Source organism: Cynocephalus volans, chromosome X, assembly GCF_027409185.1.
Source record: "Cynocephalus volans isolate mCynVol1 chromosome X, mCynVol1.pri, whole genome shotgun sequence".
Classification (NCBI taxonomy): Eukaryota; Metazoa; Chordata; class Mammalia; order Dermoptera; family Cynocephalidae; genus Cynocephalus; species Cynocephalus volans.
This window is the reverse complement of record NC_084478.1, coordinates 64434792-65001151: the sequence shown is the minus strand read 5'-3', so window position 1 is coordinate 65001151 and position 566360 is coordinate 64434792. Positions and strand designations below refer to the sequence as shown.

At 41.8% G+C, this 566360-nt stretch overlaps 13 protein-coding genes across 14 annotated transcripts; 8 read left to right on the top strand and 5 right to left on the bottom strand.

Moving 5' to 3' along the window:
• Positions 1–25544: 25544 nt before the first annotated feature.
• Positions 25545–27889, bottom strand: LOC134368022 (protein SSXA1-like). Its single transcript, XM_063084646.1, has 4 exons — positions 27824–27889; positions 27245–27359; positions 26805–26903; positions 25545–25672 (listed from the first exon to the last, which is right to left on the bottom strand). Exons 1-4 carry the CDS (start codon positions 27887–27889, stop codon positions 25545–25547), a joined length of 408 nt encoding a protein of 135 aa, XP_062940716.1.
• Positions 27890–41237: 13348 nt separating this feature from the next.
• LOC134367261 (zinc finger protein 182) lies at positions 41238–92125 on the bottom strand. Of its 2 annotated transcripts, none has more exons than XM_063083961.1 (6): positions 92069–92125; positions 91661–91845; positions 90730–90797; positions 48157–48283; positions 47811–47903; positions 41238–43896 (listed from the first exon to the last, which is right to left on the bottom strand). In XM_063083961.1, the coding sequence occupies exons 2-6, from the start codon at positions 91728–91730 to the stop codon at positions 42266–42268; spliced, it is 1989 nt and encodes a 662-aa protein (XP_062940031.1). In that variant the 5' UTR covers positions 91731–91845; positions 92069–92125; the 3' UTR covers positions 41238–42265. The 2 variants fall into 2 exon arrangements, with proteins under 2 accessions (XP_062940031.1, XP_062940032.1); XM_063083962.1 differs by having other exon boundaries at positions 92074–92125.
• Positions 92126–98612: 6487 nt separating this feature from the next.
• Positions 98613–108501, top strand: LOC134368021 (sperm acrosome-associated protein 5-like). Its single transcript, XM_063084645.1, has 5 exons — positions 98613–98757; positions 99150–99308; positions 100810–100888; positions 100991–101067; positions 108455–108501. The coding sequence occupies exons 1-5, from the start codon at positions 98613–98615 to the stop codon at positions 108499–108501; spliced, it is 507 nt and encodes a 168-aa protein (XP_062940715.1).
• A 623-nt stretch (positions 108502–109124) lies between these two features.
• Positions 109125–272779, bottom strand: LOC134368020 (uncharacterized). Its single transcript, XM_063084644.1, is given in 36 exon segments — positions 109125–109918; positions 109988–110572; positions 113404–113496; positions 113755–113881; positions 119407–119618; positions 119708–119851; positions 139422–140102; positions 140172–140756; positions 143588–143680; positions 143939–144065; positions 149591–149802; positions 149892–150159; positions 169690–170341; positions 170423–170897; positions 173729–173821; positions 174080–174206; positions 179733–179944; positions 180034–180301; positions 199878–200529; positions 200611–201085; positions 203917–204009; positions 204268–204394; positions 209921–210132; positions 210222–210489; positions 230031–230682; positions 230764–231238; positions 234070–234162; positions 234421–234547; positions 240078–240289; positions 240379–240646; positions 260183–260834; positions 260916–261390; positions 264219–264311; positions 264570–264696; positions 271668–271735; positions 272758–272779. Coding segments are annotated over 35 exon segments (10764 nt in total). The 5' UTR covers positions 271683–271735; positions 272758–272779.
• LOC134367058 (sperm acrosome-associated protein 5-like) lies at positions 128850–138685 on the top strand. The gene is made up of 5 exons (XM_063083690.1): positions 128850–128994; positions 129387–129545; positions 131047–131125; positions 131228–131304; positions 138639–138685. Exons 1-5 carry the CDS (start codon positions 128850–128852, stop codon positions 138683–138685), a joined length of 507 nt encoding a protein of 168 aa, XP_062939760.1.
• On the top strand, positions 159068–168910 carry LOC134367057 (sperm acrosome-associated protein 5-like). Its single transcript, XM_063083689.1, has 5 exons — positions 159068–159212; positions 159605–159763; positions 161265–161343; positions 161446–161522; positions 168864–168910. Exons 1-5 carry the CDS (start codon positions 159068–159070, stop codon positions 168908–168910), a joined length of 507 nt encoding a protein of 168 aa, XP_062939759.1.
• LOC134367054 (sperm acrosome-associated protein 5-like) lies at positions 189261–199098 on the top strand. The gene is made up of 5 exons (XM_063083687.1): positions 189261–189405; positions 189798–189956; positions 191458–191536; positions 191639–191715; positions 199052–199098. Exons 1-5 carry the CDS (start codon positions 189261–189263, stop codon positions 199096–199098), a joined length of 507 nt encoding a protein of 168 aa, XP_062939757.1.
• On the top strand, positions 219415–229251 carry LOC134367053 (sperm acrosome-associated protein 5-like). The gene is made up of 5 exons (XM_063083686.1): positions 219415–219559; positions 219952–220110; positions 221612–221690; positions 221793–221869; positions 229205–229251. Exons 1-5 carry the CDS (start codon positions 219415–219417, stop codon positions 229249–229251), a joined length of 507 nt encoding a protein of 168 aa, XP_062939756.1.
• LOC134367052 (sperm acrosome-associated protein 5-like) lies at positions 249564–259403 on the top strand. The gene is made up of 5 exons (XM_063083685.1): positions 249564–249708; positions 250101–250259; positions 251761–251839; positions 251942–252018; positions 259357–259403. The coding sequence occupies exons 1-5, from the start codon at positions 249564–249566 to the stop codon at positions 259401–259403; spliced, it is 507 nt and encodes a 168-aa protein (XP_062939755.1).
• Positions 272780–273329: 550 nt separating the features above from the next.
• LOC134368019 (zinc finger protein 182-like) lies at positions 273330–327229 on the bottom strand. The gene is given in 11 exon segments (XM_063084643.1): positions 273330–273481; positions 289738–289830; positions 290074–290200; positions 295115–295278; positions 295368–295676; positions 315273–315869; positions 315939–316523; positions 319355–319447; positions 319691–319817; positions 326116–326183; positions 327208–327229. Coding segments are annotated over 10 exon segments (2262 nt in total). The 5' UTR covers positions 326131–326183; positions 327208–327229.
• LOC134367050 (sperm acrosome-associated protein 5-like) lies at positions 304692–314536 on the top strand. Its single transcript, XM_063083683.1, has 5 exons — positions 304692–304836; positions 305229–305387; positions 306889–306967; positions 307070–307146; positions 314490–314536. Exons 1-5 carry the CDS (start codon positions 304692–304694, stop codon positions 314534–314536), a joined length of 507 nt encoding a protein of 168 aa, XP_062939753.1.
• A 7079-nt stretch (positions 327230–334308) lies between the features above and the next one.
• On the top strand, positions 334309–344142 carry LOC134368018 (sperm acrosome-associated protein 5-like). Its single transcript, XM_063084642.1, has 5 exons — positions 334309–334453; positions 334846–335004; positions 336506–336584; positions 336687–336763; positions 344096–344142. The coding sequence occupies exons 1-5, from the start codon at positions 334309–334311 to the stop codon at positions 344140–344142; spliced, it is 507 nt and encodes a 168-aa protein (XP_062940712.1).
• A 111619-nt stretch (positions 344143–455761) lies between these two features.
• ZNF81 (zinc finger protein 81) lies at positions 455762–550544 on the bottom strand. The gene is made up of 5 exons (XM_063083710.1): positions 550469–550544; positions 541102–541297; positions 490829–490955; positions 478213–478308; positions 455762–459720 (listed from the first exon to the last, which is right to left on the bottom strand). Exons 2-5 carry the CDS (start codon positions 541153–541155, stop codon positions 458018–458020), a joined length of 1980 nt encoding a protein of 659 aa, XP_062939780.1. The 5' UTR covers positions 541156–541297; positions 550469–550544; the 3' UTR covers positions 455762–458017.
• Positions 550545–566360: the final 15816 nt, after the last annotated feature.

Below are 566360 nucleotides of genomic sequence, written 5' to 3'. Positions count from 1 at the left end.
TTGAAACAGAGGCCACTCTCCCAAACTCATCCTATGAGGCCAGCATCACCTTGTTACCAAAGTGAGACGAAGATACAACAGAGAAAGAAAAACTACACAACACTATGTCCGATAAACACAGATTCAAAAATCCTCAACAAAATATTAGCAATCAGAATACAGCAAGACATCAAAAAATTAAACACTGTGATCATATGGGATTCATCCCAGGGATGCAAGGTTGGTTCAACATATGCAAGTCAATAATTGTGATACACCACATCAACAAGATCAAGGACAAAAACTGTATGATTATCTCAATAGACATAGAGAAAGCATTCAACAGAATTCAACATTGCTTCACGATAAAGGGTCTTAGCAAATTAGGTATAGAAAGAAAGTATCTCAACCCAATAAAAGCCATCTATGACAAACCAATTGCCAGTATCATCCTGAATGGGGAAGCTGAAAGCTTTCCCCTTAAGAACAAGAACAAGACAAGGATGCCCACTCTCACCACTCCTATTTAACATAGTATTGGAAGTACTTGCCAGAGCAGTCAGGCAAGAGAAAGAAATAAAGGGCATCCAGATTGGAAAAGATGAAGTTGAACTGTCCCTGTTTGCAGATGACATGATCCTATATATAGAAAAACCCATAACCTCTACCAAAAAACTCTTAGAGCTGATAAAAAATTTCAGTAATGTTGCAGGATACAAAATCAACATGCAAAAATCAGTAGCATTTTTATACTCCAGTAACGAACTAGCAGAAAAGGAAATCAAGAAAGCAAGCCCATTTACCAGAGTCACTAAAAACAAAACAAAACAAAACAAAAACCTAGGAATCAATTTAAACAAGAAGGTGAAAGATCCCTACAATGAGAACTACAAAACACTACTGAAAGAAATTAAGGAGGAAAGAGATACCATGCTCTTGGAAGAATTAACATTGTGAAATGTCCATGCTAGCCAAAGCTATCTATAGATTCAATGCAATCCCCATCAAAATACCAATGACATTCTTCACGAAATAGAATAAACAATCCTTAGATTCATATGGAACAAGAAAAGGCCCTGAATAGCCAAAGCAATCCTGAGCAAAGAAAAAATAAAGCCAGAGGCATAACAATACCTGACTTCACAATATACTACAAAGCTACAACAACCAAAACAGCATGGTACAGAATAGAGAACCAAGAAATAAACTCACATACTTACAGCCAGCTGATCTTTGACAAAGGCAACAAGAACATTCATTGGGGAAAAGACTGCCTCTTCAATAAATGGTGCTGGGTAAATTGGACATCCATATGCAGAAGAATGAAATTAGACCTGTACCTCTCACCATATACCAAAAACAACTCAAAATGGATTAAAGACTTAGGTATAAGACCTGAAAGTATAAAACTACTGAAACAGAACATAGGGGAAACACTCCAGGAAGTAGGACTGGGCAAAGACTTTGCAAATAAGACCCCAAAAGCAAAGGCAACAAAAGAAAAAATTTAACAATGAGGTTATATCAGATTAAAAAGTTTCTGCTCAGCAAAGGAAACAGTCAACAGAGTGGAAAGACAACCTATAGAATGGGAGAAAATATTTGCAAACTACACATCTGACAAGGGATTAATATACAGAATATACATGGAACTCAAACAACTTCACAGTAAAAGAAACCAAATACTCCAACTAAAAACTGGTTAAAGGAGCTGAATAGACATTTCTGATAGGACGACATACCAGTAGGCAATGGGTACATGAAAAAATGCTCAACATCACTAATCATCAGGGAAATGAAAATCAAAGCCACATTGAGATATCATCTCACCCTAGTTAGACTGGCCATTAGTAAAAAGATTGAGAATAACAAATGCTGGCAAGGATGTAGACAGAGGGGAACACTTCTGCACTGATGGTGGGACTGTAAATTAGCACAGCCATTATGGAAAACAGTACGGAGTTTCGTCAAACAAGTACAGATAGAACTGCCAGATTATCTAGCAATCCCACTGTTGGGTGTATACCCAAAGGAATGGAAATCATGTCAAAGGTATACCTGCACTTCCATGTTCATCACATGCGAGTGATGAACATTTACAATATTCAAGATATGGAACGAACTTAATGTCCGTAGATGGATGAGTGGATAAAGAAAATGTGGTATATATACACAATGGAATACTGCTCAGCCATAAAAAAATGAAATTCTGCCATTTTCCATAACATGGATGAGCTTGGAGAAAATTATGTTAAGTGAAATAAGCCAGGCACAGAAAGAGAAATACTGCATGTCCTCATTCATAAGTGGGTGCTAAGAAATAAGGAAGGAAAGAAAGAAATACCACATTAATATGTTGAACTTTCAGAAGGAGAGAACAAATCTATGGTTAGATTTGTGGAAAGGTGGGAGGGAGAGGGGGGTTAGGGAGAAACTGGGTAAGGAGCACAAAGAATAATTACAATTTTTAATAGTGAGTATGCTAATAATAATGACCCAATCATCACATATTGTTCACAAATAATGATAACAATGCTGCACCCTAAAAATGTGTATAATCAATGTTGCTCCAATTTTTAAAAAATGAAAAAAAATCCTCAATTAACAATAAGAAAGCAAGCCCATTTACAATAGTCACCAAACAACAACAACAAGAACAGCAACAACAAAAACCTAGGAATAAATGTAAGCAAGTAGGTGAAAGATCTATACAATGAGAACTACCATTCCCTGATGAAAGAAATTAGAGAGGAGAAGGGAGTTGAGGCCACCAAAGGTGGGAAAGGGGGAAGGAAGTGATAACAAGAAATTGATAAAGGGCCACAAGAAATGATTATATTGTGTAAGTATACTTATTATCCTGATTTGAGCATCATATATTGCAGAAAGGTATTGATATTCAACACAGTATCCCACAGATATGTACAATCAATTATATTTTAATTAAAAAAAAATAAAAAATAAAGTTAAATATTAAAGAGGGCACAAAAAGAGGGAAAGACATTCCATGCTCTTGGAATGGAAGAAATAACGTTGCAAAAATGTCTGTATTACCCAAAGGAATCTACAGTTTTAATATACTCTCCATCAAAATACCAATGACGTTCTTCACAGAAATAGAAAAAACAATCCTATGATTTATATGGAATGACAAAAGACCCTGAATAGCCGACGCAATCCTGTGCAAAAAAAGTAAAGCCAGAGACATTACACTGCCTGACTTCAGTTACACTACAAAGCTATAGTGACCCAAACAACATGGTGCTGGCATAAAAACAGACACTTGTACAGTGAAACAGAACAGAGAACCCAGAAATTAACCCACATACTTATAGCCAACTGTTCTTTAACCACGGAACCATGAACATACACTGGGAAAATACTGCCTCTTCAATAAATTGTGCTGGGAAAACTGGATATCTACTAGACCTGTGCTACTCACAATATATCAAAATGAAATCAAAATGGATTAAAGACCTGAAACCATAAAATTCTAAAATAAAATGTAGGGCAAACAGTTCAGGGAGTAGGACTGGGCAAAGAGTTTATGAATAAGGCCCCAAAAGCATAGGCAACAAAGATAAAATAAATGGGATTATATCAAACTAAAAAGCTTCTGCACAGCAAAAGAAACAATTAACAGAGCCCAAAGACAACCTACAGAATGAGAGAAAATATTTGCAAACTATGTATCCAACAAGGGGTTTCTATCCAGAGTATACAAGGAACTCAAACAACTTAACAGTAAAAAACGAGTAACCTGATTAAAAAATGGGCAAAGGAGCTGAATAGGCATTTCTGAAAGGAAGATATACAAATGGCCAACAGACAGATGAAAAAAATATTCAACATCACGCAGCATCAGGGAAATGCAAATGAAAACCACATTGAGATGTCATCTCATCTAGGTTAGACTGGCTATTATCAAAAAGACGGAGAATAACAAATGCTGGTGAGGATGTGGAGAAAGGGGAACTCTCCTACACTGTTGGTGGGACTGTAAATTAGGGCAGCCCCTGTGGAAAACAGCATGGAGGTTCCTCAAACAACTACAGATAGAACTGCCGTGTGATCCAGCAATCTTACTGCTGGGTATATACCCAAAGGAGTGGAGAGCATCATGTCAAAGGGATACCTGTACTCCCATGTTTATTGCAACTCTATTTACAATAGCCAAGAGTTAGAACCAATCTAAGTGTCTATCGAGAGACAACTGCATAAGGAAAATATGGCATATATATATATATACAATGGAATACTACTCTGCCATAAAAAGAATGAAGTACTGCTGTTTACAGCAACATGGATGAACTTAGAGAACATTATGTTAAGTGAAATAAGCCAGGCACAGAAAAAGAAATACCTGATATCCTCACTCATACGTGGCAGCTAAAAACAACAACAACAACAAAAACAACAAATAAATGAATAAGAAAAAAAGAAATATACAACAATCATAATAATTCATTGAACTTTCGAAAGGAGACGACAGAACCGAGGGCACCAGAGGTGGGAAAGGGGGAGAGGGATTAGTGAGAAATTGGTAAAGGACCACCAAAAAAATGATTACATTGTGTAATGTTGAATATACTAATTATCCTTAGTCCAGCATCACATGTATTATATTGCACACAGGTATTGATATTCAACGCCATACCGCACAGATATGTACATTCAATTATGTTTGAATAATAAAAAAAGGAAAGGAAATTGTTTCTCTAGAACCTCTAGAACAGAACATAGCTCTGTGAACACCTTGCTTTTAGCCCTGTGAGACTCCAGTTGGATTTCTGACCTACGGACCTGTAAGATAGTAAGTTTGTTTTGTTTTAAGTCACTAAATATGTGGCAATTTGTTACAGTAGCAATCAAAAACTAATACACACAGAAACAGATCAATTTGTGGAACAAAATATGAAGTCAAGAAACTGACCAACTTAGATACAAAACTTCAGTATGTATTTTGAAACACTGGCCAAAAGATAGATTGTATAATTAATGATTGTTTGACAAGTGCCTATCCATTTGAAAAAAATAAATGTTAAGTCTTCATCTTACACCACATAAAAAAATAAATTCAAGGAAAATTGGAGGTTTAAATGTGAAAATGTAAAGTCATAAAGAACTAGATAAAAATTTGGGAAAATATTATAATATATCTTGAGTTGGTATAGGCATTTCTTGGCATTACACTAAGGCTATGAGCAATAACTCTGGCATATTTAAAGATGTAAAAATTAAAGTATCATATAGGTCAAAAGACATTATATGACCATTTAAAGAGGCTACTTTGGGGGGAAATGGTGAACCATGCAACAAATTGAAACTATCCTTAGTATATAAAGAAGTTTTTGTGTATCAATTAGAGAGACTGTAGCAACCTAATGAAAAATGAAGTTCAGTGCTCGCTTCGGCAGCACATATACTAAAATTGGAAAAATGAAGTTCAGGCAATGGCACTTCACAGTACAGCATAAAGGGATTAAGAAATAGAAAGTATGAAAGGAAAGAAATAAAGAAAATGGAGGATAGATCCCAGAAGTTTCCATATTGATCTAATAGGCATTCCAGACATAGAGAATAGAAAGACTGAAGAGAAGACAGTACTTGAAGAAATAATATTCTAGAATTTTCTAAACTGAAGAAAGACATGAATCTTTAAAAACTGAAAAGTGCCACCAAGTTCTGAGCATGATCACACACACACACACACACACACACACACACACCCCTAGAATTAAAATTTCTAGGATAAAAATAAAATCCTAAAGGATAAAGATAAAATCCTGAAAGGCCTGATAGAGAAAAGAGAGAAGAGAGAATGCAATGGAGAAGTTCTTCAAAGAGCCAATGAGAAATAACTTTGAACCTAGATTTCTATATCCAGCCAGCATAATCCAGAATGAGAACAAAAATATTTCAGAAAATTTATGACACACATACCCTTCCTGAAATAATTATTAGGGTATGCAGTCCAGCAAGAAGAAAAAAGTGGATTTAAGAGGAAGAAGGGGATTCCAATAAGCAATGGTAAGGGAGAAAATAGTAAAACTTATTGAAAAGTCTATGTAGTGGATTGAATTATGTTCCCCCCAAACTCCCTGAAGTTTGAATTGTGTCCCCCAAGCTTTATGTATTAGAAACTTGGCTCCCACTGTGACCATTAGGAGGGTGGGAAATCTTATTATGGTAATTGAAAGGTGGAGCCTTGAAGAGGTGATTGGATTATAGGACAGTGCAGTAGTGAATGGATTAAAAATGGTGGTCAGGGGTGTGGTTCTGAGGGCTTTAAAAGGAGAGGAGATTCTGTCTTTCTCTCCCTCTGCTCTCTCTGCTTCCACCATTTTGCAATGTGAGACCCATGGGTCACTGTCGCCACCACCAGATGGACTTTGGACTTCCTAACCTCAGAAACTAAGCAATAAATTTCATTTTCTTTATAAATCACCCAGTTCCAGGGGTTTTGTTATAAGCAACCAAAATGGGCTAATACAGTCTAAATAAATTTTGATTGCAAAATTAAAAATTATACTCTTGAACTAAAATTCCAGATAATACAGACATGGGAGATGAAGGGCAGGATTGGAAGGAAAAGAAAAGTTCTTTTTTTGTTCAAGGAGTGGGTATAGATGCTAACTAATGGTAGAATGGTTGAATGGTGAAAAGCACTAGCATTTTAGAATGCAGACTCCGGAGGCAGACTGCATGGGTTCAAATTCCAACTTCTCAACTTACTAGCTGTGTGACCTTGTATAAGTTATAACCTTTCTGCATCTGGGATGACTACAGTATCTTACTCATTGATTGCTATGATTAACTAGGTTAATACATGTAAAACATTCAGAATAGCACCTGTCATGTGCTAAATGCTATACATATTTTAGTTATGACTGTTGCTGCTGTTGTTAGTAATGACTTAAAATGTCTATTAAAATGTAAAGGTGTATCTGGTTCTAAATGAAGATGATGAACTAACAAAATTGGCTACCTTCTCAAACCCAACCCTGCTGATGCCACGGAAGAGATGAGGAGGTGGTTGGATTTCAGAACAGTTTCCAGCAACAAAACCCTTGATGGTTTGGTCCACATTGGGGGATAAGATGGTCTAGAGTGGGTAAAGGTCAGAGGTCACAGATGGAGGATCAGCTGAGGTGGAGCTTTCTAAATTGCCTCCTCTTCTGTCCTCATGTTTTCTGGAAGGCTTATCACCTGTCCTGTAAACACCATAGGGCAGATACTTGGCAAGGCTCATCCAGTGCCAGACCAAGGTGGCATGGTAACTGTCTTAGCCTGTTTTCTGTTGCATATAACAGAATACCTGAAACTGGGTATTAGTAAAGAAACAAAACTTATTTTGTACAGTTCTGGAGGCTGGGAAGTCCAAGGTTGAAGGGTCAGATTCTGGTGAAGGCCTTCTTGCTGGTGGGGACCCTCTGCAGAGTCCCGAGGCAGCACAGGGCACCATATGGCAAGAGGGCTAGAGCATGCTAATATGCTAGTTCAGGTCTTTCTTCCTCTTCTTATAAAGCAAGCAGTTCCACTCCCATGATAACCCATTAATCCATGGATGGATTAATCCATTCACAAGGGCAGAGCCCTCACAATCTAATCACCTCCTAAAGGCTCCACCTCTCAACACTGCCACATTGGGATTAGGCTTCAACATAAGTTTTGGAAGGGACATTCAAACCATAGTAGTAACATTACGGCAGAGTGGGGTTGGAAAGCCCGTAGAAAAGTGCAGAACCATGAAGGTTGGCCAGTAACTGAGTGTTCCTTTCCTCTACCTCCTCCTCCCTCTGCCTTCTGTGCTTGACAACTACAACAAACATCATTCACCCCTAGAACCCGTGTACACTCTTGCTTGGTGGCTAAGGCAGAAGTCCTAGAAGCTTCCTTGGGGAGTCATAGGCTAGGGAGGTGAAAGAAGGAGTGGCTAAGCTCAGTTCTAGAGGCTCTCTACCCTAAAACATACCAACCCCCAAACTCTGAAACCTGCATCATTCCAGGGATAGTTATATAGAAGAACTATTGGAAATATTGAATATGAAAAAATTAATTGCTCAAATAAAGAATTCAGTGGAATAGGTTGGATATTAAAATGGATGCAGTTGAAAAGTAATTATGGAGCTGAAGAAAAGAATCTAAAGTAAAAGTAATCAGAAATGGATAGAGACAGAGTAAATGAAAGAAAAGTTAATTAACATGGAGGATAGAAATATAAATATCAATATCCATCTATTAGCCTCACGAGAAGAGAATACAGTAATTAGAAAGGAGGGAATACTTAAATGAATAATGACTGACAATTTCTCAGATTTAGTAAAAGGCGAAAGATTTATACGTTTTGAAGAGAAACAGAGTACAATTTCTCAGATTTAGACAAATGACCAGATTTACAGGGATCATAGTATGCTGGACAGAATAAGAGAAACACACATACACATATACACACCCCTAGAAACAGTGAAATTAAGGATTATAAAAGATGAAGAAAAATTATTTTTAAAACTTCCAGAGAGAAATAGGTTACTTACAAAGGAAGAATAATTATACTGACATGAGATCTCTCAAACACTACATTGGAGGCAGGAGATAATGGTGTAATAACTCCAAAGTGTTGAAAGAGAAGAACTTTAAATAGGGCAGAATAAACACAGTCTCAGACATAGGTTTAAGACATAGGTTTAAAGCCTCAGAAGGTTTAAGGCATGGAGAAATGTTAAGGAAAACCATTATTCATGACATGATAAACATGGTGAGGGAGGGTTTACTCAAGGGCAGGGGGTGGGATATTGTGATAGCATAGGGACCACTGCAATGGGATCTTGCAGTGGGGAAAGATATTAGGCTCAACTCCAACAAGGACAAGTGGGGATTTATAGCCAAGGAGCAGGGGGAGAGTCAGTGGATGGAAAATTACTATGAGAAAACATCAGGGGTAGATGGATTCTAGCTAAACCAACTCGGCAGGGTTTTTGCAAAAACTGACTAAATGGGATACTGGATGGCAGTTTTTAGGTTCTTGGTCAGACTGCATAGAAGAGTCTTTCAGAGGACTGAGAAGAGTCTGCACCACAGTAAGCAACAGTTCAGCAAAATAAAAGGAAGAGGGATGGACAGATGGAACACTGAACAGGACTTTATTGCAAAGCAACAGTACACACAGAAGGGTGTGTGGGTGTCCTTGTGAGTGAGGAATGCACAATGGATTCTTAGGGGGGGGGTTTATATGTTGTTCTGGGATGGGGTGTTTCTCTATCCTAACTAAGGGGAGGAATATTTGGCTGTGGGGGAGGATCTAGGGTGATTAAGGCCTAAAAAGCTGACAAGGTTGCATCAGCTTCCTGTCATGCATCCCTGAGTTTCTGAAATTTTTGGTCATGTGGAGTGGGGTCACTTTGCCCTTCTTGGTCTAGTCTGTACTTTTGTTCCTCCTAGTGCTCAGGTGCTGCAGTTTTTGTGGTTTCTGTTCAAAAACCACACAGTTCCAGGAGTAGCATGCTGACTGATGGGCAGGGTGGTTAAGCTGTCATCAGCTCATTATGGGTTCATCAACTGCACAACAAGGAGGTTGCTAGTGCTGATCCAGTTTCAATATTCATGAGCAGCCTTCCTGGGGCGTGTCCCTATTCTGTCCTGCCTCAAATGGGCAGAGCTATTGGACTAAAGACAGAGACTAGGTTAGAGCCTATTCAGAAAGAGGATTCGAAGAAGACTGACTCAAATTTAGTAAAAGGAGAGACTCTGTCAGAAAGTACAAGCAGTAAAGGCAACACAACAGTAAAATTGATGTATGACGAAGGAGAACTTTTTCGTATTGCTAAGCAGGAATCTACTTTAGTCATTTACCATTGGTATAACTTGTTTAAAGGTTATTCCCCCAAGGTATTATATGGAGTTTTAAAAATCATTCTATTGTAATTCTGACAATTGCTTTGCTTTGCATCTTACCATGGACTTGTTGGATATTTAGGCAGCTACAAACTACCCAGAGAAAGATAGGAACAGCAATGGTGATAACTAGAAAATTGTAGTGTTACTAAAAAAGAGTTAACAAAAGGGGGAAGTTGTAAGGGTAAATAAACAAAAAATTTAATTTGCTCTGTTTCCAAAAAGGAAAGAGATCTTTTCCTCCTTCACTTTTCTTAGAGCATTTCCTTGAGAAATTTGTATTTGTAAATCCTTTCTGTGATATGTAAGCCTCTTGCCAGCGTGTAACTCAGGAATATCTTTCTTAGGGGCCTTGGAGCCATCTCTTTGAAATGGCTCATTGAACATTAAGGAAGATAGGATCTCTGTCTCCCTGTGACCCAGGGGAGTTTAGCCTAGGTGTCTTGCTCCAAACTGTAAGCACCTGCTTGTTATAGAGATATGAGAAGTTTGATTTTTCCTTCAGATAAAGGCAATTAAGTAGCACAGATCGCTACTCAAATTACCAGATGACCTTAGGACTTGCTTGGGAGTATTTAGTTTTCACCCTTGGCTGCTGTTGTACAGCCAGGCCAATGAGTTGTGTACCTGGACTTTCTGCTTCCTCCCACTGCTTTAGGATGGTATGAAATAGTACACCTCAAAGTGTGGGATCTGGTTTCCCAGACGGCTGACAAAGGGGCAGATGATGCGCTCTAGAGGTGTGGGGGAGTTAATGGCTGTGGGGTAAACTTCAACCATTAAGAAGAAGAAACAGAAGTGAGAGCCAGACACATAAATTCCTTCTCCTTCTTCCCTTCCATACACCGCTCCAAGCACAGTTTCTCTATCTAGTCTGTCTGGAGACTTCCTGTAAGGCCCAAAGCCTGTTTCCCTGGGGACCTGGGCTAAAACAATGGGCATTCAAACACTTGAAGACACTGTTAAGTGTTGTGGAGGACCCAGGTCTGGGCAGAGTAAAATTGTACCAATAAGGACATAGAAAATTTGAGGATTGGGGATAGAGAGAAGGAATAGAAGAGCCAGTAGTAGAATAGCTTAAGGGTGATATTTTTGGAGAAAAAGGCAGTTCTGGTGATTTTTGTAGTAAATTGCTCAGCTCTGTAAAATATCTACCTCCTTCCCCTCCATCGGTCTCCCCTATGAATTCTTCCATAAATTATCCTTTTGTAACTATTGCTTTGTGAAGTGAATTTTCTTTTGGAGAATAAAGAAGATTTTGTCCTATGCCAAAATGCAGAGGAAGCTGCATACAGCCAGTTTACAAAATATTATGTACAATCAATGATAGGTTTTCTACATACCAATAACAATTGGTTAGAAAACAAAATGGAGAAAAATTACATTTATATAGTGAGCAAAAATACATAAAATATCTAAAAGCAAACAATTGGAGCAAGATGGAAGATATAGTCCATGGCCCACCCAACATTCCATTGAACTGGGAAGAAAAATGTTTTTAAGGATAAATTTTTAACAGTACAGGAAAAGAAGAAAAGGTGCCAGTGGACCACCAAAAACACAGAGGCACTCCTGAGAGATAGGAAGTAGGAGGAATCAGACTAATAGAGAAATCCAAGGAAACACGATCACAGCTCAAATCACCATAGGCAAGAGCTGCTCCTTGTAACAACGCATCTGAAAAACTCCAAACCCAGAATCAAAAAATTTAAAGAGCAGGAGTGGACCTTAGGACAATCATCATGTAAGTCAATCGATCATTTAATTAGTTAATTATTTTGGCAGTTAGTGGGCAAGGGGAACTGACCCCTTGACCTTGGTGTTACAAGATGGTGCTCTCACTGACTGAGCTAACCAGCCAGCCCCAGGTAAGATAATTTAAAAGTTCATTTTTAACCCCTGAATCAGCCAGATTCCTCTCTTTCCCCAACACCACATACAGATTGGCTGGTGGCAGCCACTTTTGCCTCTGAGATGAAACTCCAAGAATTGTTCATTAAAGAAAGTAAACAATCTGCCCATATCTTCCATATAATACACATGAACATTAAAAAAAATTGACCATGTATTAGTCTACAAATACAATCTTGATGAACTCTCTCCTAAAATGTACAAAAATGATAAGTGGCATTTTCTGAACATAATACAATAAAACTAAAACAACTTTATCTACCAGGAACTTTTAAAACACCCTTAAAGACTACCTGAAGATGGTTGTTTGGGCAAACTTGTCTACCTTCCCAGCAATCCACTGAAATGACAGAAAAAATTTCAGAAAATAATCAATCAAGAAAGGGTGCCATCTGGAGGCCAGAAATTGTAAAGAATTCCTAAAAAATAGAAAGCAGCTTAGGTGAGATTACAAAGGTGAAAGCAACCACAAGCCAAAGCAAGTAAGAGAAAACAACTAAGCAGGTAAGAGTATATCCAGCAAAACTCCAAGCATGGGGCAAATGGATAGGAAGAACAAGAACTACACTCAGATCTAAAGGGCTAGTTGGGTCCTCAACACCCTCGCCTTTACATCCTTGCCTTACACTGGGTGGGTGACACTCTAATAACAGTGAACTCCCTACCTCCTACCTGGGAAGGGCCCCTAGCATAGTGATAATGAAAGAGAGAAACATGGTTGTGGAGGGGGGACCACATCCAGCCAGTCTACTCCATGACCATTCACTGAAAAGTGATGAAGGTACTCACCATGCTGTACCCACTTACGAGGAGTCTGAACTAGGTGCTCTACAGAGATACCTTATTTAGTGTATTTTATGATTATAATGCTCAGGAAAAACTGTAAGACGTATAAAATGTTGTCCAAAGCATCTCTGGCCTATCTCACTGGCTCAAAAACTGTGTTCCCGTAACCACATATATCTCCCTAAGGGAGACTAAATCTTTTTCTTTGTTTGAGGTTTGGAATTTATTTATTTATTTATTTATCTTTTTTTAAAGTTTTTTTTCGTGACCGGCACTCAGCCAGTGAGTGCAGCAGCCATTTCTATATAGGATCCGAACCCGCGGCGGGAATGTCGCTGCGCTCCCAGCGCTGCACTCTCCCGAGTGCACCATGGGCTCGGCCCTATTTATTTATTTTTATCTATTTGTTTGTTTGTTTGTTTTATTTTTGGCCACAAACAAGTCTTTATACAATTAAAAAGACTAAATCATAGAAAATATGTTTTCTGAACAAAATAACACAAGGAAATTTTGAAAACTCACAAATCTGTGGATTTAAATAACACTCTCCTAAGTAAACAAAGGGTAAAAAGAAAAATCACAAGGAAATTAGAGAGTACTTTGAGATAAATTCAAAGCACAACATGTCAAAATTTATAGGATGTAGGGCTCATGCAGGGCTTAGAGGAAAATTTACACTTTTAAACACTCATTTTAAAAATAAGAAAAATCTCAAATCAGTAATGTAAACTTCTACTCTAAGAAAATAGAAGAGCAAACTAATCCAAAAGCAAATATAAGTAGGAAACAACAAAGATTGCAACAGAAATACATGAAATAGGGAATTAAAAAACAATAGAAAAAATCAACAAAACCAAAAGTTGATTCTTTAAAAAGATCAACAAAATATGCAAACCTTTATCTAGACTGACCAAGAAAAAAAGAGAGAAGACCTAAATCACTAAAATCAGAAATAAAGCAGGGGCATTATTATGTTGTCATTATGGTTTTTCGTGGCAGTAAGATTTAGTTTCTTTCTCTTGCTCATTTGCATTTTCTTCTACCAGTGGGTTTTGTTCTTTGTTGTGTATTCATGGTAGTGATTATCATTTTCCAGATTCCAGATACAGGACTTTCTTGAGGAGTTCTTGTAAGGCTGGTCGTGTGGTGATGAACTACCACAGTTTTTGTTTGTCTGGAAAACACACTATTTTCCCCTCATTTCTGAAGGACAGATCTGCTGGGTATAGTATCCTTGGCTGGCAGTTTTTTCCTTTTACTATGGTGAATGTATAATCCCATTTTCTTCTGGCCTATAGAGTTTCTGTTGAAAAGTCTGCCATTAGTCTGATAGGGGCTCCCGTATAGGTGACTTGACGCTTTTCTCTTGCTCCTAAGATTCTGTCTTTGAGCTTTGCCAGTTTGATTATAATGTGTCTTGGAGAGGATCTTTTTGGGTTGAGTCTGTTCAGGGATCTTTGAGCTTCCTGGATCTGAAGGTCTGTGTCTCTCCCTATTCCTGGGAAGTTTTCCATTATTGCTTAGTTGAATAGGTTTTCCATGCCTTTTCCTTTCTCCTCCCCTTCTGGAACATCTAAGATTTGAATGTTTCTGCACTTAAGGTTGACTCTTAGATTTTCTTCATTTTTAAAAAATTCTTTCCTGTTTTCTTTCTTTTTTTTTTTTGTCTGCCTGGGTTATTTTGAAAAGACTATCTTTAAGACAAGAAATTCCTTCTTCTGTTTGTTCTAGCCTGCTGCTTAAGCTATCAGTTGCATTTGTTATGTCATTAAGTGAATCTTTCAATTTTGTAAGTTCTGCAACATTCCTTTTTAAAAAAATTTTTATTTTATTTTATCGATATACAATGTGGTTGCTTATTGTGGCCCATTACCAAAACCTCCCTCCCTCCTCCCTCACCCTCCTCCCTCCCAACAACCTCATATCTGTTCGCTTGCTGTAAAAACTTAAAGGAATTGTGATTGTTGTGTCTTCTTCCCTTCCCCCCAGTTTATTTGTGTATTTATTTATTTATTTTTAGCTCCCACGAATAAGTGAGAACAAGTGGTATTTCTCTTTCTGTGCCTCACTCGTTTCACTTAATATAATTCTCTCTAGGTCCATCCATGTTGTTGCAAATGGCAGTATTTCATTCTTTTTTATAGCAGATTAGTATTCCATTGTGTAGATATACCACATTTTCCGTATCCACTCATCTGATGATGGACATTTGGGCTGGTTCCAACTCTTAGCTATTGTAAATAGTGCTGCGATGAACATTGGAGAACAGGTGATTTCCATTCCTCTGGGTATATTCCCAGCAGTGGGATAGCTGGGGTCATATGGTAGATCTATCTGCAATTGTTTGAGGAACCTCCATACCATTTTCCATAGAGGATGGACCATTTTGCAGTCCCACCAACAGTGTATGAGAGTTCCTTTTTCTCCACAACCTCGCCAGCATTTATCATTTACAGTCTTTTGGAAATTAGCCATCCTAACTGGGGTGAGATGGTATCTCAGTGTGGTTTTGATTTGCATTTCCCGAATGCTGAGTGATGTTGAGCATTTTTTCTTGTGTCGGCCATTCATATATCTTCCTTTGAGAAATGCCTATTTAACTCCTTTGCCCATTTTTTAATTGGGTTACTTGTTTTTTTGTTCTAAAGTTGTTTCAGTTCCTTGTATATTCTGGATATTAATCCTTTGTCAGATGTATATTTTGCAAATATTTTCTCCCATTCTGTTGGCTATCTTTTAACTCTGTTAATTATTTTTTTTTGCTGTGCAGAAGCTTTTTAGTTTGATATAATCCCATTTGTTTATTTTTCTTTTGGTTGCCTGTGCTTTGGGGGTCGCATTCATGAAGCCTGTGTCCAGTCCCACTTCCTGGAGTGTTTCTCCTATGTTTTCTTTAAGAAATTTAATTGTTTCAGGGTGTATATTTAATTCGTTAATCCATTTTGAGTTGATTTTGGTGTATTGTGTGAGGTATGGGTCTAGTTTCATTCTCCTGCATATGGATATCCAGTTATCCCAGCACCATTTGCTGAAGAGGCTGTCTCTTCCCCAGTGTATAGGCTTGGTGCCTTTGTCAAAGATCTGATGGCTGTAGGTGTGTGGGTTGATTTCTGGATTCTCTGTTCTATTCCATTGATCAGTGTGTCTGTTTTTATGCCAGTACCATGCTGTTTTGGTTATTATAGCTTTGTAGTATAGTTTAAAGTCAGGTAGTGTTATGCCTCCAGCTTTATTATTTTTGCTCAGAATTGCTTTGGCTATGCCTCATCTTTTGTTATTCCATATAAATGTCTGGATAGTTTTTTCCATTTCTGAGAAAAATGTCATTGGAATTTTGATGGTGATTACATTGAATCTGTAGATCACTTTGGGTAGTATGGACATTTTCACAATGTTGATTCTTCCAATCCAAGAGCATGGGATATCTTTCCATTTTCTTGTGTCCTCTTTAATTTCTCTCAGCAGTGGTTTGTAGTTCTCATTATAGAGATTTTTCACATCCTTGGTTAACTCTATTCGTAAGTATTTTATTTTTTTGGTGGCTATTGTAAATGGGCAAGCTTTCTTGATTTCTCTTTCTGCACGTTCACTATTGGAGAATAGAAATGCTACTGATTTTTGTGTGTTGATTTTGTATCCTGCAACTTTCTGAAATCATTCATCACCTCCAAGAGTTTTTTTGTAGAGGCTTTAGGCTGTTCGATATATAGGATCATGTCATCTGCAAAGAGGGACAGTTTGGCTTCATCTTTTCCAATCTGGATGCCCTTTATTTCCTTCTCTTCTCTGATTGCTCTGGCTAGTACTTCCAGCACTATGTTGAATAGGAGTGGTGAGAGTGGGCATCCTTGTCTAGTTCCTGTTCTTAAAGGAAAAGCTTTCAGCTTTTTCCCATTCAGGATGATACTGGTAGTGGATTTATCATATATGTCTTTGATTATGTTGAGATACTTTCCATCTATACCTAACTCGTAGAGAGTCTTTATCTTGAATGAGTGTTGAATTTTATCAAATGCTTTTTCAGCATCTATAGAGATGATCACATGGTCCTTCTGTTTGATTTTGTTGATATGTTGTATCACATTTATTGATTTGCATATGTTAAACCAACCTTGCATCACTGGGACGAATCCCATTTGATCGTGGTGTATAATTTTGCATATGTGTTGCTGTATTCTGTTAGCTAGTATTTTATTGAGGATTTTTACATCTATATTCATCAAGGATATTGGCCTGTAGTTTTCTTTTTTTGTTGTATGTTTATCTGGTTTTGGTATAAGGGTGATGTTTGCTTCATAGAATGAGTTTGGAAGAGTTGCTTCTGTTTCAGTCTTTTGGAATAGTTTGTAGAGAATTGGAGTCAATTTCTCTTTGAATGTTTGGTAGAATTCTGCTGTGAACCCATCTGGTCCTGGGCTTTTTTTTTTTTGTGAGCTTTCTTATAATAGCTTCAATCTCTTTTATTGTTATCGGTCTTTTCAGATTTTCTACATCATCTTGGCTCAGTTTTGGTAGTTTGTGTGTGTCTAGAAATTTTTCCATTTCCTCCAGATTTTCAAATTTGTTGGCATATAGTTGTTTATAGTAGTTACTAATGATTTCTTGTATTTCTGAGGTATCAGTTGCAATATCACCTTTTTTATTTCTAATTTTTATTATCCGGGTCTTCTCTCTTCTTTTTTTAGTTAGCCATGCTAATGGTTTGTTAATTTTATTTGTCTTTTCAAAAAACCAACTTTTTGATTCATTGATCTTTTGTATCATTTTTTGGGTTTCAATTTCAGTAAGTTATGCTCTGATCTTAATGATTTCTTTCTGTCTACTAACTTTGTGTTTGGATTGTTCTTGTTTTTCTAGTTCTTTAAGGTGAAGTATTAGGTTGTTCACTTGCCATCTTTCCATTCTCCTGAAGTAAGCATTTAATGCAATAAACCTCCCCCTAGTACTAGTACTGCTTTTGCAGTATCCCACAGGTTTTGGTATGATGTATCATTGTTTTCTTTAGTTTCAATACATTTTTTGATTTCCTGTTTGATTTCTTCTTGGACCCATATGTCATTAAGTAGAATGCTGTTTAATTTCCATGTGTTTGTATAGTTTCCAGAATTTCGTTTGTTATTGATTTCTCATTTTAATCCATTGTGATCTGAAAAAATACATGGGATAATTCCAATTTTTTTGAATTTGTTGAGACTTCATTTGTGACCTAACATGTGATCTATCCTGGAGAATGATCCATGTGCTGATGAGAAGAATGAATATTCTGAGGTTGTTGGATGGAATATTCTGTAGGTACTTGCCAAGTCCAATTGGTCTAGAGTGTTGTTTAGATCTCGTGTTTCTCTGCTGATTTTTTGCCTGGATGATATGTCCAATGTTGACAGTGGGGTGTTCAGGTCCCCTGCTATGATGGTATTAGTGTCTATTTCCTTCTTTAGATCTAATAGAGTTTGCTTTATAAATCTGGCTGCTCTGACCTTGGGTGCATATATATATTTATGATTGTTATGTCTTCTTGGTGGATGAATCCTTTTATCATTATGTAGTGGCCCTCATTATCTCTTTGTATGGTTTTTAGTTTAAAGTCTATTTTATCAGATATAACAATAGCTACTCCAGCTCGTTTTTCATTTCTATTTGCATGGTAAATCTTTTTCCATCCTTTCACTCTTAGTCTATGTGAGTCTTTATAGGTGAGGTGAGTCTCTTGAAGGCAGCATACAGTTGGGTCCACCTTTTTAATCCAGTCAGTCTGTGTCTTTTGAGTGGGGAATTTATTCCTTTTATATTAAAAGTTGTTATTGAAAAGTGTTGATTTAATCCTAGCATTTTATTGATTTTTGTTTGGATGTCTTAAGTGTCTGTTGTAATTTTCTTCCTAATTTCCTGTTTGTCTTCTGTATTTGTTGGTTTCTTGGGTTGTAGATAAACTTTTTTTCCTCTTCACTGTTAGCATTTTTATTTTACTAGTGGTTTTTGATTTTTCTTGAGTTTTTATGGCAGTGGTAGTTGTTTTTCAGGTACCAAACCCAGTACTCCCTTGAGAATTTCTTGTAAGGGTGGTCATGTGGTAGTGAACTCCTGCAGTTTTTGTTTGTCTGAGAAATATACTATTTGACCTTCATTTCAGAAGGATAGCTTTGTGGGGTAGAGTATTCTTGGCTGGCAATCTCTGTCTTTTAGTATTTTGAATATATCATCCCATTCCTTTCTGGCTTTTAGGATTTGTGATGAAAAGTCTGTTGTTAGTCTGATCAGGGATCCCATATAGGTGATTTGATGCTTCTCTCTTGCAGCTGTTAAGATTCTCTCTTTGTCTTTGAGTTTTGCCAATTTGACTATAATATGTCTTGGAGAAGAACTTTTTGGGTTGAATATGTCTGGGGATCTTTGAACTTCCTGAATCTGAAGATCTGTGTCTTTTTCTATACCCGGGAAATTTTTGCCACTATTTTGTCGAATATGTTTTCAATGCAATCTCCTTTTTCCTCCCCTTCTGGAATACCCATGGCTTGGATATTTGAGTGCTTAAGGTTGTCTGATAACTCTCTTAGATTTTCTTCAGTGTTTTTAATTTTTTTTTCTTTTTTTTTGTCTGCCTGTATTATTTCAAACAGCCCATCTTCAAGGTCAGAAGTTCTCTCTTCTGCTTCTGCAATCCTGCTGGTTAAACTCTCTGTTGTGTTTTTTATTCTGTTGAATGAATTCTTCAGCTTGGCAAGCTCTGCTACATTCTTTTTCAGGGCATTGATTCCCTTGTACATTTCTTATTTCAGGTCCTGTATACTTTTCCTCATTTCATCATGGTGTCTAGCTGAATTTTCTTGTATCTCATTTACTTTCCTTAGAATTATCACTCAAAATTCCTTGTCAGATATTTCAAGGGCTTCTTGTTCTATAGGATCTAGATCTTGAGAGTTATTACCATATGGTGGTGTACTTTCTTGATTTTTCATATTTCTGGTATCTTTCCTTTGGTGTTTAGTCACTGTGGCAAGGGATTTCATGGTCCACTGGTTCGACACTATTGTCTGGCGAGGATCCTACTGGGACTGCCAGTTTGGCACGGCTGCCTCAGTGAGTGTTGGTGGAAGGTTCAGGCCTCTCTGGTTGGGGGGAGTCCGGCAGCAGTGATGCCTGCCTGCTTGGTCACGCTGGCACCTCGGGGTGCATGGTCACCGTCGGTCTTGGGCCTCTCCAGGGGGCACCTCTCTGGTTGGCATGCACTTGCCCAGGCTCTGCTACATTCTCTTTAAGGTATTAATCTCTTTGTAAATTTCCTCCTTCATATCCTGGATTTTTTTTCTCATTTCATTATGTTGTCTAACTGAGTCTTCTCATATCTCAGTGAGTTTCCTTAAGATTGTTGCTCAGAATTTCTTTTCAGTCATTTCAAGGGTTTCCTGTTCTATAGGGTCTGGTATTTGAGAATTATTGTATTCTTTTGGTGGTGTCATATTTTCTTGGGTTTTTGTATTTCTAGTATCTCTACATTGATATCTGGTCATCTGATAGAATTGTTGCTCCTTCTATTACTCTGGAGTGGCCTTTGAGGAGAGAGACATCCTTTTCTTTTTCTGGTCTCTGCTGGTGACTCTCTTTGTGTCATTGCAGGAGGATGTCTGGCAGGCTGCCTGCTCAGTGGCTGTGGCTGCTGCTGTGGCACTGAGCCACTTTTATGGCAGCTATGGCTGTGGCAGAGGCTGTGATGGACCACCCATGTGGAAGTGGTGTTTTTGGCATGCTCTCTTGCCTGCTTCTGGGATGAAGGGGCTGCCCTGGGCTCCTGCCTAGGACCCCAGGTGTTGGTCCAGGAGAATAAATCTTAACAAAGCCAATAAAGTGAACTGAGCTAAATCCTGGCAGTATTATGGAGCCACTGTTTTGTCAATCTCTTAGTCCCTGCTTCTGCCTCTGTCCCCCACCCAGTACCTTCCTGATCTCTAAAGTCTAATGTTCCATCAAAAGTAAAAATGTTATGAGGACCATGGTTCCCATATAATAATTTCTTCTACATGTGGTTGGTTGGCTGACTTTCAGTGGGAATGGTGTCTTCTCCTGGCAGTACCTCAAGCCTTCTGTCTGTAGTGGTGGAGTGTACGGTCTGCTCTTCCTATTGTTACTTCAAGTGTGAACAGGAGCACAGGGGTTGGGCATGTCTCTGAGCCTCAGTCCCCCACCAGCTTCATAAATTCTTGTAAGAAACAGAGATAATAACAACAGATACTGAAATTAAATCGAATAAATCTAACAATAAATGTGCAAACTGTGGATGCAATAAATTCTAAAACTTTATAGACGACATAAATAGACTTTAAAAATGGAGACGTAGCCCAGGTTCTTGGATAGGAAGACTCAACAATGTAAAGATGTCCTTACCTGCCCCCCCCCTCACCAATTGATCTATATATTTAATGGAATTTTAGTCAGAATCCCAACAGCGATTTATTTTTCTTAAATCATGGAACTTGACCAGCAGATTCTAAAATGTACCTGGATGTGCAAAGGGCCTAACAAAGGACAAAGTGAGAGGACTTGCCTTCTGGACAGAAGTCCCATTATAGAGCTACACTCACTGAAATAGGGTGGTGCTGGCACAGGGATGGGCAGTTGACCACAAGACAGAAGAGAAAGCCAAGAACTAGACCCACACACACATACCTTTGACATAGAGCTGAGGTGGCCCTCAGGGCACCATCAACTTTCTCCCTTGAGATGCCTGTAAGAAACCAGTCTCTCACCTTGTGAGCCTTTCCCACAGAGCTCTACTCACAGTTAAAGCTTAATACATGTACTATGATAAGTTGGCTGACTTAGAAACTGTACCATCCTTCTACTTGCCTACCCACATCGAGATATCTCCTCTGTCTGATGCCTACGGTCTTTTCATTTAACTACAATTCCTTTAATCATGGGTTTTCAGCCTTGGCATTATTGATATTTGGGGTCGGATAATTCTTTGTGTGTGTGCATGCTATCCTGTGCATTATAAGATGTTTAGCAGAATCCCGGGATTCTACCTGGCTTCTACCCACTAGATGCTGGTAACTCCCGCCCCCAGTCAGGACAACCAAAAATGTCTCCAGACATTACTGAATGTCTCCTGGGGGGCAAAATGCATGCCCCCTGCTCTGTTGAGAACCACTGGGTTAGGCAGTTCCCCCACATCACATTCTCTTTTATGATGCTACACCCTCCTTGTGGCTGACTTTAGAATGTTCACATATATCTTAGCTCTCTCTTCTCTCAGAGGACAGCACTCTCCTGTCCTTGCAAAGGTCGGACTTGGCCATTTGATGAGTCACTTCATGCTTAGCCACTCTTTTCTCTCTGCCAGGACACGAGTGTGGCTGCTTTGTGTCCATGGGTCCTGGATAATATGGAGAAGATCCCTGGTCCACCCAGGATGAACACATAGCCTTAGTGAGAAACAAACTGTGGGTGCCTGTCACCTCAGCATAACCGAGCCTGCTCTGACCACATATCCTTCCCTGCCAGGAGAGTGAAAGTTGGGATGACTGAACCCTCCCCTTCTCCACATGTCCACCCCTCCTGTGGTCAGGCCTGGGTTAAGGGAGCAGGAAGCCTCCAGGTCACCATCTCCCAGGGGCCCGGGTTCAGAGTGGGCATCATGAGGCTTCCTTGAACCTTTCCAGCAGGATTCGGAGCAGCGATTTGCTTGTTAGACACACACTGGGACCCTGGAGAAGGGCTTTCCAAACTGCAGGTTGCAACCCATGAGCAGGTCAATAGAACTGTGGGTCCTGAACACGATTCCTGTTTTGTTGTTTTTTCACGGCTGGCTGGTATGGGGATCTGAACCCCTGATCTTGGTGTTACAAAACCATGCTCTAACCAACCGAGTAACTAGCCAGCCCAAGAATTCCTGTTTTTACTGAATTAGAATGAAATAACATAGCACATCACAGAACAGAATAGAAAATATCTGAGCGCATCATATGTATAAAGGGTCAGCAATTTTTTGTGAAGCGTTTGTTTTAGGGTCACTTGCAAAATGTATTCTTTACTGTGGGTCTTGGTGAACAGTGCTCAAAATTCTTTTCTTGTGATAGATCTGCTGTTCTCTTTCACAGGTCCCTGCATTTTCTCAAGTCTCTACTAGGAACAAGAATTAGTTTTAGAACCGTTAAGAAATTATTGAAAAAGAAACAAAACTAAGACTGGAAGTTAAAAAAAAAAAAAAAGTCACTTTGGACCCTCATCAGAAGAGCACATCTATCCACACTGGGTCCCAGGCTTGGTGAGAGGAGGGGGCTGGTTCTGGGGTCAGGCAAAACCAGAGTCTCCCTGCATCTCAGAATTTGGATCTGTCACATGAGAGGAGAAGTGAGGGGAGAGGTAGGGGGCGGGGAGTGCTATCTACCCAAGGAATCTAAGGGAAAACATTCCCTGTCATGACTCAGAATATTCGAGTTACCCTTCCCTGTGCCTGTTTTGTGTGCTGGGGGATCCAACCCATGGATCCCATCTTCCCAGGGAGAAAGAAAATCCAAATCCTTCAGTATCTCCTTTGGGGTATTTCCTTCTCTATTTGCATGGAGAATAAAGTACTCAATATCTAAGGGCAGAATATTACGTTTTCATAATACAGAACTACGTTGGGGTAAATTAAAAATTGTTTTGTCTGAGCCACAGGTAGAGCCATGTCCACGCTGACCCGGGCTGCATCCATCTCCCGGCAGTACCAAGCAGGGCGTGCTCACAGTTCTGGGGAACCTCTGTCCCCAGACCCAACTGACACCTCCAACCTCCCTCCTCGCTCTTTCCCTGTCCCTCCAGTGGCCGTGACAGCCCCCGCTTGGCCCTGGGTCTCCCTTGCTTCTTTGTCCACCCTGCATATCTGTGTCCTCCCTTGCTCTCACCACTGCCAGGACTCTTGCGTCTTTCTCTCTGTACTCCCCTTCTCTGGGGGATCCCTGACTTGGGACAATGGCCGCACGTCCTCTACCCTGAGATTTGGGACAGAACCCAGGACTCATTCAATTTTCCCTCCCCCCGCCATACACACCTGTTCTCCTTAATGTCTCTAAAGTCACAGTAAGTTCCAAACCCAGCCTCTCCTGCACATGCCAGCGGCAGGAGCTCTGGCAAGATGCCTGGCACCTGTCTGAGTCTCCATCTCTCACTATAATGTGGGCATAATGATGATAGTGTCTGCCTTCCAAGGCTGGGTGGGAGCCAGGACGCTGAGGTAATAGGCCATGGACTGTCGAAAAAGCTCCAATCCTGCCTTCTTCTGAGGTTGATGTTTCATGCCCGTTGGTGGCCTTAATATCCCCCAACACACACAATGATTTTTTCCAAAATATACTTTCCTTTACCTTTCCCCAGAGCTGACTGTCCTATCTCTGCACCCTGCAATGTTCCATTCCCAAGTCTTCATCCCCTCTGCAAGCCCCCAAGCCCTTGGTTGTAAAACTCTTGATGGGCAGTCCCATGCCCTTGTCCAGTGGACTTTTTTTTTAATGTTTCTCCCCTGCATCAAAACTAAGTGGACTGTTTCATTCCTGTCCACCACATGGCCCCACAGTGGACACTCCTTCCCGATTCCTCCACGTTCTCCGGTTGATGGTGTTATCTCTGTGTCCTCCCACACACTCCCAAATGGAACGTCCCAGCCCCTGGACCTGAAGGTCATTCAGAGAGCAAAGGCCAAGGTGTCCAACCACCTGCTGCAGAATCCTGCCCCAGGACTGGGATGTACAGTGTCTATCAAGATAAAAACTGGAAACATCCCCCGCTAGAATACCAACTCCACGTGGTCAGGGATATCTATCTGCCTCATTCCCTGATGTCGCTCCAGCACCCAGAACAGTGCTTGGCACACAGTATGCACTCACTAGGTGTTCGTTGAATAAATGACTCCTTTGATGCAGCAATTCCACTTCTAATAATCTGTCCTAATGAAACACTCACACATGTGCTCAGAGCTGTGTGCACAAGAACAAGAGGAGCAAACAACTAGGAAAAGTTTTTAAATGTTTATTAATTGTCAGTGACTGACACATGGTAAAAGAATAATGGGGTTCTGCAGCATGGAGCTCCCACTGAATATGAAACAGAGTGAGAGGGACTTGTCCAGAACACATTAGGAGTGAGGAAAAGCAGGCGGGAGATGCCTATAGTGGTATCCTGTGTGTCTGTGTAAATGCAGAGGAAAAAGTCTAGAATTAAACACTCAGAACTGCCCTCAGTAGTCACCTCGGGGGAGAGAGAGGGGTAATGATGTTTTGTGCAGAGAATACCTGACAGTACTTGTTTTGTGAGATAGGTGCATGGATACACAAACAGAAATAGGAATTAAGTATAGGTCTTGCTCAACAATGAAATGCTAATATCTAACAGAGTGCTTGGCATATAGTAAGAAAAATGATGCTTAACTGCGTGCTGTTGGGAACTCTTCCTTTCACTTGCTGTACACCTGATGGCCAGGAGTTCACAGCCAGGCCCATGTTCGTGAAAAGCCACCAGGTTCTGCTTCTCATCACAGGCACATGTCATATCTTTGAGGCTGAGGCAAGGAGAGAGAAGGAAAATAAGTGGCAGTGAGTTCCCACTGCCTGGTAACTCAACAGTCAACTCCTCTTCCTGACTTGTAGGTCCCACATGCTCCGACTGTGCCTGACCTCAGGACCTGTGCGCACCTCCCACTGCTTCTGCAAGCGAACCTTCTGCTTGAGCCTCAGTGACTCCCTCACCTACCTTATGAATTCCTAGGCTAGAGGAAGGTGTGGCCTGCACACCAGGGAGCCCATAGCATCCTGGGTAGGGAAGATCCCTGGATATACAGGGCAGGGAGTAGAAAGTGCATGGGAAATCTGATCATGTAGCCTTAATGCTGCACCCCAAGGGATTAGGAGAAGGGAATGATTTGGGGAACAAGTGACAGGATGGGCTATCAGTAGCATAACAGAACAGCACATTTGCAGGGATGTGGAGGATGGGCTGAAGGGTCACTTACAGAGTGAGTCATGTTCCTCAGGTTCGCTGATCTCTTCATATGCTGCTAGATTCTTTCTTTTCCTCAGTCTATTGGTCCAGACATTCCTCCCCCGTTTCTTGCATCCTGTGATGGAGAAGAGTTGGTATATGAGGGTTGGGTAGGTCAGGGAATGTTAGGCTCTGTTTTGTCAAAAGGGAGATGCCTCCTTCCCAAGTGCCCATGGACCTTCTACATCCTCTGTTTTTTACATCTTCTGGCTTGGAGAGGCTGAGACGTTAGACCAGCACCAACACGGACCAACTGCCAGTTAAAGTTTTAGCTTCTGGCTCCTTCCATTGTCAGCGTTAGATCCTCAACCTCTTCACTAGCCAGAACACTCACTCCTACCTCCTTTCATTTAGCATATATTTGTTAAGGGCACATACTTTAGAATCTGTCCCTTGTTTTCACACTATGTTGTTTCTGCTCACTGACAAATGGGAAAGTTCAGTGTGTGTGTGTGTGTGCAAGGGAGGGATTGCTCTCTCAAGCTCTTTTCCAAGTTCAAAACATAGATTCAGGTTTGATTGGGAGTGAGAAGACTGTGGTTGTGTTAAAATACAGGGAAATAGCTATCTTCAATTACATAATGCATTAAATCACTTTCTTAAGATATTTATCCAATACCTATGTGATGTTATGAAATTGACTCTGGAAGTTTTTGGTGGATTTATACTTCAATTAAATTTTTCTTAATTGTCCTTTGATTCATTAACAGTGTTTATAAAGAACAACATATCCTCTAAAAAACGAAATATTTCAAACATACAGAAAATTATGGGGAGTAATATTGAGTCCAGTCGGATTGCAACGTTATCCCACAACTACTTCAGATGTCTCTGATTTCTTTATTCAAAATATAAAAAACACTATAACCAAGTCGTAGCTGAAGCTGTCTGTGCAGCCCTTACCAGTCTGTGCCCTCCTGCCTTCTTCACTTATAACCACTCTCCTGAATTTGAAGGGTTTTATTCCCATTCATATTTTTATACATTTACCATTTCCTTGTTATCCATAAAATATACATTCTTATTTTGTATGTTTTAAGAATTTTATATGAGTGGCCTCTGTACTTAACCTTCTGCATCCAACATCTTTTTTTTTTTTTTTTTTTTTAACTCTGCCCTGATGTGTGTGAGGAAGCAAGCATCTGAGAATCTTTCTCAGGCAGCTGGACTGAAAAACAGGTGGGATTGAGCAGACCCTTTCCAGCCCCTTCTTGTCCACTCACCCTGATTCTCGTGGTTCAGATCTTCATCAGAATTATTCCCCTGGGATTCAGTGGCCTGTTTATCAGAACACACAAAAACTGGAAGGGTAGGTCTGAGACCTAGAAAGAAGCAAAATGTTTGTTCCTTAAGAGACAATCTGAGAGGAGGAAGAAAGGGTGGGGTGCTGGGATGCCACACAGACAGTAAGGCTCATCAGAACGAAGGGTAATGGGAGAGAAACACGCAGGAGCCAGATCTGAGCTCCACTGTGGCCAGTCACTGCCTTCAGCTCCATACAGGATATAAAAGCAGAATGCCCAGAAGCTGTTTGGGATTTCCCCCTGCACAAAAGGAAAGCGTGGGGCACTTGCTGCAGCCTAAGAAGAAGCCATAGCACGTAAAGGGCCTGAGGGATGCTCATGTGTACCCAGGCTTGTCTGTACCCAGAACTTCCCGTGACCTAGATTAGTCATGGTGTCATAGTTTCTCTTCATATACACATAAGTGATTTTCTCTGTGTATCCAAGCTTTGTCCACTCTTTCTTAGAGAAGTATTTGGAAATATCCTTGAAGGCCTAGGAAAGAAAGAAAAATAAATTCCAGCAGCGACTCAGCTAGACGTGTCTGCCATTCAGCTGGGGTTGCTTCCTCTGCCGCAGGACCTTTCTGACGGATCTGAGAACTGGGGATAATCATCCTTCCTGGTTAATGTCATGGCTAACTGACAGAACATGGGTGACATTCCCTAGCCTCTCCCCTGGCACACAGCAGGTGCTTAATGCTGCTGGCTTTCTCTCTTCCCACCTTCCAGAATGGACCGACAGTCACCAAATATAGTGCAAGGTCACAGACCTGTTGTCTCTGGGGATGCTAGGCAGAAACACAGTGACGGAGGGAAGCTCCTTCCTTCCCACCCTCTGGATCTCCCTCCTGAGACCCTGCTCCTTGTCGCCAGTTCCTCTGTCCTCACCTCCTCAGAAATTTAGTCATCCTACACTGTCCGCTGGGCCACTCCTCTGCCTCCCCCATATCACCTCACCTTACACTTCTTTGATTTCTTGGTATCCCTTCTGGGGCTCTTTGCAAAGGAGCTGCCTGTGTTCATGGCACCGGGAACAGTCTGATCTGCAAGGAACACAGCCTGAGTCTCTCCAGCCACAAGACCGAAGGTCCTGCAGAGAGTGAAGGCACTGAGGGATGGCCACACACAGTCATCTGGAATTAAGGTCTACTTTTCTCCAACCTAGGCTTATCCGTTTCTGAGAAAGCACATGGGGAGAAGTCAGATGAAACCAGGGGGCCGGGAGTCTCTGGCAGAAGTATTGATTAGGGATGACAGGTTTTCTCTGGGCATGAGCAAAACAGCCTTGAGTCTTCAAGAGGGGGTTAGCTATTGCTGTTAGTAGTTCCCATGGAGCTTAGCTTATCCTTAAGTAAAGACAAGGACCTTTGTTGGGGAAGCAGTGAAGTGAGTGTGTAGTTTTACTGAGTGGGGATGTTCTAAGATTGGGGGAGGGAGGAGGTGAATCTCACATATCATGGTCTCTCTGATCGATGAGTTTGGGTTGTCAGGCAGAGAAATGTGGGTTCTGTTGGAGAGAAAAAGAGATCGTTAGCGGATCAGTGGATTTAGAGGCTATTACTGTGTTAATTGGAAATTATTAGAGTGAGGAGAATGTGGGGCATTTGAAGATCTGGTGCTCCCCAAACTGAAGGAATTGGGGGGATATCTTCGGGAGAGGACATTCAGGGGTCTCTGGGGCCAAGAATATGGCTGTTTCATCCAAGAGGAAGCAATAAAGTAGTTCCTTAGGCAGAGGCTATTTGTCATTATCACTGGTTGAGAAAATCTAAGGGCGTCTAGCTGATTAGGGGGTTTCTCAGGCTGAGGGGAGTTTTGCCTCCCTCAGGAATAGCAATTAGGAAGTCTCACAGACTGCAGATAGTTTTAATTTTATCTCTGCTTGATGGGGATTGCCCCGAAAGGTTTTAGTCGTCTCTCAGTCCTAAGATCTTTATGATCTTGGGGATCTCAGGAGACACGGCAAAGGCCCAAGCACTTGAGTGTTCTAAAGAGGCTCCTAGCTTTTCTACCTGCCCCTCTTAACCCGTGTGTCCCTTAGAGAGAACCTACCTCAGAGGCGAAGCAGTAGCGAAGTGGCACTCGAGGAGATTAGATTCTGCCATTAGACGTCCAAAGGACGATGGACCAATCAGGGCAGTTAGTGAACTTGATCTGGCTAATCAGAAGTCAGGAAAGTGGGCGAGACAAGCGAAGCAGGAGTGGGGTCTCTCAGTCCAGGCTCCAGGGGGCAGAAACTTCTTTCCGAAGGGGGCGGATACTCTGATTTTCTGGCTTGAATCAAGTTGCCCTCTGCTGGGATTGGCTACTTCAGGTTCCCGTAGGCCTGTTTAAGTGCTCGTCAGTACATATGCTCAGATTTTCCCTTTCCATTCAACCCACATATTCCTAACCTCTGCTGTGCATTTCTTGTTTAGTTTTAATAAATGATAGATATGTGGCAGGTTGCCATCTCAAATCCTTCCCATAATTCTCTAACCTCTTCGAGTATGGGGTCCTCCTGAGGACCTACATAGTAACTTAAGAAATTTAAACTTAAAAAAAAAAAACACACAAAAAAACCCTTCTATCTGTGCTTTTTCTATATGACTCAACAGCCAGAAACTTGAGAGTAATAGTATTTATAACAATAATATTAAAATGAGTATCCATGTAATTAGGGCTGTCTGTCTCCCTCAGAAGGCTCATACGTCAGCTCCTCTAGGAAGTCTCCCCTATGCCCATCCTCAGTGCCTCCAGTAAGTCGGCGATGCCTCCTGGGCTTTCCATTCACAGGCCTGATCTCTCTAAGTTGCCCCTTCTAGAATGACAGAGAGCTCTCTTAGGGCACAGACAGGATAATGACCCTTGTGCCCAGCACAAAGCCCTCTATGTGCATCTTCCCATTTAATTTTCACAACCTTCCCTCGAGTTCAGTCTATTATTATCCCCATTGTGCAGATGTTGAGACCGAGGCTCAGAGAATTAAGCACCCTGCTCAAGGTCATATAGTCAGTGGGTGACAGAGGTGGGACTCACCACCATGGTGAATTGAGTTCATAGTCTGTGCTTTTAATTATTCTTCTACATTGCTTCAACTATTTCTTGGTTGGTGGAATGAATACATGCATCTTAAAATCACAAACGACCTTTAACATAATTAGCATGGCAGGCCCATGGCTCACTCGGGAGAGTGCGGTGCTGATAACACCAAGGCCATGGGTTCGGATCCCTATATAGGGATGGCTGGTTAGCTCACTGGCTGAGCGTGGTGCTGACAACACCAAGTCAAGGGTTACGATCCCCTTACCGGTCATCTCTAAAAAAAAAAAGAAGAAGAATAGTGGTGGCAGGCCTGTGGCTATAAATGTTCAGAGGACTTTTTACGTTTCCATTCAATGTCACTTCTGCTGCTACAACAGAATACCTGTGACTGGGCAATTTATCAGGAATAGAAATTTATTTCTCACAGTTCTGTAAGTTGGGAAGTCCAAGATCAAGGTGCCAGCATTTGGTCTGGTGAGGACCTTCTTGCTGGGTCCTCACATGGCAGAAGGGCAAGCTAACAAGCTAGCAAGCTAACCAAACAGCTGTGTGAACCCTCTTTTTAAAAGGCCTTAACCCCATTAATGAGGGAGTAGCCCTCAGTCTAATAACCCCTTAAAGGCCCCACCACTTAATGCTATCACACTGGCAATGCTTGAAGTTTGGAGGGGCCACATTCAAACCATAGCACAGTCCCTTGGACAGAGGTGGTTTTATTTCTAGCTCATTCTTTCACTGAAAGTGAAGTTTTTTTTTTTTTTTTTTTTCCATTCCCAGGTTTATGTCAGCAGTCTGCCTACTTTGAGCAAGCCATGTTCTTGAAAATTGCAGATTAAGTAACCTTGGTTTGGCAGATGCTCTCAAAGTGAAGGGGAGGCAATAGTGGATGTTATGGTCTGTGTCTTAGTCTATTTTGTGTTGTTATAACAGAATACCACAGACTGGGTAATTTATAAAGAAAATAAATTTATTTCTTACAGTTCTGAAGGCTGGGAAGTCCAAGGTTGAGGGGCTCACATCTGACAAGGGACTTCATACTGTGTTATCCCATGGCAGAAGATGGAAGGGCAAGAAATCTCAAGAGTGAGAGAGGGCCAAACTCACTTTTTTTTAAACAACGCACTCTTGAGATAATGAACCTACTCCCATGATAACAACATAAATCCATTCATGATGGCTGAGCCTTCATGACCTAATCACCTCTTTCTTAAAAAAAATTGATTATGCATATTCATGGAGTATAAAGCTGACCGTCACCACTTGTGTCCAAGATGTGATGGCCAGATCAATACTATCAGCATGCCCATTACCACAAATTGTGATTATTCCCTGTGTCCCCCACCCAATTAATCCCCAACCTCCCTCCCGCACCACTCTGCAACCTTAGGTATGCTCTGTCAATCTGCAAGTCCAACACACCATTGTGGTCTTTCTTTCCTTCCTTCCTTTCTCTCTTAGCTCCCACTTATGAGTGAGTACATGTGCTATTTTTCCTTTTTGCCTGGCTTCTTTTATTCTTTCTCTTTTTTGTGTGTGAGATTAACTTTTTATTTTAGTACTTTTTTCTTTTTTTACTCAATTTTTTTTATTGCAACATAGTTGAATGTATGTATCTGTGGGTTACAGAGTTGAATATCAATATTCATGAGTAATATGTGATGCTCAAGTCAGAATAATTATTATATTCAATAATATACACTTTCATTGCTATTCGTGGACCTTTACCAATTCCTCCCTCCTCCCTCCCTTCCTGCTTCTAGTAACTTCAGTTCTCCTTTTGAAAGTTCAATGTATTATTGTGAATGTTGTATCTTTCTTTCATTCTTTTATTTATATATTTATTATTTTAGTTCTCACTTATGGGTGAAAACATATGGTATTTCTCTTTCTGTGCCTGGCTTATTTCATTTAATATGATTTTCTTTAAGTTTATCCACTTTGCTGTGAATGGCAATATTTCATTCTTTTTTATGGCACAGTAATACTCCATTGTGTGTATAGACCACATTTTCCTTATCCAGTTGTCTCATGATGGACATTTAGGTTGCTTTCTTGGCTATTGTAAATAGAGCTGCAATAAACATGGGGGTGCTATTATATCTTTGACATGATGCTTTCCATTCCTTTGGGTATATACCCAGCAGTGGAATTGCTGGATTGTATGGCAGTTCTATCTGAAGTTGTTTAAGGAACCTCAATACCATTTTACATAATGGCTGCACCACTTTACAGTCCCACCAACAGTGTAGGAGGGTTCCCTTTTCTCCACATCCTCGCCAGCATTTGTTATTCTCTGTCTTTTTAATAATAGCCAGTCTATTTTTGGGGGGTGAGATGATGTCTTAATGTGGTTTTGATTTGCATTTCCCTGATGCTGAGTGATGTTGAGCCTTTTTTCATGTGTCTGTTGGCCATTTGTGCATCCTCCTTTGAGAAATGCCTATTCAGTTCCTCTGCAGAAAAGCCATTTTCTGTCTGTTTTTGAGACCCTTGCAGACCTTATGCTCACAGCATTCTTCTTATTACAATTGTTCCCCCTTTCCTATTTTAATAGTCACTTTCCCTGCCTTGCAGTAATCCTTTTAAGTAAGTCTTTTCTTATTAAATCCTGATTTGTTTTTCTTTGAATGTTAATGGTGCCATGATTCCAATGGAGTGCTGATTGCCCCTTGGACCCCTCTGTCATCACCCAGGTATTCATGCTGGCTTCCTGGACCCTTTGTGTCTTTTTCTACCTGGAAAAATTGGGATCTACAGTGGTGAGTCACACCTCCTAATCTAATACAGTGCTTTGGACATTTGTCTGTTGTAATGTGGTAGTAGTAGTAAGGAATTACTTTTATTTTTTCTGGAAGAGACTTTTCTTTACCTGTTCTGTAAGTCTTCTTCTGTTTTTTTTCTGGGCTCCCCTAAAGTGGAGATTCTGTGTGGAAATTTCCTTAGCTCCCCAATCCCTGGAGATTGCATGAGGGGGTTCACTTGGCTCTCAACCCAGCAGTTGTGTGTGGGAGTGCCCTGGGCTCTCTGCCCTGGAGATTGCATGAAGTGTTTCCTTGGCTCTCCAATCTTGGTTTAACTATCTGTTAATCTCGTGGGGAACTTTTTCTGTTAGGCGCCCTCCTTTCTGATCTTCCCTGTTAACTACATGCTTCATTATGGCACTGACTCAGTTTAATATATTCATAAATAGCAAAAATTATCAAAGGCAATTTGGTATCCCAGTGGCTTCTTTGGGAAACTTGAGATCTCCCCAAAATAGCTCACCTAAGACCTTTCCCTTCCCATCACCTCAGGTTCTCCTTCCTTCTCTTACCACCTTTGATCTTCTCTTTAGCTCCCTTGCATCCTTTGATATGTCCCCCTTCAAGCCCCTACCTCCCCCTTCTGTCCACCCCTGCCAGACTAACTCCAACTTCTCAACTCCCTACAGTTAGTAGAGCTTTAGTTCCCCTGCTACCATTGGGGGACTTTTGAGGGGCTCAGAGACCCCAAAAGCTACCATTTGAGGCTTGAATACCTAACTGGAAACAGACTGGAAATTTTATCCACTCAGATGGTCTTTGGAGATACCTAGATGGCTTCTTGGTGTCTTTCGATCCCTCACCCAAAATTTAGTCCACAGCCTCCATAAGATTACACATTAAGCAAAGAAAATCTTAAAAGTCTCCTCAACAAATGTTGGGGAGAAGCTTTAGCTCTCATATTGAACAAGTAATCTCAATTTGTCCCATCTGCCAGAAATACAATCCTGAAAAAATACAAAGTAAGGCAAAGACAAGAGCCACCTCTGTTATAAAAACCAGTGAGTTTTGTATATCTGTATTTATGTTTAACTAGTGGCTAAAATTTTTCAAACGAAAGCTATAAGATCTTTATCTGCCTGTATGTTTATGTATGTACATTATGGATATGTGGTATTTTTCCACCTCTGGATTGTATTACCAAATTAATTTACAAAATCTGTGAAAGCCACTGGAGCAGCAGTGACCTGGCAGCCCTGCAGGACCCCAGACAGGGGAGGCCTGCCTCTGAGAGGCCCACCCAGCCATTGCAGAGGCCCCATTGGAGCAACAGGCAGCCACGCATCAACAACACTCCCTGCCACTGCTGCAGACACCAGTGCAGAACGAGTGGGCTGTGACAGCCTCCGCCACAGCAACTGCTGCCACAAGGATGGCTTGCTGCCAAAACAGCAGCCAACCGCTACTTCATAGGTAACTTGGTGATCACTCATTGGCATAGACAGAGGAGGGTCACCAGCAGAGCCCAGGGAAAGAGGAAATAAAAAAGAGAAAACCCATCCAGAGTCACCCATTCAAATCGAGGAGCACTAGTATACACCAGTGCATCCATTCAGGGTCAGGGTGAGCTAGCCAGAGTGCCAACAGTCCCACCCAAGAACACCCACTATAACCTGAGAGTGACAAGACTCCAAGATGCTATCCCCCAAAATTTGAGAGCTCGCCCATATCCTAATGAACCAATATAGTGTCACTAACCTCAGCAAAGAAATAATGTGTCCCAGGGACTAGGTCACAGAGGCACTCTCATGTAACTCCAACACTGAATCCGGCCAAAATACTTTCACAGAGACTACACTATGGCATCTACCTGGATCCAATACTAAACACCCCATTCAACCATCATTATAAAACACACCTGCGAGAGGAACTCCCTCTCTGCTAACCCCACTCCAGAGTGCTAGAAAAAGTAAGTTCTCTACTGGATGAATGTATTAGTCTGTTTTGTGTTGCTATAACAGAAATACCTGAGTCTGGGTAACTTATAAAGTAGAGAGGATTATTTGGCTTACTATTCTGGGACAGGTGCATCTGGCACAGGCCTCAGGCTGGTTCTACACATGGCGGAAAAGTGGCAGGCAGCTGGCAGGTACAAACAGATCACATCGCAAGCAGAAGAAAGAGAGAGGAAGCAAGAGAGAGAAGGTGCCAGGCTCTTTTTAAGCAACGAGCTCTCGTGGGAAGTAATGGAGCGAGAGCTCACCCATTAAACCCCTCCCCCAGGGAGAGCATTAATCCATTCAAGAGGGATCCACCCCCATGACTCAATCAGTTTCCAACACTGCCACTTTGGGGATCCAATTTCCACATGAGGTTTGGAGGGGACAGCACATCCAAACTCCATCAGTTGTCCTGGGTTCAAGCACCGTCTCTAGCACTTACTACATGTGTTGCCTTGAAAGAGGCACTTGATTTCTCTGAGCCTCTATTTCCTCATCTGGAAAATAAGGATAAGGATACTAAGTATAGTACTTCAAGGGGTTATTGGCAGGGTTAAATTAATTAATGCTTGCAAAACACACAAAGTGCTTGGTACCCAAGACAGGTGTAGGTTTGGAGAGAGAGGGGTGGGGGAGTATGAGAATTGGCTTCCCTTAAAAAAGTAACAGTCTCAGTGGAGGTCACTACAGGGACTTATTTAAGGCAGACAGAGTCTCTTCAGGGGGGAAAGGAATTGGATTCAGCGGACACAGGAAACTCAGTGGGAATTAGAAGTTTCAAGTATTCACGTTCTCCCACATCCTCCCACATATCACCGTTCGAGCACTCAGCACCCACCCCTTTCTATACAGAGTCCTAAGGTTCAAATGACCGACTGGCAATATAGACAGGGAATTCAGCGGGTGCACAAGGTACGAATTTTTTACAGAATGTCTGGGTTTCCGTCTGTGTCGTGAGTAGATAATTTAAGAGTTTAAACTTGCCATTCTTTCTCTTTGCACCGGCCAGCCCCATTGGAAGCAGCCACTCCAGTGAGGAAACAGTCCCTCATGTCCTTTGTATTCTTTGGTCGGGGCTGGATACTCAACTACCCAAAGCCTGGCTTTCAGTGTTCACTTCACTGAGGATAAGCACAGATGAGCATGAGAACAGCCAGCTGCCACTTCCCGCCAAGGAAATCTCGAGCCCCCTTCCTTAATGTCAGTTGGGTTCATCCTGCCTTCAGCCCCAACCAGCCTACATAACCAAATCGCACACCTCCCTGAGGGCCCGTAAAGAGTGCCGTCACTCTGGGCACTGAACTCTGAATGTGACAGCTATTCATCAAAAGGGTAGCAAGCAATTCTGGAGAATTTAAGTAAACAATGTGTATTGGTCCGTTTCCATTGCTTCTAACAAAATCCGTGCAACTGGGTTATTTATAAAGAAAATGAAATTTATTGCCATAGTATCTGAGGCTGGGAATTCCAAAGTCCATCTGATGGTGGCGACAGTGACTTGGGTCAGCTAAAAGGTTCTGTGTCATCACCGAAAACAGAAGTTGCTCTAAGATGTTTGTTTCTCCTCCAACGTGAAAGAAAACCCGGGTTGAGTGCAGGCATCCTTTTTGTGGACAGGGAAGAAAGCAGTTCCCATGTGTCTTTTCCTCATCAGCCAGGGATGACTACTTCAGCTGGAGCCCTCGTGTGCTGTTGCAGGATCAGTGGCATTGGAGCCTGAGGACGGAAGGTCGCTTTCACAACCTACACGTGATAAGCATGAGTAATAAATTACCGGGGCAAGCTCTCCTTCCCCGGAGACCAGGTGGCTGTAATACTCCAGTCCCACAACTCCAGACACACGACTCTGAGCAGGGTCCAGGCACTGCCACTCCTGCAGGCGAAGGCTTCAGTCTCATCCTCCAATGCCACCGGTCCCTGGAATAACACACGATGGCCCCATCTGCAGTGGTCCTACCTGCGCGTTGAGGAAAAGGTATATGGGAACTTCTCAGCTCTGAAGTCCTGAAATGTTCAGAGGTGAAGGATTCCTCATCTCTTCTGGACCCTAGAAGACGAACTTGTTCTCTCACCTCCCAAGTGAAATGGCCAGACTTTGCCAAGGTGTAAATGGCAGTCTCTGAAGCGGAAACTGCGCCTTTCTTGGACTTCAGAGGCCCTCATGGCCAAGCAGCGGCCTTAAATCCTGCATCATGTCCTGTAACAGAGAATCAAGTTACCAAACCAGACCTGATTTTCACATTTGAGAAAGAAGAGCCTTGGGTGGCAGAGAGAAAAGCTGAAGTTGCATAGGTGAGTGAGCACTAGAAAGCCTGGGGAAGGTGGTTAGAAGGACGATTCTGGCTAGCGAGTGGGAGGCTGACTCCTTTGCCGTTGACGTACCATGTCTTCCCTAAAGGAGGTGGGCCTCTCCTGGTTACAGGACGTGGGGGTGAGCCCCCCAGATAAAAGGATATCTCAGCCTCCCTCTGTTCCTTGCTTAGCTTTGACAGACAACCCTGCCTCCCTTCCTTGTCCTCAGGACCTGTTTCCTGCCGCCTCTAACTGGAACGAGACTTTCTTGGTCTTTCTCCCCTTCCCTGGCCTTTTCACTTTCCTTCCTTCCAATTGTCTTCAACTCCTTTCCTTATGTATTCAAACACTACAGATCTGTTCTTTTTCAGCTTTGTGACGTCTGTTTCATCTACTTCTCTCATTCTTGTGAAAAGCCTCATGGTGTTTTCTCCTTGTGTTTCACAATCAGATCCCACCCCACCCAAACTCAAACTCCTCCTTTCAAGGATCTCCATTTCTGGGTCAGTTGTTTCTCTTCCCCCAAGTTGAAGTTATAGTGTCCTTATTTGTTCTAGTTGCTTGTTGCTGGTACAAAGACAAACGATTTCTGTAGGTTGAGCTTATATGTAGCAACCTTGCTAAATTCACTGACTAATTTTTAGTTTATCTATAGATCCTTTGGATTTTCTATGGACATGAGAGCTGCAGAGGGTGAAATTGTATTTAATCACTTCCAGTCATTACTCCTTTTCTTTTTCTTTATTGCATTGCCTCAGCCCTCCGGTGTGATGTTGAATACAAGTGGGCACAGCAGGACTATTTGTCTCCTTCCCAACCTTAGGAAAGTTTCTCCAGCATCACCATTGTTTTTTTTAACACACCCTTTATCATACTAAAGAAGTTCTCTTCTATTCCTAGTTTGCTAAAAACTTATATTGTGATTGGATATTGAATTTTATCAACTCCCTTTCTTCTGTATCTATAGAAATTATATGGTTTTTCTCCTTTATTAATTACATTAACAAAATTGTCAAATTTATTGGCATAAATCTTTTTCATAATTCCTTTATTACCCTTTTAATGTTTATAGTCTATAGCGATGTCCATTATATTGTGGATATTTGAAAATGTGTTATTTTCTTGATCATTCTAGAGTTTGTTTTTATTAATCTTTCCAAAAACTAGCTTTGATTTTCTCTATTGTTTGTCCTCTGGGGGACACAAAACAAATGTGATGGAGGACATCCCTAAGAAGTGCTTAGTACGGATGGTTAGTAAGCAAGGCGCTTAGGAGATATGAACAAAACCCATCCAATGTGTGAAGTATAGATAAGGAATAATCAAGTATCTTTTGAGACACAGGCAGAATGCACACGATGTGTTAAATACAGTAAGCAAGTGAGTTAGTAACTTGCAAGAGATGCTAAAGATAAATAGAATAAATGGAATATATGCTAGGACAAACAGGATTATTACTTATAGACATGTCGTGAGGTATCCCACCACCTGAACTACATTATACTTCAATTGGCCATCAATTGGTGACACTCAGTATTGTCCCGCTGAAAACAGATAAAACATCAGCGTTCAGGAAGCTAACTGGTGAGCTACATACAGCTCAGGTAACTGAGGTGTCATTGGCGCTGAGCACCTTCGGTGTGCCTGGGCCTCCTGTTCAAACCTCAACTCCTGTGCTCGTTTGAGAGAATGAACACGGAATATCGCCAGATTCAAGAAATGTGCTGCTTCACCCTGTTTGTTTCCCATCCTAAGGGTGTTAACTTACCCCACCTCTTTCCTTTGCTTCTTTTTCAAAATGTATTTTGTATTCTTTTTAATTCGGTGGCTGGCTGATATAGTGATCTTAACCCTTGACCCTGTTGTTGCAACACCACACTCTACTTTGTCTTAAAATTTCCATAAGCCATGTGACTCAAGTATTTTAATTTGGTCTATGAGCCTTTCTATTCCAAGGCTTCTGAGGTATCTTGCCTGGTAGCATATTGGAGACTATCATTCTATCAAGGGAATTTCTCATGTTAAGAGGCCCCAAAAGATGAGGAGAGAAGAGGTCATAATTGATAGTTTGGAGAATATCCCTAAGGAAATAAGACAATAATATGAGATAATGGGTTAAAGTATCAGGGGCCCAGCACTGATCTGGGTGGATATAGGGTCAATCATGGATCACTGGGTTATCTTGGGGATCCCAAATGGATAAGAATTAATTTTACATTCCAAGTTTTAGCTAAAGCAGTGAGAACACAAATCGGCATAATTAACTGGGGGGTTGCAGTGATTAGGGCTAGCCTAAGGCACAGCAGATCTGATTTGGGAGAGGTGTTCAGGATAACTCCTGTGGTGGGGCCTCTCCCTGAGTGTATACAAATAACAGTACGAGAAAAATATGCAACACGGAGGTTACGTTCATGGAGCACTGTCTCCAGCGCACAGGCTCTTCCCATCCCATACACCTGTGGCAAACACGGAGCCCTCGGGGCAGATTCTCCTTGTGCAGAAACCCCAGTGACCACCTGTAGCTTCCTCCACTCAGGCCCTACCCACTCCACATTGCTACCATAAGGTCTGGCATGGCTGAGGCCCCGAGATCCTATAACCCCTGATAGCACAGATCCCCGTTACTCACCTGACAGAGCACCCACCATCACCCCATTCCAGCACTCTGCCCACCCCGACTGCCCGTCACTCCTCTTCACTCACTCACACTGTGCCACATCTTGCCACTCACCTGCGCTGCTCTTCACTCAGCCCCATTCACCACCACACTTCACAGCATGCCGCATGTCACTCATTTACTCCACTGTGCATGCTGACAAAACTCACACTGCCCTCTCACATCCTGCTCACTCCCACTCTCCCTGACCATACTCATGCTACTTACACTTGACTGTTTCTTCTCCAGCAGTTCACTCCACTGGATGTCTCCCCCATTTCCCCCTACTCTTCCCTATTCACCCAATCTGCCCCTATTTACCTCATTCACCTCTGGTGGCCCCTTTATTAACCCCCATTCCCCTAATTCCAGGCCATTTACTCACATCCTGCGGTTCGTCCCCACCAATTTGCCTCTAGGTCTATGCCTCACCCGCATGTGGCCCAGCAGGTTGCCATTTGTGTCCCAGAAAGCAGGACTCCCAAGATCCACCAGAAATGGGGAGATCCAACCTCCTCCCCTCTGCAGGATTACCTTTAATGGACCTGAGACTCAGAGAAGATTCTCTGTCAGTATGAAGATGAACAGTTTTGTTTCCAGTGCCCTGGGGCATTCTTGCAGCAGACAGCAGCAGCAACAAGCTGCTCATCCCGCATTTCCTCTCATTGGAAAAGCACCGAATGTAATATGTTCGACTCACGTGGTTCATAAAAAAAGTGAGCCCACGGCTCATTTTCTTGCAGCATAATTCATGGAAAGCCAGATTGCCTGGAGGGCACAGACAGGGTCTCAGTTCTAAGTCATGCACCTGTTTTGAAAACTTCAAACACTGCCCACACCCGGGTTTTGCATAGCTTGGGTTGCCAAGTTCTAACACAAAGATGTTCCTGGTGAAAAAGCACAGAAGCATGAGGGCCGTAAATACAGTAATTCACAAGGAAGACATCATGTTCTGGAACAAATGTCCTACTGCGTGGTCTTTGCCTTTGTCAGACTATCGCTTTCAATCTGGCTTTCACCTTAGAAAACAGGTGTTACCATCAGGACTGTGACCTTGGGACCAAGTTACTCAACCTCTACATAGATTCATTTTTTTTAGATTCATGTTTTAGACTTCTTGTAAAAAGTCTCCATGTGGTACGCATGTGTGCCAGTGGGTGTGGATGTAGGAAGTAATTTAAATCATTTTGTTAAGGTGTGGAAAGACAGTGACGAGCTTTAGCACAATCTTTTCACAGATGTCACTGTGCATACTAAAAATATAAAATTTCTTCCATCTCAATTATTTTAGGTTTACATAATGTGGTCTTAGCTGACCTGCGAATCGCTGTATTTGGCATCCTCGGGAAGATAATACCTATATGCCTTTGGAATTGATTGAATATCTGTTGTACTCCCTGCCTGGTTATTCAGTTTATTCACTTGAAAAAAATAAAACACATTGACCATATCTAAATTAAATGTTATGAAATCCTGTATCTAAATTCTGATTTCATTTTAATAGTAATAGAATAATATATGCTTGTTAAACATTTTGTTTTTTGAAAAGATGGGACATCCACATACTACAATTTTCAAAAGCTATGAAAGGATACACAGTTGTCTACTTCACAATTCCTTCCCCCACCCACCACAGCCCCTTCCTCTTCTCCAGGGTAATCAGGAATACCATCTTGTGTCTTCACAGGGATAGTTTATACATACACAATACCACTTTTCTCCTTTTTTATACACAACTGATATATACTTAGTATTCCACATCATTATGTAAGTGTTATCCAAGTTCTCTTTTATTCATTTTTGTCTACCAAGGAAATTTCTGTATGAATATATCACAATTGTGGCAATCAAAATGCTGGTGGTGTCATTTGGACAGCTTCTAGTTTTGTTTTTGGAGACCATCAGTGAATGCCTCTGTGTGTTCATCATTTTGTAAATACATGAGTATATACATTACTAGAAGTTAAACTGCTGGCTCAAAACTACGTGCATTTGTGGTTTTGATTCCTTTCAAGTCATTCCTCTCTGAATGAGAACAGCTTGTCCCGGACTTGCTATTTGCTGGAGGCTCATGTGGGATAAGAAACTGGGGCCACATTCTAGGCAGATAACAGTTTTTCTAACAACTGGGATTATTTTTTCCACATTTGTTATTTCTTCAGATTTTCCTTCTCCATGTCAGTAAACAGGGGCAGCTGTAGGGCTCTTCACAAGGAAAAGTCCCCTGTCTTTCCCCAGCATCACAACTGTTCCTTCCATCAGTACAGACCACTTTCTGCAAATATGCTGTCTGGGTGATTCTTTGTCAAGGCCCCTGCCTGTTTGTCCTCAGACCCCAAATGGTCTAGGAAACATGCTACTTCTTACCTGTCCATGTACTGTTTCCATTGTTATATCTGTTTATGGTTCTACACCTTGGAGTGGAACCTGAACCGCCGCTCAGTATCCTTACCAGTGCTGTCTCACATTGCAGCCTTGAGTACTCTCTCTGAAATGTTCTGCACTGGTGCTTGATTTCCTCTGCTTTGGGCAGTCCTCTCCTGAGGGTTTCAGCTTTCTCCTAATTTTGTCAGACACAGAGATTATACTCCCCATATTTAAACCAGAAGTCTGAGCATACTTTTAAAACATTAATTAAATCAACACAAGTTTCTGTCAGTGTACATAACAGATCCTGATTTACTCTCTAACGTGCCATGAGCTTTGACTTCCGGCTGTGGCCTCTCCCATGAGTTTTCTTTCCTGTATGGGTTCTCTGATGTACAATAAGGTTTGATTTTTGGGTAAAGGCTTTCCCACATTCTGTACACTTATAAGGTTTCTCTCCAGTATGAGTTCTCTGATGTACAGTGAATGTTGATTTTTCTCTGAAAGCCTTGCCACACTGAGTGCATGCATAGGGTTTTTCTCCTGTGTGTGTTCTCTGATGTATTATGAGCTGTGACTTCTGGTTAAAAGCTTTCCAACATACAGAACATTGATAGGGTTTCTCTCCTGTATGAATTCTCTGATGTATGATGAGCTTTGACTTTTCTCTGAAGGCCTTGCCACATTCATTACATTTATAGGGTTTTTCTTCTGTATGAGTTCTTTGATGTATAATGAGATATGACTTCTGGGAAAATGCTTTTTCACATTCATTGCACTCGTAGGGTTTCTCTCCTGTGTGACCTCTCTGATGTAGCATGAGATAGGATTTCTGAGAAAAGGCTTTCTCACATTCATTACATTCGAAGGGTTTCTCTCCTGAATGAGTTCTCTGATGTACACCAAGGTTTGACTTCTGGGTGAAGGTTTTTCCACACACATCACATTCATAGGGTTTCTCTCCTGTATGAGTTCTCTGATGCACAATAAGGGTTGACTTCTCATTGAAAGACTTTCCACATTCAGTACATTTATGAGGTTTCTCTCCTGTGTGAGTTCTCTGATGTATAATGAGAGTTGACTTATCACTGAAAGTTTTCCTACACTCACTACATTCATGGGGTTTCTTTCCTGTATGAGTACTATGATGTATAATTAGATCAAGCTTTTGTAGAAAAGACTCGCCACATTTAGTGCATTCATAGGTTTTCTCTCCTGTGTGGGTTTTCTGATGGACAATGAGATTTGATTTCTGAGTGAAGGCTTTTCCACATTCGTTACATTCATAAGGTTTCTCTCCTGTATGAGTCCTGTAATGTATGATGACAGTTGACTTTTCTCTGAAGGCTTTCCCACATTCAGGACACTTAAAGGGTCTCTCTCCTGTATGAGTTCTCAGGTGTATAATGAGCTGAGATTTTTGGCTAAAGGCTTTTCCACATTCAGTACAACCAAAGGGTTTCTCTCCGGTATGAGTTCTCCAATGAACAATGAGGTGTGATTTCTTGCTGAATGTTTTCCTACACGCAGTGCATTCAAAGGGTTTCTCTCCATTTTTAATTCTCTGATGTAGACTAAGACCTTTCTTTTGCCTGAGGGCTTTCCCACACTCTTTATATCCACAGGGTTTCACTCCAGGATTTGTTTTCTCATACTCCGCATGGAAGAATAAATTTGGTCTTCCATTATTATGCTTCTTTTCTGCAGAGATTCTACTAAATAAGTTTAAATTATCTACAATATTATTTCCAAATGATTCATGTTTATGGGGTCTTGGTATTGAAGCAGCAATCTTTGTACTCAGATACAGTGTGTTCCCAAATTCATTACAGTCACAGCCACTCCTGGTGTTAATTGTTTTCTTGTCAGAGAATCCAACTTGCATCAACAGACATTTATGTTGGTCATCCTGATGCTGTCTCTCAATCTGTTTTTCAACTTTGCAGACTTCTAGAAAGAAGTATAATAAACCATCTTAATACTTGTATATTACGGAACAGCCCTTCTTTAGAAATGCCCTGCCATATGAAAGCTGATAATATCTCATTTTATCAGAGTTCTTGGAGAGAGTCTTTTACTAACCTCCTACCTGCTGGTGTTTTTGCTACCAAGAACAATCTTACCCTGGCATTTCAGTCCTTCTTACCTCTGCTTATATATCATCTCTGACTTCCATCACCTCTAGGAACCTTATCACCCTTAAACCTTCGGTTATCACATGAACTCTTAACTGACCCAACGTATACTATTTCCACTTAGGTAAAAACACAACAGTGTGATTCCTGGACTCAAGTCTTCCAACCCTCGATCCACATTCTCAGTGAATGAGAGAAAAAAATCTAGAATAATTAACCTGTCGAAAACAAAGAAAATCCTACAAATCTTTGCCTAATCTGGGTTCACCTGTGTATGCTTCTGAGCTTGCATTCACAGTTCTTCAACACCAGCACCACCTTCTCTGCTCCCATACACACTATTTCTGGTAAATACTCTACCTATTACAAACTCTGAACCCTTCCTCATGTTCCCTCACTCACATAACCCTGTCCTCCACATTTTGCTGTATTCAGAATCTAGATAGCTTTCAAGATGCAGATCAGTCTTTCCAAAAAAGCTGACCCTGATCTTCCGATATGAATTTTTATTAATATTTAAAGTAGATTATCTGTACCTCTCATTTAGACAATTAAAAGTGCAAACACTTGATTTTAATTACATATTTTACCTATTACAAATTACACATCATTTTACATTTTAACATTTCTGAATCCAGATGTTTCTTACAAGTATTGATATGCCATAGAATAACTGGTGGCAATTTTCCTTTCTTAGTGGCAAGTCTTTAAATCAATGGTGTCTTGAAATCAATAAAATATGGTAAATATTTTTTGCACATGTACTTAATTTTTAATCAACTTTTATAGTTTAGTTTTCTTCTCACTTTTCCCCCAAATTTTTATGAACGTTTTCAAGCATAGAGAAAAGTTGAAAGAAGAGTATAATAACTACTCATATTACCACTTATATTCAACAATATTAACATTTTCTCATAGTAATACTGAATTTAAAAATGGATTGTGCTGAATCTGAACCTCCATCAGTGGTAAGCAGCAGTACAGCCCATGTTGTTAGTTAGGGTTGTGGCTCTCTATTCCAGGAGGAAATCCTGGCTCAGCTTTTCACCTGATGTGTGACATTAGGTAAGTCATCTAATCTATTTGTATTTTACTTTCCCACCTGTAAAACAGGAATTATGACAGTGCCCACTGAAATGGATGTTGAGAGAATTAAATTACTTATAACAAGGTGTGCATGGCATACAGGAAATGCTTTCAAATGTTTACTACTATAACTACTACTACTATTATGATTAAGAGCCACTACATTATTGCAAAATGAAGTAATGAGTGCCTCTACATACTTAACATGTTCCTGAATATAAAGTGAAAAAAGTAGGTGAATAAACTGTGCATAGTAGGCTAACACTTTACTTAGGAAGGAAATGAATATATAAATATATATTCATATAGGCTCATGTAAAAAACGATAGAAAGATAAACTTAAATTTTAATGAAGTTTACTTATGTAGAAAGAAAGGAAAAGAGTGGAATGGAAAGAGAAAGAACCTGGATTCCTCTGAATATACCTTGTTTTCTAGATTTGACTTTGGAACCAAGTAACTCTTTTGTCAATACCTTATATAATCATAAAGCGAAGTTGAATATAAAAGGATTCATTAATAGTAGTAAACATCCCTTCATTTGTATTTCCTAACCATGCTGAAAAGTCTTGATTCCCAATGGCACCACCAAAATTACCTGAACTGATTCAACTCACTATACACATACAATAGTCTCAGAATAATACTACCACAACCACTACCAGATGTAAGAATAATAAATTAAAACATTTAAGTCTAGAATTTCATTTAGGAATATTAATTTGAATACAAGAGATATTCTTTCTTTAAAAAAGTTCATACATAGTTCCTAGCTCTGTCAAAGAAAAGGCCTAGAAATGATTCCCTCACATCCAAATTGTAGTCTTAAAACATTTTCCAGTAAAAAGAACTGGAGCTCCTTGGAGAAATGGCCAATTCCAGGTCCGAGATAGGAAATATACAAAATGAGCCTGGAGCATCTTAAAAAACTAGAAAGCAAGAAAGTTAACAAAGAATCAGGCGCCAACTTGAAGGCATTTCCACTAGTCAAAGATGGGACAGTTTAATTTGTAAGAAGGATAATAAGTCCTTGGATTAAACATAAAAATGTTTAAATCCATAAGTCCATAACTGACACACACAAAAAGACATAATTTATTGGTTACCTTTAGATGATGTTATAAAACCAACTTATTATTTTGAAAACTGGTAAATAAACAGAAAAATTCAATCACATAACCTGTCTTTTCTGTATGTGTAACTCACAGCAACCAAAACTGTGAGGGGCAATTTCTCTTTCTAGAAGTATTCCAGCTAACCAAAAAGAAGGAATGATAGAATTAGAATATCCCCATTCTATAACCATTAATGAATTCATGGATCTAAGATAGGACAAGAAGAAACAACCACACATTACATGCCTCCTGGTGGAAGTAGATGGAAAGTAAACTTGCTAAAAGCAAAAACCAAAATCTGATCCATCTTCTACATCTAACTACCAACTTACATGAAAAACGGGGGACAGAGAACTGTGTTAAATACCACCACAGGGTATTTAATACCCAAATCCAAAATGTGGAAAACTAAAGGACAAATGATCCAGTTACTTAAACAAGAAATACCAGGCGGGAAAAGGACATGGAGGGGAATCATCTATAGATTATGAGACAAGAATTTGAGTAGCTATAGGTACACGCAGCATCAAGAAACTGATTTCTAAATACCATTCCCACTAAGTGAAATCAGAAGTCGTTGGAGAAGTTCCTAATTCCAGGTCTAAAAAAAGGAAAATACAAGATGAACCTGGAACATATGCTTGTGCAGGAAAGTGAGGAAGTGCTCAAAGAATGACAGGGAGGTGTCAAAAGGACAGAGACTTCAGTCTGAAGGGACTCTTATTAGTCAAACTGAGGACAATTTGAGCATGAAAATGAACAGTGACAGCAATGGATGATAACCCACTGAATAAATAAGAATCAACCAGCTTAGTAATAACTGATTCAGGCAGGAATCACCAGTGAATATTAAAACTACTGGTTAAGAGTGTTTAAGGAACAGGAAATGCATACAGCCTGGCAGTTCCCACAGATGTTAAACATACAATTACCACATGGGACAATTCTAATCCTATTTTTCTACATAAAGGAGATTAAAACATACATCACCACAAAAGTTTGTATATCAATGTTCACAGCAGCATTATTCATAATAGTCAAAAAATGAAAACAACCAGAATGTCCATCAACAGAAGAATGGGTAAACAAAATATGGTCTACCCATACAATGGAATATTATTCCTCCATAAAAAGGAACGAAGTACTGATACATGCTACAACGTGGATAAACCTTGAAAACTTGCCAAGTGAAAGAAACCACACGAGAAAGGCCACATATTTCATAATTCCATTTATATGAAATGTTCAGAATAGAAAACAACCAGGAGATAGAAAGTATATGGGACAAAAGGTACTGTGCAGAAACTTGCAGGTGAACACCAACTTAAGGAAAGTGTTCTGGTGGGAATGGGAGAGGGGAGGGGGTGTCAGTCTTATATCTAAGGTGCTCATGTTCCTGTCCTCCAATACCACCAAGGGCCACGGCCTTTTCCCAAGATATTCTTGAAAGCCCTTTTAGAGGGCCCAAGCCCTGACTAATCCGCTGGGAGGGACCTCATGTCCCCAGAGCCTGGGATAATGCTACTTACCTGAAAACCTCCAAATTGGGATTTTTCCTTCTGCCTGGCAAGGCTCTTCCACCTCCAACTTGAGGATGAGGTCTGGTTTAGTAACCTGCTGCCCTGTTAATGAGAAATGACAGAAATATCTCCTTAGTCCTCAGAGCCTCTGAGACAGAGGAAGCTGCAGTGTGGGGCAGCACCAGGGACCTACTGCTTGACACAGTGGTAAAGTCAAACCATTTGACCTCGGTTTTTAGCTCACAAACACCTTGTCAGGAGAGAAAAGGGAGGGCGGGGGGAATAAGAAAGAAAAGGCCCTCTACTGGATACAATAATCTGAAACAGCCAATTGACCCAAGAAAGCCATTCTTACCTACAAAGACCAGGTTGCTGAAAGTCTCCAGCATCACATCTCTGTACAGGGTCCTCTGTGGAGGGTTCAGGTACTGCCACTCCTCTTGGGTGAAATCCACAGCCACGTCCTCAAATGTCACTAGTCCCTATAATGGTACATTACTTTTAGTCTAAAATGCTGACCACTGGGTGATGAGGATAGAATGTAGGGGTATTTCTCACTGGGATCCCAGTTCATCATCATGACTTAATATAGGATGTCTAATTCCTATCACTTTGAAATGACCTACTTTGTGGGAGAATCAAAAATCATAGTAGAAAAATGATTCCATTAAGTAATAGAATATTTAAGACAATGTGACATTAACACAAGAATAGGAAAATAGTCCAGTGGAAGTCAAAAGAGATTCCAAACGTGTATAGACACCTGGTTTATAAAAAAGTTGGCACAGTAAAGCAGGGGGGAGAAGATGATCTTTCCAATAAATGTGGATGGGTTATTGAATATCCATATGGTAAAAAATGAAATCTCTTTGTCCCACTCACCATACACAAAAAACAGCTACGAGTAAACTATAAATCTAATGTGAGAGGTAACACAATAAAGCATCTGTAATATAGGAAAATGTTTTCATAAGCTTGGGATAGGGAAAGAATTCTAAAACAAAACATGAAAAGTACTACTCACCAAGGAAAAGTCTTGTAAGTGTTCAAACATTAAGAGAAGTACAGTGAGAAAGGCAAGCCACAGATGGGAAGATTATCTGCAATATTCATGACTGAGAAAGGGTTCTTATCTAAAATACATAAAGTAACCTCTACGAATCAATAAGAAACATGCAAACACCACAGAAGAATGACCAAGAGAAGTGAATAGGTAGTTCACTAAATGGGAGAACAAATGACCTACGAACATGAGAAAATGTACTCTACCTCATTACCACTCAGGTAAACAGAAAAGTACTCAACCCCATTGGCAGTCGGGTAAATGAAAATGTAAGCCACTTTGAGACACCACTATGCGCCCACCAGAAAAGTCATAATTGGGCAGACTAAAATACCACAGCATGTTGAAATGGGAATTCTCACACACTGTTAGTGGGAACGTAAACTGCTATAATCACTTTGGGAAACAGTGGCATTATTTCCTAAAGTTAATGATTTGCATACACCACGATCCAGCAATTCTACTCCTAGGTACACACCTTAGAGAAATTCAAGCACATGTGCTCTAGAAAGCAAGTACAGAGATGTTCATGACAGCGCTATTTCTAACACTAAATCATGAGAAAAAATCCAAATGTGTGTCAGCAGTAGAAGGGGCCAACTGTGACACATCCATTCAATGGAATGCTGTGTGTTAATGAAAATGAATAAACTACAACCAGATGTTGTGAAGCAGGTTAATGGGCACTGGCTACCAGTTTGTCTGCGTCTGGTGAGACGGAACCCCCATGCACAAGTTACAGGGACAAGTTACATAGAACAGTTTTATTACTTACAGATAGGCAGCAAGTGACTACAGAAGCCTAAGATTCATTGTGAGCTGGTCCCCCATGGCTCAGGAAAGCTGCGTGGGGCAAATGTAGTCTTATCTAAGCATGCCCCACTTGCGCCGCAGCTGAGGGACCCCAGAAAGCTGCCTGCTTGTGTTTTATGCCTCCAGGGCCACAGGACCCACTGAGCTAAAGCACTGAAGGACAGCTGGTTATAGGGGGGCTGGGCCCAGAACAGAGTCTGGGCTGTTCAAGCCAGCCCCCTTCTTATTGCAGGATATTACATTCCTAGCACATTCTACAATTATTCCTGGGAAGTAGAAGTGAGAAAAAGGGGACAACTGTGTCAGTGCAAGGCCACCCAGAGAACTGTTCTGCACATGTTCAACACAGATGACTGTCACAGATGTACTGATGAGCAAAAGAAACCAGAAACAAATGAATACATACTGCATGATTTTATTTATATATAGTAAGAGAACAGGCAAGGTTAATTCAGGTCAGGATTGTCATTACTTTTGTGGGTGGCAGTGATTTAGGGAGAGGGCATGAAGGAGGATTCTGAGGTCCCAATTATGTTCTACACCTTGGCCTAGGTGGTGGCTACACAGTGTGTTGACTTTGTAATAATTCATCAAGCTGTACACGTATAAACTGTGGTCTTCATGTATGTTATATTTAAATGTACTTTATATCTGTATACATAAAAATTGTTTTCAACAAAAACACAGAGGCAATTCAGTGGAAAATGGGAGTTCGTATTTGAAGAAACGGTTCTGGAACTATTTGATATTGAAATGCCCCAAAAAGGACCTCAATGTATATCTCCAACATATATAAAAATTAACTCAAAATGGATCATAGACCTAAGTGTAAAATTTAAACCTATGCAAAGAACTTGTATTGAGAATATATAAAGAACTCTCAAAACTGAAAAAAAATAAGTAAATGAAGAAAGGCAGAAGATAGATACATCACCGAAGGAAACATAGAGATGGCAAATAAGCACATAAAACGATGCTCAACATCATTAGTGGTAAGGAAACTGCAAATTAAAACCGTAATGAGATACCAGTACACACCTATTAGAATGGGGAAAGAAACCTGACAATACTACGTGCTGATGAGGACCTGGACATCTCCTATCATAGGCAGGAATGTGAAATGGCACAGTCACTTTCGAAAGTGGTTTTCTAGTTGTCTAAGAAATTAAGCACATACTACCATACAATCCTGCAATTCCATTCCCAGGTATATTTACATCAGTGAAATGAAAATTACGTAAACCCAAAAGCCTGCACACGAACATTTATACAGCAGCTATGTTTTTAATCACCGAATCCAGGAAACAACCCAAAAATGAAACAACCCATTAAAATGAAAATACTACTTACCAAAACTTATGGGATGAAGCAAAATCAGTGCTAAGAGGGAAATTTACAGCTGTAAATACATTAGAAAAGAAGAAAGATCTCACATTAACAACCTAACTTCACAACTCCCAACTGATAGGAGTGTCTTGCTATTCATGGTGACCCTGACGGGTTTACTCTAATGAAGTGACACATGGTAGGACCCTAGATAGTTTAAGCTAACAAAATCACCCAGAACAGGGTTGGCCAGGACACAAAAATCTACCCTGTGAATAGAGGGTGTCATAGTCTGTTTTTGCTGCTATAACAGAATTACTGAGACTGGGTAACTTAGAGTGAACAGAAATTCATTAGTTCACTGTTCTGGGGGCTGGCAAGTCCAAGACTGAGGGGCTAACATCTGGTGAGGGCCTACTTACCAGATCACCACATGGTGGAAGAGTAAGAGGGCCCTTTTATAATGGCACCACTCCCACCCATGAGAGTGGAGTCCTCATGGCCTAATCACCTCTCAAAAGCCCCGCTTCTTAATACTGTTACAATGGCAAATATATTCCAAAATGAGTTTTGGAGGGCACAAACATTCAAACCATAGCAGAGGGTTCAGGCTTTGAGCCACATAACAGCCTGACCTCCAGGGAAGGTAGAGGGGCTGGAGACTGGTCAACCTTGTGGCCAATGATTCGATCACACCTATATAATACAATTCCAAAAAAAACCTCTGGAAACCAAAGCTCAAGCGAGTGTCCCTGGTCAGCAAAACTTTGTATATGTCACATCTCAATGTGCTGGGAGGGTGACATGGAAGTGAACAACAGGAGCTTCACAGTTGGGACCCTCCCGATTTCACCCTATGCATCTCTTTGGCTGGTTCTATTTGTATCCCTTGGTATAATAAAACTGTAACAATAAGTATAGAAATTTCATGAGTTCTGAGTCATTCTACCAGATTATCAATCCTAGGTGGAAAGTGAGGACCCTCAAATTTGTAAGCAGTGGTCAGAAGTGAGGGTGGCCTTGGGAACCTCCAAGTTTATAGCTGGTGCCTGAAATTACGGAAGTCTTGTGGAGGACCATGCCCTCATGGGGTCAGAAGTCACTCCAACATAATATACATAATAATTATAAAATAATACATGTCAGAGTTCATACCAAACATATTAGCCAAATCAATAAATGTGATTAGGCTTTAAAAAGGCTTATTAAAAGAAAAAGGTTTTCAGATTGGCTCACAAAGCAAGTCCAACTCTATATCATAAACAAGAGATATATCTAAGACAAAGTGATTCAGAAAAGCTAAATAAAGGAATAGGCAATGGTACAACAGACAAATGTAAACAGTAAGAAAGCAGAGGTTGAGATCCTGATATCGGAATTCAAGACAAAGAGCAAAAACTTATTAAATGTAATGAAGGACATTTTTAATGCTAAAATCCACAATCCACAAGAAATACATAACAGTTAATAAATATAAACATCTATGTAACAAATTATAAGCAAACATCTACATGAAGCACAAAGTGCAGGAAATGCAAAGAGAAACAGAAATGTACTAAGAATTAGAGTTACTACTTTCAGTACAAGACAGATCAAGTAGACAAAAATTAAGAATATAGAAGACCTAGAAAACATATTCAATAAGGCAGATTTTACAGATATAAATATGACATTACACCTTAATCATAGACAATATATCTTTTTCTTTAGCTGATAAGGAATATTCATAAAAACTGATCATATTGTCACAAATCAGTTCCACGAACTAGAAATATCAAAAACAACACTCTGATGAAAATGCAATAAAATTAAAAATTAATAGTAACAAAGGATCTTCCACCTTGAAATTAAAAAAAAAACAAAAACCTTCTATTAAACAACTCTTGGGGGAAGGGAGAACACAAACCAAAATTATAAAATTTCTTAAAATAGAGAAGTGACAGAGTGGTAATAAGCAATCAAGATGGCAGAATAGAAGGTCTGCAGCATCACTCTCTCCCACAAATCAATCAAATTTACAACTATAAAAATGTAACATCAGCCAAGCCGGGGCCGCTGGAGCTCAGGGGAAGAGGAGGAGAGACCTACGAAGTTCATGAAGGCGGGAGAAACTACGATGAGAGAAAGAAAAAGCTGTTTCTGAGCATTTCAGGCCATGGCTGCTTTAAGGCTCGAGCTGATAAGCGCATGGAGCAGGAGCTGGCAGAAGTTGCAGCTGTGCCCTTCAGGTAGTTACTTGGAGGCAGCAGGAGAGAAGAGGGCCTTGGTGGCCCCCAGGACAGCAAGACCGCTAATAGGGTTCACGTGGACCTACGCAGGAGCGAGGGGCCAGAACAACTGAAAAAAGGGAGACATTCAGAGGCTGGTGGGTCATCGCAAGGGACCAGCGCAGGGCCCATCCCATGGGAAGTGTTTGCAGCATGGGTGGTGGGGGAGACGTGCCCACCAGGGGAACACTGGAACACAGCAAGGACAGCTGATCTGCCCCCCAATCAGCACAGGACCACTCAGAGGAGACTGGTCAGGAATGCAGAATTGCATGGGTGCAGTTTGATGAAAAAACTCAGGCCCAGATCAGAGATTCTACAGAACACAGATCCACCGGGTCTCTGGAGAGCCGGAAGTACCTATAAGGTTAACCATTAAATCCTGTGCTGCACAAAAAGCCTCCCCTAGGGAAACAGCAGCAAAGAAGCAATTTAAACAACCACACAGCTCAAGTACTGGTTCCCACAGGAAGTTCCCCTGTGTTAGAAGCAAAGGGCAAAAAATTAGTTCTGGCCCAGGCGCACCACCAGCACCTTGGGGCCTGCCTGGGAACTGGAGCTTTGGATCTGGGGACTGGACCCCACTCCCACTTCCAGGCAAACTGCGCCAGAACTGCAGGGCCTGCCTGGGGAACCAAGGTGTGGAGAAGGGGACTGGATCTCTCTCCCACAAAAAGGCACACCATGCCAGCACCTTGGGGCCTGCCCAGGGACCTAGGGCATGCAGAAGGGGACCAGACCTCTCTCCCACAACCAGGCACACTGAGTCAGAGCCCTGGGGCCCACCCAGGGACCCAGGGTATGGTGACAGGGACTGGACATCTCTCCCACAACCAGGCACAACATGCCAGCAACTCAGAGCCCACCCAGGGACCTGGGGCAAGGAAAAGGGGAATGGTCCTCTCCCCCACAACCAGGCACACTGCGCCAGTGCTTCAGGGCCTGCCCGGGGACCTGAGGCATGGAGAAGGGGACTGGATCTCTCTTCCACAACCAGGCACACCAAGCCAGTACCTCAGGGCCTGCCCACGGTCCCAGGGCATGGAGAAGGCGACTGGACCACCCTCCCACAACCAGGCACACTGTGCCAGTACCTCGGGGCCTGCCCAGGGACCCAGGACATGGAGAAGGGGACTGGACCCCTCTCCCACAACCAGGCACATGGTGCCAGCGCCTTGGGGCCTGCCCAGGGACCAGAGGCATGGAGAAGGGGACCAAATACACCCCACAACCAGGCATACCGCCAGTGCCAAGGAGCATGCCAAAAACAGCACCTCCACGTGGGTGGCCCACCACAGCCACCACAATTACCAGGGCTGCTGCAAAAGCGGCTAGACACCACAGCCACCATGTAGATGGTCCACCAACCACGGGAGTGCATTCACACAAGAAGAGTCACCAGCAGAGACAAAGAAAAGAAGAGGATGTCTCTTTACACAAAACCCATTTCAGAGTGACAGAAGAAGCATCTGCTCTATGATAATATTGGGGGACCTGATCACATCTCTCAGCATTGGACAGATCATCTAGGCAACAAGTTAACAGAGTAACCATTATTCTTTCAGAAGGAGAGAAGAAATCTAGGGCAATTAGAGGGGGGAGGGGGAGGGAATGGGGGAAGGAGAGAGGTTGGACAAGGGGCATAAAGAATAATTACGATTTGTAACAATATATATGCTAGTAATATTGATTTAATCAACATATCTCAATGTTCAACCCCAAAAATATGTATAATTGATTTTGATTCAATAAATTAAAAAAAAACAATAAAAAAATAAAATTTCTTAAAATAATAACACAAAAAACTACATATCAAAATCTATGGGATACATTATGCAATGAAGAGAGAAACTTGAAAGTGTTAAACACTAATAATAAAAATGAAAAAAATAAAAATCAATTACCAACTCAAATATCTAGAAAAATATCACAAAAATAAAACAAAATTAAGGTTAATAAAAGAAATAATAGAGATAAAAGAGAAATAGAGATAATAATAGAGAAGTTAGGAGGTTGAAAATAGTAAAACAGTACACCTAATAAAATAAAAATCTTGGATCTTTAAACATACCAAAATATAGGGCTGGCCCCGTGGCTCACTTGGGAGAGTACGGCGCTGGTAGCGCCGAGGCCGCAGGTTCGGATCCTATATAGGGATGGCCAGTGCGCTCACTGGCTGAGTGTGGTGCTGACCATACCGTGCCGAGGGTTGCGATCCCCTTACCAGTCAAAAAAAAAAAAAAAAAAAAAATATATATATATATATATAGAGAGAGAGAGAGAGAGAGAGAGAGACACAAACTACTGATTGACTTAATCAAGAAGAAAAAGAATAAAGACTAGAGCACAAATACATACCATAAATGTGACAAGGAACAATGAGCACCAAAATAGTAAAAAATATTTTTTTAATCCTAAAAGACCTATGTACTTCTGTGCAAACGAATCTGAAAACCTAGATGAAATGGTTAATTTCTTAATTTGTCAAAATTAACCCCAGCAAAGATAGGAAGCTTGAGCGGATCAGATTATGGAGATGAAATGGAGAAAAGAACCAACTCATGGAAGTTTCACAGAGGAATTTTACCAAGCCTTCAAAGACCAGGCAATGCCAGACCTATGATAATTCTTCCCAAGCGTAGAAAATGCAAAGCTTCCAAATTCTTTACATGAACAGAGTATAAACTTGATATATAAGCATATTTAAGATTATACAAAATAGGAAAACTGCAGATCAGTTTCACTTATGAATATCAGTGCAAAAATCCTAAATAAAATAGACACAAACAGAATAGAACCACATTAAGACAATTATACAACATGACGAAGTAAGATTTATTCCAGGAATATGATGATTCAATATTAGAAAATTCATTACTAGAATTCACCATTTAAACAGACATATGGAGAAAATTTATACAATTAATCTAATTAATATAAGAAATACTGATACCAAAATGCTGAAACATAATTTAACACCCAATCCTGATTTTAAAAACACTAAAGAAGATTAGAATTAATGGCAATTTCCTTAAAATAACCAAAGGTAGGCAGGTAGGTATATAGATACATTGATTTCTTTTTTTTGGCAGCTGGCTGGTACAGGGATCCAAACCCATGACACTGCCATTATAAGGCTGCATTCTAACCAGCTGAGCTAACCAGTCTGCCCCCAACAGATATAGATATACAGATACAGATCAATCATAAAGTCAGCATCTTACTTAATGGGAAAATTCTAGAGGAATTTCAACTAAGATCAGGAACAAAGCAAGGATACCCACTGTCACTGCTACTACATAACACTGTACTGCAGGAATTAGCTGATGCAATTAGACATGAAAAAACAAAGGTATAAGAACTGAAAAGTAAAATTCTACTTGCATATAGTATGAGAATATATCTGAAAAACAGAGAATTAACAATTAGGAGTACCAATCATTTGAAGAATTCAGAAAGTGGCACTGTATGAAATAAACAAATTAACCAGTAACGTTCACATATGCAAAAATGCCAGTTAGAAGATATAAACAGCAGAAAAAATTAATAATAGCAACAAAGAAAATATATTTAGAAGTAATCTTCAAAAGAAATGTGAAAAACCTACAGGACGAAAACTTTAAAACACTGCTGAAAGACACAAAACTAAACAACGAATGAAAAGATATCCCTTGCTCTTGATAAGGTGTAGTAAATAGTTTAATCTTGCTCAAAAAGCTGTCTGGCCACTGTCCTCGGCTTCTAGGAGGTAATCTTTAAGATGTCATGCTTTATAGGGGTGTCTTTGTTTGCATGGGGGCCTTGGGTCACCACAGAGAGTTTAATAACATGATTTAGGGTAGTGGCTGGCCACACCAGAAAGACTAACAATGTGATTTATGGTGGGGGCTTCAGATCACTCTCAGAGGTACTGGAGACTGAGACCAGCTCCGTGGACAATCAATCATGACCACATGATGAAGCCCCAACAAAATCCTTGAACACTGAGCCTCAGGAGCCTTTCCCTGGTTGGCAATACTCTGTGAGTGCTATCACACATTGATTGCAAAAAATAATAACATGTCTTGACTCCGAAGGGAGAGGAAAATGGAAGCTCTGCATTTGGTACTTTCTTGAACCCTGCCTTACGTAATTCTTCCCATAACTGATTCCAAGTTGTATCCTTTCATTGTAAAAGACATAACTGAGTACAACAGCTTTCAGTGAGTTCTGGGAGTCCTTCCAGTGAATTATCAAACCTAATGGTGGTCTTGAAAAACAGCTAAACTTGCAGTTGGTGTTAGAAGTGAGGGTGGTCTCTCATGGGGACTATTCCCTCTAACTTCAGAGCTGTCAAACTCTTCACAGAATGACACAAAGTCACAAAGATGTAACTTATCCCTAAGTTAATTTATAAATTTATTGTCATCCCAATAAAGAAACGGTCTTTTAAGTGATGCTAAAGAAGGTAATGCTAAAGATTATATAGAAATGTGTAAGAACAGCTAGAAAAATACTGGAAAAGAAAAACTGAGGGAGAGAATAGCCCTACCAGATACCAAAACATACTTTGATTAGGGTATTTTCTCAAACCACAGGGTGAAAGACCCACATTTTAATAAATGGTGCTGGGACAACTGGAGAGCCATTTGGAAAAGGTTAAATTAGATCCATACCTCATAGCAGGCACACAGACTAAACACCAAGTGAATCAGGGAGCTAAATGTACAAAAATGAAACAATACAAAGTACTTCAAGCACGAGTGAATGCCATTATGACCTGAGTATAGGGAAAGATTTTCTAACTATGAATAAAAATCCTTATTTAATGAAAGACTGATAAATTTAACCACAAAAATATAAAAACACTTTTGCAAGTCCAAAGACTTAAGTCCAAAAACAAATGAGGAACGAGATGAAAAAATTGTTGCAACATACATCACAGATAAAAGGTTAATATCCTTGAGAAGCTCCTGCCCTCAGGACCCTTCTGTTTTTTTTTTTTTTTTTTAAAGATGACCGGTAAGGGGATCTTAACCCTTGATTTGGTGTTGTCAGCACCATGCTCAGCCAGTGAGTGAACCGGCCATCCGTATATGGGATCCGAACCCGGGGCCTTGGTGTTATCAGCACCGCACTCTCCCGAGTGAGCCACGGGCCGGCCCACTCAGGACCCTTCTGGACCTCACTTTATGCACCTCTCTTCATTTGGCTGTTCATCTGTATCTTTTATCATATCCTTTATAATAAGCCTCTCCCAAGCTATTCCAGAGTGCAGCTGAGACTGAGAATCATGCTCTCTGAGGATCTGAAATCACTACTTTTCAAGTCTTCATTGTTCTGTTGTGTGACAGTATGAGCTCTAGAGCTATGGCAGTCATCTTGTGATCATGACACAAACCAAGGAGGAAAGGCAAGAAAAGGAACAGAACTAACAGAAGGATAAATATTGACAGGAGCATCTGTGGGAGAGCATAGGAACACAGGAGGAGATTGGCGAGAGCACTGTGGCACACGAAAGTCCAGGATGGCAGCACAGAGAGGAGTGAGAGGCACACGGCCTCGGCCACCATGTCTCTGGGCACAGGATGAATTTTCCCTTGTGGCAGAGGGCCCCACCAACCACCATCCTCACCACAGAGGCCTGCAGATCCTTTTGTAGGAGGATTCCACAGCCCTTGCAAGCCCAGAGCTGAGTGGGGGGAGCGCCCTAGAATACAAGCACTGCATTGCTCCCGAACAGGAGCACCTTCTGTGCACTCCCCACCCTTGCCACCCAAGCTCATGCAGCATGGTGCCACCTTGAAATGAGCCACTGTGGGAGCATGCCCTGCCCCGGTGACAGTAGCCATTGAGCCTTCCCCAGACTTAAGGATCTGCCATCACCTCAATACACTCACACAAGAGGCTACAATGCCCTGATCCTAGCAGCTTGAAGCCTAGGCCCATAGCAGCTATGATTCTAGTCCTGCATGTCTGGAGAGCCAACCCTAGGCCAGCTGAACTGACACACCCCCACACCCCAGCCAGACATAACACAGGCAGACCCAACCCTGGCAGAACACCCAACTTCCTTCCCCTCGCACCCCACCCAAGCCAATCAGCTGAGTTCTGTGCCAGAAGAAATAAAGCCTATCTGCATCCTCCCAGAGAATCAGCCATGCAGTTTCACTCTCAACAGTCCCTCCTAGCAGCCTTGCTCACCACCTGAGAAGCTGCTGGCAAGTCCCCCCTCTTGAAAGGCCAGTTTCTCAATCTCACCCACCACCCCAGCAGTGGTTTTTGCACAGTCCCCTTTCTGCAGCTCCGCCTCAAGGCTTCACTCACCATCTGAGAGGAGGCTGGTCAGGCCCCTTCTCTGCAAGCCTTCCTAGCGGCCTTGACTACCACCTGCGAAACATCTGGCAGGACCTTCTGTCATTAGGCCTGCTTCCCAACCTCCCCCACTACTCGAGAGGCTCTTGGCAGGACCCACTCTGCAACTCAACCTTGAGGCTTCACACAGTGGCCGACAAGCAGCTGGCCAGGTCCCCTCTTTGCAGCCCCACCTAGAGGCCTCACCCACCAACTGAGAGGTGGCTGACCAGGCCCCCTCTTGTCAGGCCTGCTTCCTGACCTTGCCTACCACCCAAGAAGTGGCTGCTCAGGCTCCCTCTCTGCAGCCCCACCTAGCAGCCTTGACCACGGCCCAAGGAGTGGTTCAGCAGCTCTGCCCTTGGCAAACTTGTTCCTGAAAAGCCAAGGGAAGCACGACCTCACACCTGACCCTAAGAAATGGTGCAGCAGACGGGCCACTCGCAGAACCGTATCCAGCTTGCCAAGCCAAAGCACAGCCGTGCCCACAGCTCAAACAGCCCAGCTGTCACACCCTGGGAAGACCCGCCTCTGAGCCTTTGAGCCATCACACGTACATGGATCCGAGTGAGAAACAGCCTGGCCGACATGTCCCTGCCGGGCACATCCCTGGTTAGAGAATACAGTGATCCTGCCACTGGCAAACCAATCCCAGAGACCCTGACATGTCACACACCCACACCCCCAGCCTGAGAATCAATACAGAAAACCCATCTCCAGTGAGTCAGCTCCTAAAACAACTGACCACATTGTGCTTGTGCATACCCCCGGCCTGTGAAACCCTTCCTGTGCATAACCCCCCAGCAAACCCTTCCCTGGCAAAGCTGTGCCACTTCCACCACAAACTTCCCAAGCACAGTCTGCTGAGCCACTTGCAGATAGAGCCAAAGCAGATTACAGCTGAAGAAAGTATACAGACTCTACACTACTGCACCCATCAGAAACCTAAAGACTACCAAAAATTCCTAGACCTAATAAACAAATTCAGTAAAGTGGCAAGATACAAAATCAACATACAAAAATCTGTAGCATTTATTTTTTATTTTTTTTACTATTTATTTATTTATTTATTTTTTAAAATTTTCTTTTGTCGATATACATTGTGGCTGATTATTGCTCCCCATCACCAAAACCTCCCTCCCTCCTCCCTCCCCCCTCCCCCCCAACAATGTCCTTTCTGTTTGCTTGTATCAACTTCAAGTAATTGTGGTTGTTATATCTTCTCCCCCCCCCTCGGTTTTGTGTGTGTGTGTGTGTGTGTGTGTGTGTGTGTGAATTTATATATTAATTTTTAGCTCCCACCAATAAGTGAGAACACGTGGTATTTCTCTTTCTGTGCCTGACTTGTTTCACTTAATATAATTCTCTCAAGGTCCATCCATGTTGTTGCAAATGGCAGTATTTCATTCTTTTTTATAGCTAAGTAGTATTCCATTGTGTAGATGTACCACATTTTCCGTATCCACTCATCTGATGATGGACATTTGGGCTGGTTCCAACTCTTGGCTATTGTAAAGAGTGCTGTGATGAACATTGGGGAACAGGTATACCTTCGACTTGATGATTTCCATTCCTCTGGGTATATTCCCAACAGTGGGATAGCTGGGTCGTATGGTAGATCTATCTGCAATTGTTTGAGGAACCTCCATACCATTTTCCATAGAGGCTGCACCATTTTGCAGTCCCACCAACAATGTATGAGAGTTCGTTTTTCTCCGCAACCTCGCCAGCATTTATCGTTCAGGGTCTTTTGGATTTTAGCCAGACTAACTAGGGTTAGATGGTATCTCAGTGTGGTTTTGATTTGCATTTCCCGGATGCTGAGTGATGTTGAGCATTTTTTCATATGTCTGTTGGCCATTTGTATATCTTCCTTAGAGAAATGCCTAGCTCTTTTGCCCATTTTTTAATTGGGTTGCTTGTTTTCTTCTTGTAAAGTTGTTTGAGTTCCTTATATATTCTGGATATTAATCCTTTGTCAGATGTATATTTTGCAAATGTTTTCTCCCACTCTGTTGGTTGTCTTTTAACTCTGTTAATTGTTTCTTTTGCTGTGCAGAAGCTTTTTAGTTTGATATAATCCCATTTGTTTATTTTTCCTTTGGTTGCCCGTGCTTTTGGGGTCGTATTCATGAAGTCTGTGTCCAGTCCTATTTCCTGAAGTGTTTCTCCTATGTTTTCTTTAAGAAGTTTTATTGTTTCAGGGTGTATATTTAAATCCTTAATCCATTTTGAGTTGATTTTAGTATATGGTGAGAGGTATGGATCTAGTTTCATTCTCCTGCATATGGATATCCAGTTATCCCAGCACCATTTGCTGAAGAGGCAGTCCCTTCCCCAGTGAATAGGCTTGGTGCCTTTGTCAAAGATCAGATGGAAGTAAGTGTGTGGGTTGATTTCTGGATTCTCTATTCTATTCCACTGGTCAGTGTGTCTGTTTTTATGCCAGTACCATACTGTTTTGGTTATTATAGCTTTGTAGTATAGTTTAAAGTCAGGTAGTGTTATGCCTCCAGCTTTATTTTTTTTGCTCAGCATTGCTTTGGCTATGCGTGGTCTTTTATTGTTCCATATAAATGTCTGGATAGTTTTTTCCATTTCTGAGAAAAATGTCTTTGGAATTTTGATGGGGATTGCATTGAATTTGTATATCACTTTGGGTAGTATGGACATTTTCACTATGTTGATTCTTCCAATCCAAGAGCATGGGATATCTTTCCATCTTCTTGTATCCTCTCTAATTTCTCTCAGCAGTGGGTTGTAGTTCTCATTATAGAGATTTTTCACCTCCTTGGTTAACTCAATTCCTTAGTATTTTATTTTTTTGGTGGCTATTTTAAATGGGCAGGCTTTCTTGATTTCTCATTCTGCATGCTCACTATTGGAGAAAAGAAATGCTACTGATTTTTGGGTGTTGATTTTGTATCCTGCTACTGTGCTGAAATCATTTATCAATTCCAGCAGTTTTTTTGGAGAGGTTTTTTTTTTTTTTTTTTTTTTTTTTTTTTTTTTTGTCATTTTTTCGTGACCGGCACTCAGCCAGTGAGTGCACTGGTCATTCTTATATAGGATCCGAACCCGCGGCGGGAGCGTTGCCGCGCTCCCAGCGCAGCACTCTACCAAGTGCGCCACGGGCTCGGCCCTTTGGAGAGGTTTAAGGCTGTTCGATATATAGGATCATGTCATCTGCAAACAGGGACAGTGTGACTTCATCTTTTCCAATCTGGATGCCCTTTATTTCCTTCTCTTCTCTGATTGCTCTGGCTAGTACTTCCAATACTATGTTGAATAGGAGTGGTGAGAGTGGGCATCCTTGTCTAGTTCCTGTTCTTAAAGGAAAAGATTTCAGCTTTTCCCCATTCAGGATGATATTGGCAGTGGGTTTGTCATATATGGCTTTAATTATGTTGAGATACCTTCCCTCTATACCTAACTTATAGAGGGTCTTTGTCATGAATGAGTGCTGAACTTTATCAAATGCTTTTTCAGCATCTATAGAGATGATCATATGGTCCTTGTGTTTTAGTTTATTAATATGGTGTATCACATTTATTGATTTGCGTATGTTGAACCAACCTTGCATCCCTGGGATGAATCCCACTTGATCGTGGTGAATAATTTTACGTATGTGTTGCTGTATTCTCTTTGCTAGTATTTTAGTGAGGATTTTTGTATCTATATTCATCAAGGATATCGGCCTGTAGTTTTCTTTTTTGGTTATATCTTGACCTGGTTTTGGTATCAGGATGATGTTTGCTTCATAGAATGAGCTTGGGAGATTTGCGTCTGTTTCAATCTTTTGGAATAGTTTGTAAAGAATCGGTGTCAATTCCTCTTTGAATGTTTGGTAAAATTCTGCTGTGAATCCATCTGGTCCTGGGCTTTCCTTTGTTGGGAGCCTTCTGATAACAGCTTCAATCTCCTTTATTGTTATTAGTCTGTTCAAATTTTCTGCGTCTTCATGGGTCAGTTTTGGGAGCTTGTGTGTGTCCAGACATTTATCCATTTCCTCCAGATTTTCAAATTTATTGGCGTATAGTTGTTTATAGTAGTCTCGAATGATTCCTTGTATTTCAGATGAATCAGTTGTAATATCGCCCTTTTCATTTCTAATTTTTGTTATTTGAGTCTTCTCTCTTCTTTTTTTTGTTAGCCATGCTAATGGTTTGTCAATTTTATTTATCTTTTCAAAAAACCAACTTTTTGATTCATTGATCTTTGAATTGTTTCTTGGTTTTCAATTTCATTCAGTTCTGCTCTGATCTTAATGATTTCTTTCCGTCTGCTAACTTTAGGTTTGGATTGTTCTTGTTTTTCTAGTTCTTTAAGGTGAAGTGTTAGGTTGTTCACTTGCCATCTTTCCATTCTTCTGAAGTGAGCATTTAATGCAATAAATTTCCCCCTTAATACTGCTTTTGCAGTATCCCACAGGTTTTGGTATGATGTATCATTGTTTTCATTAGTTTCAAGAAATTTTTTGATTTCCTGCTTGATTTCTTCTTGGACCCATATGTCATTAAGTAGAATGCTGTTTAATTTCCATGTGTTTGTATAGATTCCAGAGTTTCGTTTGTTATTAATTTCTAGTTTTAGTCCATTGTGGTCTGAGAAAATACATCGGATAATTCCAATTTTTTTGAATTTATTGAGACTTGATTTGTGACCTAATATGTGATCTATCCTGGAGAATGATCCATGTGCTGATGAGAAGAATGAATATTCTGAGGTTGTTGGATGGAATGTTCTGTAGATATCTGCCAATTCCAATTTGTCTAGAGTCTTGTTTAGATCTTGTGTTTCTCTACTGATTCTTTGCCTAGATGATCTGTCTAATATTGACAGTGGGGTGTTCAGGTCCCCTGCTATTATGGTATTAGTGTCTATTTCCTTCTTTAGACCTAATAGAGTTTGTTTTATAAATCTGGCTGCTCCAACATTGGATGCGTACATATTTATGATTGTTATGTCTTCTTGATGGATCAGTCCTTTTATCATTAAGTAGTGTCCCTCATTGTCTCTTTTTATGGTTTTTAGTTTAAAGTCTATTTTGTCAGATATAAGAATAGCTACTCCAGCTCGTTTTTCTTTTCTGTTTGCATGGTAAATCTTTTTCCATCCTTTCACTCTTAGTCTAGTGAATCTTTATGGGTGAGGTGGGTCTCTTGTAGGCAGCATATAGTTGGGTCCTCCTTTTTGATCCAGTCAGCCAGTCTGTGTCTTTTGATTGGGGAATTTAAGCCTTTTACATTAAGAGTTGTTACTGAAAGGTGTTGATTTATTCCTAGCATTTTATTGGTTGTTTGGTTGTCTTAGGTGTCTTCTGTTCCTTGCTTTCTGATTTACTGTTTGGTTTCTGTGTTTGTTGGTTCCTTAGGTTGTAGATAGCGTTTTTGTTTGCATGTTTTCTCTTCATGAATGCCATTTTTATTATACTAGTGGGTTTTGATTTTTCTTGGGTTTTTATGGCAGTGGTAGTTATTTTTCAGGAACCAAACCCAGTACTCCCTTGAGGATTTCTTGTAAGGGTGGTCGTGTGGTAGTGAACTCCCGCAGTTTTTGTTTGTCTGAGAAATATACTATTTGCTCTTCACTTCGGAAGGATAGCCTTGCAGGGTAGAGTATTCTTGGCTGGCAATCTTTGTCTTTTAGTATTTTGAAAATATCATCCCATTCCTTTCTAGCTTTTAGGATTTGTGATGAAAAGTCTGATGTTAGCCTGATTGGGGCTCCCTAATAGGTGATTTGACGCTTCTCTCTTGCAGCTTTTAAGATTCTCTCTTTGTCTCTGAGTTTTGCCAATTTGACTATAACATGTCTTGGAGAAGGCCTTTTTGGGTTGAATACGTTTGGAGATCGTTGGGCTTCCTGGATCTGAAGATCTGTGATTTTTCCTATACCTGGGAAGTTTTCTGCCACTATTTTGTTGAATATGTTTTCAATGGAATCTCCTTTTTCCTCCCCTTCTGGAATACCCATGACTCCGATATTTGAGCACTTAAGGTTGTCTGATATCTCTCTCAGATTTTCTTCAATGTCTTTGATTCTTTTTTCTTTCTTTTTGTCTGCTTGTGTTATTTCAAACAGCCAATCTTCAAGTTCAGAGGTTCTCTCTTTAACTTCGAGAAGCCTGCTGGTTAAACTCTCCGTTGTGTTTTTAATTTCGCTGAATAACTTCTTCAGTTCAGCAAGTTCTGCTACATTTTTTTTCAGGACATTGATTTCCTTGTACATTTCCTCTTTCAGATCCTGTATACTTTTCCTCATTTCATCATGATGTATAGCTGAGTTTTCTTGTATCTCATTCAGTTTCCTTAGAATTATCACTCGAAATTCCTTGTCTGTCATTTCAAGGGCTTCTTGTTCTATAGGATCTAGAGTTTGAGATTTATTAACTTTTGGTGGTGTACTTTCTTGATTTTTTGTATTTCTGGTATCTTTTTTTTGATGTTTATTCATTGTGGCAGGGGGTTTCACAGTCCACTGGTTTGAGACTAATGACTAACTAAGATGTTGCTGTGGTTGCCAATTTCGTACGGCTACCTCCGTGACTGCTCAGTTGGCCTCTAGTGCCTTGTGTGTGTGGTTGCCTCGGGTCTTGGGCCTCTCCGGGGAGCCACCTTTCTGGTCAGCTTGGACTCTGCTGGGCTGGTGGATCACGTACCACAGGGTGTGTGATCTCTGTTGAGCTTTCACTTCCTGTGCAGGACTTCTCCCTGTTCCGTGTGCTCTGGCCCAGGCTGTTGGATCGTGCAGTGGCGACCCCACAGGGTGTGTGGTTTCTGTCGAGTCTCCACCTTCCTGGCCGCACGTCTCCCCACTCTGTGCGCACTGTGCTGGGCTGGGACGTGTCTTCTGCAACCCTCGTCTATCAGCTGGGCCTTCAAGACCCTGCTCGGCACTGCCTCGCCCAGGAAGTCTACTAGGTTTCTGGTAGGCACAGACGACCGGTCGCTCTGGGTGCCTTTGTAGCACTGTGCAGATCTTTCTCGGGACTTGTTCACCTTTGTATCCCCCCGGCATGGATTGAGTCTAGCGCCCGCCTGCAGCCAGTTCTCCAGCAGGTTCAAGCGGACTTGGGAACTCTCCTACCACACTATTCCCAATCAGAAATTTGTTAGGCGTTTTTCCGAACTGGTGGCCGCAGAGATGGTATCTGCCTCCCAGTAGCAGGAAGTTTACCGGGGGCCGGAATCCAGGGTGTGTTGGAGTGACAGTCGGCCCTGCCCATACTTCCTTGCCCTCCCGACACTGGCCGGGGACGCCCCACGCCACCAGCCCCGCCAGAGAACCGCGGAGGGAGTGTTAGGGGAGGCCGGCCCGCAGGCCCCGGGAAGCCCCGTGCCGGGCCAAGCAAGTGGGAAGGCTCAGTGAGGGGCCGAGCCGAGCCTGAGCTGCCAGCACCTGGGAAAATGGAGGCAGCCCCGGGGCGGTGAGTGAACCGGTGATGCAGGCAGAAGCCGGGTGGGCGTCAGCCCCCCCGAGCAGGGCTGGGCCAGGGGTCACTCACAGGGCTGTGCCAGGTCGGGCGCTCACTCTCTGCCTCTGGTTTGTCACCGTCCCCGATCTTGGCCGCTGCCGCCTCGGGCTATTCAGTTGGTCCCGCGGCGCGGCTCCGGCGCTCCCAGGAATCTTCTTTAATGCTGGCCTGAAACCTCGAATCCTGAATAGGGCAGCTGGCCGCCTTCAGCACGGCCCCGGCCTCCGGGATCTTGTCTGCATCCACAGCAGCCCTGGCGCCGTGTTCCCTGTTTAGAGACTCGCTTTTGCAGCTAAGAAACAGTTCTTTTCCTGCTCTACACTTCAAAGCTGTTGCCTGTAAATGAGGCAGCCTCTCCTGCAGGGGGCAAAGTGGCGGTCAGCCCCCATGACTGGTCAGCTGCAGTGGTCCTCCCTTAAGAGATGGCGAGAGGAAGGTCCACCTGTAGCATTTCTATATGCCAACAACAAACTAGCAGAAAATGAAATGAAGAAAGCAAGTTCATTTATAACAACAACCCCCCTAAATTAAAATACCTAGAAATATATTTAAGCAAGGAAGTAAAACATCTCTACAAGGAAAACTACGAAATACTGATTAAAGTAATTACAGAAGACACACCAAAAAATGAAAAGACATTCCATGTTGATGAACAGGAAGAATCAATACTGTCAAAATGACCATACTACCCAAAGTGATCTACAGATTCAACACTGTCCCCATCAAACTAGCAATGACATACCTCACATAAATAGAAAAAAAAAAAAATCCAAAAATTTATATAGATCAACAAAAGATCCCAAATAGCCAAAGCAATCCTGAGCAAAAAGAACGAAGCAAAAGGCATCACACTTCCTGCCTTCAAAATATACTAGGAAAATGTGGTATATTTACACAATGGAATACTACTCTGCCATAAGAAAGAATGAAATACTAGGGCTGGCCCGTGGCTCACTTGGGAGAGTGTGGTGCAGATAACACCAAGGCCATGGGTTCAGAGCCCTATATAGGGATGGCCGGTTGGCTCATTTGGGAGAGCCTGGTGCTGAGAACACCAAGTCAAGGGTTAAGATCCCCTTACCGGTCATCTTTTTATTCAAAAAAAATAAATAAAAAAGAAGGAATGAAATATTGCCATTCATTGCAACATGGTTGACCTTAGAGAAAATTATATTAAGTGAAATAAGCCAGGCACAGAAAGAGAAATACCACATGTCCTGACTCGTAAGTGGGAACTACAAAAAAAAAGAAAAATACAACAGTCACGAAGAAGATAAAGAAGATAACAGAAGTGAAGTTACCAGAGGTGGGAAAGGGGGAGGGGGTAAGAGGAATTGGTAAAGGGCCGTGAAAATTGATTACATTGTATAATTTTGGATGTACTAATTATCCTGATTTGAACATCATAAATTGCACACAGGTACTGATATTCAATGATGTACCCCACACATACACACAATCAGCTATGTTCTAATAAAAAATGTAAAAAATATATATGCCAAAATATTATAGTAATCAAAAACAGTATGGTACTGGCACAAAGCAGACACATAAGCCAATGGAACAGAATAGAGAATCCAGAAATAAATCCACATACCTACAGCCAACTGATTTTCAACAAAGAAGCCAAGAACATACATGCGGGAAAGGACAGTCTCTTCAATAAATGGTGTTGGGAAAACTGGAGATTCACACACAGGAGAGAGAGAAATACCACATATTCTCACTCATGTGGAAGCTAAAAAAGTTGATCTCATAGAAGTAGAGAGTAGAAAAAGGCTTACTGGAGACTGGTAAGGGGACGGAGGAGGGAGGATGGGGAGAGGGTGGGGAATGGATCTCAAACTACAGAAAGATAGGAAGAATAAGATCTAGGGTTCTATAGCAATTCAGGGAGACTACACTCAACAACAAATTACTGTATAATTTCAAGTAGCTAATTGAGAGGATTTTGAATGTTTCCAACACAAAGAGGTAATACATGTTTGAGATGATAGATATTCTAAATAAATACCCAGATATGATCAATGCACACTGTATAAATGTACCCAAATATCACATTGTACTCCATAAACATATTCAGTTGGTTAGAGTGCAGCCTTATAATGCCAAGGTCACCATACCAGCCAGCTTGAGAAAAATAACAATATATATAAAACAAAAAGAAATAGAGAGTAGAATAGTGGTTACCAGAGGAAGAGAAGGGGAGTGGGGAGATGGGGAGAGGTTGGTAAATAGGCACAAAAGTTATAATTAGATGGGAAGAATAATTTCTGGTGCTCTAGGGTGACTGACTACAGCCAATAATATTGTATTGTATATTGCAAGATAGCCAGAAAAGAGGATCTTGAATGTTATTACCACAAAGAAATGACAAACATTTAGGTGCTAGATATGCTAACTATTCTGACTGGATCATTATACAATATATGCATGTATTGAAATAACAAACTGTACGCCATAAAAATGTATGATTAAAAAATGAAAATTTTTAAGGTTAATATCATTAATAGTAATTAAGAAAATCTTAAAAATCAAGGTGAAAAAGACCAAATACCTAATAAAAAACACGCAAAAAAAAAAAAAAAGGAAAGACAATTCAAAATAAAGACATAAAAATGGCTCTTAAAAACATGAAAAGATATTTAACTTCACTCACAGAAAAAAGCTAATAAAAATTACATAGAGATGCCATTTCTTACTTATCGGATCAGAAAAAATTAAAAAGCCCAACAACATACTCTGTTGGTACATTATCATACACTGTGAAAAGTGTTTACAACCTCTATAGAAAGAAATTTGGCAATATCTAACAGGACAAAGAAATCCTGAGGAACTCTTCCTGATTAAAATATAAATACTATATACTGTACAATACTATTATATTAATACTTTCTCAGTGTGTTAACTGTAATTTAATGATATAGAAGAACATCTCTTGCTCTTAGGAGATTGAGGAGACCAGCTCCTGGCTAAAAACCTATGTGTGATTTTTCAGGCCTGACCAATGACATTTGCAAAGACTTTAGCTGGCAGGCCTTGGGGAGAAAGCTGCCCCCTCCCCAACCAGACTTGGTTACATATTGACCCAGCAAGACTACTTGTAGGAATGTATATAGAAGACACACCTGCCCCAAAAGGAAACAACATATGTACAAATTATTTCATTGCAGCATTATTCTTAATTGCAAAATACCAGAAACCAAAATTCTCACACATGTAGGAAAGTGGTTGAACAAACTGGCACATTCACCAATGGAATACTCTGCAGCTATAAAAATGACTCAGGGGCTGGATGGTTAGCTCAGTTGGGTAGAGCACAGTGCTGGTAACACCAAGGTCAGGGGTTCAGATTCCCTTACCGGCCAGCCACCAAAAAAAAAAAAAAAAAAAAAGATTGAGGAAGATATTTGTAAATATATGGAGCTATTTCTAGGATATAGTGTTAAGGGGATAATGCAAAGTGCAAAAGAATAAATAAGTAAAGTATACTACATTTTGTGTAAGAAAAAAGGGGAAATAAAAATACATACCTATCTGCTTATTTTTTAAAAAGAAAGATAAGCATCAATTAGAAACTAAGAAGATTGGTTATCTCTAAGGCAGAAAGAGAATGAGGTAAAAGGTAAGGGGACAGGTGACAATTCTGCACTTTTCTGTTTAATTTTGCCTCTTCAAATCATATTAACATTTTACATATAAAATTAAAAAAACAAGGATGGGAAAAAATAAAACCTAAAATGGAATACAAACCAGAAAAATAAACCTAACTGTATACCAAATAAATAACATAAGCACACTGGATAGGAAAAAAAGAAAAGAAAAATGAAAAAGAAAAACTAGTCCAGTTAAATTTTGGATGGAATACTTTGACTACATATCCTTAGTCTAAAGATAAAAGGCATGCAAACAAATTATCTCAGTAGGTTGGTTTTTCACCATTATATGGAGCAGGAATTCTGACTTTACTTTCTGTATATTGTAGACTAAGCAAATGAGTCAAAATATTGATGCTAGGCTAGGAGTCAGTGCTCTCACTGCTGGAGAGGGGGGATACAAATATGGAATGAGGGATGGGTAGGAAGATTCCTAGGATACTGTATCAACTCAAGGTGTGTGTGTATGTGTGTGTGTGTGCGTGTGTGTACACATACACAGACATATAATGTAGATATATGTGTGCACACACGCACACATACAAACAGCTCTGTTCACAGAAAACACCTAGAAATAATGATGCCCCAGCAGCAATGAGCACACCCAGCACCCTGATTTTGCTTTCTAAATATAATTATCCACTAACAGGAACCAGGACTCCTTGGACAAATGGCTGATTCCAAGGCTAGGTCAAGTACAGTGAAAGATGAAGGCTGGAACATCTTGAGGCAGAAAGTAAGAAAGTGCTCAGAAAATTATAGGGATGTGTCAAAAGGACACAAAAGCCAGCTTTAAGGGGCTCCCACTGGCCAAGTCAGGGACAACTGAGCATCAGAATAAATAATCACAGTAATATCCATTAAATAAAATAAAAACCCATAAAAATAAAATAAAAAATTTTACTACTGATATGAATAAATAAAAGAGAAGAGGAAGCCCTTTCTTATAGTAAGATGACAATAAATGCAGAAGAAATGATAAGAGTTAGAAAATTGTCATTTGGCAACTGTCACAATAACTGATTCAGGCAAGATTTATCAATGGATACTAATACTAATAGGTGAAAGTTTGATGAGGAACAGGACATTTATAGAGCCTCAATGTACTACCCCACAAATTACTTATTAATTACAAAGGAAAAACATAGTAACTTTATAGTGAGAAACCTAGCAAGTGAGAGAAACTTAAACAATGGATCAAAATTAATATTAACGGTGGGACAAATTGACATCATATGCCCCCTGATGTGATGCAACAAGGACATGACATCTCTTATATAGTTTTCCTGCCAAAAATGCATAACTTCAATGTAACCATGAGAAAACATTAGACAAACCCAAAGTGAGGGACATTCTACAATATACGTGGCCTGTATGCTTTAAAAATGTCACAGACATGAGAGACAAAGAAATGCTGAGGAACTCTTCTCGATTAAATTATAAACACTATATACTGCATAATACTATTGTATCAATGTTAACTTTCTCAGTGAGTTAGCTGTAATTTAATGATATAGGGAAATGTTCTCGTTCTTAGGAGATCATGGAGACTAGGTCCTGGATAAAAACCTATCAGTGATTTTCCAGGCCCAGCAAATGACATTTACAAAGACTTTAGCTGTCAGGCCTTGGGGAAGAAAGCTGCCCCCACACCAGACTTGGTACATAGCCAAGATATTACAGTCTCTAATGAAACTTAGAGTCCAAGACTCAGGACCTTCTGGCCAGCTATGCTCTTACACATATTTTCATTCCTAGGCCAGGTGTCTTCACTGGAAAATGATCAATGGTAACTCAACTCAAATTTCTAGGTTTGTTCATGCCACTCCTGCTGGTTAATAAGCTGGGGTAACCTTCTACATGAGGTCAGATCACTTAGCCCGCGACACAATCCAAATCATAACTGACAAGTTCTCAGGCATGAAAAAAACAGCTACTGCCAAAATAACAAAAATTAACCACCACCACCACCACCAAAAATATATAAAGATACTAATCAGGCACCCTCCCCTAAATAATCTGGGCAAGAGCATTCCTGAAAAAAAAAATCTCTGGGTCTGGTTACTCAGTAACAAGGCCTCAAGAGAAGAGACTGATGGGCTGCTCACTAGAGAAGAAAATTAACCTGTTCGATATACAGGATCATGTCATCTGCAAACAGGGACAGTTTGACTTCATCTTTTCCAATCTGGATGTCCTTTATTTCCTTCTCTTCTCTGATTGCTCTGGCTAGTACTTCCAATACTATGTTGAATAGGAGTGGTGAGAATGGGCATCCTTGTCTAGTTCCTGCTCTTAAAGGAAAAGCTTTCAGCTTATCCCCATTCAGGATGATATTGGCAGTGAGTTTATCATATATGGCTTTAATTATGTTGAGATACTTTCCATCTATACTAACTCGTAGAGAGTTTTTATCATGAACAAGTGTTGAACTTTATCAAATGCTTTTTCAGCATCTATAGAGATGATCATATGATCCTTGTGTTTGATTTTACTGATATGGTGTATCACATTTGTTGATTTGCATATGTTGAGCCAACCTTGCATCCCTGGGACGAATCCCACTAGATGATGGTGTATAATTCTGTGTATATGTTGCTGTATTCTGTTAGCTAGTATTTTATTGAGGATTTTTGCATCTATATTCAAAAAGGATATTGGCCTGTAGTTTTCTTTTTTTGTTCTATCTTTACCCAGTTTTGGTATCAGGGTGATGTTTGCTTCATAGGATGAGTTTGGGAGAATGATTTCAGCAAAGTTACAGGACACAAAATCAACACACAAAAATCAGTAGCATTTCTATTTTCCAATAGTGAACATGCAGAAAGAGAAATCAAGAAAGCTTGCCCATTTACAATAGCCACCAAAAAAATAAAATACTTAGGAATAGAGTTAATTAAGAATGTGACAAATCTCTATAATGAGAACTACAAACCACTGCTGAGAGAAATTAAAGAGGACACAAGAAGATGGAAAGATATCCCATGCTCCTGGATTGGAAAATCAACATTGTGAAAATATCCATACTACCCAAAGTGGTCTACAAATTCAATGAAATCCCCATCAAAATTCCAATGACATTTTTCTCAGAAATGGAAAAAACTATCCAGACATTTATATGGAATAACAAAAGACCACGCATACCCAAGGCAATTCTGAGCAAAAAAATAAAGCTGGAGGCATAACACTACCTGACTTTAAACTATACTACAAAGCTATAATAACCAAAACAGCATGGTACTGGCATAAAAACAGAAACACTGATCAATGGAATAGAACAGAGAATCCAGAAATCAACCCACATACCTACAGCCATCTGATCTTTGACAAAGGCACCAAGCCTATACACTGGGGAAGAGACAGCCTCTTCAGCAAATGGTGCTGGGATAACTGGACATCCATATGAACGGATGGAGTATGAAACTAGACCCATACCTCTCACCATATACTAAAATAAACTCAAAACGGATTAAAGAATTAAATATACACACTGAAACAATAAAATTTCTTAAAGATAACACAGGAGAAACACTTCAGGGAGTGGGACTGGGCACAGACTTCATAAATATGACCCCAAAAGCACGGGCAACCAAAAGAAAAATAAAAAAATGGGATTATATCAAACTAAAAAGCTTCTGCAGAGCAAAAGAAATAATTAACAGAGTTAAAAGACAACCAACAAAATGGGAGAACATATTTGCAAAATATACATCTGACAAAGGATTAATATCCAGAATATACAAGGAATTGAAACAATTTTAGAACAAAAACACAAGTAACCCAATTAAAAAATGGGCAAAGGAGCTAAATAGGCATTTCTCAAAGGAAGATATACGAATGGCTGATGCATGAAAAAATGCTCAACATCACTCAGCATTCCAGAAATGCAAATCAAAACCACACTGAGATAACATCTCACCCCAGTTAGGATGGCTAATATCCAAAAGACTGTGAATGATAAATGCTGGTGAGGTTGTGGAGAAAAAGGAACTCTCATACACTGTTGGTGGGACTGCAAAATGGTGCAGCCTCTATGAAAAATGGTATGGAGGTTCCCCAAACAATTGCAGATAGATCTACCATATGACCCAGCTATCCCACTGCTGGGAATATACCCAGAGGAATGGAAATCATCAAGTCGAAGGTATACCTGTTCTCCAATGTTCATCGCAGCACTATTTACAATAGCTAAGAGTTGGAACCAGCCCAAATGTCCATCATCATATGAGTGGATATGGAAAATGTGGTATATCTGCACAATGGAATACTACGCTGCTATAAAAAAGAATGAAATACTGCCATTTGCAACAACATGGATGGAACTAGAGAGAATTATATTAAGTAAAACGAGTCAGGCACAGAAAGAGAAATATCACATGTTCTCACTTATATGTGGGAGCTAAAAATAAATACACAAATAAACTGGGGGGGGAGGGAAAAAGACACAACAATTACAATTCCTTGAAGTTGATATGACAAGCGAACAGATATGAAGTTGTTGGGATGGAGGGGGAGAGGGGAGGGGGAGGGAGGTTTTGGTAATGGGCCGCAACAGTCAACCACTATGTATATTGACAAAATAAAATAAAATAAAATAAATAAAAAAATAAAAAAGGAAAAAAAGAAAAGAAAATTAACGACCAGGTCTGGGCCACACCGGGATCAACAGAAAGCTCTGCTGAGTTCCCCATGGTGATGGCTCTATGACTAACACAAGGGCTATGCTGAAGTATTTAGGAATAAAATATCATTGTCATGTCTGCCATTAAGTCTCAAACTGTCACTCCCAAAATAAATGTGTATGTATGTTTACAGAAAGACAGATAAAGTAAAAATGAATGTCGTAAAAAGTCAACAATTGGTGAATCTGGGTGAAAGGTATGATTATTCATTGCACTATTCTTGCAACTTCTCCATAGGAAATGGCTAACACATGGAAATTTGGTCAACCTCACTAGTTAAATAAATACATGAAAATGAGAAATCATCTATCAATTATCTGATTAGCAAGGTCTAAAATCACTGATAATACATACTTTTGGGGACAATATTCAGAAACAGGCATTCTGTTGCACTACTAGTGAGAGTGTGACCTTGTTAAGCCTGTTTAGAAAGGAATTTAGCAATTCATCTTAAAAACTAAAACAATTTATTTATTTCAGAAATTTTATAAATTTCAGTTATAGTAATCTGTCCTATAGAAATGTCCCCACAAGAATGCAGACATGCACAGACATTCATTTGCATCCTAATTTTCTGTGATAGTATAAAATTGGAAGCAACCCAAAATTCTATCAATAAGGGACCAAATAAAAGAAAAATTAAGGTACAAATTTGCATTATAATTGTTATGGACTGAATTGTCCCCCCCCCCCCCAATTCATATGTTGAAGCCCTAACCCCCAGTGTGACTGTATTTGAGGACTGGGCCTTTAAGGAGGTATTCAAGATTAAATGAGGGCATAAGGGTGGGGCCCTAATCTGATAGGACTGGTGTTCTTAGAAGAGACACCAGCGCTCCCTCTCTCTCTGTGCACCCACAGCGGAAAGGCCACATGAGGACAAAGTAAGAAGGCAGCTATCAGAAAGCCAGGAAGAGAGCCCTCACCAAAACCTAACCTTGATCTTGGACTTCCAGTATGGAGAACTGTGAGAAATAAATTTCTGTTAAGTACCCAGTCTATAATATTCTAGTATGGCATCCTGAACTGACTAATACAATAATCACATGTAGTTCTTAAGAAGGAAAAGATAGTTCTCTGCTCTGATGTGGAAAATGACCATAATTTAGTTACTCAGTAAGTATGTGTTAAGTTACCATGTAGGGTGAAAACCACAAGCTTGCAAACTATATATACATACCTTCCTTGTTTCAAAAAAAAGAAACAGATATCAGTCTGATAGAAATGGTAGACTTCTACTTTGGATGTGATGGCATATGCTCCTCTTTCCCTGCTCTTCCCCAATAAATACAACTATAAACCCTGAGAGTAATGTAAGAGGCAACCAAAGAGGACTCCGAAAGAAGGAAAGTAGAAAGCAGGCTGGTTAGGAACCCAAAATCCGAAACATCAGTAACAGTGCATCTTATAACCCCCACCCCCCTAACTGAACAATAGAAGGCAACCCAGACCCCAACCATATAGCAATCTGGGTAGTCTCAGTCTTCCCTCAAATCAACAGGAGTCCCTCCAACTCCACCAGACAAGCCTGTGACATCAGCAAAGGAGATTAAACATGAGCCTTGCAGATGATAAGCAGCCAAGGAAAGCACTCTTCTTCCCCCCTCCCACTGAGACTTTCTTCCCCCATCTGGACACCTCCCCCACTTGGAGAAACCTGGCAGTCAGGTAGCACTGGCAGGCGATCCCCACGCAGCCAGGAAATGTTCTTCATCCTTGCAGGTGAAAGAGCCCCTTCTTCCACTGAGAGACGAGGCACCAGGCAGATACAACGGGGAAACCTAGATGTAACACGTATCCAGCCTAGGAAGCACCATTTGTCCCCTGTGCACTGAATTCCTATAATTACTTGTTGCCTGGGCACCCATTTTGAATACAAGCTGGACTTTCCCATACAAGAAGCAGGGCTTAGTCACCCTTGACACAGTTTCCAGTTCTCTGCCTCTGCCTCCTCCCAGTTCCTCAATGTGGTCAATCCAGATACCTGTCTTAAACAACCACCTCCTGGTGACCACGGCCCAATGGGACAGCTACATACAGCCTACCCAACTCACCCCGCTGCACCTAGCTGTATCACACCTAATATAGACTGTGCAGATATGCTGCAGTGACCACAGCGTGACCTCCTGGAACTTGTACCTGCTTGATCTAAATCCACCAATCAGAACTCTCCAAGGGAAAACTACCTAGATAATACCCTCAACCGCAATAAAGACTTTGGCCCACAGGTCTCCCCCATGCCTCACTCTATATATCTCTTGCATTTGATTGCTTCTGAGTTGTATCCTTTGTAATAAGCCAGTAATCATAAGTAAAGTGCTTTCTTGAGTTCTGTGAGTTATTCTAGCAAATCACTGAACCTGAAGACAGGTTCACGGGAACCCCCAAATTTGTAGTAGGCTGGAGAGAAATGCAGGTAGCCTGAGCACCCCACTTGCAGCGAGCATCTGAAGTCAGGCAGTCTTGTGGAACTAAGCCCTTAACTTGTGAGGCTGCACTAATTCTGGTGCACACACATGATTTTGGGGAATTTACTATAGTGAGACCCATTTTTTAAAAAAGTAAAAAAAAAAAAAATGAATTTGGGAGGATGCAATTCAGCCCACAGCACCTTACAAAGATTTAAAGCAGCCAACATAAAAATGCTTCAATGATTTAAAATTCTCCTGAGACAAATAAAAACAGAAAATCCCAGCAAAGAACTAGAAGTGATAAAAAAGAAAACCAAACGAATACTGTAGAACTGAAAAATGCAATAAGCAAATTAAATGCTCATTGAATGGGTTCAATTGTTTTGTGGAGATGACAAAGGAACCTGAGAATATATCAAAAGATTTTCCTCAATCTGAAAAACAAGAAAAAAAAGAGACTGAAAAGTACGAACAGAATCTTAGGGACCCGTGGCAGTATAACAAAAAATCCAATATTTGTATCAGGGACACTACAGCAGGAAGGAGAAAGAGAATATGGCTAAAAGAGTATTCAAAGAAACAATGGTTGAAAACTTCCCAAATTTGGTAAAAGGCACAAATGTACAGATTCAAGAAATTGAGCAATCCGGTAATAGGATAATCCATGCCAAGACATGTCAAAATTAAATGTTTGAAAACTAAACACAAAGAAAGAAATCTTGAAAGCAGCCAGAGAGAAACAATGTATTACCTATAGGGATAGAACCGATTTGAATGACAGCAGATTTCTCACCAGAAACCATGGAGGTGAGAAAGAAGTAGCATAATGTTTTTCAAGTGCTGAAAAAACACAACTGTCAACCACAAATTCTATATCTGGCAAAGTTATCCTTTAGGAAGAAAGGAAAAATCAAGACATTCTCAGGTGGAGAAAAACTAAAAGAATTTGTCATTGGAAGACCTGCCCTTAAAGAAATGGAATTTCTCCAGTAAGTTCTTCAAACACAAAGGAAGCAATAAAAGAACAAATCTTGCAACATCAGGAAGGAAGCAAGAACAATGGAAAGAGAAGAAAAATGACTAATTAGATGTAAACACATAAAGAGGAGAAAAAGGAATCAGTGGTATGGGTGGAGAGAGAGAGAATGAAAAAGGGCTATATATATATAAAATACAAACTTCTCGAGAGACATTTACCAAACTGAAGATGAGTACTCTCCTGAGGCTGATTTAATCAATCATGCCTTTTTCTATTCACATCCTTTTTATATTCCTGACTAGTTTGGATTTTTATAGGGTGCAACTGTTCCATTTGCAATGAGAAAGATATCTACTTCTTTTGTAAGACAGAGACACCCTACAATGAAACTAGAATAAAAAAAGACATGTGTGCACATAGCCAACCCTCCTACTGCTCAACAAATCTGCCTGGTGGCTCAGTGATATGGTAACTACAGTTTGTCAAAGGCCCATGGTATTGGTGGTAAGCAGAAGCTGAGGTGGCAGACAGATTTGGTGCAGTCCATCTGGCTGGTGCTAGGCAGCTGGAGCACAGGGGTACATACCCAGGGATCTTGGTTCTTATGGGCAGTACAGTGCAATGCTGGGTATCTGGTTCTAAGTAAGATGAAGTAAGCACATTCCACCCTGTCTCTCCCACTGAATACAGTTATAAACCCCGGACAGCACGCATGAAGCGGCAGTTTGATGATTCTGAAAAGTAGAAAAAAGGAGCAGGCAGATTAGGGAAAACGGCTAGATTTTGAAGTACCACCAAAGACTCTGAGTTTGCCGCTTGCTCTCTGGTATCCCTTGGCCCAGGATCAAAGCAACATCAAACCAAGAAGACAGTACTGCAACACAGATAAAGAAAGCACAAGAGCAAGCCCTCTACATCTGGCTTGAGGAGTGGTAAAGGGAATTCCTAATGCTCTGAGGCAGTGAGGGAAATCCATTTTGCGTATTCCCCCTTTCTTTCACACCCTAGACAGCAGAAAATCCATCATCAGCAGTGGAGCCTGGTAGTGACCTAAAACCCAGAGGGAAGAGAAGCTGCCTTTCTGATTGGAGGCACTATGGTGCCAAGAGGGTGGAGAGAGACTTCACTGGATTTTTTTCCTCTCTCCCTGTTAGTCCACGACTTGTCTCCACCATGGGCACAGTTGGGGAAAGTATGCAGCACAGTGGGGTGAGTGAATTCCCAGTTTTTTGTCAAGAGGATGGAAATGGGGGACCACAGGGAATCAGAAATTACATGGAAAAGAATGGAGAGCAGTAGTTCAGGAAAGCAAGCCCATAAAATCATATATCCATTCCTGTGCTCACCCTCAAACTGTGCATATGTTCATCTAATCCTAAACAGAAAAGCAAATACTTTGAGAACTGAACTAAGGGACAGACCACTGCCTACATCCCACAACAGTCATAGGGTAGCACACAGACAGGATAGGTCCTAATGGCACTGCAAAGGTTTAAAACCTGAACTGATATCAAAATCACAAATCACAGAGGCTAATTAGAACTTGCAGCCTGAACTCAAGTGGGTTGATCGCCTATCACAAACAAAAACATCAACATTCTCCACAGGATTTAAACAAAACCCAAAGTCTCATAACATCATATTCAAAATGCCCAAGACAGGATTGAAAATTACATGGTACACAAAGAACCAGGAAAATGTTGACTCGGAGGAAAAAAGACAATCAACAGCCACCAACACCAAAATGACACAGATGTTGGAATGATTTGAGAAAGTTTTTAAAGCAGTATTACAAAAATACACAAGGAAAAAGGGAGAACATTCTGGGAACCAAGAGTAAAATAGAAAGTCTCACTTTCTATTTCTATTCACAGATGATAGAAGGAAGAACCAAGTGGAAACTTTTAAAAGGTAATAACTGAAATAAAACTCCACTGCATAAATTCAATAGCACAATGGAGATAGAGAAAAGAGTAAACTTCAAGGTAAATCAATAGAAATTATCCAATCTGAGAAACAGAAAGAAAAAACACTGACAAAATAATCAGCAGAGCTCCTGGAACCTGTGGGATAATACCAAAAGGTCCAAAATTCATGTATCAGAGATCCAGGGGAGATGAGAAAGACAAAAAAAGAGGCAGAAAAATATTTGAAGAAATAATTTGTGAACAATTTACAAATCTGGCAAAAGATGTGAATCTACAGGTTGAAGAGGCTGAACAAGCTCCAAACAGGATAAACTCAAAGAAATCCACACCCAGACATATCATCATCAAACAGCTGAAAACCAAAAACAAAGGAAAAACAACACATTACTTATAGGGGAACAACTATTCAAATGACTGTGGATTTCTCATCAGAAATTGCGGAGTTCAGAGGAAGCAGACTAACACCATTAAAGTGCCAAAAGAGAACAACAGTCCACCAAGAAATCTAAATGCAGTGAAAATTTTCTTCAGGAATAAAGGTGAAACAAAGTCATTCTTTAACGAAGGAAAACGAAGAATGTGTTGCCAGCAGACTTACTCTGAAACAACTGCTGAAGGCAGGTCTTCACAGACAGGCAATTGACATCAGAAGGAAACTTGGACCATCAACAGTGAAGGAAGAACATCAGAAGTGGTAAAAATCTTAGTAAATATAATAAATTATCCTTCTTCTCATGAGTTCTTTAAAATGTTTGACAGTTAGAAGCAAAAATTATAACAGTAGTGGTGTTTCCAATGTATGTAGATGTAACACATAAGACAACTAAAACATAAAAAGGTGAGGGTAAAGGAACTTATAAGATGGTATCGTTCATACACTCCACTTGAAGAGGTAAATTATTTATTCTAAGCATACTGTGCAAAATTAAATATATATGGCAATCTGTAGGGCAACCACCAAAAACTATATAAAGGTACTCATAATAGTCAAAAACACAACAGATAAATGAAAATGTAATACAAAAAATGTTCAAATAACCCACAAGAATGCAGAAAAAGAGAAACAGGGGGAAAAAAAGGGAGAAAAAAACCCCACAAAATAAATTAAATAGTAGACCCGAACGCAAGAGTATCAATAATTACATTATATGTAAATGGACTGAATATATAAAAGACAGGAATTATCAAAATGAATTTTAAAAATATTATCCAACTCTTATGGACTGAATTGTCTCTCTCCCAAATTCACCTGTTGAAACTCCAACCTTAAGGTGACTATATTTGGAGAGAGGGCCTTTATGGAGGTAATTAAGGCTAAATGACATCAGAAGGGCAGGGCCCTAAACCAGTAGAACTGGTGTCCATATAAGAAGAGGAATGGACACCAGAGCTCTCTCTTTCCATGCGTGCACAGATAAAAGGCCATGTGAGGACACAGCAAGAAGGTGGCTGTCTGCAAGCCAGAAAGAGTGTCCTCACCAAAAACCAAATCAGCCAGTACCTTGATCTGGGACTTCCCAGCTTTCTGAACTGTGAGGAAATAAATTTCTGTTGTTTAATCCACCCAGTCTGTAGTACTTTGTTATAGCAGCCCGAGTGGACTAATAGACCCCACTATATGCTATCTAAAAGAACATACCTCAAATATAATAACATAGATAGGATAAAAGTAAGGCTAAAAAAAGGCATACTGTTGAAATACTATTCAAAGGAAAACCAGAGTGGCCATATTAATAACAGAAGCTTTTTTACTGGAAAGAAAAAATAAAAATCACCCATGAGTGACATTATATAAGGGTAAAAGGGTCAATTCACCAAAAGGACTACTAAAACTGTATGCACCTAACAACAGAGCTTCAAAAGATATGAAGCCAAAACTGATACAACTCACATGAGAAAAAGGCAAATCTGCAACCATAATTGGACACTTCACTACTCCTTTCTCAGTAACTGATAGAACCAGTAGACAGAACATCAGCAAGAACATACAACTAAACACCATCAACCACTGTATGCAACTGACATACACAGAATACTCCACTAAAAAACAGAATATACATTCTTTTAAGTATACATGGAACATTCACCTAGACCACATTTTGAGTCAGAAAACAAACTTTAACAGATTTAAAAGAAGTGAAATCATGCAAAGTATGTTCTCAAACCATAATGGAAGTTTATAAAAAACATAACAGAACGATAACAGGAAAATGTCTAGACACTTGGAAATCAAACATCATTTTTCTAAATAGTATACTGTTCAAAAAGGAAATCTGAAAGAAAATTAGAAAATACTTTGAACTGAACAAAAATTAAAATGCAATATACAAAAAATTGTAGGATGCAACTAAAGCAGTGCTTAGAGGAAATCTTACATCATTAAATGCATACACTGAAAAGTTTTAGGTCAATAATCTAAGATTTCTTCTTAAGAAACTAGAAAAAAAGAGCAAAATAAGCCTAAAACACACTAAAAAAAGTAATAAGGAGCAGAAATCAATGGACTTTAAAGAAGAAAAACAATAGAGAAAAATCAATGAAACCAAAAGTTATTTGAAAAGGACAGGAAAATTGATAAATCCCTAGCAAGATTGACAAAGGGAAAAAAAGAGAAGACACAAATTACCCATATCAGAAATGAAACTATAGACATTAAAAGAATAAGGGAATGCTACAAACAACTCCAAACACATAAATTCAACAACTTAGATGAAATGAACCAATTCTCAAAACCCATAAATTTCCAAAATTCACCAAAGGTGAAAGAGATAACATGAATAGTCCTAGAACTAATAAAGAAATTGTTTTTAGATAGCAGCCTCCCCGCAAAAGAAAACTGTAGGCACAGATGGTTTCATCAGCATAGTCAACCAAATATTTAAAGAAATGACACCAATTCTACACAATATCTCCCAAAAAAACAGAAGAGAAAGAAATACTTTCCAACTCATTTTAAAAGGCATTACCTTGATACTAAAACCAAACAACAGAAAAAGATAGTACAGGAAAAAAAAAAACTAGAGACACATTCCTCATGAACAGAGGAGTAAATGTCCTCAACAAAATATTAATAAATCAAAGCTATAAATATATCAAAAGAAAACACAGCACTACCAGTAGGGCTAATTCAGGAAGGCAAGGCTGGTTTTGTATTGGAAATTCAATCAATGTAATCTACCAAGTCTAGGGAAAAATAACCATATGATCATATCAGCTGATACAGAAAAGGCATTCAAAAAATTCAACAGCCATTCATAGTAAAAATCATCCAGAAAAAGGAAAAATAAATGAACTTTCTGAATCTAACAAAAGGCATCTACAAATATCGAGAGAGAACGTCAAACTGAGTGATGAAAGTATGGATGTCTTCCCCCTGAGATAAAAAATAAGGCCAGGATGTATACTCTCACCACTTCTTTCCCCATTAAACTGGAAATGTTAGCCAGTGTAATAATGAAGGAAACAGAAATAAAAGGCATACTGATTGGAAAGGAAAAATAAATCAGTCCCTATTCATGGAAGACATTTACTGATCTATGTAGGAAATTCCAAGGAATCTGCAAAAAAACTCTTATAATAAGGGGGTTTAGCAAGATCACGGGATACCAGGTCAACAAACTAAAATCAATCATATTTCTATATACTAGCAATGAATACTGGAAAATGAAATTTTAAAAACAAATTCACTTACAATAGCTTTAAAAATGAAACACATATACGTCTAACAAAACATGTCATTATGGACTGAATTTGTACACCCAGTATTCATATGTTAAGACCCTAATCCACAATGTAACTGTATTTGGAGAGAGGGCCTTTCAGGAGGTAATTATGGTTAAATGAGGTCAGAAGGGTGGGGCCCTAACCCAGTAAAACTGCTGTCCTCATAAGACAAAGAGACGCCTGAGTTCCCTCTCTCTCTCCCCATGCTCACACAGAGGAAAGGCCACGTGAGGACACAACAAGAGGGCAGTCATCAGCAAGCCAGAAAGAGAGCCATCACCAGAAACCAACCCTGCTGGCACCCTGATCTTGGACTTCTAGACTCCAGAATTGTGTGAAATAAATTTCTGTTATTTAAGCCACCCAGTCTATGGCATTTTGTTATGACAGCCCAAGTAGATCAATACACATGTATAGAATCTGTATGCTAAAAATTATAAAATGTTGATGAAATGAATCAAAGAAGATCTAAATAAAAGGAGAGATATTCTGTGTTCATGAATTGGAAGACTCAACATAGTAAAGATGTCAATTGTCACAAATTGATGTATAGGTTTAACTCAATTCCTATCAAAATCATAGCAAGATAATGTTTAGATATATAGACAAGATTATTCTAAAATTTATACAGAAAGTTAAAGGAACAAGAACAGCCAAACAATTTTGAAAAAGAATAAAGTTGGAGAAATCATACCACCTGATTTTAATACTTACTATAAATCTGCAGTAATGAAGACACAGTGGTATTGGTGAAGGGATAGATACATAGATCAACAGAACAGAATAGAGAAACTATAAAACTATGAGAAGAAAATATTGGGGAAAATCTATAAGACACTGGTCTGGGCAATGATTTCTTGAATTTGATCCCAAGAGTTCAGGCAAAAAAAAAAAAAAAAAAAAAAAAGGCAAATGGGATTACATCAAACTAAAAAGCCTCTGCATAGCAAAGGAAATAACTGAGTGAAGAGGCAACCTACAAACTGGGAGAAAATATTTGCAAGCCATACATCTGATACGGGGTTAATATCCAAAATAGATAAGAAACTCAAAAAACTCAATACCAAATAACCTGATTAAAAAATTGGCAAAGGAAGTGCACAGACATTTCTCAAAAGAAGACATATAAATGGCCAACAGATATATGAAAAAATGCTCAACATCACTAATCATTAGGGAAATACAAATTAAAACCACAATGAGATAGCACCTCTGTATTAGTCCGTTTTGGGTTGCTATAACAGAATACCTGAAACTGGGTAATTTATAAAGAAAAGAAGTTTATTTGGCTTACGATTCTGGGACGATTCTGGGACGGTTTCATCTGGCAGGGGCCTCAGGCTGCTTCTACTCATGGCAGAAAGTGGCTAGCTGCCGGCGGGTACAAGCTGATCACATGGCGAGAGGAAGCGAGAGAGAGAGCGAGAGAGAGAGAGAGAGAGAGAGAGGAAGCGAGAGAGAGAGAGGAAGCGAGAGAGCGAGGGGAAGTGAGAAAGAGAGAGAGGAAGCAATAGAGAGAGAGAGGAAGCGAGAGAGGAAGCGCGCGCGAGAGAGAGGAAGCGAGAGAGAGAGAGGAAGTGAGAGAGAGGAAGTGAGAGAGAGGAAGCGAGAGAGAGGAAGCGAGAGAGAGGAAGCGAGAGAGAGAGGAAGTGAGAGAGAGAGGAAGTGAGAGAGAGAGAGAAGCGAGAGAGGAAGTGAGAGAGCGAGGGGAAACGAGAAAGAGAGAGAGAGAGGAAGCGATAGAGAGAGAGAGGAAGCGAGAGAGAGAGGAAGTGCGCACGCGAGAGAGAGGAAGCGAGAGAGAGAGAGGAAGTGAGAGAGAGGAAGCGAGAGAGAGAGGAAGCGAGAGAGAGAGGAAGTGAGAGAGAGAGGAAGTGAGAGAGAGAGGAAGCGAGAGAGAGAGGAAGCGAGAGAGAGAGAGGAAGCGCGCATGAGAGAGGAAGCGCGCACGAGAGAGGAAGTGAGAGAGAGAGAGGAAGCGAGAGAGAGAGGAAGCGAGAGAGAGAGGGGGAAGTGAGAGAGAGAGAGGAAGCGAGAGAGAGAGGGGAAGTGAGAGAGAGAGAGAGGAAGCGAGAGAGGAAGCGAGAGAGAGGAAGCGAGAGAGGAAGCGAGAGAGAGAGGAAGCGAGAGAGAGGAAGCGAGAGAGAGAGGAAGCGAGAGAGAGAGAGAGGAAGCGAGAGAGGAAGCGCGCGCGAGAGAGAGAGGAAGCGAGAGAGAGAGAGGAAGTGAGAGAGAGGAAGCGAGAGAGAGAGGAAGCGAGAGAGAGAGGAAGTGAGAGAGAGAGAGAGGAAGCGAGAGAGAGAGAGGAAGTGAGAGAGAGAGAGGAAGCGAGAGAGAGAGGAAGCGAGAGAGAGGAAGCGAGAGAGAGAGGAAGCGAGAGAGAGGAAGCGAGAGAGAGGAAGCGAGAGAGAGAGAGAGAGAGACAGAGAGAGAGAGAGAGAGGAGGTGCCAGGGTCCTATAAACAACAAACTCTCGTGGGACCTAATAGAGTGAGAACTCACTCACTACCCCTCCTCCCCCAGGGAGAGCATTAATCCATTCACGAGGGATCCGCCCCCATGACTCAATCAGTTTCTAACACTGCCACATTGGAGATCAAATTTCCACATGAGTATTGGAGGAGACAGCACATCCAAACTCCATCAACCTCACCCCTGTCAGAATGGCTATTATTAAAATGTTGAAAGCTAAGTGCTGGTGAGGATGTGGAGAAAGGGGAATCTGTATACACTGTTGGTAGGAATGTAAATTAGTACAGCCTTATGGAAAACAGTATGGAGGTTCCTCAAAAAATTAAAAATAGAAATACCATATGATTCAGCAATCCCACATGTGGATATATATCCAAAGTATGTGAAATCAGTATGTCAAAGAGATATCTATACTCCCATGTTTACTGCAGCATTATTCACAATTGCCACGTTATGGAATCAATCTAGGTATCTATCAGTGGATGAATGAATAAGGAAAATGTGGTATATATACACAATGAAATACTATTCAGCCTTTAAAAAGAGGGAAATTCTGTCATTTGCAACAACATGTATGAACCTGGAGGACATTATGCTAGTTGAAATAAACCAAGCACAGAAAGACAAATACTGCATGTTCTCACTGACATGTAGAGTCTAAAACAATTGAACTCATAGAAGCAGAGAGCAGAACTGTGGTTATCAGAGGCTGAGGGCTGGGGGGAATGGGTAGATGTTGGTCAAAGGGTATGTTTCAGTTAGACAAGAGGAATAAAGGATAAGTATTTGAGGTGATGGAATGTTAATTAGCTTGATTTAATCAATCCACGTTGCATACATATATGACAGAATCACTTTGCACTCCATAAATAAATACAATAATAATTTGTCAACATTCAATTTAAAAAAACAGAACAGAGTCCAGAAATAGATCCCACAAATATGGCCAACTGATTTTTTACAAAACTGTGAAAACAATTCAATGGAGGAAAGCTAGTCCTTTCAACAAATGGGGTTAGAACAATTGGAAATCCAAATGTAAAATAATGAACCTCGACCTAATCCTCATATCTTATACAAAAATCAATGCAAAATGGATCATAGGTCTAAATGTAAAACCTAAAACTATAAAGCTTAAAGAAATAGGAGAAAATCTTCATGGCCTAGGGTTACGCAAAGAGTTCTCAGACATGACATCAAAAACACAATTCATAAAATAAATGATCTGTAAATTAGACATTGTCAAAATTAAAAACTCTTGCTCTGCTAAAAAAGTTGATCTCATAGAAGTAAAGAGTAGAACAGTGGTTACTAGAGACTGGTGGGGGAAAGGGGAGATGATAAAAAATATTAGAGAGATAGAATGGGATCTAGGGTTCTATAGGAATATAGGGAGACTACAGTTAACAACAAAGTACTGCATATCTTTGAATAGCTAGTCAAGATGATGTTGAATGTTCCTAACACAAAGAAGTGACAAATGTTTGAGGTGATGGATATACTAAGCACCCTGAGATGATCACTGCATACAGTATGAATGTCCCAAATATCATACTGTACTCCATAAATATATACAATTATCACGGGTCAATTAAGAAAAATAAATTAAAAACAGAGAAACAGAGAGTAGAATAGTGGTTACCAGAGGCGGGGAAAGGGAGTGGGGAGGAGACTGGGCCAAGGTTGGCAGACTGGTACAAAGTTACATAGGAAGAATAAATTCTAGGTCCCCAGGGTAACAATACCTAATAATATTGTATTGTATATTTCAAGATAGCCAGAAAAAGAGGATATTGAGTGTTATAACCACAAAGAAATGATAAATGTTTAGGTGACAGATATGCTAACTATCCTGATTAGATCACTAAACAATATATGCATGTATTGAAACAGTAAACTGTACCCCATAAACACGTACAATGAAAAAAATAATAAATTAAAACTAAAAATTGTTGCTCTGCAAACAACACTGTTAAGATAATGAAAGGACAAGGCACACACTTGGAGAAAATATTTTATAAATTTATAAAGAACTCTCAAAACGCAACAGTAAGAAAACAATCCAATTTAAAAATGTGCAGAAACTTCTGACCAGACACTTCATCAAAGAAGATATACGAAAAGTAAATAAGCATATGTAAAGATGCTCAACATCTTTAGTCATTAGGGAAATGCAAATTATAACAGATATTAAATGAGGTATCACTATATACCTGCTATAATGACAAAAATTGATAATACCAAGTGCTGACAAAAATGTGAAGCAACTGCAACTCTAATACATTTTGCTGGTGGAAATGAAAAATGGTTCAACCTCTCTGGGAAACAATTTGGCAGATTATTAAAAAGTTAAACATACCCTTACCATGTGACCCAGCAATCCAATATTTACTCTAGAGAAATGAAAATATATGTTCACACAAAAACCTGTGTATGGATGTTTAAAGTAGCTCTACTTATAACTGTCAAAAACTGGAAAAAACCCAAATGTCGTTCAACAGGTGAATGGATAAATGAGCCATGGTACATCTATTTTATGGACTACCACTAAGCAATAAAAAAGAAAGAGCTATCAATGCACAGAACAACTTAGATTAATCTTCAGGGAACTGTGCTGAAGTGAAAAAAAAAAATCCAATCCCAAAAGGTAACCTACTGTATGATTCCATTTATACCACATTCTTGAAATGACAAAATTCCAAACATGGAGAACAGAGTAGTAGTTGCCAGGAGTCTAAGGACGGATATGAAGGGGGAAGGGTGGTGGATGTGGCTATAAAAGGGCAACTTGAGGGATCTTTGTAGTCATGGAATTATTCTGTGCTTGACCATATGAATATCAATATCCTGATTTCCATATTATACTAGAGTGTTGCAAGATGTTATCATTGGGGGAAACTAGGTAAAGGGCACACAGGATTTATCTGTATTATTCTTACACTCACATATAAATAAATCATCTCAAAAAGAAAGGTTTAACTTTTAAAAACGGTTACATAATATATACAACCCCACTTATAAGACATTTTTTTCTTGGAAAAAAAAATTATAGTGACACAGAACAGATCTGTGGTTGCCTGAAGTTACAGGTAAGAGGAAAATCACTTGAAATACAGGTATGTTCCATAGGAGATTTTATTTCCAAATTACATTTTGACATGATGTCTCCAGCTCACTGAAGAATGCTGCAGGAAATACAGCCACATGTCACTTAACAACAGGGATATGTTCCGAGAAGTACATCGTTGGGCAGTACCATCTCTGTGCAAACATCACAGAATATACTTACACAAACTTACAAACGTAGGCTATATGGTATAGCCATTACAATTTTATGGGACCACCATTGTATATGCGGTCCATCATTAACCGAAATATCTTTATGCAGTGCATGACTATCTGCAGGAAACCAGGAACTGCATTTATCATCAGGCTGTGGTTGAAGACAATTCCATTATCCACATGAAGACCTGGCAAAGAAGTGCTTTGAAACACAATTCCAGGCAACTCTGACTTCCCCTGAGGACTCTGTGCTCTCTGCTGATGACTAAGGTGAGCCAAGATACTGGTTACATTTCCCTTTGGCTGCCAGGAACCTCAAAGAGAAACCGGCAGCTCAACTTTAATATCTCTTCCACCCGAAGTCCTCCAATGCATCTGCATTCTAATTTGGCCTCTCATTTTCCCTGATCCTCATCCTTATTAACAAATAATTTCCTATTTTATGGCAGAGATTTCTACATATCTCATTACATCCACAGTGAAAAAGAGATAGGAAGAGACAGACAACATACTTACCTGGAGTTTGGCCATTTCCTGCTCTTCCTGGGAAAAAGCAGAGATGTGTGAAGGCTGAGCTGGAACGTCTGGAAAAGAGAAGAGCATACGAAAGATCCCATCAGGCATTCAGTTCCTAGAATTATCTGCCTAGAAATCCCCTCACACACCAGCCGGTCATGAGGCCACTCTATGCAAGAGTTTGTGCAAACATGAGGTTTTAACACCGACCTGTGTATTCTTGACTCTTTCCCTCATGTGAACCTTGTACGCAAAATGCTTCATGTAAATAAAGCCGCATACTGACCCATTAAATGTATTTCTAGGTATTTTCCTTAATGAAATAATTTATCATCATGTATAGTAATTTCTCTGTAGGTACCTTCATATCAGGATTAACTTTAATAATGTCCAATTTAAATGATCCAAGTGTACCTGTGATAAAGGATACAGAAATATAAGGGATGAAGTGCTACACAGCTGTTAAAAATGTTACATGGAACTGTGCACATTATCTTTGTACACTCTGGTACACATATCTCAAAAGTATTTAAGATGGTATAGAAAAAAATTTACGCTGGATTACACTAAACTTCTAAATGAGAAAAAGTACATTATAAAACTGCAGGAACCCATTCTAAAATTGTATGTTAAATGTTTAAAGGGCATACACTTATAAACACTAAAAAATGTCTAAGAACGGACTTTCAAATGTTTCCGGGTGGGAAAATTAGTTCCTTTTGAGTTTCTTTCCCTCTATTTCCTAATTAATCTATAACTCAAATACGTTACTTCTTAAACTCCAATCAACGGGACTGTAAAAGTCTCTATTATCGCTCCCATCCCCCTCAGACCTTGCAGCACCATGCCCCGCTCCTCCCAGGTCCCAAACTCTGGGCGAGGCCCAGGGTCAGGTGGGTCCTCTCACGTGCCTCTTCTTCCTTCTCCTCACCTCGCTGGGGACGTTGGGCCCTGGAGCCGGAAAGGGGCCTTCGGGTGCAGATTCTCTTCGGCTGGAGCATTCACACCAGGCCCCTACCTTGGGCCTTGGGCAAGGGGAGTGGGCAGCGGGAAGGCAGGGCGCGTCCAAAGAGGGGCCTGAGGGATGTGCAGGAACCTTTGGCGCAGCTCACTGTGCTGGAAAATGTGTAAAAGTCAAACTTTAATAGGCCCTCCGCAATCCCGACTAGCCCCGTAACTCTGTCCACCATTGAGCTCCCAGACCCTCACTCCCGGACTCTTGGGTTCCCCATCACTCGGCCACCAAACGCACACATCAATGACCCTCACCAACCGCCTTTCACTCAACCTTTGAGCGCCCCAGCACTCAGCCCACGGCCCCTGGCGCTCGCCCCACAACCTCACTCTCTCGATAACAGAATATCTGTCCGCCATCCAGGAGGCCGTTACAAGAACACCGGACCCGGGAGGCACTTCCGCTTAAGGACCTCTAGCACTGCAGCCTAAAGGGCTGCAGCGGCCGGTTCGGCGCGCGCTCAGTGCTGTATTTGAGACCGCGTCCGCCAGTAGTCAACATGGGGCCGAGAAGGCAACGAGGCCGCGGCGCAGGCGCAGACGGACGGCGGCCGCGCAGGTGACGTCAGCGCTCCTAGGCGAGATGGCCGCGCCTTCCCCGTCTCCTCCCTCCAGGACGGCCGCACAGAGCAGGTGTTTAGTTTGTTCTGCGGAGGCCGGCAACCCTAAGACGTCAGACAGCAGTTTTCTCACGGCGCGCAGGGGACTATCCAATTAAGGAAGAGTTTCTAGCCGGCAAGGATTTCGTGTCTTGAACTTGGAGAGCGTCGACGGGGTGGCACATGTAATTGAATGGGTAGACAGGATGCGTAGCGGAATTGCTCTGCGCGCACAAAGACTGGGAGGTAGGGAAAACCGGTGGCTCCATCCGGCGGCCAGGCTGACAGTATATTCTAGCGCTTGAAGAACAGTAGGTCGGTATACAGACAAACAGGAAGCTGAAAAATAAATAAACGGCGATATGGGACACACACAGATACCCTGGGAGTGAAGACGATGTACTAAGTAGGGGCTGACAGGTTGCTTTCCCTGGGTGGGCAGAGATAGCGTCACTGTGCTGGGAGTGTAGGAGGTGTGGGCGGGGCCAGGTGATGGAGGGCCTCTGGCCAGGGACAGAGTTCATATTTCATTCTGGACATGACGGGAAGCCATCGGAGGGATCATATTTTTTGAAGACCAGTCTGAAGCAATCTGGCATTACATATTAATGTTAAAAATGCACGTATATTTGACTCATTTGTTTACGGCCTGTCTTGCCCTACTAGAATATGACCTCCACAGGAATTTGTTAAGCACCTCCTCTATGCCAGGTAGTGTTCTAGACATTGGCGATATATCAGGGAAGAAAACAGAGCCCCCCCAAATAAGCAAACGTGATGGAGACAGCCTGGGTTCAAACCCCCGTTACCATCTGTGTGACCTAGGGCAGGACTCCTACCGTCTCTCTGTTAAGTTTCCTTATCGATAAAATGGGGATAATGATAGTGCCTACCTCGTTAAGGTTCTGGTGACACATGAGTTGGTAATTGTATAGGATTGAGAACAATGCCTAGAGTGTAGGAAGGTCTATGTAAGATTTTTTTCGTATTATTATTTACACAAAATTAGATTGTGTGTGTGTGTGAAAAAATGTATATGTATATATGTAAATATAAAGATTTTAGTAAGAAGAAAAAATTTTAAAATGACCTGCAGGCTGCATTGTGGAGAAAAGATTGGAGAGGGCAAGGGCAGGAACAGAGAGACCATTCAGAGAGACAAAGGCTTCTGCTAACAGACACAGCAAGTGACATAACTCAGTATTTCCTCTGTGTCAGGCACCGTGTGAAGCACATGACATTGCCTGCCTCAGATAGTCTCCACAACAGTCCTATGTCCTCCACTTGTCAGATGAGGAAACTGAGTCCCAGAGAGATTAACTAACTTGCTCAAGGTCACACAGGTTCCCAAAGTCAGATCCATAGCTTCCATCCAATAATACTCTTCTTTTTTTAAATTCGGTATCCCATAGAACTTCCAAAAGGTATCTCAGAGCCTCATTCCAGAACCATTCAAACTAGCCAAGGACATAAAAACAGACACATGGACCAAGGGAACAGAGTAGAGAACCCAGAAATCAGCCCGCATGCTTAGAGCCAACTGATCTTTGACAAAGGTTCCAAGAACATACGTTGGGTGAAGGACAGCCTCTTCAGTAAATGGTGCTGGTAAAACTGGATATCCAATTGTAGGGGAATGAAACTCTACCCATACACCTTGCTGTATACCAAAGTCAACTCAAAATGGATTAAAGACTGAAATATAAAACATGAAGCTATAAAACCTCTAGAAGAAAACATATGGGAAACACTTCAGGGTGTAGGAATGGGGAAAGACTTTATGAATAAGACCTCAAAACGACAGGCAAGAAAAGGAAAAATAAACAAATGGGATTATATCAAACTAAAGTGCTTTTGGACAGCAATGAAAACAATCAACAGAGCAAGAAGACAACCTACAAACTGGGAGAAAATATTTGCAAACTATACATCCAACAAAGGATTAGTATCCAGAATATTCAAGGAACTCAAACAAGTTAACAGTAAAAAAAATCAATTAATCCAATTAAAAAATGGGCAAAGGAGTTGAACCAACATTTCTCAAAAGAAGACATACAAACGGCCAACAAATATATGAAAATATGCTCAGCATTACTAATCATCAGGGAAATGCAAATCAAAACCACACTGAGATGTCATTTCACCCCAATTCCACTGGCTATTATCAAAAAGACAGAGAATACCAAATGCTGGCAAGGAAGCAGAGGAAGTTGAACCTTTTTACACTGTTGGTGGGACCGTCAATTAGTACAGCCATTATGGAAAACAGTATGGAGGTTCCTCAAACAGGTACAGATAGAAGTGACATATGATCCAGCCAGCCCAGTACTAGGTATATACACAAAGAAATGAAATCATCATGTCGAAGGCATGCCTGCACTCCCATGTTCATCGCAGCTCAATTTACAATAAACAAGATATGGAATCAATCTAAATGTCCATCGATGGATGACTGGATAAGGAAAATGTAGTACATACACACGATAAAATACTACTCAGCCATAACAAAGAATGAATTTCTGCCATTCACAGATGCATGGATGAGCCTGGTGTAAATTATGTTAAGGGAAACAAACCAGGCACAGAAAGAGGAATACTGCATGTCCTCACTCATAAGTGGGAGAAGAAAAGAGGAAGGAAGGAGGGAAGGAAGGAAGGAAAGAATGACAATAATGTGTGGAACTTTGAGATGGATAGAACACAACCGTTGTCACTAGAGGTGGGAAAGAGGCAGGAGGATTGGGGTTATCGAGAAATTGGTTAATGGACACAAGGAATGTTTACGTTTTGTAATGATAAACATGATAATTATCCTCATTTGATCATCACACATTGTACACCGGTATTGATATTCAACTGTGACCCCCAGAAATATGTTTAATCAATTATTTTTCAATGTAATAATAAACAAATAAATATGAGTGGCTATGCAAAAAGTAATAAAAGTAAAATAAAAACCAAGCCAAGAAATGTAGCTTCCTAGCAGACAAGGAAAGGAGAGAAAGTAGGGGAGTAATTCAGATCACTTGCTCTCTGAAGGATCAGAACCATCTGGGTACAAAAGTTTTCTACTCTCTCAAGGCATCAGGGGGTGGAAAAGAGGAATTGTGGGTCTTCTATGCCCCATCGCCGTCTTGGCCCTTCCTACCCCCAGACAGATAGGTACAGGTATCATCCTGTACCACCTCGTGTATACATACACACACTCCGGTGAGGAAGGTGAAGTCCTTTAGGATTGGTGGGGTCAGGGTGTAGTGATTGACAGATCCAGAAATGATTCTGAGCCATTGAAACAGCCCTTCAGAAACTATCCCAGGGCCCACAGTGCACATCCACAAGCTGAGTGAGACCAGCTCCTCTGCTGTGGAATCAGGATGCCCACACTCTGCCCTGGGCATCCCCTACCATCAGCCCATCCAAGGGTGACTTCCTCATACAGTACCCTAAGCAGCAGGTGGCTAGGTGAAGAGGTATGGAAAGGTGACAGGTAGCTGGTCCCAGCACAGAGTCGGCATGATGTGACACTCTCATCCAAAGACAATGAGAAAGGCCCCCGCCTTGTCGGAGAGTTATCATTACAATCGCTGATAATACACATTTTACCAAAACTATGAAAGCACTGCCAATTGTGAGCAGTCGTTTTGGACCGAGGCAACAGGTAAGGTTGGCAGAGCGACAGCACAGAAGGAGCCACGTCTCTGGTGACCTTGGAGCCTCGAAATACCTCCCTCCAGGAGACAAATCCCCTTCCGTCCTCTCGAAGCCACTGGCATTTGTGGTGGTGATGCTATGTGCAGCCAAACCGAATCCTCAACAATACATCAGACTTTTCTGTCCTGGCCAACGTGAGTGTCAGTAAACAGGAGACACATAGGACTAGTGTGAGGCAGTGGACAATCGTGAATGAATGACAAGGTGGGAGTGAGTGGGGGCAAGGAGAGACAAAGGCAATGGACTGGAGGTGAATGAACAGCAGCGTGGAGTGAATGTGGGGGGATGGGAAGCACAGAGAAGGAGAGACTACATGTTCAATTTTGAATTAATTTGAGGTTACAGATGATCTGCAGTAAACGGTGGGAAAATGAGGTACAATATAAGTGAAAAAAAGGTGAAAGTGGGAGCAGACTGAGTGAACGGGACGATGAAAGGTGGTGAATGGGAACAGAGCTGATGTAAGTACTAAGGATAAGTGCATGAATGAATGGTGTTTAGGAGGCATAATATGAGTGAAAATAGGTGAACGTGTGGGGAAAGCAGGAGTGGATGGGGTAATGTGGGGCATAGAGGGAAGAATGGGGTGCACAAGGGGCAGAGTAAGAGGGAATGAACATGAGTGCATGGTAGGGTGTGAGTCTGTGTGCGGTTTTTTGCGTGGGGGCATAAGGAGGGAGAAGGTGAGTGACTAGAGGGGTCTAGGAGCAGATGGATGACACGGGGGAACTGTGGGGTGGTGATCCTGGAATGTGGGGGTACATGGATCCCAGTGTCAATCAGCAGACGTGAATGAGCCGAAGAGTGTGCGCGAACAGAGGTGATGCTGGGCAGAGTGAGAGGGAATGGAAGTAAAGAGAGAAGATGAGGAAATGTGGGTATTGTGAGGCAAACAGAGAGGGGATGAAGGTCACGTGGTCCAGGGTGAAAACAGGGGGGAAACACGGGGCCCAATGTGAGCAAAAAGCAGCGAACTTAAGCCAAAGTGTGACTGAATGGGGGACCTGTGGGGCCGAGTGGGAGCAAATAGACATGAATCGGGAGCAGGACATGAGTGAGGAGAGGGTAAGAGGAGGTACAGTGGGGGTGAAATAAAACGAATGGGGTAATGAGAGGCAGAGTGAGATAATGAAGAAAAATTGAGAAAGAATGGAGGTGACCAAACGTAAGAGCGAGCGTATGTGGGTACCTCGAGGTGGTGTTTGGGGTAATGTGAGGCAGAGGCCCAGGGAAAGGGGACGGCAGCATTTGGGAGGATAAAGTTGAAGAAGAGGTAGAAGGGGAGCGAATGGGGGGGATGATAAGGCCCGGAGTCAATGAACAGAGGTGAAGGACGGGCCACATGAGAGTGAGCGGGAGTCATCTGATGCAGCAGCAGGAAGCAGAAGCGCAAGAAGGAAATGAGTCTAAGTGGGAGTGAATGGAGGGGAAGTAGCAATACGATGTGAGAGAATTTGGGTAAGGACAAGTAGAGAGTTAGGGGTCTGTGGTAAGCCGAGGTCTGGTTGGGTGAGTATGAGTGGACGAGAGGCAGTGTAAGTGAATGGGGGAATAAAGGGTAGAACGAGAATGAAGGAGAAGAAGCAGTCGAGCGTGAGGACGTATGTGTAATATGTCCTTTATCATACGTGATGTGGGACCCAGTGTGATTGTAGCATGGGCGGATTCCAGTAAACTAGGGTGGAGCAGCGCAGTAAGTGCAGAGAGGTGAAGGAGGTACCAAGGATGAATGCTATGGTGGGAATGTGTCCTCCAAAATTCAGGTGTTGGCGTTGGGAGGTGGGGCCTCTGAGGAGGTGTTTAGGTCATGAGGGATCCACCTTCTTGAAGGGATTAATGTCACCGTAAAGGGGGCTTGCAAGAGTGGGCTCACTCTTCCTTGCCCTTCTGCCTTCCGTCACGTAAGGGCACAGCAAGAAAGCCTTCAACAGATGCCAGCGCCGTGATCTTGGACTTGCCAGTGTGAAATACTATGAGGAAATAAATTTCTGTGTTTTATAAATTACCCAGTCTCAGGGATTGTCATAGCAACACAATCGGACTAGGACCGTGAGTAAATGGAAGGAGGCGGTAGTAGCTACAGTGTGGTGAACAGCCCTGACTACCTAGCAGAGGAGGGAATGGTGGCGATGAGGGGCAGAGTAAGTGGAAATGGCGGTAATCACATGGTAGAGCACGATTAAGGAGAGTAGAGTGCGACAGTGTTATGATTGTAGGGTAACATGGCCTCACCGTGAGGCCTATTACCCAAGACCCGTCTGCCTTTTGGTTGGCCCCAACCCCTCTCTCCCTGCACCTGTTTGTACTATGTCTGGGTTTCTCCCTGTCTTTGTCTCCTTCCACCTTTGTGTATGTGTCAGTATATTTTGTCTCTTGGTTTTGAATGGAACTGGGACTGGAAAAAGTGGTGAGGCGTCCAGACGCCTGGCTTCTGTGTTCCAGAATCTATCACTTAGAGCTTTGTTCATAGAGCCCAGAGGTCCGGAATGCACCCAATACTGAACAGCACAGGGTGAGTCTGGAGCAAAGAATCAGATAGGAGGGCTTTTGGGTGTCGTAATGCCGGCCTGGGGCTGTGCTGTAGTGACCTTGGCCATGCTGATGACGGCTGCTGTGGATGCCAAGATCTATGAACGCTGCGAGCTGGCACTGAAGCTGGAGAAGGCCGGCCTCAATGGCTACCAGGGCTACAGCATTGGAGACTGTGAGATGCCAGTTGCCCCAAGTCCCGTTCATGCCCTGTGCAACCCATGACACTCACAACCAGGTCCCTCTTGTCATTTATCTTGTCTCTGACCAGGGCATGGTTCTCCCTGACTGACTGCGAAGAGTGGTTTATCTAACTCTAATGTCATCACCATTATTGCCTTTATCACCATCAACTCTACCATCAGTAACATCAATATTATCACCAAGAATACCATAATCTCCACCATCACTGATATGTCACCAGAGTCAGCAACATCACCACCAGCAAACATAGATCATCACCCTCACAGCTGAGATGACAACCATCCCCGTACTCACCTTCCTCATCCTAGACTTACCAATTCCCAGGCCCTACGCCCACCTCCTTCCGCCCTCTCTCTGGTCCAGGGTTGTGCATGGCACACTATGAAAGTGGCTTTGACACGTCCTTCGTTGGCCACAATCCCGATGGCAGCAGTCAATATGGCATTTTCCAGCTGAGCTCCGCTTGGTGGTGTAACAATGGCATCACACCCACCCAGAACCTCTGCCACATAGATTGTCAGAGTAAGGCAGCACTGGGGATACCCTGAAGTCCTGCCTGGCCCCACTCCCCACACAAGGAGGGAAAGGTGGTTTAAGCCATAATCTCCTGAAACAAGTAGAAAAATGATGGGGAAATGAGAAAAGATGTTTGGGCTGTTCGAGACATCATCAGGTATCCTTACCCAGACTACAATGAGAGGTCGTCTAGGTTAGGAGAAGTCAGAGCTCCCAAACCTTACCCAGAAGGGAAGCTACAGTTTTGTGAGACTCAGGAAACTAGGAACTTGGCTGCATGTGGAATATAGGGAAAGATTGTCCTGATTTGGGGTTGAGATTGCCCACACACTGAGGGAAGAAGCAGACGTCTGTGTGTAGGAACAGAAAGAAACTACATCCATGCAGAAATGGGAGAACTTTCCAGGAAAGAGTGTGGTGTGGTTGAAGAGAAAATATAATAGCAGTGGAAGTTGTTCAGGGTTAGCCAAAATGGTGGTTGAAGTTGTCCAAGACAGTCCAAAATGGAGACTGAAGGTATTTGGGACCAGCCCGAATGGGGTTTGACTTTGTCTGAGTCCTGTCAACATGAAAGAAGAGATTGCCCAGAAGCGGCTGGCTTGAAGTTTGAAGTTGTGCAGGACTGTGATCCATAGTTATTGAGGTTGTCTAAGACAGGGTAACGTGAACAATGACTTTATTAAAGACTAGCTAAAATGCAAGTCAAGATTGGTCAGTTTAAGCCGACATGGAAGTTGAGGTAGTCGACTAGATACACTAAAATGGAGGTTGAGGTCCTGGGCCAATCCACAGGGAGGTTGAGGTTACTTATAACTAGTCAAAATGGCAGTTGAGGATGTCTGTGGCTCGTCGACATGGCGGTTGAGATCATTCATAACTGACCACCGGGCAGTTAAGGTCATCCTAGTCCAGCCTAGATGGCAGTTGAGATCATCTAGGACCAGGTACCATAGTGGCTGAGGCTGAACAGGACTCGACAGCAAGAGATTGAGGTAATTCGTAATCAGTCAAAATGGGGGTTGAGTTTATCTAGGGCCTGACAACACAGTGTTTGAAGTCACTAGGATTGAGCAACATGGCAGTTGAATAGGTTCCCAGGCAGCCAACATAGCAGATGAAGTGATGTCAGACCAGTCAGTATTGCAGTTGAGATCATTCATGACCAGGCACAGTGACAGCTGAAGCCATCCTGAGCTGGCTGACTTGGAGTATGAAGTTGTCTAGGACCAGCCAGTATGGTGCTTGGGGTTATTCATAACCACGCATTAGGATAGTTAAGGTCACCCTAAATCAGTCAACAGGAGTTAAGGTTGTACAGAACCAGCCAACATCGCAATTCAGGTAATTCATTACCAGCTGACAAGGGAGTCAAGGTCATCCAAAATCAGGCAATGAAGTGGTTAAAGTTATTCAGGCGCCAAGGAACCTAGATCCCCTGGGCCCTTCATCATACACTGTCACCCTATCCCCAATGCACCAGATCACCATGTCCCTCTCTTCCCCTAAGACCTGCTCAACCACCATATTCTGGATGACATCTTCTGTGCCAAGCGGGTCGTGTCCTCACAGGATAGTATGGCTGCCTGGTAAGTTCATGGGGATGGCCCGGACAGTGGGCAGCTGGGGATAGTGGCACTGCCACCCCGTCAACCTGTCCACTCCATACTCTCCCTCTTTTCCTTTCCCAGGGCTTCTTGGACCCAGCACTGCACTGGTCATGATTTATCTAAATGGCTCAAAGGGTGTGACATGCATGTGAAAACTGGCTCAGGATAAATCCATATATGACTTGTGTTCCCAGAGATAGAGTTTTTCTTTTCCTTTCTTTTCTTTCTCTCCAGAATTTAACAAAGGATGGTGTCTATGAACAATTCGAGAGATGCTTTGAAGCCTGACTCTCTTCATGTTTCCAGTGCCTGCAAGTACCCCCATTCAGTCACTTCTTCCATATATTCAAAGCTCTAATTAAGAGAGACCATATCACTTGTGCTGAGGTGGGGAGAAATCTGCAGTAATTAAGAGCACATGTTGTTATTTTAGTCCGTTTTGTGTTGCTATAACAGAAATACCTGAGTCTGGGTAACTTATAAAGTAGAGAAGATTATTTGGCTTACCAGCACCGCACTCACCCGAGTGAGCCATGGCCCGGCCCCTTATTTGGCTTACTACTCTGGGACAGGTGCATCTGGCACAGGCCTCAGGCTGGTTCTACACATGGCGGAAAAGTGGCAGGCAGCTGGCAGGTACAAACAGATCACATCGCAAGCGGAAGAAAGAGAGAGGAAGCAAGAGAGAGAAGGTGCCAGGCTCTTTTTAAGCAACGAGCTCTCGTGGGAAGTAATGGAGTGAGAGCTCACCCATTAAACCCCTCCCCCAGGGAGAGCATTAATCCATTCAAGAGGGATCCACCCCCATGACTCAATCAGTTTCCAACACTGCCACTTTGGGGATCCAATTTCCACATGAGGTTTGGAGGGGACAGCACATCCAAACTCCATCAGTTGTCCTGGGTTCAAGCACCGTCTCTAGCACTTACTACATGTGTTGCCTTGAAAGAGGCACTTGATTTCTCTGAGCCTCTATTTCCTCGTCTGGAAAATAAGGATAAGGATACTAAGTATAGTACTTCAAGGGGTTATTGGCAGGGTTAAATTAATTAATGCTTGCAAAACACACAAAGTGCTTGGTACCCAAGACAGGTGTAGGTTTGGAGAGAGAGGGGTGGGGGAGTATGAGAATTGGCTTCCCTTAAAAAAGTAACAGTCTCAGTGGAGGTCACTACAGGGACTTATTTAAGGCAGACAGAGTCTCTTCAGGGGGGAATGGAATTGGATTCAGCGGACACAGGAAACTCAGTGGGAATTAGAAGTTTCAAGTATTCACGTTCTCCCACATCCTCCCACATATCACCGTTCGAGCACTCAGCACCCACCCCTTTCTATACAGAGTCCTAAGGTTCAAATGACCGACTGGCAATATAGACAGGGAATTCAGCGGGTGCACAAGGTACGAATTTTTTACAGAATGTCTGGGTTTCCGTCTGTGTCGTGAGTAGATAATTTAAGAGTTTAAACTTGCCATTCTTTCTCTTTGCACCGGCCAGCCCCATTGGAAGCAGCCACTCCAGTGAGGAAACAGTCCCTCATGTCCTTTGTATTCTTTGGTCGGGGCTGGATACTCAACTACCCAAAGCCTGGCTTTCAGTGTTCACTTCACTGAGGATAAGCACAGATGAGCATGAGAACAGCCAGCTGCCACTTCCCGCCAAGGAAATCTCGAGCCCCCTTCCTTCATGTCAGTTGGGTTCATCCTGCCTTCAGCCCCAACCAGCCTACATAACCAAATCGCACACCTCCCTGAGGGCCCGTAAAGAGTGCCGTCACTCTGGGCACTGAACTCTGAATGTGACAGCTATTCATCAAAAGGGTAGCAAGCAATTCTGGACAATTTAAGTAAACAATGTGTATTGGTCCGTTTCCATTGCTTCTAACAAAATCCTTGCAACTGGGTTATTTATAAAGAAAATGAAATTTATTGCCATAGTATCTGAGGCTGGGAATTCCAAAGTCCATCTGATGGTGGCGACAGTGACGTGGGTCAGCTAAAAGGTTCTGTGTCATCACCGAAAACAGAAGTTGCTCTAAGATGTTTGTTTCTCCTCCAACGTGAAAGAAAACCCGGGTTGAGTGCAGGCATCCTTTTTGTGGACAGGGAAGAAAGCAGTTCCCATGTGTCTTTTCCTCATCGGCCAGGGATGACTACTTCAGCTGGAGCCCTCGTGTGCTGTGGCAGGATCAGTGGCATTGGAGCCTGAGGACGGAAGGTCGCTATCACAACCTACACGTGATAAGCATGAGTAATAAATTACCGGGGCAAGCTCTCCTTCCCCGGAGACCAGGTGGCTGTAATACTCCAGTCCCACAACTCCAGACACACGACTCTGAGCAGGGTCCAGGCACTGCCACTCCTGCAGGCGAAGGCTTCAGTCTCATCCTCCAATGCCACCGGTCCCTGGAATAACACACGATGGCCCCATCTGCAGTGGTCCTACCTGCGCGTTGAGGAAAAGGTATATGGGAACTTCTCAGCTCTGAAGTCCTGAAATGTTCAGAGGTGAAGGATTCCTCATCTCTTCTGGACCCTAGAAGACGAACTTGTTCTCTCACCTCCCAGGTGAAATGGCCAGATTTTGCCAAGGTGTAAATGGCAGTCTCTGAAGCGGAAACTGCCCCTTTCTTGGACTTCAGAGGCCCTCATGGCCAAGCAGCGGCCTTAAATCCTGCATCATGTCCTGTAACAGAGAATCAAGTTACCAAACCAGACCTGATTTTCACATTTGAGAAAGAAGAGCCTTGGGTGGCAGAGAGAAAAGCTGAAGTTGCATAGGTGAGTGAGCACTAGAAAGCCTGGGGATGGTGGTTAGAAGGACGATTCCGGCTAGCGAGTGGGAGGCTGACTCCTTTGCCGTTGACGTACCATGTCTTCCCTAAAGGAGGTGGGCCTCTCCTGGTTATAGGACGTGGGGGTGAGCCCCCCAGATAAAAGGATATCTCAGCCTCCCTCTGTTCCTTGCTTAGCTTTGACAGACAACCCTGCCTCCCTTCCTTGTCCTCAGGACCTGTTCCCTGCCGCCTCCAACTGGAACGAGACTTTCTAGGTCTTTCTCCCCTTCCCTGGCCTTTTCACTTTCCTTCCTTCCAATTGTCTTCAACTCCTTTCCTTATGTATTCAAACACTACAGATCTGTTCTTTTTCAGCTTTGTGACGTCTGTTTCATCTACTTCTCTCATTCTTGTGAAAAGCCTCATGGTGTTTTCTCCTTGTGTTTCACAATCAGATCCCACCCCACCCAAACTCAAACTCCTCCTTTCAAGGATCTCCATTTCTGGGTCAGTTGTTTCTCTTCCCCCAAATTGAAGTTATAGTGTCCTTATTTGTTCTAGTTGCTTGTTGCTGGTACAAAGACAAACGATTTCTGTAGGTTGAGCTTATATGTAGCAACCTTGCTAAATTCACTGACTAATTTTTACAGTTTATCTATAGATCCTTTGGATTTTCTACGGACATGATAGCTGCAGAGGGTGAAATTGTATTTAATCACTTCCAGTCATTACTCCTTTTCTTTTTCTTTATTGCATTGCCTCAGCCCTCCGGTGTGATGTTGAATACAAGTGGGCACAGCAGGACTATTTGTCTCCTTCCCAACCTTAGGAAAGTTTCTCCAGCATCACCATTGTTTTTTTTAACACACCCTTTATCATACTAAAGAAGTTCTCTTCTATTCCTAGTTTGCTAAAAACTTATATTGTGATTGGATATTGAATTTTATCAACTCCCTTTCTTCTGTATCTATAGAAATTATATGGTTTTTCTCCTTTATTAATTACATTAACAAAATTGTCAAATTTATTGGCATAAATCTTTTTCATAATTCCTTTATTACCCTTTTAATGTTTATAGTCTATAGTGATGTCCATTATATCGTGGATATTTGAAAATGTGTTATTTTCTTGATCATTCTAGAGTTTGTTTTTATTAATCTTTCCAAAAACTAGCTTTGATTTTCTCTATTGTTTGTCCTCTGGGGGACACAAAACAAATGTGATGGAGGACATCCCTAAGAAGTGCTTAGTACGGATGGTTAGTAAGCAAGGCGCTTAGGAGATATGAACAAAACCCATCCAATGTGTGAAGTATAGATAAGGAATAATCAAGTATCTTTTGAGACACAGGCAGAATGCACACGATGTGTTAAATACAGTAAGCAAGTGAGTTAGTAACTTGCAAGAGATGCTAAAGATAAATAGAATAAATGGAATATATGCTAGGACAAACAGGATTATTACTTATAGACATGTCGTGAGGTATCCCACCACCTGAACTACATTATACTTCAATTGGGCATCAATTGGTGACACTCAGTATTGTCTCACTGAAAAGAGATAAAACATCAGTGTTCAAGAATCTAACTGGTGAGCTACAGCTCAGGTAACTGAGGTGTCATTGGCGCTGAGCACCTTCAGTGTGACTGGGCCTCCTGTTCAAACCTCAACTCCTGTGCTCGTTTGAGAGAATGAACACGGAATATCGCCGGATTCAAGAAATGTGCTGCTTCACCCTGTTTGTTCCCCATCCTAAGGGTGTTAACTTACCCCACCTCTTTCCTTTGCTTCTTTTTCAAAATGTATTTTGTATTCTTATTTAATTCGGTGGCTGGCTGATATAGTGATCTTAACCCTTGACCCTGTTGTTGCAACACCACACTCTATTTTGTTTTAAAATTTCTATAAGCCATGTGACTCAAGCATTTTAATTTGGTCTATGAGCCTTTCTATTCCAAGACCTCTGAGGTATCTTGCCTGGTAGCATATTGGAGACTGTCATTCTATCAAGGGAATTTCTCATGTTAAGAGGCCCCAAAAGATGGGGAGAGAAGACATCACAATTGAGAGTTTGGAGAATTTCCCTAAAGAAATAAGACAATAATATGAGATAATTGGTTAAAGTATCAGGGGCCCAGCACTGATCTGGGTGGATATAGGGTCAATCATGGATCACTGGGTTATCTAGGGGATCCCAAATGGATAAGAATTAATTTTACATTCCAAGTTTTAGCTAAAGCAGTGAGAACACAAATCGGCATAATTAACTGGGGGTTGCAGTGATTAGGGCTAGCCTAAGGCACAGCAGAGCTGATTTGGGAGAGGTGTTCAGGATAACTCCTGTGGTGGGGCCTCTCCCTGAGTGTATACAAATAACAGTACGAGAAAAACATGCAACACGGAGGTTACATTCATCGAGCACTGTCTCCAGCGCACAGGCTCTTCCCATCCCATACACCTGTGGTAAACACGGAGCCCTCGGGGCAGATTCTCCTTGTGCAGAAACCCCAGTGACCACCTGTAGCTTCCTCCACTCAGGCCCTACCCACTCCCCATTGCCACCACAAGGTCTGGCATGGCTGAAGCCCCGAGATCCTATAACCCCTGATAGCACAGATCCCCGTTACTCACCTGACAGAGCACCCACCATCACCCCATTCCAGCACTCTGCCCACCCCGACGGCCCATCACTCCTCTTCACTCACTCACACTGTGCCACATCTTGCCACTCACCTGCGCTGCTCTTCACTCAGCCCCATTCACCACCACACTTCACAGCATGCCGCACGTCACTCATTTACTCCACTGTGCATGTTGACAAAACTCACACTGCCCTCTCACATCCTGCTCACTCCCACTCTCCCTGACCGTACTCATGCTACTTACACTTGACTGTTTCTTCTCCAGCAGCTCACTCCACTGGATGTCTCCCCCATTTCCCCCTACTCTCCCCTATTCACCCAATCTGCCCCTCTTTACCCCATTCACCTCCGGTGGGCCCTTCATTAACCCCCATTCCCCTAATTCCAGACCATTTACTCACGTCCTGCGGTTCGTCCCCACCGATTCCCCTCTGGGTCTATGCCTCAACCACATGTGGCCCAGCAGGATGCCATTTGTGTCCCAGAAAGCAGGACCCCCAAGATCCAGCAGAAATGGGGAGATCCAACCTCCTCCCCTCTGTGGGATTACCTTTAATGGACCTGAGACCCAGAGAAGATTCTCTGTCAGTAGGAAGCTGCTCATTCCACATTTCCTCTCATTGGAAAGGCACCGAATGTAGTATGTTTGACTCGCGTGGTTCATAAAAAAAGTGAGCCCATGGCTCAATTTCCTGCAGCATAATTCAGGGAAAGACAGAATGCCTGGAGGGCGCAGACAGGGTCTCAGTTCTAAGTCATCCACCTGTTTTGAAAACTTTGAACACTGCCCAGCCCCGGGTTTTACATCGCTTGGGTTGCCTAGTTCCACCACAAAGATGGCCCTGGTGAAAAACCACAGAAGCATGAGGGCTGTAAATACAGTAATTCACAAGGAAGACATCATGTTCTGGAGCAAATGTCCTACTGCGTGGTCTCTGGCTGTGTCAGACCGTCGCTCTCAATCTGGCTCTCACCTTAGAAAACAGGTGTTACCACCAGGACTGTGACCTTGCGACCATGTTACTCAACCTCTGAGTAGATTCATGTTTTTTTTTTATATATACAGACAGAGATTCATGTTTTATACATCTTGTAAAAAGTCTCCGTGTTTGCGCGTGTGCGCGAGTGGGTGTGTGTATGAAGGAAGTAAATTTAATCATTTTGTTAAGGTGTGGAAAGACAGTGGTGAGCTTTAGCACAATCTTTTCACAGATGGCACTGTGCATACTAAAAACATAAAACCTCTCCCAGTCTCAATTATTTTAGGTTTACTTAATGTGGTCCCTGCTCACCTGAGCATTGCTGTATTTGGCACCCCCAGGAAGATAATACCTCTATGCCTCTGGAATTGATTGAATGTCTGTTTTTCTGTCTGCCTTGCTTTTCAATTTATTCACTTGAACAAAACAAACACATTGAGCATATCTATCTTAAGTGTTACGGTATCCGACGTCTAGATTCTGAACTCATCATGACAGTAATAGAATAAAATATGCTTGTTCAACATTTTATTTATTTTTTGAAAGGATGGGACATCCACATACTACAATCTTCAAAAGCTATGAAAGGACACACAGTTGTCTCCTTCCCAGTTCTTTTCCCCCACCCACCACCGCCCTTTCCCCCTCTCCAGCATAATCAGGGTTACCAGCTTGTGTTTTCCCAGGGATAGTTTCTACATACACAATACCACTCTTCTCCTTTTTATACACAAACGGTTGCCCGTTATACTTAGCATCCCACACCTTGCTTTTCTTACCTAATAACGTAACTTGGAGAGTATCCCACATCACTATGCAAAGTTCTCTTTTATTCATTTTTGTCTACCAAGGAGTTTTCTGTATGAATATAGCACAATTGTGGCAATCAAAACGCTGGTGGTGTCATTTGGACAGCTTCCAATGTTTTGTTTTCACAGAGCATCAGCGAATGCCTGTGCGTGTTCATCATTTTGTAAACGCACGAGTATATACATTACTAGAAGTTAAACTGCTGGCTCAAACCCACGTGCATTTGTGGTTTTGATTCCTTTCGAGTCATTCCTCTCTGAATGAGAACAGCTTGTCCCGGACTTGCTATTTGCTGGAGGTTCATGTGGGGTAAGAAACTGGGGCCACATTCTAGGCAGATAACAGTTTTTCTAACAACTGGGATTATTTTTCCCACATCTGTTAGTTCTTCAGATTTTCCTTCTCCAAGTCAGTAAATAGGGGCAGCTGTAGGGCTCTTCACAAGGAAAAGTCCCCTGTCTTTCCCCAGCATCACAACTGTTCCTTCCATCAGTACAGACCACTTTCTGCAAATATGGCCTTTCTGAGTGATTCCTTGTCAAGGCCCCTGCCTTTTTCTCCTCAGACCCCAAATGGTCTAGGAAACATGCTACTTCTTACCTGTCCATGTACTCTGTTACCATTGATATATCTGTTTACGGTTCTACACCTTGGAGTGGAACCTGAACCTCAGCTCAGTATCCTTACCAGTGCTGTCTCGCATCCACAGCCTTGAGCACTCTCTCTGAAATCTTCTGCACTGGTGCTTGATTTCCTCTGCTTTGGGCAGTCCTCTCCTCAGGGTTTCAGCTATCTCCTAAGTTTGTCAGATACAGAGATTATACTTCTGCTGCCTTTTCTCTTATAGCTTTTGAGTGAAGACTGAGACAAATATAAGAAAGGGTGACTTTACTCCCCATCTTTAAACCAAAAATCAGAACATACTTGTAAAACATTAATTAAATCAACACAACTTTCTTTCAGTGTACATAACAGACGTGGATTTTGTATCTAACGTGCAAAGAGCTTTTACTTCTGGCTTTGGCCTCTCCTGTGAGCTTTCTTTCCTGTACGGGTTCTCTGACGTTCAGTGAGGTTTGATTTTTTGATAAAGTTTTTCCCACATTCTACTGTACACTTACAAGGTTTCTCTCAAGTATGAGTTCTCTGATGTACAGTGAATGCTGAGTTTCCTCTGAAGGCCTTGCCACAAACAGAACATTCGTAGGGTTTCTCTCCGGTATGAATTCTCTGATGTGAGACGAGTGTTGACTTGTGTCTGAAGGCTTTGCCACACTCATTACATTCATAGGGTTTTTCTTCTGTATGAATTCTTTGATGCACAATGACATATGGTTTGTAGGAAAATGCTTTTCCACATTCATTGCACTTGTAGGGTTTCTCTCCTGTATGAATTCTCTGATGCACAATAAGGTTTGACTTCTTATTGAACGACTTCCCACATTCAGTACATTTATGACGTTTCTCTCCTGTATGAGTTCCCTGATGTATAATGAGAGTTGACTTATCCTTGAAAGTTTTCTTAGACTCACTACCTTCATGGGGATTCCTTCCTGTATGAGTACTAAGATGTATAATTAGATCAAGCTTTTGTAGGAAAGACTCCCCACATTTAGAGCACTTGTAGGTTTTCTCTCCTGGGTGGGTTTTCTGATGGACAATGAGGGTTGACTTCCGAGTGAAGGCTTTCCCACATTCATTACATTCATAAGGTTTCTCTCCTGTATGAGTCCTGTAATGTGCAATGAGAGCTGCCTTTCTTCTGAAGGCTTTCCCACATTCGGAACACTTAAAGGGTCTCTCTTCTATATGAGTTCTCAGGTGTCTAAGGAGCGGAGATTTTTGGCTAAAGGCTTTTCCACATTCAGTACACCCAAAGGGTTTCTCTCCCGTATGAACTCTCAGGTGTCTAATAAGCCAAGATTTTTGGCTAAAGGCTTTTCCACATTCAGTACATCCAAAGGGTTTCTCTCCCGTATGCGTTTTGCAATGTACAACGAAGTGTGATTCCGTGCTGAATGTTTTCCTACACACAGTACATTCAAAGTGCTTCTCTCCATTTTTAATTCCCTGATGTACACTAAGACCTTTCTTTTGCCTGAGGGCTTTCCCACACTCTTTATATCCACAGGGTTTCACTCCAGGGTTTGTTTTCTCATACTCGGGGTGGAAGAATAATCTTGCATGTCCATTATCATGCTTCTTTTCTGCAAAGCTTCCACTAAATACGTTTAAATCATCTACAATATTATTTCCAAATGATTCATGTGTATGGGGTCTTGGCATTGAAGCAGCAATCTTTGTACTCAGATATAGTGTGTTCCCAAATTCATTAGAGACACAGCCACTCCTGGTGGTAATTGTTTGCTTGTCAGAGAATCCAACTTGCGTCAATGGACATTTATGTTGGTCATCCTGATGCTGTCTCTCAATCTGTTTTTCAACTTTGCAGACTTCTAGAAAGAAGTATAATAAACCATCTTAATACTTGGACATTACGGAACAGCCCTTCTTTAGAAATGCCCTGCCATATGAAAGCTGATAATATCTCATTTTATCAGAGTTCCTGGAGGGAGAGTCTTTTGCTAACCTCCTACCTGTTGGAGTTTTTGCTACCAAGAACAATCTTACCCTGGCATTTCAGTCCTTCTTACCTCTACTTATATATCATCTCTGACTTCCATCACCTCTACGAACCTTATCACCCTTAAATCTTCGGTTATCACATGAACTCTTAACTGACCCAACGTATACCATTTCCACCTAGGTAAAAACACAACAGTGGGATTCCTGGATTCAAGTCTTCCAACCCTCAATCCACATTCTCAGTGAATGAGAGACAAAAATCTAGAATAAGTAACCTGTCAAAAAGAAAGAAAATCCTGTAAATCTTTGCTTAATCTGGATTCACCTGTGTATGCTTCCGAGCTTGCATTCACAGTTCTTCAACACCAGCACCACCTTCTCTGCTCCCGTCCACACTATTTCCACTAAAAACTCTACCTATTACGAACTCTGAACCCCTCCTCGTCTTCTTTCACCCACACGACCTTGTCCTCCACATTTTGCTATATTGAGAATCTAGATAACTTTCAATAGGCACATCAGTCTTTCCACAAAAGCTTACTCTTATCTTCTGATTTGAATTTTTATTAATATTTAAGGTAGTTTGTTATCTGTACCACTCATTTAGATGGTTAAAATTGCAAAGGCTTGCTTTTAATTTCATATTTGGTCAAGTAGAAGATGCACATTATTTTACATTTCAACATCTCTGAATCCAGATATGCCTTACAATGAATGGTATGCCATAGAATAATTGGTGGCAATTTTCCCTTCTCAGTGCCATGGCTTTAAATCAATGGTATCTTGAAATCAGTGAAATATGGTAAATATTTTTTTGCACATACGCTTAGTTTTTAATCGACTTTTATAGTTCACTTTTCTTCTCAATTTCCCCCTAAAATTTTTATGAAAGTTTTCAAGCATAGAGAAAAGTTGAAAGAAGAGTATAATAAATACTCATATTACCACTTAGATTCAATAATGTTAACATTTTGCCATAGCAATACTGAATTTTAAAATAGATTGTGCAGCTGTGGTTTCCTTCCCTGTGACTTCCTTTCTTTGGATAGCAAAGCACCACTTCTTACCAAGAATGAACACGAAACCACTGGAAGACCAGGTCTCTTGATGAGACCCAAGCTCCCCCAAGGATCTGCTGAATCTGAACCTCCTTCAGTAGTAAGCAGCAGTATGGCCCATGTGCTTAGCTAGTGCTGTGGCTCTCTAGTCCAGGAGCAAATCCTGGCTCGGCTCTTCAAACTTTTCTGTATGTGTAACTCACAGTAAGCAAATAGGTGAGGGGGCAGTTTCTCTTTCTAGAATCTTTCAGCTCACCCAAGAGAAGGAATGATAGAATTAGAATATCACCATTTTGCAACCATTAATGAATTCATGGATCTAACGTAGAACAAAGAAAGACAACCATGTATTACATGCCTCCTGGTGGAAGTAGCTGGGAAGTAAACTTGCTCAAAGTAGAAAACAAAATCTGATCCATCTTCTACATCTAACTACCAACTGACAAGAAAGACAGGGGACAGACAACCATGCTAAATACCACCACAGGGTATTGAACAGCCAAATCCAGAATGTGGAAAACTAAAGGAAAAATGACCCAGTTACTTAAAAAGGAAATACCACGGGGAAAAACGACATGGAGGGGAATCATCTATAGATTATAAGAGATAAGAATTTGAGTAGCTACGAGTACACCCAGCACCAAGAAACTGGTTTCTAAATACCATTCCCACTAACTGAAATCAGAAATCTTTGGAGAAATTGCTAATTCCAGCCCTAAAACAGGGAAAATACAAGATGAACCTGGAACATATGTTTGTGCAAGAAAGTGAGGAAGTGCTCAAACAAAGGTAGGGACATGGCAATAGGACAGAGACACCGGCCTGAAGGGACGCCTATTAGTCACATTGAGGACAATTTGAGCATGAAAATGAACAGTGACAGCAATGGATGATAACCCACTGAAAAAATAAGAATCAACCAACTTAGTAGTAACTGATTCAGGCAGGAATCATCAGTGAATATTAAAACTACTGGGTAAGAGTGTTTAAGGAACAGGATATTCATACAGTTTGGCAGTTCCTCGAGATGATAAATGTAAAATTACCACATGGGACAATTCTAACCCTATTTTTCTACATGAAAGAAATGAAACCATACATCACCACGAAAAATCGTATATCAATGTTCATAGCAGCAATATTCATAATAGTCAAAAAGTGACAAGAACCCAGATGGCCATCAACAGAAGAACAGATCAACAAAATGTGGTCTATCCATACAATGGAATATTATTCCTCCATAAAAAGGAACGAAGTACTGATACATGCTACAATGTGGATAAACCTTGAAAACTTGCCAAATGAAAGAAACCACACGAGAAAGGCCACATATTGCGCAATTCCATTTATATGAAACCTTCAGAATAGAAAAAAACCGAGAGACAGAAAGTAGATGGGACAAAAGGAACAGTGCAGAAACTTGCAGGCGAGCACCAACTTAAGGAAACTGTTCTGGTGGGTGTGAGACATGGGAGGGGGTGTCTGTCTTGTATGTGAGGAGCTCATGTCCCTGTCCTCCAGCAGCACCAAGGGCCACAGCCTTTTCCCGAGATATTCTTGAAAGCCCGTTTAGAGGGCCCAAGCCCTGACTGATCGGCTAGGAGGCACCTCATGTCCCCAGAGCCTGGGACAATCCTACTCACCCGAAAAGGTCCAAATTGGGATTTTTCCTTCTGCCTGGCAAGGCTCTTCCACCTCCAACTTGAGGATGAGGTCTGGCTTAGTAACCTGCTGCCCTGTTAATGAGAAATGACAGAAATATCTCCTTGGTCTTCAGAGCCTCTGAGACAGAGGAAGCTGCAGTTTGGGGCAGCACAAGGGACCTATTGCTTGACAAAGTGGTAAAGTCAAACCATTCAACCTGGGTTTTGAGTTCACAAACATCTTGTCAGGAGAGAATGGGGGTGGGGTGGGGGAGGGAATAAGAAAGAAAAGGCCCTCTATTGGAGGCAATAATCAGAAACAGCAAATTGACCCAAGAAAGCCATTCTTACCCACACAGACCAGGTTGCTGACGGTCTCCAGCATCACATCTCTGTACAGGGTCTTCTGTGGAGGGTTCAGGTACTGCCACTCCTCTTGGGTGAAATCCACAGCCACGTCCTCAAATGTCACTAGTCCCTATGATGGCACATTACTTTTAGTCTAAAATGCTGACCACTGGGTGATGAGGATAGAATGTAGGGGAATTTCTCACTGGGATCCCAGTTCATCGTCATGACTTACTATAGGATGCCTAATTCATATGATCTCCTTTGTGGGAGAATCAAAAGTCACAGTAGAAAAACGATTCCATTAAGTAATAGAATATTTTAGACAATGTGATATTAACACAAGAATAGGAAAATAGTCCAGTGGAAGTCAAAAGAGATTCCAAACGTGTATAGACACCTGGTTTATAAAAAAGTTGGCACAGTAAAGCAGCGGGGAGAAGGTGATCTTTCCAATAAATGTGGCCGGGTTATTGAATATCTATATGGTAAAAAATGAAATCTCTTTGTCCCACTCACCATACACAAAAAACAGCTACGAGTAAAGTGTAAATCTAATGTGAGAGGAAACACAAGAAAGCATCGGTAAAATAATACAGGAAAATGTTTTCATAAGCTTGGGATAGGGAAAGAATTCTAAAACAAAACATGAAAAGTACTATTCACCAAGGAAAAGTCTTGTAAGCGTTCAAACACTAAGAGCAGTACAGTGAGAAAGGCAAGCCACAGATGGGAACATTATCTGCAATATTCACGACTGATAAAGGGTTCTTATCTAAAATACATAAATAACCCCTATGAATCAATAAGAAGCATGCAAACACCACAGAAGAATGACCAAGAGAAGTGAATAGGTAGTTCACTAAATGCGAGAACAAATGACCTACGAACATGAGAAAATGTACTCTACCTCATTACCACTCAGGTAAACAGAAAAGTACTCAACCCCATTGGCAGTCGGGTAAATGAAAATGTAAGTCACTTTGAGACACCACTATGCGCCCACCAGAAAAGTCATAATTGAGCAGACTAAAATACCACAGTGTGTTGAAATGGGAATTCTCACACACTGTTAGTGGGAATGTAAACTGCTATAATCACTTTGGGAAACAGTGGCATTATTTCCTAAATTTAATGATTTGCATACACCACGATCCAGCAATTCTACTCCTAGGTACACACCGTAGAGAAATTCAAGCACATGTGCTCTAGAAAGCAAGTACCGAGATATTCACGACAGCGCTATTTCTAACACTAAAACATGAGAAAAAATCCAAATGTGTGTCAGCAGTAGAATGGGCCAATTGTGACACATCCATTCAATGGAATGCTGTGTGTTAACGAAAATGAATAAACTACAACCACATGTTGTGAATGAAGCATGTTAATGGCCGCTGGCTACCGGTTTGTCTGAGTCTGGTGAGACGGAACACCCACGCACATGTGACTAGGACAAGTTACATGGAACAGGTTTAGTAATTACAGATAGGCAGCAAGTGACAACAGAAGCCTCAGATTCATTGTGAGTTGGTCCCCCATGGCTCAGGAAAGCTGTGTGGGACAAACGTAGTCTAAACATGCCCCACTTCCACCGCAGCTGAGGGACCCCAGAAAGCTGCCTGCCTTGTATTTTACACCTCCAGGGCCACAGGACCCACTGAGCTAAAGCACTTAAGACATCTGGTTATACGGGTGCCGGGTCCAGGACAGAGCCTGGGCTGTTCAAGCCAGACCCCTCTTTATCTCAGGATGTTACATTCCCAGCACATTCCACAATTATTCTTGAGAAGTAGAAGTGAGAAAAAGGGGAGGACAACATCAGCGCAAGGCCACCCGGAGAACTGCTCTGCACATGTCCAACACAGATGACTGTCACAGATGTACTGATGAGCAAAAAAACCAGAATCAGACGAGTACACACTGCATGATTTTATTTATATATAGTAAGAGAACAGGCAAGGCTAATCCAAGTCAGGACAGTGATTACTTTTGTGGGTGGCAGAGATTTAGGCAGAGGGCATGAAGGGGGATTCTGAGGTCCCGATTATGTTCTATATCTTGGCCTAGGTGGTGGCTACACAGTGTGTTCACTTTGTAATAATTCATCAAGCTGTACACTTATAAACTGTGGACTTCACGTCTGTTATATTTAAATGTACTTTAGATCTTTATATATACAAATTATTTTTGACAAAAACGCAGAGGCAATTCAATGGAAAATGGGAGTTCCTATTTGAACAAATGGTTCTGGAACAATGTGATATTGATATGCCCAAAATAGGACATCAATGAACGTCTCCAACATATATAAAATTTAACTCAAAATGGATCATAGACGTAAATGTAAAGTCTAAACCTACACTATTTCTAGACTATGGGAGAAAGTCTTTTTGACCTTGGGTTAGCCAAACACTTCTTAGATGTGATATCAAAATTCAAGACATGGTTAAGAGATCGAGAAGACACACTACAGAACGGAAGAAAATATTTGCAAATCAAATATCTGGCAAAGAACTTGTATTGAGAATATATAAAGAACTCTCAAAACTGAAAAAAAACAAAAGGCAAAACACAAACACATCCTGAAAAAAAGATATAGAAATGGCAAATATGCACATAAAACGATGCTCAACATCATTAGTCATGAGGGAACTGCAAATTAAAACCGCAACGAGATGCCGCTATATGTCTATTAGAATGGGGAAAGAAACCCGACAATACTAAGTACTGGTGAGGAACCAGACGTCTCCTATCATAGGCAGGAATGTGAAATGGCACAGCCACTTTGCAAAGTGGTTTTCCGGTTGTTTATGAAGTTAAGCATATACTACCATACAATCCTGCAATTCCGTTCCCAGGTATATCTACTTCAAGGAAATGAAAACTTACGTAAACCCGAAAGCCTGCACATGAGCATTTATACAGCAGCTATATTTTTAATCACCAAAACACGGAAACAACGCAAATGCTTTTCAACCTGTAAATGGGTAAACAACCTGGAATCCACAAAATGTAATACTGCACAGCAATCAACATGAAAGAACTAGTGATACACGCAACAACACGGATGAACCGCAAATGTATTATGCTAAGTGAAAAAAGCCAGACTCAAAAGGCTAAGTACGGTATGATTCCATTTATACAACACCATGGGAAAGGCAAAACGACCGAGACCAAAAATATATCAGTGATTGCCTGGAGCCAATGTACACTAAAGGGTTGACTACAAAAGGGATACACATTGGGAGGTGACAGAACTCTTTTGTATCTTCACTATTTTGGTGGTCTTTAACAAGGCACATAGAGTCTCTTCTGGGGAGAATGGAATTGGATTGAGCTTACACAAGAAGTTCAGTGGGAATCAGAAGTTTAGCGTATTCACACTGCCCCAAATTCTCCCACAGATCACCATTTGAATACCAGCACCCCATCCCTTTCTATACAGAGTCCAAAGGTTCAAATGACAGACTGGCAATATAGACAGGGAATTCAGCGGGTGCACAAAGTACTAATTTTTTACAGAATGTCTGGGTTTCTGTCTGTGTCTTGAGCAGATAATTTAGGAGTCTGAACTTGCCATTCTTTCTCTTCGTACCGGCCCCATTGGAAGCAGCCACTGCAGTGAGGAAACAGTCCCTCATGTCCTTTGTATTCTTTGGTTGGGGCTGGATACTCAACTACCCAAAGCCTGGATTTCAGTGTTCACTTCACTCAGGATAAGCACAGATGATGAAGAAAACAGCTAGCTGCCACTTCCCGCCAAGGAAATCTCGAGCCCCCTTCCTTAATGTCAGTTGGGTTCATCCTGCCTTCAGCCCCAACCAGCCTAGATAACCAAATCACACACCGCCCTGGGGGCCCGTAAAGAGTGCCACCACTCTGGGCACTGATCTCTGAATGTGATAGCTATTCATCAAAAGGTGTAGAAATCAATTCTGGAGAATTTAAGTAAACAATGTGTATTGGTCCGTTTCCATTGCTTATAACAAAATCCTTGGAACTGGGTAAGTTTAAAGAGAATGAAATTCGTTTCTTATAGTTTCTTAGGCTGGAAATCCATAGGCCATCTGATGCTGGCACCAGTAACCCAGGGGTCTCGCATTGCTAGATGGTAGAAGCAGAGAGAGCAGAGAGCAGAGACTCTCTTCTTCCTTTAAATCCCTCAGAACCACACCTGAGCACCAGTGTTAATCCATTCACTACTGCACAGTCCTACAATCCCAACACCTCCTCAAGGCTCCACCCTTCAATAACCATCACAGGATTTCCCACCCTCATAATGGTCACAGTGGGGGCTAAGCTTCTAATACATAAAACTTGGGGGACACAATTCAAGCTTCAGTGAGTACTGAGAGGACTTAATTCAATCCACTACAGAGGGCTCTTCTAAATGCCTATGGGGAAGTTCACAGTATTTCTGGGAAGGCTGCACGAACAAGCTCTCAAAGGGAGAAGATCATGCGTAGGAACACAGCTAAAATTTTGCCCACAGAACAGGCTGGGGTGGAAATGCTGACATTATTAATTGTTGATACTTCTGGAAACTGGATTTGATGCCCTAGTGCTCTTTTCTTTATATTGTTCTGATTATGCATCCTTTCTAATAAATTAGAACATTTCCAGTATATTTTGAACTGGTGTTCCTTTAGTGGTTAAGTGTAAATTTGTACCTTTACATCATTTGGTAAACCCTTCTTTTCTTGTACATGGCACTCATTCCCCATTAAGAGAAAAGACAAAACAGCTATTCTTAACAATAGTAGATTTTATTTATTCTTTTGTACGCGAGTTTGCTATTAAGTCTAGAAACACATTTCCCTTATATCATTTCCAAGGGACTATGCTTATTGAAATTTATTAAATTGGGATTCGCTTGATACCTGTGACCAGATTTCATGGTGAGGTTAGGCTTCCAACTCACAGCTCGCATATATTCAAGGCTTCAAAAAAGATTTCGGTCTTGAACAACCTCTCTGATGTAAAATGGTCCTTCAATATATACCCATGATACAAGTACAAAGGCCAAGGTTTTTGCTTTAGGACCTTGGCTCTTGCTATTCCTTCTGCCTGAAATGCTCTTCCCCCCAGTATAGCTGGCACCTCATTTTCAGGTCTAAGCTCATATATCATGTCCTCAGGAAAACTTTCCCTGATCACCCTAGCTAAAGCATGAACCCCCACCTCACCTTTTTCTTTTTCTTTGACTTTTCTATGAAAGATTTTCCATTTTCAGTTCTTTTGTAAGGTTTCTCTTCTCTCTGAGTTCTTTAATCCATGCTGAGCTTTGGCTCCTGCAAGATTTTTCTCATGATCAGGACAGTCATAGAGTTTCTCTCCTAGGCGAGTTCTCTGACGTACAGCGAGTTTTGACTTCTCTCTGAAGGCTCTACTACACTTAGCACATTTATAGGGTTTCTCTCCTGTACGAGGTCTTTGATGTACAATGAACTATGACGTCTGGGAGAAGGTTTTCTCATATATATTACACTCATACGGTTTCTCCCCTGTGTGAACTCTCTAATGAATCATTAGATATGATTTCTGGAAGAAAGCTTTATCACATTTGTTGCATTCAAAGGATTTCTCAAATTTTTCTCTTGTATGAGCTCTCTGATGGAACATGAGATATGACTTCCAGAAGACTTTCCCACGTACAGTACATCCATCAGGTTTTTCTCCTCTATGAATTCTCTGATGAGCACTGAGGCTCACCTTAAGGATAAAGGCTCTTCCACAGTCTGAACACACATAACGTTTCTCTCCTGTGTGAGTTCTTTGACGTCTATGCAGCATTGATTTCTCTCTGAACGATTTGCCACATTCATTACATTCAAAAGGTTACTCTCCTGTGTGTGTTCTCTGATGTACAAGAGAACACCCACACAGGGGATTTCAAGGTTTTCCCACATTCAGAACATTCATAGGGCTTCTCTTCTGTGTGAGTTTCTCTGGTATATGATGAGCTTTGTCTTTTCTTGGAAGGTTTTGCCACACTCATTGCACACATACGGTTTTTCACCTGCATGCGTTCTTTGACGTATATGCAGTCTTGATTCCTCTCTGAAGGATTTACGACATTCATTCCATTCAAGGAGTTTGTCTCCTGTATGCATTCTCTGAAGTATACTGAGGTGTGCCTTCCTACTGAATGCTCTTCTACATTCTCTACATTCATAAGGTTCCTCTCTTGTATGAGCGATCTGATGAACAATAAGGAGTGAATACTCACTGAGGGATTTTCAACACTCAGGACATTCATAGGTTTTCTCTCCACCTTGAGTCGTATTATGCTGAACAAAGGACGGGTTATGATTATGACCCTTTCCATACCTCGAAAAGATAAAACTATAGTGACCCAGAACAGATCTGTGGTTGCATGAGGCTACAGGTAAGAGGAAAGTCACATGAAAGAGAGGTAAGTTCCATAGGAGATTTCATTCCCAAATTACACTTTGAGATGATGTCTCCGGCTCACTGAGGAATGCTGTAGGAAATACAGCCACATGTCGCTTAACAACAGGGTTAGCTCTGAGAAGTGCATCGTTGGGCAGTACCATCTCTGTGCAAACATCACAGAATGTACTTACACACACTTACGAACGTAGGCTATATGGTATAGCCATTACAATTTTATGGGATCACCATTGTATATGCGGTCCATCATTGACCGAAACCTCGTTATGCAGTGCATGACTATCTGCAGGAAACCAGGAACTGCATTTATCATCAGGCTGTGGTTGAAGACAATTCCATTACCCACATGAAGACCTGGCAAAGAAGTGCTTTGAAATGCAATTCCAGGCAACCCTGACTTCCCCTGAGGATTCTGTGCTCTCTCCTGATGACTAAGGTGAGCCAAGATACTGGTTACATTTCTCTTTGGCTGCCAGGAACCTCAAAGGGAAACCGGCAGCTCAAGTTTAATGTCTCTTCCACCTGAAGTCCTCCAATGCATCTGCATTCTAATTTGGCCTCTCATTCTCCCTGATCCTCATCCTTATTTACAAGTAATTTCCTACTTTAGGGCAGAGATTCCTACATATCCCATTACATCCAAAGTGAAAAAGAGATAGCAAGAGACAGACAACATACTTACCTGGAGTTTGGCCATTTCCTGCTCTTCCTGGGAAAAAGCAGAGATGTGTGAAGGCTGAGCTGGAACGTCTGGAAAAGAGAAGAGCATACGAAAGATCCCATCAGGCATTCAGTTCCTAGAATTATCTGCCTAGAAATCCCCTCACACACCAGCCGGTCATGAGGCCGCTCTATGCAAGAGTTTGTGCAAACATGAGGTTTTAACCCGGACCTGTGTATTCTTGACTCTATTCCTCATGTGAACCTTGTACGCAAAATGCTTCATGTATATATTAAGTCGCATACTGACCCATTAAATGTATTTATAGGTATTTTCCTTAATGAAATCATTTATCATATCGTAATTTCTCTGTAGGTACCTTCATATCAGGATTAACTTTAATAATGTCCAATTTAAATGATCCAAGTGTACCCATGATAAAGGATTAGTAATACAGAAATGTAAGGGATGAAGTGCTACACAGCTGTTCCAAATGTTACATGGAAGGGCTGAGCCCGTGACGCACTCGGGAGAATGCGGCGCTGGGAGTGCAGCGATGCTCCCGATGCGGGTTCGGATCCTATATAAGAATGGCCGGTGCCCTCCCTGGCTGAGTGCTGGTCACAAAAAAGACAAAAAAAAAAAAAAAATGTTACATAGAACTGTGCACATTATCTTTGTAGGGTACACATATCTCAAAAGTGTTTAAGATGGTATAGAAAAAACTTTACGCTGGATTACACTAAACTTCTAAATGAGAAAAAGTACATTATAAAACTGCAGGAACCCACTCGAAAATTATATGTTAAATGTTTAAAGGGCATACACTTATAAACACTAAAAAATGTCTAAGAACGGACTTTCAAATGTTTCCGGGTGGGAAAATTAGTTCCTTTTGAGTTTTTTTCCCTCTATTTCCTAATTAATCTATAACTCAAATACGTTACTTCTTAAACTCCAATCAACGGGACTGTAAAAGTCTCTATTATCGCTCCCATCCCCCTCAGACTTCGCAGCACCATGCCCCGCCCCTCCCAGGTCCCAAACTCTGGGCGAGGCCCAGGGTCAGGTGGGTCCTCTCACGTGCCTCTTCTTCCTTCTCCTCACCTTGCTGGGGACGTTGGGCCCTGGAGCCGGAAAGGGGCCTTCGGGTGCAGATTCACTTCGGCTGGAGCATTCACACCAGGCCCCTCCCTACCTTGGGCCTTGGGCAAGGGGAGGGGGCAGCGGGAAGGCAGGGCACGTCCAAAGAGGGGCCTGAGGGATGTGCAGGAACCTTTGGCGCAGCTCACTGTGCTGGAAAATGTGTAAAAATCAAACTTGAATAGGCCCTCCGCAATCCCGACTAGCCCCATAACTCTGTCCACCATTGAGCCCCCAGACCCTCACTCCCGGACCCTTGGGTTCCCCATCACTCGGCCACCAAACGCACACATCAATGACCCTCACCAACCGCCCTTCACTCAACCTTTGAGCGCCCCAGCACTCAGCCCACGGCCCCTGGCGCTCGCCCCACAAACTCACTCTCTCTCGACAACAGAATATCTGTCCACCGTTCAGGAGACCTTTACAAGCTCGGGGCTCGACGAGCACTTTGGCTTCCGGACCGACTCTGGCACCGCAGCGGGGCAGGTTCTGCGCGCGCTCAGTGGTGCCTTTGACATGGCGCCCGCCGGGAGTCAACATGGGGCCGAGAAGGCGACGAGGCCGCGGCGCAGGCGCAGACGGACGGCGGCCGCGCAGGTGACGTCAGCGCTCCTAGGCGAGATGGCCGTGCCTTCCCCGTCTCCTCCCTCCAGGACGGCCGCACAGAGCAGGTGTTTAGTTTGTTCTGCGGAGGCCGGCAACCCTAAGACGTCAGACAGCAGTTTTCTCACGGCGCGCAGGGGACTATCCAATTAAGGAAGAGTTTCTAGCCGGCAAGGATTTCGTGTCTTGAACTTGGAGAGCGTCGACGGGGTGGCACATGTAATTGAATGGGTAGACAGGATGCGTAGCGGAATTGCTCTGCGCGCACAAAGACTGGGAGGTAGGGAAAACCGGTGGCTCCATCCGGCGGCCAGGCTGACAGTATATTCTAGCGCTTGAAGAACAGTAGGTCGGTATACAGAAAAACAGGAAGCTGAAAAATAAATGAACGGCGATATGGGACACACACAGATACCCTGGGAGTGAAGGGGATGTACTAAGTAGGGGCTGACAGGTTGCTTTCCCTGGGTGGGCAGAGATAGCGTCACTGTGCTGGGAGTGTAGGAGGTGTGGGCGGGGCCAGGTGATGGAGGGCCTCTGGCCAGGGACAGAGTTCATATTTCATTCTGGACATGATGGGAAGCCATTGGAGGGATCATATTTTTTGAAGACCAGTCTGAAGCAATCTGGCATTACATATTAATGTTAAAAATGCACGTATATTTGACTCATTTGTTTACGGCCTGTCTTGCCCTACTAGAATATGACCTCCACAGGAATTTGTTAAGCACCTCCTCTATGCCAGGTAGTGTTCTAGACATTGGCGATATAGCAGGGAAGTAAACAGAGCCCCCCAAAGAAGCAAACATGATGGAGACAGCCTGGGTTCAAACCCCCGTTACCATCTGTGTGACCTAGGGCAGGACTCCTACCGTCTCTCTGTTAAGTTTCCTTATCGATAAAATGGGGATAACGATAGTGCCTACCTCGTTAAGGTTCTGGTGACACATGAGTTGGTAATTGTATAGTATTGAGAACAATGCCTAGCGTATCGCAAGGCCTATGGTAGTTTATTATTATTATTATTGCTTACATAATAGTAGGCTGTGTGTGTGTGTGTGTGTGTGTGTGTGTCTGTGTGTGAAAATGTGTACATATAAAGTTTTTAAAAAGAAGAAAAATTTTAAAATGACCTGCAAGCTGCTTTGTGGAGAACAGATTGCAGAGGGCAAGGGCAGGAACAGAGAGACCAATCAGAGAGACCAGTGAGGAGGCTCCTGGCAACAGACACAGCAAGTGACTCCTCTGTGCCAGGCACCGTGTGAAGCACATGACATCGCCTGCCTCAGATAGTCTCCACAACAGTCCTATGTCCTCCACTTGTCAGATGAGGAAACTGGTCCCAGAGAGATTAACTAACTTGCCCAAGGTCACGCAGGTTCTCAAGGTCAGATCCATAGCTTCCATCCAATTATACTCTTCTTTTTAAAATTCCGTATCCCACAGAACTTCCAGAAGTTATCTGAGAGCCTCATTCCAGAACCATTCAAACTAGCCAAGGACATAAAAACAGACACACGGACCACTGGAACAGAATAGAGAAGCCAGAAATCAACCCACATGCTTACAGCCAACTGATCTTTGACAGAGGTACCAAGAACAGCCTCTTCAACAAATGGTGCTGGTAAAACTGGATATCCATCTGCAGAGGAATGAACCTCTACCCATACACCTTGCTGTATACCAAAAAGTCAACTCAAAATGGATTAAAGACTGAAATATAAGACATGAAACTATGAACCCCCTAGAAGAAAACACAGGGGAAACGCTTCAGGGTGTAGGACTGGGGAAAGACTTTGTGAGTAAGACCTCAAAACCACAGGCAAGAAAAGGAAAAACAAACAAATGGGATTCTATCGAGCTAAAGAGCTTCTACCCAGCAATGAAAACAATCATCAGAGTGAGAAGGCAACCTACCAACTGGGAGAAAATATTTGCAAACTATACATCCGACACGGGATTAATATCCAGAATATACAAGGAACTCAAACAACTTAACAGTACAAAATCAAATAATCCAATTTTTAAAAATGGGCAAAGGAGCTAAACAGACATTTCTCAAAAGAAGACATACAAATGGCCAACAAATATATGAAAATACGTTCAACATTACTAATCATCAGGGAAATGCAAATCAAAACCACACTGAGATATCATTTCACCCCAATTCCACTGGCTATTATCAAAAAGACGGAATAACAAATGCTGGCAAGGAAGCAGAGAAAGTGGAACTCTTTTACACTGTTGGTGGGACCGTCAATTAGCACAGCCATTATGGAAAACAGTATGGAGGTTCCTCAAACAGGTACAGATAGAACTGCCATATGATCCAGCCATCCCAGTACTGGGTATATACCCCAAGGAATGAAATCATCATGTCGAAGGGATACCTGCACTCCCATATTCATCGCAGCTCTATTTACTATAGCCAAGATATGGAATCAACGTAAATGTCCATTGATGGATGATCGGATAAGGAAAATGTGGCATATATACACCATGGAATACTACCCAGTCATAAAAATGAATGAAATTCTGCCATTAGCAGATACACGGATGAGGCTGGAGAAAAGTATGTCAATTGAAACGAGCCAGGCACAGAAAGAGAAATACTGCATGTCTCACTCATAAGTGGGAGGAGAAAGGAGGAAGGAAGGAGGGAAGGAAGGAAGGAAGGAAAGAGTGACAATAATGTGTCAAACTTTGAGATGGATCGAGCACAACCGTTGTCACTAGAGGTGGGAAAGAGGCAGGAGGAGAGGGGTTATGGAGAATTGGTTAATGGACACAAGGAATGTTTACGTTTCGTAATGATAAACATGCTAATTATCCTGATTTGATCATCACACATTGTACACCGGTATTGATATTCAACCGTGACCTCCAGAAATATGTTCATCAATTATTTCTCAATGAAATAATAAATAAATACTATTGGCTATGCAAAAACTAATAAAAATAGTATAAAAACCTAGCCAAGGAATGGAGCTTCCTAGCAGACAAGGAAAAGACAGAAAGTAGGGGAGTAACTCAGATCTCCTCCTCTCTGAAGGATGAGAACATTCTGGGTACAAAAGATTTCCACTGTCTCAAGGCATCAGGAGGTGGAAAAAAGGAATGGTGGGTCCTTTATGGCCCATCGGCGTCCTGCCCCTTCCTGCCCCCAAACATCCTGTACCACCTAATGTACACACACACACACACACACACACACACACACACACACACACACACACACACACACACACACACACTGCCCCCCTATGTGTAAGTTGAAATCGCCTAGTGGTGGTCAGATCCAGAAATGTTTCTGAACCATCGATACAGCCCTTCAGAAACTATCCCAGGGCCGAAAGTGCACATCCACAAGCTGAGTGAGACCAGCTTCTCTGCTGTGGAATCAGGAGGCCCACACTCTGCCCTGGGCATCCCCTACCATCAGCCCCTCCAAGGGTGACTTCCTCATACAGTAGCCTAAGCAGCAGGTGGCTAGGTGAAGAGGTATGGAAAGGTGACAGGTAGCTGGTCCCAGCACAGAGTCTGCATGATGTGACACTCTCACCCAAAGACAATGAGAAAGGCCCCCGCCTTGTCGGAGAGTTATCATTACAATCGCTGATAATACACATTTTACCAAAACTATGAAAGCACTGCCAATTGTGAGCAGTTGTTTTGGACCGAGGAAAACAGGTAAGGTTGGCAGAGCGACAGCACAGAAGGAGCCACGTCTCTGGTGGCCTTGGAGCCTCGAAATACCTCCCTCCAGGAGACAAATCCCCTTCCGTCCTCTCGAAGCCACTGGCATCTGTGGTGGTGATGCTATGTGCAGCCAAACCGAATCCTCAACAATACATCAGACTTTTCTGTCCCGGCCAACGTGAGTGTCAGTAGACAGGAGACACATAGGAGAGTGGACAATGGTGAATGAATGACAAGGTGGGAGTGAGTGGGGGCAAGGAGAGACAAAAGGCGACGGACTGGAGGTGAATGAACAGCAGCGTGGAGTGAATGTGGAGGGATGGGAGGCACAGAGAAGGAGAGACTACACGTTCAATTTTGAATTAATTTGAGGTTACAGGTGATTTCAGTAAACGGTGGGAAAATGAGGTACAATATAAGTGAAAAAAAGGTGAAAGTGGGAGCAGACTGAGTGAACGGGACGATGAAAGGTGGTGAATGGGAATAGAGCTGATGTAAGTACTAAGGATCAGAGCATGAATGAATGGTGTTCAGGAGGCATAATATGAGTGAAGATAGGTGAACGTGTGGGGAAAGCAGGAGTGGATGGGGTAATGTGGGGCATAGAGGGAAGAATGGGGTGCACAAGGGGCAGAGTCAGACGGAATGAACAAGAGTGCATGGTAGGGTGTGAGTCCGTGTGCGGTTTTTTGCGTGGGGGCATAAGGAGGGAGAAGGTGAGTGCCTAGAGGGGTCTGGGAGCAGATGGATTACACGGGGGAACTGTGGGGTGGTGATCCTGGAATGTGGGGGTACATGGATCCCAGTGTCAATCAGCAGATGTGAATGAGCCGAAGAGTGTGCGCGAACAGAGGTGATGCTGGGCAGAGTGAGAGGGAGGGGAAGTAAAGAGAGAAGATGAGGAAATGTGGGTATCGTGAGGCAAACAGAGAGGGGATGAAGGTCACGTGGTCCAGGGTGAAAAAAGGGGGGAAACACGGGTCCCAATGTGAGCGAAAAGCAGTGAATTGAAGCCAAAGTGTGACTGAACGGGGGACCTGTGGGGCCGAGTGGGAGCAAATAGACATGAGTCGGGAGCAGGTCGTGAGTGAGGAGAGGGTAAGAGGAGGTACAGTGGGGGTGAAATTAAACGAATGGGGTAATGAGAGGCAGAGTGAGATAATGAAGAATAATTGAGAAAGAATGGAGGTGACCAAACGTAAGAGCGAGCGTATGGGGGTACCTCGAGGTGGTGTTTGGGTTAATGTGAGGCAGAGGCCCAGGAAAAGGGGACGGCAGCATTTGGGAGGATAAAGTTGAAGAAGAGGTAGAAAGGGAGCGAATGGGGGGGGATAATAAGGCCCGGAGTCAATGAACAGAGGTGAAGGACGGGCCACATGAGAGTGAGCGGGAGTCATCTGATGCAGCAGCAGGAAGCAGAAGCGCAAGAAGGAAATGAGTCTAAGTGGGAGTGAATGGAGGGGAAGTAGCAATACGATGTGAGAGAATTTGGGTAAGGACAAGTAGAGAGTTAGGGGTCTGTGGTAAGCCGAGGTCTGGTTGGGTGAGTATGAGTGGACGAGAGGCAGTGTAAGTGAATGGGGGAATAAAGGGTAGAACGAGAATGAAGGTGAAGAAGCAGTCGAGCGTGAGGACGTATGTGTAATATGTCCTTTATCATACGTGATGTGGGACCCAGTGTGATTGTAACATGGGCGGATTCCAGTAAACTAGGGTGGAGCAGCGCAGTAAGTGCAGAGAGGTGAAGGAGGTACCAAGGATGAATGCTATGGTGGGAATGTGTCCTCCAAAATTCAGGTGTTGGCGTTGGGAGGTGGGGCCTCTGGGGAGGTGTTTAGGTCATGAGGGATCCACCTTCTTGAAGGGATTAATGTCACCGTAAAGGGGGCTTGCAAGAGTGGGCTCACTCTTCCTTGCCCTTCTGCCTTCCGTCACGTAAGGGCACAGCAAGAAAGCCTTCAACAGATGCCAGCGCCTTGATCTTGGACTTGCCAGTGTGAAATACTATGAGGAAATAAATTTCTGTGTTTTATAAATTATCCAGTCTCAGGTATGTCATAGCAACACAATTGGACTAGGACCGTGAGTAAATGGAAGGAGGCGGTAGTAGCTACAGTGTGGTGAACAGCCCTGACTACCTAGCAGAGGAGGGAATGGTGGCGATGAGGGGCAGAGTAAGTGGAAATACCGGTAATCACATGGTAGAGCACGATTAAGGAGAGTAGATTGTAGGGTAACGTGGCCTCACCGTGAGGCCTAGTACCCAAGACCTGTCGGCCCTTTGGTTGGCCCCAACCCCTCTCTCCCTGCACCTCTTTGTACTAGGTCTGAGTTTCTCCCTGTCTTTGTCTCCTTCCATCTTTGTGTATGTGTCAGTATATTTTGTCTCTTGGTTTTGAACGGAACTGGGACTGGAAAAAGTGGTGAGGCGTCCAGACGCCTGGCTTCTGTGTTCCAGAATCTATCACTTAGAGCTTTGTTCATAGAGCCCAGAGGTCCGGAATGCCCCCAATACTGAACAGCACGGGGTGAGTCTGGAGCAAAGAGTCAGATAGGAGGGCTTCTGGGTGTCGTAATGCCGGCCTGGGGCTGTGCTGTAGTGACCTTGGCCATGCTGATGATGGCTGCTGTGGATGCCAAGATCTATGAACGCTGCGAGCTGGCACTGAAGCTGGAGAAGGCCGGCCTCAATGGCTACCAGGGCTACAGCATTGGAGACTGTGAGATGCCAGTTGCCCCAAGTCCCGTTCATGCCCTGTGCAACCCATGACACTCACAACCAGGTCCCTCTTGTCATTTATCTTGTCTCTGACCAGGGCATGGTTCTCCCTGACTGACTGCGAAGAGTGGTTTATCTAACTCTAATGTCATCACCATTATTGCCTTTATCACCATCAACTCTACCATCAGTAACATCAATATTATCACCAAGAATACCATAATCTCCACCATCACTGATATGTCACCAGAGTCAGCAACATCACCACCAGCAAACATAGATCATCACCCTCACAGCTGAGATGACAACCATCCCCGTACTCACCTTCCTCATCCTAGACTTACCAATTCCCAGGCCCTACGCCCACCTCCTTCCGCCCTCTCTCTGGTCCAGGGTTGTGCATGGCACACTATGAAAGTGGCTTTGACACGTCCTTCGTTGGCCACAATCCCGATGGCAGCAGTCAATATGGCATTTTCCAGCTGAGCTCCGCTTGGTGGTGTAACAATGGCATCACACCCACCCAGAACCTCTGCCACATAGATTGTCAGAGTAAGGCAGCACTGGGGATACCCTGAAGTCCTGCCTGGCCCCACTCCCCACACAAGGAGGGAAAGGTGGTTTAAGCCATAATCTCCTGAAACAAGTAGAAAAATGATGGGGAAATGAGAAAAGATGTTTGGGCTGTTCGAGACATCATCAGGTATCCTTACCCAGACTACAATGAGAGGTCGTCTAGGTTAGGAGAAGTCAGAGCTCCCAAACCTTACCCAGAAGGGAAGCTACAGTTTTGTGAGACTCAGGAAACTAGGAACTTGGCTGCATGTGGAATATAGGGAAAGATTGTCCTGATTTGGGGTTGAGATTGCCCACACACTGAGGGAAGAAGCAGACGTCTGTGTGTAGGAACAGAAAGAAACTACATCCATGCAGAAATGGGAGAACTTTCCAGGAAAGAGTGTGGTGTGGTTGAAGAGAAAATATAATAGCAGTGGAAGTTGTTCAGGGTTAGCCAAAATGGTGGTTGAAGTTGTCCAAGACAGTCCAAAATGGAGACTGAAGGTATTTGGGACCAGCCCGAATGGGGTTTGACTTTGTCTGAGTCCTGTCAACATGAAAGAAGAGATTGCCCAGAAGCGGCTGGCTTGAAGTTTGAAGTTGTGCAGGACTGTGATCCATAGTTATTGAGGTTGTCTAAGACAGGGTAACGTGAACAATGACTTTATTAAAGACTAGCTAAAATGCAAGTCAAGATTGGTCAGTTTAAGCCGACATGGAAGTTGAGGTAGTCGACTAGATACACTAAAATGGAGGTTGAGGTCCTGGGCCAATCCACAGGGAGGTTGAGGTTACTTATAACTAGTCAAAATGGCAGTTGAGGATGTCTGTGGCTCGTCGACATGGCGGTTGAGATCATTCATAACTGACCACCGGGCAGTTAAGGTCATCCTAGTCCAGCCTAGATGGCAGTTGAGATCATCTAGGACCAGGTACCATAGTGGCTGAGGCTGAACAGGACTCGACAGCAAGAGATTGAGGTAATTCGTAATCAGTCAAAATGGGGGTTGAGTTTATCTAGGGCCTGACAACACAGTGTTTGAAGTCACTAGGATTGAGCAACATGGCAGTTGAATAGGTTCCCAGGCAGCCAACATAGCAGATGAAGTGATGTCAGACCAGTCAGTATTGCAGTTGAGATCATTCATGACCAGGCACAGTGACAGCTGAAGCCATCCTGAGCTGGCTGACTTGGAGTATGAAGTTGTCTAGGACCAGCCAGTATGGTGCTTGGGGTTATTCATAACCACGCATTAGGATAGTTAAGGTCACCCTAAATCAGTCAACAGGAGTTAAGGTTGTACAGAACCAGCCAACATCGCAATTCAGGTAATTCATTACCAGCTGACAAGGGAGTCAAGGTCATCCAAAATCAGGCAATGAAGTGGTTAAATTTATTCAGGCGCCAAGGAACCTAGATCCCCTGGGCCCTTCATCATACACTGTCACCCTATCCCCAATGCACCAGATCACCATGTCCCTCTCTTCCCCTAAGACCTGCTCAACCACCATATTCTGGATGACATCTTCTGTGCCAAGCGGGTCGTGTCCTCACAGGATAGTATGGCTGCCTGGTAAGTTCATGGGGATGGCCCGGACGCTGGGCAGCTGGGGATAGTGGCACTGCCACCCCGTCAACCTGTCCACTCCATACTCTCCCTCTTTTCCTTTCCCAGGGCTTCTTGGACCCAGCACTGCACTGGTCATGATTTATCTAAATGGCTCAAAGGGTGTGACATGCATGTGAAAACTGGCTCAGGATAAATCCATATATGACTTGTGTTCCCAGAGATAGAGTTTTTCTTTTCCTTTCTTTTCTTTCTCTCCAGAATTTAACAAAGGATGGTGTCTATGAACAATTCGAGAGATGCTTTGAAGCCTGACTCTCTTCATGTTTCCAGTGCCTGCAAGTACCCCCATTCAGTCACTTCTTCCATATATTCAAAGCTCTAATTAAGAGAGACCATATCACTTGTGCTGAGGTGGGGAGAGATCTGTAGTAATTAAGAGCACATGTTGTTATTTTAGTCCGTTTTGTGTTGCTATCACAGAAATACCTGAGTCTGGGTAACTTATAAAGTAGAGAGGATTATTTGGCTTACTACTCTGGGACAGGTGCATCTGGCACAGGCCTCAGGCTGGTTCTACACATGGCGGAAAAGTGGCAGGCAGCTGGCAGGTACAAACAGATCACATCGCAAGCAGAAGAAAGAGAGAGGAAGCAAGAGAGAGAAGGTGCCAGGCTCTTTTTAAGCAACGAGCTCTCGTGGGAAGTAATGGAGTGAGAGCTCACCCATTAAACCCCTCCCCCAGGGAGAGCATTAATCCATTCAAGAGGGATCCACCCCCATGACTCAATCAGTTTCCAACACTGCCACTTTGGGGATCCAATTTCCACATGAGGTTTGGAGGGGACAGCACATCCAAACTCCATCAGTTGTCCTGGGTTCAAGCACCGTCTCTAGCACTTACTACATGTGTTGCCTTGAAAGAGGCACTTGATTTCTCTGAGCCTCTATTTCCTCGTCTGGAAAATAAGGATAAGGATACTAAGTATAGTACTTCAAGGGGTTATTGGCAGGGTTAAATTAATTAATGCTTGCAAAACACACAAAGTGCTTGGTACCCAAGACAGGTGTAGGTTTGGAGAGAGAGGGGTGGGGGAGTATGAGAATTGGCTTCCCTTAAAAAAGTAACAGTCTCAGTGGAGGTCACTACAGGGACTTATTTAAGGCAGACAGAGTCTCTTCAGGGGGGAATGGAATTGGATTCAGCGGACACAGGAAACTCAGTGGGAATTAGAAGTTTCAAGTATTCACGTTCTCCCACATCCTCCCACATATCACCGTTCGAGCACTCAGCACCCACCCCTTTCTATACAGAGTCCTAAGGTTCAAATGACCGACTGGCAATATAGACAGGGAATTCAGCGGGTGCACAAGGTACGAATTTTTTACAGAATGTCTGGGTTTCCGTCTGTGTCGTGAGTAGATAATTTAAGAGTTTAAACTTGCCATTCTTTCTCTTTGCACCGGCCAGCCCCATTGGAAGCAGCCACTCCAGTGAGGAAACAGTCCCTCATGTCCTTTGTATTCTTTGGTCGGGGCTGGATACTCAACTACCCAAAGCCTGGCTTTCAGTGTTCACTTCACTGAGGATAAGCACAGATGAGCATGAGAACAGCCAGCTGCCACTTCCCGCCAAGGAAATCTCGAGCCCCCTTCCTTCATGTCAGTTGGGTTCATCCTGCCTTCAGCCCCAACCAGCCTACATAACCAAATCGCACACCTCCCTGAGGGCCCGTAAAGAGTGCCGTCACTCTGGGCACTGAACTCTGAATGTGACAGCTATTCATCAAAAGGGTAGCAAGCAGTTCTGGAGAATTTAAGTAAACAATGTGTATTGGTCCGTTTCCATTGCTTCTAACAAAATCCTTGCAACTGGGTTATTTATAAACAAAATGAAATTTATTGCCATAGTATCTGAGGCTGGGAAGTCCAAAGTCCATCTGATGGTGGCGACAGTGACTTGGGTCAGCTAAAAGGTTCTGTGTCATCACCGAAAACAGAAGTTCCTCTAAGATGTTTGTTTCTCCTCCAACGTGAAAGAAAACCCGGGTTGAGTGCAGGCATCCTTTTTGTGGACAGGGAAGAAAGCAGTTCCCATGTGTCTTTTCCTCATCAGCCAGGGATGACTACTTCAGCTGGAGCCCTCGTGTGCTGTTGCAGGATCAGTGGCATTGGAGCCTGAGGACGGAAGGTCGCTTTCACAACCTACACGTGATAAGCATGAGTAATAAATTACCGGGGCAAGCTCTCCTTCCCCGGAGACCAGGTGGCTGTAATACTCCAGTCCCACAACTCCAGACACACGACTCTGAGCAGGGTCCAGGCACTGCCACTCCTGCAGGCGAAGGCTTCAGTCTCATCCTCCAATGCCACCGGCCCCTGGAATAACACACGATGGCCCCATCTGCAGTGGTCCTACCTGCGCGTTGAGGAAAAGGTATATGGGAACTTCTCAGCTCTGAAGTCCTGAAATGTTCAGAGGTGAAGGATTCCTCATCTCTTCTGGACCCTAGAAGACGAACTTGTTCTCTCACCTCCCAGGTGAAATGGCCAGATTTTGCCAAGGTGTAAATGGCAGTCTCTGAAGCGGAAACTGCCCCTTTCTTGGACTTCAGAGGCCCTCATGGCCAAGCAGCGGCCTTAAATCCTGCATCATGTCCTGTAACAGAGAATCAAGTTACCAAACCAGACCTGATTTTCACATTTGAGAAAGAAGAGCCTTGGGTGGCAGAGAGAAAAGCTGAAGTTGCATAGGTGAGTGAGCACTAGAAAGCCTGGGGATGGTGGTTAGAAGGACGATTCCGGCTAGCGAGTGGGAGGCTGACTCCTTTGCCGTTGACGTACCATGTCTTCCCTAAAGGAGGTGGGCCTCTCCTGGTTATAGGACGTGGGGGTGAGCCCCCCAGATAAAAGGATATCTCAGCCTCCCTCTGTTCCTTGCTTAGCTTTGACAGACAACCCTGCCTCCCTTCCTTGTCCTCAGGACCTGTTCCCTGCCGCCTCCAACTGGAACGAGACTTTCTAGGTCTTTCTCCCCTTCCCTGGCCTTTTCACTTTCCTTCCTTCCAATTGTCTTCAACTCCTTTCCTTATGTATTCAAACACTACAGATCTGTTCTTTTTCAGCTTTGTGACGTCTGTTTCATCTACTTCTCTCATTCTTGTGAAAAGCCTCATGGTGTTTTCTCCTTGTGTTTCACAATCAGATCCCACCCCACCCAAACTCAAACTCCTCCTTTCAAGGATCTCCATTTCTGGGTCAGTTGTTTCTCTTCCCCCAAATTGAAGTTATAGTGTCCTTTTTTGTTCTAGTTGCTTGTTGCTGGTACAAAGACAAACGATTTCTGTAGGTTGAGCTTATATGTAGCAACCTTGCTAAATTCACTGACTAATTTTTACAGTTTATCTATAGATCCTTTGGATTTTCTACGGACATGATAGCTGCAGAGGGTGAAATTGTATTTAATCACTTCCAGTCATTACTCCTTTTCTTTTTCTTTATTGCATTGCCTCAGCCCTCCGGTGTGATGTTGAATACAAGTGGGCACAGCAGGACTATTTGTCTCCTTCCCAACCTTAGGAAAGTTTCTCCAGCATCACCATTGTTTTTTTAACACACCCTTTATCATACTAAAGAAGTTCTCTTCTATTCCTAGTTTGCTAAAAACTTATATTGTGATTGGATATTGAATTTTATCAACTCCCTTTCTTCTGGATCTATAGAAATTATATGGTTTTTCTCCTTTATTAATTACATTAACAAAATTGTCAAATTTATTGGCATAAATCTTTTTCATAATTCCTTTATTACCCTTTTAATGTTTATAGTCTATAGTGATGTCCATTATATCGTGGATATTTGAAAATGTGTTATTTTCTTGATCATTCTAGAGTTTGTTTTTATTAATCTTTCCAAAAACTAGCTTTGATTTTCTCTATTGTTTGTCCTCTGGGGGACACAAAAGAAATGTGATGGAGGACATCCCTAAGAAGTGCTTAGTACGGATGGTTAGTAAGCAAGGCGCTTAGGAGATATGAACAAAACCCATCCAATGTGTGAAGTATAGATAAGGAATAATCAAGTATCTTTTGAGACACAGGCAGAATGCACACGATGTGTTAAATACAGTAAGCAAGTGAGTTAGTAACTTGCAAGAGATGCTAAAGATAAATAGAATAAATGGAATATATGCTAGGACAAACAGGATTATTACTTATAGACATGTCGTGAGGTATCCCACCACCTGAACTACATTATACTTCAATTGGCCATCAATTGGTGACACTCAGTATTGTCTCACTGAAAAGAGATAAAACATCAGTGTTCAAGAATCTAACTGGTGAGCTACAGCTCAGGTAACTGAGGTGTCATTGGCGCTGAGCACCTTCAGTGTGACTGGGCCTCCTGTTCAAACCTCAACTCCTGTGCTCGTTTGAGAGAATGAACACGGAATATCGCCGGATTCAAGAAATGTGCTGCTTCACCCTGTTTGTTCCCCATCCTAAGGGTGTTAACTTACCCCACCTCTTTCCTTTGCTTCTTTTTCAAAATGTATTTTGTATTCTTATTTAATTCGGTGGCTGGCTGATATAGTGATCTTAACCCTTGACCCTGTTGTTGCAACACCACACTCTATTTTGTTTTAAAATTTCTATAAGCCATGTGACTCAAGCATTTTAATTTGGTCTATGAGCCTTTCTATTCCAAGGCCTCTGAGGTATCTTGCCTGGTAGCATATTGGAGACTGTCATTCTATCAAGGGAATTTCTCATGTTAAGAGGCCCCAAAAGATGGGGAGAGAAGACATCACAATTGAGAGTTTGGAGAATTTCCCTAAAGAAATAAGACAATAATATGAGATAATTGGTTAAAGTATCAGGGGCCCAGCACTGATCTGGGTGGATATAGGGTCAATCATGGATCACTGGGTTATCTAGGGGATCCCAAATGGATAAGAATTAATTTTACATTCCAAGTTTTAGCTAAAGCAGTGAGAACACAAATCGGCATAATTAACTGGGGGTTGCAGTGATTAGGGCTAGCCTAAGGCACAGCAGAGCTGATTTGGGAGAGGTGTTCAGGATAACTCCTGTGGTGGGGCCTCTCCCTGAGTGTATACAAATAACAGTACGAGAAAAACATGCAACACGGAGGTTACATTCATCGAGCACTGTCTCCAGCGCACAGGCTCTTCCCATCCCATACACCTGTGGTAAACACGGAGCCCTCGGGGCAGATTCTCCTTGTGCAGAAACCCCAGTGACCACCTGTAGCTTCCTCCACTCAGGCCCTACCCACTCCCCATTGCCACCACAAGGTCTGGCATGGCTGAAGCCCCGAGATCCTATAACCCCTGATAGCACAGATCCCCGTTACTCACCTGACAGAGCACCCACCATCACCCCATTCCAGCACTCTGCCCACCCCGACGGCCCATCACTCCTCTTCACTCACTCACACTGTGCCACATCTTGCCACTCACCTGCGCTGCTCTTCACTCAGCCCCATTCACCACCACACTTCACAGCATGCCGCACGTCACTCATTTACTCCACTGTGCATGTTGACAAAACTCACACTGCCCTCTCACATCCTGCTCACTCCCACTCTCCCTGACCGTACTCATGCTACTTACACTTGACTGTTTCTTCTCCAGCAGCTCACTCCACTGGATGTCTCCCCCATTTCCCCCTACTCTCCCCTATTCACCCAATCTGCCCCTCTTTACCCCATTCACCTCCGGTGGGCCCTTCATTAACCCCCATTCCCCTAATTCCAGACCATTTACTCACGTCCTGCGGTTCGTCCCCACCGATTCCCCTCTGGGTCTATGCCTCAACCACATGTGGCCCAGCAGGATGCCATTTGTGTCCCAGAAAGCAGGACCCCCAAGATCCAGCAGAAATGGGGAGATCCAACCTCCTCCCCTCTGTGGGATTACCTTTAATGGACCTGAGACCCAGAGAAGATTCTCTGTCAGTAGGAAGCTGCTCATTCCACATTTCCTCTCATTGGAAAGGCACCGAATGTAGTATGTTTGACTCGCGTGGTTCATAAAAAAAGTGAGCCCATGGCTCAATTTCCTGCAGCATAATTCAGGGAAAGACAGAATGCCTGGAGGGCGCAGACAGGGTCTCAGTTCTAAGTCATCCACCTGTTTTGAAAACTTTGAACACTGCCCAGCCCCGGGTTTTACATCGCTTGGGTTGCCTAGTTCCACCACAAAGATGGCCCTGGTGAAAAACCACAGAAGCATGAGGGCTGTAAATACAGTAATTCACAAGGAAGACATCATGTTCTGGAGCAAATGTCCTACTGCGTGGTCTCTGGCTGTGTCAGACCGTCGCTCTCAATCTGGCTCTCACCTTAGAAAACAGGTGTTACCACCAGGACTGTGACCTTGCGACCATGTTACTCAACCTCTGAGTAGATTCATGTTTTTTTTTTATATATACAGACAGAGATTCATGTTTTATACATCTTGTAAAAAGTCTCCGTGTTTGCGCGTGTGCGCGAGTGGGTGTGTGTATGAAGGAAGTAAATTTAATCATTTTGTTAAGGTGTGGAAAGACAGTGGTGAGCTTTAGCACAATCTTTTCACAGATGGCACTGTGCATACTAAAAACATAAAACCTCTCCCAGTCTCAATTATTTTAGGTTTACTTAATGTGGTCCCTGCTCACCTGAGCATTGCTGTATTTGGCACCCCCAGGAAGATAATACCTCTATGCCTCTGGAATTGATTGAATGTCTGTTTTTCTGTCTGCCTTGCTTTTCAATTTATTCACTTGAACAAAACAAACACATTGAGCATATCTATCTTAAGTGTTACGGTATCCGACGTCTAGATTCTGAACTCATCATGACAGTAATAGAATAAAATATGCTTGTTCAACATTTTATTTATTTTTTGAAAGGATGGGACATCCACATACTACAATCTTCAAAAGCTATGAAAGGACACACAGTTGTCTCCTTCCCAGTTCTTTTCCCCCACCCACCACCGCCCTTTCCCCCTCTCCAGCATAATCAGGGTTACCAGCTTGTGTTTTCCCAGGGATAGTTTCTACATACACAATACCACTCTTCTCCTTTTTATACACAAACGGTTGCCCGTTATACTTAGCATCCCACACCTTGCTTTTCTTACCTAATAACGTAACTTGGAGAGTATCCCACATCACTATGCAAAGTTCTCTTTTATTCATTTTTGTCTACCAAGGAGTTTTCTGTATGAATATAGCACAATTGTGGCAATCAAAACGCTGGTGGTGTCATTTGGACAGCTTCCAATGTTTTGTTTTCACAGAGCATCAGCGAATGCCTGTGCGTGTTCATCATTTTGTAAACGCACGAGTATATACATTACTAGAAGTTAAACTGCTGGCTCAAACCCACGTGCATTTGTGGTTTTGATTCCTTTCGAGTCATTCCTCTCTGAATGAGAACAGCTTGTCCCGGACTTGCTATTTGCTGGAGGTTCATGTGGGGTAAGAAACTGGGGCCACATTCTAGGCAGATAACAGTTTTTCTAACAACTGGGATTATTTTTCCCACATCTGTTAGTTCTTCAGATTTTCCTTCTCCAAGTCAGTAAATAGGGGCAGCTGTAGGGCTCTTCACAAGGAAAAGTCCCCTGTCTTTCCCCAGCATCACAACTGTTCCTTCCATCAGTACAGACCACTTTCTGCAAATATGGCCTTTCTGAGTGATTCCTTGTCAAGGCCCCTGCCTTTTTCTCCTCAGACCCCAAATGGTCTAGGAAACATGCTACTTCTTACCTGTCCATGTACTCTGTTACCATTGATATATCTGTTTACGGTTCTACACCTTGGAGTGGAACCTGAACCTCAGCTCAGTATCCTTACCAGTGCTGTCTCGCATCCACAGCCTTGAGCACTCTCTCTGAAATCTTCTGCACTGGTGCTTGATTTCCTCTGCTTTGGGCAGTCCTCTCCTCAGGGTTTCAGCTATCTCCTAAGTTTGTCAGATACAGAGATTATACTTCTGCTGCCTTTTCTCTTATAGCTTTTGAGTGAAGACTGAGACAAATATAAGAAAGGGTGACTTTACTCCCCATCTTTAAACCAAAAATCAGAACATACTTGTAAAACATTAATTAAATCAACACAACTTTCTTTCAGTGTACATAACAGACGTGGATTTTCTATCTAACGTGCAAAGAGCTTTTACTTCTGGCTTTGGCCTCTCCCGTGAGCTTTCTTTCCTGTACGGGTTCTCTGATGTTCAGTGAGGTTTGATTTTTTGATAAAGTTTTTCCCACATTCTACTGTACACTTACAAGGTTTCTCTCAAGTATGAGTTCTCTGATGTACAGTGAATGCTGAGTTTCCTCTGAAGGCCTTGCCACAAACAGAACATTCGTAGGGTTTCTCTCCGGTATGAATTCTCTGATGTGAGACGAGTGTTGACTTGTGTCTGAAGGCTTTGCCACACTCATTACATTCATAGGGTTTTTCTTCTGTATGAATTCTTTGATGCACAATGACATATGGTTTGTAGGAAAATGCTTTTCCACATTCATTGCACTTGTAGGGTTTCTCTCCTGTATGAATTCTCTGATGCACAATAAGGTTTGACTTCTTATTGAACGACTTCCCACATTCAGTACATTTATGACGTTTCTCTCCTGTATGAGTTCCCTGATGTATAATGAGAGTTGACTTATCCTTGAAAGTTTTCTTAGACTCACTACCTTCATGGGGATTCCTTCCTGTATGAGTACTAAGATGTATAATTAGATCAAGCTTTTGTAGGAAAGACTCCCCACATTTAGAGCACTTGTAGGTTTTCTCTCCTGGGTGGGTTTTCTGATGGACAATGAGGGTTGACTTCCGAGTGAAGGCTTTCCCACATTCATTACATTCATAAGGTTTCTCTCCTGTATGAGTCCTGTAATGTGCAATGAGAGCTGCCTTTCTTCTGAAGGCTTTCCCACATTCGGAACACTTAAAGGGTCTCTCTTCTATATGAGTTCTCAGGTGTCTAAGGAGTGGAGATTTTTGGCTAAAGGCTTTTCCACATTCAGTACACCCAAAGGGTTTCTCTCCCGTATGAACTCTCAGGTGTCTAATAAGCCAAGATTTTTGGCTAAAGGCTTTTCCACATTCAGTACATCCAAAGGGTTTCTCTCCCGTATGCGTTTTGCAATGTACAACGAAGTGTGATTCCGTGCTGAATGTTTTCCTACACACAGTACATTCAAAGTGCTTCTCTCCATTTTTAATTCCCTGATGTACACTAAGACCTTTCTTTTGCCTGAGGGCTTTCCCACACTCTTTATATCCACAGGGTTTCACTCCAGGGTTTGTTTTCTCATACTCGGGGTGGAAGAATAATCTTGCATGTCCATTATCATGCTTCTTTTCTGCAAAGCTTCCACTAAATACGTTTAAATCATCTACAATATTATTTCCAAATGATTCATGTGTATGGGGTCTTGGCATTGAAGCAGCAATCTTTGTACTCAGATATAGTGTGTTCCCAAATTCATTAGAGACACAGCCACTCCTGGTGGTAATTGTTTGCTTGTCAGAGAATCCAACTTGCGTCAATGGACATTTATGTTGGTCATCCTGATGCTGTCTCTCAATCTGTTTTTCAACTTTGCAGACTTCTAGAAAGAAGTATAATAAACCATCTTAATACTTGGACATTACGGAACAGCCCTTCTTTAGAAATGCCCTGCCATATGAAAGCTGATAATATCTCATTTTATCAGAGTTCCTGGAGGGAGAGTCTTTTGCTAACCTCCTACCTGTTGGAGTTTTTGCTACCAAGAACAATCTTACCCTGGCATTTCAGTCCTTCTTACCTCTACTTATATATCATCTCTGACTTCCATCACCTCTACGAACCTTATCACCCTTAAATCTTCGGTTATCACATGAACTCTTAACTGACCCAACGTATACCATTTCCACCTAGGTAAAAACACAACAGTGGGATTCCTGGATTCAAGTCTTCCAACCCTCAATCCACATTCTCAGTGAATGAGAGACAAAAATCTAGAATAAGTAACCTGTCAAAAAGAAAGAAAATCCTGTAAATCTTTGCTTAATCTGGATTCACCTGTGTATGCTTCCGAGCTTGCATTCACAGTTCTTCAACACCAGCACCACCTTCTCTGCTCCCGTCCACACTATTTCCACTAAAAACTCTACCTATTACGAACTCTGAACCCCTCCTCGTCTTCTTTCACCCACACGACCTTGTCCTCCACATTTTGCTATATTGAGAATCTAGATAACTTTCAATAGGCACATCAGTCTTTCCACAAAAGCTTACTCTTATCTTCTGATTTGAATTTTTATTAATATTTAAGGTAGTTTGTTATCTGTACCACTCATTTAGATGGTTAAAATTGCAAAGGCTTGCTTTTAATTTCATATTTGGTCAAGTAGAAGATGCACATTATTTTACATTTCAACATCTCTGAATCCAGATATGCCTTACAATGAATGGTATGCCATAGAATAATTGGTGGCAATTTTCCCTTCTCAGTGCCATGGCTTTAAATCAATGGTATCTTGAAATCAGTGAAATATGGTAAATATTTTTTTGCACATACGCTTAGTTTTTAATCGACTTTTATAGTTCACTTTTCTTCTCAATTTCCCCCTAAAATTTTTATGAAAGTTTTCAAGCATAGAGAAAAGTTGAAAGAAGAGTATAATAAATACTCATATTACCACTTAGATTCAATAATGTTAACATTTTGCCATAGCAATACTGAATTTTAAAATAGATTGTGCAGCTGTGGTTTCCTTCCCTGTGACTTCCTTTCTTTGGATAGCAAAGCACCACTTCTTACCAAGAATGAACACGAAACCACTGGAAGACCAGGTCTCTTGATGAGACCCAAGCTCCCCCAAGGATCTGCTGAATCTGAACCTCCTTCAGTAGTAAGCAGCAGTATGGCCCATGTGCTTAGCTAGTGCTGTGGCTCTCTAGTCCAGGAGCAAATCCTGGCTCGGCTCTTCAAACTTTTCTGTATGTGTAACTCACAGTAAGCAAATAGGTGAGGGGGCAGTTTCTCTTTCTAGAATCTTTCAGCTCACCCAAGAGAAGGAATGATAGAATTAGAATATCACCATTTTGCAACCATTAATGAATTCATGGATCTAACGTAGAACAAAGAAAGACAACCATGTATTACATGCCTCCTGGTGGAAGTAGCTGGGAAGTAAACTTGCTCAAAGTAGAAAACAAAATCTGATCCATCTTCTACATCTAACTACCAACTGACAAGAAAGACAGGGGACAGACAACCATGCTAAATACCACCACAGGGTATTGAACAGCCAAATCCAGAATGTGGAAAACTAAAGGAAAAATGACCCAGTTACTTAAAAAGGAAATACCACGGGGAAAAACGACATGGAGGGGAATCATCTATAGATTATAAGAGATAAGAATTTGAGTAGCTACGAGTACACCCAGCACCAAGAAACTGGTTTCTAAATACCATTCCCACTAACTGAAATCAGAAATCTTTGGAGAAATTGCTAATTCCAGCCCTAAAACAGGGAAAATACAAGATGAACCTGGAACATATGTTTGTGCAAGAAAGTGAGGAAGTGCTCAAACAAAGGTAGGGACATGGCAATAGGACAGAGACACCGGCCTGAAGGGACGCCTATTAGTCACATTGAGGACAATTTGAGCATGAAAATGAACAGTGACAGCAATGGATGATAACCCACTGAAAAAATAAGAATCAACCAACTTAGTAGTAACTGATTCAGGCAGGAATCATCAGTGAATATTAAAACTACTGGGTAAGAGTGTTTAAGGAACAGGATATTCATACAGTTTGGCAGTTCCTCGAGATGATAAATGTAAAATTACCACATGGGACAATTCTAACCCTATTTTTCTACATGAAAGAAATGAAACCATACATCACCACGAAAAATCGTATATCAATGTTCATAGCAGCAATATTCATAATAGTCAAAAAGTGACAAGAACCCAGATGGCCATCAACAGAAGAACAGATCAACAAAATGTGGTCTATCCATACAATGGAATATTATTCCTCCATAAAAAGGAACGAAGTACTGATACATGCTACAATGTGGATAAACCTTGAAAACTTGCCAAATGAAAGAAACCACACGAGAAAGGCCACATATTGCGCAATTCCATTTATATGAAACCTTCAGAATAGAAAAAAACCGAGAGACAGAAAGTAGATGGGACAAAAGGAACAGTGCAGAAACTTGCAGGCAAGCACCAACTTAAGGAAACTGTTCTGGTGGGTGTGAGACATGGGAGGGGGTGTCTGTCTTGTATGTGAGGAGCTCATGTCCCTGTCCTCCAGCAGCACCAAGGGCCACAGCCTTTTCCCGAGATATTCTTGAAAGCCCGTTTAGAGGGCCCAAGCCCTGACTGATCGGCTAGGAGGCACCTCATGTCCCCAGAGCCTGGGACAATCCTACTCACCCGAAAAGGTCCAAATTGGGATTTTTCCTTCTGCCTGGCAAGGCTCTTCCACCTCCAACTTGAGGATGAGGTCTGGCTTAGTAACCTGCTGCCCTGTTAATGAGAAATGACAGAAATATCTCCTTGGTCTTCAGAGCCTCTGAGACAGAGGAAGCTGCAGTTTGGGGCAGCACAAGGGACCTATTGCTTGACAAAGTGGTAAAGTCAAACCATTCAACCTGGGTTTTGAGTTCACAAACATCTTGTCAGGAGAGAATGGGGGTGGGGTGGGGGAGGGAATAAGAAAGAAAAGGCCCTCTATTGGAGGCAATAATCAGAAACAGCAAATTGACCCAAGAAAGCCATTCTTACCCACACAGACCAGGTTGCTGACGGTCTCCAGCATCACATCTCTGTACAGGGTCTTCTGTGGAGGGTTCAGGTACTGCCACTCCTCTTGGGTGAAATCCACAGCCACGTCCTCAAATGTCACTAGTCCCTATGATGGCACATTACTTTTAGTCTAAAATGCTGACCACTGGGTGATGAGGATAGAATGTAGGGGAATTTCTCACTGGGATCCCAGTTCATCGTCATGACTTACTATAGGATGCCTAATTCATATGATCTCCTTTGTGGGAGAATCAAAAGTCACAGTAGAAAAACGATTCCATTAAGTAATAGAATATTTTAGACAATGTGATATTAACACAAGAATAGGAAAATAGTCCAGTGGAAGTCAAAAGAGATTCCAAACGTGTATAGACACCTGGTTTATAAAAAAGTTGGCACAGTAAAGCAGCGGGGAGAAGGTGATCTTTCCAATAAATGTGGCCGGGTTATTGAATATCTATATGGTAAAAAATGAAATCTCTTTGTCCCACTCACCATACACAAAAAACAGCTACGAGTAAAGTGTAAATCTAATGTGAGAGGAAACACAAGAAAGCATCGGTAAAATAATACAGGAAAATGTTTTCATAAGCTTGGGATAGGGAAAGAATTCTAAAACAAAACATGAAAAGTACTATTCACCAAGGAAAAGTCTTGTAAGCGTTCAAACACTAAGAGCAGTACAGTGAGAAAGGCAAGCCACAGATGGGAACATTATCTGCAATATTCACGACTGATAAAGGGTTCTTATGTAAAATACATAAATAACCCCTATGAATCAATAAGAAGCATGCAAACACCACAGAAGAATGACCAAGAGAAGTGAATAGGTAGTTCACTAAATGCGAGAACAAATGACCTACGAACATGAGAAAATGTACTCTACCTCATTACCACTCAGGTAAACAGAAAAGTACTCAACCCCATTGGCAGTCGGGTAAATGAAAATGTAAGTCACTTTGAGACACCACTATGCGCCCACCAGAAAAGTCATAATTGAGCAGACTAAAATACCACAGTGTGTTGAAATGGGAATTCTCACACACTGTTAGTGGGAATGTAAACTGCTATAATCACTTTGGGAAACAGTGGCATTATTTCCTAAATTTAATGATTTGCATACACCACGATCCAGCAATTCTACTCCTAGGTACACACCGTAGAGAAATTCAAGCACATGTGCTCTAGAAAGCAAGTACCGAGATATTCACGACAGCGCTATTTCTAACACTAAAACATGAGAAAAAATCCAAATGTGTGTCAGCAGTAGAATGGGCCAATTGTGACACATCCATTCAATGGAATGCTGTGTGTTAACGAAAATGAATAAACTACAACCACATGTTGTGAATGAAGCATGTTAATGGCCGCTGGCTACCGGTTTGTCTGAGTCTGGTGAGACGGAACACCCACGCACATGTGACTAGGACAAGTTACATGGAACAGGTTTAGTAATTACAGATAGGCAGCAAGTGACAACAGAAGCCTCAGATTCATTGTGAGTTGGTCCCCCATGGCTCAGGAAAGCTGTGTGGGACAAACGTAGTCTAAACATGCCCCACTTCCACCGCAGCTGAGGGACCCCAGAAAGCTGCCTGCCTTGTATTTTACACCTCCAGGGCCACAGGACCCACTGAGCTAAAGCACTTAAGACATCTGGTTATACGGGTGCCGGGTCCAGGACAGAGCCTGGGCTGTTCAAGCCAGACCCCTCTTTATCTCAGGATGTTACATTCCCAGCACATTCCACAATTATTCTTGAGAAGTAGAAGTGAGAAAAAGGGGAGGACAACATCAGCGCAAGGCCACCCGGAGAACTGCTCTGCACATGTCCAACACAGATGACTGTCACAGATGTACTGATGAGCAAAAAAACCAGAATCAGACGAGTACACACTGCATGATTTTATTTATATATAGTAAGAGAACAGGCAAGGCTAATCCAAGTCAGGACAGTGATTACTTTTGTGGGTGGCAGAGATTTAGGCAGAGGGCATGAAGGGGGATTCTGAGGTCCCGATTATGTTCTATATCTTGGCCTAGGTGGTGGCTACACAGTGTGTTCACTTTGTAATAATTCATCAAGCTGTACACTTATAAACTGTGGACTTCACGTCTGTTATATTTAAATGTACTTTAGATCTTTATATATACAAATTATTTTTGACAAAAACGCAGAGGCAATTCAATGGAAAATGGGAGTTCCTATTTGAACAAATGGTTCTGGAACAATGTGATATTGATATGCCCAAAATAGGACATCAATGAACGTCTCCAACATATATAAAATTTAACTCAAAATGGATCATAGACGTAAATGTAAAGTCTAAACCTACACTATTTCTAGACTATGGGAGAAAGTCTTTTTGACCTTGGGTTAGCCAAACACTTCTTAGATGTGATATCAAAATTCAAGACATGGTTAAGAGATCGAGAAGACACACTACAGAACGGAAGAAAATATTTGCAAATCAAATATCTGGCAAAGAACTTGTATTGAGAATATATAAAGAACTCTCAAAACTGAAAAAAAACAAAAGGCAAAACACAGACACATCCTGAAAAAAAGATATAGAAATGGCAAATATGCCCATAAAACGATGCTCAACATCATTAGTCATGAGGGAACTGCAAATTAAAACCGCAACGAGATGCCGCTATATGTCTATTAGAATGGGGAAAGAAACCCGACAATACTAAGTACTGGTGAGGAACCAGACGTCTCCTATCATAGGCAGGAATGTGAAATGGCACAGCCACTTTGCAAAGTGGTTTTCCGGTTGTTTATGAAGTTAAGCATATACTACCATACAATCCTGCAATTCCGTTCCCAGGTATATCTACTTCAAGGAAATGAAAACTTACGTAAACCCGAAAGCCTGCACATGAGCATTTATACAGCAGCTATATTTTTAATCACCAAAACACGGAAACAACGCAAATGCTTTTCAACCTGTAAATGGGTAAACAACCTGGAATCCACAAAATGTAATACTGCACAGCAATCAACATGAAAGAACTAGTGATACACGCAACAACACGGATGAACCGCAAATGTATTATGCTAAGTGAAAAAAGCCAGACTCAAAAGGCTAAGTACGGTATGATTCCATTTATACAACACCATGGGAAAGGCAAAACGACCGAGACCAAAAATATATCAGTGATTGCCTGGAGCCAATGTACACTAAAGGGTTGACTACAAAAGGGATACACATTGGGAGGTGACAGAACTCTTTTGTATCTTCACTATTTTGGTGGTCTTTAACAAGGCACATAGAGTCTCTTCTGGGGAGAATGGAATTGGATTGAGCTTACACAAGAAGTTCAGTGGGAATCAGAAGTTTAGCGTATTCACACTGTCCCAAATTCTCCCACAGATCACCATTTGAATACCAGCACCCCATCCCTTTCTATACAGAGTCCAAAGGTTCAAATGACAGACTGGCAATATAGACAGGGAATTCAGCGGGTGCACAAAGTACTAATTTTTTACAGAATGTCTGGGTTTCTGTCTGTGTCTTGAGCAGATAATTTAGGAGTCTGAACTTGCCATTCTTTCTCTTCGTACCGGCCCCATTGGAAGCAGCCACTGCAGTGAGGAAACAGTCCCTCATGTCCTTTGTATTCTTTGGTTGGGGCTGGATACTCAACTACCCAAAGCCTGGATTTCAGTGTTCACTTCACTCAGGATAAGCACAGATGATGAAGAAAACAGCTAGCTGCCACTTCCCGCCAAGGAAATCTCGAGCCCCCTTCCTTAATGTCAGTTGGGTTCATCCTGCCTTCAGCCCCAACCAGCCTAGATAACCAAATCACACACCGCCCTGGGGGCCCGTAAAGAGTGCCACCACTCTGGGCACTGATCTCTGAATGTGATAGCTATTCATCAAAAGGTGTAGAAATCAATTCTGGAGAATTTAAGTAAACAATGTGTATTGGTCCGTTTCCATTGCTTATAACAAAATCCTTGGAACTGGGTAAGTTTAAAGAGAATGAAATTCGTTTCTTATAGTTTCTTAGGCTGGAAATCCATAGGCCATCTGATGCTGGCACCAGTAACCCAGGGGTCTCGCATTGCTAGATGGTAGAAGCAGAGAGAGCAGAGAGCAGAGACTCTCTTCTTCCTTTAAATCCCTCAGAACCACACCTGAGCACCAGTGTTAATCCATTCACTACTGCACAGTCCTACAATCCCAACACCTCCTCAAGGCTCCACCCTTCAATAACCATCACAGGATTTCCCACCCTCATAATGGTCACAGTGGGGGCTAAGCTTCTAATACATAAAACTTGGGGGACACAATTCAAGCTTCAGTGAGTACTGAGAGGACTTAATTCAATCCACTACAGAGGGCTCTTCTAAATGCCTATGGGGAAGTTCACAGTATTTCTGGGAAGGCTGCACGAACAAGCTCTCAAAGGGAGAAGATCATGCGTAGGAACACAGCTAAAATTTTGCCCACAGAACAGGCTGGGGTGGAAATGCTGACATTATTAATTGTTGATACTTCTGGAAACTGGATTTGATGCCCTAGTGCTCTTTTCTTTATATTGTTCTGATTATGCATCCTTTCTAATAAATTAGAACATTTCCAGTATATTTTGAACTGGTGTTCCTTTAGTGGTTAAGTGTAAATTTGTACCTTTACATCATTTGGTAAACCCTTCTTTTCTTGTACATGGCACTCATTCCCCATTAAGAGAAAAGACAAAACAGCTATTCTTAACAATAGTAGATTTTATTTATTCTTTTGTACGCGAGTTTGCTATTAAGTCTAGAAACACATTTCCCTTATATCATTTCCAAGGGACTATGCTTATTGAAATTTATTAAATTGGGATTCGCTTGATACCTGTGACCAGATTTCATGGTGAGGTTAGGCTTCCAACTCACAGCTCGCATATATTCAAGGCTTCAAAAAAGATTTCGGTCTTGAACAACCTCTCTGATGTAAAATGGTCCTTCAATATATACCCATGATACAAGTACAAAGGCCAAGGTTTTTGCTTTAGGACCTTGGCTCTTGCTATTCCTTCTGCCTGAAATGCTCTTCCCCCCAGTATAGCTGGCACCTCATTTTCAGGTCTAAGCTCATATATCATGTCCTCAGGAAAACTTTCCCTGATCACCCTAGCTAAAGCATGAACCCCCACCTCACCTTTTTCTTTTTCTTTGACTTTTCTATGAAAGATTTTCCATTTTCAGTTCTTTTGTAAGGTTTCTCTTCTCTCTGAGTTCTTTAATCCATGCTGAGCTTTGGCTCCTGCAAGATTTTTCTCATGATCAGGACAGTCATAGAGTTTCTCTCCTAGGCGAGTTCTCTGACGTACAGCGAGTTTTGACTTCTCTCTGAAGGCTCTACTACACTTAGCACATTTATAGGGTTTCTCTCCTGTACGAGGTCTTTGATGTACAATGAACTATGACGTCTGGGAGAAGGTTTTCTCATATATATTACACTCATACGGTTTCTCCCCTGTGTGAACTCTCTAATGAATCATTAGATATGATTTCTGGAAGAAAGCTTTATCACATTTGTTGCATTCAAAGGATTTCTCAAATTTTTCTCTTGTATGAGCTCTCTGATGGAACATGAGATATGACTTCCAGAAGACTTTCCCACGTACAGTACATCCATCAGGTTTTTCTCCTCTATGAATTCTCTGATGAGCACTGAGGCTCACCTTAAGGATAAAGGCTCTTCCACAGTCTGAACACACATAACGTTTCTCTCCTGTGTGAGTTCTTTGACGTCTATGCAGCATTGATTTCTCTCTGAACGATTTGCCACATTCATTACATTCAAAAGGTTACTCTCCTGTGTGTGTTCTCTGATGTACAAGAGAACACCCACACAGGGGATTTCAAGGTTTTCCCACATTCAGAACATTCATAGGGCTTCTCTTCTGTGTGAGTTTCTCTGGTATATGATGAGCTTTGTCTTTTCTTGGAAGGTTTTGCCACACTCATTGCACACATACGGTTTTTCACCTGCATGCGTTCTTTGACGTATATGCAGTCTTGATTCCTCTCTGAAGGATTTACGACATTCATTCCATTCAAGGAGTTTGTCTCCTGTATGCATTCTCTGAAGTATACTGAGGTGTACCTTCCTACTGAATGCTCTTCTACATTCTCTACATTCATAAGGTTCCTCTCTTGTATGAGCGATCTGATGAACAATAAGGAGTGAATACTCACTGAGGGATTTTCAACACTCAGGACATTCATAGGTTTTCTCTCCACCTTGAGTCGTATTATGCTGAACAAAGGAGGGGTTATGATTATGACCCTTCCCATACCTCGAAAAGATAAAACTATAGTGACCCAGAACAGATCTGTGGTTGCATGAGGCTACAGGTAAGAGGAAAGTCACATGAAAGAGAGGTAAGTTCCATAGGAGATTTCATTCCCAAATTACACTTTGACATGATGTCTCCCGCTCACTGAGGAATGCTGTAGGAAATAAAGCCACATGTCGCTTAACAACAGGGTTAGCTCTGAGAAGTGCATCGTTGGGCAGTACCATCTCTGTGCAAACATCACAGAATGTACTTACACACACTTACGAACGTAGGCTATATGGTATAGCCATTACAATTTTATGGGATCACCATTGTATATGCGGTCAATCATTGACCGAAACCTCGTTATGCAGTGCATGACTATCTGCAGGAAACCAGGAACTGCATTTATCATCAGGCTGTGGTTGAAGACAATTCCATTACCCACATGAAGACCTGGCAAAGAAGTGCTTTGAAATGCAATTCCAGGAAACCCTGACTTCCCCTGAGGACTCTGTGCTCTCTCCTGATGACTAAGGTGAGCCAAGATACTGGTTACATTTCTCTTTGGCTGCCAGGAACCTCAAAGGGAAACCGGCAGCTCAAGTTTAATGTCTCTTCCACCCGAAGTCCTCCAATGCATCTGCATTCTAATTTGGCCTCTCATTCTCCCTGATCCTCATCCTTATTTACAAGTAATTTCCTACTTTAGGGCAGAGATTCCTACATATCTCATTACATCCAAAGTGAAAAAGAGATAGCAAGAGACAGACAACATACTTACCTGGAGTTTGGCCATTTCCTGGTCTTCCTGGGAAAAAGCAGAGATGTGTGAAGGCTGAGCTGGAATGTCTGGAAAAGAGAAGAGCATACGAAAGATCCCATCAGGCATTCAGTTCCTAGAATTATCTGCCTAGAAATCCCCTCACACACCAGCCGGTCATGAGGCCGCACTGTGCAAGAGTTTGTGCAAACATGAGGTTTTAACCCGGACCTGTGTATTCTTGACTCTATTCCTCATGTGAACCTTGTACGCAAAATGCTTCATGTATATACTAAGTGGCATACTGACCCATTAAATGTATTTATAGGTATTTTCCTTAATGAAATCATTTATCATAACATATCGTAATTTCTCTGTAGGTACCTTCATATCAGGATTAACTTTAATAATGTCCAATTTAAATGATCCAAGTGTACCCATGATAAAGGATTAGTAATACAGAAATGTAAGGGATGAAGTGCTACACAGCTGTTCCAAATGTTACATGGAAGGGCTGAGCCCGTGACGCACTCGGGAGAATGCGGCGCTGGGAGCGCAGCGATGCTCCCGCTGCGGGTTCGGATCCTATATAAGAATGGCCGGTGCCCTCACTGGCTGAGTGCTGGTCACAAAAAAGACAAAAAAGAAAAATGTTACATGGAACTGTGCACATTATCTTTGTACTCTGTGGTACACATATCTCAAAAGTGTTTAAGATGGTATAGAAAAAAATTTACGCTGGATTACACTAAACTTCTAAATGAGAAAAAGTACATTATAAAACTGCAGGAACCCACTCGAAAATTATATGTTAAATGTTTAAAGGGCATACACTTATAAACACTAAAAAATGTCTAAGAACGGACTTTCAAATGTTTCCGGGTGGGAAAATTAGTTCCTTTTGAGTTTTTTTCCCTCTATTTCCTAATTAATCTATAACTCAAATACGTTACTTCTTAAACTCCAATCAACGGGACTGTAAAAGTCTCTATTATCGCTCCCATCCCCCTCAGACTTCGCAGCACCATGCCCCGCCCCTCCCAGGTCCCAAACTCTGGGCGAGGCCCAGGGTCAGGTGGGTCCTCTCACGTGCCTCTTCTTCCTTCTCCTCACCTTGCTGGGGACGTTGGGCCCTGGAGCCGGAAAGGGGCCTTCGGGTGCAGATTCACTTCGGCTGGAGCATTCACACCAGGCCCCTCCCTACCTTGGGCCTTGGGCAAGGGGAGGGGGCAGCGGGAAGGCAGGGCACGTCCAAAGAGGGGCCTGAGGGATGTGCAGGAACCTTTGGTGCAGCTCACTGTGCTGGAAAATGTGTAAAAATCAAACTTGAATAGGCCCTCCGCAATCCCGACTAGCCCCATAACTCTGTCCACCATTGAGCCCCCAGACCCTCACTCCCGGACCCTTGGGTTCCCCATCACTCGGCCACCAAACGCACACATCAATGACCCTCACCAACCGCCCTTCACTCAACCTTTGAGCGCCCCAGCACTCAGCCCACGGCCCCTGGCGCTCGCCCCACAAACTCACTCTCTCTCGACAACAGAATATCTGTCCACCGTTCAGGAGACCTTTACAAGCTCGGGGCTCGGCGAGCACTTTGGCTTCCGGACCGACTCTGGCACCCCAGCGGGGCAGGTTCTGCGCGCGCTCAGTGGTGCCTTTGACATGGCGCCCGCCGGGAGTCAACATGGGGCCGAGAAGGCGACGAGGCCGCGGCGCAGGCGCAGATGGACGGCGGCCGCGCAGGTGACGTCAGCGCTCCTAGGCGAGATGGCCGCGCCTTCCCCGTCTCCTCCCTCCAGGACGGCCGCACAGAGCAGGTGTTTAGTTTGTTCTGCGGAGGCCGGCAACCCTAAGACGTCAGACAGCAGTTTTCTCACGGCGCGCAGGGGACTATCCAATTAAGGAAGAGTTTCTAGCCGGCAAGGATTTCGTGTCTTGAACTTGGAGAGCGTCGACGGGGTGGCACATGTAATTGAATGGGTAGACAGGATGCGTAGCGGAATTGCTCTGCGCGCACAAAGACTGGGAGGTAGGGAAAACCGGTGGCTCCATCCGGCGGCCAGGCTGACAGTATATTCTAGCGCTTGAAGAACAGTAGGTCGGTATACAGAAAAACAGGAAGCTGAAAAATAAATGAACGGCAATATGGGACACACACAGATACCCTGGGAGTGAAGGGGATGTACTAAGTAGGGGCTGACAGGTTGCTTTCCCTGGGTGGGCAGAGATAGCGTCACTGTGCTGGGAGTGTAGGAGGTGTGGGCGGGGCCAGGTGATGGAGGGCCTCTGGCCAGGGACAGAGTTCATATTTCATTCTGGACATGATGGGAAGCCATTGGAGGGATCATATTTTTTGAAGACCAGTCTGAAGCAATCTGGTATTACATATTAATGTTAAAAATGCACGTATATTTGACTCATTTGTTTACGGCCTGTCTTGCCCTACTAGAATATGACCTCCACAGGAATTTGTTAAGCACCTCCTCTATGCCAGGTAGTGTTCTAGACATTGGCGATATAGCAGGGAAGTAAACAGAGCCCCCCAAAGAAGCAAACATGATGGAGACAGCCTGGGTTCAAACCCCCGTTACCATCTGTGTGACCTAGGGCAGGACTCCTACCGTCTCTCTGTTAAGTTTCCTTATCGATAAAATGGGGATAACGATAGTGCCTACCTCGTTAAGGTTCTGGTGACACATGAGTTGGTAATTGTATAGTATTGAGAACAATGCCTAGCGTATCGCAAGGCCTATGGTAGTTTATTATTATTATTATTATTGCTTACATAATAGTAGGCTGTGTGTGTGTGTGTGTGTGTGTGTCTGTGTGTGAAAATGTGTACATATAAAGTTTTTAAAAAGAAGAAAAATTTTAAAATGACCTGCAAGCTGCTTTGTGGAGAACAGATTGCAGAGGGCAAGGGCAGGAACAGAGAGACCAATCAGAGAGACCAGTGAGGAGGCTCCTGGCAACAGACACAGCAAGTGACTCCTCTGTGCCAGGCACCGTGTGAAGCACATGACATCGCCTGCCTCAGATAGTCTCCACAACAGTCCTATGTCCTCCACTTGTCAGATGAGGAAACTGGTCCCAGAGAGATTAACTAACTTGCCCAAGGTCACACAGGTTCTCAAGGTCAGATCCATAGCTTCCATCCAATTATACTCTTCTTTTTAAAATTCCGTATCCCACAGAACTTCCAGAAGTTATCTGAGAGCCTCATTCCAGAACCATTCAAACTAGCCAAGGACATAAAAACAGACACACGGACCACTGGAACAGAATAGAGAAGCCAGAAATCAACCCACATGCTTACAGCCAACTGATCTTTGACAGAGGTACCAAGAACAGCCTCTTCAACAAATGGTGCTGGTAAAACTGGATATCCATCTGCAGAGGAATGAACCTCTACCCATACACCTTGCTGTATACCAAAAAGTCAACTCAAAATGGATTAAAGACTGAAATATAAGACATGAAACTATGAACCCCCTAGAAGAAAACACAGGGGAAACGCTTCAGGGTGTAGGACTGGGGAAAGACTTTGTGAGTAAGACCTCAAAACCACAGGCAAGAAAAGGAAAAACAAACAAATGGGATTCTATCGAGCTAAAGAGCTTCTACCCAGCAATGAAAACAATCATCAGAGTGAGAAGGCAACCTACCAACTGGGAGAAAATATTTGCAAACTATACATCCGACACGGGATTAATATCCAGAATATACAAGGAACTCAAACAACTTAACAGTACAAAATCAAATAATCCAATTTAAAAAAATGGGCAAAGGAGCTAAACAGACATTTCTCAAAAGAAGACATACAAATGGCCAACAAATATATGAAAATACGTTCAACATTACTAATCATCAGGGAAATGCAAATCAAAACCACACTGAGATATCATTTCACCCCAATTCCACTGGCTATTATCAAAAAGACGGAATAACAAATGCTGGCAAGGAAGCAGAGAAAGTGGAACTCTTTTACACTGTTGGTGGGACCGTCAATTAGCACAGCCATTATGGAAAACAGTATGGAGGTTCCTCAAACAGGTACAGATAGAACTGCCATATGATCCAGCCATCCCAGTACTGGGTATATACCCCAAGGAATGAAATCATCATGTCGAAGGGATACCTGCACTCGCATATTCATCGCAGCTCTATTTACTATAGCCAAGATATGGAATCAACGTAAATGTCCATTGATGGATGATCGGATAAGGAAAATGTGGCATATATACACCATGGAATACTACCCAGTCATAAAAATGAATGAAATTCTGCCATTAGCAGATACACGGATGAGGCTGGAGAAAAGTATGTCAATTGAAACGAGCCAGGCACAGAAAGAGAAATACTGCATGTCTCACTCATAAGTGGGAGGAGAAAGGAGGAAGGAAGGAGCGAAGGAAGGAAGGAAGGAAAGAGTGACAATAATGTGTCAAACTTTGAGATGGATCGAGCACAACCGTTGTCACTAGAGGTGGGAAAGAGGCAGGAGGAGAGGGGTTATGGAGAATTGGTTAATGGACACAAGGAATGTTTACGTTTCGTAATGATAAACATGCTAATTATCCTGATTTGATCATCACACATTGTACACCGGTATTGATATTCAACCGTGACCTCCAGAAATATGTTCATCAATTATTTCTCAATGAAATAATAAATAAATACTATTGGCTATGCAAAAACTAATAAAAATAGTATAAAAACCTAGCCAAGGAATGGAGCTTCCTAGCAGACAAGGAAAAGACAGAAAGTAGGGGAGTAACTCAGATCTCCTCCTCTCTGAAGGATGAGAACATTCTGGGTACAAAAGATTTCCACTGTCTCAAGGCATCAGGAGGTGGAAAAAAGGAATGGTGGGTCCTTTATGGCCCATCGGCGTCCTGCCCCTTCCTGCCCCCAAACATCCTGTACCACCTAATGTACACACACACACACACACACACACACACACACACACACACACACACACACAGACACACACACACACATACACACACACTGCCCCCCTATGTGTAAGTTGAAATCGCCTAGTGGTGGTCAGATCCAGAAATGTTTCTGAACCATCGATACAGCCCTTCAGAAACTATCCCAGGGCCGAAAGTGCACATCCACAAGCTGAGTGAGACCAGCTTCTCTGCTGTGGAATCAGGAGGCCCACACTCTGCCCTGGGCATCCCCTACCATCAGCCCCTCCAAGGGTGACTTCCTCATACAGTAGCCTAAGCAGCAGGTGGCTAGGTGAAGAGGTATGGAAAGGTGACAGGTAGCTGGTCCCAGCACAGAGTCTGCATGATGTGACACTCTCACCCAAAGACAATGAGAAAGGCCCCCGCCTTGTCGGAGAGTTATCATTACAATCGCTGATAATACACATTTTACCAAAACTATGAAAGCACTGCCAATTGTGAGCAGTTGTTTTGGACCGAGGAAAACAGGTAAGGTTGGCAGAGCGACAGCACAGAAGGAGCCACGTCTCTGGTGACCTTGGAGCCTCGAAATACCTCCCTCCAGGAGACAAATCCCCTTCCGTCCTCTCGAAGCCACTGGCATCTGTGGTGGTGATGCTATGTGCAGCCAAACCGAATCCTCAACAATACATCAGACTTTTCTGTCCCGGCCAACGTGAGTGTCAGTAGACAAGAGACACATAGGACAGTGGACAATGGTGAATGAATGACAAGGTGGGAGTGAGTGGGGGCAAGGAGAGACAAAAGGCGACGGACTGGAGGTGAATGAACAGCAGCGTGGAGTGAATGTGGGGGGATGGGAGGCACAGAGAAGGAGAGACTACACGTTCAATTTTGAATTAATTTGAGGTTACAGGTGATTTCAGTAAACGGTGGGAAAATGAGGTACAATATAAGTGAAAGAAAGGTGAAAGTGGGAGCAGACTGAGTGAACGGGACGATGAAAGGTGGTGAATGGGAATAGAGCTGATGTAAGTACTAAGGATCAGAGCATGAATGAATGGTGTTCAGGAGGCAAAATATGAGTGAAGATAGGTGAACGTGTGGGGAAAGCAGGAGTGGATGGGGTAATGTGGGGCATAGAGGGAAGAATGGGGTGCACAAGGGGCAGAGTCAGACGGAATGAACAAGAGTGCATGGTAGGGTGTGAGTCCGTGTGCGGTTTTTTGCGTGGGGGAATAAGGAGGGAGAAGGTGAGTGCCTAGAGGGGTCTGGGAGCAGATGGATTACACGGGGGAACTGTGGGGTGGTGATCCTGGAATGTGGGGGTACATGGATCCCAGTGTCAATCAGCAGATGTGAATGAGCCGAAGAGTGTGCGCGAACAGAGGTGATGCTGGGCAGAGTGAGAGGGAGTGGAAGTAAAGAGAGAAGATGAGGAAATGTGGGTATCGTGAGGCAAACAGAGAGGGGATGAAGGTCACGTGGTCCAGGGTGAAAAAAGGGGGGAAACACGGGTCCCAATGTGAGCGAAAAGCAGTGAATTGAAGCCAAAGTGTGACTGAACGGGGGACCTGTGGGGCCGAGTGGGAGCAAATAGACATGAGTCGGGAGCAGGTCGTGAGTGAGGAGAGGGTAAGAGGAGGTACAGTGGGGGTGAAATTAAACGAATGGGGTAATGAGAGGCAGAGTGAGATAATGAAGAAGAATTGAGAAAGAATGGAGGTGACCAAACGTAAGATCGAGCGTATGGGGGTACCTCGTGGTGGTGTTTGGGGTAATGTGAGGCAGAGGCCCAGGAAAAGGGGACGGCAGCATTTGGGAGGATAAAGTTGAAGAAGAGGTAGAAGGGGAGCGAATGGGGGGGATGATAAGGCCCGGAGTCAATGAACAGAGGTGAAGGACGGGCCACATGAGAGTGAGCGGGAGTCATCTGATGCAGCAGCAGGAAGCAGAAGCGCAAGAAGGAAATGAGTCTAAGTGGGAGTGAATGGAGGGGAAGTAGCAATACGATGTGAGAGAATTTGGGTAAGGACAAGTAGAGAGTTAGGGGTCTGTGGTAAGCCGAGGTCTGGTTGGGTGAGTATGAGTGGACGAGAGGCAGTGTAAGTGAATGGGGGAATAAAGGGTAGAACGAGAATGAAGGTGAAGAAGCAGTCGAGCGTGAGGACGTATGTGTAATATGTCCTTTATCATACGTGATGTGGGACCCAGTGTGATTGTAGCATGGGCGGATTCCAGTAAACTAGGGTGGAACAGCACAGTAAGTGCAGAGAGGTGAAGGAGGTACCAAGGATGAATGCTATGGTGGGAATGTGTCCTCCAAAATTCAGGTGTTGGCGTTGGGAGGTGGGGCCTCTGGGGAGGTGTTTAGAACATGACGGATCCACCTTCTTGAAGGGATTAATGTCACCATAAAGGGGGCTTGCAAGAGTGGGCTCACTCTTCCTTGCCCTTCTGCCTTCCGTCACGTAAGGGCACAGCAAGAAAGCCTTCAACAGATGCCAGCGCCTTGATCTTGGATTTGCCAGTGTGAAATACTATGAGGAAATAAATTTCTGTGTTTTATAAATTACCCAGTCTCAGGGATTGTCATAGCAACACAATCGGACTAGGACCGTGAGTAAATGGAAGGAGGCGGTAGTAGCTACAGTGTGGTGAACAGCCCTGACTACCTAGCAGAGGAGGGAATGGTGGCGATGAGGGGCAGAGTAAGTGGAAATGGCGGTAATCACATGGTAGAGCACGATTAAGGAGAGTAGAGTGTGACAGTGTTATGATTGTAAGGTAACGTGGCCTCACCGTGAGGCCTATTACCCAAGACCCGTCTGCCCTTTGTTTGGCCACAACCCCTCTCTCCCTGCACCTCTTTGTACTATGTCTGGGTTTCTCCCTGTCTTTGTCTCCTTCCATCTTTGTGTATGTGTCAGTATATTTTGTCTCTTGGTTTTGAATGGAACTGGGACTGGAAAAGGTGGTGAGGCGTCCAGACGCCTGGCTTCTGTGTTCCAGAATCTATCACTTAGAGCGTTGTTCATAGAGCCCAGAGGTCCGGAATGCCCCCAATACTGAACAGCACAGGGTGAGTCTGGAGCAAAGAGTCAGATAGGAGGGCTTCTGGGTGTCGTAATGCCAGCCTGGGGCTGTGCTGAAGTGACCTTGGCCATGCTGATGACGGCTGCTGTGGATGCCAAGATCTATGAACGCTGCGAGCTGGCACTGAAGCTGGAGAAGGCCGGCCTCAACGGCTACCAGGGCTACGGCATTGGAGACTGTGAGATGCCAGTTGCCCCAAGTCCCGTTCATGCCCCGAGCAACCCATGACACTCACAACCAGGTCCCTCTGGTCATTTATCTTGTCTCTGACCAGGGCATTGTTCTCCCTGACTGACCGCGAAGAGTGGTTTATGTAACTCTAATGTCATCACCATTATTGCCTTTATCACCATCAACTCTACCATCAGTAACATCAATATTATCACCGAGAATACCATAATCTCCACCATCACTGATATGTCACCAGAGTCAGCAACATCACCACCAGCAAACATAGATCATCACCCTCACAGCTGAGATGACAACCATCCCTGTACTCACCTTCCTCATCCTAGACTTACCAATTCCCAGGCCCTACGCCCACCTCCTTCCGCCCTCTCTCTGGTCCAGGGTTGTGCTTGGCACACTATGACAGTGGCTTTGACACGTCCTTCGTTGGCTACAATCCCGATGGCAGCAGTCAATATGGCATTTTCCAGCTGAGCTCCGCTTGGTGGTGTAACAATGGCATCACACCCACCCAGAACCTCTGCCACATAGATTGTCAGAGTAAGGCAGCACTGGGGATACCCTGAAGTCCTGCCTGGCCCCACTCCCCACACAAGGAGGGAAAGGTGGTTTAAGCCATAATCTCCTGAAACAAGTAGAAAAATGATGGGGAAATGAGAAAAGATGTTTGGGCTGTTCGAGACATCATCAGGTATCCTTACCCAGACTACAATGAGAGGTCGTCTAGGTTAGGAGAAGTCAGAGCTCCCAAACCTTACCCAGAAGGGAAGCTACAGTTTTGTGAGACTCAGGAAACTGGGAACTTGGCTGCATGTGGAATATAGGGAAAGATTGTTCTGATTTGGGGTTGAGAGTGCCCACACACTGAGGGAAGAAGCAGACGTCTGTGTGTAGGAACAGAAAGAAACTACATCCATGCAGAAATGGGAGAAATTTCCAGGAAAGAGTGTGGTGTGGTTGAAGAGAAAACATAATAGCAGTTGAAGTTGTTCAGGGTTAGCCAAAATGGTGGTTGAAGTTGTCCAAGACAGTCCAAAATGGAGACTGAAGGTATTTGGGACCAGCCCGAATGGGGTTTGACTTTGTCTGAGTCCTGTCAACATGAAAGAAGAGATTGCCCAGAAGCGGCTGGCTTGAAGTTTGAAGTTGTGCAGGACTGTGATCCATAGTTATTGAGGTTGTCTAAGACAGGGTAACGTGAACAATGACTTTATTAAAGACTAGCTAAAATGCAAGTCAAGATTGGTCAGTTTAAGCCGACATGGAGGTTGAGGTAGTCGACTAGATACACTAAAATGGAGGTTGAGGTCCTGGGCCAATCCACAGGGAGGTTGAGGTTACTTATAACTAGTCAAAATGGCAGTTGAGGATGTCTGTGGCTCGTCGACATGGCGGTTGAGATCATTCATAACTGACCACCGGGCAGTTAAGGTCATCCTAGTCCAGCCTAGATGGCAGTTGAGATCATCTACGACCAGGTACCATAGTGGCTGAGGCTGAACAGGACTAGACAAGAAGAGATTGAGGTAATTCGTAATCAGTCAAAGTGGGGGTTGAGTTTATCTAGGGCCTGACAACACAGTGTTTGAAGTCACTAGGATTGAGCAACATGGCAGTTGAATAGGTTCCCAGGCAGCCAACATAGCAGATGAAGTGATGTCAGACCAGTCAGTATTGCAGTTGAGATCATTCATGACCAGGCACAGTGACAGCTGAAGCCATCCTGAGCTGGCTGACTTGGAGTATGAAGTTGTCTAGGACCAGCCAGTATGGTGCTTGGGGTTATTCATAACCACGCATTAGGATAGTTAAGGTCACCCTAAATCAGTCAACAGGAGTTAAGGTTGTACAGAACCAGCCAACATCGCAATTCAGGTAATTCATTACCAGCTGACAAGGGAGTCAAGGTCATCCAAAATCAGGCAATGAAGTGGTTAAAGTTATTCAGGCGCCAAGGAACCTAGATCCCCTGGGCCCTTCATCATACACTGTCACCCTATCCCCAATGCACCAGATCACCATGTCCCTCTCTTCCCCTAAGAACTGCTCAACCACCATATTCTGGATGACATCTTCTGTGCCAAGCGGGTCGTGTCCTCACAGGATAGTATGGCTGCCTGGTAAGTTCATGGGGATGGCCCGGACGCTGGGCAGCTGGGGATAGTGGCACTGCCACCCCGTCAACCTGTCCACTCCATACTCTCCCTCTTTTCCTTTCCCAGGGCTTCTTGGACCCAGCACTGCACTGGTCATGATTTATCTAAATGGCTCAAAGGGTGTGACATGCATGTGAAAACTGGCTCAGGATAAATCCATCTATGACTTGTGTTCCCAGAGATAGAGTTTTTCTTTTCCTTTCTTTTCTTTCTCTCCAGAATTTAACAAAGGATGGTGTCTATGAACAATTCGAGAGATGCTTTGAAGCCTGACTCTCTTCATGTTTCCAGTGCCTGCAAGTACCCCCATTCAGTCACTTCTTCCATATATTCAAAGCTCTAATTAAGAGAGACCATATCACTTGTGCTGAGGTGGGGAGAGATCTGCAGTAATTAAGAGCATATGTTGTTATTTTAGTCCGTTTTGTGTTGCTATCACAGAAATACCTGAGTCTGGGTAACTTATAAAGTAGAGAGGATTATTTGGCTTACTACTCTGGGACAGGTGCATCTGGCACAGGCCTCAGGCTGGTTCTACACATGGCGGAAAAGTGGCAGGCAGCTGGCAGGTACAAACAGATCACATCGCAAGCGGAAGAAAGAGAGAGGAAGCAAGAGAGAGAGAGAAGGTGCCAGGCTCTTTTTAAGCAACGAGCTCTCGTGGGAAGTAATGGAGCGAGAGCTCACCCATTAAACCCCCTCCCCCAGGGAGAGCATTAATCCATTCAAGAGGGATCCACCCCCATGACTCAATCAGTTTCCAACACTGCCACTTTGGGGATCCAATTTCCACATGAGGTTTGGAGGGTACAGCACATCCAAACTCCATCAGTTGTCCTGGGTTCAAGCACCGTCTCTAGCACTTACTACATGTGTTGCCTTGAAAGAGGCACTTGATTTCTCTGAGCCTCTATTTCCTCATCTGGAAAATAAGGATAAGGATACTAAGTATAGTACTTCAAGGGGTTATTGGCAGGGTTAAATTAATTAATGCTTGCAAAACACACAAAGTGCTTGGTACCCAAGACAGGTGTAGGTTTGGAGAGAGAGGGGTGGGGGAGTATGAGAATTGGCTTCCCTTAAAAAAGTAACAGTCTCAGTGGAGGTCACTACAGGGACTTATTTAAGGCAGACAGAGTCTCTTCAGGGGGGAATGGAATTGGATTCAGCGGACACAGGAAACTCAGTGGGAATTAGAAGTTTCAAGTATTCACGTTCTCCCACATCCTCCCACATATCACCGTTCGAGCACTCAGCACCCACCCCTTTCTATACAGAGTCCTAAGGTTCAAATGACCGACTGGCAATATAGACAGGGAATTCAGCGGGTGCACAAGGTACGAATTTTTTACAGAATGTCTGGGTTTCCGTCTGTGTCGTGAGTAGATAATTTAAGAGTTTAAACTTGCCATTCTTTCTCTTTGCACCGGCCAGCCCCATTGGAAGCAGCCACTCCAGTGAGGAAACAGTCCCTCATGTCCTTTGTATTCTTTGGTCGGGGCTGGATACTCAACTACCCAAAGCCTGGCTTTCAGTGTTCACTTCACTGAGGATAAGCACAGAAGAGCATGAGAACAGCCAGCTGCCACTTCCCGCCAAGGAAATCTCGAGCCCCCTTCCTTAATGTCAGTTGGGTTCATCCTGCCTTCAGCCCCAACCAGCCTACATAACCAAATCGCACACCTCCCTGAGGGCCCGTAAAGAATGCCGTCACTCTGGGCTCTGAACTCTGAATGTGACAGCTATTCATCAAAAGGGTAGCAAGCAATTCTGGAGAATTTAAGTAAACAATGTGTATTGGTCCGTTTCCATTGCTTCTAACAAAATCCTTGCAACTGGGTTATTTATAAAGAAAATGAAACTTATTGCCATAGTATCTGAGGCTGGGAAGTCCAAAGTCCATCTGATGGTGGCGACAGTGACTTGGGTCAGCTAAAAGGTTCTGTGTCATCACCGAAAACAGAAGTTGCTCTAAGATGTTTGTTTCTCCTCCAACGTGAAAGAAAACCCGGGTTGAGTGCAGGCATCCTTTTTGTGGACAGGGAAGAAAGCAGTTCCCATGTGTCTTTTCCTCATCAGCCAGGGATGCCTACTTCAGCTGGAGCCCTCGTGTGCTGTGGCAAGATCAGTGGCATTGGAGCCTGAGGACGGAAGGTCGCTTTCACAACCTACACGTGATAAGCATGAGTAATAAATTACCGGGGCAAGCTCTCCTTCCCCGGAGACCAGGTGGCTGTAATACTCCAGTCCCACAACTCCAGACACACGACTCTGAGCAGGGTCCAGGCACTGCCACTCCTGCAGGCGAAGGCTTCAGTCTCATCCTCCAATGCCACCGGCCCCTGGAATAACACACGATGGCCCCATCTGCAGTGGTCCTACCTGCGCGTTGAGGAAAAGGTATATGGGAACTTCTCAGCTCTGAAGTCCTGAAATGTTCAGAGGTGAAGGATTCCTCATCTCTTCTGGACCCTAGAAGACGAATTTGTTCTCTCACCTCCCAAGTGAAATGGCCAGACTTTGCCAAGGTGTAAATGGTAGTCTCTGAAGTGGAAACTGCCCCTTTCTTGGACTTCAGAGGCCCTGATGGCCAAGCAGCGGCCTTAAATCCTGCATCATGTCCTGTAACAGAGAATCAAGTTACCAAACCAGACCTGATTTTCACATTTGAGAAAGAAGAGCCTTGGGTGGCAGAGAGAAAAGCTGAAGTTGCATAGGTGAGTGAGCACTAGAAAGCCTGGGGATGGTGGTTAGAAGGAAGATTCCGGCTAGCCAGTGGGAGGCTGACTCCTTTGCCGTTGACGTACCATGTCTTCCCTAAAGGAGGTGGGCCTCTCCTGGTTATAGGACGTGGGGGTGAGACCCCCAGATAAAAAGATATATCAGCCTCCCTCTGTTCCTTGCTTAGCTTTGACAGACAACCCTGCCTCCCTTCCTTGTCCTCAGGACCTGTTCCCTGCCGCCTCCAACTGGAACGAGACTTTCTAGGTCTTTCTCCCCTTCCCTGGCCTTTTCACTTTCCTTCCTTCCAACTGTCTTCAACTCCTTTCCTTATGTATTCAAACATTACAGATCTGTTCTTTTTCAGCTTTGTGACGTCTGTTTCATCTACTTCTCTCATTCTTGTGAAAAGCCTCATGGTGTTTTCTCCTTGTGTTTCACAATCAGATCCCACCCCACCCAAACTCAAACTCCTCCTTTCAAGGATCTCCATTTCTGGGTCAGTTGTTTCTCTTCCCCCAAATTGAAGTTATAGTGTCCTTTTTTGTTCTAGTTGCTTGTTGCTGGTACAAAGAGAAATGATTTCTGTAGGTTGAGCTTATATGTAGCAACCTTGCTAAATTCACTGACTAATTTTTAGTTTATCTATAGATCCTTTGGATTTTCTATGGACATGATAGCTGCAGAGGGTGAAATTGTATTTAATCACTTCCAGTCATTACTCCTTTTCTTTTTCTTTATTGCATTGCCTCAGCCCTCCGGTGTGATGTTGAATAGAAGTGGGCACAGCAGGACTATTTGTCTCCTTCCCAACCTTAGGAAAGTTTCTCCAGCATCACCATTGTTTTTTTAACACACCCTTTATCATACTAAAGAAGTTCTCTTCTATTCCTAGTTTGCTAAAAACTTATATTGTGATTGGATATTGAATTTTATCAACTCCCTTTCTTCTGTATCTATAGAAATTATATGGTTTTTCTCCTTTATTAATTACATTAACAAAATTGTCAAATTTATTGGCATAAATCTTTTTCATAATTCCTTTATTACCCTTTTAATGTTTATAGTCTATAGTGATGTCCATTATATCGTGGATATTTGAAAATGTGTTATTTTCTTGATCATTCTAGAGTTTGTTTTTATTAATCTTTCCAAAAACCAGCTTTGATTTTCTCTATTGTTTGTCCTCTGGGGGACACAAAAGAAATGTGATGGAGGAAATCCCTAAGAAGTGCTTAGTACGGATGGTTAGTAAGCTAGGCGCTTAGGAGATATGAACAAAACCCATCGAATGTGTGAAGTATAGATAAGGAATAATCAAGTATCTTTTGAGACACAGGCAGAATGCACACGATGTGTTAAATATAGTAAGCAAGTGAGTTAGTAACTTGCAAGAGATGCTAAAGATAAATAGAATAAATGGAATATATGCTAGGACAAACAGGATTATAACTTATAGACATGTCGTGAGGTATCCCACCACCTGAACTACATTATACTTCAATTGGCCATCAATTGGTGACACTCAGTATTGTCCCGCTGAAAACAGATAAAACATCAGCGTTCAGGAAGCTAACTGGTGAGCTACATACAGCTCAGGTAACTGAGGTGTCATTGGCCCTGAGCACCTTCGGTGTGACTGGGCCTCCTGTTCAAATCTCAACTCCTGTGCTCGTTTGAGAGAATGAACACGGAATATCGCCGGATTCAAGAAATGTGCTGCTTCACCCTGTTTGTTCCCCATCCTAAGGGTGTTAACTTACCCCACCTCTTTCCTTTGCTTCTTTTTCAAAATGTATTTTGTATTCTTATTTAATTTGGTGGCTGGCTGATATAGTGATCTTAGCCCTTGACCCTGTTGTTGCAACACCACACTCTATTTTGTTTTAAAATTTCTATAAGCCATGTGACTCAAGCATTTTAATTTGGTCTATGAGCCTTTCTATTCCAAGGCCTCTGAGGTATCTTGCCTGGTAGCATATTGGAGACTATCATTCTATCAAGGGAATTTCTCATGTTAAGAGGCCCCAAAAGATGAGGAGAGAAGAGATCACAATTGAGAATTTGGAGAATTTCCCTAAAGAAATAAGACAATAATATGAGATAATTGGTTAAAGTATCAGGGGCCCAGCACTGATCTGGGTGGATATAGGGTCAATCATGGATCACTGGGTTATCTAGGGGATCCCAAATGGATAAGAATTAATTTTACATTCCAAGTTTTGGCTAAAGCAGTGAGACCACAAATCGGCATAATTAACTGGGGGGTTGCAGTGATTAGGGCTAGCCTAAGGCACAGCAGAGCTGATTTGGGAGAGGTGTTCAGGATAACTCCTGTGGTGGGGCCTCTCCCTGAGTGTATACAAATAACAGTACGAGAAAAACACGAAACATGGAGGTTACGTTCATCGAGCACTGTCTCCAGCGCACAGGCTCTTCCCATCCCATACACCTGTGGTAAACACGGAGCCGTCGAGGCAGATTCTCCTTGTGCAGAAACCCCAGTGACCACCTGTAGCTTCCTCCACTCAGGCCCTACCCACTCCCCCTTGCCACCACAAGGTCTGGCATGGCTGAAGCCCCGAGATCCTATAACCCGATAGCACAGATCCCCGTTACTCACCTGACAGAGCACCCACCATCACCCCATTCCAGCACTCTGCCCACCCCGACTGCCCATCACTCCTCTTCACTCACTCACACTGTGCCACATCTTGCCACTCACCTGCGCTGCTCTTCAATCAGCCCCATTCACCACCACACTTCACAGCATGCCGCACGTCACTCATTTACTCCACTGTGAATGCTGAGAAAACTCACACTGCCCACTCACATCCTGCCCACTCCCACTCTCCCTGACCGTACTCATGCTACTTACACTTGACTGTTTCTTCTCCAGCAGCTCACTCCACTGGATGTCTCCCCATTTCCCCCTACTCTCCCCTATTCACCCAATCTGCCCCTCTTTACCCCATTCACCTCCGGTGGGCCCTTCATTAACCCCCATTCCCCTAATTCCAGACCATTTACTCACGTCCTGCGGTTCGTCCCCACCGATTCCCCTCTGGGTCTATGCCTCACCCACATGTGGCCCAGCAGGATGCCATTTGTGTCCCAGAAAGCAGGACCCCCAAGATCCACCAGAAATGGGGAGATCCAACCTCCTCCCCTCTGTGGGATTACCTTTAATGGACCTGAGACCCAGAGAAGATTCTCTGTCAGTAGGAAGCTGCTCATTCCACATTTCCTCTCATTGGAAAGGCACCGAATGTAATATGTTTGACTCGCGTGGTTCATAAAAAAAGTGAGCCCATGGCTCAATTTCCTGCAGCATAATTCAGGGAAAGACAGAATGCCTGGAGGGCGCAGACAGGGTCTCAGTTCTAAGTCATCCACCTGTTTTGAAAACTTTAAACACTGCCCAGCCCCGGGTTTTACATCGCCTGGTTTGCCTAGTTCCACCACAAAGATGGCCCTGGTGAAAAACCACAGAAGCATGAGGGCTGTAAATACAGTAATTCACAAGGAAGACATCATGTTCTGGAGCAAATGTCCTACTGCGTGGTCTCTGGCTGTGTCAGACCATCGCTCTCAATCTGGCTCTCACCTTAGAAAACAGGTGTTACCACCAGGACTGTGACCTTGCGACCATGTTACTCAACCTCTGAGAAGATTCATGTTTTTTTTTTTTATATATACAGACAGAGATTCATGTTTTATACATCTTGTAAAAAGTCTCCGTGTTTGCGCGTGTGCGCGAGTGGGTGTGTGTATGAAGGAAGTAAATTTAATCATTTTGTTAAGGTGTGGAAAGACAGTGGTGAGCTTTAGCACAATCTTTTCACAGATGGCACTGTGCATACTAAAAACATAAAACCTCTCCCAGTCTCAATTATTTTAGGTTTACTTAATGTGGTCCCTGCTCACCTGAGCATTGCTGTATTTGGCACCCCCAGGAAGATAATACCTCTATGCCTCTGGAATTGATTGAATGTCTGTTTTTCTGTCTGCCTTGCTTTTCAATTTATTCACTTGAACAAAACAAACACATTGAGCATATCTATCTTAAGTGTTACGGTATCCAACGTCTAGATTCTGAACTCATCATGACAGTAATAGAATAAAATATGCTTGTTCAACATTTTATTTATTTTTTGAAAGGATGGGACATCCACATACTACAATCTTCAAAAGCTATGAAAGGACACACAGTTGTCTCCTTCCCAGTTCTTTTCCCCCACCCACCACCGCCCTTTCCCTCTCTCCAGCATAATCAGGGTTACCAGCTTGTGTTTTCCCAGGGATAGTTTCTACATACACAATACCACTCTTCTCCTTTTTATACACAAACGGTTGCCCGTTATACTTAGCATCCCACACCTTGCTTTTCTTACCTAATAACGTAACTTGGAGAGTATCCCACATCACTATGCAAAGTTCTCTTTTATTCATTTTTGTCTACCAAGGAGTTTTCTGTATCAATATAGCACAATTGTGGCAATCAAAACGCTGGTGGTGTCATTTGGACAGCTTCCAATGTTTTGTTTTCACAGAGCATCAGCGAATGCCTGTGCGTGTTCATCATTTTGTAAACGCACGAGTATATACATTACTAGAAGTTAAACTGCTGGCTCAAACCCACGTGCATTTGTGGTTTTGATTCCTTTCGAGTCATTCCTCTCTGAATGAGAACAGCTTGTCCCGGACTTGCTATTTGCTGGAGGTTCATGTGGGGTAAGAAACTGGGGCCACATTCTAGGCAGATAACAGTTTTTCTAACAACTGGGATTATTTTTCCCACATCTGTTAGTTCTTCAGATTTTCCTTCTCCAAGTCAGTAAATAGGGGCAGCTGTAGGGCTCTTCACAAGGAAAAGTCCCCTGTCTTTCCCCAGCATCACAACTGTTCCTTCCATCAGTACAGACCACTTTCTGCAAATATGGCCTTTCTGAGTGATTCCTTGTCAAGGCCCCTGCCTTTTTCTCCTCAGACCCCAAATGGTCTAGGACACATGCTACTTCTTACCTTTCCATGTACTCTGTTACCATTGACATATTTGTTTACGGTTCTACACCTTGGAGTGGAACCTGAACCTCAGCTCAGTATCCTTACCAGTGCTGTCTCGCATCCGCAGCCTTGAGCACTCTCTCTGAAATCTTCTGCACTGGTGCTTGATTTCCTCTGCTTTGGGCAGTCCTCTCCTCAGGGTTTCAGCTATCTCCTAAGTTTGTCAGATACAGAGATTATACTTCTGCTGCCTTTTCTCTTACAGCTTTTGAGTGAAGACTGAGACAAATATAAGAAAGGGTGACTTTACTCCCCATCTTTAAACCAAAAATCAGAACATACTTGTAAAACATTAATTAAATCAACACAACTTTCTTTCAGTGTACATAACAGACGTGGATTTTGTATCTAACGTGCAAAGAGCTTTAACTTCTGGCTTTGGCCTCTCCCGTGAGCTTTCTTTCCTGTACGGGTTCTCTGACATTCAGTGAGGTTTGATTTTTTGATAAAGTTTTTCCCACATTCTACTGTACACTTACAAGGTTTCTCTCAAGTATGAGTTCTCTGATGTACAGTGAATGCTGAGTTTCCTCTGAAGGCCTTGCCACAAACAGAACATTCGTAGGGTTTCTCTCCTGTATGAATTCTCTGATGTGAGACGAGTGTTGACTTGTGTCTGAAGGCTTTGCCACACTCATTACATTCATAGGGTTTTTCTTCTGTATGAATTCTTTGATGCACAATGACATATGGTTTGTAGGAAAATGCTTTTCCGCATTCATTGCACTTGTAGGGTTTCTCTCCTGTATGAATTCTCTGATGCACAATAAGGGTTGACTTAGACTTGAAAGTTTTCTTACACTCACTACATTCATGGGGATTCCTTCCTGTATGAGTACTAAGATGTATAATTAGATCAAGCTTTTGTAGGAAAGACTCCCCACATGTATAGCATTTGTAGGTTTTCTCTCCTGGGTGGGTTTTCTGATGGACAATGAGGGTTGACTTCCGAGTGAAGGCTTTCCCACATTCATTACATTCATAAGGTTTCTCTCCTGTATGAGTCCTGTAATGTGCCATGACAGCTGCCTTTTCTCTGAAGGCTTTCCCACATTCGGAACACTTAAAGGGTCTCTCTTCTGTATGAGTTCTCAGGTGTGTAAGGAGGTGAGATTTTTGGCTAAAGGCTTTTCCACATTCAGTACACCCAAAGGGTTTCTCTCCCGTATGAACTCTCAGGTGTCTAATAAGCCAAGATTTTTGGCTAAAGGCTTTTCCACATTCAGTACATCCAAAGGGTTTCTCTCCCATATGCGTTTTCCAATGTATAACTAGGTGTGATTCCGTGCTGAATGTTTTTCTACACACAGTACATTCAAAGTGCTTCTCTCCATTTTTAATTCCCTGATGTACACTAAGACCTTTCTTTTGCCTGAGGGCTTTCCCACACTCTTTATATCCACAGGGTTTCACTCCAGGGTTTGTTTTCTCATACTCGGGGTGGAAGAATAATCTTGCATGTCCATTATCATGCTTCTTTTCTGCAAAGCTTCCACTAAATACGTTTAAATCATCTACGATATTATTTCCAAATGATTCATGTGTATGGGGTCTTGGCATTGAAGCAGCAATCTTTGTACTCAGATATAGTGTGTTCCCAAATTCATTAGAGACACAGCCACTCCTGGTGGTAATTGTTTGCTTGTCAGAGAATCCAACTTGCGTCAATGGACATTTATGTTGGTCATCCTGATGCTGTCTCTCAATCTGTTTTTCAACTTTGCAGACTTCTAGAAAGAAGTATAATAAACCATCTTAATACTTGGACATTACGGAACAGCCCTTCTTTAGAAATGCCCTGCCATATGAAAGCTGATAATATCTCATTTTATCAGAGTTCCTGGAGGGAGAGTCTTTTGCTAACCTCCTACCTGTTGGAGTTTTTGCTACCAAGAACAATCTTACCCTGGCATTTCAGTCCTTCTTACCTCTACTTATATATCATCTCTGACTTCCATCACCTCTACGAACCTTATCACCCTTAAATCTTCGGTTATCACATGAACTCTTAACTGACCCAACGTATACCATTTCCACCTAGGTAAAAACACAACAGTGGGATTCCTGGATTCAAGTCTTCCAACCCTCAATCCACATTCTCAGTGAATGAGAGACAAAAATCTAGAATAAGTAACCTGTCAAAAAGAAAGAAAATCCTGTAAATCTTTGCTTAATCTGGATTCACCTGTGTATGCTTCCGAGCTTGCATTCACAGTTCTTCAACACCAGCACCACCTTCTCTGCTCCCGTCCACACTATTTCCACTAAAAACTCTACCTATTACGAACTCTGAACCCCTCCTCGTCTTCTTTCACCCACACGACCTTGTCCTCCACATTTTGCTATATTGAGAATCTAGATAACTTTCAATAGGCACGTCAGTCTTTCCACAAAAGCTTACTCTTATCTTCTGATTTGAATTTTTATTAATATTTAAGGTAGTTTGTTATCTGTACCACTCATTTATATGGTTAAAATTGCAAAGGCTTGCTTTTAATTTCATATTTGGTCAAGTAGAAGATGCACATTATTTTCCATTTCAACATCTCTGAATCCAGATATACCTTACAATGAATGATATGCCATAGAATAATTGGTGGCAATTTTCCCTTCTCAGTGCCATGGCTTTAAATCAATGGTATCTTGAAATCAGTGAAATATGGTAAATAGTTTTTTGCACATACGCTTAGCGTTTAATCGACTTTTATAGTTCACTTTTCTTCTCAATTTCCCCCTAAAATTTTTATGAAAGTTTTCAAGCATAGAGAAAAGTTGAAAGAAGAGTATAATAAATACTCATATTACCACTTAGATTCAATAATGTTAACATTTTTCCATAGCAATACTGAATTTTAAAATGGATTGTGCAGCTGTGGTTTCCTTCCCTGTGACTTCCTTTCTTTGGATAGCAAAGCACCACTTCTTACCAGGAATGAACACGAAACCACTGGAAGACCAGGTCTCTTGATGAGACCCAAGCTCCCCCAAGGATCTGCTGAATCTGAACCTCCTTCAGTAGTAAGCAGCAGTATGGCCCATGTGCTTAGCTAGTGCTGTGGCTCTCTAGTCCAGGAGCAAATCCTGGCTCGGCTCTTCAAACTTTTCTGTATGTGTAACTCACAGTAAGCAAATAGGTGAGGGGGCAGTTTCTCTTTCTAGAATCTTTCAGCTCACCCAAGAGAAGGAATGATAGAATTAGAATATCACCATTTTGCAACCATTAATGAATTCATGGATCTAACGTAGAACAAAGAAAGACAACCATGTATTACATGCCTCCTGGTGGAAGTAGCTGGGAAGTAAACTTGCTCAAAGTAGAAAACAAAATCTGATCCATCTTCTACATCTAACTACCAACTGACAAGAAAGACAGGGGACAGACAACCATGCTAAATACCACCACAGGGTATTGAACAGCCAAATCCAGAATGTGGAAAACTAAAGGAAAAATGACCCAGTTACTTAAAAAGGAAATACCACGGGGAAAAACGACATGGAGGGGAATCATCTATAGATTATAAGAGATAAGAATTTGAGTAGCTACGAGTACACCCAGCACCAAGAAACTGGTTTCTAAATACCATTCCCACTAACTGAAATCAGAAATCTTTGGAGAAATTGCTAATTCCAGCCCTAAAACAGGGAAAATACAAGATGAACCTGGAACATATGTTTGTGCAAGAAAGTGAGGAAGTGCTCAAACAAAGGTAGGGACATGGCAATAGGACAGAGACACCGGCCTGAAGGGACGCCTATTAGTCACATTGAGGACAATTTGAGCATGAAAATGAACAGTGACAGCAATGGATGATAACCCACTGAAAAAATAAGAATCAACCAACTTAGTAGTAACTGATTCAGGCACGAATCATCAGTGAATATTAAAACTACTGGGTAAGAGTGTTTAAGGAACAGGATATTCATACAGTTTGGCAGTTCCTCGAGATGATAAATGTAAAATTACCACATGGGACAATTCTAACCCTATTTATCTACATGAAAGAAATGAAACCATACATCACCACGAAAAATCGTATATCAATGTTCATAGCAGCAATATTCATAATAGTCAAAAAGTGACAAGAACCCAGATGGCCATCAACAGAAGAACAGATCAACAAAATGTGGTCTATCCATACAATGGAATATTATTCCTCCATAAAAAGGAACGAAGTACTGATACATGCTACAAAGTGGATAAACCTTGAAAACTTGCCAAATGAAAGAAACCACACGAGAAAGGCCACATATTGCGCAATTCCATTTATATGAAACCTTCAGAATAGAAAAAAACCGAGAGACAGAAAGTAGATGGGACAAAAGGAACAGTGCAGAAACTTGCAGGCGAGCACCAACTTAAGGAAACTGTTCTGGTGGGTGTGAGACATGGGAGGGGGTGTCTGTCTTGTATGTGAGGAGCTCATGTCCCTGTCCTCCAGCAGCACCAAGGGCCACAGCCTTTTCCCGAGATATTCTTGAAAGCCCGTTTAGAGGGCCCAAGCCCTGACTGATCGGCTAGGAGGCACCTCATGTCCCCAGAGCCTGGGACAATCCTACTCACCCGAAAAGGTCCAAATTGGGATTTTTCCTTCTGCCTGGCAAGGCTCTTCCACCTCCAACTTGAGGATGAGGTCTGGCTTAGTAACCTGCTGCCCTGTTAATGAGAAATGACAGAAATATCTCCTTGGTCTTCAGAGCCTCTGAGACAGAGGAAGCTGCAGTTTGGGGCAGCACAAGGGACCTATTGCTTGACAAAGTGGTAAAGTCAAACCATTCAACCTGGGTTTTGAGTTCACAAACATCTTGTCAGGAGAGAATGGGGGTGGGGTGGGGGAGGGAATAAGAAAGAAAAGGCCCTCTATTGGAGGCAATAATCAGAAACAGCAAATTGACCCAAGAAAGCCATTCTTACCCACACAGACCAGGTTGCTGACGGTCTCCAGCATCACATCTCTGTACAGGGTCTTCTGTGGAGGGTTCAGGTACTGCCACTCCTCTTGGGTGAAATCCACAGCCACGTCCTCAAATGTCACTAGTCCCTATGATGGCACATTACTTTTAGTCTAAAATGCTGACCACTGGGTGATGAGGATAGAATGTAGGGGAATTTCTCACTGGGATCCCAGTTCATCGTCATGACTTACTATAGGATGCCTAATTCATATGATCTCCTTTGTGGGAGAATCAAAAATCACAGTAGAAAAACGATTCCATTAAGTAATAGAATATTTTAGACAATGTGATATTAACACAAGAATAGGAAAATAGTCCAGTGGAAGTCAAAAGAGATTCCAAACGTGTATAGACACCTGGTTTATAAAAAAGTTGGCACAGTAAAGCAGCGGGGAGAAGGTGATCTTTCCAATAAATGTGGCCGGGTTATTGAATATCTATATGGTAAAAAATGAAATCTCTTTGTCCCACTCACCATACACAAAAAACAGCTACGAGTAAAGTGTAAATCTAATGTGAGAGGAAACACAAGAAAGCATCGGTAAAATAATACAGGAAAATGTTTTCATAAGCTTGGGATAGGGAAAGAATTCTAAAACAAAACATGAAAAGTACTATTCACCAAGGAAAAGTCTTGTAAGCGTTCAAACACTAAGAGCAGTACAGTGAGAAAGGCAAGCCACAGATGGGAACATTATCTGCAATATTCATGACTGATAAAGGGTTCTTATCTAAAATACATAAATAACCCCTATGAATCAATAACAAGCATGCAAACACCACAGAAGAATGACCAAGAGAAGTGAATAGGTAGTTCACTAAATGGGAGAACAAATGACCTACGAACATGAGAAAATGTACTCTACCTCATTACCACTCAGGTAAACAGAAAAGTACTCAACCCCATTGGCAGTCGGGTAAATGAAAATGTAAGCCACTTTGAGACACCACTATGCGCCCACCAGAAAAGTCATAACTGAGCAGACTAAAATACCACAGTGTGTTGAAATGGGAATTCTCACACACTGTTAGTGGGAATGTAAACTGCTATAATCACTTTGGGAAACAGTGGCATTATTTCCTAAATTTAATGATTTGCATACACCACGATCCAGCAATTCTACTCCTAGGTACACACCGTAGAGAAATTCAAGCACATGTGCTCTAGAAAGCAAGTACCGAGATATTCACGACAGCGCTATTTCTAACACTAAAACATGAGAAAAAATCCAAATGTGTGTCAGCAGTAGAATGGGCCAATTGTGACACATCCATTCAATGGAATGCTGTGTGTTAACGAAAATGAATAAACTACAACCACATGTTGTGAATGAAGCATGTTAATGGCCGCTGGCTACCGGTTTGTCTGAGTCTGGTGAGACGGAACACCCACGCACATGTGACTAGGACAAGTTACATGGAACAGGTTTAGTACTTACAGATAGGCAGCAAGTGACAACAGAAGCCTCAGATTCATTGTGAGTTGGTCCCCCATGGCTCAGGAAAGCTGTGTGGGGCAAACGTAGTCTAAACATGCCCCACTTCCACCGCAGCTGAGGGACCCCAGAAAGCTGCCTGCCTTGTATTTTACACCTCCAGGGCCACAGGACCCACTGAGCTAAAGCACTTAAGACATCTGGTTATAGGGGGGCCGGGTCCAGGACAGAGCCTGGGCTGTTCAAGCCAGACCCCTCTTTATCTCAGGATGTTACATTCCCAGCACATTCCACAATTATTCTTGAGAAGTAGAAGTGAGAAAAAGGGGAGGACAACATCAGCGCAAGGCCACCCGGAGAACTGCTCTGCACATGTCCAACACAGATGACTGTCACAGATGTACTGATGAGCAAAAAAACCAGAATCAGACGAGTACACACTGCATGATTTTATTTATATATAGTAAGAGAACAGGCAAGGCTAATCCAAGTCAGGACAGTGATTACTTTTGTGGGTGGCAGAGATTTAGGCAGAGGGCATGAAGGGGGATTCTGAGGTCCCGATTATGTTCTATATCTTGGCCTAGGTGGTGGCTACACAGTGTGTTCACTTTGTAATAATTCATCAAGCTGTACACTTATAAACTGTGGACTTCACGTCTGTTATATTTAAATGTACTTTAGATCTTTATATATACAAATTATTTTTGACAAAAACGCAGAGGCAATTCAATGGAAAATGGGAGTTCCTATTTGAACAAATGGTTCTGGAACAATGTGATATTGATATGCCCAAAATAGGACATCAATGAACGTCTCCAACATATATAAAATTTAACTCAAAATGGATCATAGACGTAAATGTAACGTCTAAACCTACACTATTTCTAGACTATGGGAGAAAGTCTTTTTGACCTTGGGTTAGCCAAACACTTCTTAGATGTGATATCAAAATTCAAGACATGGTTAAGAGATCGAGAAGACACACTACAGAACGGAAGAAAATATTTGCAAATCAAATATCTGGCAAAGAACTTGTATTGAGAATATATAAAGAACTCTCAAAACTGAAAAAAAACAAAAGGCAAAACACAGACACATCCTGAAAAAAAGATATAGAAATGGCAAATATGCACATAAAACGATGCTCAACATCATTAGTCATGAGGGAACTGCAAATTAAAACCGCAACGAGATGCCGCTATATGCCTATTAGAATGGGGAAAGAAACCCGACAATACTAAGTACTGGTGAGGAACCAGACGTCTCCTATCATAGGCAGGAATGTGAAATGGCACAGCCACTTTGGAAAGTGGTTTTCCAGTTGTTTATGAAGTTAAGCATATACTACCATACAATCCTGCAATTCCGTTCCCAGGTATATCTACTTCAAGGAAATGAAAACTTACGTAAACCCGAAAGCCTGCACATGAGCATTTATACAGCAGCTATATTTTTAATCACCAAAACACGGAAACAACGCAAATGCTTTTCAACCTGTAAATGGGTAAACAACCTGGAATCCACAAAATGTAATACTGCACAGCAATCAACATGAAAGAACTAGTGATACACGCAACAACACGGATGAACCGCAAATGTATTATGCTAAGTGAAAAAAGCCAGACTCAAAAGGCTAAGTACGGTATGATTCCATTTATACAACACCATGGGAAAGGCAAAACGACCGAGACCAAAAATATATCAGTGATTGCCTGGAGCCAATGTACACTAAAGGGTTGACTACAAAAGGGATACACATTGGGAGGTGACAGAACTCTTTTGTATCTTCACTATTTTGGTGGTCTTTAACAAGGCACATAGAGTCTCTTCTGGGGAGAATGGAATTGGATTGAGCTTACACAAGAAGTTCAGTGGGAATCAGAAGTTTAGCGTATTCACACTGTCCCAAATTCTCCCACAGATCACCATTTGAATACCAGCACCCCATCCCTTTCTATACAGAGTCCAAAGGTTCAAATGACAGACTGGCAATATAGACAGGGAATTCAGCGGGTGCACAAAGTACTAATTTTTTACAGAATGTCTGGGTTTCTGTCTGTGTCTTGAGCAGATAATTTAGGAGTCTGAACTTGCCATTCTTTCTCTTCGTACCGGCCCCATTGGAAGCAGCCACTGCAGTGAGGAAACAGTCCCTCATGTCCTTTGTATTCTTTGGTTGGGGCTGGATACTCAACTACCCAAAGCCTGGATTTCAGTGTTCACTTCACTCAGGATAAGCACAGATGATGAAGAAAACAGCTAGCTGCCACTTCCCGCCAAGGAAATCTCGAGCCCCCTTCCTTAATGTCAGTTGGGTTCATCCTGCCTTCAGCCCCAACCAGCCTAGATAACCAAATCACACACCGCCCTGGGGGTCCGTAAAGAGTGCCGCCACTCTGGGCACTGATCTCTGAATGTGATAGCTATTCATCAAAAGGTGTAGAAATCAATTCTGGAGAATTTAAGTAAACAATGTGTATTGGTCCGTTTCCATTGCTTATAACAAAATCCTTGGAACTGGGTAAGTTTTAAAGAGAATGAAATTCGTTTCTTATAGTTTCTTAGGCTGGAAATCCATAGGCCATCTGATGCTGGCACCAGTAACCCAGGGGTCTCGCATTGCTAGATGGTAGAAGCAGAGAGAGCAGAGAGCAGAGACTCTCTTCTTCCTTTAAATCCCTCAGAACCACACCTGAGCACCAGTGTTAATCCATTCACTACTGCACAGTCCTACAATCCCAACACCTCCTCAAGGCTCCACCCTTCAATAACCATCACAGGATTTCCCACCCTCATAATGGTCACAGTGGGGGCTAAGCTTCTAATACATAAAACTTGGGGGACACAATTCAAGCTTCAGTGAGTACTGAGAGGACTTAATTCAATCCACTACAGAGGGCTCTTCTAAATGCCTATGGGGAAGTTCACAGTATTTCTGGGAAGGCTGCACGAACAAGCTCTCAAAGGGAGAAGATCATGCGTAGGAACACAGCTAAAATTTTGCCCACAGAACAGGCTGGGGTGGAAATGCTGACATTATTAATTGTTGATACTTCTGGAAACTGGATTTGATGCCCTAGTGCTCTTTTCTTTATATTGTTCTGATTATGCATCCTTTCTAATAAATTAGAACATTTCCAGTATATTTTGAACTGGTGTTCCTTTAGTGGTTAAGTGTAAATTTGTACCTTTACATCATTTGGTAAACCCTTCTTTTCTTGTACATGGCACTCATTCCCCATTAAGAGAAAAGACAAAACAGCTATTCTTAACAATAGTAGATTTTATTTATTCTTTTGTACGCGAGTTTGCTATTAAGTCTAGAAACACATTTCCCTTATATCATTTCCAAGGGACTATGCTTATTGAAATTTATTAAATTGGGATTCGCTTGATACCTGTGACCAGATTTCATGGTGAGGTTAGGCTTCCAACTCACAGCTCGCATATATTCAAGGCTTCAAAAAAGATTTCGGTCTTGAACAACCTCTCTGATGTAAAATGGTCCTTCAATATATACCCATGATACAAGTACAAAGGCCAAGGTTTTTGCTTTAGGACCTTGGCTCTTGCTATTCCTTCTGCCTGAAATGCTCTTCCCCCCAGTATAGCTGGCACCTCATTTTCAGGTCTAAGCTCATATATCATGTCCTCAGGAAAACTTTCCCTGATCACCCTAGCTAAAGCATGAACCCCCACCTCACCTTTTTCTTTTTCTTTGACTTTTCTATGAAAGATTTTCCATTTTCAGTTCTTTTGTAAGGTTTCTCTTCTCTCTGAGTTCTTTAATCCATGCTGAGCTTTGGCTCCTGCAAGATTTTTCTCATGATCAGGACAGTCATAGAGTTTCTCTCCTAGGCGAGTTCTCTGACGTACAGCGAGTTTTGACTTCTCTCTGAAGGCTCTACTACACTTAGCACATTTATAGGGTTTCTCTCCTGTACGAGGTCTTTGATGTACAATGAACTATGACGTCTGGGAGAAGGTTTTCTCATATATATTACACTCATACGGTTTCTCCCCTGTGTGAACTCTCTAATGAATCATTAGATATGATTTCTGGAAGAAAGCTTTATCACATTTGTTGCATTCAAAGGATTTCTCAAATTTTTCTCTTGTATGAGCTCTCTGATGGAACATGAGATATGACTTCCAGAAGACTTTCCCACGTACAGTACATCCATCAGGTTTTTCTCCTCTATGAATTCTCTGATGAGCACTGAGGCTCACCTTAAGGATAAAGGCTCTTCCACAGTCTGAACACACATAACGTTTCTCTCCTGTGTGAGTTCTTTGACGTCTATGCAGCATTGATTTCTCTCTGAACGATTTGCCACATTCATTACATTCAAAAGGTTACTCTCCTGTGTGTGTTCTCTGATGTACAAGAGAACACCCACACAGGGGATTTCAAGGTTTTCCCACATTCAGAACATTCATAGGGCTTCTCTTCTGTGTGAGTTTCTCTGGTATATGATGAGCTTTGTCTTTTCTTGGAAGGTTTTGCCACACTCATTGCACACATACGGTTTTTCACCTGCATGCGTTCTTTGACGTATATGCAGTCTTGATTCCTCTCTGAAGGATTTACGACATTCATTCCATTCAAGGAGTTTGTCTCCTGTATGCATTCTCTGAAGTATACTGAGGTGTGCCTTCCTACTGAATGCTCTTCTACATTCTCTACATTCATAAGGTTCCTCTCTTGTATGAGCGATCTGATGAACAATAAGGAGTGAATACTCACTGAGGGATTTTCAACACTCAGGACATTCATAGGTTTTCTCTCCACCTTGAGTCGTATTATGCTGAACAAAGGACGGGTTATGATTATGACCCTTCCCATACCTCGAAAAGATAAAACTATAGTGACCCAGAACAGATCTGTGGTTGCATGAGGCTACAGGTAAGAGGAAAGTCACATGAAAGAGAGGTAAGTTCCATAGGAGATTTCATTCCCAAATTACACTTTGACATGATGTCTCCCGCTCACTGAGGAATGCTGTAGGAAATAAAGCCACATGTCGCTTAACAACAGGGTTAGCTCTGAGAAGTGCATCGTTGGGCAGTACCATCTCTGTGCAAACATCACAGAATGTACTTACACACACTTACGAACGTAGGCTATATGGTATAGCCATTACAATTTTATGGGATCACCATTGTATATGCGGTCCATCATTGACCGAAACCTCGTTATGCAGTGCATGACTATCTGCAGGAAACCAGGAACTGCATTTATCATCAGGCTGTGGTTGAAGACAATTCCATTACCCACATGAAGACCTGGCAAAGAAGTGCTTTGAAATGCAATTCCAGGCAACCCTGACTTCCCCTGAGGACTCTGTGCTCTCTCCTGATGACTAAGGTGAGCCAAGATACTGGTTACATTTCTCTTTGGCTGCCAGGAACCTCAAAGGGAAACCGGCAGCTCAAGTTTAATGTCTCTTCCACCCGAAGTCCTCCAATGCATCTGCATTCTAATTTGGCCTCTCATTCTCCCTGATCCTCATCCTTATTTACAAGTAATTTCCTACTTTAGGGCAGAGATTCCTACATATCTCATTACATCCAAAGTGAAAAAGAGATAGCAAGAGACAGACAACATACTTACCTGGAGTTTGGCCATTTCCTGGTCTTCCTGGGAAAAAGCAGAGATGTGTGAAGGCTGAGCTGGAACGTCTGGAAAAGAGAAGAGCATACGAAAGATCCCATCAGGCATTCAGTTCCTAGAATTATCTGCCTAGAAATCCCCTCACACACCAGCCGGTCATGAGGCCGCTCTGTGCAAGAGTTTGTGCAAACATGAGGTTTTAACCCGGACCTGTGTATTCTTGACTCTATTCCTCATGTGAACCTTGTACGCAAAATGCTTCATGTATATACTAAGTGGCATACTGACCCATTAAATGTATTTATAGGTATTTTCCTTAATGAAATCATTTATCATAACATATCGTAATTTCTCTGTAGGTACCTTCATATCAGGATTAACTTTAATAATGTCCAATTTAAATGATCCAAGTGTACCCATGATAAAGGATTAGTAATACAGAAATGTAAGGGATGAAGTGCTACACAGCTGTTCCAAATGTTACATGGAAGGGCTGAGCCCGTGACGCACTCGGGAGAATGCGGCGCTGGGAGCGCAGCGATGCTCCCGCTGCGGGTTCGGATCCTATATAAGAATGGCCGGTGCCCTCCCTGGCTGAGTGCTGGTCACAAAAAAGACCAAAAAGAAAAATGTTACATGGAACTGTGCACATTATCTTTGTACTCTGTGGTACACATATCTCAAAAGTGTTTAAGATGGTATAGAAAAAAATTTACGCTGGATTACACTAAACTTCTAAATGAGAAAAAGTACATTATAAAACTGCAGGAACCCACTCGAAAATTATATGTTAAATGTTTAAAGGGCATACACTTATAAACACTAAAAAATGTCTAAGAACGGACTTTCAAATGTTTCCGGGTGGGAAAATTAGTTCCTTTTGAGTTTTTTTCCCTCTATTTCCTAATTAACCTATAACTCAAATACGTTACTTCTTAATCTCCAATCAACGGGACTGTAAAAGTCTCTATTATCGCTCCCATCCCCCTCAGACTTCGCAGCACCATGCCCCGCCCCTCCCAGGTCCCAAACTCTGGGCGAGGCCCAGGGTCAGGTGGGTCCTCTCACGTGCCTCTTCTTCCTTCTCCTCACCTCGCTGGGGACGTTGGGCCCTGGAGCCGGAAAGGGGCCTTCGGGTGCAGATTCACTTCGGCTGGAGCATTCACACCAGGCACCTCCCTACCTTGGGCCTTGGGCAAGGGGAGGGGGCAGCGGGAAGGCAGGGCGCATCCAAAGAGGGGCCTGAGGGATGTGCAGGAACCTTTGGTGCAGCTCACTGTGCTGGAAAATGTGTAAAAATCAAACTTGAATAGGCCCTCCGCAATCCCGACTAGCCCCATAACTCTGTCCACCATTGAGCCCCCAGACCCTCACTCCCGGACCCTTGGGTTCCCCATCACTCGGCCACCAAACGCACACATCAATGACCCTCACCAACCGCCCTTCACTCAACCTTTGAGCGCCCCAGCACTCAGCCCACGGCCCCTCGCGCTCGCCCCACAAACTCACTCTCTCTCGACAACAGAATATCTGTCCACCGTTCAGGAGACCTTTACAAGCTCGGGGCTCGGCGAGCACTTTGGCTTCCGGACCGACTCTGGCACCCCAGCGGGGCAGGTTCTGCGCGCGCTCAGTGGTGCCTTTGACATGGCGCCCGCCGGGAGTCAACATGGGGCCGAGAAGGCGACGAGGCCGCGGCGCAGGCGCAGACGGACGGCGGCCGCGCAGGTGACGTCAGCGCTCCTAGGCGAGATGGCCGCGCCTTCCCCGTCTCCTCCCTCCAGGACGGCCGCACAGAGCAGGTGTTTAGTTTGTTCTGCGGAGGCCGGCAACCCTAAGACGTCAGACAGCAGTTTTCTCACGGCGCGCAGGGGACTATCCAATTAAGGAAGAGTTTCTAGCCGGCAAGGATTTCGTGTCTTGAACTTGGAGAGCGTCGACGGGGTGGCACATGTAATTGAATGGGTAGACAGGATGCGTAGCGGAATTGCTCTGCGCGCACAAAGACTGGGAGGTAGGGAAAACCGGTGGCTCCATCCGGCGGCCAGGCTGACAGTATATTCTAGCGCTTGAAGAACAGTAGGTCGGTATACAGAAAAACAGGAAGCTGAAAAATAAATGAACGGCGATATGGGACACACACAGAAACCCTGGGAGTGAAGGGGATGTACTAAGTAGGGGCTGACAGGTTGCTTTCCCTGGGTGGGCAGAGATAGCGTCACTGTGCTGGGAGTGTAGGAGGTGTGGGCGGGGCCAGGTGATGGAGGGCCTCTGGCCAGGGACAGAGTTCATATTTCATTCTGGACATGATGGGAAGCCATTGGAGGGATCATATTTTTTGAAGACCAGTCTGAAGCAATCTGGCATTACATATTAATGTTAAAAATGCACGTATATTTGACTCATTTGTTTACGGCCTGTCTTGCCCTACTAGAATATGACCTCCACAGGAATTTGTTAAGCACCTCCTCTATGCCAGGTAGTGTTCTAGACATTGGCGATATAGCAGGGAAGTAAACAGAGCCCCCCAAAGAAGCAAACATGATGGAGACAGCCTGGGTTCAAACCCCCGTTACCATCTGTGTGACCTAGAGCAGGACTCCTACTGTCTCTCTGTTAAGTTTCCTTATCGATAAAATGGGGATAACGATAGTGCCTACCTCGTTAAGGTTCTGGTGACACATGAGTTGGTAATTGTATAGTATTGAGAACAATGCCTAGCGTATCGCAAGGCCTATGGTAGTTTATTATTATTATTATTGCTTACATAATAGTAGGCTGTGTGTGTGTGTGTGTGTGTCTGTGTGTGAAAATGTGTACATATAAAGTTTTTAAAAAGAAGAAAAATTTTAAAATGACCTGCAAGCTGCTTTGTGGAGAACAGATTGCAGAGGGCAAGGGCAGGAACAGAGAGACCAATCAGAGAGACCAGTGAGGAGGCTCCTGGCAACAGACACCGCAAGTGACTCCTCTGTGCCAGGCACCGTGTGAAGCACATGACATCGCCTGCCTCAGATAGTCTCCACAACAGTCCTATGTCCTCCACTTGTCAGATGAGGAAACTGGTCCCAGAGAGATTAACTAACTTGCCCAAGGTCACACAGGTTCTCAAGGTCAGATCCATAGCTTCCATCCAATTATACTCTTCTTTTTAAAATTCCGTATCCCACAGAACTTCCAGAAGTTATCTGAGAGCCTCATTCCAGAACCATTCAAACTAGCCAAGGACATAAAAACAGACACACGGACCACTGGAACAGAATAGAGAAGCCAGAAATCAACCCACATGCTTACAGCCAACTGATCTTTGACAGAGGTACCAAGAACAGCCTCTTCAACAAATGGTGCTGGTAAAACTGGATATCCATCTGCAGAGGAATGAACCTCTACCCATACACCTTGCTGTATACCAAAAAGTCAACTCAAAATGGATTAAAGACTGAAATATAAGACATGAAACTATGAACCCCCTAGAAGAAAACACAGGGGAAACGCTTCAGGGTGTAGGACTGGGGAAAGACTTTGTGAGTAAGACCTCAAAACCACAGGCAAGAAAAGGAAAAACAAACAAATGGGATTCTATCGAGCTAAAGAGCTTCTACCCAGCAATGAAAACAATCATCAGAGTGAGAAGGCAACCTACCAACTGGGAGAAAATATTTGCAAACTATACATCCGACACGGGATTAATATCCAGAATATACAAGGAACTCAAACAACTTAACAGTACAAAATCAAATAATCCAATTTTTAAAAATGGGCAAAGGAGCTAAACAGACATTTCTCAAAAGAAGACATACAAATGGCCAACAAATATATGAAAATACGTTCAACATTACTAATCATCAGGGAAATGCAAATCAAAACCACACTGAGATATCATTTCACCCCAATTCCACTGGCTATTATCAAAAAGACGGAATAACAAATGCTGGCAAGGAAGCAGAGAAAGTGGAACTCTTTTACACTGTTGGTGGGACCGTCAATTAGCACAGCCATTATGGAAAACAGTATGGAGGTTCCTCAAACAGGTACAGATAGAACTGCCATATGATCCAGCCATCCCAGTACTGGGTATATACCCCAAGGAATGAAATCATCATGTCGAAGGGATACCCGCACTCCCATATTCATCGCAGCTCTATTTACTATAGCCAAGATATGGAATCAACGTAAATGTCCATTGATGGATGATCGGATAAGGAAAATGTGGCATATATACACCATGGAATACTACCCAGTCATAAAAATGAATGAAATTCTGCCATTAGCAGATACACGGATGAGGCTGGAGAAAAGTATGTCAATTGAAACGAGCCAGGCACAGAAAGAGAAATACTGCATGTCTCACTCATAAGTGGGAGGAGAAAGGAGGAAGGAAGGAGGGAAGGAAGGAAGGAAGGAAAGAGTGACAATAATGTGTCAAACTTTGAGATGGATCGAGCACAACCGTTGTCACTAGAGGTGGGAAAGAGGCAGGAGGAGAGGGGTTATGGAGAATTGGTTAATGGACACAAGGAATGTTTACGTTTCGTAATGATAAACATGCTAATTATCCTGATTTGATCATCACACATTGTACACCGGTATTGATATTCAACCGTGACCTCCAGAAATATGTTCATCAATTATTTCTCAATGAAATAATAAATAAATACTATTGGCTATGCAAAAACTAATAAAAATAGTATAAAAACCTAGCCAAGGAATGGAGCTTCCTAGCAGACAAGGAAAAGACAGAAAGTAGGGGAGTAACTCAGATCTCCTCCTCTCTGAAGGATGAGAACATTCTGGGTACAAAAGATTTCCACTGTCTCAAGGCATCAGGAGGTGGAAAAAAGGAATGGTGGGTCCTTTATGGCCCATCGGCGTCCTGCCCCTTCCTGCCCCCAAACATCCTGTACCACCTAATGTACACACAAACACACACACACAGACACAGACACAGACACACAGACACACAGACACACAGACACAGACACACACACACACACACACACACACACACACACACACACACACACACACACACACACACACACACACACACTGCCCCCCTATGTGTAAGTTGAAATCGCCTAGTGGTGGTCAGATCCAGAAATGTTTCTGAACCATCGATACAGCCCTTCAGAAACTATCCCAGGGCCGAAAGTGCACATCCACAAGCTGAGTGAGACCAGCTTCTCTGCTGTGGAATCAGGAGGCCCACACTCTGCCCTGGGCATCCCCTACCATCTGCCCCTCCAAGGGTGACTTCCTCATACAGTAGCCTAAGCAGCAGGTGGCTAGGTGAAGAGGTATGGAAAGGTGACAGGTAGCTGGTCCCAGCACAGAGTCTGCATGATGTGACACTCTCACCCAAAGACAATGAGAAAGGCCCCCGCCTTGTCGGAGAGTTATCATTACAATCGCTGATAATACACAGTTTACGAAAACTATGAAAGCACTGCCAATTGTGAGCAGTTGTTTTGGACCGAGGAAAACAGGTAAGGTTGGCAGAGCGACAGCACAGAAGGAGCCACGTCTCTGGTGACCTTGGAGCCTCGAAATACCTCCCTCCAGGAGACAAATCCCCTTCCGTCCTCTCGAAGCCACTGGCATCTGTGGTGGTGATGCTATGTGCAGCCAAACCGAATCCTCAACAATACATCAGACTTTTCTGTCCCGGCCAACGTGAGTGTCAGTAGACAGGAGACACATAGGACAGTGGACAATGGTGAATGAATGACAAGGTGGGAGTGAGTGGGGGCAAGGAGAGACAAAAGGCGACGGACTGGAGGTGAATGAACAGCAGCGTGGAGTGAATGTGGGGGGATGGGAGGCACAGAGAAGGAGAGACTACACGTTCAATTTTGAATTAATTTGAGGTTACAGGTGATTTCAGTAAACGGTGGGAAAATGAGGTACAATATAAGTGAAAAAAAGGTGAAAGTGGGAGCAGACTGAGTGAACGGGACGATGAAAGGTGGTGAATGGGAATAGAGCTGATGTAAGTACTAAGGATCAGAGCATCAATGAATGGTGTTCAGGAGGCATAATATGAGTGAAGATAGGTGAACGTGTGGGGAAAGCAGGAGTCGATGGGGTAATGTGGGGCATAGAGGGAAGAATGGGGTGCACAAGGGGCAGAGTCAGACGGAATGAACAAGAGTGCATGGTAGGGTGTGAGTCCGTGTGCGGTTTTTTGCGTGGGGGCATAAGGAGGGAGAAGGTGAGTGCCTAGTGGGGTCTGGGAGCAGATGGATTACACGGGGGAACTGTGGGGTGGTGATCCTGGAATGTGGGGGTACATGGATCCCAGTGTCAATCAGCAGATGTGAATGAGCCGAAGAGTGTGCGCGAACAGAGGTGATGCTGGGCAGAGTGAGAGGGAGTGGAAGTAAAGAGAGAAGATGAGGAAATGTGGGTATCGTGAGGCAAACAGAGAGGGGATGAAGGTCACGTGGTCCAGGGTGAAAAAAGGGGGGAAACACGGGTCCCAATGTGAGCGAAAAGCAGCGAATTGAAGCCAAAGTGTGACTGAATGGGGGACCTGTGCGGCCGAGTGGGAGCAAATAGACATGAATCGGGAGCAGGTCGTGAGTGAGGAGAGGGTAAGAGGAGGTACAGTGGGGGTGAAATTAAACGAATGGGGTAATGAGAGGCAGAGTGAGATAATGAAGAAGAATTGAGAAAGAATGGAGGTGACCAAACGTAAGAGCGAGCGTATGGGGGTACCTCGAGGTGGTGTTTGGGGTAATGTGAGGCAGAGGCCCAGGAAAAGGGGACGGCAGCATTTGGGAGGATAAAGTTGAAGAAGAGGTAGAAGGGGAGCGAATGGGGGGGATGATAAGGCCCGGAGTCAATGAACAGAGGTGAAGGACGGGCCACATGAGAGTGAGCGGGAGTCATCTGATGCAGCAGCAGGAAGCAGAAGCGCAAGAAGGAAATGAGTCTAAGTGGGAGTGAATGGAGGGGAAGTAGCAATACGATGTGAGAGAATTTGGGTAAGGACAAGTAGAGAGTTAGGGGTCTGTGGTAAGCCGAGGTCTGGTTGGGTGAGTATGAGTGGACGAGAGGCAGTGTAAGTGAATGGGGGAATAAAGGGTAGAACGAGAATGAAGGTGAAGAAGCAGTCGAGCGTGAGGACGTATGTGTAATATGTCCTTTATCATACGTGATGTGGGACCCAGTGTGATTGTAACATGGGCGGATTCCAGTAAACTAGGGTGGAGCAGCGCAGTAAGTGCAGAGAGGTGAAGGAGGTACCAAGGATGAATGCTATGGTGGGAATGTGTCCTCCAAAATTCAGAGGTTGGCGTTGGGAGGTGGGGCCTCTGGGGAGGTGTTTAGGTCATGAGGGATCCACCTTCTTGAAGGGATTAATGTCACCGTAAAGGGGGCTTGCAAGAGTGGGCTCACTCTTCCTTGCCCTTCTGCCTTCCGTCACGTAAGGGCACAGCAAGAAAGCCTTCAACAGATGCCAGCGCCTTGATCTTGGACTTGCCAGTGTGAAATACTATGAGGAAATAAATTTCTGTGTTTTATAAATTACCCAGTCTCAGGGATTGTCATAGCAACACAATCGGACTAGGACCGTGAGTAAATGGAAGGAGGCGGTAGTAGCTACAGTGTGGTGAACAGCCCTGACTACCTAGCAGAGGAGGGAATGGTGGCGATGAGGGGCAGAGTAAGTGGAAATGGCGGTAATCACATGGTAGAGCACGATTAAGGAGAGTAGAGTGTGACAGTGTTATGATTGTAGGGTAACGTGGCCTCACCGTGAGGCCTATTACCCAAGACCCGTCTGCCCTTTGTTTGGCCACAACCCCTCTCTCCCTGCACCTCTTTGTACTATGTCTGGGTTTCTCCCTGTCTTTGTCTCCTTCCATCTTTGTGTATGTGTCAGTATATTTTGTCTCTTGGTTTTGAATGGAACTGGGACTGGAAAAGGTGGTGAGGCGTCCAGACGCCTGGCTTCTGTGTTCCAGAATCTATCACTTAGAGCGTTGTTCATAGAGCCCAGAGGTCCGGAATGCCCCCAATACTGAACAGCACAGGGTGAGTCTGGAGCAAAGAGTCAGATAGGAGGGCTTCTGGGTGTCGTAATGCCAGCCTGGGGCTGTGCTGAAGTGACCTTGGCCATGCTGATGACGGCTGCTGTGGATGCCAAGATCTATGAACGCTGCGAGCTGGCACTGAAGCTGGAGAAGGCCGGCCTCAACGGCTACCAGGGCTACGGCATTGGAGACTGTGAGATGCCAGTTGCCCCAAGTCCCGTTCATGCCCCGAGCAACCCATGACACTCATAACCAGGTCCCTCTTGTCATTTATCTTGTCTCTGACCAGGGCATTGTTCTCCCTGACTGACCGCGAAGAGTGGTTTATGTAACTCTAATGTCATCACCATTATTGCCTTTATCACCATCAACTCTACCATCAGTAACATCAATATTATCACCGAGAATACCATAATCTCCACCATCACTGATATGTCACCAGAGTCAGCAACATCACCACCAGCAAACATAGATCATCACCCTCACAGCTGAGATGACAACCATCCTTGTACTCACCTTCCTCATCCTAGACTTACCAATTCCCAGGCCCTACGCCCACCTCCTTCCGCCCTCTCTCTGGTCCAGGGTTGTGCATGGCACACTATGAAAGTGGCTTTGACACGTCCTTCGTTGGCCACAATCCCGATGGCAGCAGTCAATATGGCATTTTCCAGCTGAGCTCCGCTTGGTGGTGTAACAATGGCATCACACCCACCCAGAACCTCTGCCACATAGATTGTCAGAGTAAGGCAGCACTGGGGATACCCTGAAGTCCTGCCTGGCCCCACTCCCCACACAAGGAGGGAAAGGTGGTTTAAGCCATAATCTCCTGAAACAAGTAGAAAAATGATGGGGAAATGAGAAAAGATGTTTGGGCTGTTCGAGACATCATCAGGTATCCTTACCCAGACTACAATGAGAGGTCGTCTAGGTTAGGAGAAGTCAGAGCTCCCAAACCTTACCCAGAAGGGAAGCTACAGTTTTGTGAGACTCAGGAAACTGGGAACTTGGCTGCATGTGGAATATAGGGAAAGATTGTTCTGATTTGGGGTTGAGAGTGCCCACACACTGAGGGAAGAAGCAGACGTCTGTGTGTAGGAACAGAAAGAAACTACATCCATGCAGAAATGGGAGAAATTTCCAGGAAAGAGTGTGGTGTGGTTGAAGAGAAAACATAATAGCAGTTGAAGTTGTTCAGGGTTAGGCAAAATGGTGGTTGAAGTTGTCCAAGACAGTCCAAAATGGAGACTGAAGGTATTTGGGACCAGCCCGAATGGGGTTTGACTTTGTCTGAGTCCTGTCAACATGAAAGAAGAGATTGCCCAGAAGCGGCTGGCTTGAAGTTTGAAGTTGTGCAGGACTGTGATCCATAGATATTGAGGTTGTCTAAGACAGGGTAACGTGAACAATGACTTTATTAAAGACTAGCTAAAATGCAAGTCAAGATTGGTCAGTTTAAGCCGACATGGAGGTTGAGGTAGTGGACAAAATACACTAAAATGGAGGTTGAGGTCCTGGGCCAATCCACAGGGAGGTTGAGGTTACTTATAACTAGTCAAAATGGCAGTTGAGGATGTCTGTGGCTCGTCGACATGGCGGTTGAGATCATTCATAACTGACCACTGGGCAGTTAAGGTCATCCTAGTCCAGCCTAGATGGCAGTTGAGATCATCTAGGACCAGGTACCATAGTGGCTGAGGCTGAACAGGACTAGACAACAAGAGATTGAGGTAATTCGTAATCAGTCAAAGTGGGGGTTGAGTTTATCTAGGGCCTGACAACACAGTGTTTGAAGTCACTAGGATTGAGCAACATGGCAGTTGAATAGGTTCCCAGGCAGCCAACATAGCAGATGAAGTGATGTCAGACCAGTCAGTATTGCAGTTGAGATCATTCATGACCAGGCACAGTGACAGCTGAAGCCATCCTGAGCTGGCTGACTTGGAGTATGAAGTTGTCTAGGACCAGCCAGTATGGTGCTTGGGGTTATTCATAACCACGCATTAGGATAGTTAAGGTCACCCTAAATCAGTCAACAGGAGTTAAGGTTGTACAGAACCAGCCAACATCGCAATTCAGGTAATTCATTACCAGCTGACAAGGGAGTCAAGGTCATCCAAAATCAGGCAATGAAGTGGTTAAAGTTATTCAGGCGCCAAGGAACCTAGATCCCCTGGGCCCTTCATCATACACTGTCACCCTATCCCCAATGCACCAGATCACCATGTCCCTCTCTTCCCCTAAGACCTGCTCAACCACCATATTCTGGATGACATCTTCTGTGCCAAGCGGGTCGTGTCCTCACAGGATAGTATGGCTGCCTGGTAAGTTCATGGGGATGGCCCGGACAGTGGGCAGCTGGGGATAGTGGCACTGCCACCCCGTCAACCTGTCCACTCCATACTCTCCCTCTTTTCCTTTCCCAGGGCTTCTTGGACCCAGCACTGCACTGGTCATGATTTATCTAAATGGCTCAAAGGGTGTGACATGCATGTGAAAACTGGCTCAGGATAAATCCATCTATGACTTGTGTTCCCAGAGATAGAGTTTTTCTTTTCCTTTCTTTTCTTTCTCTCCAGAATTTAACAAAGGATGGTGTCTATGAACAATTCGAGAGATGCTTTGAAGCCTGACTCTCTTCATGTTTCCAGTGCCTGCAAGTACCCCCATTCAGTCACTTCTTCCATATATTCAAAGCTCTAATTAAGAGAGACCATATCACTTGTGCTGAGGTGGGGAGAGATCTGCAGTAATTAAGAGCATATGTTGTTATTTTAGTCCGTTTTGTGTTGCTATCACAGAAATACCTGAGTCTGGGTAACTTATAAAGTAGAGAGGATTATTTGGCTTACTACTCTGGGACAGGTGCATCTGGCACAGGCCTCAGGCTGGTTCTACACATGGCGGAAAAGTGGCAGGCAGCTGGCAGGTACAAACAGATCACATCGCAAGCGGAAGAAAGAGAGAGGAAGCAAGAGAGAGAAGGTGCCAGGCTCTTTTTAAGCAACGAGCTCTCGTGGGAAGTAATGGAGCGAGAGCTCACCCATTAAACCCCTCCCCCAGGGAGAGCATTAATCCATTCAAGAGGGATCCACCCCCATGACTCAATCAGTTTCCAACACTGCCACTTTGGGGATCCAATTTCCACATGAGGTTTGGAGGGTACAGCACATCCAAACTCCATCAGTTGTCCTGGGTTCAAGCACCGTCTCTAGCACTTACTACATGTGTTGCCTTGAAAGAGGCACTTGATTTCTCTGAGCCTCTATTTCCTCATCTGGAAAATAAGGATAAGGATACTAAGTATAGTACTTCAAGGGGTTATTGGCAGGGTTAAATTAATTAATGCTTGCAAAACACACAAAGTGCTTGGTACCCAAGACAGGTGTAGGTTTGGAGAGAGAGGGGTGGGGGAGTATGAGAATTGGCTTCCCTTAAAAAAGTAACAGTCTCAGTGGAGGTCACTACAGGGACTTATTTAAGGCAGACAGAGTCTCTTCAGGGGGGAATGGAATTGGATTCAGCGGACACAGGAAACTCAGTGGGAATTAGAAGTTTCAAGTATTCACGTTCTCCCACATCCTCCCACATATCACCGTTCGAGCACTCAGCACCCACCCCTTTCTATACAGAGTCCTAAGGTTCAAATGACCGACTGGCAATATAGACAGGGAATTCAGCGGGTGCACAAGGTACGAATTTTTTACAGAATGTCTGGGTTTCCGTCTGTGTCGTGAGTAGATAATTTAAGAGTTTAAACTTGCCATTCTTTCTCTTTGCACCGGCCAGCCCCATTGGAAGCAGCCACTCCAGTGAGGAAACAGTCCCTCATGTCCTTTGTATTCTTTGGTCGGGGCTGGATACTCAACTACCCAAAGCCTGGCTTTCAGTGTTCACTTCACTGAGGATAAGCACAGATGAGCATGAGAACAGCCAGCTGCCACTTCCCGCCAAGGAAATCTCGAGCCCCCTTCCTTCATGTCAGTTGGGTTCATCCTGCCTTCAGCCCCAACCAGCCTACATAACCAAATCGCACACCTCCCTGAGGGCCCGTAAAGAGTGCCGTCACTCTGGGCACTGAACTCTGAATGTGACAGCTATTCATCAAAAGGGTAGCAAGCAGTTCTGGAGAATTTAAGTAAACAATGTGTATTGGTCCGTTTCCATTGCTTCTAACAAAATCCTTGCAACTGGGTTATTTATAAACAAAATGAAATTTATTGCCATAGTATCTGAGGCTGGGAAGTCCAAAGTCCATCTGATGGTGGCGACAGTGACTTGGGTCAGCTAAAAGGTTCTGTGTCATCACCGAAAACAGAAGTTCCTCTAAGATGTTTGTTTCTCCTCCAACGTGAAAGAAAACCCGGGTTGAGTGCAGGCATCCTTTTTGTGGACAGGGAAGAAAGCAGTTCCCATGTGTCTTTTCCTCATCAGCCAGGGATGACTACTTCAGCTGGAGCCCTCGTGTGCTGTGGCAGGATCAGTGGCATTGGAGCCTGAGGACGGAAGGTCGCTTTCACAACCTACACGTGATAAGCATGAGTAATAAATTACCGGGGCAAGCTCTCCTTCCCCGGAGACCAGGTGGCTGTAATACTCCAGTCCCACAACTCCAGACACACGACTCTGAGCAGGGTCCAGGCACTGCCACTCCTGCAGGCGAAGGCTTCAGTCTCATCCTCCAATGCCACCGGCCCCTGGAATAACACACGATGGCCCCATCTGCAGTGGTCCTACCTGCGCGTTGAGGAAAAGGTATATGGGAACTTCTCAGCTCTGAAGTCCTGAAATGTTCAGAGGTGAAGGATTCCTCATCTCTTCTGGACCCTAGAAGACGAACTTGTTCTCTCACCTCCCAGGTGAAATGGCCAGACTTTGCCAAGGTGTAAATGGCAGTCTCTGAAGCGGAAACTGCCCCTTTCTTGGACTTCAGAGGCCCTGATGGCCAAGCAGCGGCCTTAAATCCTGCATCATGTCCTGTAACAGAGAATCAAGTTACCAAACCAGACCTGATTTTCACATTTGAGAAAGAAGAGCCTTGGGTGGCAGAGAGAAAAGCTGAAGTTGCATAGGTGAGTGAGCACTAGAAAGCCTGGGGATGGTGGTTAGAAGGAAGATTCCGGCTAGCAAGTGGGAGGCTGACTCCTTTGCCGTTGACGTACCATGTCTTCCCTAAAGGAGGTGGGCCTCTCCTGGTTATAGGACGTGGGGGTGAGCCCCCCAGATAAAAGGATATCTCAGCCTCCCTCTGTTCCTTGCTTAGCTTTGACAGACAACCCTGCCTCCCTTTTTTGTCCTCAGGACCTGTTCCCTGCCGCCTCCAACTGGAACGAGACTTTCTAGGTCTTTCTCCCCTTCCCTGGCCTTTTCACTTTCCTTCCTTCCAATTGTCTTCAACTCCTTTCCTTATGTATTCAAACATTACAGATCTGTTCTTTTTCAGCTTTGTGACGTCTGTTTCATCTACTTCTCTCATTCTTGTGAAAAGCCTCATGGTGTTTTCTCCTTGTGTTTCACAATCAGCTCCCACCCCACCCAAACTCAAACTCCTCCTTTCAAGGATCTCCATTTCTGGGTCAGTTGTTTCTCTTCCCCCAAATTGAAGTTATAGTGTCCTTTTTTGTTCTAGTTGCTTGTTGCTGGTACAAAGAGAAATGATTTCTGTAGGTTGAGCTTATATGTAGCAACCTTGCTAAATTCACTGACTAATTTTTAGTTTATCTATAGATCCTTTGGATTTTCTATGGACATGAGAGCTGCAGAGGGTGAAATTGTATTTAATCACTTCCAGTCATTACTCCTTTTCTTTTTCTTTATTGCATTGCCTCAGCCCTCCGGTGTGATGTTGAATACAAGTGGGCACAGCAGGACTATTTGTCTCCTTCCCAACCTTAGGAAAGTTTCTCCAGCATCACCATTGTTTTTTTAACACACCCTTTATCATACTAAAGAAGTTCTCTTCTATTCCTAGTTTGCTAAAAACTTATATTGTGATTGGATATTGAATTTTATCAACTCCCTTTCTTCTGTATCTATAGAAATTATATGGTTTTTCTCCTTTATTAATTACATTAACAAAATTGTCAAATTTATTGGCATAAATCTTTTTCATAATTCCTTTATTACCCTTTTAATGTTTATAGTCTATAGTGATGTCCATTATATCGTGGATATTTGAAAATGTGTTATTTTCTTGATCATTCTAGAGTTTGTTTTTATTAATCTTTCCAAAAACCAGCTTTGATTTTCTCTATTGTTTGTCCTCTGGGGGACACAAAAGAAATGTGATGGAGGAAATCCCTAAGAAGTGCTTAGTACGGATGGTTAGTAAGCTAGGCGCTTAGGAGATATGAACAAAACCCATCGAATGTGTGAAGTATAGATAAGGAATAATCAAGTATCTTTTGAGACACAGGCAGAATGCACACGATGTGTTAAATATAGTAAGCAAGTGAGTTAGTAACTTGCAAGAGATGCTAAAGATAAATAGAATAAATGGAATATATGCTAGGACAAACAGGATTATAACTTATAGACATGTCGTGAGGTATCCCACCACCTGAACTACATTATACTTCAATTGGCCATCAATTGGTGACACTCAGTATTGTCCCGCTGAAAACAGATAAAACATCAGCGTTCAGGAAGCTAACTGGTGAGCTACATACAGCTCAGGTAACTGAGGTGTCATTGGCCCTGAGCACCTTCGGTGTGACTGGGCCTCCTGTTCAAATCTCAACTCCTGTGCTCGTTTGAGAGAATGAACACGGAATATCGCCGGATTCAAGAAATGTGCTGCTTCACCCTGTTTGTTCCCCATCCTAAGGGTGTTAACTTACCCCACCTCTTTCCTTTGCTTCTTTTTCAAAATGTATTTTGTATTCTTATTTAATTCGGTGGCTGGCTGATATAGTGATCTTAACCCTTGACCCTGTTGTTGCAACACCACACTCTATTTTGTTTTAAAATTTCTATAAGCCATGTGACTCAAGCATTTTAATTTGGTCTATGAGCCTTTCTATTCCAAGGCCTCTGAGGTATCTTGCCTGGTAGCATATTGGAGACTGTCATTCTATCAAGGGAATTTCTCATGTTAAGAGGCCCCAAAAGATGGGGAGAGAAGACATCACAATTGAGAGTTTGGAGAATTTCCCTAAAGAAATAAGACAATAATATGAGATAATTGGTTAAAGTATCAGGGGCCCAGCACTGATCTGGGTGGATATAGGGTCAATCATGGATCACTGGGTTATCTAGGGGATCCCAAATGGATAAGAATTAATTTTACATTCCAAGTTTTGGCTAAAGCAGTGAGACCACAAATCGGCATAATTAACTGGGGGGTTGCAGTGATTAGGGCTAGCCTAAGGCACAGCAGAGCTGATTTGGGAGAGGTGTTCAGGATAACTCCTGTGGTGGGGCCTCTCCCTGAGTGTATACAAATAACAGTACGAGAAAAACACGAAACATGGAGGTTACGTTCATCGAGCACTGTCTCCAGCGCACAGGCTCTTCCCATCCCATACACCTGTCGTAAACACGGAGCCCTCGAGGCAGATTCTCCTTGTGCAGAAACCCCAGTGACCACCTGTAGCTTCCTCCACTCAGGCCCTACCCACTCCCCCTTGCCACCACAAGGTCTGGCATGGCTGAAGCCCCGAGATCCTATAACCCGATAGCACAGATCCCCGTTACTCACCTGACAGAGCACCCACCATCACCCCATTCCAGCACTCTGCCCACCCCGACTGCCCATCACTCCTCTTCACTCACTCACACTGTGCCACATCTTGCCACTCACCTGCGCTGCTCTTCAATCAGCCCCATTCACCACCACACTTCACAGCATGCCGCACGTCACTCATTTACTCCACTGTGAATGCTGAGAAAACTCACACTGCCCTCTCACATCCTGCCCACTCCCACTCTCCCTGACCGTACTCATGCTACTTACACTTGACTGTTTCTTCTCCAGCAGCTCACTCCACTGGATGTCTCCCCATTTCCCCCTACTCTCCCCTATTCACCCAATCTGCCCCTCTTTACCCCATTCACCTCCGGTGGGCCCTTCATTAACCCCCATTCCCCTAATTCCAGACCATTTACTCACGTCCTGCGGTTCGTCCCCACCGATTCCCCTCTGGGTCTATGCCTCACCCACATGTGGCCCAGCAGGATGCCATTTGTGTCCCAGAAAGCAGGACCCCCAAGATCCACCAGAAATGGGGAGATCCAACCTCCTCCCCTCTGTGGGATTACCTTTAATGGACCTGAGACCCAGAGAAGATTCTCTGTCAGTAGGAAGCTGCTCATTCCACATTTCCTCTCATTGGAAAGGCACCGAATGTAATATGTTTGACTCGCGTGGTTCATAAAAAAAGTGAGCCCATGGCTCAATTTCCTGCAGCATAATTCAGGGAAAGACAGAATGCCTGGAGGGCGCAGACAGGGTCTCAGTTCTAAGTCATCCACCTGTTTTGAAAACTTTAAACACTGCCCAGCCCCGGGTTTTACATCGCCTGGTTTGCCTAGTTCCACCACAAAGATGGCCCTGGTGAAAAACCACAGAAGCATGAGGGCTGTAAATACAGTAATTCACAAGGAAGACATCATGTTCTGGAGCAAATGTCCTACTGCGTGGTCTCTGGCTGTGTCAGACCGTCGCTCTCAATCTGGCTCTCACCTTAGAAAACAGGTGTTACCACCAGGACTGTGACCTTGCGACCATGTTACTCAACCTCTGAGAAGATTCATGTTTTTTTTTTTTATATATACAGACAGAGATTCATGTTTTATACATCTTGTAAAAAGTCTCCGTGTTCGCGCGTGTGCGCGAGTGGGTGTGTGTATGAAGGAAGTAAATTTAATCATTTTGTTAAGGTGTGGAAAGACAGTGGTGAGCTTTAGCACAATCTTTTCACAGATGGCACTGTGCATACTAAAAACATAAAACCTCTCCCAGTCTCAATTATTTTAGGTTTACTTAATGTGGTCCCTGCTCACCTGAGCATTGCTGTATTTGGCACCCCCAGGAAGATAATACCTCTATGCCTCTGGAATTGATTGAATGTCTGTTTTTCTGTCTGCCTTGCTTTTCAATTTATTCACTTGAACAAAACAAACACATTGAGCATATCTATCTTAAGTGTTACGGTATCCAACGTCTAGATTCTGAACTCATCATGACAGTAATAGAATAAAATATGCTTCTTCAGCATTTTATTTATTTTTTGAAAGGATGGGACATCCACATACTACAATCTTCAAAAGCTATGAAAGGACACACAGTTGTCTCCTTCCCAGTTCTTTTCCCCCACCCACCACCGCCCTTTCCCCCTCTCCAGCATAATCAGGGTTACCAGCTTGTGTTTTCCCAGGGATAGTTTCTACATACACAATACCACTCTTCTCCTTTTTATACACAAACGGTTGCCCGTTATACTTAGCATCCCACACCTTGCTTTTCTTACCTAATAACGTAACTTGGAGAGTATCCCACATCACTATGCAAAGTTCTCTTTTATTCATTTTTGTCTACCAAGGAGTTTTCTGTATCAATATAGCACAATTGTGGCAATCAAAACGCTGGTGGTGTCATTTGGACAGCTTCCAATGTTTTGTTTTCACAGAGCATCAGCGAATGCCTGTGCGTGTTCATCATTTTGTAAACGCACGAGTATATACATTACTAGAAGTTAAACTGCTGGCTCAAACCCACGTGCATTTGTGGTTTTGATTCCTTTCGAGTCATTCCTCTCTGAATGAGAACAGCTTGTCCCGGACTTGCTATTTGCTGGAGGTTCATGTGGGGTAAGAAACTGGGGCCACATTCTAGGCAGATAACAGTTTTTCTAACAACTGGGATTATTTTTCCCACATCTGTTAGTTCTTCAGATTTTCCTTCTCCAAGTCAGTAAATAGGGGCAGCTGTAGGGCTCTTCACAAGGAAAAGTCCCCTGTCTTTCCCCAGCATCACAACTGTTCCTTCCATCAGTACAGACCACTTTCTGCAAATATGGCCTTTCTGAGTGATTCCTTGTCAAGGCCCCTGCCTTTTTCTCCTCAGACCCCAAATGGTCTAGGAAACATGCTACTTCTTACCTTTCCATGTACTCTGTTACCATTGACATATTTGTTTACGGTTCTACACCTTGGAGTGGAACCTGAACCTCAGCTCAGTATCCTTACCAGTGCTGTCTCGCATCCGCAGCCTTGAGCACTCTCTCTGAAATCTTCTGCACTGGTGCTTGATTTCCTCTGCTTTGGGCAGTCCTCTCCTCAGGGTTTCAGCTATCTCCTAAGTTTGTCAGATACAGAGATTATACTTCTGCTGCCTTTTCTCTTACAGCTTTTGAGTGAAGACTGAGACAAATATAAGAAAGGGTGACTTTACTCCCCATCTTTAAACCAAAAATCAGAACATACTTGTAAAACATTAATTAAATCAACACAACTTTCTTTCAGTGTACATAACAGACGTGGATTTTGTATCTAACGTGCAAAGAGCTTTAACTTCTGGCTTTGGCCTCTCCCGTGAGCTTTCTTTCCTGTACGGGTTCTCTGACGTTCAGTGAGGTTTGATTTTTTGATAAAGTTTTTCCCACATTCTACTGTACACTTACAAGGTTTCTCTCAAGTATGAGTTCTCTGATGTACAGTGAATGCTGAGTTTCCTCTGAAGGCCTTGCCACAAACAGAACATTCGTAGGGTTTCTCTCCTGTATGAATTCTCTGATGTGAGACGAGTGTTGACTTGTGTCTGAAGGCTTTGCCACACTCATTACATTCATAGGGTTTTTCTTCTGTATGAATTCTTTGATGCACAATGACATATGGTTTGTAGGAAAATGCTTTTCCGCATTCATTGCACTTGTAGGGTTTCTCTCCTGTATGAATTCTCTGATGCACAATAAGGGTTGACTTAGACTTGAAAGTTTTCTTACACTCACTACATTCATGGGGATTCCTTCCTGTATGAGTACTAAGATGTATAATTAGATCAAGCTTTTGTAGGAAAGACTCCCCACATGTATAGCATTTGTAGGTTTTCTCTCCTGGGTGGGTTTTCTGATGGACAATGAGGGTTGACTTCCGAGTGAAGGCTTTCCCACATTCATTACATTCATAAGGTTTCTCTCCTGTATGAGTCCTGTAATGTGCCATGACAGCTGCCTTTTCTCTGAAGGCTTTCCCACATTCGGAACACTTAAAGGGTCTCTCTTCTGTATGAGTTCTCAGGTGTGTAAGGAGGTGAGATTTTTGGCTAAAGGCTTTTCCACATTCAGTACACCCAAAGGGTTTCTCTCCCGTATGAACTCTCAGGTGTCTAATAAGCCAAGATTTTTGGCTAAAGGCTTTTCCACATTCAGTACATCCAAAGGGTTTCTCTCCCATATGCGTTTTCCAATGTATAACTAGGTGTGATTCCGTGCTGAATGTTTTTCTACACACAGTACATTCAAAGTGCTTCTCTCCATTTTTAATTCCCTGATGTACACTAAGACCTTTCTTTTGCCTGAGGGCTTTCCCACACTCTTTATATCCACAGGGTTTCACTCCAGGGTTTGTTTTCTCATACTCGGGGTGGAAGAATAATCTTGCATGTCCATTATCATGCTTCTTTTCTGCAAAGCTTCCACTAAATACGTTTAAATCATCTACGATATTATTTCCAAATGATTCATGTGTATGGGGTCTTGGCATTGAAGCAGCAATCTTTGTACTCAGATATAGTGTGTTCCCAAATTCATTAGAGACACAGCCACTCCTGGTGGTAATTGTTTGCTTGTCAGAGAATCCAACTTGCGTCAATGGACATTTATGTTGGTCATCCTGATGCTGTCTCTCAATCTGTTTTTCAACTTTGCAGACTTCTAGAAAGAAGTATAATAAACCATCTTAATACTTGGACATTACGGAACAGCCCTTCTTTAGAAATGCCCTGCCATATGAAAGCTGATAATATCTCATTTTATCAGAGTTCCTGGAGGGAGAGTCTTTTGCTAACCTCCTACCTGTTGGAGTTTTTGCTACCAAGAACAATCTTACCCTGGCATTTCAGTCCTTCTTACCTCTACTTATATATCATCTCTGACTTCCATCACCTCTACGAACCTTATCACCCTTAAATCTTCGGTTATCACATGAACTCTTAACTGACCCAACGTATACCATTTCCACCTAGGTAAAAACACAACAGTGGGATTCCTGGATTCAAGTCTTCCAACCCTCAATCCACATTCTCAGTGAATGAGAGACAAAAATCTAGAATAAGTAACCTGTCAAAAAGAAAGAAAATCCTGTAAATCTTTGCTTAATCTGGATTCACCTGTGTATGCTTCCGAGCTTGCATTCACAGTTCTTCAACACCAGCACCACCTTCTCTGCTCCCGTCCACACTATTTCCACTAAAAACTCTACCTATTACGAACTCTGAACCCCTCCTCGTCTTCTTTCACCCACACGACCTTGTCCTCCACATTTTGCTATATTGAGAATCTAGATAACTTTCAATAGGCACGTCAGTCTTTCCACAAAAGCTTACTCTTATCTTCTGATTTGAATTTTTATTAATATTTAAGGTAGTTTGTTATCTGTACCACTCATTTATATGGTTAAAATTGCAAAGGCTTGCTTTTAATTTCATATTTGGTCAAGTAGAAGATGCACATTATTTTCCATTTCAACATCTCTGAATCCAGATATACCTTACAATGAATGATATGCCATAGAATAATTGGTGGCAATTTTCCCTTCTCAGTGCCATGGCTTTAAATCAATGGTATCTTGAAATCAGTGAAATATGGTAAATAGTTTTTTGCACATACGCTTAGCGTTTAATCGACTTTTATAGTTCACTTTTCTTCTCAATTTCCCCCTAAAATTTTTATGAAAGTTTTCAAGCATAGAGAAAAGTTGAAAGAAGAGTATAATAAATACTCATATTACCACTTAGATTCAATAATGTTAACATTTTTCCATAGCAATACTGAATTTTAAAATGGATTGTGCAGCTGTGGTTTCCTTCCCTGTGACTTCCTTTCTTTGGATAGCAAAGCACCACTTCTTACCAGGAATGAACACGAAACCACTGGAAGACCAGGTCTCTTGATGAGACCCAAGCTCCCCCAAGGATCTGCTGAATCTGAACCTCCTTCAGTAGTAAGCAGCAGTATGGCCCATGTGCTTAGCTAGTGCTGTGGCTCTCTAGTCCAGGAGCAAATCCTGGCTCGGCTCTTCAAACTTTTCTGTATGTGTAACTCACAGTAAGCAAATAGGTGAGGGGGCAGTTTCTCTTTCTAGAATCTTTCAGCTCACCCAAGAGAAGGAATGATAGAATTAGAATATCACCATTTTGCAACCATTAATGAATTCATGGATCTAACGTAGAACAAAGAAAGACAACCATGTATTACATGCCTCCTGGTGGAAGTAGCTGGGAAGTAAACTTGCTCAAAGTAGAAAACAAAATCTGATCCATCTTCTACATCTAACTACCAACTGACAAGAAAGACAGGGGACAGACAACCATGCTAAATACCACCACAGGGTATTGAACAGCCAAATCCAGAATGTGGAAAACTAAAGGAAAAATGACCCAGTTACTTAAAAAGGAAATACCACGGGGAAAAACGACATGGAGGGGAATCATCTATAGATTATAAGAGATAAGAATTTGAGTAGCTACGAGTACACCCAGCACCAAGAAACTGGTTTCTAAATAGCATTCCCACTAACTGAAATCAGAAATCTTTGGAGAAATTGCTAATTCCAGCCCTAAAACAGGGAAAATACAAGATGAACCTGGAACATATGTTTGTGCAAGAAAGTGAGGAAGTGCTCAAACAAAGGTAGGGACATGGCAATAGGACAGAGACACCGGCCTGAAGGGACGCCTATTAGTCACATTGAGGACAATTTGAGCATGAAAATGAACAGTGACAGCAATGGATGATAACCCACTGAAAAAATAAGAATCAACCAACTTAGTAGTAACTGATTCAGGCACGAATCATCAGTGAATATTAAAACTACTGGGTAAGAGTGTTTAAGGAACAGGATATTCATACAGTTTGGCAGTTCCTCGAGATGATAAATGTAAAATTACCACATGGGACAATTCTAACCCTATTTATCTACATGAAAGAAATGAAACCATACATCACCACGAAAAATCGTATATCAATGTTCATAGCAGCAATATTCATAATAGTCAAAAAGTGACAAGAACCCAGATGGCCATCAACAGAAGAACAGATCAACAAAATGTGGTCTATCCATACAATGGAATATTATTCCTCCATAAAAAGGAACGAAGTACTGATACATGCTACAAAGTGGATAAACCTTGAAAACTTGCCAAATGAAAGAAACCACACGAGAAAGGCCACATATTGCACAATTCCATTTATATGAAACCTTCAGAATAGAAAAAAACCGAGAGACAGAAAGTAGATGGGACAAAAGGAACAGTGCAGAAACTTGCAGGCGAGCACCAACTTAAGGAAACTGTTCTGGTGGGTGTGAGACATGGGAGGGGGTGTCTGTCTTGTATGTGAGGAGCTCATGTCCCTGTCCTCCAGCAGCACCAAGGGCCACAGCCTTTTCCCGAGATATTCTTGAAAGCCCGTTTAGAGGGCCCAAGCCCTGACTGATCGGCTAGGAGGCACCTCATGTCCCCAGAGCCTGGGACAATCCTACTCACCCGAAAAGGTCCAAATTGGGATTTTTCCTTCTGCCTGGCAAGGCTCTTCCACCTCCAACTTGAGGATGAGGTCTGGCTTAGTAACCTGCTGCCCTGTTAATGAGAAATGACAGAAATATCTCCTTGGTCTTCAGAGCCTCTGAGACAGAGGAAGCTGCAGTTTGGGGCAGCACAAGGGACCTATTGCTTGACAAAGTGGTAAAGTCAAACCATTCAACCTGGGTTTTGAGTTCACAAACATCTTGTCAGGAGAGAATGGGGGTGGGGTGGGGGAGGGAATAAGAAAGAAAAGGCCCTCTATTGGAGGCAATAATCAGAAACAGCAAATTGACCCAAGAAAGCCATTCTTACCCACACAGACCAGGTTGCTGACGGTCTCCAGCATCACATCTCTGTACAGGGTCTTCTGTGGAGGGTTCAGGTACTGCCACTCCTCTTGGGTGAAATCCACAGCCACGTCCTCAAATGTCACTAGTCCCTATGATGGCACATTACTTTTAGTCTAAAATGCTGACCACTGGGTGATGAGGATAGAATGTAGGGGAATTTCTCACTGGGATCCCAGTTCATCGTCATGACTTACTATAGGATGCCTAATTCATATGATCTCCTTTGTGGGAGAATCAAAAATCACAGTAGAAAAACGATTCCATTAAGTAATAGAATATTTTAGACAATGTGATATTAACACAAGAATAGGAAAATAGTCCAGTGGAAGTCAAAAGAGATTCCAAACGTGTATAGACACCTGGTTTATAAAAAAGTTGGCACAGTAAAGCAGCGGGGAGAAGGTGATCTTTCCAATAAATGTGGCCGGGTTATTGAATATCTATATGGTAAAAAATGAAATCTCTTTGTCCCACTCACCATACACAAAAAACAGCTACGAGTAAAGTGTAAATCTAATGTGAGAGGAAACACAAGAAAGCATCGGTAAAATAATACAGGAAAATGTTTTCATAAGCTTGGGATAGGGAAAGAATTCTAAAACAAAACATGAAAAGTACTATTCACCAAGGAAAAGTCTTGTAAGCGTTCAAACACTAAGAGCAGTACAGTGAGAAAGGCAAGCCACAGATGGGAACATTATCTGCAATATTCATGACTGATAAAGGGTTCTTATCTAAAATACATAAATAACCCCTATGAATCAATAACAAGCATGCAAACACCACAGAAGAATGACCAAGAGAAGTGAATAGGTAGTTCACTAAATGGGAGAACAAATGACCTACGAACATGAGAAAATGTACTCTACCTCATTACCACTCAGGTAAACAGAAAAGTACTCAACCCCATTGGCAGTCGGGTAAATGAAAATGTAAGCCACTTTGAGACACCACTATGCGCCCACCAGAAAAGTCATAATTGAGCAGACTAAAATACCACAGTGTGTTGAAATGGGAATTCTCACACACTGTTAGTGGGAATGTAAACTGCTATAATCACTTTGGGAAACAGTGGCATTATTTCCTAAATTTAATGATTTGCATACACCACGATCCAGCAATTCTACTCCTAGGTACACACCGTAGAGAAATTCAAGCACATGTGCTCTAGAAAGCAAGTACCGAGATATTCACGACAGCGCTATTTCTAACACTAAAACATGAGAAAAAATCCAAATGTGTGTCAGCAGTAGAATGGGCCAATTGTGACACATCCATTCAATGGAATGCTGTGTGTTAACGAAAATGAATAAACTACAACCACATGTTGTGAATGAAGCATGTTAATGGCCGCTGGCTACCGGTTTGTCTGAGTCTGGTGAGACGGAACACCCACGCACATGTGACTAGGACAAGTTACATGGAACAGGTTTAGTACTTACAGATAGGCAGCAAGTGACAACAGAAGCCTCAGATTCATTGTGAGTTGGTCCCCCATGGCTCAGGAAAGCTGTGTGGGGCAAACGTAGTCTAAACATGCCCCACTTCCACCGCAGCTGAGGGACCCCAGAAAGCTGCCTGCCTTGTATTTTACACCTCCAGGGCCACAGGACCCACTGAGCTAAAGCACTTAAGACATCTGGTTATAGGGGGGCCGGGTCCAGGACAGAGCCTGGGCTGTTCAAGCCAGACCCCTCTTTATCTCAGGATGTTACATTCCCAGCACATTCCACAATTATTCTTGAGAAGTAGAAGTGAGAAAAAGGGGAGGACAACATCAGCGCAAGGCCACCCGGAGAACTGCTCTGCACATGTCCAACACAGATGACTGTCACAGATGTACTGATGAGCAAAAAAACCAGAATCAGACGAGTACACACTGCATGATTTTATTTATATATAGTAAGAGAACAGGCAAGGCTAATCCAAGTCAGGACAGTGATTACTTTTGTGGGTGGCAGAGATTTAGGCAGAGGGCATGAAGGGGGATTCTGAGGTCCCGATTATGTTCTATATCTTGGCCTAGGTGGTGGATACACAGTGTGTTCACTTTGTAATAATTCATCAAGCTGTACACTTATAAACTGTGGACTTCACGTCTGTTATATTTAAATGTACTTTAGATCTTTATATATACAAATTATTTTTGACAAAAACGCAGAGGCAATTCAATGGAAAATGGGAGTTCCTATTTGAACAAATGGTTCTGGAACAATGTGATATTGATATGCCCAAAATAGGACATCAATGAACGTCTCCAACATATATAAAATTTAACTCAAAATGGATCATAGACGTAAATGTAAAGTCTAAACCTACACTATTTCTAGACTATGGGAGAAAGTCTTTTTGACCTTGGGTTAGCCAAACACTTCTTAGATGTGATATCAAAATTCAAGACATGGTTAAGAGATCAAGAAGACACACTACAGAACGGAAGAAAATATTTGCAAATCAAATATCTGGCAAAGAACTTGTATTGAGAATATATAAAGAACTCTCAAAACTGAAAAAAAACAAAAGGCAAAACACAGACACATCCTGAAAAAAAGATATAGAAATGGCAAATATGCACATAAAACGATGCTCAACATCATTAGTCATGAGGGAACTGCAAATTAAAACCGCAACGAGATGCCGCTATATGCCTATTAGAATGGGGAAAGAAACCCGACAATACTAAGTACTGGTGAGGAACCAGACGTCTCCTATCATAGGCAGGAATGTGAAATGGCACAGCCACTTTGCAAAGTGGTTTTCCAGTTGTTTATGAAGTTAAGCATATACTACCATACAATCCTGCAATTCCGTTCCCAGGTATATCTACTTCAAGGAAATGAAAACTTACGTAAACCCGAAAGCCTGCACATGAGCATTTATACAGCAGCTATATTTTTAATCACCAAAACACGGAAACAACGCAAATGCTTTTCAACCTGTAAATGGGTAAACAACCTGGAATCCACAAAATGTAATACTGCACAGCAATCAACATGAAAGAACTAGTGATACACGCAACAACACGGATGAACCGCAAATGTATTATGCTAAGTGAAAAAAGCCAGACTCAAAAGGCTAAGTACGGTATGATTCCATTTATACAACACCATGGGAAAGGCAAAACGACCGAGACCAAAAATATATCAGTGATTGCCTGGAGCCAATGTACACTAAAGGGTTGACTACAAAAGGGATACACATTGGGAGGTGACAGAACTCTTTTGTATCTTCACTATTTTGGTGGTCTTTAACAAGGCACATAGAGTCTCTTCTGGGGAGAATGGAATTGGATTGAGCTTACACAAGAAGTTCAGTGGGAATCAGAAGTTTAGCGTATTCACACTGTCCCAAATTCTCCCACAGATCACCATTTGAATACCAGCACCCCATCCCTTTCTATACAGAGTCCAAAGGTTCAAATGACAGACTGGCAATATAGACAGGGAATTCAGCGGGTGCACAAAGTACTAATTTTTTACAGAATGTCTGGGTTTCTGTCTGTGTCTTGAGCAGATAATTTAGGAGTCTGAACTTGCCATTCTTTCTCTTCGTACCGGCCCCATTGGAAGCAGCCACTGCAGTGAGGAAACAGTCCCTCATGTCCTTTGTATTCTTTGGTTGGGGCTGGATACTCAACTACCCAAAGCCTGGATTTCAGTGTTCACTTCACTCAGGATAAGCACAGATGATGAAGAAAACAGCTAGCTGCCACTTCCCGCCAAGGAAATCTCGAGCCCCCTTCCTTAATGTCAGTTGGGTTCATCCTGCCTTCAGCCCCAACCAGCCTAGATAACCAAATCACACACCGCCCTGGGGGTCCGTAAAGAGTGCCGCCACTCTGGGCACTGATCTCTGAATGTGATAGCTATTCATCAAAAGGTGTAGAAATCAATTCTGGAGAATTTAAGTAAACAATGTGTATTGGTCCGTTTCCATTGCTTATAACAAAATCCTTGGAACTGGGTAAGTTTTAAAGAGAATGAAATTCGTTTCTTATAGTTTCTTAGGCTGGAAATCCATAGGCCATCTGATGCTGGCACCAGTAACCCAGGGGTCTCGCATTGCTAGATGGTAGAAGCAGAGAGAGCAGAGAGCAGAGACTCTCTTCTTCCTTTAAATCCCTCAGAACCACACCTGAGCACCAGTGTTAATCCATTCACTACTGCACAGTCCTACAATCCCAACACCTCCTCAAGGCTCCACCCTTCAATAACCATCACAGGATTTCCCACCCTCATAATGGTCACAGTGGGGGCTAAGCTTCTAATACATAAAACTTGGGGGACACAATTCAAGCTTCAGTGAGTACTGAGAGGACTTAATTCAATCCACTACAGAGGGCTCTTCTAAATGCCTATGGGGAAGTTCACAGTATTTCTGGGAAGGCTGCACGAACAAGCTCTCAAAGGGAGAAGATCATGCGTAGGAACACAGCTAAAATTTTGCCCACAGAACAGGCTGGGGTGGAAATGCTGACATTATTAATTGTTGATACTTCTGGAAACTGGATTTGATGCCCTAGTGCTCTTTTCTTTATATTGTTCTGATTATGCATCCTTTCTAATAAATTAGAACATTTCCAGTATATTTTGAACTGGTGTTCCTTTAGTGGTTAAGTGTAAATTTGTACCTTTACATCATTTGGTAAACCCTTCTTTTCTTGTACATGGCACTCATTCCCCATTAAGAGAAAAGACAAAACAGCTATTCTTAACAATAGTAGATTTTATTTATTCTTTTGTACGCGAGTTTGCTATTAAGTCTAGAAACACATTTCCCTTATATCATTTCCAAGGAACTATGCTTATTGAAATTTATTAAATTGGGATTCGCTTGATACCTGTGACCAGATTTCATGGTGAGGTTAGGCTTCCAACTCACAGCTCGCATATATTCAAGGCTTCAAAAAAGATTTCGGTCTTGAACAACCTCTCTGATGTAAAATGGTCCTTCAATATATACCCATGATACAAGTACAAAGGCCAAGGTTTTTGCTTTAGGACCTTGGCTCTTGCTATTCCTTCTGCCTGAAATGCTCTTCCCCCCAGTATAGCTGGCACCTCATTTTCAGGTCTAAGCTCATATATCATGTCCTCAGGAAAACTTTCCCTGATCACCCTAGCTAAAGCATGAACCCCCACCTCACCTTTTTCTTTTTCTTTGACTTTTCTATGAAAGATTTTCCATTTTCAGTTCTTTTGTAAGGTTTCTCTTCTCTCTGAGTTCTTTAATCCATGCTGAGCTTTGGCTCCTGCAAGATTTTTCTCATGATCAGGACAGTCATAGAGTTTCTCTCCTAGGCGAGTTCTCTGACGTACAGCGAGTTTTGACTTCTCTCTGAAGGCTCTACTACACTTAGCACATTTATAGGGTTTCTCTCCTGTACGAGGTCTTTGATGTACAATGAACTATGACGTCTGGGAGAAGGTTTTCTCATATATATTACACTCATACGGTTTCTCCCCTGTGTGAACTCTCTAATGAATCATTAGATATGATTTCTGGAAGAAAGCTTTATCACATTTGTTGCATTCAAAGGATTTCTCAAATTTTTCTCTTGTATGAGCTCTCTGATGGAACATGAGATATGACTTCCAGAAGACTTTCCCACGTACAGTACATCCATCAGGTTTTTCTCCTCTATGAATTCTCTGATGAGCACTGAGGCTCACCTTAAGGATAAAGGCTCTTCCACAGTCTGAACACACATAACGTTTCTCTCCTGTGTGAGTTCTTTGACGTCTATGCAGCATTGATTTCTCTCTGAAGGATTTGCCACATTCATTACATTCAAAAGGTTACTCTCCTGTGTGTGTTCTCTGATGTACAAGAGAACACCCACACAGGGGATTTCAAGGTTTTCCCACATTCAGAACATTCATAGGGCTTCTCTTCTGTGTGAGTTTCTCTGGTATATGATGAGCTTTGTCTTTTCTTGGAAGGTTTTGCCACACTCATTGCACACATACGGTTTTTCACCTGCATGCGTTCTTTGACGTATATGCAGTGTTGATTCCTCTCTGAAAGATTTACGACATTCATTCCATTCAAGGAGTTTGTCTCCTGTATGCATTCTCTGAAGTATACTGAGGTGTACCTTCCTACTGAATGCTCTTCTACATTCTCTACATTCATAAGGTTCCTCTCTTGTATGAGCGATCTGATGAACAATAAGGAGTGAATACTCACTCAGGGATTTTCAACACTCAGGACATTCATAGGTTTTCTCTCCACCTTGAGTCGTATTATGCTGAACAAAGGACGGGTTATGATTATGACCCTTCCCATACCTCGAAAAGATAAAACTATAGTGACCCAGAACAGATCTGTGGTTGCATGAGGCTACAGGTAAGAGGAAAGTCACATGAAAGAGAGGTAAGTTCCATAGGAGATTTCATTCCCAAATTACACTTTGACATGATGTCTCCCGCTCACTGAGGAATGCTGTAGGAAATAAAGCCACATGTCGCTTAACAACAGGGTTAGCTCTGAGAAGTGCATCGTTGGGCAGTACCATCTCTGTGCAAACATCACAGAATGTACTTACACACACTTACGAACGTAGGCTATATGGTATAGCCATTACAATTTTATGGGATCACCATTGTATATGCGGTCCATCATTGACCGAAACCTCGTTATGCAGTGCATGACTATCTGCAGGAAACCAGGAACTGCATTTATCATCAGGCTGTGGTTGAAGACAATTCCATTACCCACATGAAGACCTGGCAAAGAAGTGCTTTGAAATGCAATTCCAGGCAACCCTGACTTCCCCTGAGGACTCTGTGCTCTCTCCTGATGACTAAGGTGAGCCAAGATACTGGTTACATTTCTCTTTGGCTGCCAGGAACCTCAAAGGGAAACCGGCAGCTCAAGTTTAATGTCTCTTCCACCCGAAGTCCTCCAATGCATCTGCATTCTAATTTGGCCTCTCATTCTCCCTGATCCTCATCCTTATTTACAAGTAATTTCCTACTTTAGGGCAGAGATTCCTACATATCTCATTACATCCAAAGTGAAAAAGAGATAGCAAGAGACAGACAACATACTTACCTGGAGTTTGGCCATTTCCTGGTCTTCCTGGGAAAAAGCAGAGATGTGTGAAGGCTGAGCTGGAACGTCTGGAAAAGAGAAGAGCATACGAAAGATCCCATCAGGCATTCAGTTCCTAGAATTATCTGCCTAGAAATCCCCTCACACACCAGCCGGTCATGACGCCGCTCTGTGCAAGAGTTTGTGCAAACATGAGGTTTTAACCCGGACCTGTGTATTCTTGACTCTATTCCTCATGTGAACCTTGTACGCAAAATGCTTCATGTATATATTAAGTCGCATACTGACCCATTAAATGTATTTATAGGTATTTTCCTTAATGAAATCATTTATCATAACATATCGCAATTTCTCTGTAGGTACCTTCATATCAGGATTAACTTTAATAATGTCCAATTTAAATGATCCAAGTGTACCCATGATAAAGGATTAGTAATACAGAAATGTAAGGGATGAAGTGCTACACAGCTGTTCCAAATGTTACATGGAAGGGCTGAGCCCGTGACGCACTCGGGAGAATGCGGCGCTGGGAGCGCAGCGATGCTCCCGCTGCGGGTTTGGATCCTATATAAGAATGGCCGGTGCCCTCACTGGCTGAGTGCTGGTCACAAAAAAGACAAAAAAAAAAAATGTTACATGGAACTGTGCACATTATCTTTGTACTCTGTGGTACACATATCTCAAAAGTGTTTAAGATGGTATAGAAAAAAATTTACGCTGGATTACACTAAACTTCTAACTGAGAAAAAGTACATTATAAAACTGCAGGAACCCACTCGAAAATTATATGTTAAATGTTTAAAGGGCATACACTTATAAACACTAAAAAATGTCTAAGAACGGACTTTCAAATGTTTCCGGGTGGGAAAATTAGTTCCTTTTGAGTTTTTTTCCCTCTATTTCCTAATTAACCTATAACTCAAATACGTTACTTCTTAATCTCCAATCAACTGGACTGTAAAAGTCTCTATTATCGCTCCCATCCCCCTCAGACTTCGCAGCACCCTGCCCCGCCCCTCCCAGGTCCCAAACTCTGGGGGAGGCCCAGGGTCAGGTGGGTCCTCTCACGTGCCTCTTCTTCCTTCTCCTCACCTCGCTGGGGACGTTGGGCCCTGGAGCCGGAAAGGGGCCTTCGGGTGCAGATTCACTTCGGCAGGAGCATTCACACCAGGCACCTCCCTACCTTGGGCCTTGGGCAAGGGGAGGGGGCAGCGGGAAGGCAGGGCGCGTCCAAAGAGGGGCCTGAGGGATGTGCAGGAACCTTTGGCGCAGCTCACTGTGCTGGAAAATGTGTAAAAGTCAAACTTTAATAGGCCCTCCGCAATCCCGACTAGCCCCGTAACTCTGTCCACCATTGAGCTCCCAGACCCTCACTCCCGGACTCTTGGGTTCCCCATCACTCGGCCACCAAACGCACACATCAATGACCCTCACCAACCGCCTTTCACTCAACCTTTGACCGCCCCAGCACTCAGCCCATGGCCCCTGGCGCTCGCCCCACAAACTCACTCTCTCTCGACAACAGAATATCTGTCCACCGTTCAGGAGACCTTTACAAGCTCGGGGCTCGACGAGCACTTTGGCTTCCGGACCGACTCTGGCACCGCAGCGGGGCAGGTTCTGCGCGCGCTCAGTGGTGCCTTTGACATGGCGCCCGCCGGGAGTCAACATGGGGCCGAGAAGGCGACGAGGCCGCGGCGCAGGCGCAGACGGACGGCGGCCGCGCAGGTGACGTCAGCGCTCCTAGGCGAGATGGCCGCGCCTTCCCCGTCTCCTCCCTCCAGGACAGCCGCACAGAGCAGGTGTTTAGTTTGTTCTGCGGAGGCCGGCAACCCTAAGACGTCAGACAGCAGTTTTCTCACGGCGCGCAGGGGACTATCCAATTAAGGAAGAGTTTCTAGCCGGCAAGGATTTCGTGTCTTGAACTTGGAGAGCGTCGACGGGGTGGCACATGTAATTGAATGGGTAGACAGGATGCGTAGCGGAATTGCTCTGCGCGCACAAAGACTGGGAGGTAGGGAAAACCGGTGGCTCCATCCGGCGGCCAGGCTGACAGTATATTCTAGCGCTTGAAGAACAGTAGGTCGGTATACAGAAAAACAGGAAGCTGAAAAATAAATGAACGGCGATATGGGACACACACAGAAACCCTGGGAGTGAAGGGGATGTACTAAGTAGGGGCTGACAGGTTGCTTTCCCTGGGTGGGCAGAGATAGCGTCACTGTGCTGGGAGTGTAGGAGGTGTGGGCGGGGCCAGGTGATGGAGGGCCTCTGGCCAGGGACAGAGTTCATATTTCATTCTGGACATGATGGGAAGCCATTGGAGGGATCATATTTTTTGAAGACCAGTCTGAAGCAATCTGGCATTACATATTAATGTTAAAAATGCACGTATATTTGACTCATTTGTTTACGGCCTGTCTTGCCCTACTAGAATATGACCTCCACAGGAATTTGTTAAGCACCTCCTCTATGCCAGGTAGTGTTCTAGACATTGGCGATATAGCAGGGAAGTAAACAGAGCCCCCCAAAGAAGCAAACATGATGGAGACAGCCTGGGTTCAAACCCCCGTTACCATCTGTGTGACCTAGAGCAGGACTCCTACCGTCTCTCTGTTAAGTTTCCTTATCGATAAAATGGGGATAACGATAGTGCCTACCTCGTTAAGGTTCTGGTGACACATGAGTTGGTAATTGTATAGTATTGAGAACAATGCCTAGCGTATCGCAAGGCCTATGGTAGTTTATTATTATTATTATTGCTTACATAATAGTAGGCTGTGTGTGTGTGTGTGTGTCTGTGTGTGAAAATGTGTACATATAAAGTTTTTAAAAAGAAGAAAAATTTTAAAATGACCTGCAAGCTGCTTTGTGGAGAACAGATTGCAGAGGGCAAGGGCAGGAACAGAGAGACCAATCAGAGAGACCAGTGAGGAGGCTCCTGGCAACAGACACAGCAAGTGACTCCTCTGTGCCAGGCACCGTGTGAAGCACATGACATTGCCTGCCTCAGATAGTCTCCACAACAGTCCTATGTCCTCCACTTGTCAGATGAGGAAACTGGTCCCAGAGAGATTAACTAACTTGCCCAAGGTCACGCAGGTTCTCAAGGTCAGATCCATAGCTTCCATCCAATTATACTCTTCTTTCTAAAATTCCGTATCCCACAGAACTTCCAGAAGTTATCTGAGAGCCTCATTCCAGAACCATTCAAACTAGCCAAGGACATAAAAACAGACACACGGACCACTGGAACAGAATAGAGAAGCCAGAAATCAACCCACATGCTTACAGCCAACTGATCTTTGACAGAGGTACCAAGAACAGCCTCTTCAACAAATGGTGCTGGTAAAACTGGATATCCATCTGCAGAGGAATGAACCTCTACCCATACACCTTGCTGTATACCAAAAAGTCAACTCAAAATGGATTAAAGACTGAAATATAAGACATGAAACTATGAACCCCCTAGAAGAAAACACAGGGGAAACGCTTCAGGGTGTAGGACTGGGGAAAGACTTTGTGAGTAAGACCTCAAAACCACAGGCAAGAAAAGGAAAAACAAACAAATGGGATTCTATCGAGCTAAAGAGCTTCTACCCAGCAATGAAAACAATCATCAGAGTGAGAAGGCAACCTACCAACTGGGAGAAAATATTTGCAAACTATACATCCGACACGGGATTAATATCCAGAATATACAAGGAACTCAAACAACTTAACAGTACAAAATCAAATAATCCAATTTTTAAAAATGGGCAAAGGAGCTAAAGAGACATTTCTCAAAAGAAGACATACAAATGGCCAACAAATATATGAAAATACGTTCAACATTACTAATCATCAGGGAAATGCAAATCAAAACCACACTGAGATATCATTTCACCCCAATTCCACTGGCTATTATCAAAAAGACGGAATAACAAATGCTGGCAAGGAAGCAGAGAAAGTGGAACTCTTTTACACTGTTGGTGGGACCATCAATTAGCACAGCCATTATGGAAAACAGTATGGAGGTTCCTCAAACAGGTACAGATAGAACTGCCATATGATCCAGCCATCCCAGTACTGGGTATATACCCCAAGGAATGAAATCATCATGTCGAAGGGATACCCGCACTCCCATATTCATCGCAGCTCTATTTACTATAGCCAAGATATGGAATCAACGTAAATGTCCATTGATGGATGATCGGATAAGGAAAATGTGGCATATATACACCATGGAATACTACCCAGTCATAAAAATGAATGAAATTCTGCCATTAGCAGATACACGGATGAGGCTGGAGAAAAGTATGTCAATTGAAACGAGCCAGGCACAGAAAGAGAAATACTGCATGTCTCACTCATAAGTGGGAGGAGAAAGGAGGAAGGAAGGAGGGAAGGAAGGAAGGAAGGAAAGAGTGACAATAATGTGTCAAACTTTGAGATGGATCGAGCACAACCGTTGTCACTAGAGGTGGGAAAGAGGCAGGAGGAGAGGGGTTATGGAGAATTGGTTAATGGACACAAGGAATGTTTACGTTTCGTAATGATAAACATGCTAATTATCCTGATTTGATCATCACACATTGTACACCGGTATTGATATTCAACCGTGACCTCCAGAAATATGTTCATCAATTATTTCTCAATGAAATAATAAATAAATACTATTGGCTATGCAAAAACTAATAAAAATAGTATAAAAACCTAGCCAAGGAATGGAGCTTCCTAGCAGACAAGGAAAAGACAGAAAGTAGGGGAGTAACTCAGATCTCCTCCTCTCTGAAGGATGAGAACATTCTGGGTACAAAAGATTTCCACTGTCTCAAGGCATCAGGAGGTGGAAAAAAGGAATGGTGGGTCCTTTATGGCCCATCGGCGTCCTGCCCCTTCCTGCCCCCAAACATCCTGTACCACCTAATGTACACACAAACACACACACACAGACACAGACACACACACACAGACACACACACACACACACACACACACACACACACACACACACACACACACACACACACACACTGCCCCCCTATGTGTAAGTTGAAATCGCCTAGTGGTGGTCAGATCCAGAAATGTTTCTGAACCATCGATACAGCCCTTCAGAAACTATCCCAGGGCCGAAAGTGCACATCCACAAGCTGAGTGAGACCAGCTTCTCTGCTGTGGAATCAGGAGGCCCACACTCTGCCCTGGGCATCCCCTACCATCAGCCCCTCCAAGGGTGACTTCCTCATACAGTAGCCTAAGCAGCAGGTGGCTAGGTGAAGAGGTATGGAAAGGTGACAGGTAGCTGGTCCCAGCACAGAGTCTGCATGATGTGACACTCTCACCCAAAGACAATGAGAAAGGCCCCCGCCTTGTCGGAGAGTTATCATTACAATCGCTGATAATACACATTTTACCAAAACTATGAAAGCACTGCCAATTGTGAGCAGTTGTTTTGGACCGAGGAAAACAGGTAAGGTTGGCAGAGCGACAGCACAGAAGGAGCCACGTCTCTGGTGACCTTGGAGCCTCGAAATACCTCCCTCCAGGAGACAAATCCCCTTCCGTCCTCTCGAAGCCACTGGCATCTGTGGTGGTGATGCTATGTGCAGCCAAACCGAATCCTCAACAATACATCAGACTTTTCTGTCCCGGCCAACGTGAGTGTCAGTAGACAGGAGACACATAGGACAGTGGACAATGGTGAATGAATGACAAGGTGGGAGTGAGTGGGGGCAAGGAGAGACAAAAGGCGACGGACTGGAGGTGAATGAACAGCAGCGTGGAGTGAATGTGGGGGGATGGGAGGCACAGAGAAGGAGAGACTACACGTTCAATTTTGAATTAATTTGAGGTTACAGGTGATTTCAGTAAACAGTGGGAAAATGAGGTACAATATAAGTGAAAAAAAGGTGAAAGTGGGAGCAGACTGAGTGAACGGGACGATGAAAGGTGGTGAATGGGAATAGAGCTGATGTAAGTACTAAGGATCAGAGCATCAATGAATGGTGTTCAGGAGGCATAATATGAGTGAAGATAGGTGAACGTGTGGGGAAAGCAGGAGTCGATGGGGTAATGTGGGGCATAGAGGGAAGAATGGGGTGCACAAGGGGCAGAGTCAGACGGAATGAACAAGAGTGCATGGTAGGGTGTGAGTCCGTGTGCGGTTTTTTGCGTGGGGGCATAAGGAGGGAGAAGGTGAGTGCCTAGAGGGGTCTGGGAGCAGATGGATTACACGGGGGAACTGTGGGGTGGTGATCCTGGAATGTGGGGGTACATGGATCCCAGTGTCAATCAGCAGATGTGAATGAGCCGAAGAGTGTGCGTGAACAGAGGTGATGCTGGGCAGAGTGAGAGGGAGTGGAAGTAAAGAGAGAAGATGAGGAAATGTGGGTATCGTGAGGCAAACAGAGAGGGGATGAAGGTCACGTGGTCCAGGGTGAAAAAAGGGGGGAAACACGGGTCCCAATGTGAGCGAAAAGCAGCGAATTGAAGCCAAAGTGTGACTGAATGGGGGACCTGTGCGGCCGAGTGGGAGCAAATAGACATGAATCGGGAGCAGGTCGTGAGTGAGGAGAGGGTAAGAGGAGGTACAGTGGGGGTGAAATTAAACGAATGGGGTAATGAGAGGCAGAGTGAGATAATGAAGAAGAATTGAGAAAGAATGGAGGTGACCAAACGTAAGAGCGCGCGTATGGGGGTACCTCGAGGTGGTGTTTGGGGTAATGTGAGGCAGAGGCCCAGGAAAAGGGGACGGCAGCATTTGGGAGGATAAAGTTGAAGAAGAGGTAGAAGGGGAGCGAATGGGGGGGATGATAAGGCCCGGAGTCAATGAACAGAGGTGAAGGACGGGCCACATGAGAGTGAGCGGGAGTCATCTGATGCAGCAGCAGGAAGCAGAAGCGCAAGAAGGAAATGAGTCTAAGTGGGAGTGAATGGAGGGGAAGTAGCAATACGATGTGAGAGAATTTGGGTAAGGACAAGTAGAGAGTTAGGGGTCTGTGGTAAGCCGAGGTCTGGTTGGGTGAGTATGAGTGGACGAGAGGCAGTGTAAGTGAATGGGGGAATAAAGGGTAGAACGAGAATGAAGGTGAAGAAGCAGTCGAGCGTGAGGACGTATGTGTAATATGTCCTTTATCATACGTGATGTGGGACCCAGTGTGATTGTAACATGGGCGGATTCCAGTAAACTAGGGTGGAGCAGCGCAGTAAGTGCAGAGAGGTGAAGGAGGTACCAAGGATGAATGCTATGGTGGGAATGTGTCCTCCAAAATTCAGAGGTTGGCGTTGGGAGGTGGGGCCTCTGGGGAGGTGTTTAGGTCATGAGGGATCCACCTTCTTGAAGGGATTAATGTCACCGTAAAGGGGGCTTGCAAGAGTGGGCTCACTCTTCCTTGCCCTTCTGCCTTCCGTCACGTAAGGGCACAGCAAGAAAGCCTTCAACAGATGCCAGCGCCTTGATCTTGGACTTGCCAGTGTGAAATACTATGAGGAAATAAATTTCTGTGTTTTATAAATTACCCAGTCTCAGGGATTGTCATAGCAACACAATCGGACTAGGACCGTGAGTAAATGGAAGGAGGCGGTAGTAGCTACAGTGTGGTGAACAGCCCTGACTACCTAGCAGAGGAGGGAATGGTGGCGATGAGGGGCAGAGTAAGTGGAAATGGCGGTAATCACATGGTAGAGCACGATTAAGGAGAGTAGAGTGTGACAGTGTTATGATTGTAGGGTAACGTGGCCTCACCGTGAGGCCTATTACCCAAGACCCGTCTGCCCTTTGTTTGGCCACAACCCCTCTCTCCCTGCACCTCTTTGTACTATGTCTGGGTTTCTCCCTGTCTTTGTCTCCTTCCATCTTTGTGTATGTGTCAGTATATTTTGTCTCTTGGTTTTGAATGGAACTGGGACTGGAAAAGGTGGTGAGGCGTCCAGACGCCTGGCTTCTGTGTTCCAGAATCTATCACTTAGAGCGTTGTTCATAGAGCCCAGAGGTCCGGAATGCCCCCAATACTGAACAGCACAGGGTGAGTCTGGAGCAAAGAGTCAGATAGGAGGGCTTCTGGGTGTCGTAATGCCAGCCTGGGGCTGTGCTGAAGTGACCTTGGCCATGCTGATGACGGCTGCTGTGGATGCCAAGATCTATGAACGCTGCGAGCTGGCACTGAAGCTGGAGAAGGCCGGCCTCAACGGCTACCAGGGCTACGGCATTGGAGACTGTGAGATGCCAGTTGCCCCAAGTCCCGTTCATGCCCCGAGCAACCCATGACACTCACAACCAGGTCCCTCTTGTCATTTATCTTGTCTCTGACCAGGGCATTGTTCTCCCTGACTGACCGCGAAGAGTGGTTTATGTAACTCTAATGTCATCACCATTATTGCCTTTATCACCATCAACTCTACCATCAGTAACATCAATATTATCACCGAGAATACCATAATCTCCACCATCACTGATATGTCACCAGAGTCAGCAACATCACCACCAGCAAACATAGATCATCACCCTCACAGCTGAGATGACAACCATCCTTGTACTCACCTTCCTCATCCTAGACTTACCAATTCCCAGGCCCTACGCCCACCTCCTTCCGCCCTCTCTCTGGTCCAGGGTTGTGCATGGCACACTATGAAAGTGGCTTTGACACGTCCTTCGTTGGCCACAATCCCGATGGCAGCAGTCAATATGGCATTTTCCAGCTGAGCTCCGCTTGGTGGTGTAACAATGGCATCACACCCACCCAGAACCTCTGCCACATAGATTGTCAGAGTAAGGCAGCACTGGGGATACCCTGAAGTCCTGCCTGGCCCCACTCCCCACACAAGGAGGGAAAGGTGGTTTAAGCCATAATCTCCTGAAACAAGTAGAAAAATGATGGGGAAATGAGAAAAGATGTTTGGGCTGTTCGAGACATCATCAGGTATCCTTACCCAGACTACAATGAGAGGTCGTCTAGGTTAGGAGAAGTCAGAGCTCCCAAACCTTACCCAGAAGGGAAGCTACAGTTTTGTGAGACTCAGGAAACTGGGAACTTGGCTGCATGTGGAATATAGGGAAAGATTGTTCTGATTTGGGGTTGAGAGTGCCCACACACTGAGGGAAGAAGCAGACGTCTGTGTGTAGGAACAGAAAGAAACTACATCCATGCAGAAATGGGAGAAATTTCCAGGAAAGAGTGTGGTGTGGTTGAAGAGAAAACATAATAGCAGTTGAAGTTGTTCAGGGTTAGCCAAAATGGTGGTTGAAGTTGTCCAAGACAGTCCAAAATGGAGACTGAAGGTATTTGGGACCAGCCCGAATGGGGTTTGACTTTGTCTGAGTCCTGTCAACATGAAAGAAGAGATTGCCCAGAAGCGGCTGGCTTGAAGTTTGAAGTTGTGCAGGACTGTGATCCATAGATATTGAGGTTGTCTAAGACAGGGTAACGTGAACAATGACTTTATTAAAGACTAGCTAAAATGCAAGTCAAGATTGGTCAGTTTAAGCCGACATGGAGGTTGAGGTAGTGGACAAAATACACTAAAATGGAGGTTGAGGTCCTGGGCCAATCCACAGGGAGGTTGAGGTTACTTATAACTAGTCAAAATGGCAGTTGAGGATGTCTGTGGCTCGTCGACATGGCGGTTGAGATCATTCATAACTGACCACCGGGCAGTTAAGGTCATCCTAGTCCAGCCTAGATGGCAGTTGAGATCATCTAGGACCAGGTACCATAGTGGCTGAGGCTGAACAGGACTAGACAACAAGAGATTGAGGTAATTCGTAATCAGTCAAAGTGGGGGTTGAGTTTATCTAGGGCCTGACAACACAGTGTTTGAAGTCACTAGGATTGAGCAACATGGCAGTTGAATAGGTTCCCAGGCAGCCAACATAGCAGATGAAGTGATGTCAGACCAGTCAGTATTGCAGTTGAGATCATTCATGACCAGGCACAGTGACAGCTGAAGCCATCCTGAGCTGGCTGACTTGGAGTATGAAGTTGTCTAGGACCAGCCAGTATGGTGCTTGGGGTTATTCATAACCACGCATTAGGATAGTTAAGGTCACCCTAAATCAGTCAACAGGAGTTAAGGTTGTACAGAACCAGCCAACATCGCAATTCAGGTAATTCATTACCAGCTGACAAGGGAGTCAAGGTCATCCAAAATCAGGCAATGAAGTGGTTAAAGTTATTCAGGCGCCAAGGAACCTAGATCCCCTGGGCCCTTCATCATACACTGTCACCCTATCCCCAATGCACCAGATCACCATGTCCCTCTCTTCCCCTAAGACCTGCTCAACCACCATATTCTGGATGACATCTTCTGTGCCAAGCGGGTCGTGTCCTCACAGGATAGTATGGCTGCCTGGTAAGTTCATGGGGATGGCCCGGACAGTGGGCAGCTGGGGATAGTGGCACTGCCACCCCGTCAACCTGTCCACTCCATACTCTCCCTCTTTTCCTTTCCCAGGGCTTCTTGGACCCAGCACTGCACTGGTCATGATTTATCTAAATGGCTCAAAGGGTGTGACATGCATGTGAAAACTGGCTCAGGATAAATCCATCTATGACTTGTGTTCCCAGAGATAGAGTTTTTCTTTTCCTTTCTTTTCTTTCTCTCCAGAATTTAACAAAGGATGGTGTCTATGAACAATTCGAGAGATGCTTTGAAGCCTGACTCTCTTCATGTTTCCAGTGCCTGCAAGTACCCCCATTCAGTCACTTCTTCCATATATTCAAAGCTCTAATTAAGAGAGACCATATCACTTGTGCTGAGGTGGGGAGAGATCTGCAGTAATTAAGAGCATATGTTGTTATTTTAGTCCGTTTTGTGTTGCTATCACAGAAATACCTGAGTCTGGGTAACTTATAAAGTAGAGAGGATTATTTGGCTTACTACTCTGGGACAGGTGCATCTGGCACAGGCCTCAGGCTGGTTCTACACATGGCGGAAAAGTGGCAGGCAGCTGGCAGGTACAAACAGATCACATCGCAAGCGGAAGAAAGAGAGAGGAAGCAAGAGAGAGAAGGTGCCAGGCTCTTTTTAAGCAACGAGCTCTCGTGGGAAGTAATGGAGCGAGAGCTCACCCATTAAACCCCTCCCCCAGGGAGAGCATTAATCCATTCAAGAGGGATCCACCCCCATGACTCAATCAGTTTCCAACACTGCCACTTTGGGGATCCAATTTCCACATGAGGTTTGGAGGGGACAGCACATCCAAACTCCATCAGTTGTCCTGGGTTCAAGCACCGTCTCTAGCACTTACTACATGTGTTGCCTTGAAAGAGGCACTTGATTTCTCTGAGCCTCTATTTCCTCATCTGGAAAATAAGGATAAGGATACTAAGTATAGTACTTCAAGGGGTTATTGGCAGGGTTAAATTAATTAATGCTTGCAAAACACACAAAGTGCTTGGTACCCAAGACAGGTGTAGGTTTGGAGAGAGAGGGGTGGGGGAGTATGAGAATTGGCTTCCCTTAAAAAAGTAACAGTCTCAGTGGAGGTCACTACAGGGACTTATTTAAGGCAGACAGAGTCTCTTCAGGGGGGAATGGAATTGGATTCAGCGGACACAGGAAACTCAGTGGGAATTAGAAGTTTCAAGTATTCACGTTCTCCCACATCCTCCCACATATCACCGTTCGAGCACTCAGCACCCACCCCTTTCTATACAGAGTCCTAAGGTTCAAATGACCGACTGGCAATATAGACAGGGAATTCAGCGGGTGCACAAGGTACGAATTTTTTACAGAATGTCTGGGTTTCCGTCTGTGTCGTGAGTAGATAATTTAAGAGTTTAAACTTGCCATTCTTTCTCTTTGCACCGGCCAGCCCCATTGGAAGCAGCCACTCCAGTGAGGAAACAGTCCCTCATGTCCTTTGTATTCTTTGGTCGGGGCTGGATACTCAACTACCCAAAGCCTGGCTTTCAGTGTTCACTTCACTGAGGATAAGCACAGATGAGCATGAGAACAGCCAGCTGCCACTTCCCGCCAAGGAAATCTCGAGCCCCCTTCCTTCATGTCAGTTGGGTTCATCCTGCCTTCAGCCCCAACCAGCCTACATAACCAAATCGCACACCTCCCTGAGGGCCCGTAAAGAGTGCCGTCACTCTGGGCACTGAACTCTGAATGTGACAGCTATTCATCAAAAGGGTAGCAAGCAGTTCTGGAGAATTTAAGTAAACAATGTGTATTGGTCCGTTTCCATTGCTTCTAACAAAATCCTTGCAACTGGGTTATTTATAAACAAAATGAAATTTATTGCCATAGTATCTGAGGCTGGGAAGTCCAAAGTCCATCTGATGGTGGCGACAGTGACTTGGGTCAGCTAAAAGGTTCTGTGTCATCACCGAAAACAGAAGTTCCTCTAAGATGTTTGTTTCTCCTCCAACGTGAAAGAAAACCCGGGTTGAGTGCAGGCATCCTTTTTGTGGACAGGGAAGAAAGCAGTTCCCATGTGTCTTTTCCTCATCAGCCAGGGATGACTACTTCAGCTGGAGCCCTCGTGTGCTGTGGCAGGATCAGTGGCATTGGAGCCTGAGGACGGAAGGTCGCTTTCACAACCTACACGTGATAAGCATGAGTAATAAATTACCGGGGCAAGCTCTCCTTCCCCGGAGACCAGGTGGCTGTAATACTCCAGTCCCACAACTCCAGACACACGACTCTGAGCAGGGTCCAGGCACTGCCACTCCTGCAGGCGAAGGCTTCAGTCTCATCCTCCAATGCCACCGGCCCCTGGAATAACACACGATGGCCCCATCTGCAGTGGTCCTACCTGCGCGTTGAGGAAAAGGTATATGGGAACTTCTCAGCTCTGAAGTCCTGAAATGTTCAGAGGTGAAGGATTCCTCATCTCTTCTGGACCCTAGAAGACGAACTTGTTCTCTCACCTCCCAGGTGAAATGGCCAGACTTTGCCAAGGTGTAAATGGCAGTCTCTGAAGCGGAAACTGCCCCTTTCTTGGACTTCAGAGGCCCTGATGGCCAAGCAGCGGCCTTAAATCCTGCATCATGTCCTGTAACAGAGAATCAAGTTACCAAACCAGACCTGATTTTCACATTTGAGAAAGAAGAGCCTTGGGTGGCAGAGAGAAAAGCTGAAGTTGCATAGGTGAGTGAGCACTAGAAAGCCTGGGGATGGTGGTTAGAAGGAAGATTCCGGCTAGCAAGTGGGAGGCTGACTCCTTTGCCGTTGACGTACCATGTCTTCCCTAAAGGAGGTGGGCCTCTCCTGGTTATAGGACGTGGGGGTGAGCCCCCCAGATAAAAGGATATCTCAGCCTCCCTCTGTTCCTTGCTTAGCTTTGACAGACAACCCTGCCTCCCTTTTTTGTCCTCAGGACCTGTTCCCTGCCGCCTCCAACTGGAACGAGACTTTCTAGGTCTTTCTCCCCTTCCCTGGCCTTTTCACTTTCCTTCCTTCCAATTGTCTTCAACTCCTTTCCTTATGTATTCAAACATTACAGATCTGTTCTTTTTCAGCTTTGTGACGTCTGTTTCATCTACTTCTCTCATTCTTGTGAAAAGCCTCATGGTGTTTTCTCCTTGTGTTTCACAATCAGCTCCCACCCCACCCAAACTCAAACTCCTCCTTTCAAGGATCTCCATTTCTGGGTCAGTTGTTTCTCTTCCCCCAAATTGAAGTTATAGTGTCCTTTTTTGTTCTAGTTGCTTGTTGCTGGTACAAAGAGAAATGATTTCTGTAGGTTGAGCTTCTATGTAGCAACCTTGCTAAATTCACTGACTAATTTTTAGTTTATCTATAGATCCTTTGGATTTTCTATGGACATGAGAGCTGCAGAGGGTGAAATTGTATTTAATCACTTCCAGTCATTACTCCTTTTCTTTTTCTTTATTGCATTGCCTCAGCCCTCCGGTGTGATGTTGAATACAAGTGGGCACAGCAGGACTATTTGTCTCCTTCCCAACCTTAGGAAAGTTTCTCCAGCATCACCATTGTTTTTTTAACACACCCTTTATCATACTAAAGAAGTTCTCTTCTATTCCTAGTTTGCTAAAAACTTATATTGTGATTGGATATTGAATTTTATCAACTCCCTTTCTTCTGTATCTATAGAAATTATATGGTTTTTCTCCTTTATTAATTACATTAACAAAATTGTCAAATTTATTGGCATAAATCTTTTTCATAATTCCTTTATTACCCTTTTAATGTTTATAGTCTATAGTGATGTCCATTATATCGTGGATATTTGAAAATGTGTTATTTTCTTGATCATTCTAGAGTTTGTTTTTATTAATCTTTCCAAAAACCAGCTTTGATTTTCTCTATTGTTTGTCCTCTGGGGGACACAAAAGAAATGTGATGGAGGAAATCCCTAAGAAGTGCTTAGTACGGATGGTTAGTAAGCTAGGCGCTTAGGAGATATGAACAAAACCCATCGAATGTGTGAAGTATAGATAAGGAATAATCAAGTATCTTTTGAGACACAGGCAGAATGCACACGATGTGTTAAATATAGTAAGCAAGTGAGTTAGTAACTTGCAAGAGATGCTAAAGATAAATAGAATAAATGGAATATATGCTAGGACAAACAGGATTATAACTTATAGACATGTCGTGAGGTATCCCACCACCTGAACTACATTATACTTCAATTGGCCATCAATTGGTGACACTCAGTATTGTCCCGCTGAAAACAGATAAAACATCAGCGTTCAGGAAGCTAACTGGTGAGCTACATACAGCTCAGGTAACTGAGGTGTCATTGGCCCTGAGCACCTTCGGTGTGACTGGGCCTCCTGTTCAAATCTCAACTCCTGTGCTCGTTTGAGAGAATGAACACGGAATATCGCCGGATTCAAGAAATGTGCTGCTTCACCCTGTTTGTTCCCCATCCTAAGGGTGTTAACTTACCCCACCTCTTTCCTTTGCTTCTTTTTCAAAATGTATTTTGTATTCTTATTTAATTTGGTGGCTGCTGATATAGTGATCTTAGCCCTTGACCCTGTTGTTGCAACACCACACTCTATTTTGTTTTAAAATTTCTATAAGCCATGTGACTCAAGCATTTTAATTTGGTCTATGAGCCTTTCTATTCCAAGGCCTCTGAGGTATCTTGCCTGGTAGCATATTGGAGACTATCATTCTATCAAGGGAATTTCTCATGTTAAGAGGCCCCAAAAGATGAGGAGAGAAGAGATCACAATTGAGAGTTTGGAGAATTTCCCAAAAGAAATAAGACAATAATATGAGATAATTGGTTAAAGTATCAGGGGCCCAGCACTGATCTGGGTGGATATAGGGTCAATCATGGATCACTGGGTTATCTAGGGGATCCCAAATGGATAAGAATTAATTTTACATTCCAAGTTTTGGCTAAAGCAGTGAGACCACAAATCGGCATAATTAACTGGGGGGTTGCAGTGATTAGGGCTAGCCTAAGGCACAGCAGAGCTGATTTGGGAGAGGTGTTCAGGATAACTCCTGTGGTGGGGCCTCTCCCTGAGTGTATACAAATAACAGTACGAGAAAAACATGAAACATGGAGGTTACGTTCATCGAGCACTGTCTCCAGCGCACAGGCTCTTCCCATCCCATACACCTGTCGTAAACACGGAGCCCTCGAGGCAGATTCTCCTTGTGCAGAAACCCCAGTGACCACCTGTAGCTTCCTCCACTCAGGCCCTACCCACTCCCCCTTGCCACCACAAGGTCTGGCATGGCTGAAGCCCCGAGATCCTATAACCCGATAGCACAGATCCCCGTTACTCACCTGACAGAGCACCCACCATCACCCCATTCCAGCACTCTGCCCACCCCGACTGCCCATCACTCCTCTTCACTCACTCACACTGTGCCACATCTTGCCACTCACCTGCGCTGCTCTTCAATCAGCCCCATTCACCACCACACTTCACAGCATGCCGCACGTCACTCATTTACTCCACTGTGAATGCTGAGAAAACTCACACTGCCCTCTCACATCCTGCCCACTCCCACTCTCCCTGACCGTACTCATGCTACTTACACTTGACTGTTTCTTCTCCAGCAGCTCACTCCACTGGATGTCTCCCCATTTCCCCCTACTCTCCCCTATTCACCCAATCTGCCCCTCTTTACCCCATTCACCTCCGGTGGGCCCTTCATTAACCCCCATTCCCCTAATTCCAGACCATTTACTCACGTCCTGCGGTTCGTCCCCACCGATTCCCCTCTGGGTCTATGCCTCACCCACATGTGGCCCAGCAGGATGCCATTTGTGTCCCAGAAAGCAGGACCCCCAAGATCCACCAGAAATGGGGAGATCCAACCTCCTCCCCTCTGTGGGATTACCTTTAATGGACCTGAGACCCAGAGAAGATTCTCTGTCAGTAGGAAGCTGCTCATTCCACATTTCCTCTCATTGGAAAGGCACCGAATGTAATATGTTTGACTCGCGTGGTTCATAAAAAAAGTGAGCCCATGGCTCAATTTCCTGCAGCATAATTCAGGGAAAGACAGAATGCCTGGAGGGCGCAGACAGGGTCTCAGTTCTAAGTCATCCACCTGTTTTGAAAACTTTAAACACTGCCCAGCCCCGGGTTTTACATCGCCTGGTTTGCCTAGTTCCACCACAAAGATGGCCCTGGTGAAAAACCACAGAAGCATGAGGGCTGTAAATACAGTAATTCACAAGGAAGACATCATGTTCTGGAGCAAATGTCCTACTGCGTGGTCTCTGGCTGTGTCAGACCGTCGCTCTCAATCTGGCTCTCACCTTAGAAAACAGGTGTTACCACCAGGACTGTGACCTTGCGACCATGTTACTCAACCTCTGAGAAGATTCATGTTTTTTTTTTTTATATATACAGACAGAGATTCATGTTTTATACATCTTGTAAAAAGTCTCCGTGTTCGCGCGTGTGCGCGAGTGGGTGTGTGTATGAAGGAAGTAAATTTAATCATTTTGTTAAGGTGTGGAAAGACAGTGGTGAGCTTTAGCACAATCTTTTCACAGATGGCACTGTGCATACTAAAAACATAAAACCTCTCCCAGTCTCAATTATTTTAGGTTTACTTAATGTGGTCCCTGCTCACCTGAGCATTGCTGTATTTGGCACCCCCAGGAAGATAATACCTCTATGCCTCTGGAATTGATTGAATGTCTGTTTTTCTGTCTGCCTTGCTTTTCAATTTATTCACTTGAACAAAACAAACACATTGAGCATATCTATCTTAAGTGTTACGGTATCCAACGTCTAGATTCTGAACTCATCATGACAGTAATAGAATAAAATATGCTTCTTCAGCATTTTATTTATTTTTTGAAAGGATGGGACATCCACATACTACAATCTTCAAAAGCTATGAAAGGACACACAGTTGTCTCCTTCCCAGTTCTTTTCCCCCACCCACCACCGCCCTTTCCCTCTCTCCAGCATAATCAGGGTTACCAGCTTGTGTTTTCCCAGGGATAGTTTCTACATACACAATACCACTCTTCTCCTTTTTATACACAAACGGTTGCCCGTTATACTTAGCATCCCACACCTTGCTTTTCTTACCTAATAACGTAACTTGGAGAGTATCCCACATCACTATGCAAAGTTCTCTTTTATTCATTTTTGTCTACCAAGGAGTTTTCTGTATCAATATAGCACAATTGTGGCAATCAAAACGCTGGTGGTGTCATTTGGACAGCTTCCAATGTTTTGTTTTCACAGAGCATCAGCGAATGCCTGTGCGTGTTCATCATTTTGTAAACGCACGAGTATATACATTACTAGAAGTTAAACTGCTGGCTCAAACCCACGTGCATTTGTGGTTTTGATTCCTTTCGAGTCATTCCTCTCTGAATGAGAACAGCTTGTCCCGGACTTGCTATTTGCTGGAGGTTCATGTGGGGTAAGAAACTGGGGCCACATTCTAGGCAGATAACAGTTTTTCTAACAACTGGGATTATTTTTCCCACATCTGTTAGTTCTTCAGATTTTCCTTCTCCAAGTCAGTAAATAGGGGCAGCTGTAGGGCTCTTCACAAGGAAAAGTCCCCTGTCTTTCCCCAGCATCACAACTGTTCCTTCCATCAGTACAGACCACTTTCTGCAAATATGGCCTTTCTGAGTGATTCCTTGTCAAGGCCCCTGCCTTTTTCTCCTCAGACCCCAAATGGTCTAGGAAACATGCTACTTCTTACCTGTCCATGTACTCTGTTACCATTGATATATCTGTTTACGGTTCTACACCTTGGAGTGGAACCTGAACCTCAGCTCAGTATCCTTACCAGTGCTGTCTCGCATCCGCAGCCTTGAGCACTCTCTCTGAAATCTTCTGCACTGGTGCTTGATTTCCTCTGCTTTGGGCAGTCCTCTCCTCAGGGTTTCAGCTATCTCCTAAGTTTGTCAGATACAGAGATTATACTTCTGCTGCCTTTTCTCTTACAGCTTTTGAGTGAAGACTGAGACAAATATAAGAAAGGGTGACTTTACTCCCCATCTTTAAACCAAAAATCAGAACATACTTGTAAAACATTAATTAAATCAACACAACTTTCTTTCAGTGTACATAACAGACGTGGATTTTGTATCTAACGTGCAAAGAGCTTTAACTTCTGGCTTTGGCCTCTCCCGTGAGCTTTCTTTCCTGTACGGGTTCTCTGACGTTCAGTGAGGTTTGATTTTTTGATAAAGTTTTTCCCACATTCTACTGTACACTTACAAGGTTTCTCTCAAGTATGAGTTCTCTGATGTACAGTGAATGCTGAGTTTCCTCTGAAGGCCTTGCCACAAACAGAACATTCGTAGGGTTTCTCTCCTGTATGAATTCTCTGATGTGAGACGAGTGTTGACTTGTGTCTGAAGGCTTTGCCACACTCATTACATTCATAGGGTTTTTCTTCTGTATGAATTCTTTGATGCACAATGACATATGGTTTGTAGGAAAATGCTTTTCCGCATTCATTGCACTTGTAGGGTTTCTCTCCTGTATGAATTCTCTGATGCACAATAAGGGTTGACTTAGACTTGAAAGTTTTCTTACACTCACTACATTCATGGGGATTCCTTCCTGTATGAGTACTAAGATGTATAATTAGATCAAGCTTTTGTAGGAAAGACTCCCCACATGTATAGCATTTGTAGGTTTTCTCTCCTGGGTGGGTTTTCTGATGGACAATGAGGGTTGACTTCCGAGTGAAGGCTTTCCCACATTCATTACATTCATAAGGTTTCTCTCCTGTATGAGTCCTGTAATGTGCCATGACAGCTGCCTTTTCTCTGAAGGCTTTCCCACATTCGGAACACTTAAAGGGTCTCTCTTCTGTATGAGTTCTCAGGTGTGTAAGGAGGTGAGATTTTTGGCTAAAGGCTTTTCCACATTCAGTACACCCAAAGGGTTTCTCTCCCGTATGAACTCTCAGGTGTCTAATAAGCCAAGATTTTTGGCTAAAGGCTTTTCCACATTCAGTACATCCAAAGGGTTTCTCTCCCATATGCGTTTTCCAATGTATAACTAGGTGTGATTCCGTGCTGAATGTTTTTCTACACACAGTACATTCAAAGTGCTTCTCTCCATTTTTAATTCCCTGATGTACACTAAGACCTTTCTTTTGCCTGAGGGCTTTCCCACACTCTTTATATCCACAGGGTTTCACTCCAGGGTTTGTTTTCTCATACTCGGGGTGGAAGAATAATCTTGCATGTCCATTATCATGCTTCTTTTCTGCAAAGCTTCCACTAAACACGTTTAAATCATCTACGATATTATTTCCAAATGATTCATGTGTATGGGGTCTTGGCATTGAAGCAGCAATCTTTGTACTCAGATATAGTGTGTTCCCAAATTCATTAGAGACACAGCCACTCCTGGTGGTAATTGTTTGCTTGTCAGAGAATCCAACTTGCGTCAATGGACATTTATGTTGGTCATCCTGATGCTGTCTCTCAATCTGTTTTTCAACTTTGCAGACTTCTAGAAAGAAGTATAATAAACCATCTTAATACTTGGACATTACGGAACAGCCCTTCTTTAGAAATGCCCTGCCATATGAAAGCTGATAATATCTCATTTTATCAGAGTTCCTGGAGGGAGAGTCTTTTGCTAACCTCCTACCTGTTGGAGTTTTTGCTACCAAGAACAATCTTACCCTGGCATTTCAGTCCTTCTTACCTCTACTTATATATCATCTCTGACTTCCATCACCTCTACGAACCTTATCACCCTTAAATCTTCGGTTATCACATGAACTCTTAACTGACCCAACGTATACCATTTCCACCTAGGTAAAAACACAACAGTGGGATTCCTGGATTCAAGTCTTCCAACCCTCAATCCACATTCTCAGTGAATGAGAGACAAAAATCTAGAATAAGTAACCTGTCAAAAAGAAAGAAAATCCTGTAAATCTTTGCTTAATCTGGATTCACCTGTGTATGCTTCCGAGCTTGCATTCACAGTTCTTCAACACCAGCACCACCTTCTCTGCTCCCGTCCACACTATTTCCACTAAAAACTCTACCTATTACGAACTCTGAACCCCTCCTCGTCTTCTTTCACCCACACGACCTTGTCCTCCACATTTTGCTATATTGAGAATCTAGATAACTTTCAATAGGCACGTCAGTCTTTCCACAAAAGCTTACTCTTATCTTCTGATTTGAATTTTATTAATATTTAAGGTAGTTTGTTATCTGTACCACTCATTTATATGGTTAAAATTGCAAAGGCTTGCTTTTAATTTCATATTTGGTCAAGTAGAAGATGCACATTATTTTCCATTTCAACATCTCTGAATCCAGATATACCTTACAATGAATGATATGCCATAGAATAATTGGTGGCAATTTTCCCTTCTCAGTGCCATGGCTTTAAATCAATGGTATCTTGAAATCAGTGAAATATGGTAAATAGTTTTTTGCACATACGCTTAGCGTTTAATCGACTTTTATAGTTCACTTTTCTTCTCAATTTCCCCCTAAAATTTTTATGAAAGTTTTCAAGCATAGAGAAAAGTTGAAAGAAGAGTATAATAAATACTCATATTACCACTTAGATTCAATAATGTTAACATTTTTTCCATAGCAATACTGAATTTTAAAATGGATTGTGCAGCTGTGGTTTCCTTCCCTGTGACTTCCTTTCTTTGGATAGCAAAGCACCACTTCTTACCAGGAATGAACACGAAACCACTGGAAGACCAGGTCTCTTGATGAGACCCAAGCTCCCCCAAGGATCTGCTGAATCTGAACCTCCTTCAGTAGTAAGCAGCAGTATGGCCCATGTGCTTAGCTAGTGCTGTGGCTCTCTAGTCCAGGAGCAAATCCTGGCTCGGCTCTTCAAACTTTTCTGTATGTGTAACTCACAGTAAGCAAATAGGTGAGGGGGCAGTTTCTCTTTCTAGAATCTTTCAGCTCACCCAAGAGAAGGAATGATAGAATTAGAATATCACCATTTTGCAACCATTAATGAATTCATGGATCTAACGTAGAACAAAGAAAGACAACCATGTATTACATGCCTCCTGGTGGAAGTAGCTGGGAAGTAAACTTGCTCAAAGTAGAAAACAAAATCTGATCCATCTTCTACATCTAACTACCAACTGACAAGAAAGACAGGGGACAGACAACCATGCTAAATACCACCACAGGGTATTGAACAGCCAAATCCAGAATGTGGAAAACTAAAGGAAAAATGACCCAGTTACTTAAAAAGGAAATACCACGGGGAAAAACGACATGGAGGGGAATCATCTATAGATTATAAGAGATAAGAATTTGAGTAGCTACGAGTACACCCAGCACCAAGAAACTGGTTTCTAAATAGCATTCCCACTAACTGAAATCAGAAATCTTTGGAGAAATTGCTAATTCCAGCCCTAAAACAGGGAAAATACAAGATGAACCTGGAACATATGTTTGTGCAAGAAAGTGAGGAAGTGCTCAAACAAAGGTAGGGACATGGCAATAGGACAGAGACACCGGCCTGAAGGGACGCCTATTAGTCACATTGAGGACAATTTGAGCATGAAAATGAACAGTGACAGCAATGGATGATAACCCACTGAAAAAATAAGAATCAACCAACTTAGTAGTAACTGATTCAGGCACGAATCATCAGTGAATATTAAAACTACTGGGTAAGAGTGTTTAAGGAACAGGATATTCATACAGTTTGGCAGTTCCTCGAGATGATAAATGTAAAATTACCACATGGGACAATTCTAACCCTATTTATCTACATGAAAGAAATGAAACCATACATCACCACGAAAAATCGTATATCAATGTTCATAGCAGCAATATTCATAATAGTCAAAAAGTGACAAGAACCCAGATGGCCATCAACAGAAGAACAGATCAACAAAATGTGGTCTATCCATACAATGGAATATTATTCCTCCATAAAAAGGAACGAAGTACTGATACATGCTACAAAGTGGATAAACCTTGAAAACTTGCCAAATGAAAGAAACCACACGAGAAAGGCCACATATTGCGCAATTCCATTTATATGAAACCTTCAGAATAGAAAAAAACCGAGAGACAGAAAGTAGATGGGACAAAAGGAACAGTGCAGAAACTTGCAGGCGAGCACCAACTTAAGGAAACTGTTCTGGTGGGTGTGAGACATGGGAGGGGGTGTCTGTCTTGTATGTGAGGAGCTCATGTCCCTGTCCTCCAGCAGCACCAAGGGCCACAGCCTTTTCCCGAGATATTCTTGAAAGCCCGTTTAGAGGGCCCAAGCCCTGACTGATCGGCTAGGAGGCACCTCATGTCCCCAGAGCCTGGGACAATCCTACTCACCCGAAAAGGTCCAAATTGGGATTTTTCCTTCTGCCTGGCAAGGCTCTTCCACCTCCAACTTGAGGATGAGGTCTGGCTTAGTAACCTGCTGCCCTGTTAATGAGAAATGACAGAAATATCTCCTTGGTCTTCAGAGCCTCTGAGACAGAGGAAGCTGCAGTTTGGGGCAGCACAAGGGACCTATTGCTTGACAAAGTGGTAAAGTCAAACCATTCAACCTGGGTTTTGAGTTCACAAACATCTTGTCAGGAGAGAATGGGGGTGGGGTGGGGGAGGGAATAAGAAAGAAAAGGCCCTCTATTGGAGGCAATAATCAGAAACAGCAAATTGACCCAAGAAAGCCATTCTTACCCACACAGACCAGGTCGCTGACGGTCTCCAGCATCACATCTCTGTACAGGGTCTTCTGTGGAGGGTTCAGGTACTGCCACTCCTCTTGGGTGAAATCCACAGCCACGTCCTCAAATGTCACTAGTCCCTATGATGGCACATTACTTTTAGTCTAAAATGCTGACCACTGGGTGATGAGGATAGAATGTAGGGGAATTTCTCACAGGGATCCCAGTTCATCGTCATGACTTACTATAGGATGCCTAATTCATATGATCTCCTTTCTGGGAGAATCAAAAATCACAGTAGAAAAACGATTCCATTAAGTAATAGAATATTTTAGACAATGTGATATTAACACAATAGGAAAATAGTCCAGTGGAAGTCAAAAGAGATTCCAAACGTGTATAGACACCTGGTTTATAAAAAAGTTGGCACAGTAAAGCAGCGGGGAGAAGGTGATCTTTCCAATAAATGTTGATGGGTTATTGAATATCTATATGGTAAAAAATGAAATCTCTTTGTCCCACTCACCATACACAGAAAACAGCTACGAGTAAACTGTAAATCTAATGTGAGAGGAAACACAATAAAGCATCTGTAAAATAATATAGGAAAATGTTTTCATAAGCTTGGGATAGGGAAAGAATTCTAAAGCAAAGCATGAAAAGTACTATTCACCAAGGAAAAGTCTTGTAAGCGTTCAAACACTAAGAGCAGTACAGTGAGAAAGGCAAGCCACAGATGGGAACATTATCTGCAATATTCATGACTGATAAAGTGTTCTTATCTAAAATACATAAAATAACCCCTACGAATCAATAAGAAGCATGCAAACACCACAGAAGAATGACCAAGAGAAGTGAATAGGTAGTTCACTAAATGGGAGAACAAATGACCTACGAACATGAGAAAATGTACTCTACCTCATTACCACTCAGGTAAACAGAAAAGTACTCAACCCCATTGGCAGTCGGGTAAATGAAAATGTAAGCCACTTTGAGACACCACTATGCGCCCACCAGAAAAGTCATAATTGAGCAGACTAAAATACCACAGCGTGTTGAAATGGGAACTCTCACACACTGTTAGTGGGAATGTAAACTGCTATAATCACTTTGGGAAACAGTGGCATTATTTCCTAAAGTTAATGATTTGCATATGCCATGATCCAGCAATTCCACTCCTAGGTACACACCGTAGAGAAATCCAAGCACATGTGCTCTAGAAAGCAAGTACCGAGATGTTCACGACAGCGCTATTTCTAACACTAAACCATGAGAAAAAATCCAAATGTGTGTCAGCAGTAGAACGGGCCAATTGTGACACATCCATTCAATGGAATGCTGTGTGTTAACGAAAATGAATAAACTACAACCACATGTTGTGAATGAAGCATGTTAATGGCCGCTGGCTACCGGTTTGTCTGAGTCTGGTGAGACAGAACACCCACGCACATGTGACTAGGACAAGTTACATGGAACAGGTTTAGTATTTACAGAGAGGCAGCAAGTGACTACAGAAGCCTCAGATTCATTGTGAGCTGGTCCCCCATGGCTCAGGAAAGCTGCGTGGGGCAAACGTAGTCTCATCTAAACATGCCCCACTTGCACCGCAGCTGAGGGACCCCAGAAAGCTGCCTGCCTTGTATTTTACACCTCCAGGGCCACAGGACCCACTGAGCTAAAGCACTGAAGGACATCTGGTTATAGGGGGGCCGGGTCCAGGACAGAGCCTGGGCTGTTCAAGCCAGACCCCTCTTTATCTCAGGATGTTACATTCCCAGCACATTCCACAATTATTCTTGAGAAGTAGAAGTGAGAAAAAGGGGAGGACAACATCAGCGCAAGGCCACCCGGAGAACTGCTCTGCACATGTCCAACACAGATGACTGTCACAGATGTACTGATGAGCAAAAAAACCAGAATCAGACGAGTACACACTGCATGATTTTATTTATATATAGTAAGAGAACAGGCAAGGCTAATCCAAGTCAGGACAGTGATTACTTTTGTGGGTGGCAGAGATTTAGGCAGAGGGCATGAAGGGGGATTCTGAGGTCCCGATTATGTTCTATATCTTGGCCTAGGTGGTGGCTACACAGTGTGTTCACTTTGTAATAATTCATCAAGCTGTACACTTATAAACTGTGGACTTCACGTCTGTTATATTTAAATGTACTTTAGATCTTTATATGTACAAATTATTTTTGACAAAAACGCAGAGGCAATTCAATGGAAAATGGGAGTTCCTATTTGAACAAATGGTTCTGGAACAATGTGATATTGATATGCCCAAAATAGGACATCAATGAACGTCTCCAACATATATAAAATTTAACTCAAAATGGATCATAGACGTAAATGTAACGTCTAAACCTACACTATTTCTAGACTATGGGAGAAAGTCTTTTTGACCTTGGGTTAGCCAAACACTTCTTAGATGTGATGTCAAAATTCAAGACATGGTTAAGAGATCGAGAAGACACACTACAGAACGGAAGAAAATATTTGCAAATCAAATATCTGGCAAAGAACTTGTATTGAGAATATATAAAGAACTCTCAAAACTGAAAAAAAAACAAAAGGCAAAACACAGACACATCCTGAAAAAAAGATATAGAAATGGCAAATATGCACATAAAACGATGCTCAACATCATTAGTCATGAGGGAACTGCAAATTAAAACCGCAACGAGATGCCGCTATATGCCTATTAGAATGGGGAAAGAAACCCGACAATACTAAGTACTGGTGAGGAACCAGACGTCTCCTATCATAGGCAGGAATGTGAAATGGCACAGCCACTTTGGAAAGTGGTTTTCCAGTTGTTTATGAAGTTAAGCATATACTACCATACAATCCTGCAATTCCGTTCCCAGGTATATCTACTTCAAGGAAATGAAAACTTACGTAAACCCGAAAGCCTGCACATGAGCATTTATACAGCAGCTATATTTTTAATCACCAAAACACGGAAACAACGCAAATGCTTTTCAACCTGTAAATGGGTAAACAACCTGGAATCCACAAAATGTAATACTGCACAGCAATCAACATGAAAGAACTAGTGATACACGCAACAACACGGATGAACTGCAAATGTATTATGCTAAGTGAAAAAAGCCAGACTCAAAAGGCTAAGTACGGTATGATTCCATTTATACAACACCATGGGAAAGGCAAAACGACCGAGACCAAAAATATATCAGTGATTGCCTGGAGCCAATGTACACTAAAGGGTTGACTACAAAAGGGATACACATTGGGAGGTGACAGAACTCTTTTGTATCTTCACTATTTTGGTGGTCTTTAACAAGGCACATAGAGTCTCTTCTGGGGAGAATGGAATTGGATTGAGCTTACACAAGAAGTTCAGTGGGAATCAGAAGTTTAGCGTATTCACACTGTCCCAAATTCTCCCACAGATCACCATTTGAATACCAGCACCCCATCCGTTTCTATACAGAGTCCAAAGGTTCAAATGACAGACTGGCAATATAGACAGGGAATTCAGCGGGTGCACAAAGTACTAATTTTTTACAGAATGTCTGGGTTTCTGTCTGTGTCTTGAGCAGATAATTTAGGAGTCTGAACTTGCCATTCTTTCTCTTCGTACCGGCCCCATTGGAAGCAGCCACTGCAGTGAGGAAACAGTCCCTCATGTCCTTTGTATTCTTTGGTTGGGGCTGGATACTCAACTACCCAAAGCCTGGATTTCAGTGTTCACTTCACTCAGGATAAGCACAGATGATGAAGAAAACAGCTAGCTGCCACTTCCCGCCAAGGAAATCTCGAGCCCCCTTCCTTAATGTCAGTTGGGTTCATCCTGCCTTCAGCCCCAACCAGCCTAGATAACCAAATCACACACCGCCCTGGGGGCCCATAAAGAGTGCCGCCACTCTGGGCACTGATCTCTGAATGTGATAGCTATTCATCAAAAGGTGTAGAAATCAATTCTGGAGAATTTAAGTAAACAATGTGTATTGGTCCGTTTCCATTGCTTATAACAAAATCCTTGGAACTGGGTAAGTTTGAAGAGAATGAAATTCGTTTCTTATAGTTTCTTAGGCTGGAAATCCATAGGCCATCTGATGCTGGCACCAGTAACCCAGGGGTCTCGCATTGCTAGATGGTAGAAGCAGAGAGAGCAGAGAGCAGAGACTCTCTTCTTCCTTTAAATCCCTCAGAACCACACCTGAGCACCAGTGTTAATCCATTCACTACTGCACAGTCCTACAATCCCAACACCTCCTCAAGGCTCCACCCTTCAATAACCATCACAGGATTTCCCACCCTCATAATGGTCACAGTGGGGGCTAAGCTTCTAATACATAAAACTTGGGGGACACAATTCAAGCTTCAGTGAGTACTGAGAGGACTTAATTCAATCCACTACAGAGGGCTCTTCTAAATGCCTATGGGGAAGTTCACAGTATTTCTGGGAAGGCTGCACGAACAAGCTCTCAAAGGGAGAAGATCATGCGTAGGAACACAGCCAAAATTTTGCCCACAGAACAGGCTGGGGTGGAAATGCTGACATTATTAATTGTTGATACTTCTGGAAACTGGATTTGATGCCCTAGTGCTCTTTTCTTTATATTGTTCTGATTATGCATCCTTTCTAATAAATTAGAACATTTCCAGTATATTTTGAACTGGTGTTCCTTTAGTGGTTAAGTGTAAATTTGTACCTTTACATCATTTGGTAAACCCTTCTTTTCTTGTACATGGCACTCATTCCCCATTAAGAGAAAAGACAAAACAGCTATTCTTAACAATAGTAGATTTTATTTATTCTTTTGTACGCGAGTTTGCTATTAAGTCTAGAAACACATTTCCCTTATATCATTTCCAAGGGACTATGCTTATTGAAATTTATTAAATTGGGATTCGCTTGATACCTGTGACCAGATTTCATGGTGAGGTTAGGCTTCCAACTCACAGCTCGCATATATTCAAGGCTTCAAAAAAGATTTCGGTCTTGAACAACCTCTCTGATGTAAAATGGTCCTTCAATATATACCCATGATACAAGTACAAAGGCCAAGGTTTTTGCTTTAGGACCTTGGCTCTTGCTATTCCTTCTGCCTGAAATGCTCTTCCCCCCAGTATAGCTGGCACCTCATTTTCAGGTCTAAGCTCATATATCATGTCCTCAGGAAAACTTTCCCTGATCACCCTAGCTAAAGCATGAACCCCCACCTCACCTTTTTCTTTTTCTTTGACTTTTCTATGAAAGATTTTCCATTTTCAGTTCTTTTGTAAGGTTTCTCTTCTCTCTGAGTTCTTTAATCCATGCTGAGCTTTGGCTCCTGGAAGATTTTTCTCATGATCAGGACAGTCATAGAGTTTCTCTCCTAGGCGAGTTCTCTGACGTACAGCGAGTTTTGACTTCTCTCTGAAGGCTCTACTACACTTAGCACATTTATAGGGTTTCTCTCCTGTACGAGGTCTTTGATGTACAATGAACTATGACGTCTGGGAGAAGGTTTTCTCATATATATTACACTCATACGGTTTCTCCCCTGTGTGAACTCTCTAATGAATCATTAGATATGATTTCTGGAAGAAAGCTTTATCACATTTGTTGCATTCAAAGGATTTCTCAAATTTTTCTCTTGTATGAGCTCTCTGATGGAACATGAGATATGACTTCCAGAAGACTTTCCCACGTACAGTACATCCATCAGGTTTTTCTCCTCTATGAATTCTCTGATGAGCACTGAGGCTCACCTTAAGGATAAAGGCTCTTCCACAGTCTGAACACACATAACGTTTCTCTCCTGTGTGAGTTCTTTGACGTCTATGCAGCATTGATTTCTCTCTGAAGGATTTGCCACATTCATTACATTCAAAAGGTTACTCTCCTGTGTGTGTTCTCTGATGTACAAGAGAACACCCACACAGGGGATTTCAAGGTTTTCCCACATTCAGAACATTCATAGGGCTTCTCTTCTGTGTGAGTTTCTCTGGTATATGATGAGCTTTGTCTTTTCTTGGAAGGTTTTGCCACACTCATTGCACACATACGGTTTTTCACCTGCATGCGTTCTTTGACGTATATGCAGTCTTGATTCCTCTCTGAAGGATTTACGACATTCATTCCATTCAAGGAGTTTGTCTCCTGTATGCATTCTCTGAAGTATACTGAGGTGTACCTTCCTACTGAATGCTCTTCTACATTCTCTACATTCATAAGGTTCCTCTCTTGTATGAGCGATCTGATGAACAATAAGGAGTGAATACTCACTGAGGGATTTTCAACACTCAGGACATTCATAGGTTTTCTCTCCACCTTGAGTCGTATTATGCTGAACAAAGGAGGGGTTATGATTATGACCCTTCCCATACCTCGAAAAGATAAAACTATAGTGACCCAGAACAGATCTGTGGTTGCATGAGGCTACAGGTAAGAGGAAAGTCACATGAAAGAGAGGTAAGTTCCATAGGAGATTTCATTCCCAAATTACACTTTGACATGATGTCTCCCGCTCACTGAGGAATGCTGTAGGAAATAAAGCCACATGTCGCTTAACAACAGGGTTAGCTCTGAGAAGTGCATCGTTGGGCAGTACCATCTCTGTGCAAACATCACAGAATGTACTTACACACACTTACGAACGTAGGCTATATGGTATAGCCATTACAATTTTATGGGATCACCATTGTATATGCGGTCAATCATTGACCGAAACCTCGTTATGCAGTGCATGACTATCTGCAGGAAACCAGGAACTGCATTTATCATCAGGCTGTGGTTGAAGACAATTCCATTACCCACATGAAGACCTGGCAAAGAAGTGCTTTGAAATGCAATTCCAGGAAACCCTGACTTCCCCTGAGGACTCTGTGCTCTCTCCTGATGACTAAGGTGAGCCAAGATACTGGTTACATTTCTCTTTGGCTGCCAGGAACCTCAAAGGGAAACCGGCAGCTCAAGTTTAATGTCTCTTCCACCCGAAGTCCTCCAATGCATCTGCATTCTAATTTGGCCTCTCATTCTCCCTGATCCTCATCCTTATTTACAAGTAATTTCCTACTTTAGGGCAGAGATTCCTACATATCTCATTACATCCAAAGTGAAAAAGAGATAGCAAGAGACAGACAACATACTTACCTGGAGTTTGGCCATTTCCTGGTCTTCCTGGGAAAAAGCAGAGATGTGTGAAGGCTGAGCTGGAATGTCTGGAAAAGAGAAGAGCATACGAAAGATCCCATCAGGCATTCAGTTCCTAGAATTATCTGCCTAGAAATCCCCTCACACACCAGCCGGTCATGAGGCCGCACTGTGCAAGAGTTTGTGCAAACATGAGGTTTTAACCCGGACCTGTGTATTCTTGACTCTATTCCTCATGTGAACCTTGTACGCAAAATGCTTCATGTATATACTAAGTGGCATACTGACCCATTAAATGTATTTATAGGTATTTTCCTTAATGAAATCATTTATCATAACATATCGTAATTTCTCTGTAGGTACCTTCATATCAGGATTAACTTTAATAATGTCCAATTTAAATGATCCAAGTGTACCCATGATAAAGGATTAGTAATACAGAAATGTAAGGGATGAAGTGCTACACAGCTGTTCCAAATGTTACATGGAAGGGCTGAGCCCGTGACGCACTCGGGAGAATGCGGCGCTGGGAGCGCAGCGATGCTCCCGCTGCGGGTTCGGATCCTATATAAGAATGGCCGGTGCCCTCACTGGCTGAGTGCTGGTCACAAAAAAGACAAAAAAGAAAAATGTTACATGGAACTGTGCACATTATCTTTGTACTCTGTGGTACACATATCTCAAAAGTGTTTAAGATGGTATAGAAAAAAATTTACGCTGGATTACACTAAACTTCTAAATGAGAAAAAGTACATTATAAAACTGCAGGAACCCACTCGAAAATTATATGTTAAATGTTTAAAGGGCATACACTTATAAACACTAAAAAATGTCTAAGAACGGACTTTCAAATGTTTCCGGGTGGGAAAATTAGTTCCTTTTGAATTTTTTTCCCTCTATTTCCTAATTAACCTATAACTCAAATACGTTACTTCTTAATCTCCAATCAACGGGACTGTAAAAGTCTCTATTATCGCTCCCATCCCCCTCAGACTTCACAGCACCATGCCCCGCCCCTCCCAGGTCCCAAACTCTGGGCGAGGCCCAGGGTCAGGTGGGTCCTCTCACGTGCCTCTTCTTCCTTCTCCTCACCTCGCTGGGGACGTTGGGCCCTGGAGCCGGAAAGGGGCCTTCGGGTGCAGATTCACTTCGGCTGGAGCATTCACACCAGGCCCCTCCCTACCTTGGGCCTTGGGCAAGGGGAGGGGGCAGCGGGAAGGCAGGGCGCATCCAAAGAGGGGCCTGAGGGATGTGCAGGAACCTTTGGTGCAGCTCACTGTGCTGGAAAATGTGTAAAAATCAAACTTGAATAGGCCCTCCGCAATCCCGACTAGCCCCATAACTCTGTCCACCATTGAGCCCCCAGACCCTCACTCCCGGACCCTTGGGTTCCCCATCACTCGGCCACCAAACGCACACATCAATGACCCTCACCAACCGCCCTTCACTCAACCTTTGAGCGCCCCAGCACTCAGCCCACGGCCCCTCGCGCTCGCCCCACAAACTCACTCTCTCTCGACAACAGAATATCTGTCCACCGTTCAGGAGACCTTTACAAGCTCGGGGCTCGGCGAGCACTTTGGCTTCCGGACCGACTCTGGCACCCCAGCGGGGCAGGTTCTGCGCGCGCTCAGTGGTGCCTTTGACATGGCGCCCGCCGGGAGTCAACATGGGGCCGAGAAGGCGACGAGGCCGCGGCGCAGGCGCAGACGGACGGCGGCCGCGCAGGTGACGTCAGCGCTCCTAGGCGAGATGGCCGCGCCTTCCCCGTCTCCTCCCTCCAGGACGGCCGCACAGAGCAGGTGTTTAGTTTGTTCTGCGGAGGCCGGCAACCCTAAGACGTCAGACAGCAGTTTTCTCACGGCGCGCAGGGGACTATCCAATTAAGGAAGAGTTTCTAGCCGGCAAGGATTTCGTGTCTTGAACTTGGAGAGCGTCGACGGGGTGGCACATGTAATTGAATGGGTAGACAGGATGCGTAGCGGAATTGCTCTGCGCGCACAAAGACTGGGAGGTAGGGAAAACCGGTGGCTCCATCCGGCGGCCAGGCTGACAGTATATTCTAGCGCTTGAAGAACAGTAGGTCGGTATACAGACAAACAGGAAGCTGAAAAATAAATGAACGGCGATATGGGACACACACAGAAACCCTGGGAGTGAAGGGGATGTACTAAGTAGGGGCTGACAGGTTGCTTTCCCTGGGTGGGCAGAGATAGCGTCACTGTGCTGGGAGTGTAGGAGGTGTGGGCGGGGCCAGGTGATGGAGGGCCTCTGGCCAGGGACAGAGTTCATATTTCATTCTGGACATGATGGGAAGCCATTGGAGGGATCATATTTTTTGAAGACCAGTCTGAAGCAATCTGGCATTACATATTAATGTTAAAAATGCACGTATATTTGACTCATTTGTTTACGGCCTGTCTTGCCCTACTAGAATATGACCTCCACAGGAATTTGTTAAGCACCTCCTCTATGCCAGGTAGTGTTCTAGACATTGGCGATATAGCAGGGAAGTAAACAGAGCCCCCCAAAGAAGCAAACATGATGGAGACAGCCTGGGTTCAAACCCCCGTTACCATCTGTGTGACCTAGAGCAGGACTCCTACCGTCTCTCTGTTAAGTTTCCTTATCGATAAAATGGGGATAACGATAGTGCCTACCTCGTTAAGGTTCTGGTGACACATGAGTTGGTAATTGTATAGTATTGAGAACAATGCCTAGCGTATCGCAAGGCCTATGGTAGTTTATTATTATTATTATTGCTTACATAATAGTAGGCTGTGTGTGTGTGTGTGTGTGTGTGTGTGTCTGTGTGTGAAAATGTGTACATATGAAGTTTTTAAAAAGAAGAAAAATTTTAAAATGACCTGCAAGCTGCTTTGTGGGGAACAGATTGCAGAGGGCAAGGGCAGGAACAGAGAGACCAATCAGAGAGACCAGTGAGGAGGCTCCTGGCAACAGACACAGCAAGTGACTCCTCTGTGCCAGGCACCGTGTGAAGCACATGACATCGCCTGCCTCAGATAGTCTCCACAACAGTCCTATGTCCTCCACTTGTCAGATGAGGAAACTGGTCCCAGAGAGATTAACTAACTTGCCCAAGGTCACGCAGGTTCTCAAGGTCAGATCCATAGCTTCCATCCAATTATACTCTTCTTTTTAAAATTCCGTATCCCACAGAACTTCCAGAAGTTATCTGAGAGCCTCATTCCAGAACCATTCAAACTAGCCAAGGACATAAAAACAGACACACGGACCACTGGAACAGAATAGAGAAGCCAGAAATCAACCCACATGCTTACAGCCAACTGATCTTTGACAGAGGTACCAAGAACAGCCTCTTCAACAAATGGTGCTGGTAAAACTGGATATCCATCTGCAGAGGAATGAACCTCTACCCATACACCTTGCTGTATACCAAAAAGTCAACTCAAAATGGATTAAAGACTGAAATATAAGACATGAAACTATGAATCCCCTAGAAGAAAACACAGGGGAAACGCTTCAGGGTGTAGGACTGGGGAAAGACTTTGTGAGTAAGACCTCAAAACCACAGGCAAGAAAAGGAAAAACAAACAAATGGGATTCTATCGAGCTAAAGAGCTTCTACCCAGCAATGAAAACAATCATCAGAGTGAGAAGGCAACCTACCAACTGGGAGAAAATATTTGCAAACTATACATCCGACACGGGATTAATATCCAGAATATACAAGGAACTCAAACAACTTAACAGTACAAAATCAAATAATCCAATTTTTAAAAATGGGCAAAGGAGCTAAACAGACATTTCTCAAAAGAAGACATACAAATGGCCAACAAATATATGAAAATACGTTCAACATTACTAATCATCAGGGAAATGCAAATCAAAACCACACTGAGATATCATTTCACCCCAATTCCACTGGCTATTATCAAAAAGACGGAATAACAAATGCTGGCAAGGAAGCAGAGAAAGTGGAACTCTTTTACACTGTTGGTGGGACCGTCAATTAGCACAGCCATTATGGAAAACAGTATGGAGGTTCCTCAAACAGGTACAGATAGAACTGCCATATGATCCAGCCATCCCAGTACTGGGTATATACCCCAAGGAATGAAATCATCATGTCGAAGGGATACCTGCACTCCCATATTCATCGCAGCTCTATTTACTATAGCCAAGATATGGAATCAACGTAAATGTCCATTGATGGATGATCGGATAAGGAAAATGTGGCATATATACACCATGGAATACTACCCAGTCATAAAAATGAATGAAATTCTGCCATTAGCAGATACACGGATGAGGCTGGAGAAAAGTATGTCAATTGAAACGAGCCAGGCACAGAAAGAGAAATACTGCATGTCTCACTCATAAGTGGGAGGAGAAAGGAGGAAGGAAGGAGGGAAGGAAGGAAGGAAGGAAAGAGTGACAATAATGTGTCAAACTTTGAGATGGATCGAGCACAACCGTTGTCACTAGAGGTGGGAAAGAGGCAGGAGGAGAGGGGTTATGGAGAATTGGTTAATGGATACAAGGAATGTTTACGTTTCGTAATGATAAACATGCTAATTATCCTGATTTGATCATCACACATTGTACACCGGTATTGATATTCAACCGTGACCTCCAGAAATATGTTCATCAATTATTTCTCAATGAAATAATAAATAAATACTATTGGCTATGCAAAAACTAATAAAAATAGTATAAAAACCTAGCCAAGGAATGGAGCTTCCTAGCAGACAAGGAAAAGACAGAAAGTAGGGGAGTAACTCAGATCTCCTCCTCTCTGAAGGATGAGAACATTCTGGGTACAAAAGATTTCCACTGTCTCAAGGCATCAGGAGGTGGAAAAAAGGAATGGTGGGTCCTTTATGGCCCATCGGCGTCCTGCCCCTTCCTGCCCCCAAACATCCTGTATCACCTAATGTACACACAAACACACACACACACACACAGACACACACACACACACACACACACACACACACACACACACACACACAGACACACACACTGCCCCCCTATGTGTAAGTTGAAATCGCCTAGTGGTGGTCAGATCCAGAAATGTTTCTGAACCATCGATACAGCCCTTCAGAAACTATCCCAGGGCCGAAAGTGCACATCCACAAGCTGAGTGAGACCAGCTTCTCTGCTGTGGAATCAGGAGGCCCACACTCTGCCCTGGGCATCCCCTACCATCAGCCCCTCCAAGGGTGACTTCCTCATACAGTAGCCTAAGCAGGAGGTGGCTAGGTGAAGAGGTATGGAAAGGTGACAGGTAGCTGGTCCCAGCACAGAGTCTGCATGATGTGACACTCTCACCCAAAGACAATGAGAAAGGCCCCCGCCTTGTCGGAGAGTTATCATTACAATCGCTGATAATACACATTTTACCAAAACTATGAAAGCACTGCCAATTGTGAGCAGTTGTTTTGGACCGAGGAACACAGGTAAGGTTGGCAGAGCGACAGCACAGAAGGAGCCACGTCTCTGGTGACCTTGGAGCCTCGAAATACCTCCCTCCAGGAGACAAATCCCCTTCCGTCCTCTCGAAGCCACTGGCATCTGTGGTGGTGATGCTATGTGCAGCCAAACCGAATCCTCAACAATACATCAGACTTTTCTGTCCCGGCCAACGTGAGTGTCAGTAGACAAGAGACACATAGGACAGTGGACAATGGTGAATGAATGACAAGGTGGGAGTGAGTGGGGGCAAGGAGAGACAAAAGGCGACGGACTGGAGGTGAATGAACAGCAGCGTGGAGTGAATGTGGGGGGATGGGAGGCACAGAGAAGGAGAGACTACACGTTCAATTTTGAATTAATTTGAGGTTACAGGTGATTTCAGTAAACGGTGGGAAAATGAGGTACAATATAAGTGAAAAAAAGGTGAAAGTGGGAGCAGACTGAGTGAACGGGACGATGAAAGGTGGTGAATGGGAATAGAGCTGATGTAAGTACTAAGGATCAGAGCATCAATGAATGGTGTTCAGGAGGCATAATATGAGTGAAGATAGGTGAACGTGTGGGGAAAGCAGGAGTCGATGGGGTAATGTGGGGCATAGAGGGAAGAATGGGGTGCACAAGGGGCAGAGTCAGACGGAATGAACAAGAGTGCATGGTAGGGTGTGAGTCCGTGTGCGGTTTTTTGCGTGGGGGCATAAGGAGGGAGAAGGTGAGTGCCTAGAGGGGTCTGGGAGCAGATGGATTACACGGGGGAACTGTGGGGTGGTGATCCTGGAATGTGGGGGTACATGGATCCCAGTGTCAATCAGCAGATGTGAATGAGCCGAAGAGTGTGCGCGAACAGAGGTGATGCTGGGCAGAGTGAGAGGGAGTGGAAGTAAAGAGAGAAGATGAGGAAATGTGGGTATCGTGAGGCAAACAGAGAGGGGATGAAGGTCACGTGGTCCAGGGTGAAAAAAGGGGGGAAACACGGGTCCCAATGTGAGCGAAAAGCAGCGAATTGAAGCCAAAGTGTGACTGAATGGGGGACCTGTGCGGCCGAGTGGGAGCAAATAGACATGAGTCGGGAGCAGGTCGTGAGTGAGGAGAGGGTAAGAGGAGGTACAGTGGGGGTGAAATTAAACGAATGGGGTAATGAGAGGCAGAGTGAGATAATGAAGAAGAATTGAGAAAGAATGGAGGTGACCAAACGTAAGAGCGAGCGTATGGGGGTACCTCGAGGTGGTGTTTGGGGTAATGTGAGGCAGAGGCCCAGGAAAAGGGGACGGCAGCATTTGGGAGGATAAAGTTGAAGAAGAGGTAGAAAGGGAGCGAATGGGGGGGATGATAAGGCCCGGAGTCAATGAACAGAGGTGAAGGACGGGCCACATGAGAGTGAGCGGGAGTCATCTGATGCAGCAGCAGGAAGCAGAAGCGCAAGAAGGAAATGAGTCTAAGTGGGAGTGAATGGAGGGGAAGTAGCAATACGATGTGAGAGAATTTGGGTAAGGACAAGTAGAGAGTTAGGGGTCTGTGGTAAGCCGAGGTCTGGTTGGGTGAGTATGAGTGGACAAGAGGCAGTGTAAGTGAATGGGGGAATAAAGGGTAGAACGAGAATGAAGGTGAAGAAGCAGTCGAGCGTGAGGACGTATGTGTAATATGTCCTTTATCATACGTGATGTGGGACCCAGTGTGATTGTAACATGGGCGGATTCCAGTAAACTAGGGTGGAGCAGCGCAGTAAGTGCAGAGAGGTGAAGGAGGTACCAAGGATGAATGCTATGGTGGGAATGTGTCCTCCAAAAATCAGAGGTTGGCGTTGGGAGGTGGGGCCTCTGGGGAGGTGTTTAGGTCATGAGGGATCCACCTTCTTGAAGGGATTAATGTCACCGTAAAGGGGGCTTGCAAGAGTGGGCTCACTCTTCCTTGCCCTTCTGCCTTCCGTCACGTAAGGGCACAGCAAGAAAGCCTTCAACAGATGCCAGCGCCTTGATCTTGGACTTGCCAGTGTGAAATACTATGAGGAAATAAATTTCTGTGTTTTATAAATTACCCAGTCTCAGGGATTGTCATAGCAACACAATCGGACTAGGACCGTGAGTAAATGGAAGGAGGCGGTAGTAGCTACAGTGTGGTGAACAGCCCTGACTACCTAGCAGAGGAGGGAATGGTGGCGATGAGGGGCAGAGTAAGTGGAAATGGCGGTAATCACATGGTAGAGCACGATTAAGGAGAGTAGAGTGTGACAGTGTTATGATTGTAGGGTAACGTGGCCTCACCGTGAGGCCTATTACCCAAGACCCGTCTGCCCTTTGTTTGGCCACAACCCCTCTCTCCCTGCACCTCTTTGTACTATGTCTGGGTTTCTCCCTGTCTTTGTCTCCTTCCATCTTTGTGTATGTGTCAGTATATTTTGTCTCTTGGTTTTGAATGGAACTGGGACTGGAAAAGGTGGTGAGGCATCCAGACACCTGGCTTCTGTGTTCCAGAATCTATCACTTAGAGCGTTGTTCATAGAGCCCAGAGGTCCGGAATGCCCCCAATACTGAACAGCACAGGGTGAGTCTGGAGCAAAGAGTCAGATAGGAGGGCTTCTGGGTGTCGTAATGCCAGCGTGGGGCTGTGCTGAAGTGACCTTGGCCATGCTGATGACGGCTGCTGTGGATGCCAAGATCTATGAACGCTGCGAGCTGGCACTGAAGCTGGAGAAGGCCGGCCTCAACGGCTACCAGGGCTACGGCATTGGAGACTGTGAGATGCCAGTTGCCCCAAGTCCCGTTCATGCCCCGAGCAACCCATGACACTCACAACCAGGTCCCTCTGGTCATTTATCTTGTCTCTGACCAGGGCATTGTTCTCCCTGACTGACCGCGAAGAGTGGTTTATGTAACTCTAATGTCATCACCATTATTGCCTTTATCACCATCAACTCTACCATCAGTAACATCAATATTATCACCGAGAATACCATAATCTCGACCATCACTGATATGTCACCAGAGTCAGCAACATCACCACCAGCAAACATAGATCATCACCCTCACAGCTGAGATGACAACCATCCCTGTACTCACCTTCCTCATCCTAGACTTACCAATTCCCAGGCCCTACGCCCACCTCCTTCCGCCCTCTCTCTGGTCCAGGGTTGTGCATGGCACACTATGAAAGTGGCTTTGACACGTCCTTCGTTGGCCACAATCCCGATGGCAGCAGTCAATATGGCATTTTCCAGCTGAGCTCCGCTTGGTGGTGTAACAATGGCATCACACCCACCCAGAACCTCTGCCACATAGATTGTCAGAGTAAGGCAGCACTGGGGATACCCTGAAGTCCTGCCTGGCCCCACTCCCCACACAAGGAGGGAAAGGTGGTTTAAGCCATAATCTCCTGAAACAAGTAGAAAAATGATGGGGAAATGAAAAAAGATGTTTGGGCTGTTCGAGACATCATCAGGTATCCTTACCCAGACTACAATGAGAGGTCGTCTAGGTTAGGAGAAGTCAGAGCTCCCAAACCTTACCCAGAAGGGAAGCTACAGTTTTGTGAGACTCAGGAAACTGGGAACTTGGCTGCATGTGGAATATAGGGAAAGATTGTTCTGATTTGGGGTTGAGAGTGCCCACACACTGAGGGAAGAAGCAGACGTCTGTGTGTAGGAACAGAAAGAAACTACATCCATGCAGAAATGGGAGAAATTTCCAGGAAAGAGTGTGGTGTGGTTGAAGAGAAAACATAATAGCAGTTGAAGTTGTTCAGGGTTAGGCAAAATGGTGGTTGAAGTTGTCCAAGACAGTCCAAAATGGAGACTGAAGGTATTTGGGACCAGCCCGAATGGGGTTTGACTTTGTCTGAGTCCTGTCAACATGAAAGAAGAGATTGCCCAGAAGCGGCTGGCTTGAAGTTTGAAGTTGTGCAGGACTGTGATCCATAGATATTGAGGTTGTCTAAGACAGGGTAACGTGAACAATGACTTTATTAAAGACTAGCTAAAATGCAAGTCAAGATTGGTCAGTTTAAGCCGACATGGAGGTTGAGGTAGTGGACAAAATACACTAAAATGGAGGTTGAGGTCCTGGGCCAATCCACAGGGAGGTTGAGGTTACTTATAACTAGTCAAAATGGCAGTTGAGGATGTCTGTGGCTCGTCGACATGGCGGTTGAGATCATTCATAACTGACCACTGGGCAGTTAAGGTCATCCTAGTCCAGCCTAGATGGCAGTTGAGATCATCTAGGACCAGGTACCATAGTGGCTGAGGCTGAACAGGACTAGACAACAAGAGATTGAGGTAATTCGTAATCAGTCAAAGTGGGGGTTGAGTTTATCTAGGGCCTGACAACACAGTGTTTGAAGTCACTAGGATTGAGCAACATGGCAGTTGAATAGGTTCCCAGGCAGCCAACATAGCAGATGAAGTGATGTCAGACCAGTCAGTATTGCAGTTGAGATCATTCATGACCAGGCACAGTGACAGCTGAAGCCATCCTGAGCTGGCTGACTTGGAGTATGAAGTTGTCTAGGACCAGCCAGTATGGTGCTTGGGGTTATTCATAACCACGCATTAGGATAGTTAAGGTCACCCTAAATCAGTCAACAGGAGTTAAGGTTGTACAGAACCAGCCAACATCGCAATTCAGGTAATTCATTACCAGCTGACAAGGGAGTCAAGGTCATCCAAAATCAGGCAATGAAGTGGTTAAAGTTATTCAGGCGCCAAGGAACCTAGATCCCCTGGGCCCTTCATCATACACTGTCACCCTATCCCCAATGCACCAGATCACCATGTCCCTCTCTTCCCCTAAGACCTGCTCAACCACCATATTCTGGATGACATCTTCTGTGCCAAGCGGGTCGTGTCCTCACAGGATAGTATGGCTGCCTGGTAAGTTCATGGGGATGGCCCGGACGCTGGGCAGCTGGGGATAGTGGCACTGCCACCCCGTCAACCTGTCCACTCCATACTCTCCCTCTTTTCCTTTCCCAGGGCTTCTTGGACCCAGCACTGCACTGGTCATGATTTATCTAAATGGCTCAAAGGGTGTGACATGCATGTGAAAACTGGCTCAGGATAAATCCATCTATGACTTGTGTTCCCAGAGATAGAGTTTTTCTTTTCCTTTCTTTTCTTTCTCTCCAGAATTTAACAAAGGATGGTGTCTATGAACAATTCGAGAGATGCTTTGAAGCCTGACTCTCTTCATGTTTCCAGTGCCTGCAAGTACCCCCATTCAGTCACTTCTTCCATATATTCAAAGCTCTAATTAAGAGAGACCATATCACTTGTGCTGAGGTGGGGAGAGATCTGCAGTAATTAAGAGCATATGTTGTTATTTTAGTCCGTTTTGTGTTGCTATCACAGAAATACCTGAGTCTGGGTAACTTATAAAGTAGAGAGGATTATTTGGCTTACTACTCTGGGACAGGTGCATCTGGCACAGGCCTCAGGCTGGTTCTACACATGGCGGAAAAGTGGCAGGCAGCTGGCAGGTACAAACAGATCACATCGCAAGCGGAAGAAAGAGAGAGGAAGCAAGAGAGAGAAGGTGCCAGGCTCTTTTTAAGCAACGAGCTCTCGTGGGAAGTAATGGAGCGAGAGCTCACCCATTAAACCCCTCCCCCAGGGAGAGCATTAATCCATTCAAGAGGGATCCACCCCCATGACTCAATCAGTTTCCAACACTGCCACTTTGGGGATCCAATTTCCACATGAGGTTTGGAGGGGACAGCACATCCAAACTCCATCAGTTGTCCTGGGTTCAAGCACCGTCTCTAGCACTTACTACATGTGTTGCCTTGAAAGAGGCACTTGATTTCTCTGAGCCTCTATTTCCTCATCTGGAAAATAAGGATAAGGATACTAAGTATAGTACTTCAAGGGGTTATTGGCAGGGTTAAATTAATTAATGCTTGCAAAACACACAAAGTGCTTGGTACCCAAGACAGGTGTAGGTTTGGAGAGAGAGGGGTGGGGGAGTATGAGAATTGGCTTCCCTTAAAAAAGTAACAGTCTCAGTGGAGGTCACTACAGGGACTTATTTAAGGCAGACAGAGTCTCTTCAGGGGGGAATGGAATTGGATTCAGCGGACACGGGAAACTCAGTGGGAATTAGAAGTTTCAAGTATTCACGTTCTCCCACATCCTCCCACATATCACCGTTCGAGCACTCAGCACCCACCCCTTTCTATACAGAGTCCTAAGGTTCAAATGACCGACTGGCAATATAGACAGGGAATTCAGCGGGTGCACAAGGTACGAATTTTTTACAGAATGTCTGGGTTTCCGTCTGTGTCGTGAGTAGATAATTTAAGAGTTTAAACTTGCCATTCTTTCTCTTTGCACCGGCCAGCCCCATTGGAAGCAGCCACTCCAGTGAGGAAACAGTCCCTCATGTCCTTTGTATTCTTTGGTCGGGGCTGGATACTCAACTACCCAAAGCCTGGCTTTCAGTGTTCACTTCACTGAGGATAAGCACAGATGAGCATGAGAACAGCCAGCTGCCACTTCCCGCCAAGGAAATCTCGAGCCCCCTTCCTTCATGTCAGTTGGGTTCATCCTGCCTTCAGCCCCAACCAGCCTACATAACCAAATCGCACACCTCCCTGAGGGCCCGTAAAGAGTGCCGTCACTCTGGGCACTGAACTCTGAATGTGACAGCTATTCATCAAAAGGGTAGCAAGCAGTTCTGGAGAATTTAAGTAAACAATGTGTATTGGTCCGTTTCCATTGCTTCTAACAAAATCCTTGCAACTGGGTTATTTATAAACAAAATGAAATTTATTGCCATAGTATCTGAGGCTGGGAAGTCCAAAGTCCATCTGATGGTGGCGACAGCGACTTTGGTCAGCTAAAAGGTTCTGTGTCATCACCGAAAACAGAAGTTGCTCTAAGATGTTTGTTTCTCCTCCAACGTGAAAGAAAACCCGGGTTGAGTGCAGGCATCCTTTTTGTGGACAGGGAAGAAAGCAGTTCCCATGTGTCTTTTCCTCATCAGCCAGGGATGACTACTTCAGCTGGAGCCCTCGTGTGCTGTGGCAGGATCAGTGGCATTGGAGCCTGAGGACGGAAGGTCGCTTTCACAACCTACACGTGATAAGCATGAGTAATAAATTACCGGGGCAAGCTCTCCTTCCCCGGAGACCAGGTGGCTGTAATACTCCAGTCCCACAACTCCAGACACACGACTCTGAGCAGGGTCCAGGCACTGCCACTCCTGCAGGCGAAGGCTTCAGTCTCATCCTCCAATGCCACCGGCCCCTGGAATAACACACGATGGCCCCATCTGCAGTGGTCCTACCTGCGCGTTGAGGAAAAGGTATATGGGAACTTCTCAGCTCTGAAGTCCTGAAATGTTCAGAGGTGAAGGATTCCTCATCTCTTCTGGACCCTAGAAGACGAACTTGTTCTCTCACCTCCCAAGTGAAATGGCCAGACTTTGCCAAGGTGTAAATGGCAGTCTCTGAAGCGGAAACTGCCCCTTTCTTGGACTTCAGAGGCCCTGATGGCCAAGCAGCGGCCTTAAATCCTGCATCATGTCCTGTAACAGAGAATCAAGTTACCAAACCAGACCTGATTTTCACATTTGAGAAAGAAGAGCCTTGGGTGGCAGAGAGAAAAGCTGAAGTTGCATAGGTGAGTGAGCACTAGAAAGCCTGGGGATGGTGGTTAGAAGGAAGATTCCGGCTAGCTAGTGGGAGGCTGACTCCTTTGCCGTTGACGTACCATGTCTTCCCTAAAGGAGGTGGGCCTCTCCTGGTTATAGGACGTGGGGGTGAGCCCCCCAGATAAAAGGATATCTCAGCCTCCCTCTGTTCCTTGCTTAGCTTTGACAGACAACCCTGCCTCCCTTTTTTGTCCTCAGGACCTGTTCCCTGCCGCCTCCAACTGGAACGAGACTTTCTAGGTCTTTCTCCCCTTCCCTGGCCTTTTCACTTTCCTTCCTTCCAATTGTCTTCAACTCCTTTCCTTATGTATTCAAACATTACAGATCTGTTCTTTTTCAGCTTTGTGACGTCTGTTTCATCTACTTCTCTCATTCTTGTGAAAAGCCTCATGGTGTTTTCTCCTTGTGTTTCGCAATCAGCTCCCACCCCACCCAAACTCAAACTCCTCCTTTCAAGGATCTCCATTTCTGGGTCAGTTGTTTCTCTTCCCCCAAATTGAAGTTATAGTGTCCTTTTTTGTTCTAGTTGCTTGTTGCTGGTACAAAGAGAAATGATTTCTGTAGGTTGAGCTTATATGTAGCAACCTTGCTAAATTCACTGACTAATTTTTAGTTTATCTATAGATCCTTTGGATTTTCTATGGACATGAGAGCTGCAGAGGGTGAAATTGTATTTAATCACTTCCAGTCATTACTCCTTTTCTTTTTCTTTATTGCATTGCCTCAGCCCTCCGGTGTGATGTTGAATACAAGTGGGCACAGCAGGACTATTTGTCTCCTTCCCAACCTTAGGAAAGTTTCTCCAGCATCACCATTGTTTTTTTTGACACACCCTTTATCATACTAAAGAAGTTCTCTTCTATTCCTAGTTTGCTAAAAACTTATATTGTGATTGGATATTGAATTTTATCAACTCCCTTTCTTCTGTATCTATAGAAATTATATGGTTTTTCTCCTTTATTAATTACATTAACAAAATTGTCAAATTTATTGGCATAAATCTTTTTCATAATTCCTTTATTACCCTTTTAATGTTTATAGTCTATAGTGATGTCCATTATATCGTGGATATTTGAAAATGTGTTATTTTCTTGATCATTCTAGAGTTTGTTTTTATTAATCTTTCCAAAAACCAGCTTTGATTTTCTCTATTGTTTGTCCTCTGGGGGACACAAAAGAAATGTGATGGAGGAAATCCCTAAGAAGTGCTTAGTACGGATGGTTAGTAAGCTAGGCGCTTAGGAGATATGAACAAAAGCCATCGAATGTGTGAAGTATAGATAAGGAATAATCAAGTATCTTTTGAGACACAGGCAGAATGCACACGATGTGTTAAATATAGTAAGCAAGTGAGTTAGTAACTTGCAAGAGATGCTAAAGATAAATAGAATAAATGGAATATATGCTAGGACAAACAGGATTATTACTTATAGACATGTCGTGAGGTATCCCACCACCTGAACTACATTATACTTCAATTGGCCATCAATTGGTGACACTCAGTATTGTCCCGCTGAAAACAGATAAAACATCAGCGTTCAGGAAGCTAACTGGTGAGCTACATACAGCTCAGGTAACTGAGGTGTCATTGGCCCTGAGCACCTTCGGTGTGACTGGGCCTCCTGTTCAAATCTCAACTCCTGTGCTCGTTTGAGAGAATGAACACGGAATATCGCCGGATTCAAGAAATGTGCTGCTTCACCCTGTTTGTTCCCCATCCTAAGGGTGTTAACTTACCCCACCTCTTTCCTTTGCTTCTTTTTCAAAATGTATTTTGTAATCTTATTTAATTTGGTGGCTGGCTGATATAGTGATCTTAACCCTTGACCCTGTTGTTGCAACACCACACTCTATTTTGTTTTAAAATTTCTATAAGCCATGTGACTCAAGCATTTTAATTTGGTCTATGAGCCTTTCTATTCCAAGGCTTCTGAGGTATCTTGCCTGGTAGCATATTGGAGACTATCATTCTATCAAGGGAATTTCTCATGTTAAGAGGCCCCAAAAGATGAGGAGAGAAGAGATCACAATTGAGAGTTTGGAGAATTTCCCTAAAGAAATAAGACAATAATATGAGATAATTGGTTAAAGTATCAGGGGCCCAGCACTGATCTGGGTGGATATAGGGTCAATCATGGATCACTGGGTTATCTAGGGGATCCCAAATGGATAAGAATTAATTTTACATTCCAAGTTTTGGCTAAAGCAGTGAGACCACAAATCGGCATAATTAACTGGGGGGTTGCAGTGATTAGGGCTAGCCTAAGGCACAGCAGAGCTGATTTGGGAGAGGTGTTCAGGATAACTCCTGTGGTGGGGCCTCTCCCTGAGTGTATACAAATAACAGTACGAGAAAAACATGAAACATGGAGGTTACGTTCATCGAGCACTGTCTCCAGCGCACAGGCTCTTCCCATCCCATACACCTGTCGTAAACACGGAGCCCTCGAGGCAGATTCTCCTTGTGCAGAAACCCCAGTGACCACCTGTAGCTTCCTCCACTCAGGCCCTACCCACTCCCCCTTGCCACCACAAGGTCTGGCATGGCTGAAGCCCCGAGATCCTATAACCCGATAGCACAGATCCCCGTTACTCACCTGACAGAGCACCCACCATCACCCCATTCCAGCACTCTGCCCACCCCGACTGCCCATCACTCCTCTTCACTCACTCACACTGTGCCACATCTTGCCACTCACCTGCGCTGCTCTTCAATCAGCCCCATTCACCACCACACTTCACAGCATGCCGCACGTCACTCATTTACTCCACTGTGAATGCTGAGAAAACTCACACTGCCCTCTCACATCCTGCCCACTCCCACTCTCCCTGACCGTACTCATGCTACTTACACTTGACTGTTTCTTCTCCAGCAGCTCACTCCACTGGATGTCTCCCCATTTCCCCCTACTCTCCCCTATTCACCCAATCTGCCCCTCTTTACCCCATTCACCTCCGGTGGGCCCTTCATTAACCCCCATCCCCCTAATTCCAGACCATTTACTCACGTCCTGCGGTTCGTCCCCACCGATTCCCCTCTGGGTCTATGCCTCACCCACATGTGGCCCAGCAGGATGCCATTTGTGTCCCAGAAAGCAGGACCCCCAAGATCCACCAGAAATGGGGAGATCCAACCTCCTCCCCTCTGTGGGATTACCTTTAATGGACCTGAGACCCAGAGAAGATTCTCTGTCAGTAGGAAGCTGCTCATTCCACATTTCCTCTCATTGGAAAGGCACCGAATGTAATATGTTTGACTCGTGTGGTTCATAAAAAAAGTGAGCCCATGGCTCAATTTCCTGCAGCATAATTCAGGGAAAGACAGAATGCCTGGAGGGCGCAGACAGGGTCTCAGTTCTAAGTCATCCACCTGTTTTGAAAACTTTAAACACTGCCCAGCCAAGGGTTTTACATCGCTTGGGTTGCCTAGTTCCACCACAAAGATGGCCCTGGTGAAAAACCACAGAAGCATGAGGGCTGTAAATACAGTAATTCACAAGGAAGACATCATGTTCTGGAGCAAATGTCCTACTGCATGGTCTCTGGCTGTGTCAGACCGTCGCTCTCAATCTGGCTCTCACCTTAGAAAACAGGTGTTACCACCAGGACTGTGACCTTGCGACCATGTTACTCAACCTCTGAGAAGATTCATGTTTTTTTTTTTTTATATATACAGACAGAGATTCATGTTTTATACATCTTGTAAAAAGTCTCCGTGTTTGCGCGTGTGCGCGAGTGGGTGTGTGTATGAAGGAAGTAAATTTAATCATTTTGTTAAGGTGTGGAAAGACAGTGGTGAGCTTTAGCACAATCTTTTCACAGATGGCACTGTGCATACTAAAAACATAAAACCTCTCCCAGTCTCAATTATTTTAGGTTTACTTAATGTGGTCCCTGCTCACCTGAGCATTGCTGTATTTGGCACCCCCAGGAAGATAATACCTCTATGCCTCTGGAATTGATTGAATGTCTGTTTTTCTGTCTGCCTTGCTTTTCAATTTATTCACTTGAACAAAACAAACACATTGAGCATATCTATCTTAAGTGTTACGGTATCCAACGTCTAGATTCTGAACTCATCATGACAGTAATAGAATAAAATATGCTTGTTCAACATTTTATTTATTTTTTGAAAGGATGGGACATCCACATACTACAATCTTCAAAAGCTATGAAAGGACACACAGTTGTCTCCTTCCCAATTCTTTTCCCCCACCCACCACCGCCCTTTCCCCCTCTCCAGCATAATCAGGGTTACCAGCTTGTGTTTTCCCAGGGATAGTTTCTACATACACAATACCACTCTTCTCCTTTTTATACACAAACGGTTGCCCGTTATACTTAGCATCCCACACCTTGCTTTTCTTACCTAATAACGTAACTTGGAGAGTATCCCACATCACTATGCAAAGTTCTCTTTTATTCATTTTTGTCTACCAAGGAGTTTTCTGTATCAATATAGCACAATTGTGGCAATCAAAACGCTGGTGGTGTCATTTGGACAGCTTCCAATGTTTTGTTTTCACAGAGCATCAGCGAATGCCTGTGCGTGTTCATCATTTTGTAAACGCACGAGTATATACATTACTAGAAGTTAAACTGCTGGCTCAAACCCACGTGCATTTGTGGTTTTGATTCCTTTCGAGTCATTCCTCTCTGAATGAGAACAGCTTGTCCCGGACTTGCTATTTGCTGGAGGTTCATGTGGGGTAAGAAACTGGGGCCACATTCTAGGCAGATAACAGTTTTTCTAACAACTGGGATTATTTTTCCCACATCTGTTAGTTCTTCAGATTTTCCTTCTCCAAGTCAGTAAATAGGGGCAGCTGTAGGGCTCTTCACAAGGAAAAGTCCCCTGTCTTTCCCCAGCATCACAACTGTTCCTTCCATCAGTACAGACCACTTTCTGCAAATATGGCCTTTCTGAGTGATTCCTTGTCAAGGCCCCTGCCTTTTTCTCCTCAGACCCCAAATGGTCTAGGAAACATGCTACTTCTTACCTGTCCATGTACTCTGTTACCATTGACATATCTGTTTACGGTTCTACACCTTGGAGTGGAACCTGAACCTCAGCTCAGTATCCTTACCAGTGCTGTCTCGCATCCGCAGCCTTGAGCACTCTCTCTGAAATCTTCTGCACTGGTGCTTGATTTCCTCTGCTTTGGGCAGTCCTCTCCTCAGGGTTTCAGCTATCTCCTAAGTTTGTCAGATACAGAGATTATACTTCTGCTGCCTTTTCTCTTATAGCTTTTGAGTGAAGACTGAGACAAATATAAGAAAGGGTGACTTTACTCCCCATCTTTAAACCAAAAATCAGAACATACTTGTAAAACATTAATTAAATCAACACAACTTTCTTTCAGTGTACATAACAGACGTGGATTTTGTATCTAACGTGCAAAGAGCTTTAACTTCTGGCTTTGGCCTCTCCCGTGAGCTTTCTTTCCTGTACGGGTTCTCTGACGTTCAGTGAGGTTTGATTTTTTGATAAAGTTTTTCCCACATTCTACTGTACACTTACAAGGTTTCTCTCAAGTATGAGTTCTCTGATGTACAGTGAATGCTGAGTTTCCTCTGAAGGCCTTGCCACAAACAGAACATTCGTAGGGTTTCTCTCCTGTATGAATTCTCTGATGTGAGACGAGTGTTGACTTGTGTCTGAAGGCTTTGCCACACTCATTACATTCATAGGGTTTTTCTTCTGTATGAATTCTTTGATGCACAATGACATATGGTTTGTAGGAAAATGCTTTTCCGCATTCATTGCACTTGTAGGGTTTCTCTCCTGTATGAATTCTCTGATGCACAATAAGGGTTGACTTAGACTTGAAAGTTTTCTTACACTCACTACATTCATGGGGATTCCTTCCTGTATGAGTACTAAGATGTATAATTAGATCAAGCTTTTGTAGGAAAGACTCCCCACATGTATAGCATTTGTAGGTTTTCTCTCCTGGGTGGGTTTTCTGATGGACAATGAGGGTTGACTTCCGAGTGAAGGCTTTCCCACATTCATTACATTCATAAGGTTTCTCTCCTGTATGAGTCCTGTAATGTGCCATGACAGCTGCCTTTTCTCTGAAGGCTTTCCCACATTCGGAACACTTAAAGGGTCTCTCTTCTGTATGAGTTCTCAGGTGTGTAAGGAGGTGAGATTTTTGGCTAAAGGCTTTTCCACATTCAGTACACCCAAAGGGTTTCTCTCCCGTATGAACTCTCAGGTGTCTAATAAGCCAAGATTTTTGGCTAAAGGCTTTTCCACATTCAGTACATCCAAAGGGTTTCTCTCCCATATGCGTTTTCCAATGTATAACGAGGTGTGATTCCGTGCTGAATGTTTTTCTACACACAGTACATTCAAAGTGCTTCTCTCCATTTTTAATTCCCTGATGTACACTAAGACCTTTCTTTTGCCTGAGGGCTTTCCCACACTCTTTATATCCACAGGGTTTCACTCCAGGGTTTGTTTTCTCATACTCGGGGTGGAAGAATAATCTTGCATGTCCATTATCATGCTTCTTTTCTGCAAAGCTTCCACTAAATACGTTTAAATCATCTACAATATTATTTCCAAATGATTCATGTGTATGGGGTCTTGGCATTGAAGCAGCAATCTTTGTACTCAGATATAGTGTGTTCCCAAATTCATTAGAGACACAGCCACTCCTGGTGGTAATTGTTTGCTTGTCAGAGAATCCAACTTGCGTCAATGGACATTTATGTTGGTCATCCTGATGCTGTCTCTCAATCTGTTTTTCAACTTTGCAGACTTCTAGAAAGAAGTATAATAAACCATCTTAATACTTGGACATTACGGAACAGCCCTTCTTTAGAAATGCCCTTCCATATGAAAGCTGATAATATCTCATTTTATCAGAGTTCCTGGAGGGAGAGTCTTTTGCTAACCTCCTACCTGTTGGAGTTTTTGCTACCAAGAACAATCTTACCCTGGCATTTCAGTCCTTCTTACCTCTACTTATATATCATCTCTGACTTCCATCACCTCTATGAACCTTATCACCCTTAAATCTTCGGTTATCACATGAACTCTTAACTGACCCAACGTATACCATTTCCACCTAGGTAAAAACACAACAGTGGGATTCCTGGATTCAAGTCTTCCAACCCTCAATCCACATTCTCAGTGAATGAGAGAAAAAAATCTAGTATAAGTAACCTGTCAAAAAGAAAGAAAATCCTGTAAATCTTTGCCTAATCTGGACTCACCTGTGTATGCTTCCGAGCTTGCATTCACAGTTCTTCAACACCAGCACCACCTTCTCTGCTCCCGTCCACACTATTTCCACTAAAAACTCTACCTATTACGAACTCTGAACCCCTCCTCGTCTTCTTTCACCCACACGACCTTGTCCTCCACATTTTGCTATATTCAGAATCTAGATAACGTTCAATAGGCACATCAGTCTCTCCACAAAAGCTTACTCTTATCTTCTGATTTGAATTTTTATTAATATTTAAGGTAGTTTGTTATCTGTACCACTCATTTAGATGGTTAAAATTGCAAAGGCTTGCTTTTAATTTCATATTTGGTCAAGTAGAAGATGCACATTATTTTACATTTCAACATCTCTGAATCTAGATATACCTTACAATGAATGATATGCCATAGAATAATTGGTGGCCATTTTCCCTTCTCAGTGCCATGGCTTTAAATCAATGGTATCTTGAAATCAATGAAATATGGTAAATATTTTTTTGCACATACGCTTAGTGTTTAATCAACTTTTATAGTTCACTTTTCTTCTCACTTTCCCCCCAAAATTTTTATGAAAGTTTTCAAGCATAGAGAAAAGTTGAAAGAAGAGTATAACTACTCATATTACCACTTAGATTCAATAATGTTAACATTTTTCCATAGCAATACTGAATTTTAAAATGGATTGTGCAGCTGTGGTTTCCTTCCCTGTGACTTCCTTTCTTTGGATAGCAAAGCACCACTTCTTACCAGGAATGAACACGAAACCACTGGAAGACCAGGTCTCTTGATGAGACCCAAGCTCCCCCAAGGATCTGCTGAATCTGAACCTCCTTCAGTAGTAAGCAGCAGTATGGCCCATGTGCTTAGCTAGTGCTGTGGCTCTCTAGTCCAGGAGCAAATCCTGGCTCGGCTCTTCAAACTTTTCTGTATGTGTAACTCACAGTAAGCAAATAGGTGAGGGGGCAGTTTCTCTTTCTAGAATCTTTCAGCTCACCCAAGAGAAGGAATGATAGAATTAGAATATCACCATTTTGCAACCATTAATGAATTCATGGATCTAACGTAGAACAAAGAAAGACAACCATGTATTACATGCCTCCTGGTGGAAGTAGCTGGGAAGTAAACTTGCTCAAAGTAGAAAACAAAATCTGATCCATCTTCTACATCTAACTACCAACTGACAAGAAAGACAGGGGACAGACAACCATGCTAAATACCACCACAGGGTATTGAACAGCCAAATCCAGAATGTGGAAAACTAAAGGAAAAATGACCCAGTTACTTAAAAAGGAAATACCACGGGGAAAAACGACATGGAGGGGAATCATCTATAGATTATAAGAGATAAGAATTTGAGTAGCTACGAGTACACCCAGCACCAAGAAACTGGTTTCTAAATAGCATTCCCACTAACTGAAATCAGAAATCTTTGGAGAAATTGCTAATTCCAGCCCTAAAACAGGGAAAATACAAGATGAACCTGGAACATATGTTTGTGCAAGAAAGTGAGGAAGTGCTCAAACAAAGGTAGGGACATGGCAATAGGACAGAGACACCGGCCTGAAGGGATGCCTACTAGTCACATTGAGGACAATTTGAGCATGAAAATGAACAGTGACAGCAATGGATGATAACCCACTGAAAAAATAAGAATCAACCAACTTAGTAGTAACTGGTTCAGGCAGGAATCATCAGTGAATATTAAAACTACTGGGTAAGAGTGTTTAAGGAACAGGATATTCATACAGTTTGGCAGTTCCTCGAGATGATAAATGTAAAATTACCACATGGGACAATTCTAACCCTATTTATCTACATGAAAGAAATGAAACCATACATCACCACGAAAAATCGTATATCAATGTTCATAGCAGCAATATTCATAATAGTCAAAAAGTGACAAGAACCCAGATGGCCATCAACAGAAGAACAGATCAACAAAATGTGGTCTATCCATACAATGGAATATTATTCCTCCATAAAAAGGAACGAAGTACTGATACATGCTACAATGTGGATAAACCTTGAAAACTTGCCAAGTGAAAGAAACCACACGAGAAAGGCCACATATTGCGTAATTCCATTTACATGAAACCTTCAGAATAGAAAAAAACCGAGAGACAGAAAGTAGATGGGACAAAAGGAACAGTGCAGAAACTTGCAGGCGAGTACCAACTTAAGGAAACTGTTCTGGTGGGTGTGAGACATGGGAGGGGGTGTCTGACTTGTATGTGAGGAGCTCATGTCCCTGTCCTCCAACAGCACCAAGGGCCACAGCCTTTTCCCGAGATATTCTTGAAAGCCCGTTTAGAGGGCCCAAGCCCTGACTGATCGGCTAGGAGGCACCTCATGTCCCCAGAGCCTGGGACAATCCTACTCACCCGAAAAGGTCCAAACTGGGATTTTTCCTTCTGCCTGGCAAGGCTCTTCCACCTCCAACTTGAGGATGAGGTCTGGCTTAGTAACCTGCTGCCCTGTTAATGAGAAATGACAGAAATATCTCCTTGGTCTTCAGAGCCTCTGAGACAGAGGAAGCTGCAGTTTGGGGCAGCACAAGGGACCTATTGCTTGACAAAGTGGTAAAGTCAAACCATTCAACCTGGGTTTTGAGTTCACAAACATCTTGTCAGGAGAGAATGGGGGTGGGGTGGGGGAGGGAATAAGAAAGAAAAGGCCCTCTATTGGAGGCAATAATCAGAAACAGCAAATTGACCCAAGAAAGCCATTCTTACCCACACAGACCAGGTTGCTGACGGTCTCCAGCATCACATCTCTGTACAGGGTCTTCTGTGGAGGGTTCAGGTACTGCCACTCCTCTTGGGTGAAATCCACAGCCACGTCCTCAAATGTCACTAGTCCCTATAATGGCACATTACTTTTAGTCTAAAATGCTGACCACTGGGTGATGAGGATAGAATGTAGGGGAATTTCTCACTGGGATCCCAGTTCATCGTCATGACTTACTATAGGATGCCTAATTCATATGATCTCCTTTGTGGGAGAATCAAAAATCACAGTAGAAAAACGATTCCATTAAGTAATAGAATATTTTAGACAATGTGATATTAACACAAGAATAGGAAAATAGTCCAGTGGAAGTCAAAAGAGATTCCAAACGTGTATAGACACCTGGTTTATAAAAAAGTTGGCACAGTAAAGCAGCGGGGAGAAGGTGATCTTTCCAATAAATGTTGATGGGTTATTGAATATCTATATGGTAAAAAATGAAATCTCTTTGTCCCACTCACCATACACAGAAAACAGCTACGAGTAAACTGTAAATCTAATGTGAGAGGAAACACAATAAAGCATCTGTAAAATAATATAGGAAAATGTTTTCATAAGCTTGGGATAGGGAAAGAATTCTAAAGCAAAGCATGAAAAGTACTATTCACCAAGGAAAAGTCTTGTAAGCGTTCAAACACTAAGAGCAGTACAGTGAGAAAGGCAAGCCACAGATGGGAACATTATCTGCAATATTCATGACTGATAAAGTGTTCTTATCTAAAATACATAAAATAACCCCTACGAATCAATAAGAAGCATGCAAACACCACAGAAGAATGACCAAGGGAAGTGAATAGGTAGTTCACTAAATGGGAGAACAAATGACCTACGAACATGAGAAAATGTACTCTACCTCATTACCACTCAGGTAAACAGAAAAGTACTCAACCCCATTGGCAGTCGGGTAAATGAAAATGTAAGCCACTTTGAGACACCACTATGCGCCCACCAGAAAAGTCATAATTGAGCAGACTAAAATACCACAGCGTGTTGAAATGGGAACTCTCACACATTGTTAGTGGGAATGTAAACTGCTATAATCACTTTGGGAAACAGTGGCATTATTTCCTAAAGTTAATGATTTGCATATGCCATGATCCAGCAATTCCACTCCTAGGTACACACCGTAGAGAAATTCAAGCACATGTGCTCTAGAAAGCAAGTACCGAGATGTTCACGACAGCGCTATTTCTAACACTAAACCATGAGAAAAAATCCAAATGTGTGTCAGCAGTAGAACGGGCCAATTGTGACACATCCATTCAATGGAATGCTGTGTGTTAACGAAAATGAATAAACTACAACCACATGTTGTGAATGAAGCATGTTAATGGCCGCTGGCTACCGGTTTGTCTGAGTCTGGTGAGACAGAACACCCACGCACATGTGACTAGGACAAGTTACATGGAACAGGTTTAGTACTTACAGAGAGGCAGCAAGTGACTACAGAAGCCTCAGATTCATTGTGAGCTGGTCCCCCATGGCTCAGGAAAGCTGCGTGGGGCAAACGTAGTCTCATCTAAACATGCCCCACTTGCACCGCAGCTGAGGGACCCCAGAAAGCTGCCTGCCTTGTATTTTACACCTCCAGGGCCACAGGACGCACTGAGCTAAAGCACTGAAGGACATCTGGTTATAGGGGGGCCGGGTCCAGAACAGAGGCTGGGCTGTTCAAGCCAGACCCCTCTTTATCTCAGGATGTTACATTCCCAGCACATTCCACAATTATTCTTGAGAAGTAGAAGTGAGAAAAAGGGGAGGACAACATCAGCGCAAGGCCACCCGGAGAACTGCTCTGCACATGTCCAACACAGATGACTGTCACAGATGTACTGATGAGCAAAAAAACCAGAATCAGACGAGTACACACTGCATGATTTTATTTATATATAGTAAGAGAACAGGCAAGGCTAATCCAAGTCAGGACAGTGATTACTTTTGTGGGTGGCAGAGATTTAGGCAGAGGGCATGAAGGGGGATTCTGAGGTCCCGATTATGTTCTATATCTTGGCCTAGGTGGTGGCTACACAGTGTGTTCACTTTGTAATAATTCATCAGGCTGTACACTTATAAACTGTGGACTTCACGTCTGTTATATTTAAATGTACTTTAGATCTTTATATGTACAAATTATTTTTGACAAAAACGCAGAGGCAATTCAATGGAAAATGGGAGTTCCTATTTGAACAAATGGTTCTGGAACAATGTGATATTGATATGCCCAAAATAGGACATCAATGAATGTCTCCAACATATATAAAATTTAACTCAAAATGGATCATAGACGTAAATGTAACGTCTAAACCTACACTATTTCTAGACTATGGGAGAAAGTCTTTTTGACCTTGGGTTAGCCAAACACTTCTTAGATGTGATATCAAAATTCAAGACATGGTTAAGAGATTGAGAAGACACACTACATAACGGAATAAAATATTTGCATATCAAATATCTGGCAAAGAACTTGTATTGAGAATATATAAAGAACTCTCAAAACTGAAAAAAAAAACAAAAGGCAAAACACAGACACATCATGAAAAAACATATAGAAATGGCAAATATGCACATAAAACGATGCTCAACATCATTAGTCATGAGGGAACTGCAAATTAAAACCGCAACGAGATGCCGCTATATGCCTATTAGAATGGGGAAAGAAACCCGACAATACTAAGTACTGGTGAGGAACCAGACGTCTCCTATCATAGGCAGGAATGTGAAATGGCACAGCCACTTTGCAAAGTGGTTTTCCAGTTGTTTATGAAGTTAAGCATATACTACCATACAATCCTGCAATTCCGTTCCCAGGTATATCTACTTCAAGGAAATGAACACTTACGTAAACCCGAAAGCCTGCACATGAGCATTTATACAGCAGCTATATATTTAATCACCAAAACACGGAAAGAACGCAAATGCTTTTCAACCAGTAAATGGGTAAACAACCTGGAATCCACAAAATGTAATACTGCACAGCAATCAACATGAAAGAACTAGTGATACACGCAACAACACGGATGAACCGCAAATGTATTATGCTAAGTGAAAAAAGCCAGACTCAAAAGGCTAAGTACGGTATGATTCCATTTATACAACACCATGGGAAAGGCAAAACGACCGAGACCAAAAATATATCAGTGATTGCCTGGAGCCAATGTACACTAAAGGGTTGACTACAAAAGGGATACACATTGGGAGGTGACAGAACTCTTTTGTATCTTCACTATTTTGGTGGTCTTTAACAAGGCACATAGAGTCTCTTCTGGGGAGAATGGAATTGGATTGAGCTTACACAAGAAGTTCAGTGGGAATCAGAAGTTTAGCGTATTCACACTGTCCCAAATTCTCCCACAGATCACCATTTGAATACCAGCACACCATCCCTTTCTATACAGAGTCCAAAGGTTCAAATGACAGACTGGCAATATAGACAGGGAATTCAGCGGGTGCACAAAGTACTAATTTTTTACAGAATGTCTGGGTTTCTGTCTGTGTCTTGAGCAGATAATTTAGGAGTCTGAACTTGCCATTCTTTCTCTTCGTACCGGCCCCATTGGAAGCAGCCACTGCAGTGAGGAAACAGTCCCTCATGTCCTTTGTATTCTTTGGTTGGGGCTGGATACTCAACTACCCAAAGCCTGGCTTTCAGTGTTCACTTCACTCAGGATAAGCACAGATGATGAAGAAAACAGCTAGCTGCCACTTCCCGCCAAGGAAATCTCGAGCCCCCTTCCTTAATGTCAGCTGAACTCCCCCTGTCTTCAGCCCCAACCAGCCTAGATAACCAAATCACACACCACCCTGGGGGCCCGTAAAGAGTGCCGTCACTCTGGGCACTGATCTCTGAATGTGATAGCTATTCATCAAAAGGTGTAGAAATCAATTCTGGAGAATTTAAGTAAACAATGTGTATTGGTCCGTTTCCATTGCTTATAACAAAATCCTTGGAACTGGGTAAGTTTAAAGAGAATGAAATTCGTTTCTTATAGTTTCTTAGGCTGGAAATCCATAGGCCATCTGATGCTGGCACCAGTAACCCAGGGGTCTCGCATTGCTAGATGGTAGAAGCAGAGAGAGCAGAGAGCAGAGACTCTCTTCTTCCTTTAAATCCCTCAGAACCACACCTGAGCACCAGTGTTAATCCATTCACTACTGCACAGTCCTACAATCCCAACACCTCCTCAAGGCTCCACCCTTCAATAACCATCACAGGATTTCCCACCCTCATAATGGTCACAGTGGGGGCTAAGCTTCTAATACATAAAACTTGGGGGACACAATTCAAGCTTCAGTGAGTACTGAGAGGACTTAATTCAATCCACTACAGAGGGCTCTTCTAAATGCCTATGGGGAAGTTCACAGTATTTCTGGGAAGGCTGCACGAACAAGCTCTCAAAGGGAGAAGATCATGCGTAGGAACACAGCCAAAATTTTGCCCACAGAACAGGCTGGGGTGGAAATGCTGACATTATTAATTGTTGATACTTCTGGAAACTGGATTTGATGCCCTAGTGCTCTTTTCTTTATATTGTTCTGATTATGCATCCTTTCTAATAAATTAGAACATTTCCAGTATATTTTGAACTGGTGTTCCTTTAGTGGTTAAGTGTAAATTTGTACCTTTACATCATTTGGTAAACCCTTCTTTTCTTGTACATGGCACTCATTCCCCATTAAGAGAAAAGACAAAACAGCTATTCTTAACAATAGTAGATTTTATTTATTTTTTTGTACGCGAGTTTGCTATTAAGTCTAGAAACACATTTCCCTTATATCATTTCCAAGGGACTATGCTTATTGAAATTTATTAAATTGGGATTCCCTTGATACCTGTGACCAGATTTCAAGGTGAGGTTAGGCTTCCAACTCACAGCTCTCATATATTCAAGGCTTCAAAAAAGATTTCGGTCTTGAACAACCTCTCTGATGTAAAATGGTCCTTCAATATATACCCATGATACATGTACAAAGGCCAAGGTTTTTGCTTTAGGACCTTGGCTCTTGCTATTCCTTCTGCCTGAAATGCTCTTCCCCCCAGTATAGCCGGCACCTCATTTTCAGGTCTAAGCTCATATATCATGTCCTCAGGAAAACTTTCCCTGATCACCCTAGCTAAAGCATGATCCCCCACCTCACCTTTTTCTTTTTCTTTGACTTTTCTATGAAAGATTTTCCATTTTCAGTTCTTTTGTAAGGTTTCTCTTCTCTCTGAGTTCTTTAATCCATGCTGAGCTTTGGCTCCTGCAAGATTTTTCTCATGATCAGGACAGTCATAGAGTTTCTCTCCTAGGCGAGTTCTCTGACGTACAGCGAGTTTTGACTTCTCTCTGAAGGCTCTACTACACTTAGCACATTTATACGGTTTCTCTCCTGTACGAGGTCTTTGATGTACAATGAACTATGATGTCTGGGAGAAGGTTTTCTCATATATATTACACTCATACGGTTTCTCCCCTGTGTAAACTCTCTAATGAATCATTAGATATTTCTGGAAGAAAGCTTTATCACATTTGTTGCATTCAAAGGATTTCTCACATTTTTCTCTTGTATGAGCTCTCTGATGGAACATGAGATATGAATTCCAGAAGACTTTCCCACGTACAGTACATCCATCAGGTTTTTCTCCTCTATGAATTCTCTGATGAGCACTGAGGCTCACCTTAAGGATAAAGGCTCTTCCACAGTCTGAACACACATAACGTTTCTCTCCCGTGTGAGCTCTTTGACGTCTATGCAGCATTGATTTCTCTCTGAAGGATTTGCCACATTCATTACATTCAAAAGGTTACTCTCCTGTGTGTGTTCTCTGATGTACAAGAGAACACCCACACAGGGGAATTCAAGGTTTTCCCACATTCAGAACATTCATAGGGCTTCTCTTCTGTGTGAGTTTCTCTGGTATATGATGAGCTTTGTCTTTTCTTGGAAGATTTTGCCACACTCATTGCACGCATACGGTTTTTCACCTGCATGCGTTCTTTGACGTATATGCAGTGTTGATTCCTCTCTGAAGGATTTACGACATTCATTCCATTCAAGGAGTTTGTCTCCTGTATGCATTCTCTGAAGTATACTGAGGTGTACCTTTGTACTGAATGCTCCTCTACATTCTCTACATTCATAAGGTTCCTCTCTTGTATGAGCGATCTGATGAACAATAAGGAGTGAATTCTCACTCAGGGATTTTCAACAGTTAGGATATTCATAGGTTTTCCCTCCACCTTGAGTCGTATTATGCTGAACAAAGGAGGGGTTATGATTATGACCCTTCCCATACCTCGAAAAGATAAAACTATAGTGACCCAGAACAGATCTGTGGTTGCATGAGGCTACAGGTAAGAGGAAAGTCACATGAAAGAGAGGTACGTTCCACAGGAGATTTCATTCCCAAATTACACTTTGACATGATGTCTCCCGCTCACTGAGGAATGCTGTAGGAAATACAGCCACATGTCGCTTAACAACAGGGTTAGCTCTGAGAAGTGCATCGTTGGGCAGTACCATCTCTGTGCAAACATCACAGAATGTACTTACACACACTTACGAACGTAGGCTATATGGTATAGCCATTACAATTTTATGGGATCACCATTGTATATGCGGTCCATCATTGACCGAAACATCGTTATGCAGTGCATGACTATCTGCAGGAAACCAGGAACTACATTTATCATCAGGCTGTGGTTGAAGACAATTCCATTACCCACATGAAGACCTGGCAAAGAAGTGCTTTGAAATGCAATTCCAGGCAACCCTGACTTCCCCTGAGGACTCTGTGCTCTCTGCTGATGACTAAGGTGAGCCAAGATACTGGTTACATTTCTCTTTGGCTGCCAGGAACCTCAAAGGGAAACCGGCAGCTCAAGTTTAATGTCTCTTCCACCCGAAGTCCTCCAATGCATCTGCATTCTAATTTGGCCTCTCATTCTCCCTGATCCTCATCCTTATTTACAAGTAATTTCCTACTTTAGGGCAGAGATTCCTTCATATCTCATTACATCCAAAGTGAAAAAGAGATAGCAAGAGCCAGACAACATACTTACCTGGAGTTTGGCCATTTCCTGCTCTTCCTGGGAAAAAGCAGAGATGTGTGAAGGCTGAGCTGGAACGTCTGGAAAAGAGAAGAGCATACGAAAGATCCCATCAGGCATTCAGTTCCGAGAATTATCTGCCTAGAAATCCCCTCACACACCAGCCGGTCATGAGGCCGCTCTATGCAAGAGTTTGTGCAAACATGAGGTTTTAACCCGGACCTGTGTATTCTTGACTCTATTCCTCATGTGAACCTTGTACGCAAAATGCTTCATGTATATATTAAGTCGCATACTGACCCATTAAATGTATTTATAGGTATTTTCCTTGATGAAATCATTTATCATAACATATCGTAATTTCTCTGTAGGTACCTTCATATCAGGATTAACTTTAATAATGTCCAATTTAAATGATCCAAGTGTACCCATGATAAAGGATCAGTAATACAGAAATGTAAGGGATGAAGTGCTACACAGCTGTTCCAAATGTTATAAGGAAGGGCTGAGCCCGTGACGCACTCGGGAGAATGCGGCGCTGGGAGCGCAGCGATGCTTCCGCTGCGGGTTTGGATCCTATATAAGAATGGCCGGTGCCCTCCCTGGCTGAGTGCTGATCACAAAAAAGACAAAAAAAAAAAAAAATGTTACATGGAACTGTGCACATTATCTTTGTAGGGTACACATATCTCAAAAGTGTTTAAGATGGTATAGAAAAAACTTTACGCTGGATTACACTAAACTTCTAAATGAGAAAAAGTACATTATAAAACTGCAGGAACCCACTCGAAAATTATATGTTAAATGTTTAAAGGGCATACACTTATAAACACTAAAAAATGTCTAAGAACGGACTTTCAAATGTTTCCGGGTGGGAAAATTAGTTCCTTTTGAGTTTTTTTCCCTCTATTTCCTAATTAACCTATAACTCAAATACGTTACTTCTTAATCTCCAATCAACTGGACTGTAAAAGTCTCTATTATCGCTCCCATCCCCCTCAGACTTCGCAGCACCATGCCCCGCCCCTCCCAGGTCCCAAACTCTGGGCGAGGCCCAGGGTCAGGTGGGTCCTCTCACGTGCCTCTTCTTCCTTCTCCTCACCTCGCTGGGGACGTTGGGCCCTGGAGCCGGAAAGGGGCCTTCGGGTGCAGATTCACTTCGGCTGGAGCATTCACACCAGGCCCCTCCCTACCTTGGGCCTTGGGCAAGGGGAGGGGGCAGCGGGAAGGCAGGGCGCGTCCAAAGAGGGGCCTGAGGGATGTGTAGGAACCTTTGGTGCAGCTCACTGTGCTGGAAAATGTGTAAAAGTCAAACTTGAATAGGCCCTCCGCAATCCCGACTAGCCCCATAACTCTGTCCACCATTGAGCCCCCAGACCCTCACTCCCGGACCCTTGGGTTCCCCATCACTCGGCCACCAAACGCACACATCAATGACCCTCACCAACCGCCCTTCACTCAACCTTTGAGCGCCCCAGCACTCAGCCCACGGCCCCCGGCGCTCGCCCCACAAACTCACTCTCTCTCGACAACAGAATATCTGTCCACCGTTCAGGAGACCTTTACAAGCTCGGGGCTCGACGAGCACTTTGGCTTCCGGACCGACTCTGGCACCGCAGCGGGGCAGGTTCTGCGCGCGCTCAGTGGTGCCTTTGACATGGCGCCCGCCGGGAGTCAACATGGGGCCGAGAAGGCGACGAGGCCGCGGCGCAGGCGCAGACGGACGGCGGCCGCGCAGGTGACGTCAGCGCTCCTAGGCGAGATGGCCGCGCCTTCCCCGTCTCCTCCCTCCAGGACGGCCGCACAGAGCAGGTGTTTAGTTTGTTCTGCGGAGGCCGGCAACCCTAAGACGTCAGACAGCAGTTTTCTCACGGCGCGGAGGGGACTATCCAATTAAGGAAGAGTTTCTAGCCAGCAAGGATTTCGTGTCTTGAACTTGGAGAGCGTCGACGGGGTGGCACATGTAATTGAATGGGTAGACAGGATGCGTAGCGGAATTGCTCTGCGCGCACAAAGACTGGGAGGTAGGGAAAACCGGTGGCTCCATCCGGCGGCCAGGCTGACAGTATATTCTAGCGCTTGAAGAACAGTAGGTCGGTATACAGAAAAACAGGAAGCTGAAAAATAAATGAACGGCGATATGGGACACACACAGAAACCCTGGGAGTGAAGGGGATGTACTAAGTAGGGGCTGACAGGTTGCTTTCCCTGGGTGGGCAGAGATAGCGTCACTGTGCTGGGAGTGTAGGAGGTGTGGGCGGGGCCAGGTGATGGAGGGCCTCTGGCCAGGGACAGAGTTCATATTTCATTCTGGACATGACGGGAAGCCATCGGAGGGATCATATTTTTTGAAGACCAGTCTGAAGCAATCTGGCATTACATATTAATGTTAAAAATGCACGTATATTTGACTCATTTGTTTATGGCCTGTCTTGCCCTACTAGAATATGACCTCCACAGGAATTTGTTAAGCACCTCCTCTATGCCAGGTAGTGTTCTAGACATTGGCGATATAGCAGGGAAGTAAACAGAGCCACCCCAAATAAACAAGCATGATGGAGACAGCCTGGGTTCAAACCCCCGTTACCATCTGTGTGACCTAGGGCAGGACTCCTACCGTCTCTCTGTTAAGTTTCCTTATCGATAAAATGGGGATAACGATAGTGCCTACCTCGTTAAGGTTCTGGTGACACATGAGTTGGTAATTGTATAGTATTGAGAACAATGCCTAGCGTATCGCAAGGCCTATGCTGGTTTATTATTATTATTATTGCTTACATAATAGTAGGCTGTGTGTATGTGTGTGTGTGTGTCTGTGTTTGAAAATGTGTACATATAAAGTTTTTAAAAAGAAGAAAAATTTTAAAATGACCTGCAAGCTGCTTTGTGGAGAACAGATTGCAGAGGGCAAGGGCAGGAACAGAGAGACCAATCAGAGAGACCAGTGAGGAGGCTCCTGGCAACAGACACAGCAAGTGACTCCTCTGTGCCAGGCACCGTGTGAAGCACATGACATCGCCTGCCTCAGGTAGTCTCCACAACAGTCCTATGTCCTCCACTTGTCAGATGAGGAAACTGGTCCCAGAGAGATTAACTAACTTGCCCAAGGTCACGCAGGTTCTCAAGGTCAGATCCATATCTTCCATCCAATTATACTCTTCTTTTTAAAATTCCGTATCCCACAGAACTTCCAGAAGTTATCTGAGAGCCTCATTCCAGAACCATTCAAACTAGCCAAGGACATAAAAACAGACACACGGACCACTGGAACAGAATAGAGAAGCCAGAAATCAGCCCACATGCTTACAGCCAACTGATCTTTGACAGAGGTACCAAGAACAGCCTCTTCAACAAATGGTGCTGGTAAAACTGGATATCCATCTGCAGAGGAATGAACCTCTACCCATACACCTTGCTGTATACCAAAAAGTCAACTCAAAATGGATTAAAGACTGAAATATAAGACATGAAACTATGAACCCCCTAGAAGAAAACATAGGGGAAACGCTTCAGGGTGTAGGACTGGGGAAAGACTTTGTGAGTAAGACCTCAAAACCACAGGCAAGAAAAGGAAAAACAAACAAATGGGATTCTATCGAGCTAAAGAGCTTCTACCCAGCAATGAAAACAATCATCAGAGTGAGAAGGCAACCTACCAACTGGGAGAAAATATTTGCAAACTATACATCCGACACGGGATTAATATCCAGAATATACAAGGAACTCAAACAACTTAACAGTACAAAATCAAATAATCCAATTTTTAAAAATGGGCAAAGGAGCTAAACAGACATTTCTCAAAAGAAGACATACAAATGGCCAACAAATATATGAAAATACGTTCAACATTACTAATCATCAGGGAAATGCAAATCAAAACCACACTGAGATATCATTTCAACCCAATTCCACTGGCTATTATCAAAAAGACGGAATAACAAATGCTGGCAAGGAAGCAGAGAAAGTGGAACCCTTTTACACTGTTGGTGGGACCGTCAATTAGCACAGCCATTATGGAAAACAGTATGGAGGTTCCTCAGACAGGTACAGATAGAACTGCCATATGATCCAGCCATCCCAGTACTGGGTATATACCCCAAGGAATGAAATCATCATGTCGAAGGGATACCTGCACTCCCATATTCATCGCAGCTCTATTTACTATAGCCAAGATATGGAATCAACGTAAATGTCCATTGATGGATGATCGGATAAGGAAAATGTGGCATATATACACCATGGAATACTACCCAGTCATAAAAATGAATGAAATTCTGCCATTAGCAGATACACGGATGAGGCTGGAGAAAAGTATGTCAATTGAAACGAGCCAGGCACAGAAAGAGAAATACTGCATGTCTCACTCATAAGTGGGAGGAGAAAGGAGGAAGGAAGGAGGGAAGGAAGGAAGGAAGGAAAGAGTGACAATAATGTGTCAAACTTTGAGATGGATCGAGCACAACCGTTGTCACTAGAGGTGGGAAAGAGGCAGGAGGAGAGGGGTTATGGAGAATTGGTTAATGGACACAAGGAATGTTTACGTTTCGTAATGATAAACATGCTAATTATCCTGATTTGATCATCACACATTGTACACCGGTATTGATATTCAACCGTGACCTCCAGAAATATGTTCATCAATTATTTCTCAATGAAATAATAAATAAATACTATTGGCTATGCAAAAACTAATAAAAATAGTATAAAAACCTAGCCAAGGAATGGAGCTTCCTAGCAGACAAGGAAAAGACAGAAAGTAGGGGAGTAACTCAGATCTCCTCCTCTCTGAAGGATGAGAACATTCTGGGTACAAAAGATTTCCACTGTCTCAAGGCATCAGGAGGTGGAAAAAAGGAATGGTGGGTCCTTTATGGCCCATCGGCGTCCTGCCCCTTCCTGCCCCCAAACATCCTGTACCACCGAATGTACACACAAACACACACACACACAGAGACACAGACACACACAGACACACACAGACACACACAGACACACAGACACACACAGACACACACACACACACACACACACACACTGCCCCCCTATGTGTAAGTTGAAATCGCCTAGTGGTGGTCAGATCCAGAAATGTTTCTGAACCATTGATACAGCCCTTCAGAAACTATCCCAGGGCCGATAGTGCACATCCACAAGCTGAGTGAGACCAGCTTCTCTGCTGTGGAGTCAGGAGGCCCGCACTCTGCCCTGGGCATCCCCTACCATCAGCCCCTCCAAGGGTGACTTCCTCATACAGGAAGCAGCAGGTGGCTAGGTGAAGAGGTATGGAAAGGTGACAGGTAGCTGGTCCCAGCACAGAGTCTGCATGATGTGACACTCTCACCCAAAGACAATGAGAAAGGCCCCCGCCTTGTCGGAGAGTTATCATTACAATCGCTGATAATACACAGTTTACCAAAACTATGAAAGCACTGCCAATTGTGAGCAGTTGTTTTGGACCGAGGAAAACAGGTAAGGTTGGCAGAGCGACAGCACAGAAGGAGCCACGTCTCTGGTGACCTTGGAGCCTCGAAATACCTCCCTCCAGGAGACAAATCCCCTTCCGTCCTCTCGAAGCCACTGGCATCTGTGGTGGTGATGCTATGTGCAGCCAAACCGAATCCTCAACAATATATCAGACTTTTCTGTCCCGGCCAACGTGAGTGTCAGTAGACAGGAGCCACATAGGACAGTGGACAATGGTGAATGAATGACAAGGTGGGAGTGAGTGGGGGCAAGGAGAGACAAAAGGCGACGGACTGGAGGTGAATGAACAGCAGCGTGGAGTGAATGTGGGGGGATGGGAGGCACAGAGAAGGAGAGACTACACGTTCAATTTTGAATTAATTTGAGGTTACAGGTGATTTCAGTAAACGGTGGGAAAATGAGGTACAATATAAGTGAAAAAAAGGTGAAAGTGGGAGCAGACTGAGTGAACGGGACGATGAGAGGTGGTGAATGGGAACAGAGCTGATGTAAGTACTAAGGATCAGAGCATGAATGAATGGTGTTTAGGAGGCATAATATGAGTGAAGATAGGTGAACGTGTGGGGAAAGCAGGAGTGGATGGGGTAATGTGGGGCATAGAGGGAAGAATGGGGTGCACAAGGGGCAGAGTCAGAGGGAATGAACATGAGTGCATGGTAGGGTGTGAATCCGTCTGCGTTTTTTTGCGTGGGGGCATAAGGAGGGAGAAGGTGAGTGACTACAGGGGGCTGGGAGCAGTTGGATTACACCGGGGAACTGTGGGTTGGTGATCCAGGAAGGTGGGGGTACATGGATCCCAGTGTCAATCAGCAGACGTGAATGAGCCGAAGAGTGTGCGCGAAGAGAGGTGATGCTGGGCAGAGTGAGAGGGAATGGAAGTAAAGAGAGAAGATGAGGAAATGTGGGTATTGTGAGGCAAACAGAGAGGGGATGAAGGTCACGTGGTCCAGGGTGAAAACAGGGGGGAAACATGGGGCCCAATGTGAGTGAAAAGCAGCGAATTGAAGCCAAAGTGTGACTGAATGGGGGACCTGTGGGGCCGAGTGGGAGCAAATAGACATGAATCGGGAGCAGGACATGAGTGAGGAGAGGGTAAGAGGAGGTACAGTGGGGGTGAAATTAAACGAATGGGGTAATGAGAGGCAGAGTGAGATAATGAAGAAAAATTGAGAAAGAATGGAGGTGACCAAACGTAAGAGCGAGAATATGGGGTTATTGGCAGGGTTAAATTAATTAATGCTTGCAAAACACACAAAGTGCTTGGTACCCAAGACAGGTGTAGGTTTGGAGAGAGAGGGGTGGGGGAGTATGAGAATTGGCTTCCCTTAAAAAAGTAACAGTCTCAGTGGAGGTCACTACAGGGACTTATTTAAGGCAGACAGAGTCTCTTCAGGGGGGAATGGAATTGGATTCAGCGGACACAGGAAACTCAGTGGGAATTAGAAGTTTCAAGTATTCACGTTCTCCCACATCCTCCCACATATCACCGTTCGAGCACTCAGCACCCACCCCTTTCTATACAGAGTCCTAAGGTTCAAATGACCGACTGGCAATATAGACAGGGAATTCAGCGGGTGCACAAGGTACGAATTTTTTACAGAATGTCTGGGTTTCCGTCTGTGTCGTGAGTAGGTAATTTAAGAGTTTAAACTTGCCATTCTTTCTCTTTGCACCGGCCAGCGCCATTGGAAGCAGCCACTCCAGTGAGGAAACAGTCCCTCATGTCCTTTGTATTCTTTGGTCGGGGCTGGATACTCAACTACCCAAAGCCTGGCTTTCAGTGTTCACTTCACTGAGGATAAGCACAGATGAGCATGAGAACAGCCAGCTGCCACTTCCCGCCAAGGAAATCTCGAGCCCCCTTCCTTAATGTCAGTTGGGTTCATCCTGCCTTCAGCCCCAACCAGCCTACATAACCAAATCGTACACCTCCCTGAGGGCCCGTAAAGAGTGCCGTCACTCTGGGCTCTGAACTCTAAATGTGACAGCTATTCATCAAAAGGGTAGCAAGCAATTCTGGAGAATTTAAGTAAACAATGTGTATTGGTCCGTTTCCATTGCTTCTAACAAAATCCTTGCAACTGGGTTATTTATAAACAAAATGAAACTTATTGCCATAGTATCTGAGGCTGGGAATTCCAAAGTCCATCTGATGGTGGCGACAGCGACTTGGGTCAGCTAAAAGGTTCTGTGTCATCACCGAAAACAGAAGTTGCTCTAAGATGTTTGTTTCTCCTCCAACGTGAAAGAAAACCCGGGTTGAGTGCAGGCATCCTTTTTGTGGACAGGGAAGAAAGCAGTTCCCATGTGTCTTTTCCTCATCAGCCAGGGATGACTACTTCAGCTGGAGCCCTCGTGTGCTGTGGCAGGATCAGTGGCATTGGAGCCTGAGGACGGAAGGTCGCTTTCACAACCTACACGTGATAAGCATGAGTAATAAATTACCGGGGCAAGCTCTCCTTCCCCGGAGACCAGGTGGCTGTAATACTCCAGTCCCACAACTCCAGACACACGACTCTGAGCAGGGTCCAGGCACTGCCACTCCTGCAGGCGAAGGCTTCAGTCTCATCCTCCAATGCCACCGGCCCCTGGAATAACACACGATGGCCCCATCTGCAGTGGTCCTACCTGCGCGTTGAGGAAAAGGTATATGGGAACTTCTCAGCTCTGAAGTCCTGAAATGTTCAGAGGTGAAGGATTCCTCATCTCTTCTGGACCCTAGAAGACGAACTTGTTCTCTCACCTCCCAAGTGAAATGGCCAGACTTTGCCAAGGTGTAAATGGCAGTCTCTGAAGCGGAAACTGCCCCTTTCTTGGACTTCAGAGGCCCTGATGGCCAAGCAGCGGCCTTAAATCCTGCATCATGTCCTGTAACAGAGAATCAAGTTACCAAACCAGACCTGATTTTCACATTTGAGAAAGAAGAGCCTTGGGTGGCAGAGAGAAAAGCTGAAGTTGCATAGGTGAGTGAGCACTAGAAAGCCTGGGGATGGTGATTAGAAGGACGATTCCGGCTAGCGAGTGGGAGGCTGACTCCTTTGCCGTTGACGTACCATGTCTTCCCTAAAGGAGGTGGGCCTCTCCTGGTTATAGGACGTGGGGGTGAGCCCCCCAGATAAAAGGATATCTCAGCCTCCCTCTGTTCCTTGCTTAGCTTTGACAGACAACCCTGCCTCCCTTCCTTGTCCTCAGGACCTGTTCCCTGCCGCCTCCAACTGGAACGAGACTTTCTAGGTCTTTCTCCCCTTCCCTGGCCTTTTCACTTTCCTTCCTTCCAATTGTCTTCAACTCCTTTCCTTATGTATTCAAACACTACAGATCTGTTCTTTTTCAGCTTTTTGACGTCTGTTTCATCTACTTCTCTCATTCTTGTGAAAAGCCTCATGGTGTTTTCTCCTTGTGTTTCACAATCAGATCCCACCCCACCCAAACTCAAACTCCTCCTTTCAAGGATCTCCATTTCTGGGTCAGTTGTTTCTCTTCCCCCAAGTTGAAGTTATAGTGTCCTTATTTGTTCTAGTTGCTTGTTGTTGGTACAAAGACAAACGATTTCTGTAGGTTGAGCTTATATGTAGCAACCTTGCTAAATTCACTGACTAATTTTTAGTTTATCTATAGATCCTTTGGATTTTCTACGGACATGATAGCTGCAGAGGGTGAAATTGTATTTAATCACTTCCAGTCATTACTCCTTTTCTTTTTCTTTATTGCATTGCCTCAGCCCTCCGGTGTGATGTTGAATACAAGTGGGCACAGCAGGACTATTTGTCTCCTTCCCAACCTTAGGAAAGTTTCTCCAGCATCACCATTGTTTTTTTTAACACACCCTTTATCATACTAAAGAAGTTCTCTTCTATTCCTAGTTTGCTAAAAACTTATATTGTGATTGGATATTGAATTTTATCAACTCCCTTTCTTCTGTATCTATAGAAATTATATGGTTTTTCTCCTTTATTAATTACATTAACAAAATTGTCAAATTTATTGGCATAAATCTTTTCAATAATTCCTTTATTACCCTTTTAATGTTTATAGTCTATAGTGATGTCCATTATATCGTGGATATTTGAAAATGTGTTATTTTCTTGATCATTCTAGAGTTTGTTTTTATTAATCTTTCCAAAAACTAGCTTTGATTTTCTCTATTGTTTGTCCTCTGGGGGACACAAAAGAAATGTGATGGAGGAAATCCCTAAGAAGTGCTTAGTACGGATGGTTAGTAAGCTAGGCGCTTAGGAGATATGAACAAAACCCATCGAATGTGTGAAGTATAGATAAGGAATAATCAAGCATCTTTTGAGACACAGGCAGAATGCACACGATGTGTTAAATATACTAAGCAAGTGAGTTAGTAACTTGCAAGAGATGCTAAAGATAAATAGAATAAATGGAATATATACTAGGACAAACAGGATTATAACTTATAGACATGTCGTGAGGTATCCCACCACCTGAACTACATTATACTTCAATTGGCCATCAATTGGTGACACTCAGTATTGTCCCGCTGAAAACAGATAAAACATCAGCGTTCAGGAAGCTAACTGGTGAGCTACATACAGCTCAGGTAACTGAGGTGTCATTGGCCCTGAGCACCTTCGGTGTGACTGGGCCTCCTGTTCAAATCTCAACTCCTGTGCTCGTTTGAGAGAATGAACACGGAATATCGCCGGATTCAAGAAATGTGCTGCTTCACCCTGTTTGTTCCCCATCCTAAGGGTGTTAACTTACCGCACCTCTTTCCTTTGCTTCTTTTTCAAAATGTATTTTGTATTCTTATTTAATTCGGTGGCTGGCTGATATAGTGATCTTAACCCTTGACCCTGTTGTTGCAACACCACACTCTATTTTGTTTTAAAATTTCTATAAGCCATGTGACTCAAGCATTTTAATTTGGCCTATGGCCTTTCTATTCCAAGGCCTCTGAGGTATCATGCCTGGTAGCATATTGGAGACTATCATTCTATCAAGGGAATTTCTCATGTTAAGAGGCCCCAAAAGATGAGGAGAGAAGAGATCACAATTGAGAGTTTGGAGAACTTCCCTAAAGAAATAAGACAATAATATGAGATAATTGGTTAAAGTATCAGGGGCCCAGCACTGATCTGCGTGGATATAGGGTCAATCATGGATCACTGGGTTATCTAGGGGATCCCAAATGGATAAGAATTAATTTTACATTCCAAGTTTTAGCTAAAGCAGTGAGAACACAAATCGGCATAATTAACTGGGGGTTGCAGTGATTAGGGCTAGCCTAAGGCACAGCAGAGCTGATTTGGGAGAGGTGTTCTGGATAACTCCTGTGGTGGGGCCTCTCCCTGAGTGTATACAAATAACAGTACGAGAAAAACATGCAACACGGAGGTTACATTCATCGAGCACTGTCTCCAGCGCACAGGCTCTTCCCATCCCATACACCTGTCGTAAACACGGAGCCCTCGGGGCAGATTCTCCTTGTGCAGAAACCCCAGTGACCACATGTAGCTTCCTCCACTCAGGCCCTACCCACTCCCCATTGCCACCACAAGGTCTGGCATGGCTGAAGTCCCGAGATCCTATAACCCCTGATAGCACAGATCCCCGTTACTCACCTGACAGAGCACCCACCATCACCCCATTCCAGCACTCTGACGACCCCGACTGCCCGTCACTCCTCTTCACTCACACTGTGCCACATCTTGCCACTCACCTGCGCTGCTCTTCCCTCAGCCCCATTCACCACAAGACTTCACAGCATGCCGCACGTCACTCATTTACTCCACTGTGCATGGTGACAAAACTCACACTGCCCTCACATCCTGCTCACTCCCACTCTCCCTGACCGTACTCATGCTACTTACACTTGACTGTTTCTTCTCCAGCAGCTCACTCCACTGGATGTCTCCCCCATTTCCCCCTACTCTCCCCTATTCACCCAATCTGCCCCTCTTTACCCCATTCACCTCCGGTGGGCCCTTCATTAGCCCCCATTCCCCTAATTCCAGACCACTTACTCACGTCCTGCGGTTCGTCCCCACCGATTCCCCTCTAGGTCTATGCCTCACCCACATGTGGCCCAGCAGGATGCTATTTGTGTCCCAGAAAGCAGGACCCCCAAGATCCACCAGAAATGGGGAGATCCAACCTCCTCCCCTCTGCGGGATTACCTTTAATGGACCTGAGACCCAGAGAAGATTCTCTGTCAGTAGGAAGCTGCTCATTCCACATGTCCTCTCATTGGAAAGGCACCGAATGTAATATGTTTGACTCGCGTGGTTCATAAAAAAAGTGAGCCCATGGCTCAATTTCCTGCAGCATAATTCAGGGAAAGACAGAATGCCTGGAGGGCGCAGACAGGGTCTCAGTTCTAAGTCATCCACCTGTTTTGAAAACTTTAAACACTGCCCAGCCAAGGGTTTTACATCGCTTGGGTTGCCTAGTTCCACCACAAAGATGGCCCTGGTGAAAAACCACGAAAGCATGAGGGCTGTAAATACAGTAATTCACAAGGAAGACATCATGTTCTGGAGCAAATGTCCTACTGTGTGGTCTCTGGCTGTGTCAGACCGTCGCTCTCAATCTGGCTCTCACCTTAGAAAACAGGTGTTACCACCAGGACTTTGACCTTGCGACCAAGTTACTAAACCTCTGAGTAGATTCATGTTTTGTTTTTTTTTATATACAGATAGAGATTCATGTTTTATACATCTTGTAAAAAGTCTCCGTGTTTGCGCGTGTGCGCGAGTGGGTGTGTGTATGAAGGAAGTAAATTTAATCATTTTGTTAAGGTGTGGAAAGACAGTGGTGAGCTTTAGCACAATCTTTTCACAGATGGCACTGTGCATACTAAAAACATAAAACCTCTCCCAGTCTCAATTATTTTAGGTTTACTTAATGTGGTCCCTGCTCACCTGAGCATTGCTGTATTTGGCACCCCCAGGAAGATAATACCTCTATGCCTCTGGAATTGATTGAATGTCTGTTTTTCTGTCTGCCTTGCTTTTCAATTTATTCACTTGAACAAAACAAACACATTGAGCATATCTATCTTAAGTGTTACGGTATCCAACGTCTAGATTCTGAACTCATCATGACAGTAATAGAATAAAATATGCTTGTTCAACATTTTATTTATTTTTTGAAAGGATGGGACATCCACATACTACAATCTTCAAAAGCTATGAAAGGACACACAGTTGTCTCCTTCCCAGTTCTTTTCCCCCACCCACCACCGCCCTTTCCCCCTCTCCAGCATAATCAGGGTTACCAGCTTGTGTTTTCCCAGGGATAGTTTCTACATACACAATACCACTCTTCTCCTTTTTATACACAAACGGTTGCCCGTTATACTTAGCATCCCACACCTTGCTTTTCTTACCTAATAACGTAACTTGGAGAGTATCCCACATCACTATGCAAGTGTTATCCAAGTTCTCTTTTATTCATTTTTGTCTTCCAAGGAGTTTTCTGTATCAATATAGCACAATTGTGGCAATCAAAACGCTGGTGGTGTCATTTGGACAGCTTCCAATGTTTTGTTTTCACAGAGCATCAGCGAATGCCTGTGCGTGTTCATCATTTTGTAAACGCACGAGTATATACATTACTAGAAGTTAAACTGCTGGCTCAAACCCACGTGCATTTGTGGTTTTGATTCCTTTCGAGTCATTCCTCTCTGAATGAGAACAGCTTGTCCCGGACTTGCTATTTGCTGGAGGTTCATGTGGGGTAAGAAACTGGGGCCACATTCTAGGCAGATAACAGTTTTTCTAACAACTGGGATTATTTTTCCCACATCTGTTAGTTCTTCAGATTTTCCTTCTCCAAGTCAGTAAATAGGGGCAGCTGTAGGGCTCTTCACAAGGAAAAGTCCCCTGTCTTTCCCCAGCATCACAACTGTTCCTTCCATCAGTACAGACCACTTTCTGCAAATATGGCCTTTCTGAGTGATTCCTTGTCAAGGCCCCTGCCTTTTTCTCCTCAGACCCCAAATGGTCTAGGAAACATGCTACTTCTTACCTGTCCATGTACTCTGTTACCATTGATATATCTGTTTACGGTTCTACACCTTGGAGTGGAACCTGAACCTCAGCTCAGTATCCTTACCAGTGCTGTCTCGCATCCGCAGCCTTGAGCACTCTCTCTGAAATCTTCTGCACTGGTGCTTGATTTCCTCTGCTTTGGGCAGTCCTCTCCTCAGGGTTTCAGCTATCTCCTAAGTTTGTCAGATACAGAGATTATACTTCTGCTGCCTTTTCTCTTATAGCTTTTGAGTGAAGACTGAGACAAATATAAGAAAGGGTGACTTTACTCCCCATCTTTAAACCAAAAATCAGAACATACTTGTAAAACATTAATTAAATCAACACAACTTTCTTTCAGTGTACATAATAGACGCGGATTTTCTATCTAACGTGCAGAGAGCTTTCACTTCTGGCTTTGGCCTCTCCCGTGAGCTTTCTTTCCTGTACGGGTTCTCTGACGTTCAGTGAGGTTTGATTTTTTGATAAAGTTTTTCCCACATTCTACTGTACACTTACAAGGTTTCTCTCAAGTATGAGTTCTCTGATGTACAGTGAATGCTGAGTTTCCTCTGAAGGCCTTGCCACAAACAGAACATTCGTAGGGTTTCTCTCCTGTATGAATTCTCTGATGTGAGACGAGTGTTGACTTGTGTCTGAAGGCTTTGCCACACTCATTACATTCATAGGGTTTTTCTTCTGTATGAATTCTTTGATGCACAATGACATATGGTTTGTAGGAAAATGCTTTTCCGCATTCATTGCACTTGTAGGGTTTCTCTCCTGTATGAGTTCTCTGATGCACAATAAGGGTTGACTTAGACTTGAAAGTTTTCTTACACTCACTACATTCATGGGGATTCCTTCCTGTATGAGTACTAAGATGTATAATTAGATCAAGCTTTTGTAGGAAAGACTCCCCACATGTATAGCATTTGTAGGTTTTCTCTCCTGGGTGGGTTTTCTGATGGACAATGAGGGTTGACTTCCGAGTGAAGGCTTTCCCACATTCATTACATTCATAAGGTTTCTCTCCTGTATGAGTCCTGTAATGTGCCATGACAGCTGCCTTTTCTCTGAAGGCTTTCCCACATTCGGAACACTTAAAGGGTCTCTCTTCTGTATGAGTTCTCAGGTGTGTAAGGAGGTGAGATTTTTGGCTAAAGGCTTTTCCACATTCAGTACACCCAAAGGGTTTCTCTCCCGTATGAACTCTCAGGTGTCTAATAAGCCAAGATTTTTGGCTAAAGGCTTTTCCACATTCAGTACATCCAAAGGGTTTCTCTCCCGTATGCGTTTTCCAATGTATAACGAGGTGTGATTCCGTGCTGAATGTTTTCCTACACACAGTACATTCAAAGTGCTTCTCTCCATTTTTAATTCCCTGATGTACACTAAGACCTTTCTTTTGCCTGAGGGCTTTCCCACACTCTTTATATCCACAGGGTTTCACTCCAGGGTTTGTTTTCTCATACTCGGGGTGGAAGAATAATCTTGCATGTCCATTATCATGCTTCTTTTCTGCAAAGCTTCCACTAAATAAGTTTAAATCATCTACAATATTATTTCCAAATGATTCATGTGTATGGGGTCTTGGCATTGAAGCAGCAATCTTTGTACTCAGATATAGTGTGTTCCCAAATTCATTAGAGACACAGCCACTCCTGGTGGTAATTGTTTGCTTGTCAGAGAATCCAACTTGCGTCAATGGACATTTATGTTGGTCATCCTGATGCTGTCTCTCAATCTGTTTTTCAACTTTGCAGACTTCTAGAAAGAAGTATAATAAACCATCTTAATACTTGGACATTACGGAACAGCCCTTCTTTAGAAATGCCCTTCCATATGAAAGCTGATAATATCTCATTTTATCAGAGTTCCTGGAGGGAGAGTCTTTTGCTAACCTCCTACCTGTTGGAGTTTTTGCTACCAAGAACAATCTTACCCTGGCATTTCAGTCCTTCTTACCTCTACTTATATATCATCTCTGACTTCCATCACCTCTACGAACCTTATCACCCTTAAATCTTCGGTTATCACATGAACTCTTAACTGACCCAACGTATACCATTTCCACCTAGGTAAAAACACAACAGTGGGATTCCTGGATTCAAGTCTTCCAACCCTCAATCCACATTCTCAGTGAATGAGAGAAAAAAATCTAGAATAAGTAACCTGTCAAAAAGAAAGAAAATCCTGTAAATCTTTGCTTAATCTGGACTCACCTGTGTATGCTTCCGAGCTTGCATTCACAGTTCTTCAACACCAGCACCACCTTCTCTGCTCCCGTCCACACTATTTCCACTAAAAACTCTACCTATTATGAACTCTGAACCCCTCCTTGTCTTCTTTCACCCACACGACCTTGTCCTCCACATTTTGCTATATTGAGAATCTAGATAACGTTCAATAGGCACATCAGTCTTTCCACAAAAGCTTACTCTTATCTTCTGATTTGAATTTTTATTAATATTTAAGGTAGTTTGTTATCTGTAACACTCATTTAGATGGTTAAAATTGCAAAGGCTTGCTTTTAATTTCATATTTGGTCAAGTAGAAGATGCACATTATTTTACATTTCAACATCTCTGAATCCAGATATACCTTACAATGAATGGTATGCCATAGAATAATTGGTGGCAATTTTCCCTTCTCAGTGCCATGGCTTTAAATCAATGGTATCTTGAAATCAATGAAATATGGTAAATATTTTTTTGCACATACGCTTAGTTTTTAATCAACTTTTATAGTTCACTTTTCTTCTCACTTTCCCCCTAAAATTTTTATGAAAGTTTTCAAGCATAGAGAAAAGTTGAAAGAAGAGTATAATAAATACTCATATTACCACTTAGATTCAATAATGTTAACATTTTGCCATAGCAATACTGAATTTTAAAATGGATTGTGCAGCTGTGGTTTCCTTCCCTGTGACTTCCTTTCTTTGGATAGCAAAGCACCACTTCTTACCAGGAATGAACACGAAACCACTGGAAGACCAGGTCTCCTGATGAGACCCAAGCTCCCCCAAGGATCTGCTGAATCTGAACCTCCTTCAGTAGTAAGCAGCAGTATGGCCCATGTGCTTAGCTAGTGCTGTGGCTCTCTAGTCCAGGAGCAAATCCTGGCTCGGCTCTTCAAACTTTTCTGTATGTGTAACTCACAGTAAGCAAATAGGTGAGGGGGCAGTTTCTCTTTCTAGAATCTTTCAGCTCACCCAAGAGAAGGAATGATAGAATTAGAATATCACCATTTTGCAACCATTAATGAATCCATGGATCTAACGTAGAACAAAGAAAGACAACCATGTATTACATGCCTCCTGGTGGAAGTAGCTGGGAAGTAAACTTGCTCAAAGTAGAAAACAAAATATGATCCATCTTCTACATCTAACTACCAACTGACAAGAAAGACAGGGGACAGACAACCATGCTAAATACCACCACAGGGTATTGAACAGCCAAATCCAGAATGTGGAAAACTAAAGGAAAAATGACCCAGTTACTTAAAAAGGAAATACCACGGGGAAAAACGACATGGAGGGGAATCATCTATAGATTATAAGAGATAAGAATTTGAGTAGCTACGAGTACACCCAGCACCAAGAAACTGGTTTCTAAATAGCATTCCCACTAACTGAAATCAGAAATCTTTGGAGAAATTGCTGATTCCAGCCCTAAAACAGGGAAAATACAAGATGAACCTGGAACATATGTTTGTGCAAGAAAGTGAGGAAGTGCTCAAACAAAGGTAGGGACATGGCAATAGGACAGAGACACCGGCCTGAAGGGACGCCTATTAGTCACATTGAGGACAATTTGAGCATGAAAATGAACAGTGACAGCAATGGATGATAACCCACTGAAAAAATAAGAATCAACCAACTTAGTAGTAACTGATTCAGGCAGGAATCATCAGTGAATATTAAAACTACTGGGTAAGAGTGTTTAAGGAACAGGATATTCATACAGTGTGGCAGTTCCTCGAGATGATAAATGTAAAATTACCACATGGGACAATTCTAACCCTATTTATCTACATGAAAGAAATGAAACCATACATCACCACGAAAAATCGTATATCAATGTTCATAGCAGCAATATTCATAATAGTCAAAAAGTGACAAGAACCCAGATGGCCATCAACAGAAGAACAGATCAACAAAATGTGGTCTATCCATACAATGGAATATTATTCCTCCATAAAAAGGAACGAAGTACTGATACATGCTACAATGTGGATAAACCTTGAAAACTTGCCAAATGAAAGAAACCACACGAGAAAGGCCACATATTGCGCAATTCCATTTATATGAAACCTTCAGAATAGAAAAAAACCGAGAGACAGAAAGTAGATGGGACAAAAGGAACAGTGCAGAAACTTGCAGGCGAGCACCAACTTAAGGAAACTGTTCTGGTGGGTGTGAGACATGGGAGGGGGTGTCTGTCTTGTATGTGAGGAGCTCATGTCCCTGTCCTCCAACAGCACCAAGGGCCACAGCCTTTTCCCAAGATATTCTTGAAAGCCCGTTCAGAGGGCCCAAGCCCTGACTGATCGGCTAGGAGGCACCTCATGTCCCCAGAGCCTGGGACAATCCTACTCACCCGAAAAGGTCCAAATTGGGATTTTTCCTTCTGCCTGGCAAGGCTCTTCCACCACCAACTTGAGGATGAAGTCTGGCTTAGTAACCTGCTGCCCTGTTAATGAGAAATGACAGAAATATCTCCTTGGTCTTCAGAGCCTCTGAGACAGAGGACAGCACAAGGGACCTATTGCTTGACAAAGTGGTAAAGTCAAACCATTCAACCTGGGTTTTGAGTTCACAAACATCTTGTCAGGAGAGAATGGGGGTGGGGTGGGGGAGGGAATAAGAAAGAAAAGGCCCTCTATTGGAGGCAATAATCAGAAACAGCAAATTGACCCAAGAAAGCCATTCTTACCCACACAGACCAGGTTGCTGACGGTCTCCAGCATCACATCTCTGTACAGGGTCTTCTGTGGAGGGTTCAGGTACTGCCACTCCTCTTGGGTGAAATCCACAGCCACGTCCTCAAATGTCACTAGTCCCTATAATGGCACATTACTTTTAGTCTAAAATGCTGACCACTGGGTGATGAGGATAGAATGTAGGGGAATTTCTCACTGGGATCCCAGTTCATCGTCATGACTTACTATAGGATGCCTAATTCATATGATCTCCTTTGTGGGAGAATCAAAAAATCACAGTAGAAAAACGATTCCATTAAGTAATAGAACATTTTAGAGAATGTGATATTAACACAAGAATAGGAAAATAGTCCAGTGGAAGTCAAAAGAGATTCCAAACGTGTATAGACACCTGGTTTATAAAAAAGTTGGCACAGTAAAGCAGCGGGGAGAAGGTGATCTTTCCAATAAATGTGGCCGGGTTATTGAATATCTATATGGCAAAAAATGAAATCTCTTTGTCCCACTCACCATACACAAAAAACAGCTACGAGTAAACTGTAAATCTAATGTGAGAGGAAACACAATAAAGCATCTGTAAAATAATATAGGAAAATGTTTTCATAAGCTTGGGATAGGGAAAGAATTCTAAAACAAAACATGAAAAGTACTATTCACCAAGGAAAAGTCTTGTAAGCGTTCAAACACTAAGAGCAGTACAGTGAGAAAGGCAAGCCACAGATGGGAACATTATCTGCAATATTCATGACTGATAAAGGGTTCTTATCTAAAATACATAAAATAACCCCTACGAATCAATAAGAAGCATGCAAACACCACAGAAGAATGACCAAGAGAAGTGAATAGGTAGTAGTTCACTAAATGGGAGAACAAATGACCTACGAACATGAGAAAATGTACTCTACCTCATTACCACTCAGGTAAACAGAAAAGTACTCAACCCCATTGGCAGTCGGGTAAATGAAAATGTAAGTCACTTTGAGACACCCACTATGCGCCCACCAGAAAAGTCATAATTGAGCAGACTAAAATACCACAGCGTGTTGAAATGGGAATTCTCACACACTGTTAGTGGGAATGTAAACTGCTATAATCACTTTGGGAAACAGTGGCATTATTTCCTAAAGTTAATGATTTGCATATGCCATGATCCAGCAATTCTACTCCTAGGTACACACCGTAGAGAAATTCAAGCACATGTGCTCTAGAAAGCAAGTACCGAGATGTTCACGACAGCGCTATTTCTAACACTAAACCATGAGAAAAAATCCAAATGTGTGTCAGCAGTAGAACGGGCCAATTGTGACACATCCATTCAATGGAATGCTGTGTGTTAACGAAAATGAATAAACTACAACCACATGTTGTGAATGAAGCATGTTAATGACCGCTGGCTACCGGTTTGTCTGAGTCTGGTGAGACAGAACACCCACGCACATGTGACTAGGACAAGTTACATGGAACAGGTTTAGTACTTACAGATAGGCAGCAAGTGACAACAGAAGCCTCAGCTTCATTGTGAGCTGGTCCCCCATGGCTCAGGAAAGCTGCGTGGGGCAAACGTAGTCTCATCTAAACATGCCCCACTTGCACTGCAGCTGAGGGACCCCAGAAAGCTGCCTGCCTTGTATTTTACACCTCCAGGGCCACAGGACCCACTGAGCTAAAGCACTGAAGGACATCTGGTTATAGGGGGGCCGGGTCCAGAACAGAGGCTGGGCTGTTCAAGCCAGACCCCTCTTTATCTCAGGATGTTACATTCCCAGCACATTCCACAATTATTCTTGAGAAGCAGAAGTGAGAAAAAGGGGAGGACAACATCAGCGCAAGGCCACCCGGAGAACTGCTCTGCACATGTCCAACACAGATGACTGTCACAGATGTACTGATGAGCAAAAAAACCAGAATCAGACGAGTACACACTGCATGATTTTATTTATATATAGTAAGAGAACAGGCAAGGCTAATCCAAGTCAGGACAGTGATTACTTTTGTGGGTGGCAGAGATTTAGGCAGAGGGCATGAAGGGGGATTCTGAGGTCCCGATTATGTTCTATATCTTGGCCTAGGTGGTGGCTACACAGTGTGTTCACTTTGTAATAATTCATCAAGCTGTACACTTATAAACTGTGGACTTCACGTCTGTTATATTTAAATGTACTTTAGATCTTTATATACACAAATTATTTTTGACAAAACGCAGGGGCAATTCAATGGAAAATGGGAGTTCCTATTTGAACAAATGGTTCTGGAACAATGTGATATTGATATGCCCAAAAAAGGACATCAATGAACGTCTCCAACATATATAAAATTTAACTCAAAATGGATCATAGACGTAAATGTAAAGTCTAAACCTATACTACTTCTAGACTATGGGAGAAAGTCTTTTTGACCTTGGGTTAGCCAAACACTTCTTAGATGTGATATCAAAATTCAAGACATGGTTAAGAGATCGAGAAGACACACTACAGAATGGAAGAAAATATTTGCAAATCAAATATCTGGCAAAGAACTTGTATTGAGAATATATAAAGAACTCTCAAAACTGAAAAAAAAAACAAAAGGCAAAACACAGATACGTCATGAAAAAAGATATAGAAATGGCAAATATGCACATAAAACGATGCTCAACATCATTAGTCATGAGGGAACTGCAAATTAAAACCGCAACGAGATGCCGCTATATGCCTATTAGAATGGGGAAAGAAACCCGACAATACTAAGTACTGGTGAGGAACCAGACGTCTCCTATCATAGGCAGGAATGTGAAATGGCACAGCCACTTTGCAAAGTGGTTTTCCAGTTGTTTATGAAGTTAAGCATATACTACTATACAATCCTGCAATTCCGTTCCCAGGTATATCTACTTCAATGAAATGAAAACTTACGTAAACCCGAAAGCTATATTTTTAATCAGCAAAAGACGGAAAAAACCCAAATGCTTTTCAACCAATAAATGGGTAAACAACCTGGAATCCACAAAATGTAATACTGCACAGCAATCAACATGAAAGAACTAGTGATACACGCAACAACACGGATGAACCGCAAATGTATTATGCTAAGTGAAAAAAGCCAGACTCAAAAGGCTAAGTACGGTATGATTCCATTTATACAACACCATGGGGAAGGCAAAACGACCGAGACCAAAAATATATCAGTGATTGCCTGGAGCCAATGTACACTAAAGGGTTGACTACAAAAGGGATACACATTGGGAGGTGACAGAACTCTTTTGTATCTTCACTATTTTGGTGGTCTTTAACAAGGCACATAGAGTCTCTTCTGGGGAGAATGGAATTGGATTAAGCTTGCATAAGAAGGTCAGTGGGAATCAGAAGTTTAGCGTATTCACACTGTCCCAAATTCACCCACATATCACCATTTGAATACCAGCACCCCATCCCTTTCTATACAGAGTCCTAAGGTTCAAATGACAGATTGGCAATATAGACAGGGAATTCAGCGGGTGCACAAGGTACTAACTTTTTACAGAATGTCTGGGTTTCTGTCTGTGTCTTGAGCAGATAATTTAGGACTCTGAACTTGCCATTCTTTCTCTTCGCACTGGCCCCATTGGAAGCAGCCACTGCAGTGAGGAAACAGTCCCTCATGTCCTTTGCATTCTTTGGTTGGGGCTGGATACTCAACTACCCAAAGCCTGGATTTCAGTGTTCACTTCACTCAGGATAAGCACAGATGATGAAGAAAACAGCTAGCTGCCACTTCCCGCCAAGGAAATCTCGAGCCCCCTTCCTTAATGTCAGTTGGGTTCATCCTGCCTTCAGCCCCAACCAGCCTAGATAACCAAATCACACACCGCCCTGGGGGCCCGTAAAGAGTGCCATCACTCTGGGCACTGATCTCTGAATGTGATAGCTATTCATCAAAAGGTGTAGAAATCAATTCTGGAGAATTTAAGTAAACAATGTGTATTGGTCCGTTTCCATTGCTTATAACAAAATCCTTGGGACTGGGTAAGTTTTAAAGAGAATGAAATTCGTTTCATATAGTTTCTTAGGCTGGAAGTCCATAGGCCATCTGATGTTGGCACCAGTAACCCAGGGGTCTCGCATTGCTAGATGGTAGAAGCAGAGAGAGCAGAGCGCAGAGACTCTCTTCTTCCTTTAAATCCCTCAGAACCACACCTGAGCACCAGTGTTAATCCATTCACTACTGCACAGTCCTACAATCCCAACACCTCCTCAAGGCTCCACCCTTCAATAACCATCACAGGATTTCCCACCCTCGTAATGGTCACAGTGGGGGCTAAGTTTCTAATACATAAAACTTGGGGGACACAATTCAAGCTTCAGTGAGTTCTGAGAGGACTTAATTCAATCCACTACAGAGAGCTCTTCTAAATGCCTATGGGGAAGTTCACAGTATTTCTGGGAAGGCTTCACGAACAAGCTCTCAAAGGGAGAAGATCATGCGTAGGAACACAGCCAAAATTTTGCCCACAGAACAGGCTGGGGTGGAAATGCTGACATTATCAATTGTTGATACTTCTGGAAACTGGATTTGATGCCCTAGTGCTCTTTTCTTTATATTGTTCTGATTATGCATCCTTTCTAATAAATTAGAACATTTCCAGTATATTTTGAACTGGTGTTCCTTTAGTGGTTAAGTGTAAATTTGTACCTTTACATCATTTGGTAAACCCTTCTTTTCTTGTACATGGCACTCATTCCCCATTAAGAGAAAAGACAAAACAGCTATTCTTAACAATAGTAGATTTTATTTATTTTTTTGTACGCGAGTTTGCTATTAAGTCTAGAAACACATTTCCCTTATATCATTTCCAAGGGACTATGCTTATTGAAATTTATTAAATTGGGTTTCCCTTGATACCTGTGACCAGATTTCACGGTGACGTTAGGCTTCCAACTGGAAGGATTTCTCAAATTTTTCTCTTGTATGAGCTCTCTGATGGAACATGAGATATGACTTCCAGAAGGCTTTCCCATGTACAGTACATCCATCAAGTTTTTCTCCTCTATGAATTCTCTGATGAGCACTGAGGCTCACCTTAAGGATAAAGGCTCTTCCACAGTCTGAAGACACATAACGTTTCTTTCCTGTATGAGTTCTTTGACGTCTATGCAGCATTGATTTCTCTCTGAAGGATTTGCCACATTCATTACATTCAAAAGGTTACTCTCCTGTGTGTGTTCTCTGATGTACAAGAGAACACCCACACAGGGGATTTCAAGGTTTTCCCACATTCAGAACATTCATAGGGCTTCTCTTCTGTGTGAGTTTCTCTGGTATATGATGAGCTTTGTCTTTTCTTGGAAGGTTTTGCCACACTCATTGCACACATACGGTTTTTCACCTGCATGAGTTCTTTGACGTATATGCAGTGTTGATTCCTCTCTGAAGGATTTACGACATTCATTCCATTCAAGGAGTTTGTCTCCTGTATGCATTCTCTGAAGTATACTGAGGTGTGCCTTCCTACTGAATGCTTTTCTACATTCTCTACATTCATAAGGTTCCTCTCTTGTATGAGCGATCTGATGAACAATAAGGAGTGAATTCTCACTGAGGGATTTTCAACACTCAGGACATTCATAGGTTTTCTCTCCACCTTGAGTCGTATTATGCTGAACAAAGGAGGGGTTATGATTATGACCCTTCCCATACCTCGAAAAGATAAAACTATAGTGACCCAGAACAGATTTGTGGTTGCATGAGGCTACAGGTAAGAGGAAAGTCACATGAAAGAGAGGTACGTTCCATAGGAGATTTCATTCCCAAATTACACTTTGACATGATGTCTCCCGCTCACTGAGGAATGCTGTAGGAAATACAGCCACATGTCGCTTAACAACAGGGTTAGCTCTGAGAAGTGCATCGTTGGGCAGTACCATCTCTGTGCAAACATCACAGAATGTACTTACACACACTTACGAACGTAGGCTGTATGGTACAGCCATTACAATTTTATGGGATCACCATTGTATATGCGGTCCATCATTGACCGAAACATCATTATGCAGAGCATAACTATCTGCAGGAAACCAGGAACCGCATTTATCATCAGGCTGTGGTTGAAGACAATTCCATTACCCACATGAAGACCTGGCAAAGAAGTGCTTTGAGACGCAATTCCAGGCAACCCTGACTTCCCCTGAGGACTCTGTGCTCTCTCCTGATGACTACGGTGAGCCAAGATACTGGATACATTTCTCTTTGGCTGCCAGGAACCTCAAAGGGAAACCGGCAGCTCAAGTTTAATGTCTCTTCCACCCGAAGTCCTCCAATGCATCTGCATTCTAATTTGGCCTCTCATTTTCCCTGATCCTCATCCTTATTTACAGGTAATTTCCTACTTTATGGCAGAGATTCCTACATATCTCATTACATCCACAGTGAAAAAGAGATAGGAAGAGACAGACAACATACTTACCTGGAGTTTGGCCATTTCCTGCTCTTCCTGGGAAAAAGCAGAGATGTGTGAAGGCTGAGCTGGAACGTCTGGAAAAGAGAAGAGCATACGAAAGATCCCATCAGGCATTCAGTTCCTAGAATTATCTGCCTAGAAATCCTCTCACACACCAGCCGGTCATGAGGCTGCTCTATGCAAGAGTTTATGCAAACATGAGGTTTTAACCCGGACCTGTGTAATCTTGACCCTTTTCCTCATGTGAACCTTGTACGCAAAATGCTTCATGTATATATTAAGTCACATACTGACCCATTAAATGTATTTCTAGGTATTTTCCTTAATGAAATAATTTATCATAACATATCATAATTTCTCCGTAGGTACCATTATATCAGGATTAACTTTAATAATGTCCAATTTAAATGATCCAAGTGTACCCGTGATAAAGGATTAGTAATATAGAAATATAAGGGATGAAGTGCTACACAGCAGTTCCAAATGTTACATGGAAGGGCTGAGACCGTGGCGCACTCGGGAGAATGTGGCGCTGGGAGCGCAGCGATGCTCCCACTGCGGGTTCGGATCCTATATAGGAATGGTCAGTGCCCTCACTGGCTGAGTGCTGGTCACGAAAAAGTTAAAAAAAAAAAAATGTTACATGGAACTGTGCACATTATTTTTGTTCTCTGTGGTACACATATCTGAAAAGTTTTTAATACGGTATAGAAAAAAATTTACGCTGGATTACACTAAACTTCTAAATGAGAAAAAGTACATTATAAAACTGCAGGAACCCACTCGAAAATTGTATGTTAAATGTTTAAAGGGCATACACTTATAAACACTAAAAAATGTCCAAGAATGGACTTTCAAATGTTTCCGGGTGGGAAAATTAGTTCCTTTTGAGTTTCTTTCCCCGTATTTCCTAATTAATCTATAACTCAAATACGTTACTTCTTAAACTCCAAAAACGGGACTGTAAAAGTCTCTATTATCGCTCCCATCCCCCTCAGACTTCGCAGCACCATGCCCCGCCCCTCCCAGGTCCCAAACTCTGGGCGAGGCCCAGGGTCAGGTGGGTCCTCTCACGTGCCTCTTCTTCCTTCTCCTCACCTCGCTGGGGACGTTGGGCCCTGGAGCCGGAAAGGGGCCTTCGGGTGCAGATTCACTTCGGCTGGAGCATTCACACCAGGCCCCTACCTTGGGCCTTGGGCAAGGGGAGTGGGCAGCGGGAAGGCAGGGCGCATCCAGAGAGGGGCCTGAGGGATGTGCAGGAACCTTTGGCGCAGCTCACTGTGCTGGAAAATGTGTAAAAGTCAAACTTTAATAGGCCCTCCGCAATCCCGACTAGCCCCGTAACTGTCCACCATTGAGCCCCCAGACCCTCACTCCCGGACCCTTGGGTTCCCCATCACTCGGCCACCAAACGCACACATCAATGACCCTCACCAACCGCCCTTCACTCAACCTTTGAGCGCCCCAGCACTCAGCCCACGGCCCCTGGCACTCGCCCCACAAACTCACTCTCTCTCGACAACAGAATATCTGTCCACCGTTCAGGAGACCTTTACAAGCTCGGGGCTCGACGAGCACTTTGGCTTCCGGACCGACTCTGGCACCGCAGCGGGGCAGGTTCTGCGCGCGCTCAGTGGTGCCTTTGACATGGCGCCCGCCGGGAGTCAACATGGGGTCGCGAAGGTGACCACGGGGCCCCGGCGCAGGCGCAGACGGACGGCGGCCGCGCAGGTGACGTCAGCGCTCCTAGGCGAGATGGCCGCGCCTTCCCCGTCTCCTCCCTCCAGGACGGCCGCACAGAGCAGGTGTTTAGTTTGTTCTGCGGAGGCCGGCAACCCTAAGACGTCAGACAGCAGTTTTCTCACGGCGCGCAGGGGACTATCCAATTAAGGAAGAGTTTCTAGCCAGCAAGGATTTCGTGTCTTGAACTTGGAGAGCGTCGACGGGGTGGCACATGTAATTGAATGGGTAGACAGGATGCGTAGCGGAATTGCTCTGCGCGCACAAAGACTGGGAGGTAGGGAAAACCGGTGGCTCCATCCGGCGGCCAGGCTGACAGTATATTCTAGCGCTTGAAGAACAGTAGGTCGGTATACAGAAAAACAGGAAGCTGAAAAATAAATGAACGGCGATATGGGACACACACAGAAACCCTGGGAGTGAAGGGGATGTATTAAGTAGCGGCTGACAGGTTGCTTTCCCTGGGTGGGCAGAGATAGCGTCACTGTGCTGGGAGTGTAGGAGGTGTGGGCGGGGCCAGGTGATGGAGGGCCTCTGGCCAGGGACAGAGTTCATATTTCATTCTGGACATGACGGGAAGCCATCGGAGGGATCATATTTTTTGAAGACCAGTCTGAAGCAATCTGGCATTACATATTAATGTTTAAAATGCACGTATATTTGACTCATTTGTTTACGGCCTGTCTTGCCCTACTGGAATATGACCTCCACAGGAATTTGTTAAGCACCTCCTCTATGCCAGGTAGTGTTCTAGACATTGGCGATATATCAGGGAAGAAAACAGAGCCCCCCCCAAATAAGCAAACGTGATGGAGACAGCCTGGGTTCAAACCCCCGTTACCATCTGTGTGACCTAGGGCAGGACTCCTACCGTCTCTCTGTTAAGTTTCCTTATCGATAAAATGGGGATAACGATAGTGCCTACCTCGTTAAGGTTCTGGTGACACATGAGTTGGTAATTGTATAGGATTGAGAACAATGCCTAGAGTGTAGGAAGGTCTATGTAAGATTTTTTTCGTATTATTATTTACACAAAATTAGATTGTGTGTGTGTGTGAAAAAATGTATATGTATATATGTAAATATAAAGATTTTAGTAAGAAGGAAAAATTTTAAAATGACCTGCAGGCTGCTCTGTGGAGAAAAGATTGCAGAGGGCAAGGGCAGGAACAGAGAGACCATTCAGAGAGACCAGTGAGGAGGCTCCTGCTAACAGACACAGCAAGTGACATAGCTCAGTATTTCCTCTGTGTCAGGCACCGTGTGAAGCACATGACATTGCCTGCCTCAGATAGTCTCCACAACAGTCCTATGTCCTCCACTTGTCAGATGAGGAAACTGAGTCCCAGAGAGATTAACTAACTTGCTCAAGGTCACACAGGTTCCCAAAGTCAGATCCATAGCTTCCATCCAATAATACTCTTCTTTTTTTAAATTCGGTATCCCATAGAACTTCCAAAAGGTATCTCAGAGCCTCATTCCAGAACCATTCAAACTAGCCAAGGACATAAAAACAGACACATGGACCAAGGGAACAGAGTAGAGAACCCAGAAATCAGCCCGCATGCTTAGAGCCAACTGATCTTTGACAGAGGTTCCAAGAACATACGTTGGGTGAAGGACAGCCTCTTCAGTAAATGGTGCTGGTAAAACTGGATATCCATTTGTAGAGGAATGAAACTCTACCCATACACCTTGCTGTATACCAAAGTCAACTCAAAATGGATTAAAGACTGAAATATAAAACATGAAGCTATAAAACCTCTAGAAGAAAACATATGGGAAACACTTCAGGGTGTTGGAATGGGGAAAGACTTTATGAATAAGACCTCAAAACCACAGGCAAGAAAAGGAAAAATAAACAAATGGGATTATATCAAACTAAAGTGCTTCTGGACAGCAATGAAAACAATCAACAGAGCAAGAAGACAACCTACAAACTGGGAGAAAATATTTGCAAACTATACATCCAACAAAGGATTCATATCCAGAATATTCAAGGAACTCAAACAAGTTAACAGTAAAAAAATCAATTAATCCAATTAAAAAATGGGCAAAGGAGTTGAACCGACAAAGACATACAAACGGCCCACAAATATATGAAAATATGCTCAGCATTACTAATCATCAGGGAAATGCAAATCAAAACCACACTGAGATGTCATTTCACCCCAATTCCACTGGCTATTATCAAAAAGACAGAGAATACCAAATGCTGGCAAGGAAGCAGAGGAAGTTGAACCTTTTTACACTGTTGGTGGGACCGTCAATTAGTACAGCCATTATGGAAAACAGTATGGAGGTTCCTCAAACAGGTACAGATAGAAGTGACATATGATCCAGCCAGCCCAGTACTAGGTATATACACAAAGAAATGAAATCATCATGTCGAAGGCATGCCTGCACTCCCATGTTCATCGCAGCTCAATTTACAATAAACAAGATATGGAATCAATCTAAATGTCCATCGATGGATGACTGGATAAGGAAAATGTAGTACATACACACGATAAAATACTACTCAGCCATAACAAAGAATGAATTTCTGCCATTCACAGATGCATGGATGAGCCTGGTGTAAATTATGTTAAGGGAAACAAACCAGGCACAGAAAGAGGAATACTGCATGTCCTCACTCATAAGTGGGAGAAGAAAAGAGGAAGGAAGGAGGGAAGGAAGGAAGGAAAGAATGACAATAATGTGTGGAACTTTGAGATGGATAGAACACAACCGTTGTCACTACAGGTGGGAAAGAGGCAGGAGGATTGGGGTTATCGAGAAATTGGTTAATGGACACAAGGAATGTTTACGTTTTGTAATGATAAACATGATAATTATCCTCATTTGATCATCACACATTGTACACCGGTATTGATATTCAACTGTGACCCCCAGAAATATGTTTAATCAATTATTTTTCAATGTAATAATAAACAAATAAATATGAGTGGCTATGCAAAAAGTAATAAAAGTAAAATAAAAACCAAGCCAAGGAATGTAGCTTCCTAGCAGACAAGGAAAGGAGAGAAAGTAGGGGAATAATTCAGATCACTTGCTCTCTGAAGGATCAGAACCATCTGGGTACAAAAGTTTTCTACTCTCTCAAGGCATCAGGGGGTGGAAGAGAGGAATTGTGGGTCTTCTATGCCCCATCGCCGTCTTGGCCCTTCCTACCCCCAGACAGATAGGTACAGGTATCATCCTGTACCACCTCGTGTATACATACACACACTCCGGTGAGGAAGGTGAAGTCCTTTAGGATTGGTGGGGTCAGGGTGTAGTGATTGACAGATCCAGAAATGATTCTGAGCCATTGAAACAGCCCTTCAGAAACTATCCCAGGGCCCACAGTGCACATCCACAAGCTGAGTGAGACCAGCTTCTCTGCTGTGGAATCAGGATGCCCACACTCTGCCCTGGGCATCCCCTATCATCAGCCCCTCCAAGGGTGACTTCCTCATACAGTAGCCTAAGCAGCAGGTGGCTAGGTGAAGAGGTATGGAAAGGTGACAGGTAGCTGGTCCCAGCACAGAGTCTGCATGATGTGACACTCTCACCCAAAGACAATGAGAAAGGCCCCCACCTTGTCGGAGAGTTATCATTACAATCGCTGATAATACACATTTTACCAAAACTATGAAAGCACTGCCAATTGTGAGCAGTCGTTTTGGACCGAGGGAACAGGTAAGGTTGGCAGAGCGACAGCACAGAAGGAGCCACGTCTCTGGTGACCGTGGAGACTCGAAATACCTCCCTCCAGGAGACAAATCCCCTTCCGTCCTCTCGATGCCACTGGCATTTGTGGTGGTGATGCTATGTGCAGCCAAACCGAATCCTCAACAATATATCAGACTTTTCTGTCCCGGCCAACGTGAGTGTCAGTAAACAGGAGACACATAGGACTAGTGTGAGGCAGTGGACAATGGTGAATGAATGACAAGGTGGGAGTGAGTGGGGGCAAAGAGAGACAAAAGGCCATGGACTGGAGGTGAATGAACAGCAGCGTGGAGTGAATGTGGGGGGATGGGAGGCACAGAGAAGGAGAGACTACACGTTCAATTTTTTTTTTTTTTTTTTTCTTTTTCGTGACCGGCACTCAGCCAGTGAGTGTACCGGCCATTCCTATATAGGATCCGAACCCGCGGCCGCTGGGAGCGTTGCCGCACTCCCAGCGCAGCACCCTCCCGAGTGCGCCACAGGCTCGGCCCTTACACGTTCAATTTTGAATTAATTTGAGGTTACAGATGATCTGCAGTAAACGGTGGGAAAATGAGGTACAATATAAGTGAAAAAAAGGTGAAAGTGGGAACAGACTGAGTGAACGGGACGATGAAAGGTGGTGAATGGGAATAGAGCTGATGTAAGTACTAAGGATCAGAGCATGAATGAATGGTGTTTAGGAGGCATAACATGAGTGAAGACAGGTGAGCGTGTGGGGAAAGCAGGAGTGGATGGGGTAATGTGGGGCATAGAGGGAAGAATGGGGTGCACAAGGGGCAGAGTAAGAGGGAATGAACATGAGTGCATGGTAGGGTGTGAGTCTGTGTGCGGTTTTTTTGCGTGGGGGCATAAGGAGGGAGAAGGTGAGTGACTAGAGGGGTCTAGGAGCAGATGGATTACACGGGGGAACTGTGGGGTGGTGATCCTGGAATGTGGGGGTACATGGATCCCAGTGTCAATCAGCAGACGTGAATGAGCCGAAGAGTGTGCGCGAACAGAGGTGATGCTGGGCAGAGTGAGAGGGAATGGAAGTAAAGAGAGAAGATGAGGAAATGTGGGTATCGTGAGGCAAACAGAGAGGGGATGAAGGTCACGTGGTCCAGGGTGAAAAAAAGGGGGGAAACACGGGGCCCAATGTGAGTGAAAAGCAGCGAACTTAAGCCAAAGTGTGACTGAATGGGGGACCTGTGGGGCCGAGTAGGAGCAAATAGACATGAATCGGGAGCAGGACATGAGTGAGGAGAGGGTAAGAGGAGGTACAGAGGGGGTGAAATTAAACGATTGGGGTAATGAGAGGCAGAGTGAGATAATGAAGAAGAATTGAGAAAGAATGGAGGTGACCAAACGTAAGAGCGAGTGTATGTGGGTACCTCGAGGTGGTGTTTGGGGTAATGTGAGGCAGAGGCCCAGGAAAAGGGGACGGCAGCATTTGGGAGGATAAAGTTGAGGAAGAGGAAGAAGGGGAGCGAATGGGGGGGATGATAAGGCCCAGAGTCAATGAACAGAGGTGAAGGACGGGCCACATGAGAGTGAGCGGGAGTCATCTGATGCAGCAGCAGGAAGCAGAGGCGCAAGAAGGAAATGAGTCTAAGTGGGAGTGAATGGAGGGGAAGTAGCAATACGATGTGAGAGAATTTGGGTAAGGACAAGTAGAGAGTTAGGGGTCTGTGGTAAGCCGAGGTCTGGTTGGGTGAGTATGAGTGGACGAGAGGCAGTGTAAGTGAATGGGGGAATAAAGGGTAGAACGAGAATGAAGGTGAAGAAGCAGTCGAGCGTGAGGACGTATGTGTAATATGTCCTTTATCATACGTGATGTGGGACCCAGTGTGATTGTAACATGGGCGGATTCCAGTAAACTAGGGTGGAGCAGCGCAGTAAGTGCAGAGAGGTGAAGGAGGTACCAAGGATGAATGCTATGGTGGGAATGTGTCCTCCAAAATTCAGGTGTTGGCGTTGGGAGGTGGGGCCTCTGGGGAGGTGTTTAGGTCATGAGGGATCCACCTTCTTGAAGGGATTAATGTCACCATAAAGGGGGCTTGCAAGAGTGGGCTCACTCTTCCTTGCCCTTCTGCCTTCCGTCACGTAAGGGCACAGCAAGAAAGCCTTCAACAGATGCCAGCGCCTTGATCTTGGACTTGCCAGTGTGAAATACTATGAGGAAATAAATTTCTGTGTTTTATAAATTATCCAGTCTCAGGTATGTCATAGCAACACAATTGGACTAGGACCGTGAGTAAATGGAAGGAGGCGGTAGTAGCTACAGTGTGGTGAACAGCCCTGACTACCTAGCAGAGGAGGGAATGGTGGCGATGAGGGGCAGAGTAAGTGGAAATGGCGGTAATCACATGGTAGAGCACGATTAAGGAGAGTAGAGTGTGACAGTGTTATGATTGTAGGGTAACGTGGCCTCACCGTGAGGCCTAGTACCCAAGACCTGTCTGCCCTTTGGTTGGCCCCAACCCCTATCTCCCTGCACCTCTTTGTACTAGGTCTGAGTTTCTCCCTGTCTTTGTCTCCTTCCATCTTTGTGTATGTGTCAGTATATTTTGTCTCTTGGTTTTGAACGGAACTGGGACTGGAAAAAGTGGTGAGGCGTCCAGACGCCTGGCTTCTGTGTTCCAGAATCTATCACTTAGAGCTTTGTTCATAGAGCCCAGAGGTCCGGAATGCCCCCAATACTGAACAGCACAGGGTGAGTCTGGAGCAAAGAGTCAGATAGGAGGGCTTCTGGGTGTCGTAATGCCGGCCTGGGGCTGTGCTGTAGTGACCTTGGCCATGCTGATGACGGCTGCTGTGGATGCCAAGATCTATGAACGCTGCGAGCTGGCACTGAAGCTGGAGAAGGCCGGCCTCAATGGCTACCAGGGCTACAGCATTGGAGACTGTGAGATGCCAGTTGCCCCAAGTCCCGTTCATGCCCTGTGCAACCCACGACACTCACAACCAGGTCCCTCTTGTCATTTATCTTGTCTCTGACCAGGGCATGGTTCTCCCTGACTGACTGCGAAGAGTGGTTTATCTAACTCTAATGTCATCACCATTATTGCCTTTATCACCATCAACTCTACCATCAGTAACATCAATATTATCACCAAGAATACCATAATCTCCACCATCACTGATATGTCACCAGAGTCAGCAACATCACCACCAGCAAACATAGATCATCACCCTCACAGCTGAGATGACAACCATCCCCGTACTCACCTTCCTCATCCTAGACTTACCAATTCCCAGGCCCTACGCCCACCTCCTTCCGCCCTCTCTCTGGTCCAGGGTTGTGCATGGCACACTATGAAAGTGGCTTTGACACGTCCTTCGTTGGCCACAATCCCGATGGCAGCAGTCAATATGGCATTTTCCAGCTGAGCTCCGCTTGGTGGTGTAACAATGGCATCACACCCACCCAGAACCTCTGCCACATAGATTGTCAGAGTAAGGCAGCACTGGGGATACCCTGAAGTCCTGCCTGGCCCCACTCCCCACACAAGGAGGGAAAGGTGGTTTAAGCCATAATCTCCTGAAACAAGTAGAAAAATGATGGGGAAATGAGAAAAGATGTTTGGGCTGTTCGAGACATCATCAGGTATCCTTACCCAGACTACAATGAGAGGTCGTCTAGGTTAGGAGAAGTCAGAGCTCCCAAACCTTACCCAGAAGGGAAGCTACAGTTTTGTGAGACTCAGGAAACTAGGAACTTGGCTGCATGTGGAATATAGGGAAAGATTGTCCTGATTTGGGGTTGAGAGTGCCCACACACTGAGGGAAGAAGCAGACGTCTGTGTGTAGGAACAGAAAGAAACTACATCCATGCAGAAATGGGAGAAATTTCCAGGAAAGAGTGTGGTGTGGTTGAAGAGAAAATATAATAGCAGTGGAAGTTGTTCAGGGTTAGCCAAAATGGTGGTTGAAGTTGTCCAAGACAGTCCAAAATGGAGACTGAAGGTATTTGGGACCAGCCCGAATGGGGTTTGACTTTGTCTGAGTCCTGTCAACATGAAAGAAGAGATTGCCCAGAAGCGGCTGGCTTGAAGTTTGAAGTTGTGCAGGACTGTGATCCATAGTTATTGAGGTTGTCTAAGACAGGGTAACGTGAACAATGACTTTATTAAAGACTAGCTAAAATGCAAGTCAAGATTGGTGAGTTTAAGCCGACATGGAAGTTGAGGTAGTCGACTAGATACACTAAAATGGAGGTTGAGGTCCTGGGCCAATCCACAGGGAGGTTGAGGTTACTTATAACTAGTCAAAATGGCAGTTGAGGATGTCTGTGGCTCGTCGACATGGCGGTTGAGATCATTCATAACTGACCACCGGGCAGTTAAGGTCATCCTAGTCCAGCCTAGATGGCAGTTGAGATCATCTAGGACCAGGTACCATAGTGGCTGAGGCTGAACAGGACTCGACAGCAAGAGATTGAGGTAACTCGTAATCAGTCAAAATGGGGGTTGAGTTTATCTAGGGCCTGACAACACAGTGTTTGAAGTCACTAGGATTGAGCAACATGGCAGTTGAATAGGTTCCCAGGCAGCCAACATAGCAGATGAAGTGATGTCAGACCAGTCAGTATTGCAGTTGAGATCATTCATGACCAGGCACAGTGACAGCTGAAGCCATCCTGAGCTGGCTGACTTGGAGTATGAAGTTGTCTAGGACCAGCCAGTATGGTGCTTGGGGTTATTCATAACCACGCATTAGGATAGTTAAGGTCACCCTAAATCAGTCAACAGGAGTTAAGGTTGTACAGAACCAGCCAACATCGCAATTCAGGTAATTCATTACCAGCTGACAAGGGAGTCAAGGTCATCCAAAATCAGGCAATGAAGTGGTTAAAGTTATTCAGGCGCCAAGGAACCTAGATCCCCTGGGCCCTTCATCATACACTGTCACCCTATCCCCAATGCACCAGATCACCATGTCCCTCTCTTCCCCTAAGACCTGCTCAACCACCATATTCTGGATGACATCTTCTGTGCCAAGCGGGTCGTGTCCTCACAGGATAGTATGGCTGCCTGGTAAGTTCATGGGGATGGCCCGGACGCTGGGCAGCTGGGGATAGTGGCACTGCCACCCCTTCAACCTGTCCACTCCATACTCTCCCTCTTTTCCTTTCCCAGGGCTTCTTGGACCCAGCACTGCACTGGTCATGATTTATCTAAATGGCTCAAAGGGTGTGACATGCATGTGAAAACTGGCTCAGGATAAATCCATCTATGACTTGTGTTCCCAGAGATAGAGTTTTTCTTTTCCTTTCTTTTCTTTCTCTCCAGAATTTAACAAAGGATGGTGTCTATGAACAATTCGAGAGATGCTTTGAAGCCTGACTCTCTTCATGTTTCCAGTGCCTGCAAGTACCCCCATTCAGTCACTTCTTCCATATATTCAAAGCTCTAATTAAGAGAGACCATATCACTTGTGCTGAGGTGGGGAGAGATCTGCAGTAATTAAGAGCATATGTTGTTATTTTAGTCCGTTTTGTGTTGCTATCACAGAAATACCTGAGTCTGGGTAACTTATAAAGTAGAGAGGATTATTTGGCTTACTACTCTGGGACAGGTGCATCTGGCACAGGCCTCAGGCTGGTTCTACACATGGCGGAAAAGTGGCAGGCAACTGGCAGGTACAAACAGATCACATCGCAAGCGGAAGAAAGAGAGAGGAAGCAAGAGAGAGAAGGTGCCAGGCTCTTTTTAAGCAACGAGCTCTCGTGGGAAGTAATGGAGCGAGAGCTCACCCATTAAACCCCCTCCCCCAGGGAGAGCATTAATCCATTCAAGAGGGATCCACCCCCATGACTCAATCAGTTTCCAACACTGCCACTTTGGGGATCCAATTTCCACATGAGGTTTGGAGGGGACAGCACATCCAAACTCCATCAGTTGTCCTGGGTTCAAGCACCGTCTCTAGCACTTACTACATGTGTTGCCTTGAAAGAGGCACTTGATTTCTCTGAGCCTCTATTTCCTCATCTGGAAAATAAGGATAAGGATACTAAGTATAGTACTTCAAGGGGTTATTGGCAGGGTTAAATTAATTAATGCTTGCAAAACACACAAAGTGCTTGGTACCCAAGACAGGTGTAGGTTTGGAGAGAGAGGGGTGGGGGAGTATGAGAATTGGCTTCCCTTAAAAAAGTAACAGTCTCAGTGGAGGTCACTACAGGGACTTATTTAAGGCAGACAGAGTCTCTTCAGGGGGGAATGGAATTGGATTCAGCGGACACAGGAAACTCAGTGGGAATTAGAAGTTTCAAGTATTCACGTTCTCCCACATCCTCCCACATATCACCGTTCGAGCACTCAGCACCCACCCCTTTCTATACAGAGTCCTAAGGTTCAAATGACCGACTGGCAATATAGACAGGGAATTCAGCGGGTGCACAAGGTACGAATTTTTTACAGAATGTCTGGGTTTCCGTCTGTGTCGTGAGTAGGTAATTTAAGAGTTTAAACTTGCCATTCTTTCTCTTTGCACCGGCCAGCGCCATTGGAAGCAGCCACTCCAGTGAGGAAACAGTCCCTCATGTCCTTTGTATTCTTTGGTCGGGGCTGGATACTCAACTACCCAAAGCCTGGCTTTCAGTGTTCACTTCACTGAGGATAAGCACAGATGAGCATGAGAACAGCCAGCTGCCACTTCCCGCCAAGGAAATCTCGAGCCCCCTTCCTTAATGTCAGTTGGGTTCATCCTGCCTTCAGCCCCAACCAGCCTACATAACCAAATCGTACACCTCCCTGAGGGCCCGTAAAGAGTGCCGTCACTCTGGGCTCTGAACTCTAAATGTGACAGCTATTCATCAAAAGGGTAGCAAGCAATTCTGGAGAATTTAAGTAAACAATGTGTATTGGTCCGTTTCCATTGCTTCTAACAAAATCCTTGCAACTGGGTTATTTATAAACAAAATGAAACTTATTGCCATAGTATCTGAGGCTGGGAATTCCAAAGTCCATCTGATGGTGGCGACAGCGACTTGGGTCAGCTAAAAGGTTCTGTGTCATCACCGAAAACAGAAGTTGCTCTAAGATGTTTGTTTCTCCTCCAACGTGAAAGAAAACCCGGGTTGAGTGCAGGCATCCTTTTTGTGGACAGGGAAGAAAGCAGTTCCCATGTGTCTTTTCCTCATCAGCCAGGGATGACTACTTCAGCTGGAGCCCTCGTGTGCTGTGGCAGGATCAGTGGCATTGGAGCCTGAGGACGGAAGGTCGCTTTCACAACCTACACGTGATAAGCATGAGTAATAAATTACCGGGGCAAGCTCTCCTTCCCCGGAGACCAGGTGGCTGTAATACTCCAGTCCCACAACTCCAGACACACGACTCTGAGCAGGGTCCAGGCACTGCCACTCCTGCAGGCGAAGGCTTCAGTCTCATCCTCCAATGCCACCGGCCCCTGGAATAACACACGATGGCCCCATCTGCAGTGGTCCTACCTGCGCGTTGAGGAAAAGGTATATGGGAACTTCTCAGCTCTGAAGTCCTGAAATGTTCAGAGGTGAAGGATTCCTCATCTCTTCTGGACCCTAGAAGACGAACTTGTTCTCTCACCTCCCAAGTGAAATGGCCAGACTTTGCCAAGGTGTAAATGGCAGTCTCTGAAGCGGAAACTGCCCCTTTCTTGGACTTCAGAGGCCCTGATGGCCAAGCAGCGGCCTTAAATCCTGCATCATGTCCTGTAACAGAGAATCAAGTTACCAAACCAGACCTGATTTTCACATTTGAGAAAGAAGAGCCTTGGGTGGCAGAGAGAAAAGCTGAAGTTGCATAGGTGAGTGAGCACTAGAAAGCCTGGGGATGGTGATTAGAAGGACGATTCCGGCTAGCGAGTGGGAGGCTGACTCCTTTGCCGTTGACGTACCATGTCTTCCCTAAAGGAGGTGGGCCTCTCCTGGTTATAGGACGTGGGGGTGAGCCCCCCAGATAAAAGGATATCTCAGCCTCCCTCTGTTCCTTGCTTAGCTTTGACAGACAACCCTGCCTCCCTTCCTTGTCCTCAGGACCTGTTCCCTGCCGCCTCCAACTGGAACGAGACTTTCTAGGTCTTTCTCCCCTTCCCTGGCCTTTTCACTTTCCTTCCTTCCAATTGTCTTCAACTCCTTTCCTTATGTATTCAAACACTACAGATCTGTTCTTTTTCAGCTTTTTGACGTCTGTTTCATCTACTTCTCTCATTCTTGTGAAAAGCCTCATGGTGTTTTCTCCTTGTGTTTCACAATCAGATCCCACCCCACCCAAACTCAAACTCCTCCTTTCAAGGATCTCCATTTCTGGGTCAGTTGTTTCTCTTCCCCCAAGTTGAAGTTATAGTGTCCTTATTTGTTCTAGTTGCTTGTTGTTGGTACAAAGACAAACGATTTCTGTAGGTTGAGCTTATATGTAGCAACCTTGCTAAATTCACTGACTAATTTTTAGTTTATCTATAGATCCTTTGGATTTTCTACGGACATGATAGCTGCAGAGGGTGAAATTGTATTTAATCACTTCCAGTCATTACTCCTTTTCTTTTTCTTTATTGCATTGCCTCAGCCCTCCGGTGTGATGTTGAATACAAGTGGGCACAGCAGGACTATTTGTCTCCTTCCCAACTTTAGGAAAGTTTCTCCAGCATCACCATTGTTTTTTTTAACACACCCTTTATCATACTAAAGAAGTTCTCTTCTATTCCTAGTTTGCTAAAAACTTATATTGTGATTGGATATTGAATTTTATCAACTCCCTTTCTTCTGTATCTATAGAAATTATATGGTTTTTCTCCTTTATTAATTACATTAACAAAATTGTCAAATTTATTGGCATAAATCTTTTCAATAATTCCTTTATTACCCTTTTAATGTTTATAGTCTATAGTGATGTCCATTATATCGTGGATATTTGAAAATGTGTTATTTTCTTGATCATTCTAGAGTTTGTTTTTATTAATCTTTCCAAAAACTAGCTTTGATTTTCTCTATTGTTTGTCCTCTGGGGGACACAAAAGAAATGTGATGGAGGAAATCCCTAAGAAGTGCTTAGTACGGATGGTTAGTAAGCTAGGCGCTTAGGAGATATGAACAAAACCCATCGAATGTGTGAAGTATAGATAAGGAATAATCAAGCATCTTTTGAGACACAGGCAGAATGCACACGATGTGTTAAATATACTAAGCAAGTGAGTTAGTAACTTGCAAGAGATGCTAAAGATAAATAGAATAAATGGAATATATACTAGGACAAACAGGATTATAACTTATAGACATGTCGTGAGGTATCCCACCACCTGAACTACATTATACTTCAATTGGCCATCAATTGGTGACACTCAGTATTGTCCCGCTGAAAACAGATAAAACATCAGCGTTCAGGAAGCTAACTGGTGAGCTACATACAGCTCAGGTAACTGAGGTGTCATTGGCCCTGAGCACCTTCGGTGTGACTGGGCCTCCTGTTCAAATCTCAACTCCTGTGCTCGTTTGAGAGAATGAACACGGAATATCGCCGGATTCAAGAAATGTGCTGCTTCACCCTGTTTGTTCCCCATCCTAAGGGTGTTAACTTACCGCACCTCTTTCCTTTGCTTCTTTTTCAAAATGTATTTTGTATTCTTATTTAATTCGGTGGCTGGCTGATATAGTGATCTTAACCCTTGACCCTGTTGTTGCAACACCACACTCTATTTTGTTTTAAAATTTCTATAAGCCATGTGACTCAAGCATTTTAATTTGGCCTATGGCCTTTCTATTCCAAGGCCTCTGAGGTATCATGCCTGGTAGCATATTGGAGACTATCATTCTATCAAGGGAATTTCTCATGTTAAGAGGCCCCAAAAGATGAGGAGAGAAGAGATCACAATTGAGAGTTTGGAGAACTTCCCTAAAGAAATAAGACAATAATATGAGATAATTGGTTAAAGTATCAGGGGCCCAGCACTGATCTGCGTGGATATAGGGTCAATCATGGATCACTGGGTTATCTAGGGGATCCCAAATGGATAAGAATTAATTTTACATTCCAAGTTTTAGCTAAAGCAGTGAGAACACAAATCGGCATAATTAACTGGGGGTTGCAGTGATTAGGGCTAGCCTAAGGCACAGCAGAGCTGATTTGGGAGAGGTGTTCTGGATAACTCCTGTGGTGGGGCCTCTCCCTGAGTGTATACAAATAACAGTACGAGAAAAACATGCAACACGGAGGTTACATTCATCGAGCACTGTCTCCAGCGCACAGGCTCTTCCCATCCCATACACCTGTCGTAAACACGGAGCCCTCGGGGCAGATTCTCCTTGTGCAGAAACCCCAGTGACCACATGTAGCTTCCTCCACTCAGGCCCTACCCACTCCCCATTGCCACCACAAGGTCTGGCATGGCTGAAGTCCCGAGATCCTATAACCCCTGATAGCACAGATCCCCGTTACTCACCTGACAGAGCACCCACCATCACCCCATTCCAGCACTCTGACGACCCCGACTGCCCGTCACTCCTCTTCACTCACACTGTGCCACATCTTGCCACTCACCTGCGCTGCTCTTCCCTCAGCCCCATTCACCACAAGACTTCACAGCATGCCGCACGTCACTCATTTACTCCACTGTGCATGGTGACAAAACTCACACTGCCCTCACATCCTGCTCACTCCCACTCTCCCTGACCGTACTCATGCTACTTACACTTGACTGTTTCTTCTCCAGCAGCTCACTCCACTGGATGTCTCCCCCATTTCCCCCTACTCTCCCCTATTCACCCAATCTGCCCCTCTTTACCCCATTCACCTCCGGTGGGCCCTTCATTAGCCCCCATTCCCCTAATTCCAGACCACTTACTCACGTCCTGCGGTTCGTCCCCACCGATTCCCCTCTAGGTCTATGCCTCACCCACATGTGGCCCAGCAGGATGCTATTTGTGTCCCAGAAAGCAGGACCCCCAAGATCCACCAGAAATGGGGAGATCCAACCTCCTCCCCTCTGCGGGATTACCTTTAATGGACCTGAGACCCAGAGAAGATTCTCTGTCAGTAGGAAGCTGCTCATTCCACATGTCCTCTCATTGGAAAGGCACCGAATGTAATATGTTTGACTCGCGTGGTTCATAAAAAAAGTGAGCCCATGGCTCAATTTCCTGCAGCATAATTCAGGGAAAGACAGAATGCCTGGAGGGCGCAGACAGGGTCTCAGTTCTAAGTCATCCACCTGTTTTGAAAACTTTAAACACTGCCCAGCCAAGGGTTTTACATCGCTTGGGTTGCCTAGTTCCACCACAAAGATGGCCCTGGTGAAAAACCACGAAAGCATGAGGGCTGTAAATACAGTAATTCACAAGGAAGACATCATGTTCTGGAGCAAATGTCCTACTGTGTGGTCTCTGGCTGTGTCAGACCGTCGCTCTCAATCTGGCTCTCACCTTAGAAAACAGGTGTTACCACCAGGACTTTGACCTTGCGACCAAGTTACTAAACCTCTGAGTAGATTCATGTTTTGTTTTTTTTTATATACAGATAGAGATTCATGTTTTATACATCTTGTAAAAAGTCTCCGTGTTTGCGCGTGTGCGCGAGTGGGTGTGTGTATGAAGGAAGTAAATTTAATCATTTTGTTAAGGTGTGGAAAGACAGTGGTGAGCTTTAGCACAATCTTTTCACAGATGGCACTGTGCATACTAAAAACATAAAACCTCTCCCAGTCTCAATTATTTTAGGTTTACTTAATGTGGTCCCTGCTCACCTGAGCATTGCTGTATTTGGCACCCCCAGGAAGATAATACCTCTATGCCTCTGGAATTGATTGAATGTCTGTTTTTCTGTCTGCCTTGCTTTTCAATTTATTCACTTGAACAAAACAAACACATTGAGCATATCTATCTTAAGTGTTACGGTATCCAACGTCTAGATTCTGAACTCATCATGACAGTAATAGAATAAAATATGCTTGTTCAACATTTTATTTATTTTTTGAAAGGATGGGACATCCACATACTACAATCTTCAAAAGCTATGAAAGGACACACAGTTGTCTCCTTCCCAGTTCTTTTCCCCCACCCACCACCGCCCTTTCCCCCTCTCCAGCATAATCAGGGTTACCAGCTTGTGTTTTCCCAGGGATAGTTTCTACATACACAATACCACTCTTCTCCTTTTTATACACAAACGGTTGCCCGTTATACTTAGCATCCCACACCTTGCTTTTCTTACCTAATAACGTAACTTGGAGAGTATCCCACATCACTATGCAAGTGTTATCCAAGTTCTCTTTTATTCATTTTTGTCTTCCAAGGAGTTTTCTGTATCAATATAGCACAATTGTGGCAATCAAAACGCTGGTGGTGTCATTTGGACAGCTTCCAATGTTTTGTTTTCACAGAGCATCAGCGAATGCCTGTGCGTGTTCATCATTTTGTAAACGCACGAGTATATACATTACTAGAAGTTAAACTGCTGGCTCAAACCCACGTGCATTTGTGGTTTTGATTCCTTTCGAGTCATTCCTCTCTGAATGAGAACAGCTTGTCCCGGACTTGCTATTTGCTGGAGGTTCATGTGGGGTAAGAAACTGGGGCCACATTCTAGGCAGATAACAGTTTTTCTAACAACTGGGATTATTTTTCCCACATCTGTTAGTTCTTCAGATTTTCCTTCTCCAAGTCAGTAAATAGGGGCAGCTGTAGGGCTCTTCACAAGGAAAAGTCCCCTGTCTTTCCCCAGCATCACAACTGTTCCTTCCATCAGTACAGACCACTTTCTGCAAATATGGCCTTTCTGAGTGATTCCTTGTCAAGGCCCCTGCCTTTTTCTCCTCAGACCCCAAATGGTCTAGGAAACATGCTACTTCTTACCTGTCCATGTACTCTGTTACCATTGATATATCTGTTTACGGTTCTACACCTTGGAGTGGAACCTGAACCTCAGCTCAGTATCCTTACCAGTGCTGTCTCGCATCCGCAGCCTTGAGCACTCTCTCTGAAATCTTCTGCACTGGTGCTTGATTTCCTCTGCTTTGGGCAGTCCTCTCCTCAGGGTTTCAGCTATCTCCTAAGTTTGTCAGATACAGAGATTATACTTCTGCTGCCTTTTCTCTTATAGCTTTTGAGTGAAGACTGAGACAAATATAAGAAAGGGTGACTTTACTCCCCATCTTTAAACCAAAAATCAGAACATACTTGTAAAACATTAATTAAATCAACACAACTTTCTTTCAGTGTACATAATAGACGCGGATTTTCTATCTAACGTGCAGAGAGCTTTCACTTCTGGCTTTGGCCTCTCCCGTGAGCTTTCTTTCCTGTACGGGTTCTCTGACGTTCAGTGAGGTTTGATTTTTTGATAAAGTTTTTCCCACATTCTACTGTACACTTACAAGGTTTCTCTCAAGTATGAGTTCTCTGATGTACAGTGAATGCTGAGTTTCCTCTGAAGGCCTTGCCACAAACAGAACATTCGTAGGGTTTCTCTCCTGTATGAATTCTCTGATGTGAGACGAGTGTTGACTTGTGTCTGAAGGCTTTGCCACACTCATTACATTCATAGGGTTTTTCTTCTGTATGAATTCTTTGATGCACAATGACATATGGTTTGTAGGAAAATGCTTTTCCGCATTCATTGCACTTGTAGGGTTTCTCTCCTGTATGAGTTCTCTGATGCACAATAAGGGTTGACTTAGACTTGAAAGTTTTCTTACACTCACTACATTCATGGGGATTCCTTCCTGTATGAGTACTAAGATGTATAATTAGATCAAGCTTTTGTAGGAAAGACTCCCCACATGTATAGCATTTGTAGGTTTTCTCTCCTGGGTGGGTTTTCTGATGGACAATGAGGGTTGACTTCCGAGTGAAGGCTTTCCCACATTCATTACATTCATAAGGTTTCTCTCCTGTATGAGTCCTGTAATGTGCCATGACAGCTGCCTTTTCTCTGAAGGCTTTCCCACATTCGGAACACTTAAAGGGTCTCTCTTCTGTATGAGTTCTCAGGTGTGTAAGGAGGTGAGATTTTTGGCTAAAGGCTTTTCCACATTCAGTACACCCAAAGGGTTTCTCTCCCGTATGAACTCTCAGGTGTCTAATAAGCCAAGATTTTTGGCTAAAGGCTTTTCCACATTCAGTACATCCAAAGGGTTTCTCTCCCGTATGCGTTTTCCAATGTATAACGAGGTGTGATTCCGTGCTGAATGTTTTCCTACACACAGTACATTCAAAGTGCTTCTCTCCATTTTTAATTCCCTGATGTACACTAAGACCTTTCTTTTGCCTGAGGGCTTTCCCACACTCTTTATATCCACAGGGTTTCACTCCAGGGTTTGTTTTCTCATACTCGGGGTGGAAGAATAATCTTGCATGTCCATTATCATGCTTCTTTTCTGCAAAGCTTCCACTAAATAAGTTTAAATCATCTACAATATTATTTCCAAATGATTCATGTGTATGGGGTCTTGGCATTGAAGCAGCAATCTTTGTACTCAGATATAGTGTGTTCCCAAATTCATTAGAGACACAGCCACTCCTGGTGGTAATTGTTTGCTTGTCAGAGAATCCAACTTGCGTCAATGGACATTTATGTTGGTCATCCTGATGCTGTCTCTCAATCTGTTTTTCAACTTTGCAGACTTCTAGAAAGAAGTATAATAAACCATCTTAATACTTGGACATTACGGAACAGCCCTTCTTTAGAAATGCCCTTCCATATGAAAGCTGATAATATCTCATTTTATCAGAGTTCCTGGAGGGAGAGTCTTTTGCTAACCTCCTACCTGTTGGAGTTTTTGCTACCAAGAACAATCTTACCCTGGCATTTCAGTCCTTCTTACCTCTACTTATATATCATCTCTGACTTCCATCACCTCTACGAACCTTATCACCCTTAAATCTTCGGTTATCACATGAACTCTTAACTGACCCAACGTATACCATTTCCACCTAGGTAAAAACACAACAGTGGGATTCCTGGATTCAAGTCTTCCAACCCTCAATCCACATTCTCAGTGAATGAGAGAAAAAAATCTAGAATAAGTAACCTGTCAAAAAGAAAGAAAATCCTGTAAATCTTTGCTTAATCTGGACTCACCTGTGTATGCTTCCGAGCTTGCATTCACAGTTCTTCAACACCAGCACCACCTTCTCTGCTCCCGTCCACACTATTTCCACTAAAAACTCTACCTATTATGAACTCTGAACCCCTCCTTGTCTTCTTTCACCCACACGACCTTGTCCTCCACATTTTGCTATATTGAGAATCTAGATAACGTTCAATAGGCACATCAGTCTTTCCACAAAAGCTTACTCTTATCTTCTGATTTGAATTTTTATTAATATTTAAGGTAGTTTGTTATCTGTAACACTCATTTAGATGGTTAAAATTGCAAAGGCTTGCTTTTAATTTCATATTTGGTCAAGTAGAAGATGCACATTATTTTACATTTCAACATCTCTGAATCCAGATATACCTTACAATGAATGGTATGCCATAGAATAATTGGTGGCAATTTTCCCTTCTCAGTGCCATGGCTTTAAATCAATGGTATCTTGAAATCAATGAAATATGGTAAATATTTTTTTGCACATACGCTTAGTTTTTAATCAACTTTTATAGTTCACTTTTCTTCTCACTTTCCCCCTAAAATTTTTATGAAAGTTTTCAAGCATAGAGAAAAGTTGAAAGAAGAGTATAATAAATACTCATATTACCACTTAGATTCAATAATGTTAACATTTTGCCATAGCAATACTGAATTTTAAAATGGATTGTGCAGCTGTGGTTTCCTTCCCTGTGACTTCCTTTCTTTGGATAGCAAAGCACCACTTCTTACCAGGAATGAACACGAAACCACTGGAAGACCAGGTCTCCTGATGAGACCCAAGCTCCCCCAAGGATCTGCTGAATCTGAACCTCCTTCAGTAGTAAGCAGCAGTATGGCCCATGTGCTTAGCTAGTGCTGTGGCTCTCTAGTCCAGGAGCAAATCCTGGCTCGGCTCTTCAAACTTTTCTGTATGTGTAACTCACAGTAAGCAAATAGGTGAGGGGGCAGTTTCTCTTTCTAGAATCTTTCAGCTCACCCAAGAGAAGGAATGATAGAATTAGAATATCACCATTTTGCAACCATTAATGAATCCATGGATCTAACGTAGAACAAAGAAAGACAACCATGTATTACATGCCTCCTGGTGGAAGTAGCTGGGAAGTAAACTTGCTCAAAGTAGAAAACAAAATATGATCCATCTTCTACATCTAACTACCAACTGACAAGAAAGACAGGGGACAGACAACCATGCTAAATACCACCACAGGGTATTGAACAGCCAAATCCAGAATGTGGAAAACTAAAGGAAAAATGACCCAGTTACTTAAAAAGGAAATACCACGGGGAAAAACGACATGGAGGGGAATCATCTATAGATTATAAGAGATAAGAATTTGAGTAGCTACGAGTACACCCAGCACCAAGAAACTGGTTTCTAAATAGCATTCCCACTAACTGAAATCAGAAATCTTTGGAGAAATTGCTGATTCCAGCCCTAAAACAGGGAAAATACAAGATGAACCTGGAACATATGTTTGTGCAAGAAAGTGAGGAAGTGCTCAAACAAAGGTAGGGACATGGCAATAGGACAGAGACACCGGCCTGAAGGGACGCCTATTAGTCACATTGAGGACAATTTGAGCATGAAAATGAACAGTGACAGCAATGGATGATAACCCACTGAAAAAATAAGAATCAACCAACTTAGTAGTAACTGATTCAGGCAGGAATCATCAGTGAATATTAAAACTACTGGGTAAGAGTGTTTAAGGAACAGGATATTCATACAGTGTGGCAGTTCCTCGAGATGATAAATGTAAAATTACCACATGGGACAATTCTAACCCTATTTATCTACATGAAAGAAATGAAACCATACATCACCACGAAAAATCGTATATCAATGTTCATAGCAGCAATATTCATAATAGTCAAAAAGTGACAAGAACCCAGATGGCCATCAACAGAAGAACAGATCAACAAAATGTGGTCTATCCATACAATGGAATATTATTCCTCCATAAAAAGGAACGAAGTACTGATACATGCTACAATGTGGATAAACCTTGAAAACTTGCCAAATGAAAGAAACCACACGAGAAAGGCCACATATTGCGCAATTCCATTTATATGAAACCTTCAGAATAGAAAAAAACCGAGAGACAGAAAGTAGATGGGACAAAAGGAACAGTGCAGAAACTTGCAGGCGAGCACCAACTTAAGGAAACTGTTCTGGTGGGTGTGAGACATGGGAGGGGGTGTCTGTCTTGTATGTGAGGAGCTCATGTCCCTGTCCTCCAACAGCACCAAGGGCCACAGCCTTTTCCCAAGATATTCTTGAAAGCCCGTTCAGAGGGCCCAAGCCCTGACTGATCGGCTAGGAGGCACCTCATGTCCCCAGAGCCTGGGACAATCCTACTCACCCGAAAAGGTCCAAATTGGGATTTTTCCTTCTGCCTGGCAAGGCTCTTCCACCACCAACTTGAGGATGAAGTCTGGCTTAGTAACCTGCTGCCCTGTTAATGAGAAATGACAGAAATATCTCCTTGGTCTTCAGAGCCTCTGAGACAGAGGACAGCACAAGGGACCTATTGCTTGACAAAGTGGTAAAGTCAAACCATTCAACCTGGGTTTTGAGTTCACAAACATCTTGTCAGGAGAGAATGGGGGTGGGGTGGGGGAGGGAATAAGAAAGAAAAGGCCCTCTATTGGAGGCAATAATCAGAAACAGCAAATTGACCCAAGAAAGCCATTCTTACCCACACAGACCAGGTTGCTGACGGTCTCCAGCATCACATCTCTGTACAGGGTCTTCTGTGGAGGGTTCAGGTACTGCCACTCCTCTTGGGTGAAATCCACAGCCACGTCCTCAAATGTCACTAGTCCCTATAATGGCACATTACTTTTAGTCTAAAATGCTGACCACTGGGTGATGAGGATAGAATGTAGGGGAATTTCTCACTGGGATCCCAGTTCATCGTCATGACTTACTATAGGATGCCTAATTCATATGATCTCCTTTGTGGGAGAATCAAAAAATCACAGTAGAAAAACGATTCCATTAAGTAATAGAACATTTTAGAGAATGTGATATTAACACAAGAATAGGAAAATAGTCCAGTGGAAGTCAAAAGAGATTCCAAACGTGTATAGACACCTGGTTTATAAAAAAGTTGGCACAGTAAAGCAGCGGGGAGAAGGTGATCTTTCCAATAAATGTGGCCGGGTTATTGAATATCTATATGGCAAAAAATGAAATCTCTTTGTCCCACTCACCATACACAAAAAACAGCTACGAGTAAACTGTAAATCTAATGTGAGAGGAAACACAATAAAGCATCTGTAAAATAATATAGGAAAATGTTTTCATAAGCTTGGGATAGGGAAAGAATTCTAAAACAAAACATGAAAAGTACTATTCACCAAGGAAAAGTCTTGTAAGCGTTCAAACACTAAGAGCAGTACAGTGAGAAAGGCAAGCCACAGATGGGAACATTATCTGCAATATTCATGACTGATAAAGGGTTCTTATCTAAAATACATAAAATAACCCCTACGAATCAATAAGAAGCATGCAAACACCACAGAAGAATGACCAAGAGAAGTGAATAGGTAGTAGTTCACTAAATGGGAGAACAAATGACCTACGAACATGAGAAAATGTACTCTACCTCATTACCACTCAGGTAAACAGAAAAGTACTCAACCCCATTGGCAGTCGGGTAAATGAAAATGTAAGTCACTTTGAGACACCCACTATGCGCCCACCAGAAAAGTCATAATTGAGCAGACTAAAATACCACAGCGTGTTGAAATGGGAATTCTCACACACTGTTAGTGGGAATGTAAACTGCTATAATCACTTTGGGAAACAGTGGCATTATTTCCTAAAGTTAATGATTTGCATATGCCATGATCCAGCAATTCTACTCCTAGGTACACACCGTAGAGAAATTCAAGCACATGTGCTCTAGAAAGCAAGTACCGAGATGTTCACGACAGCGCTATTTCTAACACTAAACCATGAGAAAAAATCCAAATGTGTGTCAGCAGTAGAACGGGCCAATTGTGACACATCCATTCAATGGAATGCTGTGTGTTAACGAAAATGAATAAACTACAACCACATGTTGTGAATGAAGCATGTTAATGGCCGCTGGCTACCGGTTTGTCTGAGTCTGGTGAGACAGAACACCCACGCACATGTGACTAGGACAAGTTACATGGAACAGGTTTAGTACTTACAGATAGGCAGCAAGTGACAACAGAAGCCTCAGCTTCATTGTGAGCTGGTCCCCCATGGCTCAGGAAAGCTGCGTGGGGCAAACGTAGTCTCATCTAAACATGCCCCACTTGCACTGCAGCTGAGGGACCCCAGAAAGCTGCCTGCCTTGTATTTTACACCTCCAGGGCCACAGGACCCACTGAGCTAAAGCACTGAAGGACATCTGGTTATAGGGGGGCCGGGTCCAGAACAGAGGCTGGGCTGTTCAAGCCAGACCCCTCTTTATCTCAGGATGTTACATTCCCAGCACATTCCACAATTATTCTTGAGAAGCAGAAGTGAGAAAAAGGGGAGGACAACATCAGCGCAAGGCCACCCGGAGAACTGCTCTGCACATGTCCAACACAGATGACTGTCACAGATGTACTGATGAGCAAAAAAACCAGAATCAGACGAGTACACACTGCATGATTTTATTTATATATAGTAAGAGAACAGGCAAGGCTAATCCAAGTCAGGACAGTGATTACTTTTGTGGGTGGCAGAGATTTAGGCAGAGGGCATGAAGGGGGATTCTGAGGTCCCGATTATGTTCTATATCTTGGCCTAGGTGGTGGCTACACAGTGTGTTCACTTTGTAATAATTCATCAAGCTGTACACTTATAAACTGTGGACTTCACGTCTGTTATATTTAAATGTACTTTAGATCTTTATATACACAAATTATTTTTGACAAAACGCAGGGGCAATTCAATGGAAAATGGGAGTTCCTATTTGAACAAATGGTTCTGGAACAATGTGATATTGATATGCCCAAAAAAGGACATCAATGAACGTCTCCAACATATATAAAATTTAACTCAAAATGGATCATAGACGTAAATGTAAAGTCTAAACCTATACTACTTCTAGACTATGGGAGAAAGTCTTTTTGACCTTGGGTTAGCCAAACACTTCTTAGATGTGATATCAAAATTCAAGACATGGTTAAGAGATCGAGAAGACACACTACAGAATGGAAGAAAATATTTGCAAATCAAATATCTGGCAAAGAACTTGTATTGAGAATATATAAAGAACTCTCAAAACTGAAAAAAAAAACAAAAGGCAAAACACAGATACGTCATGAAAAAAGATATAGAAATGGCAAATATGCACATAAAACGATGCTCAACATCATTAGTCATGAGGGAACTGCAAATTAAAACCGCAACGAGATGCCGCTATATGCCTATTAGAATGGGGAAAGAAACCCGACAATACTAAGTACTGGTGAGGAACCAGACGTCTCCTATCATAGGCAGGAATGTGAAATGGCACAGCCACTTTGCAAAGTGGTTTTCCAGTTGTTTATGAAGTTAAGCATATACTACTATACAATCCTGCAATTCCGTTCCCAGGTATATCTACTTCAATGAAATGAAAACTTACGTAAACCCGAAAGCTATATTTTTAATCAGCAAAAGACGGAAAAAACCCAAATGCTTTTCAACCAATAAATGGGTAAACAACCTGGAATCCACAAAATGTAATACTGCACAGCAATCAACATGAAAGAACTAGTGATACACGCAACAACACGGATGAACCGCAAATGTATTATGCTAAGTGAAAAAAGCCAGACTCAAAAGGCTAAGTACGGTATGATTCCATTTATACAACACCATGGGGAAGGCAAAACGACCGAGACCAAAAATATATCAGTGATTGCCTGGAGCCAATGTACACTAAAGGGTTGACTACAAAAGGGATACACATTGGGAGGTGACAGAACTCTTTTGTATCTTCACTATTTTGGTGGTCTTTAACAAGGCACATAGAGTCTCTTCTGGGGAGAATGGAATTGGATTAAGCTTGCATAAGAAGGTCAGTGGGAATCAGAAGTTTAGCGTATTCACACTGTCCCAAATTCACCCACATATCACCATTTGAATACCAGCACCCCATCCCTTTCTATACAGAGTCCTAAGGTTCAAATGACAGATTGGCAATATAGACAGGGAATTCAGCGGGTGCACAAGGTACTAACTTTTTACAGAATGTCTGGGTTTCTGTCTGTGTCTTGAGTAGATAATTTAGGAGTCTGAACTTGCCATTCTTTCTCTTCGCACTGGCCCCATTGGAAGCAGCCACTGCAGTGAGGAAACAGTCCCTCATGTCCTTTGCATTCTTTGGTTGGGGCTGGATACTCAACTACCCAAAGCCTGGATTTCAGTGTTCACTTCACTCAGGATAAGCACAGATGATGAAGAAAACAGCTAGCTGCCACTTCCCGCCAAGGAAATCTCGAGCCCCCTTCCTTAATGTCAGTTGGGTTCATCCTGCCTTCAGCCCCAACCAGCCTAGATAACCAAATCACACACCGCCCTGGGGGCCCGTAAAGAGTGCCATCACTCTGGGCACTGATCTCTGAATGTGATAGCTATTCATCAAAAGGTGTAGAAATCAATTCTGGAGAATTTAAGTAAACAATGTGTATTGGTCCGTTTCCATTGCTTATAACAAAATCCTTGGGACTGGGTAAGTTTTAAAGAGAATGAAATTCGTTTCATATAGTTTCTTAGGCTGGAAGTCCATAGGCCATCTGATGTTGGCACCAGTAACCCAGGGGTCTCGCATTGCTAGATGGTAGAAGCAGAGAGAGCAGAGCGCAGAGACTCTCTTCTTCCTTTAAATCCCTCAGAACCACACCTGAGCACCAGTGTTAATCCATTCACTACTGCACAGTCCTACAATCCCAACACCTCCTCAAGGCTCCACCCTTCAATAACCATCACAGGATTTCCCACCCTCGTAATGGTCACAGTGGGGGCTAAGTTTCTAATACATAAAACTTGGGGGACACAATTCAAGCTTCAGTGAGTTCTGAGAGGACTTAATTCAATCCACTACAGAGAGCTCTTCTAAATGCCTATGGGGAAGTTCACAGTATTTCTGGGAAGGCTTCACGAACAAGCTCTCAAAGGGAGAAGATCATGCGTAGGAACACAGCCAAAATTTTGCCCACAGAACAGGCTGGGGTGGAAATGCTGACATTATCAATTGTTGATACTTCTGGAAACTGGATTTGATGCCCTAGTGCTCTTTTCTTTATATTGTTCTGATTATGCATCCTTTCTAATAAATTAGAACATTTCCAGTATATTTTGAACTGGTGTTCCTTTAGTGGTTAAGTGTAAATTTGTACCTTTACATCATTTGGTAAACCCTTCTTTTCTTGTACATGGCACTCATTCCCCATTAAGAGAAAAGACAAAACAGCTATTCTTAACAATAGTAGATTTTATTTATTTTTTTGTACGCGAGTTTGCTATTAAGTCTAGAAACACATTTCCCTTATATCATTTCCAAGGGACTATGCTTATTGAAATTTATTAAATTGGGTTTCCCTTGATACCTGTGACCAGATTTCACGGTGACGTTAGGCTTCCAACTGGAAGGATTTCTCAAATTTTTCTCTTGTATGAGCTCTCTGATGGAACATGAGATATGACTTCCAGAAGGCTTTCCCATGTACAGTACATCCATCAAGTTTTTCTCCTCTATGAATTCTCTGATGAGCACTGAGGCTCACCTTAAGGATAAAGGCTCTTCCACAGTCTGAAGACACATAACGTTTCTTTCCTGTATGAGTTCTTTGACGTCTATGCAGCATTGATTTCTCTCTGAAGGATTTGCCACATTCATTACATTCAAAAGGTTACTCTCCTGTGTGTGTTCTCTGATGTACAAGAGAACACCCACACAGGGGATTTCAAGGTTTTCCCACATTCAGAACATTCATAGGGCTTCTCTTCTGTGTGAGTTTCTCTGGTATATGATGAGCTTTGTCTTTTCTTGGAAGGTTTTGCCACACTCATTGCACACATACGGTTTTTCACCTGCATGAGTTCTTTGACGTATATGCAGTGTTGATTCCTCTCTGAAGGATTTACGACATTCATTCCATTCAAGGAGTTTGTCTCCTGTATGCATTCTCTGAAGTATACTGAGGTGTGCCTTCCTACTGAATGCTTTTCTACATTCTCTACATTCATAAGGTTCCTCTCTTGTATGAGCGATCTGATGAACAATAAGGAGTGAATTCTCACTGAGGGATTTTCAACACTCAGGACATTCATAGGTTTTCTCTCCACCTTGAGTCGTATTATGCTGAACAAAGGAGGGGTTATGATTATGACCCTTCCCATACCTCGAAAAGATAAAACTATAGTGACCCAGAACAGATTTGTGGTTGCATGAGGCTACAGGTAAGAGGAAAGTCACATGAAAGAGAGGTACGTTCCATAGGAGATTTCATTCCCAAATTACACTTTGACATGATGTCTCCCGCTCACTGAGGAATGCTGTAGGAAATACAGCCACATGTCGCTTAACAACAGGGTTAGCTCTGAGAAGTGCATCGTTGGGCAGTACCATCTCTGTGCAAACATCACAGAATGTACTTACACACACTTACGAACGTAGGCTGTATGGTACAGCCATTACAATTTTATGGGATCACCATTGTATATGCGGTCCATCATTGACCGAAACATCATTATGCAGAGCATAACTATCTGCAGGAAACCAGGAACCGCATTTATCATCAGGCTGTGGTTGAAGACAATTCCATTACCCACATGAAGACCTGGCAAAGAAGTGCTTTGAGACGCAATTCCAGGCAACCCTGACTTCCCCTGAGGACTCTGTGCTCTCTCCTGATGACTACGGTGAGCCAAGATACTGGATACATTTCTCTTTGGCTGCCAGGAACCTCAAAGGGAAACCGGCAGCTCAAGTTTAATGTCTCTTCCACCCGAAGTCCTCCAATGCATCTGCATTCTAATTTGGCCTCTCATTTTCCCTGATCCTCATCCTTATTTACAGGTAATTTCCTACTTTATGGCAGAGATTCCTACATATCTCATTACATCCACAGTGAAAAAGAGATAGGAAGAGACAGACAACATACTTACCTGGAGTTTGGCCATTTCCTGCTCTTCCTGGGAAAAAGCAGAGATGTGTGAAGGCTGAGCTGGAACGTCTGGAAAAGAGAAGAGCATACGAAAGATCCCATCAGGCATTCAGTTCCTAGAATTATCTGCCTAGAAATCCTCTCACACACCAGCCGGTCATGAGGCTGCTCTATGCAAGAGTTTATGCAAACATGAGGTTTTAACCCGGACCTGTGTAATCTTGACCCTTTTCCTCATGTGAACCTTGTACGCAAAATGCTTCATGTATATATTAAGTCACATACTGACCCATTAAATGTATTTCTAGGTATTTTCCTTAATGAAATAATTTATCATAACATATCATAATTTCTCCGTAGGTACCATTATATCAGGATTAACTTTAATAATGTCCAATTTAAATGATCCAAGTGTACCCGTGATAAAGGATTAGTAATATAGAAATATAAGGGATGAAGTGCTACACAGCAGTTCCAAATGTTACATGGAAGGGCTGAGACCGTGGCGCACTCGGGAGAATGTGGCGCTGGGAGCGCAGCGATGCTCCCACTGCGGGTTCGGATCCTATATAGGAATGGTCAGTGCCCTCACTGGCTGAGTGCTGGTCACGAAAAAGTTAAAAAAAAAAAAATGTTACATGGAACTGTGCACATTATTTTTGTTCTCTGTGGTACACATATCTGAAAAGTTTTTAATACGGTATAGAAAAAAATTTACGCTGGATTACACTAAACTTCTAAATGAGAAAAAGTACATTATAAAACTGCAGGAACCCACTCGAAAATTGTATGTTAAATGTTTAAAGGGCATACACTTATAAACACTAAAAAATGTCCAAGAATGGACTTTCAAATGTTTCCGGGTGGGAAAATTAGTTCCTTTTGAGTTTCTTTCCCCGTATTTCCTAATTAATCTATAACTCAAATACGTTACTTCTTAAACTCCAAAAACGGGACTGTAAAAGTCTCTATTATCGCTCCCATCCCCCTCAGACTTCGCAGCACCATGCCCCGCCCCTCCCAGGTCCCAAACTCTGGGCGAGGCCCAGGGTCAGGTGGGTCCTCTCACGTGCCTCTTCTTCCTTCTCCTCACCTCGCTGGGGACGTTGGGCCCTGGAGCCGGAAAGGGGCCTTCGGGTGCAGATTCACTTCGGCTGGAGCATTCACACCAGGCCCCTACCTTGGGCCTTGGGCAAGGGGAGTGGGCAGCGGGAAGGCAGGGCGCATCCAGAGAGGGGCCTGAGGGATGTGCAGGAACCTTTGGCGCAGCTCACTGTGCTGGAAAATGTGTAAAAGTCAAACTTTAATAGGCCCTCCGCAATCCCGACTAGCCCCGTAACTGTCCACCATTGAGCCCCCAGACCCTCACTCCCGGACCCTTGGGTTCCCCATCACTCGGCCACCAAACGCACACATCAATGACCCTCACCAACCGCCCTTCACTCAACCTTTGAGCGCCCCAGCACTCAGCCCACGGCCCCTGGCACTCGCCCCACAAACTCACTCTCTCTCGACAACAGAATATCTGTCCACCGTTCAGGAGACCTTTACAAGCTCGGGGCTCGACGAGCACTTTGGCTTCCGGACCGACTCTGGCACCGCAGCGGGGCAGGTTCTGCGCGCGCTCAGTGGTGCCTTTGACATGGCGCCCGCCGGGAGTCAACATGGGGTCGCGAAGGTGACCACGGGGCCCCGGCGCAGGCGCAGACGGACGGCGGCCGCGCAGGTGACGTCAGCGCTCCTAGGCGAGATGGCCGCGCCTTCCCCGTCTCCTCCCTCCAGGACGGCCGCACAGAGCAGGTGTTTAGTTTGTTCTGCGGAGGCCGGCAACCCTAAGACGTCAGACAGCAGTTTTCTCACGGCGCGCAGGGGACTATCCAATTAAGGAAGAGTTTCTAGCCAGCAAGGATTTCGTGTCTTGAACTTGGAGAGCGTCGACGGGGTGGCACATGTAATTGAATGGGTAGACAGGATGCGTAGCGGAATTGCTCTGCGCGCACAAAGACTGGGAGGTAGGGAAAACCGGTGGCTCCATCCGGCGGCCAGGCTGACAGTATATTCTAGCGCTTGAAGAACAGTAGGTCGGTATACAGAAAAACAGGAAGCTGAAAAATAAATGAACGGCGATATGGGACACACACAGAAACCCTGGGAGTGAAGGGGATGTATTAAGTAGCGGCTGACAGGTTGCTTTCCCTGGGTGGGCAGAGATAGCGTCACTGTGCTGGGAGTGTAGGAGGTGTGGGCGGGGCCAGGTGATGGAGGGCCTCTGGCCAGGGACAGAGTTCATATTTCATTCTGGACATGACGGGAAGCCATCGGAGGGATCATATTTTTTGAAGACCAGTCTGAAGCAATCTGGCATTACATATTAATGTTTAAAATGCACGTATATTTGACTCATTTGTTTACGGCCTGTCTTGCCCTACTGGAATATGACCTCCACAGGAATTTGTTAAGCACCTCCTCTATGCCAGGTAGTGTTCTAGACATTGGCGATATATCAGGGAAGAAAACAGAGCCCCCCCCAAATAAGCAAACGTGATGGAGACAGCCTGGGTTCAAACCCCCGTTACCATCTGTGTGACCTAGGGCAGGACTCCTACCGTCTCTCTGTTAAGTTTCCTTATCGATAAAATGGGGATAACGATAGTGCCTACCTCGTTAAGGTTCTGGTGACACATGAGTTGGTAATTGTATAGGATTGAGAACAATGCCTAGAGTGTAGGAAGGTCTATGTAAGATTTTTTTCGTATTATTATTTACACAAAATTAGATTGTGTGTGTGTGTGAAAAAATGTATATGTATATATGTAAATATAAAGATTTTAGTAAGAAGGAAAAATTTTAAAATGACCTGCAGGCTGCTCTGTGGAGAAAAGATTGCAGAGGGCAAGGGCAGGAACAGAGAGACCATTCAGAGAGACCAGTGAGGAGGCTCCTGCTAACAGACACAGCAAGTGACATAGCTCAGTATTTCCTCTGTGTCAGGCACCGTGTGAAGCACATGACATTGCCTGCCTCAGATAGTCTCCACAACAGTCCTATGTCCTCCACTTGTCAGATGAGGAAACTGAGTCCCAGAGAGATTAACTAACTTGCTCAAGGTCACACAGGTTCCCAAAGTCAGATCCATAGCTTCCATCCAATAATACTCTTCTTTTTTTAAATTCGGTATCCCATAGAACTTCCAAAAGGTATCTCAGAGCCTCATTCCAGAACCATTCAAACTAGCCAAGGACATAAAAACAGACACATGGACCAAGGGAACAGAGTAGAGAACCCAGAAATCAGCCCGCATGCTTAGAGCCAACTGATCTTTGACAGAGGTTCCAAGAACATACGTTGGGTGAAGGACAGCCTCTTCAGTAAATGGTGCTGGTAAAACTGGATATCCATTTGTAGAGGAATGAAACTCTACCCATACACCTTGCTGTATACCAAAGTCAACTCAAAATGGATTAAAGACTGAAATATAAAACATGAAGCTATAAAACCTCTAGAAGAAAACATATGGGAAACACTTCAGGGTGTTGGAATGGGGAAAGACTTTATGAATAAGACCTCAAAACCACAGGCAAGAAAAGGAAAAATAAACAAATGGGATTATATCAAACTAAAGTGCTTCTGGACAGCAATGAAAACAATCAACAGAGCAAGAAGACAACCTACAAACTGGGAGAAAATATTTGCAAACTATACATCCAACAAAGGATTCATATCCAGAATATTCAAGGAACTCAAACAAGTTAACAGTAAAAAAATCAATTAATCCAATTAAAAAATGGGCAAAGGAGTTGAACCGACAAAGACATACAAACGGCCCACAAATATATGAAAATATGCTCAGCATTACTAATCATCAGGGAAATGCAAATCAAAACCACACTGAGATGTCATTTCACCCCAATTCCACTGGCTATTATCAAAAAGACAGAGAATACCAAATGCTGGCAAGGAAGCAGAGGAAGTTGAACCTTTTTACACTGTTGGTGGGACCGTCAATTAGTACAGCCATTATGGAAAACAGTATGGAGGTTCCTCAAACAGGTACAGATAGAAGTGACATATGATCCAGCCAGCCCAGTACTAGGTATATACACAAAGAAATGAAATCATCATGTCGAAGGCATGCCTGCACTCCCATGTTCATCGCAGCTCAATTTACAATAAACAAGATATGGAATCAATCTAAATGTCCATCGATGGATGACTGGATAAGGAAAATGTAGTACATACACACGATAAAATACTACTCAGCCATAACAAAGAATGAATTTCTGCCATTCACAGATGCATGGATGAGCCTGGTGTAAATTATGTTAAGGGAAACAAACCAGGCACAGAAAGAGGAATACTGCATGTCCTCACTCATAAGTGGGAGAAGAAAAGAGGAAGGAAGGAGGGAAGGAAGGAAGGAAAGAATGACAATAATGTGTGGAACTTTGAGATGGATAGAACACAACCGTTGTCACTACAGGTGGGAAAGAGGCAGGAGGATTGGGGTTATCGAGAAATTGGTTAATGGACACAAGGAATGTTTACGTTTTGTAATGATAAACATGATAATTATCCTCATTTGATCATCACACATTGTACACCGGTATTGATATTCAACTGTGACCCCCAGAAATATGTTTAATCAATTATTTTTCAATGTAATAATAAACAAATAAATATGAGTGGCTATGCAAAAAGTAATAAAAGTAAAATAAAAACCAAGCCAAGGAATGTAGCTTCCTAGCAGACAAGGAAAGGAGAGAAAGTAGGGGAATAATTCAGATCACTTGCTCTCTGAAGGATCAGAACCATCTGGGTACAAAAGTTTTCTACTCTCTCAAGGCATCAGGGGGTGGAAGAGAGGAATTGTGGGTCTTCTATGCCCCATCGCCGTCTTGGCCCTTCCTACCCCCAGACAGATAGGTACAGGTATCATCCTGTACCACCTCGTGTATACATACACACACTCCGGTGAGGAAGGTGAAGTCCTTTAGGATTGGTGGGGTCAGGGTGTAGTGATTGACAGATCCAGAAATGATTCTGAGCCATTGAAACAGCCCTTCAGAAACTATCCCAGGGCCCACAGTGCACATCCACAAGCTGAGTGAGACCAGCTTCTCTGCTGTGGAATCAGGATGCCCACACTCTGCCCTGGGCATCCCCTATCATCAGCCCCTCCAAGGGTGACTTCCTCATACAGTAGCCTAAGCAGCAGGTGGCTAGGTGAAGAGGTATGGAAAGGTGACAGGTAGCTGGTCCCAGCACAGAGTCTGCATGATGTGACACTCTCACCCAAAGACAATGAGAAAGGCCCCCACCTTGTCGGAGAGTTATCATTACAATCGCTGATAATACACATTTTACCAAAACTATGAAAGCACTGCCAATTGTGAGCAGTCGTTTTGGACCGAGGGAACAGGTAAGGTTGGCAGAGCGACAGCACAGAAGGAGCCACGTCTCTGGTGACCGTGGAGACTCGAAATACCTCCCTCCAGGAGACAAATCCCCTTCCGTCCTCTCGATGCCACTGGCATTTGTGGTGGTGATGCTATGTGCAGCCAAACCGAATCCTCAACAATATATCAGACTTTTCTGTCCCGGCCAACGTGAGTGTCAGTAAACAGGAGACACATAGGACTAGTGTGAGGCAGTGGACAATGGTGAATGAATGACAAGGTGGGAGTGAGTGGGGGCAAAGAGAGACAAAAGGCCATGGACTGGAGGTGAATGAACAGCAGCGTGGAGTGAATGTGGGGGGATGGGAGGCACAGAGAAGGAGAGACTACACGTTCAATTTTTTTTTTTTTTTTTTTCTTTTTCGTGACCGGCACTCAGCCAGTGAGTGTACCGGCCATTCCTATATAGGATCCGAACCCGCGGCCGCTGGGAGCGTTGCCGCACTCCCAGCGCAGCACCCTCCCGAGTGCGCCACAGGCTCGGCCCTTACACGTTCAATTTTGAATTAATTTGAGGTTACAGATGATCTGCAGTAAACGGTGGGAAAATGAGGTACAATATAAGTGAAAAAAAGGTGAAAGTGGGAACAGACTGAGTGAACGGGACGATGAAAGGTGGTGAATGGGAATAGAGCTGATGTAAGTACTAAGGATCAGAGCATGAATGAATGGTGTTTAGGAGGCATAACATGAGTGAAGACAGGTGAGCGTGTGGGGAAAGCAGGAGTGGATGGGGTAATGTGGGGCATAGAGGGAAGAATGGGGTGCACAAGGGGCAGAGTAAGAGGGAATGAACATGAGTGCATGGTAGGGTGTGAGTCTGTGTGCGGTTTTTTTGCGTGGGGGCATAAGGAGGGAGAAGGTGAGTGACTAGAGGGGTCTAGGAGCAGATGGATTACACGGGGGAACTGTGGGGTGGTGATCCTGGAATGTGGGGGTACATGGATCCCAGTGTCAATCAGCAGACGTGAATGAGCCGAAGAGTGTGCGCGAACAGAGGTGATGCTGGGCAGAGTGAGAGGGAATGGAAGTAAAGAGAGAAGATGAGGAAATGTGGGTATCGTGAGGCAAACAGAGAGGGGATGAAGGTCACGTGGTCCAGGGTGAAAAAAAGGGGGGAAACACGGGGCCCAATGTGAGTGAAAAGCAGCGAACTTAAGCCAAAGTGTGACTGAATGGGGGACCTGTGGGGCCGAGTAGGAGCAAATAGACATGAATCGGGAGCAGGACATGAGTGAGGAGAGGGTAAGAGGAGGTACAGAGGGGGTGAAATTAAACGATTGGGGTAATGAGAGGCAGAGTGAGATAATGAAGAAGAATTGAGAAAGAATGGAGGTGACCAAACGTAAGAGCGAGTGTATGTGGGTACCTCGAGGTGGTGTTTGGGGTAATGTGAGGCAGAGGCCCAGGAAAAGGGGACGGCAGCATTTGGGAGGATAAAGTTGAGGAAGAGGAAGAAGGGGAGCGAATGGGGGGGATGATAAGGCCCAGAGTCAATGAACAGAGGTGAAGGACGGGCCACATGAGAGTGAGCGGGAGTCATCTGATGCAGCAGCAGGAAGCAGAGGCGCAAGAAGGAAATGAGTCTAAGTGGGAGTGAATGGAGGGGAAGTAGCAATACGATGTGAGAGAATTTGGGTAAGGACAAGTAGAGAGTTAGGGGTCTGTGGTAAGCCGAGGTCTGGTTGGGTGAGTATGAGTGGACGAGAGGCAGTGTAAGTGAATGGGGGAATAAAGGGTAGAACGAGAATGAAGGTGAAGAAGCAGTCGAGCGTGAGGACGTATGTGTAATATGTCCTTTATCATACGTGATGTGGGACCCAGTGTGATTGTAACATGGGCGGATTCCAGTAAACTAGGGTGGAGCAGCGCAGTAAGTGCAGAGAGGTGAAGGAGGTACCAAGGATGAATGCTATGGTGGGAATGTGTCCTCCAAAATTCAGGTGTTGGCGTTGGGAGGTGGGGCCTCTGGGGAGGTGTTTAGGTCATGAGGGATCCACCTTCTTGAAGGGATTAATGTCACCATAAAGGGGGCTTGCAAGAGTGGGCTCACTCTTCCTTGCCCTTCTGCCTTCCGTCACGTAAGGGCACAGCAAGAAAGCCTTCAACAGATGCCAGCGCCTTGATCTTGGACTTGCCAGTGTGAAATACTATGAGGAAATAAATTTCTGTGTTTTATAAATTATCCAGTCTCAGGTATGTCATAGCAACACAATTGGACTAGGACCGTGAGTAAATGGAAGGAGGCGGTAGTAGCTACAGTGTGGTGAACAGCCCTGACTACCTAGCAGAGGAGGGAATGGTGGCGATGAGGGGCAGAGTAAGTGGAAATGGCGGTAATCACATGGTAGAGCACGATTAAGGAGAGTAGAGTGTGACAGTGTTATGATTGTAGGGTAACGTGGCCTCACCGTGAGGCCTAGTACCCAAGACCTGTCTGCCCTTTGGTTGGCCCCAACCCCTATCTCCCTGCACCTCTTTGTACTAGGTCTGAGTTTCTCCCTGTCTTTGTCTCCTTCCATCTTTGTGTATGTGTCAGTATATTTTGTCTCTTGGTTTTGAACGGAACTGGGACTGGAAAAAGTGGTGAGGCGTCCAGACGCCTGGCTTCTGTGTTCCAGAATCTATCACTTAGAGCTTTGTTCATAGAGCCCAGAGGTCCGGAATGCCCCCAATACTGAACAGCACAGGGTGAGTCTGGAGCAAAGAGTCAGATAGGAGGGCTTCTGGGTGTCGTAATGCCGGCCTGGGGCTGTGCTGTAGTGACCTTGGCCATGCTGATGATGGCTGCTGTGGATGCCAAGATCTATGAACGCTGCGAGCTGGCACTGAAGCTGGAGAAGGCCGGCCTCAATGGCTACCAGGGCTACAGCATTGGAGACTGTGAGATGCCAGTTGCCCCAAGTCCCGTTCATGCCCTGTGCAACCCACGACACTCACAACCAGGTCCCTCTTGTCATTTATCTTGTCTCTGACCAGGGCATGGTTCTCCCTGACTGACTGCGAAGAGTGGTTTATCTAACTCTAATGTCATCACCATTATTGCCTTTATCACCATCAACTCTACCATCAGTAACATCAATATTATCACCAAGAATACCATAATCTCCACCATCACTGATATGTCACCAGAGTCAGCAACATCACCACCAGCAAACATAGATCATCACCCTCACAGCTGAGATGACAACCATCCCCGTACTCACCTTCCTCATCCTAGACTTACCAATTCCCAGGCCCTACTCCCACCTCCTTCCGCCCTCTCTCTGGTCCAGGGTTGTGCATGGCACACTATGAAAGTGGCTTTGACACGTCCTTCGTTGGCCACAATCCCGATGGCAGCAGTCAATATGGCATTTTCCAGCTGAGCTCCGCTTGGTGGTGTAACAATGGCATCACACCCACCCAGAACCTCTGCCACATAGATTGTCAGAGTAAGGCAGCACTGGGGATACCCTGAAGTCCTGCCTGGCCCCACTCCCCACACAAGGAGGGAAAGGTGGTTTAAGCCATAATCTCCTGAAACAAGTAGAAAAATGATGGGGAAATGAGAAAAGATGTTTGGGCTGTTCGAGACATCATCAGGTATCCTTACCCAGACTACAATGAGAGGTCGTCTAGGTTAGGAGAAGTCAGAGCTCCCAAACCTTACCCAGAAGGGAAGCTACAGTTTTGTGAGACTCAGGAAACTAGGAACTTGGCTGCATGTGGAATATAGGGAAAGATTGTCCTGATTTGGGGTTGAGAGTGCCCACACACTGAGGGAAGAAGCAGACGTCTGTGTGTAGGAACAGAAAGAAACTACATCCATGCAGAAATGGGAGAAATTTCCAGGAAAGAGTGTGGTGTGGTTGAAGAGAAAATATAATAGCAGTGGAAGTTGTTCAGGGTTAGCCAAAATGGTGGTTGAAGTTGTCCAAGACAGTCCAAAATGGAGACTGAAGGTATTTGGGACCAGCCCGAATGGGGTTTGACTTTGTCTGAGTCCTGTCAACATGAAAGAAGAGATTGCCCAGAAGCGGCTGGCTTGAAGTTTGAAGTTGTGCAGGACTGTGATCCATAGTTATTGAGGTTGTCTAAGACAGGGTAACGTGAACAATGACTTTATTAAAGACTAGCTAAAATGCAAGTCAAGATTGGTGAGTTTAAGCCGACATGGAAGTTGAGGTAGTCGACTAGATACACTAAAATGGAGGTTGAGGTCCTGGGCCAATCCACAGGGAGGTTGAGGTTACTTATAACTAGTCAAAATGGCAGTTGAGGATGTCTGTGGCTCGTCGACATGGCGGTTGAGATCATTCATAACTGACCACCGGGCAGTTAAGGTCATCCTAGTCCAGCCTAGATGGCAGTTGAGATCATCTAGGACCAGGTACCATAGTGGCTGAGGCTGAACAGGACTCGACAGCAAGAGATTGAGGTAACTCGTAATCAGTCAAAATGGGGGTTGAGTTTATCTAGGGCCTGACAACACAGTGTTTGAAGTCACTAGGATTGAGCAACATGGCAGTTGAATAGGTTCCCAGGCAGCCAACATAGCAGATGAAGTGATGTCAGACCAGTCAGTATTGCAGTTGAGATCATTCATGACCAGGCACAGTGACAGCTGAAGCCATCCTGAGCTGGCTGACTTGGAGTATGAAGTTGTCTAGGACCAGCCAGTATGGTGCTTGGGGTTATTCATAACCACGCATTAGGATAGTTAAGGTCACCCTAAATCAGTCAACAGGAGTTAAGGTTGTACAGAACCAGCCAACATCGCAATTCAGGTAATTCATTACCAGCTGACAAGGGAGTCAAGGTCATCCAAAATCAGGCAATGAAGTGGTTAAAGTTATTCAGGCGCCAAGGAACCTAGATCCCCTGGGCCCTTCATCATACACTGTCACCCTATCCCCAATGCACCAGATCACCATGTCCCTCTCTTCCCCTAAGACCTGCTCAACCACCATATTCTGGATGACATCTTCTGTGCCAAGCGGGTCGTGTCCTCACAGGATAGTATGGCTGCCTGGTAAGTTCATGGGGATGGCCCGGACGCTGGGCAGCTGGGGATAGTGGCACTGCCACCCCTTCAACCTGTCCACTCCATACTCTCCCTCTTTTCCTTTCCCAGGGCTTCTTGGACCCAGCACTGCACTGGTCATGATTTATCTAAATGGCTCAAAGGGTGTGACATGCATGTGAAAACTGGCTCAGGATAAATCCATCTATGACTTGTGTTCCCAGAGATAGAGTTTTTCTTTTCCTTTCTTTTCTTTCTCTCCAGAATTTAACAAAGGATGGTGTCTATGAACAATTCGAGAGATGCTTTGAAGCCTGACTCTCTTCATGTTTCCAGTGCCTGCAAGTACCCCCATTCAGTCACTTCTTCCATATATTCAAAGCTCTAATTAAGAGAGACCATATCACTTGTGCTGAGGTGGGGAGAGATCTGCAGTAATTAAGAGCATATGTTGTTATTTTAGTCCGTTTTGTGTTGCTATCACAGAAATACCTGAGTCTGGGTAACTTATAAAGTAGAGAGGATTATTTGGCTTACTACTCTGGGACAGGTGCATCTGGCACAGGCCTCAGGCTGGTTCTACACATGGCGGAAAAGTGGCAGGCAACTGGCAGGTACAAACAGATCACATCGCAAGCGGAAGAAAGAGAGAGGAAGCAAGAGAGAGAAGGTGCCAGGCTCTTTTTAAGCAACGAGCTCTCGTGGGAAGTAATGGAGCGAGAGCTCACCCATTAAACCCCCTCCCCCAGGGAGAGCATTAATCCATTCAAGAGGGATCCACCCCCATGACTCAATCAGTTTCCAACACTGCCACTTTGGGGATCCAATTTCCACATGAGGTTTGGAGGGGACAGCACATCCAAACTCCATCAGTTGTCCTGGGTTCAAGCACCGTCTCTAGCACTTACTACATGTGTTGCCTTGAAAGAGGCACTTGATTTCTCTGAGCCTCTATTTCCTCATCTGGAAAATAAGGATAAGGATACTAAGTATAGTACTTCAAGGGGTTATTGGCAGGGTTAAATTAATTAATGCTTGCAAAACACACAAAGTGCTTGGTACCCAAGACAGGTGTAGGTTTGGAGAGAGAGGGGTGGGGGAGTATGAGAATTGGCTTCCCTTAAAAAAGTAACAGTCTCAGTGGAGGTCACTACAGGGACTTATTTAAGGCAGACAGAGTCTCTTCAGGGGGGAATGGAATTGGATTCAGCGGACACAGGAAACTCAGTGGGAATTAGAAGTTTCAAGTATTCACGTTCTCCCACATCCTCCCACATATCACCGTTCGAGCACTCAGCACCCACCCCTTTCTATACAGAGTCCTAAGGTTCAAATGACCGACTGGCAATATAGACAGGGAATTCAGCGGGTGCACAAGGTACGAATTTTTTACAGAATGTCTGGGTTTCCGTCTGTGTCGTGAGTAGGTAATTTAAGAGTTTAAACTTGCCATTCTTTCTCTTTGCACCGGCCAGCGCCATTGGAAGCAGCCACTCCAGTGAGGAAACAGTCCCTCATGTCCTTTGTATTCTTTGGTCGGGGCTGGATACTCAACTACCCAAAGCCTGGCTTTCAGTGTTCACTTCACTGAGGATAAGCACAGATGAGCATGAGAACAGCCAGCTGCCACTTCCCGCCAAGGAAATCTCGAGCCCCCTTCCTTAATGTCAGTTGGGTTCATCCTGCCTTCAGCCCCAACCAGCCTACATAACCAAATCGTACACCTCCCTGAGGGCCCGTAAAGAGTGCCGTCACTCTGGGCTCTGAACTCTAAATGTGACAGCTATTCATCAAAAGGGTAGCAAGCAATTCTGGAGAATTTAAGTAAACAATGTGTATTGGTCCGTTTCCATTGCTTCTAACAAAATCCTTGCAACTGGGTTATTTATAAACAAAATGAAACTTATTGCCATAGTATCTGAGGCTGGGAATTCCAAAGTCCATCTGATGGTGGCGACAGCGACTTGGGTCAGCTAAAAGGTTCTGTGTCATCACCGAAAACAGAAGTTGCTCTAAGATGTTTGTTTCTCCTCCAACGTGAAAGAAAACCCGGGTTGAGTGCAGGCATCCTTTTTGTGGACAGGGAAGAAAGCAGTTCCCATGTGTCTTTTCCTCATCAGCCAGGGATGACTACTTCAGCTGGAGCCCTCGTGTGCTGTGGCAGGATCAGTGGCATTGGAGCCTGAGGACGGAAGGTCGCTTTCACAACCTACACGTGATAAGCATGAGTAATAAATTACCGGGGCAAGCTCTCCTTCCCCGGAGACCAGGTGGCTGTAATACTCCAGTCCCACAACTCCAGACACACGACTCTGAGCAGGGTCCAGGCACTGCCACTCCTGCAGGCGAAGGCTTCAGTCTCATCCTCCAATGCCACCGGCCCCTGGAATAACACACGATGGCCCCATCTGCAGTGGTCCTACCTGCGCGTTGAGGAAAAGGTATATGGGAACTTCTCAGCTCTGAAGTCCTGAAATGTTCAGAGGTGAAGGATTCCTCATCTCTTCTGGACCCTAGAAGACGAACTTGTTCTCTCACCTCCCAGGTGAAATGGCCAGACTTTGCCAAGGTGTAAATGGCAGTCTCTGAAGCGGAAACTGCCCCTTTCTTGGACTTCAGAGGCCCTGATGGCCAAGCAGCGGCCTTAAATCCTGCATCATGTCCTGTAACAGAGAATCAAGTTACCAAACCAGACCTGATTTTCACATTTGAGAAAGAAGAGCCTTGGGTGGCAGAGAGAAAAGCTGAAGTTGCATAGGTGAGTGAGCACTAGAAAGCCTGGGGATGGTGATTAGAAGGACGATTCCGGCTAGCGAGTGGGAGGCTGACTCCTTTGCCGTTGACGTACCATGTCTTCCCTAAAGGAGGTGGGCCTCTCCTGGTTATAGGACGTGGGGGTGAGCCCCCCAGATAAAAGGATATCTCAGCCTCCCTCTGTTCCTTGCTTAGCTTTGACAGACAACCCTGCCTCCCTTCCTTGTCCTCAGGACCTGTTCCCTGCCGCCTCCAACTGGAACGAGACTTTCTAGGTCTTTCTCCCCTTCCCTGGCCTTTTCACTTTCCTTCCTTCCAATTGTCTTCAACTCCTTTCCTTATGTATTCAAACACTACAGATCTGTTCTTTTTCAGCTTTTTGACGTCTGTTTCATCTACTTCTCTCATTCTTGTGAAAAGCCTCATGGTGTTTTCTCCTTGTGTTTCACAATCAGATCCCACCCCACCCAAACTCAAACTCCTCCTTTCAAGGATCTCCATTTCTGGGTCAGTTGTTTCTCTTCCCCCAAGTTGAAGTTATAGTGTCCTTATTTGTTCTAGTTGCTTGTTGTTGGTACAAAGACAAACGATTTCTGTAGGTTGAGCTTATATGTAGCAACCTTGCTAAATTCACTGACTAATTTTTAGTTTATCTATAGATCCTTTGGATTTTCTACGGACATGATAGCTGCAGAGGGTGAAATTGTATTTAATCACTTCCAGTCATTACTCCTTTTCTTTTTCTTTATTGCATTGCCTCAGCCCTCCGGTGTGATGTTGAATACAAGTGGGCACAGCAGGACTATTTGTCTCCTTCCCAACCTTAGGAAAGTTTCTCCAGCATCACCATTGTTTTTTTAACACACCCTTTATCATACTAAAGAAGTTCTCTTCTATTCCTAGTTTGCTAAAAACTTATATTGTGATTGGATATTGAATTTTATCAACTCCCTTTCTTCTGTATCTATAGAAATTATATGGTTTTTCTCCTTTATTAATTACATTAACAAAATTGTCAAATTTATTGGCATAAATCTTTTTCATAATTCCTTTATTACCCTTTTAATGTTTATAGTCTATAGTGATGTCCATTATATCGTGGATATTTGAAAATGTGTTATTTTCTTGATCATTCTAGAGTTTGTTTTTATTAATCTTTCCAAAAACTAGCTTTGATTTTCTCTATTGTTTGTCCTCTGGGGGACACAAAAGAAATGTGATGGAGGAAATCCCTAAGAAGTGCTTAGTACGGATGGTTAGTAAGCTAGGCGCTTAGGAGATATGAACAAAACCCATCGAATGTGTGAAGTATAGATAAGGAATAATCAAGCATCTTTTGAGACACAGGCAGAATGCACACGATGTGTTAAATATACTAAGCAAGTGAGTTAGTAACTTGCAAGAGATGCTAAAGATAAATAGAATAAATGGAATATATGCTAGGACAAACAGGATTATAACTTATAGACATGTCGTGAGGTATCCCACCACCTGAACTACATTATACTTCAATTGGCCATCAATTGGTGACACTCAGTATTGTCCCACTGAAAACAGATAAAACATCAGCGTTCAGGAAGCTAACTGGTGAGCTACATACAGCTCAGGTAACTGAGGTGTCATTGGCCCTGAGCACCTTCGGTGTGACTGGGCCTCCTGTTCAAATCTCAACTCCTGTGCTCGTTTGAGAGAATGAACACGGAATATCGCCGGATTCAAGAAATGTGCTGCTTCACCCTGTTTGTTCCCCATCCTAAGGGTGTTAACTTACCGCACCTCTTTCCTTTGCTTCTTTTTCAAAATGTATTTTGTATTCTTATTTAATTCGGTGGCTGGCTGATATAGTGATCTTAACCCTTGACCCTGTTGTTGCAACACCACACTCTATTTTGTTTTAAAATTTCTATAAGCCATGTGACTCAAGCATTTTAATTTGGCCTATGGCCTTTCTATTCCAAGGCCTCTGAGGTATCATGCCTGGTAGCATATTGGAGACTATCATTCTATCAAGGGAATTTCTCATGTTAAGAGGCCCCAAAAGATGAGGAGAGAAGAGATCACAATTGAGAGTTTGGAGAATTTCCCTAAAGAAATAAGACAATAATATGAGATAATTGGTTAAAGTATCAGGGGCCCAGCACTGATCTGCGTGGATATAGGGTCAATCATGGATCACTGGGTTATCTAGGGGATCCCAAATGGATAAGAATTAATTTTACATTCCAAGTTTTAGCTAAAGCAGTGAGAACACAAATCGGCATAATTAACTGAGGGTTGCAGTGATTAGGGCTAGCCTAAGGCACAGCAGAGCTGATTTGGGAGAGGTGTTCTGGATAACTCCTGTGGTGGGGCCTCTCCCTGAGTGTATACAAATAACAGTACGAGAAAAACATGCAACACGGAGGTTACATTCATCGAGCACTGTCTCCAGCGCACAGGCTCTTCCCATCCCATACACCTGTCGTAAACACGGAGCCCTCGGGGCAGATTCTCCTTGTGCAGAAACCCCAGTGACCACATGTAGCTTCCTCCACTCAGGCCCTACCCACTCCCCATTGCCACCACAAGGTCTGGCATGGCTGAAGTCCCGAGATCCTATAACCCCTGATAGCACAGATCCCCGTTACTCACCTGACAGAGCACCCACCATCACCCCATTCCAGCACTCTGACGACCCCGACTGCCCGTCACTCCTCTTCACTCACACTGTGCCACATCTTGCCACTCACCTGCGCTGCTCTTCCCTCAGCCCCATTCACCACAAGACTTCACAGCATGCCGCACGTCACTCATTTACTCCACTGTGCATGGTGACAAAACTCACACTGCCCTCACATCCTGCTCACTCCCACTCTCCCTGACCGTACTCATGCTACTTACACTTGACTGTTTCTTCTCCAGCAGCTCACTCCACTGGATGTCTCCCCCATTTCCCCCTACTCTCCCCTATTCACCCAATCTGCCCCTCTTTACCCCATTCACCTCCGGTGGGCCCTTCATTAGCCCCCATTCCCCTAATTCCAGACCACTTACTCACGTCCTGCGGTTCGTCCCCACCGATTCCCCTCTAGGTCTATGCCTCACCCACATGTGGCCCAGCAGGATGCTATTTGTGTCCCAGAAAGCAGGACCCCCAAGATCCACCAGAAATGGGGAGATCCAACCTCCTCCCCTCTGCGGGATTACCTTTAATGGACCTGAGACCCAGAGAAGATTCTCTGTCAGTAGGAAGCTGCTCATTCCACATGTCCTCTCATTGGAAAGGCACCGAATGTAATATGTTTGACTCGCGTGGTTCATAAAAAAAGTGAGCCCATGGCTCAATTTCCTGCAGCATAATTCAGGGAAAGACAGAATGCCTGGAGGGCGCAGACAGGGTCTCAGTTCTAAGTCATCCACCTGTTTTGAAAACTTTAAACACTGCCCAGCCAAGGGTTTTACATCGCTTGGGTTGCCTAGTTCCACCACAAAGATGGCCCTGGTGAAAAACCACGAAAGCATGAGGGCTGTAAATACAGTAATTCACAAGGAAGACATCATGTTCTGGAGCAAATGTCCTACTGTGTGGTCTCTGGCTGTGTCAGACCGTCGCTCTCAATCTGGCTCTCACCTTAGAAAACAGGTGTTACCACCAGGACTTTGACCTTGCGACCAAGTTACTAAACCTCTGAGTAGATTCATGTTTTGTTTTTTTTTATATACAGATAGAGATTCATGTTTTATACATCTTGTAAAAAGTCTCCGTGTTTGCGCGTGTGCGCGAGTGGGTGTGTGTATGAAGGAAGTAAATTTAATCATTTTGTTAAGGTGTGGAAAGACAGTGGTGAGCTTTAGCACAATCTTTTCACAGATGGCACTGTGCATACTAAAAACATAAAACCTCTCCCAGTCTCAATTATTTTAGGTTTACTTAATGTGGTCCCTGCTCACCTGAGCATTGCTGTATTTGGCACCCCCAGGAAGATAATACCTCTATGCCTCTGGAATTGATTGAATGTCTGTTTTTCTGTCTGCCTTGCTTTTCAATTTATTCACTTGAACAAAACAAACACATTGAGCATATCTATCTTAAGTGTTACGGTATCCAACGTCTAGATTCTGAACTCATCATGACAGTAATAGAATAAAATATGCTTGTTCAACATTTTATTTATTTTTTGAAAGGATGGGACATCCACATACTACAATCTTCAAAAGCTATGAAAGGACACACAGTTGTCTCCTTCCCAGTTCTTTTCCCCCACCCACCACCGCCCTTTCCCCCTCTCCAGCATAATCAGGGTTACCAGCTTGTGTTTTCCCAGGGATAGTTTCTACATACACAATACCACTCTTCTCCTTTTTATACACAAACGGTTGCCCGTTATACTTAGCATCCCACACCTTGCTTTTCTTACCTAATAACGTAACTTGGAGAGTATCCCACATCACTATGCAAAGTTCTCTTTTATTCATTTTTGTCTACCAAGGAGTTTTCTGTATCAATATAGCACAATTGTGGCAATCAAAACGCTGGTGGTGTCATTTGGACAGCTTCCAATGTTTTGTTTTCACAGAGCATCAGCGAATGCCTGTGCGTGTTCATCATTTTGTAAACGCACGAGTATATACATTACTAGAAGTTAAACTGCTGGCTCAAACCCACGTGCATTTGTGGTTTTGATTCCTTTCGAGTCATTCCTCTCTGAATGAGAACAGCTTGTCCCGGACTTGCTATTTGCTGGAGGTTCATGTGGGGTAAGAAACTGGGGCCACATTCTAGGCAGATAACAGTTTTTCTAACAACTGGGATTATTTTTCCCACATCTGTTAGTTCTTCAGATTTTCCTTCTCCAAGTCAGTAAATAGGGGCAGCTGTAGGGCTCTTCACAAGGAAAAGTCCCCTGTCTTTCCCCAGCATCACAACTGTTCCTTCCATCAGTACAGACCACTTTCTGCAAATATGGCCTTTCTGAGTGATTCCTTGTCAAGGCCCCTGCCTTTTTCTCCTCAGACCCCAAATGGTCTAGGAAACATGCTACTTCTTACCTGTCCATGTACTCTGTTACCATTGATATATCTGTTTACGGTTCTACACCTTGGAGTGGAACCTGAACCTCAGCTCAGTATCCTTACCAGTGCTGTCTCGCATCCGCAGCCTTGAGCACTCTCTCTGAAATCTTCTGCACTGGTGCTTGATTTCCTCTGCTTTGGGCAGTCCTCTCCTCAGGGTTTCAGCTATCTCCTAAGTTTGTCAGATACAGAGATTATACTTCTGCTGCCTTTTCTCTTATAGCTTTTGAGTGAAGACTGAGACAAATATAAGAAAGGGTGACTTTACTCCCCATCTTTAAACCAAAAATCAGAACATACTTGTAAAACATTAATTAAATCAACACAACTTTCTTTCAGTGTACATAATAGACGCGGATTTTCTATCTAACGTGCAGAGAGCTTTCACTTCTGGCTTTGGCCTCTCCCGTGAGCTTTCTTTCCTGTACGGGTTCTCTGACGTTCAGTGAGGTTTGATTTTTTGATAAAGTTTTTCCCACATTCTACTGTACACTTACAAGGTTTCTCTCAAGTATGAGTTCTCTGATGTACAGTGAATGCTGAGTTTCCTCTGAAGGCCTTGCCACAAACAGAACATTCGTAGGGTTTCTCTCCTGTATGAATTCTCTGATGTGAGACGAGTGTTGACTTGTGTCTGAAGGCTTTGCCACACTCATTACATTCATAGGGTTTTTCTTCTGTATGAATTCTTTGATGCACAATGACATATGGTTTGTAGGAAAATGCTTTTCCGCATTCATTGCACTTGTAGGGTTTCTCTCCTGTATGAGTTCTCTGATGCACAATAAGGGTTGACTTAGACTTGAAAGTTTTCTTACACTCACTACATTCATGGGGATTCCTTCCTGTATGAGTACTAAGATGTATAATTAGATCAAGCTTTTGTAGGAAAGACTCCCCACATGTATAGCATTTGTAGGTTTTCTCTCCTGGGTGGGTTTTCTGATGGACAATGAGGGTTGACTTCCGAGTGAAGGCTTTCCCACATTCATTACATTCATAAGGTTTCTCTCCTGTATGAGTCCTGTAATGTGCCATGACAGCTGCCTTTTCTCTGAAGGCTTTCCCACATTCGGAACACTTAAAGGGTCTCTCTTCTGTATGAGTTCTCAGGTGTGTAAGGAGGTGAGATTTTTGGCTAAAGGCTTTTCCACATTCAGTACACCCAAAGGGTTTCTCTCCCGTATGAACTCTCAGGTGTCTAATAAGCCAAGATTTTTGGCTAAAGGCTTTTCCACATTCAGTACATCCAAAGGGTTTCTCTCCCGTATGCGTTTTCCAATGTATAACGAGGTGTGATTCCGTGCTGAATGTTTTCCTACACACAGTACATTCAAAGTGCTTCTCTCCATTTTTAATTCCCTGATGTACACTAAGACCTTTCTTTTGCCTGAGGGCTTTCCCACACTCTTTATATCCACAGGGTTTCACTCCAGGGTTTGTTTTCTCATACTCGGGGTGGAAGAATAATCTTGCATGTCCATTATCATGCTTCTTTTCTGCAAAGCTTCCACTAAATAAGTTTAAATCATCTACAATATTATTTCCAAATGATTCATGTGTATGGGGTCTTGGCATTGAAGCAGCAATCTTTGTACTCAGATATAGTGTGTTCCCAAATTCATTAGAGACACAGCCACTCCTGGTGGTAATTGTTTGCTTGTCAGAGAATCCAACTTGCGTCAATGGACATTTATGTTGGTCATCCTGATGCTGTCTCTCAATCTGTTTTTCAACTTTGCAGACTTCTAGAAAGAAGTATAATAAACCATCTTAATACTTGGACATTACGGAACAGCCCTTCTTTAGAAATGCCCTTCCATATGAAAGCTGATAATATCTCATTTTATCAGAGTTCCTGGAGGGAGAGTCTTTTGCTAACCTCCTACCTGTTGGAGTTTTTGCTACCAAGAACAATCTTACCCTGGCATTTCAGTCCTTCTTACCTCTACTTATATATCATCTCTGACTTCCATCACCTCTACGAACCTTATCACCCTTAAATCTTCGGTTATCACATGAACTCTTAACTGACCCAACGTATACCATTTCCACCTAGGTAAAAACACAACAGTGGGATTCCTGGATTCAAGTCTTCCAACCTCAATCCACATTCTCAGTGAATGAGAGAAAAAAATCTAGAATAAGTAACCTGTCAAAAAGAAAGAAAATCCTGTAAATCTTTGCTTAATCTGGACTCACCTGTGTATGCTTCCGAGCTTGCATTCACAGTTCTTCAACACCAGCACCACCTTCTCTGCTCCCGTCCACACTATTTCCACTAAAAACTCTACCTATTATGAACTCTGAACCCCTCCTTGTCTTCTTTCACCCACACGACCTTGTCCTCCACATTTTGCTATATTGAGAATCTAGATAACGTTCAATAGGCACATCAGTCTTTCCACAAAAGCTTACTCTTATCTTCTGATTTGAATTTTTATTAATATTTAAGGTAGTTTGTTATCTGTAACACTCATTTAGATGGTTAAAATTGCAAAGGCTTGCTTTTAATTTCATATTTGGTCAAGTAGAAGATGCACATTATTTTACATTTCAACATCTCTGAATCCAGATATACCTTACAATGAATGGTATGCCATAGAATAATTGGTGGCAATTTTCCCTTCTCAGTGCCATGGCTTTAAATCAATGGTATCTTGAAATCAATGAAATATGGTAAATATTTTTTTGCACATACGCTTAGTTTTTAATCAACTTTTATAGTTCACTTTTCTTCTCACTTTCCCCCTAAAATTTTTATGAAAGTTTTCAAGCATAGAGAAAAGTTGAAAGAAGAGTATAATAAATACTCATATTACCACTTAGATTCAATAATGTTAACATTTTGCCATAGCAATACTGAATTTTAAAATGGATTGTGCAGCTGTGGTTTCCTTCCCTGTGACTTCCTTTCTTTGGATAGCAAAGCACCACTTCTTACCAGGAATGAACACGAAACCACTGGAAGACCAGGTCTCCTGATGAGACCCAAGCTCCCCCAAGGATCTGCTGAATCTGAACCTCCTTCAGTAGTAAGCAGCAGTATGGCCCATGTGCTTAGCTAGTGCTGTGGCTCTCTAGTCCAGGAGCAAATCCTGGCTCGGCTCTTCAAACTTTTCTGTATGTGTAACTCACAGTAAGCAAATAGGTGAGGGGGCAGTTTCTCTTTCTAGAATCTTTCAGCTCACCCAAGAGAAGGAATGATAGAATTAGAATATCACCATTTTGCAACCATTAATGAATCCATGGATCTAACGTAGAACAAAGAAAGACAACCATGTATTACATGCCTCCTGGTGGAAGTAGCTGGGAAGTAAACTTGCTCAAAGTAGAAAACAAAATATGATCCATCTTCTACATCTAACTACCAACTGACAAGAAAGACAGGGGACAGACAACCATGCTAAATACCACCACAGGGTATTGAACAGCCAAATCCAGAATGTGGAAAACTAAAGGAAAAATGACCCAGTTACTTAAAAAGGAAATACCACGGGGAAAAACGACATGGAGGGGAATCATCTATAGATTATAAGAGATAAGAATTTGAGTAGCTACGAGTACACCCAGCACCAAGAAACTGGTTTCTAAATAGAATTCCCACTAACTGAAATCAGAAATCTTTGGAGAAATTGCTGATTCCAGCCCTAAAACAGGGAAAATACAAGATGAACCTGGAACATATGTTTGTGCAAGAAAGTGAGGAAGTGCTCAAACAAAGGTAGGGACAAGGCAATAGGACAGAGACACCGGCCTGAAGGGACGCCTATTAGTCACATTGAAGACAATTTGTGCATGAAAATGAACAGTGACAGCAATGGATGATAACCCACTGAAAAAATAAGAATCAACCAACTTAGTAGTAACTGATTCAGGCAGGAATCATCAGTGAATATTAAAACTACTGGGTAAGAGTGTTTAAGGAACAGGATATTCATACAGTGTGGCAGTTCCTCGAGATGATAAATGTAAAATTACCACATGGGACAATTCTAACCCTATTTATCTACATGAAAGAAATGAAACCATACATCACCACGAAAAATCGTATATCAATGTTCATAGCAGCAATATTCATAATAGTCAAAAAGTGACAAGAACCCAGATGGCCATCAACAGAAGAACAGATCAACAAAATGTGGTCTATCCATACAATGGAATATTATTCCTCCATAAAAAGGAACGAAGTACTGATACATGCTACAATGTGGATAAACCTTGAAAACTTGCCAAATGAAAGAAACCACACGAGAAAGGCCACATATTGCGCAATTCCATTTATATGAAACCTTCAGAATAGAAAAAAACCGAGAGACAGAAAGTAGATGGGACAAAAGGAACAGTGCAGAAACTTGTAGGCGAGCACCAACTTAAGGAAACTGTTCTGGTGGGTGTGAGACATGGGAGGGGGTGTCTGTCTTGTATGTGAGGAGCTCATGTCCCTGTCCTCCAACAGCACCAAGGGCCACAGCCTTTTCCCGAGATATTCTTGAAAGCCCGTTTAGAGGGCCCAAGCCCTGACTGATCGGCTAGGAGGCACCTCATGTCCCCAGAGCCTGGGACAATCCTACTCACCCGAAAAGGTCCAAACTGGGATTTTTCCTTCTGCCTGGCAAGGCTCTTCCACCACCAACTTGAGGATGAAGTGTGGCTTAGTAACCTGCTGCCCTGTTAATGAGAAATGACAGAAATATCTCCTTGGTCTTCAGAGCCTCTGAGACAGAGGGCAGCACAAGGGACCTATTGCTTGACAAAGTGGTAAAGTCAAACCATTCAACCTGGGTTTTGAGTTCACAAACATCTTGTCAGGAGAGAATGGGGGTGGGGTGGGGGAGGGAATAAGAAAGAAAAGGCCCTCTATTGGAGGCAATAATCAGAAACAGCAAATTGACCCAAGAAAGCCATTCTTACCCACACAGACCAGGTCGCTGACGGTCTCCAGCATCACATCTCTGTACAGGGTCTTCTGTGGAGGGTTCAGGTACTGCCACTCCTCTTGGGTGAAATCCACAGCCACGTCCTCAAATGTCACTAGTCCCTATAATGGCACATTACTTTTAGTCTAAAATGCTGACCACTGGGTGATGAGGATAGAATGTAGGGGAATTTCTCACAGGGATCCCAGTTCATCGTCATGACTTACTATAGGATGCCTAATTCATATGATCTCCTTTGTGGGAGAATCAAAAATCACAGTAGAAAAACGATTCCATTAAGTAATAGAACATTTTAGACAATGTGATATTAACACAAGAATAGGAAAATAGTCCAGTGGAAGTCAAAAGAGATTCCAAACGTGTATAGACACCTGGTTTATAAAAAAGTTGGCACAGTAAAGCAGCGGGGAGAAGGTGATCTTTCCAATAAATGTGGCCGGGTTATTGAATATCTATATGGCAAAAAATGAAATCTCTTTGTCCCACTCACCATACACAAAAAACAGCTACGAGTAAACTGTGAATCTAATGTGAGAGGAAACACAATAAAGCATCTGTAAAATAATATAGGAAAATGTTTTCATAAGCTTGGGATAGGGAAAGAATTCTAAAACAAAACATGAAAAGTACTATTCACCAAGGAAAAGTCTTGTAAGCGTTCAAACACTAAGAGCAGTACAGTGAGAAAGGCAAGCCACAGATGGGAACATTATCTGCAATATTCATGACTGATAAAGGGTTCTTATCTAAAATACATAAAATAACCCCTACGAATCAATAAGAAGCATGCAAACACCACAGAAGAATGACCAAGAGAAGTGAATAGGTAGTTCACTAAATGGGAGAACAAATGACCTACGAACATGAGAAAATGTACTCTACCTCATTACCACTCAGGTAAACAGAAAAGTACTCAACCCCATTGGCAGTCGGGTAAATGAAAATGTAAGCCACTTTGAGACACCACTATGTGCCCACCAGAAAAGTCATAATTGAGCAGACTAAAATACCACAGCGTGTTGAAATGGGAACTCTCACACACTGTTAGTGGGAATGTAAACTGCTATAATCACTTTGGGAAACAGTGGCATTATTTCCTAAAGTTAATGATTTGCATATGCCATGATCCAGCAATTCCACTCCTAGGTACACACCGTAGAGAAATTCAAGCACATGTGCTCTAGAAAGCAAGTACCAAGATGTTCACGACAGCGCTATTTCTAACACTAAACCATGAGAAAAAATCCAAATGTGTGTCAGCAGTAGAACGGGCCAATTGTGACACATCCATTCAATGGAATGCTGTGTGTTAACGAAAATGAATAAACTACAACCACATGTTGTGAATGAAGCATGTTAATGGCCGCTGGCTACCGGTTTGTCTGAGTCTGGTGAGACGAAACACCCACGCACATGTGACTAGGACAAGTTACATGGAACAGGTTTAGTACTTACAGATAGGCAGCAAGTGACAACAGAAGCCTCAGCTTCATTGTGAGCTGGTCCCCCATGGCTCAGGAAAGCTGCGTGGGGCAAACGTAGTCTAAACATGCCCCACTTGCACCGCAGCTGAGGGACCCCAGAAAGCTGCCTGCCTTGTATTTTACACCTCCAGGGCCACAGGACCCACTGAGCTAAAGCAGTGAAGGACATCTGGTTATAGGGGGGCCGGGTCCAGAACAGAGGCTGGGCTGTTCAAGCCAGACCCCTCTTTATCTCAGGATGTTACATTCCCAGCACATTCCACAATTATTCTTGAGAAGCAGAAGTGAGAAAAAGGGGAGGACAACATCAGCGCAAGGCCACCCGGAGAACTGCTCTGCACATGTCCAACACAGATGACTGTCACAGATGTACTGATGAGCAAAAAAACCAGAATCAGACGAGTACACACTGCATGATTTTATTTATATATAGTAAGAGAACAGGCAAGGCTAATCCAAGTCAGGACAGTGATTACTTTTGTGGGTGGCAGAGATTTAGGCAGAGGGCATGAAGGGGGATTCTGAGGTCCCGATTATGTTCTATATCTTGGCCTAGGTGGTGGCTACACAGTGTGTTCACTTTGTAATAATTCATCAAGCTGTACACTTATAAACTGTTGACTTCACGTCTGTTATATTTAAATGTACTTTAGATCTTTATATACACAAATTATTTTTGACAAAAACGCAGGGGCAATTCAATGGAAAATGGGAGTTCCTATTTGAACAAATGGTTCTGGAACAATGTGATATTGATATGCCCAAAAAAGGACATCAATGAACGTCTCCAACATATATAAAATTTAACTCAAAATGGATCATAGACGTAAATGTAAAGTCTAAACCTATACTACTTCTAGACTATGGGAGAAAGTCTTTTTGACCTTGGGTTAGCCAAACACTTCTTAGATGTGATATCAAAATTCAAGACATGGTTAAGAGATCGAGAAGACACACTACAGAATGGAAGAAAATATTTGCAAATCAAATATCTGGCAAAGAACTTGTATTGAGAATATATAAGGAACTCTCAAAACTGAAAAAAAAAACAAAAGGCAAAACACAGATACATCATGAAAAAACATATAGAAATGGCAAATATGCACATAAAACGATGCTCAACATCATTAGTCATGAGGGAACTGCAAATTAAAACCGCAACGAGATGCCGCTATATGCCTATTAGAATGGGGAAAGAAACCCGACAATACTAAGTACTGGTGAGGAACCAGACGTCTCCTATCATAGGCAGGAATGTGAAATGGCACAGCCACTTTGCAAAGTGGTTTTCCAGTTGAGCATATACTACCATACAATCCTGCAATTCCGTTCCCAGGTATATCTACTTCAATGAAATGAAAACTTACGTAAACCCGAAAGTCTGTACATGAGCATTTATACAGCAGCTATATTTTTAATCACCAAAACACGGAAACAACGCAAATGCTTTTCAACCAGTAAATGGGTAAACAACCTGGAACCCACAAAATGTAATACTGCACAGCAATCAACATGAAAGAACTAGTGATACACGCAACAACACGGATGAACCGCAAATGTATTATGCTAAGTGAAAAAAGCCAGACTCAAAAGGCTAAGTACGGTATGATTCCATTTATACAACACTATGGGAAAGGCAAAACGACTGAGACCAAAAATATATCAGTGATTGCCTGGAGCCAATGTACACTAAAGGGTTGACTACAAAAGGGATACACATTGGGAGGTGACAGAACTCTTTTGTATCTTCACTATTTTGGTGGTCTTTAACAAGGCACATAGAGTCTCTTCTGGGGAGAATGGAATTGGATTGAGCTTACACAAGAAGTTCAGTGGGAATCAGAAGTTTAGCGTATTCACACTATCCGAAATTCTCCCACATATCACCATTTGAATACCAGCACACCATCCCTTTCTATACAGAGTCCTAAGGTTCAAATGACAGACTGGCAATATAGACAGGGAATTCAGCGGGTGCACAAAGTACTAATTTTTTACAGAATGTCTGGGTTTCTGTCTGTGTCTTGAGCAGATAATTTAGGAGTCTGAACTTGCCATTCTTTCTCTTCGCACTGGCCCCATTGGAAGCAGCCACTCCAGTGAGGATACAGTCCCTCATGTCCTTTGTATTCTTTGGTTGGGGCTGGATACTCAACTACCCAAAGCCTGAATTTCAGTGTTCACTTCACTCAGGATAAGCACAGATGATGAAGAAAACAGCTAGCTGCCACTTCCCGCCAAGGAAATCTCGAGCCCCCTTCCTTAATGTCAGTTGAGTTCATCCTGCCTTCAGCCCCAACCAGCCTAGATAACCAAATCACACACCGCCCTGGGGGCCCGTAAAGAGTGCCGTCACTCTGGGCTCTGAACTCTGAATGTGATAGCTATTCATCAAAAGGGTAGAAAGCAATTCTGGACAATTTAAGTATACAATGTGTATTGGTCCGTTTCCATTGCTTATAACAAAATCCTTGGGACTGGGTAAGTTTTAAAGAGAATGAAATTCATTTCTTATAGTTTCTTAGGCTGGAAGTCCATAGGCCATCTGATGCTGGCGCCAGTAACCCAGGGGTCTCGCATTGCTAGATGGTAGAAGCAGAGAGAGCAGAGAGCAGAGACTCTCTTCTTCCTTTAAATCCCTCAGAACCACACCTGAGCACCAGTTTTAATCCATTCACTACTGCACAGTCCTACAATCCCAACACCTCCTCAAGGCTCCACCCTTCAATAACCATCACAGGATTTCCCACCCTTGTAATGGTCACAGTGGGGGCTAAGTTTCTAATACATAAAACTTGGGGGACACAATTCAAGCTTCAGTGAGTTCTGAGAGGACATAATTCAATCCACTACAGAGGGATCTTCTAAATGCCTATCCGGAAGTTCATAGTATTTCTGGGAAGGCTGCACAACAAGCTCACAAAGGGAGAAGATCATGCGTAAGAACACAGCCAAAATTTTGCCCACAGAACAGGCTGGGGTGGAAATGCTGACATAGGCTATATGGTACAGCCATTACAATTTTGTGGGATCACCATTGTATATGCGGTCCATCATTGACCGAAACATCGTTATGCAGTGCATGACTATCTGCAGGAAACCAGGAACTGCATTTATCATCAGGCTGTGGTTGAAGACAATTCCATTATCCACATGAAGACCTGGCAAAGAAGTGCTTTGAAACGCAATTCCAGGCAACCCTGACTTCCCCTGAGGACTCTGTGCTCTCTCCTGATGACTAAGGTGAGCCAAGATACTGGTTACATTTCTCTTTGGCTGCCAGGAACCTCAAAGGGAAACCGGCAGCTCATGTTTAATGTCTCTTCCACCCGAAGTCCTCCAATGCATCTGCATTCTAATTTGGCCTCTCATTTTCCCTGATCCTCATCCTTATTTACAAGTAATTTCCTACTTTAGGGCAGAGATTCCTACATATCTCATTACATCCACAGTGAAAAAGAGATAGCAAGAGACAGACAACATACTTACCTGGAGTTTGGCCATTTCCTGCTCTTCCTGGGAAAAAGCAGAGATGTGTGAAGGCTGAGCTGGAACGTCTGGAAAAGAGAGCATATGAAAGATCCCATCAGGCATTCAGTTCCGAGAATTATCTGCCTTGAAATCCCCTCACACACCAGCCGGTCATGAGGCCACTCTATGCAAGAGTTTGTGCAAACATGAGGTTTTAACCCGGACCTGTGTATTCTTGACTCTATTCCTCATGTGAACCTTGTACGCAAAATGCTTCATGTATATATTAAGTCGCATACTGACCCATTAAATATATTTCTAGGTATTTTCCTTAATGAAATAATTTATCATAACGTATCGTAATTTCTCTGTAGGTACCTTCATATCAGGATTAACTTTAATAATGTCCAATTTAAATGATCCAAGTGTACCCGTCATAAAGGATTAGTAATACAGAAATATAAGGGATGAAGTGCTACACAGCTGTTAAAAATGTTACATAGAGCTGTGCACATTATCTTTGTACTCTGTGGTACACATATCTCAAAAGTTTTTAAGATGGTATAGAAAAAAATTTACGCTGGATTACAGTAAACTTCTAAATGAGAAAAAGTACATTATAAAACTGCAGGAACCTACTCTAAAATTATATGTTAAATGTTTAAAGGGCATATACTTATAAACACTAAAAAATGTCTAAGAACGGACTTTCAAATGTTTCCGGGTGGGAAAATTAGTTCCTTTTGAGTTTCTTTCCCTCTATTTCCTAATTAATCCATAACTCAAATACGTTACTTCTTAAACTCCAATCAACGGGACTGTAAAAGTCTCTATTATCGCTCCCATCCCCCTCAGACCTTGCAGCACCATGCCCCGCCCCTCCCAGGTCCCAAACTCTGGGCGAGGCCCAGGGTCAGGTGGGTCCTCTCACGTGCCTCTTTTTCCTACTCCTCACCTCGCTGGGGACATTGGGCCCTGGAGCCGGAAAGGGGCCTTTGGGTGCAGATTCACTTCGGCTGGAGCATTCACACCAGGCCCCTACCTTGGGCCTTGGGCAAGGGGAGGGGGCAGCGGGAAGGCAGGGCGCTTCCAGAGAGGGGCCTGAGGGATGTGCAGGAACCTTGGGCGCAGCTCACTGTGCTGGAAAATGTGTAAAAGTCAAACTTTAATGGGCCCTCCACAATCCCGACTAGCCCCGTAACTCTGTCCACCATTGAGCTCCCAGAACCTCACTCCCGGACCCTTGGGTTCCCCACCACTCGGCCACCAAATGCACACATCAATGACCCTCACCAACCGCCCTTCACTCAACCTTTGAGCGCCCCAGCACTCAGCCCACGGCCCCTGGCACTCGCCCCACAAACTCACTCTCTCTCGACAACAGAATATCTGTCCACCGTTCAGGAGACCTTTACAAGCTCGGGGCTCGACGAGCACTTTGGCTTCCGGACCGACTCTGGCACCGTAGCGGGGCAGGTTCTGCGCGCGCTCAGTGGTGCCTTTGACATGGCGCCCGCCGGGAGTCAACATGGGGTCGCGAAGGTGACCACGGGGGGCCCCGGCGCAGGCGCAGACGGACGGCGGCCGCGCAGGTGACGTCAGCGCTCCTAGGCGAGATGGCCGCGCCTTCCCGGTGTCCTCCCTCCAGGACGGCCGCACAGAGCAGGTGTTTAGTTTGTTCTGCGGAGGCCGGCAACCCTAAGACGTCAGACAGCAGTTTTCTCACGGCGCGCAGGGGACTATCCAATTAAGGAAAAGTTTCTAGCCAGCAAGGATTTCGTGTCTTGAACTTGGAGAGCGTCGACGGGGTGGCACATGTAATTGAATGGGTAGACAGGATGCGTAGCGGAATTGCTCTGCGCGCACAAAGACTGGGAGGTAGGGAAAACCGGTGGCTCCATCCGGCGGCCAGGCTGACAGTATATTCTAGCGCTTGAAGAACAGTAGGTCGGTATACAGACAAACAGGAAGCTGAAAAATAAATAAACGGCGATATGGGACACACACAGAAACCCTGGGAGTGAAGGGGATGTATTAAGTAGGGGCTGACAGGTTGCTTTCCCTGGGTGGGCAGAGATAGCGTCACTGTGCTGGGAGTGTAGGAGGTGTGGGCGGGGCCAGGTGATGGAGGGCCTCTGGCCAGGGACAGAGTTCATATTTCATTCTGGACATGACGGGAAGCCATCGGAGGGATCATATTTTTTGAAGACCAGTCTGAAGCAATCTGGCATTACATATTAATGTTAAAAATGCACGTATATTTGACTCATTTGTTTACGGCCTGTCTTGCCCTACTAGAATATGACCTCCACAGGAATTTGTTAAGCACCTCCTCTATGCCAGGTAGTGTTCTAGACATTGGCGATATAGCAGGGAAGAAAACAGAGCCCCCCCAAATAAGCAAACATGATGGAGACAGCCTGGGTTCAAACCCCCGTTACCATCTGTGTGACCTAGGGCAGGACTCCTACCGTCTCTCTGTTAAGTTTCCTTATCGATAAAATGGGGATAACGACAGTGCCTACCTCGTTAAGGTTCTGGTGACACATGAGTTGGTAATTGTATAGTATTTAGTACAATGCCTAGCGTATCGCAAGGCCTATGGTAGTTTATTATTATTATTATTGCTTACATAATAGTAGGCTGTGTGTATGTGTGTGTGTCTGTGTGTGAAAATGTGTACATATAAAGTTTTTAAAAAGAAGAAAAATTTTAAAATGACCTGCAAGCTGCTTTGTGGAGAACAGATTGCAGAGGGCAAGGGCAGGAACAGAGAGACCAATCAGAGAGACCAGTGAGGAGGCTCCTGGCAACAGACACAGCAAGTGACTCCTCTGTGCCAGGCACCGTGTGAAGCACATGACATCGCCTGCCTCAGATAGTCTCCACAACAGTCCTATGTCCTCCACTTGTCAGATGAGGAAACTGGTCCCAGAGAGATTAACTAACTTGCCCAAGGTCACGCAGGTTCTCAAGGTCAGATCCATAGCTTCCATCCAATTATACTCTTCTTTTTTAAATTCCGTATCCCACAGAACTTCCAAAAGTTATCTGAGAGCCTCATTCCAGAACCATTCAAACTAGCCAAGGACATAAAAACAGACACACGGACCACTGGAACAGAATAGAGAAGCCAGAAATCAACCCACATGCTTACAGCCAACTGATCTTTGACAGAGGTACCAAGAACAGCCTCTTCAACAAATGGTGCTGGTAAAACTGGATATCCATCTGCAGAGGAATGAACCTCTACCCATACACCTTGCTGTATACCAAAAAGTCAACTCAAAATGGATTAAAGACTGAAATATAAGACATGAAACTATGAACCCCCTAGAAGAAAACATAGGGGAAACGCTTCAGGGTGTAGGACTGGGGAAAGACTTTGTGAGTAAGACCTCAAAACCACAGGCAAGAAAAGGAAAAACAAACAAATGGGATTCTATCGAGCTAAAGAGCTTCTACCCAGCAATGAAAACAATCATCAGAGTGAGAAGGCAACCTACCAACTGGGAGAAAATATTTGCAAACTATACATCCGACACGGGATTAATATCCAGAATATACAAGGAACTCAAACAACTTAACAGTACAAAATAAAATAATCCAATTTTAAAAAATGGGCAAAGGAGCTAAACAGACATTTCTCAAAAGAAGACATACAGATGGCCAACAAATATACGAAAATACGTTCAACATTACTAATCATCAGGGAAATGCAAATCAAAATCACACTGAGATATCATTTCACCCCAAAAAGACGGAAAAAAAAATGCAGCAAGGAAGCAGAGAAAGTGGAACCCTTTTACACTGTTGGTGGGACCGTCAATTAGTACAGCCATTATGGAAAACAGTATAGAGGTTCCTCAAACAGGTACAGGTTGAACTGCCATATGATCCAGCCATCCCAGTACTGGGTATATACCCCAAGGAATGAAATCATCATGTCGAAGGGATACCTGCACTCCCGTCTTCATCGCAGCTCTATTTACTATAGCCAAGATATGGAATCAACGTAAATGTCCATTGATGGATGATCGGATAAGGAAAATGTGGCATATATACACCATGGAATACTACACAGTCATAAAAACGAATGAAATTCTGCCATTAGCAGATACACGGATGAGGCTGGAGAAAAGTATGTCAATTGAAACGAGCCAGGCACAGAAAGAGAAATACTGCATGTCTCACTCATAAGTGGGAGGAGAAAGGAGGAAGGAAGGAGGGAAGGAAGGAAGGAAAGAGTGACAATAATGTGTCAAACTTTGAGATGGATCGAGCACAACCGTTGTCACTAGAGGTGGGAAAGAGGCAGGAGGAGAGGGGTGATGGAGAAATTGGTTAATGGACACAAGGAATGTTTACGTTTCGTAATGATAAACATGCTAATTCTCCTGATTTGATCGTCACACATTGTACACCGGTATTGATATTCAACCGTGACCTCTAGAAATATGTTTCAATTTTTTTCAATGAAATAATAAATAAATAAATATTATTGGCTATGCAAAAACTCATAAAAATAATATAAAAACCTAGCGAAGGAATGGAGCTTCCTAGCAGACAAGGAAAAGACAGAAAGTAGGGGAGTAACTCAGATCTCCTCCTCTCTGAAGGATGAGAACATTCTGGGTACAAAAGATTTCCACTGTCTCAAGGCATCAGGAGGTGGAAAAAAGGAATGGTGGGTCCTTTATGGCCTATCGCCGCCCTGCCCCTTCCTGCCCCCAAACATCATCCTGTACCACCTAATGTACACACACACACACACACACACACACACACACACACACACACACACACACACACACACACACACACACTGCCCCCTATGTGTAAGTTGAAATCGCCTAGTGGTGGTCAGATCCAGAAATGATTCTGAGCCATTGATACAGCCCTTCAGAACCTATCCCAGGGCCGACGGTGCACATCCACAAGCTGAGTGAGACCAGCTTCTCTGCTGTGGAATCAGAAGGCCCACACTCTGCCCTGGGCATCCCCTACCATCAGCCCCCTCCAAGGGTGACTTCCTCATACAGTAGCCTAAGCAGCAGGTGGCTAGGTGAAGAGGTATGGAAAGTTGACAGGTAGCTGGTCCCAGCACAGAGTCTGCATGATGTGACACTCTCATCCAAAGACAATGAGAAAGGCCCCCACCTTGTCGGATAGTTATCATTACAATTGCTGATAACACACATTTTACCAAAACTATGAAAGCACTGCCAATTGTGAGCAGTCATTTTGGACCAAGGCAACAGGTAAGGTTGGCAGAGCGACAGCACAGAAGGAGCCACGTCTCTGGTAACCTTGGAGCCTCGAAATACCTCCCTCCAGGAGACAAATCCCCTTCCATCCTCTCGAAGCCACTGGAATTTGTGGTGGTGATGCTACGTGCAGCCAAACCGAATCCTCAACAATACATCAGACTTTTCTGTCCTGGCCAACGTGAGTGTCAGTAAACAGGAGACACATAGGACTAGTGTGAGGCAGTGGACAATGGTGAAAGAATGACAAGGTGGGAGTGAGTGGGGGCAAGGAGAGACAAAAGGCGACGGACTGGAGGTGAATGAACAGCAGCGTGGAGTGAATGTGGGGGATGGGAGGCACAGAGAAGGAGAGACTACACGTTCAATTTTGAATTAATTTGAGGTTACAGGTGATTTCAGTAAACGGTGGGAAAATGAGGTACAATATAAGTGAAAAAAAGGTGAAAGTGGGAGCAGACTGAGTGAACGGGACGATGAGAGGTGGTGAATGGGAACAGAGCTGATGTAAGTACTAAGGATCAGAGCATGAATGAATGGTGTTTAGGAGGCATAATATGAGTGAAGATAGGTGAACGTGTGGGGAAAGCAGGAGTGGATGGGGTAATGTGGGGCATAGAGGGAAGAATGGGGTGCACAAGGGGCAGAGTCAGAGGGAATAAACATGAGTGCATGGTAGGGTGTGAATCCGTCTGCGTTTTTTTGCGTGGGGGCATAAGGAGGGAGAAGGTGAGTGACTACAGGGGCTGGGAGCAGTTGGATTACACGGGGGAACTGTGGGGTGGTGATCCAGGAAGGTGGGGGTACATGGATCCCAGTGTCAATCAGAAGACGTGAATGAGCCGAAGAGTGTGCGCGAACAGAGGTGATGGTGGGCAGAGTGAGAGGGAATGGAAGTAAAGAGAGAAGATGAGGAAATGTGGGTATTGTGAGGCAAACAGAGAGGGGATGAAGGTCACGTGGTCCAGGGTGAAAACAGGGGGGAAACATGGGGCCCAATGTGAGTGAAAAGCAGCGAATTGAAGCCAAAGTGTGACTGAATGGGGGACCTGTGGGGCCGAGTGGGAGCAAATAGACATGAATCGGGAGCAGGACATGAGTGAGGAGAGGGTAAGAGGAGGTACAGTGGGGGTGAAATTAAACGAATGGGGTAATGAGAGGCAGAGTGAGATAATGAAGAAAAATTGAGAAAGAATGGAGGTGACCAAACGTAAGAGCGAGAATATGGGGTTATTGGCAGGGTTAAATTAATTAATGCTTGCAAAACACACAAAGTGCTTGGTACCCAAGACAGGTGTAGGTTTGGAGAGAGAGGGGTGGGGGAGTATGAGAATTGGCTTCCCTTAAAAAAGTAACAGTCTCAGTGGAGGTCACTACAGGGACTTATTTAAGGCAGACAGAGTCTCTTCAGGGGGGAATGGAATTGGATTCAGCGGACACAGGAAACTCAGTGGGAATTAGAAGTTTCAAGTATTCACGTTCTCCCACATCCTCCCACATATCACCGTTCGAGCACTCAGCACCCACCCCTTTCTATACAGAGTCCTAAGGTTCAAATGACCGACTGGCAATATAGACAGGGAATTCAGCGGGTGCACAAGGTACGAATGTTTTACAGAATGTCTGGGTTTCAGTCTGTGTCGTGAGTAGATAATTTAAGAGTTTAAACTTGCCATTCTTTCTCTTTGCACCGGCCAGCCCCATTGGAAGCAGCCACTCCAGTGAGGAAACAGTCCCTCATGTCCTTTGTATTCTTTGGTCGGGGCTGGATACTCAACTACCCAAAGCCTGGCTTTCAGTGTTCACTTCACTGAGGATAAGCACAGATGAGCATGAGAACAGCCAGCTGCCACTTCCCGCCAAGGAAATCTCGAGCCCCTTTCCTTAATGTCAGTTGGGTTCATCCTGCCTTCATTCCAAACCAGGCTAGATAACCAAATTGTACACTACTCTGAGGGCCCATAAAGAGCGCTGAGAAACAGAAAGTAAAAACACTGAAAAAATAATCCATAGAACTCCTAGCACCTGTGGGACAATACCAAAAGTTCCAAAATTCATGTCATCAGAGATCCTGGGGAGACATGAAAAAAGAAAATAAAAATGCAGAAAAATATTTGAAGAAATAATTCCTGTACAATTCACAAATCTGGCCAAAGGCATGAATCTATAGGTCGAAGAGGCTGAACAAGCTCGAAACAGGATAAACCTGAGGAAATCCACAGCCAGTCATATCATCATGAGACAGTTGAAAACCAAAAACAAAGGAAAAGCAACACATTATTTATAGGGGAACAACTATTCGAATGACTGTGGATTTCTCCTCAGAAATCATGGAGTTCATAGAACGTGGACTAACACTGTTATTGAGCCAAGAGAGAACAACAGTCCACTGAGAAATCTATATGCAGTGAAAATCTATTTCAGAAATTATCCTGGACACAAGCCCCAAGTCAGCTGTGCAGGAACAGGCAGGAACCAGAGGACCTGCAGCCAAGATCAGTCCCTGCCACTTAGAGAGGCCCATGAGCCACCAGGCCCACATGCCCTGAGTCAGCCATGCCAGAACAGGCAGGTGATGCAGGACGCACATCCCAGGCCAGTGGCCTCCACCCAGAGAGGCCTGAGAGCCATTGGGCCCACACGCCCCAAGCTGCCCAGGAACATGCAGGTGTCATTGGGCCCCCAGTTGAGGGCAGTTTCTGCCACCCAGAGAGGCCTGAGAGCCACTGGGCCCACATGCCCCGAGTCAGCCATGCTGGAACAAGCAGGTACCATGGGACCCCAAGCCCAGGCCACTCCCCACCACCCAGAGAGGCCTGAGAGCCCCAGGCCAACACGCCCTGAGTCAGCCATGCCAAAACAGGCAGGTGCTGCAGGACCCTCAGCCCAGGCCAGTCCCCACCACCAAGAGAGGCCTGAGAGTTGCTGGGCCCACATACTTTGAGTAAACCACGCTGGAGCAGGCAGGTGCCATTGGACCCCCAGCCCAGGCCAGTCCCCCCTGTGCAGATAGGCCTGAAAGCCACTGGGCCCACACACCCTGAGTCAGCCACACTGGAGCAGGCAGGCACCACAGGACCACCAGTACAGGCCAGTCCGTGCCACCCAGAGAGGCCTGAGAGCCACCAGTCCCACACATCCCGAGTCAGCCATGCTAGAACAGTCAGTTTTTAATGGTACGCTTAGTCCAGGCCAGTCCCAACCATCCAGAGAGTCCTGAGAGCTGCCAGGCCCACACACCCCAAGTCAGCTGTGACAGAACAGGCAGGTGCCATGGGACCCCAAGCCCAGGCTAGTTGCCACTGCCCAGAATTGGCAGTCCCTTCAGGACCCAGGCCAGACATCAGGTTGGAACAAGTGGACCATGATACCCTCTTCCACAATGACTAAACATCAAAGGAAAGATACAAGAAATATGAAAAAATCAAGGAAGTACATCACCACCAAAGGAAAATAATAACTCTCAAGCTCTAGGTCCTATAGAACAGGAAATCCTTGAAATGATTGATAAGGAATTTAAAGCAACAATTCCAAGGAAACTAAATGAGATACAAGAAAACTCAGAGAACACAATGAAATGAAAAAAATATAAACAGGATCTGAAAGAAGAAATGTACAAAGAATTCAGTGCCCTGAAAAAGAATGTTGCAGAGCTTGTGGAGCTGAAAGATTCATTCAATGAAATAAAAAACACAGCAGAGAGTCTAACCAGCAGACTACAACAAGTAGAAGAGAGAATTTCTGACCTTGAAGACAGGATGTTTGAATTAAAACAGGCAGACCAGAAAAAAGAACAAACAATCTAAAAAACTGAAGAAAATCTAAGAGAGATAACAGACAACCTTAAGCACTCTAATATCTGAATCATGGGTATTCCAGAAGGAGAGGAAAAAGGAAATGGCACTGAAAACCTATTCAGTGAAATAATAGCAGAAAACTTCCCAGGTATAGGGAAAATCACAGATCTTCAGATTCAGGAGGCCCAAAGAATCCCAACCATATTCAACCCCAAAAGTTCCTCTCCAAGACAAGTTATAGTGAAACTGGCAAAACTCAAAGACAAAGAGAGAATCTTAAAAGCTGCAAGAGAGAAGTGGCAAGTCACTTATAAGGGAGCCCCTGTCAGACTAACATCAGACTTTTCATCAGAAACCCTAAAAGCCAGGAAAGAATGAGATAATATATTCAAAATAATAAAGGACAAAAGTTGCCAGCTAAGAATACTTTACCCAGCAAGGCTATCCTTTCAAAATGAAGGACAAATAGTATATTTCTCAGACAAACAAAAACTGGGGAGTTCACTACCACACGACCAGCCTTACAAGAAATTCTCAAGGGGGTACTGGATTTGATATCTGAAAAACAAACATCACTGCTGTGAATACTCAAGAAAGAACAAAACCTACCAGTAAAACAAAAATGCTAGCAGGAAAGAGAAAAAATAGTTTATCTACCACCCCAAGAAACCAACAAACACAGAAGACAATTAGAAAATCAGAAAGAAAGGAACAAAAGATACTTAATACATCTAAACAAAAATCAGTAAAATGCTACGAGTAAATAAACACCTTTCAATAACAACCCTAAATGTAAAGGGATTAAATTTCCCACTCAAAAGACACAGACTGACTGACTGACTGGATTAAAAAGATGGACCCAACAATATGCTGCTGTCAAGAGACTCACCTCACCTGTAAAGACACACATACGCTAGCAGCGCATGGAAGGAAAAAGATATACCATGCAAATAGAAATGAAAAATGAGCTGCAGAAGCTATTCTCATATCAGATAAAACAGACTATAAACCAAAAACCATAAAAAGAGATAAAGAAGGCCAGTGTATAATGATAAAAGATTCTATCCATCAAGACATAACAGTCATAAATATATACACACCCAATGTCAGAGCAGCCAGATTTATAAAGCAAACACTATTAGATCTAAAGAATGAGATAGACACTAACACCATAATAGCAGGGGACCTGAACACCCCACTCTCAACATTGGACAGATCATCCAGGCAAAACATTGATAGAGAAACACAAGATCTAAACAACACTTTAGACCAATTGGACTGGGCAGATATCTACAGAACATTCCATCTGACAACCTCAAAATGTTCATTCTTCTCATCAGCTCATGGAACATTAACCAAGATAGACCACATGTTAGGTCACAAAGCAAGTCTCAACAAATTCAAAACAATTGTAATTACTTCAGATTGCAATGAATTAAAACTAGAAGTCAATAACAAATGAAACTCTAGAAACTATACAAACACATGGAAATTAAACAACATTCTACTTAATGACTTATGGGTCCAAGTCATTGGACCCAAGAAATTAAACAGGAAATCAAAAAATTTCTTTTTCTTTTTTTTTTTTTTGGTCTTTTTTGTGACCGGTACTCAGCCAGTGAGTACACAGGCCATTCCTATATAGGATCCGAACCCGCGGCGGCAGCGTCGCTGCACTCCCAGCGCCACACTCTCCCAAGTGCGCCATGGGCTCGGCCCAAAAAATTTCTTGAAACCCATGAAAGTAAAAACACATCATAACAAAACCTGTGAGATAATGCAAAGCTGTACTAAGGAGGACATTTATTGCAATAAATGCTTACTTCAGAAGAATGGAAAGATGGCAAACAAACAACCCAACACTTCACCTTAAAGAACTAGAAAAATAAGAACAATCTAAACACAAAGTTAGTAGACAGAAAGAAATAATTAAGATCAGAGCATAACTAAAGGAAATAGAAACCCAAAAAGTGATACAAAAGATCAATGAAACAATAAGTTGGTTTTTTGAAAAAATAAAGAAAATTGACAAACCTGTAGGAAGGCTAACTAAGAAAAGAAAAGACCCAAATAACAAAACTTAGAATTGAAAAATGTGATATTACAAGTGATACCTCAGAAATACAAGGAATCATTAGAGACTACTATAAACAACTATATTCCAACACATTTGAAAATCTGAAGGAAATGGATAAATTTCTAGACATATACAAACTACCAAAATTGAGCCAAGAAGATATAGAAAATCTGAACAGACCAATAACAATAAAAGAGATTGAAAGTGGTATCAGAAGCCTCCCGACAAAGAAAAGCCCAGGACCGGATCACTGCAGAGTTGTACCAAGCCTTCAAAGAGGAACTGATACCAGTTCTCTACAAATCATTCCAAAAGACTGAAACAGAGGCCATACTCCCAAACTCATTCTATGAGGCAAACATCACCCTGATACCAAAACCAGACAAATATATATCAAAAATAGAAAACGACAGGTCAATATCCTTGATGAATATAGATGCAAAAATCCTCAATAAAATACTAGTTAACAGAATACAGCAACACATACACAAAATTATACATCATGATCAAGTGGGATTCTTCCCAGGAATGCAAGCTTGGTTCACATCAATAAAAGCAAAGACAAAGACCATATGACCATCTCTATAGATGCTGAAAAAGGATTTGACAAAATACAACATTCGTTCACAATAAAGACTCTCTACAAGTTAAGTATAGATGGAAAGTATCTCAACACAATTAAAGCCATATATGATAAGTCCACTGCTAATATCATTCTGAACAGGAAAAAGCTGAAGTTTTTCCCCTTAAGAACAGGAACTAGACAAGGATGCCCACTCTCACCACTCCTATTCAACATAGTGTTGGAAGTACTAGCCAGAGCAATCAGAGAAGAGAAGGAAATAAAGGGCATCCAGATTGGAAAAGATGAAGTCAAACTGTCCCTGTTTGCGTATGATGTGATCCTATATATTAAACAGCCTAAAGCCTCTACAAAAAAACTCCTAGAGTTGATAAATGATTTCATCAACGTTGCAGGATACAAAATCAACACACAAACATCAGTAGCATTTCTATACTCCAACAGTGAACATGCAGAAAAAGAAATCAAGAAAGCTAGCTGATGGAGTTTGGAGGTGTTGTCCCCTCCAGAACTCATGTGGAAATTTGATCCCCAATGTGGCAGTATTGGAAACTGATGGAGTCATGGGGACAGATCCCTTATGAATGGATTAATGCTCTCCCTGGGGGCGGGGGGAGTAATGGGTGAGTTCTTGCTCTATTAATTCCCGTGAGAGCTCGTTGTTTAAAGGACCCTGGAACCTCCTCTCTCTCTCTCTCTTGCTTCTTGTTGCCATGTGATCTGCTTGTACCCACTGGCTGCCTGCCACTTTCTTCCATGAGTAGAAGCAGCCTGAGGCCCATGCCAGACACAGCTATCCCAGAATCGTAAGCCAAATAAACCTCTTTTCTTTATAAATTACCAGTCTCAGGTGTTTCTGTTATAGCAACACAAAACGGACTAAAACAGAAAATTGGTACTGAGGAGTGGGGTGTTGCTATACAGATACCTGAAAATGTGGATGCAGCTTTGGTACTGGGTAATGCACAAAGGTTGGAGGAGTATGGAGGACTTAGAAAAAGACAAAAAGATGAGAGAATGTCTGGAAGATTTTAGAGATTGGTTAAATGGTTGTGAGCAGAATGTTGATAGAAACGTGAATAGTAAAGGCCATGCAGATGATGAGGTCTCAGATGGAAATGAGGAACTTATTGGGAATTGGACAAAAGATAACCCTTGCTACACCATAGCAAGGAATCTGGCTGCATAGTGTCCATGCCCTTGGACTTTGTGGAAGTTGGAAATTAAGAGTTGTGAACCAGCGCATTTGGCCAAAGAAATTTCTAAGCAGCAAAGCACTGAGCAAGCTGCATGGTTGCTTGTAAGAGCCTACTCTGAGTTATGGCGGCAAAATCATGATGTAAAGCCAGAATTTAAAAGGGAATCAGAGTGTAAAGATTTGGAAACTTTGCAGCCTGGCCATGCGGTAAAGAAGCAGAGAGCTGGAGAACAATGCAAGGGTGGAGAAGATAAACTGGTTGCTAAAGACATTATCTTGGTAGTGAGGCAGCCAGATGCTAATAGGGGAGAAAATGAGAGGGAAGCCGTGCAGGCATTTCAGAAGTCTGGAAGGGTGCCCTATGCATCACAGACCCTGAGGCCTAGAAGAACTGAGTTATCCTGGAGGACAGACCTGGGGCACAGCTGCCCTTGGGAACCTGCTCCCTGAAACCCAGCTGCTCCAGCTGGAGCAGCCCCAAGTGTGGTTCGTGTGGCAGCCCTGGAGAGTAGAGGCCCGAAACCTCAGTGCTGTCCATGTTGTGTTAAGTCTGCAGGCTGGGAGGATGTGAGAACAGTGGAGGCATGGCAGCCTCCACCCAGATTCCAGAGGAAGTATGGAAAAGCCTGGGGACTAAGGCAGAGACCTGCTGCAGTGGCAGAGCCACCACAGAAACCATCTACTAGAGCAATGCTGAGCAGGAATGTGGGTTTGGATCCCCCATAGAGAGCCCCCACCAGGGAAATGTCTAGTAGAGCCAAGACAGCAGGGCTTCTGCCAGGACCCCAGAACTGCAGGGCCATGGGTAACATGCAACACCATCCTGGAAAAGCTGCAGGCACCAGTGTTGCCCACTGGGCTGCACCTGGCAGAGCTGTGGAAGCGAAGATGCCCAAGGCGTTGGGGCCCAGATGCCCAATTGTGCCCAGGATGCAGGACTTGGTGTCAAAGAACATTATTTTGGAGCTTTAAGACATAGTGTCTGCCCTGCTGGGTTTCAGACGTGTTTGGGGCCTGTTTTTCCTTTCTTCTGGCCTATCCCTCCCTTTTGGAATGGGAATGTATACCTAATGCCTGTTCCACCATTGTATCTTGGCAGTAGATAAATTTGATTTTGACTTTTACAGGTTCACAGCTGGAAGGACTTTTGCTTTTGGTCTCAGAGGAGACTTTGGACTTTGGACTTTTGAGTTGGTGCTGGAACCAGCTAAGACTTTTGGGACTGTTGGGATGGAATGATTGTATGTTGTATGTGAGAGGAACATAAGTTTTGGGGGGCCAGGGGCGGAGTGATGGAGTTTGGATGTGTTGTCCCTTCCAGAACTCATGTTGAAATTTGATCCCCAATGTGGCAGTATTGGAAACTGATTGAGTCATGGGGACAGATCCCTTATGAATGGATCAATGCTCTCCCTGGGTGGGGGGCAGTAATGAGTGAGTCTCACTCTATTAGTTCCCATGAGAGCTTGCTGTTTAAAGGACCCTGGAACCTCCTCTCTCTCTTACTTCTTCTCTCTTGCTGCCTGTTGCCATGTGATCTGCTTGTACCCTGCCACTTTCCGCCATGAGTAGAAGCAGCCTGAGGGCCATGCCAGATGCAGCTGTCCCAGAATCATAAGCCAAGTAAACCTCTTTTCTTTATAAATTACTCAGTCTCAGGTATTTCTGTCATAGCAACACAAAATGGACTAAAACACCAGCCCATTTACAATAGCCAGCAAAAAAATTAAATACTTAGGAATAAAATACACCAAGGATGTGAAAAAACTCTATGAAGAGAACTACAAACCACTGTTGAGAGAAATTAAAGAGGACACAAGGAAATGGAAAGATATCCAAGATATGCTCTTGGATCAGAAGAATTTACATTGAGAAAGTGTTCATATTGCCCAAAGTGATCTACATATTCAGTGCAATCCCCATCAAAATTCCAATGACATTTTTCTCAGAAATGGGAAAAACTACCCATTTATATGGAATAAAAAAAGAACATGCATAGCCAAAGCAATCCTGAGCAAAAAAAAAAAAAGGAAGTTGGAGGCATAGCACTACCTGACTTTAAACTATATTACAAAGCTATAATAACCAAAAGAGCATGGTACTGTCATAAAAATAGACACATGGATCAATGGAATAGAATAGAGAACCCATACACCTACAGCCATCTGATCTTTGACAAAGACATGACGTCTACACACTGGGGAAGCAACTGCCTCTTCAGCAAATGATGCTGGGAAAACTATACATTCATATGTAGGAGAATAAATCTAGACCCGTACCTCTCACTGTATACCAAAATCAACTCAAAATGGATTAAAGAATTAAATGTACACCCTGAAACAATACAACTCCTTAAAGAAAACATAGTGGAAACATTCCAGGAAGTAGAAGTGGGTACAGACTTCATGAATAGGATCCTAAAAGCACAGGCAACTAAAGGTGAAATAAACAAATGGGATTATATCAAACTAAAAAGCTTCTGCACAGCAAAAGAAACCATCAACAGTGAAAAGGCAACCAACAGAGTGGGAGAAAATATTTGCAAAATATACATCAAAGGATTAATATCCAGAATATAAAAGGAAATCAAACAACTTTACAGCAAAAAAAAAACAAGTAACCCAAATAAAAAATGGACAAAAGAGCTGAATAGGCATATCTCAATGGAAGATATACGAATGGCCAACAGACACATGAAAAGCTCCTCAGCATCACTTAGCATTCGGGAAATGCAAATCAAAACCACTTTCAGATACCATTCACTCCAGTCAGGATGGCCACTATCCAAAAGACTGAGACTGATAAATGCTGATGAGGTTGAGAAGAAAAAGGAACTCTCATACACTGTCGGTGGGACTGCAAAATTGTGCAGCCTTTATGGAAAATGGTATGGAGGTTCCTCAAACAATTACAGATAGATCTATCATATAATGGAGCTATTCCACTGCTGGGAATATACCCAGAGGAATGGAAATCATCATGCTGAAGTGATATATGTACTCCAATGTTTATTGCAGCACTATTTACAATAGCCAAGAGTTGGAACCAGCCCAAATGTCCATCATCAGATGAGTGGATAAGGAAACTGTAGTATATTGGCAGAATGGAATAGTACTCTGCTATAAAGAAGAATGAAATACTACCATTTGCAACAACATGGATAGACTTATTGAAATTATATATTAAGTGAAACAAGTCATGCACAGAAAGAGAAATGCCACATGTTCTCACTTATTTGTGGGAGCTAAAGATAAATAAATAAATAAACACACAAACAAACATAGAGTGGGGTGGGGAAGAAGACACAACAATCACAACAATTCCTTGAACTTTTTAAGACAAGTGAACAGATATGGTGTCGGGGGAGGGGAGAGAGAGGGGGGTGAAGAGGAACAGATAAACGGTCATGAAAATAGACTACATAGACTACAATGTATATTGAGAGGTTAAAATTTTAAAAAATTTAAAAAATGGAAAGGGCTGCCCAACCACACAGAATGTATCTGACATTGTACAGCAAGCTCCACCTGATGGGGGCCAAAGTTAAACACTTGGGTGCCATAGTACTGTGTGGTAAAAATGGCCTCCCTACGAAAGGATTCCATACAATTAGTGCAGAAGGTGGAAATGCTTTGGATCACAGACCACATACACCCTGCGGACATGGATTTGTATGGCTTGGAGACCTGCCCACCCTACATGAGGCCTCATAACCTCCTGGGCAGACTGTCAATGGAAAACACTGAGGCCAAAGATCTCCACCAGTTGGGGATGTTGGAGCAACAAACAACAGATGGGATGCGGTATGATGACCTGGCAAGTCCAGAGGAGGCTGAATTCACTCCTGAGACCACCCAGGTGTTTCTCAGGGGGGCTCCTGACAAGTACAAGTCCTGTCTACTGGCAATGATGGCTAATGCTAAAACAATTCAGGAGAACATAGCTGCCCTGGATTCGGTAGAAACTCGTGAAAGACAAACTTAGAGCCACGTGTTGCCTGTAATTCTATAAACAATACCCCGTCTGCCCTAAATCAAAACTACTATCAATAGCCACTCTACCCCCCTCCTAGTCCAAACAGACCACTTACAGCCAAGGCCCAGCTTAAGCATGAACCCTGAGATCAACAAGGAAGGTTATACTAGACCCTAAAGGATAAGGACGAAAAACTGGAAAACCACAATACTTGCTAGGGTTGGATGACAACCATGGCAGGCTTCCACTTTGGAGGCAGCCTCACCTTCAGTATCTGCCCCAATCTCTGCCAGTGACAGAGACCAGCCCCAGATGGGGATACCGTGGTCATGTGAGAGGCCCCTTCTGGTGGACAACTGCCCTTTTGCCACATTAACTGTGGTTTGGGCTCCAAAAAATTAACAACATAGGCTGGCTCTGTTGGACAATGTAGTTCCAATGTCCCTCATCCCAAGAAAGATTTATGCATTCACCTCCCCAGGAAGTGATCAGCTTAAGAGGAGGATCAATTAAAGGAAGAATAACCAACTTAACCATTAAAATTGGCCCAGTTTTGCTAAAAGATGTTTCTTCCAGTTAGGTGCCCCCAATCTGTCCCTTTCCCATCATTGGAATGGACCCTCTCAGTCAGCAGGTCACCTCATGGAACAAGGCTATGGCTGTGTGCTACTGGTGGGCACTGCCCAGTGGGAATGTTGTGGGGGGTAAATATGCCACAAAACCAGCTAAGGCAAGGCCTGTCAGGGCTGACATAAAGAAGGCGGAGTAATTCCCATTATCTTACCTTTTGATTCCCTGGTATGGCCCCTCCCAGTCTATTATATTTGGGGGCAACATTTGGAACTCAGAAGGACAAACTATTCCCAATCCTGTAAAAGACAAGGTCCTAGAGCTCCAACCTCCCACACTGGTACAAGGCCCAACATTCGGTTGAAATGTATGGCTTCTGGTGCCAACATATTCCTCACCTTCAGTGTCTGCTGGCCCCATGTATCAAATCACCCAAGTCTGCCACTCTTCAGTGGGGACCTGAGAAACAACAGGCACTAGATGCTCTAAAGGAGGCTGTCACGTTGCCTCTCCTGCTAGTGCCCCAAGGGCAGGACTTACAATTAGAAGTTTCAGCCACCCCCAAATTTACTTTCTGGAACCTCTGGACCACATGGGACAGGCAAACACCTACCTGTGGGCTTTTGCTGTAAGAGGCTCCCAGACTCAGCCCAACAGTATTTGCTACTAAAGAGGTGCCACATGGCAGCATGCTGGGCACTTATCAAAACCGAAGCCCCTACTACACACCAAGATTCCTGTCATGCTCCGTGCCATGGAAGAAGCTCCCTGTAAAATGGGATCAGCAACAGTGGTCTCCTTAGTAAAACAGAAATGGTAGCCACAGGATCTAGCTAAATGCATCCATGCCGGAGGGTCACAATTCCGTGAGGAAACAGCCACATGTCCTGCTAGTGGGGCTAATTTGTCAAGAATTCCTTCACACCTTGCTCAATGGGGACCAGAGGGAGGATGGTCAGCACTTTCAAAACAAGAAAAGCAATGGCCTCTCTTTACAGATAGAGTGAACATGGGGTATAAGCGAGCCAATGGACAGCCATAGCCTAACACCCGTATTCAAACACTCCAATTTCCATATGAGGGACAGATCAAAGTGCCCAATGGGCCAGGCTGTGTGCAACACTCCTAGCAATAGAGCATACCCTTGACAACCATTTTCCCAAGGTGTTTTACTGACTCCTGGTCAATGGCCAATAGGCTAACTATTTAGTTGGGGCTTTGGCAAAGTCAGGGCTGAAAATACAAGGCTGAGACATTCGGGATAAAGACGTGTATAGAAAAATATCACCAAATTGGCCCTTGCTTTGCCTATTTTGGTACACTGTCCCTCCACTCATATCAAACAAGACATGGAGGAGACATGATACAATGCCAAAGATGAACTAACCAAACCACCAAAGCAGGTAAAACTGTGAAGGAGGGAGAGTCCCTAGACCCTTGGGACAAGCCACCTTACCCCTTTTGTCACTGAGCACATGAGAGGTCAGGGCATTTGGGCATCATGGGGCTACGGAAGTGGGTTATTATTACAGGAGTCAACCCAGTAGAGAGACATTTACATAAGGATATTAGAGACAGGTAGCCCACCCACCACCCACAAAAAAAGCTGGATACAGTGTTCCACCTGCCCACTGGGACTGGTGTTGCACAGGTAGGATAAAAGTACCCCCAGGAAGCCCGCCTACTGCCCACCAACAAGGTAGGACCCAGTGCCACCTGCCCATCGGGACTGGACAGAGAGGCACTGCACTGCTTCCAAGGAGGTGGTCCACAACAGCCACCACTACAGCTTCTGCTGCTGCAAGGATGGGAAGTCACCACAGTAGCAGCAACAACCACTGTGCAGGTGGTCTGCCACATATTCAACTGCACTGACACAAGGAGAGTCACCAGAGGACCCAGTAAAAGAGGAGGACGTCTTCCTCATCAATGTCCACTCCACAGTAATAGAAGCAGCAGCTGATCTACCAGATGACCAGAAATCAATGTAGAGATAATAGAAGTATGGGGGGGAAAAACCATGAAAATATGCCACCACCAAAGGAATATAGTAATTCTCAAGTACCAGATCCTATAGAACAGGAAACTCTTGAAATGACTGAAAAAGAAATCCAAGTAACTATCTTAAGGATACTCAATGAGATAAGAGAAGACTCAGTTAGACAACATAATGAAATGAGAAAAAATATCCAGGATATGAAGGACGAAATTTACAAAGAGATTAACACCTTTAAAAAGAATGAATCAGAACCCTTGGAACTGAAGGATTCATTCAATAAAGTAAAAAACACAACTGAGAGCGTAAGGAGCAGATTAGAACAAGCAGAAGAATCTCTGATCTTGAAGATGGTCTTTACGAAATAACCCAGGCAGACAAAAAAAGGAAAAAATAATTTTAAATAATGAAGAAAGTCTAAGAGAGCTAGTAGACAACCTTAAGTACACAAACATCTGAATCATGGGTGTTCCAGAATGGGAGGAGAAAGGTAAAGGCATTGAAAATCTATTCAGTGAAATAATAATGAAAACATCCCAGATATAGGGAGATACACAGGCCTTTGGATCCAGGAAGCTCAAAGAAACCCAGATTCAATGCAAAAAGTTCCTCTCCGAGACATATTATATTCAAACTGGTAAAGACCAAAGACAAAAAGAGAAACCTAATTGAGCAAGAGACAAGCATCAAGTCACTCATAAGGGAGCACCCATCAGACTAATAGCAGACTTCTCAACTGAAACTCTACAGACGAGAAGAAAATGGGATGACATATTCAAAATACTAAAAGAAAAAACTGTTATCCAAGAATACTACACCCAGCAAGGCTATCCTTCAGAAATAAGGGAGAAATAGTGTATTTCCCAGACAAACAAAAACTGCAGGAGTTCATCAACACACAGCCAGCCCTGCAAGAAATTCACAAGGGAGTCCTGCATCTAGAATCCAAAAAACAATCATCATTACCAAGAACACATAAGAAAGAGCAAAACCCACTGGTAAAACACAAATGTAAAGAAGAAAGGAAAAAAAATCTTCTCACATCAAAAAACCAACAAACATCAAAGATGGATAATAACAGGAGAAAAAAGGAACAAAAGATATTTAAATCATTTAAGCAAAAATAATAAAATGGCAGGAGTAAGACAATACCTTTCAATAACAACCCTAAATGTAAATGGATTAAACTTAAAATGACACAGACTGATGGGCTGGATTAAAAAGCTAGATCCAACTATATGATTTCAAGAGACCCACCTCACCTGTAAAGATACACACATACTAATAGTGAAGGGATGAAAAAACATATGCTACACAAATGGAAACAAAAAATGAGCGGGAAGAGCTATTCTTATATCATATAAAATAGGCTTTAAAACAAAAATCATACAAAGAGACAAAAAAGGCCACTATATAATGATAAATGGATCTATCCAGCAAGAAGACATAACAATCATAAATATATATACAGCCAACACTGGAACACCCATATATATAAGCCAAACACTATTAGACCTAAAGAAGGAGGTAGACTCCAATACGACTATAGTGGGGGACCTGAACTCCCCTGTCACAGCGTTGGATAGATCATCCAGACAACAAATCAACAGAGAAACTTAGGATTTACACTACACTTTAGAGCAATTGGACCCGGCAGATATCTACAGAACATTTCACAGACAACTACAGAATATACATTCTTCTCATCAGCACATAGAATATTCTCCAGGATAGACCACATGTTAGGTCACAAATAAAGCCTCAACAAATAGAAAAAATCAAAATTATCCCCAGCACCTTTTCAGACCACAATGAATAAAAACTAGAAATTAATAACAAGCAAAATTTAGGACACTATGCAAATACTTGGAAATTACATAACTGGCTCTTGAATGACTCTAAACAGGAAATCAAAACATTTCTTGAAACCAACAAAAATAAAGACACATCATATCAAAACCTCTAGGATACTGCAAAAGCAGTACTAAGAAGTTTATTGCAATTAACACTTACATCAAAAATCAGAAAGATTTCAAATAAACAACCTAACCCTACACCTCAAAGAACTAGAAAAACAAGAACAATCCAATCCCAAAGGTAGTACATGGAAAGAAATAGTTAAGACCAGGGCAGAACTAAATGGAATAGAGAACCATAAAGTGATACAAAAGATCAATAAAACAAAAGAAGTTGGTTTTTTGAGAAGGTAAACAAAATAGACAAGCCATTAGCTAAGTAAAAAAAAAAAAAAAAAAAAAAGAGAGAGAGAGAGAGAGAGAAAGAGAAGACCCAAATAACAAAAATCAGAAATGAAAAAGGAGACATTGCAATCTTACCACAGAAATACAGAGAATCATTAGAGACTATTAACTACATGCCAACGAATTTGAAAACCTAGAGGAAATGGATAAATTTCAGGACACATACATACTACCAATACTGAACCAAGAAGACATAGAAAACCTGGACAGACCAATAACAAGCAATGAGACTGAAGCAGTAATCTGCAGTCTCCCAATGAAGAAAAGCCCAGGACCAGATGGCTTTACTGCTGAATTCTACCAGAACTTATTATTATTTTTTAAATTCAATTTTGTTTATATTTACTTTTGTGCAGCACAGTGTGTTGTTTCAATATATGCATATCCTGCACAATGATTCACTTAGGTTAGATAGCATAGTTTTGTACTATTAGTTCACCCCTAATCATCCCCCCATCCCCACCCCTCCCAGCCTCTGATAACCATTATTCTACTCTCTACATTTTTTTTGTGGTTTTTAAACACACAAAGATTAGCATCCTTATTGAAAAAAGAACTCTTAAAAATGAATTTTAAAAATCTAGACAAAAATTTGGTAAAGGACATGAGCAGATAAGTCACACACCCCATGGAAATGCACATGCTTAATAAGTATATTCTAGGATCTGGTTGTGGGTGGGAGCAGGACAGGCCTGGACCCTGTCTCAGGATCCCGGATGTCAGCTGGTTCCGTTACTGGCCTGTAAGTGATCCAGGGAAGTACTAAGGCCCACAGCCCCCATCTAGGGACACTCAGGCATCAGGCTGGCTCCATTGCTGGCCTGGATGTGCAGCAGTGGGAGCAGGGCTAAGGCTCATGGCCCCCATCTCTCAGGACCCCTGGGTGTTGGGCTAGCTCTCTTACTGGCCTGGATGTGTGGCAGCAGGAGCACACCTGAGGCCCATAGCCCCTGTCTCTCAGGGTTCCTGGATGGGCATCAGGCCTGCTCCATTGCTGGTTGGTGGTGGGGGTAGGGCTGAGGCCCATGGACCCCATCTCTCAGGACCCCTGGGTGTCAGGCTGGTTCTGTTGCTGGCTTGGATGTGTGGTAGTGGGGTCTTGGCTGAGGCCCTTGGCCCCTGTCTCTCAGGACCCCCAGGTGGGTGTTGGGCTAGCTCCCTTGCTGACCAGTAATGAGGGCCTCTACCAGACCTTTAAAGAGGAATTAATGCCAATTCTCTTCAAACTATTCCAAAAAACTGAAACAGAGGCCACTCTCCCAAAGTCATTCTATGAAGCCAACATCACCTTGATACCAAAACCAAAGATACAACAAAAAAGAAAACTACAGGCCAATATCTCTGATGAACATAGATGCAAAAATCCTAAACAAAATAACAGCAATCAGAATACAGCTACACATCAGGAAAATTATAGACCATGATCAAGTGGGATTCATTACAGGGATGCAAGGATGGTTCAACATATGCAAGTCAATAAATGTGATACACCATATCAACAAAATCAAAGACAAAAACCATATGCTTACCTTAACAGACACAAAAAGCATTTGACAAAATTCACCATCCCTTCATGATAATGCCTCTCAGCAAATTAGGTATAGAAGGAAAGTATCTCAACACAATAATAGCCATATACAACAAACCCACCACTAACATCATCCTGAATGAAGAACAGGAACAAGATAAGGAAGCCCACTATCAGCACCTCTATTTAACATAGTGTTAGAAGTGCTAGCAAGAGCAACCAGGCAAGAGAAAAAAAATAAAGGTCATCCAAATTGGAAAAGATGAAGTCAAACTATCACTGTTCACAGATGACATGATCCTACATATAGAAAAACCTAAATATTCTACAAAAAACCCTTAAGGGTGATTAACAATTTCAGTAATGTTGAAGAATACAAAATTGACACCCAAAAATAATTAGCATTTTTGTTCTCCAATAATGAACTAGCAGAAAATGAAATCAAGAAAATAAGCCTATTTACAGTAGTCAACAAAAAAATAAAATACCTAGAAATCAATTAACCAAGGAGGTGAAAGATGTGTACAATGAGAACTACAAATCACTACTGAAAGAAATTAAATAAGACACAAAAATGTGGAAAGACATTCCATGCTCTTGGATTGGAAGAATCAACATTGTGAAAATGTCCATAGTGCAATCCCCATCAAAATACCAATGACATTCTTCACAGAAATAGAAAAAACAATCCTAAAATTCATATGGAACCACATAAAACCTTAAGCAGCCAAAGCAACTCTGAGCAAAAAAGTAAAAATATTTTTAAAAAGCCAGAGGCATAATACTACCTGACTTCAAATTATACTACAAAGCTATAGTAACCAAAACAGCATGGTACTGACATAAAAATAGACACTGGGACCAATGGAACAGAATAGAGAATCCAGAAATCAACCCACAGATTTATAGCCAACTGAGCTTTAATGAAGACAACAAAGACATACATTGGGGAAAAGACTGCCTTTTCATAAATGGTGCTGGGAAAACTGGACACCCACATGCAGAAGAATGAAATTGGAGCTGTACCATATACCAAAACCAACTCAAAATGGATTAAAGACCCTAAATATAAGACCTGAAATTATGAAACTTGTAAAGGAAAACATATGGCAAACACTTTAGGAAATAGGACTGGGCAAAGACTTTATGAATAAGAACTCAAAAACACAAACAAAAGAAAAAATAAATAAATGGGATTATATCAAACTAAAAAGTTTCTGCACAGCAAAGGAAATAACAGAGTGAAAAGACAACCTACAAAATGGAAGAAAATATTTGCAATTATACATCTGACGAGGGATTAATTTCCAGAATATACAAGGAACCCAAACGACTACACAGTAAAAAACCAAATAACCCAATTAAAACATGGGCAAAGGAGATGAACAGACATTTTTGAAGGATGACAAATGGCCAACAGGTACATGAAAAAATGCTCAACATCACTAACCATCATGGAAATGCAAATCAAAACCACTTTGAGATATCATCTCACCCCAGCTAGACTAGCTATAATCAAAAAGACTGAGAATAACAAATGCTGGCGAGGATGAGGAGAAAGGGGAACTCTTCTGCACTGTTGGTGGGACTGTACATGAGTGCAGCCAATATGGAAAACAGTATGGAGGTTTCTCAAACAACTACAGACCATATGATACAGCAATCCCACTTGTGGGTATATACCCAAAGGAATGGAAATCATCATATCAAAGGGATACCTGAACACCCATGTTCATCGCAGCTCTATTTACAATAGCCAAGATATGGAATCAACTTAAATGTCCATCAACAGATGACTAGATAAGGAAAATATGGTATACATACACAACAGAATACTACTCAGCCATAAAAAAGGATGAAATTCTTCCCTTTGCAGCAGCATGTATGACTTTGGAGAAAATTATGTTAAGTGAAATAAGCCAGGCACAGAGGGAAAAATACCACATGTCCTCACTCATAAGTGAGAGCTAAGAGGGAAAGAAGGAAGGAAAGAAAGACCACAGTGGTGTGTTGGACTTGCAGAGGGAGAGAACAGACCTAGAGTGGGGGGTGGGTGGGAAGGAGAGGGGTTTTGGGGTGAGGTTGGGTGGGGGATATAGGGAATAACTGCAATTTGAGGTGATGGACATGCTGATAGCATTGATTTGCTCACCACATCTTGGGTGCAGGTGCTGACAGTCAGCTCTTGCCCCATGAATATGTATAATCAATAATAATAATTAAAAGAAAAAAAAGACATTAAGAACAGTACCAGATGCCAGAAATCTAGACACTAGGGATACCATGTGGGAGGAGAAATTTGGAGAGAAGGGCTACATCAGAAGTGGCAAATCGATTTCACTGGGCCTCTTTTTGCAGCAGCAGGAACCATTGAATATGACTTAACAGTGATGGATACACAGGCATCCATCCACATACCCATGCAAGGTACTAATGTGACCTCTGCTAATGTTACTGAGGGGTTAACGCAACAACTTTTATAGCCTTTGGGAGTGCCACAAGGTATACAATCCAATCAAGGCTCCTACTTCACCTCAAAGCAAATGCAGCAATAGACATTACAAAATCACACTGCTTTGGTCTTCCACCAACTATCAACCTACAGCAGCAGGTGTCATAGACAGACACAATGGGTTTTTTAAAAAGGGAAATTAAGAGAACTTGTAGGAAAGTGATCCCCCGAGAGGTCGAAATACTGCCCATAGTCCCGATTATATTAAATTCACACTTCTATGGTGCAACTACACCAGATTGAAATTCACAATAAATGAGGAGACCACCAAGAGAGACACTGCAACATCTGCTGGTGTACACACCCACAATGGACAGAACCAAATTACCAGTTTTCATGGACATGGGAGCCCTGACATTATGTCCACAGCAAGTGATCATCCACCTGGTACTTTCACCTTTACCTTCTCCCTCATGGAGAATCAGGAGGCTAGCCACTTCCCCCTTGATCCGGATGAGGGCCTGACATGGACCACCAACTCTGAGACCATCTCCAGCCTGCATCCACACATCACCCAGCATAAGGCACCCACCACTGCCTGCAGAGAGAGACAGCCTCACTGTCACCCACATACTCTGCTCCACTAAAGGCACTGTGGAACAAACCTGGACCTGCTTCTGACACTCAGGAGAGGGAACTAATCACCCCTGGATCAGGTGACACCCTTTGGTCAATACCCAAGGGACAATCAGGTCCCCTACTTCTGGTCACTGATGACCTCTGACTTTAACCCCAATTCTGTGGCTATGCCCCTTCCTTTTCTGAGAAGCTCTTACCCTTGCCAGTGTTGACGACACATCCACTGACAGATCACCCTGTCCTGGTCATCTACACCCTACTGCTGACCAAGGTATATCTGGAAACACCACACCACATGCATACCACAGAGAACACACAACACGGGGCAGATTGGGGACAACGGGAACCACACTGCTGGCTATTTGGGTTGGTCAGTCCTACTAACATGACCAGACATCAACACTGAGGCTAGCACTCCTTTTCCTTTCTCTACTACTGCAACCAGCACCCATCCAGCTAAGCCAGACTCTAAGATACAGTCTGTATCTTTTACCTCAAATCAGATATAACTATTATTAACTAGTGTCATCAAACAGAGCAATGGGCCACAGCTATGGAGTCTCATTTAAGGCATGCCTAGGGATAGTATGCACCAATATTACAACCAGGATGCTTGTGATTGGTGCCATCAATTTAAAAACGCTGCAATCCAGAGCCAATACTGACAAACGCTATGGGATAAGATTATAACTCTTAGGAATCCCTGGGATGGTGATAAATGTAAACCCTGTGCTGTGGATTGAATGTCCCCCCCCAAATTCATTGAAGCTTGACCCCCATAGTAATATTGTTAAGAGGGTGAGAAATCTGATTATGGTATTTGGATGGTGAGGCTTTTAAGAGGTCATTGATTTGTGAGGACCCTGCACTCATGAATTGATTAATCCATTCATGGATTAATGGTTTAATGTTTTAATGGGTTATCAGGGAGTGGTTCTGATGGCATTATAAGGACAGCAAGTGAACACTTTAATGCTCTTGCTCATGCCATTCTTGCCACGTAATACCCTGATTTTCTGTCTCAGGTATTCCCTTATAAGCTCTCACCTCTCCCAGGGTGACAGGGATGCAAAAGATTACTCAAAGCCCATTTCTTCTGATCAGTGAGAGGCCCCAAAGGGGTTAATTTCCAGGAGCCCTCAAGAGAAGAGCATTCCTCAGAAAATTAACCCCAAACTCTGGTTTTCTTTCAGTATTTATTCTCCAGGCCAGAAAGTTACAGAAAAGGAACATAGGTGGTTACAAAAAGAACAGTAAGATAATTGTCATGGCAACGATTATTAGGTTTAGCTGCACCAAGGACATCTGCCCTTAGAGCCAGCAATTTTGCTGTGTTACAATTCTTTATCTACAACAGAGACTTTAGCCTGGGGAAAGTTTTCTGTCTTTTGCAAATGTAATATTTCTATGTGTAATTCTAAAAAGTTAGGCCCCGTGAAATACATTTGCTTTATTAATATTAGTATACTCCACATATGCCTCCACTTTTTTAAAAAGAAAAAGCAAAAGCTATAGATCAAGCTTTCACAGTTAAGACAAAAACATTTTGTTAAAGCAACATTAGTATCATTTTAGCATGGCAAGTCCTTTTAATTGATCCCAGGTGGGGACTGATGATGTCGTTGTCTCTCAGGGCTGTTGCGTCAGCATCATTCCTGGTGGTGTGAATTGGGGTGTTATTGCCAGTTGTTGAAACTCTGGAATGGGGTTCTGTTCCATGTAATAGTTGATTATGAGTCCAGAGAGCTTGTTGGTGCTCACCCATCCAGGACATCACTGCTTCCAAAGCATCTAATCTTTGTAAAATTTCTTGATCAATTACAAATCTTTTGTTTAGGAACAGGATGTCTCATCCAAGTCAAAAGCACCCCCTTTAAGGCCATAAAACTTTAGAGAACTGCTTTTGTAGACAAGATATTATTTCCCCCTTATCAATTAAAGCATTCCTCATAAAAGCATTGATGATCAATTTTCTGACTGAAAAGATTTGATCCCTTGGTGCTGGGAATTCTCATTCCCAGGTTGTCATGTCCCACATTGGGGGGAAAGATGAAACAGCAGTTAGGCCAAATTAGGGCAACATGAAGAGGGGTCAGGAACTTAGAAGAGACATGCTATTTTATAACCAAAGCTTTAAATTACATCCTGTTATAAAGAGAGAGTCAATTTTTATTGAACTTATGAAAATAGCCACATTGCCATAATAATCATAAAGATACTGAAAGTTTTTAAATTTGGGGGGATCAAATAGGGAGAAAACAAATGCTTTTATCTCTGTTTTAAATTATATTTTACCAAACTGCTGTTAGTTATAGATAGCTTAAGAGAGTTTTCTTAAATCTGGAAAACAAGACATTAATGAGTGATATTTCAAAATAAAAACTAAAAACCTATAATTCCTTTTAATCAGTTCATTAGTTTTATGTAATTAACTTTTGTTGTTTTGAGCTTGGTGAGTAATTTCATAAACCCATCAGTTTCTTTATTAGAATTTAAGAAATTCAGTTCAAAGTTATGAACTCAAAGTTTGTCAGGAAACTGTACCTATCAAAGTTTTTTCATGAAATATTTGAAGACATAACATTTTAAAATTATAATTGAACCAAGATTATGACTGGTAGCATTTATATCAGGACACAGATTTCGAAGTACCTTACAAGATTTTGGAACACATATTAATAACATCTTAGTATAACCAAAGAATTTTTATTTCTTGTTTTGACAATGTTTTTCATATAGTCTAATTTATTAAATAAGACAATTGGTTTTGATACATCTCTTATATATCCTTTGAGAAGCTCCAGGGCCCTTGGAACCTCCCAAAGTTACTTTAAGTCCGAGTTTTTAGAATTTGGTTTTGGAAAGTCAGTCAAATAACAAAGGCTTAAAAGACTCACAAATCATCACAAAAATAAAACCAACGTGACAAAGGATTTAAAGGCAAAAAATTATGATAAAACATGAAATAAGTTTCCTAGGCCAGTTATTTAAAAGATAAAGAAAACTTTTTATAATTTTCTATTCAGAGTAGTTAAGTGCTTTCAGGAAATCTGGTTGTTTTAATGTAGGAGAGCAAACTTTAACTCTGTATAGAATATTTTTGATATTAACTTTTAGAAAAACTCACACATAATTTGTTTTTAAATCCAGTCAATTCTTTTACTGTAAAACCTTTTTAACAAACTTATCTACACAAACCAATAGCATGACTTACTCAGACATTTGATGACATGCTTTAGACTTTTCATTTTTTTCTATACTTTTTGTTTTTTAAATAGCCAGTTATTTTACTCTAGGACAAGAATACATTGTACCAGATGTCTTTTTACATACAAATATTTTCTTTCCCTTTAGACTTTTTAATCACAACTACATCTTCACATCCATAGCTTTTTGTTATGTCACCTCTCTTTTTTATGTACTTGTCTTTTTTAAAAAAATCAATGTTAAATTGGCCTCATTTGCCTAAAAATTATATACAGAAAGGTTTTTCTGGTTTGGGCTGGATTCACAACTTAAAGGCCTCTAGCAAAGACAAATGTAATCCTGTTTGATTGGTAAACCCAGGCAAAGATGTGTGCTGATAAGAACATTTTTATACATTCAGGTTAGTAAATGTGGGTCCATTTGTCAGAGCAGATTACACAAAGCCCAGTTTGAGCCTCAGATAATTTTACCAAATAAATATTTATGATTTCCTGGCCAAAAACTCGGTGTATTAAATCTATACTCTTATCAGATAATGTTAACTAGGGCCTATCAGATACTGGGCATAGGTCCCCTTTCACTAGTCATCCTGGGTCCCAAGTACCCATGTGGCATTTAGGGCCATGTGGAATCCAGAGAGACCATGTGGAGCTTAAGGCAGAGGGCAGCATTCACAAAGATAATGTCTAAAACATATTGTTTCTCCCAGCATGGCTGGGAGGCAGAGCTGAGATAAGGAGGAGACGTATTGGGTTTTGTCCTGCAGCTGACGGCCCATGTACTGTCGACACATTATGTCCTCTGATCTCACCATGGCCCTCTGTTTAGTGTCCAGAATTTAGAGGCTTAAAACCAAACACAAGCTAATAACAAGACATGTGGAGGGCTTTGGGAGAAACCCAGAAGCCAGTTCTCTTACAGCTTTTAGTCCTTAACGAATTAAACAAGTATTAAACATACGACAAAATGTGTTGACCTAAAGAAAAATTTAGGCAAAAGGTTTAAATCAAATTTTGAAAATATATTTTATCAAAACTTTAGAAAATTAAAGTCACATGAACTTGAAAAGTATACTTATTTAATTAATGAGCATGCATTAATTATAAGCCAATTTGGTACCATGCAGACAAAACAAACACATATAGATATGAACATGTAGACATAACATACATTTATGTACATGTATATGTAGACATAAACGGAAACAATAAGGATTTTATAGGTTTTGTTTAAAATAAGGAGATGGATAAAATAGAAAACTCACTAGTTTAAAAGAACAGTCAGATTTAAATTGTGTTTCTAAAAAATGTCAGAGCTTATCTGTGAGGCCTCACCCTGTTTTAGAGAAAGCAAGGTAACTAAAACAGGTAGATTTTAGTCTAGTTTTTGTCTCTTAAATGGGTTACTGAGCTTAAGGTCTGAGCTATTACTCAGAAAGAGATGAAGCCATTTGACTTTTGGGGTTTCCAGAGAAAGGCAGCAGACCCAAAAGGAGGTCTGGTTGGCACCAGGGCTGCATTTCTCATAAAGCCTCAGAGGCTTTGGCAAAGAAGAGAAGCACATGCAGTTAAGAAAAGAAAACAGGCTCAAACAAAACCAACATTGCAAAGAAATATTAACTTCTTTTACTTTAGTTTGTCCAATTTTAAGTTTTTTCAGTTACAGGCAAAGATTAAGTTTTATCCTTTTTCGGTGACATAAACATGTCTTTGCTTTTTGTTAAAGTCTAGAATAGGTCTCAGAGAGACTTGACATAGATTCCAAACTGTTAGATGGGACACCTTGATGAGATCCATTGTATAAATTAACCAGTGACCAATTCATTTCCAAATTTTTATGTCAAGTCTTCCTTCCTTGGGGTACCAAGGACATTGTTGTCTAATAACCACTAACAGTTTTACAAGCTGCTATTCAGTTACTTTACAGCCAGCTGCTTTAAAGAGACATTGGAGTTGTAATTTATGTTGAGTCTCCCCTTTTGTTAAAGAATTTTCCATATTTTAAGAGTGAAAGAAAAAGAAAAAGCCTTCGGGTTGAAAGCTAGGTTGACCTGCCGCAGGTGTGCAATGCTAATGGAGAGCCTCCTGTGATTCCCTTACCGGGATGAGTATTCCCTTACTGGGATGCACAAATATAAATGTCAGACGTCCTTTACTTTCCAGGGCTTGACAGGTCGGTCTGATCTGTGGAGTCAGAATGCCTCACATGGGGCACCATTTGTCACCCCAGGGTGATGGAGACACAAAGGATTATTCAAAGCTCATTTCTTCTGAACAGTGAGAGGCCCCGAAGGGGTTAATTTCCAGGAACCCTCAAGAGAACAGCATTCCTTGGAAAATTAATCCCGAACTCGGGTTTTCTCTCAGCATTTATTCTCCAGGCCAGAAAGTTACAGAAAAGGAGCACAGGTGGTTAAAAAGAAAAACAGTAAGATAATTGTCATGGAAACAATCATTAGATTTAGCTGCCCCTTAGAGCCAGCAATTTTGCTGTGTTACAATTCTTTATCTACAACAGAGACTTTAGCCCAGTGAAAGTTTTTTGTCTTTTGCAAACTTAACATTTCTATATGTAACTCCAAAAAGTTAGGCCGTGTGAAATATATTTGCTTTATAAATGTTAGTATACTCCACAATAAGCAACAGAAAATGGACTAATACACCCTGCCAATAATGTACACGATTACAACTACTGCCTTTTTTTTCTATTAATTATAGTTATTGCTCTCCCCTTCCAATACAATACCCACTTATTGAAAAGAAATTGCCCTAACCAAGTGGCCATGGCACCTTTCCATGGACCTACTCTCTAGCCTCAATCAATATACGAGGAAAGCCACGTATGCTACATCAGATAATCTGTACCAAGGTATGTCTAAAATATTAGGGATGACAACCAGCTTGGGGATTCTTCCCTAACCTAACCTCATAATACCAATGAGAAGTTTTTCATCACACTCAATGGAAGCAGGCTCCACAACAATTGCAACACTGGCTACCTATCGTAAACAATCAAAGCTCCTGGGTGTTACTGCAAAGACAGTTTTTACCAAAACCATTTTTGATCCCATAGAGAAACCTAACTTCTCTCTACATGGGAGTTTCTCCACCCAAATTGGCAACTACTTGCTTAGACTGCCTCCTCCCAAGGGGCAACCCCTGAGGCTACTGAAGCTATATGTTTCCCCTATAACAGAAGCGATGGAGCAGAGGGTCTCCCACTGAAACAAAGCAACAGTGTGATAGAAAGGGGTGAAAATGATCCAAATGTATAACACAGTTGATGTCTATTTTTGAAATAACTCACCCCCACTGTGAGGATTCCATACATGTATGCCCTATAGTTCAGGATGTAAATTGGTGTGTGGCTAAATTAACTTTTTTTGAACCACTGAGAGCACCTGGGAAGTTTATCCCGTACTGGTGGAAACACACGGATGATATTTACTATTGGCAACTGGCAGGAAACTCATGAGCTGATGTACACCAATCCAAGCAAGGAGGAATGTACAGCTGCCCACCAAACCAAACCTGCATCCAGCCTTAGCCACAGCCATCCACAGATGGCAAATTTAACCACATGCTGGGCTTGCTTCTACCGACTTGATTTCAGTACACATAGCCTAATACCTGCCCTCTTGTTGAGCTCCCCTCTAAACCTCATTTATCAAGATGAGCCTATTTCTATAACCACTGACATCCAACAACATCCAGAGGCTAATCTCACACAAGTATGTGGCCAATAGTGGGCTGAGGCCATAACAAATTGAGTCACCTGAGAGGCTGAATGCAAGGTGGAATACACAGAAGCTTGTTTGACTACAACACTGTATCTTTCTATAAGCACAATCTGGAACTGCAGCAGACCAAGCAAACTTACCTTCATAGAAACTCAGAGAATATACACAGCATAGGGAGCTTGGTGTGTCTGTAAGGGCTTTCTCTATCCCAAGCTGCCCCTCATCCCATCCTGGATAGAGTTATTTCCTGTAACTGGGTTTGGCTAAAAACTCTAGTAGATTTTTACTCAGCAGCATAGCCCCCCAAGGACTGGCCCCCACAAACCACACTGGCCACTAGTCTCCATTGCTGCAAATGAGCTTTTCAAATGGTCCCTCTTGTAATAAAGCACTCTAGGATCACTAATTTTAGGAGCTGTAGGAAAAGCATGCATTCGGGACACCACATAACAATGAAAAGAAATACAGATAGCCACATCCATGCAAATTAAACAAACAGCCCAAGGACAGGAGCTCTTGACCAAATCTCACTTGGTTTGGGGCCATGGTGTTAGATAACTGCACAGCCCCAAATGACTTACCAGCTGCTGAAGGGGAGCTCTGCACACTTGTGACACATCTTGCTGCATGTGGGGAGATGACACTCACTGAGTTTTACAGATGGCCAAGGACATGCACCAAAGGGGGCATAATATCACTCTGCTGACCAAACAGCTGAACGAATCAAAATCTTTTCTGATTGATTTCCCTGCCTTTCCCCACTAAGTGGGCAGACTGGCTGCAAAGAGACTTTGCAACCCTAATTTGTGCCTTTGGATTCTGGGTCTTGAGAATTCTTTGTTGCTGGCTCCAAACTCAGGTGTTAAGAAGTAACATCAACTTAAAATAGCATGGGGCCAGGGGATGGATTGTTACATACATGAACCAAAGATGGCCCCTGTATATTGGCCCTGTGTTGGTTAGTTCTTCACAGCAGGCTCAAAAGTCACTGGCACCAAACTCAAATTTCATACCAAACGGTTAAAAATACAGCCCAACTAGGCAGAGTTTTAGCCAGTTAGAGCCTGCCTGCTTTGTATACCCCAGGAAAACTGCACGTAACATTTGCTAGCCATAGATAAGATAAACCCTAGGCCTATAAATGACCCCAGACCACTGCTGCCCTTTGGAACTCTCTGACACAGAGACCTTCCCCCACATCTTGATGCTGAGCGACATCATCTAGACACAAAGTCCCCTCTCAGATCCCCTGTTGCCTGGGCATTTACTTGCCCTTCCCCACTTGCTTACAATGGGTGAATTGTACGGTATGTAAATTTAACATTCAGTAAAGCTTCAAAAATTTGTTTCTGATCTTCAAAGGTGCACTGTGGTCATGCAAGTGAATATCCTCATTCTAAAGAGATTCACACTGAAGTTTCTAAGGGTAAAGTATCACAGTGTCTGAGCCTTACTCTCAAATGGTTTAAGAAAGCAATAATCTGGAGATCGAGAGAGAATAATTAAGCAAATGGAGCAAAAATTGGTGAATGTGGATAAAGGTGATATGAGATTTTTCTGCACTATTCTTGCAATTTTTCTGCAGGTTTGAAGTAGTTTTTTTTTTTTTAAGAAAAGTTGAGGAAATTAATTGAAAATCTTGTCTTTTATGTGAAAACTTTTTGCAAACCACAATTTCTCCATCTATGAAATCAGAGAGTTTGGGAAATCAGACTGTGCTCAGTTTCTGCTCCAACATGTGTAAATGACTGGGACCAGAAGAGATTCAGCAGGCAAAGGTAGATTTTAGAAAGCTGCTTTGACAAAACATTCTGTGAAAGCTCCTGTACATTCCCATATGGGGACTCAAACCTGGACAGCTTAGGTGAAGAACAGAAATCCCCTTTGCTTGACCAGGGTTGGCAAACCATGGCCTTTGAGTGAAATCCAGCCTGCCACCTGTTTTTGTATGGCTTGTAAGCTAAGAACGCTTCTCCATTTTTAAATGATTGAAAAACTATCAAAAGAATATTTTGTGACATGAGAAAATTATGTGAAACACAAATTTCAGTGTCCTTCAATAAAGTTTTATTAGAACACAGCCACACTCACTTGTTTATAAATTGTCTATGGCTGCTTTCCCACTACAACATCAAAGTTGAGTGGCTGTGATGGAGACCACATGGGCCCATAAAACCTACAATATTTACTAGTTGGCCCTTCACAGGAAGTTTGCTGACCCCTGTGCTAGACAATATGGAAAACACATTTTGACCCCAGGGAATATTTGGCAATGTCTGGAAACATCTTTTGTCATCAGAACTGAGAGAGATGCTACTGCATCTTGTGGTCCAAGGCCAGGATGCTAGTAAACATCCCATAATGCACAGGACAGCCCCTACAACAAAGATGTGGCCCAAATGCCAACAGAGTCAAGGTTGAAAAACCTTGGTCCAGAGGACACAGACATGGTGACATGTTTAGGGCCAGAAACCACGGTCCTGCCCTGAATGAACTAAACACTTTACCCGTGCCCTTGACTCCACCTCTGTGTCCAGCCTCCACATCCCCACCCTATAAGCCACTCTGGACTGCCCCCTGCAAGGCATACTCTCTGTAGGCTCCACATACGGTCCTCGCAGTTCCCTGACCACCTTCCTTACGTCCCACCCTTGCTACTACCATGCTCTGCAGTCCTTGTGAGCTCATCTAACTCCATCAGGCACCACTCTTCCCATCTCTCCACTGGTCAGGCTGGTTCTGCTCTGGCCTGCCCACCCCTTCCCTGGCTATTTAGTTGGCTAGCTTTCCTGCCTCTCCATCTGTTATGGACAGCATATTTGTGTTCCCCCCACCACTCCAAATTCACATGTTGAAGCCTTAACCCCCAATGTGATGGTGTTTGGAGATGGGGCCTTCGGGAGATAATTAGGTGATGACGGTACAGCCCTCATGAATGTGATTAGTGATCTTTTAAGAAAAGACACGAGAGTGTGCTTCCTCTCTCTCTGCTCTCTGCCACCTGCAAATCTGACACGGTCCACGCCATGGCAGGATCCTAAAGGAATCAGCATGGGCTGCCCTCTCCGAGTTGGCAAGGCTGCCGGAGGGAGAGCTGTCGGCAAGGCCACAGCTACGAGCACTTGCTGCAACAGGAAGGGCTGCCTGCCTCGGCTTCATGGTACTGCTTTTACTCTCTCTTTCGATATTTTGGTTAGCGTGGCAGTTCTCTGAATTCCCAAAAGATTATAAAAATAACACAAATAATTATACGGTCATTGAACTAAACATTCCCACAGAGGATCTGAGTAAATTGGACAATTCAAATTGTCCCTTATGATATATTGACCACACCAACATATGTTATATTAATGGCAAGAGAATGGTTGGTATTAATGGGAAATTATATGATTGGGATAAATTAAGTATATGGGAACAAAAATGTAGAACCCCCTTTACTTGGTGGTGTCCAGTTTTAATAAATCATTAAAAATCAGGTATTGGGATAAAAATATATGCTGTAAAATTATTAAACCTGCAAAACTAGATCTTAAAAAAATAAAAGAGTACACCTAGTTTTGTGAGGGATGGTGCTGTGCACAAGGACACTTTAACATTTAGATCAAGATTACAGGGCCACAGCAAATGCATAACCTCAAAATGTGCATGATAATGCTGCTCAAATATCCACTGTTCTTTTTCCATATGAACAGTAGGTTCATTCCATTAGAACATAAAATCATTACACCCCCATTAGAATTTAAATGTTAGTATTGTTCCTTTTAGCAAATTTGTACTTACATTTAGCAATAGACATAGGTCATATGATAGTACTGTCTATCACTTTGCAACTGCAATAGTCCCACCCTGTTAATAGGGTAGATATTAACCACAGCTTGCCAACTGGAAAAGGTCACAGGTTAACTTCAGGACAATGAGAAGATGGTCCTGATCTGATAACCTGATACCAAAAGGAAGAAGCACGAGCTAATCACCTGAGATGTGCTAACGAAGGAAAAAAACTGGCTTCCCCTGTCCTTTCTAAATTATTAATTCAAGCTTGCTGATGTAATAAAAATAGTACCCAAAAACCCCCTGCAGAGAAAAATCTAAATAAAAGGCATTGTCTCATGCTCTACTGTGCTCCAGCTGCAACACGCTGAAAGCCCGAAGAGAGAGAATGTGCATACTGATGCATTGAGGTCTCTGTCTGTGTTTTTTATTTTCGCCGGCTTCCTCATCCCTCTTTTAAGGACCCGCAAACTCGACTGGAGCTGGTCTCCAGCACAAATCAAGGAGCGGGTACTCACCAGGAATCAGATTGGCCAGCCTCCAGAACTGTGAAAAATAAATGTTTGTTGTTTAAGCCACTCAGTCTATGGTAATTTGTTACAGCAGCCTATGCTAAGACACCAACATTTGCTGGGCCCAGGCCAGGAGGGTCTTAGCAGCAGCCCATTCCCAGAGGAGGGAGGGGCAGAAGCTGCCCCTCATATCACCTTGACTGACCCACTCCCAACTTTTGTCTTGGGGGGTTATTCTGTGCTTGGAGCAGAGCTGATTTAAGGGTAGGGTATTCAGGGATCTGTCCACCTTCTTGTCATCACCCTCCATCCAGAACACCAGGGCTGAAAGTTTGATTGGGTGGGACTGTGTCACTGTGAGAGAGGGTGCTGCATAATGGCCTAGCTATTAGGAGGTCTGGCTGTTGGGCTAGAGGCATCTAATATGAATCCCACCTCAGATGCTTGCGATATGTGGAGACTTGGACACCTTATCCCTAGGCCTCTCTGTGACACTGTTTTCTAATTTGTGAGAAGGTAAGGGTGACCATACTCACTATGCAGTGCTTGTGAAGGTTACAAATACCAAGGATTATTATTAGTATAATATGGTAACAAGCAGGTTCAGAGCTAGGTTGTGTGAATCCCAAGAGACTAGGGGGTGGGGTTTCCTAGGGAGAGAATGTGACATTCTAATTAGGGGGCGGGACGAGGGTAGGCAGGTGATAACAGAAATAACAGCAGCTAAAACTCACAGAGTTTTTTATGTTCCAAGAACTGTGCTGGGATTTTCCACCAATAGGCTCTTTTAATCCTCCCAAAAGCCCTGTGAGGTAAATACTACTAGCATTATCCCCATTTTACAGGTCAAATGTTTTAGTTACCTGAGAGGTCTTCTAGCCCTCAGAACCTGAGAAATAAAAGGTCTAAATGAGACAGACTAACCTCAACTACCAAGTAAACAGGGAAGCCATCTTTACTCATGGAGACCAGGTGGCTGTGGTTGTCCAACATCAGGCTCGTGAGCAGTGACGAGCTTCTGCCACTCAGGGCTGAAGTCCACAGCCACGTCCTCAGACGACATGCACCCCATCACTGCACATTCCTGTTCATTCTGAAGGGACAACCACTGGGTGATGTGGAAAACATAACTGGGGACTTCTCACCCCTTTCCTAGTCACAATTCTCTGGTGAGTTATGTAGAGCTCCTATCCTAAAACAAGTTTGTGTTACACTTTGAGGGAGAAATAGAAATCACGTGAGAGAGAAGGGTCCCTCCTAGTATGAAGCACCAAGAAGGACACAGCATCACTTCTGTGGAATTCCTGCCACAGATGCATAATGTGAATCCAATCATGAGCAAACATCAGACAGACCCAAATTCAGGGACATTCTAAAGACCTGTAACCTTCAAAAGTGTCTAGGTCATTAAAATCAAGTGTGTTAGTTGCTGGGGCTGCCATAACAAAAAGCACAGACTTGGTGGCTTAAACAACAGACATTTATTTCCTCACAGTTCTGGAGGCTGGCAAGTCCCAGATCAAGGTGCTGGCAGGGTTGGTTTCATTCTGAGGTTGCTTCTCTAGACTTACAGATGTTCACCTTCTCCGTGTCCTCACATGGTTTTTCCTCCGTGTGCTCAGATGTCTGTGGCCAAATTTCCTCTTCTTATATGAACACCAGTCATTGGATTAAGGCCCACCCCAATGACCTCATTAATCCTGAATTACACCTTTAAATACCCTATCTCCAAATATAGTCACATTCCAAGGGGGTTAGGACTTCAACATATGAATTTTGGGGGGACACAATTAAGCTCATAACAGCAAGGAAAGATTTGAGGAGCTGTTCCAGGTTAAAGGAAACCAAAGACACATGACATATACATGCAATGTATGATCTTACACTGGATTCTGGACCATAACTGGTGAAAACAAATGAGACCTATGGGTGACATAATACTGTTGCATTAATGTTAAATTTCCTGATTTTAGTAATGACCGCACTGTAGTGGTGGTTATTATGAACTGAATGTTTGTGTCCTCCTAAATTCATATGTTGAAGTCCTAACCCCCAGTGTGGATGTATTTGGAGATGGGACTGCTAAGGAAGTAATTAAGGTTAAAAGAAGTCATAAGAGTGGGGCCCTAATCCCATAGGATTAGTGTCCTTATAAGAAGAGACACCAGAGAGCTCACTTGCTCTCTGTGCCTGGGGAGGAAAGGCCGCACAGGGATACAGTGAGAAGGCAGCTGAAAGAGAAAGAGAGTACTTACCAGAATCAGAATTAGCTGGAATCTTGATCTTGGACTTCCCAGCCTCCAGAACTGTGAGAAATAAATCTCTGTTGTTTGAGCTGCTCAGTCTGTCGTATTTTGTTATGGCAGTCTGAGAAGACTAAGACAGTGATTATGTAGGAGAATGTACTTGTCCTTAGAAAATGCACACTGAAGTATTTAGGGGCAAGGAGGGAACATATCTGCAACTTATTCTAAAATGGTTCATAAAAAAGAAATAATATGTACACAGTTGGTCCTCCATATCTGTGGATTTCATATCTGTGGATTCAATCAACCATGGATGGAAAATATTTTTTAAAAACTGTACTGAACACGTACAAACTTTTTTCTTGTCATTATTTCCTAAACAATACAGTACAACAACTATTTACATAGTATTAGATATTATAGGTAATCTAGAGATGATCTGAAGTATACAGGAGGATGTGCATGAGTTATATGCAAATACTACATCATTTTATATCAGGGACTTGAGCATCTGCAGATTTTGGCATCTCAGGGGGTCCTGGAACCAATCCCCTGTGAATACCGAGGGACAGCTATATACATATGTATATAAATGTGCATGTATAGAGAGAGGGAGTAAAGGAAAATCACAATACAAATGTGGCAAAATATCAATTGTTGAAACTGGTTGAAGAGTATATGTGAGTTCCCTGCATTGTTCATAGAAATTATCTGTAATTTTGAATTTCTAAATAAAAGGTTTAAACAATGAATTGGTCCTGTTTGTTCTTTCAGGACAGGGGATCATTAGGAATTAGAGCAGTATTTCAGACCAATAATATTTACGGAATCTTTTCAACCTGTACTTATGCTCACTTTCTCAAAGACTGTCTCCCTACACTTTGAGGTACCGTCTTATTTCATTCTCTCTGTAGTCCTGTGTCTATACAACAAGTGGCTTATCCTCATTCTAAAGCTGAGGCTGTTGCATGTGATGGTGGGTCACCTAGGTAATCCTTACCAGCTATCCTGAGCTGGTAGGGGGCAACTGCACTGAAATTCACCCAAGGCACTTGAAATTACTCCCCTGTTCCCCAGAGGCATGAAGGACTGACACATCTGTCTTTTCTTTGTATGAGACAGAAAACTAGGTCTGAGACATACCCAGAACATGACAATGACTCAGGACACTTTCTCTTACCACCTTCTCCTTCCATCTCGCCCCCCAAAAAATTCCAAGGCCCTGACCCTAGTCCCCACCTGTCACACTCCATCTCCTTTCCTTGGAGAGGCAGAGTCCAAAGTCTCCAATGCACTGGCCACCTGGCAGAGCTAGCTACGGACAAGGGACACACTCAAGACTGCTCTGGGTAAGCCTGCCAGTCCCTGTAGCAGCAGACTTGCTCCTGGCCTGCATGTTACCATCAGTCCTCTCACTACTTCTGAGGGTGGAAGAGCACCCTCTTCTGTTCCCTTACCTCTGAGGGCCTCTAGAGGCCCATTCCCTGAGGTTTCATCCAGTCTGGCTGCTTCCACCCCCATGGCCCAAACTCTCTCAGAAGAGTGACCCCCAGCCAGCCCCAGAGCTGCCTTGCCTTGGCCCTTCCTGTTTGCCCCACCACCATTTCTGTCCATCTGCAGTGAAACTTGCTTCCCCAAATTGTGTCCAAGAGTACCACACCCTGGGCCCCTCCCTGCCCCCGTTCTCAGTTGTACCTGGTCCCCCACTTCCTCAGGACACAGCATGCATTACTTCTGGTAAGCCTCTGTGCATTCACTCTCTGAGTCATTTGTCAGCCTGCACAGTGCTGGATCCTGTGCCAGATACTAGGAGCCAGCCTCTGCCTCCGGGGAGCTGAATCTGTACTGCAAGAAGACCCCGTGGGACATGGTTCCCCAGGTGTACCCAGGAGGCAGCTCCTGCTAGTCCCTTGCCAGCTGGACCTCTACTCTTCCCCTGGTTATCTGGAACCCAGATGGGCTGTGGCCCAGTTTCATGGTGCAGAAGATGAAGAGAGCACCCCGGGGGATGGCAGCTACCCAGAGAGGGTCCACCACTCACCTGAGCTCTTACGGGAGAGAGGAGGAAGCTCTATCTTCTTTGGGCCAAAGCACTTTGGGGTGTCTTTGTTATAGCAGTTCCGCCTCTACCCTAACTCCTCCCACATGGCCCTCCTGACCAAAGCAGATTGTTGTCTTCTTGGTGCCTCGTACTGAATCCACCTGTTTATATGGGTATTCTCCACATCAGACGATTAAGTTCTTCCAAAGCAGTCTCCATTTATACTTGTCTGCATCCCCGCACTTAGCATAATGCTGGCACACAGAAAACTTTGAAAGATTTGGGTTTCTGAACATGTGGAAGAGGAAGGAAATTTCCTATCTGGGCCTCAAAAATTTCCAGTCACTTTCCCTTATTTCTGTGTCTGCTTCCCATACCTCATCTTGATTCCTAACAAGTTAAGACAGCTATGTGTACATTCCACTTTCAATGACTCCCAGTATGTTCCAAGTAAGATTCCACCCCCGTGAGGGTACCCTGCCCGGGCTTTCCTGCCTTAAGTCTCATGAATCATCGTAGACAAGCCTCCCTTCTTGAAACACATCCCACACATTTGCATCTCCTTGACCCTGTCCTCATCAAGCCTCTGTCCTAGAATTTCCTCTTGTCTCTGAGGTCAGTCTACTGATTCCTTCCCCCTGGTTCAGAACCGGCTCAAAACAACATGCTCTGAGCTCCCATGACACTTGGCTTCCCCTCTCTATATCACACACTGATCATATTCCACTTTGGATCACTGATGTTTCTTACCCTGTCTCCCCTATGAGCTCTGAGGACTGAGACCGTACAGTGTCTGTATCTCTCAGAGCACTGACCAATGGCCTGCCTATTATTCTGAAACAACTTGGAATAAGAACAGTCAATGTCCACTGCTTGATCACTAGGTGCAGACACAGTGCCATGGAAGTTAAATATTTCCTGCCATTTATTCTAGCAGCTCCTCTATGAGGCTGGCAGCAAGCCCAATTTACAGGTGAAATCAGTCTGAGCCACACGACTGCCACAAGAGCTACGCAGCTGAACATGCAGTGACCTGACTCCCTGATTGGAACCACCATCCTATATGAGCGGACCAGTAACTCCCACTGCAGTGACTATGCTTGGTTCAGAAAGGACTGATGTGTGGGCAAAGGCTATTCTTGGCTACTCTTTCCACTGACCCTGTTAACCATACTGGCCTATCAGGCAGGTGCCACTGCTTACCAAGAATGACAGGCTCTTTTAAGTGCAGGCTTCAGTGACCCTTACTTGGTTGAGAAGTAGCCTCATACAGGAATCTCCATTCTCCAGATGAGAACCAGATTGGCCTGTGTAAAGAAGAGCAGAGCAGGGCAGGGATCTTTGTTTGTGCAGCTATAACAAAATACCAAAGATCTGGTAACTTACAGATAATAGAAAATTTATTTCTCACAGCTCTGGAGCCTGGTAAGTCCAAGATCAAGGCAGTGGCAGATTTGGTGTCTGGTGAGGGCTGCTTTCTGCTTCCAAGATGGCACCTTGTTGCTGCATCCTACGGAGGGGACAAACACTGTGTCCTCACATGGCAAAAGGTACAGAAAGACCTGTTCCCCAATGTTCATCGCAGCACTCTTTACAATAGCCAAGAGTTGGAACCAGCCCAAATGCCCATCATCAGATGAGTGGATACGGAAAATGTGGTACATCTACACAATGGAATACTACTCAGCTATAAAAACGAATGAAATACTGCCATTTGCAACAACATGGATGGACCTTGAGAGAATTATATTAAGTGAAACAAGTCAGGCACAGAAAGAGAAATACCACATGTTCTCACTTATTGGTGGGAGCTAAAAATTAATATATAAATTCACACACACACACACACACGCACAAAAAAAAAAAAAAAACGGGGGTGGGGGAAGAAGATATAACAACCACAATTACTTGAAGTTGATACGACAAGCAAACAGAAAGGACATTGTTGGGGGGGAGGGGGGGAGGGAGGAGGGAGGGAGGTTTTGGTGATGGGGAGCAATAATCAGCCACAATGTATATCGACAAAATAAAATTAAAAAAAAAAAAAGGTACAGAAAGAGCAAAATCTCTCTCTCAAGCCATTTTGTAGGGGCACTAATCCCATCCTTGGGGGCCCTCTTGGCCTAATCACCTCCCAAGGGCCCCTCCCTCCTCTTAATACCATCTCCTTGGGTGTTAAGTTGCAACATGAAATTTGGAGGGACAGATACATTCAACCACAGCAGCAGAGATGCTGTAGCTTCAATCTCCTCCCAAGTCCGCATGCCAGGGGCATGTGAGGGAGAGCAGGCAATGCAGGGCTCTGAAACAGTGAACAGGAACATGGAGCCTACTGTTCTGGACACAGGTCTACACACAGTGGGAGTCACAGCAGGCACTGGACAGATGTAGAGTCACTGGTTGTATACTTTGAACAGTTCTTATGTGCACTTAGAAAAGAAACCTGGCTGTTTTTCTCTTTCATACATCTTTGTATCAGTGAGGTAGACACTGTTGGGGCCCTGCCCAGATCTCCATTAAGGGCCAGTGCCCTGCTCCCACCTATGGCTAGGGCCAGCTGCTAAAGGCTCCTGTTGTCTTTTCTCCAGAAGATAGCACTTGGCCAATAGGAGTCAGCTGGCCAAAAATTCCATTCCCCTTCATCACCATCCCCAAGGCTGGGGGCACTTATGGCCAGTTACTAACAGCAGATGTGCAAGACCCAGCCCCCTGGCCTTAAGTTGGATCAATTCTGTGGCATCCTTCAGGCCCCAGAGCTCCCTGTGGACCAGGCTGAGGCCATGCTTGCACTACAACCACACCCTTGCTGGGATCTGCCCCTGCCCTACCACACTCCCCTGACTCCCCAGACATCTCTCCCAAGAGCTCTCCCTCATTAAGTCACCTGAACAGGAATTTCCATCTAAGGCCCTGCTTCTGGGGACCAGCCTAAGGCAGTAAGCAAGCACAACTCTGGTGTGCCCTTCATCTTTCTGAGGGGCTGGGTATGGGTCTGTACACACGTGTGTGTGAATAAAACAGGGCACAAGTTTGTAGTATTCTAGAAAGTCTGGCTTCATCTCTCTACTTCTCCTCCATCTGCTCTAGCCACGCTGTCCTCAGATCATCAGACAAGCTCCCCCCAAGGCTGGCGCTCTTGCTGTTCCCTCTGCCGGAATGCTTTTCCTCCAGCTGTCTGCAGGGCTCATTGCCTCACCTCCCTGAAATGTTTCCTCAAATGTCTCTTTCTGGTGAGACACCGTTTACAATGCCCCCCTTCATGCTCGCTCTCCCTCCCTGCTATATATGTCTCCATAGTAATTACCACCTTCTTATATACTGTATATTTGTTTAAATTGTTTATTGTGTCTCCACCCACCTTCTCTGGCCCCCAGGAGAACATAAAGCCCAGAACGGGAGGGGCTTTTGTCTGCTTTGTTCTCGGCTGTATCCCCAGCCCCTAGAACAGCGTCTGGTATACAGCAAGTACTCAAGAAGTGCTGTTTGAATAAATGAGGATGGGGGAATCCAGTTAACTGTGAAATTGCCCCTTTTCCTATACCACTGCATCTACTGGCGGCCACCATGTCTCACAGGCAGACAGAGCTCAAAGGGTGGCCATCCCAAAGCCAAGTGATAGCCCCAGTGACACTCTCTGGCTGACAAAGCAGAGCACACCGTGCGAGAGGATGCAGAGTTCTGGTACAGTGAGCATATTTACAGCATGTGTGCACACATGTGTATGCCACATAGAGACAATATGGGAGTTCTACGCCAGCTGCCCCAGTGGCTGGCTCCTGAGGGGCTGAAGCAAGCAGAGAAATGATGAGATTGCTGCACTTTTCTCTGAGCACCTCAGTGCTGGTCAGCCTGCCCTCTGTGTCCACGTCTCTCCTCTGCAGACAACTTTGAGTCAAGCTCTTCAGCCTAAAGGACTCAAGGGAACTTGATATGTAGTACAACTGAAGCCTGAGTTCCAACATCTTCCCCCCCATTCCTGCCCACTGTGCCATCATTTTTTCAGGAAAGTACAATCTCGAATGTACTTTCCCTTTCCCGGCTCAGCCCCGCCCCACATCCGATCAGTGCTGGATCCTATGAGCCCTGTCCCACCTCCTTGCTCCCCACTTCATGCTCACACCTATAACCTCTGCCACCACCACCCACCCCAGAACCCTTCTAAGAATGCTACGCAAGCTTCCTGGCCCTCCCACCTCCACAAACAAGATCGGGCCTCTGAGGTGATGCTTTGGTCCCTTCCGTCAACTGGTCCAAACCCTTTAATGGCTCCTTTAAAGGCTTGCTGCACAGAGCTCACTCCAAACTTGGCCTAGTAATCAAGAGACAGTCCTACTCCCTCATGTCCCAGAAGTCCCTCAGAGCACCTTGCATAGAGCAGTTGCTTTGTGCTGACCTTTGTGACATTGGTCTGGATTAACACTCACCTGAAAAAGTCATTGAAAGGCAGGGAGCCAACATTTGCTGAGCACCCACGACATTACAGGCAAGGAACAGGTATCTCCGAGTTTCATTTCCTTTCAACATCCACTTCGGCATTTTTGTGTTTATAGATGGAAGAGGGGAACACAAAGAGAAAACTGTTACAGTAAAAGCTTCCATAACACAAGGCCATCAACTAACATTTCTGAGTATCTACAAGATCATGACAAGCATTGTTCAAAGCAAAGACCATCAGACAACGATGGTTTCCAAAGTGCACTTTTTTTTTGAAGTACAATGACTCACTCTCCACGGTCATTTACAATTCTCTAATTCTATGTCACAGTTGCATATACCAGACAGGCCCAGTGTGAGGCACATTTTACAATACTCTATGCCACAACAACATCCAATAATTCTACTAACTAGTATATTCCAGTGACCAGAAAATCCCTCTCCCTATGATGCTGAGTATCAGCCTATACATTGTGTACTGTCACTGCGATATTAGGGTACTGGGCAAAATATGGTAATTTAAAGAAGAATGCACCAAGGAAAACACATCCACCAGATTAAAAACCCCAGATTTATAGTTGAGACCCCCGGAGGACTTCATCCTGGGACTGGAGCAATCCAGAAGCTGAGCAAGCCTCACAAACACTGCAAGCCAGCCTGGAATCAGCTCAGTCCCTGACTGGTTGAAGGATTCTGCCCCTATTTTGGTTGCCTGCCAGAGGATGGGGTGAATCCTCTATGGAGGAAGATATCAACTTCTAAAGCTTCTAAAATTTCTCATATATAATTTCTAGCACTCAATTAAAAGCACTATGCATATCAAGAATGTGGGCCAAGAGAAAAAAGCACAATAGATACCAGCCCTCAACTGACCATGATTTTGGACTTATCAGTCACGGACTTTAAAATAAGAGGAGATTAATATGTCCAAGTTAGGATATGGCAAAATGGAGAATATCACCAGACAACTGAAATCTATTATTAAAAAAAAAAGACCACATGGAAAGTCTGTAGTTAAAAAATATAGTAACTGAAAGTAGGCAATCAATATATGGTTTTAGTAGCAGTATGGAAGCAGGTGAAGAGTGGATTAGTGAGCTGGAAGATAAATAATAGAACATATCATGACTGAATTGCAGAGAGCAAAAAGAGTAAAAAACAATGAAAAGAAAGAGACCCAAGGAACATGGTAGAAAAGTCTAACATGGCTAACTGGAGTCCCAGGAAGGGAAGAGTTTGCTGCCAAGTGTTGGCAAGGATGTGAACAACCAGAACTTTTCTGCACTACTAGAGGGAGTGTCAAATGGCACAGCCACTTTGGAAAACAGTGTTGTAGTCCATTTGGGCTTCTTAAAAAAAATACCATAAACTGAGTGGCTTATAAACAACAGAAATTTATTTCTCACAGTTCTGGAGGCTGGGAAGTCCAAGATCAAAACGTTGGCAGATTCAGTGTCTGGTGATGACCTGCTTCCTTACAGACGATGCCTTTTAGCTCTCCTCACATGGTGGCAGGGGTGAGGGAGTTCTCTGGGGATTCTTTTATAAAGGTACTAATCCCATTCATGAGGACTCTGCCCTCATGATCTAATCACCCCTGAAAGGCCCCACCTCCTAACACCATCACTTTGGGGGTAGGGATTTCAACATATGAATTTTGGAGGGACATAAACATTCAGTGCATTGCCAACAGTCTGGCAATTTCTTCAAAAGTTAGCAATTCACCTACTATATGATCATTTACTTCTATGTATATACGAAACAGAAATGTGTACAGATGTACACTAAATATCAAGCACTACGATGTTCATAGCAACTTTATTGATAATAGCAAAAAATTGAGGGGTGGGGGAGAAATAGAATGGATAAAGGATTTAACAATACGGGTGAATCTCATAAAGATACTAATGACTGAAAGGCGGACCTAAAAGAGCCCATACTTTGTGATCCCATTTAGCTTAAGTTCAAACACAGATAAAACTCATCTAGGTTGACAGAAGTCCAGCTGGTGGTTACGTTACCTTTTGAGGGGAGTTACTGGGAGGGGACATGAGGGAAATTCTGGGATGCTGGTGAGAAAGAGGCAACCCCTGATACCCGGGAGCTAGCCTAACACTCACAGCTAGGCCTTGGCATTCTCCTGTTGAATGTGAACAATTGCACAGAAGAAAAACATCAAACAAGGTCACTCATTCTATGAACATGATGGATTAAGACAAAATGTGTAACCATGCCTGAATCCAAAAAAAAAAAAAAAAAGAAAAAGAAAAAGCACATTGTCCCAACCACAGTAATGGTCAAACATTCCCCCTTCCCTGGCTAATATGAGTGACTGCTGCTTCTTTACTAACTACAGTTTTAGTCTCGCTTCACTCCTCCCACCATACAGCTAAGATTTTTTGAGATACCGCCTTAGTCCATTTGGGCTGGTATAACAAAATACCATAGGCTGGGTGCCTTATAAACAAAAGAAACTTAGATCTCACATTCCTGGAGGTTGGGAGTCCAAGATCAGATCAAGGTGCCAGAAGATTTGGTATCCAGCAAGGGCCTGCTTCCTAATAGAGCCTTCTCGCTGAGTCCTCACGTTGTGCAATGGATGAACAAGCTCCCGTGGGTCTCTTTAATAAGGGCACTAATCCCATCCATGAGAGCTCTGCCCTACATGATCTAATCATCTGCCAAAGGCCCCACCTCCTAATACCATCACCTTGCGAGTTAGGATCCAACACATGAATTTTGGTGGGGACAGAAACATTCAGACCATAACAGATTCGCAATCATAGAATTCACTGGCTTCTTGACAGCATCCACTCCAGAGCAAAGCCCTGCTCTTTAGCCATTCCCCGAATCACATAATCATCAGAGGCCCAGATGCTATGAGTCTTTTCTAATACTAAGACATGCCGCCCCCTCCCCCCACCCCATCTGCATTCTCCCTCGCTGCAATCAATAAGACATCCAACTTATACAACCATATTTGTGTTCCTGGTGACTTTCAGCTGGAGGGCTTTGACACTGGTAATCAATGGTGACTGCACAGATGTTTTCACTTTGTGAAATTCATCATGCTATGCACTTATGATTTGTGCCTTCTTATGTATAGATGCTATACTTTCATATAAATTTTATGTAACAAATATAACAGGATCAATAGTACAACAGATGTTCATGGCAAGTTACCCACTGTATTAATAAAAACTTCCTTAATTAAAAAAAAAAAAGCCCATGTAACAAATACCATGCCACTGAGTATTCATATAACAAACTTTTTTTGAACTCCTATTATGTCCCTGAGGTTTTCTTGGGTGTTGGGGATACAAAAACGCAGAATACACACTTCCTGTCCTTGAGGGGCTCATAGTCAGGTAGCGTGGACACCTAAATGCTGCAAAGTTGTGGAAGAGCTGTAAGTTTTGCAAGGTGCATCATGCCCCTCAAGCTGGTACGGAAAAGGCATTTCCAGGTGGACGCATCAGGAGGGACAGAGCACAGGTGGCAGGTAAAAGTGGCAGGAACCTGCAAACACCTGGGAATGAGGAGATTGGTGCATTAAGGGTGTAAGACAACAGGCCACAGACTGAGGTGAGGCAGAACAGGGGGCAAAGTGAAGTTTTTCTGGCCCCTGTTTGTCAGTGGGACAGCTGTCAGTATTCCAGGAAGGACAGTTATGTGTCAGGCAGGTCTATCACACACTGCAGGATGTTTCATATCCCTGCCTCCCCGTCTCCTCCTGACCAATGACTTTAGTGTTCTCCAGTCTTGTGACAACTGAAAATCCCTCTTCACATTTCCAAACCAGTACAGGTACAGACCAGGAGAAGTCAAAAAGGGAAATTCTGGGTCCCTGAAATGTTTAATTTCTTGATCTCACAGGTGGTTAAGGATGTGTTCACTCTCTAAAAATTCATTGAGCTGTCCTCTTAAAATGTGTACACTTTCCTAGATATATTTCAATAAAGAAGTTTACAGAAAAAAGTTGTGACCAGACCCCCCCCTCCCACAACCAGGCACACCATGCCAGCGCCTCAGGGCCCACCTGGGGACCTGAGGCATGGAGAAAAGGACCAGACCATCCTACCACAACCAGGCATACCGCACCAGCATCTCAGGGCTTGCCCAGTGACCTGGGGCACGGAGAAGGGGACTGGACCCTCCTCCCACAACCAGGCATGCCGTGCCAGCACCTCAGGGCCTGCCCAGGGACCTGAGGCATGGAGAAGAGGACCAGACACACCCCACAAGCAGGTACACCACCAGCGCCAAGGAGCATGCCAAAAACATCACCTCCATGTGGGTGGCCCACCACAGCCACCACAATAACCATGGCTGCCGCGAAAGTGGCTTGACACCACAACCACCATGCAGATGGTCTGCCAGCCACTGGAGTGCATTGACACAAGGATAGTCACCAGCAGAGATAAAGAAAAGAAGAGGATGTCTCTCTCCACAAAGCCCATTTCAGAGTGACAGAAGAAGCATCTATGATAATATTGGGGGGCCTGATCACACCTCTCAATATTGGACAGATCATCTAGGCAACAAATCAACAGAGTAACCATTATTCTTTCAGAAGGAGAGAAGAAATCTAGGGTAATTAGAGGGGGGAGGGGGATGGAGAGAGATTGGACAAGGGGCATAAAGAATAATTATGATTTGTAACAATATATATGCTAGTAATATTGAATTGATGAACATATCTCAGTTTTGAACCCCCAAAATATGTATAATCAATTTTGATTCAATAAATAAAGTAAAAATAAAAAATAAAATAAATAAAATTTTAAAAAAGAAAAAGAAAAAAGTTGTGGGATGCAGCTTAAAGAAGCACATAGTGGAAAATTTATAATGTTAAATGAATATATTGGGAAAGAACACTTAAAACATTAGCTAAGCATCCTCCTCAAGAAGCTATATAAACAAAATTATTTTAAATAATATAAAAGAGATGAAAGTAAATGAGATATTTTCTAAATAGAAAAAAATGTTATATTTGACAAATGAAACCCGAAGACAACTAAAAGAAAATTCATTCTAAAGGTAGAGTCTATTCACATTCAAATCTGATTAAGATAAAATTAAGATTAAAACAAACAGAATCAGGAATGAGAAAGGGAAGATAATGTATTCAGAGATGCTTAAAGCATGGGAACACAATGTGACTCTTTCAATTAAATGTGGTAGATTGACCACAGCAAGCATTTAACTCATTTTTTTCCCTAAAGCACAAAAATAACAACTTTAAACAAATTTTATTTTTAATGCAAAAACTCACCATGTGGACAAAGGGAAGAGGAGAGAGGTCAGAGAGGAGATGTGAGAGCACACGAGACTTCTGGAAAGCAGCTGAGGGAGTGGGCAGACACCCCACTGAGGAGGAGGCCTGTGCATACATGGCCCCTTAGCCCAGCAGAAGTCCTGAGGGTGCAGGCCACGGAGACACCAGGTCCCAGGAGGGCAGGGGTGGGGTGTGGGTTGGCAGCAGAGGTCTAACTTGACCCAAGGTCCTTCTCCATGTGTGCTGGCAAGAATGGGGCAAGCTCAAAAGCAGGCAAAATGAAGTCACAGTGACAGAGGACACAAGAGTGGCTGCCTGTGAGTACTGCCTGGGAGGAGCGCAAGGGGGCTAAAAAGGTTCTGTATCCTGAGATGGATGTAGTTCACGAGCTATGCACTTCACTGCATGTACGAGGGTACTTCATGAACTTTTTGAAGTATGCTGGTAAGTTATACTTCCATAGAAAAATAAAATGGAAAGCAATGTGTCGAACACCTACCATGAATGAGCTGTGTATTTACTGTGCGTTGCTCACTGATCCCCCCTTCCTCTACAGGATTTCCATTTGCCTCCTCTCATCCTCTTTCTCATACAGAATTTCTAGGTCCTTCCCCTTCCCCTACCTCCTCCTCCCACTTTATTCCTCCTCCCCTTTCACTCCCCTTTCTCACAGAGGACTTCTCTGGGCCTCCTCTCCACTCCTGTCTTTTTCTGTGCTCCACCCTGACAACATCCCTTCCATCCCCTCCTCATCCAGGACTGTACCACTCCTCCCTCCCATCATCCTTCTCCTGCCACACAGGACTTCTATGTCCCCTCCCTTCTCTTTCATTCACAGAGGGAGGCAGGCCCAAATTCTCCCCTGTGTCCACCCCACCGCTCCCTCCCCTTCTTCCCACTCCCTTCTTCCCCTAGGACTTCTGTGATCACTCCCTCAACCCCCAACCCTTGATGACTACGAAGCCCCTCCTCACCTGCAGGAGCACCAGGGTGGCTCCCACTTCTGCAGGGGGCACTGCTACGTCCAGGGGGCCTTCCTCCACCACCTCTTCCCACTTCCAACTCACGACGGCTCTCTGGTGTAGTCTCTTCATTCGGTCTCTCTTCCTCCAGTCCCCAACCTCTTCGCCAAGCAGATTCATCTCCCCCTGGCTCATAGCATTTCATGCCCACTCACCTTCTTACTGCTACAGAGCTGTGGGGTCTTCTCAGGGCTCACCCAGGATGTTTTAGGATTTACCTGGGGGATGGTCAGAAGGGGCCATAAGAGGTCAAAAGTAGAACTGCTGTTTTTATCTAACGAAATAAGAATGTGATATCACTAGTAAAAATGTTGGAGGTGCTGCACTGCTCTAGGAAATTACAGAGACAATCTGGGGGTCCCAGAGTAGTTTTGGGGCCTAGTGGATGGGGTGAAGAGGAATCTTATTAATATAGTTTTGGAAGTTTTAGCTAAGATCTTAAGGCAAGACAATTAAACAATTGACATAAATATGCAGGGAGGGTCTCCTAGCTGGCCAGGGAGGGTCACGGAGCTGATTTGGTGGTCCCTAGGACAAAGCTGGAGGGTCCCAGGGAGGCTCAAGTTGTCACAGAGGATGGGTGAGGCAGTCTCATTATTAATATTATTATTGCTTTGGAGGTTTGAGCAAAAAAAAGATTAAATAAGGAAATTATATTGGTATCGGCGAGAAAGGGATCTAGGGATCTCAGGGTTGTTCTTGTTGTGCACACAGGGTAGACTGAGGGATCAAAGGACAGGACTAGAGGGGGGTCTCAAGGCTGGTCAGAAGTGTCACAGAGAAGGTCTATGGATTTCAGAAGATTGGATGAGATGGAATCGTTATCAATATTGTTTTCAAAGTTTTAGCTAAAGTAATCAGATAATACTTATAAATATTGAGGGTTCCCAGTTCTGGATTATGGGGCCTCATTGTGGACCTGGGGTGTGTCAAGAGGAACCAGTTGGACACAAATACCAATCTGGGATCAAAAGACTGGTTAGGAGCCTAGAGGACATTAGTAATAGTGTTTTGGAAGTTTTAGCTAAAGGAATTAGGGTAATGAAGTAAATGATTTAAATTTGGGGGAAATACAGTGCTGCTCAGTGCACTCATCCTGAGATGACTGGGTAAAGAGAAATCACTATTCATATTGTTATTAAGGGTTTAGGTATAGGAAAGAAGAAAATGAAATAAATGATACAATGTTGGGAGGAGTGCTTAGTGCTCTCATATTCTGGGTCCAGGAGAGATCAGAAAATGAAATAACCCACAGAAATGTTGGGGATGCTTGCAATGCTTTGCGGAGAGTCTGAGTCAGGCCTGGGAGGGCTTATATATTGTGGCCTTACCATAGCATGGTGGTACCACCAGATCAAGCTGACCTTGTTAATTCACATGGGTCTCGTTCTTGTGAAGTCCCTACAGGCAGGCCACCCCGTCCACATCCGCAGCAGGAACTGCCAGAGCATCAAGATAAGTCCATGGCTGGGGGAGCACTCGCGCCATCCCAGATGTCCTCGGAGGGCGGACGATTCACAATGAGGCTGTGAACACAGGACCGGGCAGAGGTCAGCAGAGACCCAGCAGCTGGAGTATGTTACATGTACCACCCTCCTTGGGACTGATAAAATGGAGATGATCGTACTCACCTGGTACCTTGTTAGGACGATAAAATGAGCTGAAGAAAGTAAAGAAAGCCTTAGCACAGTGCTTGCACGTAAGAGTCGAATGTTAAGTGTTATTTCTGTCACCACATGCCGATCTCCCCCCAGTCAGGATAGCCCTTTCTCACCGTAGAAAACCCATCGCTCACTTGTAGTATGCTCACAGCCTAGTTCAGAACGCTCTGCACCAGTCCTGAGGCAGCCACCATCTTCATCCCCATGTCACAATGAAAAAACTGAGGAGCGGACAGGGAAGGGACAAGGTGCCCACAGACCACAAACCTCGCTGGCACTACAGGTCGAGCTCCTGAAACCGGTGGAACGCGGGCACCGACTCGCACCTGCGCGCGGGCCCCGCTGAGAAGGCCACGCCCACAAGAAGCCCTCGTTCCGCCCGCCCTCCGGTTGCGCCCCTCCCAGAGCCCGCCCCCTACGAAGAACGCCCCACCCACCACGTAAACGCCCCGCACGTCCCGCCCACGCCTTAGGACGCTTTTAACTCGCTCTTAACTTTTGCGGGACTGATTATACCGTGTTCGGGTTAGTCCAACCCTGTCAGGGGGCCCAAGTTTGGCCTTCTTAGTCCAGAGAATGAACCCGCCCCGAAACTCCCTTCACCGCGGGACCCCTGGGCACTTCCCTATCCAGGGATGGCTAGGGCCTGAGTAGAACCGGACTGATCAATGCGGAGATGAGAAGGGCCGTGCTTTACAGAATTAAATTGGATCGTGGAGGACTGAACTAGAGTGCAAGTAGTCTACAGGAGGAAAAGAATCGGACCAGTGGGGACTGCAAGGCCTGTGTGCAGAGCCTATGGGGAGCGTGCCTTGAAGGGAGGCCGGACTACGTGGATGGGTGGGGGCGGAGCGGGGAACGGAGGAGCGGAACTCAGGTGGAATCTGGGGCGGGAATGAAGCATTGAGTACGTGCAGGGTGGGGACGCGGATGCGTCCGTACGTATGGAATGGCAAGGGCAGCTCAGCAATTAGGAATTCCTTGTAATAGATGGGAAGAGCGAAATGGGTCAGGGGACGTCATTGATAAGAAAGAGGTAGTCACTCAAAGAGGGTGTCTTTATGGCATTTTACAGCTGCTGCGTGACTTTGTGAGAAACATGTTTCCTGTTATATTCTGTGAATTTCAGATCTTCATCATTGTCCAGGTTCCATTGATCTAAAGACGAGTTGTAGTCCGTTCTTCACATTCCTTCAATAGCAGCCTAGTGTTGGATCATCTTACAGTGGCTGTGCAGTAGCATTTAGGACTCTGGAACTCCCACATTTGAACACTATAACACAGACAAATACTAGGAGAATACTTATGACCAGAATGTGTAGTCCGCTTCTAAATCAAGAGCCGAGTTTACCCAAATTAAACCAAAAGAGCAGATCGTATTCCTAATCCGAATAGCATGCAAAACCAGATATCAGGGCACTAGCAAAAATACCAAATACCTTGTCTTGCATTTCTCTGATATTTTTAGTAATGTTAAAGATGCCAGAGAGTCTACTGGAATGTAAGTGCAACATTCTTCCACCCTCAGAGGCCATTATTATATCTAGAGTGGCTGCTTGCTCAACCACTGCTTGTCTGGTTTCATGAAGCCCTTGGACAAAGTTCTATGGCCTTAGTGATGTTGTCTGGTTCTTATGCTATTCTCTGAACAATAGCATGTAGGATTTCCCCCATTTTTCTGGTCTCTTATAAAGTATGGAATGAACAGGCTTGGTAGCATCAGGAAACAGTCCAATTTTCCTCTTCAGTTAAAATCTTTGAACTTAAAGTCCGGTTTCTCTCCTTCTTGAATTATCTAAGGACCTCTTTCTCTGAAAAAGAAACTTAATGTACCAAAACAGATCCTCGATGATATCAGGGACTATTTTGAAACTATTCTGAAAGTATTAGTTTACCAATGTCCAATTTGCTGATAATAGTCAATAGGCTTTGGCCAAAATAGCTCCTGCAGGTTTGTGAAATAGTATTGTAATGTTTTGCACCATTTAGGAGGAGTGGTCTGGTGCCAGGCATGGACATTTTTAGTAATAGAGACTACCAGGTAGATTAAAGTCAAAACACTTGGTGCTGAAATGCTATGTTTTTTTTTGTTTTTTGTTTTTTTTGGTAAATTGCATAAAAGTGAGACAGCCTCTAAATATACACCATCTGTTCCTCAGTTCTTTCTCAATTCTATTTTGGTGAAAGTTCAGTCACAAAACTTAAAAGACCACAAAATATTCCCGAGTGTTGTTTCGGTGGAGAGAGGAATTTCCTTTTTTAGGTATGACATGATAAAGAGTTTAGGTTGTCATTTTTCCGGCCTGTTTTGTTGTTTGACATCTAAAAAGTCTCTCAGTGGTGAGTCAAATTACTTTGAAAGCCAAATGATCTATTACAAGGAATTGGTTTAAATGGAAGTGGGGTGTCACAAAGAAGGCTGAGGAAAACCCAACAGTCTGAATGCATATTTTAGTAAAATCATGAGCAAATTGTAGTCACATGTTGCAGTCACACCAAGGAGTGGCTAAGGATGTAAAGAGAAATATTAAAGATAGAGCCCTTATGTATACTATAGTTAGGAGGTAAAAAAGAAAAAAAAAAGTGTTAACAATCGAAACCTCAAACCATCAAAGGGGAAGAAATAACTAGAAAAATAAGAAATAAAATCCTGCAGATTGAAGTATGACAATATGTGATCTAGGTGTCTTGCTCTATAGGTCTTGGACAGAAGCTGTGGGTCCGGTTGGTTTTGGCTGGAAGCATTCACCTTCGTGCCAAGTAAAAACCATTGAAGAGATCCATGCTCTATATGATGTATCGGAGGGGTCCCATCAAATTGTAAAGAGATAACAATGGAAAGATATCTCAGAACTTGTGGCACCTGTATATGCACTGAAGGAGGAATAGTTACAGTGTACAATCACTATTGCTTACTGTGGAGAGTGGATTTCCATATGCAAAAGGCTCTTCTGTTATGGTGAGCACCTAGGTGTATGTCTGGGCCTCCAGCTGAATTTAAGAATAGGAGTTTGATAGAGGGTGGAGGACAAGAGAAAAACATTCCTTGGTGGCATGGTCAGAAGACTTCTCAGAATGAGTATGTCTATGTTAGATTTAGCTGTTTGTGTTTCTGTGAAATAAGAAACCCACTCCATCTCTACAATATGAAGGAAAGCCTTCTACTACTTGTAAGGGCATGGTGTGTGTGTTTGTGTGTGTGTGTGCGTGTGCATGTGTGCATGCATATGCACGCGTGTAAATTAAGGCTGAATTCTACCACTGGCTTCAAAAGGTACAGAAAAATCAATGCAAAATAAGAAAAACCCCAAGGAGAACCCAAACTGAGCTAAATAAACACATACCCGGAAAGACATGTAGATAGTACACATCTATGTTGTCACAAATGGCAGGATTTCCTTTTTTTTATGGATGAATAATATTCCATTATATATATACACCACATTTTCTTTATCCATTCATTTATGGACAGACATTTAGGTTGATCCCATATCTTGGCTATTGTGAATAATGCTGTAATAAACATGGGGGTGTAGATGTCTCTTCAAGATCCTGATTTCATTTCCTTTTGATATATATCCAGAAATGAAATTTCTGTATCATATGGTAGTTCTATCTTTAATATTTTGTGGAATTGCCATACAGTTTTCCATAATGGCTGTGCCAATTTACATCCCCACCAACAGGGTTTTCTCCACATTCTAAATGACATTTGTTGTCTCGTCGTTTTGATAATAGCCATTCTAACAGGTGTGAGGTGATATATCATTGTGGTTTTGATTTGCATTTCCCTGATGATTAGTAATGTTGAGTACCTTTTCATATACCTGTTTGCTATTTGATGTCTTCTTTAAAGAAATGTCTGTTGGGGTCCTTTGCCCAGTTTTTAATCAGGTTACCTGTTTCTTTGCTTTTGCTATTGAGTTGAATGAGTTCCTTATACATATAAGATACTAACCCCTTATCAAGTATATAGTTCTTAAATATTTTTTCCCATTTTATAGGTTGCCTTTTCACTCTGTTTATTGTTTCCTTTGCTGTGCAGAAGGTTTTTAGTTCAGTGTAGTCCCACTGGTTTACTTTTGCTTTCGTTGCCTGTGCTTTTGGTGTCATATCCAAAAATTCATCGCCAAGACCAATGTCAAGGAAAATTTACCCTATGTTTTCTTCTAGGAGTTTTATGGTTTCAGGTCTTACATTTAATCCTTTAATCCATTTTGAGTTAATTTTTGTGTATGGTATAAGATAAAGGTCTAATTTTATTCTTCTGCATGTGGATATCTAGTTCTCCTTATACCATTTATTGAAGAGACTATGCTTTCCCCATTGTGTACTCTTAGCACCCTTGTCAAAAATTAGTTGACCATATATGCGTGGGTTTATTACTGAGATCTTTATTCTGTTCCATTGGTCTATGTGTCTGTTTTTATGCCAAAACTATGGCTTTGTAAGATAGTTTGAAATTAATATGTATGATGCCTCCAGCTTTGTTATTCTTTCTCAAGATTGCTTTGGCATTCAGAGCCTTTTGCAGTTCCATACAAATTTTAGGATTTTTCTATTTCTGTGAAAAATGTCATTGGAATTTTGATAGGGATTTCACTGAATCTGTAGATTGCTTGGGGTAGTATGGACATTTTAACAATATTAATTCTTCCAATCCATGAACATGGGATACATTTCCATTTATTTGTGTCTTCTTCACTTTCTTTCATCAATGTTTTATAGTTTTCAATGTACAGATCATTTACTTCCTCAGTTAAATTTATTCCTAAGTATTTTTTCTTTTCAAGGCTATTGTAAATGGGATTGTTTTCTTAATTTTTTTCTGCTAGTTTGTTGTTAGTGGATAGAAACATAACTGATTTTTGTAATTGATTTTGTGTCCTTATATAAGGATACTGGATTCTTACTGAATTATTTTGCTTGTTATAACAGTTTTTGGTGGTGTTTTTAGGGTTTTCTATACACAACACAATATCATCTGCAAACAGAGACAATTTTACTTATTCCTTTCCAGTTTGGATGCCTTTTACTTCTTTTTCTTGTCTAATTGCTCTGGATAGGACTTCCAGTACTATATTGAAAAGAAGTGGCAAAAGTGGGCATCCTTGCCTTGTATTCAATGTTGGAGGGAAAGCGTTCCGTTTTCCTCAATTCATTATGATGTTAACTGTGTGGTTTTCACATGTGGCCTTTATTTTGTTGAAGTAAATACCTTTTATAACTATTTTGTTGAGAGTTTTTCTATCAATCATGAATAGATGTTAAACTTTGCCAAATGCTTTTTCTGTGTCTACCAAGATAATTTTTTTTTCCTTTCATTTTGTTAATGTGGTATATCACATTGATTGATTTGTGCATGTTGAACCATCCTTGCATCCCAGGGATAAATCCCGCTTGGTCATGGTGTATGATCATTTTAATGTGCTGTTGAATTCAGTTTGCTAGAATTTTTAAAGGACTTTTGCATCTATGTTCATCAGGGATATTAGCCTGTAGTTTTCCTTTCTTGTAGTGTATTTGTCTAGTTTTGGTATCAGAGTGATGCTGGTCTCATAAAATGAGTTTGGAAGTGTTCCCACTTCTATTTTTTTGGAAGAGTTTAAGAAGAATTGGTATTAGTTTTTCTTTGACTGTTTGGTAGAATTCACCCATGAAGCCATCTGGTCCTGGGATTTTCTTTGTTAGGAGGTTTTTGATTACTGATTCAGAGTCCTTATTTCTTATTGGCCTATTCAGGCTTCCCATTTCTTTTTTATTTAGTTTTGGTAGGTTGTATGTTTCTAGGAATTTATCCATTTCTTTTAGGTTATGCAATTTGTTGCCATATAATTGTTTATAACAGTCCCTTAGGATCCTTGTTATTTCTCAGGAATCTGTTGTAATATATCCTCTTTCATTTCTGATTTTATTCATTTGCATCTTCTCTCTTTTTTTCTTAGTCTAGCTAAGCATTTGTTGATTTTATATTTTCAAAAAAAACACCAACTCTTAGTTTTGTTGATTTCACTCTATTTTAAAAATTCTCTATTAATTTCTGCTCTAATCTTTATTGTTTCTTTCCTTTTGCTAATTTTGGGCTTAGTTGTTGTTCATTTTTGAATTCATTGAGGTGTAAAGTTAGGTTGCTTATCTGAAATATTTCTTTTTTAATGTAGGCGTTTATCCCTCTTGGTACCACTTTTGCTGCATCCCATATGTTTTGGTATGTTTTGTTTTCATTTTTGTTTGTCTTAATATACTTTTCAAATTCCCTTTTGACTTCCTCTTTGACCCAATGATTGTTCAAGAGTGTGTTGTTTAGTTTCTATGTATTTAATTTTTCTGATTTTCTTGCTGTTATTGATTTCTAGTTTCATTCCATTTTGTGTTTGGAAAAGATACTTGGAATAATTTCAATCTTCTTAAATTTCTAAAGACTTGTTTGTGACCTAACTTGTGATATATCCTGGAGAATGTTCTGTGTGCACTTGAGAATAATTTGTATTCTTCTGGTATTGAGTGGAAAGTTCTGTACATGTCCCATAGGTAAATTTGACCTATAGTGTTGTTCAAGTCTGGTTTTTTTAATTGATTTTCCATCTGGATGTCTAACCCATTATTATAAGTGGGGTATTGAAGCACCCTATTATTATTATATTACTGTCAGTATCTGCCTTCAGATCTGTCAATATTTGCTTTATACGTGTCATCCATTTTGTGCTGCTATAACAGAATACCTGAGATAGGATAATTTATAATAAAACGAATTTATTTCTCTGGTTTTGGTATCAGGGTGATGCTGGCCTCAGAATGAGTTTGGGAGAATGGCTTCTGTTTCAATTTTTTGGAAAAGTTTGAAGAGAAGTGGTATTAATTCTTTTTTAAAGGTTTGATAGAATTCAGCTGTAAAGCCATCCCGTCCTAGGCTTTTCTTTGTTGGAAGAGTTATGACTACTGCTTCAATCTCATTGCTTGTTATTGGTCTATTCAGGTTCTCTATTTCTTCTTGGTTCAGTCTTAGTAGTTTGTATGTGTTGAGAAATTTATCCATTTCCTCCAGATTTTCATATTTGTTGGTGTACAATTGTTTATAATAATCTCTAGTGATTCTTCATATTTCTGTGGTTGTAATGTCTCCCTTTTCATTTCTGATTTTTGTTATTTGGGTCTTCTCTCCTTCTTTTTTGTTAACCTAGCTAATGGTTTGTCTATTTTATTTATCTTCTCAAAAAACCAACTTTTGGTTTCATTTATCTTTTGTATTGTTTTTGGGGTCTCTATTTCATTTAGTTCTGCCCTGATCTTGATTATTTCTTTCTGTCTACTACTTTTGGGATTAGATTGTTGTTGTTTTTCTAGTTCTTTGAGGCATAGTGTTAGGTCATTTATTTGAAATCTTTCCATTCTTTTGATGTAAGTGTTTATCGCAATAAACTTCCCTCTTAGTACTGCTTTTTTAGTATCCCATAGGTTTTGGTGTGATGTATCTTTATTCTAGTTTGTTTCAAGAATGTTTTTGATTTCCTGTTTAATTTCTTCTTGGAGCCATAGGTTGTCCAGGAGTCTGTTGTTCAGTTTCCATGCACTAGAGTAGTTTCTGGAATTTTGCTTGTTATTGATTTCCAGTTTTAATCCATTGTGGTCTGAAAAGATACTTGGGATGATTTCAATATTTTAAAATTGTCTAAGACTTGATATTCATATGTAGGAGATTTGTGACCTAGTATGTGGTCTATCCTGGAGAATGTTCCATGTGCAGATGAGAAGAATGTATATTCTATAGTCATTGGATGAAATTTTCTGTAGATGTCTGCCAGGTCCAATTGGTCTAAGGTGTAGTTTAAATCTTGTGTTTCTTTGTTGATTTGTTGCCTGAAAGATCTGTCTAAGTCTGAGAGAGGGGTGTTCAGGTCACCCACTATTATCGTATTTGGATCTATCTCTCTTTTTGGGGGTCTAAGAGTGTTTGCTTTACATATTTAGGTGCTTCACTGTTGGGTGCATATATATTTATGATTGTTATGTCCTCTTACTGGATAGATCCCTTTATCATTATATAATGGCCTTCTTTGTCTCTTTTTATGGTTTTTGGTTTGAAGTCTATTTTATCTGATAAAAGAATAGCTACCCCTGCTCGTTTTTGGTTTCTGTTTGCATGGTATATCTTCTGCCATCCCTTCGCTTTTAGTCTATGTTAGATTTTATAGGTGAGGTGGGTCTCTTGAAGACAGTGTATACTTGGATCTAGCTTCTTAATTCAGTCAGTCAGTCTGAGTCTTTTGAATGGGGAGCTTAATTCATTTACATTTAGGGTTGTTATTGATAAGTACTGCTTTACTCCTGTCATTATTTTGCTTTTTGCTTAGACGTTTTAAACATCATTTGCCCCTTTCTTTCTCTTTTATTTTTCTTCAGTGTAAGTTGGATTTTTGAAGTGACATGATTTAGCTTCTTTCTCTTTCTTGTTTGCCTTTTGGTTTTAATGGTCAATTTTGCTATTTCTTGTGAATCTGTGATATGGATTATCATTTTTCATATTCTGGATGCAGGACTCCCTTGAGCATTTCTTGCAGGGCTGGTCGTGTGGTAGTGAATTCCCATAATTTTTGTTTGTCAGGGAAATACACCATTTGCCCCTCATTTCTGAGGGATAACCAAGCCAGGTGTGGATTCTTGGCTGGCAATTTTTTCTTTTAGTCTTTTGAATGTATCATCCCATTTTATTCTGGCCTGTAATGTTTCAGTTTAGAAGTCTGCTGTTAGTCTGATGGGGGTTCCCTTATAGGTGACTTGATGCTTTTCTCTTGCTGCTTTTATAATTCTGTCTTTGTCTTTGAGTTTTGACAGTTTGACTATCATGTATCTTGGAGAGGATCTTTTTGGATTGAAACTGTTTGGGGATCTTTGGGCTTCCTGGATCTGTAGGTCTGCATACTTCCCTATACCTGGGAAGTTTTCTGTTATTATTTCCTTGAATAGGTTTTCAATGCCTTTTCTTATTCCCTCCCCTTCTGGAATACACATGATTCAGGTGATTGTGCACTTGAAGCTGTCTGCTAGCTCTCTTAAATTTTTTTCATTTTCTTAAATTCTTTTTCCTTTTTTTGTCTGCCAGGTTAGTTCAAAAAGACCATCTTCAAGGCCTGAAATTCTGTCTTCTGCTTGCTCTAGCCTGCTGCTCAGGCTTCTGTTCTGTTTTTTTTTTTTTTATTTCATTGCGTGAATAACTACAGTCCAATATCTTTGAACATAGATGCAAAAAATCCTCAACAAAATACTAGCATTCAGATTACAGCAACACATCAAAAAAAATTATACACCTCGATCAAGTGGGATTCATCCCAGTGAAGCAAGGTTGGTTCAACTTATGCAAGTTAATAAATATGATACACCACATCAACAAGATCAAGGACAAAACCATATGATTATCTCAATAGATGCAGAAAAGGCATTTGACAAAAATCAACATTCCTTCATGATTAAGACTCTCAGCAAATTAGGTATAGAAGAAAATTATCTCTATACAATAAAAGACACTTATGACAAACCAATTGCCAATATCATCCCGAATGGGGAAAAGCTGAAAGCTATTCCCTTAAGAATAGGAACCAGACAAGGATGCCCACTCTCACCACTCCTTTTAACATAGTATTGGAAGTACTAGCCAGAGCAATCAAGCAAGAGAAAGAAATAAAGGGCATCAAGATTAAAGAGGACAAAGTCAAACTGTACTTGTTTGCTGATGACATGATATTATATATAGAAAAACCTATAGACTATGAAAAAACTCTTACAGCTGATTAACAATTTCAGTAATGTTGCAGAATACTAAATCAATACCCCCAAATTAATAGCATTTTTATACTCCAATAACAAACTAGCAGAAAATGAAATCAAGAAAGCAAGCCCATTTACAATAGTCACCAAAAAAATAAAGTACCTAGGTATCAATTTAACCGAGGAAGTGAAAGATCTCTACAATGAGAACTACAAAACACTATTGAAAGAAACTAAAGAGGACAAAAAAAGAAGAAAGGCATATCATGCTCTTAGATGGGAAGAATTAACATCATGAAAATGTCCATTCTACCCAAAGCAAACTACAGATTCAATGCAATTCCCATCAAAATACCAAAGACATTCTCCACAGAAATAGAGAAAGCAATCCAAACATTCATATGGAACAACAAAAGACCCTGAATAGCCAAAGCAATCCTAAGCAAAATAAAATAAAATAAAATAAAATAAAGCCAGAGGCATAACACTACCCAACTTCAAATTATATTACAAAGGTGTTATAACCAAAACAGCATGGTACTGGCATAAAAACAGACACTGGGATGAATGGAACAGAATAGAAAACCCAGAAATCAACCCACATACTTACGGCCAACTGATATTTGACAAAGGCAGCAAGAACATACATTAGGGAAAAGACTGTCTCTTCAGTAAATGGGGCTGGGAAAACGGGACATCCATTTGCAGAAAAATGAAACTGGACTTGTACCGCTCACCATATAACAAAATCAACTCAAAATGAATTAAAGACTTAAATATAAGACCTGAAACCATAAAATTACTAAAGAAAAGTAGAGGGGAAACAGACCAGGTAATAGGACCGGGCAAAGACTTTTATGAATAAGACTCCAAAAGCACAAGTAACAAAAGAAAAAATAAATGTGATCATACCACATTAAAAAGCTTCTACACAGCAAAGGAAACAAACAGAGCAGAAAGACAACCTACATAATGGGAGAAAATATTTGCAAACCATACATCTGACAAGGGACTAATATTCAGAATATACAAACAACTATACAGTATAAAAACAAATAATCCAATTAAAAAATGGGCAAAGGAGATGAATAGACACTTTTCAAAGGAAGACATACAAATGGCCAACAGACACATGAAAAAATGCTTAGCATCACTAGTCATCAGAGAAATGCAACTTAAAAACACATTGAGATATTATCTCACCCCATTTAGACTGGCCATTATGAAAAAGACTGAGAATAACAAATGCTGGCAAGGATGTGGGGAAAGGGGAACTCTTCTACACTGTTGGTGGGACTGTCAATTAGCACAGCTATTATGGAAAACTATGGAGGTTTCTCAAACAACTACAGGTAGAGCTATCATATAATCCAGCAATCCCACTACTGGGTATATATCCAAAGAAATGGAAATCATCATGTTGAAGGGATACCTGCACTCCCATGTTCATTGCAGCTCTATTTATAATAGCCCAAACATGGAACCAACCTAAGTGTCCATTGACAGATGACTGGATAAAAAAAATTTGGTATATATACACAATGGAATACTACTTGGCCTTAAAAAGAATGAAATTCTACCATTTGCAGCAACATGAGTCGGGAGAAAATTATGTTAAATGAAGTAAGCCAAACTAAGAAAGAGAAATACCACATGTTCTCACTTACAACTGGGTGCAAACGAAGGAAGGAAAGAAGGGAAGGTGGGAGGGGAGGGAGGGAGGAAGGAAGGAAGGAAGGAAGGAAGGAAGGAAGGAAGGAAGGAGAGAGAAAAGACCACAACAATTCATTGAACTTTCAGAAGGAAAGAACAAACCTAAGGTTACTGGAGATGCGGGGAGGGAAGGAAGGGGTGACAGGTTGGGTAAAGGGCATAAAGAAAAATCATGATTTGTAATTATAAATATGCTAATAATAATTTAAAAATAAAAATAAAAGTACTTTCATATGTTTGTAGAAAAAAAGATTTATTTCTCACAATCTGGAAACTGGGAAATTCATTAGATGTCCCAATTAATTTAACTGATAAAGGCTTGGATGAAATTCTATTTGTCTTGGGCAACATCAAATGACAGTAACTGTGGCTATGACCTGAAGTAGAATGATCAGACCTGTTTGGAGGATAGACCACAGCCAAGTCCCTGGTCTAGAGCCAAGCCAGCTAAGTATGTCATTAATCCAGGTACATCCAGAGGTGTTGGTAACTACACACACCCTACCCTGGCTGGCCAGCAGGAAGTTTGAGACAATGTGATTGCCCATCACCATTCATGATAGAGAGTTTAGTATGGTTTGCATATGGCATGCAAATATAGGCCTGACACCCACATAAGAAGTGGTACCATACTGAGGCATAAACTAGCAGGAGTGTAAGTATAATTTATTACAATGGGAATAAACCAATTTTCTGTCCCTTATGACAGACAAACTTAGTCAAATTAAACAGTTCCTGCAAAGCAGGCTGGAGTGCTTCTGATGAGAACAATTTGGCTATCATATCCAGCTAATCCCAATGCTAGGGTCCGCTCAACGTGAACTGAAACCTGCCAATAAGTTTGTAATGACCTTAGCAGCAGTGTTTTGTTGACTTGGGGTTAGAGTCAAATTCTTACAAGGCTGAAGGTTGGGATTAGTCATGTGAACCCTAAATGCTAGAATGGACCTGTGAGAGGAAATTGACTTTCTGAAATGTTCAAAGGAACAGTTAATTGAGTTTAGTCAACAAAATTGAGTGGGAGATGACAGATTCAGCAATTGATTAAATTCAGAGCAATAGCTATGGTTAGGCAAAAGCATGAAAAAGAGTTTTATTTTTCTTAGCCATTGGAGGAAGTCCATGGTACCAGCAGTAAGATAGGTTTAAGGAGAACCATATTAGTATCCAGAAAATTAATCTTGTTCTGTTGTTTTGGATAGAGGCTATCCACCTCCAAAGTCAGCAATCCTTAGTTTAAGGTCTCCAGTAGTTAGGGTAAGGGCAATGGTAATAATCTAAGACAAAGTTACCAAAGCATTCTGAGATGACAGCACACGTCAGGTGTCCTGTAGGCAAGAGGCAAGAGAATTTAATGGCCTCTTCCTCTACTCTTACCTCTCAGGATCCAAGGTGTTCTTTATCAGCTGGTGTGTTGTTCTTTCACGGCCAGTTCCTGAAGCAACCATTTCGTCCTTTTTCTGATCCTCCCCACATCTTACGCACACCATCTAAAATTCTTCTAAGAGTTTTATGGTCTCAGCAGTTATATTTAGGTCCATGGTCGATTTTGAGTTAATTTTTGTACATGGTGTGAAGTAAGGGTCCAACCTGATTCTTTTGCATGTGGGTATGTAGTTGTCCCAGCATCATTTGTTGAAAAGACTATTATTTCCCCATTGAGTGGTATTGGCACCCTTGTCAAAAATCATTTGACAATAGACATGAATTTATTTCTGGACTCTCAACTCTATTCCATTGATCTGTGTGTCTATCCTTATGCTGTTTTGGTTGTTGTAGCTTTGTAGTAACTTTTGATATCAGGAAGTGTGAATCCTTCAACTTTTCCTTTTTCAAGTTTGTTTTGGCTATTCTGGATCTTTCGCTTTCTCATACTGATTTTAGGATCAGCTTGTCAATTTCTACAAAAAAATGCAACTAGGATTTTGATAATGATTGTGTTAAATCTGTAGATAAATTTGGGGAGTATCACCATCTTAATGTTAAGATTTCAGACCTATGAACATGGGATGCCTTTCCCATTTATTTGGATCTTCTTTGATTTATTTTTACAATATTTGTTAATTTTAATGTATAAATCTTGCACTTCTTTTGTCAAATTTAATTCCAGGTATTGTACTATTTTTGTTGCTACTATAAATGGTATTATTTTCTTAATTTCATTTTCAGATTTTTTTTCACTAGTGAATAGAAATACAATTGTTTTTGTATGTTGATCTTATGTCCTTCTTTTATGTCCTTCCACATTGCTGAAAAAGTTTATTAGTTCTAATAGTCTTCTTTTTTGTTAATTACTAAGGATTTTCTATATACAAGATCATGCCATATGAAGTAAAGATAGTTTTACTTATTTCTTTCCAATATGGATGCCTTTTATTTCTTTTTATTGCCTTATTTCCCTGTAAAACCTCCAGTATAACATTGAATACAAGTGGTAAAAACAGACATCCTTGTTTTGTTCCTGATCTTAGGGAGAAAGCAGTTTTTCACCATTAAGTGCAATGTTAACTGTGAGTTTTTCATAGATGATCTTTATCAGGTTGAGGAAGTTCCCTTAGTTCGTTGAGTGTTTTTATCCTGAAAAGGTGTTGGATCTTTTCAAATGCTTTTTCTGTGTCTGTTGAGATAATTGTTTTTTTTTCTTTTATTCTATTAATATGATGTATTACATTGGCTGATTTTCAGATGTTAAGCCAACCTTGCATTTCTGGGATAAATCCTAATTGGCCATAGCGTATACTCCTTTTTATATGTTGCTGGATTTAGTTAGTATTTTCTTGAAAATTTTTTTGTGTCTATATTCATAAGGTTTATTGGTCTGTAGTTTTCATCTTTTGTGATGTCTTTGTCTGGTTTTGATGTCAGGGTAATACCAGCCTTCTAGAATGAGTTAAGAAGTATTTACCCTCTTCTATTTTGGGGGTAAGTTTGTGAACTATTGGTAATAAATCTTCTTTAAAGTTTTAGTAGAATTTACTAGTGCAGCATTCGGGGCCTGGGGTTTTCTTTGTTGGAAGTTTTAAAATTACAAATTCAATCTTAGTAGTTGACCAGGAGCTATTGGGCCCTAAGGATCCATCCCACTCCCTCCACCAGAGCAGAGTTGAGGTGCTTGCATTCTGGCAGGGAGACAGGGTGGAAAAAAGTTAGGCAGGTTATGCTCTCCTAAAGTTTATCAGGTAAAACAATATGGTCTGGGTGATGGAGGGTTTGGCTAGGAATTGAGCCAAATTAACTCCAGGGAGGCAGAAATGAGTCAGGGGTTCACAGATTCAAGATTTCCTCACTTAAAAATCTCCAGAAGACTGTGTGTAGACCTATCTCCCAGGCTTCTCCCACACATCCACTTCGAGAGATGGTATCCCCAGCCCTTCTAGATCCTCCTGTTGTGACACCCAGGGTAGGAGGTTTTCAGGAGTCTGTCCAGACTTACTCAAGTCCAAGCCACATTAAATGGACTTGGGGTACAGTAGGTAACAGTTGAAGACCTGCCCATGAGTGGTCACAGGCAGATCCAGGAGCAAAGCAGAGGTAAGCAAGAATGTGGGAGTGTATTCCATATCAGGGCCTTTGGGGAAGTTAAGGAAGTTGAGACATGACTTCTCTCAGTCCCGCTTGCCATCTACCTCTAGCATAAGACAAGCCTGTATTTCAGGGAGTATCTACCCCTCTTGATTCTCACAGGCCTGTAAGGATGGAGAGGGGATCTGGAGCCTGTGTTCCAGTGGAGAAAGAGACACAGATCTGGCACCCTGGATACAATGTTAGTTTGAGGATTGTCTCTCTGCAAACATTTAGCAGGAAACCCAACAACAGGGAGCTGTGGCCTGGGTGGGGCTGCCCATGTGAACCACATTCTTGCTGTTTATTCCTCTCCAGAACTCACACCTATTAACTTCTTACCTGAGTGGGAAACTGATGGTGGGAGAGTGAATTTGAAACTCTAACAGCTTCTCCTCCCCACCCCCCGCCAGGGTTATATTATTATTTTATTTTTCATGAGTAGGTAATTCATCAGCAACACATTTACATGATTCAAAAGGCAAGGGCATATAAAATATGTAAATTAAGAAGTGTAAAACACAGACATGTGCAGGTCGTAGCAAAAAACTATTTAATTAGCTTGATGGTTTACTTGGATTTCTTTTTGCAAATACAAGCAATACCAATATATATTTTTATTTAGCCCCTTTTCTCACACAAAATTTAGCTTACGATATACACTGTTCTATACCTAGCTTGGTTTTCTCAATATATTGTAGAGATCTGTCTATATATGTACACATGGTTTCATAGTTTCAATGTATTTCAATTTGTATATTACCATATTTTATTTATATTGATAGAGTTCTTACCAGTCCTTTAATAGCACAAACAATGCTGTAATATAACTGTGTCCATATTTTATTTATTAATAGACTTTATTTTTAGAGCATCTTTAGTTTTACAGCAAAATTGAGCAGAAAGTGCAGAGATTCCCCATACTCTCCCTGCCCTCCACACACAGCCCACCCCACACCACAGTGGTACATTTGTGACAATCAATGAACCTACACTGACACATCATTATCACCCAAAGTGCATTGTTGACATTAGGATTCACTCTTGGTGTTGTACATTCTATGGGTTTGGACACATGTATAATGACATATCCATCATTTTAGTATCATACAGAGTAGTTTCACCACTGCTTTCCTACCAGCAGTGAATGAGAGCTGCTGTTGTTCCATATCCTTTTTTTTTTCTTCCAAATTTTATTTTATTTTGTCAATATACAATGTGGTTGATTATTGAGGCCGATTATCGAAAGCTCCCTCCCTCCTCCCTCCACCCCCTCCCTCTCAACAATGTCCTTTCTGTTCACTTGTCATATCAACTTCAAGGAATTGTAATTGTTGTGTCTTTTTCCCTCCACCCCCAGTTTATTGGTGTATTTATTTATTTATTTTGTACTCCCACAAATAAGTGAGAACATGTCATATTTCTCTTTCTCTGCCTGACTCGTTTCACTTAATATAATTCTTCTTAGGTCCATCCATGTTGTTGCAAATGGCAGTATTTCATCCTTTTTTATAGCAGAGTAGTATTCCATTGTGTAGATATACCACATTTTCTGTATCAACTCATCTGATGATGGACATTTGGGCTGGCTCCAACTCTTAGCTATTGTAAAGAGTGCTGTGATGAACATTGGAGAACAGGTATAACTTCGACTTGATAATTTCCATTCCTCTGAGTATATTCCCAGCAGTGGGGTAGCTGGGTCATATGGTAGATCTATCTGCAATTGTTTGAGGAACCTCCATACCATTTTCCAGAGGCTGCACCATTTTGCAGATCCACCAACAATGTATAAGAGTTCCTTCTTCTCCGTAGCCTCGCCAGCATTTATCGTTCACAGTCTTTTGGATATTAGCCATCCTGACTGGGGTGAGATGTTATCTCAGTGTGGTTTTGATTTGCATTTCCCAAATGCTGAGTGATGTTGAGCATTTTTTCATGTGTCTGTTGGCCATGCGTATATCTTCCTTTGAGAAATGCCTATTTAGCTCTTTCGCCCATTTTTTAATTGGGTTGCTCGTTTTTTTTCTTGTAAAGTTGTTTCAGTTCCTTGTATATTCTGGATATTAATCCTTTATCAGATGTATATTTTGCAAATATTTTCTCCCATTCTGTTGGTTGTGTTTTAACTCTGTTAATTGGTTCTTGCTGTGCAGAAGCCTTTTAGTTTGACATAATCCCATTTGTTTATTTTACCTTTGGTTGCCCATGCTTTGGGGTCATATTCATGAAGTCTGTGTCCAGTCCTACTTTCTGAAGTGTTTCTCCTATGTTTTCTTTAAGAAGTTTTATTGTTTCAGGGTGTATATTTAATTCTTTAATCCATTATGAGTTGACTTTAGTATATGGTGAAATGTATGGGTCTAGTTTCATTCTCCTGCATATTGATATCCAGTTCTCCCAGCACCATTTGCTGAAGAGGCAGTCTCTTCCCCAGTGTATAGGCTTGGTGCCTTTGTCAAAGATCAGATGGCTGTAGGTGTGTGGGTTGATTTCTGAGTTCTCTATTCTTTTCCACTGATCAGTGTGTCTCTTTTTATGCCAGTACCATGCTGTTTTGGTTATTATAGCTTTGTAGTATACCTTAAAGTCAGGTAGTGTTATGCCTCCAGCTTTATTTTTTTTGCTCAGCATTGCTTTGGCTGTGCATGGTCTTTTGTTATTCCATATAAATGTCTGGATAGTTCTTTCCATTTCTGAGAAAAATGTCATTGGAATTTTGATGGCGATTGCATTGAATTTGTATATCACATTGGGTAGTATGGACATTTTCACAATGTTGATTCTTCCAATCCAAGAGCATGGGATATCTTTCCATCTTCTTGTATCCTCTCTAATTTCTCTCAGCAGTGGGTTGTAGTTCTCATTATAGAGATTTTTCACATCCTTGGTTAACTCTATTCCTAAGTATTTTATTTTTTTGGTGGCTATTGTAAATGGGCAAGCTTTCTTGATTTCTCTTTCTGCATGTTTACTATTGGAGAATAGAAATGCTAATGATTTTTGTGTGTTGATTTTGTATCCTGCAACTTTGCTGAAATCATTTATCAACTCCAAGAGATTTTTTTGTAGAGGCTTTAGGCTGTCCGATATATAGGATCATGTCATCTGCAAACAGGGACAGTTTGACTTCATCTTTTCCAACCTGGATGCTCTTTATTTCCTTCTATTCTCTGATTGCTCTGGCTAGTACTTCCAGCACTATGTTGAATAGGAGTGGTGAGAGTGGGCATCCTTGTCTAGTTCCTGTGCTTAAAGGAAAAGCTTTCAGCTTTTCCCCATTCAGGATGATATTGGCAGTGGGTTTATCATATATGGCTTTAATTATGTTGAGATACTTTCCATCTATACCTAACTTATAAAGGGTCTTTGTCATGAGTGAATGTTGAATTTTATCAAATGCTTTTTCAGCAACTATAGAGATGACCATATGGTCCTTGTGTTTGATTTTATTAATATGGTGTATCACATTTATTGATTTGCATATGTTGAACCAACCTTGCATCCCTGGGATTAATCCCACTTGATCATGGTAAATAATTTTATCTATGGGTTGCTGTATTCTGTTAGCTAGTATTTTCTTGAGGATTTTTGCATCTATATACATCAAGGATATCAGTCTGTAGTTTTCTTTTTTGGTTATGTCTTTACCTGGTTTTGGTATCAGGATGATGTTTCATTCATAGAATGAGTTTGGGAGATTTGCCTCCGTTTCAATCTTTTGGAATAGTTTGTAGAGAATCGGTGTCAATTCCTCTTTGAATGTTTGCTAAAATTCTGCTGTGAATCCATCTGGTCCTGGGCTTTTCTTTGTTGGGAGTCTTCCGATAACAGCTTCAATTTCCTTTATTGTTATTGGTCTGTTCAGATTTTCTACATCTTCTTGGCTCAGTTTTGGGAGCTTGTGTGTGTCCAGAAATTTATCCATTTCCTCCAGATTTTCAAATTTGTTGGCATATAGTTGTTTATAGTAGTCTCGAATGATTCCTTGTATTTCAGATGTATTAGTTGTAATACCACCTTTTTCATTTCTAATTTGTGTTATTTGGATCTTCTCTCTTCTGTTTTTAGTTAGCCATGCTAATGGTTTGTCAATTTTATTTATCTTTTCAAAAAATGAACTTTTTGATTCGTTGATTTTTGTATTGTGTTTTGGGTTTAAATTTCATTAACTTCTGCTCTGATCTTAATGATTTCTTTCTGTCTGCTAACTTTGGGTTTGGATTGTTCTTGTTTTTCTAGTTCTTTAAGGTAAAGTGTTAGGTTGTTCACTTGCCATCTTTCCATTCTTCTGAAGTAAGCATTTAATGCAATAAATTTCCCCTTTAGTACTGCTTTTGCAGTATACCACAGGTTTTGGTATGATGTATCATTATTTTTGTTCAATAAATTTTCTGATTTCCTGTTTGATTTCTTCTTGGACCCATACGTCATTAAGTAGAATGCTGTTTAATTTCCATGTGTTTGTATAGTTTCCAGAATTTCGTTTGTTATTGATTTCTAATTTTAATCCATTTGTGGTCTGAGAAAATACATGGGATAATTCCAATTTTTTTGAATTTGTTGAGACTTGATTTGTGACCTAATATGTGATCTATCCTGGAGAATGATCCATGTGCTGATGAGAAGAATGAACATTCTGAGGTTGTTGGATGGAATGTTCTGTAGATATCTGCCAAGTCCAATTGGTCTAGTATGTTGTTTAGATCTTGAGTTTCTCTGCTGATTCTTTGCCTAGATGATCCATCCAATATTGACAGTGGGGTGTTTAGGTCCCTTGCTATTATGGTATTAGTGTCTATTTCCTTCTTTAGGTCTAATAGAGTTTGTTTTATAAATCTGGGTGCTACAACATTGGGTGCGTATATATTTATGATTGTTATGTCTTCTTGATGGATCAATCCTTTTATCATTATGTATTGGCCCTCATTATCTCTTTTTATGGTTTTTAGTTAAAGTCTATTTTATCAGATATAAGAATAGCTACTCCAGCTCGTTTTTCATTTCTGTTTGCATGGTAAATCTTTTTCCATCCTTTCACTCTTAGTCTATGTGAGTCTTTATGGGTGAGGTGGGTCTCTTGAAGGCAGCATATAGTTGGGTCCTCCCTTTTAATCCAGTCAGCCAGTCTGTGTCTTTTGATTGGGGGAATTTAAGCCTTTTACATTGAGTTGTTATTGAAAAGTGTTGACTTATTCCTAGCATTTTATTGATTATTGTTTGGATGTCTTAGGTGTCTTTTGTTCCTTGCTTTCTGATTTACTGTTTGTTTTCTGTATTTGTTGGTTCTTTGGGTTGTAGATAGCCTTTTTGATTGTTTGTTTTCTCTTCATGAATGCCATTTTTATTATACTAGTGGGTTTTGATTTTTCTTGGGTTTTTATGGCAGTGGTAGTTATTTTTCAGGAACCAAACCCAGTACTCCCTTGAGAATTTCTTGTAAGGGTGGTCGTGTGGTGGTGAACTCCCTCAGTTTTTGTTTGTCTGAAAAATATACTATTTGGCCTTCATTTCGGAAGGATAGCCTTGTGGGGTAAAGTATTCTTGGCTGGCAATCTCTGTCTTTTAGTATTTTGAATATATCATCCCATTCCTTTCTGGCTTGTAGGGTTTGTGATGAAAAGTCTGTTGTTAGTCTGATCGGGGATCCCTTATAGGTGATTTGACGCTTCTCTCTTGCAGCTTTTAAGATTCTCTCTTTGTCTTTGAGTTTTGCCAATTTGACTATAACATTTCTTGGAGAATACCTATTTGGGTTGAATACGTTTGGGGATCTTTGAGCTTCCTGATTCTGAAAATCGGTGTCTTTTCCAATAAGTGGGAAGTTTTCTGCTGCTATTTTGTTGAATATGTTTTCGATGCAATCTCCTTTTTCTTCCCCTTCTGGAATACCCATGACTCAGATATTTGAGCACTTAAGGTTGTGTGATATCTCTCTCAGATTTTCTTCAATGCCTTTAATTCTTTTTTTTTTTTTTTGTCTGCCTGTGTTATTTCAAACAGCCCATCTTCAAGGTCAGAAGTTCTCTCTTCTACTTCTGCAAGCGTGCTGGTTAAACTCTCTGTTGTGTTTTTTATTTCATCGAATGCATTCTTCAGTTCGGCAAGCTCTGCTACATTCTTTTTCAGGGCATTGATTTTCCTGTACATTTCTTCTTTCAGGTCCTGTATACTTTTCCTCATTTCATCATGTTGTCTAGCTGAGTTTTCTTGTATCTCATTCAGTTTCCTTAGAATTATCACTCGAGGGCCGGCCCGTGGCTCACTTGGGAGAGTGAGGTGCTGATAACACCAAGGCCACAGGTTTGGATCCTATATAGGGATGGCCGGTTGGCTCACTGGCTGAGTATGGTGCTGACAACACCAAGTCAAGGGTTAAGATCCCCTTACCGGTCATCTTTAAAAAAAAAAAAAAAAGAATTATCACTTGAAATTCCTTGTCAGACATTTCAAGGGCTTCTTGTTCTATAGGATCTAGAGCTTGAGAGTTATTACCCTTTGGTGTTGTACTTTCTTGACTTTTCATTTTTCTGGCATCTTTCCTTTGATGTTTAGTCATTGTAGCAAGGGGTTTCACAATCCTCAGGTTTGACACTATTGTCTGGCTAGGATGTTGCTGGGGTTGCGAATTTGCTATGGCTACCTCGGTGTCTGCTCAGTTGGCCACTAGTGCCTTGCGTGTGTGGTTGCCTTGGGTCTTAGGCCTCTCTGAGGAGCCACCTCTCTGGTCAGCATGCACTCGGCTGGGCTGCTGGGTTGCACGGTGGCACCACAGGGTTTGTGGTCTCTGCCGAGCTTCTGCCTCCCCTGCTGGATGTCTCCCTGCTCTGTGCACACTGGGCCGGGCTACTGGATCACAGAGCAGTGACACTGTAGTGTGTGTGGTCTCTGCAGAGCTTCTGCCTCCCAAGCTGGACTCCTCCCTGCTCCACATGCACTAGGCTGGGCTGGTGGGTCACACGGCAGCACCACAGAGCATGTGGTCTCTGCCAAGTCTAGGATATTTAAAAGCACTGAAATCTGGTGGAACGACCCCTCCTCAGATTCAGCTCCCTTCTAGGGCACCTTCTTGTTGGAGTTAGCAGGACTGAAGCCATGTTGGGACCTAAAACTGCACAGGCTGCAGAATACATTGAGGTACTCCAGGAGCTGCAATGGCTCCTGTTGCTCCATATCCTTGACAGCATTTTGTATTGTTAGTGTTTTGGATTTTGGCTATTCTCATAGGCATGTAGCGGTATCTCATTGTTGCTTTAATTTGCAATTTCCTAATGATATATGATGTAGAGCATCTTTTCACAGGCTTATTTGCCACCTGTACATCTTCTTTGGTTAGGTGTCTGTTAGGACTTTTGCCCAATTTTAAATTGTGTTTATTTTCTTATTGTTGAGTTTTAAGTGTTCTTTGTATATTTTGGATAACACTCCTATAATGTATGTCATTTGCAAATATTTTCTCTCAGTCTCTTGACATATTTTATTTTCCAAAATTGTACATCTGTAGGATAAATTCTCAGAAGTGGAATTGCTTGGTCAAAGTTAAATACTTTTCTAATTTTTTTAGAAGTTCCAAATTAGCTCCATAAGAGCTATTCTATTTTTATTTTCTGTTTCCAACGTCATTGTATGAGAGTGCCTGTGTCCTCACTTCCTCATCAACTGTTTTATTTATTCGTTAAAGGTAAAGGACAATATCTCAATGTGGTTTAAATATGTGTATTACTACATTTAACTGAGTAACAGAGTTATTGTATTACTATGACTGAGTAACATATTACCTTGAAACTTAGCAGCATAAAACAACAAATAGTTATATCACAGTTTCTGTGGGTTAAAAATTGGACAGTGACACATAGCTGGGTACTTCTGACTCAAGGTCTCTCATGAGGTTGCAGTCAGGATGTCACTTGGAGATACAGTCATTTGAAGGATTGACTGATCTAGAGGACACACTTCTATGCTCATTCATGTGGCTGCTGGACTGAGGGCCTCAGTTCTTTGTGGGCTGATGAACTGAGGACCTAAGTCCTTGCCACACCATGTGGCCCTCTCCATAGGGCTGTTCAAAACATAGGATCTTTCTCTTGCCACTGCAGGTGATCCAAGATAGAAAGAGTACCCAAGACAGAAGACACAGTCTTTTTATAACTTAATCTTGCAAGTGTCTCCTCATTATTTTTGCTGTATTCTCTTCATTAGAAGTGAATCATTAAGTCCAGCCTACATTCAAGGGGAGGGGATTACAAATAGGAGTGAATAGGAGGAGGTGAATATCATTGTGGCTGTCTTAGAAGCTGTCTACCATAATATACATTGATCTACCAAGTGTTGGTGAGGATTGCAGCAATTGGAACTCCCATAAATTCCTGGTGGGAGTGTGAAATGGTATAACTGCCTTGGAAAATAGTTCAACAGTTTCTTGTAAAGTTAAACATATACTTACCATGTTTAATGGGTTGTCATGGGTGCGGTTCTGATAGCTTTATAAGGAGAGCAAGAGAGAAGGTTAGCTCTCTTGCTTTTGCCATTCTTGCCATGTTATACCCGGTCACCATGGGACTCTCTAGAGAGTTCCCACCAAGAAGGCCCTAACCAGATGTGCCCCCTGGACCATAGACTTCCCAGTCTCCAAAACTGTAAGAAGTAAATTTAATTTCTTTATACATTATCCAGTTTCAGGTATTCTATTATAAAAGACAGAAAACAGATTAATACACCATGAGATCAACAAATTCCACACCTAGATTTTTTTTTTACCATGATCATTTATGAACTTTTATTTAACTGTTTATTTTGAAATAATTTCAGACTTACAGAAAAGTTGAAAAAATAGCACCGTGAGTTTTTATATTCCCTTCACCAAATTTCACCACATCTTTACATCTTTCATAACCATAATCATCAAAAGTAGAAATTAATATTAGAGCAATACTACTAACTGACCTATGACTTTGTTCCACTTTCACCAGTTCTTCTACTAATATCTTTTTCCCCAGGATCCAATCCAAGATACCACATGGAATTTAGTTTTCATGTCACTTTAGTCTCCAATCTGTGGCTATCTCTTTTTCTTTCCTTTTCTTTCATGACCTTGACACCTTTGAAGAGTACTGGCAGCTATCTTGCAGAAGGCCCTTCAATTTGAGTTTATCTTATATTTTCTTATTATTAGATTGAGGTTATGCATTTTTTTTTTTTGCAAGAATACTACAAAAGTAACGTGCTCTTCTTGGTGCATTATATCAAGGGTTACATAATGCCTATGTCATTTTACTGGTGACGTTAACCTTGATCACTTGGTTAATCCACTGATGTCTGCTGGGTAATTTCACCATAAAGTTACTATTTTTCCCTTTGTAATTAATAAATATTTGGGGAAGGTACTTTAAAACTATCCAAATATACTGTTTCTCATCAAGGTTTCACCCATGAATTTTAGCACCCATGGGTGAATCTTGCCTGCAGTAATTATTATTGTGGTGTTCTAATAGTGATTTTCTACTCCCCTCACTCTTTCTGCATTTATTAATTAGAATTATTCTAAAAGGAAGAATTATCCCCTTCCATTTATTTATTTATTCAATTATTTATTTAAAACAATTTGGACTTACATATTTATTTTAATCTATGGGTTATAATCTATCATCATTTATTTTCTGTCTCAAATTGTTTCAACTTTGGCCATTGTGAGCTCTCTCAGGTTAGCTTATGGTGCCCTTTTGATATGCCACCATCTTCTTTTGAGCACTTACTTTCTGGGACTACAAGATGCTCCAGCTCATCTTGTATTTTCCCTTGCCCCCAGTTCAACTACTTTTTCAAGGAACTATGCTTCCTTTTATTAGAGAATGGTATTGAGAAACTGAGATCTGGTTGCTATGTATGCTCATTGGTACTGAGTTGTTATTTCCTCTAGGGCCTCTCAGTTAACTTGGAAGCTTGTAAATACAAGGGCACTTTAAAAAGTTCGTGGAAAACAGAATTAAAAGAGAACACAAATCTTCCACAAACTTTCTGAAAATCCCTCGTGTATGTATGTTAGTTAACCCACGCATACACACACTCATATTCTCTCTCTCATGCGAACACTCTCTCTCTCTCTCTCTGCCTCTGACTCCAGTACAACACCACAGGGTTCATTGTAGCCTTCTCTATTTCCTTAATTATAACTTCCTTCATTGACAGTGAGAAATCTGGCTCTCATTATGATATATTTACGTATTTGTTCAACTCTCATACTAACATAGTTTCAGAATTGCTAACCCATACCCCTGGGAGAAACAAATTTACTAACTAGAGAATAGTATTTGCGTTCAGTTCTTTTCATCTACACTCATAAAAATTCTTCAGTTCTTTTCATCTACATCCAGTAAAAATACTGTTTTCTAAGTTATGTAGGTTATGTCTTTTCTGCCCCACCACTTTCAGTGTAATGTTATTAATTTGTAAGATAGTTAGGTTCTTTTTTGTGTGTGTGTGTGTGTGACTGGTAAGGGGATAGCAACCCTTGGCTCAGTGTGGCCTGCACCACGCTCAGCCAGTGAGCGCACCGTCCATCCCTATATAGGATCTGAACCCATGGCCTCGGGGCTACCAGCGCCGCACTCTCCTGAGTGAGCCACGAGGACAGCCCAGTTAGGTTCATTTTTTAAAGTTTGTATTCTACTTTGGGTTCCCTCCACATCCTTTCAAAAAATTTTACATATAGTAAAATTCACTTTTTGTAGTGTACATTTTTATGGGTTTTGACAAATGCATAGAGTCACATATAAACCACCATAGTCATGATACACCAGGGGAAGGACATATGAGTTGTTTCCAGTTTGGGGCAATTATGAAAAAAACTGCTTAAAATATTTATGCACAGGTTTTAGTGTGAACATGTTTTAATTTATATTGAATGAATACCTAAAAATGAAATTTCTGGGTTTTATGTTTAATTTTATATAAAACTGTATAATATATGAAAGCTCCAGTTGGTCCACATCCTTTGAAGCATTTGTTATTGTCAGATTTTTTGATTTTAGCCATTCTAATAGGTGTGTAGTGGTATTTTGTTGTGGTTTTAGTTTGCATTTCCCTAATGGCAAATAATGTTGAGCATATTTTCATGTGCTTATTTCCCCATTTTGGTAAAGTGCCTGCTCAAGTCTTTTGCCCATTTTTATGGGTCGTTTGTTTACTTATTACAGAGTTTTGAGACTTGTTTAACATGGGTACTTCAAAAAGTTTGTGGAAAATGGAATTAAAGATAATACAATAATAATTAAATACAACAAAATAATAAATAAATATGACAATAATAATTAAAGATAAAACAAATCTTTCCATAAACTTCTTGAAGTACCCTTGTGTACATTCTTAATACAGGTCCGATATGTGCCTTGTAATTATTTTTTATCCTAGTTGTTGGCTTGTTTTCCTTTCAAAGAGCACAAGTTCTTTTTTTTAATGAAGTCCAATTTATCAATACTATTTAATGGATTGTACTTTTTCATGTCATATCTAAGAAATCTTTGCTAAGCCAAGATTACGAGGCTTTCTTCCATGCTTTCTTCTAGAAGTTTTATACTTCTATGTTTTACATTTAGATCTATGATCCATTTTTTGTTGTGGTAAAATAAATATACACATAAAATTGACCATTTAAACCATTTAAAAGTATATAATTCAGTGGCATTTAGTATATTCACAAATTTGAGCAACTTTCTTTACTAATTACAGAGTATTTTCATCACCACAAAAGGAAACTCCATATCCATTAGGCGGTGACCACCCACTCCTCTCTCGCCCCAGACCCTGGCAATCACTACTGCTTTCTGTATCTACCGATTTGCCTGTTGTGAATATTTCATATAAATGGAACCATAAAATATGTGGCTTTCTGTGTCTGGCTTCTTTCACTTAGCATAATGTTTTTAAAGTTCATTCATATTGTGGCATGTGTCTGTGAAACATTCCTTTTTATGACTGAATAATATTTCAGTGTATGGATCTACCAGATTTTCTTTATCCATTCATCAGCTGATGGCCTTTGGGATGTTTCCATCTTTTGGCTATTGTAAATAGTGCTTCTGTGAAAGTCAGTGTACAAGTTTTTGTTTGAAGACCTGTCTTCAATTATTTTGGGTGTATAGCTAGGAGTATATCATATATCACTTTTAAACATATCACAACAAAGAGAGTTCATGCTAGGAATGAAAGGCATTCAATCATTCAATCATTGTAATTTACCATATTAATGACTAAATAAGACAAACCATATAATTATCTCAGTAGACGTAAAGAAACCATTTGACAAAATTAAATATCTATTTACAATTTTTTTAAAAAGCTCACAACACCCTGAACGATAAATGCTGGCGAGGTTGCAGAGAAAAAGGAACTCTCATACATTGTTGGTGGGACTGCAAAATGGTGCAGCCTCTATGGAAAATGGTATGGAGGTTCCTCAAACAATTGCAGATAGATCTACCATACGACCCAGCTATCCCACTGTTGGGAATATACCCAGAGGAATGGAAATCATCAAGTCGAAGGTATACCTGTTTCCCAATGTTTATCGCAGCACTCTTTACAATAGCCAAGAGTTGGAACCAGCCCAAATGCCCATCATCAGATGAGTGGATACGGAAAATGTGGTACATCTACACAATGGAATACTACTCAGCTATAAAAACGAATGAAATACTGCCATTTGCAACAACATGGATGGACCTTGAGAGAATTATATTAAGTGAAACAAGTCAGGCACAGAAAGAGAAATACCACATGTTCTCACTTATTGGTGGGAGCTAAAAAAAAAAAAAAATTAATATATAAATTCACACACACACACACACGCACAACAACAACAACAAAAACCCGGGGGGGGGGGAGAAGATATAACAACCACAATTACTTGAAGTTGATACGACAAGCAAACAGAAAGGACATTGTTGGGGGGGAGGGGGGAGGGAGGAGGGAGGGAAGTTTTGGTGATGGGAAGCAATAATCAGCCACAATGTATATCGACAAAATAAAATTAAAAATAAATAAATAAATAAATAAATAAAAAAGCTCGCAGCAAACTAGGATTAGAACGGAACTTTCTTAACCTAATAAATGGCATCTACAAAAATCTACAAATTACATCATATTGAGTGGTGAGAAATTGCATGTCTTCTTCCTAAGATCAAAAACAAGGCAAGGATGTCCTCTTTCATCACTGCTATTCAACATCATACTAGAAGTCCTAGACAGTGCAGTAAGATATGAAAAAGAAATAAGGCACTTTCAGATTGGAAAGGAAGAAATAAAACTCTATTTCCTGACATTATTGTCTGTGTACAAAATTTTTAAAATCTACGAAAAATTTCCTACAACTAGTGAGTTTAACAAGGTTGCAGGATATACTGTCATATATAAAAGTTAATTATATCCTGTGTACCAGCTATGAACAATTATAATTCGAAATTTAAAAATATAACACAATGTCACCAAAAAAAAAAGTACTTAGGTGTGTACATATATATATATATATATATATAAAACAAGATTTGTACAGGATCTGTATGCTGAAAAGTAAAAGAATATAAATGAAAGAAATAAAAGATGTTCTAAATAAATGGAAAGATAAACCATGCTCATGGATTGTAAGACTCAATATAGTTAAGATGTCAATTCTCCCCAATTTTATCTATAGATGCAACATAATGACAATCAAACTCCCAGCAAGCCTTTTTTATGTACCAACAAGCTGATTCCAAAATCGGTATGGTAAAGTAAAGGAGCAAGAACAGCCAAAACAATTCTGAAAAATTTTTAAAAATTGGAGAACTCACCCTACCCAATTTCAAGATTCACTGTAGAGCTACAATAATCAAAGCAGTGTGGTATTGACAAAAAGCCAGAAACAGATCAATGGAACAGAATAGAGAACCCCAAAATAGGTCCAAACAAATGTAATCAACTCTTTTTCTTTCCTAACTGAGAAAGAAACACAAATAAGGAAGGGCAGGGAGAAGGCTAGAAGGACCCTGTGGTGTTGGATTTGAGTCAGAGATATCAGTATGAACTCATGTTTATTTTTAAATATATACAGATAGATAGCTAAAGAAATAAAAATAAATATATGTGTATACATAGGTTGGAGTACATACATGCATTTCCTAGCTCTGTGACACTCCTAGCAGTGACACATCTGTAGCAATGAACACACCTAATGTCAAGAGCTTGGTTTCTAAATGCCATTTTTCAACAAAAGGAAGCATAGTTCCTTGAGGAAATAAATGGCTGATTCTAGGATTGGGGTAGGGAAAATATAAGATCAGCCTGGACCATTTTATAGTTCCAGAAAGTAAGAAAGTGCTCCCCCCAACCAATAAAAGGATGGGGGCATGTCAGTGGGACACAGGAGCCAACCTGAAAGATCTAACAATGGCCAAACTGTAACAACTTGTGCCACATAATAAATAATGTAGTATTGTATTATAACACAAAGAACAAAATAAATGTCCATTCAATCATATAGATATAAATAAATGATTGAACAAATAAATAAATAAATGCAGGAGAAAGGACAAATCTTCCTCACAGAAGAATCCCAATTAACAAATGTAAAAGCAAGAGGGAAACAGAAAATCACTATTAGAACAAAACAGCCAATAGTTGCTTCAAAGCAATTCCCCTCTGGTAGTTTTAACACATGACTACAAACTCTTTCATACCCCTCCATCCAGGAGGTGGAGCTTAATCATGCCCACCTTTAGTATGAGCAGGACTTTGACTCACTTCTAATGAAAAGTATGGAAAGAGGAAAAATAGTAACTTTACAACAGAGAAATTCAGGAGACAACACCAGAACAAAGTGATCAAGGTTAACATCACTAGTAATAAATCATGTTGACATCATATGTTCCCTGAAATAATGCAATGAGAAAGGTACATGATCTCTGATATTCATCCCCCAAATCCATAACCTAAATCTGTTCATGATTAAGCATTGAACAAACCCAAACTGAGGGACTTTCTACAATATTCGTGACTATTCTTCAAAAGCATCAAGATCATGAAAGGCAAAGAAAGATCAATAAGCTGTCACAGATTGGAAGAGACTAGGGAAACATGACGACTAAGTGCAAAGTGATATCCTGGATGGGATCCTGGAACAGAAAAAGGACATGCATGCAGTAAAGGATTAACCTTGCTCAAAGAAGTTTTGGCCCTTTGACCGCAGCTCGTAGGAGGTAACCTCTAAGCCCTTGGAATATCTGTTTGGTAAAAGTTTCTTTCTTTACCTGGGGGCCTTGGTCTATGCGGTATCAGCTTGACTTCTGGAGGGGCTGGAGACTAAGGCCAGCCATGCAGGCATTCAGCCATGTTAATGTGACCAACTCATAATAAAAACACTCGACATCAAGGTTCAGGTAACCTGACTAGTTGCCATATTTCATGTGTATTGTCATACATCATTGCTGGTAGAAATAAACACTATCTGCCTGACTCCACCGGGAGAGGACAACTGGAAGCTCCATGCTGTTCTCTCCTTGACTCTGCTCTATGTGCCTCTTCCCCTTGCTGATTTCAATCTGCATCCTTCCATCGTAATAAACTGTAACTGTGGGTATATTGGATTTTCAGAGTTCTGTGAGTCCTTCAGTGAATTATTGAATGTGAATTATTGATCTTGGAGACCTCTCAAACTTGCAGTCAGTAATGAAATAACTGGAGAAATCTCAATAGTCTATAGTTTAATTATACTATTGTTAATTTTGATAAAATCTATCAGGATTATGTATAATGTTAACATTAGGGGAGGATGACTGATAGGTATACAGGAACACTCTGTTATCTTTATAACTCTTCTATAAGTCCAAAATCACTTTTAAATTAAAAAAATATATATATATATAGCGGGAAAATATATACTTGCTAAAGCTGATAAAAAGAAAAAAGGAGTGGCTATTATAAGAATTTTACTAGGACAGAATAATTTCATAATTACCAAAGTGTCAATTCAAGAAGAGAACATAACAATTCTAAACATTCGTGTACCCAATAGCAGAGCTTTAAAGTGGACAAAGCATAAACTGTCATAACTGAAAGGAGAAACAGACAAAAGTGCAATTTTAGTTAGAGATTTCAATACCTCTCCCTCAATAATTGATAGAATAAATATACAGAAAATTAGTAAATCTATAGAAGACTTGAACCACACTATCAAAAATCTTGGCTTAATTCACATTTATAGATCACACCACACAATAATAGCAGAATACACATTCTTTACAAGTATGTGTGGGACTTTTACCAATATAAACCATATTCCGGGCTATAAGGGAAGTCTCAATTAATTTATAAGTATTCAGTCATATAACGTGTGTTCTCTGAACACAATGGAATCAAATTATAAATAGCAAAAAGAAATATGGAAAAGTGCCAATTATTTGGATACTGAATAATACACATCTAAGTAACCTATAAGACAAAGAAGAAATCCTAAGTTAAGTTAGGAAGTATTCTGAACTGAATGAAAATGTAAAATAACATATCAAAATATATGGGATACTACTAAATGAGAGCTTAGAGAATAATTTATATCACTAAAGCTTTGCACTACAAAAGAAGAAAAGTCTCAAATCAGTGACCTCAGGTTCAACCACAGGAACTAGAAAAAGCAAATTTAACCCAAACTAAGCAGAAAAAGGAAATAGTAAAGAAAAGAGCATAAATCAATAAAACCCCAACCAGAAAAACAATAAAGAAAATCAATGACACCAAAATCAAGTTGTTAGAACAAATCAATAAAGTGATAAACTTCTAGCCAGACTGATCAGGAGAAAAAGATAGAAAACACAAATTACCAATATCAGAAATGAAAGAAGGGACATCACTTCAGATTCTATCGATAAAAAAGGATAAAAGGAGAAAGTAATGAACAACTTTATTTTCTTAAATTAGACACCCTATGTGAAATAGACATATTATTTGAAAGATACAAACTACCAAAGTTCAATGAGAAAGAAAATGATAACTTGAATAGCCTTATAACTATTAAAGAAGTTGAACTTGTAGTTAAGTCTTCTCACAAAAGAATTCTAGGACCAGATGACTTCACTGGAAAATTGTATCAATTTTTCCTTCTTTCTTTCTTTTTTTTTTTTTTCTTGCAGTTGGCAGGTAAGGGGATCCGAACCTTTGACCTTGCTGTTATCAGCACCACTGCTCTAACCAACTGAGCTAACCAGCCAGCCATTTGTATCAAATATTAACATAAGACATAATACCATTTCTACACCAACTCTTCTAGAGGAGAGACCACTTCCCAACTCATTCTCTAAGCCCAGCATTACCCAGATACCAAAAGCAGACAAAGAAAATACAGGAAAAGAAAACTAGAGACCAACATCCCACATAAACCTATATGCAAAAATTCTTAACAAAAACCTTAGCAAATTGAATCTAGTGATATATAAAAATAATACATCATAACCAAGAGGACTTTAATTCCAGGAATGCTAGATTTGTTTAACTATCAAAAATCAATGTAATCATTGTAATTCAATGGATTAACAAAGTACAAAAGAAAAACCATACTATCATCTCAATAGATGGAGAAAAAATATTTGACAAAATCCAACACCTATTTCTGATAAAAACTTTCAAGAAATTATGAATAGAGGTAACTTCATCAACCTGATAGAAAGCATATATGAAAAACCTATAGCTAATATCATATTCGACAGTGAAAGACTAAATGTTTTCTTCCAAAGATCAGGAAAAAGGCAGCAATATCCACTCTGAACACTTCTATTCAACATTACATTGTAGGTTTTAGTTAGCACAGTAACATAAGAAAAGAAGTAAAAGGCACCTATAGTGGGAAGGAAGAAGCAAAACTATCATTTTTCAGATGACATGATTGTCTATGTAGAAAAGCTTACAGGATCTACAAAAAAGCTACTAGAAGTAATAAGTAAGTTTAGCAAGGTTATAGGATACAAGATCAACATACAGAAGTCAAGTGTATTTCTATACACTAGCAAAGAACTATTGGAAATTGAAATTTAAAAATAACTAATACCATTTAAAATAGCATGAACATATGAAATATTTAGAGATAAATTTAGAGATAATATTTATGTGTAAGACTTGTACACTAGAAAACTGCAAAATACTTCTAAGAGAAATTAAAGACCTAAATAAATGGAAAGATAGACCCTCTTCATGAATATGAAAACTCAGTATTATTAAGATGTCAATTCTCTCCATATAGATCTATGGATTCAATTCAATCCCAACCAAAATCCCACAAGGCTTTTTATAGTAACCAACAGCCTGATTCTAAAATTTATGTGGAAATTCAAAAGACCCAGAATAGCCATAACAACTGTGGAAAGAATAAAAAAGTTGGAGGATTTACACTGACTTCAAAACTTATTATGAAGCTACAGTGATACAGAAGCTACAGTAATGCCAAAAGTGGTACTGGCATTACAATAGACAAACAGAAAAATAGAACATAAATACTTCCAGAAAATAAGTAGCCAGTTGATTTTTTATAGAAATGCCAAGGCAATTCAGTGGATTATCTTTTCGACAAATGGTGCTAGAAGAATTGGACAGCCATATGCAAAACAAAATGAACTTAAATATACAAAACTAAATCAAAATAGATCATAGAACCAAATGTAAGAGCCAATATTATACAACTTCTAGAAGAAAACATAGGATAAGTCTTAATGACTTTGGGTTTTGCAAAAATTTCTTAACCATAGCACAAAAAGCATGAACTACAAAAGAAAATAAAAATAAGTTGGACTTATTATTAAAACAAAAAATTTTGTTCTCTGTTATTTAAATAACAAGGCAAACCTGGGAGAAAATGTTTGCAAAATATATATACAACAAAAGACTTATATCTAGGATATATAAAGAACTCTTACTTACAACTCAATAACAAGACAAAAGACCCAGTTTGAAAATGGGTAATATATTTTAAAAGATACATCCAACCTAGATAATGTTATAGATGGCAAATAAACATTAGAAAAGATGTTCAACGGCATTAGTTGTTGAGGAAGTGTAAATTAAAACCACAGTGAGAGACCACTACATTCCCACTAAAATGGCTAAAATCAAAGAGGATAATCATAGCCAGTGAGAGAAAAGATATGAAGCAACTGGAACACTTATATACTGCTGGTGGGAATGTAAATTGGTACAACCACTTTGTAAAACAGTTTGGCAATTTCATTAATAGTTAAGTATATACCTACCATATGGCCCAGATATTCACTCCTAGGCATTTACCCAAGAGAAATGAAAACTATGTCCACACAAAGACTTGCATACAAATATTCATATCGATTTTATTTGTAATAGCCCCAAACTAGAAATACAAATTTCCATCAACGCATGAATGGACAAAAAGATTTTGGTATATCCATACAATGTAATACCACTTAGCAATAAAAAGGAATGAATACAGACAGATACATGTAACAACATAAATGAATCTCAAAATAATTATGCTGAATGGAAGAAGCCAAACAAGAGTGCCCACCGTATGATTCCATTTATATCAAGTTATAGAAAATGCAAAGTAATTTATAATGACGCAGAACAGATCAATGGTTGCCTGTGGATGGCAAGAAGGGTGTGGAGAAGGGGGCTGGATGACAAACAGGCATAAGAAAACTTCTTAGGGTGATGGATATGTTTATTATTTTTATTGTAGTGATGGTACACACATATGTCAAAACTCATCAAATTATATACTTTAAACAAGTGCCATATATTGTGTGTTAATTCTACCTCAACAAAGCTTTAAAACATATTTTGGGGACAAATGGAGAAATTTGAAAATTGAATGAATATGAGATATCACAGAATTACATTAATAATGATATTCCAGTTATGTGAGAGAATGCTCTTATTTTTTGGAGATGGATGTTTAATTATTTGAGCATAATGTTATAATGTCAATAACTTACCATCAATATTTCAGGAAAAGAATTTACATATACACCATTAAATCTAGAAGAAAATTATATGGGTGTTTATTGTATTGTTTTTCCATTATTTCTACATGATTGAAAATGTACATAATTAAAATGTGGTGGAAATATTGTTATTCTGTTTCTTTGCCCATCCTCCTCTTCAGAGAGAGAGAAAGAAAGACATTATCTTTATTACCCTAGAATGCAACCAAATTTTCTCTGAGAATGTCTTCAGGGAGGGAGGCACTCTCTACCTTTACTATCCCAGAATGTAAATAAATCTGAGCAAATTGGTTGTTAATGTCTAAACATGAAGAAACAGGAGAGATTCACAGAGACTGTCTCCAAACAAGAGGCTAGAGTCAATCACACGAAAACCACATGAGGTCCTAGGCAGTAGCTGTGGGCAGCACCCACCACCCAGCAGCAGGCAGGACCTGTAGGCAGCGCCTACTTCCTAGCAGCAGGCAGAAGCACACAAAGGGTCTTAGGAGCCATGGGCAGCACCCCCTGCCCAGAAGCAGGCAGGAGCAAGCACAGGGTCCTGGGCAGAAGCTATGGGTAGCACCCCCTGCTGAGCAGTGGGAAGGAGCATGCTAAAAACACCACTTCCATACAAAAGGCCCAACACAGCCACTGCCACAGCCACAGTTGCCAAAAAAGTGGCTCACCACCACAGTAGTATCTACAGCCACTGTAAAGGTGGCCCTCCAGACAATGGACTGCACTGACACCAGGAGAGTCACCAGTGGAGACTGGGAAAAGAAGAGGAAGTCTCTATCCCCAAAGCCTACTCCAGAGTAATAAGACAAAGCAACTGCTCTACCAGATGACCAGTCATCAATGTAGAGATACCAGAAATACAAAAATCCAAGAAAATACAACACCACCAAAAGAATACAGTAATTCTCAAATACCAGACCCCATAGAGCAGGAAACCCTTAAAATGACTGAGAAGAAATTCTGAGCAACAATCTTAAGGAAACCCAATGAGATTCAAGAAGACTCAGTTAGACAACATAATGAAATGAGAAAAAAAGTCCAGAACATGACAGAGAAAATTTACAAAGAGATTAATACCTTAAAAAGAAATGTAGCAGAACTCATAGAACTGAAGGACTCATTCAATGAAATATAAAACACAAGTGAGAGCTTAAGCAGCAAGCTAGAATAAGCAGAAGAATTTCTGATCTTGAAGATAGTCTTTTCAAAATAATCCAAGCAGACCAAAAAAAAAAAAAGAAAAGAAAAGAACAAAAAATGTTAAAAAATGAAGAAAATCTAAGGGCCAACCTTAACGGCACAAACATTCAAATCATGGGTGTTCCAGAAGGGGAGGAGAAAGGAAAAGGCAAGGAAAACCAATTCAATGAAATAATAACAGAAAACTTCCCAGGTACAGGGAGAGACATGGACCTTCACATCCAGGAGGCTCAAAGATCCCCAAAGAGATTCAATCCAAAAAGATCCTCTCCATGACACATTATAGTCAAACTGGCAAAGCTCAAAGACAAAGAGAGAATCTTAAAAGAAGCACGAAAAAAGTGTCAAGTCACCTATAAGGGAGCCCCTATCAGACTAACAGCAGACTTCTCAACAGAAACTGTACAGGCCAGAAGAAAATGGGATGATATATTCAAAATACTAAAAGAAAAAAAACTGCCAGCCAAGAATATTGTAGCCAGCAAGCCTGTCCTTCAGAAATGAGGGAGAAATAGTGTATTTTCCAGACAAAAACTGTAGGAGTTCACCACCATACAACCAGCCCTGCAAGAAATTCTCAAAGGAGTCCTGCATCTGGAATCCAAAAAATGATAATCACTACCATGAATACACAAGAAAGAACAAAACCCACTGGTAGAACAAAAAGGCAAATGAGAAAGAGAACGAAACTAAATCTTACCACCTCAAAAAACCAACAAACTTGAAGACAAACAACACAATGGAAAGAAAGGAGCAAAAGATATTTAAAACATCCAAACAAAGGTCGATAAAATGCCAGGAGTAAGACACTACCTTTCAATAACAACCCCAAATGTAAATGGATTAAACTCCACACCCAAAAGACACAGACTGATTGGATTAAAAAGACAGACCCAACTATATGCTGTCTTCAAGAGACTAACCTCAACTGAAAAGACTAATAGTGAAGGGATGGAAAAATGTATACCACACAAATGGAAACCAAAAATGAGCAGAAGTAGCTATTCTCATATCAGATAGAATGGACTTTAAACCAAAAATCATGAAAAGAGACAAAGAAGGCCACTATATAATTATAAAGGGATCTATCCAGCAAGAAGACATAACATTCATAAATATGTATGCACCCACCACTGAAGGACACACATATATAAAGCAAACATTATTAGGCCTAAAAAAGGAGATAGACCCCAATATGATAATAGTGGGGAACCTGAACACCACTCTGTCAGCACTGGACCATTATCTAGGCAACAAATCAATTAGAAAAACACAGGACTTAAAGTACACTTTAGACCAACTGGACCTGGCAGTTATCTACAGAACACTTCATCCAACAACTACAAAATATATGTTCTTGTCATCAGCACATGGAGCATTCTCCAGGAAAGACCATATGTTAGGTCACAAATCAAGTACTGACAAACTTCAAAAAACTGAAATAATTTCAAGTAACTTTTCAGACCACAGTGGATTGAAACTAGAAATCAGCAACAAGTGAAACTCAGGAAATTATACAAACACATGGAAATTAAACAACATGCTCCTGTATGACCTGTGTGTCCAAGAAGAAATTAAACAGGAAATCAAAAAATTTCTTTAAATGAACAAAAATAAAGACACAGCATACCAAATCTGTAGGATACCACAAAAGCAATACTAAGAGGGAAGTTTATTGCAATAAATGCTTACATCAAAAGAATAGAAAGATTTCAAATAAACAACCTTATGCTACACCTCTAAGAACTAGAAAAACAAGAACAATCCAATCCCAAAATTAGTAGATGGAAAGAAATAATTAAGATCAGAGCAGAACTAAATGAAATAGAAACCCAAAAAGCAATACAAAAAATCAATCAAACAAAAAGTTGTTTTTTTTAGAAGATAAACAAAATAGACAAGCCATTAGCTAGGTTAACTAAAAAAAGAGAGAAGAACCAGATAACAAAGATCAGAAGTGAAAAAGGAGACATTACAATTGATACCACAGAAATACAAAGAATCATTAAAGACTTATGAACAACTATACACCAACAAATTTGAAAACCTGGAGGAAATGGATAAATTTCTGGACACATACAGACTACCAAGACTGAACCAAGAAGAAATAGAAAACCTGAACAGACCAATAACAAGCAACAAGATTTAAGCAATAATCAGCTGTCTCCCAATAAAGAAAAGCCCAGGACCAGATGGCTTTACTGCTGAATTCTGCCAGGACTTTAAAGAGAAATTAATACCAATCCTCTTCTAACCTTTCCAAAAAATTGAAACAGAAGCCATTCTCCCAAATTCATTCTATGAGGCCAGCATCACCCTGATACCAAAACCAGACAAAGATACAACAAAAAAAAGAAAACTATAGGCCAATATCTCTGATGAACATAGACACAAAAATCCTCAGCAAAATATTAGCAATCAGAATACAGCAACACATCAAAAAAATTATACACCATGATCAAGTGGGATTCATCCCATAGATGGAAGGATGGTTCAACACATGCAAGTCAATAAATCCTATTCACCACATCAACAAAGTCAAGGACAAAAACCATATGATTATCTCAATAGTCTCAGAAAAAGCATTTGATGAAACTCAACATCCCTTCATGATAAAGACTGAGCAAAGTAGGTATAGAAGGAAAGTATCTCAATGTAATAAAAGCCATATATGACAAACCCACCACCAATATCATCCTGACTGGGCTTCTCCCTTAAGAACAGGAACAAGACAAGGATGCCCACTCTCATCACTCCTATTTAACATTGTATTGAAAGTTCTAGCCAGAACAATCAGGCAAGATAAAGAAACAAAGGGCATCCAAAAGAACAAGTCAAACTGTCCCTGTTTGCAGATGACATGATCCTATATATAGAAAAACTTAAAGATTCTACCAACAAAACTCTTAGAGCTGATAAACAACTTCAGTAAAGTTGCAGAATACACAATCAACACACACAAATATGTAGCTTTTTATATACCAATAGTGAACCAGAAGAAAAAGAAATTAAGAAAGCAAGCCCATTTACAATAGTCACCAGAAAATAAAATACCTAGGAATCAACTTAACAAAGGAGGTGAAAGATCCCAACAATGAGAACTACAAATCACTGCTGAAAGAAAGTAAAGAGGACACAAAAAGATGGAAAGATATTCCATGCTCTTGGATTAGAAGAATTAACACTGTGAAAATGTCTATACTACACAAAGCAATCTACATATTCAATGTGATCTCCATCAAAATACCAATGACATTCTTTAGAGAAATAGGAAAAACAATACTAACATTCATATGGAACAATAAAAGACCCTAAATAGTCAAAGCAATGCTGAGCAAAAAAATAAATAAATAAAGCCAGAGGTATAATACTACCTTACTTCAAATTATATTACAAAGCTATAGTAACCAAAACAGCATGGTACTGGCATAAAAATAGATACTGAGACCAATGGAACAGAATAGAGAACCAAGAAATCTACCCACAGACTTACAGCCAACTGGTATTTGACAAGAGCAACAGGGGCATACACTGGGGAAAGGATGGTCTCTTCAGGAAGTGGTGCCAGGAAAGCTGGACATCCATATGTAGAAGAATGAAACTAGACCTGTACCTCTCACTATATACCAAAATCAACTCAAAATGGATTAAATACTTATATATAAGTCCTGAAACTATAAAACTACCAAAAGAAAACATAAGAGAAACACTTCAGGAAGTAGGACTTGGCAAAGACTTTGTGAACAAGACCCAAAAAGAACAGGCAACAAAGGAAAAAATAAACAAATGGGATTATATCAAAATAAAAAGCTTCTGCTTAGCAGGAGAAAGTTAACAGAGTGAAAAGACAACCTACAGAATGGTAGAAAATATTCACAAACTATGAATCTGACAAGGGATTAATATCCAGAATATACAAGGAACTCAAACAACTTAATGGTAAAAAAACAAGTAACCTGATTAAAAAATGGGCAAAGGAGCTGAATAGACATTTCTCAAAGGAAGACATACAAATGGCCAATAGGTACATGAAAAAATGTTCAACATCACTAAGCATCAGGGAAATGCAAATCAAAATCACACTGAGATAACATCTCACACCAGTTAGACTGGCTGTTATCAAATAGAGAATAACAAATGCTGGTGAGGATGTGGAGAAAGGGGAACCCTCCTACACTGTTGGTGGGACTGTAAATTAGTGCAGCCACTATAGAAATCAGTATGGAAGTTCCTCAAACAACTACAGATAGAACTGCTATACGATCCAGCAATCCTGCTGCTAGGTGTATACCCAAAGGAATGGAAATCATCATGTCGAAGGGATACCTGCACTCCCATGTTTATTGCAGCTCTATTTTCAACAACTAAGAGTTGGAACCAACCTAAATGTCCAACAACGATTAACTGGATAAGGAAAATGTGGTATATACACACAATGGAATACCACTCTGCCATAAAAAGGAATGAAATTCTGCCATTCACAGCAACATGGATGAACTTAGAGAAAGTTATGTTAAGTGAAGTAATCCAGGTACAGAAAGAGAAATACTGCATGTCCTCACTCATAAGTGGGAGCTTAAAAAAAAAAAAAACAAAGAAAAGAAAAGAAAAGGGAGGAAGGAAGGAAGGAAGGAAGAACAATCACAATAATTCCTTGAACTCTCAAAAGGAGAGAATGAAACTGAGCACATCAGAGGTGGGAAAGTGGGAGGGGGAGGGAGGGTTAGGAAGAAACTGGTAAAGGGCTGCAAAAAATGTTTACATGTGTAATGATAAAATTTTTTTAAAAATTTAAATCAAAACAAAACAAAAAGAATTATTCTCATCTGTAAATCAGGCTCCTGAGAGAGTATTTAAGCACTAAAGCAGTTTTAAAAGAAGATTAGTTCATTATTTCTAAGCCTCAGTTATTTTCTCACTACAGACTCTATGTAGTTTAGGTCAATAAACTCTTACTTAAGAATATTCTATGTAACAAAAACTGGGTGAGTTGCTATGAAACGAAGTAAACGAGAAATGTCTTTTGTTAAGGAACTTGAAACCTAGGAGGTTGTGGAAGTATCAGACTTATAAACATTTAAATTTAGTTTAATGTTTTAACATATATGATTAATAAAGTATATTACCATATGAGAAAAAAATTCACACTAAACGAAAACGAACGATGACAAAATGAATGTAGAGTGGTACAAAGCGAATGTAAAAAATGACAAAGACTTCTAACACATGCATAATTGATGTCCCTGAAGAAGAAAAGAGATAGATAGAAAAAAGTTAAGCAAAATAAAACTTACCTGAAATGAATGATTGGAATGGCTCACCATACCTCAGTTAAAATTAATACACAAAGATCAGAATCAAAGCATGTTTCCATACTTAACTTCAAGAATAAAAAAAAATGATATGGCAGAAAGACACATTAAGTACCAAAATAAATAAATAAATAAATAAAATAAAATAAAATAAAAGAACAAGTTTGTCTAAGACTTTTTGATGGCAGCACTCAGTTTAGAAGAGCTATTTATCTACCAAGTTCTCAGGAAAAAGAAAATGTAACTGTATCAATCAGGAAAGCATAATCACTATAAGTATTATGGAATAAGGAATTTAAAAATATCAATTAGACCATGCACAATTCATAGGAGTAGCTGGGGAAGTAAAGGTATGAAAGGCAGAGTTGGAAGATTAAAGAAGTCACTAAACCAGCAGTTTTGAAACACAGGAAAATCTGAGAAACCAGGCACATCCAGCCACTGAAGTGGGACTGCGGAGGGGAGCTGGTGGAGAAGTCTATGAGAAGCTGCTGCCTTTGTGGGCCTGCAGCCAAGCATCTGGTAGTAGGCCTGGGGCGGGGAGATGAAAGAAGGCCTGGATATAGAGTGGAAGAGAGTGAGGAAAAATTGGAACCTGCTGGGTATGTATGCATCTGTCTTTTACGGTATCTTAATCTCAATGACTTTTAGAGTAATGGGTGCTTCTTCCCTTTGACATGTCAAATTTCATGTAATTTCCACTTTTGACCAATTCTCATCTACCAGTATAACCCAGACAACAACAAAGCACTCCAGCCCAATGACCTAATATTGTTCATCAGAGAAATTGCTTTATGGTGAAATAATGTTACCTGAATTTATACATTGCTTCAGTTTTGCTTTCCTTAGTTAAATTCATTTCCAAAATAGCATGCACCAAAGTCAACAATGACTTCCTTGTCACAAAATCAAGAACCAGTTTTCCATCCTCATTTGAATTTACCTCCAGTTTGGACAAGTCCTCCCTTGAAACACTCCTTGGAAACACTGTCTTCTATGAGCCCCTTGCTCAGCTGGTATGTTTTTACCTCTCTGGCTGCTCCTTCACATTACCCTCTATAGATGAATCCTTTATCCAGCCCTCAAATGTTCGTAGCACAAGCCTTGGTCCTAGATCATCTGCTTTTCCTGTTACTCCATATATTTTTTTAGATATTTGGATGAGGCTAAGATGCCACAGACAAGCTCTCAAATCCCACCTTTTTGTCCCAAGCTCAGAGAATTGTAGGGGGACCTAGGCAGGTTCAGGAAGTGGGATATGTCTAATATTAATTAGGAACTTCTCTTCATGCATAGTTCTAAGTGCTTTACATGGATAAATTCATTAACTTCTTGTTATGGGTTGAACTGTGTTCCCTTCCAAACATGTGAAAATCCTAACCCCTAGTACCTCAGAATGTGACCTTATTTGGAAATAAGAGTCTTTACAGAGGTAATCAAATTAAAATGAGGTCATTAAGGTGGGCCCTAATGCAATATAACTGATGTCCTTACAAAAGGGGAAATTTGGACACAGATATGAGAGGGAAAACAATTTGATGACACATAGAAAGAAAGCAGCCATGTGACAGGAGTGACGCATCTACAAGCCAATTAACATCTAAGGCTATCAGAAGCTAGAAGAGAGACATGGATCAGTTCCTTCTCTAGCACTTTCAGAGGGAGCATGGCCCTGCTGACACCTTGATTTTGGACTGCTAGCCTCCAGAACTGTGAGACAATAAATTTCTATTGTTTTAAGCCACCCTGTTTATAGTGCTTTGTTACAGCATCCCTAGGAAATTAACACACTTCTCAGTCAAATCTATAAGATAGGTACCAGTGTGATCATCTTTTATAGCTGAAAAAAAATCAGAACAGAGAGGTTAACTGAACTGCCCAAGATCACATAGCCAGTAAATGGTAGAGCCAGGATTGAAACCCAGGCAGGCTGGTTTTTGAGCCTAACTGCCTAACCACTATGCAAACTTTCTAAATATTTTTAACAGCATTGCTCCTAGTGACAAAAAAGGTTGAAAACAGCTGTGAATAAATTTTAATATGTGACTAGTTGAATAAATTATTGCATATCCACTCTATGAACTATCATGCAAAAGAGATATTATTGAGTAATAAAACAAGACACAGAGATGGTATATGCTATAATCTCAGTTTTGAAAATGAAAGAAGAAATCAATCCTCATATAGTTTCTATCTGATTACAAGCATGGTAACATATGTATGTCTATATATGATTATGAACACAGATTAAAACTTGAAAGTGCTCACAGTATTGGTTAGTCTATTGGTTAGTATTGATTAGTATTGGCTGTCTATTGGGGAAGAAAAGTGGAGGAGGAAATTCAGTAAATAATGAATGTATCTGTTAGCTTTTTCTGGGTAATAAGCCACCCAAAACTTAGTGACTTAAAACAAACATTTTAGTCCATGATTCTGTTAGTTGTCTGGAATGGGTGGGATGGATGGCAGAACTTTCCCAGTCTCAGCCAGTGTATTACTAACCTATTACTATATAACAAATTACCCTAAAATTTAGCAGCTTAAAACAACAAACATTTATTATCATGGTTTCAGTGAGTCAGGAATTTAGGTGTGGCTCTGAGAAGTGTCTCTGGCTGAAGGTCTCTCATGAGATTACAGTCAAGCTATCTGTTTGTGGTCTCATCTGAAGGCTAGACTGGGGGAGGATATGCTCCCAAGTTCACTCACATGGGCCTTTCCATAGGGCTGCCCCATGAGATGGCAGCTGACTTTCCCCAGGGTGAGCCATCTGAGAGAGTAAGAGAGTACCCAAAATAGAAGCCACAGTCTCCCTGTAACCTAATCTTGGAAGTGACATCCCATTATCTTTGCTTCATTCTGTTCACTAGAATCAAGTCACTAAATCCAGCTCAAACTCAAGGGGAGGAGATTATATACAAGACTGTGAATACCAGGAGGTGGAGATTATTCAGGTCATCTCAGAGGCCACTGACCACAGTTGCCTTGACCAAGCTTGGATGGCTAGGATGGCTTCATTCCTATGTCTGGCAGTTAAAAATCTGGTTGGCCTAGGGAGCCTCAACTGGGATGGCTGATCTGTGCTCTATCACTGCTCCATGTGATCTCTAATCTTCCAACAGAACAGTCCAGGCTCTTTCACACATGGGCTCAGGATTTCAAAGAACAGCAAGAGTAGGCAAACCTCAATGTGCAAGCACTTCTCAAGCTTCTACTTGTGCCATATTTGCTAATGACCCATTGCCAAAGAAATGGCCAAGTCCAGTTTTCAAAGACTGGAGAAATAGAAATTCCACCTCTTGATGGGTGAATTGGCAAAGTCACATTAAAAAGCATCATATATTCTGATGGCAGTGGCCAAAGGAGACTGTCCAGACTTCTGGCTTCTGCCTAGGATGTACATATCTGGAAAAAGCACTGCTCCTATCCTTATAACAAGAAAAATGCCAAGTAACTACAAAACCATACCTTTTCTTGAACCCCTCTGAGAGCTAAGATCACAGAGCAACCAACTTGAAATATAAGAAAAGACAAGTACCTCAAAGGAAATAGGAAGCTATCACTGGGTCACCTGTGGCAAAGCAGGAAGAGGGGCCACCATATAAGCAGTAAGATTTCAGGAAGAATTTTTAATGAATTGCTAAAAGCTGAGTGTGGGAGACCTCTAAAAGCTGTAGATCTTAAGGGTAGCTGGACCCTGCTTGCACGATCTTCTCCACAGACCTCCACTGAATGCTCACAAAAAATACTGAGGTCAGGGCAGAAACTGGAGAAAGCCTCCCTCTGTGGTATAGGTCTGCAAGGGGGCAGCTGTTGATACAAAAATGGCACAAAGCCCTAATGGGACCCTACTCCCCTCCATAACAAAAGTCTTAAGCCATTGGGGAAGAGCAGCAAACTCTGTAGCCCTGAGACACAGGTGAAGATCCACTGTGACTAGAGGAAGGGAAAAGGGCAAAAAACCCCAACCAACCAACCAAACAAACAAACAGAAAAACTAAACATGGTAAAAGGGCAGGAAATCATCCTGGGCCCAGACCATTAAAGGCCTTCTAACAGTGGAGAAGGGTGAGGATCACTGAAAAAACCCCACCTTCAAGATCCAGGGACACAGGACCTGACTAAAACTGAGGATGGCTTGGGACAACCCCTGTCCCCCACTCACCAGGTCAGCAAGAACTGAGTAATAACAGTGGTCTACTACTAAGGGAGAGGCAAGAGCATGGAGAGAGACCGTCCCTGAGATGCAGGCACAAAGGAAGGGCCTGAAGGCAAGAGTGGTCCACGAGCATTAAGAAAAATTCTCTGGCAAATTAGTGCCTACCCCAAGCACAAGGTAACATTACAGGAATTTGAAATCTATGGCACACTGAAGGTAACAATGGTAACAACAAAACACAAACCCAGCCCAACTTCTGACTAGATGGTCTCAATCCCTCCACCCTAATGGCCTATTAGAAGAGCAGCCATATCTATTTCCAGGGATAAATACTCTTTACCTCAGTTTCTACTGTCCTACATACAATGTCCAACATTCAGCCAAACATTATTAAATGCAAAACAGAAAGAGAAAACTACCCAGTCAAGAGACAAAGCAATCAAGAGACTGCGACTCAGCTGATGTAGTACTTGAACTATTAGACAGGGAATTTAACATAATTATGATTAATATGTTAGAGGATGTTATGGGCTGAATATTGTTTCCCTCTGAAATTTATATGTTAAAATCCTAACCCCCAATGTGATGGTATTAGGAGGTGGGGCCTTTGGGAAGTAGCTAGGTCATGGGACTGGAGCCCTCATGACTGGGATTAGTGCCCTTATAAAAGGGATCTCAGACAGTTCCCAAGCTCTCTTTCCACCGTGGTAGGACACAACAAGAAGTCAGCAGTCTGCAGCCTGGAAGAGGGCCCTCACCAGAACCCAATCATGCTGGCACCTTGATTTGAGGCTTCCAGACTCCAAAACTGTGAAGAAAAAAATTCTGTTGTTTATAAGCCACCCAGTCTATGATACTTTGTTATAGCAGTCCAAACTGACTAAGACAAAGGGTATAGTAGAAAATATGAAAAACGTGCATGAACAGATTGGGAATTTTTGCAGAAATGTGAAACCTGTAAGAGTCAAATGGAAATATTAGAAATAAAAAAGAAAACATAACTGAGATAAGAAACGCCTTCAGTAGGTTCATCAGTAGACTTGACAGAGACAGAGTGGGAGGAAAATCAGTGAACATGAAGACAGATCAATAGAAATTATCCCAACTGAAACTCAAAGAGAAATAAACACTAAAAAGGGACACAAATACAGGAATGTGAGAAATTTATAGCATTTTTCTATCTAACACAGTATGTCTTCTGGTCACAAATTATTTACATTACCACCCATGCAAAATATGTTCACCCCCATCCCAGGACCTCCAAATGTCTCATCCAAAATTATGGCATCAAGCTCAAATCCAGGATCTCAAGTCTTCTGTCTCATATTCAGATGTGGCTGAGGCTCCATGGGTACAGTTTCTCAGTTTCTTGATCCAGACACCTGTATGCTAAATGACAAGTTATATGAAGTTATAAGACACACTCCCCCAACACATGATATATATATATATATGTATATATATGTATGTATATATATACACATACATATATATACATATATATATACACACACACATATATATATGTGTGTGTGTGTATATATATATATACAGGATAACTACAATAGACACTCCCATTCAAGAAGAGGAGGAACAAGAGGCACATATCAGTCACTGCTCCATAACAATTTTGAAACCCTACTAAGCGGATGTTGTCAGTTCCCCCAGTTCCATGTGCAGATAATGTTGGTTAGGACACGGTGCTTCCTGGGAATGGCTCCCCAGTTCATTTTAATATATTGTTCTTGGGTCCTCTGAGATGTCCTTTGTTTCACATAAGAAATGGCCCATGTTTGTAGCTGAGTAATGTTCTCAGTTTGCATCCTGTTCATAGAAGTTAGGGAGGGGAGTCCAGAGGCCACTTTTTATTTTAAACTGTTTCAGTCCCTTTAAGTCCAACCTGGAGGTAGTTTCACTGGTAAAAAATCTATTAAAAACTTCATGGGTTTCCGAACAATCTGGTTTGAATCTACTCTGTGCCCCAAAAGCCACATCAACAATTCTTCTTGAGATAGTCCTCTCTCTACTTTGAGCAGCGTGTCAGGCTACTGTGAGACAATGTTGTGAAGATTTTAAAAAGCCCTTTGGTTTAGCTGAGAGGGCTTCCCAAGCACCAACTTAAATATTTCACACATCGTAATAAAGGGTCTTACAGACACATCCATGATTTTACCTTTACCCTGAGGCCATTTCTTACCTTGAGAATATTTTGATAGCTAGAGAGATTAGCAAGTGAAACAGTTCTTTTCCAACCTAGCAAGTCCTGGTTTTTCTGTATTTCTTCTGAATTCTGCTTGCCAGTGGAACAGTTATTTTCTTAGATCACTTTTCTCTTTCTGTACCTCATCATATGCAGCTAAAAGAAGCAAATGGACACTTCTCATATTCTGCTTCAGATTTCTTTAGCCAGATTCACAAGTTCATTAGGTATATTCTCTGTCTTCCCACAGAGCACGGTGACTGTTTTGCCATGTTTTTCCTTACTAAATAAAATGGTTGCCATCTTTTCCAGCTTTTGCTAACAGTTTTCCTCACTGTTTCTCCAGTCTCCGCCTGCTGCTGCTACCCAGGCCCTAAGCCAATGCCACATGTCATGTTTTGGTACAGTACCGCCCTTCCCCCCATACACTTTAAGTATTACTTAGCATTTGCTATGCAACATACTACCCCAAGACTTAGATGCTTAAAAAATAACCATTTTATTTATCTCAATTTTGCAGGTTAGCTGAGATAACTGGTATGGCTCTTCTAGGCTGAGCTGGCTTGGCTGTCAGTTGGCAGGCTACTTGGTCTAAGGGCCCTCAGTTGGGCTGGCTCACCTCTGCTCTATGTGGTTTCACATGCCCCAGTAGGGCAATCTGAGTTCCAAAGAGCAGAAAGAGAGGGTAAGCCTCTGGCAGGCTTTTCACACTTCTCAAGCCTCTTCTCACATCTCTGCTAATGTCCATTGGCCAAAGCAAGTCACACAGCCAAGTTCAAAGTCAAGGAGTAGAGAAAGAGATACTACTTAATAAGAGAAGCAACAAAGTAACATTGCAAAGGGGCATGCATAAAAGGGTGAGAGGAATCTGTGGCTATTTTGCATTGTACCACAATGAAAGAATGTAAGAATACTGTGTCATGGAAACCAGTATGAATGATAGAATTATATTTATGTGTTCATGTAAGATTATATCTGCAGATGTATGCATATATAAAACCAAAATAACTTAAATTATGGATTCATTTGATAGAAATATTCAATAAGGAACATATTTGATGGACACTATTACTCTAAGTTTGAAAAAAGAACTTCAATTCAATTGTCCCACCTGTTATACAATGTGTTCTGCCACAAACACTCTCCAGAACTGAGAGTAGATCTACACATCAATTACACTATTTTGTTGTCCTACCTTTCATTTGTTGTCACTTTAAATTGCTTAATATAACACAGTAAACATGACTGTCATTTACATAATTTTGCACCCTCCTTTCTACAGAAGATAACAATTTGCCTTATAATATTTTCTGTAGGAAGGCTATTCCTAATGCATCAAACCGACAGCATTTTTCCCAGTATGAATTCTATCATATATTGTGAGGCCATGCAAATATGGAAATTCCCCCTCCTTCAACGCATTCTTAGAGGGTCTCTTCTCAATAATTTTTCTCATCTCAGGTGAGATAGCCTGATGAATGCTGTTTCTTATGCAGTGTATTCATATAGGATCTGTCTTGGATGAATTTTATAATATATACTTAGACCTGACTTCTGCGATAAGGCTCTCTCATTTTCAAGAAACAGGATTACTTTCATGTATGAATACTGCGATGCATACTAAGAACTGATTTCTGGGTGAAGCCCTTTCCACAGTCACCACATTTATAGGGTTTATCTCCAGTATGAATTGTCTGGTGTTTATTGAAATTTGACCTGTCAGTGAAGGCCTTCCCACATTCTGCACATATATATGGTTTCTCTCCTGTGTGAATTCGCTGATGTACTTTGAGATGTGGTTTCTTGGAGAAGGATTTTTCACAGTCAGGACATTTATAAGGCTTCTCTGTAGTATGAATTCTCTGATGTGTAACTAATTCTGACTTCTGGATGAAGGCTCTCCCACAATTGGCACAAACGTAGGGCTTCTCTCCAGTATGAATGGTCTGGTGTTTATTGAAATTTGACCTGTCAGTGAAGGCCTTTCCACATTCAGCACATATATAAGACTTCTCTCCAGTGTGAGACTTCTGGTGAGTATTGAGATTTGACCTGTTGGTGAAGGCCTTCCCACATTCAGTGCATGTATAGGGTTTCTCTCCTGTATGAACTCGCTTATGCATCTGGAGTTGTGACTTAGAAGGGAAAGATTTCCCACAGTCACTGCATTCATAAGGCTTCTCTCCAGTATGGATTCTTTGATGGGCAATCAAGTGTGCTTTCTGGATGAAGGCCTGTCCACATTCAGTGCATATATAGGATCTCTCTCCTGTGTGAATTCTCTGATGCATCCTGAGTGTTGATTTTTGGGTAAAGGCTTTTCCACACTCATTACATTTGTGATGTTTCTCTCCAGTATGAATTTTCTGATGTACGTTGAGGGCTGAGTTCAGGGAGAAGCCTTTCCCACACTCACTGCATTCATAGAGTTTTTCTCCAGTATGAGTTGTCTGATGCCTGAGCAGAGATGACATTTGGAAAAATGATTTTCCACATTCTCTGCATTTATAGGGTTTCTCTCTGGTATGAGTTTTCTCATGCATAATCAATTCTGAATTCTGGATGAAGGCCTTCCCACATTTAGTACATATATATAGTTTTTCATCTTTATGAACTCTCAGATATATACTAAGTAGTGGCTTCTGTGTAAAAACATTTACACATTTGCTCAGTTCATGAGGTTTTTCCATAGTATGAATTCTCTGAGGTGCAAAAAGGTGTGACTTTGGGGTGAAGATCTTCCCAAATTCAGTACATGTGTTTGCTTTCTCCCCAACAGGAAATTTCAGATTTTGACTGAGTGCATGTTTGAGGCTGAGGACTTTTCCACACTGATTACTTTCACAGAATTTCACTCCTGTATGCATATTTTCATGGTTAGTAGAGCTCTGGGTGAAAACTTGACCACGTTCAATAATTTTATCAAAGTTCTTCATTGCATTGTTTTTACTATGAATCTGTAAGTCTAAATTATGCTTAAAACACTTCCCAAATGAGTCACGTTCATGGGGTCTTTTCTGTGAAGGAATAAGAGTTGGGCTTGGTTGAACAAATTTTCCAATGTCTTTATATTCATAATCCCACTCTGTATTCAATATTTTCTTATTGATGAAAGCAGCATGACTCAGAGGTTTGTTTTGTTTTCCCTGACATCTCTTTATCTGTTCAGCATCTTGCCACAGTTCTTTTAAAATGGAATACAATGAATCATCTCTTGTATCTTCACCCTCCATTTCACTACGAAATGCAGCTTTTCCAGAAATTCTTTTTTGTGAGTTCTTAATCCCAAACTTCCCATCTAAAAAGAGAAAGAAAAAGTAAAATTGACACAAAAGATAGACAGCAGAAGATTGAAGACATGGAAATCAGTAAATCTGATGATGATGATGATGATGATGACGATGATGACAGGAAATACATATATAGCACTTATTATGTGCCAACGTTTTTATATGACACAATATTCTAGACACTGTTCTAAGAAATATATAGGTATGAATTCACTTAATCCTTTCAAAAGTCCTATGAGGTATCTACTATTATTTTTTTTTCTTTCTTTCTTTCTTTCTTTCTTTTTTTAAGTTTTATTTTGTCGATATACATTGTGGCTGATTATTGCTCCCCATCACCAAAACCTCCCTCCCTTCTCCCTCCCCCCCTCCCCCCCAACAATGTCCTTTCTGTTTGCTTGTCGTATCAACTTCAAGTAATTGTGGTTGTTATATCTTCTCCCCCCCCCCCCCCGGTTTGTGTGTGTGTGTTTATCTACCTTTTGTAGATAAGGAAAGTGAAGCTCATAATGGTTATATAATTTGCCCTAAAAAATGGTTAAGTGTTGGAGGATGAAGTTCACCATAAGCAGTCCAGCTCTATTTTGGTAGGAAGCTTGGCTATCAAGTAGGATGGATAGAAGATTGATGAGAAAAGGGTATTCAGGGGAAATATCTGTGGAGAGCCTAGGCTTGGAGGAAGTAACTCAGAGTCTAAGTCCTCATTAGCTTTCAATTCGGAATCCTCACTAATCTCATTGCTTCATCTTGCTATTAGCAACAATACCAAATTAACATGATAAAAACCAATTTATTCATGTCTATAGGAAAAATATTGTGGTCATAGACATCTTGAGCTATACAAACAATAAATGAGGTCTACACTCTAACTCTCCAGTCAGGTGTAATTGTTTTCTTGGACCCAAATTATAAATATCTAGCAAGAAGTATAAAATAGGAGAGAAGATAAGCCATCTGTGGCAGAGACTGCAAGCTGTCCACTATAATCCATTTCCCTATTCTTATGTATTAACAGAGCAGTAGCCAGGCATACGGCTGCCCAGTCATATAACATTTCTCAGCCTCCTTTGAAAACTGGTGTGGCCATGTGACAATGTTCTCACCAATAAAATGTGTGAAAAGATGATGGGTGCCACTTTCACATTAGAGCATTGAGACAGGAGGCATGTTTTCTCCACATCCACTTCTACCTTCTTGCTTAATAAAACCTGGACTTGGCAGTAACGTACATTCAAACAAGCAGATGCCACAAAAAAATTCACACCTAAGAGGTGGTGGAATAATGAGTCAGAAGGAGCCTGGATTCCTGAACAAACATGAGCAATGAGGTTTTCTATAAGAGAGAAAGAAAATTCTTTAGTATTTAAGTCACTTTATCTTATAATCTCTTTATTACTACAAATTAACTTTAACATAATTCATATACTATTCTTGCCTAGAGGGGGTATCACAGATGTTTCTATTACCAGTACAGTGCATGAGTCATATTAGATTCTTGATAAATAATTTTAAATTGGAAAAATCATACTATTCGGTAAGAGATTTTTTTACATTATTTTTTAACTTCTCAATATACATTGTAGCTGATTTTCATGTCCCTTTACCCATTCCTCTTTCCTTCCTCCCTTTCTCCCCTCCTCCCCATCATATCTGTTCACTTGTCTTAACAAGTTCAAGGAATTGTTGTGATTGTTGTGTCTTCTTCCCCCACCCTTTATTTGTTTGTATATTTATTTATTTATTTATTTTTAGCTCCCACAAATTAGTGACAACATGTGGTATTTCTCTTTCTGTGCCTGACTTGTTTTGCTTAATACAATTTTCTCTAAGTCCATCCATGTTGTTGCAAATGGTAGTATTTCATTCTTTTTTATAGCAGAGTAGTATTCCCTATTCTTAAGCATTAACAGAGTAGTAGCCAGGCATATGGCTGCCCAGTTATATAACATTTCTCAGCCTCCTTTGAAAATTGGTGTGGCCATGTGACACTGCCTAGAGAAGCCTGAGAGCTGCCAGGCCCACATGCCCCGAGTCAGCCATGCCAGAGCAGGCAGGCACCATGGGACCCCAAGCCCAGGCCAGTCCCTGCTTCCCAGAGAGGCCTGAGACCCACCAGGCCTACATGCCCCGAATCAGCTACAACAGAACAGGCAGGTGACATGGGACCCCCAGCCCAAACTAGGCCCCACTGGGCAGAATTGGCAGTCCCTTCAGGATCCAGCACAGACATCAGGGTGGAACGAGTGAACCATGATACCCCCTGCCACAATGACTAAACACCAAAGGAAAGAAACCAGAAATATGAAAAATTGGTAAGAGATTTTAGATACTGAAAATGGTCTGAGTCATCAAATCTAGTTTTCCCCTTACAGTCAGTTGATGCTGTACTCCAGACAAATGTCCCATCCAAAATCTTACCCTCTTATTTTAAGTTTCATTTTTATTCTCACACATTTGGCTTTAATTTATTCAGGAGATATTAAGCACTGGATTCCCAGGTATCATTTGAGAAGTGGTTCTGCTTTTCACTTCATTTAACTTATAAACCCTTTGCTGTACCAGATATTTAGATCACTAGTATCAATATTCATTGTAAAAAATTTGGTCCCACAATAAAAACCTTCTCTATACCTCTCCTGAGCCTACAGATTCTATGAACAGTACATAAATCGAAAACATCAATCTAGAAAAAGTGCTCATGTAAGCTTACATTCTACTTGTCACTCACAAAAATGCCTCCAAAAAAGTCCAGTTCATTCTCAAATCAAAGGACATGTTCATGCCCTCTTTGTGTGTGTACTTCATTAAGCAGTTTAAGAGTATTTTCTTTGAAAATTAATCTGGTCATATTGCTAGTAAGACTTTTTTTCCTGAACTTCAAAAGCAGACATTCTCTATGCTATTCATTTTACTAATCATTTTAATACACTTCTATTATAATAAAAACACAATGCACAGAGGGTAAAGCTTTTAATATCTGATGCCACTGTCTTTACTTTCCAATAACAATCTATGATCTGTTGAATTCCTCTCAGTAGAATTTTTAAAAATCTTTCTGAAACAAAGCAAAATACTCTTCTATTCTTCTCCTCCCCCCCACTCAATTAGTTAATATGGGTAAGTATTTTCTTCATGCTTAGCATTTGAGTAATAAAAATAAGATGTAAGCTCTTATTTTAAGAGACATTAAAAATTACTACAGGCAGAAACATCTAGGGGATGAGGGAACAGAAATGGGGAAGATCACTAAATTGGGAGTAGGTAAGGGTCATGACATGGAATAGATGACAGCCTGAATGCAAAATGAAAATATCTACTGAAACAGAAGCTACTTTCCCAAACTCATTCTGAGGCCAACATAACTCTGATACCAAAACCAGATAAAGACAGAACAAAAAAAGAAAATTACAGGTCTATATCCTTGATGAAAATAGCTGCAAAAATCCTCAACAAAATATTAGCAATCAGAATACAGCAACACATTAAAAAAATTATACACTATGATCAAGTGGTATTCATCCCGGGGACACAAGGATGGTTCAACATACGAAAATCAAAAAACGTGATATATCACATCAACAAACTCAAGGACAAAGACCATATGATTATCTCAATAGATGATGAAAAAGCATTTGACAAAATTCAAAATCCCTTCATGATAAAGACTCTCATCAAATTAGGTGTAGAAGGAAAGTATCTCAACACAATAAAAGCCATTTATGACAAACCCACCACCAGTATCATTCTGAATGGGGAAAAACTGAGGGCCTTTCCCTTAAGAAAAGGAAAAAGACAAGGATGCCCACTCTCACCACTTCTATTTAACACAGTACTGGAAGAACTAGCCAGAGCAATCAGGCAAGAGAAAGAAATAAAGGGCATCCAGATTGGAAAAGATGAAGTCAAACCTTTTCTATTTGCAGATGACATGATATTATACATAGAAAAACCTAAAGACTCTATCAAAAACCTCCCAGAGCTGCTTAATAACTTCAGTAACATTGCAGGATACAAAATAAATGCCCCCAAATCAGTTGCATTTATACACTCTACTAATGAACTAACAAAAAAAGAAATGAAGAAAGTAAGCCCATTTACTGTTATCACGAAAAAAATAAGATACCTAGGGATCAATTTAACTAAGGAGGTGAAAGATCCCCACAACGAGAACTACAAACCACTTCTGAAAGAAATTAAAGAACACACAAAAAGATGGAAAGATATTCAATGCTCTTGGATTGGAAGAATTAACATTGTGAAAATGTCTATACTACCCAAAGCGATCTACAGATTCAATGGTGTCCCCATCAAAATACCAATGACATTCTACACAGAAATGGAAAAAACAATCTTACCTCTCATATGGAACAACAAAAGACCCTGAATAGCCAAAGCAATTCTGAGCAAAATAAATAAATAAAGCTGGAGGCATAACACTACCTGACTTCAAATTATACTACGGAGCTATTGTAACCAAAACAGCATGGTACTGGCATAAAAATAGACACTCAGACCAGTGGAGTAGAATAGAGAATCCAGAAATCACCCCTCAGGCTTACAACCATCTGATATTGGACAAAGGCAACAAAAATCTACATTGGGGAAAAAACTGCCTCTTCAACAAGTGGTGCTGGGAAAACTGGATATCCATATGCAGAAGAATGAAGCTAGACATGCACCTCTCACCATACACTAAAATCAACTCACAATGGATTAAAGACTTAAGCATAAGACCTGAAACTGTAAAATTACTAAGGGAAAATATTGGTGAAACACTTCAGGAACTAAGTCTGGGCATCGACTTTATGAACATGAGCCCAAAAGCACAAGCAACAAAAGAAAAAATAAACAAATGGGACTATATCAAACTAAAAAGCTTCTGCACACCAAAGGAAACAATCAACAGAGTGAAACGACAACCTACAGAATGGGAGAAAATTTTTGCTAACTATGCGTCTGACAAGGGATCAATATCCATAATATACAAGGAACTCAAGCAATTATACAGTAAAAAAACAAATAACCCAATTTAAAAATGGACAAAGGAGCTGAATAGACATTTTTCAAAGGAAGACATACAAATGGCCAACAGGTACATGAAAAAGTACTCAACATCACTAGTCATCAGAGAAATGCAAATCAAAACCACACTGAGATATTATCTTACCCAAGTTAGACTGACTATAATCAAAAAGATGGTGAATAACAAATGCCGGCGAGGGTGTGGAGAGAAGGAAATGCTCCTACACTGTTGGTGGGACTGTAAATTAGTACAACCACTATGGAAAACAGTATGGAGGTTTCTCAAACAACTACAGATAGATCTTCCATACGACCCAGCAATCCCACTTCTGGGTATATACCCATAGGAATGGAAATCATCATATCGAAGGGATACCTGCACTCCCATGTTCATTGCAGCCCTGTTCACAATAGCCAAGACATGGAACCAACCTAAATATTGCATAAGGAAACTGTGGAATATATACACCATGGAATACTACTCTTTCATAAAAAAGAATGAAATCCCCCCATTTGCAACAGCATGAATGAACCTGGAGAAACTTAATGTTGAGTGAAATAAGCAAAGCACAGAGGGATAAATACCGCATGTACTCACTCATATGTGGGAGCTAAGAGAGAAAGAAGGAAGGAAAGAAAGACCACAGTAGTATGTTGGACTTGCAGAGGGAGAGAACATACCTTGGGCTACAAAGTGGAGTCGGGGGGAAAGGGGAGAGGGGAGGGAGCTTGGGGATAATTGGGTGGGGGGACATGCGGTACAAACGCAATTTGTGGTAAGGGGTATGCTGCCAGTTTGAATCTGACCTTCACATCTTGGGTACGAGGGGTGACAATCAGCTTTGTATCTCATGAATATTCATAACCAATTAAAAGAAAAAAGGAAACGTATTACCTGGATAGGCAGAGACAAAATAATAAAAAGCATAGATGCATAGACAAAACTCCATATATGATGGGGAGAAGGTGGTCAATGGATACAAAACTGTAGAGAGATTGGAAGAAAAAGATCTAGTGTTCTATAGCAATATAGGGAGACTATAGTCAACAACAGATTACTGTATAACTTCAACTAGTTAGCTGAGAGGGTGTTAAATGTTCCCAACACAAAGAGGCAACAAATGTTTGAGGTGATGGATATGCTAATACCCTAACATGATCATTGCACACTGTATAAATGCACCTAAATATCACACTGTACTCCATAAATATATACAATTACCATGGGTCAATTAAGAAAACATGATTAAAAAGAAAAAATATGAGTCAGAAGTAGATTAGAGGTTACTAGAAACTAGGGGGGAAGGAATAATGAGAAGTTATTGCTTAATGGGTACAGAGTTTATGTTCAGGATGACAAAAAAGTTTTGGAAATACATAGAGGTAGTGGTTACATAGCATTGTGAATGTAATTATTTCCATGCAATTGTATGTTTAAAAATGCTTAAAATGGCCATCCTTATGTATGTTTTACCACAATACAAAAATGGGAAAAAAAGAAAAAAAAACCTTCACATATGGTAGGCATTAATGACAAGCTGACAATTTTGAGGAAAGTATAAGGAAACCATACAGATACAATTTTAAACTAGAAATAATGGCCATCTTGTAGATGGCACTGAGAGAAGAGTTACTGGTCATGTGTTATATAATACGGAGTTACTATAAGTTTACTTCATAAAGCTAACAACAAAGATAAATGCAGTGTTTTACGTAATGAAATCCAGCGTAGTAGCATTTAAGATGAACTAGAAACAAGAATGGAATCTGCAGCTCCCATTAGGAACAGAATAATCCAAGCATAAGAAAATATAGACCTGTTTTGGGGTGATGCTACTAAGAATTAAGATGAGAAGCTATTTAAATACAGTAGTAATATTTTTAAAAGAAAAAATAAGAATTGCAGAGTAATTAGTAAGAGAAGATAACTAAGAGGGAAAAAACAAACAGCAGAATCTGACAAAATTTGGAACATGAAGATTCCTGACTTGGGCAATGATGATGCCAATTCCTCACATACTGAGGATGAATAAAGTAGAATATTCCATGAGAATTGTCTAGTATGCAGGTATATGTGGTACCAGAGCACAATTATAATACAGCAACTAGCGGCGTCAATATGGAAGCAATCAAAATACAAATAATAAGCTCAAATATTCCAAATGGAAGACTACTTTGAGTTAATTACTATAGGAACAAATATCTAGAAGACAGTAAATAGCATCCCTAGCTAGGGCATCTCAGTGGGGGAAAAGCCTCTATGGAAAAGGAAAAGAGCAAATTAGGCATAAATCAAGAAGAAAGAGGAAAAAAAACCTATAATTATAAAAGATACAACAATAGGAAAAAGAAATTTACAGGAGGGGAAACCCAAATGGAAAAAACAACACAATATTACTTCATATCCATTAGATTGGACACAAAATGAGAAATTTGGATGATGCTGAGTGTTGGCATAGATGTGGTGAAATGGGCACACTTGTGGAATGCACATATACCCCAAAGATCAAACAATACCATTCCTTTATAAACATTCCTGAGGAATAATCTCACAGGCTCATAAGGTGTATTATATATATGACCTCACAGGCTCATAAGATATTATATATATGTCATATATATATATATGACCTAGCAGGCTCATAAGGTGTCTGTGTGTGTGTGTGTGTGTGTGTGTGTGTGTGTGTGTGTGTGTGTGTGTGTGTGTGTGTGTAATATCTCATATATGTATGATATATGTAACAAATTGTAAAGCTCAATGAGTTTTCTCAACTGTATACATCCATGTACTGCAACTCTGATGAAAATATAAAATATTTTAATCATTCCAGAAAGTTCCTCTGTGGTCCTTCCTTCCCAGAGGTAACCAACATTCTGACAATAGATCAATCATTTATCACCATAGATTAGTTTTGCTAGTTTCTGAACTTCATATAAATTGAACCATATAGCATATACCCACTTGCATGTCTGGCTTCTTTTGCCCAACAAAATTTTTGAGGTTTGCCCAAGTTCTTGTATGTATCAGTAGTTCCTTCTTTTTATTGCTGTGTAGTATCACGTCGTAATACAGCACAACGCTCATCCATTCTTCTGTTGATGGATATTTGGGTTTTAATTTTTGGCAATTACACTAAAGCTGGTATGAACATTCTGGTACATTTCTTTTAGTGGACATATGCTCTCATTTCTTTTAAATATATGCCTAGGAATGGCATTACTGGGTCACAGGATAGGAGTACATTTAGCATTAGTAGGTACTGCCTGTTTTCCAAAGTGGTTGAAAGAATTCACACTCCTACCATCAATAAATGTGAACTCCAGTTGTTCCAAATACTCATCAACACTTGATAATTGTCAGTCATTTGTGTGTATGTGTGGGTGCAGTGTTGTCTCATTGTGGTTTTAATTTACATTTCCCTGATGAATAATGACGTTCAGCACCTTTTCATATACATAATGCCAATTTGGGTACCTCCTTTTGAAATGTCTGTTATGCCTTTTACCCATTTTTTTCCCTGCTGGGATGTCCGCTTTTTTCCTTTTTGATGTTTAAGAGTTCTTTATATATTCTGAATATAAAGACATTTGTCAAATCTATGTATTGCAAATATCTTCTCCCAGTTTGTGGCTTGCCTATTCACTTTCTTAATGATATCTTTTGAAGAAGAATAATTCTTCATTCTAACATAGTTCAATTTACTATCAAATGAGATGTGAAGTGTTCATTTTATTTTTCTTCAAAAGGACTTGAATAATATTATTTCTTCTCTAAATGACTGGATGAATTCACCAATAAAGCCAGGTATGCTGGGATCTTTGTGGAAAGATTTTAAATTATAGATTAAATTTCTGTAATAGATCAAAAGACTACAAAGATTTTTCTCTTTTTTCTTGTGAGATTTCTTGTAATTTCTGTTTTTCTTTCTTTATTGTTTTTTTACATTCTAAGATGTTGTTGCAGTACAGCTGGTGGGGGAGGGGGAGAGGAGAAGGGGGAGTGAAATAGGGTGGGAGGAAGAGGGAGGAGGGGGGTGCGTAGTTAAGGCCTGTGGCACCCCCCTCATTCCTGAAGGGGAGACCAGGGGGCTTCCAGGGGTGTCTTGGTCACTGCTGGGCTGGATGCAGATGTCAGGGAGGTGTGGCTGAAGCCCTTGGCCCCCCGCCACCCTGGCTTAGGAGCCCAAGGTGTTTCTGGTGGCGGCTTGGTGGTCATTGCTGGGCTGGTTGCAGATGTTCTGTTTTTCTAGGACTGTCCCTTTCACCTCAGTTATCAAACTTTTTGGCATAAAGTTGGTCATAATAACTACTTCATATTCTTTTTATGCTTGTAAGATTTGTAATGATGTTTCTTTTTTTCATTCATGGTATTGATAATCTGTTTTCTCTTTCTTTTTCTTGGTTAGTCTTGCTAGATTTATCAATTGTATTAATCTTTCAAATAACTAACTTTTGGCTTTTGTTAGTTTTCACTATTATATATTGTAAATTGCAAACTTAGATGGTCAATTTTTAATATTTCTAATTATTTGGTAGATATATGTGATGCAAGAAATTTTCTTTTTTTGAGGGGGGAGAATAATTTTTATTACCCTTGGCACAAGAATTAATATCAAGGATAAAGCCAGTTTGGGGTCTGAGAGACAGTTGCTGGGCTGAAGTCTTCAAGGTTTTTTTTTTTTTTTTTTTTTTTCATTTTATCTGGTATAGGTTTTTTAATTTTATTTTATCGATATACAATGTAGTTAATTTTTGTGTCCCTTTACCAATTCCTCCATCCCCCCTCCCCCCTCCCACCCATCAACATCATATCTGTTCACTTGTCTTAACAAGTTCAAGGAACTGCGATTGTTGTGTCTTCTTCCCCATCCCCCGCAGATTGTTCATGTATTTATTTATTTTTAGCTTCCACAAATAAGTGAGAACATGTCATATTTCCCTTTCTGTGCCTGACTTATTTCACTTAATATAATTTTTTCTAAGTCCATCCATGTTGCTGCGAATGGTACTATTTCATTCTTTTTTATAGCAGAGTAGTATTCCATTGTGTAGATGTACCACATTTTCCGTAACCACTCATCTGATGATGGACATTTGGGCTGGTTCCAACTCTTGGCTATTGTAAAGAGTGCTGCGATGAACATTGGGGAACAGGTATACCTTCGACTTGATGATTTCCATTCCTCTGTGTACATTCCCAACAGTGGAATGTCTGGGTCATATGGTAGATCTATCTGTAATTGTTTGAGGAACCTCCATACCATTTTCCATAGAGGCTGCACCATTTTGCAGTCCCACCAACAATGTATGAGGGTTCCTTTTTCTCTGCAACCTCGCCAGCATTTATCATTCTCAGTCTTTTGGATTTAGCCATCCTAACTGGGGTGAGATGGTATCTGTGTGGTTTTGATTTGCATTTTCTGAATGTGGAGAGATTAGTGCTTCAGCTTCATCCCACAAGTTCTGATGTGTCACCTTTTCACTATCATTTTGCTCAAAATTTCTAATATTTTCTAATTTCATTGTGATTTCTTCTTTGATTTATGATCTATTTGGTTGTATGTTACTTACTTTCCAAAAATTTAAATATTTTCTAGTCGTCTTTCTGTTCAAAGTTTTAATTTAATTTAACAGTGGTTAGAGAACATACAGTGTATGATTTCAATCTTTTGAAATTTGCTGCAATTAAGTTTATATCCCCAAATAGTCTATTCTGGTGAGTGTGCCAAATGCTATTGAAAAGAATGTGTATCCTACGGTTGTTGGATATAGTAACCTACGTATGTCAACTAGGTCATATTAGTTTATCATATTCAAATCTTCTACCTCTTTACAGATTCTTTTGTCTGCTTGTCCTATCAGTACAAAGCAAGGTATGTTAAAACTCCGACTATGATTGTGTATTTTGTATATTTTTCTTTTTGGTATTGTCAATGTTTAATTTATATATATTTGAAGCTATTTTATTAAATGCATACAATTTCAGTTTTTAAAAATATATTCCTGTTGAATTGAAATTTTATCAACTTCAGAGAAAGAGGGCAAATCACTGAAGATAAAACAGACATTAAAATGATAATACAAGATTATAAAACAACTTTATGCCAAAAAATTGACAACTTAGACGAAATACACAAACTCCTTGAAAGAACAAATTACTAAAGCAAGAAGAATTAGAAAATCTGAATATTCCTGTATTAAAGAAACCGAACTTGAAATTAAAGACAATCCCACAAAGAAAATTTCAAATGACCTGGACAAGTTCACCAGTGAATTTTATCCCATATTTAAGGGAAATAATTATAAAATTTAAGGTAATCTTATACAAAATCACAAAACAAAGGAGTGAACATTGAAAAATCCTATCAAGTATAGGAATTTTGCAAACTCTTTCAGTAAACAGAGCAGGCATGAAATTTCCCAACTCATTTTATGAGGCTAGCATTAAGATGATACCAAAATCAAAGACATTATAAGGGAAAAGACCCCAAAAAGCTAAAGACCAACATCTCTCATAAACATGGAGATTAATATCCTTACTCAATATTAGCAAATTAAATCAAGAAATACATAAAAATCATAATACAGCATGATCAAGTAAGGTTTATCCCAGGAATGCAAGGTCAATTTAATGTCTGAGAATCAATGAAATTCACTACATTAGTAGAATAAAATGCACATATCAATAAATACAGGAAAAGTATTTAGAAAATTCAACATCCATTCATGTTAAAGATTCTCATCAAATTAGGAATAGAAAGAAATTGCCACAGATTAATAAAGGGCGTCTAAGAAAAAACACAGCTAATACACTTAATGAGGAAAGACTGAAAGCTTTTGCCTTCAGATTGGGAACAAGATAAAATAAAAACAAAGAGTGAAAAGGAAGTGATAGAAAGACATGATAAGGTATGCAGAAAATTTTAAGATATTTACAAAAAGACCCACTAGAATCATCAAATTAAGCAAAGTCTCAGAATACAAGGTCAATGTACAAGAAGCAATTGTAAGAGTTCTACTTCTAGTATAGAGAATTTTTGCTCCTAAAAAAGACCCTCTACAGTCAGTAAATATAATCTCTAGAAAAACAAACAAAACAAAACAAACAAACAAAAAAACAAAAAACAGGCAGATTTTGGAGGGGAGTCAAAAGTTAGAGAACATGACCAGCATGTAGTAAGCTCTCCCTTTCCTCAGGTTTCTGTTGAGAGTAGCTACAGTCCCAGCAGCAGTTTGGAGCAGCTAGAATTCCCATAAATGCTTGTCATCCTTTGCCAGAGAATTCAGGGGAGGCAGGCTGGGGTGCCCAGGGACACTAGAAATAGAGGAGGTAACCCCAAAAGAAAGGAGCAAAGAAAGCAAACTCCAAATCGTGTGTATAAACTATGCCTAGGTCTCTGGCTGACCCCTTAACCCTGTATGGGTGGGGCAAACTGAAAGCAGTCAGAGATTTGAGTTGCCACCCACCTTAGGCGAGACTGTTTCCAGTTTGATTCTAACCTGTTAATTGCCTGCTATGACAAGAACACTGACACTCTTCAAAACACTATAACAGACTACAGTGTTACTATCACATGACATTGATAATGTTTAGGACATAATCCAAAATTACTCAATCTGTGATGAACCAGAAAAAGAATCTTTTGATCACGCTTTGGTGTCTTCAGTATAGTTAGTTATATACTGCATAATGACGTTTCAGTCAACATCAAGCTGCACATATTACAGTGTGGTGACTTCATAGTTTTTGTAATCTTAGCGCAACACATTACTCATGTGTTTGTGGTGATGATGGTGTAAACAAACCTACTCCGCTACCAGTCATATAAAAGCACATAAAACATGTACAGTACATAATACTTGATAATGATAATAAACTATGTTACCGGTTTATGTATTTACTATACTATACTTTTTATTGTTAATTTAGAGTGTACAACTTCAACTTACAAAAACAAAGTTAACTGTAAAACAGCCTCAGGCAAGTCCTTCAGGAGGTATTCCAGAAGACATTGTTATCATAACAGATGACAGCTCCATGCATGTCACTGCCCCCGAAGACCTTCCACTGGGACAAGATGTGAAGGTGAGAAGACAGTGATACTGATGATCCTGACCCTGTGTAGGCCTAGGCTAGTGTGTGTGTGTCTTAGTTTTTAACAAAAAAGTTTAAAAAGTAAAAAATAAAAATAAAAAAATTTTAAAAATAGAAATAAGCTTATAGAATAAGGATATAAAGAAAGAAAACATTTTTGTACAGCTGTACAATGTGTTTGTGTTTTAAGCTAAGTGTCATTACAAAAGAGTAAAAAAGTTAAAAATGATAAAAAGTTTAGGAAGTAAAAAAGTTACAGTAAGCTAAGGTTAATTCATCATTGAAGAAAAAAATTTTTTTAATAAATTTAGTGTAGCCTAAGTGTTCATTGTGTATACAGTCTACAGTAGTCCACGGTAATGTCCTTGGCCTTTACATTCACTTACCCCTTGCTCACTGACTCACCCAGTACAACTTCCAGTCCTGTGAGTTCCATTCACAGTAAGTGTCCTATACAGGTGAATCGTTTTTTATCTTTTATAACATATTTTTACTGTTCATTTTCTATGTTTAGATATACAAATACTTACCATTGTGTTACAATTGCCTATGGTATTCAGTACAGTAACATGTGTACAGGTTTGTAGCCTAGGAGCCATACGTTATACAATAAAGCCTAGGTGTGTAGTACGCTATACCATCTAGGTTTGTGTAAGTATACTTTATGATGTTTGCATGACAACAAAATCACCCCCTGAGGCATTTCTCAGAATGTATCCCATTGTTAAGCAATGCACGACTGTAGTTAGTTTTTAAAATACGTCTTCCAAAATTTACCATTTTTATCTCTTAGAGGGTTGGTCCAACAGAAACGATTCAGTAATACTAGAACTTGAGCTAATTTTTGTACACAGTGTGAGGTATGGGTCAAGGTATGAATTCCGCCCCCACCAACTGACATCCATTTGTTCTAGCACAATTTGTTGAAAAGACTTTAGTTTCTCCCTTTGAATTGCATTCACACCTTTTCAAAAATCAGTTGTCTATATATGTGTGGGTCTATTTTTAGAATCTCTCTTCTGTTCCAGTTATATATCTGTCTGTCCTTACATCAATACCATATGTACGAATTACTATAGCTTTACAGTAAGTCTTAACATTAGGCAGTGTCAATCCTCCATATGTTTTCTTCTTTCTCAAGACTGTGCTGGCTATTCTAGGTCTTTTGCATATCCATTATAAATTTTAAAATCTCCTTGTCAGTTTTTACCCCCAAATTTACAAATAATTAATTGAACAAGGAGAAGACAAATCAGTAAGGCAGTAGGAGATTTCAATAAAATACAACCAATTTGAGATACAGATTACAGAACATTACATCTGTCAACAGCCAAATATACATTCTTTTCAAGGATATACAGTACATTCTCCTTAATAAACTATATGCTGAAATTATACAGAGTATGTCCTCAGACCACAATGGACAAACTGCAATGGGATTAAATTAGCCAACAGGGAGGTCTAGACAAATTCCTTGAAAAATACAACTTACTATGTCTGGCAAAAGATGAAATCAAAAATCTGAATAGCCCTATGTCTAAAAAAGAAATTGAATTTGTTATTAAAACTTTCCCATCAAGAAAACTCCAGGCCCAGATGGTTTTCCTGGTGAATTCCATAAAACATTAAAAGAATAAATAACAATCTTACACACACTATTTCAGGAAATAGAGAAGAGAGCACTTCATAATTCGTTTTATGTGGCCAGCATAATTCTAACATAAAAACATGACAAAGACACTGCAAAAAAAGAAAACTACAAACCATCATCACTCATGAAAAATGCAAATTTTTAAAACAAAGCATCAGTAAACAGAATCCAACAAAATATAACGAGGATAATAAATCATAATCAACTAGTATTTACCTCAGAAATGCAAGGTTAATTTAATATTTAAAACCAATAAATAAATCCACCGTATTAATAGAACAAAAGAAAAAAACTCATATAATCACTCTAATAGATGCAGAAAAAGTATGTGACAAAATTCAACACTCAATTATGATTTAAAAAAATATTCAACAAGCAAGGATTAGAAAGGAAATCACATAACCTGATAAAGGGCAGCTACAAAAAACCTACAGCTAACTTCATACATAATGGTGAAAGACTGAATATTTTACCCCTAATATCAGGAACAAGGCAAGCATGCCCACGCTTACCACTTCTATTCAGCATTCAACTTTTCCTTTCCTTATTTTAGAAAGCAAAGTAAGGAAAGGAAAAGAAATTAAAAGCATGATATTGGAAAGGAAGAAGTAAAAATGTCACTATTTTTAGGTGATAATGATTACTTACATGAAAAATGCTGGGGAACCTACAAAAAAAACTAATAGGTGGATTTAGCAATGCCTCAGGATACAAAGACAATGTACAAAATCAACCACTAGCAATTTATACTAGCAATAAACAATCAAAATTAAAATTAAAAAACTTTATGTTAGCAATGAACAATCTAAAAATAAAATTAAAACAATGCCATTTACAATAGTATCAAATATTTAGGGATCAATTTAATGAAGGATGCATAAGACCTCTATACTGAAAACTATAAAACACCACTGAAAGAAATTAAAGATCTAAATAATCACAGAAATATGCCATGTTCTTGGGTTAGAAGGCTCAATATTGTTAAGACGTTAATTCTCCTAAAATTGATCCACAGAGTCAACTCAACTCCAAACAAAATCCCAGTAGGCTTTTTTTTTTTTTTTTTGGTAAAAATTACAAACTGATTATAAAATTTGAAAAGAAACACAAATGACCTAGAAGAGTCAAAGTAATAAAGAAAAGCAAAGCTGGAGGACTTATATTACCTGATTTTAAGACTTACAATAAAAGCTAGAGTAATAAAGATAGTGTGGGTTTGTCAAAAGAATAATGTATTGACTATATTTTGTGATTTTCTACATTCTTAATGCTCTGACATCAGGGGCTTAGGTGATGCTGGAGAGACTGCCCCTCCCAGGACTAGCTAATTCCTAGAGATAGCAAAATACTCATGTGTGAGCAAGCCTTTCATATGCAAACCAACCAATCCATAGCCCATACTCACATCTACCTCATTTATTGAGCTCTCACAGGCTGAGCCATTATCCCCCTGCCCTAATGACCCCAGGGCCAGGTACTAGACAACTAGGGATAGTCCCTTTACCCTGGAGCCCACTGAAATTATTCAAACTAGTCAATCTTAATCCTGCCTAGCCTGCTACCCTGCCTCATCCATTCCTTTTCACAAAAACCACAATAAAGACTGGCCTGTGCTTTCCCCTCACTCCTTCTCACTCCTGACAGACCCTGGTGCTTCCCATGTGGCCATGACTGGTGTGGTACAGCCCCTCCTCTTGGGAACTATGAGTAAGAAACTATCTTTTCAATGACGGTTGTTTCCTTATCTGTTGGCTTCACCATACCTGAATAATAATAAAACTTACCTTTTAAAACCAACAAATAGACTAATTGAACAGAAAAGAGAGCCCAGAAATAGGCTCACATATATAAAGTCAATTAATTTTGATAAATATCCTAGGAAATTCAATGGTAAAAAGTCTCTTCAACAAATGGTTCTGGAACAAGTACATATCAGTCTTGAAAAAATGAACATCAATCCTTATATCACACAAAAAAATGGATCATACACCTAAACTGAAAAAGCTGAAATGATAAGAATTCATAGAAAAAAATATGAGAAAATCTTTGATCTTGTGGTAGACAAAGATTTCTTAAACAGATCACAAAAAAGTGCTAACAATAGAAAAAAGGTGATAAATTAGACTTCATCAAAATTTAAATGTTTGCTCTTTGACAGGTACCAATAAGAAAATGAAATTGCAAGCCACAGATTGGAACAAAATATTAGCAATACATATGTCTGGCATAGGAGTTGTATCCAGAAAATACATTAAAACTCAATAATAAGACAAACAACCCAATAAAAATGGAAATTGATATATGAATAGACATTTCACAAAAAGTTACAAATTGTCAATAAGCACAAGAAAAGATGCTTAACATCAGTACTCTCATCAGAGGAATGCAACATAAAATCATAATGAGATACCACTACACATCCACCATAATACCAAAAATTAAAGAGATTGATGATAGCAAGTGTTGCCGAGGATGAGGAGCAACAGAATTCTTACGTATTGCCATTGGGGGTGTAAAATGGCATAACCAATTTGGAAGACAGTTTGGCAATTTCTTCTAAAGGTAAGCATACACTTATTATATGACCCAGCAATCCCAATCCTATCTATTTACCTAAGAGAAATATAAACATATGTTCACAAAAAGACATACCATAATGCTCATTGCAGCTTCATTCATAATAACCAAATGTTAACCACCTATCTATCAACAGGTTTACAGATTAACAAACTGCAATAAATTCACACCATAGAATAGTATTCAGCTTTTAAAAGGAACAAACTAGTGATATGCTCAATAATATGAATAAATTGCAAAATCATTATGCTGAGCCAATGAAGCCAGACCCAAAAGAGTATGTATGGTATGATTCCATTTATATGAAACCCTAATAAAGACAAATCTAATCTTTAGTGACAAAAAGCAATGCCAATGGTTGCCTGGGGCTGAAGCAGTGGTGAGTATTGACTACGAGGGGCACAAGGGAGCATTCTGTGTGATGGAGTATTATATATCATGATTGGGGTGTGGTTATACCAGTGTACACCAAACTGTACACTTTAAATGGATAAATCTTATTCTCTGTAAATTACTTAATAAAATTGATTTTAAAAGAAATGCTAAGTGATAGTGACCATAAAGTCAGAAAATGGGAGAGAGGCATGGAGCTATGGGAAGGTGGAGAGGAATGAGAAATCTGAAGGTGATACCTACAAAGAGAACAGGAGGTGAGGCTGGCTGTAGATATTAGTTTATTGGTAGCTTAGAGTGAGGAGACGAAAATGAAAGGAACAAGAAATTGAAGAGCACTAGGAAAAACAGGAGTGAGGCAACCAACTGATTTTCAAAGGCAAATTCATTAAAACCTGAATTATGACAAGAATCTAAGACTCGGGGGTGTACTTTAAGTAATGAAGCATAAAAATGTGATGGAAGGAGCGGATATTCAAGAAAGCAAGATCCACAGTGAGGAAGCCTGGCATATGATACCTGGCATATGGTATAGGAATTGAGGCAAATCTCCTGAAGAAAGCCAAACAAAGAAGACAGTAAGGGAAAAAAGGGAGAGAACAATTTGATACCTGAGAGGCCAATGTTATCTATTCTCAAGCAATTTCTAAAGTTTAGAACCTTTAAAAAGGGTAGCAATAATAGCATTTTAGAGGCATCAGCCTCTCTTAGGGAAAAAAATTACTTCCTTGTCCCCCACCTGCCCGGGGCACAATCACTCACCTGAACAGCTCTGATGTGGGGCCTCCCCCTCCAACATCCATGACCCCTCTCCTTGCTCCAACTTGAAGATGGCCTCTGGCTTGGGAACTTCAAATCCTGTTAACAGGACATTATAGAGAATTGGGTCCAGCTAATTGCTTTCCATTTGTTCTTCAGAAAAGTAATCACATTTCATTGGGAACAGGGTAATAATTACAGAGGTGAAAAGGGACTGAAGAATCCCAGACAAATCAAGGATGACACCATCACACACTTCAGATGTCCCAGACATCCCAACAGCTGAGAATGGAAATACCCTCACTGAGACTCTGTATTAGTTTCCTAGGTCTGCCATAACAAAGTACCAAGAACTATGTGGCTAAAACAACAAAAATTTATTGTCTCACATTTCTAGAGGCTAGAAGTCTGAAATCAAGGTGTTGGCAGGGTCACGCTCTCTTTGATAGATCTAGGAGAGAATCCTTCCTTGCATATTCTAGCTTCCAGTGTTTGCTAGCAATCCTTGGTGTTCCTTGGCTTGTAAATACATCACTCCAGTGCCATAGCTGTATTCTCCCTGTGTGTCTTCTCATGTCTTCCCTCTATACATGCTTCTAGCATCACCCCTATCTCTGTCTTCATTTTCACATGGCGTTCTCCCTGTGTGCATGTCTCTGTGTCCAAATTTCCCCTTTTTATAAGGATGCCAGTCATATTAGATTAGGACCCACCCTAATAACTTCATTTTATGTTGATTACCTCTGTAAATACTCTATTTCCAAATAAAGTCACATTCCGAAGTACTGGATTTCCACATAGCTTTTGGGGGATACACAATTTAACCCATACGAATTGGCCCTCTAGCCCCTCAAAATTCATGTCCTTCTCACATGCAAAATACATTCACCTAATTCCAACATTCTCAAATCTTAATCATTCAAGCATCAACTCTTAAGTCAAAAATCTCATCTAAACATCATCAACCCAAAGTCTCAAATCTCATCATCTAAATTGTCCAAATTAGTTATGAGTGAGATTTGGGATATGATTCATCCTGAAGCAAAGATCCTCTCCATCTGTGAACCTGGAAAACCAGACAACAAGTTATCTTCTTCCAAAATACAATGGTGGGACAGGCATAGGATAGATATTCACATTCCAGAAGGGAGAATCAGAATGGAAAAAGGGATCGTGGGTCCCAAGTAAGTCTGAAACCTAGGAAGGCAAATTCCATTAGATTTTAAGGCTTGAGAATAATCCTCACTGGCTCCATGATCTTTCCTCTGATCCCACAGGGGTGATGGCCCTGCCCCCTCAGCCCTGGGACAGGAATGACACCCCTCACTATTACCCCTAGTAACCCACTAACAAAAGTTTTGCTTTCTGTCCCTGTGAGCTTACGTTCCACTGCTCTAGTGGTCTTAGTTCCAGAGGCAGGAATGATTCTACCAGGAGACATAACAATGGTTCCACTGGACTAGAAGTTAATACTGCCACCCGGCTACTTTGGGCTCCTCATGCCCCTGAATAAACAGGCAAAGAAGGGAGTTACAGTGTTGGTTGTGGTGATTGATCCTGATTACCGAGGGGAAATTGGACAGCTACTCCACAATAGAAGTAAGGAAAAGAATTTTGAAATACAGGAGATCCCTTGGGGCATCTCCTAGTATTACCATGCCCTGCGATTAAGGTGAATGGAAAACTACAACAACCCAGTCCAGGCAGGACTATGAATGGCCCAGACCCTTCAGGTGACAGAGTCTCTCTTTGAACAAACTTTAGTCAGGCTCCTCTGAATCCTTTTCCCAACTAGGCCTCAACTTTTAGACTTCTCTGTATCACCCAGTTTTATCAAGAATCCTGTTGTTAGTTTAGCCAGACTCCCCCAACCACAATATCTGATCAAATTCCTCATCTTCTACTATCTCCCAGGTGATATTTGATCACCTGGGCCTTCTTTCAGCAAGAACACTGTTAGGTCAATTTAGTAAGAATCCCCCTCTACCCCTGATGTTTCCTCTTAGTAATTTTTCATCTACTGACCCCTTGGCTATAAATCCCCACTTGTCCATGTTGTATTCAGAATTGAGCCCACTTCTATACTGAGGCCTCTTTCCCTCTATTGTAATAGTCCTGAATAAAATCTCCTTTTTACTGCTTAACTACTGTCCAACTCTGGTTTTCTTTGACAGTTATGTTGCTGCGACTTGGATAAGAGCAGATTTATCATTGGACCCTGAACATCTCACTTGGGACCCCAAGTGTGCACCTTTGAAGCCTCTGTCTTCACTCCTGACTGACTGATTGGTGATCTACTGATGAGTCCAACTCCTGAGCCAGTGCTCTGGATGACAGTCTATTGAAGCACAGTAAGGACAAACTTTGATTCTTAAGATTCTGAGTATTCTCTAGAAGCTAGGTTAGAGTCCCAGGTAAGCAGCTGTTTGTAAGAAGCCAGGTTAGAGCTCTAGGCTTTGTTTAAAGAGGCTAGCCTCTGTAAGGAAGAGAAGCTGGGTTAGAATCCTAAGTTGTCTATTTATAAGCATAAAAGTACCATTAGTTAAGAACACAGGAACTTCTCAGTCTACTGAAACACCCCTTCTTAAACCCCTGCTGACTATATGCTCCGCCAACTCAACCCACTTCCTTTCTTGTTGCAGTGATTTTAGTAAGGATAATTTGAAACTTCAATGGCTTCTTGGGAAAGTTTAGATCTCCCCAAACTGGCTCCTCTAAGACCTCTCCCTTCCCATTGCTTCCCCTCCTCCTTTCTCCTCTTGGCACCTTCAGTCTTCCCTTCGAGCTCCCTGAATCCTTTGATATGTCCCCCTTCAAACCTCTACCTCCTCCATCCCTCTGTCCACACCTGCCAAACCTTTCCTTTTCTATTTCAGCCCCTTAACTCCCTACGTCACTTGAACTCTGGGCCCCTGCCCCCATCAGGGACTCTAGAGAGACCAAGGGACCCTTAAAAGCAACCACCTGACACTGAAAGAGAAAAAACAGAATGGATATTTAATCCACTCAGACAGGCTTTGGAGACATGGAGACAGTTGCTTGATGTCCCCACAGTCTCTCCTAAAATTTAGTCCACAGCCTACATAAAATTATATATCAGGACAAAAACAAATCTTAAATGTCTCCTCCACATATACTAACAAACAGGAACCTTAACTTTACAGCATGTGCTGGAAAAATAGTTAACAGGAAAATAATTTAAGATAATGGCTAGCCTTGTTTGGTATTATGTATGCCTAAAAATAGTTCCAAACTCTTTTTGGTAACTTGTAACCTTAGAATTATGTTAAATTAGGTAATAGATATTCATTAAATAAATCCTTTTTAAGTAAGATAAACTACTGAAACTAATTATTAAGTACAAGTTTGCGTTTATAGCTTTTGGCTTACTATTTTTATACAGTATAGAGAGGTAAAGATATTTGAGTCTGTTCATATACATATTCTTTCTTCCACATTAAAAACTGTACTATAAAAAATATGTCTCAAAAAATCATGAAATGATATATTTATAAAATTTGCTAGTCTGCTACAGAATACTGGTATGTGAGAAATAGTTCACAACTGTCTATTTCCTAGTTTTCTCTATAAAAGAGAGGTTACTAATAGTTAAAAATGATAATCAATATATGTAATTAAGACTAACAGAAATAATAAGGGCAAAGGGAAATAACATTGCATGAAAAGTATGCAAGGAAAGTAGGATTTTTTTTTTTATTATTGCAAAATGTCCTGATTTTTATTTTTTTCATTGTGCATGTTTATGGAGTATAGTTGATTGTTTCAATACATGCATATATTGTATAATGATCCAATCAGAATACTTAGCATATCTATCACCTAAACACTTATCATTTATTTGTGGTTATAACATTCAAGATTAGGATGTGTTTTTGATAAGGAAAAGTATATAAGGTATAAAGAATGCACTTCTGTTAAAGGAAAAAGAACAATTTTATCCTAAAGTAAGATGACTGGTTGTTCCAGAATAAAAAAGAAAAAATATAGGACAAAAACTGAATCAATATAGAAAATTGTAGGTTTGCAGAAAAGGAATTTTATGTGTGGTCAAACTGGGTAATATTCGAATGGATTTATTTATAAGTTTTTAAAAAATGAACTTTCATATCAAAAGTACAGTGGTGGCAAAGCTAGAATTTGGTTTTCTCTTTGTTAAAATGACAAAGTTTTCTTGGATTATTGGTCTGTTCTTAATAAGAGATTGTAAAGGCTTTTCTCTACCTTTTAAGTAATCTGCCTAGGAAATAAGATTTTGTGTCTTATCAAAATAATTTCCTGTGCTAATCTTGATCATGTCCTTTATTATTTAAGAGATCTGCGACTTCTCACTTTTAAAGCAGCTAAGGTTTTTAAAAACATTTTTGACATCTTTGTCTTCCCTAAATCAAACCCTACATGAAATCTTGATCTCTTGATCTGTTGATCTCAAACTGACCTTGAGATTTCCCAGAGAGCCCCCAAAAAATCTCAAAGGAGTTGTTCTTTCACCATGTATAAAAAGAGATGCTAAAAATATTTCAGTTTATTTGATATGTTGAATTGAATGAAAAGACATTGTCAAATAAGAAGGGATGCTTAACCTTAACCAGGTTATATTTGTATGGGTAAATGTGATTAATATAAGTATTTCAGAAATTATGTACAAATTTCACAGAAATTTGTCAATACCCTCACTGTCCATAATACATCCTGGTATAATATTATCAGTCATAATTCTGGTTATCATTTTAAAATGTTGTGTGCCACAGAAATAACCAAATTTTCTTGTCAAATGAATGCATCAGATCCTTAACCATGGCCATTTTAACTCCTGTCATTCACAGATAGTCTTGTTTTACTCTGATTCATCTCTGAAAGTGTTTGCAATCAGCTACAGGTCAGAATGTTTCAAGATAGCATTGCTTGAATAATTTTGAGACCGCACCAGTGGACTGAGTAAGGATTTCCAGGAGAAGCTGACGGGTTCATAAAACTGCTAACCCAAGTTCAAGCAAAACAAGAATTCATTACATGGGACTGAATGAACTGATAAAGAATGATTATGGTTTTTGTTTGGAACATTGCTTGTTCTTTAATGTTCCATTTTCCAGATATAAGAAACCCTTTTCCCTTTTTTCTTAAGCTATCTTTAACTTACAACAATTTTGTAGACTGTACTTTTGTAAACAGAAGTGAAACATCTGTCTTTTCTCCCTGCTTGATCCCTCCACAATTCAGAAAATCTTATTTGAGTGTTACTATTTTCATGGCAATAAAGTCATTTGCATATGTCCAATAAGAATCTTTCTTCTTCTAATAGGCCGTAACTGGAAGCAATGGTTATATAGCCAAGGATTTGACTGAAATGCCATATTTTCAGATATGACCAGACAGTTTTATGGAACTGAGTTTGACTTTATGGAGCCAATACTTACAAAGCCCTCTTGGAAAAACTGATCTGGTACCTGGATTATAGGGTTCTCATCCTGACAGATGACAATTACCATTTTTACTACACTTATGTAAATAATTGGGCCAAATCTAATGAGACCAGACTTACTTTATAAACAAGAGTAACCTTACTTTGGTTATCTTTGATCAAAAAGGCGGGTGATGGTGGAGAGAAATTTTATGTTTCAATGAAAAACTGTAGCATACCCTTGTGGGTTATTACCTGTAAACTGGAATGGATCAATTCTTCTAGTTTCCCCCAATATCTGGCTACAACTTTCCAAACCAACATTTTCAATTTTTTTCCCACCCTCTTGACTTGGCATCATGAGAACTAAACTGATCTTTTCCCGATGCCCCACAAGATGAAGTTGGGTGACTTGATATAAACTTTAAAGAAATCAAAACAGCAGATCATATATGGGAAATACCTGCTATGTGGATTGCTCAGAAGGTTCACCAGAGCACCTTATGCCATCACCAGAGACATTCAAACTGCAAACCAGAAAACCTGTCACATTGCCACTGCCATCCTCACTCCACCATCTAAACATGCTTTGAGCCCAACATCTAGAAATCATCTTGGCTGACTGCTCCCTGGACTTAGAAACTGGGTTTCCAAATATTAATCTTTGTTTTTCTTTTATTTAAATTCCACTCATTAAATGCCTTCCTACCAACAACATCCAGCAAATATTCTCTACTAGCAAGTCTCAACAGACGGTTCAACTGATCCTTAATAAACAATAGGTGACCGAATGAGAAATGGGCTTATATTGTCTGTTCTTTCTTTGAACAAGAGGAGGAACTGACAAAGAGGCTCTCCTTGACCAAACTTGAGTCAGGCTCTTCTGAATTCTCTTCCCAACTAGGCCTTGACTTGTGGACTTCCATGTCTGTATTGCATTGCTCAATTTTAGCAAGAATCATGTTAAATCGATTTAGCCAGCTCCCCCAACCTCGATATCGATCACCCTTAATATCTGATCAAATTCCTCTTCCCCCACCATCTCCCAGGTGATATCTGATCAACCTGGCCTGTCTTCAGCAAGAATCCTGTTAGTTTGGTTTAGCCAGAATCCCCCCTTATCCTGGAGGTTTCCTCTTAGTAATTTTCCATCTACTGGTATCTACCCTGCTCCTTGGCTATAAATCCCCACATGTCCATGCTGTATTTAGAATTGAGCCCACTTTTATACTGAGGTCTCTTTTTCTCTATTGTGATAGTCCTGAATAAAATCTGTTTTTACACCTTTAACTACTCTCTAGCTCTGGTTTTCTTTGACATGAGAATGAAGGTTTGGGCTGACCCACTAGGTAAAGAAACATGACCAGCTGAGGGCAAAGATAATATGTAATGGGTAATGAGAGAAGAAATTCTGCCTCAAGACTGCAACATAGAAACCTTGCCTCAGTTTTCACTCTGTTGGCCTGCCCTGTGGATTTTGGACTAAAGGCTATATCAACGCTTACCTGAATTTTCAGCCCACTGGTCTGCCCTATGAATTTTAGACTTGCCAGCACCCACGATTGGGTGAGCCAAGTTCTTAAAACCTCTCTCTCTCTCTCTCTCTCTCTGTCTCTCTCTCTCTCTCTCACACACACACACACACACACACAGAGTAGTTCCATTTCTCTGGAGAATCCTAATACAGATTTTGGTGCCAAGAGTGGTTGTAGAGGAACAGAATCTTAAGGATGAGTTTTCTGAATCGGTTCTAAGATTTCTGAAATTAATCCTCTAATTTGATTAGGTTTAAAGGCATTAATAACTATTTCCAGTAGTAAAGAGAGCATTGATATAGTTTATGGCATGATGTGGTGATACAGATATGCAAAACATCACCATTGGATACTCCTAATCAAACACTTATAAGAGACAAGGTTCTGGGTGATCATGGATTTTATATCTTAGAACATTTTTGTCAAACCAACAAGTATAATATAATTGGCTAGTTCTTCCTAAATACAGTGAACAAAGTGGGGAAAGAAAAGGATGAGCTCAGGGTTCCAATGTCCCAGCTTAAAAGCCACATAAATGACCTGAAAATTTCCACATCTGCTCTGAAAGAAATCCGGCGAGTGGCTATTATACACTAATTACTAAATTGCACTAAATTTACAACCTTGTAGGGTATCTACTGTTAAAGTGAGAGCATTGACTGGGAAGAAATGGGATCCTGAAAATTAGAACGGGAAAATATGAGGACCTTGAACCTCTAAATTCTTTTTTTTTTTTTGGTGGGGGTGCAGCCGGGCAGTATGGGAATCCAAACCCTTGACCTTGGTGTTATAACACCTCGCTCTAACCAGCTGAGCTAACCCGGCCAGCCCCTAAACCTCAAAATTCTTATGAGTCTTCTTTGCTAGTAAGAGCAGCCCTTCTACCCCTATCTGAGAAGAAGAACCCTACTTTTTCTGAGAACTTTCAATGGTTTCCCCTGAGGTACTTGCCTTGCCAGGCATAGGTGATACCCCTAAGCACCTGTGCCCACCATCCTTCTTTGCCTCTATGCCTATCATGAGACTCAAGTCCAAGCAGGCCCCAAAAGGTGAAGTACAAAGTATGACCCATGAGGATGTGAGTACTCCAAAAGAACTGCATGGTTTGTCCAATTTATACAGACATAAATCTGGAGAATATATGTGGAAATGGATATCAAGAGTGTGGGGTAATGGGGGAAGGAACAAAAAGTTGGATCAGGCTGAATTGATTGATATGGGCCGACTAAGCAAAGATTCTGAATTTGATGTTGCTGCTTGAGGGGTTAGAAAAAGCCGTTTGTTTGATTTGTTGGCTGAAACAATGGACCAAAAGGTGGCCTACACTAAATGTAGTTGAAATGCGAGAACTGCCTTAGTATGCTACAGAGAAAGTTTATCCGAAGGCTTAGGGAAATTGGAATGTTAGAGTGGATTTATCATGTAAGACCAGCTTATTCACTCTGGGAGGGTCCAGAGGACACACTTGTCACAACTGTGAGGAAAAAAATTATAAGGGGAGCCCCAGCATCCTTGAAGAACTCTGTGATCACTCTTGCCTGTAGGTCAGACCTTACAGTGGGAACTCTACCACTGAACAGGGAAAACTAAATGTAATGGGGCAGACAAATCCTGAGGTGGCAGGGGCCAAGTAGAGGCACTTAATTGCCAAAGGCAAGGAGGACATGGTTACCACAATGGACAGCAGAGACAAAGCAACAATCAGAATAGTCTGACTCACAAAGACCTATCGCATTGGCTACTCGATCAAGATGTCCCTAGAAAAGAAATAGATGGGAAGTCTATTAAATTCTAAGTTGATTTGTATAAGCAGGAGAGTTCTAGGACAAGGGAACAAAAGTTGAATCATAAAAGGAGAATCACGCCCCTCAATCAATTCCCAGACTTGAGCCTGTTTACAGACCCAGACCCCTTGAATGAAGGTGAGACCAGGTCCCTTTGAGGAAAGATCCTAGTACACTGTCAAAAATTTATACTATTAATCTTTCCCCCAGCCTTCTCCAAAGGGACCTATGTCCTTTTACTAGGGTAACTGTGTGTATTAGTCTGCTTTCTGTTGCTTATAACAGAAGACCTGAAACTGGGTAATTTATAAAGAAAAGAGGTTTATTTCTTACAGTTTTGGAGGTTGGGAAGCCCCAGGTAAAGAGAGCACATTTGGTGAGGGCCTTCTTGATGAGGACTCTCTGCAGAGTCCCAAGATGGCACAGGGTACACATGATGAGAGGGCTGAGGGTGTTAACATGCTCACTTGCTCTCCTTATAAAGCCACCAGTGACACTACCATGATAACCCACTCATCCATAACCCAGTAATCCATTAATGCATGGATGGATTAATCCATTCATGAGGGCATAGCCTTCATGATCCCATCACCTCCTGAAGGCCCCATGCTTCAACATTGCCACATTGGGGATTAAGTTTCAAGATGAGCTTTGGAGGGGACACTTAAACTATAGCACTGCACTGGTGATGAGGAAATAATCAGACACTTGGGGGATTACTGGACACTGGCTCTGAACAACACTAATTCCAGGAGACGCAAAATGCCACCGTGATCCACCAGTCAGACTAGGGGCTTATAGAAATGAAGTGATTTATGGAGTTTTAGCTCAGGTCCATCTCACAGTGGGTCCAGTGGACCCCTGAACCCATCCTGTAGTTATTTCCCCAGTTCCTGAATGCATACTGGAAACTGACATACTCAGCAGCTGGTAGAATCCTCACACTGGTTCCCTGTCCTGTGGAGTGGGAGCTATTATGGTGGGAAAGGCCAAGTAGAAGCCACTAGAACTGCCTTTACCTAGGAAAATAGTAAACCAAAAACAATACCACACTCCTGGAGGGGTTGCAGAGATTAGAGCTACTTGAAATGGTCGTGATTCCCACCACATCCCCATTCAACTTGTCTATTCGGCCTGTGCAGAGAATAGATGGATTTTGAAGAATGACAGTTGATTATTATAAACTTAACCAAGTGGTGACTCCAATTGCAGCTGCTCTTCCAGATGTAATTTAATTGCTTGAGCAAATTAACACATTCCCTGCTACCCAGTATGAAGCTATTGTGAAGCTATTGATATGGCAAATGCTTTTTTTTTCTTTTTGAGATACCTGTTAGTAAAAACCACCAGAAACAATTTGCTTTCAGCTGCAATACACCTTCACTGTCCTACAGCAGGGGTTTATCAATTCTCCAGCCTTACGTCACAATTTAGTTCACAGGGATCTTGATCACCTTTCCCTTCCACAAGATATCACGCTGATCCACTACGTTGCTGACATTATGCTGATTGGACCTAGTGAGTGAGAAGTAGCAACTATTCTAGACTTACTGGTAAGACATTTGTATATGAGAGGGTGGGAAATAACTCTGACAAAATTTAAAGGCTTTCCACCTCAGAGAAATATCTAGAGATCCAGGGTGTAGGGCATGTCAAGGGATCCCTTCTAAGGTGAGGGATACCTTTTTGCATCTGGCCCCTCCTACAAGCAAAAGAGAGGTACACTACCTACTGTGCCTCTTTGGATTCCTCATTTAGATGTGCTACTCTGGCCCATTTACCGAATGATCCAAAAAGCAGCTAGTTTTGAGTGGGACCCAGAACAGAAGAAGGCTCTACAACAGGTCCAGGCGACTGTGCAAGCTGCTCTGCCACTTGGGACATATGATCCAGCAGACCTAATGGTGCTTGAAGTGATGGTGGCAGATAGAGATGTGGTTTGGAGACTTTAGTAGGCCCCCATAGGTGAATCACAGTGCAGATCCTTTGGACACCTTTCAGCTTGTTATGGGGCTTGAATTTACTCACCCACTGAATTTAAGCATATTAGTTAGGGGAGGAGAAGAAACTTAACAAGGACTCCCTCAGTAATGGCAAGTGAACATAGAAGAGACCAGTGATGAATCTCTGCCCCATAGCAGGGTGCCAGAAATGTGGCATACAGAAGACCCATTCCCCAGTGCTGCTGTAGGGGACCCAGGTCCTTCTATTGAGGCCCAGCCTGTGGATGGTGTGAGGCCAGTAGCAGCCCCTGGAGCACTAGGCCTGGGTGTTACTAGAGTTGTGTTGCTTGAGAATGTAGCCCAAAGTGAATGATAAACTCCATCTGAGGCTAAATACCAGCACAAAACTGATAGCCCACAACTACCATGAGGGAAAGTCGAAAAGAACTTTGACGAAAGAGGTCAAGAACACATGAAACTGTTAAGAGATATGACATCAAATCAGGCATGGCAACACCACACCCTTGGTCCTGAGTGGTGGCTCTGCCCCTCAACCCTGAAACAAGGGGACGGACCTTCCCTCTGAAACCGAGGAGGCGGTGGGTCCCCCATCTCCCCAGCCAGTGCCATTAGTGCCTGTGGTGGCAGCTGCAGCCCCACTGGTCTCTGAACCATCCTTGAAGTCATTCTTTCCTTTTCTTGAAGGATAACATGTTCACAACCAAATAGCTTTACTATCCTATTTCCCGCCTGTAGGAAAGAAGTCTGTCAGCCTTTCTTCATTTTCTCCCATCTCTGTCCCCTTCCACCCAAGCTGGCAGTGTTTCTACTGAGATGGCTGACTGGATCTATAAGTCACAGACCTAACCTCTTTAGCAATCGGTTGTCCAGACACACCTTTGGTGTCTTTCCAGAGTATACTTTCTCAATTTTTGCAATATGGATAGTCTGAGAATTTTCCAAATCTTAAGGTTCTGGTACTGTTTTCCTAACAATTCCTTCTTCAATTTATCTCTTTCCTCTCACATTTTACTATAAGCAGCAAGGAGAAACCAGGCTGTGATTTCAACATTTTGCTTAGAAATCTCTTCAGCTAAATATTCAAGTTGTCACTTACAAGCTTTTCACCCAAGAGATCTCATACAATTCATCTAAGTTCTCTGCCACCTTCTAACAAGAATCATCTTTCCTCTAGTTTTCAATAACATATTCCTCATTTCCATCTGAGACCTCACCAAAAGTACTTCAACACTCACATTTCTACAAAAGTCTCTTCAAGGGAACATAGGCTTTTTCTATCAAGCACATCAAAACATTCCTAGCCTCTACCTATTACCCAAGTCCAAAGCTACTTCTACATTTTCTAGGTATTTGTATCAGCAGTACTCCACTTCCCAGTATCAAAATCTGTATTAATTTCCTAGGGCTGCTGTAACAAAGTACCACAAACTCGGGGGTTCAAAACAACAGAAATTTATTCTCTCACAGTTCTGGAGGCCAGAAATCCAAAACCAAGGTGTCAGCAGGGCCATGCTCTCTTTAGAGGTGCTATGGAAGAAACTGTTCCATACCTCTTTCCTAGCTTCTGGTGGCCTCAGGTGTTTCTTGGCTTATAGACGTATCATTCCAGTCACATGCCATCCTCTCCCTGTGTGTATTCACATTGTCTTCCCTCTGTGTGTGTGTGTGTGTGTGTGTGTGTGTGTGTGTGTGTGTGTCTGTGTCTATATTTCCCCTTTTTATAAGGACAGCAGTTATACTGGATTAAGGCCCACCATAATGACCTCATTTTAGCTTGATTACTTCTTTAAAGACTCTATTTCCAAATAAGGTCGCATTCTAAAGTATGGGGGGTTAAGAATTCAACATATTTTATTTGGGGGACACAATTAAACCCACAGCAGGCTTCTCACTGCTTCATAGGATGGCTGTGCTTACCCACTGACAGCAGGTGACTGTAGTTCTCCAGCATCACATCCTGGTACAGGCGTCTCTGGGCAGAGTCCAGTTGCTGCCACTCCTCCCTGCTGAAGTTCACAGCCACATCCTCAAATGACACCGAAACCTATAACAACACAATCCACAATCATAACAACATGATCAGCACTGGGGAATAGGGAGAAGATAGAAAACTTTTAAACGATTTTTCATCACAATATACCATATGCCATGAATACCTAGTTTTATCTATATATACATTTTTTGTGTATGTGTGGAAAAACATAATTGAAAGATAATACAAATCTTTCCACAAACTTTTCGAAGTACCTTTGTCTCCCCCTCTCTTTCTGTCTCTTTCTGGTCTCTCTCTTTCTTTGTTATAAAATATAGTGTAGAATCCAAACATCTAATTATAAATTTCTGCTATTCATTATGTATGACATTTGGTCAATCAGAACCTGCTGGCACCTTGATCTTGGACTTTCAAGCCTCCAGAACTGAAAAAAAATAAATTTCTTTTGTTTATAGATTACCCAGTCTCAGACATTTTGTTATAGCAGAACTAATGGATTAAAACAGAAATTGGTACCAAGAAGTGGGGTATTCCTATAACAAATGCCTAAAAATGTGGAAGTGGCATTGGAACTGGGTAATATGCAGAGGCTGGACCATAAAGAGTTATTCTGGTGAGGGCTCAGAAGATAAGAACTATAGGGAAAGCTTGAAACTTCTTAGATTACTTAAGTGGTCATGATCATAATATTGGCAGAAATATAGATAGTAAAAGCAATTCTGAAGAAGTCTTGGATGGAAAAGAGGAACAAGGTATTAGAAACTGGAGGAAAGGTCATCCTTGTTATAAAATGGCAAAGAACTTAACTGAATTGTGTCTGTGTCCTAATTCCTTGGGGAAGTCAGAACTGTGAGCAGTGAGCTAGGATACTTGGCAGAAGAAATATCTAAACTAAGTGTTGAAGGAGCTGCTTGGCTTCTCCTGACTGCTTATGGTAAAACGTGAGAAGCAAGAAACAAATCAAAAATGGAATTTATAATTAAAAGAAAAGCAGAACTTAAAGATTTAGAAAATTTTCAGCCTGGCCAGATTGTGAAAAATAAAAAAAAAGTTTGAGAGAGAATACCAAGGGTGTGGTTAAGCTACTGTTTGATAAGGAGATTAGTATAGATAGAAGGAAGTCAGATGCTACTCATCAAAGCAATGGAAGAATGACCCTGAAAGCACTTCAGAAATTACCTCTGCTGCCACTCCCATCACAGGCCAAGAATTCCAGTGCCTTGAGGGCAGAATAATTTTAAAGGAGGAGGCCCAGTGCACCTGTGAGACATTGGGGCTTGCTTACCAGAGCCACTTACTTCCCCGAGCAGAGACTTCAAGTCTCTGCTCCCCTCATTCCACTGCAGCACTCCTTGGCCACCTCAGCTCTGGCTCAAGTAGACCCAGGTGCAGCTTGGGCTGCTGCACCAGAAGGCAGAAGTGGTAAGTTTGGTGGTGTAGTGGATTGAATTATGTCCCCCCCAAACTTATTGAAGCTTGAATTGTGTCCTCAGGTTTCATGTATTAGAAACTTAGCCCTCACTATGACTGTTAAGAGGGCAGGAAATCCTATTATGGTAATTGAAATGTGGAGACTTGAAGAGGTGATTGGATTGTAAGACCATGCAGTAGTGAATAAACTAAAAATGGTGGTCAGGGGCATGGTTCTGAGGGCTTTAAAGGAAGAGGAGAGTCTTTCTCTCTCTTGCTCTCTCTGCTTTCTCTGCTTCCACCATCTTGCAATGTGAGACCCTTGGGTCACTGTCATGACCACCAGATGGACTTTGGACTTCCCAGCCTCAGAAACTGTATGCAATAAATTTCGTTTTCTTTATAGATCATCCAGTTCCAGGTATTTTGTTATAAGCAACAGAAATGGACTAATACAGGTGGTGTCCATATGGTGCTAACCCTGCAGGTGCACAGAGTGCACAAGCTATAGAGGCATGAGTACCTCCACCTAGATTTCAAAGGATGCCTTGGAGAGCCTCAGGGCCCAGGAAGAGAATAGCTGCAAGGTTGGGGCCACCACAGAGAGTATCATCTGGGGCAATGCCCCAGCAGAGCCATGGGGCTAGAGTCATTGCAGACAGTACCCACTAGGACAATACTTAATGAAGCTGTGGGGGAAGAACTGCCCCCAAGACCACAGACCTGTAGAACCACTAGTATGCAATGCCAGCCTGGGAGAGCAGCAAGGCAACCCTTGAGAGCACCACATGGGCTGTGACCAGCAAAGCCATGGGTACAGAGCTGCTCAGAGCCTTGGTGGCCCAACCTCTGACCCAGTATGTCCAGAAGGCAGGACATGAAAGTCAAAGAAGATTATTCTCAAGCCTCAAGATTTAATGTTGTTCACTCTGTTGGGTTTTGGACTTACTGGGACCTCTTACCCCTTTCTTCTTGCCTATTTCTCCCTTTTGGAATAGGAATGTCTATCCTATACCTGTCCCACAATTATGTTGTGAAAGCACATAACTTGTTTGATTTCACAGGCTCACAGCTGGAGGGGAAGTTGCCTCAGAATGAACTGTACCTTGAGTTTCACCTATATCTTATTTAGGTGATACTGAGATGAGACTCTGGAGTTTACACTTTTGAATTGATGCTGAAATGAGTTAAGACTTTTGGGGCTATCAGGATAGAACAAATGTATTTTGTATGTGAGAAGAACATGAATTTGGGGGGCCAGGGTGGAATGCTGTAGTTTGAATGTTTGTGTTCCCTCTAAAATTCATGTTGAATCTTAATCCCCAGTGCAACAGTATTAAGAGGTGTCGTCTTTGGGAGGTGATTAGGTGATAAGGGTTCCACTTTCATGAAAAGATTAGTGCTCTTATAAAAGGGCTGGAGGGAACTAGCTAGGGTCCCTTCCTTTTTTCCCTTCCATCCCTTCCACCATGTGAGGACACAGTGTTCGTCCCTTCTAGAGGATGTAGCAACAAGGGTGCCATCTTGGAAGCAGAAAGAAGCCCTCACCAGACATTGAACCTGCCAGTACCTTGATCTTGGGCTTCCTGGCCTCCAGAATTGTGAGAAATAAATTTCTATTGTTTACAAATTACCCAGTCTCAGGTATTTGTTATAGTAGCACAAACAGATTAAGACAGAAGGATAAGACAAAATCAAAAGATCTAACAAACATGCAATTTGAGACCCAGAAGGACAGAAGAAAAGGGGAGAAAATATATTTTTAAAAATAATGGGTAGAAACTTCCCAAATTTGGTGAAAGACATGGATTCGAGAAGTTTGACAAACCCCAAGCAGGATAATACACAGAAAACCATACCTAGACACATCATACTCATAGTCAAACTACTGAAAGCCAAAACAAGTGATTCAAGTAACCACTTACTACTTAACAGAAGAAATGGATGCCAACATACAGCTGAATGATATTTTTAAAATGCTGAAGAAAATAAAGTGTTATCTGGTTGGGTAAATGTTAGGAATTCCTTGACTAGATCTCAAGGTCTAGGAATAATTCTTCACGACTTTTGGCTCCCCACTCTGGGTTCCTGACTCCAACATATGAGTCATCCTTCCTTTTTCATGAAAGGCTACAGAAGAGTTTGCTCAGTCTGCCTCCTGCCAGAAGAATTTGGGGGGTCGAACATTTTCTTTCCCTTTTGTATTGTTTGTATCTCTTTCAGTCCAAAGTGGTAGTGTTTCTGTTGATATATGTTGCTCTAGAATTTTATTGGGTTTATGTGAATCTTACTAGGTTCACGCCATTAGACAAAAGCTGCACCCATAGATCTCGTCAAAATAAGCCCCTTTCTACCTTGAACACTGAGGGCTGAGGACAACACTCTTAAGGCCCTATTGTTTGATTGGGAAGATCTGTGGGGCATATTTCATCTCTTCGAAGTGGCTTTTATGTGGCTGAATACTCTGATCCTCTGATCTTTCCGAAGTCTTAAAAGGCTGTACAGTCACATCCTTTGCTTTATCTCTACACCACATTTCCCTCATGACACTGTGAAAGTATTTCTTAGTTTTAGCATCATGTGCTATCTGGAGAAGCTAATACTTTTCAAAACCATCAAGTCCTGACTCCTTTGTGTTTAACAGTCCTTTTCTCAATTTATTTATCTTTCACATTTTGCTATAAGAAGAAAGAAGAAGCTAGGCACTTTCAACACTTAGCTTGGAAATATTAGATAGATCATCAAGTTCATTTCCACATAACAGCAGATGGCAGTGCTGTTAAGTTTTCTGTCATTCTATAACAAGAATCCTCCAGTTTCCAAAACATGTTCTTCACTTCCTTTTGAGCCCTCATCAGCAGCATCCACAAAGTCCAAATTTCTACCAACAGTTTGTTCTCTAACATTCTCCTTAAAATTCTTCCAGCCTCCACTCACTTCTCAGTTTGAAGGACACTCCTACGTCTTCAGGCTGCCCTATTCCCAGTATCAAAATCTGTGTTAGTTATCTATTCGATGTATAGCAAATTACCCCAAAACTTAGTGAGTTAAGACAATATCTATTGTCTCAGTTTCTGTGGGTCAGGAATCCAGGTGTGGCTTAGATGGGTTCTCTCACTCAGGGTCTCTCACAAGGCTGCAATTAAGGGGTTGGCTGGGGCTACATTCATCTTGAAGATTGACTGGGGAATGATCCACTTCCAAGGGCAGTCAGGTATTTTTAACCTATACGGATTAAAAATCTTAACAATGGTTGCCTCAAGGGGAGGGTATTGACTGGTCAAAAGGGATATTTCTATATTTTAATTTGAGTGATGGCTACATGGACATATATATATATACCTGTCAAAACTCATCAAACTATACATTAAAGATCTGAGTAATTCGGTGTATTTCAAATACAGCTCAATTTCAAAAACACACACACAAAAAACCCCCTCATAAAAAACAAAAGGGCATGTTAGAATTATACTCAGAGTGCACTGTGGGCCCCAAATGGGGGTGTAGGTTTACATTCCATAAGGTCGGTGCAGTTTAAATTGAATCTTGGAAAAAAGTAAGTGTGAGGAAGATATGTAGGGGAAATATTTTCCAGAAAAGACAAGGAGAATAGTATGAAAGCAGGAAAATACATGGTGAATTAAGGAAAGAGCAAATAGCTCTATAAAAAAGAGAGACTATGTAATATGTCAGGGAGGTAATTATGAGAAAAAATCCAAGTAAGTGTGCTAGAGTGTGATCATGGATATAGAATGAATTCTTTCAGTAATAGATTGCCATTGAAGTGTTTTATATAACAGCAATGAGATATTATTCTTCCTCTAAGTACTTCATTTCAGGGTAAACAAATAGTGGATGATGGAAATTTATTATTTACAGAAATATTCTAGCTGATAAATGCTAATAAAAGTAATGATCATCAGTGGCTGCTAAAACCATTGAGCAAAAGACTGAAGAAATTTAATAATCTATAGATCAGGTTGAAAATCCCTGAGTATACAGAGATAGCCAAATATTACGTACCTCCTGGAGCGATGAATTAGCAAGAGTTCAACACCACCTATGAAGTATTCTTGCCAAAAAAATCAATCTGAATTGATTAGTCCTCTAGACTTATCAGTTCACATTAAAATAGGAACATATTAGATAACACCATGAGAATACAATTAGCAAAATGCAAAATATGGGACATAGTGCAGGCCAAATAGCCCAGTTTCTTCAACCAAAAAATAGCAAGGGGAAAAATGGGAGGGAGGGGAATCTGATAGATCTGCTATATATTTAAAGGGATTTGAGAGACTGTTGGGAGATGATTCTCCACAGGTCTCTCACATTTCTGCACATCTTGCAAGCAGACAAACTGCCTGCCTTTTCTCCAACCTATCTTTTCAGATGTTTATATAGCAAATAGCCTTGGAAGATAGAATTTCCTTCCAGAGATAAGGGTAGGTTATACTAGAAATTGTACTAAGGATAATTTCTTCCTCCAGGACAAAAGTCAGGCAGACAACCATTATGAAAGATTCAGGGTCCATAAGCTTGGGGCTCTTCTCCTATACTGGAACCCACTGCATGTGCAGGTATCATCTGACCCTCCTTGCATTCCTGTAAAAACTGAGGCTTGCGGAAGCAGCATAAATACCATAATACTCTGACTACCACCACTGCCATAAGGGCTAAAGTCCTTTGTCTCTGACGCAGGAGTCTCATGTCTTCTACCATTATCCATGTAACCATGGCAGGCTAACTTGCTAGCTTGAAATAGAGTAAAATCTCAGACCCTTCACAGTTCTTGGAAGTTTTGGTGATAGGATGGGCTACTCACAGAGATGTGGCTTTCTGGAAAAGGAAGGATGAAGGCCTATAGATGCCTGGTAGGAAGAATAATTGTGCCTCCGAAGATATACATATTCTAATCCCTGGAACTTGTAAATATATTACATGGCAAATGGGAATTAAGATTGTAGATGGAGTTAATGTTGCTAATCAGCTGATATTAAGACAGAGAGATTATGCTGGATTATCCAGGTGGGGCAAATGTAACCACAAGAATCTTTATAAACAGAAGAACAAGGCAGAACAGGGGTCAGAGTGATCCAATCTGAGAGGAACTAGACCCACCGTTGCTGGCTTTAAATGTGGAGGAAGAAGGCCTCAAGTTAAGGAATATGAGATGCTGCAAAGGGCAAAGAAATGGATTTCTCCCTAGAGACTTGAGGAATGAATGCAGTCCTGCTAGTATCTTGACTGATTTTAGCCCAGTTAGAACCATTTCAGACTTCTGAACTACAGAAATGTAAAATAATAAAACTTCTGTTGTTTTAAGCCACTAAATTCATAGTAATTTGTTACAGCTGTGATAGAAAAACTAATATATGGGACAGCTAAGGGAATTTAAGGAAAGTCCAGGGGAATCAGTAGTGACTATGTTGACCAAATTGCATGGTCATCTGTGCAATAAATGGTCCCCCACTTTACTGCCTGTTAATGAGGGACTGGAGAAGTTATTGCACACCAAATACCAGGAAGTCAGTTTAAAGACAGCTGCCCGAAGAGTCTCCTATTTGTTCCTCTCACGTAGGCAGGGGACTTCCTCACCAAGTTGGTGGTGAGTCTCAGCACCCCCCATCCCATTGTAACAATTAGTGCTAAGAATTGTTGGGGGAGGGGGGTGGCACTTCCCAACCCTTTTTCAGACAATAGTTGAATGAGCATCTATACTCAGGGCAAAAAGAGGGAAATTCGTGACCAGTATCGGCAGAAACCAGGCAAGTCCTCAGAACTTTGGCTGGTTTGGTTGCAAGATGAGCAAAAGGGTGTGTAAAGATCCTTAGGAAGAATGGCAACAGCTGGAATGTCTTGGAGCTCAGCCCCTCCTATGTTCTATCAAGCCAACCTTAGATCCATTCAGAAAAAAAAAAAAGGGTTCAGAGGTTTTTAGCAGTAGATCCTGGCTGCTCTAATTTAGCCTATGTTTAGCCCTCTTGGTGAGCTTTCCCTGAGACAAATCCTTGTGGGAAACTACAGATGAGGCACTGACTAGCATCCAGGCTTTTACTGCCCCATATTGGATCTATAATGCTGGCAAAGATGACCTACTGGGAAATGAGAAACTGACCCGAAGAATGCAAGATACATTTTTGAGATCAGCCCCACTGCCCTGGAAAACTCCTCTAACTTCTATGTTAAAACTAAGCAGGAGAGGCACCCCCCCAGAGAGGTCAGAGACCCACGTGACCAGGTGTCCCAAGGCACGAGCACAACCGAGCAGGTAGGTGCACTGCTGGGCCTCATCCCCAGCCTGGGTGAGTGGGCACCAACCAGAGAGGCTCGTACCTTCCACCCACAGGCACTCAGGCAGCTGTGTCAAATTGGCAGCCCCAGCAGGATCCTAGCCAGACAATAGTGTCAAACCAGTGGACCATGAAATCCCTTGCCACAATGACTAAACACCAAAGAAAAGATACCAGAAATATGAAAAATCAAGAAAGTACAACACCAAATGGTAATAACTCTCAAGCTCTAGATGCTATAGAACAAGGAGCCCTTGAAATGTCTGACAAGGAATTTCGAATGATAATTCTAAGGAGACTAAATGAGATACAAGAAAACTCAGCTAGACAACATGATGAAATGAGGAAAAGTATACAGGACCTGAAAGAAGAAATGTCCAAGGAAATCAATACCCCGAAAAAGAATGTAGCAGAGCTTGCTGAGCTGAAGAAGTCATTCAATGAAATAAAAAACACAGCAGAGAGTTTAACCAGCAGGCTTGCAGAAGCAGAAGAGAGAAATTCTGACCTTGAAGATGGGCTGTATGAAATAACACAGGCAAACAAAAAAAAAAAAAAAGAAAGAAAGAAAAAAGAATTTAAAACACTTTAGAAAATCTAAGAGAGATATCAGATAACCTTAAGTGCTCAAATATCTGAGTCATGGGTATTCCAGAAGGGGAAGAAAAATGAGATTGCATTGAAAACATATTCAACAAAATAGTGGCAGAAAACTTCCTATGTATAGGAAAAGACACAGATCTTCAGATTCAGGAAGCTCAAAGATCCCCAACTGTATTCAACCCAAAAAGGTCTTCTCCAAGACATGTTACAGTCAAATTGGCAAAACTCAAAGACAAAGAGAGAAACTTAAAAGCTGCAAGAGAGAAGCGTCAAGTCACCTATCAGGGAGCCCCAATCAGACTAACATCAGACTTTTCCTCACAAAACCTAAAGACCAGAAACGAATGGGATGATATATTCAAAATACTAAAAGACAAAGATTGCCAGCCAAGAATACTTTACCGGGCAAGGCTATCCTTCCAAAATGAAGGGCAAATAGTATATTTCTCAGACAAATAAAAACTGTGGGAGTTCGCTACCACACAACCACCCTTACAAGAAATTCTTGAGGGAGTACTAGGTTTGGTACCTGAAAAATAACTACCACTGCCATAAAAACCCAAGAAAAAAATCAAAACCCACTAGTAAAATCAAAATGCCAACAATGAAGAGAAAAAAAAATTTACCTACAACCCAAGAAATCAACAAATACAGAAGACAAACAGTAAATCAGAAAGAAAGGAACAAAAGACACTTAAGACATCCAAATAAAAATCAATAAAATGCTAGGAGTAAATCAACACTTTTCAATAACAACTCTTAATGTAAAAGGATTAAATTCCCCACTCAAAAGACACAGACTGACTGACTGGATTAAAAAGTTGGACCTAACTATATGCTGCCTTCAAGAGACCCACCTCACATATAAAGACACACATAAACTAAGAGTGAAAGGATGGAAAAAGATATATCATGCTAATAGAAATGAAAAACAAGCTGGAGTAGTTATTCTTATATCTGATAAAATAGACTTTAAACTAAAAACAGTAAAAAGAAATAAAGACGGCCACTACATAATGATAAAAGGATTCATCCATCAAGAAGACATAACAATCATAAATATATATATGCACCAAATGTTGGAGCAGCCAGATTTATAAAGCAAATTCTATTAGATCTAAAGAAGGAGACAGACACTAATACCATAATAGCAGGGGACCTGAACACGCCACTATCAATATTGAACATATCTTGGCAAAGAATCAGCAGAGAAACACAAGATATAAACAACACTCTAGACCAATTCGACCTGGCAGATATCTACAGAACATTCCATCCAACAACCTCAAAATATTCATTCTTCTCATCAGCATATGGATCATTCTCCAGGACTGATCACATGTTAGGTCACAAATCAAGTCTCAACAAATTCAAAAAACTTGGAATTATCCCATGTATTTTTTCACATCATAATGGATTAAAATTAGAAATCAGTAACAAACAAAATTCTGGAAACTATACAAACACATGGAAATTAAACAGCACTATACTTAATGCCATATGGGTCCAAGAAGAAATCAAACTAGAAATCAAAAAATGTATTGAAACTAATGAAAACAATGCTACATCATACCAAAACCTGTGGGATACTGCAAAAGCAGTACTAAGGGGGAAAGTTATTGCATTAAATGATTACTTCAGAAGAATGGAAAGATGGCAAGTGAACAACCCAATACGTCACCTTAAAGAACTAAAAAAACAAGAACAATCCAAACCCAAAGTTAGCAGATGGAAAGAAATCATTAAGATCAGAGCAGAACTTAAAGAAATTGAAACCCCAAAAACAATACAAAAGATCAATGAATCAAAAAGTTGGTTTTTTGAAAAGATAAATAAAATTGACAAACCTTTAGCACAGCTAAGTAAAAAAATAAGAGAGAAGACCCAAATAACAAAAATTAGGAATGAAAAAGGTGATACTTCAACTGACATCGCAGAAATACAAGAAATCATTAGTGACTACTATAAACAACTATATGCCAACAAATTTGAAAATCTGGAGGAAATGGATAAATTTCTGGACACACACAAACTGCCAAAACTGAGCCAAGATGATGTAGAAAATTTGAAAAGACCAATAACAATAAAAGAGATTGAAGCTGTTATCAGAAGGCTCCCAACAAAGAAAAGCCCAGGACCAGATGGGTTCACAGCAGAATTCTAGCAAACATTCAAAGAGGAATTGACACCAATTCTCTACAAACTATCCCAAAAGATTGAAACAGAGGCAATTCTCCCAAACTCATTCTATGAAGCAAACATCACCCTGATAACAAAATCAGGTAAAGATACAAGAAAAAAAGAAAACTACAGGCCAATATCCTTGATGAACACAGATGCAAAAATCCTCAATAAAATACTAGCTAACAGAATATAGCAACACATATGCAAAATTATACACCATGATCAAGTGGGATTCAACCCAGGGATACGAGGTTGGTTCAACATATGCAAATCAATAAATGTGATACACCATATCAATAAAATCAAACACAAGGACCATATGATCATCTCTATAGATTCTGAAAAAGCATTTGACAAAATTCAACACTTGTTCATGAAAAAGACTGTCTACAAGTTAGGTATAGATGGAAAGTATCTCAACATAATTAAAGCCATATATGATAAACCCACTGCCAATGTCATCCTGGATGGGGAAAAGCTGCAGCTTTTCCCTTAAGAACAGGAAATAGACAAGGATGCCCACTTTCATCACTCCTATTCAAAACAGTGTTGGAAGTACTAGCTAGAGCAATCAGAGAAGACAAGGAAATAAAGGGCATCCAGATTGGAAAAGATAAAGTCAAATTGTCCCTGTTTGCAGATGACATGATCCTATATATCGAACAGCCTAAATTCTCTACAAAAAACCTCTTGGAGTTGATAAAGATTTCAGCAAAGTTGCACGATACAAAATCAACACACAAAAATCAGTAGCATTTCTATTCTCCAATACTGAACATGCAGAAAGAGAAATCAAGAAAGCTAGCCCATTTATAATAGCCACCAAAAAAATTAAATACTTAGGAATTGAGCTAACCAAGGATGTGAAAAATCTCTATAATGAGAACTACAAACCACTGTTGAGAGAAATTAAAGAGGACACAAGAAGATGGAAAGATATCCCATGCTCTTGGATTGGAAGAATCAACATTATGAAAATGTCCATGCTACTCAAATTGATCTACAAATTCAATGCAATCCCCATCAAAATTCCAATGACATTTTTCTCAGAAATGGAAAAAACTATCCAGACATTTATATGAAATAACAAAAGACCACGCATAGCCAAAGCAATTCTGAGCAAAAATAAATAAATAAATAACGCTGGAGGCATAACACTGACTGATTTTAAACTATACTACAAAGCTATAATAACCAAAACAGCATGGTACTGGCATAAAAACAGACACACTGATCAGTGGAATAGAATAGAGAATCCAGAAATCAACCCACACACCTACAGCCATATGATCTTTGACAAAGGCACCAAATCTATACACTGGGGAAGAGAATGCCTCTTCAGCAAATGGTGCTGGAAGAACTGGATATCCATATGCAGGAGAATGAAACTAGACGCATACCTCTCACCATATACTAAAGTCAACTCAAAATGGAGTAAAGAATTAAATATACAACCTGAAACAATAAAACTTCTTAAAGAAAGCATAGGAAAACACTCCAGGAAGTGGGACTGGGCACAGACTTCATGAATATGACCCCAAAAGCATGGGCAACCAAAGGAAACATAAACAAATGGGATTCTATCAAACTAAAAAGCTTCTGCACAGCAAAAGAGACAATTAACAGAGTTAAAAGACAACCAACATAATGGGAGAAAATATTTGCAAAATATACATCTGACAAAGGATTAATATCCAGAATATACAAGGAACTGAAACAACTTTACAAGAAAAAAATGAGTAACCCAATTAAAAAATGGGCAAAGGAGCTAAATAGGCATTTCTCATAGGAAGATATACAAATGGCCGAGAGACACATGAAAAAATGCTCAACATCACTCAGCATTTGGGAAATGCAAATCAAAAGCACACTGAGATACCATCTCACCCCAGTTAGGATGACTCATAAATGCTGCTGAGGTTACAGAGAAAAAGGAACTCTCATACACTGTTGGTGGGACTGCAAAAATGGTGCAGCCTCTATGGAAAATGGTATGGAGGTTCCTCAAACAATTTCAGAAAGATCTACCATATGACCCAGCTATCCCACTGCTGGGAATATACCCAGAGGAATGGAAATCATCAACTCGAAGGTATACCTATTCTCCAATGTTCACTGCAGCACTATTTACAATAGCTAAGAGTTTGAACTGGCCCAAATGTCCATCATCAGATGAGTGGATACAGAAAATGTGGTATATCTACATAATGGAATACTACTCTGCTATAAAAAAGAATGAAATACTGCCATTTGCAACAACATGGATAGACCTAGAGAAAATTATATTAAGTGAAACGAGTCAGGCACAGAAAGAGAAATATCACATGCTCTCACTTATTTGTGGGAGCTAAAAATAAATAAATAAATACACAAATAAACTGGGGGGTGGGAGGGAAGAAGACACAACAATCACAATTCCTTGAAGTTGTTATGACAAGCGAACATATATGATGTTGTTGGGAAGGATGGGGGAGAGAGAGGGGGAGGAAGGTTTCAGTAATGAGCCACAATAATCAACCACATTGAATACTGATGAAATAAAATAAAATTTAAAAAATTTTTTAAATGAAGTCTTAAAGAAAAAAAATGGAAGATTTTTCATGTACAAATGTGAAAAAAATTGCTTATGTTTTCTATAATGACAATGATTGTTAGTAATATTCTACTAACCAACTGTAAAATAAAATAGAAAATAAACACAAATCATTTCTTAAAAAAAAAAAAACTAAGCAAAAACTAAAGATATACTGTCTTGAAAACGGGCATCATATGTGCCAGATTAAAGTGGACATCTTAAAAACAGAAAGTTGTTACTGTGCTAGTAAAACCCAAGTTCGGGCGTGAACAGACAGTAATGTGGCTGTGGCTGTAGAATCCAGGCATCCCCAAAGTTGAAAGAGACTGTGTTAGTAATGAAGACCTTGCTGTCTGATACAGAACTCTGGGCAACCTGAAAACATTACAAGTTATTTGGTTGAGTCCTGAGTAGCTGCCATATTGTTTGAAACATAAATAAATGTAAAGACTTGTTTACTGGCATCGAGCTGCCCTCTCACTCCATGCCTGATCCCACCAACCCTTTCTACCCTGAAATCAGCTGCTTTTATTTATTTTTATTTTTAAGATTTACGTGTACATATTTGTGGGATATAGTGTGTTGTTTCCATACATACATATACTGCACAATGATTCACTTAGGATAGATAGCACAATTTCGTACCTATTCGTCCACCACTTTTCCTCCTCCTCCCACCCCCCTTGCATACGGTAATCATTATTCTACTCTCTAGTTCTATGAGAACTACTTTTTTCTCTTTCTTTCTTTGTTTATTTAGATTCCACATGAATGGGCCGACCCCACTCACTCAGGAGAGTGCGGCGGTGGGAGTGCAGCAGGCGCTCCCGCTGCTGGTTCAGATCCTATATAGGGATGGCCAGTGCGCTCACTGGCTGAGTGCGGTGCAGACGTCACCAAGCCAAGGGTTGCGATTCCCTTACCGGTCACACACACACAAAAAAAATAGATTCCACATATGAGTGATATGATGCAGCATTTGTCTTTCCATGCCTGACTTCACTTAACATGGTGGTTTCCAGTTCCAACCAGGTTGCTGCAAATGATAGGATATATTTTTAATAGCTGAGTAGTATTCCATTGTGCATATATACCACAGTTTTGTTGTCCATTCTTCTGTTGATGGGCATTTAGGCTGATTCCATCTCTTGGCTATTGTGAATAGTGCTGCAATGAATATTGGAGTGCAGATGTCTTTTTGATACACTGATTTCATTTCCTTTAGATATATTCCTACTAGTGGGATGGCTGGGTCATAAGATAGATCTATTTTTAGTTCTCTGAGGAACCTCCATGCTGTTTTCCACAATGACTGTACCAATTTACATTCCCACCAACAATATACAAGAGTTCCCACTTCTCTGCATCCTCACCAGCATTTGTTACTTTTTTGTCTTGTTGATAATAGCCATTCTAACTGGAGTGAGATGATTTCTCATTGTGGTTTTAATTTGTATTTCTCTGATAATTAGTGGTGCTGAGGATTTTCGCATGTGCCTGTTGGCCATTTGTATGTCTTCTTTTGAGAAATGTCTGTTCAGGTTCTTTGCCCATTTTTAAATTGGGTTTAATTTGGGTTTTTTTTGCTGTTGAGTCATTTAAGTTACTTATATACTCTGGATATTAGCCCATCTGATGTGTAGTTGACAAATACTTTCTCTTGTTCTGTAGGTTGTCTCTTTACTTTGTTGACAGCATCCCTTGCTGTGCAGAAGCTTTTTAGTTTGATGCAATCCCATTTATGTATTTTTGCTTTAGTTGCCTGTGCCTTTGTGGTCTCGCTCAAAAAACCGCTGCCCACTCCCATTTTGTGTAGCATTTCCTCTATGTTTTCTTCTAGTAGTTTCATAGTTTTGGGTCTTAAATTCAGGTCTTTGATCCATTTCAAGTTGATTTTTGTGTGAAGTGAGAGATAGGGGTCTAGTTTCAGTCTTCTGCATGTAGATATCCAGTTTTCCCAGCACCATTTGTTGAAGAGGCTGTCCTTTCCCCAGTGTATATTTTTGGCACCCTTCTCAAAAAATCAGTTGGCTGTAAGTGCGTGGGTTTATTTCAGGGCTCTCTATTGTATTTCATAGTTCAATTTGTCTGTTTTTATGCCAGTACCACGCTGTTTTGGTTACTATAGCTTTATAGTATATTTTGAAATCAAGAAGTGTGATGCCTCCAGCTTTGTTCTTTTTGTCCAAGATTGCTTTTGCTATACGGGGTCTTTTGTGGTTTCATACAAATCGCAAGAATTTTTTTCTATTTCTGTGAAGAATGTCATTGATATTTTGCTAGGGGCTGTGTTGAATGCATAGATTGCTTTGGGCAATATAGACATTTTGATGATGTTAATTCTTCTGATCCATGAACATGGAATATCTTTCCATTTATTTGTGTCCTCTTCAATTTTTTTCACCAATGTTTTATAGCTTTCTTTGTAGAGGTCTTTCATCTCCTTTGTTAAATTTACTCCTAGGTATTTCATTTTTTGGTAGCTATTGTAAGTAGGATTATATTCTTGATTTCTTCTTTGGCTCTTTTGTTGCTGGCATATAGGAAGGCTACTGATTTTTGTGTGTTGGTTTTGTTGCCACTTTACTGAATTCATTTATTAGTTCAAGTAATTTTTTGGTGGAGTCTTTAAGGTTTTCTATGTATAGGATCATGTCATCTGCAAACAGGGATAGTCTGACTTCCTCCTTTCTGATTTGAATGCGTTTTATAGCTTTCTTTTGACTTAATGTAGAGGCTAGAACTTTTAGTACTATGTTGAATAAGAATGGAAAAAGTGGGCATGCATCCTTGTCTTGTTCCAGATCTTAGAGGAAAAGCCTCCAATCTTTGTCCACTCAGTATGATATCAGCTGTGGGTTTATAGTATATGGCCTTTATTGTGTTGAGGCACATTCCTTCTATACCTAATTTGTTGAGTGTTTTTATCATGAAGCAATGTTGAATTTTATTAAATGCTTTTCCTGCATCTATTGAAATGATTCATATGTTTTTTATCCTTCATTCTGTTGATGTGATATATCATGTTTATAGATTTGTGTATGTTGAACCATCCTTGAATCCCTGGTATGAATCCCACTTGATCGTGGTGTATGATCTTTTTAATGTGTTGCTAGATTCTGTTTGCTAGCATTTTGTTGAGGATATTTGCATCTGAGTTCATTAGGGATATTGGTCTGTAGTTTTCTTTTATTGTTGTTGTGTCTTTTTCTGGTTTTTGGTATAAGGGTAATGCTGACTTTGTAGAATGAGTTTGGAAGTATTCCGTCCTCTTCAATTTTCTGAAAGAGTTTGAGAAGAATTGGTATTAGTTCTTCTTTGAATGCTTGATAGAATTCAGCAGTAAAGCCATCTGGTCCTGGGTTTTTTTTTTGTTGTTGTTGTTGTTGGAAGACTTGTTATTACTGCTTCAATCTCATTACTCGTTATTGGTCTGTTTAGGTTTTGTAGTTCATGATTCACCTTTGGTAAGTTGTCCAGGAATTTATCCACTTCTTCTAGGTTTTCCAGTTTGTTTGCATATAGTTGTTTGTAGTAGTCTCTTATGATCCTTTGTATTTCTGTGGTATCAGTTGTAATGTCCATTTTTTCATTTCTGATTTTATTTGAATCTTTTTTCTTCATTAGTCTAGCTAAAGGTTTATCAATTTTATTTATTGTTTTGAAAAACCACCTGTTTGTTTCATTGATCTTTTGTATTTTTTAAAATTTCTAATTCATTTATTCCTGCTCTGATCTTTGTTATTTCTCTCCTTCTACTGATTTTGGGTTTGGTTTTTTCTTGTTTTTCCAGCTCCTTGAGGTGTAACATTAGGTTGTTTATTTGGAGTCTTTCTTCTTTTTTGATGTAGGCATTTATTGCTATAAACTTCCCTCTTCCCTCTTAGAACTGCTTTTACTGTATCCCCTAGGTTCTGGTATGCTGTGTTTAATATTAATTTTCTCCAGAAAATTTTTAATTTCCTTCTTAATTTTTTTTCTTTGACCCATTCATTGTTTAGGAGCATATTGTTTAATTTCCATGTATTCGTACAATTTCTAGTGTCCCTTTTGTTGTTGATTTCTAGTTTTATTCCATCATGGTAGGAAAAGGTAGTTGATATGATTTCAATTTTTAAAAATTTGTTGATACTTGCTTTGTGTCCTAACATATGGTCTATTCTAAAGAATGTTCCATGTGCTGCTGAGGAGAATGTATATTCTACAGCTGTTGGATGAAATGTTTTATAAATGTCCATTAGGTCAACTCAGCCTATAGTACAGATTAATTCTGATGTTTCCTATGTTAATTTTCTGTGTTGGATGATCTATCCTTTGCTGAGAGTGGGGTATTAAAGTCCCCAACTATTATTGTGTTGGAGTCAATCTCTCCCATTAGGTCCAATAGTAACTGCTTATATAACCAGGTGCTCTGGAGTTGGGTATGTATATATTTAGAATTGTTATATCCTCTTGTTGGATTGATCCCTTTATCATTATATAATGACCTGCCTTATCTTTTTTTTACTTTCCTTGGCTTTATGTTTATTTTATCTGATTTAAGTATAGCTATGCCAGCTTTTGGGGGTTCCCATTTGCATGAAATATTTTTTCCATCCCTTCACTTTCAGCCAGTGTGTGTCTATTGGTTAAATGAGTTTCTTGTAGGCAGCATATTGTTGGTTCTTGTTTTTAATCCATTCAGCTACTCTGTGTCTTTTAATTGGGGTATTTAATCCATTCACATTTAAGGTTATTATTGATATATAGGGACTTATTACTGCCACTTTGCTATTTTTTTTTCTGGTTGTTTTGTGGATCCTTTTTTCCAGTCTTACTTTCTTCCTTTGTGGTCAAGTGGTTTTCTCTAACTTTACATTTTGCTTTCTCACTACTTATTTTAAGTATGTCTATTCTAAGTTTTTGTGTTATGGTTACCATGAGGTTTACAAAAAAGATGTTATAGTTATAACAAATTATTTTAGACTAATAACAACTTAACTTTGATATCTAAGAAAAGAGAAAAAAATCAAAGCCAACTCTACACTTTGGTGTCATCCCCCCCCCACACACGCACACTTTTGACAATTTTTATTTTGAGATACATCTTTTAATATTGCCTTTCTCTTATATAGTTGTTGTATATGTTAATGTATTGTTAGGCTTGTCCTTTAGTCCTCCTACCAAGGATATAAATGGTTTATTCACCACCCTTATGACATTGAATTACTGAGTTTGTCTGTGAACTTACTTTACTAATGAGTTATAGACCTTCAAATGTTTTCTTGCTGCTCCCTAGCATCATCTTCTGTCAGACTGAAGAACTCTTGTTAGCATTTCTTATAAGGTAGATCTAGTGTTGGTTAAATTATCTAGCTTTTGTGTATCTGAGAAAGACTTCATTTTTCCTTCATATTTGAAGGTTAGATTTGCCAGATACAGAATTCTTGTAAGTCTTTTTCCTTCGGCATTCTGAATATATCATCCCATTTTCTTCTGGCCTGAGAAATCTGCTGACAGACGTATTGGGGCTCTCTTGAATGTTATGTATTACTTTTCTCTTGCTGCTTTCAGTATTCTCTCTTTGTCTTTAGTTTTTGATAATTTGATTATGATGTGCCTTGGGGTGTTTCTCCTTGGATTGAACTTGACTGGCAACCTCTGAGCTTCCTGTACCTGGATGCTGTCATGTTTCTCCATACTTGGGAAATTTGCAGGCATTATTTCTCAAACATGCTTTCTACATCTCTTCCTTTTTCCTCTTCTTCAGGTATGCCAATTATGCGGAGGTTATTTTGCTTGAGGGAGTCCCATATTTGCTCTATTTCTGTTTCATTTTTTTCTTATTCTTTTTTTGTTTTTGCTCCTCTGATTGGATAATTTCATGTGTTTTATCTTTGAGCTCACTGATTCTTTCCTCTGTTTGAGTAAGTCTGCTGTTGGAGCTTTCTGTTGAGTTTTTCAATTCAGATAATATATTCTTTATTCTAGATTTTTTTTCTATTTGGTTTTTTAACTGATTTTATTCTTTGTCAGATTTCTCATTCTGCTCCTGAATTATTTTCCGGATATCATTTAATCTTCTATCTGCATTTTCTTGTGGCTCCCTGAACATCCTTAAAAGGGTTATTCTGAATTCTCTGTTAGACATTTCATAGATCTGCTGTTCTTCTGCATCCACTCCTTATGCTTTGTTTGTTTCATTTGGTGGCGACATATCTCTCTGTTCTTTCTTTATCTTTGTATCTTTACACTAATGCATAGGCATTTGAGGAGACTGCTATTTGCTGCTGATTCTCTGGGGAAGGCTTTTGTGAGGATCCTTAACCACTTTCAGGTCTCGGCTGTGTGAAAACTTCAGCCCAGGATGAAGTCTTTCCGGCAGATTGAGACCTCTGCAGTTCTATTGCCCTGACTGATTTCCACTGAGACCAGCTGACCACGCCTCGCCCAATGTTCTCCTGGCAAGTCAGCCTTCCCCCACACTGAAACCACTTCCCCTGGGGCAGGCCATGTATCCATCCTTCACAATAACTCACTGGCCTCTGGGCAGCTCTGCTCCTATGTGGACCCAGTGGAATTTATGGCCCATGGGCTGGTATGGTGCACTCCGAAGCCCTCTTTTCCCCTATAGACTCCAAGCATTTTTACCTGAAGGGTGCTGCTGTGGCTTTTTTCCCCCCTACAGCTTCAATCTGTGTGCAATAGCTAGTTCACGCCTCTACACTGGGCTGGCTCAGAACAATAGGTGCCATTCCTACACCCTCTCACCATTGCCTCTCATACCTTCACGAACTCCATGGGTCTTTCCTCCTCCTCCCCTAGCTCCAGTAGTTCCAACTTGGCAGTCTTTGCTGTTTAGTAATTGTAAATTGGTTATTTGTGGGAGGGTGAGATGCTGGGAATCATCTATTCTGCCATCTTGATGACATCCCAGATCTCAACTACTCTTAATAAATGATTAAGGATGGGACAGAGGCCTCCCTGTTCCCAAGGGGAACCAAAGGCCATACACAGCTCTCGGAACATGCTGGAGAACTTCAGGGAAGGGAAGGACTCAGACTTTCAAAGTTTGGTTAGATATAGACACCCAAGAGCAGCCACCAAGGTGAACCAAGACCAGACCCTTGCGGCAACAGGACCCAGTCTAAGGCCCAGAGGGAAGTGCACACAGCCCAGCAGCTGCCAAGGTGAGTCAAGACCCTTGTGGCACTGGGGCCGAGTCTAAGGCCTGGAGGGAAGCACACAGAGCCCAGTAGGCTCCAAGGTGAGCTGAGACCCACACAGTACCAGGGGTTCAGTCTATAGCCACAGAAAGCTAGAACAGGAGCCAAGGTGGTGTAATATAGATACTGCCACACCTTCTGTCACCACAAGGACAGTTCGCCACCACAGTAGCATCCAGGGAAACTCTACAGGCAACCTGCCACTCACTTGACTACACTGATATAAGAAGAGTCACCAGTACAGCCTGCAAATAGAGGAATAAGTCTTTATCCTCATAGCCAACCCCAGAGTAACAGAAGAAGCAAGTTCTCTACCTGATGACCAAACATCAACAAAAAAGTACTAGAGCTACAAACAAAAAAGAAGAGATGACAACACCAAAGGAATACAGTAATGCTCAAATTCCAGACCCCATAGAACAGGGAATCCTTGAAATGTCTGAAAAAGAATTCCAAGCAATGATCTTAAGAAAGCTTGAAGAAATAAAAGAAGACTCAATTAGAGAACACAAGGAAACAAGAAAAAATACCAGGAGGAAAATACAAAGAGGAAAAAATACAAGGAGGAAATTTACAAAGAGATTAATACCTTAAAAAAGAATGTAGCAGAACATCTAGAAATGAAAGATTCACTCATTGAAATAAAAAACACAACAGAGAGCTTAAGCAGCAGGCTAGAGCAAGCAGAAGAAAGAATTTCAGATCTCGAAGATGGTCTTTTTGAAATAACCCAGGCAGATCAAAAAAAGGAAAAAATAATTAAAAATAATGAGGAAAATCTAAGAGAGATAGCAGACAACCTCAAGTATTCTAACATCTGAATTGTGGGTATTCCAGAAGGGGAGGAGAAAGGAAAAGGTATTGAAAACCTATTCAAGGAAATAATAACAGAAAACTTCCCAGGGGTAGGGAGAGATGCAGAACTTCAGATCCAGGAAGCTCAAAGGTCCCCAAACAGATTCACCCCCAAAAGATCCTCTCCAAGACACACTAGAGTCAAATTTGCAAAGCTCAAAGACAAAGAGAGAACTCTAAAAGCAGCAAAAGAAAAGCATCAAGTCACCTAAAAGGGAACCCCCATCAGACTAACAGCATACTTCTCAACTAAAACCTTATAGGCCAGAAGAAAATGGAATGATATATTCAAAACACTAAAAGAAAAAAATTGCCAGCCAAGAATTCTTTACCCAGCAAGGCTCTCCTTCAGAAATGAGGCACAAATAGTGCATTTCCCAGACAAACAAAAATTGTAGGAGTTCACCACCGCACAACCAGCCCTGCAAGAAATTCTCAAAGGAGTCTTGCAACTGGAATCTGGATAATGAATGTCACTATCACAGATACACAAGAAAGAGCAAGACCTGATGTTAAAACAAAAATGCCAGTGAGAAAGAGCACAAAGCTAAATCATGCCACCTCAAATATCCAACTAACATGAAGAAGAGAAATAAAAGGTGAAGTAGTGATCAAAAGATATTTCAAACATCTAAACAAAAACCAATTAAATGACAGGAATTAAACAATACCTGTCAATAACCACCCTAAATGTGAATGGATTAAAATCCCCATTCAAAAGGCATAGATTGACTGATTGGATTAAAAAGCTAGATCCAAGTATATGCTGTCTTCAAGAGATCCACCTCACATATAGACACACAAGACTAAAAGTGAAGGGATGGAAAAAGATATACCATGCAAATAGAAACCAAAAACAAGCAGGAGTAGCTATTCTTATATTGGATAAAATAGACTTTAAACCAAAAAACATAAAAGGAAACAAAGAAGGCCACTATATAATTATAAAAGTATCTATCCAACTAGGAGACAAAACAATCACGAATATATATGCACCCAATACTGGAGCACCCAGATATATAAAGCAAACACTCTTAGACCTAAAGAAAGAAATAAGCCCTAATATGTTAATAGTGGGTGATGTGAACACCCCTCTCTCAGTATGGGACAGATCTTCCAGGCAACAAATCAACAGAGAGACATAGAATTTAAACTACACCTTAGACCAACTGGACCTGACAGATATATACAGAACATTTCACCCAACAACTAAAGAATATATTTCTTCTCATCAGCACATGGAACATTCTCCAGGATAGACCACATATTAGGCCACAAGTCTAGTCTCAGCAAATTTAAAAAACTGAAATCATTCCAAGTATCTTTTCCAGACCACAATGGACTAAAACTGAAAATCAATAACATGCAAAACCCTGGAAACTATACAAATATGTGGAAACTAAACAATAGGCTCCTGAATGACCTATGGGTCCAAGAAGAAGTTAAACAGGAAATCAAAAATTTTTTGAAACTAATGAAAATAAAGATACATCATACAAAACTGGTGGGATATCGCAAAAGCAGTACTAAGAGGCAAATTTATTACAATAAATTCCTACATCAAAAGAATGGAAAGACTTCAAATAAACAACCTAATGCTACACCTCAAAGAACTTGAAAAACAACAACAATCCAATCCTAAAGGTAGTAGATGGAAATTAATAACTAAGAGCAGAGCAGAATTAAATGAAATAGAGACCCCAAATATGATAGAAAAGGTCAATGAAACAAAAAAATTGGTTTTTTGAGAAGATAAATAAAAAAAGACAAACCATTAGCCAGGTTAACAAAAAAAAAAAGAAGAGAGAAGACTGAAATAACAAAAATCAGAAACCAAAAAGGAGTCATTACAACTGATACCACAGAAATACGAAGAATCATTAGAAACTATTATAAACAACTGTATGACAACAAATATGAAAATATGGAAGATATGGATAAGTTTCTGGACATATACAAACTACCCAGACTGAAGTAAGAGGAGGTAGAAAACCTGAACAGACCAATAACAAGCAAGAAGATTGAAGCAGTAATAAGCAATCTTCCAACAAGGAAAAGCCCAGGTCCAGATGGCTATACAGCTGAATTCTATCAAATCTTTAAAGAGAAATTAATACCAATTCTCCTCAAACTATGCCAAAACATTGAAACAGAAGCCATTCTCCCAAACTCATTCTATAAGGCCTACATAACTCTGATACTAAAACCAGATAAAGGCACAACAAAAAAAAGAAAATTACAGGCCAATATCCTTTATGAACCTAGATACAAAAATCCTCAACAGAATATTAGCAATCAGAATACAACAACACATCACAAAAATTACACACCATGATCAAGTGGGATTCATCCCAGGGATGCAAGGATGGTTCAACATATGAAAGTCAATTAATGTGATACATTACATCAATAAACTCAAGGACAAAAACTATATGATTATCTCAGTAAATGCTGAAAAAGCATTTGATAAAATTCAACACCACTTTGTTATAAAGACTCTCAACAAATTAGGTATAGAAGGAAAGTATCTCAACACAATAAAAGCCATCTATGACAAGCCCACCACCAGTATCATTCTGAACGGGGAAAAACTGAAGGCTTTTCCCTTAAGAACAGGATCCAGACAAGAATGCCCACTATCAACACTTCCATTTAATATAGTACTGGAGGTACTAGCCAGAGCAATCAGGCAAGAGAAAGAAATAAAGGGCATCCAGGTTGGAAAAGATGAAGTCAAACTGTCCCTATTTGCACATGACATGATACTATATGTAGAAAAACCTAAAGACTCTATCAAAAAATTCCTAGAGCTGGTTAATAATTTCAGTAACATTGCAGGATACAAAATAAATGCCCCCAAATCAGTTGCATTTATATTCTCCAATAATGAGCTAACAGAAAGAGAAATCACAAAAGTAAGCCCATTTACAACAGTCACACAAAAAACAAAATACCTAGGAATCGATTTAACCAAGGAGGTGAAAGATCTCTGCAATTAGAACCACAAACCACTATTGGAAGAAATGAAAGAAGACACAAAACGATGAAAAGACATTCCATGCTCTTGGATTGGAAGAATTAACATTGTGAAATTGTCTATACTACCCAAAGTGATCTACAGATTCAATGCAGTCCCCATCAAAATACCAAGGATATTCTTCACAGAAACGGAAAAAGCAATCTCAACATTCATATGGAACAGCAAAAGACCATGAATACCTAAAGCAATCCTGAGCAAAAACATAAAGCTGGAGGCATAACACTACCCAACTTCAAATTATACTAAAAAGCTATAGCAACCAAAACAGCATGGTAGGGCATAAAAATAGACACTCAGACCAGTGGAGCAGAATAGAGAACCCAGAAATCACCCCTCAGGCTTACAGCCATCTGATATTTGACAAAGGCAACAAAAACCTACATTGGGGAAAAGACTGCCTCTTCAATAAAAGGTGCTGGGAAACTTGGATATCCATACGTAGAATAATGAAACTAGACATGCACCTCTCACCATATACTAAAATCAACTCAAAATGGATAAAAGACTTAAGTATAAGACCTGAAACTGTAAAATTACTAAGAGAAAATATAGGTGAAACACTTCAGCAACTAGGTCTGGGCACAGACTTTATTAACATGAGCCCCAAAACACAAGCAACAAAAGAAAAAATAAACAAATGGGACTATATCAAACTAAAAACCTTCTGCACAGCAAAGGAAACAATCAACAGAGTGAAATGACAACCTACAGAGTGGGATAAAATTTTTGCCTACTAAGCGTCTGACAAGGGATTAGTATCCATAATATACAAGGAACTCAAGCAATTATACAGTAAAAAAACAAATAACCCAATTAAAAAATGGACAAAGGAACTGAATAGACATTTTTCAAAGGAAGATATATAAATGGCTAATAGGTACATGGCAAAATGCTCAACATCACTAGTCATCAGGGAAATGCAAATTAAAACCACATTGAGATACCACCTCACTCGTTAGACTGGCTATAATCAAAAAGAATGAGAATTACAAATGCTGGCGAGGATGTAGAGAGAAGGGAATGTTCTTACGCTGTTGGCGGGACTGTAAATTAGTACAACAAGTATGGAACACAGTATGGAGGTTTCTCAAACAACTACAGATTGATCCTCCATATGATTCAGCAATCCCTCTTCTGGGTATATATCCAAAGGAACAGAAATCATCATGTCGAAGGGATACCTGCACTCCCATGTTCATTGCAGCTCTGTTTGCAATAGCCAAGATATGGAACCAACCTAAATGTCTATCGATGGATGGCTGGATAAGGAAACTGTGGTATATATACACCATGGAATACTACGCTTTCATAAAAAAGAATGAAATTCTCCCATTTGAACAACATGGATGAGCTTGGAGAAACTTATGTTGAGTTAAATAAGCAAAGCACAGAGGGATAAATACCATATGTATTCTCTCATAAGTGGGAGCTAAGAGATAAAGAAGAAAGGAAAGAAAGACCACAGTGGTGTGTTGGACTTGCAGAGGGAGAGAACATACCTAGGGATACAAAGTGGAGTAGGGAAAGGGAGATCAGGAGGGAGGTCGGGGACAATTGAGGGTGTAATTGGGTGGGGGACACAGGGTATTATCACAATTTGTGGTGATGGACATGCTCCCAGTATGGATCTGGCCATCACATCTTAGGCACAAGCGGTGACAATTTGCTTTGTACCCTGTGAACATTCATAACCAATAGAAACAAAACATTAAAAAAAAAATCCTATCTGTGACCAGATAATATGCAGAATATGCAGAGTATACAAAACGGCCAGATAAGAAAAATAAGTTTTATTGATGTACAGTTGAACTAGGCACCTACAACTAGCAATAATTCACTGTATATTTGTATATTATCAAATAACTAGAAGAGAGATCGAAATGTCCTCAACACAGAGAAATGATTACATTTTGTAATCACGAATATGCTAATTATCCAGACTTGATCATCTCACATTGTACACAGGTATTGATGCTCAACTCTGTACCCCAGAAATATGTATAATCAAATATGTTTCAATAAAAAAATTCTTAGATTAAAAAAAAAAGATATAATCGCCCAAGTGACCATCCTATCTGATCTTAAGGAGATGACGGAGCACACAAATTCAATTTATGGGGTTTAGGCAGGGATTAGTGAGGATAGGAAGCTAAAGTGACCTGTGGGTGGGGCCCTTTGGGCCAATTCAATGTACTGTTATTGGGGCTTCCACAGCTGAATGTATAATTGGTAGGATGTTTTACATGCTTGTGCTGTGAATGCCTATCAAGTCCAAAGGAGATTCTCCTGTTCAGGGACTGCCATATGTACAGACATGGTAGTGGGATATGCAAATCAGTCCCGAATCCATCTCCCTTCCTCTCCCAGGTGGTCCAACAGAACAATAGAGAATGCCTGAAGGACAACGGGACATTACAGACATGATTACAGACTAAAAGACAGCAGGTGTAGTAAGATATGTAATATGTCAATACGATAGCCCTGTACGGCCAGTGAAAAAGATTAACAGGAGCTAGAGGCTTACAGTGACTGGATTACTGCCAATTGAATCAGTTGTCACTCCCATAGCCCTGGCTTGTAGATGTAGTGACTGTAACTGAATATATTGCACAAACTGATGGCATTTGGGATGCTGTTTGGATATTACCTATATTTTTTCTTTTCTATCCTGCTGGAGTTGGAAGACACTCTTCCATGGGTCTCTTGCACTCCTGCACATCTTGCTAGGTATGACAAGAAATCAAAACCCTGAATGCTCTTGCCCTGGGCTTTTCTCAGATTTCTATTTGCAGCAAGCAGCTCTGAGGCTTGCTTACAGGTGGCTATGAAGCAGCAGGTTCCCCAGGCTCAGTGTTCATTTCCTGAAATGCAAGTCACTGCATGTGCAGGCATCCATCAGGGACAATCTGAATTATCCCTGTGGGAATCGGAACTTAGGGAATCCACAGCCCATAAGGTTAAAAAAATTAAATTTTCCCTGTTGCCAAAAAGGGAAAAGACCTTTTCCTCTTATCCTTTTCTTAGAGCATTTCCTTGAAAAGACTTGTATTTGTAAATACTTCCTTTGTCCCTTTGATATTTATGTAAATCTTTTTTAAAAAATTATTTTATTATACATACATGTGGGGTACAACATTGATTTTCAATAATTGTGTAGAATGTGTGGTGGTTAGATCAGTATAGTCAGCTTATTCATCATTACAATATGCAATCATTCTTTGTGTCCACTGACCAATTCCTCATTAGCCCCCCTCCTTCCCCCCTTCCCTCCCGTTTTCCACCTCCAGTTTTCTAAAAGTTCAATGTATTACTGTGATTGTTGTTTCTTTCTTTCTTTCTCTCTGTCTCTCTTTATTGTTCATTTGTTTATTTATGTAAATCTTTTAAAAAGCTAAATAGACATCTTGTCAGCATTACAACCCAGGAATATTTTTCTTAAGGGCCTAGGAGCCATCTCTTTGAAATGTGAACTTCAAAGAAGACAGCAGCCCTATCTCCCTGTCACCCTGGGAGTTTAGCCTAGGCACCTGGCTCTAAGCTGTAAACTACCTGCTTGTCACAGAGATAGGAGAAATTGATTTTTCTTTCCAATAAAGGCAATTAACTAGCCTACATGGCCACTTCAATTACCAAGTAAACTTAGGATGAACTATGAAAGAGTGTATAGCAAACAGTGCTGTCCAATCCCTCACATGAGGACAAGTTAATGTTTATCTTGAGATCATGAATGTAATGGATTATGTCTGCTTGGTACATCAAAAGGTGAGATTTCTTACTATTTTTGCAATCTCTTTAGCAGATTGCCCATGATGTAAATCAGTCTGGTTTAATGCTTACAAGGGGGTATTCAAAAAGTTCATGGAAGGATTCATATTGTCTTCTAATACCATTTTTCTGTGAACTTTTTGAAGTACCCTCATATTCAATAATAAAACTGTTTTCCCTCTTTTCTACATTTGTAGAGAGGATTTCCTGGGTGGCCAGGAGATTTTATTTTTAATTTTCCCTCAACAATCTGCTGACAAGGATGGGGTGGCCTAGAAGTTCCTAAGTTGGGCAGACCAGCTGAAGGCGACTTATAATGTCTCCCTCTAGCTCTGTGCTCTCTTCAAATACTAGCCAGATGAATCACCCTCTCCAAATTCCATACTTTATCACTGAGAAAGCATGTGCAATACAGGACCTAACTCCATCAGGATCACCATTAGCTTTGATGGTGGAAAATATGGACAGCCAAGAATGTTTCCTACAGGCCTTTCTCTTAAAGAGCTAATACATCTCTATATAACATTTGGGATGTAATCCATTTGGAATGAGATTCCAGTCTTACAGCAGCAAATGAGTTACTCATGTTAATGGGATAAATATTATTCTAGGAAGAAAGTTAAAAATTATTTGGAAGGACTAAGGAAAATGGAAGAGGAAATGGGTGAATGAAAGACACTTTCTCTTTCACCAAACCCTCCTCCTCACTCTCTGTCCCATTCACTCTTATCCCCCTGCCTCAAATTGACTCCTGGTAAGAGGAAAGCTATGATCTTTGAGGCAAGTGGTTCTGTTAGTGGATATTCCTGTAAAGAGTGACAAGAGCACAAGTGTTTTAGCCAGTAATGAATTATCTGCCTTGAGGTTTGTGTGTCTCATACCCTAGCCCCAATTCTAAGAGTCCCTTATCATCCACATACCACATGGCTAGGAAAGCAGAGCTGATAAAGCAACAGCATTAGGGAAAAACTGAGAACTTGGATGCAAGACTGTATCCCCATATGAAGACGACAGAATGGAGAGTAGTTCCAGTAGTCACTTGGAAAAGATAAACAAAAAAGGTGTTAGGTGATAAATACCAACATGAGAAAGGAAATCAAAGTGTCATCCAATTCTACATATTTCTTGACTCAATGACAGGACAGCAGCCTTTCCTATCTGCATCGCCAATAAAGCTGATGCCATTAAGAAGTTACCCAGACACCCCCTCTCCCCACAAGGGGAACTTGAAAGAGTAAGAATCTACATGGCCTTCAACTTAACCAATATTACTCATTTGAGGGATTCTTTTTTTGTGCCCAGGCAAGACCTATAGAAGTTTGCACAAGAACTTAATAGTGTGTTTTCAGTTTACAACCCTGCACATGGGGATGTGCAATGGCTTCTGTGCAATGGCTTCTGCACAGAATTCTGCAACCAGCAGGCTCTGCCTGTTTGATGGAGCAAGTACATCAGGGACTGGAAGGTGACCCACCTCAACAGGGAGTATCATGTCCAAAAGACAAGCCATGGAAGAAATAAGGGACCTGTTGAAAGGGGTTGCTAATGGCCATACTTGAACCCTTTCTGCTAAAAGTGAGCTGGGAGAAATTAGAGCAGTATACCCAGAAGATGAGTGAGTCCCTTGCTGATTTCTCTCAGCAGTTCATTGAGACTTTCTCAAAATTTACCAGCGCAGATCCAGGGACAGATCAAAACCACCCTCCAGTCCTATCCACCTTTGTCTCAGCCAAGGACTATTACTCAAATCTTAGCAGCAGCTACTCAGTTTTGGTACAAGCTAGAGAAAGACAAAGAAGAAAAGAAGCAATTAAAAACCACTGTGTGAGCTGCTCTATTACAACTATTTTCTAAAGGAATCACTCTTACCCTAGACAACCTATGAAGGAAACCAAGAACAACTGGAAAACTGTAAGTCATTATTGTAAGAAGCCAGGACATTAGAAGAAGGATTGTAGAAAGAGACTCCAGAGGATGCAGAAATTGCAGGAACAAGGCCATCAGGAAAGCTCAGGACAAAACCCTCAGCTAGGAAATAACTGGAAATTGGCTCAAAATTGGCATATCAAGGGAATCTCAGAGGTGGAAACTGGTGAAACACAAGTGTTAGTAACTTTCCCTCAGGCTAAACTATGCTTGCCTTTTCTGGTAGATACTGGTGCTACTTACTCTTCAGTTTCTTCAGAAATTTTTCACTTGCCATCTGATGATAAGTCAATACAGGTTGTTGACATTTCAGGTCAGCCTTCTACTTGTTTCTTTCCCTCCACAGTTCCCATACAGAGAGATACCCTGATGAAGAACAAGCTTTCTCACTTTCTTCTGATAAACCTATTGCAGAGAGACCTGCTTGTAAATTTGCTATGCAAAATAAAGGCTACCGTATTCCATACTCTGGATGGAGTGCTTCTGGAGCACCCCAGAAGAAAGGACACCTGATTTGGTTACTAGGTGCATTCAGGAAGAAAAGGGGTTAGCACAGAGAGGCAGCCTCGCACTGTGCTGGAAAGGTATCCCAAGCTGAAATGAATCAATGCATCACTTTGAGCCCCAGGGAGGAAAGATACTTGTTTAATTCAGGATATAGAATCAATAAAAATAGCTTACCAAAGGATAAGCTATGGCCATGTGTGAAATAATATACTTTGCTGACAGCTAAATTAGAATGAATAAAACCTGTTATAAAAGAATAAGAAAACCTAGAGATAACTTTAAAAGGGCACTTATCCTGTAATACTCCCATACTTCTAGTCAAGAAAGGTACATTTGAGGAAGATGGACAACCACTATATAGATCTGTACAAGATTTTAGAGAAGTAAATAAATTTGCTGTTTCATTAACTTCTGTAGTTTCTAACTTGCAACTATTCTGACTTCAGTACCATAGTCCACAAAGTTTTTTTCTGTAGTTTATCTGTGTTTTGCTTGTTTTTTTTTTTTTTTTCTTGTTTATCTAATGAGTCTAAATTCTTGTTTGATTTTACTTATAATGGAGTCCAGTATTTATGGCAAAGGATTCTCAAGGGTTTCAGGACTCTCCTACTATTTTTCTCTATCCATTCACAGGAAAACTTAGGGAAATTTATCCTACTGGAGATATCTATAATTATTCAATATATGTATTATGTGCTGGTAGCCTCCAAAATTAAAGAGCAATGCAAAATTGATACTTTGGCTTTGTTACAATTCCTTGCTTCACTGGGGTATAAGGCCTCACCACACAAACTCTAATATTTCCAAACTGAAGTAAAATATTTATGGAAGCTGCTGTCAAGTGAAGGCTGCAATTTTGCAGATGAAAGGGCCTACTACAATAAAACAACTCAAACAATTTTGGGGACTCATAGGTCGCAGAGAACAGAGGATTCCAGCTTTTGCAAAGAGCTCAAAACCTCTGATGGAGCAGTTGCATGGTAATTCTCCAGACCCTCTGATTTGGTCTGAATCTGAAGAGGCTTTTGATCAACTAAAATTGGCTATAGTCTCTCTCCCAGCTTTGGGGATTCCAAAATTTTTAAAAACCTTTCTACTTGTTTTTTCATGAAAATAAAGGTGCTGCTAGTGAAATTTTAATTCAAAAGGTGGGGTTAGACTATAGACCAATAGTGTTCCTCAGTTCTTCTGGATGTTGTGGCAGTGGGAATGTCTGGATGCCTCCTAGCCTTTGGTGAAAAGGCTCAAGCACCTATCTTGGGACACTTGACTTATCTGTATGCCCCTCATGCTATGACAGCTATCTTACAAGTGCATACAATCCAGCATTTATCAGTGTGCCATCTGACTAATTATGAACAAGCATTATTATCCAATCCTAATCTTATACTTTGAAAATGTAGTCTCTTAAACACTGCTACACCTTTACCAGATCCTGGTTGAACAGATGATCATTAGTGTACAATGGGAATAGAAGATGACACTAGGCAGCAACTTGGTTTTTCTGATATTCCTGTTCAAAATGCATATTTGATAATGTCTGCTGATGGGTCATATATCTGGATAAAGAGGACCACCTTTAGGCTTCCTATGCTATAGTGACTGCTCACGAAATCTTGAACGTTAATGTTTTGCCTGGAATGAGATCAGCACAAGAAGCCAAGTTAAGACTAGCTACTAGGGCTACAATTCTCAGTTCAGGACTTAAGTGAATCTATATACTTACAGTGAATATGTGTTTGGTGTCTGTCTTATAATGGGGCAATTTTGAAAAAATAGAGATTCTTGACTTCAACAGGAACTAAAATATCTCATGAAAAATTAATATCTGAATTGCTAGAGGCTTCCTAACTGCCCACTCAGATATCAATAATCCATTGTAGAGCCCACATCGTACAGAATGACAAAATTTCTAAAGGCAATGATTTTGCTCACAGAGTTGCAAAAGCTACTGTTAAAATGTGGCCAACTCCCAACTTAGAAGTCCCACTTCTAAACAAAAAAACTTTCATTCATTTTCAAAAACATGCTTTCTAAAAAGAAATGAACAAATGGATTAAGAAAGGGACTGAAAGAAATTTGACTGTACCATGGGAATTCCTAACAACATAATTTCTACTCCTTTATTTGCTTGGTTAGTATTGTTGTGTCATCAACAAAATCATCTAAGTGAAAGAGGGGTTTTATAGAAAGCATTAGACTCTCGCTAAGCCTATCAAAAAGATGAGCTTTTTCAAAACATTAAAGAGATGTGCTATTTGTCAGTAGGAGTCTTTACAGACCACTCCCAAGGTGAACACAAGCAGTTTTCCTTGACCAACTTTACCAGGAACCTGGTGACAGCTGAATTTCATAGAACTGATGCCTGCAGAAAGTAAGAGATTTTTGTCTAGTTTAGTATGAGTGATGTCAGAATGGCATGAAGTTTCCCCCACGTCAAAAGCCAATGCTCTCTCCCAAGCCAGAGCAGTGGGGGGCCTCGGGCCTCGGCCACACGCCACCGACAGGCATAGCCAGCCCAGCGATGACCACTGAGAGCCACAGGAAGCGCCCCAGGCTCCCCCAAGCTGGGGCAGTGGGGGACCAAGGGCCTCAGCCATGCCCCTCTGACATGCACAGCCAGCCCAGTGACAACCACCAAGCCTCAGCAAGAAGGGCCCAGGTTCCCGAGCTGGAGTGGTGGGAGGCAAGGGCTTTTGCCACACACCCCTGACATCTGCACTCAGGCCATCAATGACCAAGCCACTGTTGGAAGCCCCCAGGTCTCCCCTGTGGGAATGACGGGGGTTCCAGAGGCCTCAATCCCGCCCCTCCTCCTTCCTTCTTCCATCACATTTCCTTCCCCTTTCTCCTCTCCCTCTCCCTCCCAACTGTCCAACTGCTCTGCAACAACATCCTAGAATGTAAAAAATAATATTAATAAAACTACATTTTCTTTAAAAAACCCCAAAACCAAAGCCAATGCTCAAGCAATGGTAAAGATTCTCTTAATAAACATAATTTCCACTTTCGGGATACCAGAGCAGATCTAACCAGGCAAAGGAAGTAATTTTACTTTTACTATTGTTCAGGAATTATGCAAATGTTCGCAGAATTCTATAAACTATCATATGCCCTATCATCCTTAGTTCTCTGACAAGTGGAGCAAATGAATCACTCTAAAAAAGCTCATTGGCCAAGATTCAGTGACTTTCTGAGTTAAAATAGCCTATGGCTTTACCACTAGACTTGTTAAAAATTACAGCAACCCCTGCCAGCAAGCACAGTATCCCTACCTTTGAACTTATGTTTGGCAGTCCTATGATTTGGGTCTAATACCATGTCCTGTGCCTGACTTAACTGAATCCTCTCATAATCATATTCAATATTTAAAAGAGTTTCTCTTTTCCCTAGAAACCCTGAGACATAAAAAGTCATAAGGACCTGGAAGGATCTGCTAGAAAAAGTCTGCCACCTCTACCAACTAGGAGATTTCTATTTCATATACATGAAAGCGTTCCCGGGAAAGACAGGATGCCACCAAGCTGGAGGGACCTTTTCAAGTATTGCTGGTCACCCATTCTGCTATTAAAGTAAAAGAAAAACTCAGTTAGATTCATGCTTTCTTTGTGAAGCCAGCATTTCAGGAGGACTGAATAGTAGTTTCCACAAAGGACTTGAAACTTAAGTTTTCTAAAGTAACTGAAACTGGTATTGGACTCATGTGAAAAGAGGTACTCTGGAGAGCTTATTACTGTTCTCATAGACTGCCTTGCTGTCCTGTTCACAGTGGGGTTATTTCAATTACTTTAGAATCATAGTTTACTAGAAAACAAATCTGCTACTTGTTATACTACTTTTTTTCCTGTATTCCCAGTAATGGTCTCCACAATTACATATTCCTGATCAACTCCATATCATATTCCTAGAATAGACATGGTCTGGACTTTTAAGTCCAACAATCCAATTATTGGCAGAGTAAAGCTGAAACTACCTTCCTTAGTAATTTTTGATAGTACTAAAGTAAAGTAACTAATATGCATCTAGATACTCAAGCCCTAAAACTGATACAAAAATGTTTTGTTAACTGGTTTGACTAGAAGGATCCTTACACAAGAAAGGAATCTGTTAACTGTACCGCAATCAAAATAACTGTAGGAGTCGTCCCGCTAGCGATTTGTTCTCTCACCTTTACTATGGTAAGGGTAGGGTCAATAAAATTACTGATAGCTCCAAATTGGTGAGAATCCTTTCAACATACTCCTCAAAATATATATAAAAGAAATCCCCCTACTATGTTTGGAACATGGCAACACATTGAGCCTATTTTAACACCCTCAGGATTGTAGGTGGATAGTTTTTCTTAAGATATCTGAGACTTATATCAGTCTTCACAACTAGACATATATTTCTTTAGCCCTGCCAATATGGAATTTGTTAATGGGCCTATTTGGGGCCATACAAGGACAAAAGGAGACTCATTACCTCCTGTATGAATCTGGCCCTCACATCATGGGCATGAGGGGTGACAATTAGCTTTGTATCTCATGAATATTCTTAATAAATAAAAAAATAAAAATAAATTTAAAAAAAGAATATAATCCTGGGAGGAATGGGAACAGGCATAGGTATACCTAATTCTTTTGATTCTGAGACGTTGTATAACAAACTTAGTGCTTTGGGACAATTACAAAAACACATGATACATTTTCAAACTACATGGAATCACATCATGCAAGTTTACAAGCAATGAGAGCTCAATTAGAATGGAAATGGAGAAAATTTTGGAATTGAACTGTTTGGAATAATTTAATGATGGAACAAAAAATCACCACAAAGGTCTCAGAGGCACTCGCTTGTATAGTCCAGAAGCAATTAGCTATAAAATAACTCCAAGATACCACCACTAGTTCAGAAGTACAGGACCGTTCATATTTAAGACAGCAGATAGGTACCAGACTATGACTATACCGTAAGAGATAGATGAATGGTGTAAAAAAGCATCTAATTAATAGACAAACAAATCTGGCATTTACAGAGAGAGACTGCAGCAGATAGGTCTAATATCACTTAGGAGGAACTTTAGGAAGCAAGTTGTCCCCAGTCCCAGTATGGATAAATGGAGATTTACATGCCTGTTACACATACTGATTTGGAGCAATGCAAGCAATGGCCCATAGGTTAGTTTTTTCCTCAAGATTTAAAAAAATTAGAGCCAAGCTCATTAAACACTGGAAGTTCAAACTGTACCTTTCAAAGACTGCTTCAAAATAATATACTAGATACTGGCCATTGGTGTCTTCGTGTTTCACATCTTGAAAATATTATTTAGGAAGATGGAACAAGTACTGCAGAACTAAATTCTGTAAAAGTGAAGTTACTTATTAACAGGAACGTAGGAGAAATTTATTGGGCCTTATAAGAAAAAACTCTTAATTAAAAATTAGAATATCAGGCCTCTGGAGAGCTACTCCTTAGGCTTGAGTTGGGTAACATTTCGTAACAAACTACAAAATAATACTTAAGGAATTGTTTTTAAAGAACAAGCAGTAAAGATAACACAACAACCTATAAAAGTAATATATGAGGAAATGAAAATTTTTGTGCATTGCTAATCAGAAATGTGCTTTAACCATTCACCACTGGTAAGACATATTTAAAGGTTTTCCTCCCAAGGCAAATGTTGCACTGACTTTTTAAATTCACTCCATGGTAATTTTCCTAATTGCTTTGTTTTGTATTTTACTATGGACTTGCTGGATCTTTAGGTGGCTACAAACTGCTCAGATAAAGGTAGAAACAGCAGGTGATGAAGATAATTAGAAAATTGTAGTTTTATTATAAAAGAAGAAAAAATCATAAGGGGAAAAATTGAATTTTCCCTATTGCCAAAGGGAATAAGACCTCCTCCGCCCTTCCCTTTTCTTAGAGCACTTCCTTGGGAAAACTTGTATCTTTCCTCTACCCCTTTGATATGCTATGTGAATTTTTTAAAAGCTAAACAAGTCTTCTGTCAGCATTACAACCCAGGAATGTTTTTCTTGAGAGCTTGGGATCCATCTCTTTGAAAAGTAAACATCAAGGAAAACAGCAGCCCTATCTACCTGTCACCCTGGGAGTTTAGCATATGTGCCAGGCTCTAAGCTGTAACTGCCTGCTTGTCATAGAAGTTTGATTTTTGCCTTTGGATAAAGGCAATTAACTAGCACAAATGGCCAGTTCAATTACCAGGTGAACTTAGGAGGAACTATGAAAGAGTGTTCAGCAAATGGGGCTGTCAAGTCCTCTCACAGGAGGACAAGTTATCGTTTATCTGGAGAACATGTATCTGTTCAACTACATAAATGGGTGAGATTGCTTTCTGTCTTTGCAATCTCATTAGCAGATTGCTCGCAATACATATCGCAGTCTGATTTAATGCTTATTCAATAATAAAACTCTTTTCTTTCTTTTCTACATTTGTAAAGAGGATTTCCTGAGTTGCCAGATTTTATTTTTAATTTTTTCCCCCAACATGTAGCCAAGCTGACTCTCGCTACTGCTTTTTCTATGAGTAAGTCTTTCATCACTGACTCAGAAGGCTCGTGACTTCTTCCAGCACACTTGAAACGGTTTTAAGCCCATTTCTTAGCTTGTAAGTAGGGTAAAATCTCAGACCCTTCACAGTTTTTGACACCAAGGGCCAAGATCATTTTGCATTCCTGTGGCAAGGCCTTCAATGCACATTTGCAGTACTCTCTCAGGGTAATGAGTAATCTTGTAATTTACACCAGATGTCCAAAATTTTCACGATACAGATGAGTTCTCTTGGTTGGCAAGTCAGAAGCCTCAGTCTCCATGGCCCTGATTGTGGCATTAGCATGCCTTTGCCATCAGAGGTGGCTGGTAAACCCTGACAAAAGTCAGGGGCCTGCTCAGCAAGTGAAGTATCTGGGACCTCTGGGTGGATTCACAATGCTCTGTCCCTCTTGCAGTCAAGGAAAAACTTCCACCTCTTTGAACCTCATACCAAAAAGCAAGCCCCCTTTCTGTACTGGACTCTTTGGGTACAGGAGACAGTATGTGCCTCACTTGGACATTCTACTAGATCCTTTATATGGGCTAAATAGCAAACCGATGTCCTTTGAGTGGGGCCCAAACCAACAGGCAGTTTGAGATGCTGTCTGGCAAGCTGTGGCACTCTCTGCTCTCTACCTTTATGGACCCCAAAGCCTAAATGACCCTGTTGAGCTACCAGTCTTTGTAACTGATGACTTTGCCTAACGGGGTCTCTAACAAAGGGAGGCAGTCTCTTCCCAGAAGAACCCCTTGGGGTTTTGGACTTGTCTTCCTTACACAGCTGTCAGCTACACCCCTTATGAAAAGGGGCTATTAGCTTGCTACTGGGCCCTTGTGGAAACTGAGCACCTGACCCATGGAGGCCTTATAACTCTCCAACCTGATATTCCATTTTGGAGTAGGATGATTCAGACTCAATGACTAACAAGGAGGGAAGGGCCCAACAAGCCTCACTTGTGAAAAGGAAAGAGTATATTGAGAGCACAGCTGACCGGCCCCAGTAGCATCTCAGCTTTACATGAGAATGGGACAACTACCCCTTTGGGGGAAAATTTATTTCGCACTCTGCCAACAAAGTCTGCTAGGCTAAATGGGGCCCTCAATTCACAGAGGTTACCCTAAATGCCTGGATCTGACCCACTAATGGTTTGGCTAAGCTAAAATCTGATAGTTTCCACTGGGCTGTGTGGAAAATACAGCAGAACTAAGAATAGACTGGATGCTCCACTCAGCAGGCAGAGCTCAAGGTCATCTTCATAACTCTGCCTAACATTCCCTTTGATATTTATTGACTCTTGATATTGCTAATAGCTTAGTACTTTGGTCTTCTACTTGGAATACAACAGACTGAGATTAGATGGCCCTCTTTGGTATCATGGACTGGAAAGAAATCACAGATACTAACTGAATGGTCTGAGGCACCTATGTAGATGCCTTTGGTGAGGGTCCACTCTCTGGTAAAACTGACTGAAATCAAGCTGCACTTTTATCCCTGACAACCACCATTTTCTCCACCACCACATTCCAACCAGCCTTACAGACTTTATTCAATTCTACACAAAGACTCTGCCCTTCTGAGGGGTCCGTTCCATGATACCAAAGAGGGCCATCTAATCTCAGTCTTGTCTTCCAAGTGGAAAACCAAAGAGCCAGTTCATTGACAAACAGCTCAAGAACCAATAAACATCAAAGGGGAATAATGTCTAACCACAACCATTATCAATAATTCCTACACCACAAACACTGTATGTGATCCCTATGAGACTACTTTTTGTGTGGCCAGCCAGCCTATGTCTGCCTTCCCCACACTAATCTTCCCTATGTCTTTGGAATTCTTGTCCGGGACCTCCAAATATTGAAAATCACCACCTCACCTGTCAACCACATGTCCCTCTGGAGACTTAACAATCACTCCAAACGAGACAACTACAACATATTCAGGAGAACTCCTCAGAGGAATAGCAATTCTCTTCTTATGCACACTATCAGGGTCATTTTACCCACTAAAGGAATTACACAGTTAGAAAAAGGAGTTCAAAATCTCACCTAAACCCTTGCAGAAGTAATAAGCTTCTACTCTAGAAGCACAGCAAATAAGTTTAAACTCACTGGCCCATAGCTCTCAACTTCCTCCTAGCTAGTCAGGGAGGTATCTACACCATAGTCAATGCCTCTTGCCACACTTAGAACACCACAGGCCACACAGAACAGTCAGTCACTAAATTCAAGGGAAAGGTTATTTGCCTTCCTAAGGTTGATATAAATGGCCTATGGGGCATGTTCTCCTGGGCAGAATTGGAAATACAGTATAAGATCCTGGCTTCAAGGTAAATGGCAAGGATAACTAATCCTTCTCCTGTTTATAATCTTATGCCTTGCAGTTGGCGATGCAGCCTGCCCAGAGTCTTAAATGCTACTGTGCAGCCAGTCTTGATAAATAATTCAACAACATATCATAATCCAGCAGACCTGAGAACTGCACAGAGGCCAAATCTAAGCCAACAACCTGACATGTGGTGATCAAATCTGGACTGAGAGTGGTATAGACCTGGGTATCCGCCACAGCCTTGTTTCCAGACCATCTTGAATAAGAGAAGGCCTGACAATGTGGAATTCCACCTAAGCCCTGAAAATAGAAACGGTTAAGAAATCTCCTAACCCTTTCGTGTTCTGGAAATGGCTGACTGTAAAGGCTCCCCCATGTGACTTAGATAAGGCTTGCTGTCTACTCTTTCTCAAGACTCCTGGGTTTACCTGTGACAAGGACAAACACGGACCTTTCTCCTTTTGCCTGAACCTGCAGAAAAGCCTGCTACAGACCCTCCAACTCCCTGTTCTTTGTCTCATGAATGATTAACTGAGATTAGAAGTTTGTCCTCCTGAAACTAGCTAGCCACAGAGATAAACATTTCCTGTTCAGCTGACTGTCCCCTGATTGCAACCCCTGCCCCCTGGTAATTCTCCCCACTATAACTTGTCTACTCCTCCCTATGAAAGTAAATGGCACTCTGCTCCCCAGATCGGGGGTGCTCTCCCTATTGCAGTAGCCCAAATAAATTCAGTTTCCTTACTTGTTTGGTTTTTGTCTTTAACAGTTAAAAACATCAGCAGCTGGCTGAGTGGCCACATTGGAGGTACCTCACCTGGAGTCCCCTGACCACTGCAGTTCCTACTTAGAGGACCCTGCCAGTTGTAAACAATACTTTCTTCTCAGGGGCACCCTGGGATTGTACCTTTTGTGTGTAAGCCAGACATTAACTTGCTCCCTCCCAAAATACGGTGATTTGTACCTTGGTGGGGGTGGTATAAGAGATCTACAAGTGTTTAAGGAATCACCACTAGTGCTTCATGTAGCCCTTAAACGACTCTGGAGACCTGTCCAAAACAAGGCTACCCTTGGTAGGAGGAGTTTTCTAGAGGGATAACTGGCTTGTTGTTTATGTGCAACCTGCGGGCAGTTATTCCTATGATATAAATCATCTAATTAGAAAAGGTAGTAGGAAATTCATCCCTGATTTTAGCTCAGGTGATCAATGATGCTACCTTGGCCCTGGAAGGCATTCCATACAGCTTCAACTTGCTATTCAGGGTTGTTGTGGATAATGAAATTGCCTTTTGGGGCTAAGGCAGAATCTGTGCAATTGCTAATACATCCTGCTGCACCTGGAGTAGTGTCTCAGGCCAAGTGGAAAGGTCAATGTAGAAACTTAAAGGAGAAAAACACCTAGCTTTGTAAGGTAGACCTTGATGGTTTAGGGATTTGTGCAACTGGATGGAGCCGGGATCCTGGAGGTCATGATTAAGGAAAGTACTACAGATTGGCATCATCCTGTTGCTTAGAGTACTGTGGATAACAGCCTTAGTTAAGTGCTGCATGAGACAAATTGAACAGATTTGGCCCTAGCCTCTGTCAGTCAAATTAATCAGAGTAGCTAATGGAGTAATGTACTCATAGGAAAATGTGCAGACGCCAAGACAGTGTAGAAACAAGGAATGAATATTATTGAGAGACAATTCTCCATGGGTCTGTCACATTGCTGCATGACTTGTGACCACAGGCACTGACTGCCTAAAAAAGGAAAAAAAAACAACTGCTTTCCCTCCTACTCACAAGTAACACTTAACCAGGCAATTCTCTGCAGATGCCAACGGGCGTCCTACAATTAATTCTGAACTACGCAGAGTTAGTACAGATCCCCACAGGTTAAGACTGTCCACACTTCAGACACCAATCACAAGTCCAGGCCTCTTATACTTCTGACCAATTGGCTGTAAATTGGGGATTCCCAGGACCCCCTCCTCAGGTTCAATAATTTGCTAGTGCAGCTCATAGAACTCAGGGACACCCTTACTTACATTTATTGGTTTACTATAAAGGGTATTACGAAGGACACAGATGAGCAGCCAAATGAAGAGGTACACGGGGGGGACACAGGTACACAGGTACACAGGACACAGGTACACAGGTATGTGGGAAAGGAGGCTGAGCTTCCATGTCCTCTCTGCACACACCATCCTCCCAGCACCTTCACATGTTCACCAACCCAGAAGCTCTCTGAATTCCATCTTTCAGGGATTTTTACGGAGGCTTCATCACATAGGCATGACCAATTATTGACTCCATCTCCAGCCCCTCTCCCCTCACTGGAGGTTAGGGGCTGGCACTGAAAGTTCCAAGCTTCTAATCATTCTGTAACCAGCCCCCATCCTGAAGCTATACAGGAGCCTATCAAGAGTAGCCTCATTAGAATAAAAAACACTATCCCCAGGAAATTCCAAGGGATTAGGAGCTCTATGTCAAGAATGGGGGTCAAAGACCAAATATTAGAACAAAAGATGTTCCTAGCACTCCTATTGCCAGGAAATTACAAGGGTTTCAGGAGCTCTGTGCCAGAGGCAGAGACCAATTATAGATTTTTTATTATGGCACACTGCCCTTTGTTTCAAACTATCTTTTCAAGGATGTTCACATAGCAAACAGCCTTGGGAGATAGCGTGTCTCCCTCCACAACAAAGGACAAATTTGTTTACTACTCAGTATAAAAGATTCAGGTTACCTAAGCAACTCACTGTGCGTCACTTGGCCCTCTTCACATCACCCTGTGGGAATTGAGACTGGGGAGCTGAAGCAAGTGCTAAGACTCTGGCTACTTCCATTGCCTCGAGTAATAAAGTCCTTTTTCTCTAGTAAAGGAGCTTCATATCTTTTGCCAGCATCCAGGACGCTGCAGCAGGCAAACTCGTTAGCTTGCAAGCAGGGTAAAGCCTCAGCCTCTTCACAGTTCCTGACGGAGACATATGAACAAAATACAATGTGTAGATCTTGTTTAATTCTGATTTTAAGTGGCCAACTTTGAAAAGACATTGACTTGGGCTGTTATCTCCTCATGTTCATCCATGTTTTCTTCTTATTCTTATAGACTTTCATTTGTTTCTTCAACATTTTAATTATAAACATTTTCAATAATGATGAACAAGCTAATAATATTGATTTGATCATCACATACTGTACACAAATACTGATAAGTCAACTCCATACCCTATGAATGTGTATAATTGATTATGTTTCAATTCAAAAAATAAAAAATAAACTAAATTCTGAAATAGGAAAATAAATAAATGTTTTCAAACAAACAAAAATTTTAAAGTGTTTGGAAACTTCAATAAATAAGTGAAAAAGCAAAAAACAAAAACAAACAGAATGAAGGTCTTTAACGGTTCCTGCCAAAACAGGTGGAGATAAAGAGAGGAATACGACCAGTAAACAAAATGAAGTGGAAATGAACAAAGACTTTTAAAAAATAATTTAAAAAATAACAGAAATACAGAAGAGAGGTAATCCAATATATGTATGATTTGTATCCCTAAAGAGTTGACTCAAATTGAACAAACAAGTCCTCGAATACAGAGTTGAAAAATGAAAGAACTCTTCAAATAACAGTATACAAATCTAGTCTATTAGCTGTCTCTGTAGACAGCTGATAGCTAAAAATTAGAGTATTAATTATACTTTACAAAGTTAATGTTATAAAAGTAACCACTTAAAGAACCAAAACAGAATTCAACCCTTCCAAATTACTTCCAAATTACTAGACAACAAAACAAAGCAAAATAGAGAATATAGTGAAAGATATAAAAAAGAAGCATTAAAATTAGAAAGCATAATATAAAACACATCTTTCATATGTTATATAGAAAAAAACAAAGATTCAGAATGATGATGATAAAAGGATAAATGAAAGTGTATCAGAAAATGCCAACAGAAAGGAAGCAAGATCTTCATCTTAATATCAGAGTAGAATTCTGGGCCAAAAGAATTAAACAAGACAAAGAAAGACATTTTACAAAGATAAAAGACTAAATCCAAAACAAAGGAATCTGTACATTATCAGTGTATAAGGAAGTCCCTGCAGAAAGTAAGCAAGGGCTTAATCAGTCAGAGGAGAAACCTGGAAAAGTATGAAACAAGATAAAGGAAGACAATTTATAAAGATAAAGGACTCAACCCAGTGAAGAATTCTGGATGTTTCTAGTCAGCCCCCATTGCTTCAGTGACAATCCCCAGGGTGAGTTTGGGGAAGGAATTGAAAGTGTGGGATACTTTTTAAAATCAAGAATGGATGCTGAATTTTATCACATCACTTTTCTCTGAGGATATGTTAATATGGTGAATTATACATAAGTTTTGTAATATTGAACTACGTGGTCAGAATGAGTGGTTTTTAAGGAATAAGTGATTTTTTAAGGAATCACTAGATTCTGTTTGATCATATTTCATTTATAATTGCTCCATCACTATTCACAAGTGAGACCAATCTGTAAAAAGTATAAGAGACTCTTGGGAAGGTAGGATCCTGGCAAGGCTGTAGTGGGAATGACAGCTTAGAGCATAAGAGGGGAAGAGTTGAAGGTTGGGGAGTTGGCATAATTAAGTTTCCTAGGACCTGCAGAGAAGAGCTGTCCCACAGGTACTATAGGGGAGTGACCCCAACCCCACACCACTTTGAGGAAGTAAGTCCCTGGCCTGAAACCCAACAAACTTACACAGAGCCACAGGTTTTGTCAGTGAGTTTGTAGGAATTAATTACTCCTCTGGTGAAACACCTTTGGTGTGGGGTCAAGGGAGGATTTTTTTGAGATGGAAAATATTACTGAATGTTGTATGCTTGTGAGAATGAATCAGCACAGAAGGGGACAGTGATGAGATAGGAAAGAGAAGAAATAAGAGAGGAGGGGGAAAGGGGCTGACTGGGAAGATCGTTTCTTTTTAACAGGAAGGAAAGTTCATGGGTACAGGAAACAAATAAATAAAGGCATTCAAATGTATAATTTTCCTTCTACCTATGAGTTTAGCTCTACTGCATAAACTTTGAAATGTGCTGCTGTAAGTTCACTTCTACGTATTTTGGAAGATAACATGTTTTCTCTTTAAAACATATTTATGTAAAATATTTTAAAGCATGTATGATTTATTTTTGCTAGCCTTTTACTTTTTATTTTAAGTTTGATGTTCTGTGGTCATAGAATATGATAATCCATATTACAGCAAAGCTTTAGCTTATTTTTCTTTGCTTGATTACTTAGTTTCTGAGAAGTGTAGGTTAAAATGGCTAATGGTAGAATTAACTATTTCTGCTAGCTTTAATTTTACATAGTTTAAGGACAGATCATTGGCTATAAATGTGTTGATAATTTTTATAATTCTTGGTATTTAACAGTTTGAACCATCTGCCTTCATCCTTTGTGATGTTTTTCAACTTCCACTCCCTCCAGTCAGTATTACAAATATAGCCCCAGGTTTCTACTGGCTCTTCTTTGCCAAGTCTAGCATTTTCTACCCTTTTATTTTCATATGTTCTGGGTCTTTTAAGTTTAACTTGCATTTATAAAATAATGCTGGATCTTGGGAGTTTTGGTTGTTATTTTTTCCATCTAATCTGAGAATCTTTTTCTTTCAATGAATGATTTTAACCCATTTTATAATATGTAATTACTATAATGCTAGGATGAATTTCTGCTATTTATATATGTCTTTTGGTTTCCTTTAATCTCCTTGGCACATCAAATTTTCGGTCTTTCTCCCTTTAATGCTCATTTGAAAATTATCCATTCTATTCTTATTCATCTGCTCACTTACACCAACATAAGACCATAATTAAACGCATGTTTCTCTAACAAGGTCTATCAATATCTATATACTTCTTCTGAACTGGAATAAGAGAATCATAGAATTCTTTGCTTTTCCTTTCACTTACTTTCCCTCAACTATCTCTTGTTTGGGTATAATTGTAACTTTAGTTCCAATTTACAATGGTACGCATTCATATATATTTGTATGTTTTTCATTTAGACAATAGAAACACTGATGTCAAAAATGTATTTGAACAAAATGTTAATACACTAATGAGAAATGCAAATTACTTGAAAAAATGCACACACACACAATTCTTTAGTAAGAAGTCTGAATTATCACATAGAAACAAATGGCCCTATCTTAAAATATAAATTTAATGCAAGCTCATCGGCAATAGCAAGAGGATTATTTTTAAATTTGGTAAGCTGATTATAAATTGTATACAGAAAACAGTAAATTCCTGAAAAGCAAGGGTAATCAGAGACTTAGCCCTACCACCTATTAGAATAGATTATATAGAGAGAGGAATTAGAATTATAAAGATTATAACTATTAGATAGCTCAATGGAACAGAATAAGTCCCAGAAATATACCCAGAGTTAATATATTGGAACGCATGTATATGCTAATGAAGTATTGCATATTAGAGGGGAAAATACAGGTTATTTAATAAATGGTGTTGGGACAGATGTGTAGGCATCTTGAAGAAAATGAAGATGGAACCCTGGCTAAGACGTTATAACAACAAGAAAAAAATCCAGATAGAGAAGTAAAAGTAAAAAATAAAAATATGGAAGTACTAAAAAGAAAATACAAGAGTTTTTTTCTTTTTTTCAAATACAGCTGAGCAATGAGGAAGGCCTGTCTAGTTGTGACACAAAAGTTAGAGGACACAAAATATTGATAAACTCAATTATGTAAAATGCATGGAAAAAGCACCAAAATTTTTATTTAAAAGAGAAATGAGGAGTTGGGAAAAAATATTTGGCACCCATATAAAGGACAAAGAACTAATGCCCTTAATACGTAAATTGGAGCAACCTAATTGAAAAATGAGCAAAGGAAATTTTTAAGTCTCAGAAAAAAATAATATTAATATAAATGGCTCTTTAAACACAATCACATATATTCAACCTCAGCCGTAATAAGAGAAATGCAAATTAAATCTGTACTGAGATACCACATTTTAACCTATCAGACTGGCCAAAAGGAAAAAACAAATATGACAAGACACTATTTTGTCCTGAGTATGATTAAAACAGGCACTCTTATACAACGTGATACAACCCACGAGGCACACAATTTTGACATATCTATCAAAAATGAAAATGCATCTTTTATCCTAGGAACTCCACTTGTGGAAATTTCTCTTTAAACACACTCTCCTTTGTGTTAACTGAGAAATGAATAAGGATATTCATTGCAGCATTGTGTATAATTGCAAAAGATTGGAAATACCTTAAAAGTCTATTAATAGAGGACTGGTTAGTATATTCTGATATATCCCTATAATGGAATAAGATTCAGCCTTTAACGGGAATGAGATAATTCATTACATGTACTAACACTGAATGATCACCAAGATTAAGTGAGGAAAGCAAGTGTTGGAAGTTTTGTATGCTAACATTTCAGTTTAAAGATGGATACAGGTGTGTGTGCATACACACGCATGTTTATATGAACAGACCATCTGTAGACACCTTCAGAAAGAGTATATGCGCTACTGGGGTCAAAATTGCAGGGTACATACTTTTTCTCCTTTTCAGAAGTTTTTATTATGAAATATAATATTAATGCAGAAAAACACATGAAATGTAAATATTCAGCTTAAGTAATTATTCAAAGCAAGTACCTACCTAATTCCCACCCTGGTCTGGAAAGAGAACACTGCCAGCTCCTTGCCCAGAAGCCTTTCTCGTGCCTCCTTCTCGCCCTCCCCACAATCAAAGAAACCACCATCCTGCTCCTACCGGTAAGCACTGCCTTGCTTTGCTCTTAGTTTTACCACCCATGCACGCACACCCCTGTACAATACAGATTTATTGCCCCTGTCTTAAAACTTCATATAGATTGAAACAAACAAAATAAATTCTTTTGTGTCTGGCTTCTTTCACTCAATATTATGTTCAATTTATTTATCCATCCTGTTACTGATGGACATTTTCATTATTTCCAGTTTCTGGCTGTTACAAATAATGCTACAGTGAGCATTGATACATGGGTCCTGGTAAATCAGCCAAGGATTTCTATTGGGTGTTTTCTCAGGAGAATTGTTTCTTCATATGGTCTACATATGCCTTGATAAATAAGACTAAAATGTTTTCCAAGGATATTGTACCAATTTATACTCCCATCAGCAGCAATATGAGAGCTCATGGCGCTCCCCATCCTCACCATCACTTGTCACTGTGGTCACTGTCAGTCTTCTTAATTTTAGCTACTGTGGTGGAAGCATAATGGTATTACATTGTAGTTTAAATTTGCATTTCCCTGATGACTAAAGAGATTGAGCACTGTGTCAGGTGTTTATTAACCATTAGGATACCTGCATTTGTTACATATCTGTTCAATAAGACTACTGGGAAGTCTGCTTTTTCTTATTCTCTTATTGTTCTTTATATATCTGGATATAAGTGCTCTGTTTATCTTTTCTCATTCTATGGATAGTGATTTTCTTCTTAATGGAAGTGATGATCATAAAAGACAGGGTAGTAGTTATCTTTGGGAGCAGGAGGATTCTGGAATGCTGACTATGGACTCTTTCTAGACCTACATAATGATAAATCACTCAGCTGTACATGTCTGTTTTGTATACTTTTCTATATGTATATTTCATAATAAAAACATTTTTTAAAGACTGACAACTTATGACCCATTAACTTCACTGCTATGTATATACTTAAGAGGTGGCGTACACATGTACACGAAGAGACATGAACGAGAATGTTCATAGCAACATTGTTTATGACTTGTATTATATTTCACTAAAACATTTTTAATTAACAAAATTTGACAAAAAATTCTTTAGTAGGTCACCTTTGTGAAATAAAAAGGAGAAAATAAGAATGTGTTCTCAGCCGCTTTTATTTGCATAAGGAAACCCTAATCATACAGAGAAAACAAATTAACACGGTTATATGTATTAGAAAGAGCTGAGCAGATAGCAGAAAGATAAATAAGAAAGTCTAGACTATACAGTTTTTTATATTTTAAAATTGTTTAAGCCATGTGTCTATATTATTATTCAAAAAACTAAATTAAAAAAACTATTACTAATATCCCTAAAGTGAAAAGATGCTGCATCCATAAAACAAAAAATACCATGCTATTAAAAGGGAATATTCTGAAAACAAAAAGAGCTATTTAAAATAAAAAAATATATAACAACAGGCTGGCTGGTTAGCTCAGTTGATCAGAGTGCGGTGTTGATAACACCAAAGTCAAGGGTTCAGGTCCCTGTACCAGCCAGCCACCAAAAAACAAAATAAAAAAATTACATAACAGCATTAATGAGAGACACAAAGAATATTTGGAAGGTAAAGCTTTTTTAAAAAACTACTAGAAAAGAGAGCAAAAGAGATGGAAATGGAAATCAGTAAAGCCAAGGGGAAAAAAAAAAAAAAAGATCAACAACCAAATGAGAAGAGTTTTTTGAAAAGCAGAGAAAATGTGTATCTAAGTAGAAAAGGGCTAGGAAGATCCTGGAAACAGCCTTTTAAGATTTTGCACAAAAATAATTTCCAACCTAGAATTGTATATTCAGCCAAAAAGGCAAATTAGCGTAGGGTCAAATAAACATATTTCCATGGCATTAATGTTTATATTTCTATAAATATATGTATACAGTTGTATATATTAAATATATTTTTGCATGAAAATTTCAGACATACAAAGTTTCATAAAATTTACCTATCCTGCATCCATTTTCAAGGATATACTAGAGGATGTGCCCCACAAAATGAGGGGGCAAACCATGAAGGAGGAAGACACAGGCTCCAGGAAACAGGGGATCTGACACAAGACAGAGGTAAAGGGGACTTCCTAGGGGACAGCGAAGGGAAGAGGCCAAGACCACAGCTGCGTGTCAAGCTGAGAGAGCAACCAGTCCAGACTTCAGCAAGTCAACAAGCTCTGGGAGAGAGTTCTTCAGAGAGAAGACATTGATGCTCAGAGTTTAGAGCAGCCCCACCTATTACTAGCTGTGTAAACTTGGGCCAGATAGTTTTTCTGGATGCTCCAGTTTTCCGCTCTATGAAATGGGGATGATAATGGCACCTACTTCATGAGATGGTTGTGAAGATGAGTTAATACGTGCAGAGTGCATATAATAGTGCTGGGCATGCAGTAAACATTGTATGAGTGCTTGTAATTATCATTGCTGTGATTATTAACTAACGTGTGTGATTATATGCAGAGGAGAGCTAAACACCTGGGAAGAATTTGGAGTTGAATTATTGATAGAGAGTAAAGCAAACAAATGATGAAACCAGAAAATTATTAATTCCAGGGAAAAGAAAAAGCTGTGTGGAAACAGTAATTACAGCATGGATACTATAAAACGTCACAGTAATAAATACTGGCCATGGATCTCACCAAAACAATGATACACCTATCTCAGTAGGATGGGGTTATGTGAGCAGGAGTGCATAGAAAAGCTAACTACCTTCCACAGTAGAAAGTCAATAGATAATGCTTAAAACTTTCAAAACAATATTAAAAAGATTAAGAAAAAAGATTAAAAGTGCTTGCCTCTGGGGAGCTGGAACCCGGGGGGGGGGGGAAAACAAAGCAGGGAAGAGCCGTTTTTTAAAACAAGATTTAGAGAACAATTTGATACCTTTTACCACTTGTAAACAAAACTAAAACCTAATCGCAAATTACAAAATGGCAAAAAATATTCACAAAAATATACAAGAATGATAAAGGGTTATTAACCTTAATATTAAAAAAAAAAAACCTCTTTAAAATCCACATGCTAAGATAAATAAATCAACAATGGACAGGAAAAGGAAATTCACAAAAGAGAAATAGATGACCGATAAAAATGTGGGGGGAAAATCATCCAGCCTGGTAAAAACAAATGAAAATGAGATAGTATCTTTTCTCCAGGCTCTGGAGCTCTGGATGACTTTCTGCCCCCAGGCACCTCCTCCTTCTCCTCACCTCACATGTGCTGCCATGTCCCCCTGGCTGGGGAGAGTCTCCGTCAGCTGCCATGTTCTCACTGGACCTCAGCCCTGGGCTCTCTTGCTGACAATCGGCTCTTCCCAGGAGCTTGAAGTCTGGTGGGGTATGTCAGAAGATCCTGCAGCCTTCACTGTGGGGTCTGGCCCAGGGACCCTGCGGGGACTCAGGAAACCTGGAAAGACAGTTTCCATACAGTCAGAGTCATTTAGGCCTCACCACACAAACATTTCTTGGGAGCACCAAACTACAGTTCACTGCACTGGACACTGTGGGGCAGACAAAGTCCAGTAAACATGTACTCTAGTTATTAATCACAATGGAATATGAGTGAGACCATGAGATTTGGACTAAAATTAATTAACATTTAAATTCTAGCTCTGCCAACTTTTAGCTGTGAGAATATGAAAAAGCTTCAGTTTTATTTTTCAAAATGAATCAAAATTCTTTATCTCAAGTGGTTGTAAAAATTAAATGAGATGATGTTTGTAAGATACTTAGCACCGGACTGGCACAAGGTAAACATTTAATACATATCAGCAAGCATTGTTATAATAACAGAAGCAGGTACCTCATTTAATTTTCACAGCAATCCTATCATCTATGTGTTGCTATAATTATTATTATCTCATTTTACATATATAGAAGCAGAGATTTAGTGGTAAGTCAAATGCAGTTTACCTGGCTCCAAAGTTCATGTCCTCCACATTATATCACACGGTACCTTTTACATGGCAGGCTCAACATAAACATGGTTCTGTTTAATAGATATTGAAAATACGAGTGTGAATTTGCATTAAAGTTAGGTAAAGTTTCTTGAAACAGAAGAGAAGAGGCATGCCATGAGGAAAATATTAATAGTCTGGGAATAAAATTTTTAAATTACCTCAAAAATATCGAGGTAAAACTATTTTTCCTGTTGAAGGAACTAGGGAGGAGAGTGTGTCTCTGTGTCCAAGCTGAGATACAATTTTGTTCCAATCAACTAATAGAGACACTGATTTAGTCAATCTTGTTAGGAGAGGGAAAATACCCACTTAAAGTGAAGAGGAACTTAATTAAAACAACAGAAGTAAAAAATGAGATGAAGAGGATACAAGAAAGTAAATAAAACAAAATAAAAGCATGCACAAGTTAAATTTTAAAAACATAAAGAGGATGTTGGAACAAAGAAAGAGGGAATATGCTTTCTTCTCTTATACCCATGAAACTTTTACAAAATCCCTTCAAATAACCTGACCACACAGAAAATCTGGTAAATGTTTTAATGTTGGGAATCAACAGGCTACATTCTCTGATCACAGCATAAGATGTTCAACATCATTAGTCATTAGGGAAATGCAAATCAAAACCAAAATCTTCCATTCATTAGGAGACCACTCACATCCATTAAAATGGCTAAGATAAGAAAAAAAGACAACAACAACAAATGTTGACAAAATGTGAATAAACTGGAGCTCTCATACATTGCTGGCAGGATTGTAAAATGGTACAGCCACTCTGAAAAACAATTTGGCAGTTCCTCAAAATGTTAACCATAGAGTTACCTTATGACCCAGCAATTCCACTCCTAGATATCTACCCAATAGAAATGAAAACACATGTCCACTCCAAAACTTGTAAACAAATGTTCACAGCAGCATTATTTATAGTAGCCAAAAAGTGGAAACAACCCAAATGTCCATCAGTTGTTGAATGGATAAACAAAATTCAGTTTATCCATATAATGAAATACTATTTGGCAATCAGAAAAAGTACTGATACATGCTACACTATGGATGAAATTTGAAACCACTATCCTAAGTGAAAGAAGCCAGTCAAAAAGACCACATATTTTATGATTCCGTTTAAATGAAATGTCCAGAATAGGCAAATCTATAGAAACAGAAAATAGATTAGTTATTGCCTAGGGCTGGGATTATGGAATGGCATGGACGGTGAACATCTGTTAATGAGGACATGGTTTCTTTTTGGGATGTGGAAAGGTTCTAATATTAGATAGTGGTGATTTAGGCAACAAAAGCAAAACTAAACAAATGGGATTATATCAAACTAAAAAGCTTCTGCACAGCAAAGGAATCAAGCAAAAAAATAAAAAGACAACCTGCATATTGGGAAAAAATATCTGCAAACTATGCATCTGATAAAGAATTAATATCCAGAGTATACAAAGAGCTCACACAACTCAATAGTAAAAAACCAAATAATCTGATTAAAACAATGGGCAAAGGAGCTGAATAGATATTTCTCAAAAGAAGACATACAAATGGCCAACAGATACATGAAAAAATGCTCATCACTATCATCAGAGAAATGCAAATGAAAAACACAATGAGATATCATCTCACCCCAGTTAGAATGGCTATTATCAAAAAGACAGAAAATAACAAATGCTGGCGAGGACTTGGAAAAAGGGGAACTCTTACACACTGTTGATGGGACTGTAAATTAGTGCAGTCATTATGGAAGACAATATGGAGGTTTCTCAAACAACTACAGATAGAGCTACCATATGATCCAGCAATCCCGCTACTGGGTATATACCCAAAGGAAAAAAAATGAACATGTTGAAGAGATACCTGCACTCCCATGTTTATTGCATCTAGATTCACAATAGCCAAGGTTTGGAACCAACCTAAATGTCCACCAACAGATGAGTGCGTAAAGAAAATGTGATATATATATACAATGGAATACTACTCAGCCATAAAAAAGAATGAAATTCTGCCATTTGCAGCATCGTGGATGAGCTTGGGGAAAATTATGTTAAGTGAAATAAGCCAGGCACAGAGAGAGAAATACCACATGTTCTCACTCACATATGGAAGCTAAAATAGTTGATGTTATAGAAGTAGAGAGTAGAATAGTGGTTACTTGAGATTGGTAAGGGGAGGGGAGCGGAGGAAAGGGGAAAGGATGGTCAATTGACCGAAAATGTAGAGAGATAGGAAGAATAAAATCTGGTGTTCTATACCAATATAGGAACACTACAGTCAACAACAAATTACTGTATAACTTGAAGTAGTTGAGAGGATATTGAATGCCGTAACATAAAGAGGTGACATAGGTTTGAGGTGATGGATATGATAAGTACACTGGCATGATCATTGAACACTGTATAAATGTACCCAAATATCACATTGCACTCTATAAATATATACAATTATCATGAGTCAACTATGAAAAAAGTATTTTAGAGACAGAAGTAGATTAGAGGGTAACAGAAACTGAGGGAAGGAATAATGAGAAGTTATTGCTTACTGGGTACACAGTTTATGTCTAGGATGACAAAAACGTTTCAGAAATAGATACAAGTAGTGGTTACACAGCATTGTAAATGTAATTAATTCCATGCAATTATATGTTTAAAAATGCTGAAAATGGCAATCTTTATGTTATATACATGTTGCTACAATAAAAAAATAGAAAAAAAAAGTTTTTCTCATAGAAGTAGAGAGCAGAATAATAGTTACCAGAGGCTGGGAAAGGAAGGGGGGGTGGAGGGAAGAGGTGGATTAATGGGTACAAAGTTACAGGTAGGTAAGAAGAATAAGTACTGGTGTACTAGGCTGACTATAGCTAACAATATTATATTGTATATTTCTAAATAGCTATAAAAGAAGATATTGAATGTAATCATCACAAAGAAAAGATCAATGTTTAGGTGATAAATATGCTATCTCCTAAGTGAATCATTTTACAATGTATACATGAATTGAAACAACACACTATATCCCACAAATATGTATAATTTTTTTAAAAAAAGATTGTAGTGATGGCTGAATAACTCTGGAATATACTAAAAACCACTGAGCTGTATACTCTAAATGAGTGCATTTTTATGTCATTGAAAAATATCTAAATAAACCTGTTTTTTACAAAAGAAAAGGGAACTTTGTCCTAAATAACCCAGGATCAAAGTGGGAAATCAATACAGAAGTTATGAAATGCAAAGTTGTATAAAGTGGAATTTACAGCTTTAAATGGCTTTTTTTTCATATATTTTTTAAATTCTTATTTTTTTCACTGTACACTTTATGGGGTACAATTTGTTGTTTCAATACATGCATATATTGTATAATCTAATCTGAACAGTTAGTATATCTATCAACTAAACATTTATCATTTCTTTGTGGTTATAACATTCAAGATCCTCTTTTCTGGCTATCTTGAAATATACAATACAATATTATTAGCTATTGTCACCCTAGGGCAACAGAATTTATTCTCCCTACCTAACCATAACTTTTTACCAGTCTACCAACTTTTCCCCGCCCCACCCCTCTGCCTCTGGTAGTCACTATTCTACTCTCTATTTCTCTTTTTAATTTATTTTTCTTAATTGGCCCATGATAATCATATATATTTATGGAGTACAATATGATAATTGGGTACATTCATACTATATGCAATGATCACATCAGGGTGCTTAGTATATCCATCACCTTAAATATTTGTCACTTCTTTGGGTTAGGAATTTTTAACTTCATCTTGACTAGCTATTCAAAGATAGGCAGTACTTTGTTATTAACTGTAGTCTCCCTATATTCCTATAGACACTGACCATCCTCTCCTATCCCCCTCCTCCTTCCCCCCCACCAGTCTTTGGTAACCACTATTCCACTCTCTACTTCTATGACATCAACTTTTTTAGCTTCCACATATGAGTGAGAACATGTATTATTTCTCTCTCTGTGTCTGGCTTATTGCACTTAACATAATTTTCCCTAAGCTCATCCACGTTGCTGCAAATGGCAGAATCTCATTCTTTTCTATGGCTGAGTAGTATTCCATTGTGCATATGTACCACATTTTCTTTATCCAGTCATCTGTGGAAGGACATTTAGGTTGGTTCCAATTCTTGGCTATTGTGAATAGAGCCATGATAAACGTGGGAGTGTAGGTGTCCCTTTGAATTGTTGGTTTCCATTCCTTTGGATATATACCCAGCAGTTGGATTGCTGGATCATATGATAGTTCTGTCTGTAGTTCTTTGAGAAATCTCCATACTGTTTTCCATAGTGGCTGTACTAATTTACACTCCCACCAAGACTTCAGCTTCATTTTTAATTAAAAATAAATATAACCCCAAAATGAGCTATGTATTCAACCTAAAACATTAGAAATAGAATAAACAAAATTAGGCAAAACAAAAACCAGAAAGTAATAATTAATAAAAATAAAACCTTAACTAAATCAAATAAATAAAATAGGAGGTTTAAAGAAAAAAAGAACTACTACTATGAAATGACCAATGTCATAGAAAACCCCCTAGCAAACCAGATAAAGAGTCGAATATATACATACATATATACTTGAAATGAGAAAGGGAAATCTTTCTCAGACAGGGAAGTGTTTAAAAGCAGTTATTGTGGAATATTAAGCACAACTGTATAGCAACATATTTTAATATTGATGTGAAATAAATGCTTCCCTAGCAAAATAGAAATTAAGAAAATTAACACAAGAAGAAAAAGATAGAAGAGACTAGTGAGTGTAGAAAAGACTGAAAAAAATTGACATAACACAACAAACATAAATAGGAAGACTCTGAAAGGTAGAAAAAAAAGGTTGGCAACCTAACCTACACAACTCAGGACTTGAAGAACAACACAGTGGTGAGTTCCCTGGGTTTCTTTTTCCCTTCCATATATCACCAAAAGGTACTGGAGAAGCTTACAACTCAGAACCACCAAAAGACACAAAAAAAGAAAAAGAAAAAAAAAAAAAAAAGCTCTTAGAAAAGCCACTCCCTTTAATTGAAGGACCAGGGAAAAGGTGACAACTGAACAGAAACCCTTTTTGAAAATACCTGGCCTACTGCAGCCAAACACTAATGGAATGCACATTCTTTTCAAGTACCCATCAAACATTCTCCAAGACATACCATATGTGGGGTCATAAAACACCTACACAAACTGAAATCATGCAGAGTATGTTCACTGAGTATAATAGCATCAAGCTAGAAATCAATAACAAAAAGAGAACAGGAAAATCTCCAAACACTTGAAAATTAAACAACATATTTCTATATAATCCACGGGTCAAAGACAAAGTCTCAAGGGAAATTAAAAAAGCAACAGATGAAAATGAAAATATAACATCAAAATTTACAGGATACAGATAACGCAGTGTTGAGAGGGAAATTTACAGCACTAAATGTTTACATTAGAAAAAAATAAAGGTCTTAAATCAGTAATCTAAGCTCCCACATAAAGAAACTAGGAAAAGAAGAGCAAAGTAAACTCAAAGCAAGCAGAAGGAAGTAATAAATATAAGAGCAGAAATCAATGAAATTGAAAACAGAAAAATATAGAAAAACCAATGAACCCAAAAGCTGGCCCTGTGAAAAAATCAATGAACTTGGTTTACTGATCTTCTAACAAGACTGACAAAGATAAAAAGAGAAAAGACACAAATTACCAATATCAGAAATGAAACATAGAGATACAACTGCAGATTCAGCAGTCATTAAAAGGATAGTAAGGGAATACCACAAACAACTTTATGCACATAAATTCAACAACTTGGATAAAATAGTTCAATTCCTCATAATACAAAAACTACCACAACTCAACCACTATTAAATAGATAATCTGAAAAAATATTAAATAGATGATCTGAATAGTTATATACAGTTGTCCCTCTATCCACAGGGGATTGGTTCCAGGACCTCCCATGGATACCAAAATCCATGGATGCTCAAGCCCCTTATATTAAATGGTATAGTATTTGCATATTACCTATGCACATCTTCCCATATACTTTAAATCATCTCTAGATTACTTATAATACCTAATACAATATAAATGCTATGTAAATAGTCATTATATGGTATTGTTTTTTATTTGTATTATTTTTTATTGTTGTAATGTTACTTTGTATTTTTTTCCCCCTCCACAGTTGGTTGAATCTGCAGCTGCGGAACCTGAGGATACAGAGGGCTGACTGTAACTACTACAGAAATTGACGCCATAATCAAAAAGCTTTCAAATGGAAATTTCTAGGCCCAGATGGTTTCACTGGAGAATTTTACCAAACATTTAAAGAAAAATTAGCACTAACTCTACACAATCTCTTCCAGAAAATAGAAGAGGAGAAAACAGTCCCCAACTCATTCTGTGAATTCAGTATTACCCTAAAACTAAAACTAGACAGAGAGAGTAAAAAATAAGAAAACTATAGACCAGTATCTCCGATGAACTTAGATGCAAATATCCTCAAAAAAAAGTAGTAGCTGATCAGTTCTTGCAATATATCTGAAGAACTACATACCACAACCAAGTGGGGTTTATTCCAGGAACATAATTGTATAATAAATATTAGACGAATGTCAATACTGCTGATATACTCATCTCTGCAACAGATATTGGAAAAGATCTGTTGTGGTCTTTTTAGCTCTTTTAAGTAGTTTCTCCAAAATATTTGTAAGTTGTTCTTACTTATTCCAGCCTTAAAAATCTGAACTATATTAACTGAAAATATCATTATCCTTTTAGTGAGCTTTTTGTCTCTGCTTTAACCACTGTTTTTCTCATCAACAATAATTTTAATGTGTCTGAAAAAGCGTTAAGTCACTTCATCCTATCTTACTAGATGGAAGATCCATTTATTCTTACTTGTGTTTTTGTTTGTTATCTTCTTGATTAATGTGGCGTTCCCATAACCCAACCCAAAGCCTGAAATGTTTCAGATTGTTTAAAAAAATTATTTTAATAATTACATGAACTCATAAAAAAAATTAGACAAATGTAATTGAATGTAATGTTCAAAATTCAAAAATCAATTAGTGTAACCCCCCATATTAACAATCTAAAAAAGAAAAAAAATCACAAGATCATATAAATTCATACAGTGACAAAATTCAACACCCATTTATGATTAAAAAAAAAAAAAAAACTCCCAGAAAATTAGGAATAGAGGGGAACTACAACTTGATAAAGAAATTTGTTTAAAAAAAAAAAAAGCCTACAGCTTACATCATACTTAATGGTGAGAGGCTGACTGCTTTCCCTCTAAGACCGAAATGAGACAATGGTGTCCACTCTCACTACTCTTATTTAACATAGTACTGGAAGTTCTGGCCAGCATAATAAAGGAAGAAAAGATAAGGCATAGAGATTGGAAAGGAAGACATAAAACTGTCCTTGTTTGTATATGACATGATTGTTTGTGCAGAAAACCCAGGGAATCTACCAAAAAAGGTATAAAACTAATAACTGAGTTCAGTGAGATGGTAGGATGGAAGAGTAACACACAAAACTCAATTGTATTCCTATACATAAGCAACAAACATGTGGAGACCAAAATTTAAAAGACAATGCCATTTACAAACACTCCAAAAAAATTCAAGAGTTAGATATAAACTTAACAAAATATGTACAGAACTTGTATGCTGAAAATTACAAAACACTGTTGAAGGAAATCAAATATCTAAATAGACATGTTGTGTACCTGTTGTAGACAGAGACAAGACTATTCTAAAACGTATATGAGAAAGGCAAAGGAACTAGAAGAGCTAAAACAATTTTGAAAAATAATAGAATGGGAGGAATCATTCCACCAGATTTCAAGACTTATTATATAGCTATAGTAATCAAGACAGTGTGGTGCTACTGGTAGAGGGATAGACCCTTAGATCAATGGAACTGAAGAGAGAACCCAGAAAGAGCCACCACACAAGCATGGCCAATTGATTTTTGACAAGGGTGAAAAACAAGTCAATGGAGGAAGGATAGTCTTGAGTAATTGGACATCCATAAGCAAATAAATGCACCTCGACCTAAGTCTCACACTTTATACAAAGATTAACCTACAATGGATCGCAGAAAGCAGCAAGAAGAAATGGACAAATCACCACCACAGCGGAGAATTTCCCTCTCCTTTTTCAGTAATAGAAAAAGCAGAGAGAAAAGGACAAATTTTGTATTACACAACTGACAACTAACTAACTATTATTTTCGAGTTATATACGGAACATATCTAAAAATTCACCACGGACTAGGCCGTAAGTCTCATATTTCAGGGAATGAGCTTCACGTAGATATTTTTCTGCACAGAAAAACTAAGGTTAGAAATCCATTAAAAAGATAAACTTTTGGAAATTGAAAACGCACTTCTAAATAACTCCTGGGTAAAAGACAAATTATTAACTCTTAAAAAACACTTAAAACATAACGCACCAAACCCAGTGGGTCTTAGAGTGAACTTTACGATCTTAACGTTGATATTAGAAAAGAGAAAAGCCTGCAAAATAATGAGCGAATCATCCAACTCAAGTTAGACAAACGATTCCATCACTGACCACACAGAATGCCCCAGCACACCCTCCCTAGTCCCCCATCACCTCCACATCCCTCCGGCACTGAAGGTTGAATCCTGACAACTATTAAATCGCTGCTGAGAACCGCAGCGGCTTCCGGTCACCACCCCTAGCACCGCCCCTTCTCCGACTTTGGGGGGGCCTCTCATAAAGGGGGGACTGCGCATGCGCAAAACCACCCTCGAAGCCATTGTCAGCCAGAAGTCAACATGGTGATGTTACGGAGTCGGTGCTTTGCGGCGTATAGTGCTCCTGGTCAGCATTGTCGGGCGGAGAACATGGCCGCGCTCTGGTCGCGCTTCCCTATGGGGTACGCCATGTTGGAGGAGAGTGCATTCCGTACTGAGGATGAATAGGCCTATAAACTCACAGAGCGGGGGTGTGGAGCTGTCCCACTGGCGGCAGGGAGAAGGGGTGAGGACGTTTCTCTGGACGGGCTTACTGGAGGAGGGGTCTTTGGATCTATAAGGTTCTGTGTAATACCGTCCCGAGAAGCTGAGGGTCCTCTTGGATAAAGGTAGAGAGGGGCGCTTGTGGCTACTACTCCTGGGAGATACCACAGGGTGAGAAGCGAGGGGAGAAGTCAGGCTGCTTACAGGGCTTTCCTGGAACATACCACGAGAGAAGGAGGAGAAATCAATGTGTGCAACCCTCCTAGGCTATATACCCCGCGGTGGGAAAAGGGGAGAAGTCAGAGTGTTAGATGCCCCGCCTCCGTGTGCCTGTGGGGCTTGGCTGTGGGGTTTGAATGCTCCCACAATCTACCTTATCTCCCACTCCAGCTACCCCAACTAGAATGAAAGTGTGTACCAATAATAATAATTTTTGATGTGTCTTTAGTCTAATGCAGTATGTCAACAAAACATCTTTAGGAAATTGTATTATTTTTATTTCCTCATAAGGTAAAATCTATGTAGTGATGGTGCCCTTACTTTGCAAATGTAACTTTAATACAAAACTCTGATTCTGCCCTTCAACGAGTTTGCTGCTCCTTATCACTTCCAATATGGAAATTCTGGAGATGCCCCTGCCCTCTGGGAGATAGCACTGGGGCAGAAGGGAAAGAAATCGTGCTGCCCTTCACTTGAGAAAGCCTATTCATCCTTCAAAACCAAGTTCAAATATCTCCTCCTCCAGGGAGTCCTCCTGACAACCGTAGAAGCCACTGTGCCCTGCTGAAGGCCTTTCTGAGTCATCAAGTGAGAAAAGTATTTTGAGGGACCTGGCCTAGTCTAAGGTGTGGGCTTGCTGGGGGTCTCTCAGTCCAGTCACATCTCCTCTGGGCCTCAGTTTAACGAACTGGAATGTAAGAGATGCCCTAGTCCAATCAGCCTAAGACCATCAGGAACTAATTTGAAGTCTGACAGATCTATCAATCAATGGGGATGACCATGCACCAGGAGAACCGTGGGGCTGCTCACTAAACAAAGGGCAAGATAGAGTTCTGCGAGATGGTGGAGTTCAGATGAAATTTTAATGAAGTGCTGTTTTGGTGAGCTCAAAGTAAAGTAGGGCTGTGTTTAAAGTGGTCAACACCGGTCTGGACTGCAAAGTGAATCCAGGGTGCTGTTTCCTTGGAAATAATTATATTAAGATAGACGTAGAATGCTGTGTCCAGATACCCGTTTTCTGAAGCTCTGCGCTTGGGTTGAAAACAGGCTGCTTCTCTGTGTCTAAATGACGTAGAATCTCCCGTAAGAGTTGAGTGTTTTATTCGTACCGATATCATTTCAAATGGCAAAGTTTCTGATTGTCTATGACTGTAGAGAACAAAGCTCTTCAGTGACTAAGAAAGCAGTAGTCACTCAAAGTAGGGGTTCTTTATGACATTACAACTGCAGTATATCCTTGGGAGAAATAATGTTTTCTGTTAATTTTGCATCTGGCTTTATCTGTGTCTGTTCCCCCAGCTTCATGAATGTCAGGGCAGATTTTTATAATCTTAGTTCATTTTTACTTTCTTACAGGGTTGGACTCTCTGTTTATCCCAGATTCTCTTTTTGCCCCCGAATCCCTAGTCTGGGTAAGTATTTGTTGAATGAATGAATGAAAGAAGAAATGGAATTAGTGGAAGCACATTTTGCATGCCTGCACTTCAAATAGAATGCCAGGAATCATCGTTAGATGTCATAATAATACTATGGTTATGCCCTCCCCCCGCAAAAAAGTCTATCTGTTAGACCACTTCAGAGAAGAAGAGAATGTAGAACCAATAAACATCTGAAGAGATATTCAGAGTCATTAGTGATCAGGAAAATGCAAATCAAGACGTGATGAGATAACATTTTACACCCATTCAGTTTGCAAAAATGTAAAAGTCTGACAATACAAGGAGTTGGAGAGTATGTGGACCCACAGTGTCTTTTTGCCCTGTTGAGGGAATGTAAATCAGTGCAGCCACTTTAGAAAACAGTTTGGCATTCCTTCCTACAGTAAATATTTACATACCTCACAATCCAGCAAGTTCACCCTTAGGAATATCTTGTATCCAAGAAAATCACTTGCATAAGAAACCTAGGATATGCATGGCATCCTGTTCACAACAGCAAAACCTGGAAACAAAGATGGATGCTCATCAAAAGGAGTCAAAATGACTGAGCTAGAACAATACCCACCAACAGAAAAGAATATTAAGGGGGAAAAACTGTAGTCACAAAAGATTTTATAAAGCATAACATACTTTTATAAAATTAAAAGCTACTAATATAAAGAACATGAGCTATTTAGGATTATTTGTAGTTACAATAAAATTATATAAAAAGGAAATAAAAAATTGATGAACTTGAGGTTCAGGATGATGTTTACCTCAGTTGAAGGGAGGCAGGACAATGAATTGGGGGACTCCATGGATAGATGGAGGTTATTATCAAGGCTGTACCTTTTCTTTTGAGTGGTAGGTGCATAAGTGCTAATTATGTTATTTAAACTAACTATATTTAAATTAATTGGGAAAATTAAAGTGTTAGATAAATACCTAGGTGACAAAAAGAGAAAGTCTCTATGGAGAAAAGTGCTATCACTTCCTTGAATGGGGCAAGAAAGTCTTTGGCCCCAGCGCAGGGATGACACATACTGGTGGAAGGAGCAGGGATGCAGGAGCTCCATGGCCTTGACACTTATTGCTGCCGCTGCCAAAGATGCTCTGGGTCCACGGCTCACTCCATGGCGTCACTCATGTATCTGCTCAAATGTCTCTTCTTCAGAGATCTTTCTCCCCTGGCCTATCCCAACAGTCCCAAGCACTTCGCCATGCTTCAGTTTTCTTCATAGCCTTCTTTTTTATCAGAAATTATCTTATTCATTTACTGTTTGCTCATTTAGTCATTTGTGCTGATACTGCAGTGATTTCTGCTTCTCCCACATAGGGAGTCATCAACTGCTTTATTTCTAGAATCTTTACTACACAATGTAGAGGGCAGCAAAATACACACCAGAGTCATTTTCTTAAAATGTTAAGTATCCCTCCAGAAGACTCTGCAGGCATGTCTGGATGACACGACTATTATAAAATTATTTTGGTATAAGTAATGTAGGAAACACTAAAGAGATGGAGAACTCATAAGTATATAAGACCCTGTTTGTTCATTCATCAAATATTTATTGATCACCAGGCACTGCTCTTGGTACTTGATGTTTGGTGATACAAAACAGCCCCAAATCCCTAACTTCATGAAACTGACATCCTACTGGGGAATAGAAGCAATAAGCATTTTAAAACAGCAAATTACGCTGTTTGTTAAAAGTTGATAACTGTTAAAGAACGAATGAAATACTGCCATTTGCAACAACATGGATGGACCTTGAGAGAATTATATTAAGTGAAACAAGTCAGGCACAGAAAGAGAAATACCACATGTTCTCACTTATTGGTGGGAGCTAAAAATTAATATATAAATTCACGCACACACACACACAAAACCGGGGCGGGGGGAGAAGATATAACAACCACAATTACTTGAGGTTGATACGACAAGCAAACAGAAAGGACATTGTTGGGGGGGGGAGAAGGGAGGGAGGTTTTGGTGATGGGGAGCAATAATCAGCCACAATGTATATCGACAAAATAAAATTAAAAAAAAAAAAAAAAAAGAAGGGGTGTGGATAGGCAGACTGATGTGAGCTGGAAATGCTGGGGGAACTGCCATTTTAAATAGGGAGGTCAGGGTCTCCTTTTAAATTCTACACTGACTGTCCTGCATCCTGGAGCAGGGTATTGGGAATCTTCACATTTATGTGGGTTTCCAGTTAAAAACAAGGAAAAATGCAAGGTCAGAATATTTCCATTTCTGCAGCTAAGAATATAATGACAAGTATCTGTGCCCCACAGATGTAAGAAGTAATCCACAGCCATGGTCTTCTGATCAGTCTTGTCTTGTGTGCCTTCCTTTAGTAGGTAAAAAACATTTTACAATGTCTTCCACTGACAGAGGTCAAAGAAAACCTCATGAAAGTATCAGGTTCAATGGCTGAGCAGTACTTCAGGGCCAAAAGCCACAATCATTTACATACTTCAGTAGATAGCAGGCAATGATGGATTATTTATTTTACATCCAACTTTTTAATGGAAAAATTTCACATCTATGCAAAAGTTGAAAGAACTGCACTATAAAATTTAACAATGATACAATGATATTATGCAGTCCAAGTTCAATTTTTTCTAATTATGCCCAGTTTAAAAAAAATAAATTCCAAATCCAAACAGGGTTCATTCATTGCATTTGGTTGTCATATCTCTTTAGTCTCTAATCTCTCTTTAGTCTTTCATCTACAATAGTTGCCCAGCCTTTTTTGTCTGTCGTGACCTTAATATTTTTGAAGAGCCTATGTCAACTGTGTTGTAGATGGTCTGCATTTCTGTTGTTTCCTCGTGAATAGATTCAGATCAAACGACTTGGGAAAGAAAACTGCACGGGTAATGTGTCCTTCTCAGTAAGTCCTATCTGGAAGCTCGTGTCAGTTCACTGTATTGGTAATGTTGTTTATTGGTTAAGGGCAGTCCCCCAAATCTCTCCATTGTAAAAAACAAGCAAAAAATCCCACCTTTTTCTTTTAAATAATTATTTATCTATGGGGTGATTCTTTGGGGACCCTGTGAATAATCTGTTCACAAAATGGTTTTTGCCATCCATGGATAATCTTTCCTAAAACAATTATTAACTTGAGGGTTGCAAAATAGTGATTATCTAATTCTATCATCTTTCTGTATTTGCTAGCTAGCATTCTTCAGTAAAGAGTTTTCCCTCCCCTTGCATGTTTTTTGTTTGTTTCTTTGTTTGTTTGTTTGTTTCTTTGTTTTTGAGAATTAATATACTCACGTCTCAGCATCAGATTCACTGCTTTTCTGGTTGCAGATACGTTGCATAACATAGTGCTTAAGAAATATCAGTTCAATGAATGAATAGTAAGTACTCCATCATATTCTGCTAGAACTCCTGGACACATAATCCGTACTCATTGACCCCAGGTTCCTTCCCCAATTGCAACTTGTCAGATATACTGTTCTTCAGATCTTTCTTTGTCTTCCTCTGAAACCACATTTTTTTCTTACTTCTAATGTTACATCTTCATGCTTCTTGGTTCTACTGACCGATGACTTGACTTCATTGATTTCTTTGAGTCCTATTGATGAACAGTTGGACTGTTGTCCTACATTTTTCTATTTCAGACAATGCCACAATGAGCCACCTTGTAATATACTTTTCGTACATGTGTAGGTGTATTCTTAGAATAGATTCCCAGAAATGTGCTTTCTGAGTTGTAATTAAATGTATTTTTATTTGGTAAATTTGGCCATATTCACCTCCATAGGATTATATCATTTTGATTTCCCCTAGCAATGGATGAGAGTGTCAGTTTTCCCACAACATCACCAACAGAGTGGGTTGTTAAGCTTTTAGATTTTTGCCAATCTGAGAGGTGGGAAATAGTATCTCAAGTGTAGTTTTAATTGGCATTTCTTTTAGTATGAGGGTGGTTGAGCATCTTTTCATATATTTAAAATCCTATGTATTTATTTTTCTCTCGATGATTTTTGCCCATTTTTAGTTCAGTTATTATGGTGACTTCCAAATTTTAAAACTTCCCTTGTAATCCTCATACTCCTACTTGGTTATGATGTATTATTCTTTTAATCTGCTGTTGGATTCTATTTGGTAATGTTTTACTTAGGGATATTTTTCTTTGATGTTTCTAAATTAGAATGCTCCAAATTTCTCATTTTTGTGAAAAACTTGTCATGTTGGCATATACACCCATGGAAACATCACCACAATGAAGACAGCAAATACTTCTACCCCCTCGTCCATCCAAAGTTTCCTCATGCCTATTTGTAATCCATCACTCTATCCCTCCCCATCTCCAAGCAACCACTGGTATGCTTTCTGTCAGCACAGGTTCATGTGCATTTTCTAGTATATTATAGAAATGGAATCAAATGATATTTTCTTTTTTGTGTCTGGTTTCTTTTGTCCAGCATTATTATTTTGATATTATCCATATTGTTGTGAGTATCAATTCCTTTTTATTGCTGCATAGTATCACATTGTACGTATCTACCACAATTTGTTTATCTATTCAACTATTAATGGCTTTTTGAGTTCTTCCCAGGTTTTGGCTATTACAAACAAAGCTCATGTAAACATTCGTATACAAGTCTATGTGTGGACATAAGCTTTTATATCTTTTGGGTAAATAAATACCTAAGAGTAGAATGGCTGGGTCATATAATAGTGTATGTTAAAATGTTTAAGACACTGCCAAGCTGTTTTCCAAAGTTCTTTTACAATCTTACATTCCCACAAGAAGTGTAGGATAGTTCTAGTTGCTTCACATCCTTACCAACACCTGGTAAAATCAGTCTTTTCCATTTTAGCAGTTCTAAGGAACATAAAGTGATATCTCATTGTGATTTTTTTTTTTTAATTTTATTTTGTCGATATACATTGTAGCTGATTATTGCTCCCCATCACCAAAACCTCCCTCCCTTCTCCCTCCCCCCCCCCAACAATGTCCTTTCTGTTTGCTTGTCGTATCAACTTCAAATAATTGTGGTTGTTATATCTTCTTCCCCCCCCCCCGGTTTGTGTGTGTGTGTGTGTGTGTGTGTGTGTGTGTGTGTGTGAATTTATATATTAATTTTTAGCTCCCTCCAATAAGTGAGAACATGTGGTATTTCTCTTTCTGTGCCTGACTTGTTTCACTTAATATAATTCTCTCAAGGTCCATCCATGTTGTTGCAAATGGCAGTATTTCATTCGTTTTTATAGCTGAGTAGTATTCCATTGTGTAGATGTACCACATTTTCCGTATCCACTCATCTGATGATGGGCATTTGGGCTGGTTCCAACTCTTGGCTATTGTAAAGAGTGCTGCGATGAACACTGGGGAACAGGTATACCTTCGACTTGATGATTTCCATTCCTCTGGGTATATTCCCAACAGTGGGATGGCTGGGTCGTATGGTAGATCTATTTGCAATTGTTTAAGGAACCTCCATACCATTTTCCATAGAGGCTGCACCATTTTGCAGTCCCACCAACAGTGTATGAGAGTTCCTTTTTCTCCACAGCCTCACCAGCATTTATCGTTCATAGTCTTTTGGATTTTAGCCATCCTAACTGGGGTTAGATGGTATCTCAATGTGGTTTTGATTTGCATTTCCCGGATGCTGAGTGATGTTGAGCATTTTTTCATATGTCTGTTGGCCATTTGTATATCTTCCTTAGAGAAATGCCTACTTAGCTCTTTTGCCCATTTTTTAATTGGGTTGCTTGTTTTCTTCTTGTAAAGTTGTTTGAGTTCCTTATATATTCTGGATATTAACCCTTTGTCAGATGTATATTTTGCAAATATTTTCTCCCACTCTGTTGGTTGTCTTTTAACTCTTTTAATTGTTTCTTTTGCTGTGCAGAAGCTTTTTAGTTTGATATAATCCCATTTGTTTATTTTTCCTTTGGTTGCCCGTGCTTTTGGGGTCGTATTCATGAAGTCTGTGCCCAGTCCTATTTCCTGAAGTGTTTCTCCTATGTTTTCTTTAAGAAGTTTTATTGTCTCAGGGTGTATATTTAAATCCTTAATCCATTTTGAGTTGATTTTAGTATACGGTGAGAGGTATGGATCTAGTTTCATTCTCCTGCATATCGATATCCAGTTATCCCAGCACCACTTGCTGAAGAGGCAGTCCCTTCCCCAGTGAATAGGCTTGGTGCCTTTGTCAAAGATCAGATGGCAGTAAGTGTGTGGGTTGATTTCTGGATTCTCTATTCTATTCCATTGGTCAGTGTGTCTGTTTTTATGCCAGTACCATACTGTTTTGGTTATTATAGCTTTGTAGTATAGCTTAAAGTCAGGTAGTGTTATGCCTCCAGCTTTATTTTTTTTGCTGAGCATTGCTTTGGCTATTCGTGGTCTTTTATTGTTCCATATAAATGTCTGAATAGTTTTTTCCATTTCTGAGAAAAATGTCTTTGGAATTTTGATGGGGATTGCGTTGAATTTGTATATCACTTTGGGTAGTAGGGACATTTTCACTATGTTGATTCTTCCAATCCAAGAGCATGGAATATCTTTCCATCTTCTTGTATCCTCTCTAATTTGTCTCAGCAGTGGTTTGTAGTTCTCATTATAGAGATTTTTCACATCCTTGGTTAACTCAATTCCTAAGTATTTTATTTTTTTGGTGGCTATTGTAAATGGGCAGGCTTTCTTGATTTCTCCTTCTGCATGTTCACTATTGAAGAAAAGAAATGCTACTGATTTTTGTGTGTTGATTTTGTATCCTGCTACTGTGCTGAAATCATTTATCAATTCCAACAGTTTTTTTGTAGAGGTTTTAGGCTGTTCGATATATAGGATCATGTCATCTGCAAACAGGGACAGTTTGACTTCATCTTTTCCAATCTGGATGCCCTTTATTTCCTTCTCTTCTCTGATTGCTCTGGCTAGTACTTCCAACACTATGTTGAATAGGAGTGGTGAGAGTGGGCATCCTTGTCTAGTTCCTGTTCTTAAAGGAAAAGCTTTCAGCTTTTCCCCATTCAGGATGATATTGGCAGTGGGTTTGGCATATATGGCTTTAATTATGTTGAGATACTTTCCCTCTATACCTAACTTATAGAGGGTCTTTGTCATGAATGAGTGCTGAACTTTATCAAATGCTTTTTCAGCATCTATAGAGATGATCATATGGTCCTTGTGTTTGAGTTTATTAATATGGTGTATCACATTTATTGATTTGCGTATGTTGAACCAACCTTGCATCCCTGGGATGAATCCCACTTGATCGTGATGAATAATTTTTCGCATGTGTTGCTGTATTCTGTTTGCTAGTATTTTAGTGAGGATTTTTGCATCTATATTCATCAAGGATATCGGCCTGTAGTTTTCTTTTTTGGTTATATCTTTACCTGGTTTTGGTATCAGGATGATGTTTGCTTCATAGAATGAGTTTGGGAGATTTGCGTCCGTTTCAATCTTTTGGAATAGTTTGTAAAGAATGGGTGTCAATTCCTCTTTGAATGTTTGGTAAAATTCTGCTGTGAATCCATCTGGTCCTGGGCTTTTCTTTGTTGGGAGCCTTCTGATAACAGCTTCAATCTCCTTTATTGTTATTGGTCTGTTCAAATTTTCTACGTCTTCACGGTTCAGTTTTGGGAGCTTGTGTGTGTCCAGAAATTTATCCATTTCCTCCAGATTTTCAAATTTGTTGGCGTATAGTTGTTTATAGTAGTCTCGAATGATTCCTTGTATTTCAGATGAATCAGTTGTAATATCGCCTTTTTCATTTCTAATTTTTGTTATTTGAGTCTTCTCTCTTCTTTTTTTTGTTAGCCATGCTAATGGTTTGTCTATTTTATTTATCTTTTCAAAAAACCAACTTTTTGATTCGTTGATCTTTTGAATTGTTTTTTGGTTTTCAATTTCATTCAGTTCTGCTCTGATCTTAATGATTTCTTTCCGTCTGCTAACTTTAGGTTTGGATTGTTCTTGTTTTTCTAGTTCTTTAAGGTGAAGTGTTAGGTTGTTCACTTGCCATCTTTCTATTCTTCTGAAGTGAGCATTTAATGCAATAAATTTTCCCCTCAATACTGCTTTTGCAGTATCCCACAGGTTTTGGTATGATGTATCATTGTTTTCATTAGTTTCAATAAACTTTTTGATTTCCTGCTTGATTTCTTCTTGGACCCATATGTCATTAAGTAGAATGCTGTTTAATTTCCATGTGTTTGTATAGTTTCCAGAGTTTTGTTTGTTATTAATTTCTAGTTTTAATCCATTGTGGTCCGAGAAGATACATGGGATAATTCCAATTTTTTTGAATTTATTGAGACTTGATTTGTGACCTAATATGTGATCTATCCTGGAGAATGATCCATGTGCTGATGAGAAGAATGAATATTCTGAGGTTGTTGGGTGGAATGTTCTGTAGATATCTGCCAATTCCAATTGGTCTAGAGTCTTGTTTAGATCTTGTGTTTCTCTACTGATTCTTTGCCTAGATGATCTGTCTAATATTGACAGTGGAGTGTTCAGGTCCCCTGCTATTATGGTATTAGTGTCTATTTCTTTCTTTAGGTCTAATAGAGTTTGTTTTATAAATCTGGCTGCTCCAACATTGGGTGCGTACATATTTATGATTGTTATGTCTTCTTGATGGATCAGTCCTTTTATCATTAAGTAGTGTCCCTCATTGTCTCTTTTTATGGTTTTTAGTTTAAAGTCTATTTTGTCAGATATAAGAATAGCTACTCCAGCTCGTTTTTCTTTTCTGTTTGCATGGTAAATCTTTTTCCATCCTTTCACTCTTAGTCTGTGTGAGTCTTTATGGGTGAGGTGGGTCTCTTGTAGGCAGCATATAGTTGGGTCCTGCTTTTTGATCCAGTCAGCCAGTCTGTGTCTTTTAATTGGGGAATTTAAGCCTTTAACATTAAGAGTTGTTATTGAAAGGTGTTGATTTATTCCTAGCATTTTATTGGTTGTTTGGTTGTCTTAGGTGTCTTTTGTTCCTTGCTTTCTGATTTACTGTTTGGTTTCTTTGTTTGTTGGTTCCTTAGGTTGTAGATAGTGTTTTTGTTAGCTTGTTTTCTCTTCATGAATGCCATTTTTATTGTACTAGCGGGTTTAGATTTTTCTTGGGTTTTTATGGCAGTGGTAGTTATTTTTCAGGAACCAAACCCAGTACTCCCTTGAGGATTTCTTGTAAGGGTGGTCGTGTGGTAGTGAACTCCCGCAGTTTTTGTTTGTCTGAGAAATATACTATTTGCCCCTCATTTCGGAAGGATAGCCTTGCAGGGTAGAGTATTCTTGGCTGGCAATCTTTGTCTTTTAGTATTTTGAAAATATCATCCCATTCCTTTCTAGCTTTTAGGGTTTGTGATGAAAAGTCTGATGTTAACCTGATTGGGGCTCCCTTATAGGTGATTTGACGCTTCTCTCTTGCAGCTTTTAAGATTCTCTCTTTGTCTCTGAGTTTTGCCAATTTGACTATGACATGTCTTGGAGAAGGCCTTTTTGGGTTGAATACGTTTGGAGATCGTTGAGCTTCCTGGATCTGAAGATCTGTGATTTTTCCTATACCTGGGAAGTTTTCTGCCACTATTTTGTTGAATATGTTTTCAATGGAATCTCCATTTTCCTCCCCTTCTGGAATACCCATGACTCGGATATTTGAGCGCTTGAGGTTGTCTGATATCTCTCTCAGATTTTCTTCCATGTCCTTGATTCTTTTTTCTTTCTTTTTGTCTGCTTGTGTTATTTCAAACAGCCCATCTTCAAGTTCAGAGGTTCTCTCTTCAACTTCGACAAGCCTGCTGGTTAAACTCTCCGTTGTGTTTTTTATTTCGCTGAATAACTTCTTCACTTCAGCAAGTTCTGCTACATTTTTTTTCAGGACATTGATTTCCTTGTATATTTCCTCTTTCAGATCCTGTATACTTTTCCTCATTTCATCATGATGTCTAGCTGAGTTTTCTTGTATCTCATTCAGTTTCCTTAGAATTATCACTCGAAATTCCTTGTCAGTTATTTCAAGGGCTTCTTGTTCTATAGGATCTAGAGTATGAGATTTATTAACTTTTGGTGGTGTACTTTCTTGATTTTTTGTATTTCTGGTGTCTTTTTTTTGGTGTTTATTCATTGTGGCAGGGGTTTTCACAGTCCACCGGTTTGAGACTAATGACTAACTAGGATGTTGCTGTGGTTGCCAATTTGGTATGGCTCCCGCCGTGACTGCTCAGTTGGCCTCTAGTGTCCTGTGTGTGTGGTTGCCTCGGGTCTTGGGCTTCTCCGGGGATCCACCTTTCTGGTCAGCTTGGACTCTGCTGGGCTGGTGGATCACGTACCACAGGGTGTGTGATCTCTGTTGAGCTTTCACTTCCTGTACAGGACTTCTCCCCGTTCCGTGTGCTCTGGCCCAGGCTGTTAGATCATGCAGTGGCGACCCCACCGGGTGTGTGGTTTCTGTCGAGTCTCCGCCTCCCTGGCCGCACGTCTCTCCCCTCTGTGCACACTGTGCTGGGCTGGGGTGTGTCTTCTGCACCCCTTGTCTATCAGCTGGGCCTTCAAGACCCTGCTTAGCACCGCCTCGCCCTGGAAGTCTACCAGGTTTCTGCTAGGCACAGACGACCGGTCTCTCTGGGTGCCTTTGTAGCACTGTGTAGATCTTTCTCGGGTCTTGTTCACCTTTGTATCCCCCCGGTATAAACCGAGTCTAGTGCCCGCCTGCAGCCTGCTCTCTGGCAGGTTCAAGCAGACCTGGGAACTCTCCTACCACACTATTCCCAACCAGAAATTCGTTAGGCTTTTTTCCAAACTGGTGGTCGCAGAGATGGTATCTGCCTCCCAGTAACAGGAAGTTTACCGGGGCCGGAGTTCAGGGTGTGGTGGAGTGACAGTCAGCCCGCCCGTACTTCCTTGCCCTCCCAACACTGGTCGGGACGCCCCACGCCCCCAGCCCCGCCAGAGAACCGCGGAGGGAGTGGGAGAGGAGGCCGGCCCGCAGGGTCCGGAAAGCCCCGCGCCAGGCCAAGCAAATGGGCTCAGTGATGGCCGAGCAGGGCGGAGCTGCCCACACCTGGGAAAATGGAGGCAGCACCGGGGCAGTGAGTGGCCTGGTGGTGCAGGCGGGAGCCACGTGGGCATCCACCCCCCGAACAGAGCTGTGCCAGGGATCACTCACAGTGCTGTGCCAGGTCGGGTGTTCGCTCTCTATCTCTGGTTTGTCGCCTTCCGTGTTCTCGGCGCTGCCGCCTCGGGCTGTTCAGTCGCAGCGCGGCTCGGGCGCTCCCAGGAATCTTCTTTAATGCCGGCCTGAAACCTCGAATCCTGAATAGGGCAGCTGGCCGCCTTCAGCACGGCCCCGGCTTCCGGGATCCTGGCTGCATCCACAGCAGCCCTGGCGCCATGTTCCCTGTTTCAAGACTCGCTTTTGCAGCTAAGAATCAGTTCTTTTCCTGCTCCACACTTCAAAGCTGTTGCCTGTAAATGAGGCAGCCTCTCCTGCCGGGGGCAAAGTGGCGTTGAGCCCCCACGACCGGCCAGCAGCTGTAGTCCTCCCTTAAGAGATGGCGAGTGGAAGGTCCACAAGTTTCCCAGCTGCCTGAGGCCCAGTGGCCACCTTTTCCACCTCAGCTACTCCACGCCAGCCGCCGCAGCCGCCGCCATCTTGAAACTCCCCAAGGATGTGAGAATCTTACTTTTTAAACATATGCCTTTGCTTCCCACCCTCCATCCCTCACCCTCTTCTTTCCTTCCCCCTTTCCCCTCTCTCTCCAAACTGCCTTGGCTCCCCAGTCTTAGCTATAAAATTCATTGTGATTTTTGCTTGTTTGTTTGTTTTTTAATGTAATTTTATTAATATTATTTTTTACATTCTAGGATGTTGTTGCAGAGCAGTTGGGAGGGATGGAGGAGGGGGAAAGGGGAAGGAAATGGGATGGAAGAGGGAGGAAGGATGAGGGGTGGGATTGAGTCCTGTAGCAACCCCCTCATTCCCACAGGGGAGACCAGGGGGCTTCCAGCAGTGGCTTGGTCATTGCTGGGCTGGGTGCAGATGTCAGGAGGGTATAGCAAAAGCCCTTGACCCCCACCATCCAAGCTCAGGAATGCGGAGCCCATCTTGCTGAGGCTTGGTGGTCATCACTGGGCTGACTGCGTGTGTCGGGGGTGTGTGGCTGAGGCCCTCAGCCCCCAACTGCCATGGGTCAGGAGAGCCTAGGGCACTTCCTGCAGTGGCTCAGTGGTCACCGCTGGGCTGGCTGCGGGTGTCGAGGGGGTGTGGACAAAGCCCGAGGCCCCCCACCACCCTGCCTCGGGAGGGCCCAGGGCACTTCCTCATTGTGGTTTTAATTAGTGTTTTCCTGGTGTCTAATGAATCTTTTCATGTACTTACTGGCCATTTGTATGCCTTTGTTTCCTAAGGGGAAATCTTAGATTATTAATTTTACACCTTTCTTCTCTTCTAATATATGTATTCAATGCTATCAATTTCCCTTTAAGCGCTGCTTTCACTGCATCTCACAAGTTTTGATAAGTTGTATTTTTGTTTTCATTTAGTTCAAATAATTTTTAATTTCTCTTGAGACTTCTTCTTTGACTCACATTTTATTTAGAATTGCATTGTTTAATCTCAAAATATTTTGAAATATTTTTAGCTATCTTTCTATTAGTAATTTTTCATTTTATTCCATTGTGGTCAGACATTATATTTGTATAGTTTCTTTTCTTTTAAATTTGTTAAAGTGTGTTTTGTGGCTCAGGAAGAGGTCTATCGGGGTGAATGTTTCATGTGAGCTTGGGAAGAATGTGTATTCTGTGGGTGCTGGATGAAGTATTCTATAAATATAAATTAGGTCCTGTTGGTTAATGGTTCTCTGGTACAACTGTAGTCTTACTGATTTTCTGCCTGTTGGGTGTATCAATTACTGAAAGATAGGTGTTCAAGTTTCCATCTATAATAGTGGATTTGTCTATTTCTACTTGCAGTTCTATTCAGTTTTGCCTCGTGTATTTTGATGCTCTGTTGTTAGATGCGTGAAAATCTATCCTTATGTCTTCTTGAAGATAATGACACTTTTATAATTATGTAATATCCCTCTTTATCCTGATAATTTCCTTGTGTTGAAGTCTGCATTGTCTGAAATTAATTTAGCTACTCTAGCTTTCTTTTCATTAGTATTAACATGGTATATCTCTCTCCATCCTTTTACTTTTCAACTATCTGTGTATTTATATTTAGTTCTTTGAGGTGTAACATATGATTGTTTATTTGAAATCTTTCTGTTATTTTGATATAAGCATTTATTGCAATAAGCTTCCCTCTTAGTACTGCTTTTGCTGTATCCCATAGGTTTTGGTATGATATGTCTTTATTTGTTTAAAGAAATTTTTTGATTCCCTGTTTAATTTCTTCTTGGACCTATAGGTCATACAGGAGCATGTTGTTTAATTTCCATGTGTTTGTATAGTTTCTGGAGTTTTGCTTGTTATTGATTTCTAGTTTTAATCTGTTGTGGTCTGAAAAGATACTTGAAATGCTTTCAATTTTTAAAAATTTGTTGAGACTTGATTTGTGACCTAACATGTGATCTGTCCTGGAGAATGTTCTATGTGCTAATGAGAAGAATGTACATTCTGTAGTTGTTGGATGAAATGTTCTGTAGATATCTGCCAGGTCCAATCGGTCTAAAGTTTAGTTTAAATCCTGTCTTTCTCTGTTGATTTGTTGCCTAGATGATCTGTCCATTGTTGAAAGAGGGGTATGCAGGTCCTCTACTATTATCATATCATATCTCTTTCTTTAGGCCTAAGAGTGTGTGCTTTACATATTTGTGTGCTCTGGTGTTGGGTGCATATGTATTTATGATTATTATGTCTTCTTGCTGGATAGATCCCTCTATCATTATATAGTAGCCTTCTTTGT

Excerpts from the sequence above, each read along its gene's own strand:
- LOC134368022 (XM_063084646.1), bottom strand. The coding sequence starts at position 27,889 with ATGAACACAGGCAGCTCCTTTGCAAAGAGCCCCAGAAGGGATACCAAG. Across the intron at positions 27,360-27,823 it reads AGAAATCAAAGAAGTGTAAG|GCCTTCAAGGATATTTCCAA; the intron begins GTGAGGTGATAT and ends TTTCTTTCCTAG. Across the intron at positions 26,904-27,244 it reads TGACACCATGACTAATCTAG|GTCTCAGACCTACCCTTCCA; the intron begins GTCACGGGAAGT and ends GCTTCTTTCTAG.
- LOC134367261 (XM_063083961.1), bottom strand. The coding sequence starts at position 91,730 with ATGCTCCAGCCGAAGAGAATCTGCACCCGAAGGCCCCTTTCCGGCTCC. Across the intron at positions 48,284-90,729 it reads AGGAAATGGCCAAACTCCAG|GGACTAGTGACATTTGAGGA; the intron begins GTAAGTATGTTG and ends GTACCATTATAG. Across the intron at positions 43,897-47,810 it reads CCCAATTTGGAGGTTTTCAG|AAGTCTGCAAAGTTGAAAAA; the intron begins GTAAGTAGCATT and ends ACTTCTTTCTAG.
- LOC134368021 (XM_063084645.1), top strand. The coding sequence starts at position 98,613 with ATGCCGGCCTGGGGCTGTGCTGTAGTGACCTTGGCCATGCTGATGACG. Across the intron at positions 98,758-99,149 it reads GGGCTACAGCATTGGAGACT|GGTTGTGCATGGCACACTAT; the intron begins GTGAGATGCCAG and ends TCTCTGGTCCAG. Across the intron at positions 100,889-100,990 it reads CAGGATAGTATGGCTGCCTG|GGCTTCTTGGACCCAGCACT; the intron begins GTAAGTTCATGG and ends TTCCTTTCCCAG.
- LOC134367058 (XM_063083690.1), top strand. The coding sequence starts at position 128,850 with ATGCCGGCCTGGGGCTGTGCTGTAGTGACCTTGGCCATGCTGATGATG. Across the intron at positions 128,995-129,386 it reads GGGCTACAGCATTGGAGACT|GGTTGTGCATGGCACACTAT; the intron begins GTGAGATGCCAG and ends TCTCTGGTCCAG. Across the intron at positions 131,126-131,227 it reads CAGGATAGTATGGCTGCCTG|GGCTTCTTGGACCCAGCACT; the intron begins GTAAGTTCATGG and ends TTCCTTTCCCAG.
- LOC134367057 (XM_063083689.1), top strand. The coding sequence starts at position 159,068 with ATGCCAGCCTGGGGCTGTGCTGAAGTGACCTTGGCCATGCTGATGACG. Across the intron at positions 159,764-161,264 it reads CTGCCACATAGATTGTCAGA|AACTGCTCAACCACCATATT; the intron begins GTAAGGCAGCAC and ends TCTTCCCCTAAG. Across the intron at positions 161,523-168,863 it reads TGACATGCATGTGAAAACTG|ATAACAGTTTTTCTAACAAC; the intron begins GCTCAGGATAAA and ends CATTCTAGGCAG.
- LOC134367054 (XM_063083687.1), top strand. The coding sequence starts at position 189,261 with ATGCCAGCCTGGGGCTGTGCTGAAGTGACCTTGGCCATGCTGATGACG. Across the intron at positions 189,957-191,457 it reads CTGCCACATAGATTGTCAGA|ACCTGCTCAACCACCATATT; the intron begins GTAAGGCAGCAC and ends TCTTCCCCTAAG. Across the intron at positions 191,716-199,051 it reads TGACATGCATGTGAAAACTG|ATAACAGTTTTTCTAACAAC; the intron begins GCTCAGGATAAA and ends CATTCTAGGCAG.
- LOC134367053 (XM_063083686.1), top strand. The coding sequence starts at position 219,415 with ATGCCAGCCTGGGGCTGTGCTGAAGTGACCTTGGCCATGCTGATGACG. Across the intron at positions 219,560-219,951 it reads GGGCTACGGCATTGGAGACT|GGTTGTGCATGGCACACTAT; the intron begins GTGAGATGCCAG and ends TCTCTGGTCCAG. Across the intron at positions 220,111-221,611 it reads CTGCCACATAGATTGTCAGA|ACCTGCTCAACCACCATATT; the intron begins GTAAGGCAGCAC and ends TCTTCCCCTAAG.
- LOC134367052 (XM_063083685.1), top strand. The coding sequence starts at position 249,564 with ATGCCAGCGTGGGGCTGTGCTGAAGTGACCTTGGCCATGCTGATGACG. Across the intron at positions 251,840-251,941 it reads CAGGATAGTATGGCTGCCTG|GGCTTCTTGGACCCAGCACT; the intron begins GTAAGTTCATGG and ends TTCCTTTCCCAG. Across the intron at positions 252,019-259,356 it reads TGACATGCATGTGAAAACTG|ATAACAGTTTTTCTAACAAC; the intron begins GCTCAGGATAAA and ends CATTCTAGGCAG.
- LOC134367050 (XM_063083683.1), top strand. The coding sequence starts at position 304,692 with ATGCCGGCCTGGGGCTGTGCTGTAGTGACCTTGGCCATGCTGATGACG. Across the intron at positions 305,388-306,888 it reads CTGCCACATAGATTGTCAGA|ACCTGCTCAACCACCATATT; the intron begins GTAAGGCAGCAC and ends TCTTCCCCTAAG. Across the intron at positions 306,968-307,069 it reads CAGGATAGTATGGCTGCCTG|GGCTTCTTGGACCCAGCACT; the intron begins GTAAGTTCATGG and ends TTCCTTTCCCAG.
- LOC134368018 (XM_063084642.1), top strand. The coding sequence starts at position 334,309 with ATGCCGGCCTGGGGCTGTGCTGTAGTGACCTTGGCCATGCTGATGATG. Across the intron at positions 334,454-334,845 it reads GGGCTACAGCATTGGAGACT|GGTTGTGCATGGCACACTAT; the intron begins GTGAGATGCCAG and ends TCTCTGGTCCAG. Across the intron at positions 336,585-336,686 it reads CAGGATAGTATGGCTGCCTG|GGCTTCTTGGACCCAGCACT; the intron begins GTAAGTTCATGG and ends TTCCTTTCCCAG.
- ZNF81 (XM_063083710.1), bottom strand. The coding sequence starts at position 541,155 with ATGGCAGCTGACGGAGACTCTCCCCAGCCAGGGGGACATGGCAGCACA. Across the intron at positions 490,956-541,101 it reads GACATGGCAGCACATGTGAG|GTTTCGGTGTCATTTGAGGA; the intron begins GTGAGGAGAAGG and ends GTGTTGTTATAG. Across the intron at positions 459,721-478,212 it reads CCCACATCAGAGCTGTTCAG|ATGGGAAGTTTGGGATTAAG; the intron begins GTGAGTGATTGT and ends TTCTCTTTTTAG.